At 35.1% G+C, this 526,106-nt stretch overlaps 2 protein-coding genes across 6 annotated transcripts; both read left to right on the top strand.

The window, feature by feature from the left end:
- The first annotated feature begins 196,633 nt into the window (after positions 1-196,633).
- On the top strand, positions 196,634-197,560 carry LOC145683058 (general transcription factor II-I repeat domain-containing protein 2A-like). Its single transcript, XM_081754419.1, has one exon. The coding sequence runs from the start codon at positions 196,634-196,636 to the stop codon at positions 197,558-197,560; it is 927 nt and encodes a 308-aa protein (XP_081610545.1).
- A 36,229-nt stretch (positions 197,561-233,789) lies between these two features.
- Positions 233,790-456,745, top strand: LOC145683906 (uncharacterized). 5 transcript variants are annotated; one of them, XM_081755567.1, is made up of 6 exons: positions 233,790-234,124; positions 315,303-315,351; positions 357,071-357,163; positions 416,984-418,564; positions 421,684-421,793; positions 447,890-456,745. In XM_081755567.1, the coding sequence occupies exons 3-6, from the start codon at positions 357,112-357,114 to the stop codon at positions 447,998-448,000; spliced, it is 1,854 nt and encodes a 617-aa protein (XP_081611693.1). In that variant the 5' UTR covers positions 233,790-234,124; positions 315,303-315,351; positions 357,071-357,111; the 3' UTR covers positions 448,001-456,745. The 5 variants fall into 5 exon arrangements, with proteins under 5 accessions (XP_081611693.1, XP_081611692.1, XP_081611691.1 ...); XM_081755566.1 differs by lacking the exon at positions 315,303-315,351 and adding an exon at positions 310,470-310,518; XM_081755565.1 differs by lacking the exon at positions 315,303-315,351 and having other exon boundaries at positions 233,791-234,124.
- Positions 456,746-526,106: the final 69,361 nt, after the last annotated feature.

Here is a 526,106-nt window from a genome sequence, read left to right as displayed (position 1 = left end):
TAAATTGAGAAATTAATTACAAAGTTTATGTTGACTTTGGAGCTGCAACACCTCAAAAAAAAAAGTATGGAAATAATATGCATATGTATATAGTCCTAATGACAGGATTGCTCTCATGCAAATCCTCCTCTAAGGCAAATCTCTTAGCAGAAAGAGAGCCGTCCTGTGAATTCTCAGGAACCTCATTCAAGCTAGTTCAGGCCAACTGTCATCCGGGGAATCTAAAATATTCCCCTTCATGTCAGCATCTTCAAAACCCAGGGAACTCACTCAATGAAAAGGATTTAGTTCTAAATATCTAAAAATTTTCGACATTCCTGAAGTAGTTAAAGAACTTCATTTTGTCTGCACAGAGATCACGATACAAAGTATGATACAGGCCAGCAATCTCGTTGATAGCATAGGATGCACGGACATGCCTCTACGTTTCTTCTTTTTGAGCAGCAAAATAAGAAGAAGTGCTTGCTTACTATTTAATATTAACAGCTATTTCTCAAAGTGGAATAACTTGAGACAGTGGAAATGCTTCTACGAACTATATGAACCGGATAGTCGCCGAATGGACACTGAAATCTCGAACCATGAATAAGCTATATGTGCGCTTCTGCGTGTTCCATGTATTTCTATGTGTCCTGGCAACACCATTCATAACATGGGATATAAAAGGGGTGGGGAAACAGAAAATAACAAGAAGTCTTGGTACCTGCTGTCAGTTGCTCGTCTTTTCATAAGCAGTGGCGCAACTCAGTGTTTCCACTCAGTGGATGCGAATGAAGGGGACCTACAAGTTGGGTCGATGGGTCTCACATGTTTTGACTCCGGGCCAGAAGGCAACGCAGCAGTCGCATGTGTTTATTTACTGTTTCGGAGCCATTTCTGGACAGGACGTTGCCATGTGATAAAAAGACGTGTGTCAAGTTAGCATACACACATTTAGCCAACACGGCCCAAAGTATACAATCGTTAGTGCTGGTTAGTGCTAGCTTCCCAACGTTAGTGCTGCTATACTTAAAAAAATAGAGCGACTTTTTTGTTGTATGCCAATTTGACGTCAAGTTAGCATACACATATACAAAAATTAAAGCACTAACGAAAGTAGCTATACCAATCGTTAGTGCTACGTTAGTGCTGGTTAGTGCTAGCTTCCCAACGTTAGTGCTACTATACTTAAAAAAAATAGAGCGACTTTTTTGTTGTATGCCAACTTGACGTCAAGCTAGCATACGCATACACAAAAATTAAAGCACTAACGAAAGTAACTATACCAATCGTTAGTGCTGGTTAGTGCTAGCTTCCCAACGTTAGTGCTGCTATACTTAAAAAATAAAGCGACTTTTTTGTTGTATGCCAACTTGACGTCAAGTTAGCATACGCATATACAAAAATTAAAGCACTAATGAAAGTAACTATACCAATCGTTAGTGCTACGTTAGTGCTGGCTAGTGCTAGCTTCCCAATGTTAGTGTTGCTATACTTAAAAAAATATAGCGACTTTTGTGTTGTATGCCAACTTGACGTCAAGTTAGCATACACATATACAAAAATTAAAGCACTAACAAAAGTAACTATACCAATCGTTAGTGCTACGTTAGTGCTACGTTAGTACTGGTTAGTCAGGGGCGTAAATAAGGGACCCGCAGACCCCGCATTGCGGGAGGGCAGGCCATCAGGTTCCCCCAAATAGTGAAGTTGGACGTAGAGAAGAGGCCCGACTACACGCTGTAAGTGGGGGAGCCCCTTACGCCACTGTGGTTTGTGCTAGCTTTACAACGTTAGTGCTGCTATACTTAATAAATAAAATCGACTTTTTTGTTGTATTGAAATTTGACGTCAAGAAGTTAGCATACGCATATACAAAAATTAAAGCACTAACAAAAGTAACTATACCAATCGTTAGTGCTGGTTTTCCAACGTTAGTGCTGCTATACTTAAAAAATAAAGCGACTTTTTACCAACCGTAAGTGCGAATCCTAATCTTGTATTTTCTAACTTGAGTAGAAAGATTTTTTTTTTAAATAACATATTGTTAGTTTGTTAGAAATTATTATTTCTTTTATTAAATCTAATTGTTGAAACAATGGTTTTATAATATCCTTTTTTGTCAAATTTCTAATGTTAATTAAATTTGAATGTTAGAAATTTGAATGAGGTCGTGGATTATAACAATATTTGATTGTTAAATTTGAAATGTAAAATATTTAGGCAAAAATCCGTTTGTTTGTGATTATAATCAAATGGTAATTAAATATATTTTAATTGTGACAGTTATATCAAAGCTGACTGTAATAGTATCTATCATAACATAAATAAATTAAGTTGGCCCAGACAAAGGCGATAGTTTTAGCTTAAAATAAGTATTTTTTAAAAAAAATAAAAAATCATTTTTTCTTTCTTTATTCATGGTGGACAGATTTACTACACACATCTAAGATAAAGTTTGCATTATGGTTTAGTATTGGTGTGAACGGAACATTTTATGGAGATTGAAACAGCCTGATGCAATAATTTGGAGAACGATCATTACGAATCCAAAACGCACTTTTCTACGTCTGTGAACTTGGCCCTCACTTAGGGCACTAACGATAAAATGACACTTGTTAGTGCTTCTTAGTGCACCAATCCAAAATGTTAGTGCTTCGTTAGTGTAGGTGATACAAGTAAAAAATCTTTGAGAGACCAAGTTCATGTTTCTCCATACTTCAAGCACTAACAAAAAATTTAGTTAGTGCACCAACCCATAACGTTAGTGCTTCATTAATGTAGGCTCTAGGGCCAAAGCAATGCCGCGCTGGCCCCACTTGAAGCACTAACAAATAAATTAGTGCCAATCATCGTTATTGCTTCTAAAAACACTAATAGTTTCGTTAGAGCTTCACTACCCTAACAGCACAAGTACATAGCAGGCATATGCCTATCATGTTCCCTCAGTTACATTGGAATGTGCCCAGTATGTGTCTTATGTACCTATGAGAGAGAAATCAATGGATGGCAAGTGATAGTCACCGTCTATGTCCGCCCCTAGGCACATGCCTGATATGTAACTGCGGAACGTGCCTAGTATGTTCTAGGTATGTTTTCCATGCCGTAAGCGCCAATGAACCACAAAATTACTCCCGCAAAATATGTTAAATCGCCTATATGCGTAATGTGTTTACATTAAGGTGAGTCTAAAAAACACTTTAAACAAGTGAAAAAAATTATCCCAGGGTAGAGTGGGTAGGCAGGTGCGAACCACCAACCTTTGGATTACTAGCTGCCTGCTCTTCCGACCAGGGGCGGATCCAGGACCAACTTCTGGGGGGGCGGTGGGTTGTCATACTGCTACTTTTAAGGGCTACAAACTTTGGGATGGGTTTTATTTATATATATAAAATAAGAAAGTTTCCTCTTCTGGGGGGGCGATCGCTCCGATTGTGCCCCCTGGATCCGCCCCTGCTTCCGACTTGCCCACGGAGACGATGAAGAGAATGTCGCTTTTAGAGGGATAAATTGTTGAGGTCTTTTGAATTTGACTAATCAGAGTGCTCCTTTAATCGCGTATATTCGACGATAAACGTTTGGGGTCAGATAAAATCTGCTCGCCATGTAATTTTATAACAAAATGACGAGTGTCTATTTTCTTTATTTCATGGTTCTTCGATATTCACTTTCATATGATCGACGACAGTTGCCATCTAATAAAGTTGATGCGTTTGTTGCTTGAACACCTAAATGGCGCATGCCTAACACATCTTGTGCTGTTAGGGTATCTGAAACAGTATGCACCTAAAGGAAGTACCTAGAACATGACAGATATATGTCCCAAGTGACGACATAAAATTAAATGACTGTTAGAGTGCGAAACTGAGCCAGGTATATAAGCGCTATATTTGTGGTACATAGTTGCAAATATCAATTAGATGTAACGAGTATCTAAAACTGTAGGCAGCTGAAGTAAATATTTAGCACATGAATATCATAATTGCTAAGTGTCGGGTACCTAAAAAGTAGCTGGGACACTTAAATGGCACATGCCTATCACATCGTGTGCTGTTAGGGTATTAGTGTAGATTGGCAAATTATATCACGAAACACCCATAAGAAATACATGAGGAATTTTTCATTGGGTGAAATTCCCACCAAATTCAAAATCAGTAATGTTATCTTCTATTGCAATTGTTAGTACTTCGTTAGTGCTTGCTAGTGCACCAACTCCGAGGATTAGTGTTTCTTGTGAATGTTTTTGTGGGGAGGGGCTAGCCTGTAGTAAGCTTCCCCTAAGTTTCATTTTTTAGCGTCCATGCTATTGAACCACTAATGTTGGGAGTTCTGCAAGAAAACCCACTAACGTAATAGTAACCATTAAACTATAAACTATAAACCATTAAACTCATATATCGTTATTAATAATTTGAAATTTGGCGGGAATTTTAGAAAATGGAAAATGTCACGTGTCGAAATTTAGCCCCTCACGCATCTCAAATACTACCAAAACTTTTTACATGGTTAGTGCCTCGTTAGTGCACATTACTGCACTAAACACTATCGTTAATACTATGATAGTTTAGGAGTTTTCATGAATAACTCTCGTGGGACTAAATTGAAATTTATCGAACTCTACAATAATTATCCTACAAAGGTGGAATAAACGCCAGAAGTTAGTACATCGTTATTGCTTGCCGGAACACCAATCATAGTTTAGGAGTTAGGAAAAATATAAGTGAATAACACTCGGGGCTAAATTTAATTTATCCAATTTTATAATAATTGTCCCACAAAGATGGAATAAACGTCAAAGGTTAATACATCGTTAGTGCTAAAAAGAAATACTAAGCACGATAGTGCGATCATGTGACGATAGTGCTATCGTAATTTATGTTATTAGTGAATAACTAGGAGGTAACTCAATTAAAATTTATCGAATTTTACACTAATTGGGTAAAAGTTGAAACACCTGAAGTTAGCCCCGCCCGAGTTATTTATTACCAACAATACACTGACCACTAGTGATTATCTTATTTCTGTCTGACAATTAGTGTAAAATTGCAGAAAATTTGAAAGATCTCAAGTTAGCTCCGCACCAGTTATTCATCAAAATCTCCCAAACTACGATAGACTGACGTTAGAGTTTAGATAGCACTGACGTTAGAGCTTTTTGGAGTGCTAACGAAGTACTAGCCTTTGACGTTTATTCCAACTTTGTGAGAAAATTGTTGTAAAATTCAATATATATTTGAATTTAGCCCCGAGTGAGTTATTCACTTATAACTCCTAAACTATGACAACACTAACCTTAGAGCTTAGTGTTTTATAGAGCTCTAACAATGCACTAACCGCTGGTGTTAGTCTCACTTTTGTGCCACAATTATGTAAAATTGTATAAAAGTTGAAAAATCAAAAGTTAGCCCCGTCCGAGTTATTCACTAATAACTTCTAAAGTATCATAACACTAACGTTAGTGTTTAGTGCACTAATGTGCACTAACGAAGCATTAAACATGTAAAAAAAATAGCATTTAAGAAGCGTGCGGGCTAACTTGAAACACATAGCATTTTTCATTTTGTAAAATTCCCGCCAAATTTAAAAGCACTAATGACCATATATAGTAAAATGGTTACTACTTCGTTAGTAGGTTTTATTGCAGAACTCCCATCATTAGTGCTTCAATACTATAGACGCTAGAAAATAAAACTTAGGGGAAGCTAACTATACGCTTGCCCCTCCTCACAAAAGCATTCACGATGAGAAGCAATAATGTTCGAAGTTGATGCACTAGCAAGTCCTAACGAAGAACTAACGATTGCACTAGAATAGATCATTACTAGTTTTGAATTTGGCGAGAATTTGACCCAAAGAAAAATTTCCCATGTTTTTCTTACGGGAGTCTCGTGGCATGTAATTGGCAATATCTGAAACACTAACTGATCTATTAGTGTTTTCTAGACGAAGCACTATCGATTGCACTAGATTTCAACGTCAGTGCTTTCTTGGTGGCTAAAGCTTTTTGCTTCTAGCGTCTAACCTATTAAAACACCAATATTGGGAGTTGGAGCTCTAAGAAGTACTAACAAAGCGCTAACGACTGCACTAGAAGAAATTATTAGTGCTTTTGAATTTGGCGGGAATTTGACCCAATGAAAAATTCCCTATGTATTTATTATAGGAGTTTCGTGACATAAATGTCTATATCTACACTAATAGTGAATATCTAACGAAACTATTAGTGTTTTCCAGAAGCACTAACGATGCACTAACGGCTAGCACAAACTTATTCGTTAGTGCTTGAAGTTGGGGCTAGCGCGTAAAATTGTTTTGGCCCTAGAGCCTACACTAATGAAGTAATAACGTTAGGGGTTGGTGCACTAAGAAGCACTAACGATACGCTAACGAATGGCACTAAATTTTTCGTTACTGCTTGAAGTAGGGGGCCAGCGTGAACTTGGCCGCCCAAAGGTTTGTTACTTGTAGCACTTACACTAGTGAAGCACTAACGTTAGGGGTTGGTGCACTAACAATAAGTAGCGACTCACTAATGATTGCACTAGAAGAGGTCATTAGTACTTTTGAATTTAGCGGGGATTTGACACAATGATAACTACCCCATGTATCTCTTATGCGTGTCTCGTGACGTGTAACTTGCCATAACTACACCAATACTGAAGCACTAATGAAACTATCAGTGATTTCTAGAAGCACTGACAATGCATAATGAACGGCGCTAATTTTTTCGTTAGTGCTTAAGATGGAGGTTTAAGTTCACGCTGGCTTCCCAAAGCTATTTAATTGTACCAGCTACAGTAATGAAGCCAAACAAACATTAGAGGCTGGTGCACTAAGAAGTACTAAAGATACACTAACGACTGGCACTAAATTTTCCGTTAATGCATGAAGTGGGTGGCAGCGTGAACGTGCCTTCACAAAGATTTTTTACTTCTACCACTTACACTAATGAAGCACTAACGTTAGAGATTGGTGCACTAAGAAGCAGTAACGATTGACACCAATTTGATCCTTAGTGTGTCGTCTGAGATCAAGTTCACGTGAGTAGAAAAATAAGCTTTAGATTAGTGATGATCGTTCTCCAAATTATCGCACGAGACTGTTACAATCTCCATAAAATGATCCGTTCACAGTAATACTAAACCATTATGCAAATTTATGTTAGATGTGTGTGGTAAATCTGTCCACCAGGAATAAAGAAACCTAAAATGGATATTTTATATTTTTAAAATACTGATTTTACGCTAAAACTATCGCCTTGGTCTGGGCCAACTTAATTTATTTACGTTATGATATATATTATTAATGTCAGCTTCGATATATAACTGTCATAATTAAAATACATTTAATTACCATTCATTTGTTTATAATCACAACAAAGCGATTTTTGCCTAATTACACTAAAAATTTAACAATCAAATATTGTTATAACCCAGGGAATTATTCAAATTTCTAACATTCAAATTTAATTAGCATTAGAAATTTGACAAAAATAAGATAGTATAAAACCATTCTTTCAACAATTAGATTTAATAAATGAAATAATCATTTCTAACAAACTAACAATATGTTATTTTTTAAAATTTCACCTATCAAAAAGTAACTTTCTATTAAAGTTAGAAAATATCAGATTCGTATTCGCACTTATGGTTGGTATAGTTAATTTTGCTAAAAAAAAGTGGCTTTATTTTTTTTAAGTATAGTAGCACTAACGTTGGGAAACTAGCACAAACCAGCACTAACGTATCACTAACGAGTGGTATAGTTAATTTTGTCAGTGCTTTAATTTTTGTACATGCGTATTCTAACTTGACATCAAGTTGGCATACAACAAAAAAGTTAATCTATCTTTTTAAGTATAGTAGCACTAACGGTGGGATGCTAGAACTAACCAGCACTAACGTAGCACTAACGATTGGTGTAGTTACTTTTGTTAGTGCTTTAATTTTCGTGTATGCGTATGCTAACTTGACGTCAAGTTGGCATACAACCAAAAAGTCGCTCTATTTTTTTATGTATAGCAACACTAACGTTGGGAAGCTAGCACTAACCAGCACTAACGTAGCACTAACGATTGACATAGTTACTTTTGTTAGTGCTTTAATTTTCGTGTATGCGTATGCTAACTTGACGTCAAGTTGGCATACAACCAAAAAGTCGCTCTATTTTTTAAGTATAGCAACACTAACGTCGGGAAGCTATCACTAACCAGCACTAACGTAGCACTAACGATTGGTATAGTTACTTTTGTTAGTGCTTTAATTTTCGTGTATGCGTATGTTAACTTGACGTCAAGTTGGCATACAACAAAAAAGTCGCTCTATTTTTTTAAGTATAGCAACACTAACGTCGGGAAGCTAGCACTAACCAGCACTAACGTAGCACTAACGATTGTATACTTTTGGTCGTGTTGGCTAAATGTGTGTATGCTAACTTGACACACGTGATAAAAAGTGGATACTATACGAAGCTCCACGGCGCCGTCATCATTGGTTAGCACCCATGACCCGATTTCAAAACAGCCGAAACCAACATTGTGCCAGAAGAAGATCCTTCTGTGTGTTTGGTGCATCATGCATCGGGAACTGATACCAGCTGGTCAGAGTATCAATGCAACTGTGTAGTGTCAGCAGTTGAGCTGTGCTCAACAAAAACTCAAAACTCTGGAGCCATCACTTCTGAATTGCAAATGGCTCCTCTTTTACGGGACAACGCTAAGTCCCACGTGGCTAGGATGACTCAGGACACCATTCTCCGCCTTGGATGGGAAATAATATTGCAACCACTATGTTCCCCGGGTATTGCACCGTCCGATTATCACCTGTTCCATTCTTTGGACAATCACCTTAAAGGACGCCAGTTCAAATCCCTAGTAAAAGTCCAAAATGCACCTGATACCTTCTTCGTTTCACGGCCCACCAAGTTCTGCCGCGATGGATTCATGAGAAAACCATGGCCTTCCAGAACCAGAGTTGGCGTGGGTCAATGAAAACTTGACCCACGACCCACTGACGCACCACCCACCGTGACCCACGACCCACCACTCACCGTGAACCACGACCCACCACCCCCCGTGACTCTGACCCACCACCACCCGTGACCCACTCTGATCCACCACCCACGGTGACCCACTCTGACCCATCACCCACCATGAACTACTCTCATCCACTTTGACCTACTCTGACTCACCAAAATCCATCGTCATCAACTCTGAACACGATCCACGGTCTCTTCTGAACTGACTAAAGATTTTACACTTGTAATAAAACAAGAGTGTGAAATTGTCACTAATCGGAGTTTGAATTTCTAGTCAATCGCTCAAGCACCACTCTGTTACAATAACGGTGGATCTGACCTTTACGGTATAAAATGGTAAAGTGTTTGTCAGTGAGGAAATTGAAACAGTTTGAGGTGGGGGGAAATTAGTGTGTGCCTAAAATATACTTGTACTAACAGAGTATTCTTGCAAGTGTTAATTTCTGAATGCATTCCCCAAGAAACTTCTATTCGCAGGAAAATATCCCTGCACAATATGGAAAAGGTTATGGTTTCTCAGTTCACAGTATTTTTCTCACAAAAAACTTGAAAAATCAGTTTTTCATAGTGTATAAAGGTGGTCTGGTACCCTATGTGAGAGCATTTCCATAAAGCATGCTCATAATTGTAATTTGTGTAATCACTAAAACACCACGTTAAATTTAAGTTACAAATATGCATAATTTCAATTATTATGAATATTTATTCAAAGTAGTTTACCTAAAGCAAAGAAGAAACTTACTAAAAATTAGGTACGAAGTTGAATAACATAAATAAGCCATTAGTAATACAAGTATACATTTTCCGTAACTCGTAATTTTCCACCTTAAAACAAATCTGAAATCGGATTTATTTCCTGTTGGTAACTTTTTCGTGGTAAATCGTCCGCAGCGGAATGATGTCCATCCTTCAGCCAAGAAATAACTAGCTCGTCTATTTCGAGCTTGTCTAGCGGTGGGTCATTAACATTGATGAGCAACAAGTTAGACAATATTTGAGCACTTAGTCTATTTCTAATATCAGTCATCTGTAAATTCATAAGGGGAAATCCCCGTTCGCACTCTGTCGTGGAAATTGATAATACTTCTACCCGATTTCTGCAACTTCTCATCGTCAATCTACTTGTTAGACTCAAGTCTGATAACGATTTTTTCTTGGTCAGGTTTGAAATACTCAGCAAGAAGTATCATCTCTCCATCACCATATAACATTTTTTCCACATCGACCATGTCAGTTGGCAATGTCGACCCATGTAGAATAGAAACTTCATCTACCACGCCTTCGATAGGGAATCTTATGAATAAATTATCAATTAAAGCCTGATAAACTGATGATTTCTTATTTGTTTACAAATTTAATTTTTGTAGTTACACATGAAGGTTTGATACCATTACCAAGTTTCCTCCCCCGTCTAGAAAGCGAAAGGGAACGAGGTTCCTGGAAAGTGTTCAAAGGTGAATGGGAATTTCCCTCCTTCCCCTTCAATTACCACACTGCTGTTTGCCATGTGCCAAATTACGATGAATTTCAATTAAATTATCATAATATAATTATTTCCTTGTTGAATTATCAATACTTTTCAGTGGAAAAAAGGATGAAATTTGAAAGTTCCAAATCAAAGTAAGTAGACCAACGTAAAGGGAAAAAAAGTGTAAAATTTTCCATACAATTATGCGTACAATCCAAACTTAAAAGTTCCGTGTTAACTAAGCTTACAGTACAAATTTTATGCCTATTCTTCTCACAACTTTATGGGTTGATTGCCCTGTGCTGTAAGCGCTCCATATAATAAACTTAAGCTTCAGCAATTATTATAACAGAAAGCAATGGATATATGAAACCAATCACTGTATTTTTTGTTACTGATTCTTTTTCTTAAATAACATCGATCGTTTTCGATCATTTTTACTAGAGATGGGCACGAGTCGAGCTGAAACTCGACTCGACTCGAATTCGAGTCGAGTTTCGAGCCGTGTCAAAGGTTGTTTTCTCGAGTCGAATTTCGAGCCGAGTTACTGTTTTTGAGATCGAGTTTCGAGTCGAGTCAAGTTTGGTACATGGCTCGCTCGTTTAGCTCGTTTTAGCTCGATTTGAAATCATGGCCTGATTAAACTGTAAAGCGAAAGCCATGAGAAATGTAAGCCATACTGTGGAATACTTTTAGTGTTGCTCACCAGAGGGGACACTGCTTGCATCTCATCTCGTCTCGATAACGAGAGCACAATATATATATATATATATTTTAATAAAAGGACAGCCTCAAATGTCGTGAGCACCAATATATGTATATACTGTAGGTTTTACCACCAAGGATGAGACCTGCACGGTCGTATTTCTGTACCTAAGCAGAAGCCCAACCCGGGTAGCGATGTCAACGGGCTCGGCTCGGTTCAACTGAGCAAACAGCTCGAGCCGGCTCGGTTGGAATGAGCCATCGGCTCGGCTCAATTCAGCCGATGGCCTGAGCCGACTCGTTCGGGATGAGCCACCGAATCGGTTCGGTTCGGCCCTGGTGAGCCATCGGTTTTTGCCGTCTCGGTTAGGTGAGGTGTTGACTCGGTTCATTTCTCGGTTCGGCTCGATAGTAGATGAGCTGTGAGCCGAGCCACTCGATCCGTTGACAACCCTAAATCCGGGCGGAGCACCGCGGTGATTCAGATAACTCCTAACTCCAGAACAGAAAAATAACAGGGTTGCCGGGGTATTCTAAGATGGATATAGGCCTATACATGATGTGTCTCATGTAACCCCCTCTTTAATCAAATTGATGTGGGCATCAATTTATCTCCTGCTATACACCTTTATGCTATAGCCGTGTTGAAGCAGCTCTCACGTTATGAATACTCGTAATTAATTAATTAATTAATACGTAAAATTTACCATATTTTCCAATATTTTATCATATATATATATATATATATATATATATATATATATATATATATATATATATATATATATATATATATATATCTCGAATAACCCCTCCAACCATAATTATCAACATTAAATCTCCTTGTCTTGTGACTGTGTATAGCTGTGTTGAAATGGCTCCCATTATGAATGATTAATAAAAGGGATAATTCAAAATTGATCACTTTTCTGAATATCTTATCATAGGCTATATGGAGAAATTACTAATTTTTCAGTATTAACATATTGGTTTATTAGTCTGTTTTTCTGTTAGTATCAATCATTATAAAGAATTCTAGTGACAAAAGAAATCATACTTAATTTTAAATTATCTTCATAATACTCTTTAGTAATATTCCTATATTGTCTTTAGCTTTATAATTTTCCTATGGTATTTTTAAATTCCTCTTATTTAGAATTTCTTGCGAGAAGAATAATCGTCATCTACTTTCTACATATTATTATTATTATTATTATTATTATTATTATTATTATTATTATTATTATTATTATTATTATTATTATTATTATTATTATTACCACCAATATTATAAAAAGCCTATTCCGGATAACAATGTTGTTATTTGTATAATATGAGCATCTCGTGGAAACAATTGTATGCCACATTTTCTGACTTTCGAGTAAGTATGAAAAGAAAGTTCATCATTCCTATGCAATTCGATACAATGACACATACCAAACAAGTTTCCCTTGTGGTTTAATACCAATCCAGCCCACCTAATAACTTAATTTTACCAGAAGTGACAATTATCATGATGTTCGCTAAATCCTCTCGTATGGTAAAAACGAAATGAAATCTTTAAGTTTTGTGTCCCACGGTTTTGCCGGTTAGGCTAAAGGAGACGGTGATGATGAGAGATGAGTGAAATGGTGGAATGAAGAAAGTGTGAGGAAACGGGAGAATCCCGAGAAAACCCACGAGCACGGTGTTTGTCCACACGGCGCGAGCTGGGATCGAACTAGGGACCCCAAGCACCGGAGGTGAACGCTCTACTACTGAGCTACCGCGCCCAGTATAAACAGTTCAAAACCTTTTCCTTGATTGGTTACGCTGGAAGTTTGAGTGTTATGAAGGCATGTCGTTGGATGAAGTTAGGTTGTTCTTAGGTACGTTAAGGTTATCTGAAAGAAGGATTATTCTGGATCTTAAAATGCTACATTCAATTCTTCACGGAATTTGAATTTGTTATCAATAATAACTCTGTATACAACCAGTTTTTATTATTATTAAGTATGCTGCCTTACGGCAGATCCTGGGACTATTGATGATTTTTTTTTTTTTTTTTTTTTCAATTTTAGATTTGGGCCTGGTTATGTTTCTTCCACTTTTGTCGATCTTCAGCTTTCTCTTTTAGAGCTTTTAAAGTTATTATTATTATATTATTATACAACCAGTTATCATATAAGAAATCCGAAAATATTTAAACCTATTCACTTTCTCAATGATGTTCCTTTGTATAAAATCTTATAAATGGCCAATGATTTTGTCAGTGTTATTGACATTTTTTTTATTTTAATTTTAGCAATATACAGAGACAGTTATGTAATCATTTCATAATCAGCTGGAAGTATTATTTTCTTTTATATAAGAGCATGTTTGTTTTATGATGACTTCTAATGTTGGAATAATAAAGAATAAGACAGGTTTTAACAGACTTAAAATCTTTGGACATCCATATCAGAATTCCAAGATTCCTTCTCGCTTTGGAAGTTATATTCTCAAGAAGTTATATTGTTTGAAAAGCAATTTACTGTCAAAAACAATACCTAAATCTTTAATAGGTATAATTAATTATTAAAAATAAATAAATAAATATATAAATAATAATAATAATAATACCGTTATTATTATTATTATTATTATTATTATTATTATTATTATTATTATTATTATTATTATTATTATTATTATTATTATTATTATTATTATTATTATTATTTATGCAACTTAAGAATAAATGTTTTTAAAATATCAGCATTCTTGTAAGGTAACTATTCAGGTAAAGCAACAAGATTCATAGCTGAACTTCTTACAATTATTAATTATCCAGGCATCTTTCGGGAATTTGCCGGGCCTGAGAAGATGCCGACTGAGTTTTATAGGCCCTCAGCGCCCATGGCCTGCAAATTACAAAGGGGAAAGGAACCTGAGGAAGATACCATTAAGGTAAACAACCATCGAAGGTTCCTTTTCATAGAGGGATTTATTCCAGGGCGCTGTTCCCCTTCCCTCTGTTGCCCCTAAGTAATCTTAACAGCCAAGTTTTAAACTAGCATATTACCAGAATTCATGCTAGTCCTCATGTATATACATATATACATTAATTCCTAGTAACGTTTTTAGCCTCAACGTTACTAGAAAAAAAAATTGGGGATAGAGTACTTACCTAGATTCACACTAACTTTCGTCACAAGAATAAGAAAAACTTAATTCTTAGCAACGGTTTCATTGTTGAGAAGTAACAATGATATTCTTAAACAGTACAAAAATTATTGAATATTTATTTTTTCTAATGTCTAAATTTTAATTTAAATATTTTTTTTTGTTAATATCCACCGGCATAGACTTTTTTGAAAATGTATTTTCTAAGTATACCATATACCTATGCAAGGTGCAAGGTGTCTTAGTATGTTTACTACACAGCTTCTAGTTTTGTTGTACCTGTACCAAATTGTTTTCTTAATACCATTTGTGCGACTGCGGAGTCGTTTTTGAGATACAGTGTTGCCCATTAATGATGTACTATTGATTTTCGAAAATGGTAAATACCACTGGCGGCTAATATTAGTGTTGCAGCGTTGCGTAACGACCAAAGTATTTCAAGAAAAAAAATATTAGCAGTAATAGTAAAGAACAGAAAAATACTTTCTAGTACTCTTATATATACTTTAAATAACACATTTTTTACTCCTATAACTGCAAAAACCATTAACCGTTTTAAAAAAGCGAAAAACAATCCGTCACAGAGTCTCTAATTTATATTACGTTGCAGCGAGCATACAACGAACAGATTTCTACAGCTCGGCATTTGGAGCTAATTTTAAGTCTCCTTTCCTCTATCTCAGAAGTTAAAAGACCTGGTCGTTGCAGTGCTTCTGCAACACAGCACGGTTTTCAGTGAACGAGAAGGATTTTCGCGCTAAATAAGATTTCTGAACTGTGGATAGTATTTTAATATATACATATCTCTTTCATAAAATAAATGTATTTTATACTCTTGATAAGTTTCCACATAAAACTGTATGATGGGAAACACCACATTGAATTTGGGACTAGTTAACAATGCTCAGGGACATAGCCACGAGAGGGGTTCACTGGGTCCAGACCTCCCAAAAACTTCAAAACTCGACTAACATTGTAGACTTGCTTGACAAACTATGCTTGTTTAACAGGGAAATGATTGATGTAGGCTAAATATTTTATTTTACGCTCATCATGTACTCCTTTTTTTTCTTATAAAAATAATCATTGTATCATTTTTTTCGAGAAATATAGATGACAATAATTAAGAATTACTTATCGTCTTTTCGGGTGCAAAATAAGACAGGTTCCATATTACATAGAGGTATTAGTCCCTTTCAAAGACTTTGGACCCCTCACAGCAAACATTTCTGGGTGTAGAACTGCAGCATTGCTGTTTTGACGTTCTTTGACTTTTGACTTCTGTTACATGCTGATCCTACATCTGGCGGGTTTCAAAGTTTGCTTTCCAGAATATATGACATTGATGAACATTGTTTTGCCTCATGTGGAGGTATATTTTGTTCATCGTGCATTACTTACAACCAAAATGGATGATTTGGAATGTAGTTTCTCTTTTACTCATGTGTGTGTGTGTGTTTGAGTATATGTGACACCCGCGATTCATATACCTGTTTTGTATCAGATGTTTTTTTATGAGCTGTTTTGGTTTCTAGTTATTAGATTTACTAGCATTGTGTGTGCTCTAATTCTGTTATAACCGCTACCAGGTTATAGAAGGATTTTTTGTGGACCTTCTGTATATTTCGTAAAGACAGTGATTATTATTTTCGATTTATACTTTATTCTGCAACGCACATAAGTTCTTTCTTTGGTGGGAATTGCTTCTTTCCCACACAATTGGACAAAGAAGTCTTTCATCGTTTTTTCATATATATATTTAAAACGTTGCTTTTGCTGAGAACATTACAGTTAGTGACTAACCATTTCAGTGTTTCTCCCTGACTTATTATATGCACAGTATATATTCTGCAGCTATTTGGAACTGAATTAAGTGCTTTCGTTAATCGCTTATGGAAACATTACAATAGATTAGAGAAATACGCTGACCAGATGTCCCAGTAGCCAAAGTGGCACCAGCCTCACAATTTTCGTAGTTCGTTATCTGTACTTTCTCACGCCAGTGTTATCGCCGTGTCTAGTGCATTATAGGCAGTTGACTAAAATTAACATAAATTGTTTTCTATATTCTGTTTGTATGTGCATACAGGTGAGTAACTGAGTGATTTTTGAAATGAACTGCCAACACTTTTCCATTGACCATTGCAACCCGTAGCTTGAGCTTGGATGCTCAGGGAGTTCGACTCCGGTGTTGTACGCAACCACCACGCCCGTTGCGTTGGTTAAGTTTTGTGAAGGGGCACAAGCTATTTAGCCGGTGAAGGACGATTTCTTACGGCTAGCCCCAACTAGTGAAATCCCAGGTCCGCAGACCTTGTGCGTTTAAAAAGTTACATACGCGCCCTCCAATATCAGTATTCCACTGTGGAGATCTTCTTTTCGTTACTTTACTGAAGATTCACCTTTACGCTGCAGGACTGTTCAGCGTAACAACTGGATTCATCGTGGGACGATCCAGACAACTTTCCCCCAGTGCTACCCCCCAAGTGTGTCAAGGGTGTGAGAGAAGAATTTGTAGTGATATCTCAATCGTAATCATATATATATATAAAGGGCTATATTACCCGAAAAGGGCAAAGCGTGATTTCAGCGACTAAAATTGATATATATCCTCAGTGTTCAGTGTTGTATCCATTCCTCTTCGCTATTTCTTTTTCAAAATAGTGTTCTAATAAAGAAGTATAGTGTCATTTAATTCAGTGTGTTTTCGTTGTTTGTATGAGTGATGTTTGTGTGCGTTATGGTCTGGATGACCGTCTGATCGTCCGTGAGGTTTTCGAGACAAGACACCCGAACCTCTCGGCGCCTAATGCTCATCTCATTATTGAGACCGACGAGCTTTTTGGGAAATAGTTTGTAACCTTTCTTGGAGAGGTCTTCGTCGTCCTGTCCAGGTAAGTTAAAGTATCAGGAGTATGCTTATTGGTAATACCACGAGCCAAGGACAGCGAACAGCTTATCCAGGCGGTTACAAATAAAAGCCGCCCGAACATGGACCACGAACTGAGGACGGTTACACTGTAAATAGCCTACAAATTCCGAATGAATTCTATGCCATAACTTCTGTAAATAACTTACAAAAAGCAATTTGCCCAGCTCTCCATTGAGGAAAAAATTGCAATTAAAGCTTAGATAAAACGAGCGAGTCCCCCCCCCCCAAAAAAAAAAATCCGGTTTAAATTCACAGGACATTTTATGGCAACAATGTTGTTTACCCTAGATATATTCCCAAAATTTGTTTTAAATTTTCTTAGATAAACTGAATAAAGTGTGTTCAATTTACATTTTTTATATAACACTGATCTCTGCCACGAACTGTCTTCAGTTTACGTTGCAGAGGAATTTGGATCACTGTCAGGGACTGGGTTTTCTAGAATGAATTGATCACAATAATCTAGAAAAATGATTTAGTGAATCTACAACGCTTCTGAAATTAATATTAACTGTACCTATGATGTCAGCAAAAGGGGAAAGCAGTGTTGGGTAAGTTACTTGTAAAAATGTAACGCGTTACAAGTTACTTTACTTTCTCTTAAAATGTAACGCGTTAGTAACGCGTTACTTGCCCCCCAAAAGTAACTGTTACTTTACTTCGAAAGTAACGCGTTACTTTTAGGTTCGAAACTTTAAAAATGTGAAAAAAATTATGACTTCAATTTTCCATACTACTATTACTACCGCTATTATTATTATTATTATTATTATTATTATTATTATTATTATTATTATTATTATTATTATTATTATTATTGCACGTTATGAATCGCTTTATGTAAATGCAAGGACAAATTTTTACTTGTTATATGAACATTTTCATATAATGTAACGTAGGGATAGACACGAGGGAGTTTTCTTTGACACTCGATTCGACTAGAAACAGACATCTTTGAGCTCGACCCGAGAACTCGACTCGAAAAATTTCCTCCAACTCGACTCGAATTGGGGTCGAGTTCCGAGTCGACTCGAGCCAAATCCGGTGTGTAGTTTCGAGTACATTTTCCAAGTATATTACATCATAGACAGTATAATTATTATCAATGACACTACTACTACTACAACTTTTATTATTATTATTGTTATTATTATTATTATTATTATTATTATTATTATTATTATTATTATTATTATTATTATTATTATTATTATTATTAATTATAACAACACTGTACGTATATAAAAAGAAAGATAGGCGGTTTGTATTTGAATACTCAAAAACTAATTGATTGCCAACCTCGGTAGTCGTGAGGTCTAGGAGACAAGGATATTGTTCACGAGCTTCTGAATTTGAGTTGAGGGTCTAGGTTGAGTATTCGGGCTCGAGCCAAACACTGTTAAAAGTTATAGGGCACTGGCCAAATATCTTCAAAACTGCTCGGCGCGGGTTTAGAATTGTCAACGACTCGAGCAGCTCGGTTCACAGCTCATTCACTATCGACCCGAACCGAGAAGTGAGCCGAGCCAACAGTTCACCCAACCGACTCGGCTAGAGCCCTCGGCTCAGTTGAGCCGATCCGAGCAAATGGCTCATCCCTACCAAGCCAGCTCGAGCCGATGGTTCACCCCAATTGAGCCGGCTCGAGCCATCTTCTCAGTTGAGCCGAGTCGAGCTGAGCTTGTTATAAAAACTCTCTTGTGGTCTCGTTATCGAGACGAGACGAGAAGAGAACAGTGTCCCCTCTCGTGAGCAACACTTAAAGTATTCCTTGGCTTTCGTTTTCCAGTGTAATCAGGCCATGATTTCAAGACGACTTAAAACGAACGAGCCATTTATCAAACTCGACTGGACTCGAAACTCGACGCGAAAAACTGAATCGGCTCAGAACTCGACTCGAGGATATTACCCTTGACTTGACTCGTAACTCGACTTGAATTCTAGTCGAGTCGAGTTTTAGCTTGACTCGTTTTCATCCCTATGCGTTAGAAAAAATGGTTGCTTATTATTATTCTGCTAAACTAATTGTATAATAATAACAATGTTGTTGTGTAAAATTAAAAATAAAGAATATAGAGAAACATTACACTACTCTATAATCAACGGGATTCTAGGATAAGCAAACTGATCTGAAAGAACTCCAATATTACATACCATCAGCAAACTATTTTCTAGTAATAAAGTAGGCCTGCTCATCAAAACACAGTTTATTCATATTAACCCCTTACTGTAAATCGTTAATTATGACACCCTAGTTGTTGATAAATATTTTCCGCCGGGGCACTTCAGACACTTTTTCTTTTAAATTCTGTCCACCATCATGCTCAGCTCTTAAGAAAAAAGTATTCTTTCAAACGTTGGAACGGTAAAATATTTTCGTTCTCCATCTTTATAAAAGCAACACCAATCAAAGTAAAATAGACTACCGATATCATTACGCTCCTAGTTCACTCACTGTATTGATTTGGAGCTGTCAAAATCTACGACAAAATCTTCCAGGTGCTTGCAATCAGTACGTGATTTCCCTAAGGCTGTCCTCATCTTCAAAAAACAGCAAGTGGCACTACGAACTTATCTGTTTCTGTGTGTCAGTGACTGTCGGTCACTGACATACGTAGTCCATGCTCGATTGTTTCATTCTGAGAAATTCACTTACAGGAAAGAAACAATTGTTTCAGAAAGAAAATATACATATATTGTAGTTACTCATCCGAAATGTAACACAAAAAAAAGTAACGCAAACTAGGTACGTTACTTAAAAATTTGTAACGCGTTACCGTTACAGTTACTTTGGAAAAAATGTAACGCATTACTAGGAAACGTTACTTAAAAAGTAACGCGTTACTTGCGTTACGTTACTTCCCAACACTGGGGGAAAGGCATTTTTCTACATCGAAAAGAATTTACACTTTCAAGGAAATGACCCAGACAACACGTACGTGTACGACAGATGTGCACCATCCATGCATAAGCCGTACATGTGCACATGTGCATTTGTGTGGATGATGAACACATACATAACCCGTGTATGTGCACATGTGCATTTACGTGGGTTATGCACACGTACATAACCAGTGACTAAGTCGTGCATGTGCACATGTGCATTTGCATGGATCAAGTACACATTTACATAACCCGTGCTTAAACCGTTACATACACATGTGCATTTGCGTGGATGCAGCGCACGTACAGAACCCGTACTTAAGCCGTTATGTGCACATATGCATTTGCATGGATGAAGCACATATTTACATAACCCGTGCTTAAGCCGTTATGTACGTATGTGCATTTACATGGATGCAGCGCACGTACGTAACCCGTGCTTAAGCCGTTATATGCACATGTGCATTTGCATGGATGAAGCACACATTTATATAAGCCGTGCATGTGCACATGTGCATTTGCGTGGATGAAGCACATTTAAATTACTGGTGCTTAAGCCGTTGTGTGCACATGGGTATTTGCACGGCTACTGCACGTGTGTATGAGACGTCCATAATACCGTGCAAGTGTATACTTTTACTTTCATTCTTTTACTCTCATTCTCATCAACAGAAAGTAACCTCCATTTTTGGTAGTTGTCGTTTTTCCTTCAGGCTGTGTTATAGACACTTTTCGACGAATAACAGCTGAATGATTGTAAAAACTCCATAAGTCCGCTGAGCTAGGATACAAGATCAACAGGTGGCAGCATTGTACTGATGTAACTACAGTCAGACAGTTCATGGGTTTACAAAATTATTTTCGTGACCTATTACAGCAGAATATGTTGCGTTATTTGTTGCTTGGCAACCATGTCAAAGATACTACCTAAAGCTTTCCTCGTTGCAAATAATAAACTCCAAAACTAAAATTCTCACTGACAATTATCAGTTACTTTTTATATACTCTGAAGGTGATGTCTTTGCAGTCAGATACTGAATCAAGGAGTCTAACCTCTCCTGTGTTAGTTAATGTGCTAGCGAGGACCAAGTGTTGTAATACGCATTTGTGAGCACAGCACACATACGGCACTCAGAGGGTTGACGGAAGTTTTCACTTTCGGAGGGCACCTTGTCTTTTGAACCTCATTTCATTATCTCTTTCATTTTCATCTTCATTTGGGCTACGGCCCAAGGCTGTATTATCACGATGGCAGACTCTGGCAATATCAATGGACAAACGAATCTTGGCAGACACTCGGGCTTACCAGCTATATCTCCTATTCCCAGTACTTCATTATCACAACCTGCACATACCGGTCAATCCAGTCGCACTCGTACCAGACACTTTTCTTGGGGTCATGAACCAATTAGTGTATCGCGAGATAGGCATCCATCTAACGAATCTACGCAATCCGCGAAACGCATCAGGTCTCGATCACCAGTAGCATCAATGGACATCGAAGTCGATCAGCGACAACATACAGGTGCATCGTCTGCTGTATCTCCTACTATTTCATCTCACGCCACTCTCTTTCATTACATTCTTACCGATTTTGATGCTAAGTACACAAACCCTAAAATGATTTTCCTGCAAATCGTAAAGTATGTTCCTCGGGTACGTGACACCCTAGTTCAAATCGTCAAAACCAAAAATGAAGTCTAAAGATCCGAATTTTGGTATCACAGTCCGAAATAAAGCTTCTTACGAAATTTTTGGCAAGAACGCTAAGCTTACCAAACTCACCGATAAGCGACCGAAACAGCAGCCACCTCCTAGAAAGCCACCTTACCTGTCAGTTGTCATTAGGGGTGTCTCCCCCGATTTAACTGATGAAGAAATTCAAGAGGAATTAGCACAAGAGGGGATTTCAGTTGATAAGTGTATTCGTATTCGGAATAATAATGGACCAACATATATGGTACGAATTCTATCGCAACGGCAAGATTCTATTGACTATCTTCTGAGATTTGGTGCACCCATATATAAGAAAATTCATCGCGTCGAACCATCTAGAACGCAGGGTCCACTACCAATTCGTTGCGAAAAGTGTCAGTTATACAATGACCACACTACGGCCAATTGTCGTAATCAACTAGGGATGGCCAAAATTTTCCGGAATCCGGATTCCGGAAATTTTGTTTTCCGGAATCGGAAAATTTACTTTCCGGAATTCGGAAAAATTCCGGAATTCGGAAAAATTCCGGAATTCAGAAAAATTCCGGAATTCGGAAAAATTCCGGAATTCGGAAAAATTCCGGAATTCGGAAAAATCCGGAATTCGGAAAAATTCCGGATTTCGGAAAAATTCCGGATTTCGAAAAAATTCCGGAATTCAGAAAAATTCCGGAATTCAGAAAAATTCCGGATTTCGGAAAAATTCCGGAATTCAGAAAAATTCCGGAATTCAGAAAAATTCCGGATTTCGGAAAAATTCCGGAATTCAGAAAAATTCCGGATTTCGGAAAAATTTCGGAATTCAGGAAAAATCCGGAATTCGGAAAAATTCCGGATTTCGGAAAAATTCCGGAATTCAGAAAAATTCCGACATTCGGAAAAAATCCGGAATTTAGAAAAAAACGGAATTTTTCCGAGATCCGGAATTTTTCCGATTTTACTTTCCGGATTCCGGAAAGTAAAAATTCTGGAATTGGCCATCCCTAGCTAGTAGCTGTTAAAAGAGAAACACAATAATGAATATATATACTGTATTAGTTTCTTGTAGTTGGATATGTCTTTATCACTTACGTAGACAATTGCTACTGCAGTTATTTACTGCTTTATGAGAAGGTCTTATTTTCACACACAAAAAAGTCGCCGGTATGTCTCAAACATTATCGCGTTCCCACCTGCAGCTGCTCCAAAGCACTGCAAACTACTTTTTAATCAGGCGAAAGGCAGTGAAGGAAAAGAAATCTCAACAAATATTCTAATAACATTCGCTTATTGTCAACATACCTACAGTGAGCGCAGAAAGTGTTCGTACCCCGTGCATACTTTATATTGAAAACAGCTAGCATGAGAACGGGAGGTGGAAAATATATATATAACCAGAATTAAGACTACACATTCATACATTTTATTTCTATATACAAGAGAAAGGCCAAACAAAGACAATCACTGTTTTGCTCAGAAGAAAAGAGAGAATTCCTTTTTTGTAAACGCAAAAAGTCACCGTACACTTATGATTGAATTAATGCTTATAAAGTATATTACGTTATTTATTATTTTGTGGGATTACCCTGTGCGTTAATGATTGTCTGTAGTCTTCGTGGCATTGATTTCACCTGTAGTAGTTCGTAGTTCTGTAGCTTCGGGACTATAGAAGTCAGTGGAGAGCTTTTGTGAACGCGGCATTGAACCTCCGGGTTCCATAGGCCATAGAGTTAGTTAGTTAGTTAGTAGCTTCGGGACTGATTATGTCCCATTCTTCTTGAATAGCTTTTCTCAGGCCTTCTTTAGTAGAGAAGCTGTGCCTTCTGATTCTTGTCACCAGAACAGACCATAGATGTTCTATGGGGTTCATGTCTGGGGATTGGGGAGGTGTGCGAAGCTGTTTCAAGGTATTATAGAGTAGCCACAATCGAGTATTTTCCACTGTATGTTTGGAGCTGTTGCCTTGCTGAACAATAAATTGTTTTCTGCGCACTAGTATGGAGATTTTCCTTTAATATGTTAATATACACTTTGTGGATCATCACTCCACCGATAAAGTGGAGACGACCCACTCCTGAGGCACTCATACAACCCTAGACGAGCACGGACCCTCCTCCGTGTCTTACTTTAGGGACGAGATTTTGAGGATTCATCTCTGTATTCACCTTGCGTCATACCATACGCCTCCCATTGGATTCGATAAGATTAAATTTACTTTCGTCCGAAAATATGACCCTATTCCAGAAAGAAGCCTGATCCCTTATCTTTATACTCTTTTTCAAACTTTAGTCTCTTTATACGATTTGTCTTGTTCACCCATAACATTTTCCTGGCTATCCGAGCATGATACCCTACAAATATTCCGCACTGTACTGGCTGATACTTTAACACCGCGTGTTTCCAGATCCGTTGCCAATTGCACAGCACTACTTTTCGGAAACTTTTTTCTTTCCCTAATAATGTAACGTTTATCTTGTTCACTCAACACTCTTGGTCTTCCAGTTTTTTTTTTTTTTTTTTTTTTTTTTTCGCACAGTGATAGAAACATTATACATCGCAATTATTGTTTGTACTGTTGAACGAGGTCTGTCTGCAAGGTTTGCTATCTTTCTCAAAGATTTACCCTTCTTATGCAATTTAATAATTACTTTTCTTGTCTCCTCATTTGTTTCTGTTCGGTTGCTTCCCAGTTTTACAGCCCACCGTGCAGTTTTTTCACTCCTATTCACAACTAAACTCATTCTGTTATTCGTCATGCTATAAACAGAGGTGTATAATCAGGTGAATACTAGTGAACCCCAGTTGTGGTATCTTTGTTTCGTATTCGTACGTCAGGTGTACGATCTCTTTTTGCGTCTACTCTATACACTTTCTACGGAATTTATTTACTTTCTGACCATTAAACTTGTCTTTTTGTTCTTTATTGGTATATTCATAAAGCTTAGTTTTCATTATTCATATTGTGTGTGTTACTACACTTCTTAAATTTTCTGTTTCTTTTTCGCAAGCATTCTCGTTTCAATAGCATAGGTGTACGAACACTTTCTGCGCTCACTGTATGTACAGTAAATACACATTTATAATTTTTGACTTTACGAAGTATACAATGTAATTGTTCAATAATTAACATAAGCAGGCATTCATTAATTTATATTAATATAATAATTAATAAAACTAATAAGCGGGTGATTGATGACTCAGTGGTAGAGTTTTCATCTATGGTATTCTAACCCAGGACATGTGGGTTTTCGATGGCTGATTTTGTGTTCGAAAATTTTTCCGGTGGTAGGCCTACTCTTGGTTCCCTTTCTTATATTTGTTCCATCATCACTCATTAACGAATTTAGTTTATCAAAACTCTATAGCCATATATTCATTCTGTCCGTCAGTGAAACAAACAGTCTCAAGTACTATCTGATGGATTACCATCAATTTTGGCCACGATGTACAGAGTCAATAGTTAAGAATCGAGTTCCCTGATGAATGTAATATTCAAACCGGAAGCGGTACAAATCAACCATTTCCGGTTTTAACGTTAATCATTATATAGTAAATATGGTAATAGATAGCGAGAAACGGTTTCCAGTAATCGACATATATAACATTCATGTAGATAGAATGTTACCCAATTTGTGCATCTGCTGAAAATAATGAGCTTAGGTATTTAGAGAGCATTTTCCGCTTTAGAAAATGTGTGCTTGGTAAAGAATGTAGAGAATTAGCTGAGTCAGGCACGTAGCTAGAATATGGTAATAGGAAGGGGGGGTCTGTCACGAAATACTGTGGTTATTTACCAGGGGCTCAATCATTCTAAATTATTTTATTGGCAACATATATTGGTTCGTTTAGCCAAGATTTCTAATGGAGGGATGATATGAAATACTGTGGTTACACACCAGAGGCTCGATCAATCTAAATATTTTACTGACAACATACCCATATTGATTGGTTAGGACAATAAAATGAGGATATATTAGTAAGTATTTTAATAAGAAGCTATGAAGATATCTCGAGTAAAAAATTATAAAAAAGTATTTAAAAAGATATAGTCTTCCGAGGTCATTCGAACGGTGTCGAGAATTTTGCGTCTGGGAAATTTGCGCCCTACCTCAAGAACAAGGAAAATTGCGCCTGCAATGTACCTCCACCGGGAAGTTTGAGCCCTGCGAAATAAAAGAACCTATTCGAGCTTACGCATTTGCTCGGAAGGGCTGACATTACAGCATAAACAATCCTCCCCCCACAACCATGCCATTTGTGATTTATTTTCATTGTGGCTATATAAGGGGAGAATAAACTTCAATATAAGCGAAAAGAACACAACGGATCAACGCAATCACTGCTTCTTCCAGAGATGATTTTGGGGGAACACTGGCCTCCCCAGAGCTCTCAAAGTGCCCCCTCGGAGGAGACCAAAATAATACGTCTATAATATAATAATAAATAGAATAGTTCCAGCAGTGACCCCCTCCGGAATACTAAGTGTGCCCCCCGGAACATTTTTTCTGAAAGAACGACTGAACGCAATTGTGTGTTTAAAGTGTAATTCCAGCAAGTAAACACACTGTACATAGTTTTCTTGATAATATTACTGAACTGATTTTAAATTCACTTTACATTTTCTTTTCTATATTTTGTGTCCTAAAAAGCCAAACAACTCGCAAGGATTGTGAACAGAGATATCTGGGTAGAGCCAAACAGCCTTTTGTAGATTAAATTATACTCTTTGATTATATTAATAAATAATTATATATCAGTCATTTATACTTTTATTGTAAATTTTGTAGTATAATGAAAAATTGTATTTGTATGGATTGCCCTTCAGTGAACTAAAATTGTATTTTTTTTTTTTTTTTTCATTTGTTCGGAATATTATAACGGATGGAGTAACTCGCTGAGACGATGAGAGGCAAGCCTAGTTCAGGTGTGAGTGGAAGTTACTTTACACAGTACAAAAATAAGTTGAATTGTAGGGCGCTAACATCCCAGTGCAAATATATAGCCGGCGCATTTCCCCCTCTTTTTGCGGTAGGGCGCAAACATCCCAGTGCAAATATATTGCGAGCGCATTTTTTCCTATTTTTGTGGTAGGGCGCAAATTTCCTGGGCGCAAAATTCTCGCATTCAAGGGAAATATAATGTCCGTGAAGTTGACAAGCCACTTATGTCAGACTCCAATTTCGACTTTAAACATCGCTAGTGCTATGTTAGTGTTCGATAGTGACGCAAATCGTTAGCACTCCACAGATAACGTGTGCTTTTTAAATAATGGATATGTATTCTAACTGCATGCCAACACGCCCACTTCTAAGAATCATCTCAAAAATGAGGTTAACCGTTAGAGCAAGTAAGTGCTCATTAGTACCATTAACATTAACGTTAATGCCTCCATTGTACGGCCCTTTGAGTAATAATTACACCACGTATAGTCTCAATGGGTCCCTATATTCTCGCGAACATTCTGACGTGCCCAAGTTAGTTACTTTTTTTGGAACTATTGTTTATCTGTTATTGTTTATTGTTTATTGCTAGTCTGCAGAGTAGTCCTTACATTAATATGCCATTGTCCTTGATAATCATTGCGTATTTACAAGCAGTTTGTTATTACTGTTAGAAGATATCAAAAAACAACAGATAAAATCTACTACTTAACGGTTCATATTTTTCTTTTACAGTACACAAACGATTAATAATAATAATAATAATAATAATAATAATAATAATAATAATAATAATAAGACTATTCCAGCATAAAAGTTATCAATTGCATCACACTGGCAACAAGCGACGCATATTTTAACTTCATAAAAATTCGTTTCTCACGATTTTCTGGAAAACTACGTATGATATCTTCATTCTGTCAAGTTGTTTATCTCAGTGTGATATATGTATTACCTCTGGACAATATCACAGTAAAACAAAAATTAAATATTAGGAGTGCATCGTACTTTTGGACTACATCTCATTAACCATGGGAAGATTGAGTAGTGTATACTTTAGGATGTAAGTTTCAGCTTAACTTGCATCATACATTCTTAGGATTACAAAAAGGAAATTTGTTCGTTTGCATTTGAACAAAATTCTTAGGATTACAAAAAGAAAAAATAATTTTTCCGAATTCCGGAATTTTTCTGAATTCCGGAATTTTTCCGAAATCCGGATTTTTTCCGAATTCCGGATTTTTTCCGAAATCCGGATTTTTTCTGAATTCCGGAATTTTTCCGAAATCCGGATTTTTTCCGAATTCCGGAATTTTTCTGAATTCCGGATTTTGTCCGAATTCCGGAATTTTTCTGAATTCCGGATTTTTTCCGAAATCGGAATTTTTCCGAATTCCGGAATTTTTCCGAATTCCGGAATTTTTCCGAAATCCGGAATTTTTCCGAAATCCGGAATTTTTCCGAAATCCGGAATTTTTCTGAATTCCGGAATTTTTCCGAATTCCGGAATTTTTCCGAAATCCGGAATTTTTCCGAATTCCGGAATTTTCCGATTTTACTTTCCGGATTCCGGAAAGTAAAAATTCCGGAATTGGCCATCCCTATAATCAACCTAAATGTGGTTACTGCTCTGGGCTTCATGACACTAAAACCTGCCCCAACTTAAAAGGACCACCAAAATGCAATACGTGTGGAAGTGGGCTTCATCCTACATATAGTTATCGATGTAAGGGTAAACCAGCACCCACACCTGAGCATCCGGAACTAACTGTCCCATTAAAAACAGCCGACAAAACCACACCACCTACACAATCAATATTACCTCCTCTAACTGTCGAAGACCTCATACGCTACGTTAGCCTGGTGCTACAAAACATCTTTCCTTTCCAGCGAGCTCTTATTATTCAACACATCATTTCTGCTGCTAAATCAATTTTTAACGTTAATCTTCATGCAACTTACTCTAATAATTATGTGCATTTTCACATTGGAACCCTGGAAACCGCTGTTTAAAACCATCTGCACAGTCTTCTTCATAATGGGGATTTCTTTTCTTTTTGTTAATATTCGATCTTTTTGTCAACATAAACTATTACTAGAAGCTTTATTACTAGAAGAACAAATTAATGTTTTTGCTTTAAACGAAACCGCCTTAAAACCGAGTACGTTTGCTCGTATTCCTGGGTATGAACTAAAGCGCTGCGACTTCCAAGATGAAGCTCTACGGGCTCAAGGAGGAGTAGCATTAGGATATTTTCCTAAGTATCCAGTTCGACCATATACTCCACATGCCTTGGCTAATCTCCCGGAGTACCTACTATTCAGCATATACTTTCCATCAATCATTATCAATTTTAGTACAATCTATGTCAGACCACGTCAACCTATACCATTAGAATATTTCCGATACATAGCCAACAATTTTCGAAATATTATAATCATGGCGGACATTAATATCCATAGTCGAACTAATCGCGAAAAATCAGACTTTCAGGAGTACTTAAGTAACGATCTTCAGCTCCATCTTCATATTTTGCCTGCACACACCAGACCTATCAGTCAAACTACACCGGATGTCGTCATTAACTCTATGAATCTCCTTGACGATTGTCAACTTGCAGTACTAGATTCTATTGGCAGTGATCACCATCCAGTTAAATTAACATTCACTCGGGGACAACCCCCACGCCCTGTACATGCACCTCGTCTAGTTCCGAGGTATGATAAAGCAAATTGGCCTCATTTCCGGGAAGATCTAGAGCACTCTATTTCTAGTATAAAGTCTCCAACTACTGAACCTGAACTTGCTTCCTGTCTTTCTACTATTACTACAGCAATTCAAACCAGTGCCCATCATCACATTCCGACGCAGCAAGTACAGCCTCATAAACCGGCCCTACCACCATCATATCTTACGCTCATCCAGAAAGCCCGTCAACATCTTCGGGAATATTATCGAACCGGGAATGAGGCATGTCTTCGGCAGCATCGCCAATGGCAACGAGCTGTTCATAGCTACCTTGTTGCATATAAACGCCGCAATTGGATCAAAACATGTAACACCTTATCCGAGGAAGCGCATCCATCTCGCTACTGGAAGCGATTTAATCAACTGACTGGCAAGAACACCACAATAACCTATCCGTTAGTTGCAGATGGCATTCCTCTGTTCTCCGACGAAGAAAAAGCAAATGCCTTTGCTTCACAGCTCCAGACTGTTTTTACACCAACAGCGGCCTCTAAACGCTCCGAACGAAACGATCTCTCTTGCATTCCCGCTTTACAACCTTCAGCAAATCATGTCATTGATCCTGAGCATCCACTCACTGCACCCATTACTATAGATGAACTCCATACTGCATTAAAGAGGAAGAAGAACACAGCGCCTGGGATTGACAATATCTCTTATCGACACATAAAAGAAGCTCCATACTCATTTCTGCTCATCCTGGCAACAATATATACTTTCATTCTTCAAACTGGTTTCTATCCCCCTGACTGGAAAGTATCAAAAGTTTGCATGTTTCATAAACCAAATAAGCCTGTACATTCTGTTTCTTCATACAGACCAATTCAACTCACCTCTGTATTCAGCAAGCTCTTGGAAAAAATTCTCGTCTGCCGACTTCATAAATACCTTGAAACTACTAGTCTCCTACCTATTCATCAAGCAGGATTTCGGCCTAGATTCTCCATCCATGATCAACTCCTACGTCTCAGCACCTTAATTACAAATCAGTTTAACAAAGGCTTTCCTTCCTGCCTTATACTAATGGACTTGGAGAAGGCTTTCGATAAAGTTTGGCACTATGGTCTAATTAAAAAATTGCAGTCATTCAAACTTCCTATCTGCTATTTAAGGTTAATCTACTCTTTCATTACAAATCGGATTGCGTATGTTGCAGTTGGTAATACACTCTCTTGGCCTATATTTCCACTTACTGGAGTTCCACAAGGATCTGCACTCAGCCCATTATTATATATTCTATACGCTTCTGACATTCCTTCAGTACCACGTAATGTTTTCACTTTCCAATATGCCGACGATACAGCTTTTCTTGCACTTGGCAGCACTGTCCAGAATATTAGCCGTGCTCTACAAACAACTCTCGATAACTTCATCAAGTGGTGCCAGAGATGGCATTTAACTATCAACAATGAGAAAACGCAAGCACTGGTCTTCCTACCGCCTAACAGACGTTCCAGAGTCTACCGAAATCCGACGCTCTTGCGAGTAACTGTCGATGGGTATCTTGTACGCCCTACCAACACTGCTACGTACTTGGGTGTCGTCTTCGATTCAAAACTGACTTGGAATGCACACTTGCAAAAACTGCGAGCTAAGGCTACTATTAGATTAAATCTTTTACGTCGTCTTACAGGCACATCTTGGGGCCTCAAACCCGATGTCCTACTCCATACTTATAAGATGTTTCTCAGACCTATTCTCACTTTCGGACATACGGCCTGGTGCAATGCTTCTACTTCGTTCTACGAAAAACTTTGCATATTGGAGCGTCATGCTATTCGACTCGCTCATCGAATTAAACTTCCGTATCCTACGTGGCTCACGTATGAATATATCGACTTTCCGAAGATCACAGACCATATTGCACAACTTCGAAATCGGTACATTACATCTCGAATCGAAACGGGCCATCCACTTTTCCTGGATATTCTTCGAACTGATGCTCTCACTGATGCCGCATTTCGTTACAAGCATACCCCATTGAATATACTCATTTCCTTATATGTCCGCAATTCAAACCTCACAGCAGCAGAACGCGACACTTATGCCATTTATGTCATTCATGCTCATATTCCTCATGTTTTTCCATCTTAACACAGAGATCCTCACAATTAACAAGGGCTTCCCCCTGTGATCATTAGTCCCGAGTCGCCCCGGGACAGAAGATTTAACCTGCATCTGTCTGACTAATTTCTATCTGTTTGTGATGTGACAGCACTTCATCTCATCTTTCATTTTCATTATCGTACATTTTCACACAAGCACTATCTCACATTTTACTGGTATTCTTGCACATTTGCACCTATTTTCTTCTCAATTATATTTCGCTATTCACGTGATAACCTGTACTTATCATTTTCTTACCTTATTTAATTTATTTATCCTTCATTGTATATTCACATGTGGTATTTTCATTGTACTAACTTCTTTTGTGTACCTTATCATAAAAATATAAATGAAAATAAATAAAGTAGTAAAAAAAATGATGCTATAACCCTTTTCAAAACTGATGCCCAAATACCGATGTTAATAACTAACTTCACTTAGCCCATCCCATTCTTTTCATAACTACATTTGTATAGAAAATCACATGCCACAGAGAGGGCGTAACCCTCTGAGAGGCAGGAGAAGTCTATAATTTTCCAGTAACATATTGCATTGATCAAAGTCAATATTCCTATTCTCCTTTCAAAAAAAAAAACTTTGCAGTTGTTATGAGATGATAGATTTTCCGCCATTATTGACGCACCTCGAACAACTTCGTATACGTTACATCAGCAAACGTATGGCACAGCCCCATCCTATGATACTTGATATACTCCGCTACGACCGTGACAACGATGCACCACCAACTTTCATTGACACCCCTCTCCAACACTTCATGACATTATAGATGATGACATATTGCATCCAGAAATCTATACAATATACCGACCGCATGAACTTTCATCTCATATCTATCCATCATATGCACAGTAATACCTATTAACAAGGGCCTCCTCCGTCTTCATCAGTTCCTGAATCGCCCCAGGAACAGAAGATAACTTCATTTGTCTAAACTAACATAACCTTGTGATGTGACGTCCAAAGCACTGCATTTCATTCATCCATTCATTACATTTGTTCATTTCTCTTACTGCAGCCATCAACATTCGTTTCCTCTCATAATTTGTGTTTATGTAATAACTGCCAATATTCACTTCCAGCCATTAACCTATTATTGCTTATGTCGTATATATATAATTTTTTTTCTCCTGGAATCATTTCAATCCATGTATGTTTAATATAAATATGATGAATAAAGAAATAATAAACCTGACAACCCTTAGACCACCTACATTTCCTTGCAGACAATTGATCTACATTACAGCACTTACCCGAAGAAAGGGCACAACCCTTTAAACGGGACGACGAACAAAAAAATCTTTGCAGTTTTCCAAAACCTCACAAACCACCTGAAAGCGTATCATCGTATCGTCCAATACAATTAACGTCTACCTTCAGTAAAATCTTAGAACGCATTCTTGTCCGACGTCTACACATACATCGACAGACGCCACCTTCTTCCCATCCATCAAGCAGGATTTAGACCAGGCTATTCTATCAACGACCAACTGCTTCGCTTATCCACTATGGTCACACTTCATTATAATTCCGTCAAGCAATCATGTCTTGTACTGTTTGATCTAGAGAAAGCGTTCGACAAAGTTTGGCACTTAGCACTTATCTATAAATTAATACGGCACCGTTTTCCACTCACATATATCCGTCTGATTTACAACTTTTTAGTGGGTCGCCTTCCCTATGTTTCTATTAACAACTGCCTATCACACCCTATTTTTCTGCTATCCGGAGTTCCTCAAGGATCGGCTTCATCGCCACTTCTATACATTCTCTACGCTGCAGATATGCCTCCACTACCAGATAAAGTCCATCTTTTCAGTACGCCGATGACACTGCATTCCTTGCTTTGGGATCGACTATCCAATCAATAAACTAATCTTTGCAAACAGCTATTAACGATTTCCTCCGCTGGTGTGATAAATGGCAACTTACAATTAATGCCACAAAAACCCAGGCGATTGTATTCATTCCCTCTAAGAAAACCTCATGAGTTCGTCGAAATCCCAACCGCCTCACACTTCATGTCAACCATACACCGATACAGGCACGCTCAACAGTGACCTACCTGGGCATTACATTCGATAGACATCTAACATGGAAACCTCATCTTCAAACAATCACCGCCAAGGCTTACAATAGACTAAATCTCCTAAAGAGGTTAACCGGAACAACATGGGGCTTGAAACCTACTACAGTATTAAATACCTACAAAGCTTTCCTACGACCGACTCTAACATATGGTCACACTGCTTGGATAGCTGCTGCACGCTCCTTCTACGAAAAACTCTTAATTTTAGAAAGACATGCACTACGTATTGCATTTCGAATTAAGTTACCTAGCCCAACAGCAGACTTATACAACCGTATTGAGTTTCCATCTCTACAGTTTCATCTCGAAAAGTTACGTCTCATCTACATACACAATCGTTATGACGCACACCATCCACTACTTCTGACTACTATGCATCATATGGCACTCCACCCAGCAGCATTTCGATATTTCCATCCACCGCTCTCACTCCTGTATACTCTGTACTGTTACACACTACCTCCTGATGCACTAGACCTGGAGTTACTTGCTGACTATCAAATTCATGACCATCTTCCGCTCATCTTTCCATCCTATGTTGCACAATAAATCCATCCACAACTGCCACCCTTTCCCTACCTGATGTTAAAGCCCGCAAAGGTCATTAAGTCTTTGATAGTTATAATAAGCTTTAGTACAGAACTCTGAGACCCTCACAAAGTCACACACAGCTACTATTTCCATACTTCAGTTCCCTAAGAGAGGGCATAACCCTCTAACAGGGTTCTAGCCGGACGGGCTAGTCACTTACAAAAAAACTTTGCAGTTCGATCTTCAGGGCGATAGTCTATTGACCTCACCAGCTGTGACGTACCAAACGTCAAAACGGCTGTTTTTTGTTATCCTTTCCCGATCCTGAGAGTTGCTCAAAGCAAATATCAAGCAACAGTTGTAGATTTTACACTGTAGATTTTACACTGGGGCTTCTCTCCACCTGGCCACTATCCGAATGGGTGGTCTTTACCTACACACCTACCTTTTCTAAGCACTTTGTGTTGTGTCTGTTTGTTTGTATCATCATGGCCTCAGCTTCTTCTGGTCTACCATCTATTTCTGCGGACGCTTCCATTTCGGCTGCTTCGTCAGCTATGCGGAAGGACCGCTCAAAACGCTCCAATGATACTGGACCGCCCATTCACGACGATCAACATGCTCATCTATCTCATGCACCAAAGGCCAAACGTCATCATACCCTCAGCGAATCTTCACAATCATCCTCAGGATCTCATATGGACGATGACTCTCTGGAACGCACCACGAAGCCTCAAATTCACTCTTTCCTTCTCACTAATTATGACTCCAAGTATCAAGATCTGAAAATTCTGTATCTTCGCCTCGTCAAGTATGTACCACGCACTAAAATCACACAACTCATCAACACTCAGAAAGGCATCATAATCAAGACACCAGATCCAGATTTCGCCAAACATCTCCTTAATACATATTCATTTGAAATCTTCGGCAAACAAGCTAAGATCATCAATCAGGCACCTCGTCTATCCAAACAACCGCCTCAACCACGCCGTCAGCCTGCACTTTCTGTCGTCATACGAGGTGTCGATCCGTCTTACTCAGATGATGAAATCACCGAAGAACTACGCCTTGACGGCCTTTCCATCCTCAAATGCATCCGCATTAAGAATGCCTCCGGAAACACCTACATGGTTCGGGTCTTAACCCAATTCAAAGAAACCATTGACTTCTTGCTTTCCAATGGAGGATTCATCTACCGCAAGAAACACCGCGTTGAACCATCTAAGTCGCCTTCACCGCTACCCATGCGCTGTGAAAAATGTCAAGCCTATAACGCGCATGCGACCAGTTCTTGTCCCAATCAGTTAAAATGCGGATTCTGTTCAGGGCCTCATAACACCCGTCAATGCACTAACCTTCAAAAACCTCCACATTGTTCAACTTGTAATGCAACAGATCATCCTACTTACAGTTATAAATGCAAGGCAATACCAACCGCCGATCCGTTCAAACCTGAATTAACTGTTCCATTACGACCACACGCTACCCAAACTCTCCCACCACCTACAGACGCTTGTCAGCCTATCACGATTACGCAGTTCTTGTCATTTATCACTGTTACTTTACAGAACATCCATCCACTTCTCCGACATCATATATTGCACCAAGTTCAACAGGCTGCTAAGGATATTTTGCAAATTAATTTCAACGCCACATACTCAGAACAAACAGTTTACTTTCACTCGGACAAACTCCAGACGAAAGTCTAACTTTCTCTATCTTCCTTTTCTCTCCCCACGTCATGGCACTTCATTTCCTGTTTCTCAACATTCGATCACTCATGCAACATAAAATCTTATTCCAACAGCTTCTGATTGAGGAAAATATTCATTGTTTTTTGCTAAATGAAACCCATCTTACGCCTCGCTTAAACCCGCACATCTCACGTTATACTCTTCTTCGCCATGATAATACCGCACCCGCTCGTCGAGCATGCGGAGGTGTTGCCATCGGCTTTTCACCATCAATTCCATATCTACAGCATTCTACTTATCTGGCTCCTCTTCCCGAACATCTCATCGCTACGTTGTATTTCAAAACCCTTAACATCACCGTTGCTACATTTTATGTGCGACCTGGTCACCCCATACCATATCCTTTCTTTCAATATATCTCTGATAATTTTCATACTTATGTCATTTTAGCTGATATTAATTTTCACAGTCGTACTGCCCGTCAAAAGGAACATTTTCGAACTTACCTCACTACCCATACTACAGGTTTCTTTCACGATCTACCACAACCCACACGCCCTGAAAGTGGCACAACACCCGATATCGTCATAACGTCCTCCAATCTACTAACCCGGCATACACTTGCAGTGTTAGATCCCCTAGGCAGTGACCACGTCCCAATTCTTCTCACTCTGACACCTACTCCGCAACGCACTCCTACTCCAGCACCATTAGTTCGCACTGTACCTCGCTTTGACAAAGCTAACTGGTCTGCCTATCGCACTTCTCTACAAACACAGTTAGATTGTATCGCCCCTCCTACAACAGAAGACGAAATGTATCACTCTCTTGATTCTATAACTGGCGCTATTCATACTGCTTCTGCACAGTATATTCCTCAGAGCACTCTTCATTCCTTTCGTCCACCTCTTCCCCCACAATATCCTCATCTCATTCATCGCTCTCGCCAACATTTTCGAGATTTCACTCGTACTGGCAACCTCGAAGCACTCCGCCTCCATCGCCAATATCAACGGATAGTGCATAACTACCTTGTAGCCTATAAACGCCGTCAGTGGATTAAATCCTGTAACCAACTTAGTACCACATCTCATCCTTCCAAATTCTGGAAGCGATTTCACCGACTAACAGGGAAAAGCTCTTGTACTTCCTATCCACTTCTCGATCACGATCAGCCACTCCCAGACGATCTTAGCAAAACCAACGCTTTCGCCTCTTATCTTCAAGACATCTTTACTCCTCTCCCTCCTGATCCTACCTTGCGTCGTCACCCTACAGACATGTTACAGCTTTCTTCTCCTGCACTCCAACCCATTCCACCCACACTCTCCCTCCTGATTCTGCCCTTACATCACCTATTACCGTCGAAGATATTCACCATAGTCTCCGTGGCAAACGAAACTCTGCACCCGGTTCCGACCGCATATCCTATCGCCATATTAAAGAAGCACCTTATGTCCTCTTTTACCTTCTGGCTACTATCTACACGTTCATACTGCGTACTGGATTCCTACCAACACCCTGGAAAACCTCTACCACGTCAATGTTCTTGAAACCTAACAAACCACCTCATGCAGTCTCTTCCTATCGTCCAATACAGCTTACACTCGTTTTCAGTAAACTACTTGAACGTATCCTCATCTCCCGTCTTCACCTCCATCTTTCCGTACGTAATCTCATCCCACTTCACCAAGCAGGCTTCCGTCCCCAATTCAGTATTAATGACCAACTCCTTCGCCTAACCACTCACATTACAAATCAGTTTAACTCCAATCAACCGTCCTGTTTAGTTCTATTTGATTTAGAAAAAGCCTTTGACAAAGTTTGGCATCTTGGTCTTCTCTATAAACTGTTTTCCTTTGATCTTCCTCTCTGCTATATCCGTTTTATTTTTCATTTTCTCACTGGTCGCCTTAGCTATGTTTCCATCAACAACCACTTATCGCATCCCATTTTCTTCACTCTGGCGTTCCTTAAGGTTCATCACTCTCTCCACTCCGTTATCTACTCTATGTGGCTGATTTTCCCAATCTTCCTCCCAACATCAATCTCTATCAATATGCTGACGAAACGGCGTTTCTTGCTGTTGCCCCTACCATTCATCAGATTAACCGTACATTACAAACAGCTATCGATACTTTTCTTTTTTGGTGCAGATACTGGCGCCTCAAACTCAATGCCAATAAAACACAAACCATCATTTTCCTTCCACCTGGCAAACGAACTAAAGTGTACCGCAATCCAGCTAATTTTCACGTTCATGTCGATCATGTTCCCTTGCAACCACAGAGTACAGTGACCTATCTCGGCATCACCTTCGACCGGCATCTTAAATGGTCACCTCATCTGAAGACCATCTGTAAGAAAGCCTATAATCGAATTAACCTCCTGCGCCGCCTAACCGGTACCACCTGGGGACTCACTGCCCACACACTCCTTACTACATATAAAATGTTCTTACGCCCCGTCCTCACATATGGCTTTCTTGCCTGGATATCGGCCGCCCCATCATTTTATGCTCGATTGCAAATCTTGGAAAGACATGCTCTTCGTCTTGCTTTTCGCATTCGCCTTCCCAGTCCCACCAGAGACCTTTACAATCAAACACCTTTTCCGCACAAACTTTACCACCTAGAAACATTACGTCTTCGCTACATCTCACAACGATATCACTCTCACCACCCTCTGCTTTTCGATACAATGCATCAGTGCGCTCTCATCAGACCCCAAACTCCACTCCGTCACTCTCCCCTCTCACTACTTTTTACACTCTACCGCTACTCTCTCCCCCCCGATAGCCCTGATCTCATCCTCGTCAATGATTTCATCACCGATACAGCCCCACCATGCATCATTCCATCATTTGCACAGTAGTCCTACTGTTCTACCAGGGCTTCCAACTGTCTTCATCAGATTCGGAGCTGCCCCCGAATCAGAAGATAACCTGCATCTGTCTTACTAACACAACCCGATGTTGTGATGTCTAGTGCACCTCACCATCATCCCTATCATCCCACCGCAATAATGATTATGGTTAATGGCCATAATGTCCACAACTCTCCACAATGTAATTATTTCCCCACTCCTATGATGAATGAATAAATAACTGCTACCAAGTTATAATTTGATATGTAAAATATAAGGTTTAATAAAGTTGAATAAAACTCTAGAAACCCACCCATCGTTCTCCACTCCTAGTTATTCCTTGTAACCCACTTCCCGATATAAAGGGCGGTACCCTTTGTACGGGTGCTAGTCGTAGTCGGCTAGCAAAAAAAAAAAAACTTTGCAGTTATAGATGGTGTTACTGTGTTGAAACACCAAATATATAAACTCCTTTTTTACGTTGCATCTCGAATATGCTTTTACATCACCTCTGTACTACGAGGAAATCACCTCTGCACTACATGTAACTCATCTGGGTACTGCTTCAAACCATCTCTATCGTACATATAAATCATTTGGGTACTGCGTGTAAATCACCTCTGTCCTACAGATATATCACCTATGTGTTACGTGTAAATCATCTCTGTCCTACATGTAAATCACCTGGGTACTGCGTGAAAATCACCTGTGTTACGTGTAAATCACCTCTGTCCTACATGTAAATCACCTGGGTACTGCGTGAAAATCACCTGTGTTACGTGTAAATCATCTCTGTCCTACATGTAAATCACCTGTGTGCTACGTGTAAATCACCGCTGTCCTACATGTAAATCACCTGTGAACTACATGTAAATCGAATACGTGCTACTTGTAAATCACCTGCGCGGTAGGTGTAAATCACTTCTGCAGGACGTGTACATGTGCATTGCACATGTTCTGTGCACGTGAAGATGTTGAATAGGACCTGGCATGTATATGTGCATCACATGTACAGGCGTGCATTTATACAGATGATGCACATGTTGCATCCGTGCAATTGTATATGTACTATACGGATACTGTACGTGCATTGTGCTGCCTGGGGAATGTTCCAAGAAAGGTTATCACCATTGGTTATGCTGTCCATCGAAAAATACCTGACAATAAGAATACCAGAGTTCAACCAGCATGTATTAGGCAGATTTGCTCCAGTCAAAAAGAGGAGAATAGACTTACTAATTAAATAAAGTGACTAATCGGATAAAATGTTCTGCACTATTTTTTTAAAAGACAATTTAATTTAATTTCACATATCGCATAGCATTTGCATCTAAAGTTACACTGGTTAGCAAATGAGTTCAGTTAATATCTTCTGTCTCCGATCGTTCGTACTGCAACACCCGAAACCACAATTCACCAAGCCGCCACTGGTAAATGCAATTCAAAACTAAGGCACAATACTAATAATATAGTAGGCCTATATTGCGGCAAGGTGTTGTGTATACAATTATAGCAGATTTCAAATGATAAGCGGCATGGCCTTGAGTTGGCTTCACGCGGCGTCCAATTGGCTTTGAGCGGTGTTGACAATTCGCGACAAGCAGTCCTGCACGCTGACTTCTCGCGCTACTGCGAATCTTGACAATACCAGAGGCGCTTATTAGAAATATTGTATTAGCACATCAACTGCTCACTTTACGAAGTAGAGAAAAGAATTACAAACACATACGTGAAAACTACATCTTTTTATGTCAACTGGTTGTTATGATGCACGCTTTTAAAGGTTTCCATATAAAACAATTAGTAAAACGAGCGATGTGTCCCGCGTCTAATTTCCAGTGGATTTTTCTTCAATTTGGAAATAGAACTCAACTTTTATTACAGAATAATCAACGGTGTAACCAGCAGGTTGTTCTAGGGAAACATTACTTTCAGGGGGAGGAAAGCTTTTCACACATTTAAAAGAGAACAAATGATCTCTTTTAGAATATGAAAGCATTTGAACTCACCATACATACTATGCGTATATTATATTTTCACGATGCTACCTTATCAAAAGGCGGATCTTGACAGTACTGAGTTGAAAACCGGATTGTAGATGAATCAATAACCTATTCATAAGAAAACAAATGCTGTTTATAGCAGTCTGTTTATCTGACTTTGTATTTATATGGGTTAAAACAGTAAAGGAAAAAAAACTCGAAAAAATTCAACTCAGATATTATTATGCAATAATCTAATAGAGAGTTTATACGGTGTGCTCCCAGTTAGGGAAATGAGAATATAAAGCATATGGTTAATTTTAGTTGTTTTAATTAGGTACAGAAACCGTATTGATTATGTTTGATTTTTTTTAAAATTTTCATATTTTATTATAAACGTCCCTCATTTGCATTAACTATTAAATAAGTTTATTAACCACATACCACGAACCTAATTTTGGAGTTGGAAATAGTTTGGAAAGACAGGGCCCCCTTTTCTCCCGTGGCTACACGCCTTTGGAATCTGATTCATTTATATATATAGCAGTCTGTTTATCTGACTTTGTATTTATATGGGTTAAAACAGTAAAGGAAAAAAAAACTCGAAAAAATATCAACTCAGATATATATATATACTAAATTGATTGATAATGAGATTGATTGTTAATATTGAATTAAAGAATATATTCATAAACTTTTATTAATATATATATATATATATATATATATATATATATATATATATATATATATATATATATATATATATATAATATGCCTAACATTGTAAGAACAAAGTATGGAAAGTTCGTAATATTGTTTTGAAATTTACTTCGGGATAAATTCTTCCTTATGCCTCTTTCACATTATCCGGCGATTTGCCGGATCCGGTTCCGGCTGTTTGCCGGATCCGGTTTCGGCCCCTTTCATATTATCCGGCGTTTTGCCGTGGATGAAAAATATGCGAGCAGGGTTGCTGTGTAACTGAAGAAACAAAACTCTGTGACTCTTGTTGTGTTGTGGTGGTTGTAATGGACAGACGCAAAATGTGTTTTCTACTCGCCTTGTTAAGACACAGGCAGAAAAAAAAACGTCAGAGACACATATGGGTTCACCCTTTTTTAGAGAAGCGGTATCTTGAAGGAGATTTTTCCATACTGTTTCCACAGTTAAGGGAAGACGAAGGAAAATTCTTTAATTACTTTCGTATGTCTATCGCATCTTTTGATGAGTTGTTGGATCGCATACGGACCCAGCTGCAGAGGCAGAATTCAAAATTTAGGAACTGTATTCAACCTCCAGAAATGTTGGCTGTAACATTAAGGTCATTTTCTACTACTTTTACATGTCCCGGCAAACGCCCCCTGAGACCCCTCCTTGGTTCGAATTGTGAAAAAATCGCCTCTGGTCTTCAGCCGATACCGCAAACACTATGAATGTGACACTAACGTCTGTCATTTTCTACTACTTTTACATAGAAAGTAAACGCCTCTGTGATCCTCTGGTTCCAATTTTGAAAAAAACAACGCCTCTGGCTCCCAAGTCGACGGGGGCTGTATTTGGAAGTCAACGCCTTGGGAATATCACCATTCATCTCAGCGACAGCGAAAACTATTGATTTGACACTAATATTGGTCATTTTCGATTATTTTTACATGTCTCGCAATTCTCCAGCCCGGTGACTCCCGGCCCGCATATAATGGTGGCTGAATTTGAAAATCATCCTAATGAAAGTACCACCATTTATCTCAGATCGCGAAAACTGTGAATTTCACACTAATATCGGTCATTGTGGATTATGTTTTTACATGTCTCGGTGATCTCCTGGCCCAAGTTCCTTAGCTGATGGGAACTAAATGTGAAAGTAAACGCTATCTTGAGTTTCACCAATGAGTCCAGTGACCCCGAAAGCTATTGATTTGACACTAATATCGGTCATTTTCGATTATTTTTACATGTATCGAAATCCCCCCCCCCTCTGGTGATCCCCGGCCCGCATACAAATGGTGGCTGAAGTCCTCGCTAATGATAGTGTTACCATTGATCTCAGCGACCGCGAAAACTATGGATTTGAGACTAATATCGGTCATTTTCTACTACTTTTACATGTCCTGGTAAACGCCCACCTGAGACCTCCTGGTTCGAATTTTGAAAAACACGCATCGGTTTGGTCTGGAGCCTGGACCAAGGTACCCGTGACCAAATTTTGGTAACTTTCGGTCCCTAGGCCGCACAAAGACAGACAGACACATAAACTCTTTATTTTATTTATATTAGATTATTATTATTATTATTATTATTATTATTATTATTATTATTATTATTATTATTATTATTATTATTATTATTATTATTATTATACTATTTCGGGTTTATTCTTTTGTTTTTAAGCGTTCCGACTATTGACTCAAGTCTCTTTAAAGCACTGCTCTAGTCTCTGAATTCAGAGGACTATTCAAGAAATTACAGCCAGATAATTATAAAATATATAAAGTACGGTATATTTATCAAATATCACATCATGAATTCTCTCTTGCTTTGCGTAGCAAAATAGTACATAAATATATAGCAAAAGACTGTATTGCTGAAACATTTGATAGTGTATATTTCAATTTTGGGTCACCACAAATTTATAGGTCATTTGTCCAGTGCTACACGGACATATCCCAATCTTCTATTACATAGAAAAATAATAATTTATATTGATTTCGACACTTCGGTAGTATTGGTCATTTTCAATTAATTTTACATGTCATCTTTCCCCATATATTGTATATACAGGTTTGGTTAATTACTCCAGATGTACTGGGATAGAACATAACCATATATACAAACACTCTCCACATAACACACAAAACCACATGCTCCCATATTATAGCAGCCACTTTCTGCTCTTTCCTGGCAACATTTGCTTCCTCCCCCAACATCATCCGGTAGTTTGCCGCGTATATGTGAAAAGCGTCATTGCTTGTAATGTTCCGCTTGGCTATACACGGCGATTTGCCGCGCCGGATTCTAGCAGGGAGATCCGGCTGTTTTTACTCGCCGGATGAATGTCCGGTGACCGCCGCACATATGTGAAAAGCTTCAATTCCTTGCAATGTCTTTCTACCTCGTCCGGCGATTCGCCGGAACCGGATCCGGCAAATCGCCGGATAATGTGAAAGGGACATTACTCGGCAGAAAAAACGCAGTATGTTTTTTCCCCTTCACGTTTCATTACCTTACATATATGCGACCACTTATTCCCTCTTTCCTCCTCCAGCAGGGATTCAAAAGCACCAGGCGTCTGAATGGTGTCGTAAATTATCGTAACCCAAAACAAACTCGATCATATGGACTTGCTTAGGAATCAGATGGATTGTTTTTGTGTGACTTAGACCAAGCTCAAGAATGTTATTTGTTATGAAAACTGAGAAGGAAACAAAGGTGCTGGTTGAGTTGGAACGTAACTTCTCTTCTAGCATAAACAGAATTCATCAGTGTCTGGGTTACTTTCTTTCGTGGTAGTTCGTTTCTTCTCGAAAATTATAGTTGACAATGTCTTTAAGCAAACCGAGTACAAGTGCGGAGCTTTCTTTTAAAAAAAATAAAAATAAAAAAATAAAGTGCTACGAAATCAGGCTCGAAGAATTATTTTTTGTGTTTACATTTTTTTTTAGCCCATGATAATAAATTTACAAGACAGATTCAGACAATGACGAAATATTAACTGACATAGACGATAGTGAAAGTAGTGTTGAAGACGAGTGTTTAGCATATCCACTGGAAAAGTTAATAGGTAAGTAATTTAGTTGCTATATATACTTCTAGAATGCACAGTCAAAATTCTTGAGTTTGCTGGAATAGTATATTTACATTGCAAATAATGTTGCAAATGTATGTGTCATAATCTCAACTGGAGGAAGAGCGAGAAGGGAAAGGGGAGTCCATGATCCGGCAACACCGCGCGGAATATCGCGCACCATTGGCTATTGCCCGTGATGCTTTACATCTGAAATACACAATAGTACAACGAATAGATGAAACGTCAGTGGCACGGATGTGATAGTGTTGCAAACCACAAATAACATTATATTGTAAAAAAAGAAGAAGTAGAAAAAGAAGAAAAAACCCTGCTAGGTTATTGCATGTTTACTGTTCTTTTGTACTGCTGAACAAAATATGGGAAGACAGTAGTTCTGTGTTGCTATCAGGAACAAAGACGACTCACAGTTTTGCATTTTATCATGAGTTTCGAAACATCTCGTACTGATCAATTTAGGGTTGCTATTCATCCCGAAAAATCAGGGACCGTCATGAAATCGAAATCTGCGTCCTGGCGTCCCGAAAATTTTTCTCGGGACGCTTAAATGTCCCGGGTTTCTGTGAAGAAGAACGGAAGGGAATATTATAGTTTGCTTTTTTTTTTTTTTTTTTTTTTTACAGGATTAGGTATATAATTATTCTCTTTAACTTATGAGTATGGCAATTCAAAAGTTGAAAAAAACTTAAATACATAAAACATGGATTTAATTAAGTTCACGATTTAACTATTTTGACATTGAACGAAGCATTCGTTTCATTGGACCAGGGACAAAAGATTTTACTGTTCAATCTGTTGTTATCTTTAGTACTCTGAATCTGGATCTTGATTTTGAAATATTTTAAACCGATATTTTGGTAATTTTCCGCTGACCATTCAAGAAGAAAACTATATTGTTTTAATTCAGGGGTATAGAAGCAAAACCTGCTAAATCCATATCTATATATATATTCAATTTTGTCAGGAAACGAAACAAAAAGTGACTCCCTTATGTTTCAGAATTGTTAAACAACTATTTTTCTTTAGTAGGCAGGTCATGTAGCTAGAATGGAAGAAAGTAGAAACGCTTTCAAAGTCTTGACTGGGAGACCAATCGGAAAAGGAAGACCTAGGCGCAGATGGGAGGACAATATTAAGATGGATCTCGCAGAGATAGGAATACAAAGTAGAAACTGGATCCAGTTGGCTAAGGATAGAAGTGAGTGGAGAGCTTTTGTGAACGCGGCATTGAACCTCCGGGTTCCATAGGCCATAGAGTTACATAGTTAGTGGTAGATTTCACTCATCTGCATTACCAGTAAGTAGGCCTAGTAACCACTAAACAAAACAAAAAATGTTCAACAATTCTGAAACATAACGGAGTCACTTTTATTTCGTCTCCTGATAAAATTGAAAAATGGATTTAACAGGTTTTGCTTCTATACCCCTGGATTAATAAAACTGAACAGACAACAATGGGAAAATGTAGGAGTACTTTTAATATATATATATATATATATATATATATATATATATATATATATATATATATATATATATATATATATATATAGGCTTATGCGGGAAATAAATCATCTGCTTAGTTTGCTTAATTAGGGAGGAAAAGGTCTACTAAAATGACTAAAAATGAGATTACGTGCTAGAACAACTCTATCTAATGAAAAAAGTAAATTAGTGCATAACACTTCTTTTCATTTTATGCACTTCAAAGATTCTCGTAATTTAGTAGTGTCCCGGATTTTCATTCTTGAAATATGGCAACCCTAGATCAGTTTCAACATTATATGTTGGACTTCATAAAAGAGCACCAAAATACAATAAACGAGTCATAAACTGTTTGAATAGCAAAGAAAACTTCACACAGTGTTTCCACCAGTGTTTGGCACAATAGTACCAAATTCAGCCTTTTCTGTCATTGATTGGCACGTTAGTACCACGCTGGCATTTTCAGCCCCTTTTGTGAAAAAATTCGTACAATTCTACCAAATTCAGCACCATTTAACAAATACTTGTCACATTTCAAAAGTGTCGATAATACTCATGAAATAAGCGAGAATAAGTTGCAATAATTTATATTTTAATATTTTATAATAATGTATTGTTTACAAACTACCTCGGAGATGATTTGTTCCTCGTTTTGTATATATATATATATATATATATATATATATATATATATATATATATATATATATATATATATATATATATATTTCGTATTTGCCCATAATACTGTTTTGGTTTATTGGTCACTTTGAAACAGAGGCGGGTTTGGTTTCCTTACAATACATCGTCGCTGCGCTTCGAGGAACCGCTATGTGGCATTTTTATCGAAAATTAGTTATGTCATGCAAATAAACTAGAAAGCTGTCAGACAGCGTTCCTTATAATGCCATAAGTTAATATTCAATTGTTTCCCTACAACAATATTGAAATTAAAGGCTTCTGGTTCTCATCACGTACGCATTGATTAATGCATACAAATCCTCTATGTGGTTATAAAGGCGCAAAAGGTGCTACGTAAACACAAAAATAGTAATATAATACTGCTGAAGTGCATAATATAAATAGAAACAATTTTATAACATTTTTCAAGTGTTTCCGTGTATCTGGCAACATTTTAAGAATTCAAATGTATTTTCCTTCTCCTCAAAACTTGTGGTTTTAACACATAGCGGTTCTTCGAGGCGGAGCGACGACAAATGATAACTGTCTTCTTTTTTTTTTTTTTTTTTTTTTTGTGGCCTCTGTTATACATCCTACTTGCAAGAAAAGTTTCATCTACTTCCATGGTTGCTCGGAGTCCTCCTATTTAGATGTTTTTAAAAAGTAATTTTTAAAAAGAGCATTTTCTTGATTTGGACTCTTGGAAGAGGGGGGGGGGGAAGTGTTCTAGACCTTTACTTCTTTTAGTTTCGGGTTACAGAGCCATGCAAAATAATGAAAATGAAATGAAATCTTTGAGTTTTACGTCCCATGCAAAATAATGAATTCCACTGATATAAAACAATGAATTCAGCCCTTTTTGTTTCAATTTGGTACTATTTTTCAACCCACTCAAGACCTAGGACTGTGGCAACACTGCATTCACATGTGTGTTTGCGACCAGATGCCTTGTATGTTCATCTGTGAATGTGATGTCACTTTTGAAGAATGGCACACAACAGCGACAAACATTGTAGCTCTCCTAGTGTTTTCCTATGTAGAATTGCTAATATTACAATTAGTCACCTTTTATTGTAAGTGTGGAGCAATTGTAATTAAATGTTTGATCTGAATAATAATTACAATAACAATAAAGCAAATAGTAGTAATAAAAATAACAGGCAGAAAAGTAAGAAGACAAAGAAGAGGAAGGGAAAGAGTAATAATTCTGGCTTACAATGTCTATAACGAGAATCTTCACGATCTGGAAGACTTTCAGGCCTTCAAGCCCAGTTTGCACCCACTTATGAACCAAGAATTGGGAGAGATGCGAATGAAACCTGCACAAGTAGTATTGGTTCGTCATTTAACCTCTTCAGGTTCTGTGTATCGTATACGACACATAAATATATTTCAGTAAGCTTGTAGAGCCAATGTGTCACAGAAGACACAACACGCAATTCTCGAGTTCTTAATTTTCAAAATTTCAACTTTAGTGAATTTTAAGTACTAAATGATAATAATTAACTACATACAGAAGATTCGTCATAAAAACATAAAAGCTTCTAAGAGTGGACATGAAGAGGTTAACGGACGTTGTTGCGGTGAGTGCTTCTCCTCTAGTCAAGGTAAATAGCCAGAATTTCATTTCCGAGAGATTTTTATGAAAGTCTCTCAAGGTTTCTGCTTCAGGAACTTCCTTTATAGTCTATAGGTCTGCACATGTCGACTGGGAAGCACACGCACCTAAATTTATTAAATATTAATTTATTAACAATCTATTGGTTAAAAAAAAAATGAACGTTTCATTTCTCTTTAAAGTACAAGCATACACTTACTAAAGAACACAATGAAAAGAGTTTATCTGTTCACTTACAGCTTTTTTTTTTCACCAGTGGTCATAACATCAAAAGCGGCCCATACACGTACACACTTGCAAGACCAACATGCATGAAAGATTTGTTTCGGAAGAATTTTTTGCCCACACACGTACCAACATGCTGTCCAACTTATTAGTGGTTTGAGAAATGTGGAGGACGGAGACCGTGAAGAGTCGAATGGTAAGACAATATGATTGCTACCAACTAGTAGTAACCATCGAGGATTCTTAATTCTACATGTCAGTATACAGGAATAAGTGTGAAAATAAGACTAGTTGCAGTAATATTTTATTTTAATTACCTGTGGAGACGACTCATTAGGCTCTTCATCACTGCTGTGTTCATCTAGGTTGCTTTTGCTTACACCTGTTTCTTCCTGATCTGATAAAAATTAAAGTTAATCGTAATACCACAAGAGTGTAACCAGGGGAGGAGGGCGTCGGGGCCAGTAGCCCCCAAATGGTTTCCTGGACCCCCTAAACGACCAGCTTTTAAAACATCATCGTAAAATTATATCGCTCCAGTCATTTAAATATAAGAAAGTTTACATATAATTAATAATTTACGTTAAATTATTTACCGATTGAAAAATAATATGGTATCTCTTCTGTGTAGGTAATGACCAAATGCACAGGTTGCTACCACATCTGCTACAATTGATTGATCTAGTGCTCCTGTGCGGATCATTTCCAAATTGGTTAAGTTGATTTTGAGTTCAACGTCCCGTTCAGCAGTGAGACTATATGAGACGTGGACGGACTGATTAACGTGGAATCCGAACCACATTAGTTCCCGCTGGGAATCGAACTCGGGTCTCCAACGCCAATATGTCCAAATTGGATGGAAATGGTTTAGATAATGGAACTATATTATTTTACTCCATTTATAATATTTTGTGTAATTTTTCTTTAGATTTGTGCCAATATAAACTCATAACAAGCAAATGGACTTCGAAATATATATATCGGGTGTCAAAAAATTCCACCGACAAACTTCGGGAGGTAAATCCTCTCATACGAAGAAACAAAAAAGCTCAGTAGAGATGCAAGGGCTCGGAAAAAAACTGGCTTTTTTGGAAAAAAACTCGGTTTTTTCTGCTTCGCTTTTTTGCTTGGAAAATTTTGGGCTTTTTTCAAAATACTACTTTAAATTGATGAAACAGACTTTGTATTGCTTCTCTATAACACAAAAAATCATTTAATTAGTGGTTGATGCTGATAATAATATAAAACATCGAAAATAAACTATGAAGTTCGAAAAAATATTTCAAACAATTTTTCTTCAACATATTTACATTATGAATTCCACAGGATTAACCAATGTATATAATAAGAATTTTTAACCTCCTATATACAAAAGTAAGCAGAGTTGGCAAGAACCGTGGTTGTTTTTGAAAATGCCAAAAACCCGTTTTTTGGGGGATGTTTAAACCAGGCTTTTTTGGTTTAAACCAGGCTTTTTTGATTTAGATTTTTTGCTTTATGTATTTATATTACATATTCACAGAAATAAGTTTGTTTCGCCTTGATGTTATTATGCAACAGCGGAGTTATGCCGAAAGAACTCCCATAAGCTTAAAGAAGTGCGGTCAGTAAATTTCTTAAGTTGAGAATCTCCCGCCCTAACCATTGGGAAAATCCCGTCATTACTTGAAATGTAAGACAATAACGGGAAAATCCTGTTATTGCTTTGCATGTAAAATTTAAAGGTCAACGTACCATAATCAGTACGCTAAAACTGAGGTATTAAATTACAAATTTAGTACGTAGATATCATTGAAAGTCCAATCCAAGCTAATGTTGGAAGCTACGTAGGCAATCGATAAATTTTGCCAATTTCTATCAATATATTTAAGCAATCTTGGCTTCTTTATAAAACAACACGCATTTAGGCATGCAGAAATATACAATTTGGTTTGTTTCGTATATTTAGGCTTAACATCCTTACGAAATACCGAGGTTATCAAGGAGAAGACTTTCGCTTAAACTGACATCCGAACCGCTACTTGGGTTACGCATGAAAGAAGGTTTGTGGTTCGACCGAGAATTGAACATGGGACACCTTGATTAAAAGGTGAAAGGGAAATAAAACTATTACAGGTGGTTTGATATCTGGAAACGTCACCATAAAGTTCACACGATTCGCATTTTTCATTCTTTTTATTTTTGTGGTTTAAACCAGTTATTAAAAAAAAAAAGTTGGTGTAAACCAGCCAACCCTAAAAGTAAACACTTCTTTTTAAAGAATACACAAATAACTAGCAAAATAGTATGTAGTATTTTTACTTCAAAACATTCCATACCCTCTTTTTGAAACAAAATAAAATTAAAATAAAACATAAGAGAAATATTTAGATTTATATGATACACTTAAAGACTGCACATCTAGAGCTTTTGGTTCTGTATATTCTTGAAATTCAACAGTTAAGTTTTATAGAACCACCATCACAGTTTACCCAATCCTCAAGGTTTTTGAATTTTTAACAAGAGGGATTCAACATATCATTACGGAAACCCTCCCCCCCAAAAAAAAAGACTACGGAATATATTTAAGTTAAGCTAAATACTACTGCACAACAAACATGACTGAGTGATTAGATTTTGCGCTTCTATCGGGAAGTCCGGGATTCAACCAGCATTCGACCATTCTGACAAAGCTTTTCTTCATTCCATCTGTGAATGTAGAAATAGTGCGTGTACTGTGAGTTGGGCGACTTCCGTTTTTATTGTTTTTAAATCGTTATTATTACTAATTACCAGCAGTGACGGTTTTGCGAAGATTAGGGGGGCGGTCTTTCGGACTGAAGCCCGTTCCCCAAAGTTACAGAATGTCTGCAAGAAACGAAATATCTATTATTTATGCCTTTACTCATAAACTTTAAGCTCCCGTCAAATAAAAATTACGAATGTTTAAAAAAAAACTAAACATTAGTAAGAAACCCTTCCCAAAATACTTTTCTAAATCCGCCACTGATTCTCAGTATAAAATGATTTTAAAGTTGTATTCGGAAGATTATTGCTAAACATATAAACAAAACGAAATATTAGTTATGCCTGTACTCATAAACTTCAAGCACTTCCCAAATAAAATTAGGACTTTTTAGGAAACGAAACAATCAGAAAAACCCCTCCTAAAGCACTTTTCTAAATCCGCTACTGATTATTTGTATAAATTGGTATTCAAGGTTGTGTCCGGAAAATTATTGCTAAATCACTTCACAGCTACAGTATAACAGAAATGTGGAAGTACGGTTTGACGGATATATTGAAAAACGTACGCTTTGACGGATAAATAGAAAAACGGTTTAATGGTTAATAGTTTAACTTTTGCGCTAGAAGCTAGAGTACTAAAAGCTCTTAGAAGTGAAACACGGATGACAAACTAGAGAAGAAAAAAGATGTCGATAACTCAAAAGTTAAAATAAAGTTAAATAGCCTCTAAAATTACCCTCAAATACTACATTCTTCATGTTAGCTTTAATTCGTAAAACATGTGCTCCATCCATCTTGATGGTGAATTTCAGAGCGAAATATCACATTCAGGTCATGGAATTCTTATCTAACTATAGAATATACTATAAGAAAGCTATTTAGATAGAAAAATCATGAAGTTGAAAAAAGCCAAAATTTCCAAAATTCTCGTTTTTTTCCCAAAAAAGCCGGCTTTTTATGTGAAAAAAACCATCGATTCAAAAAAGCCGGCTTTTTTGCATCTCTAAAGCTCAGTAAACATGGGTCCGGAAACGCGTTGTTTCGGAGATATAAGGCGCCGAAACCTGGGAAATGAATCTTCAAAGGCGTATATTTCAGAAACTATTTAACGTAGAGAGTGCGGTTTGAAAACTCACAAGCGAATTCATACCTGCTCTGGTTAAACATGCATGTTTCATAATCTTGCAATGCCTGCGGAAGGGATTCCCCAAAGGAGCATAGGAATTCCCGGATAATCTGCCGAGTGAAGATGGCTCGAAAGGGGTATGAATGGACGACTTCCTCACCTGTTAACAGTACTTCCTTGCACCAAGATGATAACTCAAACGGATACAAAATGGTGGACACTTGTATACCTGCTGTGTGTGGTTGCATAACCGCCACATACGGATGGTGCCCAATAACGAAGTTCGGAATATGAAGTACTGTGAATATGCAGTCGAAGGTTCGTAGTGAGGCACGTGCGGTGTTGCTACAGATTAACCCATAAAGCAGAGTGATTGAGAGCTGTTGAAACTAGATTCAAACCCGCTATCAAAATGTACATTAATTATCGTGGACAAATGTATGTTAACATATGCAGCATTATGGAGTATAGCAGGGCATTTTTTAAGCTACCTTTTTGTATCCAAATGGATACCTAGTCCCAGCATTTGGATACCCAGACCCAGCAGTTTGGATACCCAGTACACTCCATAAATCTTTAAATTACTGGAAGAGTATTTGAACAATAAAGGGCCTATCTGGTTTCAATGATGTAAGTAGATCTTGGGGGAGAGGCAGAAAATCAGCTTAAATGTGGAAGAGACTATGTAGATTCTAATTCGGAAAGCAAATTGTCCTAAAATGTATGGAACATACTCAAAAACAGCACGAAACATTAACATTAATGCCAATGGAAAATCTACGAAAAACAAATAATTCCTTCACTTATCTCAAAAACCAAAACAGGGAGATGGCTGAAATTAAGCTCAAATGTTGAAGAGACTACGCAGATTCTATATTCCTAAAGCAAATTGTCCTAAAATGGATGGAACATACTCAAAAAGCACGAAACTTTTACATTAATGTAAGGGGAAAATCAATGGAAAACAAGTATTTCCCCCATTTATCCCAAAAACCTAAAGAGGGAGATGGCTGAAAATTAGATTAAATATTGAACAGACTATGCCGATTCTACATTTAAAAAAGAAAGGAAAGAAAGAAAGAAATTGTCCTAAAATGGATGGAACATAGTCAAAAAAAGATCACGAGACATGGAAAAGTCAAGTCAATTTAAAATCAGTGGAAAAAATTAAATTTCCACATATCTGAAAAACTGTAATAAAAAGATGGCTAATAAATAGAAAGCGTATTACAAAGACATAGCGAAGAGCATTACATAGAAATGATGTATAGCATATAGGGTAAATATGGATAGAACATTGTCAAAAGTAAAGTTGATTGAGTAAAATCAATAATAATGATAAAGTATATGTATCTTCTTCGAATTACCCAGGTCACCCCACGCGGAGGTTACGTGCTTGAAATATCTCACATCTTGATTTGGAATCTCCAGACTTGATTTAGCACGTAACGTGACTTTTGACCTGATCACGTGACACAATCTAGTGCTTATGGCAAACCGGCTAGGCTCTTAGTTGAATTATTTGGTTCCCTTTCCAGAGATTCCCAATTCTCATTATTGCCCAATTCCAGTCTTCTCAATGATTGTTCTCTTTAACGTATCCTGGCCTAACATTTTCTGGCAACCAAACATTTCATGCCTGCTATGGGCAATATCGATAATTGAGATTTGTTCAGACATTTTTTTCTGACATAAGTAATAGATGGCACAAACTTGCAAGAAAGTAAGAGATTGTCCATTGAGTACAAAGCGCTATTTTAAACAACTTTTGGTCCTCTTTGTTGCACAGTTACCTTCAGTGGCGGGGATTCTGAGCTGCAAAATTATAGAATTTCTATAGGAAACGAATCAAATGTTACTCATAATCTTCAAGCCCCTTCTCTCAAAATTTTGGGATTCCTATACACGAAATATTCCTAGGAGAAACCACTACCAAAATGTTTTTATAAATCTGTTGCTGTTACCTTTCTGCTCATCCTCCTTTTCCCGTATACTGAGATATTAGAATCTTTAATACTGAGTCACCATATACTTTTCTGTTTTTCTTCAGCTCGAGTGTTCTTAAATATTGCCAGAAAAAAAAAATTCTTTGGTAACCAGTCAGTGCCATTTATTCAGTGATAGTAGATCATGTTTAAATTCCGTGATAGTAATACAGGTATTAAGACTGCTAGTGATATTAACGGCTCCGTGAAACCTATGGTACGGGTCTAGAAGGTAAAAACTGGGGGGGGGGGTTGCAGCCAGTACCCAGACTATGATAGGTATAACGTATGCAAACTTTCAAAAATATATAAATAATAGCTTAAATTATTTTGTCACTGAAAAACTGGGGGGGCTAGGACCCTGGCCCTGGCCTAGATCTGTCACTGCTTAATTATTTTCTAAACATATAAGAAACCAAACAATACAATTGAAGTGTGAAAATAATACTAGAAATTAACCAGTTGCAAGTGGAATAACACGCTTTAAAACGAGAGATTTAAACCATAAAGATAAAATTTTGATTACATTGTTTCTTTAAAAATAAAATATTGGTAGTAATATTTAGTATTGAATACATAAGTATACACCTAAAATGATTTTGTTAGGGAAATGTTTAGTCAGGTTCACATATTGTTGTTTCTTTGTGTGGTTTGTGTCCTGTATTGTGTGTTTTTTGTCCTCTACATCTCTACTAGTCGCATTTCTTTGTCCTTGCCTGTCTATGTCCAACTTAAAAATATGGATATAAAAATAAATAAACAAATGAAGGAAAATATCCAATCATGATGATCTTTAAATACCGACTTGAGGGCGGATCTGAGCCAAAATGTAAAAAAAGAACATGTGCGCTCCTGTATTAATGGTGATGTGTTAAATCGGAAATGAAACGGCTAGCAGAAATCTGACAAATACGTCATTTTGTATGTCATTGTTTCAAAAGTGTACATTATACAAAACTGCGCTTTAAAAACTCTGTGCGTTTGAATTTTGGTATGTTTGTGTAAAGGGCCCTTTTGTGCCTGGATACCCAGTAGCGATTTCTTAAAAAATGCATTGGAGTATAGTATTAACATACGTAAGAAGCAGCTGACAAATGACCTCCTGGGAACAGCGATAATATTATTCTCATATTAGTGGCATACTTGGTGGCGTGCAATGCTGTAAAGCATAACCTCCAGGCACACAAATAAAATACACAAAGCACAAAGACAGAAGAAGACGAGTCAATCAGGAAATGGTGTTTGTAATTCACTTGTACCTTACAACGTCAGGAAATCTACTAAAAAAGTGAACTATTGACTTCAATGCATAAGAGATAGCGTAGAAGCACTTCGTCTCGCACACGAGGGAAAACGTCGTGGTTAACACGAATTCTTGCGGAAGCCTCGACAATGCGGCCCACAAGGTCCAATTCATTCTCCACTGGTGTCTGGTAGACCAACTCCTTCATGTGTCCCCATAGGTAAAAGTCCATAGGTGTCATGTCCGGTGATCTAGGAGGCCATGCTACAGAACCACCATGCCCGATCCATCGATTCCCAAACATATCAGAAAGTACATTTAGAACACGCCGCGGCCGATGGGGTGGAGCTCCGTCATGCTGGAACTACTTTTGTCCCCAGACTGCAAGGGGGCATTTTCGAGCAGTTCCGGGAGTACCTCTGAAAGAAACACACTGTAAGTATGCATGTTCAGTCGTGGAGGTAATACATAAGATCCTATTAAGACATTATCCACTATACCGTCCCACACATTCACTGTGAATCGTTCTTGATGACCTCGGCGAAACATTGCATGCGGATTGTTTGCTGCCCACACATGTCTATTATGAGCATTGTAACATCCGTCACGAGTAAAACTACTCTCATCCGTGAACAACACATGCCGTGCGATCTGCGGATTCTCCACACACTGCCGCAGGTACCATCGGGCAAATTGCACACGTTTGGGATAGTCTGTAGGACGCAAAACTTGTACTCTTTGAGGATGATATGGATAGAGATGTTCTTCATGTAAGACGTTCCACACTTGCTGGTGCTGAACATGCAACACATGTCCAACGGCCCACGTGCTTGTTGAGGGATTTTGTTCAAATTGGTCCAACACATTCTCTTCGAATGCTGGTGTTCTCACTGTTCGTGGTCTTCCTGCATCAGGCCGGTGAATATGTAAGGAACCTGAATCTCGCAGCTGCCGATCAATTGACGTAAATGTAGCGTGATGGGAGCACCGTCATTCTGGAAAACGTTCTCTATACAGTCTTTGTTCCTCCCTTGCATTTGCCAAAGCTGCACCATATGCCAGATGCATATCATTTAATTCTGCTCAAGTAAAGTCCATTTCATACTACGATGTTTTATAAAATACAGACAGTAAGCACTGCACACAAGCACAATCGCTTCCAGAATACACGTCAGTCTTCGGTAGACTTGCTTCTTTAGATGCTCGTCTGTCATATGGCTGAGAGTCGAATCCCACTAACAGCATGACTCTGTTAGCCCATGTTTATTTTATCTCTTCTATTGTACTTTTGTTCCTATAAACAGTTTTGGACGTAAGAAAAATGCTATGTACTGTCATTTCAAGGACAATATCTTTTTGTTGAATATTCTGGACTCAGTTAAAATTATCGTGTGAAACTGAAATACCTCTTACATGTTTTAAGATTTAAAGAAGACCAGACACCAATTTCCTTACACACAGTAAAATGATAATCAATGTTGTTTTTGTTTTTAAAGATCAACAATACCCTCCAGAGTTCGACTGCGTGTGCATTTGAATGCAGCCTAAATCTGTTTACATTATGAGAGTTAATTACATCCGACGACTAAAGTTCAGACACAAATGCAGGCGATCTTGCGGCCAGAACGTTTATAGATGTACCATCTTGGCAATCGACTTGTGAAACTGAAGAAAGCCACTTAGAATGGTTGAACAAAGAGTGGCGAATCTAGGCTGGGGTCCGGGGGCTTGGTCCCCCAATTTCGCTGCGTTACTAGGAAATCACTAATGTCATAAATACCAAAACGCAGTCCAAATTACATAATTTACATAGCAAAATACTGACACCCCCTCCCCCTCCAGTTTTTACTTTCAAGATTGGCTACTGAACACAAGGATCGTACCCGGTTCTCTTTACACTTAATTTACTCTGGTGTGCTAAATTGGAATAGGCGTATGGATTTGAGGCTCTAGCAGTTGCATTGTAAGCAAAAATAAACATGAGAAGAGTATGACGTTATGATTATTATTTTGTAATAACGTCCCCGCCTTATAGACCTAACAAAATGGACACGAAGACAATCTTGATGTAACTTTAAATGGAGGAATAAAGACAAAGTATAAAATATGAAGATGGTTTATTGTTCTGTTTACATATTTTGGAATCCGTTAACACGAGCGGCTTGGGTACCGGAAGAGAAAACGAAACCGTAGCAGGACTTACATTTAATTTAACGAGCTAAACCAATTCATTTAGATATCACATTCGCGCACTACAGTATCATTCAATTGTACGTTTATAACAATTGTTTACTGTCTAATTGTTTATTTGTTAAGAAGTTCAACGTCCCTTTCCAGCAGCGGCGCTATATGGAGACGGGACCTAAAGTTTTAAATGCGATCCGATCCATCTTAGGTTGTTGAGTCCAAAGCTTGGACTCTTAGTGGGGATTGACCCCGCGACACGGCGCGTCAACGTGCAACCTTGCTTTCTGTTACTTCCTCGCTTACCCACGTAACGGTGCAACAACTGACAGGAACAAGTACCATTGAAATCAGGTAGACGGTTGCAGACTTATTAAGATAATGCATATTATTTCTAATCACAAATCTCTTATAAACTTAATCAGATCATTCATGTAATGTACTTAATATTGGGTCTCGTTCATTAGTGACATTCACTCAGTTCACTAGACATAACGATATTTCTACCCATTGCTAAACATTACTCATATCTGAAAATGTGCTGACTGTATTCGCTATCGTGCTATTTGGGGTTTTCCTTTGCATTAAGTATTTTCACAATTTCAATCACTCTACTTCGTCTGTTATACTGTAGCAACACCGCACGTGCCTCACTACGAACCTTCGACTGCATATTCACAGTACTTCATATTCCGAACTTCGTTATTGGGCACCATCCGTATGTGGCGGTTATGCAACCACACACAGCAGGTATACAAGTGTCCACCATTTTGTATCCGTTTGAGTTATCGTCTTGGTACAAGGAAGTACTGTTAACAGGTGAGGAAGTCGTCCATTCATACCCCTTTCGAGCCATCTACACTCGGCAGATTATCCGGGAATTCCTATGCTCCTTTGGGGAATCCCTTCCGCAGGCATTGCAAGATTATGAAACATGCATGTTTAACCAGAGCAGGTATGACTTCGCTTGTGAGTTTTCAAACCGCACTCTCTACGTTAAATAGTTTCTGAAATATATGCCTTTGAAGATTCATTTCCCACGGTTTCGGCGCCTTATATCTCCGAAACAACGCGTTTCCGGACCCATGTTTACTGAGCTTTTTTGTTTCTTCGTATGAGAGGATTTACCTCCCGAAGTTTGTCGGTGGAATTTTTTGACACCCGATATATATATATATATATATATATATATATATATATATATATATATATATATATATATACTTATTTGTAAGAGCAGATAGTAGCAGCAGACAAACTATTCCCCAGGTACCGTTATGTACTATAATTAATTTAGAAAGTCCATGTCCTTTATTGGGTGTGTTGGTAGGTTATTAGGGGTTGATGACATGATTACGTGGATTTGGAAAGTTCCTGTTTCTTTTTTTAGTTGTGATGACATGTATGTATTGTTGGAAAGGTCGTGTCCTCTTTTTCGAGTCTGTATACGTGTCTGTACAGACTCTATACTGGATATTTTTAAAAATAATAATGGAAATTTGAATTTGAATTTTAATTGGTTCGATTTGAATTAAATCTGTTGATATGATGAAACGTTATTCTGTATCACTTACTTGCGTATCAGTGATTAAATTAATAATAATAATATTGAATATATTTACATTATTGACAATGATATATATATATAATTCGTTCGATTGTTTTACAAACTCGTTGTTAAAAATAAGGTGTTCGAATCTTGTGTTATACAAATGGGTTTGACTAATAGAAACTCACATTGATAAATATATATAATTTGGAAAAATGAAATATTTGAGTCCCAGCATTATGCCTGTTAGGCTAAAGGAGATGGTGATTATTTTATTTGTCGAACAATATGTGAGAGAATAAAAGATATTCTCCTAATAAATCGGTTTTTATATTGCTTCGCTTTACAAAGAAAGCTCTTAAAAGTATATAGAAAGTGGGAACTTGCAAAATAAATCGTTTGCTGTGCAAACTCGTTGTTAACTTTAATTTGATCGCTTGCTAAGCAAGCTGAGAACACTTACAGTGTGTAAAAGTTTATGTGATACGTACTGAGAATGAACCTGGGACCCCAAGCTCCGGAGGTGAACGCTGTATGAGAGAATTATTGCAACCCTCACATGTAACTTGGAGAAAAAATATGGGAGATATGAAATGTGTGTGTGTGTGTGTGATTTGAATACTTTATTTATTTATTTTGTTAACATTCATTTTTATTGATTTGTTTATTGCTTATAGCTAACTCCGTGTTTACATCCATGTTTCTAAGTTTGAAATACGGACTGACTGAATTGTTCTTCCGTCTCTCACAGAAGGCGATCTTAGAATGAACACAGTTTTATTTTTGTAAATGGCTCCACTTCCGGGTAAGTGACCTATACGCATTTTCCCTTGCTTACGTTAGAACTTTGAGTGGTGACACACATTGAGTGTCAATGTACTTTTTTTAATTTTATTTCCGCTTGTCAATATGTACTGAAATATCCTTAAACGCTTTCCCCTTGCCCGTAAGAAGTCTGACTGGCGACATACTGAAATATTTTCCAATAACTATGATTGTCACTGCGATAGTTATCTGCAGTGATGAAGAAAACAGATAGAAATTTAATTTTTCTTCCCTTTTACAACATGTTTTGAACAAACACATAAATGTATTTTTGTGGCAATATCTGATTTTGGCAATGTGAAAGTTTTACTTGTAAGCATTTCCTTAATTAGTTGAGAAAGTGCGTATGTTTTAGAACCGCACATCGCTACAATGGCCAATGTCGATACCCTGTCCTGAATGACGAAAAAATGGTAGCTTTTCCTTGAAAGGTCATTTCCTGTTGAGATTTCTGCAGCGGTTGATGAACTTGTAAATCAGAAATTTTTAGATCTCCTGGTGGAGCAATGAATAATTTGATGCTATCGAGTTTTAAACATGATGACTTTATTTGTAATTAATGAAAAAACGGTTTTGAAAACCTGATGAAAAGATTATGGTTGGGGGAGGGACACAATGAAATCTTTATAAATACTATCGAAATAAAAGTTTATTATTATTGTTAGTTACATACTGCAATAGTGCATATTGAAAAACTTTATTCTTGTGTTTTTATTGGTTTTTCGTCGTTGATTCTAGCAGAAGGAAGTTTGATTGTTAAGGTGAGAACTTTTTTTAAATGCTAAACTAACTTGTATTATTCACTTAATTATAATGGAAGTTTTTTAAATAATTATTGATAAACTACGCGAGTTGCTTTTGAGAAATTGAACTTGGGACTATTTATATTTGTCTAATAAACCTACGACCATTTTGTAATCATGACAAGAGGGATAAGATTTGTGACAGACTGCAAACACTTGAAATGTAATTGGGATTTTCTATTACTAAAGTTATTATTATTATTATTATTATTATTATTATTATTATTAATATACGGCTATGTTTCCCTTAAGAACCGCCATTATGATTTACCAAGGGCTAAAGACGAACCATTTACTTGTAGAGTTTTATTTACTTAATTATAGTATGCTTAATTACAATATGTTTGATTCATTGTTACGATTTTTAACTGTTACACCGATTGTGTACTGAAACATGATCACTTTAAAATCAGTTATACCTGATATATATGTACGCTGTACAGATGTGACTTGAACTGCTTAAGTAAGATCATTTTTTCCAATAAATGTCATACAAGTACGCTTTGGTACCATAGCTGATAATCTTTTAGGAACGCATTTATTCATGTACTAAGACTAGTATTTTGCAAAGAAAGAAAGAAAGAAAGAAAGAAACTTCAGTTTGGGGAGGGAAGGTAGCGCTTTGGCCCACATTATATTTTAAATTTTTGTGTTTTAATAGTAAATATTACTGAATGTTAGTTATTTGCGGGGTGGTAGCCACATAGCGCAAACAATAGCTTTAATGTTAAGAAAGAAAGGAGTAATGAAAATTTTAAGGGCCCCTAAATACATTGGTTATTGAACACTGTCTTTTGATTTTGAAAACTTGTTGTGTATTCTCGAAGCAAAAGGAAATGATGTCCCTCCAACTAACTGGCTTTTTGCCTGCCAGATAGACAACCATAGATTTAAACAGTATTGTATTACAAGGAAGCGAATTGAAATTATGTACTCCTATTCGTACTATATCCCTCCAACTAACTGGCTTTTTGCCTGCCAGATAGACACCCATAGATTTTAGCAGTATTGTATTACAATAAAGCAAAATGAAATGATGTACGACTATTCGTAGCATATCCCTACAACTGACGGGGGCTTTTGCCTCCCAGATAGAGCCCGTAGATTTTAGCAGTATTATAGCAAAAGGAAATTACGTACGGCTATTCCTAACATGGTCCTATAACTGGCGGGGGCCCTTCCCCCATAGTTACGGGCTCACCTAGATTTTAACAGTATTATATATTATAGCAAAAAGAGAATTATGTACGACTATATGTAGTATAACCCTATAACTGGCGGGGGCCCTTCCCCCTTAGTTACGGGCTACCCTAGATTTTAACAGTATTGTATTACAATGAAGCGAATTGAAATGATGTATGGGTATTCCTAGCATGCTCCTATAACTGGCGGGGGGGCCTTGCCTCCCAGATAGACACCCATAGATTTTAGCAGTATTATAGCAGAAGGAAATTACGTACGACTATTGTAGCACGTACCTATAACTGGCGAGGGCCCTTCCCCCCCTTAGTTACGGGTTCCCCATAGATTTTAGCAGTATTTAAAATAGATTGAACATGTATTATATATTATAGCAAAAAGAATTATGTACGACTATTCATAGCATATCCCTACAATTGTGCGGCTCTTGTTCACTAGATAGACCAACTAGATTTTAACAGTATTATATTATAGCAAAAAGAGAATTTTGTACGACTATTTCTAACATGGTCCTATAACTGACGGGGGCCCTTCCCCTTAGTTACGGGCTACCCTAGATTTTACCAGTATTGTATTACAATGAAACGAATTGAAATGATGTTTGGCTATTCCTAGCATGCTCCTATAACTGACAAGGGCTTTTGCCTCCCAGATAGACCCCATAAATTTTAACAGTATTATATTATAGCAAAAGGAAACCTCTTTCAACCATGTTTTACCAACTGATGCCGTGTTTCCCATTAGTTAGAGTACCTACAATTGCGGTTTTTTTCTGAATAGGTAATAACATGATGATAATTATGTTCAACTGAAGGGGTCTATGTGTTGGTGGGTCCCCCTTAGGGATTTGTAACATAATGAACGTTTGGTGGTTTACTGATAGAAGAAGCTGCTATGCCCTCACAAAGTATGTTTATTAACAGAACACAATTGCGAGAAGGGTTCTTGGTACTTATTTAACGGATAAAAAGAAATATATATTATACTTTACCTTTAAAATATAGATATATATTCGAGACCATCGACGAAATACGTCAACACGACACACGGGGGTAAACTAAACTAAGGTTAATTTAAAATTTTTCCGCTAGGTGTCACTGTTAGTTGTGGTGGGGGGAGAGAACACTTGATAGAACATGATATAACATGTATTTGATGTGTACGCTTATCATTTTTTCTTACGTCGGCGTGCGTTAAAGATCACAGAGAAAGCTTTCCTGATTATTAAACCTATTTTAATAGTATTAAATAAAGTATACTGGATTATCACTATACTTATTGAAGCCTGTTTTATTACAGACATTGAAGCTGTGCTAATCGTTGTGTGTGGTGCTAGCAATTACAATTGAAACACCCAAACATTAAAAGTACCGACCAACGCAGAGTCGAGATTTCTTTTTTTTGTGGATTTGTGAACGGATAACTAAGCCTTGAAAGGTATGTATTTCTTATGGTTATTGTGATTTTTTTTAAAAAAAGAAAGAAATTATATACTTTTAATTGTACTTGAGTTGTATTTAATCAATATTAATGAACAAAGAGACTTTTCTCTCTCTCTCTCTCTCTGTGTGTGTGTGTGTGGATATTTTAATAGAATAGTTTACAATTCAATATAAGTGAATATATTTACTGATTTTTCATAAACTTGATTGATTTCTATTTACATATCAATAATTAACTAAAGATGATTAATTTTTTCTTTTATATGATATTATCATGTTAGCGTTGCTTAAAAAGAAGTATTTATTTGATCTTTTTATTAAAGTGGAGTTGATTACTCAAAATAGTTTTTTTCTTTTATTTTTAGATGGATTTGTTCTGCCCGGATGAAGAATTAAACATGATAGATGAAATCTACCTGCAAGAGCTCTTGCGCGGTCTCAACGAGTACCCTAGGGTTTTTAGTACCTGGAAAGCCATTATGGAATTGAACAGACTTGGCCATAGGGGATCGGTGAGATGCAAAGCCATATTGCGGACCCTTCGTGTCTTTGAAGGTAATGATACACTACTTCTCCAGCACTCCGTAAGCAGTGCTGACGAACTGGATTTGTTTGTGTACGGGTTTTTCCGTACTAAAGAATCGTATGAATTGGCTCTAGATAAAGTTATGTATTTATTAGCTTGTGGGGAAAGTCAGGTAGATAGGATAAATGATACAGAGTTATCTGAGTTTTTTGATTTTGGCTCGCGATTTGTTTTGGAACCATGCTTAATCCCATCTGAAAATAATAATGCCATAGTCATGACCCCTCAAGAAACTCATAACTTGAGTCCTAATAATTTATATTTGTTAAGGAATGAAGATTTAGCTTTTCTTAATAATAAAGCAGATGGGATTGGCAATTTAAATTCCGTTGAAATACCAATTGAAGAAGAAATGAGGAGATTGGTTGAAAATGAGGACAATGCTGTGGTTATACCCACGCAACAGGTCCAGGGAGAAAATCCTGTATACAATCCAGCTCAATATTGTGTACAGGATAATCATGACTATGGGAACCAAATGATTTTTTCTCCTCAGCCTGGACCGTCATGTGCTAGTGTCCCACCAATGGTTGGACATGGCAACATAAATAAGAATAGTACAAGTAGTACTACTGGTAGTCCTAATAGTGGTAGCACAAGTGGTAGTAGTAGTGATAATAGTAATGGCGGGGATAATCAAAGAAATAGTAATTTCGAAGTTGTAAGACAAAGCAGACAAAGGTTTCGTAAGTTTCATCTTACGGGCCATGAAATTGCCGTCAGACCTGTGGGTGATGAAAGGAATATTAATAACCCAGAGGCCTATATCGAAAGTTTAATCGATTTTGCGTTGGAACATGTGATCTCCAATGCACGCCCCATGGACTACATTGGTTTATACGTAGAAAGTAGTAATAGTACTAATAACAAACCAGTGTATGTGCCGTTTAGAAGAAAGGACAATTTCACTGCTAGAACAGTCCTCACTCCAATCGAACGAGTACTAAATTCGAATGAAGTGTTCCTTTTAGGGGAAGAAGTATTGTTTCGATTCCATATAGCTGAGAATTTGCACGGACAAGGAAGACCTATGCAATGAGTGCTGTCCAAAAATATTGCAAATAACAAGATTACTTGGAAAAACGATTAATTCGTATTGAAAATAAGAATATGTACTGCCTCCCCATGGCCAGAATATATGGAATAACAAAGCATACCTCAAGTAGTAAAGTTTTATATTATTTAAGAACAAGAGATTATAATAAGTGGCTTTTTAAAGCAGAAGTTCTCTGCGAGATGGCAGGAGTTAACGTTCAAAGTAAGCAAGGTTGTGACTTCTCTGATTTGGACCTCTTTCAAGCATATTTGAAAGGGGAGTATCAAATCGTAGTTTATGAGGAGATTGAAAAGAATAATCGGGAATATATAGTACGTTACCCGGGAGAACATGCAGAAAATAAGATTTTTATCCTGTATCAAAGAGGTAACACTATTGGTCATTTCGAACCCATTCGTAATATTACAAGTTTTCTTGGCAAACGGAAGTATTGTTATTATTGTTTGGAAGGTTATGATGAAAGATATCGGGCACACAAGTGTAAAACTCGTTGTACTTTTTGCGAACATACTCACAAACGGGACTATACTGCAAACAGAATTAAATGTAATGCCTGCAATAGAGAGTTTGCTGAGGGTACATGTTTTGACAACCATGTGACACGTAATAAATCGGCTAAATCCGTATGTGATAATGTAAAGCTCTGCATCGATTGTGGTATCATCTTTGATAAGAGGGGGCGAAAATCTGAACACATGTGTGGTGAACATTTTTGTTCAACATGCCGTGCATATGTTGATACACATCATACATGTTTTGTTCAGAGACAGCAACCTGTTCATACGAAAAGGTTTATGTACATCACCTATGATGTAGAGAAGATGTTGAAGGCACTGAATGAGCGCGGTGAAAGGGAACATGAAGTTGTACTGGTGTGTTGTCATCATGTATGTCACATGTGTATAAGGAAAGGTATCGATGAGCCTTGTAAAACGTGCGGTGACAATATTGGAAATCGTTCGTTTTCTTTTAAGACAATGACGGATTTTATTAACCATGTGTTAGTAGAACGTCCTGTCTTTCAGAAGATCGTGGCGATCGCTCATAATGCATCCAGATACGATGGCCTCTTCTGTCTTAGAACTCTAATAGAAGACCAGTATATTGTACCTAGTGTTCTTATCCAGGGTCAAAAGATTTTTAATATTAACATAGGTAACCGTATCTTTTTTCGTGACTCTTTCCTCTTTATTGGTGTGAAATTATCTAAATTAACGAAAACTTTAGGCCTTAGTGAAAATTTAAAGAAGGGAGATTTCCCATATTTGTTTAATACTGAAGAGAATCAAAATTATGTCGGTCCCTACCCTCCGCTTAAGTACTATGACCCTGAGGGGCGAAGCACAGAAGAAAGAAAACAATTGGAAGCCTGGCACCTAGAACGTGCGGAAAGTGGCGAGGAGTTTAACCTGCAGAAGGATATGCTGGCTTATTGTGAAAATGATGTTAGAATTCTAACAGAAGCGGTCATTAAGTTTAGCGATATTATTGAAGAGAAAATGGAGGGTTTGCAATGTTTCATAACATCATCAACCATTGCAAGTCTTGTAATGCGTACATATCGTACCTTGCACTTACCGGAAAATACTATTCCTATCATTCCCGCGTTGGGATTTCATCATAAGACCAAGTATAGTACAAAAGCTATGCAATGGCTTATGTATATGGAAGACCAATTAGGGATAGAAATCCAGCATGCTAGGAGAGGTGGGGAATAGTATATTGGTAGATACAAGGTCGATGGATGGCACGAAGGACTCAACGCTGCCTTCGACTATTACGGGTGCTATTTCCATGCTTGTCGGCTTTGTTTTCGCTTTAACCGTGACGAGGTTTTGCACGATGCACAAGACTCGTACAATACGATGGAGAAACGATATGAGCAAACCATGCGCCGCCGTAAGTACCTGAAAAGTATAGGTGTAAACCTATATGAAATATGGGAATGTTCTTGGGATAATAAGGTAAAGACGGACAAGGAAGTGCAAAAGTTTGTTCAAGAACGTTGTACTAATCTACCTGATTTTCTTACTCCTAAGAACTATTACAACGGTGGTCGTACGGAGGTCTTTCGTTCTTACGTCAATTGTACGAGTGATGAGCGTATTTCTTATGCCGATGTAACTAGTCTTTACCCATGGGTAATGGCGCGTAAACGTATGCCGCTTAAATCACCTAAGATTCACACGGGACCGGACTTTCCAGATGTGGAAAGTATTCACGGTGTAGTCAAATGCACAATTGTCCCTGCAAAGGGTCTCTATTTTCCGATCTTACCATACGTTGCGGGAGGTCGATTACTTTTCGGCCTTTGCCGCACATGTATGGAAGAAGCAAACACTAACGAATGTACCCATAGTGACGCTGAGTGTGCTCTCACAGGAACATTTTGCACTCCAGAGTTACACCTTGCTCTTAAAAAAGGTTACAAAATAATCGATATACATGAGATATGGGAATTTGAACTCTTAGATCCTGAAGAGGGGAATTCAGGTGGGCTGTTCGGGACCTATGTGAATTCCTTCCTTCAGATGAAGCAGGAAGCGTCTGGTTTTCCTGCTTACTGTACCACTGAAGAAGACAAACATAAATATATTGATGAATATTATTCCCATGAAGGCATACGATTAAATTATGATAATATTAGGACGAACCCGGGATTGAGGCAATGTGCGAAACTATACCTCAATTCATTTTATGGAAAGTGGGGGCAACGCACAGACATGTCACAGAGTATAATCGTTAGTGATGAGGTCACATTTCTTAGGTATTTAAGTACGGCAAGGTATGAGATTTAAAGTGTGGTACCAATTGATGATGACCATCTCATTCTCTCATACAGAGACATTGAAAACGAAAACTTTCCGTTAGCGTTTTCCAATGTGATACTAGCCGCATTTATTACTTCGTGGGCTAGACTTAGACTTTACGAACTACTGACGACTGTAGGATCTGACAGAGAAATCTACTGTGACACTGACAGTATCATGTACCTACAGAAAAAAGATGAGGAACCCTTGTTACCGCACGGAAACTATTTGGGTGATCTGACAAATGAAATTCCTGAAGGTTGGGAGTTTACAACCTTTATTGGTCTAGGCTGTAAAAACTACGTGATGCGGCTAACAAACGCCCAAGGGATGTTCGAGATATATTCAAAATTAGGGGGATAACACTAAATGATAGAACCTCTCAAAAAATTAACTTTGAGAGTTTCTATAAATTATTGTCTGGACAATTAGAGTCCACAGTAATAGAAAACCCAAAAAGTATCGTTCGTAGACCGGGGTTTCGTATCTTTAGCTGTAGAGAAACAAAGACACACCGTGAGGTCAACAAAAAAAGGAAACGTATTGACGAACCTGACATAACTGACGATGAACCAATACAAAAACGTGAAAGTGTACCTTACGGTTATAGACCCACGAATGAGTGAATGTGAGTTGTATGAATGTCTTTTTTTTAAACCGGATCGTATGCATACCATACTCGTTCATAAAAATGAATTGTGAAAATATTTATTTTCTAATTTATTTCTAATTTATTTTAATTTATTCCTAATTTTTTTTTCATTTCAAGCTTTAATTTTATATCCCAGTGATTCTTTTTTATTGGTTCGTATGCCAGAGCAGCTACGCTGTGATCATTTTATTTGTTCGTTTGCTGTGCAAACAATGTATATATATAATCTAGTCATATCAAGCTTTAATTTTATCTTTTATTCCCTCACATGTATAACATGTTCGAAAAATATGTGAATGTATGAGTGTGAGTGTGTATATAAAGCAGAGTCTCTATTGTATGCATTCATTTGATTACAAGATGTTAAAGTTTCAACATCCCTCTACTATTTTAATTGCTGGTCCTTCAAGGGCTGGTAAAACTTGTTTTGTAAATCGTTTACTTAATGAATGTGATCAAATGTTTAGTATAAAAATTAATGATATTGTTTGGTGTTATGGTGCAGTAATACCAAAATTAGATGCAAATGCAAAAATACGTTTTGTAGAGGGAATACCTGACATGAATAATTTTGAAATTAAAGAAAATTCATTATTAATACTTGATAATTTAATGTCGGAAACTAATGGCGATGTTGCTAATTTATTTACAAAGTATGCACGTCATAAAAAGTTAACTGTAATATTTATTATTCAAAATTTATTTCCAAAAGGAAAACATGCACGTGATATTAGTTTAAATGCACATTATATTATAGTATTTAAAAATCCACGTGATAAATTACAAATACAATATTTAGCAAGGCAAATTATGCCTCGGTATAGTAAAGAAGTCGTGAGTGTGTTCGAAGAAGTAACACGGGAGCCTCACACTTATTTATTATTTTTTTTTCAGGACCTGTATATCAAAGGGGACATGGTATAGGTAGTTTCTTTAAAGGATTATTTCGTTTTGCTTTACCATTTCTTAAACAAGGTGCAAAAACTGTAGGACGTCAAGCATTACAAACCGGTATGCAAGTTGCGGGTGATGTATTAGAAAATCGACCATTTAAAGAATCGGTTCGTGCACGTGTAAAAGAAGCTGGTAATAGTTTAAAGACAAAAGCAATTAATAAAGTTGGACAGTTGCTAACTGGTAACGGCAAGAGACGGTCACGCAAGAGGAAAGCTCCTGCAATTGTAAAGTTCGGACCACCAACAAAACGTAAACATATACAGGACATCTTTTCATAATGGCGTTCCTAAATTCAAACAGTTTTGAATGTTGTACCAATGAATTTGATTTCTGTTCTATACCAATGACACAAACAGCTATTGAAGCAACTACAAATGCTGAATATCGTCCTATTTCCACATTAACCTCAGAAGGACCTATTGAATTTGTTATTCCGGGAGAAACAGGTGAATTTATTCATCCTGCATATCTATATCTTTATGTACGTTGTAAAATTACTAAAGCTGATGGTACAACTTTAGCTAATGATGATGTTGTCGCACCCGTAAACAATTCCTTACATTCTTTATTTAGTGAAATTGATATTTCGTTAAATGATAAATTAATTAGTTCTTCATCAGGATCTTATCCTAATCGTGCATACATTGAAACATTATTAAATTATTCTTATGATGCTTCTCAATCACATTTAGCATGTGCCATGTGGCATAAAGATACTGCAAAAAATTTTAATAAATTAGATAATACAAATGCTGGTTTTGACAAATGCTAATATGGTAAAAAATAGTAAATCTTTTGAAATGTATGGACGTCTTCATACTGATATTGTAAGTTTAGATCGTATGCTTTCTAACAAAGTAAGTTTGCGTGTAAAACTACATCGTAGTAAAGATAATTTTTGCTTAATGTCTGCTGAAAATACAAGTTATAAAGTTGCACTTGAGGAAATTATTCTTCATGTACGACGTATTGATGTAGCTGCAGATTTAGCTATGCAATTAAATACACGAATGGGTTCGGAAACAGCCAAGTTACCTTTGACGACAGTGGAAACAAGATCTTATACTATACCTGCACAAGTAAAGTCTTACAGCATTGATAATAATTTCCTGGGTAATGTTCCTAAAGGCCTGATTATTGGTTTCATCTCCAACACAGCCTTCAATGGGAAATCACATCTTAATCCCTTTGAATTTCGAAACTTTAACGTTAACAAACTGCAATTACAAGTCGGTTCAAAATCATTTCCTCCCAACCCCCTCACTCCTGATTTTAATAATAATTTATACCTTCTAAGTTACTATACTTTGATTTCAGGTACTGGTATATATTATCAAAATTATTCACATACTGTTACTCTTGATGAGTATCCAAACGGATATGCTCTGTATGCATTTATTCTATCTCCAACAGGAACTTTAGATGATAACACGTGGGATGTAGTACGCGACTCCCCTGTAAATTTAAAAGTATCATTTTCAGAAACTTTAACTGAACCTGTTACATGCATTGTGTACGCACAATTCGATTCTTTAGCACAAGTAGACAAAGACAGAAATATTTATACTGATAACACCTTCTAACTTATTTAGTTGAGTACAATGCGGGTTGTTGTTCACTTCTCGGCGTATCATGATAACGAGGATGAGTTTATTATAAAAGAGCTATCCATTGTAAATCCTGACGTTCCCTTTTTTCAAAATTGGGTTTTTAAACCACCATTTCCTTTAAATAAATTATCTGAGCCAATCGTAAGTACAAACAAATATCTAGGTGAGAATGTGTATGGCATTACCTGGCACGAAGGGGATGTAGAATATTCACATCTTAAGGAAATACTTCAAACATATTGTTCAAATACTACAACCATATACACATACGGAATAAATAGAAAGTGTTTTCTTCAAGAAATTCTTCAAAGAGAAGTTACAAATTTGGAAGAAATAAACTGTCCAAAGTATACTGCATTAAGTTTTCACGTTCATCGGTGTGCACATAATAAGCATCGTTTCGGACAATATACATGTACTGTTCATGAAGCATTACTGTATAGTGAATATGTGAAAGTGTATGATTATGTGTTACATGTGAATAACAGTGATAATTACATACCTACTACAATTAAAAATATTAATAATCTTCATCATGTATAGTGACGAATTATTAAAAGTGTTACTAACTGATAAAGTGACTGGTGCAAGTGTTACTGGAATTTACCCTATTGACAAACTTCCTGTAACGGTAAAACCTACTGCAGCACTTGTGATTGATCTTGATACATCTGATTCTGCTGGTTCCCACTGGGTTGCAGTGTACATCAATAAGAAAAAACACGGGTACTACTTTGATAGTCTTGCTATGGAGATTCCCAAGGAAATAAAAAACTTTTTCTCGAAAAATACTAAAATGTACTTTACAAATATTCAACAATATCAACATGATAATTCTGTGTTATGTGGCTATTTTGTCTTATATTTTCTGCATCATATTATTCGCACTCAATTTGAAAAGTGTTTAAAATTATTTAACAAGAAAAATTTGAAAAAGAATGATGATATTGTTTATAAACATGTAAACAAATTTTTAAAAAGAAAACACAAATATTTTTTTATTTTTTTATTATATATATATATTTTTTAATTTACACTTTTAATTTACAATAAATTTTTTAAAACTTACACCCATGCATTTTATTTACAATTCCTTATTACAATCTTGATAATGCATTAGTTAATGCTGTTGATCTTTCATATTTCCACCAATAATTCAACTGTTGTGCATTACGATATGCACATCCTGATTTCTTTACAATACTTGTGTGAAAAGAACAATATTCATTAAATGTATTTCCACATAATTCATTTAATGAAGGACAATGTTTTGTTTCTAAATCAATGACATTATCTAATGCAAATATTCTTTTAATCCAAAGAGATTTCTCTAAACCTTTACAATAAAATGTTGAATTCTTTGCGCATAATTGGTATACAAGGTTTCGTATGCATGATACAGTATATCCAGTTTTGCTATTCCATTTCAATCCATGCAAATTTAATGTTAACCAGTCAATTTGTTTTTGACATCCTAGTGATAATAAATTATATTCTACTGGTGATTTTACCAAACAATGGAAATTTACTGTATCATCGCATGCAGTTAAACTCACGAATAATAAATTCGTTATCAGACATTTTAAAATCTTGAATATCGATAATATACTGATTTACACATGGTGAAATTTCATTTGTATGAAAAATAAAAAACGTGATTATCTGTCCAACAAATTCTGTATTTTGTAAAAGATCACAAGTTTTATGCATAAAGCATAGAAATGAGATTTCACTATGTTCTTGTTCAAAGACTTCAAAGAATTCACTAAGAGTTTTGTCAAGAGATAAATACTTCACTGCAAATGATCCAGTATTATGAAAATGTCTACATTCATAAGGAAGATGTAACTTGCATTCCACGCATTCCGTTGGATTATTGTTGTGTAAGTATACTTTTATAGTTTTTAATACACAGTTCACATTAATGTTTTCACCAGTACATAACACACATGAAACACTAGCACTATTCGAATACATTTTCTCAATCTGAAATATTCGCTTTCCGTTTGTCTTTTCTTATGAAAATCTCTAGTAATTCCGGTAGTCTGTATCACTTAATAATTCCACATAGGCATCATAAAATTTTTCTCTTGTTAATAGTCCGCTAATATGCGTGTTTGCGTACAAATAAAACACATCATCTTCAACACTAGGACTTGCTATAATACTCCAAGCGCGGATTTCCAATAATTCTGGACGCATAATCATACAATCATGAGCAAAATCATGATCAGATCCTGTCGTACATCTCTCACATATTAGTGTTTCATTAAAATTCCATTTTTCAATAGCCTTCTTTATACATTCGCGATCCACTTTTTCACTATTACAACAACAATCTAAAGCCCAAAATCGTGATGTTCTTGATAATACCACTGGAGATGATGGTGGTGTTGGTGAAACTTTTAGCGCCGGTGAATCTATTGCGTCAAAATCAAATTCTTCATCTGACGATGATTCGTATATTTCTGTTTCAGCATCAGATATAGCTTCAATATTGTTATTGCAAAGATCCTTCTTCTCATACGACTGCATGATGTATCTTTATATATTTTGTCTCTTATAATCTGTATTTAAAGTATTTTCATAACCGCAAGGTAATCACGTGTTCAGCATTCCCAACATTAAAGTTCTTTTCTATTCTTAAATACCATATGGACATGTTTCAACATGCTCGCCTACCACGTCCCCAATCTTTCTTTCTTTTGTGTTTTTCACCGACAATGTCTTTTGTTCACCTACCGCGGCACCAAAGTTATTTCTATTAGTTTGTCACCAATTTGTGATGTTTATCTCCCACGTCCGCAATCTTTCTTTTGTTCACCTACCGCGGCGCCAAAGTTATTTCTATTAGTCTGGCGGTATTCTGTGATGTTTACCAAACGTGTCAACGGTCTTCCTTTGTATTTGAATTCAAGTTTTAGCAACACCCTGCAAGCACACATCATCACTCCTACCCAACCGGTTTTCCAAAAGCGCGCGAAACGTTCAGTTCATGTCTTGAGTTCACCAGCAAAAGACGTACGGAAACCACGCTCTGTATATGTACCAGCATAGTGTATCGTACCGTAGTATACGTATTCCGTACACGAGCTTTTTTACCACGCTCACCGAGTATGCTATGCACACGATCCGTCAAATTAAAACGTCCCGCATGAATAAATATTTCCCTCAGATCATACAGCGTTCACCTCCAGAGCTTGGGGTCCTGGGTTCATTCTCAGTACGTATCAGCTTCTAATAAAATGGTTTCCTCCCAAAATAAGTTGTTACGACTAATTTATTAGGAGAATATCTTTTATTCTCTCACATATCGTTCGACAAATAAAATAATCACCATCTCCTTTAGCCTAACAGGCATAATGGTGGAACCCAAATATTTCATTTTTCCAAATTATATATATTTATCAATGTGAGTTTCTATTAGTCAAACCCATTTGTATAATACAAGATTCGAACACATTATTTTTAACAACGAGTTTGCACAGCAAACGATTTATTTTGCAACTTCCCAATTTTTAAAATATTTTCGAAACATTTTTACAACTAGTATGCTCTGGCATACGAACCAATAAAAAAAATAGAAATCGATACGTAAAATAAGTTGCTACGACTAATTTATTAGGAGAATATAAAAAATATATATATATATATATCTCATTGTCAATAATGTAAATATATTCAATATTATTATTATTAATTTAATCACTGATACGCAAGTAAGTGATACAGAATAACGTTTCATCATATCAACAGATTTAATTCAAATCGAACCAATTAAAATTCAAATTCAAATTTCCATTATTATTATTTTTAAAAATATCCAGTATAGAGTCTGTACAGACACGTATACAGACTCGAAAAAGAGGACACGACCTTTCCAACAATACATATATGTCATCACAACTAAAGAAAAGAAACATAGGAATTTTCCAAATCCACGTAATCATGTCACCAACCCCTAATAACCTACCAACACACCCAATAAAGGACATGGACTTTCTAAATTAATTATAGTACATAACGGTACCTGGGGAATAGTTTGTCTGCTGCTACTGCAGATTACACAATTTACTGTGATTTTATATCAGAGGCGGATCCAGAGGGGGCGATAGGCCCCCAGAAGATGAAGATTTCTTATTTTATATATAAATGAAACCCATCCCAGAGTTTGGAGCTCTTAAAGGTAGCTCTAAGTAGCAGTATTATAACCCACCGACCCCCAGAAGTCCGTCCTGGATCCGCCCCTGTTTTATATTCGACAGTTTGAAGACAAACGTTTCAACAAGGTACTATAAATACTGCTACAAAACTATCGCACTAAACTGAGTGTTTTAAAAAACCCATTTTTTATCAGATGGAAAATATGGTGAAAAACGTTTTAATTCATGTTTTCAGTTTGAATTTTATTCGCTTTTTTTCCACTTGGTGTAAAACAGGAAGTGATATATAGCTGTTAAAAATTAATTATTTTTTTTTTGTCACGAATAATAAATAAATATTTTTGTCAGGAAATTTTAAAGAAATTAAATGATTTTTTTTAAAATCAGTCTTATTTAGATAGGTTCTGTGTACAAGGACTTGGATTGAAATAGCTCTGCACAAAGGTATAACGTTTGGTTCGGGGCAGTAATTCTTGGTTAAGTAATAAAAACTACCTGGTACATAATATTTATGAAGAAAAAAGCTTAAAAAACAGTCTGTTTAGATTTTCGGACGGAAACAAAAAATTTCCGTTGTTTCAGCCCTCAAAATCTCTAGCTGTAACACATTTTTTTTTACATTATAGCTGTCCCTCCTCAAAAACGACCCTCCTAGATAAACCTGCTGGCTACACCCCTGTAGTACCATAACTTCGGCATGTAAACTTCATGAGCGGCAGAACCACTTAATTTCCTTTTTCTCACTTTGATGTGCTCTCTTCCGTAGTTGGAGTGCAACGTATTTATCCTCCTTTTAACATCCATCAAGTGTGGAGTGAGGTTGAAATTCTCTCAGCTTTTCTAGTTTTTCATATGCAGAATTCTTTACGTCATTCCCCACACAGTAGATTTTTTTAATTATTTTTTTAAAATTTTACCTTCCAAAAGTATGGTAGTTCTTTGTATACCTGAATAAATTCACGCACAGAATCCCTTGTTATATAACGCAGACAATCCATCTTCAACGACTTTGTCAACGCAGACCATTCATCTTCAACGACCTTGGCATGCGACGGAGGAGAGAGTCACGTGATTTCTTCCGCTGTCATGATTGGCGGACCTAAATATAAAACAGCCATCTTGCATGAACGAGCCCATACACGGTAAACATGCATGCAGAACGGCAAAAACATCAAGCATGTTTTCAGAAGATTTTGAAAACTTTCAACATGAATGAACGAGGTCATGCACGATCAACTTGCCTGTGGTTTTATCATTTTTCATGCAAGTCGGGCTGTTTCTTCAGGCATGTGTTTACGTGTATGGGCCTCAAAACACCTTCTCAAAGTTAGGTAACAGGTGGGAATGGGTTTATAGAAGCTCAGGTACTGTAAGCGTTTTCCATACATCCTGTTTCGGATATTGGATTTGGTTCTTTTCATTGAAGAAAATACTCCACAACATGGTTGAAACAGTCAACCAAGCTAAAATATCGAGTAGCTTGCTGATTATTGGAAAGAAGGCTGAATTACAGCCATCAAGTGCATCCATAATTTTGACAGATTCATTCAGTTCATGAAGCAATTTTTCACAACATATTATATTCAGCCGTGAGGATGGATTCCGAAGCAAAATCAGTCCAATAATTCTGAATTTTTGCGAGACCTTTTAGTTTTGCTTCCTCACCATGTCTTGGCAAATATATTTCTAGAGAACGTAACACTTCTCACACAAGGTTGTCACAAAACCTTGTTTGGAGACAGTAAATTTATTCAACTAAGCAGAGTACAAAGCGCTGATCTTCTGAAAAATACACTTCCACGGAATCGCTTAATGGACTTAATGTTTTCGCTTGTTTATCAATCACTCTAAGGGGATGAATTTCACTCTGAAGGACTTATTTTGCTAGTTTAGATTAGGTTTTGAAAACACCATCAGAAGAGTTTCAGGTAGTAGAATCCTCGAACCACCTGAATACTACGCCCTCCAATTGTTTAAACCAGGCATGCAAATAACCCGGGCGAGTGGTTCATCAGCGCGGGCGAGTATTTAATATCATACCGAAAGTAAGTAAATGATTCCTATTGTGGGATGTGGACTAGTAACTTTTCTTGGGCGAGTAAAATTTTGTTGCTTATTTACATCACTGGTTTAAACTATCCACGCTACAAGCGCACGAAATTCGTTTCCGAACACGGACATAAATAATAAAGTATTTGTCACTCGCTTAGCACAGCGCTCCACTTGGCACTTGAAAACACGTTTTCTGAATATCACTGAAAATGTTTCTTGATCATATACTTAAGTTTTAATCTTCAATCCTGAAGGTGAGTTCATGGCCTTGGATTTTATTAGTTACTGTGTTACTTCCAAATGTTAGATTTGGTAATACCCAAGGAGAGAAATTCCTTAGCAAAGCACGTCGCACTGAGTTTGCACTTGTACAGCGGGGGACACTTCTAAATGGTACAGCCATATGGAGATTTACGGCTAAGGTGTACCATTTAGAAGTGTCCCCCGCTGTACACAATGCTTAAAACTCACATGTGCACACACGTACTTACCATTCAAAGGATTCAACATTAAGTATAATCTCGTCTGATATTTTACCATAGCACCACTTGGCCAAAGTTACTTTGCTAATTTAATCGAGTATAAAGGTAATCAAGAAAGTTCTATCGCTTTTTGTGGAGATCTGTGTTCAATTGGCCTTCACACCGTGAGTTGAATGCGAATGCTGATAAGGCGAAGGCCAGTTGTTGGTGTGGGTATATCCAACATAATACCTGGTAGTTCAGTTACACTGTGAACTTGCGTAAGGTCAGAGTGAACATGGGACCTCCACAGAGCGTCATAATGTGTATGTTGTACGAGTTCAAACTGGGGTGAAATGCCGCTGCAGCGGGACCGAATATAGGCCAGGCTTTTCAGGATGAAGTGAGGATGTCGTAACTACGCGGACAGTGCCGTGGTGGTTTAACAAGTTTAAGGACGGTGACGAAACACTCGAAGACGCACAACCTGTCGAAAGACCAACACATGTAATAAATGAAAATCTTCAGGCAGCAATTGAAGCAAACAGTGGCCAGGCATGTGAGGAACTGGGATTACAATTCAGTGTGAGTGGAGAAACCATTCGGCAGCACCTCCATCAACTTAAGAAGCACTACAAGTTGGGTCGATGGGTCCCACATGATTTGACTCCGAAACAGAATGCAACGCGAGCAGACACTTGTATTTCTTTGCTGTCTCATCTGAGGAAGGAGCCATTTCTGAACAGGGAGTTGACAAGTGATGAGAAGTAGGTCCCGTACGAAGTTCCACGGCGCCGTCATCATTGGTTAGCTTCCCATGAACCGGTTCCAAAACAGCCGAAACCAGCACTGCACCAGAAGAAGGTCCTCCTGTGTATTTGGTGGACTGTTCGTGACATCGTGCATCGGAAACTGCTACCAGCTGGTCAGAGCATCAATGTAACTGTGCACCCTCAGCAGTTGAGCCATGTTCAAGAAAAACTCAAAACTCTGGAGTCAGCACTTCTGAATCCCAAAGAAATCCTCCTGTTACAAGACAACGCTAATCCCCACGTGGCTAGGATGACCCAGGAACCCATTCTACTCCATGGATTGGAAAACACAAAATACAAGAAGGGGAAAATGGCAATAGATAAATCGGAAGTGTGGTATGATTATTTCAGAGGTTATTTATTTCGTACGAGCTAAAATACCCACTCTTCGCATGGATCAGATAAAAGATTTATGTAAACAAACTGAACAACGAAAGGAAAATAATATCGGTCATTTTCTAGACTTAGTATTTTATATATCACGGTAAACGCCTCCTCAGTCCCCCTGGTTCGAATTCTGGCACCCACCCGATGGGAGCTGTATTTGGAAGTCAACGTCTGTTGGAGTATCACAATTCATCTCAGCGACCGCGAAAATATGGCTTTGACACTAATATCGGTCATTTTGGATTATTTTTACGTCTCAGTAACCTCCATCCCCCGACCCGCATACTTTGGTAGGTGAATTTGAAAGTCATCGCTAATGGAAGTGTCATCATTGATCTCATCGACTGCGAAAACTATGAATCCGACACTAATATCGGTCATTTTCTACTACTTTTACATGACCAGGTAAACGCCTCCTTCGCCTGAGACCCCCCTGATTCAAATTTTGAAAAAAAAACACTTCGTCTTTGTCTGGGGCCTGGACCAGGAAAATTTGGTAAATCTGGGTCCACTCGTCTGGTCAATAGGCTGCACACAGACACACAGACAGACGAACAAACAAACTCTATTTTATTTGTATTAGATACTTATTCGAGAAACTAAAATATTTAATTTGAATACTTATACCTACAAGATGTGTTTTACAATAATGTTATCTTTAATCCATACAAAGTTTTAAGATTTAAAATATCAAATAAGAAATGTCAACATGATGGAGAATTCCAGAAGAATCAAAACCTAGCTACAATGGCAAGAAAATGGAAACAAACTGCAATTACAAGATATTATATTATTAACAGACTAAATTTTATTTTCAAAACTTATGCATACAATTATAAACATGAATCTACGAGAAAGGGTCACAAACTAAGGTTGCAAACCCGATATTTTTGGAGTTTCATCTGTTATAGAAGAATGAGGAGTGTGCGATGATTTTACTATATGGAGTTGGCAACTGTGTAGAGTTTCAGCCACCCACCAGATACGGTGCTAGTTGTAGGTAAACACAAAGTACGACTCGTTTGAAAATCTGGTCTCGCGAAGCATTTCGCTCAGTTTTCGATTTCTGTGAGCGAAACATGTAACCGTGGCTGAAATTCATTGGCAGCTGGTAGAGGTTTATTATGAAATAAAAACACACGTTTCACTACAGGCTTTGTAACCTTATTTTCTGATCACTCCCCGTATTAACTTTTACATTTCATTTGTGGCGGTGATTAAGTGTATGTAATATTATACTTTAATCATGAAACTTAGCTATATCAAACTTCACAAAAAGACAATATACTGTAGATATTATGGACAATAATCTATATATATAAAAGAGAACGTACAAATCCTTTGTCCGCTCATCACGCTAATACGGCTGAACCAATTTCTTTTATTTTTGGGGGGTTATTAGGATTTGGACCCTAGATGGTTTTTATCATATCACTTTAATTTTCAATTACCAGTGTCTTGAGATAATTGACCATTCAGGTGTCCATTACGTACAAATCCTTTGTTAGTTCATCATAGGTATAAAAATAAACGTATTTATATGCAACCCGCATGACCGTGTCACTCGGCGGGTTAACATACATGACAGGCGTTATAATGGTTTTTATCATATCACTTGAAAGCGAAAAAATAAAAATTATCTAAGTAACAAAGTTTATTGCGTTCGGGGGTGACCGCAGCGAAGCGGGGCGGGTTAACATAAATGACAGGCGATATAATGTTAACATTTACTGCAATCTTCTATGGTTTTTATCATATCACTTGAAAGCGAAAAAGTAAAAATTATCTAAGTAACAAAGTTTATTGCGTTCCGGGGTGACCGCAGCGAAGCGGGGTGAACGCTGCTAGTATAATAATATGATTTACAAGACCGTTGTCATCATGTATAATTTATTAATGTAATTCCCATTGTGTACAGTGGCGAAGCGTAATCCCACAAGTAGGGTAGGCTCGACAAACTAATAACACAAATAACATTTAATGTATCATAAAATGTTTAAAATTACATTCAGAATTTTATTTTACTTATTCAGTTAAACAAAGAAAAAACTACCACATCTATTTATTAAAAAAAAAATTCTTAGCTGTGTTTCTAACTCTGTTTAGAGTTAAAGGAGCAGTTCGACTTAGAAATGCATTTTTTACAATTTATTTCCATTTGTATAGTTGAAAATTCTAAAAGGAATGGTGTTTGTTTAATCGCGATACGTTCAGTCGTTAGCGAGTAACAGAGGAAGAAAGATTTTGTGATGACGTCATAGGTGGTCAAAGAGCGAGAGCAGGTTTACATACTACACAGTGCCAAGCATTTCATTTATGAGAGGTGCGGTGGCATGTTCTAAGTGCGGTTTCCTTTTCCAGAACTGACTGCAAAGACTTACAAATATCATCTGCATGTAGAAAATGATATTTGATGGTGGGCTGTACAAAAGTTTTTATAATATTATAAAACGTATCCTATAAAGCATAGGTTCAGCGTTTCAAAAAAAATCGAAAATAATATATAAATAGATGGCGGACGAGATTGCTGCAGCACCTAAGTACCTTTTCTTTAATCATTCTTCCGATTCCCAAACATAAGTATGTTCATTTTCACGTTTTGTTGCAATTTTTAACGCTGACCCTATAATTTTGTGCTTCAAGGTATGTACAGAAGCGCAACATATGAGGCAAAAATGAAATAACATCTGTAAAGTTTGCCAGAATACGAAAAATACTTCACCGGTTAAATTTCTTTTATTCGCATAGCTGTCCGCGGAACAACTCTCATCACCCGTTTCATCATCATACACATGATACAGAGAAATCAAACGATGAATCAATGTCTTGAGGAACAGTCATCGTCACTGATTCCTTCTACAAGCCAGTATATTTCACTTCCTAATTCACATTGTATAGCTTATTTCTAAAGCAGTATCTTCAGAATCATGAGTGACATCGTCTCTATTACCCTCTAATGCTTCGTCTTGACTACAATTGCGTCTTGTACGATATTTGTACGTTGGTAACTGGACATAGATCGGTACTTGTTCAATGGCTCAGATTTTAAACCTTTCAATAATATACTTGGAACAACATTCTTTCTCAGTTTTTGTGTAAATAATTCTTCTTATTAGCCAGAAGTGGATCTAGACTTTAAAAACTCAGGGGGGGGGGAGTCAGAGCCCAGACTATGATATGTATATCATGTTTACTAAAAACTTTCAAAAATATCTAAATAATAGCTTAAATCAATTTTGTCACTCAAAAACTGGGGGGCCTAGGTCCCCGTCCCCAGCCTAGATCCGCCACTGGCATTAACTTGTCTTTCAGTAAACTTGACTTCTCGAAGGCAGGCTCTTCAAGATGTTTGGAACACGAGTGATTTTATTTGGTACATTTTTTCCCATTGATTTTCTTGAGCCATAATTTATATCGATCTGATGATTTCTCACGACTTGGAAACGTAAAAAAAGATACTTTATGTCATCAGCTTTAATTGCACAAGAATTACAACCGAAAACACAGCAGGTGTTAGGCATTTCTACTTCACTTCACAGACACAGCACGCGCTGTAGTAACACGTGTTTTCTACTTCACACTAGTGTTTCTTTAAGAAAAAAATCGGTGGGGGGGAGGCACTTAGTATTCGGAGAGGCACATTATTTCTACACAATACTATTATATTTATTATATTATAGACGTGTTATTTTGGTCTCCTCCGGGGAAATCTCTCAGAGCTCCGGGAGACAGTGTCACCCTAAAAACATGTCTGGAAGAAACACTGTTTCGCACAACAAACGTAATTACTGCTCTCTATCTACTTTTTTTTATACTAATGCTGTACGAAAAACAAGTAACAGAAACGTCCCTCAAGAATTCAACACAGATCAACACTGCTAACAAATCCAAAACACAATTTATTAAATCCAATGCACTATTAAAGGTTTATCAGCTGCGTACAAGGGAGTGGTTGCTGACTCACATTGAGTTTCTCGCGTATCCCTCCCATGACGTCAGCATTTACGATTCATCAAAAACAAATGCCTGTAGAAGCTGAACGAGACGGCCTATCAAGATATAAAAAAATACGGGTCTCTTATTTTTTGTTACTCTTTCTATTGCACCAAACTTGTTTTTAACTCGAACTGCTCCTGGAGGAAAACACGCAATGTGTATTAATGGAACGTTCTCATTTAGCTGCACTATAAATATTTTAAAGTGCAGTTCATGTTTTCTTCTGTCTGGGATTTGCGGTGGGAATAAGGAGGATTTCCTCCTCATTGGCTTTTCATTTCCTGTATGTTTGAAAATGGAGAAAGAGAAAACGAAAGTACATTCTTAAAGTGACTGACTAACGAAATATATTATTATTATTATTATTATTATTATTATTATTATTATTATTATTATTATTATTATTATTATTATTATTATTATTATTATTATTATTATTAACCCGACGAAGTGGGTAATTGATACTAGTAATCCATATTCACAAGTGAGACTTCAAATAACTTGGAATTTGATGCCGTTATTTTGTATTTCCAATACAGATCAAAAGTATTTATATAGATTGAATTTACACAAAAGACATAGACAGTTGAATCGTTTTCAGTTTTCACTCAAATTATTTTAAAATATTAAGAGGTTTGATTATAATAATTATTATTTTAGTTTTCTCTCTCTTTTTTTAGTCAATATTGCTAAATATATCATCATCTTCATAATAGCTATTCTGCCAGATTATTGGCAGGTTACTTGCTGCAAGTGAGAAGCTTCGACGTTCGGTGGTCCTCAGCTAGTCTCTTCGTCTTGACGTAGCAATTTTCTGTTTTAATACCTTCCTTCAACTAGTCTCCTTCGCCCCCTCCCTCTATTTCCTTCACAATACTTTCCAGCACGTCCCTCATAATACAGTTCCTCCTCAGCCAATATCCTAACCAGTTCCTCTTCCTCCTCTTAACAATATCTAAAATTCTTCTTTTTTTCCGCTACTGCTAATTTTTTAACTCCTTCTCTTTCGTTGTCCGTTTAACACAGTTAATTCTCTCCTTTTTTCTCCATGGCCATGTATCGAAAACCTGCAATTTTTTCATCACTTTTGCGTAATGTCAATGTTTCTGCCCCATAGAGTACATATTGGAATCTGTAAAACAAAATCTCAATATTTAATTGGAAGTTTGTTTGATACAAGGATTAGCTAATCGTGGTTGAAAAGAAAAATCTGACGCCTTTAGAGTGTAAAAATAATTTTGCAATTCATGGTATATCAATAAACTGTGCCGTCTTGATTTTCTTTCATGCGTCTCAGGGGTAGCCTCCCCAGTTTGGGAACCAGTGGAGTGTTGGATCTGTTAAAAAATATAAACAGATTACGAAACGTTGTGATTTAGGCATATCTTACATTTCATTTCATTTTATTTTATTTATCCTCCATTCTGTACAAACTTGGAAATAATTTTCCGATAGTACATGGGATTTGTCATGGTTAATTGATGCAGTACATATATTAGACACATTTGTTAAACATAATTCATACATTTATACATTACAGTAATTTGAAAGATCATTATACCAATACTACAGCATACCTTATACTTTAATGAACCTATCTTGTTACTTTGCTACTACTATTTACATTGTGACTATTTAATTGATTATATTCATCTATTGTATAGAAGCAATGTGACAATAGGTATTCTCTTAATTTTCTTTTGAATGTAACATTAGACTTGATTACCTTTAATTTGTTTGGTAACTTATTGTATAGCATAATACCAGCATACTTTACTCCCTTTTCGTACATTGCTGTGCTATAGTTTGGTGGATTAAAATTAGTCTTTTTTCTTGTGTTATAACCATGCACGTCACCGTTTGTTGTGTACTCATTTATATTGGATCTTACAAATTCTATTAAGCAATATATATACAAACATGGTAAAGGTAGTATAGCTAGTTCTTTAAAATATTTCCTACAGGACTTTCGGGGTCCTACACCAGCTAGAATTCGTACAACTCTTTTTTGTAGAACAAAAATATCTCTACTTTTTACAGTATTTCCCCAAAATATTAATCCAAATCTTAATATAGATTCAAATGAGCAGTAATATAATATTTTTGCTGTATTTCGGTTTATAGTATTTTTGATGGTTTGTACAGCGAAACACCTTTTTCTTAACCTATTCGCAATTTTTTCTATATGATAATCCTATTTTAAATTTGCTGATATATGTACACCTAAAAATTTTACAGAACTAACTTGTTTCATTTCGTTTTCTCCTATTTTTATACTTCCTTTATCTAGATTGTTGTTTGTTAATTTAAAGCTTATTGACAAGGTTTTTTCTGAATTTGCTATTAACTTATTATGATCAAACTAGTTCGTTAGCTGTTTTACGGTGTTTTCTATGTTAGTATTTAATTGTTGATGGTTTTCACCTGTTATTGCTACACTTGTGTCATCCGCGAATAATGTGGCTTTTGCAAAGTTTAAATTATCCGGGAGATCGTTTATATATATCAAAAACAGTAATGGCCCAAGAATTGATCCTTGTGGTACGCCGCATTTTATTTTATTCATTGTAGATGTGAAAGCAGTTACTTTTGAGTTTCTCCCATCTACTCTAGTTATTTCCACCACCTCTATCTGTCAAATATGAACGAAACCAGTTTTTTATTACTCCTCTTATTCCACATTTCTCTATTTGATATAAAAGTTCTCTATGAGGCACTAAGTCAAACGCTTTAGTAAGGTCTAAAAACAATCCTATGCACTTATTTCTTTTATCTAGTTGTTCGCTTACGTAATTCAGATATTGATAAATAGCGGTTGCCGTTGATTTTCCTTGAATAAATCCATGTTGATCTTTTGAAATTGTTCCAGTACTTTGTAAATGTAGTGTAACCTGTTTGTTCATTGCTAATTCTAATATTTTCGCAAATGTTGTAATAAGAGAAATCGGTCTATAGTTACTGATATCCATTTTATCCCCTTTTTTATAAATTGGTTTAACTTTGATAACTTTTAATTTACCAGGAAATACTCCTGTTTGGAAAGAAAGGTTTATTAAATAGCATAAAACTTCAGCTAGAGAACTGTTTACAACTTTTTTGATAAGCGCAGGAGGGACTTCATCAATGCCTGCTAACCATTTATTTTTCATTTGATTGATATTTTTAATTACGTCGGTCACATTTACAGGATATATATACATTGAATTTATATTATTTCTTATGTTAACTTTCCCAAATTGGTTGCTATTTTTGTGTTTGCCATATATTCTACTTAAATTTGTGTAATAAGAATTGAATGTGTCTGAAATCATTTGTGGGTTATGAATTACTTCATCATTGTGTTTTATTTCAGTAATATTTTCTCTTGTTTGATTTATTTTTAGTTCATTATTTACTAATGACCACAACGCTTTGGTCTTATTAGCCGAATGCTGTACTATAGTTTTGTTGTGCATTTGTTTTGCTGCTATAATTACACGTTTATATATATTTTTATATTTCTTGTAATATTTTTCGAATGCTTCAATAGTATTTCCTTCCTTCCTTAACAAGTTTAGTGTTTTCATTTTTTGACTGGAAATTTTAATACCCTGAATACACCATTGTTTGGAAGCTTTTGTTTGTAAAATAACATTCTTTTTGGCAAAAGCTACATTGAAATAGTAACTAAAGTTATCAAGAAAAACGTTCCAGGCTTCATTTACGTCATTGTGCAAAAATACTTCTTCCCAATTTTCATCTTTAATTAGCATTTTAAAGTGCATAATATTATTTGTATTAAAATTCCGCCTATATGCGTGTATTTTTTCTTGTTCCCGTTTTAAAGACGTACTTTTATTTATTGGTACATTAATAGTGAAGAGTTGACCAAATGGTCAGAAAACCCAGTGTTTACTACCCTAGCATGACTATTTAGTATTAAGTCATTTATCAGAAGTTGATCTATTGCTGTTTTGCTATTTTCGGTTATTCTAGTAGGTGTTCGTACGATTGCTTTAAGGCCATACGTTTCTAACATAGCATTAAATTTAAAATCAATCTTTTCAGTTTTCAAAAAATCAACATTTATATCCCCTACTACTGCTACGTTTTTTCTTCTTTCTTGGTAATATCTGACAATTGTTTCCAGTTTGTTTGTGAATAAGTCTAAGTTACCGTCAGGTGTTCTACATACACATACTATAGCTAAATTATATTGCAATAATTCTATTATGCTACTTTCAAAATGTTTATCTACATTAAAATTTTCAAATTTCGTATTTTTGTTTGCATCCAAGCCTGCTTTAACCAATATGCACGACCCCCCTCTGTTCATGTGACATCTACTTGAATTTGCTAGTAATTTGAAACCTTCTACATGTAGGTACTCTATTTCATTTACCTTGTGCCAGTGTTCAGTTAAGCATATAATATCTAACTAACTAACTAACTAGCTAACTCTATGGCCTATGGAACCCGGAGGTTCAGTGCCGCGTTCACAAAAGCTCTCCACTGACTTCTATCCTTAGCTAATTGGATCCAGTTTCTACTTTGTATTCCTATCTCTGCGAGATCCATCTTAATATTATCCTCCCATCTGCGCCTAGGTCTTCCTAATGGTCGTTTTCCTATGGGCCTACCAGTCAAGACTTTGGAAGCGTTTCTACTTTCTTCCATTCTAGCTACATGACCTGCCCACCTAAGCCTCCTTGACTTGACACCCCTAACAATGTTGGGTAAACCGTATAAACTATGTAGTTCCTCGTTATGAAGCTTCCGCCATTCCCCATTCTCGTTCCTCTTGGGTCCGAATATTCTTCTCAGGATCCTGTTCTCAAATACTTTCAGTCTATGTTCTTCCCTCAGAGTAAGCGACCATGTTTCGCAACCATACAGAACAACAGGCATGATTATCGTTTTATATATTTTAAGCTTCAAATTCCTCGACAGAATTCGCGACGACAAGAGATTTTGAACCGAATAGTAACACGAATTCCCTGCTTTTAGTCGACATTTAATTTCTTCGTGAATATGATTTTCGTCTGTTAATATTGATCCTAAATATTTGAAAGTATCCACTTTATCAAAAGTATTATTTAATATTTTAACGCCTCCAAAATTTGCCGTATTACGGTCCCGACGCACTTCCATGTATTTAGTTTTCTCTGCATTTACTTCTAAACCCATGTCCCTGCAAGCGTTTAATAAGATCTCTGCATTTATTTCTACTGTTCTTTTATCATCCCCTATTAAATTTACATCATCAGCATATGCCATAACCTGGTGAATGCCCTTCAACTCTAGGCTCTGGTTGCTATCTTTGATTTTCCTTATGGCGTATTCCAGCACAAAGTTAAATAATAATGGCGACAACGCATCTCCTTGTTTCAGGCCATTTTCGACGTGGAAGCTCGTGGACAAAAATTTTCCTACCCGGACTTTACTTTGGGATTCACTTAAACATATCTTAATTAATCTAATTAGCTTTCTCGGTATTCCAAGCTCTGTAAGAACGTTGTATAATGTTTCTCTCCTAACCGAGTCGTAAGCCTTTCTAAAATCAATAAATAGTTGATGTACCGGGGTATTGTATTCCCACTTCTTTTCGAGTATTTGGCGAATGGTAAATATTTGGTCGATAGTTGATCGATTTCGTCTAAATCCGCACTGATAATCTCCAATAATTTCATCTGCGTATGGGGTCAATCTTGCTAACAGTCACGAATAATAAATAAGTATTTTTGCCAAGAAATCGTAAAGAAATTAAGTGAAATTTCAAAGCATATAATATCTACATCACGTAAATCATCTAGCATCGTTATTTCTAACATAAGCCTTTTTTGAGTGTTCCACCCCTGCACATTTTGGCGATAGACTTTTATTGGTATTATGTTTGTTTTGTTTTGTTTGTGCTTATCATCACTAAAAAATCATCTGATAAGTTTTTTGGAAGTTTTTTGTTTCTCATTGGTTTTTGTTTTTCTCCCTTCCCAAAGTTTGCACTTGGGTCGCTTATAACCTTTGCACATGAATCTTTACTTTTTACATTTGCACTTGAATCGTTACTTATTGCTGATACTTGGATATTTGTATCGGTCATTACTGGCATATTGGTCTGACCATCAGAGATGATTGGGGAATTAATTTCATGCCATGGCAGAGGAATTGGTTGCAGTTTGGTTTTATTTTGTATCATGTCTGCTAGTGTTTTTGCCATTTTTTTTCTTTACCTATTTTATTTAGGTGAAGCCCATGTCTTGTGAAGCAAGATCTCTTTACATCAACATCAACAAATGTACAGTTTGGGTATAGCTTCACCCACTTCCTGAGTTTGTTATTTACTCTACATATTTCATCATTTACACGGGCACCCATTAAAAAAGGAAAGGTCATCACATATGTTTTACACTATCATGATACTTACACAAAGTTAAACTATATTCAGGGGTGTAGCCAAGGGGGCCCATTGGGGCCAGGCCCTCCAAATGGTTTCCTGCCCCCCCTCCCAAATGACCAGCTTTTATAACATCATAGAAAAATTATCTCGCTTCATTCATTTAAAAGTAACAAAGTTTATTGACAATTAATAATTTATGGTAAAATAGTATGGAGAAATATTGTTTTTCCATACCGATCGAAAAATAGTATAGTATCTCTTCCTTATACCGATCGAAAAATAGGATACTTTTTTGTGAAGCAGATTACACAATTTACGGCGATTTATATTTCACAGTTTGAAGACAAACGTTTTAACAAGGTACTACAAATACAGCCATAAAACAAAGGTACTAAACTGATTTGTAAGTACAGTATATTTTTATATGCTTTAACAAGTGTTTTAAAAGACATAGAGGATGAAAAATTTGGCGAGAAACAATGCTTTTATTCAATTTGGATTTCATTCGCTCTCTCTTTTATTTCTACTCAGTGTAATATTTTTTTTTTTTTTTTTTTTTAGTCACGAATAATAAATAAGTATTTTTGCCAAGAAATCGTAAAGAAATTAAGTGAAATTTCAAAGAAAATCAATCTTGTGTAGATAGGTTCTGTATACAAGGTCTTAAATTTAAATATAAAGGTAACCAAGAAAAGTTTTGTTGCTTTTTCACCCACCACCTTCGAACATCGATATGTCACCTAACCTGGAAGATCAAAAATAGTCCCCATCAGCATCGACGACCTTCTGAAAACGTTCTGGAAGGCCATGCAATCCATCGCGGTAGAACTTGGTGGGCCGTGAAACGAAGAAGGTATCAGGTGCATTTTGGACTTTTACTAGGGATTTGAACTGGCGTCCTTTAAGGTGATTGTCCAAAGAATGGAACAGGTGATAATCGGACGGTGCAATACCCGGGGAACATAGTGGTTGCAATATTATTTCCCATCCAAGGCGGAGAATGGTGTCCTGAGTCATCCTTGCCACGTGGGACAGCGTTGTCCCGTAAACGAGGACCCATTTGCAATTCAGAAGTGATGGCTCCAGCGTTTTGAGTTTTTGTTGAGCACAGTTCAACTGCTGACACTACACAGTTGCATTTATACTCTGACCAGCTGGTAGCAGTTCTCGATGCACGATGCACCAAACACACAGAAGGACCTTCTTCTGGTACAGTGCTGGTTTCGGCTGTTTTAAAATCGGTCCATGGGATGCTAACCAATGATGACGGCGCTGTGGAGCTTCGTATAGGACACACTTTTTTATCACATGTCAACGCCCTGTCCAGAAATGGCTCCGAAACAGTAAATAAACACAGGCGACTGCCGCGTTGCCTTCTGGCCCGGAGTCAAAATATGTGAGACCCATTGACCCAACTTGTAGTGCTTCCCAAGTTGATGGATGTGCTGCTGAATGGTTTCTCCACACACTGAATTGTAGTCCCAGTCCCTCTTTGTACATGTGTTGGTATTCTGGCACGTGGTGTTTTCGGGTGTTTCGTCATCGTCTTTAAGAGTCTTCATCCCGGCGAAATTAAAATACTGCTAATTTTACAATAATTAAGTGATATCTTCAAATAGATAAAAGATAATCGAAATGTGGAACAAGAGCACCCTAGACAATATTATTTTACATAAGAAACCGTTATCACGACTCACTTATCTGCTTTCGATTTCGAGCCATTTTGAAAATCGGCATTTATTTTCGCGTTTCTAAACATCTGAAAACGGAAAGCCACTAGGTGACTTGTGATAACAGTACCTCACGCAAAATAATATTGTCTAGGGCGCTCTTGTTCTATATTTCAATTATCTTTTATCTATTTGAAGATATCACATAATTACTGTAAAATTAGCGGTATTTTAATTTCGCCGGGATGAAGACTCTTAAACTTGTTAAACCATCGCTGCAATGTCCGCGTCGTCACGACACCCTCACCAAAGGCCTTCATATCTTCTGTCCCGCTACAGCGGTGTTTGACCTCCATTTGAACTCGTTAAGCATACATGCTCTTATGACGCTCTGTGGATGTCCCATGTTCCCTCTGTCTTTATGCAAGCTCACGGTGTGTCTGAATTGCCACAACCAGGTAGAATGTTGGATATACCCACACCAACAACTGACGTTCGCCTTATCTCCACTCGCATTCAACTCACGGTGTGAGGTCCAATTAAACACAGACCTCCACGAAAAGGGACAGAACTTTCTTGGTTACCTTTATAGTTATGCACAAAAGTATAGCGTTTGGTCCCGGGCAGTAGTTCTTGATTAAGCATAATAAAAACTATCTTGAATATAATTTATGGATAATAATAATAATAATAATAATAATAATAATAATAATAATAATAATAATAATAATAATAATAATAATAATAATAAGCTAAAATAGTGTTTTTAGTTTTCCAGAAGGAAACCAAAATTTTCCTTTCTTTCAGGCCTCAAAAACACTAGCAGCAACACATTTTTTTGGCTTTGTACGTTGTAGCTGCCCCCCTCTCAAAAACGACGACCCCCCTACACAAACCTGCTGGCTACACCCCTGACTATATTACATTTAGAAACATGCATTATATTTCCGTTACTATTGGCGCATTGTAGAGTTTATTATCCCTTATACCCATAGTAAAATTTACCTATGAAAAGCTTGAGATTTCTTAAATGCAAGACTTGCAAGACCAAGACCAAGACCAAGACCAAGACAGGATTGCAAAACCAAGACCAAGACCACCCACGGCCTCAGAGCCTCATGGTACGTTTCGCCGCTGATCAGTGGCGTAGGGAAGGGGGGCCGGAGGGGCCGGGCCCCCCAATGAGGTCCGACAATGTACTTTGGTACTTTGATGTAATTTTTTATATATATTTTTATGTTTATATATTTTTTATTTGTAATTTTTCTATATGTACCTATAACAGCACTTGCCCCCCCCCCCCAAACACACATCCTGGCTAGAGTATCTAGTGATGTAACTAACTGGAACTCAATGTCTGCAACTTGTATTACAGGAACGCAAGTAACCACTCGCCCGGGGCGAGTGGTTCATCGGTGAGTGCGAGTTTTTACTATCACTATTAAAATAGCTACGGTAAGTAAATGATTTCTATTGTGTTGTAGCTTTTTGGGGGGCTAGTAAAATTTTGTTGTTTACTTGCATCCCTGTTGTATTATAATACTTTGTAAAATATAAATAAATAAACAAAATAAATAACCGTGTGCAGGGACGTCGCGTGGGTTTTAAGCGCCCAGGGAGAGAATTTCCAGGCGCTTCCCCTCCCCCTCCGCCTGTTATGAAAAACAACCAGAGTTTATTCTGTGCTCCTAGATTTAAATATGAAATGTAAGATTTTAAAAAAGTTGGTATTATGTCAAATTTTAAAAGTTAATGGCTTTTGTAGTTAAAACAGTTAATGAAAACATCGGTTTGAATTATTGAAATCGAGTGCTATTCTTGCTTATTTTGAACTTGATACACATCAACATAGTAATAGCATAGAATATACAAATAAAAATACAAATATTAAAGCCTAAAGTGTAAGTGATAACAAACTTTCGACTTTCGCTAAAAACCAACAAAATGAAATTTTCTTTCTCTGCAATTAACACATAAAATTTTCAATAAATTTATCATCGGGGACATCGGGAAAGGGGGTCTGGAAACAAGGCCGCCCATCAGGTGGGGCAAGGTGGGACGCTCGCCCCCTAAGAGGAAATTATACTTGAGACTATCGAAAACCCAATAGAATTTTTACATTAGTTACAGCAAAATTTGAAACTATATTTGAAACGTCGTTTACACTTGCTTCCCTTGGAAACCACAACATGGGCGCCCTTGTCTGAGAAAACCTCACCACACGAGTACACGAGGTCTGGCAGTACCCCTCGAAACATTTTGTAAAATTTAAGCCTTAAAATTCCATTGCAGTGCTTTTTTAAAAACTGTTTTCAATTTGAACCAATAGAGGCCTACTATAGTCCAAATTTGAATTTTATTAAGATTTCTTCTTCCATTTAGTGGGGAGTGACCCTTGAGTCCCCTCCATGGCTACATCCCTGATAGTTAATAAACACAGTAGTTGTATGAGGTTAGTACAGAACTGAAATATTGAAAAGACATTTATTCTGTTATTGATTGGAAAGTAGGTGCGAAGTGGAATTTGTGATGCTAACCGGTTATTATTAAGTGGATGCAGTTATTGTGGTATTACTTGAGCATTTCTTGGATGGAATAGAAATAAAGAAATGTTACTGAATTCTACTGAACTTCAGTTTGTGCCAAACAGTCATACGGATAAGAAGTAAGTAGTAGCAGATCTCGCTCAGTTTTTCAAGATAAAAACTCTTCTCACAGAGGGCTGGAGAGAGTTCCCGTTGAATAGTGCTAGACGATATTTTACTTTTGCAGTAATTTTATTTAGCCGTGACCTGATCATTATTAAAATATCATATTTAACATTTTTTAAAAAAATAAATCATTTACCACCATAATCTGAATTCCTTGAATTTGGTTGAATTGTCATCCCGGTGCCCCCTTGGTTGCGGCGCCTGGGGCGATTGCCCCGCCCACGCGACGGCCCTGACCGTGTGCGTCGTCTGAGATTCAATACCGCGTAAGTAACATTTTATCAATTTTACAGACGAGACAAAAAACTGTTTGAAAACTACCTTCAGCCTCATTATACGCGGTACTACTTTGAGGGATTAACAGAGACATTTGTCGTAATATAGGTATACTACTTAAGAGGCCCGTATCCAAGGGGGGTCGGGCCCCGCTCTAAATTTTTCATGGTAGGCTTGCAAATGACCTATACTATGGTGATGAAATATAATATGGTTCGATCGGACCCCCACCTAACTTCTACCGCCCCCCTCCCTTCTTAATTTTTTGGGCTGGCTACCGGCCTGCTACTTAACCAGATTGTGCGCCATCCTATACCTACTGATTCTAATGATATCAAAAACTCAAAATCGTCAGAATTGGATATACGCGGGGTTGAATCTCAGACGACGGTTTGCTTATTGTCTCCCAAGATTTAAGTGAGGCTTCCAGGTGCGAAAAAAGGTTCAGTAAATTTGGATTATTATTGTTATTATTATTTTAGGAAAGTTATCGTGAATAGACGGATATACAGACACAAATGTCATTTGAAATTAGTGGTAGAAGCTCACTCAACCCCATTTCAATAATAGTAATAAATGTCAAAAATTACAGAAGAAACAATTTCAGCTATATCAATTGTCCCTAAAAGCACTGTGACGTAATTGGACAGATAAACGCAAAGCATCTAACAATCCTACAAAAATCAGTAATAGTAGACACCAGGCCGGTAGCCAGCCCAAAAATGTAGGGGGTCTGGTAAAAGTTAGGGGGGGCGACCTAATCATATTATATCTCATCACTATACTATAGTTCATTTGCAAGGCTACCGTGAAAATTTTAGGTGGACCAGCAAACATTTAGGGGGCCCGCCCCCTAGACCCCCGTGGACGTAGACACCTGTCATATGGTCAGGAAGTTCTTTGGAGAAGTCTTCAAACAAGCTAAACTTGCTAGAGACGGCCGCGGCCGTCAGATTATTAAGCAGAAACCGGTTTAAACTGAGATACAGGCAATAATAATAATAATAACAACGTGTAAGAAAAGTTTAGTTTCACCATGAGAAATAATTACTGAAAAAATACTTCTCTCACTAATTTCCTTTTTATTGTTCTCCAAAAGATTTGCGCTGGCCGACATGAGATTCCCTCACTTACCATAGATAAAATTCAAGGTAGCCACCAGAAATAATTGTTGAAAAAAAATACAATTCTTTTACGATTGACGTATATAAATACAGCGTCTGGATGTAGCCTATGGCATAAAAACTATAGTGCAATAAGTACGAACCAACCTGTGTCCACATAAAAGCACAAACGCTATCTAACCGAGTCAGAGCCACTCGAAAGTGTAGGGGTGCATTTGGAGGGAGCTGACGCGTCAGCGATGGAGGATGCACGCATAAGCGAGTGAAAGCTCCCCCTTTTTTTTTTAATGATACGATTTCCAATAAAACTTCTCATGCTTTCACACTAGTAACGCTACACTTGTAAACATAAAATTCAGTTTTGTACACTCTGCAGAAATAAACTGCCGTTGGAAAATAGTATCATATAGGTCATGTTTCATATGTATTCACTTCTTTTAACCGTCGTAAAGCACTTGTAACAATTTTACACTAGTAACTCTACACTTGTAAACCTAAAATACAGCTGTTTTACTTAGTATTTAATTCTACAACCTGCAGAAAATTGTTCCTTATAAATATACTTTTTCATGCAGAATGTTGAATTTTATTTGTAAATTTTGGAAAATGTTACTTGACCAATACCAATAATAATAGGCCTAATAAAGCAGCCCCGCACTGGTCCAGTGGTTAGTTCGTATGCCTTTTGTGCACGTAAATCCGGGTTCGATCTCGGTGGGGACCCTTAAAGTTTGAACATTCGGATTCCATTTTAAATTATAGGACCACATTTTTTTATAATCTCGGTACTGAAAAAGGTCGCCAAACTTCAGGAAGGAAACAAATGATAATAATAGAGTAGTAATAATGGCCCTCAGTAATCTATTGATGTAGGAAATACTAATTTCTAACTATGGGCCAGTGAGCTGGATTCCAGTTTATGCCTGATGCTGTACTGCATGTTCAAGGTGACCAGAACTTTTACTTTTAAAAACGGGACGCATACGAATCGGCGACGGGGGGGGGGGGTCTTCCACATTGCATTTTGGGACTCAGCAGTGTTTTCAATTTACAAAATAAACAAGTAAGAATGATAACACAGCGTTTCTAACTTAAGTACTACCCAAAAATACTTTTAACTACTTCAACACTCAGAATTACCACTCGATTCCCACTTGAACCACAGAACACTCAATTCTCATTTGAATATTTAGAAGTTCTAGGCACGGCTGAACCTTCCCAATGAGTGTTAGTACGGAAGAGTGTAGAATTAACATTGACCATTTATATTTTGAATAATAATTACGGGACACCTGGGTCATGTTTGTTTAAAAACGGGACATTTAGGCGTCCCGTTTGAGAATCAGAAAAAAACGGGACAACGGTTGAAAATAAGAGACTGTCCCGGCTAAAACGGGACGTCTGGTCACCTTGTGCATGTTAGTTGTCTTGAGTTCCTTTCTTCCCATTATTTTCTACAATGTCAAGATTATTCCTTAATTGACAAGAATTAAGCAGAAATTATTATTTTTTAATTGACGTTCTAATTTATTTGTTTTAAACATGGAGTTTTCTCTTAATTTAGGAGAATAATATTTCAGAGCATCGAAATTTCAAATTCTGTAAGTCAATTTTATTATTGTTCAACATTGTTTTGATTGGTTTATGATCAGTTCTAGTTTACTACATTCGGCGACTGTCGAGTATCTTCGTAACAATCGAACTATTAAAATCATTGTTTACGATATTGTTTTGTTCGCAATATTCAAGAAGAAGCTGTAATCGAGTGATGTAGTGCAATTACTTTTCACGTGTTAAAACAGAAAAATGACCGCGTATCCAGAAAATGTCTACAAGAAAGGTAAGTCCTTTGTAATTAGTTTCAGTTTTGAATTTTAGACGTACTAGGGTAATTGATTGTTAAATGTAGTAAAAAATGTCTAAATGCTGACAGAATATGAATTATATGTAAGTTTAGGCCTATTACAGTCTTCGAACAATGCAGCTATTTAGCTTTTGTGATTATAATTATTCAATTCAGCTATTTTATTTTTGATTATGGAAAATGGACGTTATTTTACATTAATCCTATAACATTTACTATTCGGTTTCTTCACATATAGAGTATGAAAAGAAAAGCTAAAATCGGACGAAGAGACTTATCGAATTATTTGATGTGTAGATTTATTAATTTTCTTCTTTGATTTTATTTTTATTTTTATTTTATTTATTTATTTATTTTATTTATTTTTTTTTTTTTTGCCATATTTTCATAGTTTTAGTGGAAGATGAATTTTATTGAGAAAAATTCTGAGAAAACAGAGACGAATATTGAAAGTGTTAGCACAGGTGAGATGATTTAAAACAAATGAAATGTAAACTTCTAGCTGAGAGGTCAAGTGCTGATTATATACTAGCCAAATTGTTAAGTCTAAAATTCAATCTTGAAACTTCGCCTTTCTGGACTGTTGACTTAAAATCGCTTATTAGTTTGTAGTTCCTGTTTCTCAGTGCATATAATGAGCTTTTATTTGCAGCCAAAAACAACTTCTACCAGTATATTCCAGCTGATAATGACGTAGTTATTGTGATCTATTAGTGTAGAAGCAAATGTAAGTTGAAATGTTAATATTATTATTTGTAGCTTAAATCGATTATTAGTTAGTTGTAGTTGTTGACTGTTACCTTGTGGACAAGGTGAAGACGATCTCTGTACTGAGAAACTGCTGTCAATGTAGTTCTTGGGTTCTACATTTGGCAGTGGTTCCAGTACTTATTAGATGGAATGATCCTTGCAGAGGGCAATGGTGTTTTCTATTTATTTTATTATTATTATTATTATTATTATTATTATTATTATTATTATTATTATTATTATTATTATTATTATTATTATCACCGGTATATGTGTGTTTGTGCGTGTATAGTATCTCACTGTAGCGAACCTCATACCGGATACTAGAGACTACAGAAATTAGAATATTTTTGCGAATATCATAAGAAGCACATACGGTATAGTAAGCTTAGTTATACAGGGTGGCCACGAAGTCCCGTTAACCCTGAAAATAAGTAACATAAACCACTAAACGTAGGTAAATAACTACACGGAATGAACTGAATGGCATGAAAAACAATGCTTTCGAGAAGTTTTATTGAGATAGAAAACATTAACTGTCCAAATGATCAGTCTGTTGACTGTCATTCTCATGACAAAGGATAATACGCCGCCAGGTTCTATGCGACATTTTGCGACGCATTGCAGGTGTTACTTGAGTGAAAGCTTATTTCACAGCTTCTGTCAGTTCGGCAGTGCTAGCGTAACGGTTTTCTGCAACGATACCCTTTATGAACCCTTATAGCGCATTATCACAGGTAGTGAGGTCTCGGCTTCGTGGTGGACGGGCAAGTGGTGCAGACTATCATGACCAATACAACGCCCAAGAAAGACTTCCGTAAGATATTCGCGTACGGCGAGAGCATAATGTGCAGGTGTCCCATCATGCTGAAACTAACATGTCTGTTTGATTCCGTGCTCTCCACGGACGAAGCGACGAAACTATATGTTTCTGCTCGTGTGAACGGTCTGCCACTTCTTTCCTTATCCTTCACAGTTCCTGTGACGAATAATTTCTGTTTCCATCGGAAAAGATTTTTTTTTTTCCTGGGGAGGATCTCATTGAAGCCTTATCCGAAAGTCTGCACGCTCTTTTGACAGTGCCTTACCTATGTGGTTTCTCTCATGCACCCAATAACGTGCAATAACACGTTCTTCAACACTGTAACTGGAAGTATTAACCATCGTTCACACAATCTGAAACAATGAAAAGTGTTACATCATCATTTATCAAGGGCTAACGGGAAAACTTACATTAGCGTTAACAAGAGGTAACAGGACTTTGTAGCCACCCTGTATGTCTGTTAGGCATTATAAATATGTTCCTTGTGGATAGGGCGAAAAAGCTATATGTAGTACTACGAATTTACTGTTAATAAAACTTCGATTATATATTAGATGAGATTTTCAGTGCTTCCTGAATTTAGTGAACTCTAAACAAAGTGAACGTGAGATAGTTATATGTGAAAGGGCAATATTTATAGTTTACTTTTTACCCAGTGTTTCCAGTGATTATGCGTAATCACAGGAAAAAAAATGATTACAGTACAATGTTAGTGAAGTAAAAAGTACATGAGTTGCTGAATGAACCGATATACCGTAGGTTTCCTATTACAACGTCGGTTTCTGTTTCTGTTTTAAGTGTGTCATATTAGTAGGTATTAATGAGAAATTAAGGTGGATTGTTCTTATGTAGTTGCAACTACGTACATTTATTTATTTGCAATAAAAAAGAAAGGGTAGAACTATTACGGTAGTGAAAACTGTTTTCGCAAACACTTTTAAATTTCCAAATTTGCTCTTTCAGTTATAACGAAATCAAGACCTTATAAATGTTATTATTATTATTATTATTATTATTATTATTATTATTATTATTATTATTATTATTATTATTATTATTATTATTATTATTACAAACGGGCTATAGTGAAGTAGAATGTAACTTTGAATTACCGGTACGCTAGATAGTGCTTTCTTGTGGACAAGGTGAAAACCATCTCAGTAACACTGAATAACTATTGTCAGTGTTTCCACATTTGGTAATGGTTGCAGTGTATGCTTGGTGGGGCAATCCTTGCAGATGAAACACATAGTATTGTAGATTTGGATATAGAAATGTGTGTGTGTACTATTCATTTTTTTTTTTCATTGTTTTGTTTGATTTGTTCCTTGTGGACAAGGTGAAGACTATCTGTGTGGCAGTGGGAATTAACAGTGATTTCACTGCTTGTGGGATGGAATGATCCTTGCAGAGGGAACGTAAGGTGATATGCACAGGCGAACTTTATTTTATGCGATTATCTCCCAACAGCATTCCATATCGTAACTGAAATTTTAAACATGTAGTCATAACATTACTCAGGTTTCTCCGAATTCAGGAAGGTCAGATTATAGAGCCTTAAAGTGAAATCTAAAGAAAGTAATACTAAATTAACGAGGTTGACCTACTCATTTCCAGGAGCGTATTAAGTCCCTTACAGGCTCTAAACACCAAAAATACTTTTGTGTTTCATACATAGGGTACAGTATGCAACTCAAAATACTGTATAAATATGATAAAACATAAAGTGAAATTACTAATGGAGTGAAATTATCTTTATTGTTATATTTTCCCTATATTTCCAATGTTCTGTTTGAGCATTCTTCCTCAGGACCAAAAGGATAAAGTCGTTTGTGCAAAGAATCCCAGTGGCTGTGTCAGCAGCCAATCCTTCACTGTGTCCTTCAGTTCGCCGTCCGAATTGAAACACTTCCCTTTGAGATTTTTTAGCGGACCAAACAGATTAAAGTTGCAGGGTGCCATGTCCGGGCTGTAGGATGGATGCCCAAGCTGCTTCCACTTGATTTCGTACACTTTGTATGACCTGGGAGACAAGTGTTATCATGGAGCGGAATCACTCCGTCCGTGAGCAACCCAGTCCTTTTGCTCTTGATGGACTTGCGTGGGCTACGGAGTGTCTCACAGTACATATCACTATTAGTGTTTTTTCCATGCTCGAGAAATTCGATGAGTATCGTACGGTGAGCATCACCGTGCCTCCTGAGAGCACAGCTTTGATTTTTTTATGGGGAGGTGATGACGCATGCTTCCATCACATACTGTCTCACTTTGTCTCTGGCTCGAAATTATGGTACTACCTCTTGTCACCGGTGACGATCCGCTCCATGAATGCAGGGTTTTCGTGATACCGGAACAGGTGTTGCAGTGATCCACCTCTGCTCATATAAAGAAATAGTACGAATTATCCAACTGAGTTTAAGAAGTTTAACGTCGCTTTCCAGCAACGAAGCTGTTAGAAACGTGACCCTATAGTTTAAGGCGAGACCCAAGCTGCAATTACTCACACCAAGAATTGAACCTAAATACCCCGTACTACAGAACAAATGATCCGCGAACGTTATAAGTCTACATTCAACATCAGAAATTTCTGTTGCCATTACGTTACACTGAATAGTGATACTACTGAATGCTAATACTTCTACACAGAAACTAACATAAATAACGTTTAAACAAATTGTATGCTGTGTAAGAAGTGTACATCTGGAATATCGTTCGTCATCGCTTCGACAATAACGTGACTCCATTATACGAGGTGTGTTCCAATTCCAAATTCTCCTAAGTTATATTTTATTTCACAAGCTCAGGAAGTTGAAACTCGTATCAGTTCTTAACATAATCTTCCTCTAGAAGTAGATATTTTTCGCATCAACTCCATGATTCTTTGGCCGCGCAAAACGCTTCTCTAGAAGTATATTTTCACCACTGGAGAATTGCTGAGGCAAGAAAACCTAAATGGAAAATAAAGGTCCACAATGGTTTTCATTGTTCGTAAGAACCAAAATTCGCTGAAACGAGATCAAATAAGTAGAAAGGATGAGACACGACTTCAATGATGTTATTGAAAACAATCCTAGTTAGGAGTGCCTGATGAGCAGGAGCATTGTCTTGATGCAAAAACATGTTAGGAACCTTCTCGGAAAGCGCTTTCTTTAAAACATGTTTGTAAGATATAGCCATCGTTGTAGTGCCCTCTGAAACACAATGAGTAAGGATTGCGCTTTCGCTGTCCCAAAACACGACCACCATCAGTCTTTGAGCACTGGCGGAAGTTCGAAATTTCTTTGCTGGCCGGGACTCTGGGTGCTTCCATTCTGATGATGACTGTTGCTTCGTTTCAGAATTTTTTTTAAAAAAAGTCTCATTCATTGTGACAATTGACTGAAAGAGAGAGTCATTCATTTACCGTTACGTTTAGAGCGCCGTTACCGAGAGCGCCGTTACGTTTTAACATTGATTGACATATACCTACCTGCGAAGCCTTCTGGTCAATAGTAAGCATTCTTTCAAGAAACTTTTCGCATTTTCAGGTCTTCATGCTAACTAGTCTCAACAGATTCCATGCAAATGATAAGGCTAGAGGGGATATCAGTACACTTAATGAGCGATCTTCGATAACAAATTCCTCTACTCACACAGTCATACTGTCGGTCCGGCTTGTTCACCACTGAGGTTGCATGGATTCTTTATCACTAGACTTCGATCACTGCTCACTCCAGCGGCGGTTGTAGGAACTATGAGGTCTGCAGGGTGTTCACTTCTATGTTAACATATTCACAAAGAGTGTCTGCATATTTAAGATGAAATGCATCCTTTCGTATGCTTGCAGGACCTGGAGACTGGGAACTTGAACACATCTCGTAAATAACCGCGGTCATATCGTTTCACTCGGGGTGGCTCTGTAGTATTTATGTTGAATCAGTACTCGTTTTTGACAATTCTGACTGCATGGTATTGTGGACTGGAACATACATGCGAATAGTCTTGCAATCAGACGTTGTGTAGGAGGCTTTTTCCTGCAGGGCCATTCAGGGCAACTTCCGAGCCATAGGTGGAATCACTGCAGTACATGCTCGCTTTCTACTCCCCTTGCTGGGTGAACGTAGTGCTGGAACGTCGTGGTGTTTATGTCAATTAATTACATTCTAGATGGTCATTGACCCCAATGCACATCCATTTTCTCTACACTTTTTTTTATTTTTTTTATTTTTTAATCTGTGTCAGGAAAACTTGATGCAGAAAAGTGTTATGGCGTAGCCTTCCCAAAACAGAATCATCTTGGAAGCCATGATGCACACACCACACACGCGTGGTGCAATACTAGAGGCCTTTGACTTTCTACTCCTGTTTGAATCATTCGGATCGGTAGATCCTAGAGTAGGGGCGGAGGTTTAAACCCAGGCATATATTGACGGATCTACCCTCTGTATTTTCTTTATGTTTCTTAGTGGACAAGATGAGTTTCATCTGAAGCAGTGAGTTTCACTCGTATAGTAGTACAATCGCATAATGTATGAGTGCGCGACAATGACACGACATTCGCATGTTACTAATTGAAGAAATAAACTGGAAAGCGTCATGCGGGATTTATTTCAAGGATGACATATTTATCTTCGTAAATACTGTGCTATCAAGTATTGCATAATTAAAACTAGTTACAGTGCTGTTTGGAAACGTAAACTAGTCGTGTGTTTTGTGTACAACTACTTGAACTTCATGCTCGAAGACCATGTATTGTTTCGTTTGTCACCCGATGTACAAGGCAAATTTCCACTTCTGAAACACTACACAATTGCTAACAATGTTCAAATTACATTGCACTATATTAAATATTGGTTACAAGCACTTTCTCAGATGGTACGATTCTTGCAGCGGGTAGACATTTAGTATTACGCCATCTGCTTTAAGACTATTTGAAATATCATATGTAAAATTATTTTATTTTATATGTTAACTTTATAAATTTTATTTTCAGGTTAGTTTAAGTACGTAATGTGTACTTGTATATATTTTCTCATCCTTTCCAGGTTACATTTAGTATCTTTTCTTTAAAATAAAGTTAAATTCTTTACTTTTTATTATATTTTCTAAATGTTTGTTTAAACGTTAAATTTTATTAAATTTTAATTCGTTTCGTTATTTGTTTCAATGCTAAATAATTATTTTGATTTATTTCCTTATCTTTTCATTTATTATAAATATTTTTTATTTGTTTTAATTTTGCTTCTATATTTTGATAATTACATTATTTATACATACTTATACATGTGATATACTTTTATTCTTTTTAGTTTAGTTTTTGCTCCTCGTATTATTTCTTATATATTTTATTAAACATATTTAGTTGAATAATTTTGAATTTAATTTGCACTTTCTTTTTTAATTTGGATTTTCTATTTGAAGTATTGTGCTTTTTCTTCTGGCTGTTTTATTTACTTTTTTTTTTTTTTTAGATTTTATTACGTTATCATAACATAGTAATGTTATATTTTTGTTTTTTCTGTTTCTATATTAATTTTGAATACTTTATATTTTATTTTTATATTAATTTTGTGTTATTTCATGTTTACATTTTTGTAGTATAGCATTTTAAATTTTGTTGTTTTCGTGTTTTATAGTTTTTTTTCTTTTTCAGATGCTCTAAGATATGTTTTGTCTGTGTCTCATTTAGAATATTTACTTATTTTTTCTTAATTTTATTATATTTTTAAAAATATTTTCTTCATGTCATATTGCTATTATGTATTTCATAATGTTTTACAAATACTTTTTAATTTTATAAACTTAAAAAAAACTGTTTGTATTAGATAAATAAGGTTCAGGTTGGCGAGCTCTGTAAAAGAAAGAAAAGAAGACATTTTTGACAAAAATTGGGTGAATGTCTGCAATGAATGATTTAGTGGTAAGCATTTTTATTATAAACCTGTACCTTCAAGTAGCGTACGCTATGCCATAGTAGTTGTAGACAAGGTTTCTCTATGGCCAGCGTTAAGATTGAAATAGATATCTTCTTCTTTCTCACCTCAACCATAAGTTGGTGGGCAACATGGAAATTTTAAAACTTTTCTCTCGCTTGGGAGAGCTGTTTTATACTTTGATAAGGTCTCTTTTTCGTAATGGTATCTAGATATTATATCCTTGGTCTTCCTCTTCCTGGTTTTCCTTCTACCTTTCCTCTATCAGCATGATGATCTAATCAGTGTGCCGAATAAGATGACCAAGCATGCTGTTTCTTCTTTTTCCTATTATCTTCATGATCTGTCGTCCTTCATTAGCTTCCTTTAGTACGTCTTCATTCCTTTTCCTTTCGGTCCATGATATGCGCAACATTCTGCGCCAATACCACATTTCAAATGTTTCCAGCTTGGATATTTCAGCTTTTCTCAATGTCCACGTCTCTTATCCATAAAGTGCCAGGCTCCATACCAGAGTCTTAATAAATCGCTTTCAAACGTCCAACGACACAGTTCTTGATGTTAGCAGTCCTCTTTTCCTTTTGAATGCTCGTTAAGTGGGCTGGCAACGCTGGTCTGGGATTAGCTGTCTGTATTGCCGGTACTCGACGTGTTATTGTCCTCCATTCTGTTACTCCCGTATCCGAAGAGTGCGTGACGTGTGCCTTTTTGTACATATGCCGCTACTTACGATATGAGGCGGAGGGTCCAGTAAAAAATTAACCGTCCAGGGCCCACCACGAAATTCTCCAGTTTCCCGCCTGGCCAGTACGGCCCTGGATTCAGGAGATATTCAACATTATAATTGATTCGAACAGTTGGATATTTTCAGTAAAATGGATATTTTTTAAAGATATGTAGTAGTGTTTTGTCCAGGAGCGTAACTACTATGGCGCGAAACCGTGCAATGCGGGGGGTCCGACACTTCCCAGGGACCCTTCACCCTAGCCTCCTAATAGGTCGAATCAACATGCTTTTCAGTTTTGTATTAGTCAGCAATGTTCTTCCACCCTCCCCTTTTTCGGCTATCTTTGGGAGGTTTTACGTGTAGGTCAAGCACCACGAAGAAAACAGAGGGAATGTCAGTCCGGTCGGCTTTTATAGGCTATATATATAGGTTTTATAGACTAAATAAGGACCCAAAATTTCCTGATTTGGTTCCATATTTCCAGGAATATATATGGAACCAAATCAGGAAATTTCGGGTTCTTATTTAGGTGCAAACGATTCGAAAAGGTCAAACGTTATTTTGATGAGTTGTGTGAAGATAGTCGTCTCAGTGACAGGGAATCAAACTTTACAATTAACATCTATATTAAACTATTAAGTATTTGACATACTAAATTAAATTACATTGTTGTTTACATCTTTGCGTGATACAGTATCCAAATTTTACTTTTTGTTTCCTGCCAATATAATTCATCTTACCGATGATGAAATTCTAGGAAGGACACAGATACTTCAAACAACTTACAGTGTGATATTGCTCCTTTGTTCCCGATGGAAGTTAATTTGCTTTGTGAAACAGCTGAAATCTGAAATAAGTGTTCAGAATTCTCTGACCTAACAAGGCTTTTAATTGTGAAATATAAGTCATTGGCGTCTAGCTTCTCAGAATTTATTATCGCGTATTTGTTGTTTTTGAAGCTACCTGTCTGTGTGAGTTCTGCGAAGAGGTCGTTCTCAAAATTGAAATTAATAGAAAGCTATGTGAGAAGCACAATCGGCCAAAATAAAGTAATCTAGCACTGCTTTCAATAAATACGGATGAAGCTGAAAAAAATAGATGTACGGGAGTTAGTAAAAGGATTTTGCTGACAGGAAAGCAAGAAGGAAACCATTCAATTAATTCCTGCTACTCTTCATGAAGACTGAAGTCACTGACTGCAAAGAGGTAAATCCATCTTCCATCCTGAAGCTTGTTGAATATATTATATGCATAACAAAGTGGTTTCCATTTATAAATATTTAGGAATAGTAGTTGCATGCACTTCTCATTATTCATAGGTACAGGGAAGTATGGTTATTTATTATGTTATCTATCATTTCCCAAAAAGGGTTGTTAAGATGGGGAGCCTGGGTATTCCTCTTGCGGGGGGGGGGAGGCATGAAACGTAACTGATTTTGTCACAGCAATTGTTAATCTTTTTCCGTACATATGCATAAAAAAATAACACTAGTAATATTCACTGATCTTAGCCACGCGACACTCTTCTAACCACCTTTTAAATGGGCTCAAATATAGTAAACGAGCCATGTAATTCATGCTTTGTTGCTTATTAGCACAAACAGGTGTATCATTAACATATGTTTTCTTTATCTAAGGACAAGGAACTACATTCATAACCATATATTAAATGATAATTTTAACAACACTGTTGATATCTATTTTCATCCTTAACGCTGGATAGAGGTAACAGTCATTGATTATTATTAAGTACTTATTTATGGTTTATACAATTCAGTATTACTTCTTTTGTTGTTTCTTTGGTAATTGCTTTTTTTGATATTTTTTTATTTTGTATTTGATCCCTTTTCTATCGCTGTTTTTACTTTTATTTATTTTTTAACACTTTTAAACTTTATTCCTCCAGTTAATAACACTTTTATACTTCTTTACTACACATTCAATCCTTTCTTTTTGGTCATTTTTTAAAATTTTGTAATTTTTATATATTTTTTTTTACAAATATTTATTTTTAATTTTATTTTAACACTTTTAAACTTTATTCCTCCAGTTAATAACACTTTTATACTTCTTTACTAAACATTCAGTCCCTTTTTCGTCCCATTTTAACATTTTGATAATTTTATAGGTTTTTTTTACAAATTTTTATTGTAAATTTATAATCATATAAAATAATAATTGTTTTTATAATTATTTTAATCCTTTTTTAAATCAATTTATTTTATATATTTTACCTATATTAAAATAATATATTTTATATATTTATTTTGTTTTCTAACCATTTACTTTTAATAATTACTTAAATTATTTAATCTCTCAATTAAGTACATTATTAATTTCCTCTCGTGCGTTCAAAACTAGTTAAAATTAAAGGGTGGGGGGTATAGTCCGCGTCGCGAACTTCGAATCACGTTTCTTCGTCAAATATTAGGTTGAGTCCATAGGTTGGAAAGAGGGGGTGGGGGTTCATAAATAATTAAAGTCGTCGTTAACACCACAATTAATATATGCTTTGGCTTCATGTCATCAGAAGCCTTAACTTCTTCGAATGCCCATTAATATGTGACCAAACATCTACGAAATCAATGCTATTCCATCGAGGTATCTTGTCAGCTGATTGCCAGAACATCTTGGCATGCTTTCCTTCTGCTCCAATTCCACATATATATTTTGGCCTTGTAGTGTAGTTCAATAGAATATAGTTGACTCAGGTGTGCGGTTAATTTAAGTTATATTGTTAAACTTTTCGGGAACAAGCTGTAGTGAAAAAGAGAAGTGTTTTAGTTCCGAAAACTCTTTATAAGAGGTAGCCTGATGAATGTTATATTTATTTCTATTTAAAATAAAATAAATTTTTACGTCTCACGTTTATTCCGACTAGGCTAAAGGAGACGGTGATGATGGAAAATGAATGAAATGGTGGAATGAAGAAAGTGGGGGGAAACGGGAGAACTCCGATAAAACCCACGCACACGGTGTTTGTCCACCACAAAGCTCATTTGTCGCGACCTGGGATCGATTCAAGGACCCCATGCACCAGAGGTGAACGATCTACCACTGAGCCATCGCAGCCCCAATAGACAGACAATAGTTGAGACTTTATTATTATTATTATTATTATTATTATTATTATTATTATTATTATTATTATTATTATTATTATTATTATTATTATTATTATTATTATTATTATTATTCGATTTATAATAATTTGCTTCCTTTATTCTTTGTATGGCTGCATAAACTTTATTCTGAAGAATTAGAGTTGTTGATAAGATCTAAACCCTATAAGAACAAAAATTAATGTAAGAGCAGTCAATCTTGGATCGATGTATTCCATATATGAAACATAGGTAACGTGTTTCATACTACCCTAACGTAAAATGTAGCATTAAACTGCAACGTTACTATGAAATGTATTAGCTCTGAATTATTTCATTTTCATTTCAAATGAAAGCTACATTTTATGTTTGTTGATTACAAATTGTTATTTTAAAGGAGGTGTATGTCCTATAGAATTAAGCGTTAGAAAGAAACAAGAATGCTTGGATAAAACCCATGATGTGACATTTGTTCACACTTAACTTTGTGGCCTGGAATTGAACCTGCATACCAGAGCTAAGTACTCTACCATGCAGCACTTAAATTTACTGCACATTGTGAGTCAAGTAGATGATGTTGCGAAACCTGCATTATTCAAAATTAACAAGTATGTTTTTACGTGTAGCTGTAGGTAATGCAGGCTGTAGTAGGCGTACGTCCATTAGATACAACAAAGAATGTAACGTAGGATAGAAATTAGATACATGGATGTAGCCTCTATACATGTTGATTAGTAGTCGAAATTAATAAAATAATATAAAAAATATAACCGTTAGTAAAACGATACTATAGAACCTTGTACCATCTTCTATGATGACAGAGGCAACATAACATACTGTCATCGATTACGAGTCCAAAATTGAAATGATTACATAGTTATTTCTATGTGATAGAAAAAAAAAGGACCTGTAAAATGATTTTCCGAATTACTAACGGATATTAGAATAGTGAACTCACTAGGCTTAAGACTCAATATAAGTACGCAAATCAGATATTATTTATCACCGTATTTTATTTATTGATTTAACTTTGAGCCAACATGCTCAGAAGACTCACTAAATAGTACTATAGACGCGTAAAGTTACATCAGTTTAATTTAGTGAGGAGACAATATTGGTCTTTTCACTAAAATATTTTTTTTAAAATATCTCCTTTGCGTTCTTTTTTATTCGAAGAAGTACAACTACAACGTTTCCTAACCTTGCGTTTTGAATTTCTCCTTTTACAGAAAGATGTATCCTGAAATTGAATTAGAGTTTCAAATTGCGGAGTCTAATCTTCAGACTCTGAAAGACAAATTGAAGGAGTGCTTGTTAATGGAAATAGAGGTGAGGTTTCTGCTTCTGCAGGTACTGCGAGACTGCCAGCTTCACTTGCCAGATGCCATTGATCAAGAAACAGCACAAGAGGTTAGATTCACTCATTTCTTACTTTATTAGTAATGTACACTAGATTTAGTGATACAGTGATCCTTTCTCTTCTTGGCTCCCTATACTGATCATATATACATATTTTTTCTCTCTGCATCATCATCATCATCATCATCATCATAGGTATTCTGCCATTATTGGCAGGTCACTTGCCTCAACTGAGAAGCTTCCTTGCACCACGGTCTTCCGCTAACTTCTTCGTCTTCACGTAGGATATTTCCAATGTTCATAGCCATTACTTGAAGTCTTTTTCGCCGCCTCCCTCTCTTTCCTGCCACCAGTTTCTTCTTAGCCAATGTCCCAACCAGTTTCCCTTCCTCTTGTTAATAATATTTAAAATTGTTCCTCGTTTCCCAACCTTTCTAATTCCCTCTCATTCGTTTTCGCTCGACCCAACTAATTCCCTCCATTCTTCGCCACTCCCACATTTCGAAAGCTTCCAGTCGTTTTTGTTTTTTTTAATCATTTTTACGTAATGTTCATTTTTCTGCCCATATAGTATAATACACCACACGAAGCATTTTATGAGTATTTTTCTCAACTCTTTATTGTCCCACAAAATAGTATTTTCTTCCTCCATTCCTACTTTTGCTTTTATTTCACATTTCATATCATTACTGATAATACTACCCAGGTATCGAAAACTAGTTACCTGTTCTATTTTCTCCCCTCCTACTTCTATAATTGACACCGACCCCTTCGTTCCAATCACCATGTCTTTTGTCTTTGTAACATTTATATTTTTCTCTGCAGCATCTTATATTTCGCTTCTTTCTTTGAATCAATTCAATTAAGTTTATTTCGATTTTATATTCATCCTTATTGTACCATTTCGTGCATATAAATAATATTTGTCCAGTACTTACCCTCTTCGTTGAAGCAATTTCTTCTCTCTCTCTCTCTCTTCCTCTTGTTTCTTTCCGATGGTGTTGTCTGCTGCCTCTTATCAGTAATAATTATATCCTTTCCCATTTTCTTCTAATTTTCTCTCTTTCCTTTGTTTCCAATTTTTTTTGTATTATTTTTCTTCATATACCTGCATGTTCTCTTTCATTCTAAATTTATTTACGTTCCACGTTTTTTCTTAGTTTCTTTTAAGTGTTTTTCATCTTGCTTACTTTTTCTCTTACTAGGAATGCTTCCAAAGTTGTACCTTGAATCTGGGGACAACCTATATACTTCCTGAAAGAGTTTATCAAACAAGTTCTAAAATAGATTTCAATTACTTGCCCGGAAGTGACCCGCCCCTTTATGGGTGGAAATGTTAGAACAGCTTGACTATATGTCCTATATATCAAAGTGCTCCGCGTGACTAGTAGATTAAGAATATAATGTGCACTAACAATTATATCCTATTAATTATTTCACTATAAATATCCTATATTAGTGAACCTATAAAGTTGAGGAAAGCATATTCATAACATCCAGTCAACAGCAAGTCATTTGGAGTCACAACTAATGTGATCCATTGTTATGACTAGATGTGACACATTCGGTGTTATTCAATTTCTGTATTTTCCTTGATTTTACCTATATACGTTGTCAGATCCATATGTTCATTATATATTCGTCAACTGCTCATCTAGTTGAGTTGTTTGACGATACAAAAACGTTCAATAGATTTTGAGTTACTAATCAGGTGAAAACTAATCGTGGTCGTAATTTGAGCTCATTTACTCGATCCGAATAGCTCTTTCTTTCTACCTATGTAAACCCAATTAGTCATCCTTCATGGTTCAAGCCCTCTCGCAACGGCAAGGCTCGGGTAATGATATGGATGTTGTTTCCCAGAGCTTGGCTTTTGTTTTTGGCCATGTGTGAGAGCCATGTAACTTACACGTCACGATCCTGGCAAGATAGTGCTCCAGAACTTGGCCTTTTGTTTTTAAGGTGTGAAGACCACGTAACTCACACATTTTCGAAGTTCCTGCAAGTTGGACATATATATGAACCCTCCATAAGGATGCACTTCATCCGGGAAAGAAATTGAAACCTGTTTTGGAACTCGCTTGACAAACTCTTTCAGGAAATATATAGATTGTATCCAGATTCAAGTTGAGTTGAGTTGATTTTAAGCTTAATGTCCTATTCAGTGGCGAGGCTATATGAGACGTAGACCTACTGATTAAAGCGAAATCCAAACCACATGAACTCCCACCGAGAATCGAACCTGAGTCCCCCACGCCAAAGCCGCATACGCTAACCGCTTAGCCACAAAGGAGCTCCAGATTCAAGGTTAAACTTTGGAATCATCCCTGGTTAGTTTGATTTGTCAATTAGTCTGTTGTTTATAAGTATTATAATGTTATGTTCGCATAAGAATGACATAAAGATGAAAGATGAAAACTATTTTTTAAAATTTATTTTCTTTCTCTCTTCAAGGCTGAGTTGTTCCTTCAGAGTATTATGACGTTTCGGGACAAAGTGAGGCTTGCACACGATCAGATGAAGGAGACATTGTTCTATATAGAGAGCAATTCCTGGATAAGGGTAAGTGTTCTGAATCTACCTTTTCCTCTGCAATATAATAAACTGCACACTTTTCATGTCAAGTTAACCGTGATAGGTGTACTTCAGTTTGGGTTCTTTACTTATACGAGGTGCGACACACACACACACACACAAAACGCATTGTAGCTGTATTACTAAAACTAATTAACATAATGCATATTGTTTTAGCAAGGATAAACTACCATACTTCCCCTACCTAGTACAGTGAACTGAACTCACCAGGTCCAACCATTCGCAAGATACGCGACAAAGAGTGAACACGTGTGTCAGTGCGGTGTCGAAAAATGACGAACGTGAAAGTAGAACAAAGGCTTGTAAAAATCAAGTTTCTGGCGAAACTTCGAAAATCTGCCACTGAAACATTTCAAATGTTGAACGAAGTTTATGGTGAAGCCAGTATGTCAAGGACACAAGTAGTCGCTAACTTGTTCGATTGCCCTCGGTTCGATTCCCGGTGAGGACACTCGGTCGAAAAAGTGTAAAAATCTTTTTCAAGCCAGCCATCCTGAATGAGGTTTTCCTGGGTTTTCCTCATTCACAGCAGGCAAATGCCGCCGGGGGGTACCTAACTTATAGGTCCCAAGCCGCTTCCTTCCCTTTCCCCGGATAGTGTGTTCGCCGAGGGACACTATCCCTCATACGTGACGGGCTAAATAACCATCGATGCCGAAAGCCCAGAAAATTAAATCCTAAATCCCGTAGCTAAATGATTACCGTTACTGCACAGGAGACCTGGGTTCCAGATCTGGGTCTCGTACATCCTCGGCGTTGAAAGCGAAAGTAAAACTCCAAAAACGACCAATTATTAGTTTTCCATACCCCTTTCATAAAGTTCTTATTTCTGTTCTGTCAAGCAAAATATTTAACGTTTGATGAATCTTTCTTTTATAACTCTTCACTCAGCCCATTATACAATATGCTTTGTTTTTCTTCTCCACATTTTGTCATTTCAATGCTCGCTTTCTACTTCCCATTCACATGTTAGATCTTATTATCTACATACCGGAAATTACTCAAATGTGTTGCTTTCTTCCCCCTGAATACCCCTTGTGCCTCATATCGTCTTTCCTTCTGCTCAAATCATTCTTGACTGTTCTTGTAAATAGATATTGAATAATGTTGACGAGATGCAATGGCCTCTTCAAACATCTCTTCCCATTTCATTATCCTCCCTTATTTCTTATATTCTAATTCTTAATCATTGTTTCGTACGTAAGTTTGTTCTGAGTCTTCGGTATGTCTTACATCTTCCCAAGATTCTTTAGTGCGTCTATCAAAATTATCGAGTTCACCCGGTTAAAAGCGTTAGTGAAAATAAAAGGCTTTCAGTGGTTAGAAAACTTATTTTTAAATAACTGCATTTCGTTCAATGTTGGAAAACTTTCTTTTGTCCACATTGCCTTTTCTTCAACATTAGTGTTTTTTTTTTTTCCTGCGTGTAATGTGAGATTAAGAGTTTTATACCGTAAGACAGGGTTACTTTGCACCAGATGTAAGGAATTTTAAAGAAAATCGCATGTAACTTACAAATGTAATGATTTAGAACACTGTTTTTTTTTCATATAATAGCTAGATACATAAGGAAAACATTCGTGCAAGTGCATTACTAAACGTTCAGTATGACCATAGTTATTGAAATATAAACTTTGGTACAAAGTAACCAAGTAGGTGAGGATACTTTGCACGACATACAAAAAAGTATGTTCAACATACGAACAATATTTCTGTGCAATATTTTCCCTTCAGTATTTTTACTTCCTACACAAAACTGCATGCAGCCTACAAATATTGATATTTGAATGATGGTACCGGTATCAGTAACTGTATAGTATGAATTGTCGATATTTATAAAGAAAATTATGTATTTTTTGTTACCGGCATAGGAACCACATCCTGATAGTTTAGCGTATGTACCACAAAAATATCAACTAAGGAACAGAAAACAAATCCCCGTGAACTGATTTGCCTTGGTTGCTCTTTATGTCCAAGAATAGCATCCCAACTGTTCCCAGTGGAAGATTTATGGAGTTTGGGGCTTTCAGGCTGAAGCCCATCAAAATTGTATGATTTCTTTTTTAAAAAATCTAATGTTAGTCATTCCCATGCGTGTAAGCTTCAGGCCCCTTACAAAAGTATAGTGATTCCTAAAAAAACGAAGTCTTTTTGAATGAATCGCCTCTCAAACTATTTTCTTTTGCTGCAGCTATAGAGGTAGCAGGAAGAATCATTCGAGCAGTGAAGGCAGACGACGAAGACAGTAAAATGTCAGATAAATATATATTAACCTAATTATTAGAGACCGGATGTTAGGCAAAATGCCTATTCTTTAATGTTACAAAAATAATCAAAAATAACGTTTCAAAGTTTACATGGAGGGGTTATAGTTTGGATTGAAGCCAATTTTAGTTTGCCTATTTTCCTATTTCGCCCCTTACTGCCTAAATAATTGGTATAGTGCCTGATGCTGGCTATTCGGTGCATTTTCTTCAAAATAAGCCTTCATTGGGAAAATATATAGTTTATATAATAATAAATAACACACACACACACATATATATATATATATATATATATATATATATATATATATATATATATATATATATATATATATATATATACATAGATAGATAGATAGATAGATAGATAGATAGATAGATAGATAGATAGATAGATAGATAGATAGATAGATAGATAGATAGATATAATTGTATTGAGTATGTATTATTTCGAGTTAGATTTTACTGCCTGCCCATTTTCCAGGTTTTTAATTCCTAAACATCCGGTCTCTACTAATTATATATATATTACAACTAGCAGGTTCTACTGTTTAATATATATATATATATATATATATATATATATGTGTGTGTGTGTGTGTGTGAGTGGGTGGGTGTCTTTGTGTGTATTATTTGGACTTTGTTATTGCTTCTAAAGCTTTACGACAATAACATATTTTATTCTATTTCCTCCTCAGCCCTTTGCGGTTCGTATCCCAGATATGCCACTTCTCATCCGAGTACCTATGTTTGGCATACCTGTGCCACCAGCACCAGATCCAGTTGTAGAGGCACCAGTTCCAGAGCCGCCAGCTTCAGTTGTAGAGGCACCAGTTCCAGAGCCGCCAGCTCCAGTTGTAGAGGCACCAGTTCCAGAGCCGCCAGCTTTAGTTGTAGAGGCACCAGTTCCAGAGCCGCCAGCCCCAGTTCCCGAACTACCAATGGCTAATTTGGATGAGATCGTAGAGGATACTTCACCGGAGGAACCACGAGCAGCGGTTACTGAAGAAGTAGAAGAGTCTTCTGGAGTCCCAGTGTTAGGAAAGGAAAGCACTGAAAAAAGGTAATTCCTCAAAGTAGTGTTCTACCTTTATTTTACTAATATATTAATGAAATTCACAATATTTTCTCCCCATGCATATAACGTAGTGATTTTCAAATACATTTACAACATTTATTTATTTGTTTGCTTATTTTATTACAAAGCAAATCAAGTGTAAAAATAATAGTGTTACAGTTTCGTCAATGATACATCGGATACATTATCTGTTTTTTTTTTAAATTCTTTTCTTTATTATTATTTATTTAAGGAAACGAAGTACCGAAGCTAGAATGAGCTGATGCTTCACATTTACATAAAATTTTATTAGCACGTAAGAGATGATTCATTAACCATCAATGTGCACATTAAGTTGGGAGATATCTACATAGATAATCAAAATTTACATGTTTGATTCTTTATTCAGTTTTCTACTTGCTGTCACTGCATAAAACAAAAAAATTAATAGGTAAAATTAATTCCAGTTAGCATAAATTATGTGTTTAATTTTTGTTATAATAAATAAATGAAAAAAGCCTTAAGATTGATAAGTATTTGTTGAGAATACTCTCATGTCATTGTATTTTCTCTATAATACTAAATTTTTCATTTCTTCCTTTTCTCTTTTCCATGTTTAGAACCCTCCATCCTCCATGTTTAGAATCCTCCACCTCCAAAGAAGAAGCGTGTCTGGTAAGTAGAGACCACTAATTTACATTTAATTTTTAAAGTGCATTGTCTCTCTTTGCTAGTATCAAATCATTGAGATCATACAAAGAACTAGAGATGCCCTCCGCTATGTTACAATGTTGATTCAAACATGCTCTCGATTGTAGCGTTCGATTCGAGATATCCTCTCCCAAGATGGCGTATTCCGCAAGTTTCTGTCAGCGTATAAATAATGGTGGGAACCTCCCAGTTGGGAGCTCTCTAATTTGTAATACGAAACCATAGGCAACCCTATATTTGAGAAGTGCGTAAAATTCACAATAACCCACAATAAACTTCACAATAAATTACGGTAGATTTTGAACAATACCAAATGCTACAATCCTTTACGTTATCCACTCTACGCTTTACGACACTACATCAGAAATTATTATTTTTAAAGGTACATCGTAGCGCCTGTGATTTTTAACTAACAAATTCCAGCAAAACAAAAGTAATTACATACTATATACGAAACATAAATTTTCAATTTGGTAGAACCGTCTACTAAACTGAATGTGAACCCATTTACAAATATACTTTTTTTTTTTTTTTTTTTTTGGTACAGAATATCGATAAATAACGTGCGACTTGTATGAGAGATAGGCCTATTGTTCCTTTTAACAGTGAGTGAGGATTATTTTAAGCAGTAATTGCCATAATTAGCCATTTTTAACGTAGGCAAAGTATCTCTACTCCTTCCACAACCAAACAGTTGCTTTGCCAAGGTGTCACAGAACACTTGCACGTTACATCATTTTGGCAAAATGTCTAACAACTCATAAACATATAGTTCAATAAATAAGCAAACTTAATAATAGTTTGATAGTTCTTTAGGTAGTAGCCTTTACGCGCCTTTTGACAGTGTAAATACAATGCATATGCCTATTCACCCAATGTTATTACAAGTACACAACCACATTATATTATTGACTGTTACAGGGTAAAAAAAGAAAGAAAATGACTTAACTTTGACATATTATGAAATTTCAAAAAGAACATTGATTTTTTCGTTGTACAATTTTTCCTAGGAGCACAGACAATCAACACTAAAACAGACATAAATTACTATGGAGCCTTACGTGGAAAACACTTCTTTATCCCTTTCCAGTATGGCAGATCGATTCGATATATGAAAGTTCGATACCATCAAAGATCTCGCATCAGGGCATTTCTAGTTCTAACGTGCCGCACAAATGTTCATTGTCACACTCAAACCTCTTGACGCTTCAGTGTTTTGGACGTTGTAAAAATAGGCATTAGCAGGCGTGTTCTTTTTGTTTAATAAAGCAGTTTCACTCAACATTTGTAAAAGTCTCGAATAAATATTTCCTCGCGAAGTTTTGCTCATAAAAATATTAAATATGACGACTCTTTTTCTAAATTTATATTTACACTTTTTTTTTTTAAAGTACACTTGAACGCAGATTTCTTTCCGTAGACTAAAGACACGTGGCTAGACAACGTTATCCTATACTACATTGGCTTCCACCATTCATCAAAAAGTTTCTGACTTCTTTAGTATCAATAATTGAATACAGAGAGAAAATATTCCCCAGCTCATTGGCTTCCAAGTTGTAATCTGGACTTCCAAAGAAGATATTCCCATGTACCCGTTTTCATTTTTTTCTATGTTTTTAAATTCTTTTTAATGTAAGAACGAATGTTTTTAATGTCAGTACATCCCGAAATAAGTAACGAACTTTTGCTGGTTTTATTAAATTTATTACCTTACCTAGGAGATGAGAGGCATACTGTGAGAGCAACCGTGGCTAACTTTGGGAGAATACTAGTCGTTTATAAAATACATTACACTATGATAGTTGGAGAAATAGATTAGAAAAAAATCTTCTCTCCGATATATACTGTATATACATGTGTGTTATATTTCTCTTTAGCTACGAAGTATAACTTTGAAGTTCGGATATCCCCAAACTTTGATATTTCTACATAACGAATATGTTTTCTCTCTCTCTCTCTATCTTTTTTTTAATGAATTTGTTAGTGTACTTCTTTAATGTAAGTGCTTTTTTTAGCTTCATTCCCTGCTGAAACAGGAGCGGCACTAGAAATTTCTAAAAAGGTAACTGGAGAAAATTACACGTGCTTGCATAATTCACTGTATTTTAACTTACGTTCTACAGCCTGTATAAAACCTCTGTGTAATTCAATTTGAAGTAGCTTGCTTTTATGGGCTTCCTGCCCATTTTACCGTGGATTGTTCTTCCACCAGTCATTAGCTTTCATCTTGCGCAGATTAAGAAGTCTGTCAACAGTAGTCAAGAATTTCGTGGGGAGTTCTTCTCTTTTCTGGCTGAGTACCGAACAAACATTGTATTCTACACTGATGGTGTAAAACACGCGGACTCTGTTGGTTGTGCCTTCATTACGGCTGATCATAGCGCTCGTTTCAACCTCCATCCGAACTCTACAGTGTTCACAGCTGAATTAGCATATTCGTCGATTCCATCTTGGACATGTTCTCCTCTGCTCTGATTCCAGCAGTACTTTATGTAACTTTACTGATGTGTCGACTGTGCACCCAATTGTTCAGCAAATTCTACTTTTCTGCCACTCCTTTCATATGGCAGGCTGTAATTACAATTCTGTTAAGTTTCTAGCCATGTTGGTACCCCGGGCAATGAGAGTGCTGACCATGATGCTAAGGAAGCTGCCTTTACAGGACCTGAGTACCAGTCACCGCTCCCCAGTTCAGATCTTCGTCCTGTCATCGACCGTAGTCTCCTTCAGCACTGGACAGACAGGGACGAGCACGTACATAAACTGCATGCTGTTAAGCCTCAGTTTGGTGTTTGGGCTACGAGTTGTCGTCCTTCACGGCTCGAAGAAAGAAGATTAGCACTCTTGCATATCGGGCATAACCATCTGACTCACGGTTATCTATTGCGTAGGCAGAATCCGCCTTTCTGTGCGTTTTGTGGTGCATTACTCACTATCTGCCATCTTCTCATGGAGTCTCTCCTTTTTGCTCCTGAGCGGGCCCACCTTGGACTACCAGCTGATATGCCTACTTTGCTTGGAGACGGTGCCCAGATGATCCTCAGAGTTTTCTCCTTCGTACAACATGCTCAAGTCCTGACTGCTTTGTGAAAGCATTTTTTATATTTTTCCTGGGAAAATGTGCTTTTATTCTTTTATGTTCTATATTTATATTCTTATTCTACAATTTTTAGTGTCAAAGAAGGGTGCAAAAGACCTCGCTGTCGACGCGCCCAGTCCAACTCTTTCAATCAATCAATAATTCGCTTGCCTTTATTTATGTTTTAATATATAAGGCTGGTCAGTCTGGGAAAGTTTTATTTATTCACTTTAGTGCCGGAAATAATGGGGCATATTATTACAGAGAAACAGTCTCCAACAATTGCACGAGTTAAACCTTCGGCTCGGAAGATTTAGTTTTTTCATTCACACGCAAAAGGCTTGAAAGGGCGAGAGAACGCAAAATATTACTCACTGTAACAGTTGAAGATATTAGCTACTTTGTAGTTATAAACCTACTGAGATAGAACACTGACACAAGAAATGCTATTGTCGACTAATCTCGTTGAAATAATGCGAGGATATTTGTGTTTTCCTTCAAGAGGGAGCTCGCCCTTTCCCCTTCTGTATCTGTCACTGCCTTAGGCACTGTTGGTCTCGATACACCAAACAAACAGGTAATCTTGGATACTTTTGATCTAACCAAATCCACACGCACAATTTGCCCTCGAAAATTGAAGTCACTCATTGTACACCAGCTAAGTCTGGCCCATTGCACACATGAATCCGTACTCAATTGCTTTGCGTACTACTTGCTATCATCCAACACAACTAACGCAAGACAACCATAGTGCACAAATGTTCAGTGTTACCAACTCACAAAGATTATGAATTACGACATAAGGTTTCTTGCACCCTTTTTTACCTTTTATATAAAACATAGTTTTTTTTTTTAACTTGTTAGAATTACAGATGTTCGTCGGAAATACAAGAAAACTATTACTTACAAATGAGCCCTTACATGATATGCAGCTTAGTAGCGTGAAGCAAGCAAAACTTCTTTTTTCTGTACGAGTATGTTAAAACTTACATTATTTTTTTTTCAGGGACGTCGGCGACGTCGTTCATCTTGGCGGTCAAGATGTCGGAGAGTTTGCGAAACCGTCCTGCGAGAATTCATTACATGCTGTTTCGGATACTCCTTACCTCGATCTGGTAAGTATTATTATTATTATTATTATTATTATTATTATTATTATTATTATTATTATTATTATTATTATTATTATTCATTCATTCATTCATTCATTCATTCACTTTTGTTTCCTTTATATGGTTCATTCCCGTTGTGCCTACTTCCCGTTCTGCCTACAGACCCTCCAGCACTTTAAAGAAAATATTTTTAATTATCTTATCTCTAGGCAGAACGGTAATTCCCGTTGTGCCTACTTCCCGTTGTGCCTACTCTTTCGAGACGGGGAATTATGTGCAGGGAGGAATTTTTGTAGGGAATATTTCTTTAGTATTTCTAAAAGCTTCTGTAAAAACAACCACCACCTCTACAAGTTTCATCATACATGGAAAATTGGTTGACTCAGTTGCAAGAATGTTAGACATTGTATGTGAAACAAACATTAAAAAAAAAAAAAAAAAAAAAAAAAAAAAAAAAAAAAAAGATCTAATATCAAGCAATTTCAGAACAAAATTTTATTTGGGTTTCCAGTAGTTTACCTCCAGCATGCTAAGACTTGCAGTACTAAAAAATGCCACAGTTCACATCCCCAAGACATGTCTGGCCAACTATTAAACAAACAACGCAAGAGGATGCATAAGGCGGCCCTTTTGAAAAAAAAGAGCCTTTGTCTTTTACATCACTGCTCCTTCTTTGGCATTACCTTAACAGGTAATTTGTCTTCTAACACGATTCTATACTACATGCAATGTTACATATACTTATATTGTCAATGTAAATACTACATATCGTCAATGTTAATACCATATATCGTTAATATAGCCAATATATTTAAAACATCTCACCATCACTGTTCTAAATGCAAACAGTATGCAACTGCATCTGTGTAAGCCACCAAGTCTATTACATGTGATTCCAGACGTGCCTTCAATGATTTTATTTTTTGTTCAATTCGCTTATATTTCAGCTTTGGTTCCTTCGGCTTTTTTCCTACCTCCAACATCAGCATACAAGCTTCATTCTCACTCTGTTCTTGCTGCAACAGCTGTACAAATGTAAAAATATTTGGATGTTCTCTTGTCAGTTTTCTGTTTAATTTAGAGTGCCAGCCCTCTACAACATTATTTGTTCTTCCCTCAACATTATCATATTGGTTCCATATATCTCTGGAAAAGAGAGAAACATTAATTACATAAAACAAATCAAAGCTTGACAATAGACATTCAACAACGATTGGAAGTTGCATGTTAACGTCTGTCGTAGATAACGTTAAGGATAACGTCTGTTGTTTGTTGTTAGTAACACGGTAAATTTATAAGTATTCAGTTTTGTATTCAGCTGATAAGGTGATGCCGAAAAAGTAATTTTAATGTAGGAGACTAAGACCCTTTCTTAAGGGCCCCCTTATGCATCCTGTTGCATTAGCCCTATTTGTTTAATATATGGCCATCAAACATGTCTTAAGGATGTGAACTGTGGCACATTTTACGTACTATGAGTCGTAGCACGTTGGAGATGAAATACTGGAAAACTGAATAAAATTTTGTTGTGAAATGACTTGATATTAGACCGAAATAAGTTTATTTTCTTGTAACTGAATCAATTACAATATAAGTACGACATATTGCGTGTAATACAGAATCATGTATAGAGGACAAAGCACCCTCTTTGAGATGTAGAAGACAAAGGCTTTTTTTAGAAAAAGAAAAGAGACCGAATTATGCATCTTCTTGCATTGTTTGTTTAATATATGGCCAAATATATTTTGAGAATGTGAACTGTAGCACCTATTACGTACTGCGAGCCTTAGAATGTTGGAGATGAACTACTGGAAAACTGAATAAAATTTTGTTGTGAAATGACTTGATATTAGACCGAAATAAGTTTATTTTCTTGTAACTGAATCAATTAATTTTCCATTTCTCTGTAAGTATTAAAAAACACATCTCTACTAAAGTAGACGTGAATAACGCTGCTAATAACAAAACTGTACCTAGTCATTTTTTCTGAGAAGAGCAAGTAAGATAACATTTAAAATATATGATGAAATTTAAAGGAATAGTTATTCTTCTTACAGAATCTATTAGAATTACTAAAGAAAAAATCCCTAGAAAAGATCCCTCCCTGCACAGAATTCCCCGTCTCGAAAGAGTAGGCAGAACGGGAAGTAGGCACAACGGGAATTACCGTTCTGCCTACAGATAAGATCATTAAAAATATTTTCTACAAAGTGCTGGAGGGCCTGTAGGCATAACGGGAAGTAGGCACAACGGGAAGACACCCTTTATATACATAAGGATTCGTATAGACAATTTTAATACACTCCCTTTTAATACATTCCTCCTCAGAAACATTATACATCTAAAATAGTGATAATGATCTATCTATATCTTAAAAATAACACATGAAGATAGCCAGCAAAGTCGTTAAATGAGATTACTCATCACAAACACCAGCATTTTGGGTGGAATACTCTCGATCTCTTCCTGAATTCTTGCCTTCAGAGAGTACATAATTACTCTTCATTTCCGTAAAGTATGTAATTTGAGACTCTTCCATGTCATTAAACGTAGAAGTCTTTTTTGCTATACTACTGCCACTTGGCCATTACATTCGGAATATCCCTTACCACGAAAGCGCGCTGCGCTGGAATCCAACAACACTTCATTAGAAATAAAATGACATCTTACTACAATTTAGCATGTTCTCACGAAAGGGATACCAACTTTCAGAAGTGATGCATTATATTGGCAGGACCTTATACAGGGTGTTTCAAAACAACACTGACAACGTTTGGGAGGGATTCCTGACACCAAGATAAGACAAAAAGTATAGACCAGCCTGGGTACAGAAATCCATCATTTCGAAGTTAGAGGCTGCCAAAAAACACGAAAAAAATGAAATTTAAAGGTTCATGGCTTCAATGCTATGGGACCTGCCCTAGCCCGGTCAACACTTCACTTAGGGACTAGTATGTGCCTTATCCAAAAATACATGTTTCAGAATCCTGCGGTACTCACCCAACAATTTTTATAGAGGGAGTTTGTCTACGGGCGTATTTTGATAGGACACATACTAGTTCGTAAGTGAAGTCTTGACCTGACAATGTTAGGTCCCATAGTAATGGAGGTATGGACCTTTAAAATTCATGTTTTTAGCAGCCTGTAACTCCGAAATGACGGATTTCTGCACCCAGATTGGTCTATACTTTTTTGTCTTATTTTTGTGTCAGGAATCACCTTCCAAACGTCGGTGTCGTTCTGAAACACCCTGTATATTGGAGGGTATTGTTGTGTGTTTGTGTGTATTAATATGTGTCTTTGTTTCCTTGGTGTTTGATATCTTTTGATTATTTTTTTTTTCTTCATTTTATGTTCTAGGGACGAGTGAACGTGATCGCAAGAGGAGTGTCCAAGAAGAACTGCTGTGAGAGGGCACATGCGCTGAGAACTGTTAAAGAGGAAAACGGATTGTAAGATTTGCAGTTCACTTGGTATGGGTGTGATAAGATTATTTAGTTTATTATTAATGGTATTCTGTTTCTTGTGTTATGGTTAATGGTATTATATATATATTTATTTATTTATTTATTTATTTATTTATTTGGTTGCAGACAGACTAACCTCTAAGACAGACAGACTTTCACCGGTTGTTTTGTTTTGTTTCGTTATCCGTTTCCCTCTTAATTTAAACACGAGAACATCTTTATTTGTTGTATATTTCAGTTCTTCAACAGCGCATGAAACAACTATTCCGTCAATTCCAACATAGGACGAAGAATTGAAGGGAATGTCTTAAGATAATTCTTTTCAATTACCTGTAAATAGTAGAATTAGATTAGTAATAGTAGCAGTAGTAATGTAGTTGTTTCAAATTAGTAGTGCCGAATTAAATCTTATCACAAATACCAATAATTTCGAATAAAATAACCAGGTTTTTGCGATACGTGCATACATATATATACTTACATACTTGGAGTTATGGTCCCAACTGGTCTCTATTCTCCTTTAGGTTTTGCCTTAATTCTTCTCTATTTGCTGCTGTTTTTGTCTATCACATATCATCTGCCTAGTAACCATATCATCTGCATTGCGTCAATACGTATATTATCCTCCCACCTAGTACTTGTTTTCCGTCAAAATCTTCTGTTTCTTAGGGATTCTCTCTTCTAACATTCTAGTATGTCTTGCCCATCTCTATCTCCCCTATTATGATTATATCTTTGTGTTCTTCGTATATTTTGTGGTTTTCGTCTTTTCTTCTCGTTTCGAGCCATTAATTCCTTCCAAATGGAAGTAGCCTATTCTTCACTTCGATTATCAGTGTCCATGCTTCACTTTCATAGATTATTCACTGCTTTGTATATTTTAATTTTGGTTTTCTTATTCAATATTTAAGATTAATCATGGTTTGGAGGGGAAAAAACAGAGTTCAACTCTTTTTTTTTGTTCATTATTGTTATTTACTACCGTTCATAAATATGAGAGTTTCTTTTACTATCTCAATTTCATGTTCCGTACTTTTTCATGTTTCATTTCCTGGTTAGTGCCCTTGTTTCATCTTATCTGAATTTATATTCATAAATCCTACTTCTTTGGCTTCCTGAAATTCCTTGAAAGATTTTGATTTATTTCTTCTCGTTTTAACAACTAGTTTGAAATCATCCGTGTAACTTTTTAATTGGATGTTCGTTCTGCTATACAATTTTTTCCTCATTAAATATTCCATAAACGTAAGTAAAAATCACCCGTTTCTCTCTGTCTCCCAGCTCCCATCTTCTCTCTCTCTCACACACACACACACGAGAATCAGGAACAATCATTCCATCTTGTTTTCTGTTTTCTGGCTTTAAGTTTTATATTTTTATATTCATGTTGACATGTTGTACAAACTTCTGTAATTTAAGTTCTCTATTTTCCACAATGTTGTCCACCAAATTCTGTATCATAGTTTGAATTCTGTTAAAGAAGTTAAGAAAATTTCCTTAATACGAAATTTTGTTATTATGCTTGTAAGTTCATGATAGGAGTAGAGTAGGACCAAATTAATTGCATGTATGAGGATTCATAATTTTTTCTTCAAATACTCATTTATCTCAGCTTAGAAAAATCACCTGTTTCATCTAAGTAGATTTAATTTTAATAAACTTGTATTAAAAGGATTACAAAACTTTTCCTACTTCTTTTCCCCATTTGAGTTTTTTTTTTTTTTTTCTAATTGAACTCAAATGGGAAAAATATTTAATGTATTTCATTAATATTATGCATCTTCTTTTAATCGTAGAAATTGACAGAAATTAAGTAAAGATATATCTTTTGCTCTGTATCAATAGAAGTTCTTTCTTCTTAGATTAACTTTTGGCTGTAAATGAGACGATACTTTTTTTTTTTTTAACTATTCTCAATTTTCAAAGGGAATTCTCAATTTTTCTAATTCCATAAGTTACACAACGTAAACAAACATTCTTTACACTGTATATGTATGTATGTATGCGCTTAGTTGAGACCAAAAGCTTTTTTTCTTGTTATTAATTATTAGTAATAAAAATTAGTGTAGAACTTTGAAAATGCAGTATCCCTCGTATTACGCAATTAATTCGTTCCTATTAGTCTGTCGCACAGCATAAAAACGCGTAAAATGAATTGATTTTAACATGCATGACATAAAGATAAAAGGTGTAATTTGAAAGAAAGGGAACTAAAAATTTTCATCTTTGATACTAAAATTACGTTAAAAACTAGCAGACTTCAGTCCCATAGTACAGGAAGAGGTTCCGGTGAGTCTGGACTACTTTCTTGGTCCTCTGAAAGGCGAAATGGAACGTTAATCATCTTCGATTTTTATTAAAAATGCTCCGAACTCATCTGACAAATAACATTCTTCCCCCCTCTCTGTGCGGTTTCTCATAAAGAATTCTGAATCTGTCTGAAAACCTTGATACATCTGTTTGTATTTGGATAATTCTTCTCAATGATTTTAATTGCAGTAACAAATATGCCGAAATAATTCAGTTAGTTGTGTTGTAGAAAGGTGTTTCATGGGCTCAACATTAAATCCTTGCTCTGTTATTTTCCCTGTCGTTGTCCATGTTAAGATGATCTTCATAGGTGAGCTCTGATGGGATTTGAGCAAATCTTTCATATTACCCTGTTCTGCACTCTTAAATTCAACAGCTCTTGCCATAGCATTGATGTCTTGAATTTGAAGATACGTATTAGAGAGGTCACTAAAGGAAATGTTTAGGCCAAATCTTCTTCAAAACTCTTTCCGAACAGGACTGTGTAAGCTCTACCCTTGTAGAAGAATTTCTTTGATATTGAAGTTCTTCCAAAATTCTTTGACAGAAATTTGATCCTAACCATGAAGATCATTGACCAATTGTGTTAAAATATTTCACGCAGATAATAGCTCTTGAAATTTGCAATAAATCTCTTCTCTGGTTGAATTAGAGATCTGTTTGTTGGCAAAGACATAACACTTCTGTTGTCATTTACGTTAGTCTCTACGCATAAGAATGTCTGTTATAAAGATGTCTCTGCGCATTATCCAGGAGCAAAATAACTTTAAAGGGTACATTCTCCTCCTTAGAGTAACTCTGCTGAATGATAAACCACAGAGGTTTGGTTTTATAATTCGTCAGATGCATTTCCTTCTAACAACAATGAGAGGGTGGCTTTCAATCATTGAGTTTTCTATTTCGTCCGCCAATAGAAATGTTCTACTTGGGATACACTTCCAGAACAACTCCGTTTCATCAAGATTTAACTCTTGCTATAATATGTAATCATGCTTCTCAATTACAACTTGAAATTGTGATGAATATTCTCAGCAGCTTCACATTATGGAATCCATGTCGCCCCTTAAAACACTTGAACCAATCAGCATTCGTAACAAAATTTGTCACTGAAAGATTCGACTTTATTATATTACATTCATTTAAAAAAAAAGAAAAAAATTAGCCTTGGCCAGCGTAATCAAGAAAGCAAAGGAATGGCACTTTATTCTTATATTCAATTATTCGGTCAATATCCTTTCTAATTATTCCGTAATTGATGCCCCAATTTATGTTATTTTAGTTGTCATGATTCTCATCGCACTTTTACAATTTTCTTTCCTTTCTCTTCTCGATTTCTGATGCTCCTTAAGTCTAACATTCCTATAGCTCTATATCAACAATGCGTTAAATATTTTCATAAATTTTTACATCTGCTAATTTTTTCTCCTCATTATAAATCTTTCCTTTGTTTTTTTACATTGGAACCATTCTTGAAACAACTATTTCTTTTTTCTATTGTCTTGAAAAAATAAAGTGTGTATACAACAGCACAACCTGCTAGTTCAGCACTCCTTATCGTGCGACCATTGTACAGTGTAATTGCAAAGTTACTGTACAATTTTCCCACTGTTTTTTTTTTTTTTTCTTTCTTCCTAAATAGCGAAACCGTGTTATATTACATATAATGAGGGATACTTGTAGTAGGAACTGTAGATGCTAAAGAAGTACTAAAGAGACAGAAGTAAATATTCTTTTTCTTTTTCGGTATTCTGTGCTTTATTTCTATCACACGAGTATAAAAACTCCAGAAAGTATTCGTTTATCGACTGCCGAAAGAGAATCAAGAATAAACTGTGAAACAACTGTTTCTCACGCTTATCATGTCCTCGTATAAATATCATTGTTTCTTCACTATAGAACTTTGTTCATATTTTTGGTAGAGTTGTCGGAGGTATTAATCTTACTAACTTCTCGGCTGATTACTTTGAAACATTTTCGATTTGTTCAGAAATGCTTCTTAAGATTATTTTTTTTGACAGAATAAAGATTATCTGCTTTGAACATTAAATTTGCTGTTATCAGTGAATATGATTTTCCTCCAGTAGTCTTAATTATAGTTTTCATTAGTTTGGGCATTGGAAAGTCACTGCCTTTTCTATAAATACTTCTAATCGTGTCTTTAGAGCACTTACACTTCTAATGCTGTTCTCTTCACTTCATACCGTCTTGCCAGCTTACATACACCACACCTTTCTCTCTTTATATAGTTAATGCTGTACACATGTTTTACATATAATATTTCATCCAATGGAATTTCCTTAAATACCTCTTAGACATTCTGATTTTTATTTATTTATTTTTTTTAATTACAAATATCAGTTCTATTTTCAGTTACATTATATTGTTCATTATTCTATACCTGGTCATTGTTTTGTTTTGGTTCACTACTTTGTACATTTAGCTCAATGTTACTTACAAACTCCTATACTACATTAGAAAATCTACAATTACAAAGGCCCTCTTAAATAATTTTATTTCTGATATACAATCTATTTCCCTATTTTTAACTAGACAAGATCGAGGAGTTTGTCCTAATTCAGCTACTTGACCTGGTGTCCAGCATTTATCTTTATTAAACAACTCTATTCTGGTTTGAAATATCTTCTGGCCATAACTAGTTTATCAAAATATTAGATACTAGTCTTTTTCTGTTTTTAGCTAGTCATTAATCAAGATTTTATTGTACCTGTGGTTTAAGTACCTTCTTATGAATTAGTAACTTAGTTCTAATCTGATGACTCATTAAAATTTATGCTTGTCCTAAATTACGTTGAAGATTCTAATAATTTTTACTATTAAATAAAAGACAGTTAATGTAAATAATTTATCATACTTAATTACCCTTAAGCTAACATTTCCACCTTCTTGTACGTTGTCCTGTACACTGCTCACAGTCTTCCCAGATTCATTACAGTATTGTGATATCACATACATCTCAATGCGCAAGAGATTTTTTTTTTTTTTTTTTTTACTTACATGAAAATTAACATAACATTCAAATGCCACAGTTCTATATAACACTTTCTTACACAAGAATAGACTTGAAGGATGTCTTAGCACCAAAACAAATTAAATATTTTCCTACAATTAATGCTGTTTGTTCTTAAATGTTCTGATTGCGATTAAACTAATACTTTCTGGGGGGAAAGTAGGAGTAGTAGTAGAATCAGTAGATAAAAAGAAGACGTAGGATAGTAGATGAAAGTAGGCGAAAATAGATAAAAGTAGTAAAAGTAGATGAAAGTTGTAGTAGAGGAACTAGTTGAATCAGAGTAGATAATAGTAGAGTAGCTATAGAATTAGTAGAAAAACAAATCATGGTAGAACAGTAGATTTGTTACGTAATGAATTCGTAGAGACGATAGAAATAAAGTAAAGAATATTAGCTTAGCATCAGCTAAAATCGAAGAATATAAAAGAAATAATTGCCTAAAGTTTATCTAAAATATTCTCAAATATATATATATAAGAAAGATTAAAATTGTAGAGATAGAAGTGCCTAGAAAGAGAAAAAAACTAGTAAAAAATATGTAGATTATTTTCATAAGTATATAGCTTTAAATTGCAGTAATATTGAAAAGAAAAATGCTCTAAGGTCCAAAAGATACTGCCAATATAATATTGAAGTATTTTGTAGTAGTATTTTCGATGTAGCGTGATGAATTCATAAATAAATAATAAATATCCCCCTCGTGTGGGACACCTACTCGTGCAAAAGATGTATTCTGGATTAATTATTTCCAGATGAAATCATGTGCAGCGAGGCAGGATGTACGATTACAATCAAAATCTTGGAGAGAGAAAATTATCTAATTGGCGAATCTCAAACCTATATTTTCAAAGTTTAGACATTTGTTAGAAAAAAAGAACACTTTTGGTAGTTAATTTGTACATTTTGAAATACTCTATTCATATTACTTATTATGAGTACACGAAATTATAATTATTATATCTTTAATCAGTTTCTTGTGATAGTCGTGCTATGCTTCGCGGTGAGGGGGGTGTCCAGGGACACCCACGTGTTTATGTATTGCGTGGCTTTCCCTGGAGCGAAGAGCCCACTCTAGGTTTAAGATGTGTAAATAAGTAATATTAATTTAAACTTAAAAAGTAAGCTCATAAAATTAGTGTTAAGTTTTTTTGTTAATTTATTAAGATTAGTTTTAGTAAATTTCTATTTAAATTTAGCCTTCTAATAAATAATAATTTAAATTCTAATAATAAAAATAATTTACATTAACTAATTAGTGTTAAGTTTTTTTTTTTTTTTTTTTTTTTGTTAATTTATTAAGATTAGTTTTAGTAAATTTCTATTTAAATTTAGCCTTAGTGTTTTACCTTTTGTGAAAATGACTTCTTAGACTTTAATTGTAAACCTAAAAATTTCCACTAAGTTGAAGGCTAGACAAATATCTTAAAAACGTTACAAATAATTACATCTAAAGATATTTTGTCCAGATATAGTGATTGAAAGTGAGTTCCTATAACTCTTCTTCATTTTATAATAACTTTTCAGGATCTAGAAATGTTCCTATGTATATTCATTTGGTTAGCTTATTTGCCGATCATCATTTTTTTTCCTTTTTTTTATCCTCATCAGATGATTTTGACTTTGTTTTGGGGTTGTAGGTTTTTCATTAATTCAATTGGTTTGGTCAGAGGTGGTTTCGCTAATTTCAGTGAAACAAAGTTCAGCTTCGCTATGCGAGCAATGGATTTGGAAATCGTTACTCATAACTGTGTGATGAAAGTATCGCTATCTGTCAGTGATAAATTTGGCCTTCACACTACTATCAGGCATAATTAGAATGGCACTAAGCATCGAGTTAGCATTAACAATAGCAGTAATAAACCGTAGTGAGCCCCGCTAGAATATAGAACGAAACAGCCTCTCAACGTGTTTTAGCCAGATGAAATGAAAAGATGAAGAAAAGTGATTTTAGGTCTTAATAACAATTGAACCACTGATTGGAAAAAGGGAATACGTGCAATTTTTTGCGATTTTAACCTGAGATAGCAGATGTGTTCCTTTAAGATAGTTACATCGTTGAGTAGAAAATAGGAATGTTTGGGCAACTCTATATGACCAATGTAGAAGACAAAATCTCTCGCTGATTAGAAAAAGGGAATAACTACGTTTCTTATTTCCTTTTTCCACTCACTATAGGATACCACCACAACTGTGAGACTGTGTGTATGTAGACAACCATTAGAGACCTCTGCTGACGTTACGATACTTCGCCTTGTCTTCGCATTGCACAATTTATAGAGAAATTTTTGCCCCAATCAGTTACAGATTTACGTGTTTTCAGTGATACAAGTGGTGATCATACAATACCTAAACTGCAGTCATACAATGACATTAATGCTTTTCAGTCTGATCGTGTCATAACGCTTTACCACTGTACAGCAATATTTATCTGTCAGAGGTCACAGTTTTTACCATGTGACCGAAATTTTGCTATAATCAAACGAGAACTCAAACGACACAATCGCATTTATTTACCAGCACAATATAACCACATGATTACGAATGCAAGAAATATTGATAGTCCATTTCAGCTTTACGAAGGTGTCAATGAAGAAATCTTAGATTTTAAATATTGATGGTAACCGTTTTACAAGAAATCTTCAGGTAGCATTGTGGACAAAACAGTGAAATTCCAAGTACGTAGATAAAGACACTGTTTATAAAGCAGGATCTCTAGGTTATGCACAAGCTCATAAGTTTATCAATGGACTAAGAACTGATATTTTTCGATTACTCTAAAGTAATGTCACAAACGTTCCACTGCCAACGTCAAAGGCATACGATTGGCAAGTCTCGTTTAATCTAAAAAAGATCTACGAATCTTCACAAATTATCAAATGCATACCTGACCAATACAGTTTTATAGGATGATTTGTTCATGGAAAACCACTGACCAAGAAACTGTAGAAGACGAAGATGCACACGGATAGGACCCTATGTAAAGGCCATTCTATTGTGACAACGTATTTTGCTACGTATTTTGTTCAGCTGTCTATTGTATTACTTTTCTTGCTGTACGAATAACATGTGTTGTACAAAAAAAAAAAAAAAAAAAAAAAAAAAAACGAACGGTGACAATAAAAGTGTTAGAAGCCTAACATTTGTGATAGTTCGGATACATATATCCAAGATTAATATACAGCATTGTATTCAGCATGTACATTTTCAAAGCTTTCTATCATAAACTGCACATTACATACCATACACACAATTACAATTGCGTCCAACTCTAATTGATTGGAAAAAGGGAATATTTTTTTCATTTTTAAGCTTATCTAACCAATTGCAGTGCTGCAATACAAGATTCTTCTTCTTGTCTTAGTGTTTATTAGTTCTTTTGCTACAAGTAATCAATTATACACTTTTTGCAACAGATACAAACAACGCCTCGGAAAGATTTTTTAGCGTTTTTGAAAACTTAGGTCTGATGCACTTATTCCCTTTTTCCAATCAGTGATTCAATTAGTCTATTATCATCTTTTTCATTAAGTATTCTGCCATTCTGTCCCAAATTTAGAAGCTTCTTGTATAATAATCCTCCACTAACTTATTCATTTTGATGTAAAAATTGCTCTCTTTATTGTCTTACAATAATTGCAGTCTTTTCTTCTTCCTTCTCCTCCTCGCAGCCTTTGTTATCCTCTTAGTAAAACAAGTTCTTCTCAAATAAAATCCTAATACTGTATGCTTACTTTTGTGTTTTCTAAATATTGTTCTTTCTTCAAAATTTGCTAACATTTCCTCATTAGTGTTTTGTTTCACCTACCTCATTTCTTCATTCTTCTCTATGACCAAATTTCGAACGCATGCAAACCATTTTCATCACTCCTTTTTATTATGTGAATATTTCAGTCCCATATCATACAAAATTTCACATTAGATAAAGATAAATCAGAGAATGATACATGATCTTGATTTCTATTAATAAGTTTTCATCAACCTTCCATCAAGGGGAACAATTATATTTAGCTTGCTCTCTCCGTCTTTTATTACTGCTGTTACGATAGCTATTGAGGTAGAAAGACGTGCACAAGACAAAGAAAGTGTGAAAGATCACATAGCCATTCTTTACTGCCCCTTTTCCTGATAGTTAATGATTATTTCGAAAACAGTCACAAAGTTAGGAACAAAAGAAAACAGTAGCACTCCTCGTCTTCAAGCAACAAACAAAGGTTTACAACCAGACCTTTGTTAGTGCGGTTTTGTTGAACAGCTGTTCAAACTTTCAGAGAATAGAAGATCACGTGACTGCTAGTGTGTACAATACGTGCGAAAACACATCCATATTCGTTTCATTATCTCTGAGACACACATTAGCTGTCTTTGTAATGTGTGTAATACACATAACATCTTTATCAGTATTCATATTACTCAAAAATGAAAGAGTGACAAGCTTCGCGCTTTGGAAACTGTCAGCTGTTGATACAATGAGTGTGAAATTGCGAAACCAAAAGAAAAAAAAATAGTTTTTTTTTTTTTTAATGGTCACATAAACGGAAAAACAACCTACGTTTTCTTTAATTACGGTTTCTCTTCCATTGGTTGTATACTACTCGCTATTTTGAGTTCCATTCGTAACAAAAGATAGGACAGGTGTATTTAGAATCCATTCGATTAGATGAAGCAGCAGGACATTGTTTTGTTTATAATAAAGTTTTGTAAAGCGTAACGGCTCATTTAACTCAGGAAGTGGAGTTCAATCTCATGAATAGAAATATATTTCTTACAATTTGTCTGCTGTAATATGCAGTTCATCTTAGAACTGTTCGTGAGCAAACAAGATATGTGACATCGTCCCCTGTTTCTTTAAACATATTTAAAGATAGGAGCATAAATATTTGATATTACCAAGAGTTATTAAGTAACTTTCCATCACAAAAACAAAAACGCAATTATTATGTAGAGTTATCATATCCAACCACAGACTAGCAAACGGAATTTGAATATAAATTGGTAATCAAAAGTTAAGCAATGAATCGTTGTAACTATCAGTAGTTAAGGTGTGATCCAGATGAACTGGAAATAAAGATTCAACTTTTTAATGCTCTGCTTGTTGCTATAGAAAAGGGGAGCAGGTATTCGTTTCTTTGGAATATTTTCAAAAAACTTTTATAAGTGTTGTGCTGAGTTTGTATAGATCAAGCACACCGTGTAGTCAAGAAAACAAAGTACCTAAAAAATGTTAACATCTCTTACAAGCGAATACAGATATATTTCGCGTGTCAGGATAGTATTGAAATTGAAAATCGGAATAAATATTAAAATAAATAAATAAATAAATAACAATAACAAAATGTTTATTCAGAAAGCATGAAGCAATGAAACAAGTAATTTTGATTCTTTTCCTCGAAACAAATCAATACTTGCCGATTATAGTTCCTAACTTGGCAAATTAAATAAAACAAAAATATATCTTGATAGCGTTTATGTACGTTACAATATCTGAAATTGCCAATATCATTCTCAAATCGATGTTCACGAAAGCTTTGAAATAGAGTAAAGAAAATTAGATTCTTTTTTCCAAATATTCTCTTAACCATACTTTATTTGATCTTTCAAATTGTAGGTCAAAATGTTCATTCAAAAGGTAGTCAAATATCTTACAGTGTTTATAATCTCATTTTTCACAAATCACATTTGTTTCTACACATAATAATATTTATTTTCCTCTAAACTTTGTATTAAATTTCCACTTTCTAAAATATACCGAATTACATATTCTTATAACATTTATATTTGTAGTGCCAAGATTAGAAAACTCGGGGAAAAAAAGTTTCAGTCATTTGACTTGTCTTACTGTGTCTTTTATTCTAAATAAGTGAGATCGGCACTTGTTTCATTAGGACAAATGTGTGATCATAGCTCGCATCATCTATTCACGAGGTCAGCTAATTCTGAGAACAGTTGAGTGAACCAAGAACAGACTAGCTCCTTTCTTTTTTTTTTTTTTTTTTTTCTAAGAAAGTAATAAATAACGTAACAAAGTAATTATACCGTTTTTCCATACCTTCATGTTGGACATGATTTTTGTCATTGTTCACTATGAATTCTGTGAGATTAATGAGCTGTGCAGTCGTCGCTATCCTAGTTAATCCTCGGTTCAATGTTTCCACACAGGTTGTGAAGAGATCTTCAATAGCACCGAGTTGAAGCATATTTATCACGTCCAACAAAAAAGCGTTGAAAGGCCTCAAACTGACAATCCGACTTATATTTCAGAGCTTTCCCTAACTGCAGCAAGTAATTGCTGATGTGGTGCTTTAGGAAAGGTCTGTTACAGGCTGTGTGCACAGAGCCAGACATTGGTGGATATTTGATTCCGTTCTTAATGGATGTTTGACTGCTTTTTTTCATATTGTTGGATATTTGACTCCGTCCTTTTAGACTGCTTTTTCAGTTAAAATATCTTGCAAACTTTGTTTGTCTGTGCAAGTGATTTCCTCACTCTACTGCTGCCTTTGAATTACAGCTTAACTTTCCAGTCAGGTTAAATAAATCAGGTCGACATTAATTAAAATATATGTATACTCTTTATAATATACATATAAATTTATTTCCAAAAGTAACTAGTTAAATGAACTCGGACTTCTGTTGTCTACAGGCTTTAAAAATATGCATCCTTTTATGCCCTAAAATGGCAAAATATTACAGAATTACTGGCAGAAAGTAAATATTTACCAAACAAGTAGAAGACTAAGAATAGCAACTTATTAAGAAGTTTGCACAGTTATTTTGTTCAGAGTAAATATATTTTCAAACTCTGGAGTATCGATCACACGGCATTACTGACTCCTCATAGGGAGAAAAGCTGAAAGGCGATTTAAAAAAAAGAAAAGAAAAGAAAAAGGTTGACAAAGTTATTCTTTTTTTCCCTCTGAAGTTGATTAAGCACATTATTGATTCATAAAGGGAAAAGTGGAATAAATGAATTGCTTAATATATAATGTGAAAAATGGGTCAAAGCAATAATAATAAACTTAGGTTGGCATTTCAGGCGAAGTTTACTTAAAAATATATTTGCCAATGTCGTTCAAAAAATCTTGCATATTCAAGACTGTGCCTAATTTCATACGTTCTTTGTGACAAAGAAGTTGCATTGGACAACAGAGAGTTTGAACTTTGTCCATATTAAGTAAGATCCTGTAACATGCATAGGGGAATATAAGGGCATTGTCTGTGCCTATCAAAAGTCTTGAAAATCAAGAGTTTAAAAATACATGTTGCTATCTAGCAAAACTCTACTGCAAAGGAAAATGAAGGTATTGTAGAAATGGCTCAACTGCTACCATTAGCGCATTTTACCCTCCAACTAAACGAAACACTATTTTCGTTTACATATTTTATTTTTACAGCACTGTACTTTTTCTCTTAACTGAGAAGATGCGTAGACAGATGTCATTCGAATTTCATTATTAATACCAATCATTAATTATAGAGATCATGTAAATGATCTTCGTATTTCTTTAAGTTGCTCGTGTTCCTATTTATTTTTAAACCTAAGGACATGTATGGAGAAAAATAAAGCTTGTATTCTCATATTGTATTATAAAATCTGACTGGTAAAGTTATTGCCCAATTTGTTTGCTTCCTTCTGCTTGAATGGAGGAATTAGTGAAAGTCTGTCTGTCTTATCCTTACATTGATCAACAACTTTTTTTTTTTAATTTCAGAAATGAAAATAGCTTTCCTTATTTAAATTAATATCAACAGAACAGCAGAAATTGTAATAGAGCTATGATAATTAGAACATAGAATATTATTCTCACTTCTACCTGCACGCAATTATTCACCAATTTAGAAACTTAAAGTAATGAATCTGGTGTGATTTTCCAGCAATAATATGCCAGCAATGTTATCTGATTGTCATCTCTCATAGTCATCCCTAACGGAACTAGCTCTCAACTCTTTCAGGTTGAGAATTATCTTAAAAGAATTAGCCTAATTCAAAACACAAGTTTAATTAACATTCCTTTTCTTAAGTATAGGAGAGGCCATAAGGCACCGGGCAAAAGTGCATTTGAAATTAATTATTTATCAAGTGCGAAACTATGAAGCTACTACAAATTCTGTCATAAAGTTAAGTCAGGATACTTAAATCCATTGTTCAAAGTGCATTAAATTAGTACAGTGCTCAAATTACATCTTTTTAAGCACAGAAGAACTTATTGCATAACTTATGTTATTGGATTATAATTTTGTCAAACTCAGAAGTAATGAGCTCTTTTAAATAACTTAGTTTTTTTAAATTATTCTCCAGACAAAATGTTTCATTTCTCTCAATCAAATCTTGTTAATTTTGGTTTTATGACCACCATTTTGAAATACAAACACACTTCCAACCTTTAATAACTTTCTTTTCGTTGTAAATTTTATTATAAATTAACAAGGTTTAAATCCTTTAATTAATCACTTCTTACAACGTATTATTAACGAACCGCATATTGCTATGAAACCACACCATAGCGTATTGTTTACATAATTCAGCTACTGCAGTCAATTGAGAACTGAATGGCCACTACTCAAGTCAACTGAAAACTGAATGGATACTACTCAGGTCAATTGAGAACAGAATGACTGTTATTCAAGTCAACAGAGAATTGAATGGCTGCTACTCAAGTCAATTGAAAATTGACTGTTACTCAAGTCAATTGAGAACTGAATGACTGCTGCTCAAGTCAATTGAAAACTGAATGACTGCTACTGAAGTCAACTGAAAATTAGATGCCTTCTACTCAAGTCAATTGAAAATTGACTGTTACTCAAGTCAATTGAGAACTGAATGACTGCTGCTCAAGTCAATTGAAAACTGAATGACTGCTGCTCAAGTGAATTGAGAACTGAATGACTGCTACTCAAGTCAACTGAAAACTGAATGGCTGCTACTCAAGTCAATTGAAAACTGAATGGCTGCTACTGAAGTCAACTGAAAATTAAATGGCTTCTACTCAAGTCAACTGAAAACTGAATGGCTTCTACTCAAGTCAACTGAAAACTGAATGACTGCTACTCAAGTCAATTGAGAACTGAATGGCTGCTACTTATGTCCACGGTACCTTTTGTAAAGTTAAAGTCTCAGGTTTCAAGTTCTAAAATATCTTAATTAATTTGTTTTCTTGTTGTTTTGTTATGTTTAGAAGTTATATTTAATCCACTAAAGATTTTCGTACCATTGGGAAGAAAGGAAGTTGATGAGAAATCAAAAATAAACTAAAATCTCTCTGTGATATTAATACATTACTGACTAAGTAATGAATATGTTGATAAATTCTTTTGTGCTTACGTTATGTTCTAAGCTGCTTGGCTGAGTATTCTTAATGTCAGGTTTTGCCTCTGCGCTTAGCTATTCTTTCCAAATAAACTTACCATTCCTAACTAAATAAATGAATAATTATTTAAGAAATATAGAGAAAACTATTAACATAATTTTACAAAAAGTCTTCTTGCACCCTTAAAAATAAAAAATATAAATAAAACTAAAAAATATTCTTCACACATTAACTGTATAAACTGTTAATAATACTTAATACAAAAAAATACTAAATATGAGTAATGTTTTGAAAGGCCCTTGAAGTCTTTAGAAGAACTTCGTGGCATATATGTTGGGAAACGCTGGCAGCACAATTTTTCCAGAAAGCATTCGAAACTATCAACTCCGAGCTTCTGGAATGATCATAACTTTATACCTTATTTTCTGCTATCTGCTGATCTTTGCAATTTTCTGCTTTCTTCTTTCTGTAGAATGTTATTACAATATCTCTGAAGCATAATAAATAATGTTTGGTGATACTTTGCCAGTACTTAGCAATTTCTAGCAATCTACTTAGATTAAAACATCACATTAACATACCAGCTTATTAAAAAACGTGTTCACATTAATAACATTTAAAGCTGCCTTCCAAAGATGTGAAATGGTTGTGTCAGTCTGATCCATAATTGTTTTTGCCCATAAAGTTTTTATATTCACTAATTTAATATAAAAAGGTTTTCACAAGAATCTTGGAGGATTCTACAGGAAAGATACTGAACATTTTTTATGTTCTGGCTACAGGGACTCTCGAGCAGATCGAGCTACTTCGTCGTAGTGAAAGATATTTGATTTCAGAGAAACAGCAACGCATGCGAATTACATACTTCAATGGTTTCTTCAAGGAAATACTCTGTTGCTGTCTAGCACCTCGTAATTCCATTTTAATTTTAAAGAGATTCACATACTCAACTAGATCATCCAACTCGTTCTATGCGAGCTTGTATTGGAGTTCTAACTTTCTATTTGTGAATTCGGGGTCTCTTGATATCGGTGTTGCTTCTCTTTTATTAGTAACTGTTCGTAAAATAGGGCATAACACGCTACTTACGTACGTAGATGAATAGTTTATATTTTCTCTTTGCAATCAGGAGATTCTAGGTTCAAATCCTGTAAGTGACTAGCCTGATATTTGTTAGTCCCACCAAGGGAATGATTGATAGTATCTTTAAACTCTTGAATACCTGACTATCTTCTGAAGATACTTTCCCATCTTCCATGATTAACGTCTTCAGTATTTGGCTCTTATATATAATAAAATAGAAAGTGCGTCCAAACAGCAGACGATATTGTCGAGTACTTTGTTTTCAGTGGCACATCCTGGCGCTAATTACGAAGCTTCCAAGAAATAGCCCATTGCTAATCAATTTATTTCGAGTACAATTCTTAATATAGTCTGTTAATTGCAAATTTCTTTTCTACATTCATATCTTTACAGCACTTCTAATAACACCATTTCATTTCAAATAAGACTCTAACTATTTTGAGTTAACACAGATAAAATCTGGTACATTTTGTTAAGATTAACTAATACCAATTTATTATATGTCTCGGAAATTCTGATTGGATGATTATATTCCTGGTGTGATTTCGACAAATAATCCCGTTGCCTTCGACAGCCAGATACTAATGAGGATCTTCGACTTCTCAAATATTAATATGTTTTGTTCTACTTAGTTTCTTTTTGCACAGAATACAACGAAAATCAGCAACCACTTTTTAAAATATTGGTGATCATTACATACACTAATTCACAACTGAACAGTACCAACACAAAAACAATCTAAGAAATTACTATTCACGTATGTTTCATACAATTTAAAAGGTTCATTTCACTTTTCTTCATATCAGTTGCTTTCTTCTTTTTCCTTTCTCTTCTTCTTTTCTAACTCACAGACTAATTGCTTCAACTTGTACAAATCTAAATAATTCTGTCTATATATTTTCAAGTCACAGAGGCTTGTGTTTTTTTGCTGAAACTTTTTACAACTAAACCCCAATTCTTGTAGAGAATGCCTTTGTCCAAATTTAATGCTGAGTATTTGTTCTTGTGTAAAATGACTCGAACACATTTCTTTCTGCTGATGATGACGTTCCTTTAATAGCTTTGACCTTTAAGTTGTGTTACATTGCGTCTAGATGTTTTGATAAGTCAGGAAGACAGCGGAATCGTGAATTTCTGTATTTCCCAGGATTCCAAGAACACATAATAAGTGTGTTAGTTAAGATAATAATCAGTTTCTTTCCCAGTCTTTTAGCTATCTAATATAATTCTACTCTTCCGAATTCTTGTTGACACACTTTTTTTCAGCAGCTAATTTTCTCTAGTAATCTTCTAATATTTTTCCTCTTATTAAAGCACTTTCAATACAGGATACCTCACATAAATAGAAGTATTCGCGTATTTAAAAGACTAGCACTATACATGGGAACTTCTTGTCTATTTTTTTTTTTCTTCTGCCAGTTAGTAACGTGGTTGTTGTACGAGGATTATACACTATACATGTGTAGACCGGTTTTTCTCCTTTTCTTTTAACTAGATCTTAAAGCATAAATAGCATGTATTGTGAGTCGAAATAATTATTTTTTCGTGTCATAAATGATACCTTGTAATAAACTTTATCGGCAGTTCTATACGTTATACACACAAGGATGTGGACACGTAAAAGATATTACAGCAGTTACAGTATTAGAACTGTTAAAAATATTTACTTTTTAAACAGCTGGTTGAAATATCACACTGTTACGTGCGCATTTTTAAGGTTTAGAATTTGTTAGTGCTTTGTGCGACTGCTAGGCACAAAACTTCATTATATTAATGCATACTAATACCCCTCATACATACATTCAGTGGAATTGAAATAACACTTCTCAAGATTTGCGCTCAACCGCCTTTGGTGTAGTGAGAAAGGACTATTTCATTTCTGAAATAATCTTAGTTGATCATAGTTAACAGTTGTAAGCGAGGGTAAGTCTATCTGCAAAGCTTTTTTTTGTTTGTTTGTTTGTTTGTTTGTTTGTTTTAATGTTATTGTACTTGTTCTTATACTTTCAGGTACTCTTGGCTCCAATTGTTTGTCATTTGTGGTATTTTCCCTTTTCTTCATTTGGTTGTTATGTTTGTTCGTTTTATTTCTTTGATTTTATGTACTTGTGTTCGTTTTAAATCATTTAGAATGTGTATGGTATTACTTTAATACCAGTTGAGCAGTAGTACGTGTAGCTGAAGTCTAAGTAGCTTTTTAAGAAACTGAAACGTGTATTCATTTTTTTTTTTTTTTTTTTTTTTTTTTTGCCATAAATAATCATTTATGTATTGCATTAACTCTTCTTTCTCTTTTCTTCCAGTAAACAACATACAAGACCAATACATATATATCATGTACAGGGTGCAATTTCTAAACAAAATTAAACAAGTACTTTTTTGACAATTTATTTATTTTAGTGTGAACATTATTGACGTAAGTAAAAATATGCAAACATGGTGCACGAAATTATTATTACATTCTTTTTAAATAATTTTCTTATTGTACTTGTTCTTATATTTTCAGACACCGTATTTTTCGTTTAAATTGTTCGTCATCTCTGGTATTTTCTGTACAATTACTTTTTTTTTTTTTTTTTTACAGTTACTTTACAAGTACTTTTTTTTTTAATTATTTATTTTAGTGTGAACAATATTGGCGTAAGTAAAAATATACACAAACATATAGGATCAAATTATTATATTTTTTAGTTAACTTTGACATATACAAAATATGTTGCAATAATTTTCTTTCTCCTTTATTAGGTTATTTCACTGTAAGTATTTCAATTTAATTTCTTACTATTAATCTAATGATTCCGATGGTAATATGCACCCTTGTTTATTTTTGTTACAAACAGAACTAGGAAATATTTATTTTTTCCAGATTATCGTGATAATTGAAGATATTCAAAGATATATGATCCAAAATAAACTTACATCCATCCTGTAAGATATTCCGTATAATATTATACACTTACTTTTGTTTCAGTTTCTCATGAACATCTTAATTTAAGAGTGCTACTTCTGTGACGTCGACTACTTCTTAAAGATTTTCATTAATTTTTGAGTATCACGTTTGTCAGTATTACGGATTTCAATTTATTTTCTTTTTCAGTTGGTTTGTTAGGAAATAATAGTATCTAAGAAGTCATTTAATGTATAAGGTTTTATTTATTAATTCTTAATTAAGTTACTTTATAATTTCTAAGTTTAATTATTAGAATAACGAATATTTTAATTAACTTAATTCTAGAACTTCACAGTATTTTTAACTCTTTAACCTCTCGTTGCCCGGTACTGATCTCAAATTCATCCAACCTATCTATTTATTAATCACGTAAGTAGTAATGTAATTCTTTAAATTGAAAACTGTCGTGTATTGAAAACCAAGAATTTGATATCAAACGCTTGGATTCTTTCGGATTCCATCATCTAAAATTTCACAATTAATTTTCGTAATTCTATTGTCCTGTACCATTTCTTTTTATCCTTGATACACATACTTTCACTATAATTAATTCACTAACTTGCATTATAATCAAAATCATTGTTAAAATGCTATATTATATTGTAATATATAATAAATCTTTAACAAAAAACGCATTAGTTACGTAAATGTATTAATAAAGTGATAATATATATATACGTAAATAGATAAGTAGATATAGATATGAACATAGATATAGATATAAATATAAAGATATAGATATAAATATAAAGATATAGATATGGATATAAACATAAATATATATATATATATATATATATATATATATATATATATATATATATATATATATATAAAGATATAAATATTGATATAGATATAAACATAGATATAGATATAAATATAAAGATATAGATATAAACATAGAAATAGATATAAATATAAAGATGTAGATATAGATATAAACATAGGTATAGATATACATATAAAGATATAGAGATAAACAGATATAGATATATAGATATAAACATAGATATAGATACAAATATAAAGATATAGATATAAATATTATATAAAGATGTAGATATAAATATAGATAGATATAAATATAAAGATGTAGATATAAATATAGATATATAGATATAAACATAAGATATATAGATATAAACATAAATATAGATATAAATTTAAAGATATAGATATAGATATAAATGTAGATATATATAGATATATTTCTTACTTAATGTGATAAGTTCGATTTAAGCATCTCAAATATTTTCCCCATCTCTTCTGCCAGAGTATGAATAAATATTCCTTTGGGCTACGACATCCTTTACGTTAACACTGGAAGTATGTGAAACTATTTAAAAAAAAAGTGTACTTGTATTTCTTAGAATAAATCATACACACTAACTTAAAAAAATAGGTCCCATGAGAGAATATCATTAGCTGGTTAACTGATTACCACCAATATTCACATAGTACCGTTAATTTGATTTTTAATGTATCTTGCTCCTGTTATTTATATTATTATCGTGTTTGCATGTTGCTTTCTCAGTTATCCCGAAAACTTCAGTGGTTTAGGAAAATGAAAATGAAACGAAATTTAACTTTTATTTTGGATAAGGGAGATGATTATAAAAATGACTCATAATTTGTTTTAGTGCCCCATACTTGATGAAATAATTGCTGATATCATCAGCATCATCATCGTAGGTCACTATTGGGAGGCCACTCAAACTAAGAAGCTTCCATGCATCGCGGTCTTCAGCTAACCTCCTCATCATCACGCAGGAATTTTATGTTTTAAACTGTGAACTACAGTCGCTTTTCAACCCTACATCTTTTTCCTGGTAGCACATCTCCTAACACGTCTGTTATTATATAGTTTCTTTCCCAGCCAATGTTTCAAATAGTTTTTTCTTAATCTTTTCAAGTACATCTAAAATTGTTCTTTTCTCTCAAATTATTTCTAACAATTTCTCATTCGTTTTCCGTCTGACCCTAACTAATGCTCTCTATCCTTGTCCAGACCCACATTTCCAAAGCTTCCAGCCTTTTTAATGGTTTTTGCATAATGTTCCTGTTTCTTAATCATAGAGTACAATACTGCACATGAAACATTTTATGAATCTTTTTCTCAACTCTTTATTGGGGAACCCACAAAGTAAACTTTTCTTCTTTCGCCATTCCTATACTTGATTTTGTTTCATTTAATATCCTCATTAATAGAAAATGCTAGTATGTTGAGAATAACATGGTAGTATATTCGATTGGACTACGATGCTCACATTATTTTTATATTTTTGCAAAGCCTGCATAAGTCAACCGGGTTCCAACTCCAAGCTTATACTCAAAAGTGAATACAGATAACCGTTCTACCAATACCAGCATGATATTTTTGTAAGTGTTTTGACTATTATATAAGATAGCTCCAACTTTCGCGCTAAGTCTGTTATAAAAGTGTCTCTCCATTTACAAAGATCAACATTGATACATAAGCTCTCCAGAAACGGTGATAATAATATAAAAATTGGGAGATTTTCCAAATACTCTATAATAGACAAGTTCAGTGAGTCATTAAAAGTAAATTTTAAAACTCAATAAAGCTAATTAGGTCTTGCTTTTAGCACCTTTCATTCTCCTCCAACGGTCGATTAATCCCTACCAATCTTAAAGCTGTCAAAACACAGGTTGTAAAAGATGATTTCTTTCAGTGACAATTCGCTGAACAATTTGATAACAAACATCCAGTGTTCGTCTATCGATACACACAAAATAAACCTTTCAATTTACATATTTTAGACAGCATTACGTGTCTGAAAATAGGCTACTAGAAAATTCCAATTTCATTATATATTCTCGTGATTAACCCACAAATCCCCAGTGTATCACAGGTGTTACGTTGATTTCCCGTTGACTTTATAAAGTTAGTTTCAAACGTTTTACACAAATACCCATTGCACTTAACAAGTCACACATAAACCTTTCTAGCAAGCTTTGTTTCGTTCCTTTTCTTCAGGTTTTAGCAATTTTATTCACCTTTTTTGTCAGTAGGTACATGTGGCTCGTGGAGTTCTCGAGCGCCTTTCAGCTTCCGGATATATTTTATTTATTCTTATGATAAGTAATTTTTAAATCCCTAATAATTTATTTCTCCCGTATCTAGAAGGGTCAGCAATTACTCTCGTAAAATAGTAATTGTTCATGTACTAAATTAAGGGTATAAACTACGTTTGTTTCTCGCTGAGTTACAGGTGTCACATTCGGTCTCCAATTCATTCGAAAATATTTTTTTCGACATTTCTGTCATCTAAGGTCTTCACTTAGTGAACCATGAAAGTTTTGTTCAAAAATTCTTACTTGAACTATGTTTGGGTTTTTGTGGGTTAAATTGATTAAAGGGAAGGATTGTTTGATTAATATTAAATCATAGCATCAATAATCAAACTAATCGTAAAGTAATACTGAGCTTCAAGTTTATATATTGCTGTCAAATTAACCTGGTACTTCTCCGATTGAATCTCCCAAGGCGTTCGTTGAGCATAAAGCAAAATCTACATATACCAAGGTTGCCAAATACTTAATACAAGCATCCATGTCTAAAAGTCTGTGAACCAATAACTAATATGAATTGTAAATGCATTCAACAACAAACTTACTGGCTCATCACTTTATGGGACAACAACAGTATTTCCGATTCCTCTGTATTAAATTTCACAATATTTGAACAAATTATCTGTGATTTACTAACTTCCATAATAAATGTATTAATTACACCATAATTTAATCTCAAAATGATTAAACCCCTCCTGTTTAATTTGTAAGTTTGGATATTTCAACTTAAAAGGCAGGTTTTGGACTGAAAATATCAAGTGACATGCATTTATCAAAGACAAATAGTCAGTCATTTCTCATCATTTTTTTAAATAAAATTTCCACACACATATATAACAAATTTTACTCAATTTTCACTGGATAATTCTTTCTCTCAATACAACTCGTCTGAACGGTTCAACTACTGATACAGTCAAATAGCACTAAAATTAACGTTTATTGTTGTTATTATTAAATTCTTACTTCCGTTTTAATTAAATATCTGTCTATAACACTTGGATTGGTCATGGGTAAAATGAAAAACAGAAAAGAATACAAAAAACATGCAATAGTAAAAGAAAATAACGTAGATCCAACGAAAAGTATCTTTGTGACCACTTTCGTCATAAGATCTATGGATCACTACTGATTGATTTCCTAATTAATTGTTTTCGATCCAAATAAATAAATATGGCTCACAGAAACATGTAAAAAGAAAACTTAAACAAATTCCACGCAGAAGCAGTCCTGTTCTTTAGTCGGTGGAAGCAATTTCGTTTCGCAGGCTAAAAAGTCTTTCTCAGATACGACACGTTCACTCTGTTTATTACCAGAAAAAAAAAAATACGTGTTAAGATTCAGTGTCAAGGCTACATAGAAAGATGAATAACTGTTCCAAGTACCCTTAAACAGACAAAACCTACGTAGTATTGAATAGTCACAAATAAACACATGCCCTGTCTCTTCCGTTACAACTGATACCACCCGACCATTCACATATTTGGGGAATTTTTTGTTTTTGATTAGAAAAATGACATACATATATATATATATATATAAAGACTGAAACTACTGATTAGCTTCTAGTGTTGGAGTCGAAGTAGTCAACACGGGTCTCGCCTAATTTCACGATGTCACATATAGTCCGTGAGTTACTATTATTGAATTCAAAATGGATTTTAGTATTCCAATTCTCATGTTTCTTACTCTTGAGCCTCCTGTTTCTGTAATTGATCTTAGTTTGAATTTTAAATATTTTGATTTTAATTTGTAATATTACTTTTGTACTATGCTGGACAATTACTATAGTGTAAACACATATTGACTTTTGGTAGCACGATTCGGAAACATCAAATGACCACATATGAGTACGGATATTAGTCTATGTTTATTGTCAAAAGATGCTTGGAACTTCCCGACATTCAAAGAAACAGGACATGATAAACAAACAAAAAGAAAAACAATATAATCCCGTTCTTTCTTAAGGGCAGTTTTGAGAGCCTGTAGAGTCCGGGTTGGTGAATTGCTCTAACCAACTCATCCTCCGAGAGCATCCTAGGCATGTTCGATGGGATTAAAATATAAGAAATATGGTGGCCAATCAATATTGTTGGTGTTTCCATTCTCCACTGTTGTGTAACTTGGACAGTTCTATGTAGGCCCGGGTTGACGTCCATGTAAACAAAGTCAGGACCCACTGCGACCAACATATCTTTTCAGGATCTCAGTACAATATTGTTCTCCAAGAACTAATTCTGTATCGAAATACTGTTCTTCCATCTTTCATGATGCTTGTTCGTTCCTAGACGACCTTCTTGTAGGAAACTGTTTCCCACATTAAACTTTCTGACGTGTCTCCTGTATTGACATTCACGAAGTATTACGGTTAACTAGGTAGAAAACCTTAATATTTGATAAATAGTGATATACACAATCATGTTTATTTTACTAGATAAAATGGAAATTTTCATATAGTAAGACACTGAACTCAAATGTATGAAAGAGCATCAATAAGAAAGGGTATACTATTTTATAATAAGCTAATTTTAACATAGGCGAATATTAAATGAGAAATACTTTGCGACCTACTAGCTGCAAATGCTTTCGGTACTATTTGAGGATTTTTATTGGCTAGAATATAAAAGCAGCTCGCAAAGTTTTCCAGCAATCACTTTTATAATATACTTTAAATCTTAATTATTATTATTATTGTAATAGCAATCTGTGATTGCTAAGGTAAGAATTGTGTAAATGTTTTAATTATGCAATGTTGTAAATACTACTATTGTATTGTTTTTGTATCATGTAGTAATATTCTTAAGTGCGTTCTTGTATTCTTCTGTGAATTACTATTTATTATGTATTTTGTACTTTATTGTATTAGTACATGTTCTCTTACTTATGTATATTACTCTTGTATTATCTAGTTTGTAATATTCCCATAGTTAGTAATAAGTTGTATATCTATTAATACATATTGATGTTCAGTAGGTCAAACTCTCATACCTGTCACATTCATGGCTGTGCTGTGAATGATATGCTCCTCGCTCTGTCTTACTATGTGTTTAGAATCACTTGTCATACAGAACAACAATTCATCTAAAACATCACATTGGGCCCCAGTCACAATGCTCCCTATATCAGTGTAATCTTCCACGACGATAGGAGATAATGAACACCTTCATAATGGAACTGTTTCAGGCATACAACTCAACACTATTCAGTAATAATAAAATAGTTCTTGAAGACACATAACAGTTAGCAGCACCGGCGATCACGTCAGCATTTGATCAGGTGCACATCAATTCCTTGTTACCAATTGACCTTATATGATCCTGTCAGGCTGTTGTACAGCCTCTTCGATCTCCATCATACAATGCAGAGCTATTCCTCGTGTAACGGAGACTTTCCGAAATTGGGAAATGACATCCTTTAATACTCCCATCACACGTACAACCTCTGGCATGTCTCAATTCGACCAACAGCTCTGCCACGATTATAATCACTTAGATGAACATTTCTTGCTATTTTTCAACAGACTATTCACTTTGCGCAACAGCAATACATTGACAACGGCCTCTACCATATTCGCCTTATTTCATGGGTTCCATCTTCTCACTCAGTGTCACGGTGTTTTCCTGAGAACGATGCTCATAAAGCACGCTTGCCTCTACTGACTGACCCAACAGTTCACAAGTGCCCTCTACTTATAATACTTATAACTATTTGTAACAATATATAAATACGAAGCAGTGTGAGAAATATTATGAGTCAATATGTGTTTATGTCCTAGCAGTTGTCGAGGATTCTGTAGAAAAGTCTACCATTAAGTCGCTAAGACACGGGAAAGTGGTGGGCATAGTTGTAATTATTCGTAAAAATTTTCGTTTTTATTTATGATTTTTTCTTTCGGAATAAGAATTATTTATCGCCGTTAAACAACAAGATGCTGTAACAAATAACAAGATTTAAATGTTCATACTTGTCCAAGATTATTACAGTTACAATTAATCCATGTCACTTATAATAAATTATGCTTGGTTTGCATTATTTAAATGAGAAACAAAAACTACTCTTAATTCAATTCAAATTTCGTAATCTGATCCCAACTCAATACTCAGTTTTGTCCAACATGATACAATCTCCTGAACTTCATGGTTTAATTTCATCGAACAGTCACTGTAATGTAAATTATAATGATTACTGGTGATGTTCCAAATCACAATGCATCAAATTTCAAGTGTCCAAATTCATCTATATCACGGTGAGCGGAGAAACTTTTTGTATATCAAGGAATATCTATTATTTTACCCACACATTTCACCCGCGCTTTCGTATGTTTTGGGAGTTTTAGGTAGAAAAATAGCGTTTACCGGTAAATTCTTTTTAGCTCATATGCTTTTCCGCCTTCAACATTCTTTTATACAGTATTGTAACGGAAGATAAACTCAGGACCCGCCAGGACATCTTTATTTATGTGGAAATTTAATTAGTTATCAATGTTAGAATTAGGGTGAAGCTGTTCAAAATTAGTTGCTATTCCTTTACTCTACTATCTAATTCCTTAACGCCCTTATTTACTATTTACTATCATCAAAAATATGTGTTTTATTTCAAACAGATTTCTCATTGTTATCCCGCACCTTTTAGGTCCCTCTCCTCGCAAACATATGTGCTTGCACCCTTTCTCAAAACACTTCAGTATATAATGAACACTTGTTTCGTTACATTTTGTAAAAATTTCACACTATTCATTTCAATTACCTGTCAAATGGCTTTGTTACAACGTACGCACACATACACACACAAAAGATAATTTAAAGATTCAAGTTCTTATTCTTATTTTCAATATGTGGGTTTATCTTCATAGTACTCCCCTCAAAAAAATCTAATGTTTGTTCCCTGTCAAGAAACTTGTTTCATCTTGGTCATTTTTCTTAACGGTTGTAAAGCTGGTATCACAGAATATGTAATTTAATGAGATTAACAAATGAAATACTAAACTTGTAACGAGATATAGTTTGAGTATAGACATTCAGTTTACGCAATTATTTAATTACTCATTAAGGAAAAGAATTAGTCTTCAACTATTCAATTATAGACGAACAAATAATCACATCTCCCCGTTTATAAGTTCCCCCGTTTATATTTGGACTATTGTATAAAAGACGACATAATAATAATAATAATAATAATAATAATAATAATAATAATAATAATAATAATAATAATAATAATAATAATAATAATAATAATAATAATTCGTTATCTTATGTCTTACTAGATCGTAAAATTTTACGACAATCTGTGTGAAGGTTATATATAGTTCACTCATGACTCACGCAGCTAAATTAAATAAATAAATAAATAAATAAAATTAAAATAATGATGAGGGTTCTTTAATGCGCGACAGAATTTTACACTGAATTTTACACGATTGAATCCTAAAATATTAAATGTAGCTGAGAATTGTAATATGGGGAGGGAGAGGATGTTAATTGTGCGGTTAGCAATGGATCTTTTGTCCTGCCGTTAGGAGTTCGATTATCCATAAATTTGTTACATTTAAAAAAAAAAAAAAATTCTAATTCTATTACTATTGTCATTCTTAATTTGTTCTTTTTCTTAAATAATTAATTTGTTATTTAGAACAGTAAAAATTGAAAGAATTGTCACTCCGTGTAACATTTATTATAAAGAAAGGGACAATCAGATAAACCGTTTATGTAAGAGGGACTTTAAATTCTCAATAATCGGTTTTCTGTAAAAGACCAGGTTTATTTGATATTTATCCGTAATACGTTTAGATAATTTGTATTTCTAGAATACATAAGATGAATTCTCCCATCTGATATTGACTGGGGAAGAAATATTAAAAAAAAGACAGTGACAAAGCATCAGGGAGATTATAGGATTTGGGGAGAATAGGATTAGGGAATAAATACGAACAGAAGTGTCTGCCAGTAAGACGCTAAGGCAGCGCAAGGCAGGGGTGAGTGGAGGGCATAGATAGATAGATTAAAAAAAAAAAGTGAATTCTCCCTATGCTAGGTGACATACTTTCTGAGTGAAACTTGTCTGATATGGATGGTAGAAATCCTATAGACCAGTGGTCGCCCAACTTATGAAACTTTTGAGCTACCGTACAGTTTTTAAATCCTACTGTGAGCTACCAACCAAAAGAACTACCAACTATTAAAAAAAAAAAAAAAATCTTACATTTGTTTATTGCAGTAAACTTAAATTTCTAGTAAATTAGCAAATGTCTAATAAGCACACGAAATACATAACATGCACAACCCCACACACATACAATCAACTGTGAGGTGAGGCTGACAATGGCAGTTGCGAGGGAGAAACAAACAGTTGTCGTCAGCACTCCCTGTCGTTTAGGTCAGCACAATGGAGGAATCAAGGTTAGGCAACCGGAGCGTGAGCGCGATCTACCGAAAATGTCCCCAAAAGCTACTAGTAGCTTGCGATCAGACTAAAATATTTCGTAGTTCCATGCAAACCTCAGAAACTGGATGTTAAAAAAGCTCCTTGACTAACAGTATCCTTCAAGATAATCAAAGTTTAGACATGGTTAGAAAAATCACAAATAGAGAGGCTAATGAAGTTGGTTGCTTCCTCATTGTACCTTTCTTTGTTTTCGAGAAAATAAATAAATGGATTTATAAAATCAATGTACTAGTCATAATAAATATAAATCAAGCATACATTAACATTTTAGTCTTGTAGTAATGATTGGAAAACCAGGTTCTAGGAAGATAAACTTTGCTTTCTCTGGATTGTGGCTTACAAAATGTAAGCTCATGCCGTGTGCAAAATTAAATAAATCTACTAAATTGTAACAGTATGAAAGACCACAATTATTCTTGATTGTGTAAAATGTCACAAAAAAAAAAAAAAAAAAAAAACCCTAGGAACTTTGCTATTACAAATTGCAGATCAAATTTCTTTAACTATGAACATAAATTCACAGTAACCATTCCCAAATATGATTATATAAGGATTTAAACTAATGCATGTTTATAATAATTTGTAAGTGAATTGTTTATTTACTGCGCCCAATATTTAATGTAATATTCACTGAACTGTTTCGGTGTTCCCTGACTCCTTCCTCAGTGGATTTGAGCAACGAATGTGCTATTTATCTCAGGTCTTAGAATTTTATCTTACATTTTTTCTTGTGCGCAATTGTGGTGGACAAACACCGTGTGCATGGGCTTTCTCTGGACTCTCCCGTTTCCTCCCACTTTCTTCATTCCAGCATTTCATTCATTTCGAATCATCAGCGTCTCCTTTAGCCTAACCAGCATAACCGTGGGACGTAAAACTCAAAAATTTCATTTCATTTCGTTTTCTTGTGCGCGGTAAAGAATGTTGTTATCAAAAAACTTCTTAATATGATAATGTACTTGATTCCTTGGGCTTCGATCTTATTCTTCTCGTCATAATGTCGCAAAAATCTTAAACGAAGATTTTTATAAAGAAATGATTTTGTTCGAGTTTGTAGAAATTCTGTTTACTGTTAACAGGAACTTTGTGAAGATATTTTTATAATCTTAAATCTACGATTAAACGTTACTTAAATGTAACGTTAATTGTACGTTAAACTTCGATAATTACACATTTCTTTAATTTTGCCGAGGCGAACTTGTTTAGGAGGGGGCCAAAGAAGACAGAAAATACTTTCCGCGGACCATTAAAACTTACTAAAACAAAACAATGACAATCATGCTTTCATTCGTTATATTAGAAATTATTTTACGGGTGGATAGGACTTTCAGAGTTTACCCACGACTTGTCTAGTAAATATTTCGTCAGCACAGTAACTGTAGTGCTTTGGAATCATAAAAATGTAAATCAATAAATAAAAAGTAAAAAAAATGCTTACAACGTACTACGTGTTCCGAAATATATTTAGTTTCAGTTACTTTTGAGCAATACTGAGATTTCTGTTATATTATTTGTTTATTATTGATACTGTGACAGAGGACTTGGAACTAACGATAGTTCTTTCCGCGAAATGCTGAGTAGTTCCATGTTTTTCTGTAATTTTTGTTTCTTACTGTGAGAAGTTTGCAGTGTTTTTTTTTTTTTTTTTTTTTTTAATTTAATGTAATGATAGTTACTATGAAAAGCCGAATTAATTCTTCTAAACTTAAAGTCTTATGATATGTTTTTTGTGAGAATCTCAAAAAGATTTCGTTCTGATCTCACGACAAAACTGTCAAAATGACATTACCAAAACGATTAACTAATCTTCCGCTCTCTTTCAGTGACTTATAGAGTTGTTTGTGTAAACTTGTATAGTTTATCGATCATAACTCTTCAAATATGAATTGAACCCTTGAAGACATCCATATTTTAAAACCCAAACTATGCTTCCGTTGTGTGATATTCTCTCATGAAAACCTTTTAAATTATTTTTAAATAGCACAGTATTATATTTTAAATATGATAATAGTATATTTTAAATATTATTACTTAGTACAAGGGCTGATCAATAAAGAATAATCATAAATGAATAAAACATAATTACCTGTACTAATCCTCCAAATGTTGATGGTATTTTTCAAAATAGTCCCCATTACATTCAATGCACTTGTCCGAACGTTTTTGATAGTCATCAAAGACATGCTGGAAGCTATTTTTGGACAGATCCTAAAAAATCGCCTCAGCAGCATTCACCACTGCTCCTGAAGATGTGAAACGCCGTCCTCGGAGGTGTTTCTTCAAAGTTGGAAAAAGAAAGAAATCACGAGGGGCTAAAATCAGGGCTATATGGAGGATGGGGTACACACGGAACTTGATCCTTGCAAGATAGTCAATGACAACATTGGCAATATGGGGCCTGGTGATATCATGGTGTAGTATCCATCCTCTTTCTTCCAAATGTGGTCCTTTCCGATGAATGTGACCTTGGAGAGTTTTCAATACACCCTTATAATACATTCCCGTGACAGTTGTATGTGGTGGGACATGTTGATACACCATGCCTCGATTATCGAAAAATGAGATGATCATAACTTTGTCAGGAGAAGCAACCACTCTCGCTTCCTTGGGTGCTGGTGGTGAAGGAAACTTCCACACAGAACTCTGCTGCTTGTGCTCAGGGTCATAAAGATGAAACAGAATTTCAATGCACTGTACTCTTCTTCGCGTGTCACTTATATGTTGCCTTATGCGAAACTGAAACTACGTATGCTTGAACGGCTGCCAAGGTCACATTCCTGACGTCATGGCCTTCAAACTTGCTCGATCTATTCGTAACTTCTCCCACTACACAAACGTGTTTCCGATTTCTGTGTCTCGCTGGTGTGTTCACCTTATACACACAGATGATCAGTTTTTATTGATCAGCCTATGTAGATAGTATTTATCTAGTAAGTAGTGTTCTAAAAAATGTATACATACTTCAACAACCATTAACTTTACAACTTTAGATTATCAAGTTTACACCTCCAAGGTAACAGAACTAACAATGTTTACGAAAAGTAAAAGGCAACAGTTGCTTTTAAAATATCATTAATTTATTCAGTAATGTTTAATGATATTATTATCAATAAACTAACAAATTATAAAAGACAAATATGTACACTTCATTATTTGCAGACCAATAAATTCAAAGTTCAAAAATCTCAAAATTTCGAATCATGTTATGTCAGTTTGTAAGTTCAATTGTATGAAAAATGGCTTCATCGCTGAATGCCATTACATTTAAATCTTCCTGGAAGTTATGCATTTCAGGTAAAATCTATCACCATTTCACTCTAAGAAGTTTTTACGTCATCGTTAAAGCTTGGACGAGTTTGATGTGATGTGGTCAACTTAACACAAAATTAAATGACTCGTGTTAGTCTATTTTCAAAATAAATAAATAAATAAAATAAAATAAAAATAAATAAATAAAAATAAAATAAAATAAAATAAAATAAAACAAGAATAAAATAAATATCCTCTCTTTATATATTTTGCATTTTGTTTTTTGTAAAGACAACATCAAACTGCTTTACATTTCAACAACACATATGTACGAAACATGACGTAAGGATAAACGTAAGTATGTAAAGAATATATTTTAAAGTATTGAAATGATATATTTTCTCTGTCAGGAAACTTGTTTCATCTTGGTCATTTTCTTAACAGTTCTAAATCTAGTATCAGAGAACATGTAATTTAATGATATTAACAAATGAAATGCTAAACTTGTAGTGGGATATAGTTTGAAGATAGACATTCAGTTTACGAAAATATTTCATCACTCATCAAGCGAAAGAATTAGTCCATTAATTATTTAATTATAGACGAAGAACTAATCACGTTCCTTCCTTTATAAGCTTCTCGTTTATATTTATACTGCTGCATAAAAGACCAAATAATAATAATAATAATAATAATAATAATAATAATAATAATAATAATAATAATAATAATAATAATAATAATAATAATAATAATTCGTTATCTTCTGTCTTATACTACATCATAAAATTTTACGACAATCTGTGTGAAGGTTATATATAGTTCACTCATGATTCACGCAGTTAAAAAAATAATAAATAAAAATAAAAAAATAAAAAAAATTAAAAAAATAAAAAAAATTAAAAAAAATAAAATGAAAATAATGAAGAGGGTGTTTTTAATGGACGACAGAATTTCACACTGAATTTTACACAACCGATCCCTAAAATATTAAATGTACCTAAGAAATATAATTTGGGGAGGGGGAGGAAGTTGACTAGCAGTTAGCAGTGGATCACTTCCTTAGAAGTTTGATTATCTATAAATCCGTTACATTTTTTTAAAATTATAATCCTATTGTTATTGTAATTGTTAATTTTTTATTTACCTTAAGTAACTTTGCTATTTAAAACAGCAAAAAGAGAAAGAATTATGACTCTGTCTAACATTTATTATGAAGAAAGGGACTGTCAGATAAGTCGTTTGTGTAAGAGGGACGTAAAATTCTCAACAATCAATTCTTTGTGAAAGACCAAGTTCAGTTTGGTACCTATCCCTGAAGAGTTTAGATTCTTTATATTCCTAGGATACATAAGATAAATCTCTCATCCGATATTGACTGGGGAAAAAGTGCAAAAAGGCAGTGACAAACATCAGAGAGATGATAAGAGTAGATTAGGGAAGAATTACGAACAGAAGCGTCTGCCAGTAAGACGCTAAGGCAGCGCAAGGCAGGGGAGAGTGGAGGGCATAGATAGATAGATTTAAAAAAAATGAATTCTCCCTATGCTGGGTGACATTCTTTCTGAGTGAAACTTGTCTGATATGGATCGTAGAAATCCTATAGACTAACATAATTCGTAGTTTTACTCAAATCTCCGAAACTGGGTGTTAGAAAAGCTCCCTGACCAACAGTGTCCTTCAAGATAATCAAAGTTTGGACATGATCAGAAAAAATCGCAAATAGAGAGTCTGATGAAGTTACTTGCTTCCACATTGTACCTTTTTTAGAAAAAAGTAAATAACTGGATTCATAAATGAAGCATACATTAACGCTTTAGTCTTGGAGTAATGATTTGAAAACCATGTTCTATGAAGATGACACTATGTTTACGAAAAGAAAAACAAAAAAAAAAAAAAAAAAAAAAAAAAACAGTTGATTTAAAAGTATAATTAATTAATTAATTCAATAATTTTTAATGATATTATTATCAATAAACTAACAAATCATAAAAGACAAAAATATACACTTCAATATTTGCAGATTAATATAAGAAAAGTTGAAATATCTCAAGAACTTGATAATTATGTGACAAAAAGCAATTTTAAATTCATCGTTTTACAACAGTTAGAACATTCATGCTGCATGTGTAACATGAACTTCATGTCTCTGTTGATAAAATTATTTGTTGAAAGTAATGTTTCTGCCTTCATTAAATTCTGGGCTTAATTACCAAAAAAAGAAAAAAAGAAAAGAAAAGATAAAGAAAGAAAAACGCTTTAATTTGAAGTTTTTAAAAAAATGTTTTCTGAATATATGTTTGTAGTTTTGAAAGTAAACAATAGTCAGAAAATTATTCATAAAATCTAATTGCTGTTATTTTAAATTTATTCTTAATGACCTTAATATTTAACATAACAAAGCGAAAAAGAATCTGCCTTATACTTTTGGCCAGAATAATGAGTAAAGAAAACTACAATATAGAGAAAAACTCGATCGACAAATTGGAGCCGTGGTGGCTCAGTGGTAAAGCGTTTATCTCTGGTGCATGGGGTCCTTGGTTCGATCACAGTTCGCGCCAATTGAGCTTTGTGATGGACAAATACCATGTGCGTGGTTTTTCTCTTATTTCAGTTTCTTTGGGCGTGGGGAAGGAAGGTGACATCATTCATTTAATTGCCACTTCAAGTTTCTGGGATCTAACTCGCATTTCATCATTGCAGTCAGACGACAAATGAATGCTTCATATATCTTTCTATAGCTTTCCTGGTGAATACGTGTACATTCCAATCTGTGCCACTTTCTGCACGTTGGTAAGTTGATGTTACATCCATTTCGCTAATATTTTACACATGTTAACATCTGATATACAGTTGATGGTGAAATGTTTCTAATTTTTAAGCCTCAATCAGTGGTCATTTTCCAGCAAAGTGCTTCCAGTTGATATGGGTATGTTGTATTAAGAGGGTACCATCCGTAGCGTTGTTTAGCTGCTGATTTATGGTCACTTTAAAATGCTTTTGTCGATCTAATGTGGTACGGTGAAACTGGATCATTGCAAGCGTCCAGTAACCCCTTGTGAATTGCATTGTGTACCTTGTTACTTTACGAATACTCACCGTCCGTGGTACGGAAACATTATTTAGGCGATCACACAAACACTATACTTTAACAGTCTCTAATTCATTGATGAAAAGTAATAAACCGCCATCAATATGTAAACATTATCACATAACTCGTTCGTAACCTATCACTGAACCACTACACAAGCGCATTCCAACAATTTTACCACAGCAAGAAGAGCGACCTCATAATTACGATAGAAACCGAAGAAAGGAGTGAAAAAAGAACTTGTAATTTTGCAGTTATTGTGATAGAAAAATTCAGAGTTCGAGTCCAGTAGTTAAGCCTACTATTTATTCTCTTTGTGATATAGGCGAATGCCGTGCAGATACCTTTAAATTAATCTCTGCCTGATCTCCTCCCAAAAACTTCTCCCCCATTCCATTGTTAATTTTTCTAGCACATGATGACCTAATACCAATTCTGTCCGCAATTTGTTTAATAATCAGATAACATTTTCATTAAATTGCAAATTAATTCGTGGCTAATCAATAATATATTGAAATTAAAAGAATTTTTACATATTTAATCATAAATCAATCAAACATAAAACATTTAATGATAATTTTTGATCTTTAATATTTTATCTTTATTATTATAAATATTATTAACTGATAAATTAATATGTATACATTTTTTTAGGAATACTGCAGGAGTGGCCGCAGTACATTTTTAACTTCGCCGTAGCCGGTCCCCAGCCCGGTTGAGAAAGAAGGAGGGGAGATGTGCTGCCAAGTAAGGATGGTTCTCAAGGAGCAGGGGGGGAAATGTGCTGCCCAGTAAGGATGGTTCTCAAGGAGGAGGGGAGATGTGCTGCCAAGTAAGGATGGTTCTCAAGGAGCAGGGGGGAAATGTGCTGCCAAGTAAGGATGGTTCTCAAGGAGGAGGGGAGTTGTGCTGCCAAGTAAGGATGGTTCTCAAGGAGCAGGGGGGAAATGTGCTGCCAAGTAAGGATGGTTCTCAAGGAGGAGGGGAGATGTGCTGCCAAGTAAGGATGGTTCTCAAGGAGCAGGGGGAAATGTGCTGCCAAGTAAGGATGGTTCTCAAGGAGGAGGGGAGATGTGCTGCCAAGTAAGGATGGTTCTCAAGGAGTGGGGGGGAATGTGCTGCCAAGTAAGGATGGTTCTCAAGGAGGAGGGGAGATGTGCTGCCAAGTAAGGATGGTTCTCAAGGAGCAGGGGGGGAAATGTGCTGCCAAGTAAGGATGGTTCTCAAGGAGGAGGGGAGATGTGCTGCTAAGTAAGGATGGTTCTCGAGGAAGTTATCGCTACAGGTTAGACATGAAAGCTATTTTAGTATCATACATTTGTACGATCATTAGGTAACATGTCTTGTAATGATAAATTTATTTATTGTCTTTTTTCCGAGGTGATTTCTTTTTCGTCAGGTATTTGAAGTACGTGTGACTAGACAGCTATAAGAGAGAATAAACAATTTTCTTTTCGGAAGGTTTCCGATCCATAGTCTGCATAAACTGAATTTCGTTGATTAGATGAAAAAATATAATAAATAATAAGGATTATTCTATGGTCTCTTGCAACAAAAGTATAGCCATCATCTGTTCGATACAACGAAAGTTTGTCCCTCCCTTTTTTTCATTATAAATAAATATTCATGAATAAATTGTGAGAAGAAACTTTCTTAAATTTTTGCCTAGTACTATAGAACTTCATCAGGCAGGAAAAATAGGTACAAAGATAAGAACAAAATGTTTTTAAAGCAAGGATCATACATCGTTGTAAAGTGATAAGAACGGGTACCTGAAGAAAAATTGAACAGTGTTTCATATCATGGAAAGTATCTGTGTGTGATTCGCAAGGTGCTGTATAAAATAAATAAATAAATAAAACCATATTTGCTATAAGACTTCAATGGAGATTGTCTTGAACTTTACGCATTTGTTAAAAGTTAAATCCTGATTTCTAGAAATCCGTTCTTTCGTCAGATAAATGGAAAAGTACATTGTGTTACTATAACTGTGATTATTTAGATAACTGTAATAATTTTTTTTGGAGAGGATTTGAATACGGGTCGAGTTTCTAAGCTGGATTTGAAAAAAAGGTACATACGAGAAGCACTCAAAAAATTCTCGGTACGTTGTAGCTCTTTATCACCACAATATAAGTACATACAGGGTGTCTACTAAAATTCCAAAATGAAATTTCGTGACTTTTTCGTGACCTTTTCTTTCCCAAACCATAAAATTTAGTAACATTCTCAAGAGCGAATTTGGGTGCGAATAGGGCCGAATTTTCATGCATGGGATACAAACGTGCTCTGCTTGCGATTTGGTAGCGTCTAAAGCCCGACCATAGACATTTTTGGTGGTGAATATTGACGTTTTATAGAAAAAAAATCCAGTCTCAGGGTGTCTACTAAAATTCCAAAATGAAATTTCGTGACTTTTTCGTGACCTTTTCTTTACCAAACCATACAATTTTATAACATTCTCAAGAGTGAATTTGGGTGCAAATTAGGCCGAATTTTCATGCACGCGATAGAAGCGTGCTTTGTTTGCAATTTGGTAGCGTCGAAAGCCCGACCATCGACATTTTTGGTGGTGAATTTCGACGTTTTACACAAATTTTTTCAGTCTGCACTTATATTTGTACCGATTTAAAAAAAAAAAAAATCATGACCCAAAAGCTAAATTTCGTGACTTTTTCTTGACTTTCATGACCGTTTTCTCACTTCGTGACTTTTTCATGACTTTCGTGACCGATAGACACCCTGAGTCTATACTTATATTTGTACAGATAAAAAAAATCGTGACCCAAAAGCTAAATTTCGTGACTTTTTCTTGACTTTCATGACCATTTTCTGATTTCGTGACTTTTTCATGACTTTCGTGACTTCCGTGGCCGATAGACACCCTGACATATTTACTTAATCGCCTTCAAAATAAGGACCTTCGGAACATACATACTTCTTTCAACTATCCTGTGATTGATGGAAACGCCAGTGAAGGTCCTCTTTTGGTATATTCCAAAGTTCAGCCGTTGCGTTCGTTTTGATCTCTTATTCGACAGGTACCTTCGAGGCCCATTTTTAGCAATTTTAGGCTAAACATCTCTTGGTACTACACTATTTTTAAGGTTATCAGAGTCTCTGGATCAAATTTCCCCCCATTTGCACATGAACTTGATGGTTGAGCAGTGGTCTGTGGCGATCTGTGAAATTGTTTAGTTATAGGACCAAAGCTGTATAATAAACTAACATCCTCCATACAGCAGCTGCCATTTAAGGTCTATAAGAAAAAGTTATATGACTGGTTAATAACGAATTCATTTTACTCGATTCAAGAGTTTAGTGAATGTCAAGACATTGTGTCCTAATTTGCAGTGTCACTTTATTTCAAATATTATTAGGTTGTTCATTATAATATTAACCAATAACTGATTGTCTGTATGCAATGATTATTTTTATATATATCTGTATCTATATGTATATCTCATTCAGACGTTGTCTATTGCTTGTAAAGGTCAATGACAATAAAATATTCTATTCTATTCTATTATTGCGCCAACTGATCACTACACACTTCCGTTCAGCTACGCCGTATTCGTAGACTGCCTGCTAAGACGCGTTGACACTTGTTAGATTCGTCATTAGGAAACTTAAAGACTGTACTGTATAAGATTTCATGATGATTGCATCACAAATGATAAAACTACAACAATCCAGAAAGTTTTTGCCCCTCGTACTTCTTTAAAGAATAGTTTTAAGAGTGAACTGCCTCGAAATATTGTAAAACTGTGCCTCCCGAGATAAAACCATAGACGTACATGTTATATATCTCGTATTAGATTTTCATATCCCTTTTCAACACCGAGAGCATATATAACTTGAACCCATAGTTTGACTGAAGATTCAAACTACATTTGTTCACTACCAGAATCGAACCTAGGACAACTTTCACAGAAAGACTAAGCTAAAGGTTACTTAGAGTACGCAGGAAGTGTTTCATGAATGCGTAATATGTAATGACGAGGTACGTCCACATAATAAATATACTAGTGCCCTCGCGGGCAGAGGGACTTTGTTATTGCTATGTTGGTCACACTGCCTTCTAGGTTAGTTTCTATCCTTTCCAGCGAGCCCAATCACGCGTCAGTACGACCAAAACAGACCACAGTAACGTATCCCGTTAAAGATGTCCATAAAATCTACCGCCAAATGATTCGCAGCGTTATCCGTTATCTCGTTGTAAAAGGAAAATCTTCGTCTGAAGTTTTTAACGAGATGAAATCAGTTCATTACAAAGGAATTATGAATCGTACGAGTGTGTTTAAATGGTGTGGTGAATTAAAAACGTCGTAGTGATGTGCACGATAACCAAAGGAGTGGAAGACCGTCGATTTTGACTGATATACGCACTTCAGACTATCTTTGTTCACCTCCCTGAAGATACACATGGGTGGGAAAAAATTTCAACTGACGAGTAAGTGAAGGTGGAGATGACGAATTGGATAAAAGAGGTGGCGGCAGACTTCTTTGACTAAGTCATAAAAAAATTGATCCCTCATCTCACTAAGTGCATCGAGAAGGATGGCGACTACATGGAAAAATAGTTCACATATGTACTGATGTAAGCATGTAAAAGTTTTATTTTCAATCATTTTTTTGAAACCTACAAATATCTAGTACACTTATTTTTTGAACATGCCTCGTATGTGGTTAATACTCGTTTTAATTGTAGTAGTCGAGAAAATTGAAAATTGAAATGAAAATGTGCCCGCGGTTATCATCCCGGGTCATTATGTAAGTTATATGTACTGTGGAATATGTGAGTACAGCAAAAATGGATATATCTTGTCTATATCAATATATGCATAATATTGATCATTTTTACTGAGTACAAAGTTACACTTTCGCTTAAAAATGCTTTAATTGCTTTATATATATTATAATTTCAACAGTTTTTGAATCAATGCGCTTGTAAAATATTAACCTGTAAAATGGTGAAGACGAACAATAAGTGGATGTAAAATGAAAATCACAAGTAACCAAATTAAAAAATACTTAATAATACAATTTCTTCTAATGAATGATCTGGATTGAGGGATATAAAAAATTCAACACGAAAATTATTAGCCGAGCTCTAACGTCGTATGAAAAGACACAAACAGTCTTATGGTCAATATTCTGTGATTTGAACCACAAATGATAACAATTAGAAGAGAAAAACGATAGAAAACCCAGCCATATCAACTCGACGAACCGCTCATCAAATAAAGATCCACCCATCAGGTAGAGTCAAACTGAAACGAAAAACTAAAATTGTGCCAGGGTAGAGGTTGTGGTTCCATGATATAAGCTAAAAGAACATAGACGGGCTAGAAGATGATGCGTTAATCGTTAACACGTTAACTAGCGGCCAAAATTAGCTGGTTGGGCCCCAGGCGCCATTGATGCAGTATTATGTAACTCTCACTGAAATATTCACTGGTTGCTATAATCCTCCTCAAATAAAGTTAGTAAGCAAAGAAAAAACTTTTTCACAGGCCATTAGTTCCGGTATACTTTCGTGCGCCGTATTGGTCCGACAGCACGAATAAGTAGCTTCAGTTGTGAGCCAACGGCTGGGAACAGAGTCATAAACTCAATATTACAATGTTGGTCCCATCGAACCAACGCGGCGCAGTAGGAAATTCACTGTTGGGCCCATCGGCCCAACACGGCAGCCAACGTGTTAATAAAAACTTTTGTGGATGAAAATTTATACGTATAGATGGTGAGGATCTTAGTTCATTTTTTTAGGATTTCTCTGTGATCCTAACTATGTTCCATGAGACAGTTCTGAGCTGATCTATTTACGAGGGGAAGTCAAAAAGTAAAGGAAGATTCAAGAAAAGGTACATTTCGTCGTCTAAGATTCCATACCGCGTAAGTAACATTTCACCAGTTTTACAGGAGAGACAAAAAACTGTTTAAAAACTAGCTTCAGCCTCAATATAAACGAATTACTTTGAAGGAATAACAGAGCCATTTGTCATGATATAGATGCACTACTTAACCAGATTATGCGCCATCCTATACTGATTCTAATGGTATCAAAAACTTATAAATTCGCCAAAATTGGAGATAAGCGGTGTTGAATCTGACGATGACGATTTATTCTAATGATAGAAAACTGAAACATACATTATTTTTCTGCATAATCTCCCTGCACTTCAACGTACTTCTCCCAACGTTTCCAAGTTTCACGTTGGATCTGATTGCAGGTTTCAGTTTAGGTTCGCAACACATCACAATAGTTTTCAATGTTCACAGTTTCTCCTCTTGGGATGAAATGAACGGCTACCACACCTCCCATGTCCCAGAATAGTGTTAGCATAATCTTACCAGCTGATACTTGACGTTTAAATTTCTTAACTTCTATTCGTAAATTTGCTTCGCGATAAACAGCCGTCTCCATACTGCGCTTGCATTCGACGAATCATTTCCACAGGTTTAAAACCTTCCGCAAACAGAAAGCGAATCACTGCCCTCATTTCCATCTTGGTGCAGATCGATAATGGCCCCCTGTTTAACAGTCTCTCCGATGACTAACACGGGAATAAGAGTAACATGCTGCATAGAAGTGTTGCAGACGACACTGAATTCAGCGCTGGATACTAACAGTGTTACCAAACTCTAGTGCGAGAAATTGTAAGTCCCTTTACTTTTTCACTTCTTCTCGTACTTTTTTCGACAAGCGATTCATCAAGATAGCGCTATTATTAAATTACTTAGTAAAGAGTTCAGTTTGAAAGGAAGATATACTGAAATGATGTAGAAGGTTTATATAATGGGTATATATTTATCAACAATAAATAAAAATTCTTAAGTTAAAACATAAAAAAAAAAAAAAAAAAAATCTGCAAACTGCTTCGAAGCACTCCCCATCTCTTCTTCGGCATATCTAAATAATAACTTGTAACTACGTAACATATTCTTCTTGTCTATTTGTAGAACAAAAGAGAGATGGGATAAATTTGTAGTTTAGTTGTATGATTTCCTTCTTTTCCTAAATGATGGGCAATGAAAAGTTCGTGCTACATGCTTCTACTTAAGATTACAAATAACAAACACTCGAGTAATTGTCGATCTTGAACTAACTTTCAATTAACAGCCTTGAACTGGAAATCATTTTGCAAACTGATGATATTGTAATATACGTTGACAGATTTTTTTTTTTTTTTTTTTTAATTTCAATCTTTTACACACACTCTAGATGTACTTGCTGTGTAGTAAATTTTGTGAAGAAAACACGCAACTATGAAATTTATTTAGATGCATTGAGGAAAAGGTAAGGAGTGCCTCAAAACCGTTCGCAGATTTTGCCTTTTGGATGTTTTAAAGCATGAGGCTTGTATTTGAAATTTGCAATTTAACTTTCTAATTACAGGCCATTGCAGCGAACTAATACTATCATTCCTGCTAGAGGATAACATCACTTTCAACCCAAGCGAAGACAATTTTTCGTGTACCTAAGTGAGGATATTCAACAAATTTTTCGGTACTCATGTGATGAAATATTTTAAAATAAACAAAAATCTTATGGATGTGGCCACATTCAAGCATCCATGAACTTGTACCTAAGATAGTTATTCATAAATATGATATGATCAAAATTTTCTCTACAAAATTTTCGGCTGGTTTGTAACTATAGTGACGATGAAATAAATCTAAATGTTATAATGGATTCTGTGTATTCTGTTTAAAATATCAGTATAAGTGTGGTTGAAAAATCATTCTGGATAAGAAAACTAAGTGTTTTTAAATCTTGTTGCATCTTATGTGTATTTCATGATAGATCAAAATATCATAAATGAAAGATTTAATGCCTTACATCAGGGTTCCTACTGATCTGGAGAAATCTATTTCCCTGACTTCTCCCTAACCTTTGGCAGGAAATTCCCTGACTTACATGACAGGTGTCGGATGATGTTGACATATAAATAAGGAATAAATAACGGTGAGTATTTATATATGAGAATATTTATTCTATAGAGACAAACCATAATCAATTGCTCATACGTACATTCCATTTACCTCCCACAAAAATCTGAGCAACGTCCCATACTGTGATCATTAATATCTAGCCACAAACGTTTGACAATCAATTACTCTGAAGATACGATACTTCTTCTACATTCATTTAATAATGAAAAGGCCCTTTTAAAATATCTATATCCAGTTTCAATAAAGATATGTTACTTATCCAATACTGCAATTATTATATTACCTACAAACATCTGACACTGAAACATACACTAAATATGATGGCATCAATAAATGATGAGGCTATACTAAAATATTCACGTTTTGTTTCAATTAAGATCTGTTACTTTTGAAATATCGCTTACTTCGTTTTTAATGTCATCAAAAATTTCAGTTGTAATTTCCCTTTGCTTTACGTCTGATTCTACTATCATACGCCGCCATTTTTTCATTCTCTAACTTATTTAAAAAAAAAAAAAAAAAAAAAAAAAGCTGCTGCTTCTCTCTTTTCCTCTTAGCACTGTTTAAGAGGCCCATCATGACGAAATTAAAATACCGCTAATTTTACATTAATTACGTGATATCTTCAAGTAGATAAAAGCTAATCGAAAAGTGGAACAAGAGCACGCTAGACAATATTAATTTACATGACATACCGTTATCACGACTCACTTATCTGCTATGGATTTCCCGTCATTTAAAAAATCGGCATTTATTTTCGCGTTTCTAAGTGGTTGCAAACGGAAAGCTACTAGGTGATAACGGTATCTCATGCAAAATAATGGAAAATAATATTGTCTAGCGAGCTCTTGTTCCACATTTCAATTATCTTTTTTCTATTTGAAGGTATCACATAATTACAGTAAAATTAGCGGTATTTTAATTTCGCAGTGATTAGGCCTCTTAATTGTTCTTTTCTCCTGATTTCCAGTTTTTTCCCTGATTTCCGGTCTTTTTCCCTGAGCTTCCCTGATCTACACCATTTTCCATTAGTTTTCCCTGACCAATAGGAACCCTGTACATCTGTAACACAAATGGATGTAGTCATCTTTCTCCAATTATTAACAACTGGATATAATTTTGACTCCTTCAATTACGACACAGCGAAATTTGTGAATTATTTCATTAATTACATGTGATACACAATTATTCGTTTTTGTTTTGATTTTTTCTTTATCTTCAAAGTCTCGGAAATAAATTCTTGCTGTTTATATCATTTGGTAACAAGATTAAATTTTCAAGTTAAGAAAAAGTGAGAACTCTTTACCTTCAGGAAGTGAACAGTTAACACAGGATTGGCATGTGATCCAACATCGTCTGTGGAGAAATTACCAAAGAAGTATATGAAAAAATATCAAGAGGGTCTCCTACTATATCTTTAACAAGAAGGGAAATTAGTATTACGAAGTACAAAGACTGGAAAGAGTACACAAGCGGTAAAAGTGGATTAGGACAGTAAGTCAAAACAGAATTAGGCAAGAAAAACTATCCGGAAATAAAATACTATAACTGAAGCTACATTATCCAAATGGTAAGGTACGAGATCTATTTATTAAATATATATTCATATCCATACACAGGGTGGATCATTTCTTTTGAAACACCCTTGTAACTTTTAAACTAATAAATAAAACTCGATGAAATTTTGTAACGTGTTAATATCGACAGGAGGACGTTGTTTGACTACTCTGCAATACCACAAGATTAATAGTGTTACTAATCCAACATTAGTAGGGGGGGGGTTACTAACACCATTTCAGGTCATTGCACGAGGGCTATCCAGAAAGTACAAGACGTTTTCGCCTATCGCGGCAGTGGGCGGACCTAGAGTCGCCGTCTTGGCGTCAGAACGTTGCCAAACTCAGTGCGCATTCAACTGTGGTAGCGTGAGAACTATGACGCTCTTAGTGTGCTTTCTATGATGTATTCCAATGTGCGCTGCAACAGAAAATCCCGCCTCTTGTGAGGTGCGTTCTGTGATTAGGTTTTTGTTGGCAAAAAACTACAAGCCAATTGAAATTTATCGCAAAGAATGTGAAGTGTACAGACATGGAATAATGAGTGAAGGCCGAAGTGTGGATGTGACAACGCACGTCCACACACAGCCAAGCGCACCCGAGAGCTCTTGGATGGTTTTGGATGAAAGGTCTTTGATCACCCATCATATAACCCGAATTTAGCGCCGAGCAACTATCACTTTTTCCCAGCGATGAAGACATGGCTCGCTACACAATGCTTTGATACTAACGCTGAACTGCATGGCGGTTATGTGGAAAAATAGCTTAAGAGTGTGCCTTTCAAATGTATATAATACATTTTTTTTTCATTCTGTTACGTTTTTACTTCAAAACGTCTGCTACAATCTGGACAGCCCTCGTATATTTCAAGTCTACAACTTAAACGAAATCCTACAATACCATATTTGTGATCCAGTATTATACTTATCCATACTAAGGACGCTGCAGTATCACAAACATTCATAATCATCTAAATTTCGGAGGCCTCTACAACAGTAATAACGCAAGGTAGATGGACGTGTCAATGCACATCGAAAGCACTCTAGTGTCGAATATTACTATCGCGACATGACGTATTTTTAACAAGTAGGAACAAAGATACAAGGAATTGAAAATTTGGCTCTTTTCAAAAGGTTTGTAAATGTGATGTCCCTGATGAAGATCATCTGTGTGAGTTACTTTTGTAAGTGTGAACGTTTTAGGGAAAATCCCTTCGCCAGGCACTAGGTATTAGGGTAAATTTTGTATGAACGGAATTTTTTCCATCACTTCCCGCACTAAATTTATAGAGAACATTGATAAAAATGGGTTTTACAGGGACTGACACCAATTTCTGGCACCGTTTAGAAATGAGAACGTAGAAACTTTGTATACATGTATTCTACTTATATGGGAAAATGTGAGTGTAAATCAAAATCACGACAATTTATACTTAACACAAATCTCTTTAATATGACTATTCTATCACTGTGATACTACACTTACACATGAGTACTAATCATATAATTTAACTATCAGAGCACCAAAATAAACTATATTACACAGACAAAATTTTATAAACAGTCGTCGTGAAACAAAATGGACGCTTTAATACATGATGTTGCTTGAATAATCATTGGTTGCATAGTGAATTAATTCTTTCCTTCTTCCTGTATGTATCGTTTAGTCACGAACCCAGGGCGTTTTTTGCTAGAATCCGCACTCACAACAATCTGTTATAATTTTTCACTCGCGATGTCTGCAAGAGACCTCTCATTGGCTATTACTTTCTGTTACTTTCAGTTTACTTCATGGGATATTCACTATCAAGCATTTCTTACTGGTTGAGAGATAACCATGAACATATCGCTATTAATAGTATTTGAAAAAATGAAATGAAATGAAATTTTGAGTTTTACGTCCCACGGTTATGTCGGCAAGGCTAAAGGAGGCGGTGAAGATGAGAAATGAGTGAAATGGTGGAATGAAGAAAGTAGGAGGAAACGGGAGAACCCCGAGGAAACCCACGCACACAGTGTTTGTCCACCACAAAGTTCACTTGGCGAGAGCAGGGCGCGAGTCTCTTTTGTAGCTTTGTCTTTTTTTTCTTGAGCTTGTCTCTAAAAGTCTCTTTTTTTGAGGACTTTTGTCTCTCTCTCTCTCTCTCTCTTTCTTTTTTCTAAAAGAATGTTAGTATCTGCTTTTTTTTTCGTACATTTACATTTTTTTTCTAGGTCCAATAATAAAAGTAATAAGTTTCAGAATGAAATTATTTCATTTTTTCGGTATCATCTCTTGTGTCTTGTGTCATTTCTGTCTCTAGAGAGCTAAACTTTTCCACTGCTCTTATGCATGTTTCTTCCTTCAGTTTGAGTATTTGATCATACGAAGATGTCGAAGAATGCCATTTCAATGAGTTGTGGTTGGAGGACCTTCCTAAAGTAGATGGATATCAGTATAAGGCCAAATGTGTTTATTGTAATAAAACATTTGATTTGAGCAACATGGATCGTCGTGCAATACATAATCACTCTGCAAGTAAAGGACACCAGAAGAACCACAGTACGTACTAAGTCACAACCAAAGATATTCGAGGCTTTTCGTGGACAGCCAGTCATTTCAGCAGACCGCGACTCTCCACAAAGTATAGAAATCACCCATCCTGAACAAGTGAACTTTCCAGCAAGTAGTTCTATCCAGATGGCCAATAACTCATCAGAAGCACAAAAGCAGAGATACTGTGGGCGCTAAAAGTTGTTATGAGTCACTTTTCATTGCGATCGGTGAACAATTGTTCTGAGTTGTTTAAAAAAAAATGTTCTCTGACAGCCAAATAACTACAAATTCGAAATGAAGAAAGACAAACTTTCTTATATTATTGTGTATGGTCTTGCACCATTTTTCAAGGATCAGTTAACAGAATTTTTGAGGCGTGTTAATGAATATGTTGTGTGTTTCGATGAGTCTTTGAACAAAGTAGTTGAACGTGGTCAAATGGATGTGCATCTCCGTTTCTGGAATGATAAAACAGACACAGTTGAGACAAGATACTTGAATTCAGTTTTCCTTAATCATGCGAGTGCTGAACACCTGCTGAATGGTTTCAAGAAGTCCATTTGTGAGTTAGATATGCATAAGATGCTCCAAATTTCTATGGATGTTAACTTCAAGTTCCTGGAGCTACTGGCAGAAAGACATGAAGGATGATGAAAGTGGTCGCGCTGTGGTACTAATTGGAAGCTATGTTCTGCATGTTATAATGGAGCATTTCGTTTTGCGTTCAAGAAAGTGAAATGGAAAATAGAAGAGTTTTTACTTGCACTGTACAACCTCTTCAAGGATTCACCTGCAAGAAGAGGAGACTATGTTGATTGTTCTGGTTCAGATATCTTTCCTAAGAAGTTTTGCAGGACACGCTGGCTGGAAAATGTATCTGCAGCCAGGTGAGCACTTGAAATATTACCTAACATTAGAAAGTATTGCAGCCAACACAAGCCAACATGTAACAGCTACAAAATTGTAACACTTGCCTTGGAATCACAATTTCTTGAAGCAAGGTTGGGCTTCTTTATTTCTGTGGCTGCACAGTTGGAACCTTTGTTGCTTGCTCTTCAGACAGACAAACCAGTAGTACCTTTTTATATACAGACCTGACGTGTGATATGAAGAATTTAATGATGAGGTTCCTGAAGTCATCTGTTATCAGTGAACCAGTGGTAAAAATAGTTGAAAAAAAAAAAAAGCTTCTTTTCCATGAGTGTGATATCGGATTTGCTGCAAAACCTTTCCTGAAGAAAGCGAAAGTAAATGAACAGGAACATTTAGAATTCCGTAAGGAATGCGACACCATTTTGGCAGCTCTGGTTGGCAAGATTAAAGATCGTAGTCCCCTGAAATATCCGTTAACCAAAGGATTCGCTGCTTTGAATCCTGAAATTATCGTTACCCAACCAACATTGTCAGTACAAAGATTGTCTGTTGCTCTTGAAGTTTCAGTTTCAAAAAAGCAAATTACAGTAATTACAGCAGATGAAGTAAAGAGACAATACACATCTTTTGTAGAGTCCCCAACCTTGAAAGTTAATTTGGAGTCCTTTTCGAGAAAAGCAGACAGGTTAGATCAATTATACTCACAACTACTCAAAGGCAAAGAGGAATATAAACAACTGCATCATTTTGTGAAAAAGTGCTTTATTATATCTCATGGAAACGCCTCTGTTGAGTCTGGCTTCTCAGTAAACAAAAACAAAGATATCTTATTACCTAATCTTCAACAAGAAGTGTCACTTATTGCACAAAGTCTTGTGTATGATTGTGTTCTTAAATTGGGAGGCGTTGTGAACATCGAAATTACGAAGCCCACGATACATTATGTGCGAAATGCATCACGAAAAAGAAAGGAAGCATTAGCAGAAAGTCATCTTCAGAAGCAACAACTGAAGGACGAACAATCAAAGCGAAAAAATCAAAGAACTTGAAGCTAAGAAAGCTAAACTTCAAGAAAACACTAACCAGGAGATTGCTAAATTAGACAACCAGATAGAAGTGTTGCAGAAACTGTAAAGAATCTGACTAACGTTGTGAAGTGCATGTAAATACAGTTTTAAGGTTGTATATTTATTCGTGAACATTTAATAGTACTCAGTGTAAATTATGTATGTATGTGGAAAATTGTATAACGTCTGTGATAATGATCTAAGTTAACCATCTGTGTAAACAAGAAAGTTATTGTATTGGAAAATCCATTTCCAAAAGTTTTTGCATTTAAATTCTATTATGGTGTGATGACTAAATAACAAAAATAAATAGGAGTGGAAAGGGTGGCTGTGAGGGGTGAAGGGAGGCCACTAAAATAGTCATAAATTACAGATAAATGAATTCGTTCGTTTGTATGTTTGTAGAATATTGTATAAACATATAAACAATGATGAAAACTTACAGTTCACTTTAAATATAAGTCATTTTTCATGTTATAACAAGAAAAAAAGCGACAGATTCAGGGAAAGTCAGGGGATTTGATGATACTTGCTTGTTAGACATCTTGAACTATCAAAACTTATTGCTTTAATGTTATAGGAAGAGACGAAAAAATATCCTATAATTACGTCATTCTTATACAGTGTAGTAATTGCCACGTATGTTTTTCGTGTTCCCAGAATGGGTTACGATATCAATTTGCTGTAAATAACATGGTGATCTTTACTTTGTATTGAAAATCGTTGAATGTAATATTTACCTAAGCACATTTTCGAAATAAAATCTTTTTAAAAAACTCAAATTTTCATTTTGTTCCTTTGATCCTACATGTTACAAATATGTCCTATAATGGTTCAAGTATTCAACACTAAAGATTTGCATTGACACGTCTGTTTTCCTTTGATAATTACTGTTGTAAATGCCTCCGAATTTAGCATATTTACGGATGTTTGTGATACTATAGCGTCCGTAGTTTGTAACACTGAGTTGTAAGTTTTCGTTTAATAAGTAGGTTTGTAATTTATTTCAAAATTGTTGTATTATTAGATCAAAATATTAAAATAACTATTATTATTATTATCTTTATCAACAATAAATAATACTTATCTCAATATTATTTTCAAAAATGAAACAAAATCTGCTGTCTTGTTACGTAAACTGAACAGATTTACGTGAAATAATTAAATTAAATGTTTAAAAATTTATAACTCATCAGAGAAATATGCTAGATTTAGGTTTATGCAAAAGTTCTATTGATTAATATTGCTTTGTGCCATTTGTAAAGTTCTAATGATTTAACTTGCCAGCATGCAGCAGTTTAAATTTCGCCGATAATAAAATTTCTAATGGTAGTAAATGAAACTATGACTTACTTTACTAGCTAAGACTGTACTTACCAAAGATACTTAGACTACAAATTTCATCGTGAACATTTCGGAGATTAATTATTTTCTTCCTCAGCATGAATCCTTTCAGAAAACTAGTGTTGCTAGACGAACTACACCACTGTTGATTAATCTTTGCTGTGTATGTTATATAACTTACGCACTTTGTTATAACTTATCCTGTTCTCTGAAGGAATCCGTGCTGAGGAAGACAATAACCCTTTGCCGAAACGTTCACGGTGAGATTTGTAATCTGGGTGTTTTTGATAAGTACAGCTTTAGTAAGTATTGAGCATTTCGTTCTATAAAATCATTAAGCAATGACATGCTTTGTTTTCATTGAGATCAGATCTTCGTTTACCTCTAGCATTAAGTATGAAGACAGAATCAGTAAGTATGAATTCGGAATCAAGTTTTCCCATAGCAGAATAAATGGATATTTCTTCAAAATGAAGTCAAATATCCTCACTCCTGATGTTCCCATTGAATACCCCAATCAACCAAAACACTACTATAGCTGATCATTTATTAACTTTTCATATTAATACCTACACTTAACAAGGATAAACGCAGATCGAGTGGAAGATTGGTCTGAGCTAGTGATCTTTCCAAAAGCGTAACGACCACTGTTGCTTCAAAAGCATCCACGTCATTACCACAATAAACAAGTTTCGTCAGTATAGCTCAAATCTTCCATGAAAATTAGAAAAAAGAATCCTAGAAAGAAACACACAATAAAAGGCATACCGGCGCAGTGAGGGCCTTTTAATAGAGGAGATAGGAGCCTACCAAGGCAACTGAAGCTCTCCCCAATAGACAGCAAATATGTTAAATATACAATATTATTTTTCTAAGCAATGTACGCATCAAGTTGAAAAAGAGTTTTTTCACTTATTTTTAAGTGCGATTTTGAAACTGTTAAACTGCTGTAAGAATAAATAATTTTGCTTTACAAAACAGTTTCGGCATTGAGGATTTTACGAAATTTGCAGCTTCTCAATATTTTGTTCCCAAATAAACATTTTATGGACTATTATTGTAATAAAATATTGATGATGAACTCAGTTAAACGCCCGTATTTTTAACTAATTCGCATACAGACATTGCAACACCACGTTCAGGAATTCTAACTATCAATTCTATTTACAGATTTCTGTAATTCCTGAATTTTTACAAAACGAAATTTAGAAGTCCGAGTAAAGGAACACATTGGAGATTCAAAAGCGAAAAATCCGGTGTCAGCTTTATCGAAACATTTAAAAGAAACGCAACACAGGGTAGAAAATTAAAAAATAGAGCTAGAAGTGAAGTAGAGAGACCAGTTTTTGAAAATTTATTTATTAATTTGAAAAAAAAAATAATAAATTTAGACAAGGAATGGTTGAGTGACGCATGGGATGCGGTAATTAGAAAATTTTCACAGCATTGGCATTGGCATGACAACAAAAATAATATGAGCTGGCAACCTACCAACAAAGAACAGGAAAGGCGCACAAATTGACTCCGCCATATTTTTAATTCGCATCTATAAAGGTAACCAAGAAAGTTCTGTCGCTTTTTCACCCACCACCTTCGAACATCGACATGTCACCTAACACGTACCTGGATGATCAAATATAGTCCCCATCAGCATCGACGACCTTCTGCCAACTTTCTCGAAGGCCATAGATTCTATTCCTGTAGAACTTGGTGGGCCGTGGAGCGAAGAACGTATGAAGTGCATTTTACACCTCTACTAGAGATTTGAACTGGCGTCCTCAGGTGATTGTCCAAGGAATGGAAGAGGTGATAGTCGGACGGTGCAATGTCCGGGGAGTATGGCGGATGCAATGTTTCCCATCCAAGGCGTAGAATGGTGTCCCGACTCATCCAAGCCACGTAGGGCTTAGCGTTGTCCTGTAACAGCAGGACCCCTTTGCCATTCAGAAGTGCTGGTTTCATAGTTTTGAGATTTTCTTGAACACGGCTCAACTGCTTACAATACGCATTTGTATTGATGCTCTGACCAGCTGATAGCAATTCCCGATGCACGATGCCACTAGCAGTCCACCAAACACACAGGAAGATCATCTTCTGGTTTCAGATGTTTTGGAACCGGTTCATGGGATGCTAACCAATGATGATGGTGCCGTGCAGCTTCGTACAGGACCCACTTCTCATCACATGTAAACACCCTGTCCAGAAATGGTTCCTTTCTCAGACGAGACAGCAAAGAAATTTAAATGTCTCCTCACGTTTGCTTTCAGGCTCGGAGTCAAATCATGTGGGACCCATCCACCCAATTTGTAGTGCTTCCCAAGTTGATGGAGGTGCTGCCGAATGGTTTCTGTACTCACACTCAACTGTAGTCCCAGTTCCTCACTTGTCTGGCCACTGCTCGCCTCAATTGCTGCCTGAAGATCTTCATTTTGTACATGTGTTGGTCTTCCGGCACGTTGTGAGTCTTCGAGTGTTTCGTCACCGTTCTTAAATTTGTTAAACCACCGCTGCACTGTCCGCGTAGTCACGACACCCTCACCAAAGGCTTGGCATATCTTCCGCCCCGCTGCAGTGGCGTTTGACTCGTTTGAACTCGGACAGCACACACGCCCTTATGACGCTCTATGGAGGTCACGGTGTAACTGAACTGCCACAACCAGGTAGTATGTTGGATATACCCACACTACCAACTGACCTTCACCTTATCTCCATTCACATACAATTCACGGTGTGAGGGCCAATGGAACACAGACTTCCACAAAAAGCGACACAACTTTCTTGCTTACCTTTATACCTCACCTGGAGATCGCTGACGCACTTGACAACGTGTTTTCGTACAACACAGCCCTTCCATTGGTAAGACCGTCCCTTTTTATTCCTTGATATTTCTATTCTTTTTCTTTCTGTTTTTAACTTCCGTAACCAAGACTCCATAACAGAGTTGAAATCTTGGAACTCTAAAGATCCAGCAATTACAGAATGCCGAATGCAATCCTGAGATACTGAGGATATTAAAATACTTTTTTGCAGGAATCAAAATCAATGTTAATAACGGAATGTCTACTGACCTGGAATTTACTTTTGGACTTGGAAAACGTGGAAATAGAAGAGTTGAATTGAAAGAGAAACCTGGAATTTTTAAAAGTTATTTTTATAATACTGTTTTTAAATTATTTTGAAGTGTACAGTCTGCTCAATTAAAGGAAATGGTAAATGTAAAGGCATTGACTGAGGCAAGGAAGTAAAACATTATATAATTTAGTGCCGACACGCGGCCTATTCGACTGTTGGAATGAACATTTAGATTGGGTGGTCACTTCATCAGTTTCTTCGTTCTTTTTTATCTGTTCAATGATTATCCTTCCAGACGAGCAGATTATACACTCTTTTTTTTTCCTTGAGATTTTCTTTAAAGTTTTATGCAATCAGGTGGCTGGAAAATTCGAAAGTCATTAAGAAAGCCTTAGGAAGTATGTAGTGGTATCCACATAAAGTCTCCACAAACTATGAACTTTGAAAAGGCAAGATGAAAGTTAAAGTGGATTCTAAGAGATAAGACTGAGATGGTAAGATTAGGTAAATTAGATGTGCAGTCTTTATTAATTACAGTTGCTAAGACAAAAGTGTAAAATACCTTTAGCTTTCATCTTACTCGGCCATTGGTAGGGGATTAAAATAAAAATACCCTAAAATACTGTAGTACTTGGTCAAGAAAATTTGTAGAATCGTCAAGAAAGGAAAAAAAAGTAGTAAATTTGGATTCTCAAAACTTGTAGAACCCTGGTAGAGTAATTTGTATACGTTTCAACGACTGCTGATCGTCATCCTCAGCACTTACAAATTAAGGAATTTTGACAATGCTTTGTGGACTCACATTATCCGTAATAGATCTGTTACTGTATATTATATATATATATATATATATATATATATCAGGAGCGGATCCAGGACGGACTTCTGGGGGGGGGGTTGTAATACTGCTACTTCGAGCTACTTTTAAAGAGCTCTAAACTCTGGGATGGGTTTTATTTATATGTAAAATAAAAAACTTTCCTCTTCTCGCGCCCCCCCCCGATCCGCCACTGATATATATATATATATATATATATATATATATATATATATATATATAAAATTTCCTGCACATCAAAGAACTCACTTGAAGGGTAAATGTGTTTCATTATCACCATAATGTTAGGCTTAGGTTACCTAATTATGAATTTGAAAAGTATTAACACGTCATAACAGGCACTGTGTGAATAATGTAGCTGAACAAAAGAGTGTGTGGTAATCAGTTGGTGCAATTTCACAGATCGAGCAACGCACAAATATCAAGTTCATGTGTAAATTGGGGAAAATCTGCTTCCGAGACTTTGATAACCTTACGACTGCCCCTCGTATACTAACATTGATGTACCAGAATGATAGTACTTTATAGGTTAATTTTGTACATTGGAAAGCACGGTGATTTACCAAAAATAATTCATGGGAGTTTTGCGAATGAATAACGTAATAAAAGCATGGGACGCTTTCTTTCTTTGGAGACTTTGTTGAGCCAGAACACAATATATTGGTTGAAGATCTAGATGTACCGATATTATAAACGTCTTTACTTTACCTCTGCGAAAATCTTTTAAGTATATAGCACCACCACACAGTTATCTTTCTACTCAGGCGTGAGCGCATGTAGGATCCAGCGACTGCAACACTTCAAATGAGGTAATCTTTTATTATGGATTGGGCTGCAGTTGATCCAGTCTTCAAGCTTAATTGAATTTCCTCGTATGTTATATGGTTATCCCCTTTCACAAGATATCTTACTGATGTGACATTTTCATCTGTAACTGCGCTGCTAGGGCTCCAAGATCGAGGTTCATCTGTCAGACTTTGTCGGTCGCGTTTAAATTTCGCAAACCAATTAAAACTCTCTCTTAACAACTCTAACTTAACCTTGTTAAGCTTCATAGAAACAAGTTCTGAACCTACTGTACAGCCATCGAGAAAAAAAGAAAACTTTATATTCAACTCCAAACGCCCAATAAAAGAAAAATTCATAACTTCCAATTTAACTACAAAGTTTAGGTGTACAAGTAGAGAAACTCCTTTTTTTCTAGTAGCTGACTGCCATCACACTGGACGTACGCAGTGCAATACTGCACGTATACGAAGTGCGCACGTCACGAAGGCGTAAGTAGTGATGTGGACTCTACAAAAGTTTTCTGTGTATAAGCTTTCGCGGAGCTGAAATCTTGTAATACTAGTGCAACACTGCCTCAACTTCTTCCAAACACAATCTCCCAACAAGATGACGCACCATGTTACTATGCAGGAACTCTGCGTAAGTTTTTGGACAGAGAGTTTCCAAGGCAGTGGATTTGCCAATGTAGGCATCCAATTTTGTGGCTCCCCTAAAAGCCCTGATTTTATACCACTTAATTTTTTTTGGGAATTTGTAAAAAATCAGGTTTATCGAACTCCTGTTTGTGAGTTACGAGATCGCATTTGAGCTGTTATCAACAAAGCTACACCTGAAATGCCGAGCAACACGTGGCGAGAGATAAGATATAGGTTCGACGATTGTTGCGTTAAGAATGGTACACATATTGAAATCTATTAACTATGTATATTCGGAAGTTATGATTTTTTCTTTTATTTGACGTCTAAGCCGGATACCTTGTATACAGATTACGTGTCAATGTCTGTTCAATTTTGTTAATTACAACTCTTGATGAAACTGACTGCTTCTAAAAGAAATCCATACACGTACATGTATTACATTCCGTTTAATCATAAAAATCAAACTTATCATCTGTAATAAGTTGTGAAGTACACCTGGTAAATATTTTTATCATTTTTCTCAGATGATCAAACAAAATTTCCCCCATTATCAGATATTGGTACCTATTATTTGTCAACCATATACCTCACACATAGACGAGCAGTGACTAATCTAACTTTTATTATTATTTCTTTAAGCATTATTATGTTGTACGCTCATCCTGTTTATTTTTATAAGCGAAATTAATAAGGCATTCTTGCCAACTATTTATTCTGTAATTCTACTTTCAATGTCTTTAGTACCCCTTGAATTACATCAAATTAAAATACTCTGTTGATTGTAAAAATGATTTTCACTGCGCAAACACTACATTTAATTTACAATATGTAGCGCAAATTCCTTAAATTTTAGTCTTATCTATTACTTTTTTTTCTCTATTGAACAAAACAACAACAACAACAAAATATATTTCTTATCTTCACATTTTAAAAGCCACTTTTCTTTTCAGCATTTTTATTGTTGTCTATCACTCACTCTGGCTTATTGCTGTGTTGTCGCATATTTTCTGCTGACCTCGATTACTTCAGTCTTATTTCAAAATCCTTGGATGCTTGGAACACTACACAGAGAAACTAATGAGATTTCACATGAAACAATATTTATCTTACTGTTAATAAATAAATGATACAATATTTTATAATTAATTAACGATCGCAAGAACAAATAGTAATATTTAACAGGAAATTTGATGGTGTCTGAGATTATTTTGAAAATTAGAAGCTAAACAGGATTAATTTCGGAGATGTATATTTTGCAATTCGAAAGATGCTTGTCAATTTAGCCACAGATTCTGTAAATTCTGCGGACACGACACTGTGTACCACAAACTCAAATGATCAGAGAACGAACATAGGACATCTCGCAAGAAGTGAGCGCTCTACCTTTGAACCACCATTTCCCCTCCCTCCATTACGATATCTAAAATTTTTTACTCATTCTTACTGTAGACTCCAGTGAAGATTGCCATAGAAGAGCTCCTGAACTAGAAATCTATTCCGAAACTTGAATAACCACCTTATACTTCTAACTTAGTACTCTGCCTATTCAAATTATACACTGAAATCTGGAATTTCGAAACATGGAAAGGTTAGTTATTCCTATTGATACAGTCTTTTGAGTTGAAACATCGTTAGTACCTAACATTTTTTTTAAGTTACTTTATTGAGACATGGGTAGTAATTGCCGACAGAGATTAATTTTCTTTCAGCTGTATTGTGATATTACATGTTTCATTGAAGTCTTAAATCTCAATCTTTTAATGTGGTATTTTCTACAATGCTTTGTTTTAGCTACAATGCAATTATTTTAGCTGTTCCAGGTAACAGCTAAAAACAAATAAAATTTGTAGAAAATATCGCATTAAAAGCTTACGAATTAAGACTTCAATGAAACATGTAATATTTGAAAGATGCTGTGGAGACAAGAAACCCAGTGCAATGTAATAATAATAATAATAATAATAATAATAATAATAATAATAATAATAATAAAAAGTACGCACACTATTAACGCGGGGTGAACCTCCAAAGATAATACACCGATATATGTTTTAGGGAGGTCGAAAACCCTGTTGAGGAACATTAACAGAACTACTGTATCATTAACACTACGCCCATAATCCAATAATCAATATTGGTGAAAGATACTTGTGTATGTATATTACAATTTTCATTTTGTTGTAAATAACATATGTAGTATAGTAAACTACGGCTTTCGTCCAAGAATTCTCTAGAACACATTCACCAATAGTAGGTGAAGGCAGTGTTAATTAGTTGGGTATTTCATTAATTTACAACTTTTGTCATGCTGATATTATTATTTTAATGTTCAAATTTACTACAAATTCCTCACCTAGCACACTTGATCGTAAATTATAAAAGAACAAGCAATAAACGCTGTCCCAAATCTGACATTTCAATTAATTCTCATACTCTTGCATGTTGGATAAGAAACCTCGAATTTTAGTTTCTTTTATATATATGTTGAGGCCTCTTGTTACAACATGATTCTCCGTGTAAATGATCCGTCTTTGATTTTTCTTTATTATTCCAGCACAAAGTTAAATAATAATGGCGACAACGCATCTCCTTGTTTCAGGCCATTTTCGACGTGAAAGCTCGTGGGCAAAAATTTTCCTACCCGGACTTTACTTTGGAATTCATTTAAAGATATCTTAATTAATCTAATTAGCTTTCTCGGTATTCCAAATTCTGTATGAACGTTGTATAATGTTTCTCTCCTAACCGAGTCGTACACCTGTCTAAAATCAATAAATAATTGATGTACCGGGGTATTGTATTCCCACTTTTTCTCGAGTACTTGGCGAATGGTAAATATTTGGTCGATAGTTGATCGATTTCGTCTAAATCCACACTGATAATCTCCAATATTTTTCTAAAAAATTAAAAAAAAATACATATTAACAACCAAACCAACAATCCTGAGAATCCTAATAAGATAATTATTTCCGCAACCAATCCTGCTGCCTTCGATTAGCACACACTAAGTCAAGTGTAATATTTTAAATTGTAAAAAGATCTAAATAACAGCATCTAAAATTGTTTTTATTTATGTATACTGTAACGCCAAGCCGTGGTCAGCAATCGTCACTAAGATTTTAAGAACTTTTCCCTGATTGTAGTCTTTTCTTTGAAAAGAAGTACTACTTAAATAACATGCAAAATATCTTAGTGAAGCTGAAGCTCTTCATTTAGTGTCTGGCAGTCAAAGACAACAGGACTGATCTATGATTACCAGGGTACATATAAAAACAGTGGATGGTAATATTCATAAAGTGTACTAGACTGTATCTGTACCAGAATATACAAATTACTTTAAAATAATTGATTTGATGTTCTTACTACTCTATTTATGCTTCTCAATTATTGGAGTTTAGTTTGTACACTTCTCCAAAATATAATTGCATACTCGAATTTTCCTAAGTCCCTTAAAATAGTAGGTTTGGTAACATCGCAGTCGACGTAATGGTAAGGGAAATGAAAAGAAAAGAAAAATAACGAGACTTCCCAATACAGCTCACAGTTTGCTGTTTGAAATACTCTGTTATCTTTTTATAACTTAATATAATGATACATTTAGAACATCATAGTACTTGGTAAATGCAGGAAACTTGGTTGTAAGTAAACACACACGCTTTTCGACCACAATATTCGTTAAAAAAAAGGGAGAGGGAGTTGTTAAGAAATTCGTTCTCTATTCATGAAATAGGAAAGGAACTTCATAGTTGTTTCGATAGCCATTCGAGCTAAGTTCTTGCTTTCTGTGCGGATTTAGTACTTTTGAACCTGGTTCGAGTCCCACTCAATGCTCTTACTTTTTTGTTTCATTTAGTAATTTTTCATTTAATTTTGCCGTACACTTTTATAGTATATGTATTACACGGATGTGATGGACAACTTTCTAATTTATCCAAAAATAAGAAGGTGTACAGGTGTAAAACTTTTTCTATATATCCCATTGTGATTCCTTCTTACAAGTTAGTACAAATCACTTCTTGCATCGATCCGTAAAATTTTCGTAAACCTCAAAATAAATCCGTTGTTCTAGTGTCCAGAAGATCTCTATCAGCCCTAATACCTCCTTCATCACTACCAGAACGCAGTTCGTATTATTATTATTGATGCCTTCCATTTCAACTCAGGAAAAAAAAATTGTACCATCACCATCTCAGATATTGTTGAAACTTTTTTTTATAGCAACTAGACATGTTTTTAAGAGACCCATATATCTTTTGTTTTGTTTTGTTTTGTCGAAAAAAAATTCCCGCCAAGTAATGGGCCATCAAAGACGGGGAGTACAATTTATGAATTGTGAAAGACATGGAAAATGGTCAACTTCGGAGCCCCACCATTCAGCTATGGAGACAGGTAGAGTTATAATTCTTATTGTGGTATGTACATATGTATATAAATAAACTATATTTTATTATAGTTTGGTTTACGCATGCGTCTCTTTTTGTACATAAATTAACAAATGAACGTCAGTTTATCTGAAAAGTCGAAGTTTGCGAATTTTTTCGAGCACTTCCGGTTCGAATTTTAAAATTTTGTTTTCACGGTTGGTAAGACTTAGTTACCCGCTTTCCAAAAAAAAAAAAAAAAAATGTATCGCTTCTGTGCATCCGTTTTGTCGCAAACAATTCGAGAAATTGCAAAATTTTCAAAAATCGCCATTTTTGGGCGCCATTTTCTTTAAAATTCTGAAATTTTGCCAGATGGTTCAACCTTACATGAATAATAAACACACCAAATACCATTCTCGACCAATGCTTCATGAATTAACTACAGCCTTTTAAAGTTAGCGAAGTTTCCTTAACTTTGATGTCACAGTTAGCAGCACTGGAAACAATAAAAGTGCAATGATTTGATGATGTTTGTGGTTCACATTCATTAAATGAAGAAAGAAAGGTTTTCTTGACTGATTTTTATTTTGATCAAAAAGGGTCTCTGAAATATTAAAATGAGCCTCCCCCCTTCTCCTCAGTTTTTTTTTTTTTTAATATACCGGAGTTATCTGATATGGAAATTACGATTACGAAACACACAAATTTGAAGTTCATTTACTTAAAATGCTCTTCGGAAACAAAATTTCACTGATTTTTTTCACATGGACCAATCATTTGCTTGCTTGGTGTCTTCTTCGCTAATAGCATGTAATAACCGTGCAGATGCCCAATAGGTGTTGGTGCACTCACAACTTGTCCCGGGGTGTATTCAGGGGGACGGCCCCCCCAGAAGAAGAAACTTTCTTATTTTATATATAAATAAACCCATCCCAGAGTTTGGAGCTCTTAAAAGTAACTTTAAGTAGCAGTATTACACCCCCCCCCTCTCCAAGAAGTTCGTCCTGGATCCGCCTCCGCATAGCACATTGTCGATAGTCACAAAACACTTATTTTTACTTCTCTTATGCTCTTCTGGAAACCTGTACCCTGCTGAAGGTCCATATGGAAGGCTAAACAGCACTTCCACTTCACATAATTCATGATTTATTCATAATATTTCTGCTACGCATCACTTGTTATCATACGTATTTGTATGTAACAAAAGTTCCTTTTTTCAAACTTCTTAAATCTACACTTTGAATTGCAGAAGCTCGATTTTGGGGGAAGCATGAAGTTAGTTCATGGTGACCCGTTACTGCCATAAAAACTTCGCCATTTTCCAAAAGCCAAAGGTGACTTCGTTGAATACCAGTTACCGGTCGCACACTTTCCCATTCTTGCTTTTCTTTTCTGCCGGAAGTTGTCGAATTCAGTTCCAGGCAACAAAACGAGAGTAATACCCGGAGTTTGTACTTGCACTATACTCATGAATTCTTCTGCGGTTTTAATACTGTGTATCTATTTACGCCTAGGTTATGCCGTGTTGCCTCATTCTTTACAACCCCCTCCCCCCGACCAATACTGTCGCAAAGACCCTTGCATGGCCGGTTGCACTGCAAAAACACTGCTTTATCGGACTTGTCTGCATCTCAATCATCTGAAAGCGATTTTTAAAGTGGGATGCAGCACCATCAGAAATCACTGACACGGTTTGGGAAATTGTAGACACTTATTTTCACGCATTCGAACCATTTTCTATAACCTATATTTTCGCTTTTCTTCGAGTATTTTTAGAATCTTGTCTATGGCTATGAGTACATGAGCCGAATTGTGTGTTTTGTCGTCGCTTATTACAACAAAACTGTCAGTTGTTTCATTTTCCGGTGATAACTGAATTTCACCTTTGCAGAATAACAGTCCAGTTTTCAACGAAGTCTACATGAAGTAAAATAGAATTTGTATCTTGAAATTTTATACGGTGCTTTTCGGTAGCAATTAATTCTCTTTGCATTTTCTTGATGTAGTCATGAATTACAATTCTTACAGTTAAACCAGCAATGTACGATACGAAAACAGAAAGTGGCACAGTTTTTTAACGAGATTATTGTTTTCCCATATGGCATATGTAACACTTTCATTATCATCAGGATCAATAATTGAAGACTCCACAGTTATTCCTTCCACTCCAGGACATTCACCACATTCTTGAAGAAGACAGTAGTCATTTTCTACGGATCATACTACTAAAGGAAATAGGTCACTCATGACAGCTTCAATACAGGGTGCACCTTTGATTTGTAGCAACGCAGTAGCAGCTAACTTAAAATTTGCACAATACACACTTCCCTCGTAGATTGCGGACTGACCCACTTTAGTCGAATACTGTAAAATTCCGAGTGACCCATTCTTATGTCGGGATTGTTCTGTTTAAAAAGTCAGTAAATTTCTTTGGAACGCGTAAGAAAACGTTTCGATTTTTTTTTTTTAACTTTTTGTCCTTTTTCGATCACTGTAATGACATCGCACTTAATTGAGACTTTGTCTGGAGCATTCCAAATCATCACTGAGGTAATAGTTCAGGCTTTTTGTAGATCATCAGAATTTATTGGATGGCCATTTCAAGTAAACTTAAAATTTGTGTGTTTTGTAATCGTAATTTCCATCTTAGATTATTTCTTTTTAAGAAAACGGAGTAGGGGAGGCTCATTTTTCTATTTCAGAGAGCCTTCTTGATCATAAAAAAAAAAAAGTCAAGAAAACCTTTCTTTCTTCATTTAATTAATGTGAACCACAAACATCATCAAATCATTGCACTTTTATTGTTCCCAGTGTTGCTAACTGTGACATCAAAGTTAACGAAGCTTCGCTATCTTTAAAAGGATGCAGTTAATTCATGAAGTATTGGTCGAGAATGATATTTGGTGTGTTTATTATTCATGTAAAGTTGAACCATCTGACAAAATTTCAGAATTTTAAAAGATGGTGTTTTCGAGAAAATGACGCCCAAAAATGGCGATTTTTGAAAATTTTACAATTTCTCGAATTTTTTGCGACAAAACGGTTGCACAAAGAAGCGATACAATTTTTTTTTTCGGAAAGCGGGTAACTAAGCCTTACCAACCGTGAAAACAAAATTTTAAAATTCGAACCGGAAGTACTGGAAAAAATTCGCAAACTTCGACTTTTCAGATAAACTGACGTTCATTTGTTAATTTATGTACAAAAAGATACGCATGCGTAAACCAAACTATAATAAAATATAATTTATTTATATACATATTTACATACCACAATAAGAATTATAACTCTACCTGTCTCCATAGCTGAATGGTGGGGCTCCGAAGTTGACCATTTTCCATGTCTTCCACAATTCATAAATTGTACTCCCCGTCTTTGATGGCCCATTACTTGGCGGGAATTTTTTTTCGACAAAACAAAACAAAACAAAAGATATATGGGTCTCTTAAAAACATGTCTAGTTGCTATAAAAAAAAAAAGTTTCAACAATATCTGAGATGGTGATGGTACATGCTCTGCTTGAATTGAAATGGAAGGCACCTTAATTTCTTTACGGTTTCCTGCCAAAAATATTTATTTATTATTCGTGACTAAAAAAAAAAAAAAAAAAAAAAACATAATTATTTTATTACACTGAGTAGGAATAAAAGAGAGAGCGAATGAAATCCTAATTGAATAAAAACATTGTTTCTCACCAAATTTTCCATCCTCTATGTCTTTTAAAACACTTGTTAAAGCATATAAAAGTATACTGTACTTAACAAATCAGTTTAGTACCTTTGTTTTATGGCTGTATTTGTAGTACCTTGTTAAGACGTTTGTCTTCAAACTGTCAAATATAAAACGCAATAAATTGGGTAATCTGCTGTCACAAAAAAGTATCCTATTTTTCGATCGCTATAAGGAAGAGATACTATACTATTTTTTGATCGGTATGAAAAACAATATTTCTCCATACTATTTTATCGTAAATTGTTAATTGTCAATAAATTTTGTTACTTTTAAATGAATGAAGCGAGATAATTTTATTCTGATGTTTTAAATCTGGTCATTTGGGGGGCAGGAAACCATTTGGGAGGGCCTGGCCCCGATGCCCCCCCCTTGGCTACACCCCTGCCCGCACATAAAGTGAAACCAAGCATACAACTGAAAAACCAATATACACATAGGAAGAATCATAGAGTAAGTCAATAAAGAATTTCCTGAGTCAACAGAAAAAGAGGAAGATACAGGTTATCAAGTTAAGGGTCCATATGTATGGAAAAATGTTTCTAAATATAAAGGTAACCAAGAAAGTTCTGTCGCTTTTTCACCCACCACTTTCGAACATCGATATGTCACCTAAGACGTTCCTGGAAGATCAAAAATAGTTCCCATCAGCATCGATGACCTTCTGCCAACGTACTGGAAGGCTATGGCTTCCATCACGGTAGAACTTGGTGAGCCGTAAAGCGAAAAAGGCATCAAGTGTATTTTGCTCCTCTACTAGAAATTTGAACTGGCGTCCTCTAAGGTGATTGTTCAAGGAATTGAATAGGTGATAATTAGACGGGCAATGTCCGGGATCGTAGTGTTTCCATCCAAGGCGTAGAATGATGTCCCGGGTCATCCTAGCCACGGGGGGCTTAGCGTTGTCCTGTAACAGGAGGAGCCCCTTGCGATTCAGAAGTGCTGGCTCCAGAGTTTTGAGGTTTTCTTGAACGTGGCTCAGCTGCTGACAGTGCACAATTGCATTGATGCTCTGACTAGCTGGTAGCAGTTCCCGATGCACTATGCTGTGTGCAGTCCACCAAATACACAGGAGGACCACCTTCTGGTGCAGTACTGGTTTCAGCTGTTTTGGAATCGGTTCATGAGATGCTAACCAATGATAACGGCACCGTGGAACTACGTACAGACCCACTTCTCATTACATGTCAAAATTTTGTCCAGAAATGACTCCTTCCTCAGACGAGACAGCAAAGAAATACAGGTGTTGCTCGTCTTGCCTTCTGGCCTGGAGTCAAATCATGTGGGAACCATCGACCCAACTTGTATGGCTTCCCAAGTTGATGGAGGTGCTGCCGAATGGTTTCTCCACTCATACTGAATTGTAGTCCCAGTTCCTCACACGTCTGGTCATTGTTCACCTCAATTGCTGCCTGAAGATCTTCATTATGTACATGTGTTGGTTTTCGGCACGTGATGCGTCTTCGAGTGTTTCGTCATCGTCCTTAAACTTGTTGAACCACCGCTGCAATGTCCGCGTGGTCACGACACCCTCACCAAAGGCCTGGCATACCTTCGCCCCCTGTCTGAACTCGTAAAGTATACACGCTCTTATGACACTATGTGGAGGTCCCATGTTCACTCTGTCCTTACGCAAGTTTACGGTGTAACTGAACTGTCACAACCATGTAGTATGTTGGATATACTCACACCAACAACTGACCTTTGCCTTTTCTCCATTCGCATTCAACTCTCAGTATTAGGGGCAATGGGACACAGACCTCCACAAAAAGCAACAGAACTTGGTTACCTTTATAGCTTGTTTGAATTGTTATGTATTTGTTTTGTTTTTTCTATTACAACACTAATATTACTTTCGGTTAAAATCTGAAGGAATTTCACAATAGGTCACAATACCTGTATGTAACAAAGGTGCATCTTCTACAACTATGTATTTCTTACGAGGAAAATCTCGGGGAGAATTTTGTTTTCAGTACAACAGAGTATTTTATTTTCGAAATAAATGAGCTTCAACAGAAGAACCGCTTTCAGAATTTGAGTTTTAAAAATATCATAAATATTTAACATAAAACGTAAACATTTTATAATGTATCGATTTGTGTTTCGATTAAACGATAAAATGACTTCTCAGTTTTTAACTTTTGGATACGCTTCGTAATTGGTTTCAAGCTCGTATGTGTACTCAAATTTCAGTGAAAGTTATAAAAGGGGGAAAGATGACAAATAGTTTAAACTTTTTAAAATACATACTTTAACCTAAGATTTGTTCCAATTCCTAACATAAAGTGCTTCGACTTGGTGGAAGGGGGCGCCAGAAAAACTTCTTTGCCCCGGGCGCAATATTCCGTAGATCCGGCCCTGCCTAAGCTAGTTGACAATCTGAACCCAATATTGAAGCACCCATCAATTTTAATAAATAGTAATGGAAATAATAATAAACAATATTGGGCTTCAAAAATTAACTTGCCGAAAGAAAATTTTAAAGATGGGTACATATATAAAGTGCAACGAGAAGTGTGTGGGCATAACAAAATGAAGCTTAAAATAAAAAAAAATACACTAGTAGACTTAAAAGGAGAAGTTAAACACTTGCGTCAGGTTTGTCCAAGCATTTATCTATATAAGTAAAAAAATAATCTAACGATCTAACTCCTCCTAAACCGTTGCATTGATTTTGGTGATTTTTGGTACATAAGTGCACTCTGCTCTGCTTCAGGTTTTTAGCACATTTTAAGCAAGGGGAGAAACTGACATGTAAAAGTAATCGAAATTGACCGATATTAGTGCCCAATCCATAGTTTTCAGAGTCGTTGAGATGAGTTGTGACGCTTCTGATGCTGTTCAAGTCCAAGGTTACCTCTCCCCTCCCCTATAGGTATACAGAGGTCAAGTGGAAAAGTGTGATATTTAAAAAGAATTGAAAATAACGATATCCCATTCATAGCTTGCGGGGTACCAAAATCAATAGTGACATTCCAAATGCCGTTGAAGTTCAAATTCATTTCCTCATGCCTATCTGAAGGGAGAAAGGGTTAAAATATTTTTATAAATTTATTCTTCTCATCTGAAGAACGGGCATTTGAGCTAGTTTATATATACATAGAAATGAATCTAACGATGTTTGCTTGCTAATTCATCCTGGACTACTGCACCGATTTTGACGGATTTTTTAGTACGTAAGTCCATCCTGGCCTGGAATGCCATTTAGGCCGGAGTTCAGTACCCATCAGGATGGGGGTGCGAAGGAATGAAAAATAACATGTCAAAGTCGATGTTATCTGTTGTTCTCCATAAACATATTCTTCCCATACGAAGAATAGGTTTATGACCTTTCTTTCAGTTCTCATTGTCAAAATGTTTTTTTTTTACATGGCACAATAGTTTAAATTTGCTTTCAGTTATTTCCCATCAGTGTCACGATTATGGAGGAGTCTATTACATGTAATTTATTTCTTATTAAATTATTAATTCTGTTATTCTCCAATTACTTACTTTCTTTAATAATGAAAGCAATAACCACCACCTCTCGTTCCTTACGTTTTAGCTATTAAAAAAGGGAAAAGATTCTGAAGTACCACCGAACTAAAGAAAATATTCATTTGAGGCTACATATCTAAATAATAATATCAAATGAAATTATTTATTCGTTGACTAACTCCAAATGACTACAATCAGTAGTGTTGTTTAGATGCCCACGACCCTATGATTTCTTCAGTAAAATCTAATCTTTTCTAATTAATCATTGTCTTACACCAACATTTTACACTTTAACCCAAAAACTTCTTAAAGTTCAAAACCTGGCAATTCAGGAAAACCCATTGTTTCCGTTGGTGATAACCCCAAGAAGCATATCTCTGACATTGCTGAGGTTTCTCTATTCGTCCTTACAGACAAACCACTTCTTAAATGGTATTCAGTTTGCTACCGAATTCCTATCACCAAATATCAGCCTAGCTTACGTAGGTGTTATTCAGCTCCTTTGAAGATATTATTAAATATACACCTTGAACCTTAAAAGTCAGAACACAAATTCTAATCTAACTAGCTTAGTTTGTCTTAACTATGAACAACTTGACGTTTGAAAATTACTCATGTCTTCAAATCAAGACAATTTGTATGGTCTTCTCACATGTCAATCTATGCATATGGCGTCTAAAACATATTATCCGCTCATCACTACTTAACCTTTAATCTGATTCTATTCATAAACGATATTTTCGTAATTTGGATCCCATTAATCATAATTAGAGGTAGGCAGAATGGCTCAGTGGTAGAACCCTTACCTCTGTTGTATCGGGTCCCTGGTTTGATCCCCCCAAGAAGGCTTGTAGTGGACAACATTGCTCGGGGTACTCGGGTTTCCTTCCATATTGTCATTCCACCAATTATTTTATCATAATTCACTTGCCTTAATTATCCGTCTCCCTTAGCTTAACGGGCATAATTGTAGGACTTTGAACTGAAAGATTTCAATCAGAACTAGAATCGTTCGTACAGTTCCTAAACAGTTTAAATTAATTTGGTTGTTCTCCAACCGCGCTGTCACGTCTCTTGATGTGGAAATCAAATTTGAAACCAGATGTCTCAAGACTGACGTATACATCAAATCTACCAACATTATGCACTGGCTCCACTTCGAACTTTCTCACCATTACCGTATCAACGTTCGTCACCTTATATCCTGCACATCATTCTTCATCATTGTTTTTCAAGATCTCGTCATCACTGAATAGAAGCAAACTGTAGAGAAACAGTTGAGAAAATATGAAAATGAAAAGTTGAAAATGTGTAAAAAATATAATTTTTAAAATGATTTGCTTTCTAAAAGATGAGAATGTATGAGTATATTACCTAATATTTATTATTCATTAACCTTTTCAAAACATATGTGAAATAGGTTTACAACAGTATTTCAATAATAAAAGTTTACACCAGTATTTCAGTAATAAAAGTTTACAATTAACAATTGTCACTGTTCATCACACTCTACCTCAAATAATACATAGTCATACAATAAGAATAAAACAAAGGAATACAAAATGTTCAACTATTTCAAAGGGATAGAGAATGTCCTGGAAATGTTTAACTGGTACTATTTCAATTCACGCAATTTTTTATTACCGTCACACAGTTCCGTCTCGCGGGAAATAGAATGGGTAAAATTTTTTAAGCTACAAATAATTGGAGGTACAAGTATATCTTACGCTGACATTCTCTTTCATCTCATTAAGTCAAATGTGAAGAGACTTCATGCCGGGGGAGGATAGGTTCACCTACTCCTAAATGGGTGAGTTGTGTAAGTCATTGGTTCCGATAGTGCAGTGTAATACCTCAGCCCTGATTTGAGGTAGTCATGGATGAAACTGAAACCCCTTAAACTATTGCCTGTTAAATTAGTATAACTAACTCAACTAGGAATGTATTCAAGCGTGAGGACGTTTACTATTAAAATAAGAATCACTTCATAAATCCTAACTTTGATGCATATCTTTCGTGACTCCATGGACTGATCACTGGATTCAGCATCCTCAAATTAGTATAAAAAGTTTAAACAGAAATTTATCCACACTACTGGTGATATAAACGTTAGTTCTTTAGAATTAAATGAAGGGCCAAATTCGGATCTACTAAAATTAAGAGGTGTCAGACTCTGTATTTATATCTACCAATAAAATTCTTCATTATCATGGACATCTGCCATCACTTGCTACAAATTTAAAAGTTTCCATACTCCAGTATCGTAGCCAGAAACTCATCAAGGGAGCTGACATAATAAACAACAAGGTGTGTGTGGCTTGAAAAACCCCTGTGGCTGGCCAGCAGTATGGGTTTGCGTAGACCAGCATCTACACAAGAGAATTTATTAATTAACCAAAATACTCCTAATTGGTCTACAAAGTTTATGCAAATCACCAACTATAACTCGAGCCTCGAAGTTATAAACTGAAACAGGAACTCAGTTAAAAACCAATCTGAAGATCTTAGTTTTACAAGGTAACGTTGGCCTAGGTCAAAACAAAATTTTAACAAAAGGATGGAGTTCGTTATCTCGACAAAAACTTAATAGTTACCAACCCTTTGGGATATCACTTGAGAACAAAAACTCAGAAGTACAGTTCCTTGCAGTAAGCCTGCAGTTTATTGGTCCTACTAATATTACAAGTTTACGAGCCGGGGCTTTGAGTGTAACTAAGTGTCTATAGAAAATGTTTGTAAAACTTACGTGGCACGTTTCCATCTCTAAATACTTTCACAGCAAAAACTCACAAAATAAAACGAAACTTCACTAGACTGGGACGGCACGAGTCAGTCCTAGTAGAAGGTTTGGATATACAGGTATACCTATTTGAACTACCGGTGTGTTTAAGGTAGCTAGGCAATAAACCTAGAGTATCTAAAAAGCATCATATAGGGGAGTTACCAGAGAAAGTTTAGGTGTACAGGTGTAACAATTTGATCTACCGGTGTGTTTAAGCTAGCTAGGCAATAAACCTAGTGTCTAACTAAACACTTCAAATAGGGGAGTGGCAGAACTTCGACCGTCAATTTCCTTAGGTCGCCAGCAGTTTCTGGGTGCACAGGTCCGGGCTGTAGCTAATCTTCAGCAGATTGCAGTCAGAAGGAAGCAGACTGACCGTCAGTTTCCTAAGCCAACCAGCGATTATGGACAGACTCCTGGCTGTGGTCAAGTTTTCAGAAACAGATTGCCAAGTTAGCCAATGGGAAAGGTATGGATAGTAACCAAGAGAGTAAGGAGGGCTCGCGGGGAAGTCAGCAGAGTAGAGGCAGAGTGACGGCAAGGATTAGTGGGATTCACTCGGAGTTTCTGCACTAAGTCGTACCTAAGACATTGCGGACTGCGTCTAGATAGCACGACTTTGAGGGGCCAGAAACAGGGGACCAAGTCCGCAGAACGAGCCAAAATCACGAGTTGTTAAAGGGCTCGTTGGGCTGTGCTGTTGGCACCAATTTACGTGTCGGGCGTATAGGAGAACGTGTGCAGACATTGCACTAGGACCGTTAAGTCAAAGGTTAGACATGCGCATTAGTCTGAAAGTTCCCTGGGGAGGAACCAAATAGTGGCCAGCAGGAAGCTGATTGGTTTGCGCATGACACTAAGGGCAAAGTCAAACTCAGAAAAGTTCTCCGTGTGCAGAGAGAGTAGCAATTGGAACACGTCATGCTGATAATAGAATTTAACATCAAGATTGGTTTACAACAAAGTGCCTGGACGGCTCTAAATGAGAAGAGATTGTGTTTTTTCTTGTATGTACGTGTATTCTGTACTCCATATATTTGTATGTGTTGCCCCAAACTCTGGCACAGTGCTTTACATCGAAATGTACAATAATCATACATAGCATCATTTGAAAGTATTAAACATGAAATTTTTATATATGTTGGTAGCAAGGATCTTCTTCCTACAATTTATCTTTAAAACACATTGTTAAACATATATATAACATCTGCAGTTTGAAGACAGAAAAGATTCTTCTTTTTAGAAGCAAAAACGAAAAGATTTAAACAGGCACGTTATATGGACTTCTATTAAAGTCTTATACCATTAATAATAATAATAAACTTTATTTTTACGTGCTAAGAACTGCAAAAATACAGCACTTTGTTTTATTCTACATAATTTTTCAATATATGTATATAGTACAAGTGATAAAATTATGATTACATCTATAACAGAGCTGTGGAAATGGCGGCCAGCCAAACCATTTTCTGCGGCCCGCAAAGCTGTCACAATTTATAAATGTTATTACTGATAATATTTTCATTTACACTTATTCATGCTTTTCATGTTTCCACTCTTGTTTCGAAATAAGGCATCCATTCAGCGATTCTGTACATTTAAAAGACACGGGCATCCGCGGCAACCCTGGAGTCGGTAATGCAACTAGAACAAGGCATCGTTGCTGAAGCGACGATTACTTCAATAAACCAAATCAAACCAATACCTCTGGTCTAGCTTTGTAAAGCAGACCGTTTCTTCCTCGAACTCTGCCTAGGAACCATAGTGTGCAAGGAATACGCCACTTCCTGTCCTTAACACACACACACAAACTGATTTTAGAGTGAAACGAAGATGGTATTGTTGAACGTCAAGCTAAACTCCCCCCTCCTGTCCTATTTTATAGTCAGGAAAGATCAGAGCTCAATTTACCGTGTGGTGTGATGCTTGTAGTGACAACAATACTGCAGTCTGTCCTATAACGTTTTTTAAGTTTTGGAACTATGTCCGTTTTTATTCTTTATTTTAATTCTTTTTTAAGTAGTCTTCGGGTTTCTAGCACTCGTCATTTCAGAGATTGATTGACCTTTGAAGTGAAGTGTTGATTGTGCAAGTGTTTGTTTTATTTTGATTTTGTTGCATTGGAGAAATGAGTGGAAGAAAACGTAAAATACGTAAATTACTATTTCATAACAAATCACATGGGAAAGTTTTAATGTTTAATATGCATGCAGATTGTGTCTGTGCCTAAAGAATACAATGTGAAGAGACATTATTCAACTATGCATGAAAATAAATTCAATAAACATGGAGGTGAGGCTCGAAAAGTGTTGATAGAATATTTGAAGAAAAAATTGAAGCATCAAACAGGTACGTTTAGTAAAGTAAATACAATTTAAACCTGTGCATGCTTCATATGCAGTTTCTCTGGAGCTTGCTAAATCCAAAAAGCCTTTCAGTGACAGAATTATAATGAAGAAATGCGCTGTAGAAATGACAAAGGCCTTTGGTGACATAAAATTAGCGAATCACTTCGAATCTGTACCGCTTTCTCATTAGACTGTACAGAGAAGAGTATTAGAAATGGATGACCAAGTGAAAAAAAAAAAACATTTCAAACGAAATCGAGAAGTATCGTTTCTTCTCTTTGTGCCTTGATGAAAGTACCGATCACATGGATTTAAGCCAGCTTCTGATTTTTACACGAACAACACAGGAAGATTTTTCGAGTAAAGAGAAGTTGTTAAACGTGTGTCCTCTTCGCGGTACCGCAAAGGGAAGGGGCGTTTTTGAAGCAATTAAAAATTCTGTAGAAAAATTTGGGAGTTTTGAAAATGTTCATCAATTGTCAGCGGTGTCATCAATTTTCAGTGTCATCAATTGCACCAACTTCAGATGGTGCACCAGCGATGGTAGGGGAGAAGTCTGGACTAGTAGGCCTTTTAAGAGAAAATGGTATAAATTGCCCTGCATTTCATTGTGTTATTCATCATGAAGCTCTTTGTGGCAAATCATTAAAACAAGACGAAGTCAACAAAAAGATTGTTAAAACTCTCAACATAATAAGAGGTGGTAATAGAGCTCTTTTACATCGCCAGTTTCATCAATTTTTAGAAGACGTGGAATTGGAGTATGGAGACCTACTTCTTTATAATCACGTGAGATGGTTAAGTGCAGGAAATTGTCTTAAAAATTTTTTTGAACTGAGGAAAGAAATCCCTGATATACTTAGTCCGTTCGTTCCATCAGACGCCACATGCCTAGAAGAGGAGCTTCGAAGTGCTGACTTTCTTCAACATTTGGCATTTCTGGCAGATATTACAGGGCATCTAAATGAACTGAACAAAAAACTACAGGAAAAAGGTCAATTAGTTTCTGATCTAATGGGGCACGTCAATGGATTCCGAAACAAACTGAAGCTTTTTCATTGTGCTTTTGGAAAAAATAATTTAGCACATTTTCCAACTTGCAATCGTCCGACATTAGATTTTGAAAAAGAGGTATTTGATTTTTCTGAGTTCTATAGAGACATCAAGAGTATCATGAATGAATTCAATGCAAGATTCTTAGATTTTCACAAACTGAAAAATGACATAGCATTATTTACAAATCCATTGACAACGGACATCGAAGAACAACCTCAAAACTTACAGCTCGAACTTCGTGAGCTTCAGGCTGACCCATTCTTTCATACAAGGACAGAGAAAGGAGTAGATTTTTCCAGGCTTTCGCCAACTTTTGTGAGTTTGGTCGGAAAATAGTGTCAATGTTTGGTAGTACTTATTTGTGTGAAAGTGTATTTTCCACCATGAAAATTGTGAAGAATCACTTCAGAAGCTGCCTTGGAAATTCTTCTCTTTTACATTTTCTGCGACTCGCTACAACAGGAATAAATGTAGATATCCCAGCCCTTGCAAACGCTGCTAGTTATCCTCATTTGTCATGTTGAATAGGTATGTAATATTTCAAATATATTTTTCTTTTGTAGTGTAATAACAACAGTGTAGTGTAGTACAGATGGTTATGGCCCTCAGGTCCATTGTAATTGGACACCACTGATCTATAACATAAATTATTAATAATAAAAACACTGATAGTCTACTGTACGTCAATTATTAAAACAAAGAAGTGTCAAAAATCAATCTAAATCACATGGAAATTTTCCACGTGCTAATATTAAATCAACATTTCTAACTTTTGTGTATATAACATTTTTAACATTAAGCGTATTTTCATTAATAAATCCAAAAATGTGTTGCAATCCTGGTGTAATACTAATCATACATTGATCTTCTAATTTCAAAGAATATTTAATAACAATTTGATTTTTATTTTGTAAATAGTGTAACATACGAATATTTTCAGGAATAAGTGGTAGAATAGATTCAACTGATGAATAATATCCCTGTGTTATTGGAACATGGTTACGTTCAACTTTATCATTGATAACACTATTAATTATAATTTCTTCATTTTCACCAACATTGTAAAAACTCCACGGAATATTAATTTGTGTTAATGCAACACCCCATTCCCCATCACTTAAATCAATAGGTTGTGCCAATTTAACTCGAAATGATGATTTGGTATTATTATCAAAAAGATTGCTACTTGCATTTGAAGGAAGAGTAACGTAAAAGTCGTGTGTAAAGTTCGAATTCATTTTGCAGACTGAAGAGAATCTGATCTAATCCACGAATTCATACTTGATGGATATCCTAACCATTTTACATACATCCACCCATGTTTACGTTTCAATACTTTTTCAATGAGATGATTTCTTTGAATTTATAATTACTTTTTGTAATTTTTGTGCATAAAATATTCCTTTAGTTCCTTCACCATTCCAATCTTTTAATTTGTAAGTGACCGGATCTGACTAATACATTTGTCAACAATAAATATTTATTGTGACCATTATGGTAAATATCCTTTTTCTAATACATGTTTATACTTACTAACACGGACATAATCACCCGGACTAAATTTACAAGTTTTATTCTTTTTATTCCCGTATAATGTTTCCCACACATTGGAATCATTTACTTGTGCAGGTGTCATTTTAACTCTTGAATTGTATGAATGATTATATTTTTTTACAATTTGATCTAATACATTAATATAACGATAAGTATTCTTTGCAGTAAAATAACGACACAATCTTTCTTTTAATGTACGTATAAAACGTTCTGCTAACGCGCATTTAATTTCGGAATGAACACTATAATGATTAATTTCATATTCTTTAAACAATTGTTTTACATTACAATTATAAAATTCATCACCTAAATCTGTTTGTACATTAAACACAGGTAACTTGAAGTTTTTTAAATTTTTTGTTATTGCTTTTACAATTTCAGGACCTTTCTTTGTTTTTAAGGGAACACAATATGCATAACGTGAAAAATATCAATACAACATAATATATATTTATAATAATTATTATTATACTTTGCAATATTTTCCATATCTGCTAAATCCATTTGTAATGTTTTATTTAGCAGATAATGCACTAACATAATACTTTTTCCGTTGAAAAACTACGAGCTGGTGCATGTAATGTATAAGCATCTTGAGAAGCTAACTTTTTAAAATTTTCTTTTTAGATAATTTTGTTTTGCGTTGTAATGTTTGTATACTCGATAAAGAATCAAGATTTGAATAATAATAATAATATATTTTAGATAATTTTGTCATTTTACATACTATATTCTTTCCAGTGTTTAAATAAATTAGCTACTACCGCATGACTAGGAGATTTTCTTACTTTACGAATACGTTGTCAACTACTACTATTCACTTTTGATGCTGGTGTGCTAATAGGTGTACCAATAAATTCTTTAGGAACATTAAAATCTTGTAATAGATTTTTAAATTCATGAATACCTATAGAATTTTTTGAATATTTTCTTGTGCGAACAACATCATTTACTAAATCTATAATATTTGAACCTGGTATAGTTTTTCCATGAATACGCACAGTATCAGACTCATCCCACTGAATTTTATCAGAACTTTACAGCTGTTTTAATAATAGATCTGTTTTCGTAGGAAGTGTTTTTGGTACTGATTGTAAAATGTCTGACACAAATGTTAAAATAAAAGTATTGCTATCTTGTTTGGAAGTTGTTGTTGAGAATGATGATTTTTCTTCTTCTTGAATGACAAGTTACGTAATAGGTTTATGTGAAGATGTATACTGTAAATAACAATGCAAAGCTTGTTGATATAATTTCCACTTTTGTTGTACACTAAGATCACGACGTTTTAAGATGTTATTCATTTCTTCATCTAAACGTGACTGATGTGAATCTATGGATTTAAGATTAGATTGAATTTCATGTACAGCACTTTCAGGAACTAAAATCATTTTACGTAATTCTGACATACTTAATGACTAAAAATACTGCTTCTTACTGCTGCAAGAAGTGGTCCCAAGATTAACGGTAGAAGGGCACCACTTTTTTGTTCTAACAACTTCTTTTTCAATACAGTAGGCTGCTGAGATAGAGGACGTAAGATCTTTTTATGTCTACGTAAACGTTGCTTCTGACGAGAATTTAAAGGGATGTTTCCTTGTATTGTGTTTTAGCTACTTGAGATATTGTTCTTATTCCCTGTAGCATTTTGTATTTTTTTGTTTTGTATTCTTATATTCGCACAAAGCACGAAGCGTGTTGTAGTGTTGTTTCACCTTCAACATCTTGTTGCAGACTAAACAAAAATTTCTGCATGCATGTCCTTTACGTTAGCATACACATATTGTCCTTTACGTTAGCACACACATACATGATTTCATTGGTAAATTTATTTGTACGTATTCGCAATGCATCGTTTGTTTTTGTGTCAATTGAAATAATAAATAAGTGTGATGCTCCCGTGTTACTTCTTAGAACACAGTCACAATTTCTTTACTATACAGAGGCATAATCTGCCTTGCTAAATATTGTATTTGTAATTTATCACGTGGATTTTTAAATACTATAATATAATGTGTATTTAAAGTAATATCACGTGCATATTTTCCTTTTGGAAATAAATTTTGAATAATAAATATTACAGTTAACTTTTTATGATGTGCATACTTTGTAAATAAATTAGCAACATCGTCATTAGTTTCTGACATTAAATCATCAAGTATTAATAATGAATTTACTTTAATTTCAAAATTATTCATGTCAGGTATACCCTCTACAAAACGTATTTGTGCATTTGCATCTAATTTTGGTATTACTGCACCATAACACCAAACAATATCATTAAAATTTATACTAAAGATTTGATCACGTTCATTAAGTAAACGATTTACAAAACAAGTTTTACCAGCCCTTGAACGACGAACGATTAAAATAGTAGAGGGATGTTGAAATGTTAACATCTTGTAATCAAATGAATGCATACAATAGAGACTTTGCTTTATATACACACTCACACTCATACATTGAATATCCTATGAAAGCATCCACAGGAATTTTAATATTTTCACAATCGTTGATTGTTCGAAGAATACACAGTAAACGAAACGGTTAAAAATAGCTGGGAAATAAGACTAAAGCTTGAAATGACTAATTTATATATTGTTTGCACAGCAGACGAAAATATAAAAAAGAACAAATTAAAAATAAATTAAGAATAAATTTGGAATAAATTAAAAATAAATATTTTTACAATCGCTGATTGTTCGGGCGGTTCATTGCACAAAAGGAACATTCATACAAGTCCCATTCACTCATTCGTGAACCTATAACCGTAAGGTACACGTGAGGTTCGTTTTTCAGTCACGTGAGGTTCGTTTATTGTTGACCTCACGGTGTGTCTTTGTCTCTCTACAGCTACCGATACAGAACCCCGGTCTACGAACGATGCTATTTGGGTTTTCTATTACTGTGGACTCTAATTGTCCAGACACTAATTTATAGAAACTCTCAAATTTAATTTTCTGAGAAGTCGTATCATTTAGTGTTTGTCCCCTAATTTTGAATATATGGCTACCGTCTCCTCGGGCATTTGTTAGCCGCATTGCATCATTTTTGGCGCCTAAACCTATAAAGGTTGTAAACTCCCAACATTCAATAATTTCATTTGTTAGATCACCCAAATAGTTTCCGAGCGGTAACAAGGGTTCCTCATCTTTTTTCTGTAGGTACATGGTACTGTCAGTGTCACAGTAGATTGCTCCGTCAGGTTCTACAGTCGTCAGTAGTTCGTAAAATCTAAGTCTAGCCCAGGAAGTAATAAATGCGGCTAGTATCACATTGGAAAACTCTAACGGAACGTTTTCATTTTCAATGTCTCTGTACGTGAGAATGAGATGGTCATCATCAATTAGCACCACACTTTGAATTCCATACCTTGCCGTAGTTAAATACCTAAGGAACGTGACCTCATTACTTACGATTATACTCTGTGACATGTCTGTTAGTTGCCCTAATTTCCATACAATGATTTGAGGTATAGCCTCGCACATTGCCTCAATCCCGGGCTCATCCTAATGTGATAATTTAATCGTATGCCGTCATGGGCATAATATTCATCGATATATTTTTGTCTTGTTAAGTGGTACAGTAAGCAGGAACACCAGAGGCTTCCTGCTTCATCTCAAGGAAGGAATTCACATAGGTCCCGAACAGCCTACCTGAATTCCTCTCTTCAGGATCTAAGAGTTCAAATTCCCATATTTCATGTATATCGATTATTTTGTAACCTCATTGAAGAGCAAGGTGTAACTCTGGAGTGCAAAATGTTCCTGTGACAGCACACTCAGCGTCACTATGGGTACATTCGTTAGAGTTCTCTTCTTCCATGCATGTGCGGCAAAGACCCAAGAGTAATCGACCTCCCGCAACATATGGTAAGATTGGAAAATACAGGTCTTTTGGAGGCAGGATGGTACATTTTACTACACCGTGAATACTTCCCTCATCTGGAAAGTCCGGCCCCGTGTGAATCTTAGGTGATTTAACCTTCATATTTTTACGTGCCATTACCCGCGGGTATAAACTTGTTACATCGGCATAGGCAATTCGCTCATCACTCGCACAATTAGGGTACGAACGAAAGACCTCGGTGCGACCACCGTTGTAAAAGTTCTTAGGAATAAGAAAATCAGGCAGATTAGTACAACGTTCTTGAACAAACTTTTGCACTTCGTTATCCGTCTTTACCTTATTGTCCCAAGAACATTCCCATATTTCGTATAGGTTTACACGTATACTTTTCAGGTACCTACGGCGCCGCATTGTTTGCACATATCGTTTTTCCATCGTATTGTACGAGTTTTGAGCATCGTGCAGAACGGCGTCACGGTTAAAAAAAAACAAAGCCTACAGGCATGGAAATAGCACCCGTAAAAGTCAAATGCAGCGTTGAGTCCTTCGTACTATCCATCGACATTGTACCTACTAATATACTATTCCCCACCTCTCCTAGCATGCTGGATTTCTATCCCTAATTCGTCTTCATATACATAAGCCATTGCATAGCTTTCGTACTATGTTGGTCTTTTGGTGAAATCCCAACGCGGGAATGATAGTAATAGTATTCTCCGGTAAGTGCAAGGCACGATATGTCCGCATAGCAAGACTTGCAATGGTGAATGATGTTATGAAACATTGCAAAACCTCCATTTTCTCTTCGATGATATCGCTAAATTTGATGACTGCTTCTGTTACAATTCTAACGTCATTCTCACAATAAGCCAGCATATCCTTCTGCAGGGTAAACTCCTCGCCACTTTCCGTACGTTCTTGGTGCAAGGCTTGCAGTTGTTTTCTTTCTTCCGTGCTTCGCGCCTCAGCGTCATAGTACTCAAGCGGAGGGTAGGGACCGACATAGTTTTGATTCTTTTCAGTATTAAACAAATATGGAAAATTTCCCTTCCTTAGATTTTGACTGAGGCCTAACGTTTTCGGTAATTTGGATAATTTCACGGCAAGGAAAGGGAAAGGATCATGGAAGAAGATACGATTATCTATGCTGATATTAAAAATCTTCTGACCCTGGATAAGAACACTAGGTACAATATGCTTGTCTTCTATTAGAGTTGGAAGACAGAAGAGACCATCGTAGCGACTACCATTATGGGCGATCGCTACTATCTTCTGAAAAACCGGACGCTCTACTAACACATGGTTAATAAAATTCGTCATTGTCTTAAAAGAAAACGAACGATTTCCAATATTGTCCCGCAAGTTTTACAAGCCTCATCGATACACTTCCTTATACAGGCGTGACAAACGTGATGACAACACACCTGTACTACTTCGTGTTCCCTTTCACCGCGCTCATTCGATGCCTTCAACATCGTCTCTACATCATAGGTGATGTACATAACCCTTTTCGTATGAACAGGTCGCTGTCTTTAAACAAAACATGTGTGGTTTGTATCAACATATGCACGACACGTTGAACAGAAATGTTGGCCACACATGTGATCAGATTTTTGCCCCTCTTATCAAAGATGACACCGCAATCGATGTAGAGCTTTACATTATCACATATAGATCTACCCGCGTTATTACGCTTCACATGGCTCTCAAAACACACACCCTCAGCAAACTCTCTATTGCATGCATTGCATTTAATTTTGTTGGCAGTATAATAACGTTCGTGAGTATGTTCGCAAAAAGTACAACGAGTTTTCCACTTGTATATACGATATCTCTCATCATAAGCTTCCAAACAATAATAACAATACTTTCGTGCCTTGAGGAATGTTCTAATTTTACGAATGTTTTCGAAATGACCAATAGTGTTACCTCTTTGATAAGGGATAAAAATCTTATTTACTGCAGGTTCTCCAGGGTAACGTACTACATAATCCCGTTTATTCTGTTCATGCTCCTCATAAACCACGATTTGATACTCCCCTTTCAAATATGATTGGAAAATATCAAGATCAGAAAAGTAACAATCTCGCTTACTTTGAACGTTAACCCCTGCCATCTCGCAGAGAATTTCTGCTTTAAGAAGCCATGTATCTTGGTCCCTTGTTCTTAAATTACACAAATTTTGAGCACTTGATGTATGCTTGGTTATCCAGTATACTATGGCCATAGGGAGACAGTAAATATTTTTGTTTTCAATGCGAATTAATCACTTTTCCAAATAGTCTTGAAATTTCGCAATATTTGTCAACGGCAATTGTTGCATTTCTTCCCTGCCCGTGGATGCTCTGGGCTATATGGAATCGAAACAATACTACTTGCCCTAAAAGGAACACTTCATTCGAATTTAATACACGTTTGATTGAAGTGAGGACTGTCCTAGCAGAGAAATTGCCCTTTCTTCTAAACGGAAGATACATTGGTTTATTTTTGGTACTGTTACTACTGTCTATGTATAAGCCAATGTAATCCGAGGGGCGTGCATTGGAGACAACATGTTCCAACGCAAAATGAGTTAAAACTTCGATATAGGCCTCTGGGTTATTAATATTCCTTTCATCACCCACAGGTCTGACTGCAATTTCATGGCGCGTAAGATGAAACTTACGAAACCTTTGTCTGCTATCTCTTACAACTTCGAAATTACTATTTCTTTGATTATACCCGCCATTATTATTATCAATACTCCTACCACTTGTACAACCACTGTTAGGACTACTATAGTCCACTTGTACTATTGTTGTTCGTATTGCCATGTCCAACCATTGCTGGAACACTAGCATAAGACGGGTCAGGCTGAGAAGTGAAAAACATTTGGTCCCCATACTCATGATTATCCTGTATACAGTGTTGAGGTGGATTGTATACAGGATTTTCTCCCTGGACTTGTTGCATGGGTATAACCACAGCTTTGTCCTCATGCTGAACCAAACTCCTCATTTTTTCAACTGGTATTTCGGCGGAATTTTGAGTGCCAATCCCATCTACTTCATCTAAGAAAGCTAAATCTTTATTGGTTAATTGATGTAGATTATTACGACTCAAGTTATGATTTTCTTGAGGGGACATGACTATGCCATTATTTTGAGATGGGATTAAGCACGTTTCCGAAACAAACCGCGCGCCGAAATCAAAAATGTCCGCTAGCTCTGCATCTTTTATCCTATCCATCTGACCCCCAGAAAATAATAAATACAATAGAATTACTTGTGCCGATTCGTATCATAAGTACGGAAACCCATACAAAAACAAATCTATTATGTCAGCACTGCTTACGCAGTGCTGGAGAAGTGCTGTATCATTACCTTCAAAGGCATGAAGGGCGCGTAGGAGTGCGTCGCATCTCCCCGACCCCCGATGACCTAGCCTGTTCAATTCCATGATGGCTTTCCAGGTACTGAAGACCCTCGGATAGTCGTTGAAACCGCGCACCAATTCATGCAGATAAATTTCGTCAACCATGTTAAGTTCTTCGGATGGGCAGAAGAAATTCATCTGAAAGAAATAAGACAAAGAAAAACTATTTTTAGTTATGAAGTTCACTTTAATATATCACTTTAATATAAAAGATAGAGAGAACATTCAATTATTTTCAACCTATAGATAAATTATAATGATATGTAAATAAAAAGCAATCACTTATTTTCAAACTAGAGTTAAATAATGTGTAAATAGAAAGCAATCTGTTTAATTTATGAAAAAATCAGTAAATATTCACTTTATATTGAGTTGTAAACTATTCTTTTAAAATATATACAAAAATTCTCTATGTTCATTAGTAATGGTTAAAAAGAACTCAAGTACAATTAGAATATGTATAATTTCTTTCTTTTTTAAAAAATAATCACAATAAGTATAATAAATATAAAATACACACCTTCGAACCCTTAGTTGATCGTTGACAAATCCACAAAAAAGAAAAAATGTCGACTCTCAGTCGTTGTAAGGCTTGTCAACAAGATGTCTGGTTCTTCTGATTGCCTTGCTACCACCACACAAGGTTCAGCAATGCTTCACTGTCTGGAATACAATAGGCTTCAATGATTGTCTTGGATACTTTATTTAATACTATTAAAATCTATATTCTTTAATTAAGATGCGCTTAGCAGAGGATAGAGCTCGTCCTTGATCTTACACGTACGCTGCCGTGAAAGGAAATGATACCCCCACACGCCAAATGCAAGTTATATCATGTCCTATCATGTATTGGGTCACCACTACTACTAGTGACACCTAGCAACAGAATTCTAAATTAGAGGTTAGTTGTGCGTTGAAAGTCCGTCACTGCAGACGCGTGTGTCACTGTGTTCCGTATATTTCTATATATTTTAAGGTGAGTATAAAATATTTGTATTATATGTTTTCAATGTGTAATAAAACAATAGCACGTATTCACTATTTCAATCTTAATGTCTCCTGTGCGTAAAGTTTTCTCTCAAGATTCAAACATTTATTCAATACTCAAATACATATGCTTGTATGCTTTGCTGGTCTTAATATTCTAATTAAGTATTGGAGATCAATGCAAGTATAAGTAAAACTATTGGGTTAGATAAGGGACATAAACCCATATCTTTCCCTAACGCAATAAGTATTTAGTTAGGGGTCCCTTACCCACTTCATTTACAGGGCATGAAGCCCAGTCTTTCAGAATCGAATGCGTATTTAGTTAGGGTCCCGTACCCACTTCATTTACAGGACATAAAGACCAATCTTTCAGTAACGAAATGCGTATTTATTTAGGGGGTCCCTTACCCCCTTCATTTACAGGGCATGAAGCCCAGTCTTTCAGTAACGCAATGAGTATTTAGTTAGGGGGTCCCGTACCCAATTCATTTACGGTGGATATCTCCTCTACCAGAATTGCTGCAATCGTTCATTTTGAAATCTTAAAGCAAAAAGGAGTAAATGGTCTAGGGGTTACTATCTAGCAACAATAGGGGTAAACCCGCCATCTCTCACGGCGAAACAAGAAGTGTTCGCTTTGAGGAAGCCATCTAGCAAAAAAAAACAAGTAGCGTTCAGTAATGGAAGAGTCTAGGGAGAATTCAATCTTAACTAGTGGCATAGTCTCCTCTTCTCTGTGCGAAAGGAACCGTTCGCTTTGGGAAATCCAAGTATAAAACAAATAGCGTTCAGTAATGGAAAGTCTAGGAGAATTTATTCTTAAATACATAGGGTAAAGTCCCGCTCTCTCATACTCGCTCATACTGCATTGGGTTCTCTTTTTGCACCCCAAACAAGATATTCTAGAACTAAAAAATGGTTATCAAAATTGTAAAACAGAGGCTAATGTTTTACGCATGGTCTAGCGTGCAACACAATATTTCGTATTTCATTTTTACAGACTACGTTGCGATCATTTACTTTTCTGTAGTTCCAATATTTATTTTTCTCACTCGATACCTTCCTTAATATAGAGTTAGTATATATCAACTCTGTGACTAACACACGATTAACATTCTGAATACTGCCAGACATGTTTAAAATACACATCTTCATATTTCTTACATTTTTCAAATATATTCCCAATACTTATCCAAAAACAAACAAAATCTAACTTACATTTCTCTCACTAAATTACAAGCAATATTGCAGGAGTTATGGAAAAACATTTGGATATTCACTACGTTTCGCAAGATTTGCGATGACCATGCTATTCTAACGCAAATTTAAAGGGGGGAGTCTACCGTACAGTTCTATGATCAAAAATGAATAAACGAACGTAGTTCTTTTCTTTCGAGTCTAACTGTGGGAAAGTGTCATACATCTAGAGAAAAAGCCTACACATTTAAGTAAAAGCAAACGCAAAGGCAGCGTAAAATTTGCAATATTCGCATGCATCTAGGGAAATTGTCCCCACTGCAACTGAAAACTTAATATAACTTCATTTTTTAGAATGGGAACACTTCTGAACAGTTTTTGAACAGATCTGAATACTTAATACTGACTGATTTTTTAAATACTAGGGATTATATCTCTATTATAATTTTTCTTAACATTTATTCTTGTTATGCAAGCAAGACAAAAGTCTTTCTGTTGAACTTAATTATTTTACACTACAGTAAATAAAACCATATTTACTACAGTTCACGTTCAAAATATATGAATATCTATCAGTTCCAGAAGTGTTCTTTATGTGTAAATTGCCTTTTTTGCGGAAAGACTTCCCAATATGATTACAGATTCTCGACAAATCATTCAGATACAATGTATTTATATAGTACATGCATTATATTTAAATAATATAGTATCTGGAATAAAAAATGGATAATACGCATTTCTGTTTAATCTTGCTTTCAGTTATAAAGATTCAGACAAATTGATTTCTGCTGCAAACTCTTAACCCTTAGGGGATCCCTGGTTTTGGGGGTATTTTTTAGACTTTCAGTCAAGCAGCTACTGCATCGTTACTATTTACCCTAGGATCATACTTCATACCTCATTCTCTTCAGAATGGAGCTGGCTTTCAGGCGGTACCATTCACATGTATCCATCATGTATCTAAGACGGAGAAATCCCAAAAAAGTATTTTTTGGTCTAATTTCCCTTTTTTCAACTTTTAGCCCCTCTGGACCCCCTGTTTTAACGCAGAAATCTAAAAAAATCTGTTAAATACTACTCGGTGGACTGAATGTTTGTGCACAATTTCAATCTTCTAGGTGCAAAAATAAGTCTGGCAAAAATATATATATTGACAATGTTTCATATTCCCCTATACAGAAGTATATTTTGATAAAAATTCCCTGACACATCCCTAATTAGTCTAGGGTCATATTTCGGCCATCATTCTCTTCAGAATAGAACTGCCTTTCAGACGATATGACTCACGTGTGCCTATCATGTATTTAAGGCTTGAAAATCCCGAAGAAAGGTTTTCACCTTTTGCCCCTCTGGATCCCTCTGTTTTAACGCATAAATCTGAAAAAAATCTGGTAAATACTACCCGGTGGACTGAATGTTTGTGCAAAATTTCAATCTTCTATGAGCAAAAATAAGCCCGCTAAAAATAATGAACATAGGCTTCATTAGAGAAAGTATATTTTAAAATTATGACGTCATCAGCTCCTATGTCTGGACGCAGGAAGGTGCGAAACCATTCGTAACGTGTTCTACAATGCCTCTGGACTGGAAAACAAAAAACCCGGACGAAAAAGCTCAAATAGGAGAGATATAACGCAATGTACCATGAAGCACCCGTATGGTACAAATTGTACCATAGGATCCCCAAAGGGTTATGTCACTTCACCAAGCATTTCTAAGAAGACCAACTAATCTAGACTTAATTTGCGCAGTAAACTATAAACTCTATCAATGACGGGTCTTAAGGGACGTCACCAACCATTTTTCTGTAAAACGATTAACACTACCAAGATATTTTCCGTGTAAATAAGACATTCCTTTGTTTTTTTAAGAAAAGTATCATTGTAAAGTTCCCCCACATATTCCTAGCTAGAATAATAATATTAGTTTCATCCCTCAGTCTTTTCTTGGTTAAGTTGCCCACGAGACGAAACCGAGAGGTAATATTTTACTCAAGAAGAGATCGAGACTGAGACATAGACTTAAAACAATATAAAGTTTGGACTGTCTATAATATAAAACATGACTAAAAACATAGTCTTCAAACACCAGTTTGCTTCTTAAGTTCACCACGATACGCGCCAAAGTAAGGCATAGTCTTCAAACAATAATTTAATTAATCGTAAAACAATTCAGGGGCGCTAACATCCTCAAGTAATCTTTTTAAAAAGCAAATATTTCGCTCATTCGTGGGGCAAGCCGGACCGTTCAGGAGGGCGCTATGGCTCAGGCTTAGTTCCCTCCCGGTTTTGGCAAACACGGACGGCGCTATAGCTCAAGCTTGGTTTCCCCCGGTTTAAAACATATTGGCTCAATGATAGTTTTGTCCGGGAATGGTGGAAATTCTTCGTTCGTTTCTACAACGTGTTAATTATTTTCATAAGAAAGACAATATGTGTCAATTTTCTAGGGAGGGTTCTCCTTCGATCCTTATGCAAACATCAAATCAATAATAATAATATAAAAACTCACTTGAATATGATATCTTCTTTGGACAACACAAAAAAATCCAAAAAGAAACGTACAAAAATATGTAGAATAAAACACGTTAAAGAAAACAGAACGTAACCACGTCGCAACAGTAGACTATCTTTACAAATGATTGTGTACTGCATTTATATAATATAATATTTTTATTTACTTATTAATATAAGAGAGAGAGGAATAGAGGAGAAATAAGGTAAATGAATTTTCCTTTGTAATACAGCTTGGGTTCAGTCTAAAAAAGAGGAAAAGAATGGGATATTTCGTTTGCAGGTACCTTCTCGGATCAGAGAATACATTTCTTTCTTTTCTATAGAGGTAAATGGTTAATAAATTTCTTCAGAGTAATAAGTGTTATCAGAGAATTTTCATTTTATGCCTAAAGTTTGGAAATCGTCAGTATGTCTGAATTCCTCTCTTAAAAGGCGCCTCATTGCTGTATTTTAATAGCATATGGCTGCTTACCAGACATCCAAGCTAATAACCATAAAAAGTAAAAAATTCGTTAAGCCGGACTCAACCAGCAATTTTCATAAAATATTATTTTAATGGTACATACAATTTAAACGAAGAAATGAAACCCGATGTCGGCTTTATACAGTTAATATATATAATCATCATTTCAACAACCGTTTCAATAACTTGTATTTTTGCCGAAAATAACAGACTATCCATTTTGTGTCTAAATATAGAGAAACCTATAACCATTCAAGAAGGGCTAGCATTGTCTGCAAAACTAGTTATGGAGGCCATCCAAACAAATACAAGAATAAAACCGTTTATCCATCAGATTATTGGCATTCAATCGAGGGGGAGGGGATGAAAGTAAGCCATGCAGGTTGTTCGTCTACCTAACGTGAAAAGAAAGGAGGGAAGGGGAGAGAACCTGGAACCAGACAGCAAAAGTGGTCAGAGAGTTGGGGAAAAAGCAATCATCCTTTTGAGACAAGAAATTTATGTCAGTCATTGCTGTTCACTTGTTCAAACAAGAAACTCTGAACATTAATGGTGGAAAAGGAAGGGGGAAAGAAATGAAATCTTCCATTCAGTCAAAACTAAAGGAAATGATTGACAGCTAACCATCTCCCCTTGGTTAAACATTGGAGGTGGAGCAAGCTGGGCTTCAATTACCAATCATATGGCGAGGATGTTTGTGTAGGAAAGAAGAGAGCTGAACATTGCTAAATGTTTCATTCTTCCTCCAGTCAAGTCTTGGCAAGTAAAGAAACCATACGGCTGTACGTATCATCGTTGCTGTAGCGGCAGACTGTCATTTTAGAAGCAAAGTAAAACGAAAACGTAGCGCACTTTGCAAGGAAAAATAAATGAAAAATAAATAAATATTCATTCCCTTTCCTTCCCGTGCCTACATAATTTATTTTATTTAGTTCTGTTCTGTTCTGTTAATATTTTCAAAGTTACTGTAGCTGATCTTAAGACTTTACATAGTAAAACAAGGCACCATGTGTTCAATTAGTTACGAGCTTTAAAAGTAAGATCATAATTAAATTAATGGAGAAAGCTTGTGGGAGCTAGGGATCACGTTTTAAGCCATATACTGAAGTTCTAATAATCTGAAATATAGTTTTGATTTTAATTTTGTTATAATTTTTAAAATTTCGATTAAAGAATCATGTAAGATCATGTTTGGAGCTATGGATCGCGTTTAAAGACATATACTGAGGTTCTAATAATCTGAAACATAGTTTTAATTTTAATTTGATTATAATTTTTAAAATTTCGATTAAAGAATCGTGTAGGATTATGTTTCAACAAGAAAAGAGGTCATTCCACTTTCCAAAACTACCTCTATTGCACAGGTAACCAATATACCTCCCCCAGGGACCTACCTAGGGCCGGGGCGGGCCCCACAGACAAGGAAATACAAAGTAATAAAACAATTAAGCAAACAATAAAGCTATTGTTGTGTAGAAATCTAGACTTCCCTACTGACTACAAAATCCGAACAATATAACTACACTAAATTTCGTTGGCATCAGACGAGAAACTTTCAATGTTTAGAAGAGAGAAACGCGACTTTTTGAAAGCAGTTATTAATGAACTTGAAAATAATAGTAAAAGTAAAGAATTCGAGACATGTTCAAGGACATCAACGAATTTATGAAATGGTATCAATTTCGTTCGTCTATATTAAAGAGGGACGACGGAGATTTGCTTAACACGCAGCCAAAAACTAATGTTCGTTGGGAAAGGGAAATGCACAGCAGAACCATAAATTTCAGAGGCTAGCCGAACAGGAGTACAAATTGCTATAAAGAAATTGAAGAAACACAAATCTCCGGATGCAGGCGAAATTCCGGGTGAGTTAATTTTAGCTAGAGGGGAAATTGTGGAACATAATACACAAACTCATTCTCCTTATCTGGAACAAGGAGGAATTACCACAAGAGTTTAATGAATGGATCATTGTTCCAATTCACATGAAAGGCAACAAAGCGGATTGTAATTATTATCGAGGTATTTCTCTTGTAATAACATACTATAGAATCCTCACAAATATTTTATTAGCAAGATTGATCTCAAACGCGGATGAAATTATTTGAGATTATCAGTGTGGATTTAGACTAAATCAATCAACTATGGACCAGATATTTACCATTCGACAAACATTCGAAAAGAAATGGGATTCAATACCCCGGTACATGAATTATTTATTGATTTTTAGAAAGGCTTACGATTCTATTAGAAAATAAATATTATAGAACATTCTTGCAGAAATTGGAAAACCGAAAAAGCTAGTTAGATTAATTAAGATGTGTTTAAACGAATCCCAAAGTAAAGTCCGAATAGGAAAATTCTTGTCCACGAGCTACCTCGTCAAGAATGGCCTGAAACAAGAAGATGCGTGTCGACATTATTATTCAACTTTATGCTGGAGTGCACTATAAGAAAAATTAAAGATAGCAACCAGGACCTAGAGCTGAAAGGTATTCACCAGGTTATGGTGTATGCTGATGATGTACATCTGATAGGAGATGATAGGAGAACAATACAAAGAAATGCAGAGAGTTTATTAAATGCTTGCAGGTTTAGAAGTAAATGCAGAAAAAAGTTCACTGGAATCGTAATAATTCAAATTATGGATGCGTCAAAGTATCAAATAATATTTTCAATAAAGTGGATACTTTCAAGTTTCTAGGATCAATATTAAGAGACGAAAACCATATTTACGAAGAAATTAAATATCAACTAAAAACAGGGAATTCATGTTATTATTCAGTTCATAATCTTTTGTCGAGGAATTTGAAGCTCAAAATATATAGAACGATAATCATGCTTGTTTGCGAAACATTATCGCTTACTTTAGGGTAAGAACGTAAACTGAAAGTATTTGAGAATAAAATCCTAAAACGAATATCCGGACCCAGGAGGAACGGTAATTGGGAGTGGCGGAAACCTCATAACGAAGAACTACATACATAATTTACACGTTATACCTAACACCGTTATGAGTAATCAAATCTAGGATTCTCAGATGGGCAGGTCAGGTAGCGAGAATGAAAGAAAGTACGAACGCTTTCAAAATTTTGACTGGAAATCCAATCCGAAAACGTCCATTAGGAAGACTTAGATGCAGATGGAAGGACAATATTAAGATGAATCTCGCAGAAATAGGAATACAAAGTAGAAACTGGATTCAGTCGGGTCAAGGAGAGGTTTTATGAACGATGCATTGAACCCCCGGGTTCTATAGACCATAGGGATAGGTGTTGATTGCCACGGGTGCTGACTGCCACAGCCAATTATTGGTGCTGATTGGCACGACTGTCGCTGATTGCAAATATGAAGATGCTGACTGCCGTGACGGCGTGCTGACTGCCACGAGCCTGGGAGAAACTGTATTTGGAAAGAGAAGAATTAATCCCTCATACTTAATTTATGATTATTAATTAATTTAGTAGGGATTAATTAGGGATTAATTTAGTAATCATCGCAGCAAATCTATGTGGCATCCTATAAGTTACAAAGTTGCTCACTAAGTGGAACGACATAAATTTGGATGTTTATAAAGGAATTGTCTTTTGTTATATATACAATTTGCATATTTCATTGTTATTAATTGTTTTATTGTATTATTTAATGGATATGATGGTCTGAAGCCAGCTGACAAGGAAAGTTTGGGAGAAAGCACTCGCCTGCAGAGAAACAAGCATGTCATTTGAAGGACCAATTCATGCTGATTACAACACGTAATAAAACCCCAGTACGTTGAGAACTGTTCGAGATATTCAGCTTGGAAGTTTATATGAGAAAATGAGTGGATGCACGTTTCAACGCGTTAAGTATTCTCTCCCTTGGCGAAGCCTGATGGTTTGAACTTGCTATTGCTTGATCACTGGGGTCCATTCACAGACAATTTATTCATTACAAGTAGCATGACGGATGGCAAAGACCTAATGGTTGAGAAGATACCAAAGAATTGCACACGATTTGTGCAACCGTTTGATGTGTTTTGATTCCGATCAATCAAAGATTATGGTAGGAGATGAAACTTCATCTGGACGTTATAATGTACCAACGAAACAATCAAATAAAGTTCGTGTCCATACGAATCACTTCCGATCACCGCAATACATTGGATTATTTCAGTTTGAGTTCTACAAGGCAGGTTACCAACAAATTATAGGCCTATAACTTTTGAATCACTTGTCGAATTTGCTTTTTGCTTTGGTTCTGCGAACTGTTCCGTTGATGGATGCAACGCAATTGCACATATAAAATGTTCATGGTGCAAGGAAGTCTTTTGCCTGCGTCATTTCTTCATAAAACAGAAAAACAACAGTTATCAATTTTCATCTCTAACCTATGATTATTACGAACAATGTAATGACTAATTGTATCTATCAAAACCGTTAGTTATTGCAAAACACCTTTTTCTGTTACTTCCGATAGCTTTCAATTCGTATGTCAATATTCGTTACTAATTATGTTGTACTTAACGCGTATAAATGCGTATATCCTCATTTTCTCATATATACTTCCAAGTTGAATATCTCAAACCGTTCTCAATCGTACAGGAATTTTATTAGCTTGTAATCAGCATGAATTGGGCCTTCAAATGGCATGCTTAGTTTCTCTGCAGCCGAGTGCTTTCTCCTGAAATTGTGAGGGACAGCCGGCAGTACTTTTTGATGGAACTTTCAAGATCTGCTCGAAACAATTTGCACAGCTGTACACAGTTCATGCTGACAGAGGGAGTTCAAGTGAGAATACATAAACCGTACCAATTTTGTACGCACCGCTCCCTGACAAAACTGAAAGTACACTCATGTCCAAAATTATTGTCGCATATCTATAACTGTCTTCTTGTAAGAATATAATTTGATAATTTTGCAGAGTACTTTTAATACTGATATTATGTATATAATCAGGAAATGTATATTTGTGGTAAATTTCATAGGAAAAGAATTATAAATACGAAAATCATAATGAGTAAAATAAAATGTAACTAAATGGACAAGAAAATTTTATTTTCGTTTTATTGTTCTTATTTACTGCTCTTTTGACATGAAATTCACCACATACTTGTCTTTGCCGATTATACACATACTAACATTATAAGAAATACCGGGCGAATTCGTTATCAAATTATATTACTAGAACAACATATTTATAGTCATGCGACAATAATTTTAGACATGAGTGTACATACAGAGACCTGTTTACCTTTGTTAGGTATTGGTGTGAACAACACGATCCTAAGGTTCATCTAGTTTCTTTCATGCTTCTTGGCGTCTAGTAATGTTACGTCTAGCAACTTTCTCTCAGGCTCGTGGCAGTCAGCACCTTGATATTGGCAATCAGCACCAATAATTGGCTGTGGCAGTCAGCACCCCACCGACAATAGAGTTCTTTTATGGTAATATATATATATATATATATATATATATATATATATATATATATATATATATATATATATATATATATATATATATATATATATATATATATATATATATATATATATATATATATATATAGAGAGAGAGAGAGAGAGAGAGAGAGAGAGAGAGAAATATAATGGTAATTCAGAAGATTTATGTTTTGTCTGTATGTATATCGAAAAAACTGAGCACAACTGATACGTATGCACAGAAAACATATCCTGGCGATACAACTACTTGATGGAGAAATGATCCCAATAAATTTCTTTAGAAATAAATTGGAAGCATTTCGTAAGTCAATGTAATAAAAAATCACTGATAGTGATTAGTCTTTGAAAAAGAGAAAATTCGTTGGGTTATGTTCTGGCCCTTTTAGCCTCTACTCTACGATTTTAAATATATTATTATTCCCCTTGTTTACCTTCATTTTTAATATTCCCGCTCAAATAGCAGCTTGCATGTGTCTCCTTATTCCTCCCATTTTCATACTGCCATTCTCACCATCGTGATTAATCGATTGGGTAGAAAAGCGTGGGTAACTAAGCAGACTCATCACCATCACAACGCTGAACACGTATTTCAGACGTTACCGATTTTGAAAACGATCCTGCGTACACTATAAGTCATTACCCGACATTGTATATTACGTCGTCATTAACAAATCGTATATAATAACTTTCTTTAAGTAATAAGTAAAAACTTGTGACTTTTATTGAACATTTTGGTTTGCGAGCGGAGCGAGCAAGAAAATTTTAATTAATGTATTTCTTTGCAAACTAACAACAATATTAATTTAATAGGGCGCCAATTCTTTCACGAGGCGCCGCATCGTTTACTCTTTTCCGACACCTTTTCTTTCTTCTTGCTCGTTCGGCGTCCCCTTGGTATCAGCGCCCGGGGCGACCGCCCCACTTTCACCCTCCCCTAGCTACGGCTCTGGTGACGATAGGACTTTCTTTTAAAGGTGTTAATTTGCATTCAAACCTAACCTTACCCTCACAAAAATACAAACATCTTTTCTTCATCTTACTTCACTTACTCCCTTTCCTCTTATTTTCCTACATCAGAGATGTTTCTGTAATCATTCACTTTCAACATTCACTTAACTCATGAACCTTAAGGGGGCAGACTACTAAATATTTTTGAAAAACTAATAATTTTTCTTTTGCCCGTTTTTCGTAAGAGGAAAGACGTAATAAAATGTAACTTACCACAATAAGAGATAATGTTATTGTACATCCGAAAATACGAATCGGAAGAATTTTCAGTGTTGCAATCCATAACAATTACAGTGTAACCAGAATTTGAATTACTCAAAAATCTAGGTAAAGGCAGCGACTAGAAAAATGAACTCAACGGTAATTGATGACTTATCATGCTGTCTATGTTCCTTGTTTACTACTTTTAAAATAATGTTTCTATTTATTTTGTAATGACTTATTTATTTTGTAATAATTTATGTAAGGTTTATAAAATAAATAAAAATATTATTTAAAAAGTAGTAAACAAGGAACACAGAGAGCATGATAAGTCATCAATTACCGTTGAGTTCATTTTTCTAGTCGTTGCCTTAACCTAGATTTTTGAGTTATTCAAATTCTGGTCACACTGTAATTTCTATGGATGGTAACACTGGAAATTCTTCCGATTCGTATTTTCGGGTGTAGAATAACATTATCTATCATTGTGGTAAGTTACATTTTATTACGTCTTTCTACTTACGAAAAAGGGGCAAAACAAAAAATATTACTTTTTCAAAAATATTTAGTAGTCTGCAGCGTTAAGTGAAAAAACTGTGACATTAAATGTAAGCTTTCGTTTCTTTTGATTTACACCGTTCTCGATTTTATTTACACACTCACACAAGTACAACCAATTATCATCTTAAATATGCTATTTTCGTTTTTGTAGTAACTTTTCCATGCTCATTTTGGCCCGCACGCACATGCATACTTTGTGAATATAACTGTAACATTCTTCTGAACTACAGAACACTCTTCACAAAGTAGTTTATCGAATCCTTAGACCCTAGTCCTGATGTCCGTTTTGACAACATTTCGGATTTCTGTATCTCTGAAATCATTTGTTTATGATCTTTTATTTGTATGATGTTTTTCTTGCTTATGTGGCCGTCATCAAATGATATTTAACTTTGGAACTTGCTTTGCTAGTGTTATTAACCACTTTTCTTTTATGTTAAACGGTGTTATGTGTGGTTGCATAACAGCATATATTAAAATTAGTGATAATGTGACATTTACAAATGATAATACTCATGGACACGACATAACAGCTTAGTAAACCGATAATTACACATTTTTTTAAAATCAAAACATGTCTTTTTTTTTAATCCGTGCCTAAATCAGGGTTCCGATACGCCAGCTCTCTCTATAAAATTCGTTGCACCGATGCAACCTAATTCTGAAACATGGAAAATTAGATAGAGAGTGTACTAGTTCCTGTGATATTTCTTTAACCGCCTTTAATATGTCTTATAGTTTTCGAGCTAGGCAGCCTCAAAGTTACACTTTCCTTGTTTTCGGCATCGCGTTACTTCGAAACAATGCGATTTTCGCCCTGTGTCCATTTGGACTCTATTGTTTGTTTAGGTGAGAGGATTTCACAAGTTGATTTTGGCTACATAATAAGTGAACACCCTATATAACATTCTATGTAAGCAGAATTTCTTGTTATCTGTTCTATGTAAGCAGAATTCGCTTTCAATATCAGTACACTAACAAGTAAAGGGTCCAAATGGATGGATCGAGTTGCGGGATGAGACATAGTGCGCCTGATAGAGGATGTGCAAATATGTGTATGTGAAAAGTTATTGCGGCTGAGAGCCATTAGAAACGGAGAGGGAGGAGTCAAAATTGGTGGGAGAAGGGCTATGCTATATTATAGAAATTCATCAAATAAACTATTAAATCGTAAAAATAATGAAAGATATACAATGCAAATGCAAACGGTGGTAGTTTCACATATTGTCAAAAGAAGAATTGGTGGATTAGATCATGAACCGCCGCCGCCATCTTGAAATCCGCCATTTTGAAATACATAATATCTTTTGAAATAGAAAGGTAGTCATGTGATATAACAATTAGGTTCAGAATGTTCTTAAGAAATCAATTATGAACTTTAATGATCAGTATCTGTACTTATTTGAAAGATTTAAGATCATCTTTATAGTTCTTTACGAAAATCTAGGAAACATACTCGTATGTTGAAAGTTTGGATTCTCATGAAAACATAAGTAAGTTAAACATACCTACAAGCCAATAGAACTAAAAGTGAAATTTGATATCCACGTTGTATATTATTGCAATATTATTTATGACATTACTTCGAATTTGCTTCATATTGTTCCGAAGAGGACTGTTCCAATATGGAAGAACCGCTTCCGCTTGCCGTTTTTGTTTTGTTTTGTTCTTGCGCTTTTGGTCAAAAACCATGTTGAATTTATATAGCTACATTTTATTAAATGACATACTTACTAATAGAAACCATAACACAATAAAATATGATAGATTGGAATGCAATTATTACGTACTGTACGTAAATAGGGTGACCAACCGTCCCGTAAAAACGGGATTGTCCCGTTTTTTTCACTACCATTCCCGGTGGCCCGAAAAATTCCCCTGGGACGCCAAAATGTCCCGTATTTACGTACATTCGGTAAAAAAAAAACCTTTCGAATCGCTAAAACTTCCTAATTTATATTATTTTTTCTAAGCTATGTGATTATATTGGAGCATGTCGAATTACTGAGCAACGTCATTACAACGTTTGCGATATTGGATGTGGTAGCTGCACTGTTTTCCCTCCTAGGCCTCCCCACTGCGCAGACGACAGTGCAAGGGGCTGAAAGTCTTATGAAGAACAATGTAACCTGTTTTTACTCTCTGTTTGGGCGCATTGAGGCGCTGTCATCAGTGTTTCTGTGATTTGACTAACTAAGATGTAACATACTACGAAAGGCAAGGTGACCAGAACTTTTACTTTTAAAAACGGGACGCATACGAATCGGCGACGAAGGGGGGGGGGTTGACTTCCACATTGCATTTTGGGAATCAGCAGTGTTTTCAATTTACAAAATACACAAGTAAGAATGATAACACAGCGTTTCTAACTAAGTACTACCCAAAAATACTTTTAACTACTTCAACACTTAGAAGTACCACTCGATTCCCACTTGAACCACAGAACACCCAGTTCTCATTTGAATATTCAGAAGTTCTAGGCACGGCTGAACCTTCCTAATGAGTGTTAGTACGGAAGAGTGTAGAATTAACATTGACCATTTATATTTTGAATAATAATTACGGGACACCTGGGTCATGTTTGCTTAAAAACGGGACATTTAAGCGTCCCGTTTGAGAATTAAAAAACGGGACAACGGTTGAAAATAAGGGACTGTCCCGGCTAAAACGGGACGTCTGGTCACCTTGACGAAAGGGTAACAAAGGTAAAGAAATAAAAAAGTAAAAGTAAAAAGAAAATCAATTGTAAGTGAAATAATGTTTAAAAGTAGCAAAATGCAAATAAAAGAAGTTGGAATCCGACGCTAAGAGTAATGTAAATCCTGTCGGTGACAGATTTGAGCGCTCATATATTTTTAGTAATGTTTTTCAAATATTTCATTTTTTAGTTGCTGATAGTCACTTATTTAATTAATTCCAGAACCTTCTAAATAGGTTTTAAAACTAAAAAGTGTAAATTTACTCTTTTTGTGGGGGATACAGAGAGAAAGACAGATATAGGGAACGGAAAGGCAAAAATATATATTTAGGGGAGCAATTCATCCAGAAATAAAAGGTGTCCCGTTTTTCCTAGTTGAAGATTTGGTTACCCTATACGTAAACCACAATATTTTTAACCACTTGCTATATTTTTTCTCAACTTTGTCCAGCTTCGTAAGCAATAGCAACTTGGGACGAGCGTAGCATGTGATGTCTAAATGAAAAGTGGACTACTGCAGTCGAATACGGCAATAAAGTTGTAGCAGAAAATAAGTTATCGGGTGAGGTGGCTTCCTCGAGTGTCTATCGTGTCGCATTATATTTGATTAGTTTGAAATATGAAGCCTTCGATTATTGTGACAATGTTACCACAGAACACGATTGTGTCCTCCGACGATGAATCATCATTGCAAGTTCCGAATTCGCGAACTAACATTGTCACAATAATCGAAGGCGAATCAATTACGAACCAAACTTTCAACTTACAAGTATCAGTCTCTTAGAGTTTCGTAAATAACTAAAGATGGTCTTAAATCTTCCATATAAGTACAGATAATGATCATTAAAGTTCATAATTGACTTTTTGAGAACATTCTGGCCATAATTGATATATTACATGACTACCTTTCCATTTAAAAATATCATATTTCAAAATGGCGGCGGAGGTTTGTGATCTACTCTGCCATTTCTTCTTTTGGCAATGTGGGAAACTACTACCGTTTGCATTGTCTATCTTTCATTATTTTTTCGATTTAACAGTTTATTTGATGTATTTCTATAACATAACATAGCACTTCCCCACCAACTTTGACTTCCGCCCCCTCCGTATCTTATGGCGCTTAGCTGCTGTAACTTTGCACATACACATACTTTCACATACTCTATCAGGGGCACTATTTCTCATCCCTCAACTCGATTCATCCATTTGGACCATTTACTTCTAAGAGGGGGAAGGTCAAGCTGGGTGAGCCTCCTGGTTACGCGACTGCCAGAATGCTATGATCCTTTGAGAACCTTTTTACATTAAAACGGGAGTTATCGACTTTTTACAGTCCATTAATTGTAATTTGTCTTTCTTTTCTTGTTCCTCCCTCCCTTCACAATATTCTACTTAAGTCGTGCCAAGTTCGAAATGTCCTCACCATCAGATAGTTCCTGTGTATGTCTCTTATCAACTGCTATTTTATTTAAAGTTATATAGGAATCTTTTAATTTTCGCGTCTCCAAACTTTTCATTATCTAACTTATCTGTTTATTTTCTGATTACACTCTTAAGTTAGATTCTATTTGTTAACCCGGACTTCGAGAGAACCTTTCATTTGAAAAACTGTTTCAAAGCCTATTCTATCATTTTATAATCTATTTTGTACCTCTGTTAATCGAATTGAGGTTTCCAAGGTTTCCAAGTGTATTTTGTGATGATTGAACCACATGTTCACTATTAGTCCAGGAACTTTAGCATTTTTCTTCGGAAAAATTAGAAGCCAAGGTTTTTCTGCACAAAAGCGTTCGTTAGGTCATTCTGAATGACATATCAAAAGTCCCCGACTTTCTGCTGTACGCTTCCCCTTTTTTCGGGGGGTGGAAGTGGGGGAGGAAAACGCAATTTAAAATACTATCAAATTCAGCTTATTTGCACGCTAACCTAAATATTCCAAATAAAAGAACAAACTTTACCGGGAACGCTTAGCACATTTACTCGTAAATGTTTCACAGGAAGTCCCAAAGAATATCGAGTCGGGTTTCGGAAATATGACGTCATCAAAATGGCCGACACCAGAATTTGTAGTGTTTTGTGGGAATGGCTATAACTTTCCGCAGAATAGTGGTAAAACCGTCGTTTTTGTTTCAGATTGAAGATAATTAAATACCAAATGTACGGAATGAAACGTGCTGTCTGCATTGTTAATTTCTTTCGAGATACAATAACAAAAAAACTAATTTTTGAGTACCTGATTTTAAGTATAAATACAAATAACTCAGTAATCATAAAATATTTCAAAATATATCTTCAAACAATGATTGTAGAGCATTATAAAGCCTTTCCAACGATACCTGTACCTGTATTTTTTGTATTTTGAAATGTAAGGAAGGTATGTTATTTTATTTAATAGACCGACTCTTGTAAAGACAATATAAGCCTACTTTTTTCTTAATTTTGAAAAAATTGGATATAAGATTCAATATCGCATTAGAATCCGTAAGTCACACACACCCCAGACACAGATACAAAAATGAGGATTTACAACGTTCGGCGATAGATTCTTATCGTTTGTAGAATAAGAAATGTAAAATTCAGTGTAATAATGAATAAGAAATGTAAACTATTCAACTTACCCGAAATGGTTTACTTATTGAGTTCCTTTGCTGATTGATAAATAATAATTTTAATTATAGCAGGTCGGCATGGTTTGTTACCTCTATTTCTTCGGCATCCATGAGTATTTCACGTTCAGAGATTCCTTCCGTTGGAGTGACATTCAAACAGGATTGTCCGTGACAATTTGCACAAGCAAGAGAGCAGAACAGACCTAGCTTTCGACATCCATACACATTGCCGCATCCTTTAAATCATGAACAGAAAATCATTCTTAAAAGGGACGGCGGAGCAGGTGGCTGTGTTGATCGAATTGGTACTAACAAATTGTCTTTCATAACCCAACCCCACTCCTCAGGATTTAGTTGGTTTCCGAGCCATGTTTGTAAGTGGTCATAAACCCGAAACAAATGTTGTGCTGCAGCTGAAGTCGGTGGTAGGGCTTTTAAATCGACATACTTATTTCTCTTCACTGATTTGGTGAAATAATGATAACAGTAATCATTTAGTGAAGCGTCATTTGCAGATGCACCGTATAACCCCCCTCCCAAAAAAATTGTATGCCATTTTCAGTTATTTCTGCATGGGAAACATTACTTCGATTAAAAATTTCTACGACATGTTTTAAATCTTGACGTTTTTGTAATAATTTCAAACAAGGTGATTTCCCCTTCTGAAAATGGCAGATGTTCCATCACAGCCTGAAAAAGCATGTAGAAATAAAATGTGATTTTTGCATACACCTTCTAAACTCCTTGATGGGTAAATCTTCGGCTCTGTCTTTCCTTTTCCTGGCTTCAAGAAAAAAAATTCTAAATTCGGCGGAGTTCGAGCTGTCATGATTACTAACAAATCAATATCCTCACCAACAATAACTGTAGAATTAGAATTAATTTTTGATATCGTGAGTACGGTTTCTACAATGAGGACATCAGCATCATTCTCTGCTTGTTTGACATCAATATTGGCAGCCTTGAATTTATCAGTGAGCAAACCAATAAACCTACTTTTGTTGTTTGCATTGGCGAGAAGGTATTCTTGGCTCGTAGTCGCAACCATGTTTCCATCAAATATAATTGTTGTTGATGCTGCTTTCGAGCACCGTCGAAGTTGCTCCATACCTTTTACATTTCTCTGAGGATTACCATATCCATCAAATACGATGACAGTATTTTGACCGGACCGAAGTGTTTTTCCACATATGCCACATATTTATCACAAATATCCATGAAAGAATCGTTTTGACGTCACACCACTCGATGAAGAAGGAACCCTCCATCAACGACGTAGTTTGCGTTTCCGAGATCAGGATGAACATTGGTCGGGTTGAAGATGTTGAATAAGGATGATTTCTTCGTTTTTCTAATTCCAGTTGCATCAAAAAGAGCCATTGGGTAAGGAGCCAGTTCGAAATTTAAACATGCTCGAAGGCCATCATCTGATCTTTTGATTACTCTGAATCGTTGAAACAACAGCAGTAGATCGACAGGCACTGTAACATCATGTACCATAAGATGACTATTTACTGTTTGAAGAGAAAGAACCCTATCAGTACGAGAATATTTTATGTCATTGAAATTGTCAGCAACTTTTCTTTCCATCATGGTTGCTCCAATGTTCAGTACATCGTAGCAGTTTATCTTCTCCACATTACCTGTAACCCCTGCTGCTATAGACATGATCACTTGAACATTTGGGAAAGGGTTGTGAGCACTGAACCACTGTGATACTTTCCTAACATCTTCTTGGTCCCGTTTGATTCGAGATTCTCGTGCATCTACATTCTGTTCTTCACTTGCAAACGAAATCCCACAAAAGTTTTATAGTCCTTCAGAAATGTTGCTCGCACTTAACAAACCAACAACAAACTTAGTTAAAACATTCTCTTTTGTACTTCTTCCATGCACAAAGCCTCCTCGTATCTTTGAAGACTGTTCTATTACCATATCTGTTGGAGTTCCACTAAAAAAATTGTCTGGTCGCTTAACAGTGAAAAAGTCTGCAGTAAATTTTCTATAGATGTCTCCATCCATTATGTTCTCCAACTTTACCATGTCTTGTACAAACAAGTTGGCACTTTTAGCTTACAAAAAATGGCCTGCGGCGTGGAAATACGAAATCATCCTCTTCACTGCAGACAAATATGCCTTCCAGTCACCCATCCTCTCTGCCCTAATAAACTCTTTGAGGATTAACACCATATCTAAATACTGGTCCCATAATTGTGCAGTTGGACCTCTCTCTTTTAGTTGATTTTAGTTAGAAAAAATGCAGGTACAGGTACCGTTGGAAAGGCTTTATAATGTTCTACAACTTTTATTTAAAGATATATATTGAAATATTTTATGATTACTGACAAGTAAACCTTACGTTTGGGTGAATCGAGTTGCTGACTGAGACACATATGAGAAAGTAGTACTAAATGTGGTCAGTATTTCAGTGAAGTTGTAGGTGCGAAGCTCCAGGGGTTTAGGAGATACAGCTACCAGAACATCACATGGAAGTACAAAATAGTCTTCATACAGTTGGAGGTAAAAGCCCTGTAAGACCTCTTGTAACGACAAAAGGTGAATAACAAATATATGGGTATATATTAGGACTAGGGGGAAGTCATATAGTAAGGGTATACCTGACGGCGGCCATCTTGAAATCCGCCATTTTGAATTAAGGTTAAGTTTTTAAAATAGGAATAGGGTCATGTGATACATGATTTAAGGCGCAAATTTAATCAGAAGAACAATGGTGACATTAGTTTTGATTTACGCGCAATTAGTAAAAAGTTACAGGGAAATTAAATATTGTTGCAGCATATGTATTAGTCCTTTACCCCAACTTGTAAATTTTGTGTTAATGATAATAATTAAATAAAAAGCAGGTGGATAAATATGAGGTCTATGGTAAGAGTTGCCTTGATGGCGGCCATGTTCAAATCCGCCATTTTGAATCAGACAAAAGTTTTAAACAAAACGCATAACAGTGACACCTTATTAATAGCAAATTTTACCATAAATCCAACGGTATAACCATTTTTGCTTTATCTTTAACCAGCACAAAATTAAATGGGAATAGAGTAATGCAATAGATGACGACAAATGTGTCAAATGGAACTCGATTGCCTTTGTCAGGTGTGCTCACTGTGAGCAGAGCATTTGTGCAAGTCATGCACTCTTTTCTGAACTGCATACTGATTGTACTAATTGAGATCTTTTTTTTTCTGGAAGAAAGACCCAAGTTCAATTATGACTCAATTCCACTTCGGTCATTTTTCCTTAAATTAGCAACTTGTTTATGCGATAACAAATGCTGATTAATGATAAAGCAAAAATGGTTATACCGTTGGATTTATGGTACAATTTGCTATTAATAAGGTGTCAATGTTATGCGTTTTGTTTAAAACATTTGTCTGATTCAAAATGGCGGATTTTAACATGGCCGCCATCAAGGCAACTCTTACCATAGACCTCATATTTATCCACCTGCTTTTTATTTAATTATTATCATTAACACAAAATTTACAAGTTGGGGTAAAGGACTAATACATATGCTGCAACAATATTTAATTTCCCTGTAACTTTTTACTAATTGCGCGTAAATCAAAACTAATGTCACCATTGTTCTTCTGATTAAATTTGCGCCTTAAATCATGTATCACATGACCCTATTTCTATTTTAAAAACTTAACCTTAATTCAAAATGGCGGATTTCAAGGTGGCCGCCGTCAGGTATACCCTTACTATATGACTTCCCCCTAGTCCTAATATATACCCATATATTTGTTATTCACCTTTTGTCGTTACAAGAGGTCTTACAGAGCTTTTACCTCCAACTGTATGAAGACTATTCTGTACTTCCATGTGATGTTCTGGTAGCTGTATCTCCTAAACCCCTGGAGCTTCGCACCTACAACTTCACTGAAATACTGACCACATTTAGTACTACTTTCTCATATGTGTCTCAGTCAGCAACTCGATTCACCCAAACGTAAGGTTTACTTGTGAGTTATTTGCATTTACACTTAAAATCAGGTACTCAAAAATTAGTTTTTTTGTTATTGTAATTCGAAAGAAATTAACAATGCAGACAGCACGTTTCATTCCGTGCATTTGGTAATTAATTATCTCCAATCTGAAACAAAAACGACGGTTTTACCACTATTCTGCGGAAAGTTATAGCCATTCCCACAAAACACTACAAATTCTGGTGTCGGCCATTTTGATGACGTCATATTTCCGAAACCCGACTCGATATTCTTTGGGACTTCCTGTGAAACATTTACGAGTAAATGTGCTAAGCGTTCCCGCTAACGTTTGTTCTTTTATTATGAATATTTAGGTTAGCGTGCAAATAAGCTGAATTTGATAGTATTTTAAATTGCGTTTTCCTCCCCCACTTCCACCCCCCGAAAAAAGGGGAAGCGTACAGCAGAAAGTCGGGGACTTTTGATATGTCATTTAGAATGAGCTAATGAACGTTTTTGTGAAGAAAAACCTTGGCTTCTAATTTTTTCGAAGAAACGCCCATTTTTTGACTATAGTTCCTGGACTATATCATCAGCGAGCTTTTTTGCAATAGTTAAACACTATGTTATCACCTTCACAGTGTTGGGAAGTAACGTAACGCAAGTAATGCGTTACTTGTAACGCGTTACTTTTTAAGTAACGTTTCCTAGTAACGCGTTACATTTTTTCCAAAGTAACTGTAACGGTAACGCATTACAAATTTTTAAGTAACGTACCCAGGTACCTAGTTTGCGTTACTTTTTTCGCGTTACATTTCGGATAAGTAACTACAATATATGTAATTTTTTTTCGGAAACAATTTTCTTTCCTGTAAGTGAATTTCTCAGGAAAAAAAAAAAAATCGAGCTACCAACAGTCAGAGACACACACATAAACAGATAAGTTCGTAGTGCCAGTTGCTGTTTTTTTTTTTTTTTTTTTTTTTTTTTTTTTTTTTTTTTTTTAAGATGAGGACAACCTTAGGGAAATCACGTGTACTGATTGCAAGCACCGGAAGATTTTGTCGTAGGTTTTGACAGCTCCAAATCAATACATTCAGTGACTGAACTAAGAGTGCAATGATACCGGTAGTGTATTTTACTTTGATTGGTGTTGTTTTTATAAAGATGGAGAACGAAAATATTTTACCGTTCGAACATTTTACTCAGCTCTTAAGAATACCTTTTTCTTAAGAGCAGAGGATGATGGTGGACAGAATTTAAAAGTAAAGTGTCTGAAGTGCCCCGGCGGAAAATGTTTATCACAACTAGCGTGCTATAATTAATGATTTACAGTAAGGGGTTAATATGAATAAACTGTGTTCTGATGAGCGGGCCTACTTTATAACTAGAAAATAGTTTGCTGATGGTATGTAATATTAGAGTTCTTTCAGATCAGTTTGCTTATCCTAGAGTCCCGTTGATTATAGAGTAGTGTAATGTTTCTCTATATTCTTTATTTTTAATTTTACATAACAACATTGTTATTGTTATATTATTAGTTTAGCAGAATAATAATAAGCAAACATTTTTTTTTAACGCTAAGGATGAGCACGAGTAAAGCTAAACCTCGACTCGACTCGACTCGAAGTCGAGTTTCGAGTCAAGTCAAGGATAATATCCTTGAGTTGAGTTCCGAGCCGATTCAGTTTTTCGCGTCGAGTTTCGAGTCCAGTCGAGTTTGATAAATGACTCGTTCGTTTTAAGTCGTCTTGAAATCATGGCCTGATTACACTGGAAAACGAAAGCCATGAGAAATGTAAGTTAAACAGTAATATGGAATACTTTTAGTGTTGCTCACGAGAGGGGACACTGCTTGCATCTCGTCTCGTCTCGATAGCGAGACCACAAGAGATTTTTTATAACAAGCTCAGCTCGGCTCGGCTCAACTGAGAAGATGGCTCGAGCTGGCTCACTTGGGATGAACCATCGGCTCGAGCTGGCTTGGTAGGGATGAGCCATTTGCTCGGTTCGGCTCAACTGAGCCGAGGGCTCTAGCCGAGTCGGTTTTGTGAGTTGGTAGCTCGGCTCACTTCTCGGTTCGAGTCGATAGTGAATGAGCTGTGAGCCGAGCTGCTAAAGTCATTGACAATTCTAAACCCAGGCCGAGCAGTTTTGAAGATATTTGGCCAGTGTCCTATAACTTTTAACAGTGTTTGGCTCGAGACCGAATACTCAAAACCCTCAACCCAAATTCAGAAGCTCGTGAACAATGTCCTTGACTCCTAGACTTCACGGCTACCGAGGTTGGCAATCAACTAGTTTTTTCGTATTCAAATACAAACCGCCTATCTTTCTTTTCATATACAATTTTGTTATAATTAATAATAATAATAATAATAATAATAATAATAATAATAATAATAATAATAATAATAATAATAATAATAATAATAATAATATAAGTTGTAGTAGTGTAATTGATAATAATTATACTGTCTATGTAATATACTTGAAACTACATACCGGATTTGGCTCGAGTTGACTCGAAACTCGACCCCAATTCAAGTCGAGCTGGAGGAAATTTTTCGAGTCGAATTCTCGGGTCGAGCTCAAAGATGTCTGTTTCTAGTCGAATCGAGTGCCAAAGAAAACTCGCTCGTGTCCATCCCTACGAGTATCGCAGTATGGCATTTTATCAATGTTACATTATATGAAAATGTTCATATATCAAGTAAAAATTTATCCTTGCATTTATATAAAGCGATTCACAACGTGCAGTAATAATAATAATAATAATAATAATAATAATAATAATAATAATAATAATAATAATAATAATAATAATAATAATAATAATAGCGATAGTAATAGTAGTACGGGAAATTGAAGCCATATTTTTTTCACATTTTAAAGTTTCGGACCTAAAAGTAACGCGTTAGTAACGCGTTACTTCCGAAGTAATGTAACAGTTACTTTTTGGTGGCAAGTAACGCGTTACTAACGCGTTACATTTTAAGAGAAAGTAACTTGTAACGCGTTACATTTTTACAAGTAACTTACCCAACACTGCACCTTCATTTTTCTCCTATCTCCTCCCTTCAAAAGCATTGCCATGCCATGGAAAATCAGCGTCGGGGGCGAGAGTTTATGACGGCGCCCGGTATATATGAGTAAGGTCGACAGACCAGCCGCAAAGCGCCACCATGGTTGGCGCGAATCGTAAAAAAATTTTCAAAAACAAGCCCTGCTTTTCCTTGATTTTGAGTACTTTTTATTACTTTTCCCTTCTATTTCCTTTATATATATCTATGCAAAATGCATTTTCCTAACATGAATAACATTATAGGGCCACTTCCTAAAGCAGAAAGAGGATTTAAGTACATAGTAGTTTCTACTGATATTGATCTGCTGTTGATCTAAAGTATTCCAAGTCACTTTCCTCTCTTTTTTCCTCCCGGATTATGAACCCCCTTACTTCGGCGCCTGGGGCCGCCGCCCCGTTCGCCCTTCGATGGCACAACGCTGTTGAAAAGCATTTAAATTACCCATTAACATTATGCATATGATCTTTTTCTCTTTACCTGTGATTTCTTCAGTATTCTCATAATTTTCTTCTACTAGCAGTAGTTACATTATGAGTTCCAAGATGTAAGAGATAAAATAGATTAAAAGTGCATACATGGAATAAGTAAATACATAGGAAGAACAAATAAAATAAAATTGCAATATTAAAGAGATGATAATTTTTCCATCTTTAAATATAGGACTACGTCTCAACTTCCTATAACTATAGTGTGCAAACATCAATCTATAGAGTGCTTCATAGCAGGAGTGACATCTATTTGATTTTCCTATGTTTTTTTCACATTTGCTTTATGTAGGGGAGAGGGGGGTACATTTGAACATCTGTTTTCGAATATTCGTTTTTGCTTCCAAACACCCAGTAAATTTCCTTATAGAACTGTAACAAAAGCTAAATATAATATACATTATATTTGCCATAAAATAGAGTACTTTGTTTGATCTTGTCATTCTGTGCAAGGGCGCAGGGGGTGTCGTTCAAATGTACCCCCTTGGGGGGTAGATTTAAACAAGCATGGGGTAGATTTGAACATACGTGGGGCAGTTTTGAACAAACCATTATTTTACTACAATAATCGTTATTTTCAGGATGAATTCGTTTACGAACAACAAGGCTAATGTAACAAAGCAGCATTAACAGTTTAAGGCACAAGAATTAACCAATCGCGTATGGCAAGGAAATAATAATAATAGTAATAATTGCTGAAACATATATGCAGGCCCGTATTTGTATATTGTGCGCCTCTGTGCTCTAAATAATTTGCCTTCCCTTCGGAAACACATCTGAATTGAGTTGAATTCATAGTTTTTGGGGTCACTGAGATGAATAGTGACAGTTATAATCCAATTCAACTTCAAGGTTATACTCAACTCCCAAGTGAGGCGGACGAGAGTTTAAAAGTAATCGAAAACGACAGACAAGAATTAGAAAGTCCACACACAATATCAGCAGTTGGTATTGAACATTTGTCTTCATTGTCTGAGAACACAAACATGTTGCTGGTACTTATAACTTTCAGAAAAGCATAGGTAGACCAATGTTCAAATGTGCCCCCTAATTTTTGTTCAAAGCTGCCCCAACCGGCATGATCAAGCAGAATTTGATAATACCCAGATAGTACAAGCTATTGTGAAATACAAAGGGCAACATTGGATAAGTAAATTAATGTACTTGCTTCTGCAATGAATGGCAGATAATATCAAAACACAGGCTTCTGTCAAAAATCTTACAAAACTTCACAAAAATTCCAACTTTTCACCCCACAAATGTAACAAAGTAATGCTGTTCATCAACATTTACATTAAAATTGCAGATAAGAGTTGACCGTCATGCAACGCAGTTTTGCCAAACTAAAAATTTTGAAACCACCAGATATGCTATTATTTCTAGCCTGTTATCTTAAATGTTCAAAGGTACCCCCTGTTCAAATGTACCCCCCTCTCCCCTAATCATTTTTAGCCTTAACTTATATCATGTCATGCACAAGATATTTTGAGTGCGGGGACATTTCCCCTGTTTCCCGCCAGTGTTTGGAATTTGTTAAAGTTGTAGAGTTTATTACTTCGTTATTATTTGTAAATATAACCAGGACCGTACTCGGCCCGTTTTGTTTTTCATACTGCAGCTCTGGATATTGCGGAAATTTGGTGGGAACACTGCTATTGAGGGGTAGAATTTTATAATGTAAAATATGCCCCTGAATGCAACAAGAGAAAATTGTCATAATTGCATGCCATTATTGGATCAGGAATCGAACCCCGGACCACGTACACCAAACGCACACACGCTAGCAACTAGACCAGCTGGTTGAACATGAAAGAATTGGAATGATAATGTGGAAAGAAACAAGAGTAGCTACCCACGCGAAGCGAACGTTCATGTTGACAATTTGAAATAATAAAGTGTACATATATAGAAGTACACGTATACTTTATCTAAACTAAGCGTAGTGATTAGCACGTGATTTAGTTGTACGTGGTCAGGGCAGGCCCGAAACCAGCCACAGAGATTTTTTTCTGGGGGGGGGGGAATGAACATGTTAGGGGGTCAAGCCATTAAAAATTTTCTTACAAACATCTAAATTGTTTTTTTTTTTTTTTGGTATTAATAATAGCATTTTGTATTGAGGTCTGCTGGGCCACGAAAAGTTTCGGGGGGCCTGGCCCCCTATCCCCCCTCTGGTTGCGGGCCTGGGTCAGGGTTCAATTTCTGATCCAATAACCGCATCCAATTATAATAAATTTCTTTATTCTAGCATTCAGAGCTGTATTTAAGGTTTAATGTAAATAAAATGAATGTAAAATATGAGTTTAATTCCTAATACAAGTCTACAGGAGTTTCTTGTCTTTTCTTTTCGTAAATTTATATATATCGCATGGCATTCCGGAGTTAACATTATACTGTTACTAGGAGAACAAACTACCATATATTTAATACATGAAACTGCGCCGTTTGTTGTTATGTAACGAACAAACGAACAAAAGTCATTATAATAATACGCTTGAAAGAGCCTCCTCTCACACGGCAGAGAATAGGCTTCGTAACTAGATCCGCTTGCTAGAGTGGTCAATTTGCCAGGCTGCCTTATGTTCTGTGCGAGTCTGTAGTGAAAAACGTCTGCACTCTGCAGAGGTTCAGCGTTCAGGTGGCAGGTGGCAAAGTAAATGAATAATGATGAAATGGTGTGGTAAAGTAAGATGCTTGTGTGTTTTATGTGATGCTGAAAGTCTGAATATTTGTTGTACGTTTGGTGTTTCAGCCAAACAATAGTGGAATTTGTAAGACAGATATATACATAAGAAAAGCTACTTGTTTTGGAATTCCGTGTGAATTGGAAGTCGGTGGATTCCTCGACCGAAGCCGTCCGTGCTTCAAAGGATCGTAAGGTAAGGGAGCTTGTTTTGTTCACCTGGTGAGCGAGCAGGGCGGGAGGAAATGTGTGTGTTTGTGTGTGTGAGACAGTATTGCAAGTAGTGGTGAAACGCGAATAGGTACCAAACATTTTTAATCTTATATTCACAGGAATAGTAAGAAATCGATAATATAACAGAGCTACATGATCTGTAATAAACAGAAAAAAAAAAAAAAAATGATATGGTATTATATTTTGGAAGTAAGTCTGTCAAGCCATCTTTTCTTAGCCTGCAAGGATTGGTTTATAGCTAAGGCTAATATACCATTAATAGCAAACATTCCTACTAAATGTATTAAATCACTATTATCATTTCCCTGATATTAACATGCATTTTAAAGTATCGTAGTAACAGTGTGTTATTGTAATCAATATTCTGCAATTTCTGCGTTTCCTTGCTTTTCAATGTAGGAATAGGAATTGTAGTAAATGATTTATTGATCGACTTAGTAATGACATATTTTACATATTTGTAGTGATATGGTTCGAATTAGTATAAATAAACACCTGGTCTTTGAAACAACACTAATAAGAAAATGATACGGTATTTTTCTCACAGGGTTTTCGGTTTCTTACATTATAATTGTCGATTAGTTACTGTTATGGACCTATGGAATTATTTGTTAGGATACCGTGTCTGTTATTGGGAGAGAACACAAATCTAGTGGAAGAAACAGTTTAGGCCTAGCAGTGGCGTACAAGGAATTTCTTCAAATTTCAGGATTTTTGTACACATATCTTACTATTGTAAATGTTTATTTTTCATACTATCTTGTTTAAGGGGAGATTAAAACCTGGACCACCCCTTTGCATACACCACTGAGGCCTATTTATATCGATTCTTTCAGAACAAATGTCGAGGAAAAAACTATAAATTATATTAACTATATAATTATGTCATATGATGTAAAAGGATCTTATTCAGTTCCATGCCATTACACAACCGATGAAAATTTACCATAGAAGTAAGGAATTTAGGCAATATATATAATATATGTGTGTTTTTAAGAGGCTTTCTTTCAGAATTTTTTTCTGGGGACGCGAAAATCAAAATATAAGACGGCTGAATGGGAAAACTGTTTGCTGTGTACGAGATGACTTGTAATCTCAATGTTAATTTATCTTAAGTCCGAGAATAAAACTTCCCGGACGTATTCCTGCTATCATTGTTTTTTGTTTTGTTTCTAATTCGGACCCAAGAGGAACGAGAATGGGGAATGGCGGAAGCTTCATAACGAGGAACTACATAGTTTATACGGTTTACCCAACATTGTTAGGGTCGTCAAGTCTAGGAGGCTTAGGTGGGCAGGTCATGTAGCTAGAATGGAAGAAAGTAGAAACGCTTTCAAAGTCTTGACTGGTAGACCCATAGGAAAACGACCATTAGGAAGACCTAGGCGCAGATGGGAGGATAATATTAAGATGGATCTCGCAGAGATAGGAATACAAAGTAGAAACTGGATGCAATTAGCTAAGGATAGAAGTCAGTGGAGAGCTTTTGTGAACGCGGCACTGAACCTCCGGGTTCCATAGGCCATAGAGTTAGTTAGTTAGAGTTTTTTAGTTTTTCTAACTAAATCTTTTTAATTGAGTTGATTTTGATTTTGTCCCTTTAAGCAGCGAGGCTGTGATAGACGTGGACCTAGTGAATAACGTGGAATCCGAACCGTATGAGCTCCCGCCGGGAATCGAACCCGAGTCTCCCACGCCAAATGAGCGTACGGGACCAATCTTACAAGAGAGGACACCTCTACTACTGAGCCTCTACTATCGTCCCCTCTCCCTGCACTAGAAAGAAAATTGTTTGAATTTGATTGGAAGTTCATATATCACAGTGCTGTCCAAATGGCGGCCCGGCAAACTATTTTTTGCGGCCCACTGAGCTCTCACGATTAACGATTGTTATGACTGATACTGCTTTCATTTATATTTATTCACTCTTTCTTAATGTTTCCAATCTTCTTTCGAAATAAGGCATTCATTTAGCGCTTCTGTACAACAAAAAGGCGCGGGCAACACCTTTCCCTAAATTTTGGAGTTTGGTCCAAAACGAGTGTGACTGTTTGATAGTACTTATTTGTTTGAAAGTGCATTTTCCACAATGAAAATTGTGGACAGTTGCTTCAGAAACTGCCTTGGAGATTCTTCTCTTTTACGTCTTCTGCGGCTCGCAACAACAGGAATGGATGTTGATATCCCAATCCTTGCAAACGCTGCTAGTCACCCTCATTTATCATATTGAATAGGTATATAATATTTCAAATACATTTTTTAATTTTTTCTACTGCATAAATAATAATAATAATAATAATAATAATAATAATAATAATAATAATTATTATTATTATTATTATTATTATTATTAACTGTGGCCCTCCACTTTACTAGTAAAGACGGTTATGGCCCTCAGGCTCATTATAATTGGACACCACTGACATATCAGCTAAAATTTAACTAGAGATTGACGATACTGCTCCCACGTGCATGGTAGCTATTAGCTACTCGAAAGTAATTTTTAAATCATTAATGTTACCAGTTAATAAGACATTTCAAGTATGTAGATAGTACTAAGTAAAATAGTAGTTGTAAACAATATATAATTTATTGTTCATTACTGGATAAAATACATGCTATAGCAAATTATAGTAAATCATATTGTAACAAAAAAAAAAAAAAAAAAAAAGCTAATGAAACAGAGAGAACCAATGTTTGAAGAATTAATTTTAAAGTAGGTGCTTGTAATCTGAAAACTAAGATAATCTCGAAACATACCCTCTTATTTTTTTAATTTCTTTGCTTCGAGTTTTATTTTCATTCATCTCCAAGGGTTCATAGGACGTGGACCCCATTTTATAGAATTCGAATTTACTCTTTCGGTATATCGAATTAAACCCACTATTTTCAAGGCGTGAAAGATTAATTATTTAGTTATAAATAAAGATACTTTTAATCCTTACTGCATGTTATTCAATGTTGTATCCGTCATAATCGTTGGCGGTTCTGAAAGCAAGAAGCTTAAGTGGTTAGTTGAGTTGAGTTGATTTTAGTTTAGCGTCCCTTTCAGCAGCGAGGCTATATGAGACGTGGACCTACTGATTAACGTGGAATCCGAACCACATGAGCTCCCGCCGGGAATCGAACCCGAGTCTCCCACGCCAAAGGCGCGTACGCTAACCGCTTAGCCACGGAGGAGCTCTGCTTAAGTGGTTAGATGTGTAGAATAATGCAGTGCCTTCCAAGACAAGACAACGGGTGCAATTAATAACAATAGCTAGTTTGGGCCAACATGAATATTAACACAAGGTGATCAAGGCATAATTTAATTAAAATTGTAAGAAACAGTACTTATTGTTGTCTTTTTACGAGTGAAGTATCCCAGTAGTCTTCGTACGAAATGTTAAGGATGTAGCTGTTCTGTTTTAAGAAACTAATTTTATTATGTGAACACTGAACTTTCACATAATTAAAGGAAGCAGCTTCGATTATGGTTAAATAAAATATGATTTAAAAAGTTCTTCCGGACGAGCCTATTATTTTCTGTTGAAAACCTCTTTTAGACGAGTAAATCACCTTCTGTGTATAACTATAAATTTATTTTTCTGTTTCCACAGCCATATTCTCTTGGATCCTAAATATTTCTTCAATAATTTTACTTTCATTTGATTTCGAAGCAAGAAAATGTGTTTTGTGAAACGTCTTAAATATAATATTGAACTATATTCAGCAGAAATAATAAAAACTTTAAAGGAATGTTAAAAGACTTCAACAAAAGCTCTAAAAACAGAAGTTAATTTATTATTATCATTATTTTTAAAGTCCGCCAAGAGAAATAAATAAATGCCTTATACATTTTCCATGCAAACTGATCTTATATTAGCGATTAATTTCTTCGGCATGGCACAAACTTCAACAATTTTAGATAAGGAATAATTTTCTGCTTTTTAGCGCTTTTGGTGGTCTTTTAATATTGATATTTTTATTTTATTTTATGCTTTTCAGTCCATTTTTGATGTTTTTTTTTGTGAAGTTTGTTTAATTTTTCCACTTTTGTATGTACTCGAGTAGTTTCGTTAGATAGTAACATAAAGGTAGAATACTAACTTCCTATAAAATCGGTCACGTTCCTATGCGTGAACAAATACATACATATGTACAGGGTGTTTCAAAACCATCGACGTTTGGGTGGTGATTCCTGATATCAAGATATAAAGTATAGACCAAAATGGGTGCATAAATACTTCCTTTTGGGGTTATATTCTGCCGAAAACAGGGTGTCTAGCCAGAGGGACAAAAATTTGGAAAAAGGGATATTTTAACCCCAAAAATCTCTTTCTTCGGGATTTTCCTGCCTCAGATACATGATGGAGACATGTGAATGGTACAGTCCGCAGCAAAAAACCTGCAACATGAGCATGTAAGTTTATTGTGAAACTACGCCTAACAGCCGTAAGGGAATCAAAACAACGTCTAAGTGGCACGAATCACACGAGGAGAATCTTCGCGTCCTCCTCAGCACACTTATTTTGAAGCAAAAGACTTCGTCGTTTCACAATAAACTTACATGCTCATGTTGCAGTTATTTTGCTGCGGATTGTACCGTATGAAAGACAGTTCTATTCTGAAGAGAATGATTGGCGGATTATAATTCTAGGGTAAATAAATTTCCGTTTTAAAGGGTCTTGTTGAAGGCAGATTTTACTGTATTAAAAGCCAGTATTCAAAACCTTATTACTTTTTGTATCCAATTATGTGAAAAATTAGAATATTATCTTCTAGCGTAACAGTGTCCGTTTCAAACAACAATAATTTATGATGTATAATATTGATACCTTAAATGGAATAAACTGATTTGAGCGAGACATGGAGCGTGAATGGGAAGAAGGTAAATTTATCGAAAACATAACAGGAGACTTAGTAGGAAAATTACGTTTCGAGGGACCAAGATGCGTATCAAAGCAAAACAAAGCTCTCACAAACTCCATAAAGAGAAACTCGGGAATTATCTCCTTATCTCGGTAACTGCTGCGACAAGTTTTAGATTTTGTAAAGCAACTAATTTAATTAGTTGTAAATCTCATTTTCAAAAGGATTATTCATCTTTTCCCGAAATACATTTTTCACGGTTTCTTTGGGTTGAACTCTGTCGAGTGTGAAAATAATAATAATAATAATAATAATATTTAAAAAAAAACACACATCTGGGTTGCTTTATAGTTGTATGAACTCTTTACCGGACTTGAAATTGCTATGAAAATAGAAGGCCAAAAGATAGGATGTTACTGAAGTTTCAGCTTTTGCTGTCGAACAAAATGGAAATGTCCTCTTCTGAAGACAAGCTTACTTACTTTAAAAATATTATTTGTTTAGCATACACTTTGCAAAATATATTTTCTTCAATCCATTGTTTCAGAACTTAACCTCTAGAAGATTTTTCTTTCGGCATTCTTATACTGCCACAGGACCACACAATTTCAAATCCACACACATACAACAGTAGCAAATTTAACTTCCGGGATGGGTGACGTGGAAATCTTCACCTGGGTGAGGTGATTTGACACCATCTCCTTCCAAACAGGTAACAGGAGGATGAATCACTCACCCTTTTCTTGTTCTACCTTTACAGGACCTTGGAAGATATTCTAAAGCGAAAACAATGACCCATTTCAAGATCTTGAGTCTATGTATATTAGAAACTTGAAATTCCATTTATGAGGAAAGTTGTTGGACGTTAAAAATTATATAAATTTGGTCGTTTCTTTAAATATGCATTTATATGCAGTAACGACATAAACATGCACTAACCTCCGAAATATGCAAATATATGCACTATAAAACTACTATTTAACCCAAAACAGCTGAAACGAATTTGTGTTTAAAGAGCATATCAATATCACATCAGGAATAAAACATGCAAATATGCAAAAATCCGAAGTCTACTTATGAGCAAGAGATAAAGTATTCCACATTGCTGCTTACATTTCTCATGGCTTTCGCTTTCCAGTCTAATCAGGCCATTATTTCAAAACGAGTTAAAACGAGCGAGCCATTTATCCAACTCGATTCAACTCCAAACTGTGACCTCAAAACCAATGACTCGACTCGGAGGTCGACTCGAATTCGAGTCGAGGCAAGTTTTAGCTCGACTTGTGCCCATTCCTAGTTACCAGAGTCATTCTCAGGTGGAAACTCTGTGGAGTTATGGCTCAACGATTTTTACATTGGCTACATGCCGTACGTGTAACTTGGTACGTGGTCTCGTAGCGCTATTCTGACTTTCTAGACTAATCTTCGCTACCTCTTAATTTGTTACCCTTCGTTTACTACTCGGTGAAGAGTCTACACTGAAAATTGAGTAACCTTCACTGGAAGTTAACCTGAGACTAAGAGTACCCAAGATGCAGTTGCAAACTATTCGACTCTGGATTATCAAATGTGTAAATTCCTAGAAATCTCGAATTCAGTTTCGGGAACGTGGTTGTTAAATGACGTCCATTCTTTGTTCTGTTCTGGTCGTATGAGTTGGTTGACCAAATTGTGTCTATGCGTTTTCTCGAGGTTCCTTGTTTCATACGTTCTTATTCACTTTCACGCATTGTTTTTCTCCATTTATTTTATTTATTTGCCAAAGTTCCAGATACAGCAAGGCAGCCATTTTACACTGAAACTATATAACACAGAATATAAAATTAACAATAACAAATGTAAACAAAAAGCTATATAAAGGTCCATACGTGTAGCAATAACAAATTGAAAATAAAACTAAGGTTCTATAAGTGTAGCAATAATTTCCCGTATGAATACATTCTCAGATTTAAAAATCTCCACGTCACAAACAACGGAGTTAAATTCAGAAGCCAGTAGCCAGCCAGACATAAATCACTCGGCAGTACAAAGCTGAGAAGGCTCTGTTGCTTCTTCACTTTTCGTTTCGTTGTCATTTATATTTCATATCTTGGCAGTGCCATAATTTCAAACTTCAAATACTATCTCGGTTTACGCATTCAGATAAGTTGAATGTATCTTGCACTATTTTCTTCAATAATAAGTTTTATTGTAATTATTTACTATGAGTACTACTTGCCTACGATACAAGATTTGGGACTCTCTCGTCTCGAAAAATGTGCCCGGAAAGTTCACTCTCGTGTCAAAAATTACATCTAACTAATCTTGACACGAAAATTCAGTCTCATTCTCGTCTCATGGGTAACACTAACCATGAATAGTCATTTATAATTCTACCTTCATAGAGCTCAGTCGAAGACAGCGTGACCCGAGCCGGGGGTTTGGAGACGGAAGTGAATGGCCGGCATATTGGCTCTCGCCATCATCATTGTTTTCCCTTTTACTCCCATTAATTTGAACTAGTAGTTGCAGCGAAGCCTTCGGATCACTATACATCATAGAGTAAAATCGTAGTTAATTGAGAGCTCTTGTTGTTTACATTTAACATTTCTTTAGTTTACCTACTAACCACTCCTAATTTCATACCATATTTTTATGAAATTTTCAAGGACTTCGTTATACATAAGTCTCGCGTCAGGCAGACAAGTATTAGTGCACGTAGCGATATCTGTTAGCGTGAAGCACTGATACGTTTGCCGTTTATCATAAAGAATACTCATATTGCCCCTTTTTTTTCTAGAACCAACATTACAGATCTGTTAAACAAGGCTGTATAACATTCCAGGATGGCATGACTGACATGGTTCTATTTTATTATTAGGATAGTTCCGCAAATGCTTTATAGTGCTTGATGGGCATCGAAATTCCTGTCCGTCACGAGTAATCAAAGGTGTGATAATCTGTGATAATACATTATAGCATTGGTTGTTGGCAAAATATTATTGATCGATTCGTCATACTAAAGGCGTGACTACTGCAGGAAACATGTTAGTCGAACTCTTTACTACGTCACTAGTCACACGTTAGAAAGACTCTGTGCTTTATTGACTTTCACCTCGAAGACAATTGTTAATATTGTTTAACACTATAAATTAGTTAACCAACTAAATTTTTCTTTTTACTTGTTACAGTATTTGAATCATGGCCTTATAATTTATTTTAATTACGGTCACTCTATTTTCAAAATACATAAATTTCTGATTACGGCTGGAATTTAAATGTAAAGCTGTTCAGGAAGGTAATTCAGTCGGGAGTCTGATCAGATTAAGATACATACAGAATATCCAATTGCGTCAAGAGGAAACCTTAGTAGACAAGGAAAACAAGAAAGAAAGGAGTCAAGTATTCTCGACTTAATTTTTTTGGAGTAAAGGAGAAATGTTATCCAAAATGTACCTTTTTGACTTTGTGGTACGATCCTAGATCTCTTGTCAAATGAAAGATTGATAAAGAATTTCGAGCAATTTAGGAAATCCGCATCATTTCTCAAAGACTATTAATTTTTACGCTTTAGCTACTGTTGATTAGTGTCAGAAAGTATCAGTATTATTTGATATAAAATGCATTATGTATTGCATTATTTCATGGCCAGTATTTCTATTACTTGTTTCACTAACAAAGCTGTTAGTTTTAGTGTATATATATATATATATAATGTGTGTGTGTGTAGGTAATATGTGATAATCATGATAAATGCAGCAGTAAATGTTAGTTTTATAATAGTTCTTTTCCGTGGTCTGTGACATGACCATTTTTGCTCCAATTCTCATTAAACCACGCGGAGAGGGTAAAGAGCAAGCTGGAATCCTAGTGTTGAGAGAGAGCAGTGCTGACGAACAATCAAGAACATCGCTAATGTAGTCGATGGTTTTCCAGGCACACTACTCGCGGATCCATGACTACGAGTACACTGCTAACACTTTCTTATTCCATTCTCTTAGCCCATATCCTTCCCTTCTTTGCCCTAGTATTTCTGACTGCTGTTTCTTTTATTGTACAAGCGTGCATCTGCGTCATACAATTCGACCAGTTGGAAATGGCTTTTCTGAATGGTCACTTTCTTCAAGTCTATAATACTATCCGATAGGATAAAGACCAACAGTTGTGACAAAATATAACACCGAAAATAGCAATAACAAGTTACATTTACACTGTAAAAATGAATCTTCGCACTTTTATATCATTAATTTACCAAAAGCTCCTATGAAATGTGATAATCTACATTAAGGATGCTATTGTAAGTATCCGTAATTAATTATCAGCAGTAATTAAAGCTATTAATTATCAGAAAGCATAAAATCGAAGAAAGAAAAAAAATCCGAATCATGTAAGTATTAATATCAGAGATATAAAATTAGATCGAGAGCTATAAAACTTATTTTCTATTAGAGCCTTCCCTTCTGACCTAGTGGCTAGCGCGTGTACCTTTATTGTACGTAATTCTGGATTCGATTTACGATGGGGGAGCACAAAGACTTAAATTCATAATAATTCACCTTCACTAATCATCCTTCTTTAGTCTAAAGGGCAGAGATAAAAGTGGGTCTGAAAAGGTAGGGGGACGCATAACGTCACACTGTAGCCCGTGCCTATATTTGCCCATTGTATTTTTTTAGGAAGCGGGGAAACATCGTACCCCCGTGTTCTCCCTCACTTTTACCCCTGCTAAAGGGTATAATCGTAGAACATCAAACTAAAAAATAATTTCATTTCATGTTAAGTAAATCCTAGCCTAGCACTTAATAAAGCAGTCATGCCAAATGTCACATAGTCTACCTCTGATTGCATGATATTACCAGCATTTTCTTCAGATTGTCCATATACAAAAGTTACGGCGTCCGACCGTTAGTGCGTTTGCACACGGCAGCGATAATATCGGTGGAAGCCCCGAAAGTATCGGTGTCGGTGTCGACGTACTTTGCACACGTCGCCGACAACATCGTTGCCGGTGATGAGCGAAGTAAGCGACACACACAAAAAAATCTCTCTCTATACAAATAAAAAATAATAATAATAATTGGGAAAATTATTTTTTAAAACAAGGACTACAAAAACTGTTCTGAAGAGGTGTGGAGGACGGTTACAAAACTTAGAAAAAATAGCCCTATACCTAAACATGTGTAGATTTAACAGTGCCGTTTTAAATAGATGCTGTAAACATATTATTTTCGTTTCGATAATAATTGATGCTGCTGTGCATTGCAAACTATATTAGTTTTAATTTTTGTTGGAACGCTGTTACATATTGTATGTATATTATTTTGTTTTCCATGCAATTAACGTTAATGTCATAGTAGATTAAATGATAAGATTCGAATTAGTAATTCTGTTTTACATTGCTCCATACATACATTGACGCAAATCCCGGGGGGATGAACGGGAAATGTCCCCTCCAATCTTGGAACTGGGGAGATTGTCCCTCCCAATAATCCGATTTGAAATGTGTTTTTTGGGAGAGAAATTTGATTGTGTCCGATCGCCAGAAAGGAAAGTGAGATGAAATTAATGTCCACTCAGAGTAAGCCTCAAATCTGTCCGCCTCCCAATGTTGAAGACCACTCTGCTCCCCTGACACTCCACAGCATTGTTTCTCGACTAAAGAAATAGTTTGAACATCGCTATATATATAATATGGGAACGATCTTACCCCCCTCTTTTTGAAACAGGGTGTATTTTTCAATATTTGTTGCATTTTTTTTTTTTTTTTCATCGAGCGCTTGACACACATTTACACACAGAAAATATTCTTTCTGAGAGTTATGTTTCAATGATAAAATGTTACTTTCTGAGAAATAGGGAATTTCCTGACTCATTGTTCCTTGAAGCACTTGATTTTGATCTGATATAAATTTTAATCCTGAATATTTTTGCTACAACTGATTCTACTTCTCGTATAAGTGCTTTCCAATTGCCGAATTGCTGATTTGCATTATTGCTGATCGGAACGGTACTAATATGGTGGAGATTTCGAAGCTACATTCTTTCAACCGTGTTAATGATTAGTAGTACTTGAAGCTCTACAGAGAAACACAACCCTCCCAAAATTTTAAGGGTACAAGTGTTCTAGGATAAACCCTTCCAAAAATTTGAGGGCATGGGAATATGATGGCTAAACATGTAATCTTGCAAACTGTTTGACCTTTGGCCTCTAGGAAATGTGTATATTTCTCCTTCCCATACCTTAAAATAATAAGAAAGAATACATGTCTTAGCTTTGGATGTTTTTTTCAAGCACAAGCTTTACATTCTGTCAATTGAGGAAATTTCTTCGCCAAAGGCCTTTGACATCTCAAATACAATGTACACATGATTTAAGAATATTGCTACTTTTGAGATCAGTCTTTCCCGCCTAACAAAATTCTTGTTTGGTTTCAATACATGATTCATCCATTATAACCCACCTTTTAAAACAATTCTATGAATAGTACAATTATATGCAGTCAGGGTTGGCTGGTTTAAACCATGGTTTAAACCAGCTGGCGTTTAAAAAAAAAACTGGTTTAAACAAAAAAAAAAAAAAACCGAAAAATGCTTTAAATCGTGTGAACTTCATAGTGACGTTTCCACATATCAAACCATCTGCATTTGTTTTATCTCCTTTTCACCTTTTAATCAAGGTGTCCCATGTTCAATTCTCGGTCAAACCATAACCCTTCTTTCATGTGTAAACCAAGTAGCGGTTTGGATGTCACTTTAAAGCGAAAGTCTTCTTTATAACCTCGGTATTACATAAAGATGTTAAGCCTAAACATACGAAACGAAGCCAAATTGTATGTTTTTGCTTGCCTGAATGCTTGTTGCTTTATAAAGAAGCAAATGTTGCCTAAATGTATTGATAGACATTGGCAAAATTTATCGACTGTCTACATAGCTTCTAACATTAGCTTGGATTGGACTTCGTTTTAATTTTATTGAATGGTATCTACATACTAAATTTGGAATTTAATACCTCACTTTTAGCGTACTGATTATGATACGTTGACCTTAGATTTTACATGCAAAGTAATAACAGAATTTGCTTTGCATTTAAAGTAATAACAGGATTTTCCCAATGGCTAACGCGGGAGTTTCCCGATTTATATGTAATTCTGTATAATGGTTTCACTTGTGCAACTATTTATCTTTTTGTCCTGAAATGATTCTTGACAATTATATTAACAAGTATGTAAAGATCAGTACAACGTATTTTTATCAGGAGTCCTTCGTGAGTGAGCCGGCAGACTCATTGCATTTGTGGTCAATTAGTCACGTTTGGAATCCAAATGGAGGACACTTTCTTTCGGATGTAAGCCAGGAAGCTGTTTGGATCCTGCTTTAAGCTTATAAAACCCCTTCCAGCATAATCCTGTCATTGCATATAAACAACAAGGCGAAACAAAGTTATTTCTGTCCATATGTTAATATAAATACATAGAACAAATTATTTAAACAAATAAAATCTGGTTTAAACAAAAAAAGGTTTAAACCAAAAAAGTCTATTTGTTTTTTTTAAAATAAAAAAACATAGTTTTTGCCAATCCTGATGTGCAGTGATGTTAGAAATATGCACTAACTTCCCAAATATCTATGCGTTGCACTAATGAACTTTTATTTCGGCTGCAAATCATCTGTGATGAATATGTTCGTTTTGTATTATATTATCATATATGTTCGTTTGCTGCAAGGAGATTCGACCCTTCGTTGGTATTATCTCAGTTGATTTATCTGTGCCTGTAGCAAAGTTACGAATTAATTTCGTTGTTTACTAGTAACATCAGTCACACAGCATGGTTATAAGAGGTATTCGTTTTACTTGAGATTTCTTTCAAATCATATTATGCAGTGTTTATTTTGCAGTATTAGTGTATACTTATTATGCAGTTTTTCAATAAAATCAAAACGATATACTGAACCGAATCACATTTGATGGAAGCAGTCGTGTATTTCTACATACACTGTCTTTGTGCGCTGAATACGTAAAATTACTTGACATGGAATCAAACACTAAAGCATGTGACACATGTAGTTGTCTATATACTTAATTTCCCATAAGAAAATAGAACTTAAAGAATATTGATTAGTGTAAAAAAAATAATAAATAAATAAATACATAATTTATTAGTCTACAAAAGTGGCGGAGCCACAAAAACATCATGGAACTATAATAAACTGCAAAGTGCAGACAAGCATATATAGACGATACATACATAGACCACGGGACAGGACATTTGGGCGCGGACGTTTCGGCGCTGCCGTTTGGGCGCAAAGCCGTTTAGGCGCCAGACATTTGGGCGCGAGGTACATAGTCAAAATCACAATTTACGACATATAAAGTAAGCTAGGCACTGAAAATTAAGCGCGAATCAAGATATATACATTTCCTACACTTCTATCTTTATCTCACCTCATTTATCTATATATTTTCCATCTATATCTTATTCATCTAAATTAACTAGTTGAATGCGTTTGTGGCATTTGTTGCCTAACCTCGTCATGGATTGATTTTTCGCTTGTTCACGATTCTTGTATTTCTGATCTAATTTTTGTATTATATAAGAAAGCTAGGAAATGAAGGAATCAGACTAACTGTTAATAATTTTCTTAATGTTAATTAAAACATATTGATTTAATTTTTGTATTTTTTAAAGACGTTAATAATTACATACTTATGAATATTAACATTCGTTTTCTTTCGTATTACGTTTGCCAAACTCTTCTCTTCCTTAAGTCCAATAAAGAACTACCAATAAAAGATTTCCGCGTACTCGAGTTAAGAGAAGTGGCCCCGCGAAGCGTAGTAGCTAACGCTCTCGCTTTCGGTGCGAGCGGCCCCGGGTTCGATTCCCGGTGGGGGCACTCGGTCGAAAAAGTGTAACACGGTCTTCCAGGCCAGCCGCCCTGAATGAGGTCTTTCTGGGTTTTCCTCATTCACATCAGGCAAATGCCGGGGTGGTACCTAATTTATAGGTCCAGGCCGCTTTCTTCCTCCCCTTTCCCCGGATAGTGTGCTCCCTCAAACGTGACGGGCTAAATGGCCTTAGATGCGGAGAGCCCAGAAATCTAAAAATCCTAAATCCTAATCAAGTTGAGTGAAAGATGTTAATACAGGGTGTCCAAGACATTGAGTTTAGAATCTGCAGTATGCCGTATTTCTGTTATCACTTTTTTTTATTATTAACATTCCAATATAAAAATCAAAACTTAACACGTTTTTTTCGTCCCATTGTAAGCATTTAATCTGCATTAAAGAAAGTGGCGAAAGGAAATAAAAGAATGATTTCAAAGTGAAAAATAATAGTTAAGTGTACATATATTGGTCATTTAGCCACTAGAAATATGTTTGACATTCACACTTATTGCATAACTACAGTAGAAGGCCTGCTTTAAGTTTTTTTTTTTTAAATGGAATAGGCTCACTATGTATGTAATGCAATCAATCATATGTAGTCTGGTCTACTTAACTTTGGTTGAAACTTAAATTTACAAAATGTACTTGTTAATTCAGCTTTTAGAATTTTGAAACACCAGTATTTCTAGTATGTAAAACAAAATCCAGTATAATTCAAGAACTTCCACTACAGTAGACACCTTGTGATATCTTGATTCGAAATTAGTACTCAGCGCCTAATTTAACTCGCGCCCAAACGTCTGGCGCCCAAATGGCTTCGCGCCCAAACGTCACGTACCGCATACACCATGCGTCTCCGGCTGGAACGTTCTCATGGCCGGACGGACTTTCATGTTTCATAACCTGAAGTATTTTATTTTAGTACCAGAGGTGAGGCGAATTACAGGGGAGACAGATAACAAACAAGTGTCGTTCTTTCTTAAGTTTTGTTTATAGTCTTACGGGTTTGAAATAGGGAATGAAATTTAACACATAAAAGAAAATGCTCAGCTAATTGTCACTATAATCGATGGGCTGTGGCTGCCCAAGTGTAGCACGTTCAACGTGGTGGTGCATGGTCATCAGGTGTCATTATTTCTGACTTTCTGGACCTAATTCCCCAATTAGCTCATGAAGAAATAATGAAATGAAATTTTCAGTTGTACGACCCACGATTATCCCTTGAAGTCTAAGGGGATTATAATAATGAAAGAAATGAAAGAATGAAGAAATTGGAAGTAAATGGGAGAACACGAGAATACTCACGTAATTATGATTGTCTAGTACAAAGCCCATTTTGGTGCGAGCCAGGATTAAACAGCAACCCTATAACAGTGGAATCCTTCTACCAGGGAGCCACCGTGTCCCTTCATGATGATAGGTCTACACCGGAAAATGCTAGTGGTGAAATTGGGAGTAGAACTAGGGACCACGCACTGTGAAGTCGCATGCGTTACAATTAGGCTAAACAGGTCAATAAAATAATAATACAGTAATAATAATAATAATAATAATAATAATAATAATAATAATAATAATAATAATAATAATAATAAACTTTGAGGAAATGTTTCTTTTTTAATGTACTTATTTGCTCCTCTAGACGACATTACGATGCTTATGTTGATGAGAAAGAGTCCTTCCTCCCAAAAGAATAATAATTGAATTGAAATCTTATGTGGAATTGAAGGTAGGTACTGGGAAGCAAGTTTCGTTTCCACCATGACTGTACAATATTTGTGATAAATTATAAGAAAAGTCGTATTATCGGGTGTCAAATGGAATATACTGTATATTAGCAGAATCAATTATTGATATCACTATACTAAGAGGGGATAGTCTTAAGCGTGTCAGTCCCGTCGATACGCCACTGGTGTACAGTGTGGATTTGAAAGAAAACGTTGTCCGTTGCCATAGAAACCGCCGTTTCCAGGGCAACAGATCCTGTCATGGTTAGCCAATTGTAAGAAAACGGTAAAAATAAAAAAAGTAGTAAACGAAGAAGAGCAATGTAGAGGAGTCGCTAAAATTAATTCTCTTTTAACGAGGGCGATTACTAAACATCACCTACTAATTGAAATCCTGATTATTTTCCAATAAAGTAAATTTCCATAAACTTTCTTGTTATTGTTCGTCCCTCAATGCATACTCATCTCATTGTTAATTATCCCATATCGGACTCCCGAAGAAAACTCATCGAAACAACTTATTGACCGTGCCAATAGCGACTACTCTCAGTCATGACTCCGTTTTCTGATAGAAAAGAAAGAGAAGAAAGTAGAAGGGTAAAAGAAGGAGGTAGAAAAAGGGGAGGAAAAGAAAGAAAAAGAAACAAATAGAGTATTTTATTAAGAAACAGATTACTGGATAATTCCGGAAATATAGTAAAAGGTCGGGAAAGTCGTTGAAAGACGAATCACTCTAAATGTTATTAACGATTAATCAATTTTATAATGCTTCAAAATAAACACATGTTCCTCCATACCACCCCGACCTAGCTCCAGGCACCACGTTTGTAGGGTTGCCCAGACCTGGACCAGGAAAGGAGAAAAATCGAAATTATTCTTCGTAGAGTTATTCCAAACGATGATTGATACCCATCCAGTATCTATAGGATCGACCACACATATGAATTAGCCAAAAAAAATCAAAGTTATAAACTCAATATAAATTTATGTATCGTATCAATACGAGTTTCAACTTCCTGGAAGAAAGATGTCGTATTTAGGCTCATCCTGCTATTTTCGTTTCACTCCTAGAGCCGATTTAAACCATTAGTAGCGGTCCTTCATGACCTAGGTTATTTACCTTACCACATATATTAAAACATGACACATATATTATAGATGTTAATATAACAAATGTTATAACTAAAATTACTTAAATTAAATCTATCATGCATTCACTCGCTCACTCACTTAGGACAGTGTATATATGTTTAAAGGAAACCAACTAACTACAAAGATACAAATAGTTTATTACATTCATAGTGAAAAGGAAAAATAATTATAAAGAAAATCTTAAAAGCACAAATTCTTGGTTATATATCAATAGAATACATAGGGTTATACTTTAGTAAGTCTTTATACATTTGATCATATTGACAAACGGAAAGAAGAAAAAAAATAATTAGATGTATCATATCTTAGGCATGCTAAAGCAAAATTATGATTTGCGACATACGCAAAGGAGACACTTATTTCACTTAAAAAAAATGGACAAAGACGAAAGAAAAAAACTTTTAGGTGTACTAGAACTTATGAGTCTCTACCTCACATTGAGAAATAAAATATTAATAATTCTGAGCGTTCAAATCACAAATCACGCACTACTCGTAGTGTCCAAAAACATTTCGCTCCATTTAACTTAGTTTGTGTTTATATATATATATATCTATATATATATATATAACTATTGGTTTATAAAAAACATTCATCAACTATATTTAGTTTGTAACTCTTAGCAGTTTATAGCTGCACTCGCATACTGTAACATTTATACCCATCTAGGGATTTTGAAATCACTTTCCGCCAGAGGATGTTTCTCCTCTTAGACAGTCCATTTCCAAACTTATTAATTGGATAATTTCAAGTTATTTGTTCAACACTGGGACACGTCATGAGACCTTTCCTTAGGATCACTTTTGTATATATGTATATATGGTTCGAATTTAAAACGATCTTCCACAGGTGTACGGAGTATGATGGTTTAAATTGAGGATAAAAAAAACACTGGTCAAGTCACAGGATACATATGCAGGTGAGAAGGATTAAAGGTACACTTTCCACAATGGTTTTAGGTTGGTAGTTCAGAGTAGTAGTGGCCCCGTTATGGCTCACTTTGGACTTTGACCCCGACCTTTGTGACGTCATAGGTCAAAGGTCAATGACCTGGCCCTGGGGTCAATGACCTAGGGGTACTTAGGACCACCCCCTTTAAATTTTGGCAGGGGTACCTTGGCCCACCCCATAAATTTTGGCAGGGGTACATAGGACCACCCCCCTTAAATTTTGGAAATTGCCAAATCTAAAAATTTGGTATGGTAGCCTAGGACCATAGTATGTACCTCTATCAGTATTGGATGTCTATGTCGTTCCCTTTCATGGGTAAAAAATTCAAATTTCGGAGGTTTTTGACCTAATTTATCTCCTTGGATGAGGTGTTTTTACCCTATATGGTTATATGGGCGTCTACAGGGGTCCATTAGCTTTCATAACATATGGGTATATTAATGCATCCCTTGAAAAATTTGGGAGGGGTATCTTAGCCCACCCCTTAAATTTTGGAAATTGCCCAATTTAAACATTGGGTATTATAGTACAGGACCCTAATATGTATCATGATAAATTTGGGTGGTCCACCTCGTCCCCTTTTAGGGGTACAAAATTGCCAAAAATATAAACGTAAGCAATACGTTATACCACGTGTTTGGTTTTCGGCCTAATTTATCTCCTTGGATCAGGTCCTATTACCTTATATAATTATATGGGCGTATACAGGGGTCCATTCCCTTTCATAAGACATAGGTATATTAATGCACTCCTTGAAAAATTTGGGAGGGGTACCTTGGCCCACCCCTTAAATTTTGGAAATTGCCAAATCTAAAAATTGGGTGTGGTAGCCTAGGACCATAGTATGTACCTCTATCAGTATTGGGTGTCTATGTCGTTCCCTTTCATGTGTAAAAAATTGCCAAAAATTCAAATTTCGGGGGTTTTTGACCTAATTTATCCCCTTTGATGAGGTGTTATTACCCTATATAGTTATATGGGCGTATACAGGGGTCCATTCCCTTTCATAAGACATGGGTATATTAATGCACCCCTTGAAAAATTTGGGAGAGGTACCTTGGCCCGCCCCTTAAATTTTGGAAATTGCCCAATTTCAACATTGGGTATTATAGTACAGGACCCTAATATGTATTATGATAAATTTGGGTGCTCCACCTCGTTTCCTTCTAGGGGTACAAAATTGCCAAAACTATAAACGTAAGCAATACGTTATACCACGTGTTTGGTTTTTGGTGGATTTTATCCCCTTTGATGAGGTGTTATTATCCTATATAGTTATATGGTCATGTATAGGGGTCCATTCCCTTTCATAAGATATGGGTATATTTGTGCACTCCTTTAAAAATTTGGGAGGGGTACTTTGGCCCACCCCTTAAATTTTGGAAATTGCCCAATTTAAAACATTTGGTATTATAGTACCGGACCCTAACATGTATTATGATAAATTTGGGTGGTCCACCTCGTTCCCTTTTAGGGGTACAAAATTGTCAAAATATAAACGTAAGCAATACGTTGTACCACGTGTTTGGTCTTTTGGCCCAATTTATCCTCTTGGATGAGGTTCTATTACCTTATATCTTTATATGGTTATGTATAGGGGTCTATTCCCTATCATAAGACATAGGTACATTTGTGCACTCCTTTAAAAATTTGGGAGGGGGTACTTTGGCCCACCCTTAAATTTTAGAAATTGCTCATTTTATATATTTGGTATTATAGTACTGGACCCTAACATGTATTATGATAAATTTGGGTGGTCCACCTCGTTCCCTTTTAGGGTACAAAATTGCCAAAATATAAACGTCAGCAATACGTTGTACCACGTGTTTGGTTTTGACCTAAGTTATCCCCTTGGATGAGGTCCTATTACCTTATATGGTTATATGGTTATGTATAGGGGTTTATTCCCTATCATAAGACATAGGTACATTTGTGCACTCCTTTTAAAATTTGTGAGGGGTACCTTGGCCCACCCCTTAAATTTTAGAAATTGCTCATTTTATATATTTGGTATTATAGTACTGGACCCTAACATGTATTATGATAAATTTGGGTGGTTCACCTCGTTCCTTTTAGGGCTACGAAATTGCCAAATTTTAGTACAACCACGTGTTTGTTTTTGGCTCAATTTATCCCATTGGATGGTCCTATTACCTTATATGATTATATGGTTATGTATATTGGTCCATTCCCTATTATAAGACATGGGTATATTGATGCACCCTTTAAAAATTTGGGAGAGGTACCTTGGCCCACCTCTTTATTTTGGAAATTGCCCAATTTGAACATTTGGTATAATAGTATAAGACCCTAATATATATATATATTACTATAAATTTGGGTGGTCCACCTTGTTCCCTTTCATGAGTAAAAAAAATGCCAAAATATAAAGATAAGCAATATGTTGTATCACGTGTTTGGTTTTTGGCCCAATTTATCCCGTTTGATGCGGTCTTATTACCGTATATGTTTATATGGTCATGTATATAGGTTCATTTCATATCATAAGACATGAGTACATTGATGCACCCTTTAAAAATTTGGGAGGGGTATCTTGACTCATCCACTGAGTTTTAGAAATTGTTTAATATAAGCATTTGGTATCTTCGTACAGGTCTTCAATATGTACCACTATAAATTTGGATGGTCCACATCGTTCCCTTTCATGGATAAAGAACTACCAAAAATCAAATTTCGGAGGTTATTGACTCCTATTTAATACGTTATATGGTTTATTATCTCTATATGTTTATGTTCTCTTTTAAATTTGGGAATTATAAAATAACATAATTTGGTAAACGTTTTCTAGGACCCATTGGTGTTCCTCTTATGGCCAAATATTCAAAATTTAAAGGTTATTAACCGGCTTTATTATTAAATGAGTACAGGATTTATTACTTTTTCATAAGACACAGGTGTATTTGTGTACCAATCTTAAATTTTGGGAGGGGTACATTTCTTATTGTCATATCAATAATTGGTAATTGTTTTTTGGGTAAATCATTGTGAAATATTAGTATGATCACGTGATCAGTTATTGACCTATGATGGCATTAGGAGTCCAGGACATTGGTACATTTAAACTTTGTAGGATAATTTGAGAATGCGTCATTGGTATTGATTATTACAGCCAAATATAAACGTAAGCAATACGATGTACCACGTGATTGACCTTGACGAGGTAGTGTACAGGGATACATAGCTAACCTTATTGAATCTTATGACTTATAGTCTTAAGGGAATACATGCTACAACACTGGCAAAGTTATTGTTGATGCAATTTGATTGGTTGATCACTATCTTTCGTGCAATCTGATTGGCTGATCACTATCTTTCGTGCAATCTGATTGGTTGCTGATTTTCAAATCTTTGCTGCATTCAGTTTTATTTTAACATTTAAAAAGTTTGAAACTTTGGTTTGACATTTTTTCGTTTGATATTTTTCGTTTAAAAATTTTTGTTTCGAAATTTTTTGTTTCAAAATTTTGTTTGATTTTTTTTGTTTCAGAATTTTGTTTGAAAATATTTTGTTTAAAATTTTTTGTTTGTAAATTTTTGTTTCAATTTTTTTTGTTTAAAATTTTTTCGTTTGAAATTTTTCGTTTCCAAATTTTTTTTTCTGTTTCAAGATTTTTGTTTGAAAAAATTTTTCGTTTCCAAATTTTGTTTCAAATTTTTTTTGAAAATTTTTGTTTGAAAATTTTTTTGTTTGAAATTTTTTTGTTGCAAAATTTTGTTTGAAAATTTTTTGTTTAAAATTTTTTGTTCGAAATTTTTGTTTTGAAATTTTTTGTTCGAAATTTTTGTTTTGAAATTTTTTGTTTCCAAATTTTTTTGTTTAAATTTTTTTTGTTTCGAAATTTTTGTTTGAAATTTTTGTTTCAAAGTTTGGTTTGACATTTTTAAAAGTTTGTGCACTCATTAGTAAAGAACCGGAACTGTTTAGAACAAAAACAACTTGCAACATTGTGGTGCAATAGTACACGTCAGAACATGGGGTTGTACTTGAAATGAAAAAAAAACACAATTCATTGAAATCGATCATTTTATTACACTCCACATACATCCATACCAGATAGTGGTTCTGGATATTGTCGATACAATGTATTTTGAACTTCTTGCACTAGTTTGCCTTTAGCATATAATTTTAATTCCAGTTGAAGTCTTTTAAGGTCTAATGCAATATCAATTGATGGAAACTCAATGTCCATTTGATCACAAATAAACTGTTTATCAATACAGGTATGCACCCACGAACGATGTTGACAACCATCACAATATCTAGATACATGTTGTACAATATGCATAACACATTTTTCAGGAATATACTTGTTTTGTTACACATTTCCACTGCATGTTTCACACACTGAAATACGCTGATAAATTTGTTCCATTCAGTTTCCGTTAGATACACCATATTGCGAGGGACATGGAATGTACTCTTCTTACGTAACAGCACCATCTTCTCTTCGAGGACTGTACGCAGCACCACTTCATGATTTGAGCCTAATGATTTGACTATGGTCACATTTAGCTCATCATGAAAATAATCGTTCATTTGGTCGATTCGTGAACATAATATTTGCCATTCTTCACAGGTCAGTTGTACACCAAATTGTTCTGCTTTGCCCAATCGAATCACTGGGTCAAATGTTCTAGCACTGATACCAATCATCACATGTTTTGTTTGAAATATATTTATTGGATAATAGCTTGCGAAGATGAACTCTTTATCGTTAGAAGTACACATCTTTCCTCCTGAAAAGCACTTGCTCAAATGATTTCGTGGGATGACACTGTATTTGCTGGTTTATAGTTATTGCTGACGTCATTGGAAAGGAATGTGCTGACGTTTGAATTCATGATTTCATCACAGTTGCTGACGTCATGCCGACCAACCAAATTCATACAACTACGGCTGACGTCATTGGAAAGAAATGTGCTGATTCATGATTTCATCACAATTGCTGTGTACTAAATTCAAGTTGATGACTTCGACCCAAGAATCCTTTGTAACATAAAGATACAGATCCAGTATTTAAGAAACGCAGTAGTTCTTCTTGTTTTGATGCTTCCATGGGTAAATATCTTGCTGGTAAAATTATATTCTTATCATTTTCAAGCTTCACTACGATTCTTAATCCAAACTTTGTAGGGATCATTTGGCTAGCTAAGATTCTATAAGGTACATTCTGTTGTAAATCAGTAATCTTGGTAAATGATTTCATCACATCACGTGTGTTTAGAAACTGCAGACAAGTAGCCATGATGATGTTATCATGAATACTAACTCGAACGATGATGCAAAACTGATGACGTTGCATGATCATGTTCTGACGTGCACCACATGTTGCCAGAGGTTTTTGCTCTAAACAGTTCCGGTTCTTTACTAATGAGTGCACAAACTTTTAAAAATGTCAAACCAAACTTTGAAACAAAAATTTAGAACAAAAAATCTTTGAAACAAAATTTTGAAACGAAAAAAATTCAAACGAAAAAAATTCAAACAAAATTTTGAAGCGAAAAAAATTTCAAACAAAATTTTGAAACAAAAAATTTCAAACAAAAAATTTGGAAACGAAAAATTTCAAACAAAAAATTTTAAACAAAATTTTCGAACAAAAATTTTCAAACAAAAAATTTCAAACGAAAAATTTTTAAACAAAAAATTTTGAAACAAAAAATTTGGAAACGAAAAATGTCAAACCAAATTTTGAAACAAAAAAAAAATCAAACAAAAATTTGAAAGCAAGAATTTTTAAACAAAAAGTTTCAAGCAAAAAATTTTACGTTTCACGGTTAACCGTCAAACTTTAACCGGTTTTTAACTATTCGATTAACAAATAAACGGTTTTGATCATATTTATCAGTGAGTGCAAAATGATGAACGAAACCAAGATTTTTAAATGTTAAACTTAAAACTGAATACAGCAAAGATTTGAAAATCATCAACCAATCAGATTGCACGAAAGATAGTGATCAACCAATCAGATTGCAGGAAAGATAGTGATCATCCAATCAAATTGCATACACAATAACTTTGCTAGTGTCAGATTACATCACCTTATGATTAAATTTTAAACTGTTGTAGCATGTATTGCCTTTCGTCTATGAGTCATAAGATTCAATAAGGTTAGCTATCAGATTTCAAATCAATCACCACCAATGATCTTAGACTATGAGCTGTGACTAAAGTTCAATGTATTGTTTCAAATTTCGCACCTCATGTTAAAATTCTGTTTATCACCATTCCCAAATTTAAAGAATACTTCTCTTGATATACCTAAGTCTTAGAGTTAATCATATCATTATATGTTCAATAAGGTCAATAATGTCCGTCAATTGTTTACCTGACTAGAACCAACTGTTTTCTAGAAGTGTGTGTGTACTCAAACTTAAGAAGTACCACAACAAAGGAAATGAATCCCTGTACACTACCTCATCAAGGACAATCACGTGGTACAACGTCTTGCTTACGTTTATATTTGGCGGGAATAATCAAAACCAATGACGCATTCTCAAATTATCCTACAAAGTTTCAATGTACCAATGTCCTGGACTCCTAATGCCATCATAGGTCAATAACCGATCACGTGATCGTAATGATTTACCCAATGAACAATTACCAATTATTGATACGACAATAAGAAATGTACCCCTTCCAAAATTTAAGATTGGTACACAAATACACCTGTGTCTTATGAAAAAAGTAATAAATCCTGTACTTATTCAATAATAAAGCCGGTCAATAACATTTACATTTTGAATATTTGGCCATAAGAGGAACATCAACATCTACAATGGGGTCTTAGAAAACGTTTACCGAATTTTGTTATTTGATAATTCCCAAATTTAAAAGGGAACATAAACATATAAAGGTAATAAACCATATAACATGCTAAATAGGGGTCAATAACCTCCGAAATTCGATTTTTGGTAGTTCTTTACCTATGAAAAGGGAACGATGTGGACCATCCAAATTTATAGTGGTACATATTGGAGACCTGTACTATGATACCAAATGCTTATATTAAACAATTTCTAAAACCGAGTGGATGAGCCAAGATACCCCTCCCAAATTTTTAAAGGATGCATCAATGTACCCATATCTTATGATAGGAAATGAACCTATATACATGACCATATAACCATATAAGGTAATAAAACCTCATCAAAGGGAAGAAATTGGGCCAAAAACCAAACACATGGTACAACATATTGCTTATGTTTATATTTTAGCAATTTTTACCCATGAAAGGGAACAAGATGGACCACCCAAATTTATCATGATACATATTGAGGTCATGTACTATGATAGCGAGGACCCATATACATGACCATATAACCATATAAGGTAATAGGACCTCATCCAAAGGAATAAATTAGGTCAAAAACCAAACACGTGGTACAACGTAATGCTTACGTTTATATTTTGTCAATTTTGTACCCCTAAAAGGGAACGAGGTGGACCACCCAAATTTATAGTGATCCATATTAGGGTCTTATACTGTAATACCAAATGTTTAATTGAGCAATTTCCAAATTAAAGGGGTGGGCCATTGTACCCCTCCCGGGGTGCATCAATGTACCTATGTCTTATGATAGGGAATGGACCCCTATATGACCATATAACTATATGATGTAATAGGCCCTCATCAAGGAGATAAATTAGGTCAAAAATCAAACACGTGGTATAACGTATTGCTTACGTTTATATTTTGGCAATTTGGTACCCCTAAAAGGGAACGAGGTGGACCACCCAAATTTATCATGATACATATTAGTATCTAGTACTATGACACCACATGTTGAAATTAAGCAATTTCCAAAATTAAAGGGTTGGGCCAAGGTACCCCTCCCAAAATTTAAAGGGGTGCATCAATATACCCATGTCTTATGAAAGGTAATAGACTCCTGTATACGCTCATGTAAACATATAAGGTAATAACACCTCATCAAAGGGAATAAAATCGACCAAAAACCAAACACGTGGTATAACGTATTGCTTACGTTTATATTTTTGGCAATTTTGTACCCCTAGAAGGGAACGAGGTGGACCACCCAAATTTATCATAATACATATTAGGGTCTTGTACTATAATACCAAATGTTTAAATTGGTCAATTTCCAAAATTTAAGGGGTGGACCATTGTACCCCTCCCGGGGGTGCACAAATGTACCTATGTCTTATGATAGGTAATAAACCCCTATACATGATCATATAACTATATAAGGTAATAGGACCTCATCCAAGCACATAAATTAGGCCGAAAACCAAACACGTGATATAAAGTATTGCTTACGTTTATATTTTTGGCAATTTTGTACCCCTAGAAGGGAACGAGGTGGACCACCCAAATTTATCATAATACATATTAGGGTCTTGTACTATAATACCCAATGTTGAAATTGGTCAATTTCCAAAATTTAAGGGGTGGACCATTGTACCCCTCCCGGGGGTGCACAAATGTACCTATGTCTTATGATAGGTAATAAACCCCTATACATGATCATATAACTATATAAGGTAATAGGACCTCATCCAAGCACATAAATTAGGCCGAAAACCAAACACGTGATATAACGTATTGCTTACGTTTATATTTTGGCAATTTTGTACCCCTAGAAGGGAATGAGGTGGACCACCCAAATTTATCATAATGCATATTAGGGTCCTATACTATAATACCCAATGTTGAAATTGGTCAATTTCCAAAATTTAAGGGGTGGGCCAAAGTACCCCTCCCAAATTTTTCAAGGGGTGCATTAATATACCCATGTCTTATGATAGGTAATGGACCCCTATACATGACCATATAACCATATAAGGTAATAGGACCTCATCCAAGAGGACAAATTGGGCCAAAAGACCAAACACGTGGTACAACGTATTGCTTACGTTTATATTTTGGCAATTTTATACCCCTAGAAGGGAATGAGGTGGACCACCCAAATTTATCATGATACATATTAGGGTCCTGTACTATAATACCCAATGTTTAAATTGGGCAATTTCCAAAATTTAAGGGGTGGGCCAACGTACCCCTCCTGGGGTGCATTAATATACCCATATGTTATGAAAGGTAATGGACCCCTGTATACGCCCATATAACTATATAGGGTAATAATACCTCATCAAAGGGGATAAATTAGGTCAAAAACCCCGAAATTTGAATTTTTGGCAATTTTTTACCCATGAAAGGGAACGACATAGACACCCAATACGGATAGAGGTACATACTGTGGTCCTAGGCTACCATACCAAATTTTTAGATTTGGCAATTTCCAAAATTTAAGGGGGGTGGTCCTATGTACCCCTGCCAAAATTTAGGGGGTGGGCCAAGGTACCCCTGCCAAAATTTAGAGGGGGTGGTCCTAGGTACCCCTAGGTCATTGACCCCGGGGCAGGTCATTGACCTTTCACCCTGGTCGTAAAAGAGAGTGAGGATGAGTCATTCGCGCATACGGGGGTCACTACTACTTTCAGGGATAATATTCATTATGATGTGGGTTACGTTTAGACCTGCCGTTACTTCTCAATACATGCCATTAAGTAATTACATAGGTTATCATTTACATCTATTCAGAAGAAAAGAAAAATTACTTGAGTGCACGGCGGTATTCTTGACAAAATCTATATTCTTATATTCGTCGGAAAACTTACTGGTAAACTATAGCAACCAATACACGTTTGGGGGGGGGGGCAGACACGAGCGCTCTTACTTATATCCATATAATACATTTAATATCATACTTTTACTTTAAAATCATATTCACATACTAAGTACATGTACATTTCGACGTATTCATTTATCTCTCTCTATATATATTTATATTTAATAATCGCGCACACATTTTAAGTAATAACCCCAACAATAATTTTAGAAAAGGTTGCAAACATTGTACAGAAAACAAATGACTTCCGACATTACATATAGAAAAGAATTGAATTTTTTATCTGATACCGCGCGTCTATAAATTTTAACTTTCATATATTCAATTAGTGCTTAAATAATTTAAAAAAAAACTTTGTGAGGCAGGCACGTAACACAGAACATTCCTAAAGATATAACTAGATAACCTAAAATACAATTTCTGGGCCCAGGTTAACTACAAGATAAACGAAACCAAAACAGAAAGGAAAGTGACCAATGGATTAAAAAAAACTTAAAGGGACGACGGTGAAAGAACGTAATTGAAGTGTCGTCAAATATGAAGTCGTTATTCATTTTGGCAATAGGTCAAAATGTGATGGAGGACCCAATCATTATCTACTTTATCCATGAATCGTGTCTTGCAACGTCTCAGCTGGTAATTTCAGATCAGAGTTGTACGTTAAATAAATCGTAAGCGACAAGTTCAAAATCGGGGGGGGGAAGGTTGAAATAAAAAAAAACTAGAGAAGAAGTAGAAGAAGTATAGGTAAAAAGAGAGGAGACAGAACACTACAACTACGAAAGATAAGTGGTCGAATTTACGTATACAACATACTATAACCAAATATTCTCTTTTATGTCAAAAAGGGTTCGGCTTACCAAATAAATAGCCGATAAAAGATCTCTGCGAAGATGAAACAAGTCTGTGTCCCCGATGGGATTTTCGGAAAGACAAAGGTTTTAGGGAAATCCCACCACTCACCGTATCCGGTCAACACCCTTGCAGATCCCGGAATCCTCCGGAAGGTTGGAGTAGAGTCTTAATTTGGAATTTCAGAAAAAAAATCATCCGACCTCTCCGAAAACTGAGAAAGGATCTAGAGGAAAGTACGAAAATTAGACCGAAGGCAATGAAATAAGAGAGACCCTAATTATGGATTTGCCAAAAATAAAAAAAATTAAATAAACTGAATTTTGGATCGGTGATTTCTATTGCCAAACTTCACCGATAGCTCCCCTTCGCAGAATGCGCTAAATTCTGAGGCATCGATTAATTTCCATCACTATCTAGTTTGAAAACTAAGAAAAGAAAACGAAAATATTCAAGGGGGGAGGGGTCGATGCCCGGGTACGGTATAATAAATTTTTAATAACTAATTATTTTGATTCTGTAACCCTGTCAGAGCTGTCGCCTTCATGAACATTGTAAGCTAGCCCGAGTAGGTAACGTGAAGAAAAAAAATCTCACGGAGCAGGATATTCTATTTTAAAACCGACCAGAAAATATAATTCACTACAGCCCCGTTCTACAGCAACTATTGTCTTTCCATAATTTATTATTCAATATGTCTAGTCAGCGATTGTACGATGCTACCCATGCTATCAGATGATATTACTATGGTTGATCATTACTATAACACATCAAACTACAAAGTATTACCATAGTCCGACTATATATCGCCCTCCGGTCCGCGTGATATTCCGGTGCAGGAGTCAGAACCTGAGATGCTTGTAGCTATACGTATCTATTCAATATATATATATATATATATATATATATATATATATCAACACGTGGCGAAGTATTCACTGGGCTGCTATATATTTAACTCTATGGGTGTCCTATCATCTATTCATCTACTACAATATTCATTTACTTCATATTCATATTCATATTAATATTCATATAATATTCATATCATCATCTTTTTCATTTACTACGACGCTATATTCTACAAACACCCTGTCTCCTCTATCTGCGCCCAGCCTATATACACATTTCATCATAATACTTTAAAATCTATAGTCACTACAAACATTTCCCATTCCGATCACTGCACGACAACCTCACTCGAACTCAAGACTCTTTCACCACACACACAATACTATGTAATACCTGGTAACTTTATTAAGAAAGAAAAAAAATCCTACGTATGTTCACTGAAAAATAGAATTATCTTCGATAATATTTAATGTTTATGAAATTCTGACAACAATGAAATTATTCTGCAGCCACAAAAAAAAAAAAAAAAAAGAAATGAACATTTAATATAATTTCAAAGCGAAGAACTAGCATCATATCGCCCGACTTCTGTTAAGAAATTACGTATTGTTTATTTACTTAAATATTTCGATTTCTAGACTAAGCAGAATGTTGTAATTTTCAGAATATATTAATTTTGGGTCACTTAACCTAACTGTACATCCATATAGGCTGGGAATTATACCTTCTAGGTTTTATTTCGAAAAGAAGGGCCAATTCCATGGAAACTAAATCACTAAGAGCATCGACATAAGAATGACGGTTAGTACTGACTTTTGACACTAGAGGGCTAGCGACGATATGATCAACCCTTGAACCACTGAATGTGACCTTGTACACGGAATTATTGTACTATATTACGTTCACTTTCAAATATTGTTTATAAGTTCATTTAATGACGGAATAATAAAAAAAATTATCGCATAGTAAATACTACACTGTCCATATTTATCTCACGCACTCTTTCATCACTTAACTACCACAATTACTACTACTAGAAAATGTTTACTACATTACGAACACATACATGCCACATCCATACTACACACTACATTAATACATGTTATACTAATAAATATACACAGACAACATTCAGATTTTACCATTTTAAATCGGCTCTATCGGTTTACGAAAGGAAAAGGGAAAGAAAGGAACAGGGCCAACTGGCCCTTGTATTCACTAAATCACATTCTTAATTCAACCTGTTTAATCAATGCTCCGAGGGGACATATCAAAGTGTTGACTAACAATAGGACCCCTGTCCTGAAGGGGCAGGAACCCGGAACAAACTACATGTTCAACTCATCCCGCTGGAAGCCGTACTCCCAATTTGGGAGTAGACAGGAGCCCTCTTGAAACTTTACACGTGCATTATGATTACTATCCTAACTACAAAGAAATTAAATACCGCCATGTTACTAATAAATAAATACAAAAAGAAATCACATTCACTACATACACGAAAACAAACGGCAGTGAGGCAGGCCTTACGTAACTCGAAAAGAAATAGTTTTTAGGATAAGAATATTTTAAGGGAGAAAACACTACTCCTCCGAAACTGTTTGTGGATCCCTAAGAACAACTCGCAAACTGATGCACTTCGCAGAACCTGTCCATCACTAACTATATCTGCACAACATGGCGTCACCGAGTTATGCTTCCTATTTTAGTTCTTCAGTCCGGTTTTTACTATGAAAATCTAGCAAATTATGGCTCCGTAGCTTCCTGCTTGGTAGTTATTCAACTATTATATTAGTTTTACCTTTTACTGCAGCTTTTCTAGCTCATTTCTGTTTTTCTGAGCTGGAAGATCCGAGTCTGGCTGTTGTCAGCAAAATTTTCAGGCATGGAATGGGAATAATCGCGCTCTAATATCATAGCGTGGGTGAATCCTCCAATCAAAACAAAGCATTTTTGGCGGTGGGGCTTTGAAACGAATAAAATTTGGTAAAATCTGGATTAAACTAGATTTTAGAAGGACCTAGGTATCTAAAAGAGAGGTGAAGGGTGGTCCTGAAAATTCTGTCGAATTTTAGATTGGTTATTTGATCTGAAAAGTTCCGTCCAATAGTGGACCTATGTTTTCAGATCGCACTGACACCGTAAGAATTGTAATAATCCATTTACATATCCATATACAAGACTTATAACTAATTTAATATATAAATAAAGATATTGATTCCCAAAACTATAATTCCTAATAAATTTTTTACAGTTTTCCATGTTAATTTGAAATAGAATAACAAACAAAATTACAAATTATATGAACAGCCAGAAATTTTTTGTTAAACGTCAAGTACAGTCGGTGCAAAAAATTTCGGGCACCCTCCTATTAAAAACATCACATTAGACTGTAATGGCATATTACAGATTTATGCATATACTTTCAATAGATGCTTGAACAAAATATACCAATTTTAATATCAGTTCTCATACTTAGTATGTCAACCACACAGGTAGCTGCTTCTGTTCTATTAATTGCAATGAGTCTGTTTTTTTCCCTTTTCTACTATATTTTAATACTTTATGTAGTATTTCTAATATCGGAATGCATTGCTTTATGTGCTGATCCCCACCCCCTTTTCCACCTAAAATTACAAGAATCACCAACAATATTACGACAAACCATGCAGTGACTTTTAGTGCTCGTATGTTCTTTCCACTCTGTAAAAGTAACAGAAAGGCACTAGATAGGCTATAACCCATCTTTGTTTTGGTCAGAATTTCTTTTTAGTCCAAAACCTACATTTTTTAAAGTGTTACTTCTATCTCTGACTTACGTGGGATGACTGAAAAGTTCTCGGCTTACTCAATAAAGATTGTCAGTAGCCCAAATGTTCATGGTTATTTTTCGACATAGTCCTCTTTGAGGGCCACACACTTTTTCCACCGGTGCTGCAAGGCCATTATACCCTCATTATAGAAGGTTTCTTTCTATATGTCAAAAAAACTCTCCACCGCAGCCATGACGTCATCATTTGATGGAAAGTTGGTACCTGCTATTTTTTTAAGGTTAGGGAAAGGATGAAAGTCTGAGGGAGCCAAATCAGGAGAATAAGGCGGATGTCGAACCAGCTCGAAACCACAAGACTCTATAGCAGACATCGCAATGGTGGATGTGTGCCCAATTGCATTGTCCTGAAGAAAGAAATTCCTGGGCGTTGTCAACATTCCTGGGCGTTTCAATTTGATTGCACCCCTTAAACGCTTCAGTTAAGCAGCATAATATGCTCCTTTCACTGTTTCACCTTTCTTGACGTACACAGCCAGAATAATGCCTCGCGAATCCCCCCTTAAAAAAGAGACCATCACCTTTCCAGCTGATGGGACTGATTTGAACTTCTTGGGGGGTGAGGGAGGAGGGGTGTTTCATGGGTAGGCCGAAAACTTTTCAGTCACCCCACGTAAACACTGAAGCTTATAAGAGCGTGAAAGCTTTTATTCTAAAAGTGGACTTAAATACATTACATACATAAATACATTAAGACAAAACCGAGGTTCAGATTGTAACATAACACATGCCGATGTTTCAGTAATGTAAATAAATGCCCGTGCGTTGGAAATGTAAACAGTGTCATGTGTGAACAGTTTACGATAAATGTAAAGTTGAACTATAAAGTTTTCTGTTAGTTTAGTGTAAAATCTTAAATTTAATATATATATATATATATATATATATATATATATATATATTAAATATATATATATAGTATAACAGTCACTTGATAAAGTGCGGAAAATTTGGCACACCCTCGCCTTTAGTTCTTTTGCTACATGTGGCAGATACATATAGGCTTGGTAATTCTAGAGTTTGGTGCTCATCACTCCCAGAATCATGATTTTTAAAACACCCTGGAAATGAAAGAAGAATACTAAAATTATCTCCGTAATTATTTAGTATTTAGAAAAAATACTATTTAGTGATACAGTTTGTTGTGTCTTGTCGCTCTGTTCCCTGATGTCAGGGAATAAATGTTCAGATTCATTATGGTCTTAGGCTTAGATAAACTGAGCAAGGACGGTGTAACCATCTCAAAAATATTAAATAACTTATTGAGTAGTACATATTATATTTACTAGAAAGTTATGCAGAGAAGTTAGTATATTTTTGTTTTGCAAAATCTTGAAAAAAAAAAAAAATGAAAAGTGAGAACATAACTTATATCCATTATTTTTTAAAACCCAGCGTTTCAGTTCATAAATTACTAAATACAAGATTGTGTTACTTTTATGCTAATTTCCGTAAAAACATGCATTAATGAGCAACATGACGTTCTTTATATTCCTAAATAGTGTTCTTTAAATTCCCAATATAATAAATATGTGGATATATGTTAATCTTTTGTTATTGTAGAAATCACTGCATAGGAAAGATGTTGCGCATCTGTGATAAATTTATATAATTTACATCGAGGGTGATGATTATTTTAGTTGTTTATTCAGATTATAGTTAGGAATATAGGTAATATTTTAAGTGTATTGGAGTAAAAATGATGGCTAGTGATGTATATTAGAAAACCAGTAAGTATCAATAATTCTATTTTTGTTTCTTGATTGAGTGTTCTGGGAATGTGTAATGAAGATACCTACCTTGATCAAAGTGCGTTTTACGGGAAAGTTTTACTAAAACAATGCAATCATCGTTCATTACCATTTTATCTTTTGTATTTTTTTCCTCCTGTACTTAGTTTCACCTTCATTGTCTGACTGGAAATTCAGGGCATTGTCTTCTCTAAATTAGAACACTTAAAAAAAAAAAAAAAAAAAAATCCTCGTGATGAGCATAGGAACGTCATAAATTATCCGAGATAATTGTGAATAGGTGAGATGAGTTAAAAAGGTGGGAAGTAGAGCGCTGTATTTAACATATTCTGCCTAAATGTAAGCGCATATGTGTCCAGTTACAATTAAGAAGCTTGAAGAATGACCGAATTGTAAGACCATGTCTTATCTTAACTGTTTGAACAATTCAGTCAGTAGGCAAGTAGGTCTACCGTTATGTAATTATTACATTGCAATGACTGAGGCTTTAAATAGTTGAACCGTTCAAATAAGAATCTCAGTAAGACGATGACGAACTGATATAGTTAAAAATCGATACATTCGACATGGATAACATGCGAGTCTTGTTAAAGAGAGAGAAAAATCTCACTCTTGTTAAAAGACTGTGTTCTCACAATTGTACGTACGGGCATTTACGTAGTATTCGACCTTGGAGTAAAAATTTTAAGCATCTAAAGAAGTTTACAATTCTTGAATTAACTGCTGCAAGTTATGGATAACAGCACAGAGCTTTTAAAAGATAGATGGATGGCCAGGATTTTTTTTTAAATATAATGACAAGTGGATGATGATCGAAGAATCGGTGGATTGAGAATGTTGGAGGAATGGAAGCACGCTGAGGAAACCCACGGACATGATGTTGTCCATCACAGATTAACTTGGTTGGGGATCAAACCAGGAACCCCACCCACCAGAGGTAAGCGCTTTACCACTGAACCACCGTGCCCCCCAAGTTTGAGTATTGAATTCTCATAGTTTGGATATCTACTGTAGTTTCATACTTTAAACGAAGCTCACTTGTTTTGTCGTTTTGAGATTGTACTTCTATATTTAGACTAACGTTTGGCTAACTGGATACTCTGCCTCCAGACCCCTTTGTTTGCTCAGCCTGCGGCCTCGCACCTCTTTCGAATTTCAAGTTTCTTTTCCTACTTCAACTATCTAAAAGATAGAATTTTGTATATGAAGAAAACGCCTATTTAAATAACATGAGAATTTCTTCATCCCGCCTTTAGACCCATTAAAAACTAAAAATATTCACTTTTGGCAATTTTCCTGTGGGTTACTCCCGGAAGGTTACAATAATGCCAAAATCCATCATTCTAATCCTGCCGGAAGTGCGTAAACATTTTGGGATGTAGATGTCCTATGTGAATAACATGGGAAAGATTTTTCAGATTCCCATAGAAACGCTTCAAAGTTGGACATTTTTGTTGTTGGTGATTTACTTACGTAACGCTAACGGAAGTATGCAACCATCACGAGTTTCAAGTTTTTATTCAAACTCTAAAATATGAGATTATAGATCCAAAAAAGGCCCATTTAAATATCATGGGGAATTTCTTCATATCCGCTTTAGATTTCCTAAAAATTATAAATATTCCCTTTGGGCAATTTTTTTTAAGAGTTAGTCCCGAAAAGCTACAATCATGTCAAATTTAATCATTGTAGCCCTAAAGGAAGTGCTCAATAATTTGGGAGTGTAAAAAGGTGTCCCATATAAATAACATAGGAAAGATTCTTTAGTTCCCCATAAAACCACTTTAAATTTTTTTGTAATTTTTAGTTATTTACTTAGGTAACGCTGATGAAAACGTACAAGCATACCGAACTTCAAGTTTTTATTCCAAGTACCTAAAACATGAGATTATTGGTTTAAAAAAGATACATTTAAACAACATGGGAAATTTCTTCATCCTTCTTTTAGACCCCTAAGTTACCCGTTATTTTGTCAGTTCATGTAGTTTTTAGTGATAAGCAAATGCAAAACCAAGACCGGACTGGTCTTGGTCTTGCACATCCAGTCTTGGTCTTGGTCTTGCAAGTCTTGCATTTAAGAAATATCAAGCTTTTCATAGGCAAATTTTACTATGGAATAAGGGATAATAAACTCTACAATGCGCGAATAGTAACGGAAATACAACGTATGTTTCTAAATGCAATATAGTGTAACTTCTTGTAAGTGTGATGATAGTGTACAATATAAATGATGACCTTTATTTTTTTTAATGGATGCCCACGCTTCACTACTTACAAAATATACCTAAATCACAACGTTTCGTAATCTGTTTATATCTTTTAACAGATCCAACACTCCACTGGTTCCCAAACTGGGGAGGCTAGTATACTCCTGAAACGCATGAAAGAAAATCAAGACGGCACAAATTATTGAAATACTATTAACTGCAAAATTATTTTTACACACTAAAGGTGTCAGATTTTTTTTTTCCAACCACAATTAGCAAATCCTTATATTAAACAAACTTAAAACTAATCATTGAGATTTTGTTTTACTGATCCCAGTATGTACTCTATGGGACATAAACATGGACATTACGCAAAAGCGAATAAAAAAATTGCAGGCTTTCGAAATGTGGGCACGGAGAAAAAAGATTAGAAAATTAGCTGTGTTGAACGTAAAACGAATGAGAAGTTGTTAGAAATATTAGCAGTAGGGGAGAAAAGAAGAATTTTAGATATTGTTAAGAGAAGGAAGAGGAACTGGTTAGGATATTGACTGAGGAGGGACTGTATTATGAGAGACGTGCTAGAGGGTATTGTGAAATGGAAGAGAGGGAGGGGGCGAAGGAGACTGTAGTTGAAGGAAGATATTAAAACAGAAAATTGCTACGTCAAGACGAAGAGACTAGCTGAGGACCATCGAACGTCGAACCTTTTCAGTTGCAGCAAGTAACCTGCCAATAATAGCACAATAGCTATGATGATGATATGTTTAGCAATATTGACCAAAAAAGAACACAACTAAAATAATACTTATTATAATCAAACCTCTTAATATTTTAGAGTAATTCGAGTGAAAACTGAAAATGACTCAACTGTCTGTCTTGTATAAACTCAATTTATATGAATACTTTCAACCTGTATTAGAAATACAAAATAATGGCATCAAACTCCAACTTATTTGGTCTCCCTTCTGAATATGGATTACTAGCATCAATTTCCCACTTCGTTGGGTTAAACTAAAAAAATATATATTTCGTTACTCAGTCACTTTTTACTATTAGTAAAGCGCTCTCTGATATCGATCATTTTCATATTTCTCTACCCTCCTTCTTTCCTCCTCCTTCTATTTGGATTTAAACGACATCAGAAGTGTCACCGTTCGTCTCAGAGACCCCGAAAAGTATGGATTCGGCACTAATATCGGTCATTGTCAATAAACTTATATATCTCCTCCTCCCCCATGTTGCGAGGCACGGCATCGGACGTGTCATTGTTCATCCCAATGACCTCGAAAACCACGAGTTCGACATTTGATAATAGTCATTTTCGATAATTTATATATGTCTCCTTCCTCCCCAAGTTGCGGTGCTGAATTTGCATTTAAACGGGATAGGAAGTATCACTGTTCACCTTAGCGACGCCGCAAACTATGGATTCGACATTAATATTCGTCATTTTCGATCATTTTTATATCTCTTCCCTTTCCTCCACCAAGCTACAGGGCTGAATTTGAATTTAAACAGCATCGGAAGTGTCACTGTTTAGATCAGCGACCCCCCAAAACTATAGATTCCATTTTAATATCTTGTCATTTTCGAACATCTTTAAATATCTTTCCCTCTCCCTCCCCTAAACTGCACCGTCAAAGTGATATGACAGAAACCATCTCAGGCCCTATCTTCATATCTGTTGAAAATGAGATCGAGCTCGGTGGGGTGGCTCAATTTCATTTATTTTTATACATTTTCCATCCCCTTTCCCTCCCCTAAGCTCTACCGTCAAAGTGATTTGATTAAAACCACCACAAGTCCGAACCTCATCTATGTTAAAAATTTGAGATCGGTTCTAGAGTTAAGTCACTTACTTATATTGAATTTTGTACATCTCCCACTCCTCCTCTTCCCCTGTTGCTTCGTCAAAGTGAGCTGACAGATAACATTCCAGGCTTGAACCTCATCTATGTTAAAAAAAAAAAAAAAAAAAAAAAAAGTGATCGAGATTGGTCGTTTGGTTCAAGAGTTATTAAGTTTTATTTGTTATTTTATAACTCCTCCTCCTCCCCTCCCCTAAGTTTTACCGTCAAAGTTAAATGATGAAAACACTACCAGGTCCAAACTTCATCTATGTTGAAAATTTGATCGAGATCGGTCAGGTGGTTCAAGAGATTGTAGTCACAAAAATAGCCACTTCCAATTTTACTAATATAATTTACTGTTGTAGTATAATGTTATATCGCTCAATCCTCAATATGCCGTATACCTAAGGAGGCTAAAAGTTATATTAATAAACAATTATTCAACGCACAAGCATCTGTCCAAATTTGCCACTGTACAAGCATCCAATCAAACTTGCGGTCACATGCACTAAGTTTTTGTCAATGTCATGAAAATGTTATTTCGATGTTAATTTTATGAGCACACATTAAAAATTTCCAACGGATGCTTGCGTCTCGGAACCAAGGTCATACCCATTTAGTCGACACCTATGGTGTACGGTATTGCCGATGTTCAATGCTACATTTCTCTTTAGTTTTGGAAGAAAAACATCACTAATATGCTTTGAAATGAAATTAAGTATCTAGTTTAACGTCCCACAATTATGCATCAAGGCTAAGGGACATCCTAAACAAACTGAAAATTAACGACAGAACATCCATACGTATGAGCTATGAGTGAATTTACATGTTTTGCAAAAAAATTGATTTACACCTTCGGTTACATCTGGCAACACTGTGTGGTTCCTAGTGTACTTCAATCATTGCTTCCTAGTTTAAAAATACGCATGAACAAGGCTTCATTTTGGTATCACTATGATTCGTGTATCGCTTCAGGTTCAAAAGTTCTAGTATTCCAAACTCCGGGATGCATTGTATATTGGACACCCTGTATATCACTTTTAGATTTTACTTGTGGTCTGCAGAATGTCTTAATAATATATGCTAATGTGAGATGATAATATAATATAATATATTGTGGACTGATTTTCATGTTGGAAACACTATAAAATACAGTACTATACTTATCTATGTAGGCCTATTATTTAAAATGGTTCTTTAAGAAAGTGACGTACAAGGTTGTTTGTATTTTTTTTCGAATGTATTTTCTTAGTTTATGATCTAAAAAGTCACTAAATGTGGATGTGAGCATTGTTGTGTACATGCATAGACATCAATTACGTCGCTAATTCATTTTGTTCAATAAAGGCCTTCTCACAGAGGAAAGCCTGGAGAAGATGAGAACAAAAATACCCGTACGTTAGCCGAAACAGCATTCTTACACATTTTAAACCATGTATTTCATTTTGAGGAAAACGGAAAGTGAAAATGAATTGTTTACAAGGCTAAGGGCCAAAGTAATTTCTTATACTTCGCACTATGTTTTTCATCATCTTCTGATCACATAATTCAAGACGATCTTCCCAAGCCTACTCATCCATCCTACAGCAGAAAAATTAAATCAAAGAAAATTTAAGGGAAGAAAGAAAAGGAAGATTGGTTTCGTGGATCTTGTGGAAAAAGTAATGATGAAGATGCGGATGAAAATAATTGTGCCGAATAGATTGCGTTCGAATTTTGTGACATTTAGCATGTATTTGTTTTATGCCAAAATGTATACAATTAACATGATTTTCATGTGTAATGGTTGTGTAAATGATTCTGGTAGCGAATAACACACCAAACAAATACATGCTGCTCGTATTGCACGAACACACTGTCACGGAGTAAACAGAGAGATATCACGAGTAACCAGAAGTATCACAGAATAACCAGAGTATTTCATGTAACACAACTCTTCTATCATTGTATTTAAGTATAATTAGTACATTATCATAATTTATTATTTCTTTGCACCAGTGTTTGACCAGTAATTATTTCGTTGATTAATTTTTATAACAGACTTATTTCCGTTTCACAGATAAATTGTAAAACTATCACGAACTAACCAGTTTACTCTCTCTCTCTCTCTCTCTCTCTCTCTCTCTCTCTCTCTCTCTGTATATATATATATATATATATATATATATATATATATATATATATATATATATACTGTTCCATAATTCGTGTAATTTTCTACAGCGCTCCAAGAAGATGAAGTTTTCACATTATTAATGTCAAATTTGGCATTCTTATTGAAAAATGTCTGAATTTTTCAAATTTCAAAAGTAAGTGAGAGAAAATCACTGTTTAGCCCCTCTTTTGGGGGTGTAAGCTCAAAAGTTCATTTTCCTTACAGGAGATTCAATGTTAAATTTTTGAATTAGTTTTCTCCAATAATTATTGCGAAGGAGTTTGGACAAAAGAGTATTTGTTACAAAATGCAATAATAATTATCCGCAATGCTAGTACAGTCCTCTCCAAACATAATTTTGGGTAAGGCTTCCCCTTTGGGGAGCAAGAGGCGTAAAAAGGTGGTGAGTGGAGTATTACCAAAATTCGAAATCTTAATTTGGGAACGCCAGTAAGCATCACATTAATCACCAATGTCACAGAATTAATATCCCGATGCTCCTTGCATGCGTCAGTCACTGATATGGGGCTATAGCCCCCCTTCCAAAAAGACACATTAAAAAACTCACCTTAAATAATCTTAGCAGGGACATACCGAAATAAGCTTTTTTTTATCAGTAAATGTTAAATTTGTTGTTATTGTGGTAAAAAGATAGTGTGGTATATTGTGGTAAAAAGTTTTTTAAATATGGAATGTTACTTTCGTAATGCACCTCCTTAGGGGGCCTAGGGGTGCGAAACATACCATGGTGGATCTTTATAAATATTTCAAATTTTATTCTGGAAATGGCAGTGAGGGTCAGATTAATCACAAATGTCTCCAATTAATATTCCGATGCTTATTACGAGTGCCAGTCTCTGATATGGGCTACAGCCCCCTTCTAAAAATCACATTAAAAATTCACCATAAATATTCTTATCGGGACATACCGGAATAAGTTTTTTGATCAATAAATACTAAATTTGTTATTAAGGTTAAAAAAAAAAGGTACGTTTTTTTAAAATATGATGTTACTTTGGTAACGCATCTTTTTAGGGAGGCCCGTGGATCTTGATAAGTATTTCAAATTTTATTCTGGAAATGTCAGTGAGCGTCAGATTAATCATAAATTTATCTGAATCAATATTCCAATGTTCCTTGCGGGTGCCAGCATCTGATATGGAAATAATTTCAAATAATTTCAAAAAATATCTTAGCAGGAACATAAGAAAAACATGTGAATATTTTTTCTAAAGTATGTGAAATTTGTTGTTATTGATGTAAAAAGGTACATTTTTGAAATCTAGAATGTTGTTAATACACCGCCTTAGGGGGCACAGGGGGCGTAGCATAAGCATTTGGATCTTTATAAAAATTACAACATTTTATTCTGGAAATGTCAATGAGCATCAGATTAATCACAAATGTCACAGAAATAATATTCAGATGCCCCTTGCGTGTGCCAGGGACTGATATGGGCCACAGCTCTCCTTTTAAAAATCACACAAAAAAATCACTATAAATATCTTTAGGAGGGATACCGGAAGAAGCAATTTTTTAAATCAACTAATGTGAAATTTGGTGTTACCGTAGTAAGAAGGTACGAGTTTTTTAAATGTAAAATATTATTTTGGTAACGCACCGCCTTTGGGGGCAAAGGAGGCGAAGCATATGATGGTAGATCTCTATGGAAATTCAAAATTTTATTTTGAAAATACCAGTGAGCGTGAGATTAATCACAAATGCTACAGAATTAGTATTCCGATGCTCGTTACCCGTCACAGTGACTGCTTTGGGGCTACAGCTCCCTTCCAAAAATTTAAAAAAATCACGATAAATGTTCTTAGCAGGGACATACGGAAGAAGGTAAGTACGTCATAATTAATATGTAACTTGTCATTATTGCAAAAAAAAAAAAAAAAAAATCTCGAATCTACTGTAAATGAATATGTATCTTCTGTCAGTGTAACTGATTATGCATATAGCTTTGTTCTTATGGCGTCAATGGAATATAATTAAATAATTTTATATTTTTAAAAAGATCAATTAAGACTCCTTTTATAGCAGAAAATCACACACACGCAAATCACCAAGGTATTTTCTACACACTTAAGCAGAACCAGCTCTAAATAGAACACAAAACGACAATGAAAAATGTCGCAGGAGAAAAAAAAACTTAAAAGTCTAGTAGGTGAGCTTCAAGTTTAAATATTGTTTATTTGTAAAGGGGAAAAAAAGCGTATATTTTCCCTATTTCTTACACAATAACCGCATTATCAACTTTTCACAGAACAACATACTCGTATGTACTGCACATGTAAACATGTCAAGAAAACGTATGCTATTGACACACGGTTGTGGTAGAAACAAATGCCTCGCGAGGGATAAGAATCTGTTGTTGGAAATTATTTTTTCTTGGAAACAACTGTTCGGCTCTACTATCATTAGTAGCGTAAAAGTATAATTGACATAGGTGCAAAACTCATGAATTCAACTTTTATTCAGCATGCCCTCCTGAACGAGCAAGACATAAATTAATTCGATTTACAAAAGCCACTGTGAACTGTGAACCAGTCTTGAGAAGTAACGTAACGCAAGTAACGCGTTACTTTTTAAGTAACGTTTCCTAGCAACGCGTTACATTTTTTCCAAATTAACTGTAACGGTAACGCGTTACAATTTTTTAAGTAACGTACGTAGTTTGCGTTACTTTTTTCGCGTTACATTTCGGATGAGTAACTACAATATATACATTTTTTTCGGAAACAAATGTTTCTTTCCTGTAAGCGAATTTCTTAGAATGAAGCAATGGAGCATGAACGATGTAGGGTACCGACAGTCAGTCACCGTCACACAAAGAAACAGATAAAAGCATAGTGCAACTTGTTTTTGGAAGATGTGGACAGCCTGAGTCAAATCACGTGTACTGACTGCAAGCACCTAGAACATTTTGTAGATTTGGCAGTTCCAAATCAATACATTCAGTGAGTGAATTACGAGTACAATGGTACCGGTAATCAATTTTACTTTGATTGGCGTTGTTTTTATAAAGATGGAGAACGAAAATTTTTTATCGTTCTCAACATTGGAAAGAATAATTTTCTTAAAAGCTGAAGATGATGGTGGACAGGATTTAAAAGTAAAGTGGTGCCCCGGCGGGAAATATTTGTCAACAACTAGGGTGTCATAATTAACGACATACAGTAACGGGTTAATACGAATAAACTGTGTTCTGATAAGCAGGCTACTTCATTACTAGAAAATAGTTTGTTGATGATATGTAATATTGGAGTTTTTTTCAGATCAGTTTGGCATCTTAGAGTCCCGTTGATTATAGAGTTTGGAACAACTAGCTTCAAAAAGCATGTATCGATTTTAGTGTTATTGGCAAGTTGTGATTCATCCCCAGTTCATGTGTTCTCATTTTATTAGTTGTAGTGTAATGTTTCTCTATTTTCAGTATTTTTAATTTTACATAACAACATTGTTATTTTATATATTTAGTTTAGCAGAATATTAATAAGCAACCATTTTTTTAACGTATAGTTATGGGCACGAATCAAGCTAAAACTCGACTCGAATTCAAGTCGAGTTTCGAGTCGAGTCAAAGGTAATATTCTCGAGTCGAGTTACGAGCCGATTCACTGTGTTTGGCGTCGAGTTTTGAGTCGAGTCGAGTTTGATAAATGGCTCGCTCGTTTTAAGTCGTTTCCAAATCATGACCTGATTAAACTGGAAAGCGAAAGCCATGAGAAATGTAAGTTAAGCAGTAATATGGAATACTTTTAGTGTTGCTCACGAGAGGGCTCGGTACGGCTCAACTGAGTCAACGGCTCTAGCCAACTCGGTTGCTGAGCTGTTGGCTCCGTGGCTCGGATCACTTCTCGGTTCGGGTCGATAGTGAATGAGCTGTGAGCCGAGCTGCTCGAGTCGTTGACAATTATAAACCCGGGACGAGCAGTTTTGAAGATAATTGGCCAGTGCCCTATAACTTTTAACAATGTTTGGCTCGACCCGAATACACAACCTAGACCCTCAAGCCAAATTCAGAAGCTTGTGAACCTTGATTCCTAGACTTCACGACTACCGTGGTTGGCAATCAACTACTTTTTTTTTTAGTATTTAAATACAAACCGCCTACCTTTCATGTTTATACACAGTATTGTTATAATAATAATAATAATAATAATAATAATAATAATAATAATAATAATAATAATAGCGGTAGTAATAGTAGTACGGAAAATTGAAGTAATAACATTTATTGACATATTCAAAGTTTCGGACCTAAAAGTAACGCGTTACTTTCGAAGTAAAGTAATAGTTACTTTTTTGGGGCAAGTAACGCGTTACTAGCGCGTTACATTTTAAGAGAAAATAAAATAACTTGTAACGCGTTACATTTTTACAAGTAACTTACCCAACACTGCTGTGAACACCTCCAACATATCTGGAGTGATCATCTCGACACTCGAGACAATTTTCTGTTTCAAGTCATCTACTTTGTGACATGATTTTTGATAGACACTTTGTTTTAGGAGTCCCCACAAGAAAAAATCATATGATGTAATATCTGGACTTCTTGGTGGCCATTCGAAACTTGACCTCATAGAAATAAGCCGTTCCCCAAATTTCTTTCTCAAAAGATTTATAGTCATATTTAAGCGATGCGGTAGTGCTCCATCTTGCATGAACCATAATTCATAATTTTGATTTAAATTTAAATGATCAAGTTCAGCAAATAATTTCTCTCTCAGTAGTTTTTGGTACGATGCCGTTGTTACATTTTCATCAAAAAAGTGCCTATCACATTACAGTAGCATTTATGCCACACCAAACCATTATTCCTCGTTTGTCCCTTGACACTTCTGATCTCACGTTCGGCTGCATCGATGACCAATATCTTGCATGTGATGAGGACACAACCATTTAAGAATCGTCGGAAAACATAACTTGAAACAAGATTGTAGGGTTTTCATTTAAACTCTCAATGAACCAGTTACAGAAATAAACACGATCACCATAATCAGTTGCACTCAGAAACCATTCGGCCCTTGTATGGCTTTGTCTTCAAGTTTCTTAAAATTCTTTGCAGCGTAGTTTTCTTAATATTCAAGCCTACGCTTCAAAAAGCAAGAGATTTCCTATGTAAACTAGTAACAGATATTGTCCGTTTACTATAGCTTGACGCTGTGTTTTGACACAAAACCTGGCTAGCAAATCTTAGCAGTCCTCCCCTTCTTTCCCCTTATCGCAGTGTTAACAGTAGCATTAACTCATCAACTTTAACACATGCAAGTTGCGTAAATTTCGAAATAAACAGTTTATTTCTTCTCTAATGTGAATTTATTGGTACAGTTCTGCTAATAGTTAACTATATCAGGTTGGCCTCTTTAAACCTTGGGACGTGGAGAGAAACAGTCTTACAGGAGAATAGTATTCGGATTTTAAGAAGGTGGGGAAAAGAGAGCGAATATGAGCAAGATGAGAAGAAAGAAAGAAAGGAAATGAAAGAAGCACTTCTACATTTACTTCCTAACGAATTTAAAAAGCCATAAAACTAAAAAAAAAAAAAAAAAAAAAAAAAAAAAATCGGAACAAAGCACCACAATATTTGCGAAAGTGTAATATTCTGGTGGAATATATCTCCAGCCAATTCTGGAGTCTCAGTGTTCGGCCCAATTCTGGCCTTACAGAAGTTACCATCTAGGCATTCATCTCGTGGGACTGAGGAAAACCTTAATAAGGAAGACCAACCAGAGCCGGGTTCATACCCGCGCTCGATCTACCTATTTTAATGCCTTTTTTGTATTGGACAGTGTCTGGTAAGGGCACCCAGACAGTGAGGGCAAATCTGTACTGCTTAAAAATGTTTACATATTAAAATTCCTTTTATACCGCACTTTGAACACGTAATTCAATGTGTATTATATTCTTCTTACAATAGCATGCTTTATTTCCTAGTATTTTAAGTCAATGGTTGTTAGTCATTAATTGCATCATACTCTTCCTTCTCAAAGCTCGTTCAACTAGTATGAAATTCTAGACTTGGCAGTTTGCAACATTGCAAACCTTCACCAACAGGCAATATGTTGCGAAAATATTTCCACCTGCACCTATACTCGCATCGAAATTCCCAGCCCCTGTTTACAATCAGTACAATAAGTTTCTGTCGCACTACAATTGTTGTTTGTAAACATTTTTCCATCTTAGAGTGAACGGACAATAACAACACCTGTCTTTGTTTTTTCTATATATGCGTTTGGAGATCTTGCATTTTTTTCTAGATGCAACATGGTCAGTTTGAAAACAATTGCTGCGGAACTGTAGAAACCGCTATAAAGAAATTAAAGAAACAAATCTCCAGGTGTAGATGAAATTCCGGCTGAGTTAATTTTAACTGGAGGCGAAAAATTGTGGAGCAACATACACAAACTCATTCTCCTTATCTGGAACAAGGAAGAATTGCCACAAGAGTGGAAAGAATCAATCATTGTTCCAATTCACAAGAAAGGCGACAAAACTGACTGTAATAATTATCGAGGCATTTCTCTTCTGTCAACATCCTATAAAATCCTTTCAAATATTCTGTTAGCAAGATTGACCCCATACGCAGATGAAATTATTGGATATTATCAGTGCGGATTTAGACGAAATCGATCGACTATCGACCAAATATTTACCATTCGCCAAATACCGGTACTCGAAAAAAAGTGGGAATACAATACGCCGGTACATCAACTATTTATTGATTTTAGAAGGGCGTACGATTCGGTTAGGAGAGAAACATTATACAGCGTTCTTACAGAATTTGGAATACCGAGAAAGCTACTTAGATTAATTAAGATATGTTTAAATGAATCCCAAAGTAAAGTCCGGTTAGGAAAACTTTTGTCCACGAGCTTTCATGTCGAAAATGGCCTTAAACAAGGAGATGCGTTGTCAACATTATTATTCAACTTTGTGCTGGAATACGCTATAAGGAAAATCAAAGATGCCTAGAGTTGACCGGTATCCACCAAGTTATGGCATATGCTGATGATGTAAATTTAATAGGGGATGATACGAGAACAATAGAAAGAAATGCAGAGATCTTATTAAACGCTTGCAGGGATATGGGTTTAGAAGTAAATGGGGAGAAAACTAAATACATGGAAGTGCGTCGGGACCTTAATACAGCAAATTATAGATGCGTTAAAATATTAAACAATACTTTTGATAAAGTGGATAGTTTCAAATATCTAGGATCAATATTAACAGAGGAAAATCATATTCACGAAGAAATTAAATGTCGACTAAAAGCAGGGAATTCGTGTTATTATTCGGTTCAAAATCTCTTGTCGCGAATTCTGTCGAGGAATTTGAAGCTTAAAATATACAAAACGATAATCATACCTGTTGTTCTGTATGGTTGCGAAACATGGTCACTTACTCTGAAGGAAGAACATAGACTGAAAGTATTTGAGAACAAAATCCTGAGACGAATATTCGGACCCAAGAGGAACGGGAATAGGGAATGGCGGAAACTTCATAACGAGGAACTACATAATTTGTATGGTTTACCCAACATTATTAGGGTCGTCAAGTCTAGGAGGCTTAGGTGGGCGGGTCATGTAGCTAGAATGGAAGAAAGTAGAAACGCTTTCAAAGTCTTGACTGGAGGACCAATCGAAAAACGACTATTAGGAAGACCTAGGCGCAGATGGGGGACAATATTAAGATGGATCTCGCAGAGATTGGAATACAAAGTAGAAACTGGATGCAGTTAGCTAAGGATAGAAGTCAGTGGAGAGCTTTTGTGAATGCGGCATTGAACCTCCGCGTTTCATAGGCCATAGAGTTAATTAGTTAGTTAGTTGCTGCGAAACTGTATGTACAAACGGTGAATTAGCACATCGCACACTTTTAGTCCGAGTTCTTTAATTATACGGGATCTTGTTACTCTTGCAGTTTTTTCTGAGAAAATGTACCATTCAATTATATTAGCACGCTGATCCTGAGTTAAAGACTGCATGATCGAAGAACACCACAGTATGAATGCACTTTTAAAGTATAGTGGAAATGACAAGCAATTTTCGCTATTGAACTGTCAACACATAAGTCGTAAATCATTGGTGTATTGCGTTAGGGAAAGGTCTGAAACTGTTGTCAGTGCAGATGAACAAGAAGTTGTCATGAATTAAAGTGTGGTTTACGAATCAAAAGATTGTTGACATTGCTTGAAATTAGCTTATAGTGGGACGCCAACGTATGGTTCGGACATGGAAGTTCAATGTCCCAATGTTTCTTAAACACACGTCTCTTAGCCTGCATTCTGAATGGGCCAAAAGAAGCATGGAAGAAAACGAAAGAGCAAACATTCTGAATGGGTCAAAAAAGAGCATGGAAGATAATAATAGAATGTGGCGTGGCTTTTTAAGTGATTTGGGGACCAGGAAGGGGGAATTGAAGCCTCAAAGTGGCCACTGGCACATGGAAATAGCTACTGAGCATTATTATTATTATTTTTTTTTCTATTTGCAATTATTTTGATGTTCACGGGCAATAACGAAAAGTTTGAATTTTTCTTCCGCCAAACTTCTGCAATAAGGGGAAGTGGGCATAATAAAATTAGAAACACATGTACCATCATAGATGGAACGGGAAGACCAAGAAGAGGGATGTTATCGTGTTTTCGAACTAAAACTGCTAATTTACAGCAAAATTCTTCTAAATAATTAGTGAAAACTTCTTGCCCGCATTTTACATTGAGACTTCAATCTGGCTAATGAACTTGTTTCGAGTTGACGCCGCTAAAAGCAATTAACACATGAGTATTATCCTATTGTCGCTTTAGCTTTTTTTTCCTAAACAAACAGTTTTCGACAATAGTGCCAAATTTCACTTTAATTATAAAAAATATTTAGCTTCTGCCAGTAAATCCTTGCGTAAGGATATTCATCATAAATTTCAGTTGTTTTATAAAAGGGGGCTATAGCTTAATATCAGTCACTGGTACATGGAAATAGCATAGGAGCATTAATTCTATACGCCTTGGCGACTAATTTCTTTCTCACTGGCATTCTCAAAACACAATTCTGAATTTTTATCTCGGCCCCCTGTGCCCTCCAAAGCAAAAAAAAAAAAAAATCCGCGCCCTTTGTTCCCTGTTACCAAAATAATAATATAGATTAAAAAAAAAACACATATCTTTTTATTACAATAACGCCAAATTTTACATTAATTGACCAATAGAAAAAACTTCCTCCGGTATATCCCTGCTAAGGATGTTTATCGTGTATTTTTTGTGAGTTGTGGAAGGGCTGTAGCCCCATATCAATGACTGACACATGCAAGGAGCATCGGAATATTAATTGAGACATTTGTGATTAAACAGACCCTCATTGGCATTTCCAGAAAAAAAAATGGAATTTTCATAAATATCCACCACATTATGCTTCGCCTCATCTGTCCCCCTAAGGCGGTGCTTTACTAACATAACATTCCATATTAAAAACACACACCTATTCAATACAACAACGCAAAATTTCATATTAAATGACATAAAAATAGTTTCCTCCCATATGTTCCTGCTAAGGATATTTATGCTGAATGTTTAATGTGACTTTCGGCTAGAGCCCCATATCAGAAACTGGCATATGCAAGGAGCATCGGAATATGAATATTGGTACATTTGTGATTAATCTGATGCTCATTGACATTTCCAGAATAACATTTGTGATTTTTATAAAGATCCGAATGCTTTTGCTACGCCTCCTATGACCCCTAAGGCGGTGTGTTACCAAAATAACATTCTAAATTTCAAAAACGCATACCTTTTTACGACAATAACAACAAATTAATCGCTCCCCAAAAAATAGCCTCTTCCGGTATGTCCCTGCTAAGATTATTTAAGGTGAGTTTTTTAATGTGTCTTTTTGGAAGGGGGGCTATAGCCCCATATCAGTAACTGACGCATGCAAGGAGCATCGGAATATTAATTTTGTGACATCTGTGATTAATATGATGCTTACTGACTTTCCCAAAATAAGATGATAAAGTGGATACTTTCAAATACCTAGGATCAATATTAACAGAGGAAAATCATATTCACGGAGAAATTAAATGTCGACTAAAAGCAGGGAATTCGTGTTACTATTCGGTTCAAAATCTCTTATCGTCGCAAATTCTGTCGAGAAATTTGAAACTTAAAATATACAAAACGGTAATCATGCCTGTTGTTTTGTATGGCTGCGAAACATGGTCACTTACTCTGAGGGAAGAACATACACTGAAAGTATTTGAGAACAAGATCCTGAGACGAATATTCGGACCCAAGAGGAACGGGAATGGGGAATGGCGGAAACTTCATAACGAGGAACTACATAATTTATATGGTTTACCCAACATTGTTAGGGTCGTCAAGTCTAGGAGGCTTAGGTGGGCGGGTCATGTAGCTAGAATGGAAGAAAGTAGAAACGCTTTCAAAGTCTTGACAGGAAGACCAATCGGAAAACGACCATTAGGAAGACCTAGGCGCAGATGGGAGGACAATATTAAGATGGATCTCGCAGAGATTGGAATACAAAGTAGAAACTGGATGCAGTTAGCTAAGGATAGAAGTCAGTGGAGAGCTTTTGTGAACGCGGCATTGAACCTCCGGGTTCCATAGGCCATAGAGTTAGTTAGTTAGTTAAGATTTAGGATTTTGGTAACACTGCACTCACCACGTTTTTACGTCCCTTGCACCCCCAAAGAGGAAACCTTACCCAAAATTATGTTTGAGAGGACTGTACTAGCATTGCGGATGATTATTATTGCATTTTGTAACAAATAATACTCATTTCACCAAAATCCTTAGCAATAATTATTGGAGAAAACTACTTCAAAAATTTTAACATTGAAACTCCCACAAGGAAAATGAACTTTTGTGTTTACACCTCCAAAAGAGGGGCTAAACAGTGATTTTCTCTAATTTATTTTTGAAATTTGAGAAATTCAGATATTTTTCAATAAGAATGCTATATTTCATATTAATAGTGTGAAAACTTTGCACCTTTTTCCAACGCTATAGAAAATTACATGAATTATGGAATAGTCTCTCTCTCTCTCTCTCTCTCTCTCCCTCTCTCTCTCTCTCTCTCTCTCTCTCTCTCTCTCTCTCTATATATATATATATATATATATATATATATATATATATATATATATATATATATATATATATATACAGGGGTTGGACAAAAAATTAAAAAAACACTGCATACAGGACACGTAGGTTTGGTCCTCCACTGTACAACACGTGTAGCGGTTACCGATCATTTTTTGTTTTCAGTGTGTCATGTGGGCCTTCCTCTTCCGTCAGCAGTAACCAGTTGATCTGTGAGTGTCGTGGTGTGAAAGTGGTGCGGTAAAATGACAGACTTCCAAAGAGGAATGATCGTTGGTGCCCGTCTGGTTGGAGCTTCAGTCGCAACAGTGGCGAACATTGTGAGGGTATCGAAAGGCACTGTGTCCAATGTCACGAGGCATACACAATTCATGGGCTAACGACGTCTGCAAAGCACAAAAGTGGTAGAAAGACAATCCTGTCACATAGAGACCGGAGAGCATTAAAACGGATTGTAGCAGCTAAAAACAAGACCACTTCAATGAAAATTACGTCTGAACTCAATTCCGGCCTACTGAACCCGGCTTCATCGAAAACAGTAAGACGGGAACTTCATAAACTGAAAATTCATGGCAGGGCCGCTATCGCCAAACCTCTGGTCACAGCAGTAAATGCGAAGAGGCGTATCCAGTGGTGCAAGGGCCACAAGGCGTGGACTCATGAGCAGTGAAAAGGTGGGGTGCTGACTGCCACGGGTGCTGACTGCCACAGCCAATTATTGGTGCTGATTGCCACGACTGGCGCTAATTGCCAATATCAAGGTGCTGACTGCCACGATGGCGTGCTGACTGCCACGAGCCTGAGAGAAAGTTGCTAGGCGTAACATTACCGGACGCCAAGAAGCATGAAAGAAACTAGATCCTTAGGATCGTGTTGTTCAGACCAACACCTAACAAAGGTAAACAGGTCTCTGTATGTACACTCATGTCCAAAATTATTGTCATACGATTATAAATATGTTGTTCTAGTAATATTATTTGATAACGAATTCGCCCGGTATTTCTTATAATGTTAGTATGTGTATAATCAGCAAAGACATGTGTGTGGTAAATTTCATGTCAAAAGAGCAGTAAATAAGAACAATAAAACGAAAATAAAATTTTCTTGTCCATTTAGTTACATTTTATTTTACTCATTATGATTTTCGTATTTATAATTCTTTTCCTATGAAATTTATCACAAATATAAATTTCCTGATTATACACATAATATGTTTTAAAAGTACTCTGCAAAATTATCAAATTATATTCTTACAAGAAGATAGTTATAGATATGCGACAATAATTTTGGACATGAGTGTACTTTCAGTTTTGTCAGGGAGCGGTGCGTACAAAATTGGTACGATTTATGTATTCTCACTTGAACTCCCTATGTCAGAATGAACTGTGTACAGCTGCGCAAATTCTTTCGAGCAGCTCTTGAAAGTTCTATCAAAAAAGCACTGCTGGCTGTACCTCACAAGGGAAGTTCAAGAGAAAGCACTCGCTTGCAGAGAAACTAAGCATGCCATTTGAAGTCCCAATTTATGCTGATTATAACAAGCTAATAAAATTCCTGTACGGTTGAGAACGGTTCGAGATATTCAACTTGGAAGTTTATATGAGAAAATGAGGATATGCGCATTTATACGCGTTAAGTACAACATAATTAGTAACGAATATTAACATACGAATTGAAAGCTATCGGAAGTAACAGAAAAAAAGTGTTTTGCAATAACTAACGGGTTTGTTAGATACAATTGGTCATTACATTGTTCACAATAATCATAGGTTAGAGATGAAAATTGATCACTGTTGTTCTTCTGTTTTATGAAGAAATGACGCAGGCAAAAGACTCCCTTGCACCATGAATATTTTATATGTGCAATTGTGTTGCATCCGGCAAGAGAACAGTTCGCAGAACTAAAGCAAAAAGCAAATTTGACAAGTGATTCAAAAGTTATAGGCCTATAATTTGTTCGTAACCTGCCTTGCAGAACGCAAACTGAAACAATCCTATGTATGGCGGTAATCGGAAGTGATTCGTATGGACACGAACTTTATTTGATTGTTTCGTTGGTACATTATAACGTCCAGATGAAGAAGATTCATATTATGTACAAATCTCCTGCTATAATCTTTGATTGATCGGAATCAAAACACATCAAATGGTTGCACAAATCGTGTGCAATTCTTTGATATCTTCTCAACCATTAGGTCTTTGCCATCCGTCATGCAACTTGTAATGGACAATTTGTCTGTGAATGGACCCCAGTGATCAAGCAATAGCAATTTCAAACCATCAGGCTTCGCCATGGGTGAGAATACTTAACGTATTGAAACGTGTATCCACTCATTTTCTCATATAAATTTCCAAGCTGAATATCTCGAACAGTTCTCAACGTACAGGAGTTTTATTACCTGTTGTAATCAGCATGAATTAGTCCTTCAAATGACATGCCTATTTCTCTGCAGGCGAGTGCTTCTCCCAAACTTCCCTTGTCAGCTGGCTTCAGACCATCATATCCATTAAATAATACAATAAAACAATTAATATAAATAATGAAATGTGTAAATTGTACATATAACAGAAAAGACAATCCCTTTATAAACATCCAAGTGTATGTCGTTCCACTTAGTGAGCAACTTTGTAACTTATAGGATGCCACATAGATTTGCTGTGATGATTACTAAATTAATCCCTACTAAATTAATTAATAATCATAAATTTAGTATGAGGGATTAATTACTCTCTTTCCAAATACAGTTCCTCCCAGGCTCGTGGCAGTCAGCACGCCATCGTGGCAGTCAGCACCTTCATATCTGCAATCAGCGACAGTCGTGGCAGTCAGCACCAATAATTGGCTGTGGCAGTCAGCACCTATCCAGTGAAAACACGTAATGTGGTCCGATGAATCGACCTTCACCTTGTTTCCAACAACCGGTCGTGTTTACATATGGAGAACACCGTCTCAGGCCTATGATACAGACTGTCTGCTCCCAACTGTAAAGTATGGGGTGGTTCTGTTACGGTATGGGCAGTGATATCGTGGTTTTCTGCAGGTCCCATCATAGCCCTGCATGGAATGATGAATGCTAAGGCGTATGAGGCCATTTTGGGGGACCAGGTTTTACCCATGGCCCAAATATTGTTCCCTGATACTGATGGCATCTACTAAGATGATTTGGCACCCTATCATGCTGCAAAACGGTGAAATCATAGTTTGAGGAGCATGACCAGGAGCTATCACACCTCCTCTGGGCCCCACAATCACTAGACCTGAACATCATTGAGCCATTGTGGTTTGAGTAAGAAAGGCGTGTTCGGTCTCATTACCCTTCACCAGCATCCCTTGAACTGGAGCATATTTTGGAGGAACAATTGCACAAAATTCCACACACCACAATTCAGGAGCTTTATACGTCCATTACACGTCGGATCCAAGCTGTTTTGGACGCAAAAGGCCCCCTGTATATATATATATAATATGTGTGTGTGTGTGTGTGTGTGTGTGTGTGCAAGAGCGCTTCTTTCTAATGGGAATTATTAGCGCCCTCTATGATGTTTCTGGTTATGCCATTGATCAATATTGCAGTACTTGTTGCATTTTGAAAATTCGTAATTATAATGTATTGGCGTGGTTTATATTGTTTTTCTTTCTATACTATTCTATAAAAGAGTAAAACTGACTCATTCCTCAACATAACGTCTCGGTTCAGACGAGCAGAAAAGTCTGCTGCGGACCCGCGCGAGCCGGAAATACATTGATTCTTATCATTTATGCCACACGAGCAATAACTCCCGCGCAGGTATATCGGGTCGGCAAACCATTGCTGGCAATGAGTCAAGCCACACGAGCAGTGTCAACAGAAATGGAAATCGAAGAACTGGACGTAGAACTATTCACTAACGAAACACAGAAGTATCCCGAGATTGTGAAATTGTGAAAATATTTAAATTGTGAAAAATATCGAGACAGAAAAAAAAAAAAACTGTGCTGGATGCATAAGAAAAATATTATTTGTTCTCGTATAATTGATAATATTGTGCAGATCGTTGCTGTTTTAGAGCAACTGAATATTTCTTGACATAAAGAACAACTTAAAATCTTGTCATGAAACTCTACCTATGTAGCTTACAAAATAATCAGCCCATCTTTTTATGTTTTCTTTTGCTGCATTGCCTCCTTGTGTGCTACACATATTGGGAATTTTCTCAAATCCTTTTATAGTTATTCGTAAAATATTTGAACCACCTTCCACCTTATGATTGCATTTCAATAAGTGTAATCACAAAACTCCATTAGATACCCTATTTTTGGCATAAATTTTGAACTCCCCTATCCACTTAGACTGTAAATAAATAAGTGGAAATTTTGATATATAAATGACCACCCTTCCTCTTTTAGCAGTGGAATATACGAAAGCCCTGAAGCATGTCCCATTGTTTTATGTAAGAGTTCATATTTGGAATTCACATCTTTAACTTAAGAGACTGTCACACACGGCACTGTGTGAATAAACAAAGGGAAATGTTACAATTATAAAAATATTCCCCTTTTCCCACCTTAGAAGTGAACTATTCGGAAACAGTAAATCTAATATCTTTATTTAAGAGTTTACATTAGGAATTTCACATCTCCAATTTAAGCGAATCCTCATATTGAACACTTTCTCATTATATAAAGGGAAGTTTCATTGCTGTATAAATGGAATGAAATCTTTGAGTTTTACGTCCCACGCTTATGCCGGGTAGGGTAAAGGAAACTGTGAAGATGAGAATGAATGAAATGGTAGAAGGAAGAAAGTGGGAGGAAACAGAACCCGAGAAAAACCGAGCACACGTTGTTTCTCCACCACAAAGCCCAAACGCGAGCTGCGATCGAACCAGGGACGCCACGCACCAGAGGTGAACGCACTACCACTGAGCTACGGCGACCCCACTACTATAGAAACCCCCTTCTCTTCAGGAGAGAAAAAAATAAAAAAAAACGCTGGAACTTGTGCTCCATTATTTTTATTTAGTGGTTTACATTCCGAATTTTACATCTCTTAACTGAAGTGAATTCTCACATTCGGCTCTTTCTGAATAAATAAAAGGAAATTTTTACTTTTACTGAAATGCCTCTCTTACCCTCTTAGGAGCGGAATATTTGGAAACACTCAAATAAGTGTCTAATTTTTAATTTAAAGTATCCAAAATATGCCAAAATTAGTCACGCGATAGTTAAACCACGCTAATGGACGCTAACAACAACTGAAAATGTCTATGAATAGGTCCCCGAATTTCTTACTTTCTGTATTCATACAAACAATAGTTAGTTAACATGATTAGGTTACACTTAATGTAACAGCTAACATTTGAATTGGTTGTATTGGAAGTCTTATGATAGTACCTTCTACTTTAATTTTGTCACTTAACTTATTATCGTTAAGAGTTCATCAAACGAAGTGCTGCTCATGCGAAAATAATTTAAAGAACTTCTCTTCGTCATTGCGTAAATCAATGAACATTGAAGACAACTGTAGCTGAAAATAAAATAAACTGTTTTCTATATTGAACTGTGAAACGCCCGCCCGAGTTAGTTACGAGCCCGGAGCAGACTTTTCTGCTCGTCTGAACTGGTTGATCTGTGACGCCCGCGCGAGTCTGCTGCGGGCCCTCAGCAGACTTTTCTGCTCGTCTGAACCGAGCCAAATCCATATTACTATAGCTAGAAACATAATTTGGACAGGTAACTCTTTTTATCATAAAATCCAAGGGTAAGAAAGGATTTTTTTGAAATATGTATCCTAAGAGAGGTTAAAGGAGTTCATATCTTTTTTACAAAAATAAAGTTAAAGAGATGAAACTTGGCGTATGGGCTTCCCAGTAAAAATAACTGAACACCTGTTTAAGTATTTTTTTTTCGAAAATTCCACTTTGAAATGGGGAAAAGGGTGAATTCTATATTAAAGTTTCGTCGCTCTCTCTTGCTCTCCCTCTCTCTCTCTCTCTTTTGTGAAATATCCAAATGTGATGATTCACTGAAGTTAGATATGTGAAATTTGGTATTTAAACTTTTAATTAAAAACAAAAGAATAACGTTTAGATGTTTTCGATAATTTCCCTTCTAATAGGGGCAAAATATATTATACAATCATGGGCACCCGAAGGGGTGGCAGGGGTGGGCCGGCCCCCATGACTTACGAAAATGTACACATAATATAGCAAACTACGTATATTTAATATCAGACGTAATATAGTCCCACCTAGATGGCTCCCCCTAGAAAATTTTCTTCGGGCGCTCATGTGTACAATATTCAAATTTCCAATTTTTTATACAGTAAAACTCAGTGTGAGTATTCATTTAAGCTGAAGGCATGAACTCTTAATTGAAATAATTTGAAAACGTGTTTCAGCCTTTCCAAAAATTCGGCTTACAAAGGGAACACTTTCCAGCATTAAAATTTTCGATTCTTTATTCAGAAAATATCTAATGTAAGGATTTGCTTGAGTTAAAGGTATGAAGCTTAACCCTAGATTACAAAGGCTTCGTCTGGCAGACTACGCGACTAGTGCCCTTCCCCTCACTCCCCACTTCTCATACTCTTTGTAACTTCATTATGTAACTAGACAGCGTAGGACACCGATTGTTGAGTTCGTGGGTGCTTCCGTTTTGCGTAATTTTCATTTGTGTCGTCTGACAGACTACGCCTTTGTATTTACGTACGTAAAATTTGTATTGTTGATTAACGTTATATCGGCTAATATTCTTTCGAATGTAAGCTTTATATATACACAATCTTCGTGTTTGCTGTGTGAAGTTTTGTTCTCAACTGTTGGCAAACAAAATGGACTTTGAGAAAGATCTAATTTTGAAATATTTAGAGGAATTTTGATTTTGAGGATACAGTAAATGAGAAACTTCTCCCGGGCCATGAAGAACCGAAAATTTATGAAGACAAACGACGCAGATTTCTGATGCCGACGCAGATTTCAACTCTGATTAAGATAATGTGACTAGTGTCAAATTTTCTATCCTTTGGCGTGAGATTAGAAAGAGGAAGAAGATGGTTCTTTAGAAAATCCAGTCAAGGATCATCCCAACGGCAAGTAAGGAAGGTTTGTTTTCTACACCACGAATCAGGCGTATGACATTGCATTTATGTGGTCCCTGCTCAAAGGGCATGTGTGGAGAGCATCAAGCCAGTATCTGCTGTGAATGTCAAGTCATTTAGATGTACGTATCTTGCAATATCTAGTGCTAAATGCTTCAGCTGTTTTTACATATGGCAGAAAATTGATAGAACTGAATATGTTGGTATTCTGTTTAGAGCAACTATCATACCTTATACGCAGTTCAAGTTCATCCAGACCTTCTTTTTCTTTATTGAATGTACTTATTTCTGGAAGTTTTCACTGAAAATATACATTTTTTTTTTGTTTGTTTTTACCCGAAGTAGTCGTCAGACTACGCCTTTGTAATAACGTTCGGTACAAACCGCCTTTGTAATCTAGGGTTAATATATATATATATATATATATATATATATATATATATATATATATATATATATATATATATATATATATATATATATATATATATATATATATATATATATATATATAAACTCATAATCAAAAATAAGTGAATCTGTGTTGCAGCATTTCCAAAATTCCGCTTTTAAAAAGGAAAAGAAGGGACCATTTTCCAATATTCAGAATTCCGGTTTTTATATCCATTAAAACATTCATCCTGGACGAAGAACTGGCACTTCAACTTGTTCTATTACAGACATTCTTTATTTGCTGTAGTAAACATGTTTAAAATAAACACGTAACAGACGAATTCCATTTGGGGCACCGGGCTTCACCCCTGCGCCTTCCCCCCCCCCGCTGTTGCACTCCTGGCTTTATCTCATGAACGAGTGAGTTACGGATGCAGTCTAATTCGGAGCAATAATAATAGTAATAAAGTATTTCTATTTTCCAGAGGAGAAAGAGTAAGAAGTTTCTTGCTATTTGCCTCATTGTTAAAAATTGTTTTATTCATCTACTTTTCCCTTTGTCAGTGAGTGAGAAGGCCGGAAAGCGGATGTCAACAAATTTCCGTGTTTTCATCCTGGAGAGCCACGCCGCTTTGTTGCTCAGCTGACGAAACAGCCTCGTTCGCTTTCGCACATCGATGAGCAAGGAATTGTTTTGTTAAGGTGTGCCTGTCGATGATTCAGTCCACTGTTTGAAGGGAGTGAAGTGAAAGTGTGTGCATGTGACCAGAACGAAGGTTCTTTGGAAAATTTCCCTCACTTAATCCTTGTAAAGTTCATGGAGATTTGGTAAGTGATACAAAAAGAAAAAAGAAAAGTATTCATATATAGAAGCTGCATAAACTTCTCTGTAACTTCAGATCTGAAGTGTCAAGGGCTGAGAGCTGTGTGGAGGTAATGCTTCACATTTTAGTCAAGCTTTGACATATACATATAGCACAGGATGTGGTATAGTCAGCGCCATACTCAAGGGTCTTTTTATCCGCAGTTTTCTAAGGTACTTATTTCACAGACACTGGACAAACCCTTGGGTCGCGGGTAAAACGAGAATTAAATCCCGCACCTCTCAGAAATCGACCCCGGGTCGTCTGGTTCGACGGTTGGTAGGTAGACGGTTTATTAATACGGTTTATTACCTCGGAGGACAAGCATTAATATTTGGTCCCCTAGAAAAATACAAACCATAAAATTTGGGGCCTCTAGAGTATAATACTTTAATAAACATTTTTTGGTACTTTTAGGGGCCCTAGTTGGTGTTTCACTGAAGTAGGGCCAAAATTACATTTATGTTTCATCTTAGGGAAATACATTTTGTTCAGATGATGAAGTAGAAGCGTCGTTCGGAAATGGTATGGAGGACCCATTCCATGCAGTGTTGCCGACACCCAACGGGAAAAAGTGGCTAAAATCAGTATCTAAAATGGCCAGAAATTGCTAGAAAAAAGTTTCCGTGCTGAGATAAAGCTAAAGAAATTCGCTTCCTATAATAAAATAAAATTAAAGCAAAACTTTTCTAACAGAACTACAGTAAATGTCATCGTCATTATCATCTCTAGGCTTAGGCGAAGCTTCTTTTATCTCGGTTGCTTGTACCGGGCTGCTTTTGTTCCAACTAGTTGCAAAATTGCGACTGAAATTTCGTATAGGAAATAACACATTCGGACACGGCGTAACTCAAATCTTCCTCTTTAAATTGATGAAAGCATTTTTGTTTTCAATCTGTCTCTTAGTCTGTTTTTGACTATATTACCTGATTAAATACACGCTTCAGTTTCACGTTCGAGTATGGAAGCGTTAGTATGAAAATAAAATAAAATAAAATAAATAAAAAATAAACCGAAACTAATTCTGAAAATAGATTCCCTCTCTCACAACATCTGTGTACTGATTTGCCTCTTGCAAAAAATCTCCAGTTGAAGACTTATTTACTCATTTCATGAAATTTATGTTCGCTAGTGACTATCAATTTTATCGATATTGTCTTTGAATCTCAAAGTGAGAGATATGTCAGTAGAAGACTGTTTCACTGGCTTGAAATCCTTACTGCCACTAAAAAGCGACATTTTCTAAGGGTGTCTATATTATCAGATTTTTTTTTTTTTTTTTTTTTTAAATACAGGTTTCAAGCTCCTTAATTGTGTAATCGAGATATAAAGAGGGATCAATATGACCATGAATATTATCCTCTAGGGATCAATTCTAGCAGTATAGATTAGAATGAAACCACTTAGGGAAAGACACAAACTGTGGAAAATAGCAAAAGGAACAAAATATAGCAAAGTGTGAATAGAGTCAGAAAATGGCTAGAAATGACTAAAAGCATAACGCATATGGCTAGAAAAGGCACTAGTGGCTTTTTTGAAAATTTGTGGTTAGCCAGGTTCTCAAAATGGCCAGAACTAGTCACAAAGTGGCTAAATTGGCAACCCTAATTCCATGGTTCACTAGTTAAATTGAAGGGGGATAATATTTGACACGATTCAAAACCTTAAGAAATGTATATTATTTCTTTGGTTCCTAATAGTAGACACTTCACTAAAATCGGCGCAAATCAAATTTTTATTTTATTTAAGATTTATTATTAGTATTATTTCCTTTTATGTGGGGAACTAGTCCATGATTTATTTATAAATTCACGTTCTATAATATCATATGGAGTAAGAAAGTTTTATCTTGAAGTGGATCCCTCATCGAACGGCAGAGGGCTGACCCCTGCCCCCCACAAAATACGGTACTGGAGTTTTTATTAGTAATTATAAAAGCGGTGAAGAGGGAGGGAGGAATTGTTAAATACGTGGAAGTGTATTGCTTGTTATGCACCTTTCTAGCTGTTAGCGCTTAAAGCAAGAAACAATGTGGCACTATATAAATTCGTATGAGCGAAAGTATGTTAAGCAATAACAACCATATATATATATATATTAATATTTCTATGCAATTCAAAGATGCGTAAGAAAAGTTTACTTTCCCTTAGCAGATAAAGATTAGCATTACGAGATCATGCTACGGTAACAAGTAACACTGCCTTACATGCCTGCCGAATACTGCTAATATATACAAATACTTTATGTACCTATTTAATGTAAACACCTGGAAAAAGTGCTTCAGGGAAGGTGTTCAACTTCATTCTCAAACCACGCCGCATTAGCCCCAGCTATGTAAATGAGGGCATGATGATACTGAATTATGACGTAATTGCTCGCAAATGTCTGGATTATAGGATGCGCGTTGGGACATAATCATTGCCAGTGACACGACCGAAAAACGTTAGCACAGGACTTATTGAAACCAGCCGCCACTGTGTTTCAGGGTTGGACGGAGACACTGCATATTATTCATTTATTTATCGACACAACGGGCATTACTGTCCGATTACAGTGTCTATATATATGAAGCTTGGATTCATAATGTTAGATTATAACGTAAAATTTGAATACAAAAATTAAATTATAATGATGCTGATGTTTGAATATAGAATCTATCTATTAAAATGATACAACAGCAATAAAAAGGGCTGAGCTCCAACCTCTAACGTTTTATTTCAAACCTTTGATTTACGGTTATTTGTGATTTCATGTTAACAAAGATAAAAACATTTTTTAAAAATGTTTTTACTTTAAATACATTATTTAAATACAGATCTTTTTCATATAGTTAATTTTTTTAAATTATTGTTCAAAGCCTTTGTATTTTAATAAGCGTTCTCCAGAATCAATGCAAATGATTTGTGTTGCCATCTTTGGAGTTCTTTCAAACTATACGTTTGTAGACGTTTATATGATTGTGGCCAATCCTTTCGACAGTGAGATCTCAGAAACTACAGGCTCTAGAAAGATGAAGTTTCCACTGATCGATTGCAAATTTTGCGTAGATTGTCTAGTTCTAATTGATAATTTAAAAACATGGCCATTATTTCTTTATTACATTTTTACCGATACACTGGAAGTGTCGAAATTAAAAAAAAAAGCATCAAATCCTACGCATTATACATTCCAACATCACATAATTGTATGCAGGGATTGCATATCTATCAGGCGTTTTTCATGGCCAAATTATAATGAAAAACGAAGGATAACCATTTCTCCAGTCTAAGTTGAATCTTTATCGTTTGAAGTGTTTTGCCCAATGAACACTATATATCACTGATATAATTAATTGTGTATGTAATGTATTTGCTTATTACATATTACCACTGACGCAAATCCCGGGGGGTTGAGGCGGACATGTCCCCTCCAATCTTGGAACTGGGGGAACTGTCGCCCCCCAATAATCCGATTTGAAATGTATTTTGGGGGAGAAATGTGATGATTTTTGTCCGATTGCCACAAAGGAAAGTGAGATGAAACTATGTCTCCCAGAATTAGCTTCAAATCTGCCCGCCTCCCAATGTTGAAGCCAACTCTGCTCCCCTGATCATCCACAGCAATTGTTTTTCAACTTCATAAATATTTTGAACATCGCTTATAAATATATGGAAACGGTCTTACTTCCCTCCACCAATGTTGAAGACAAATTTGTGCCGCTGCATACTGCATGCAAGAAGAAAGAAAACACTGATCATACATGAATTAAGAACTCCAACCGGAAGTAGGCTTAAATCTTGCAAACGGTGCGAGATTTTGAAAAAAGTAATCGAAAAATCTCCCATTTATGGTAACTCTTGCCAATTTTTTATCAAGACGTCTTTCCCTTGTGTCTGTAAAGGGACATGTACAGATGTGAGGAATAACAAGGAGATTCATGTTCATATGTGAATGATGTGCTGTGTAGAGAGCGCAGGTTCAGCTAGTCTATATATTACAATGCTAATTTTATGATTGTCTCCAAAGAAAAATTTATATATTTGTCTCCAATCCTTTCGACAATGAGATCTCGAAATCCACAAGTGCTTGAAACATGCCGTTTTCACTGGTCTATTCCAAATTTTGTGTAGATTGTCCAGTTCTAATTGAATATTAAAAAAAAAAAAAAACATGGCCGTTATTTCTTTATTACATTTTCTAGGGGTGCACTAAGTGATGTTTTTAAAAAGAAAACGTCATATCCTACGAGTTATACATTCCAACACAACGTAATTGTATACAGGAGTTGCGTGTCTGTCGCGCGTTTGTTTCATGGCCAAATGAAAAACGAAGAATAACCATTTCTCCAGTCTAAGATGTATTCTTATTGTTTGGAGTGTTTTGCCCAATGAACACCATATATCACTGACATTTTAATTGTTTATGTAATGTATTTGCTTATTACATACTGCATGCAAGAAGAAAGAAAACACATGAATTAGAAACTCCAACCGGAAGTAGGTTCAAATCTTCCAAATGGTGCGAGATATTGAAAAAAAAAAATATAATCGAAAAAATCTCCCCTTGGTTGGCTGGTTTAAACCAAGTTGGTTTAAACCATGTTTTAAACTTTGGTTTAAACCAGCTGGCTTTTTCAACAACAACAACAAAAAAAAAACTGGTTTAAACCAACCCAAAAAAAAAAAAAGAACGAAAAATGCTTTAAATCGTGTGAAATTCATAGTGACGTCTCCACATATGAAACCATCTGCATTACATTTATGTACTTTTCACCTTTTAATCAAGGGGTCCCACCCATGTTCAATTCTCGGTCGAACCACAACCCATCTTTCAAGTGTAAACCAAGTAGCGATTCGAGGTGTCCCTTTAAGCTTGGATTTGACTTTGTTTTAATTTTATTGAATGATTTCTACATACCAAATTTGTAATTTAATATCTTAGTTTTAGTGTAGTGATTATGATACGTTGATCTTAAAATTTTATACACAAATACATTTAAAGTAATTACAGGATTTTCCCAATGGCTAAGGCGGTAGTTTCCCGATTTATATATAATTGTATAATGTTTTTACTTTTTACTGTTTATCTTTTTGTCCTTCTGAAATGACTCTTGACAATTATATTAACAACTAGGCCTATGTAAAGATCAGTACAACGTATTTTTTTCAGGAGTCCTTCGTGAGTGAGTCGGCAATCGCATTTGGACCAATTAGTCTCGGTTTTGTGTCGAAATGTACAATTTTTCTTGGATGAAGCCGAGAAGCGGTTTGGAATCCGCTTTAAGCTTATGTGATCCCTTCCAGCATAACCTTGTTGTTGCATAGTAACACCAAGGAGAAACAAACTAATTTCTGTTCATATTTAATATAAATACATAGAGTAAATTATTTAAACAAAAAAAAACCTGGTTTAAACCCCAAAAAAACCTGTTTTTTTGGTTTTTTCAATAAAAACCATGGTTTTTGCCAACCCTGCCTTTATGGTATCCCTTGCTGATTTTTTATCAAGATGTCTTTCACTTGTATCTGTAAAGGGACATGTACAGATGTTGTGAGGAATGAGAAGGAGATTCATACTCATATGTGAATGATGCGCTGTGTAGAGAGCGCAGGATAAGCTAGTACTAAATTAGAAATAATATATTTCACTTAATCTTTTTTTTTTTAAACAAAACATTCGATATTAGTTTTTTGAATGATTTTTCAGAGCAATGAAATATATCTACATCTTCATAACTCTTCTTGATTTTATTGTATTTGGCACAAATTATCTATGTAGGTGACATGCAGAGCACTTGTACGTGCCTTCCTGCAGTAGAACAGGCCACTGTTTCTCTTGAGTGTTTTGAGGAATGAAACCTACATCATTATTTTTGCAGTTATATCTGTACAGTCTATTTTGTTGTGCAAAAGTCTGTGAAAGAAAAGGAGGTCGTTCAACGTTCGCCCTTGTTCAAGTGTCTGAAGTGTAAAATTATAAACTAAACTATGACAGGATTGGTATTTTGGGTAAAGTCTTGTCCTCTTGTATGTGAAAAAAACGTATGAATTTGCTTTATATCTGCTCTATTTTTTGTGTTTTCACAAAAGTGTTCTAAATAAGTTAGGCATATTCAAATTTGGATCTTACGTAAGAAAAGTAAAGTGCTTTTAAAGCATTGTCATTCGTAAATTCTTTGGTTGTTCCGAGAAGAAACCGAAGGTTTCGGTATGCATCTTTGGTGATATTTGCCACATGATGCGAAAAGGTTAACTTTTTGTTAAATATCACACCTAGATCTTACTTTAATTATGTCTAATTTTCCTAAGTTTGTTTCATTGATCGAGTAAGTGAAGTCATACGTTTTTTCACGTCTACTGTGTATCATAGTTTTACACTTATTTACGTCAAGTCTATTGCTAGTACACCATTTTAATATATTCGTCAGATCCTGTTGAACGAGTAGATAGTCACAATATATTTTACATGTATTATATTTTCAAATCACCTGCAAAGAGTAATTTATTAGACTTATGAATGTAAAGTGTCAAATCATTAATAAATAATAAAAACAAAGGAGGTCGAAGATGAGATCTTTGAGGGACTCCGGAATTTCCACGAAAGCTTTTGGTTTTATATTTGGGTTTCCGTCACACAGAAATACGGCCCATGTTTTAAACTAAGATGAACGATGATCTATCCAACCATATCCTTCGTTTTTATTCATCAGCGGTTCCTGTTAAACGTACGAGGCATCATTGGCGTCGTGTGAAAGTATTACGATTCCACATCAGCGGTTTCGTCCATGCAACCCGATTACGTATGCTCATGTAGGTAACTCGCGCCAACTATAATTTTCGACGTAGGTTGTGCCTCTTCATTTCTTTCCGTCACTGGCTCCACAGTCACGACGGATCTGAGTGATAATCAGCTTTAATGCTTAGCGGGACCTTTTATTAAGGGTTTACTTGCTATCACTTTGAGTTTGTAGGTCGTTATGACCTTTAACACTGTCCTTCGAGATACATTCAACATACTTGTAATTGCTGGCACCACATAACAGAGCACCAACAAATTTCCCTCTTTGGAAATCAGACAGGTCCCAGTTTACACAATCACTATCTGCTCAGTTCACTTCACACTGCTGTTGTATTGCTTCTCATGTAGTACAGAGTTTGTTCTAACACACCACCATCAACAGTCCGACGCTGTGGTTGCCGTCTGACCGTTGCCAACTCAGACATGTGACATGTTTCCAACTCCAGATGTTTCAGTTAAATTAATAAGTCTCTGTATATAATATTTTAAAATACGGACAACACTTTTGCCGTGGTACATAGTGTTTTGCTTTGTAGAGGGGGAAAAATCTGCATGGGTGAATCTGGCAGCAGTTCATTATTGCTGAATAGTGAGCTGAGTTAATTGTTGGGTGTAAGCTGATTTAAGAAGGTTAACTTTCTGTTACAGTATGTGATATTTCTGTGCCTTTGGTATATAGTCCAGGGACTAGAAGCTGAAAAAAAGGCTTTACCTTACAATAAGTATATACAGTACCGGTAGATATAGTTTGGTCCCGTGGTTCAGAATCCAACTTTTCGACCTCGTAACCCTTGTGAGTTCGCTGTAGCGCACCAAAAATCTTTGGCGTTCTGAAATCCGGATGTTTTCCAGTTTATCGATATCTTTCACCAATGAATCTTCGAGAGAAAGTTAATGATTTAAAGCTGCGAAGTATTAAATTTGCTATAACATTTGTGCGCAAAAATGATACCTTTTAAACATTTTTGTCGAGTTGTTTGATTTTATCTCCATAACAATATGTTGTAGAGACAAATGTTTTAAATGTAAGCTGCAGAACATTAAATTGGCTGTAAATAGAACGCCGCAAATTATTGTCTAAGATTAATAGCAAAGAAGTTACGCGATTTTAAAACCAACAGCGAAATTTCGGGTTTATATATAGTGATTTCAAATAGGAACATTATTAAAAACACTTCTGTATGTCAGGAAATCGATTCAAGAAGTTGTGTGCGCGGCCATTTTTTCTTTCAAAATAGCACATATCCACGCTACAAAGCGCAATTTTTCGGTCTTTTAACTTGAAATTTTCAGAGTAGAAACCCAAGACACTAAATTAGCTATATATATTTTGGCGGCAATCCAACGTAACATTTCAAAATGGTGTGTATCCACGCTACAGGGTGTAAATTTTTCGACTTTTAAGTTGAAATTTTGAGAGTAGAAGGACAAGACATTCTAAATTTGCTGTATAGATTATCTCGGCAATCCAATATGAAATTTCAAAATTGCGTCCATTTTTCCAAAACAGCAGTGAATAAAAATTTGTTGCAAGTTGTGACAATGACAATCTTGAAATATAAATAACATTTTAACACTTTTACTCCAAAGACATTGGAATATTTCGAAAAAAAAAGTATTCCCGAAAATACACGAAAAACCGATATGAACCCAGGTGGGTTGTTTTTTTAAAAAAACGTTTTTTAAACCTCGTATTAGGGATGGCCAATTCCGGAATCTGGAAAGTAAAATCGGAAAAAATCCAGAATTCGCAAAAATCTAGAATTTAGATTATTCCGAATTCCGGAATATTTCCAAAATCCGAAAAATTAAATTTTCGATTCCGGAAAATTTTGGCCATCCCTACCCTGTATATTGAGGACAGATGAAATAAAAACAAACGTGATTATATTTAACTTGTAAACTAAACTTTTGTAACAAAATAACGTACAGAATTCAAATGCCTTAACTGTTATGACTTCTATTTAGTGTATTTGATCCCAATGTGATGTAAATTGTTGCATCAGCCTCACAAAACAGTGCTGAGATGCAATTTAAAAGCGAGAGCAGCGCCTTTCCTTATCCACGAACAAAACCAAAATGAATGAACGTAAATGTGCTGTGCCATAATGGAACCAAATACAGTATTAGGTCTACGTTATTTCTCAGGTATTGAGCTAATAATGTTAATAAGAATTTACATCACTCACACTTTTAAAATTTAATTTTATGTGAAGGGATAATAGTATACACTAAATTAGGAAATCAGTAAATCGATTAATGCTATATAATGGCATTAATTTATTTACGTCTCACATAATCTTATACTTCTTACAAAACTTGTTTAATTAAGGGCAGCAACTTCGCTTCAAAATTAAGATTTTTTTTTGTCCGAACTATTTAAGGTCGATAACGTGCAAATTCAATGGCAAAATCTAATTTGCATACCCATAAGAAGTACAAGTAATATTGAATGCTATTGCAATTACAGATATTATAAATACAAACTTTTTTGCCACATCACATGAAATGAAATCAATTTGGCTAAGTGTAGGATATAGAAGTAAAATCTAATGATAATATTGAATATGTTCATTTAATTATTCATTAAAGATACAGGTTTTTTATTTTAATATTGCATAAATGTCTCATGTAAAAGAATTACTACTTTTTTGTGGCAACAGTATTGAACATAAAATATTTGTGCACATTGTGTTCCCTCTCGTCACCAAGCATTGTCTAGTCGCATTGAAAATTCACACAGTAGTTAATGGTGATGTTGCAGTTATTTATAACTACGAACATCCTTTGTAGAGTAGTTTTGGAACTGGAAGGACAAAGGGTGCATTGCCATTATCAGATGACAGCCCACAGGACGGAGCAAATTTATCAAGGTTAATAGTAGCTAAAGTTCTAAACCACAGAATAGTAGGAAACTTTTCAGTTTTTACATCCTACGGTTATGCCGTGTAGGCTAAAGGAGATAGGGATTATGAGAATGAATGAAATGATGGAATGAAGAAAGTGGAGAAAACTGGAGAACCCCGAGATAATCCACGCCATGGTATTTGTCTATCATAAAACCCTCTTGACGCGAGCTGAGATCGAACCAGAACCCACGCACTAAAGGTCCTGGTTCGATCCATCCACCGGGTCTCTGTGAGCAGAATAATGTTTTAGTTTTGTAAACTCAAAAATGTTTTAAGTGGATCAATCGAAGTTCTTTCCTCGAGTTTTCAAGTTTGATCGACTGTTGTAGAAAGAAAAGTAAAACACATGCCAGAATTAATTTCATACAGATAGGCTTATGCATCAACAAAAGTTGAATCAAATTTTGTTTACATAATTGAACCAGTTGAGAACGCTCCAAGAGCATTGCCAGAACGAACTTTTCTATGACTAACAGTTCTCGAAATATGGCTACATAAATATCTAGTAATTCGAACTTTATTGGCCAATATCTGGGGAACAGTGGCCAGTTGGCCAGTAGACAGTTAATCAGTGGCCACCGGTTACTATTTGGTACCAAAATAGTCACCATCCTCTTAGATATTGATCAACACCAATATGATCTCTGTATGACGTACGGTTCCCGAGATATGGCTCCTTAAATCTCTGGAAATCGGCCATTTTTTGCCCAATATCTCGGGAATGGTAAGAGTGACGTGAAAAATTTAATCACTTTCTCTGATAGGTTTTGATGCTCTATCGAATGCAGGGTTCAAAATTGATAAAATCACAAATAACAGACAGGCGGACAGGCATAGAGAATTCAGTAACGAACTTTTCAAGTTCGTTGAAAAGGAAAATAATTAGAAACAGGCATAAGCGCTATTTTTCCTCTTATAGTTAATTTTAAGGTGGAGGAAATACGTTTCAAAATTTTACGTGGAAGCAGGATCATGTAGAATGTGATAATTGTGGTGAACATGATTCTTAGCTTTGATGAAGTATATATATATATATATATGTGTGTGTGTGTGTGTGTGTGTGTTTATAACGCACACCGTAACCGCATGGTACGCGGATCCAGATCGTTATTTTCATCTTTTAAACCCAAAGACTGCTTTTCTTGGACATTTTATTGAAAAACAACAGGGTATATATAATATAATATAATATTGTGAGTGCTATGCAATAACTACATGTTTCAAGATGTTTCATATATGTGAGTGTCACCAGAGCTTGAAACAATTGTGACAAGATAGAAACTGTGAAAAGGGATATAACCTGTGGTTTTGCTAGTGCTCTAGTTTCCAAAAAGTAAGCTCGGACTTAGTATCTCGGCATGCAGAGTATGTAAGACAATTTATTTCTAGGTGTTTGCAATAAAATATTCCAAGGCACATGATTTTCGTCATCAATTGTATAATCAGTGTGCAGTAGTAGCTTAGCTTATGATGAGTATTTAAAGTTCACTTTGAATTTTCGTGGGGACACTTACCACTGAACTTAACTTTATGCAAATTTAAAAGTGAATCATTCTGTCATCCAGGAACAGAGCAGTAACTAGAGATTACAGCGCCCGGGCCGAAGTAGAATTCGGCGCCCCTACATTACCTTTTTCACATACAAGAGAAGCAGTTTTGTTCTTGTGCTACGCTGTATTTTTATCAATAAGAGCTGATTTCAAGAGCCCTATTTTGGACTTTCTTTTAAACTTGACAAAACTACCTTTAGTTGTGTACAGGTCCACTTGGAGAACAGTTATGAAAATTTACAACTATTTACAATGTTTCATACTATCGGTAAGAAATGAAATTTCGAAACTACGTTTTTTTTTTTCCTTTTTTAAAAATGTTCGAAATAGGTGACAGCATTCATTTACAGTAATAATTGTAAACTTTTGCAATCATTTTATTCTGTCTGTGACCACACAAATAGCTTTCTAATTTCGATTCTTATACGGTAAAAGAATATTTGTGAAACTAACGGAAATTCAGAAGGAGCCGCCTTTGCGAGTTTCTCAATATTAATTAATGGAGGTGAAGACTATGTTTAATGTTTATATTTAAAATCCAAAATATAGTTTGGCTGCTGCATATGTTTGAAATTATAGTAATTATTTAATTTACTAATTATTGAAAGTTCTGAATTTAGGATTACTTATTACTGATAACATTAAATAAACACACACACACACACATTATATATATATATAGTGGCGGATCCAGGATATGATCAAGGAAGGGGCTAAACCTACTTTGCCGTTTTATCCAGTGCAAAACAGAATTGAAGCCTATTTTATCCAGTGTAGACCTGAGCGTCAAGGGGGGAGCTATAGCCCCTTAGCCCCCTTGCATCCGCCCTTGTATATATATATATAGGAATTAGTCCCAGAAGCGACAGTCCTATTAGCGACAGGAACTGTTATCTGTCCTATGAGCGACCGATTCATTTACATTGAGATGATGGAAGATTATATCATTCCATCTTGTAAAATATGTTTGCCTCTAGCGTTATTAGCGCCCCCTTTCAACCTTGGTATGAAATATGTACGTGCCAGTGATACTGTTCGTCAAATATATTTTTTCTCTACTGTGAGTGCAAATAAAACTCATTTTGAGTTAGATTTGACATAAAACATATCAAATAACTTAACGAGTCAGCAGGGATATTTCCATGAAAAGTACCGGTATATTCCTATGTGTAATTATTGAAAATCCAGTTGTAATATCCCCTTTCTTCAAAAGCTCTGTTTTCTGCACTTAATTTGATTCAAATCTAATTACTCACTCAGCACAGTAATATATTTTATTTTGAAAAACTTAAACGTGTAACAGTTTTGCCAACTATCTACTTTTTAGACTTCTTAAGACTATGAATAAAATGAAAAAAGAAAAATGCCAATGATGAAAGACAGCTTTTGAGATCCTTTACATCTGATTGGCTATTCTCAACCAATTCCACCAATTACAATGCAGTTCACTCCAAACAATTCAAAAGGTAAACAAATTCTTTAAACTACCTTCCCCCCTATTGTAAGCTACTAAAACGTAAACTAATTGCTTAATTTGCCTTCCTCCCTTGTTTTGACTTGTACATAAAAGCTTGTCGTGTAACAATCTGAAATAATCCCTTATAACTAGACGAACTGTTAAGTCCTGCGAGAGATTTGTAACTTGTGTAATAATTTCTTCGAATACACCGTGCTTTTAGATTTCTTTGATATCCTCAAATGATGAACACCTTTTTTTTTTTTTTCATGGGCGTCCGATGGGAAAGCAGGGGTCGCCCCACTTGCTCACAAAAATGTATACGTAATATAGCAAACCACGTATATTAAATATCAGATATACCAGACGTGATACAGCAACCATGGAGATGCTTCTCCCTAGAAAATTTTCTTCGGGCGCCCCTACAGTAGAGGTAGGACAAACCCCTCGTAGTAGTTAAGTCTCATTGAGACGAGTTATGCTTAATTGAAAAATAAAGGTTTATTGCTTGATTAGAGCTATGTCCGCCATTTATGATTGTTTTTTATGTTATTTATTGAGTGAAAATATGTGTTTATTGACAATTTATGGCTGTGAAAGTTGAAATTCGTAGAAAATACAATTTGACTGAAGGTTATCTTGAAAAAATAAAACTTTATTGATGTTTTTGGTACGTTGTTTGATCATTTATTATTGACAATATGTGAAACGATGTTGGAAAAATCCTTGACACCTGAATTCTCAGAAATGAAGCCTGGAGCAGTCTACGACTTGATGGAAGGCTAAGTTGAAAATAAGGCTTTATTATTGGCTATATACGAATTCTTTGATGAATTCTTTAAAGATTTATCTATCTTTGTTGGAGGATATACTTGTGATTCTGTGTTGGAATTTATGACGTGAGACCGTCCTTCACCCGAAAGGAGCCGTGAAAAAATTAGGATTGACCGTTAGATACAACCATCAGATTTAATTACAGAGTGACCTTCACATAAATACCAGAGTCCCCCTCAAAAAGATTTTTGGAACACAATTGTGCAATTTAGTTACTGATAAAAAAGAAACTGTTAGGGATTATTGTCTACTTTTTAGAGAGCTTTGTGAAGATTGCATTCTAGATGTCCTTCAAGAAATTTTTTACTCCCTTACAGAAAAAAGAGAAAATAAAACCCAAAGTTGACATTGAACTTGGAAAAGCTTTATGTATTGTTCCCCTTTTACGTAACAGTTAGGTTGTTACATGAATTTGTTTTCCTCAAGTTTTTGTAAAGATTGTATTGAAACGAAACATTCTTTCTTTTATTGTTTATGACTGCTGTAAAGAGACCCGCGCCGGATCCCATATTGCAACGCAAGGGTGGAAGGGGCGGAGGGGTGGACTGAGTTGCCCAAACTTGTTTTGACGGGAAGACCTGTTTACAAAAATTGTTATTGTGAATGAATGAATATTAACACCTATGATTAAAAAATGTATATGCATTATGTAATGTCCATGATGTATGATGAAATCATTTCATGATTTGTAAATATTGTGCCGTATGGTTATATCACTTAGGTTAACTTATAACAATCATATCATAACAATCCCCTTATGATAAGTAAAATGTTGGAATGAAGAAAGTGAGAGGAAAACTCATGAGCAAGGTGTTTGCTCACTACAAATTTACTTGATTGGAAATCGAACCAAGATATTTCAAGCAGTGGAGATGTGGATTGTAGCAGCAATGCACTAAATACTTAGAAAATGTTTAAATAATTGTGCAACCTAGGATTTACCAACTAACAGAGAACAAGACTTTTTTCACTGTGGTACTAGCCCTTAGAAAGTGAGAGGAATCTTTATTTAGATAATAATGTTTGACACTTGTTTATGTTGAGTTTAGTAAAATGGTTTTGACGAGAAAATAAACCAAGAACCTCATATACTAGAGACTTCTTTACCACTGAGACTATATGAATTTATTAAGTTTAATGTCAGAGAATTATTCTGTTAGACTAATTTATATGAATCCATTTTTGTCGTAATATTTCCTTTATGAAAAAATAAAATAGCGGAATGAGGAAGTGGGAGGAAACGGGGAACTTTAAGAAGACTTATGAACTTGATGCTGATTAGTACAATTTATATAATACATTTTTTTGTTATAAGAATACTAAAAAATGATATGGACATGCTTGACATGAGAAAATTCACCAGCAGAGGTAGATGCTCTACCATTGAACTAATTTGTACCATTATCTATATATATAAAAGAGAACGTACAAATCCTTTGTGAACTCATCACGCTAATACGGCTGAACCGATTTCTTTCATTTTTGGGGGGTTGTTAGGATTTGGACCCTAGATGGTTTTTATCATATCACTTTAATTTTTAATTACCAGTGTCTTGAGATAATGGACCATTCAAGTCTCCATAGTTCATCATAGGTAAAAATAAACGTATGTATATGCAACCCGCATGACCACGTGACTCGGCGGGTTAACATAAATGACAGGCGCTATAATAATATTTACTGCAATTTGAAAGCGAAAAAGTAAAAATTATCTAAGTAACAAAGTTTATTGCGTTCCGGGGTGACCGCAGCGAAGCGGGGTGAACGCTGCTTCACTCGGCGGGTTAACATAAATGACAGGCGATATAATGTTAACATTTACTGCAATTTGAAAGCGAAAAAGTAAAAATTATCTAAGTAACAAAGTTTATTGCGTTCCGGGGTGACCGCAGCGAAGCGGGGTGAACGCTGCTAGTTAATTATATTAATTGGGTTCCGCAAGAGCCGATTGATACAGAATTTTTATAACTAGATTTGATTTGTGTTGATTTTTAGATTAGTGTGTCTTTTAACAACGAGGCTATATGAGACATGAACCTACAATTTTATCGTAGAATTTGAACTATACACCTCCACCGGGAATTGAACCCGGTTTTTATGCCAAAGGCTTCCGTCAGGAATTGAGTTACGTTATTTTGATTTAGATTAGTGTATCTTTTAGCAGTGCGGCTATATGAGACGTGGACTTTTGCAATTAACGTAGAATTTGAACTATACACCTCCACCGGGAATTGAGTTGATTTTGAGTTTAACTTTCCGTTTAGCAGCGAGGTTATATGAGACATGGGCTTATTGATTAACGTAGAATCCAGACTATATACCTCCACTGGAAATCGAGTTATTTTAATTTTAGATTAGTATGTATTTTAACACCGAGGCTATATGAGACGTGAACCTACTGATTAACGTGGAATCCGAACCACATGAGCTCCCGCCGGGAATCGAACCCGGGTCTCCCACGCCAAAGGTACCCACCGGGAAACGAATTGGAAACGTTACATACACTATTGAAAATGAACTTAGGACCACATGTATTAAAGGCAAGCATGATGTAAGGAAAAATAAGTGTTGAATGCATGGACATGTATGTTATGTGTACAGTAAATGCAATACAATGTTTGTTATGAAATTGATTAAAAATACATACTTGGTGAGGTTCTTAGAACATAATTAATTGCCATACTTTAATGAACTTTAGTTACACATATACTAATTATATAATGAGAGAAAAATACTCACAGAATGTATAAAAGCCGATGGTAGACTATTGGGCGTCTTATTGCAGTTTGAAGGACAGGATTTCTTACCCTCGGAGTAAGAGGGAAGGTAGAATTGCTTCTTTTTTTTTCTTTTTCTTTTTAAATGTTTGTATCCATTCCGTTATTGCTATGAGGGTTATCGTCCATATAGAATTCCAGAGAGAGAGAGAGAAAGAGAGAGAGAGAGAGAGAGAGAGAGAGAGAGAGAGAGAGAGAAAAGTGGTTTACAATCTTTTTAGAGGAACCTTTTTTTATTATTATTGTATGGAATTGTGAAAATTGGCGTGGGTTTCTTCTGTTCAATATAAAAACTGAATTTTGAAGATTTTTGTCATTTCAAGTTAGTTGGATAGATTGTGACGGTGTTCTTGCTTCGAAGTTGTTTTTTTATCGGCGCTACTTCATTTGTTCTTATATTTGAAAAGGTAAGTGGACTTCTGTTTTCTTAAATATATTCAGATAAAAATTCATTTTCATTAATTGATTACAAGATATGAAACATTTTTAATATTATTATTATTGGAAAATTATCTTAGAGTAATTCTTGTTGATTGTGTGAATTCATTTGGAAATTATTATCTTCTTTTTGTTTCATATCACATTTATTTTACCAAATACATGCAAGCTGACTTATAGTTTCCTGAAAACATGGCATTTTGAGAAAGAATTGGATTTTGTTTTTAATTTCTTAGACTTAACTCATTGGAATGAAAAATTTCTTCATTTTCGGAAAGGAATAATTTTATAATAAATATTCATTTGATTTTTCTTAGCACTGATTATTTTTTGTAATAGAAAAATTCAAATATAGTAATTCATTTTTTCTTTCTTTTTTAGATTATACCATTTCCAGGAGTTTGAACCACGCTTCAGAAAGAATTACCAGGTAAGAAAAATAATATATTTCTTATTATCATTATATAATATGTAATGTTGAAGACATACATATGTTTATTTTTTCATGGAAGACCACAGAATGAAATCAATATTATTAGTTGGATATTAACCGTATCTAGAATACATATTGCTTTTAAAGTTTAATTGAAAACAAACATTTATCATTATAGGTATTTTGCCTTTATTGATAGGGTACAGCTGAGAAGCTTCTATGCTCCACCGCTAACCTTTTTTGTTTTTTGCGTGCGATCTTTTAGTTTTAATATTAACCCTTTCCCTCTTTTTCCGTTATCATACCCTCTAGGATATCACTCATGATAGATTATTTTCTTAGGCAATGATACAACTAATTTCTCTTCCTAATAATGTCTAAAAATATTCTTTTCTCACCCAACACTTCTAACATCCTGTTATTTCTTTTTGCTTTACCCAACTAATTCTTAACATTTTTCTCAACATTTACATTTTAAAGGCTTCCAGTTGATTTTTTTCCCCACTTAGGAAAGCGTAACAAGCATGAGGAAAACGTAAATTACAAACAGTAGACACCAAATCCATGTTTTTAGCTATGAAATGAAATCAGTGCAGAGCTTTTTCGTATTAGTTGAATTGATATTTTATATTTGGATTGATCGGAAGACAAATGGTGCATTATTAAACCATGTTTTATATACGAACACATTTATAAAAAATATCGAGTTATCAAGTTAATGCTCTTTTCACAACTAGACTATATGAGACGGGGACCTCAAGTGAACCACGTTAGGATTTTTTTATGTTAACAACAAGTACAATAACTAAGTACGATTTTTGTGCAATAACTAGGTTATATGAGACGGGGTCCTAGTGATTAACATTGAATTTGAACTACATGAGCTCCCGCCGGGAACTGAACACTGCTCTTTTACGGCAAAGGGGTGCACGATAACTAAGAAGTTACAAGTAAATTTTATGAAATTTTATGGAATGTTTTACAGAAGATTAAGATCGTGTTTTGAATTATAGGTCAGAATTACATCTATTTTAACACGTTTGTACAATATTTTCCTTCAGTGAACGTACTGTTTGTGGAAAGATATAAAGTGATAGTTGTTTGTGTGTATGATGGACCAAGATTTGAGCATTTATTTGTTCTGAATGAAAGAAATCTTTATATTATTTTGTGAAAATGGTAGATGTTAGATACTGTATGTGATTACTAGGTTTCTTGAACAAAATATATCATAATATTTAGTGAATTTATCAGAAATAGTAATGAATTATTCATAGTAGATTAAACGATTTTTCAGGACAAACCCCTCGTAGTAGTTAAGTCTCATTGAGACGAGTTATGCTTAATTGAAAAATAAAGGTTTATTGCTTGATTAGAGCTATGTCCGCCATTTATGATTGTTTTTTATGTTATTTATTGAGTGAAAATATGTGTTTATTGACAATTTATGGCTGTGAAAGTTGAAATTCGTAGAAAATACAATTTGACTGAAGGTTATCTTGAAAAAATAAAACTTTATTGATGTTTTTGGTACGTTGTTTGATCATTTATTATTGACAATATGTGAAACGATGTTGGAAAAATCCTTGACACCTGAATTCTCAGAAATGAAGCCTGGAGCAGTCTACGACTTGATGGAAGGCTAAGTTGAAAATAAGGCTTTATTATTGGCTATATACGAATTCTTTGATGAATTCTTTAAAGATTTATCTATCTTTGTTGGAGGATATACTTGTGATTCTGTGTTGGAATTTATGACGTGAGACCGTCCTTCACCCGAAAGGAGCCGTGAAAAAATTAGGATTGACCGTTAGATACAACCATCAGATTTAATTACAGAGTGACCTTCACATAAATACCAGAGTCCCCCTCAAAAAGATTTTTGGAACACAATTGTGCAATTTAGTTACTGATAAAAAAGAAACTGTTAGGGATTATTGTCTACTTTTTAGAGAGCTTTGTGAAGATTGCATTCTAGATGTCCTTCAAGAAATTTTTTACTCCCTTACAGAAAAAAGAGAAAATAAAACCCAAAGTTGACATTGAACTTGGAAAAGCTTTATGTATTGTTCCCCTTTTACGTAACAGTTAGGTTGTTACATGAATTTGTTTTCCTCAAGTTTTTGTAAAGATTGTATTGAAACGAAACATTCTTTCTTTTATTGTTTATGACTGCTGTAAAGAGACCCGCGCCGGATCCCATATTGCAACGCAAGGGTGGAAGGGGCGGAGGGGTGGACTGAGTTGCCCAAACTTGTTTTGACGGGAAGACCTGTTTACAAAAATTGTTATTGTGAATGAATGAATATTAACACCTATGATTAAAAAATGTATATGCATTATGTAATGTCCATGATGTATGATGAAATCATTTCATGATTTGTAAATATTGTGCCGTATGGTTATATCACTTAGGTTAACTTATAACAATCATATCATAACAATCCCCTTATGATAAGTAAAATGTTGGAATGAAGAAAGTGAGAGGAAAACTCATGAGCAAGGTGTTTGCTCACTACAAATTTACTTGATTGGAAATCGAACCAAGATATTTCAAGCAGTGGAGATGTGGATTGTAGCAGCAATGCACTAAATACTTAGAAAATGTTTAAATAATTGTGCAACCTAGGATTTACCAACTAACAGAGAACAAGACTTTTTTCACTGTGGTACTAGCCCTTAGAAAGTGAGAGGAATCTTTATTTAGATAATAATGTTTGACACTTGTTTATGTTGAGTTTAGTAAAATGGTTTTGACGAGAAAATAAACCAAGAACCTCATATACTAGAGACTTCTTTACCACTGAGACTATATGAATTTATTAAGTTTAATGTCAGAGAATTATTCTGTTAGACTAATTTATATGAATCCATTTTTGTCGTAATATTTCCTTTATGAAAAAATAAAATAGCGGAATGAGGAAGTGGGAGGAAACGGGGAACTTTAAGAAGACTTATGAACTTGATGCTGATTAGTACAATTTATATAATACATTTTTTTGTTATAAGAATACTAAAAAATGATATGGACATGCTTGACATGAGAAAATTCACCAGCAGAGGTAGATGCTCTACCATTGAACTAATTTGTACCATTATTAATTATATTAATTGGGTTCCGCAAGAGCCGATTGATACAGAATTTTTATAACTAGATTTGATTTGTGTTGATTTTTAGATTAGTGTGTCTTTTAACAACGAGGCTATATGAGACATGAACCTACAATTTTATCGTAGAATTTGAACTATACACCTCCACCGGGAATTGAACCCGGTTTTTATGCCAAAGGCTTCCGTCAGGAATTGAGTTACGTTATTTTGATTTAGATTAGTGTATCTTTTAGCAGTGCGGCTATATGAGACGTGGACTTTTGCAATTAACGTAGAATTTGAACTATACACCTCCACCGGGAATTGAGTTGATTTTGAGTTTAACTTTCCGTTTAGCAGCGAGGTTATATGAGACATGGGCTTATTGATTAACGTAGAATCCAGACTATATACCTCCACTGGAAATCGAGTTATTTTAATTTTAGATTAGTATGTATTTTAACACCGAGGCTATATGAGACGTGAACCTACTGATTAACGTGGAATCCGAACCACATGAGCTCCCGCCGGGAATCGAACCCGGGTCTCCCACGCCAAAGGTACCCACCGGGAAACGAATTGGAAACGTTACATACACTATTGAAAATGAACTTAGGACCACATGTATTAAAGGCAAGCATGATGTAAGGAAAAATAAGTGTTGAATGCATGGACATGTATGTTATGTGTACAGTAAATGCAATACAATGTTTGTTATGAAATTGATTAAAAATACATACTTGGTGAGGTTCTTAGAACATAATTAATTGCCATACTTTAATGAACTTTAGTTACACATATACTAATTATATAATGAGAGAAAAATACTCACAGAATGTATAAAAGCCGATGGTAGACTATTGGGCGTCTTATTGCAGTTTGAAGGACAGGATTTCTTACCCTCGGAGTAAGAGGGAAGGTAGAATTGCTTCTTTTTTTTTCTTTTTCTTTTTAAATGTTTGTATCCATTCCGTTATTGCTATGAGGGTTATCGTCCATATAGAATTCCAGAGAGAGAGAGAGAAAGAGAGAGAGAGAGAGAGAGAGAGAGAGAGAGAGAGAGAGAGAGAAAAGTGGTTTACAATCTTTTTAGAGGAACCTTTTTTTATTATTATTGTATGGAATTGTGAAAATTGGCGTGGGTTTCTTCTGTTCAATATAAAAACTGAATTTTGAAGATTTTTGTCATTTCAAGTTAGTTGGATAGATTGTGACGGTGTTCTTGCTTCGAAGTTGTTTTTTTATCGGCGCTACTTCATTTGTTCTTATATTTGAAAAGGTAAGTGGACTTCTGTTTTCTTAAATATATTCAGATAAAAATTCATTTTCATTAATTGATTACAAGATATGAAACATTTTTAATATTATTATTATTGGAAAATTATCTTAGAGTAATTCTTGTTGATTGTGTGAATTCATTTGGAAATTATTATCTTCTTTTTGTTTCATATCACATTTATTTTACCAAATACATGCAAGCTGACTTATAGTTTCCTGAAAACATGGCATTTTGAGAAAGAATTGGATTTTGTTTTTAATTTCTTAGACTTAACTCATTGGAATGAAAAATTTCTTCATTTTCGGAAAGGAATAATTTTATAATAAATATTCATTTGATTTTTCTTAGCACTGATTATTTTTTGTAATAGAAAAATTCAAATATAGTAATTCATTTTTTCTTTCTTTTTTAGATTATACCATTTCCAGGAGTTTGAACCACGCTTCAGAAAGAATTACCAGGTAAGAAAAATAATATATTTCTTATTATCATTATATAATATGTAATGTTGAAGACATACATATGTTTATTTTTTCATGGAAGACCACAGAATGAAATCAATATTATTAGTTGGATATTAACCGTATCTAGAATACATATTGCTTTTAAAGTTTAATTGAAAACAAACATTTATCATTATAGGTATTTTGCCTTTATTGATAGGGTACAGCTGAGAAGCTTCTATGCTCCACCGCTAACCTTTTTTGTTTTTTGCGTGCGATCTTTTAGTTTTAATATTAACCCTTTCCCTCTTTTTCCGTTATCATACCCTCTAGGATATCACTCATGATAGATTATTTTCTTAGGCAATGATACAACTAATTTCTCTTCCTAATAATGTCTAAAAATATTCTTTTCTCACCCAACACTTCTAACATCCTGTTATTTCTTTTTGCTTTACCCAACTAATTCTTAACATTTTTCTCAACATTTACATTTTAAAGGCTTCCAGTTGATTTTTTTCCCCACTTAGGAAAGCGTAACAAGCATGAGGAAAACGTAAATTACAAACAGTAGACACCAAATCCATGTTTTTAGCTATGAAATGAAATCAGTGCAGAGCTTTTTCGTATTAGTTGAATTGATATTTTATATTTGGATTGATCGGAAGACAAATGGTGCATTATTAAACCATGTTTTATATACGAACACATTTATAAAAAATATCGAGTTATCAAGTTAATGCTCTTTTCACAACTAGACTATATGAGACGGGGACCTCAAGTGAACCACGTTAGGATTTTTTTATGTTAACAACAAGTACAATAACTAAGTACGATTTTTGTGCAATAACTAGGTTATATGAGACGGGGTCCTAGTGATTAACATTGAATTTGAACTACATGAGCTCCCGCCGGGAATTGAACACTGCTCTTTTACGGCAAAGGGGTGCACGATAACTAAGAAGTTACAAGTAAATTTTATGAAATTTTATGGAATGTTTTACAGAAGATTAAGATCGTGTTTTGAATTATAGGTCAGAATTACATCTATTTTAACACGTTTGTACAATATTTTCCTTCAGTGAACGTACTGTTTGTGGAAAGATATAAAGTGATAGTTGTTTGTGTGTATGATGGACCAAGATTTGAGCATTTATTTGTTCTGAATGAAAGAAATCTTTATATTATTTTGTGAAAATGGTAGATGTTAGATACTGTATGTGATTACTAGGTTTCTTGAACAAAATATATCATAATATTTAGTGAATTTATCAGAAATAGTAATGAATTATTCATAGTAGATTAAACGATTTTTCTTTTTATATTTGGTCTTCCTGTTGGTGTTTTTCCATATATTGACAGAATAATTAAATTGTTGAATAGAGTTAAACGGTATTTACCAGTTATGGTATATACTGATGATGTAAATTTAATAGGGGATGATAGGAGAACATTAGAAATAAATGCAGAGATCTTATGAAATGCTTGCAGGGACATGGGTTTAGAAATAAATGCAGAGAAAAGTAAATACACAAAAGTGCGTTGGGACTGTAATACTGCATTTTATAGAGACGTTAAAATATTAAATAATACTTTTGATAAAATGCTTAGTTTCAAATATTTAAGATCAGTATTAACAGAGGAAATATCAAATTCACGGAGAAATTAAATGGCGACTAAAACCAGGGAATTTATGCATTATTCAGTTCATACTGTTGAAGCTTAAAATATATAAAACGTTAATTATGCTTGCGTTGTTCTGTATGGTTGCAAAACATGATCGCTTACTCTGAGGAAAGAACATAGACTAAAACTATTTCAGTACAAGATCCTGAGACGAATATTTGGACCCAAGAGGAAGGGGAATGGTGGAAACTTCATAACCTAATTTATTAGATTGTTTATTAAACATGATTAGGGTCGTCAAGTCTAGGAGGGGGCGGGTCATGTAGCTAGAATGGAAGAAATTAGAAACGCTTTCAAAGTCTTGACTGGAAGACCAATCGGAAAACGGCCATCAGGAAGACCTAGGCGCAAATGGGAGGATGGATTTCGCAGAGATAGGAATACAATGTAGAAACTGGATGCAATTATCTAAAGATAAAAGTCAATGGAGAGCTTTTGTGATCGTGGCCTCCGGGTTTCATAGGCCATAGAGTTAGTTAGTTAGTTAGTTACTTGAATAAATAGATACTTATTAACGATAATAAGAAAACTTTTAAGAATATTATTTCACACTTTTTCTAAAATAGAACTGATTGCTAAACAGATTTGGATTGCTTGTTGTTTTATAATATGATATCGTATTCTTAATTTGATCGAATGATTTACATAATTTTCATAAGTAATTATTTCCCAAACATTTTAGTAATGTTATTGGGAGAAAATGAAATTTTTAGTTTCGCACCATTATATTAGATTAAATTATAATGAAAGTAGAAAGGGTTCCCCACGAGAAAATGTAGAAGTATGATGTTTGCGGAAGATCTAAACTGAAAACATAAATCAAGTAATCCTTGTATCAGAAACGAAGGCTTTACCATTGATTTTTGCGTCACCCTTATTCATATTATTATTCTTATTGAATTAGGAATATAGTTTGAAATATAAACACTGGTTAAATCACTCTACAGAAGACAAGATTTTCCCGAATTTTTTATCATCTAAGAATATGTTATACCGTTACAACTCATGACATGTACACAATTCAATGAAAGGGTATCTTGACATATGTTGCCTTGCCTTCGATTAAATGATTTGACAGTATATATCGTAGAAAAGTGTATATATCATTACATGTAGGTATAGAAAAGAATTCCGAAATTAGAATATAGAGTTGGACATCTAAACTTATTGTGCCCCTTGAGGGATGATATCTCTCGGAGAGAGAATAATCCGTGAAAGAAAATGTTTGTTTAATCCTTACATGTTAGGCAACCCAATATGATTCACTGTACTGTTGGGTTATCTAATCTGAACGATAACTGAGTTTTACGTCTGATGGTTATACCGCTACGCTAAAGGAAACTGTGATTTGTTGAACCATCACTTTACAAAAAGAAACCACATAAAAGTATATAAAACCCCAACAAAAGCTAGGCACACGGTGTTTGTCCACCACAATTTATAAAAAATAAATCCAAACTTAATGTTTGTTATAAAATGTTGAAATAATTCGCAGACGCTAAGATTAAAACGGGACCACAAGCACCAAAGGTGAACGCTGTATCAGTGAATCACCAAACCCCCCCCCCAAAAAAAAATCATTTGAATTCACTAAATTTTAGTTATTATTCTAAGCTAGGATAAAACACTTGAAAATAACCTGTGGGATAAGGAAGAATTGTGCTTGTTTTTCGTAACGAAATAATTTGATTGTACTGTCCAACTGTCTTGATTATTTTCTTAAGGTATAAATATGCGAATTAACGCATATTTTATGCCAAAGACTGATAAGAATGATACTTGAGATGATTAAGGCAACGGTCCGTACGATACCTTCATATTACAAGACCGATATATGAAATTAAACTTACATAGACTTTTAATTTGTAGAACTGAAGTTTAGTCTTGAAAATTTGTTGACTTAAAAGATCAAAAATTAATAGTATTAGAGAGTATGGTATTGCTAAAAAATGTTGAGTTCTGATTTTTAGAGGATATAAATTTACCTCTTTTGTGATAAATGATTAGCCATAAGGATACTTAAGTTAAAATAAGTAGATTTGTAAATTTCAATTACTGATAATTTTGTTTCTGTTATTTTGCAGGATGGCAGAGGGTAAATCTACCTTTGATCTTCTTCAATCAATTGAAGAGATTGATTGTATTTTAATAGACATTGAGGAAGAAGAAAAAAGAAAAACATCAGAAATGGAAGAAAGCAGAAAAAGGAAGGAAAGAGAGGAGGACGAAGAAGAAGAAGAAGAAAGGAGAAAAAAACAAAAGCAAGAAGAAGATGCTTTATGGGAACTATTCCCATTAGATGAAAAATCTATTATTAATATAATAATTATAATGAAAAGAGTAGAAGCAATAGAAAAATTAAGATTGAAAAAGAAAAAGTGAAAAAAAAGTGTACATAGAAATCAAGATTTGTAAATAGTAAAAATAAAGTGATTTCTAGTTTAAATCTAATTATATTGAAAATTTGATGGTTTTATTTCAAGAAAATGTGACTCGTTCTTTTCCCATTTTAATATGTGTGAGTTATTTTAAAATATTGTTTTCAGCAAAAAAAGACTTTTTGAGACATGAACCTGCAACTTATTATCTGATTTCAATCAGCTCAATTTGAATTGTTTTTATTTCTTTTAAGAATTTTAATCCTATTTGAGACATGAATCTACAGAATAAGTTGATATCCGAACCACATAAACAATCAAACTCAAAATTATCTTTGTCAAATGTGGATATGAAGAAGATTTATTATTATTATTATTATTATTATTATTATTATTATTATTATTATTATTATTATTATTATTATTATTATTATTTTATTTAACAGTTATGGTCTTTAGGCTAAACTAGACTATTGATTAAGGAAACTGAATGACAGAAAAAAATAATTTTGTGCTTTCTTGCCAAATATCAAAGCCAAAACCACGTGTACCAAAGACACATACACTAGCTACTTGACCAATTATTATTATTATTATTATTATTATATTGATTTGTATCCGTATGGGACTTGTACGGTTATTGAAGCTGCTAAGATGACTAAAAATTTAATGGAAAAAAACAAATCCTGAAATTGGTGGTGAGTAAATTAACTGAAAAATATTCTTTGTTTACATTTGCTAACATGGAAAGATTCAGAAACGTTTCCCCATTCATAATTTTAAGGTGATCACTTCACACACACTCATAATCACTTGAGAAAACAAGTTTTAGTTGAATACGGCATCCTTTCGTTCCCTCCTCTACCTTTTCCCCCTCTTCAGCGTGTTTTTTCACTGTTTGGGTATTTTTCTAAGAAAAGAGGTTCTGGTTTTGGGAGGTGGGATTCTTTCGAAGAAAGCGAAAGTGTTGGGAATAGCCTTTTAAGTATAAACTACTGTTAGGAAGGAAGGAAGGAATTCTGAATGTCTATAAGATTTGAAGGTTATCTTTTGCTATGAATTGTCTGCGCTTTCCAATGTATTTTTGTTTTTATAATATCATAGCAGAAAATTCTAACAGTGTCTTTCAGATTTATATTGCTATTAGAAATGAAGAATAAAAATATTTAGTTGAACTTGAAATATACAAATCACACGGTGTCCTGTAAGACTTATGACATTATTGAAAAATCTTATGTGATTCTTTCGTTTTGAGATTGATTTGCAAAAATTGGAATCGAATAGGATTAAGATTATAATTTAGATTTTGGTCTTTTAACATCTAAGACCATTTACCACTTCACGTTTGAGGGGTAATGTTGTTCAACGAGCACACAATCCGTGAAGGGAAGGAAAGAATAAAGGATCCGGGGAGGAAAAAAGTGGTTTGGGACTTATAAGTTAGGTATCACCAAGGCATTTAACTGGTGTGGATGAGGAAAATCCAAGAAAAATTCATTCAAGGTGGATGTCCTTAAAAGTATTGTACACTTTTTTTGACCGAGTGCCTCCCACTGGGAATGCTTGCATCAAACTGGAATCGAATCATTGTGTCCAACTACATGAATATTTCATGTCAGTCTATTATTTTTTCTCATTCTATATTAATTAAGTAAAAATATGGTGGTTATTCCATATGTTTGAGCAATAAATATTCTTTGGATTGGTATAGAATTTTAGTTAAAGTATCATGGAGAAGTCCATTGAAATGAATTAGTGCTATAGCTTGTGATTCATTAAATTTTATAGAGAATCATGTGTTGGTTTTTGAAAAATACTATTTTCAATCAATCAATCCAAAGCAAATGATTGATCAATGATTAAATTACATACATTATGACATTCTTTGTAAAAATATGCAACTTTTAACGTTATTTAAAATGTGACTGTAAAGAAGAATGATGATTTCTGAAACAACACAAAATCTTTTAATGGTGCTTGTAGAACGAAAAAGTTGAGAAAATTTGACACCTTGAGAGAGTATATATTACAGAATGTATATTACAGATAAAACACAATTTGAATAAAAAGTATTAGTTAGGATTGAAACTGATGAGTTTGAGTATTGAAACTGATGGGTTTGAAGGATAATGTTCTTTAGGGAGCACACAATTCGGGAAAGGAATAAGGAGGAGTACAAGCTATAAGTAATGTACCATCCCGGCATTTGCTTCAAATGAATAAATAAAGAAAAAAAAACCTGGAAAACTTTATTCAAACTTTTACAAATTTTGAGAGAGCAAAACCGTAAGCGGGGTGCAACATAAGCCAAAACGATAACGAATATACTACGTGAATTACTGTAGTATTAATTCAAGAAATATACCCAGTAGCTTAGCAATTCTTCAGGAATAAAATACCAAAAACCTTATTATTTTTAGATTCCGTTTACCAGACATTGTTAGGGTCATAATAAAAAGAGGAAAACAACCGTTAGGAAGACCTAGGGAAGATGTATCTTGCAGAAATAGTCATACAAAGTAGAACCATTTGAGTATGAATAGAAATCATTCAGGAACTTTTGTGATTGATGCAATGAATTTTGGGGGGAATAGGTTGTTTTATTCGGGCTAAAAGATAATGAGTAAGAACATATAGAAGTAAAATACACTTCCACTGAGTGAGTGTTATAAAAATTAAATGAGTAAGGTACATTGTAGTATAAGAAATCAGTCTATCACTGACTTAATTTAATGGAGAGACCTCAAGTATCATAAGGAAACACTGTACCACTAAGCCGTCATGGGTATTAAAATGAACACGTTGAAAATTAATGAGGAAGTCTCAAGTTATATAAGGAATCATGTAATATAAGGAATCAAGTAATATAAGGAATCAGTTTATTACTAAATCAGTACATTCAAACTCAATCAGGGACCTCAATTAGTGCAAGGAAGTACTGTATCACTGAGTCATCATGTATCATAAGAAAGCATTCTACCACTATTTCTTCATGAGGGAGATTAAATGAGGCATTCTCCATAAGAAAACAGTGTATCATTGAAGTCTACATGGTGAAAAGAACACATGTACTATAAGGAAACAGTATAGTCTTAAATCAATCTGATAAAAGACCAAAAGAAGTAGATGCAATCTAAAAACATGAAACTTGACTTATTATTTATTCACTTCAAAATCTCTTCGTGAAGAATGTCAAGCTTAAAATCATGTATATTGTTCTGAAATATAGGGAAATTAGGTACTCATGTCCTATACCCAAAAAATAGATTTTGAAGAAAGACTTAGCCAGTAGATGTGAAAGCAATTAAAATAGATTTCGCGGATAAAATATAAATTAGTATAGAAAAATTGTGATGTTCCAGATTTCATACCGCATAGTTAAAATCTATGTGATATATTATGTTATAGATTGTCTTTATTTAAGTTATATTTAACAATTGTAGTGAGAAATAAAGTCTTTGGTATTATAGCAAAGCCGTAATCAGTTCAAAATCTAAGGAACATGTATAGTTTACCGTAAAAATTTTTAGGGGATCTTCCTTGGATATAAACTTGAGTTATACAAAAGAGAAGGCAAACGTCATGGATATTACAAATGATTATATTCAAAATTATGATTACGCTTAGCAAGTTTACGATATTCCATTTTACAGTAAGACTAAAAAGTACTTAGTTTTTAATCAGAGATACTCAAAAACATGCAGATACACCATAAATACATAGATAGAGTAAAACAATCTACAGATACTCAAAAACATGTAGATACATCATCAAAACATAGATAGATTAAAAACAAGCTACAGATACTCAAAAACATGCAGATACTCCATAAAATACATAAAGAGAGAGTAAAAACAAGCTACAGATACTCAAAACAAGCAGATACTCCATAAAATACATAAAGAGAGAGAGTAAAAGCAAGATACAGATACTCGAAAAACATGCAGATACGGCATAAAATACATAGATAGATTAAAAACAAGCTACAGATACTCAAAACATGGAGATACATCATCAAATACATAGATAAGAGTAAAACAAGCTACAGATACTCAAAACAAGCAGATACGTCATCAAATACATAAATAGAGAAAAAACATATACAGACAATACGTGCAAAAGAGAGAAAGAGAGAGATAAAGAGAGGGACGTGTAGATACTTAAAAACAATCAAAAATGATGTCAACAAACAAGCTACAGATACTCAAACTTGTAGATAATCAGTAAAATTCATAAAGAGAGTAAAAACAAGCTACAGATACTCGAAAAACATGCAGATACGGCATCAAATACATAGATAGAGTAAAACAAGGTACAGATACTCAAGCTTGCAGATACGTGATAAAATACATAGATAGATTAAAAACAAGCTACAGATACTCAAAACATGCAGATACATCATCAAATACATAGATAGAGTAAAACAAGATACAGATACTCAAACTTGTAGATAGTTAGTAAAATTCATAAAGAGAGTAAAAACAAGCTACAGATACTCAAAACATGGAGATACTCCGTAAAATACATAAAGATAGAGCAAAAAACAAGGTACAGATACTCAAAACAAGCAGATACATCATAAATACATAGATAGATTAAAAACACATACAGAGGATACGTGAAAAAAGAAAGGGACAAGCAGAAAGGAGTTCAACAAACAAGCTACAGATACTCAAATACAAGCAAATACGTCATAAAATATATAGATAGATAAATAGATAGAAAGAGAAAGAGCTACATTAACAGTGGACTTTGTTTTGGGAACCGGGTAAGAATCATTTGTACTGTACGTGCAGTGCAAAAATGATCACAAATTTATTTCAGGAAAGAATACCAACTTAATATGAGAATATTTTATATTAAATATCTTCTCTACACACAAGATAAAATTTCACGACATGTCCAGACTTACGCCATGCGTAGCTTCTGCTATTTTTCTATTCCATAGTTAATCAATTAATTAATATGAATAAGATAAAACATACTAATAGTATATTACATCAATAGGAATCTGAACCTTTATTATAAAGCTTTGAGAGCAAAAATGGTCTATAGATAGTCTAAAAATAGTCTTCCGTTGCAAGCGCTGCTATTGGTTGAAGGAATTCCACTCGCTTTCTTTCGCTTAGCAACAGCTAAACCCTTATTTGCTCAACGCGTAGGTGTGTAAGGGTGTAAGCGTTAGTCTACATTTTTTGCCACGGCTCAAGACATTTTGGCAGCACAATAGTAATTATTGAAACAAAGTGATAAACATATATAGTACGAGCAAAGTTGACATTTTCTTTTCAGTATAAACAAGTAAAAGTGAATGTATATAACATAATACTTAAAGAATATAGGGTTATATTTTATAAGAATATAACTAGTAAAAAATAAACATATTTCAATGAACCTGTTAATTCCTATATTTACAATGAAGTCAATAATATGAATTAAAAATATTAATTTCAAAATTAAAAATGAGTCGAGTGAGTAGTATTATGTTCAATGTGGTCATACTTAAAAATGAGTCGAGTGAGTAGTATTATGTTCAAATGTGGTCATACTTAAAAATAGATCGAGTGAGTAGAATTGGTACAAAATGTTGTCATATCAATGGAATTATAAGACAATAAGGGGAATCATACAGTAATATTTTGCACATTACATATTCTAATGTTTGTAAGTAAGATTGGAAACATCAGTGTAAACCATATACGGATTACAGGAGTTAGATATATAGATGTGCGTATAACAAGTAAACATTACAATTTACGATTACGATTATCATCCACATAATAATATAAATCCATTTTTCCGCACATGCGTTTATATTTCTGGCACGGATATAAACGTAAAACTGTACTGACAGGCCCCGCGCGCGCCCGGCGTGGGTATATTCGTGAAACCGCACTCACCGGTGCCGCATGCAGCCGGCGCGAATATAAACGTAAAACTGTACTAACCGGCGCCGCGTGTGCCCGACGAGGGCATTAACGTAAAACCGTACTCGCCCGGCCCCGCGTGCGGCATCCGCATATAACAACACGCGCAAATTTCTTATGGCTGTGCAATGCCATGTCACACTAGTGCTATGCATGTGATTGGCAAACAAATAATAATTAGTATTGCCAACTTTTCTACATAAATGATACATTATCATTATCAATTACATATTGTATATTAAAGACTATCTTCTCTTAATGCCAGGCTCTGTGTATGGAATCATAGATGTTGATTAATGCGTAGTAAATCTAACAAATGTCAAATGTAAAGGAATTCTAAGTGATAGAGTATTGTATATACATACATACATACTGAATAGTGAAAGCAATGGGTGTCAACAAAATGCCTAATATGTTATACTCACTATAAATTGTATAAGAAAAAAAAAAGCATTCACAATATACACTTCTTATAATGTTAAAAATAAAAACATCAGGTTCCCTACATAATACATGCATTGACATGCAGTGAGTGGTATGCCTAATGTCTACCATATAGTTTACTTTGATTTTATTTATGTATAGCAAATAGAATTGGTAGGTATATATGAGGTCAACCATTTCATATTCATACATTTTTTTTAAAACCGATTTTTTATTCACCGTACCTAATAAAGCATATCACGTAAAGCAAACATACAAGATATCATTTAGTATTGGTATGAACGATATATATTAGTATCTAATAAAGTATAGGAGTTCTGTGAGTATAATAAAGTATTAGTACATCATTGTACATATACACCCTAGCAGTTTGTATCGGTTCATTTCTTGCGCCATACATATATTTGTACCTTTTATATTTTATATTTAAGTATAGTAAATATGCATATTGCTATGCGTATATGTTGGATAGGAAACATCATGTCAAACATATTTTTATTTCCTTTCCGTTATATATCATAAACTATACAATACATAAATAAATAAGATGAAAATATGTGTGTTGTTTATACTATACAAATTAATATCTACCTTATGATGCATATCAAATCATAAAATATGACTTCTTTTTTCTCATTAATGTAAATATTTTAGGGAAAAGTCGCAATAAATGAAAACGGTAAGTATCGTTGTCAGTTACCGATAAACTAAACTGAAAATTTCCCCGCTAAAATTATAATACCTATAATAATCCTTTTGAATATTTCTTAATGTAACATTTCTTTCAAAGCAAACTTTCTTATATTAAACAATACTTTTTTCTTTAAGTAATATTTTTCAGTCAGTAGGTATATCGTTGCTTATATTTTTGTTCTCTTGTTTGTGTTTGCCATGTAATTTTAATTGTTAGGCTTCTTGTAGGAACAATACTGTTGGGAAAATATTAATTATTTTTCTTTCGTATCTTTTTAATGAATCGCTTTCTACGAAAACTCCTTATTTATTTAACCTCTCGTAATAAATAACTCGAACACTTCGTGTGAGCATACTAAAGATGATCAAAATACTAATTATTTATTGATTCATATTATTTATTTTAAATGGGATCATTTGCTTTTGCAACTTGTATTTTGATGTATCGATTTCAGTGAAATCTCCTTATTTATTTAACCTCTCGTAATAAATTACTCGAACACTTCGTGTGAGCATACTAAAATGTTCGAAAATATAAAAAAAAATGTGTGAACGTTTTAAAAATAGTTGTTAAAATGATTCGAACACTTCGTGTGAGCATACTAAAATGTTCAAAATACTAATTCTTTATTGATTCGTATGCCAAAGCATACTCGGTAGAAGAGCTACGCTGTCAACTTCTTAATAAATTGTTTCTGTTATATATGTTGTTGTTAGTTATCGTTTAAGTTACAAATTATAATAATTATTAATTCAACATGTGATAAACACAAGATTCTAACGCGTATGGATACAAAATTTTTCTTAATGCAATTGCGTACGAAATTACAAACTAAATGCGTCTGGGTACGAGATTTCAAACTGAATGCACCTGGGTGCGAGATTACAAATTGAATGCACCTTGGTGCGAGAATACAAATTGAATGTGTCTGGGTACGAGATTACAAACTGAATATACCTGGGGACGAGACTACAAAATAAATGTATCTGAATACGAAATTACATAGTAAACTTATCTGGATATAAAATTATATAATAAGCGTATCTGGATATAAAAATTATAAACTAAATGATTTTAAAGAAATCAACAACGCTAAAATATTTTTATTCATATAATATTTATTTTTTTTCCATATAAGATAAAGTGATTACATATATATCAAATAAAAAAAATGTAATAAAGATATGTATGTATGATCAAATAAAAATGTATTAAAGCATCATATATATTATGAATAGTAAATAAAATAAGTTATTTTAATTTTGAATTCAAGTAAATGTTATTGATAATAAAAATTGTAATATATATTTTCAATATATAACTTTCACTTCATTTAGTTATTTCACTATCACAAACAAAGAAATGAATTAAAAATTATAAGTGAAATCTTTTTTCAAGAGAAATTCTAAAATTAAATTGATGTAGTTTTTCTTTAATAAAATATTAAATAAAGCATAATCAAATGTCCAATCGTCAATTTCAGTCTCATGATACGATGAAAAGACCTCGTACAGTTCATCAAGCGTATCTGATTGCACCATAACACGCCATGCATTATAACACAACATTTCACGGTCTAAAACAATGCATTCATGTTCATCTATAATACGGCTGTTTTGATAGCATCCGTCGCACAGAAGTTTATATTCCGGTTTCCATCTTGATATACATTCCAGCACACACAGTTCATTCACAGAAAGAAAAGTACATTCATACGTACATAATTTGTTTTGCAAACACATCTCTGTCTTTCTTTAAAAACAGTTCAACTAAATCACAAATATATGAATCTGAAAACGTAACTGATTCATATGCTAAATTAAATCTATTTAAAACAGTTTTGTTTCTTCTATAATTCTTATCCGAAGAACTAAAGTGTTTCTGTATGTAAAGTTCAAACACTATGTCACGAGTTTTCTTCTGAATTAGAAATTCCCACACAGTTTCTTTCAAACTATTATTAAATATTAACAAACATTTATGTAGTTTTTCGTCTGGTATTCTTATTGAACAAGGAAAGCACAGTAATGGTTCACTCAGCTGATAATTCTGAAAAAGTTCTTTTACACACAAATCACTTATTTTAAAACGATTGCACTTACAATTCACATTGTCTAATTCTTCAATTTCAATATGTGTATTAGGAAACACTTTTTCAAAATGGATTTCATCTTCATATCGATAAAATCTTCTAAACGATTCTTCTATTTCCTGCGTAGGATATAGTATTTTCACTTTATCTTGTTCTTCTTCAGGAATATCTGGATCCCATGGGTGTTGATAAATAATTTTCTGATGCTTTTCACACTCAATCTGTCTCTCTCTTGGAGAAATATACTCAGAAACAAATACTCGCTTACTACACATCTTCACGAATACTGTTAACTTAAGTAATGTTCCAATGTACACAATCACAACTCTGCACATGCGCACAAACTTTTAACGAATGCGCATGCGCACAAACTTTTAACGACTGCGCATGCGTCCTACGACGTTCAAATTATTTACTTGTATTCTTGTACACTCCGTGTAAAACATCTTTATGTAAAAGTGTAAGTCTTGGAAAATCAGAATCAGACATTACAAGAAATAAAATGTTTTCAAAAAAATTATTAAAAATATATTGAGTAAGAATATGGTCTTTCTTACTATGGATATTGTGTAAATCCATAAAGATTTTCAAAATTTCTTTGCGCGTATCTTCTTTTAATAAAATGCTACAAGCTTCCAAGTCCAACACTTCTTTGCTTTTCAACATACACATATGTCTAATGTCATTTTTGAATAAATAATTATAATAACATGCTCCACAAAGTAACACTTTGTTCGGTACCCATTTAATTATTGCTAATTTAATACAATTAATATCAATACTTGATTTATCACACGCACAATTCATTCTTGCACAAAACACGGTTCTTAACACCACAAAAAAGTACGTGTTCTAACAAGAAAATATTCTCGACAACTAAAACAAAGTATCAAAATCGTTTGTTCTTTCTCTTTAACTACTGCACTCTAGCGGAAAAAATCTTAAGTTGTAAAACAGTGTTACTAACTCTATATAAACTCTACACAAAATAATTTTTAACTACATATAAATCTTAATGTAATTTTTCCATGTTTCCTTTCCTATCTTTTACGTATCGTTTTCTGTGCTATTTTAATTGGTATGCTTCTTGTAGAAGTCCATAAAAATACTCAAAGAGTATAATCCATTAAATGATTTCTACGTAAACTCCGTTTATATATTCCTTCGTGTTATTTAATATAACACTCGTTGTTAAATGTTTCGAAATATTAAATATTTATTGATTCGTGTTATTAACTTTAGTTGATTCGTATGCCAAAGCATACTCGGTAGAACAGCTATTCTGTGAACCTGTAAATAAAGTATTTGCTTTTGAAAGTTGTATTTTGTTGTATCGATTTCAGTGAAATCTCCTTATTTATTTAACCTCTCGTAATAAATTACTCGAACACTTCGTGTGAGCATACTAAAATGTTCGAAAATATAAAAAGAATGTGTGAACGTTTTAAAAATAGTTGATAAAATGATTCAAACACTTTGTGTGAGCGTATTAAAATGTTTTGAAATATTAATTATTTATTCTTTCGTGTTATGTATTATAACACTCGCAAAGTTTTTAATTATACATTTCTTCAAATATGTTCTTGTCTGCAATAATATTTAATTCCAAATAATTTTATTCTTTAAATGTTTTCTTAAGATGAAGTAAACTAAAATGAAAAATTAATATAATACAAATATATGAAATAAAACTGTGTATCAAATAATATAAGAAAATAAATATAAAGATAAATATTAAACATGTATTAGTTTCCAACATTTCTTCTTAAAATATTTGATAATAACATTGCCTGATATCAAGTGTTGTAAATAATGTTTTGTATAAACTTCACACACACACACACACACACACACACACACACACACACACACAAATTAATTTCTTCCGTAATACAAATATAGTTACTAGTAATTTAAAGTTTCTTCTTCTTCTTTTATGAAATATTTGCAAACGTTAAATGTTTAAACGCGTTTTTTTTCACAAACACCAAAACTTTTCTTATGTACATAAAATATTCGTTTTTATTCAGCACTTTTACTTTTATCTTTATCAAGAAGAATATCCACAAGATCACTTAAAAACACTTCACTTTTCAATAATTTAAAGTATGTCTTATAAAATAAATCTCTTGTTAGCAAACCGATAAAATGTAATTTCGCATACGTATAAAATATATTTTCTTCCGCATCTATGTTTTCCATAATATCCTTTACTCGTGATTTCATAACGTTTTCATCCAAAAATAAACATTCATGTTCAATTTCATTAAAATATCCATAACTACAAGCAGCACATAGCAAAATATCTTCTGTTTTCCACTCATGTATTGCTTTCTTTATACAGTTCGTGTCTACTTTATTTACACCGCACTTACATCTTATGTCCTCCAAAAATATTTCAGTATCATCCATATATGATAATATCATCTTATAAATTTTTAAATTAATTTTCAAACACTCAAAAACAATTTCACGTAACTGTATTAAACTTTCCATAGTTATTTTACTTTTTATGTAAACAATGTTTAAATAATGCTATTCAAACAGCAAACTAAATAATTTTTATAACACCCAAACAAAATCGTTCGTGTATCTTCGTAAAAGTTCAAGAAAGTTCTGGAAATTTTAACATCGTTCGGAAAACTTCGGCAATCTTCGGTAATCTTCGTATAAAATTCTTGGAATTACTTAAATTCTTGGAATTAATTAAAATTCTATGAAATTCACGGTCATTTACCTTTTAATCACTTTTCCAAAAAATCTCCAAACATTCTTCAGTATGCTTACGTGACTATTCAAGGTCAAACGACATTCCTGTCCACAATAAAAACTTTTAACGCACACCTGTGTTCTTCCTCTCCCTCAAACAAATATAAGCTTTTCTTAGAAATTCCAAAAACATCTATTGTTCAAGTATATGGTCAAGGTCAAACGACAATCCTGTCCACAATAGAAAAAATTTAACGCACACCTGCGTTCTTCCTCTCCCCCAAAACAATATAAGCATTTCTTAGAAATTCCAAAACAAACTTGTGCCTACGTGACTATTCAAGGACAAGCGAGATTCCTGTCAACAATAGAAAACCTTTAACGCACACCTGTGTTTTACCTCTTCCCCAAACAATATAAACTTTTCTTAGAAATTACAAAAACATCTATTGTATACAAATATTGTCAAGGACAAGCGACATTCCTGTCCACAATAAAAACTTTTAACGCACACCTGTGTTTTACCTCTTCCCCCAAACAAACATAAGCTTTTCTTAGAAATTGCAAAAAACATCTATTGTATACAAATATTGTCAAGGGCAAGCGACATTCCTGTCCACAATAAAAACTTTTAACGCACACCTGTGTTCTACCTCTTCCCCCAAACAAACATAAGCTTTTCTTAGAAATTACAAAAACATCTATTGTATACAAATATTGTCAAGGACAAGCGACATTCCTGTCCACAATAGAAAATAATATAAACAATCAATAAAATATAATAAAAGAATAAAACATCTATTGTATACAAATATCGGCAAGGTTAATAACATTCCTATCAACAATAAACCCATTGTAAACAATTAAGCATAACTCGTTTCAATGAGACTTAACTACTACGAGGGGTTTGTCCTACCTCTACTCCCTACCTCCTTCTGATTTGTTTCTTATGCCATAAGAAACGGTACGGAGCATAAGTTTAGATTGAATATGCCATAAACATATTCAATCTAAACTTATGCTCCGTACCATTTTAACATTAAATTTTTAATTATATTAGAATCATAGTTAAATGCGGAGCTACTCTAAATATTTAGTTAGTTTCCCCCTTGATATAATCAAGGTATTCATAGAAATTAATTCAAAAATATATTAGGAAAAACGTATAAAAGATTGTTAATGTAATGAGAGCATTCTCACGTATTAAATTCAGGTAGAGCGAAATTTTTCATAGTACATTTTGTTAGGTTCTAAATCACATTAGCATAAAACAAGTTAAAGAAGAGAGAACCTTATCTTCTTCCATTATCTTAGTACAGTATGAACGAATCGGTGACTCATAGGGCAGTTAACAGATCGAATCGGTCGCTCATAGGACAGTTAACAGTTCCTGTCGCTAATAGGACTGTCGCAAGTGGGAAAACACCATATATATAAAATATAAAATTATTATTATTATTAGCGTGTCCCTTATTTAAGGTAATTACGTGTTGCGTTACGCACACCCGCTAAATGTATTCTATGTGACCGTAAACAGGCATTAGTGAAATAGCAACTCCCTACGAAAACGTTAACCCGTGCCGACTTGACGACAAAATCATGAAATGACGTTTCCATATTATAATAAAATTTAGAATTTCCAACCGTGATAACGGAGAAACCAAAAGAGACAGAGAAACGAAACTTTGCACGAAGCAACTAGAGAAAGGAGGACACCTGTCTGTGTATTGACGAACATCACCGGATGAACAGTGTTGCCAACCCAAGATAAAGTTGTATTTTTGTAAATCGAATGGCCTAAGTTGAATATCATTTTTGAAAGTAACAATGAAAGCAAAAACAAGAGAGATGGTAAACGCAGATCAGTGTATATAAGGGACACCCTAATATGTAGATAGATCAAAAAAATATCACACAACTAGATACGTATGCACAAAAAAAAAAAATCCTGTGATACAAGTAGTTAGTGGAGAAATGATCCGAATAAATACCTTCAAATTGGAAGGATTTCTTATGTCAATGAATAAAAATAATTTTGAAAAGACGAAATTTGTTGGGTTAAGTTCTGACCGCTTAAGCTCCTATTCTACAACTGTTTCAAGTTCGAAAAAGTTATTGTTCCCCTTCTTTACCTTTATTTTTAATATTCCCGCGCAAACAGCAACTTGCGTTTGCTTGCGTGTCCTTTCACTCCTTTCGTTTTCATACCTTCATTCTCACCGTCGTAATTAATTCGATTGGGTAAAAAGGCATGATTAACTAAGCAGACTCTTCACCATCAAAACGCTGAACACGTATTTCAGACTTCGGCAGTTTCTGATTTTGAAAACGCTGGTGCGTACACAGTAAGTGATTACTCGGCACCTTGTATATTACATCGTCATTAACAAATCATATACGAGTCATCATCAACACTCGTAATGACTTCCTTTAAATAATAAGTAAAAACCTGTTGTAACTCTTATTGAAACATTTGGGTTGCAAGTAAGCGAGCAAGAAAATTCTTAACAAATCTATTTCTTTGCAAACCGACAACAATATTGCTTTAATAGGGCGCCAATATCTTGGCGACGCATCGTTACTCATTTCCAACACTTTTTATTTCCTTTCCTCTTACTCGTTCGGCGCCTTCTTGCTTCAGCGCGTAAGGCCACCGCCCCGCTTCCCCATAGCTACGGCTCTGTCCAGGAAAGACACTGATATATGATATTGCTTTTCGCAGCTAAAATAGCTCACTTCGGTAATAAATTATAATCATAGATACGTTTTGTATTAAGTTAAATTTCGTGGAAAGTGTGCTGTGTTGAGTAGATTAAAGGAATGTGAGACACGTTGTATTTTAAGTTTCCTGTGAATAGTCATTAATATTGAATTAGAGAAAATAAAACAATACTAAAATAATAAACTACCATTATTTTAATACATTAACGATAACATTTGTCTTCGAACTGATTAGCGCAACATTAACTATTTATATTCATAGAACATATTTCGTCACGCAAATTCATAAAAGATTGTAGTGAATATTTGTATTTGAAAAATGCCACTTTTTCTTGCATGCAAAGAAGTTTAGATGGTTCTTTTGTTTTATATAGCCAATTCAATCAACGCGATTAATTAATAAATGCAAATTATTATTTGTCTTGCTAATTTAGTTTTCTTCAAACAGCAAAACCGTATTACTTGTAACAGTGAATTCTTTCTAACAACGCTATACTTTGTGAAAAGAAGTTTGTTCAAACTTTTGTAACGCCTGTTTTTCACATGCCTTTTCATATACGATATACACAAAGGATATTGTTCTCGGAAGAAAAATAGAAGTATGACAGATTTTTCCTGTAAGTATAATTGACTGAATTCATGTAATAACATACAGTTTATAAACTAAATCACTACATTTGTTCATAAGGGAGCACATGTCTATCAGCATTCTCGCTGAAACTGTAAAATGTCGTATGTCAAAATATAGTGATGTCCAGTTTTCCATTATTAACGAATCTGGTTTACCAAACAAAATTCCTTTGTATATTTACCTTGTCTGTCCGTGTGTCCGTCGATCCATAAGACAAAAGAATACGAGTCCGTGTGGCGGTCATTCAGCAGACAAAAAGATTTCAGGTACTATTTGATCGAGCACCATTAATTTTGACTGATGTAGAGGGTCAAGGTTAGGAAACGAGTTCGTTGATGCAGATGATGTTCAATCCGAATGTTGTAGAAATCAACCATTTCCAGTTTTAACGTTCAACACCATAGAGCAAAAATGGTATTAAATAGTGAGAAGCGGTTCAGTACAATCAATTAAGGGTCCCAAGAATGTATTAGCCTATATTTAATCTTTATTCTTAACTCTCTACTAAAGCGTAAGTAATAGAAATCCACTAGAACGTCCTGTTTCAGTATTGATCTACGTAGAGTGAAAAGATACAGAGATAACGAGAAGCGCTTTTGGAAAGGATTTAGTGATCTAAGAATGGGTTTCCTTTCTCTTGTAATCTTCTAGTCAAACCGGAAATGGCAGAAATCAACCACTTCCAGTTTTAACGTTGATCGCTATAGAGCTTAAACGATAATGGCTAGTAAGGAGCGGTTTTCTGCAGTCAATTAAACATTCTAAGAATATATTCCATCTTCGCTCTAATCTCCTTACTAAAACTGGAAATAGTAGCTTCCGGTTTAAATATGAATTTTAAGAAATGACGCCATACAAACCGAAGTCCTACTCGTGGTGTGTATATATGTTACTGATACTTGTTTTTTATCCAAAATTGTAGACTGTAGATTCCTGAAAGACGTCGCATCAATAGCAAGTTATTTCCACATTGGCTATACATGTCAGAGGACTTTGGATTTGGTAACAGCAACTTTTTTTTCCGCTCTCCTGAAAACTTGACATGCGAACTACTGCAGTGTCAACGACGATAATATTCCGTAACGGCCAAATTCCGTACATTTTGTGTACTCAAGACTAAAGTTTAATTGGTGAGGTAAAAGTATAATACAATGCGTTCAGAGAGTTGCATTACAGTGGATTGTGGCAATGCGATCGATTCCCATTTAAATAGTGACATTAACCGTTCGTATACTGAAAAATATACGATTCCTCTGCGTGTTTTGTACATTCAAGTTGAATGTACGAAAAATTCAGATATCGAAAACTCAGACGACGTCGACTGCTTAATAGTCTTCGATGTTTTGCAGATGATTGATATTTTACAGACAATCTTCTAGCTTCGATGTCTTGTAAAATTATAGTTTTATTTAGCTCTCTTTATTATTTTAAAACTCTTTTTGACTGTGTAGCTTTTGAGTTAATAGCATTTCCTTTTCTTTCAATTTATATATATATAATTCGTTCTTATTAGTTTTAATCATGGCATTCGTTGTATTAGCAATATTCTGGTTACTGACCTTATGGACAAAATAACCTCGTCTCTGAGGTTCCAGTTCAATTCCACTAAGTCAACCAAAACAGTTTACTGAAAAACTGCTGGTTAATAATTGATTTTTTTTTTTTTTTTTTTTTAAAGCGAGAAGTCCGAATTAAATATAAAGTTGGTGGATTTATAGACGAAAATAGTTCGTCCCCAATCATTTTAAGATTACAGTGTACGGAAGTGAATTCCCAAGACATTGCGACACATTTGTTTGATTATTTTATTAATAGCAATTTAAATCAAGATAGCTTAAGTTTCTATAAATTAGTGACTGTATGCAGTACGGAACATTGTTACTGACTGGACTGCCGCTGGAGGCGTTGACTGGTAGACTCTTGATTTTAACTAATTGATACATAAGTGCTTAAATATTTTTTAAGCCTTCCCCGCTTGTTTAGTGGCTAGCGAGTGTGTCTTTGTTCTGCGTGGTTCCGGGTTCGACTCTCGGTGGAAGAGCACAAAAAATTAATTTAATTATCATTCACTTTCATTAATCATCCGTCTCCTTTAGCATGAAGGGCATAACCAGGGTGTCTATCGGTCACGAAAGTCACGAAATCAGAAAACGGTCATGAAAGTCACGAAATTTAGCTTTTGGGTCACGATTTTTTTTTAAACTACAAATGTAGGTTCAGATTGGAAAATTTGTTCTATAAAACGTCAAAATTCACCACCAAAAATTCTATGGTCGGCTTTAGACGCTACCAAATCGCAAGCAAAGTACGTTTCTATCGCATGGATGAAAATTCGCACCCAAATTCGCTCTTGAAAATGTTAGGAAATTTTGTGATTTGATAAAGAAAAGGTCACGAAAAAGTCACGAAATTTCATTTTGGAATTTTAGTAGACACCCTGATAACCGTAGGATGTTAAATTAAAACTTCAATTCACCCCCCCCCCCCAATATTTTAAAATTCAAATATTTCGCGAAAACTTTATAGAACTGGGTGAAACACAGATTGGGACTGAGCTAAAAGGTAAAGGCGTTAGGCCATATCTACCATTTTCTGTATTTCATGGAAAATTTGTAGGTTCCAAGCATTTACTGCGTCCTAAATGCACGTCTGTATAATAAGTTCGTTTTGTGATCAAGAAAGTAGGATATTAAACTGTAGTAGCACGGTGAAGAGGGAAGAACGAACATTATTTGATTGACCCTATTTCTTTTCATGATCACTTGGTGACCGATTCGTGTGATAGACACGCAACCTACGAGGAAACAACTTTCTGGGAATACATACTTTTCTTCCATGTTTTTTGTAACACGATATTCAGGTTGCAGGCTTGTCAGTTATCACACGCTATTTTAGAACTAAAAAGTAGATTATTAGTAAGAAATATTAAAGAAATGATATTTCCATCTCCACAGCAGTTGCAAATTTTGTTATGAATCTAATTAGGGCCATAGAATCTTGGATCCTTTAACTACATGTCTGTCTGGTTAAGTATGGCTTAAGGCAGTGGTTTTCAACCTTTTCCGACTCATGACACACATTACTGAATGCCTACTACATCGCGACACACTGTATGAATTTTTATTAATAATGATAATATAATTTATAATAAATTAATGTAAGCCTATAATTTCCTATAAAGTAGTGACTCCTACGTACTACCAAGCAAACTTACTGCCGCTGAAGGGGTTGGCTAGTATAGTCTGTATCAAAATTGGTTTGAAGGAATTATTGAATGCTTTGATTTTTAAATTCTAAAATTTCACAACACACCCTATAGGACTACGTGACACACCATTGTATTACGACATACCGTTTGGAAAGCACTGGCTTAAAAAAAGCCAGTAGCAGCGTTACTGTAAAACCAAAATGTCATCATTAGATCCTGTCTTTATCCTAATCCAGTCTAGCCTGGATTAATATTAGGATGTTTTATGTCATAATCCCACTTTGGAGACCTTCTTATATATATTTCTTTTTAAAAAATATGAATCATGTAACAATGAAACAGTGTTTTGAGATCTTAAACTTGAGTAAACTAGTGTTTTCCACGAGACTCGAGAAATTTCTCGTTATGAAATGTTTTCGTATCGTATATGGAGTAAGAAAATTTTGTCTTAAAGTGGGCCCCTCTCGAACAGCGAGGAGCTTCTCTGGGAGCAGTTGCCCCTCTGACCCCCACAAGTTACGGCCCTGAGTAAAAACTAGTACAACATCCGGTTTTAGTGTTGATCCCTAGATAGTAATAATTGTAAGAGATATCAAGAAACTTTTTAAGTGTGGATTCAGCGTCCGAATAATCTTCAGCGTCTCTTATCTTTTTGTTACAACTGGACGTTATAGATCTAATATTTCCGGTTTCAGTATTTGAATTCACATAGTTTGAAAATCTGCAATAGTTTCGCAGTACGAATGAAATGAAATTTTAGTTAACGTCCCACAATTATGACCTTCAGGCTGAAGAAGACGGATGTATAACGAAAGTGAATAATAGTGAAATTAAATGTTTTGTGATGTCTCACCGGGAATCGAACCCGGTACCAGTGCACGACATGCACACGCGCTAGCTACTAAATTAGCAGGAAAAGGGATGAATGAAATGAAACTTCTAGTTCGGTGTCCCATGATTGTGCTCCGAGTAAATAAAATTTTGGAATGAAGAAAATGGAAGTACACTAGAAAACATCGAGAAATTCCACGCACATGATATACCAGGGTGTCTACTGGTCATGAAAGTCATGAAAGTCATGAAAAAGTCATATATTTTGCTTAGTGGTCATGAAAGCCATGAAAAAGTCCTTTATTTATCCAACTGGTCATGAAAATCTGAAATCTCAGAGTATATTTTTATACTTCATACTTTTATACCTCATACTGCATGTACTGAAACAGTTGTATCAGGTCAGTAATTGTGAGAATTTCCCCACCAGTTAGTGCTGGCTAACTGGTACTTTACTGTCTTCCTAGCTGCTCCCCATTTCATCTTCTAGTCTCTGTAATATAGTAAAAACTTTTTACTATCCAACTTTCTGATCTGCTATTTCTTTACTTCTAAGAAATGTAAATTGTGTATTTTTGGGCCTTTAGACTTATGCAAATAATATTATTCGTTTGAGTTTGCAGATTTTAAATTTGATAATCTATTTTTTTAAAACGAATTTCTTTTATAATTTGTTTTGTCTTTGGGCAGTTCTCTGAGTGCTTAATTTCAGACAAATTTCTGCTAGATGGATAATTATACTCAGAATTAAAACTTCAAATACAGTATAGAGTGATTCACTAGTAAGAGCAGGCCCGTATTTAGGTAAGTGCTATTCTGTGCTCGAGCACAAGGTAGCAGAATTTTAGATTCTTTCTTTAAGATTCACAATAAGTGATATTTAAGACTAGCAACCCGCATAGTTCCGTGCAAGCACGAGAAAATATGTTAATGTTTTTAATTGGCTCTAATTACAGTAGTTACTAATTAGCTATCTTATCTGAAAAAGTCATCCTCTCCTACCCCCACCCCAAGGGGTGACGATGAACTTGAACATCATGAAAACTGATATCGTTAAACTCAGAGACCTCGAAAACTATGAATTTAATACTAATATCGGTCGTTTTTGATTACTTTTAAAATCTCGCCCCCCTCCCAACCTCACTCCTAGAGAGTGGAGTATGACCTTGAAGTTGAATTGGATTAAAATATTTATCTCAGCAACCCCTAAAATTATGAATACTTTGGAAAGAGCTTAAAAGTATATGACTAGCTTAAAAGTATATGAAAGTATCCAGACTCTATGTAAACTAATATATATATATTTTTTTTTACATATAAAGCTTTCTGAAATGTTTTTTTTTACTAAACTCACTGTGATCTTTAATTATGTGATATTCAATCAAGATGTCCATTTTTGTGTTCACTTTTTTTTTTTTAAGTTTTGATGTGATACTAGTATGCAGACTGCGAGAAAAAAATATTTGTAAAAGTACCCTTGAAAAAAGAGAAGAAAGAAGGCATCAGACCCCATCCAGGATGAAGGTTATGAACAAATTCAGTAGGTCTTATCAGTATGTTTATGTACGCTAATATCAAATATGACACAATGGAAAAGAATTGTATATTTACGTAATCAGTCTTTTCTTGTAAACGAAAATTATAAATTTAGAATTCAGAGTACATAAAATACAGATAAAAAACCTAGCTGAATGTAACGGGACTGTTCACAAGATTTTTTTTAAATCTATAGAACCTGGTAAGCCTTAAACCCATACTTGAACCGCAATTAAAAATTTGTTTACTGCCTTTTAAATTGCTCTTGCATTTTAAAATTAGTTGTCAGATAATCGACATTATGTACATTAGACAAATAAGAACATAATGTGATCTTCATCTTAACCGATGCACCACTGATGGTAGGGGTTTATTATTACTAATGGTAAATTTTTATCGCCATGGTCATGAAAATTTGAACAAAAACGTCATGAAAAGTCATGAAAAAGTCATGAATTTACTTTCTGGTATTCCAGTAGACACCCTGTATACGCATGTCCACCACAAAGTTGACTTGGTACGAACTGGAATCGAATCAGCGACCTCACGCACCAAAGTTGAGCGCTCTACCGCAGAGCCATTGCGACCCTACACAATGTGAAACGACATTTTTTGAGTAATATTAATGCACTTCGCACTACCACTACAAATTATATATATATATATATATATATATATATATATATATATATATAATAAAGAGTTTCAAAATACTATGTGATAAGTTGAAAGATTTTGATCCTTTCGAAACTATTACGTGTGGACAGTAACATTTTGAATATGTTTTGTAGTGATTGGAGTCAGATTTAAAATCCTTATTGCAAGTCAGATTTTTAAATCCCTGCTGGAAGCATACAAATTAGGTTTAAATGTCCTAGAGAGTCTCTCCCCTTCATGAACATTTTCAAAAACTAATTAAAAAGAAGCCAACATATTTTGATTTTAATATTTGTAAGTTTACCATTTACCCGGTTACACTTTACGAATTCTGATTCACAATTCTGATTTAAATGTTTAACTACTTCGTGCAACCGCAGTTCATCATATGATTCCATTGGGTTAAAATAATTATAAAACATATAAGCAAAAGTTAAAATATAATAAATAGATACCTAAAATACAAAGGCAAGAAATTTCTTCAAATTTATCTTGATTTAGTTATTTTAATGTAGAAAATATTGCAGTAGACGTTACATTTAATGTATATATGGCATATTAATTATTTCAGCATATAGTAATTATGCCAGATCTAATCTCTGGTTTGTTTACATAGTATATAGTGTGAAGATGATTCTTGTAATACAAAAGAAGTGACACAAAAACATAGCGTCCTTGTCTGATATACTGCTCCGCAAAGGACACAAGAGTTACTGGAGTTTAAAATGAGGGTATTCACCTTGAAAAATTACTGTTATATACCTTTGTGTGTAATTGCTCCAGCTCATTATAAGACTATTCCTTTTATATTCTGTGACCAGCTTTGTTCGTCTTTTGTGTCCCTGCTTTTTAATTGAACTGTAAATGAAGGTCGGTTTAAACAACAGTATACAATTTAGGGTTTTGAACATTGAACTTTGGAATTTAAAAACCTACAAGAGCGGTTGTAAAAATCTTGTTATACACAAAGTCAACAGAAAAAAAAAATATGAAATTAAATTTATTATGTAAAAATGTATTAAATCCTTACTAAAGTTCGTCCGATTTTTAAATATATTTATTTAATGCCGTAAGTAATAGAAATATTCATGGTACAGTAATGTCCTGTACCTTTCCCACAGTCTTCTATTCTCTCTTGTCTGGTCCCATCTCTAACAAACGATAATCCCTTAAGGTAAAAAATAAATTATCGACTTAATTTTCGATACCGAACAAGCTGTGTTGGATCCATTTAAATTATCAAAACAACCAAGTTAGACATTATCTGGTGAAAAAACTGGATGCGATAGAACTTCTAAATTGTCATATTATTTTAGTAGCCAACAAAATAAATCTTGCCAATCTCAGAACAGTTTAAGTGAATTGACGTGCATTTATGACTGCTTTGCTAATCGCAGACTACTAGTGGGTTCTAGCCGATTTACATAGGAACAAAATATGTTCAGGCTCATAGGACACTATTTCTTTGTGATCTTGCCAAATGCATGTGATAGTATGAATGCATAATTAGAAAAAACGGAACATTTAAATACTAAATGGTCCCAGTACTGCTTTAAATTACCAATGCTTCCCAAGTTTTTCAGTTCACGACGCCTTTAGTGTACAAGGTATCATTCTGCAATCATTATGTCTCGAATGGCGTATAGACACAACTTTCGTGGATGTGTCGCACCATACTGTGACCTTTGGCCGATGTTGGCTTCTTTTTTCTTTCTTCAGCAACCTCGGATCCTCTTTTGCCCAATAATAACAATTGTGCCGGTTAACAAACCCCAACATAAAACAATTCATCTGACCATTTAATATTGCCGAAAATATCGGACCAATCTTCATAGAAAGGAAGCATCATGTCCTTATACTCCAACCGATGATCAGTCTTCCGACGATAATTCCTGACAGTAATGTAGTTTCCACATACAAAAATCCAACTCTTCTTTCAGAACAGTTCGGATTGTGTGTAGGCTTAAACCATTTTCGCGATATGCCTGTCTTTGTGGTTTCTGGGGACTTCGAGTGAATATTTCCTGAACCACTTTTACATTTTCCTCCGTCCTGGATGTTGAGGAGCGACCACGTCTCCTAATGTCTGCTACAGAACCTGTCCATTAGCTTCGAATGGCAATTGCTTATGGTCTTCGCAACTACCGAGGCACGAGATCCTTTCACACTTCGGCACTATCGATATACTTGTACTACGGACTGTCATATTTCGTACCAGATACCAATCGAGCCCGCTCATGCAAGGTTAGACGTTACATCATGATCCGCCACTGATATCTGCAATAACATAAATGAGATATCATGTAATAAACTGCACCATTGTAAGGAACAAAACTCCCATTTGTTCCATGAAAAGTGCTTAAATATTAAAAATGTTATAAACAATTTTGAATAGGGAGTTACTTGCCTATGTTACTTGAACACCTTTTGTTTCCTAAAAAATTAAGATAATCTGAACTTACAGTGTAATCTTAATATTTAATTTATTGTTATAAATAGATTAGGCAAGAAAGAATGAACGTCTTACCCTAAACTTCGTCATACCTCGTGTAGTATGTTATTACATGATTTAGGTTTGAACTTTTTGTAATATTCTATTATTATTTTTATTAAGGAAATTATTTCCATATTTAAAAAGTAAGACAAAGTATTTAAGGCTTGAATTAATTTTTAGTGAAATGCTTTTGTCTAATATTTAACTAATTGTATTTTATTTCTGGTACATTACTTGAGACAAGTCAGAAGTTTAGTCAGTATCTTTGTATTTCTATATATACTCTAAAACTTTGCCTCATTAAAATCAGTTACTAGTAATTCTGATACATTATGATGACTATCTTTTATGTTCATTTGAATATAAACATGAAGGCTGGATGATACGTACGTATCTTTTTTTTTAATTCTAATTATTCAGCAGTTACCCCCATATATTATTTGAATTCTCTGTTACTAAGTGAAATTTTCTATCAAGACTACTTCCAAACGCCAAGTAGCCTATTTAAATTTACAAAATGAGACGAGACGAGGAAGTATTCTTAGAGAATCGAGACGATACGACACTATCTTATTTCTTATTTCGTAGAAAATACTTATGCACTAAGTTGAACTTTTTGAACCCTTATCCAATATTATTATTATTATTATTATTATTATTATTATTATTATTATTATTATTATTATTATTATTATTATGTCTCTTGTTATACATTCGTAATTACTGTAACGAATAAGCCTATTGCTCTCTATAAGTCATTTCAAATTTCAAACTATATATGTTGCTTTCTTGCATGAAGATGTTCAACACATTTTAGGGAAACTTCGAATATTTTGCGACGGTCTTGTAAGCTAGCTAAGTCACACAAGTTGGAAAAGCCTGGATTATATCTGCAAAGCGTCACAAGTATTACCATTCATTTCAATAAAGAAAAGTTAAAACATAACTCTGTATTATTTGTGTATTTTATGTAATTAAACACAAATACATAAAAAAATATCCTTAAAAACTCAGATACTTCATCAAAGATTAATACACACTACCCAATCGTGTGTGAAAATAGGTTCTGTTGTTGGATGATAACAAGATTAGACTGAAATATATAAAATCTGACGAGCTCTGCTTGTGTTCTGGTTTGATCGAAGCTCATTGACCAGAGGCAAGAGAAATTTTATTTGTTGGTTGGACTGGAGTTTAGCGAGAAATGTTTTCTTTGAAGTGGATATTCACTTTTGAGGCACTTTGTATTATTTGGTGTGATACATTGTGCCTATAGACTTTTAGTACTTCGTCACACAAGAGCTCTCAGGCGATAGGTACTAAGAAGTAGTAAAGAAAAAAGTATGCCTCCTATCCGAAACGAACCAAAGGATGATGTGACGGTAAAGCTCTACATTTTCTTGACTTTGGCACACAGTTAATATCACGCTTCCATAGTCTGTAGTCTCCAAGTTTTCCTATTAACCATTTTAGAGGGGCTGAGCCAATTCTTGAGTAGTGTTATCCACGAGACGAGAAGTACAATTTCAAATTCGAGACTAGAATAGAAACATGACAAGTCTTGTCTCGTTTTCGAGATGAGACGAGAAATTTTTCGGGTCTCGTTGGAAACACTAGTTCACTTGTCTCAGATCTCTGTTTTAATATTGGGGGCACGGTGGCTCAATGGTAGAGCGGTCACCTCCAGTGCTTGGGGTCCCTGGTTCGATCCCAGCTCGCGCCGTGTGGACTTTGTGGTGGACAAACACCGTGATCGTGGGTTTTCTCGGAGTTCTCCCGTTTCCTCCCACTTTCTTCATTCCATCATTTCATTCATTTCTCATCATCACCGTCTCCTTTAGCCTAACCGGCATAACCATGGGACGTAAAACTCAGATTTTCTGTTTTAATATTGTATGATTTATAGTATAAAACTATAGTGATTGTAGAAACACTATGAAGAACATTTACTTACAGTTAAAGATAAACAAGTCATTGTATAATATACTCCAGTAATAAACATGGCTTAAATGTCGTGGACCTCATGTGGCACGGAAGGATTCTAATAATTTGTAAATGAAATTAAAAAAAAAAAAAAAAAAACTGGCTTAAAGAAGCTATTCCAAAGGTGTCCAATTTTCCCGTTTGTCTCTCGCGGCCCGATTTCTTTCCCTGTTCCGCAGGCTCGATGCGATTAAATTCACAGTGCTTGTAGAGCTCAATGTGTAGTCTCACTTCCATCAAACTTCAGCGGAGCACAACCCCTCTTTTGGACGATATAAACAAAATATGTCAAACAAATGCACCTTATGGGCATTTCCATTGTATTGTTGACCCATTTTCAGTCATGTTCCCTCTGAGCTATGACCACAATTGTTTTTATGTCAGGGTCTTAGGCTACGACCTCTTCTCCACACCAAATTGTATGCGAGCAACGCAAACGGGGAAATTGGGCACTTTTGGAACAGCTCCTTTTATACATAAATTACAAAATCAGGTAATAAAAACTTTCCTATAGTGGAGATAACATGAGAAAAAATTCTTCGAGAATCGAGACGAGATAAGAATCACACAAAATTTACGAGCTGAGATGGGAAAACCTTATTCCTAGTCTCGTTTCGTGCGCAGCACTGTTCTTGAGCTGCATTAAAACGAGGGTAGAACGGGAAATAAACCACTATCCCTCCGGAATTGAACCTGGACGATCCCGTTAGTATGAAACTGAAATATTCAAATTTTCCTTTCATCTTTGTACAGTAGTATAAAGTTACTCGTAATATACAGTATTTGTTGAACACTTTGCATTGTTCGGGATTGATGTGCATTAGACCTGTGAGTTTTCAATACTTTTGTCGCATAACACTGCGCAGGTGATTTCATAGAGGTAGTAAGTAGTAGTAAAGGAAGGTATGTGTTCCATTCCTTAAAAGAAAGTGTATATGAGCAATGAGATGATATAAAGCTCATATTACCGTTTTACTACTAGGAAAATTAAAAGAAGAACCTAGTTGTCTAACCTTAGATTTCCATGCTAGGTTTGCATCTACTTGTATCAAATTATGCAAAATAAATAAACAAAATATGTTATTTCAGGATTAAAGTTAACGAATATTAAAGAAAGGAAAATTAGAAGGTCAGTTTTGCTGTAATTATTTAACGAAACATGTTCTTTCAAGGAGCTATAAAACTTTTATTGTACGTATGAGAATGTTGTCTTTGTTATGAAAAAGTAAAGTATTTCTCCGTTTTTCACTAACAGTAGCTGAGATTGTGGTTCATTACATTGTGCACTCATCTTTTGTATTTTGTATGCCGGTGACATTCTGGCAATCGAGGCCGTCTTGCCCTATTGTGAAGACCGCAAGTGAGATCGGTCGTGAATTTATTATGCTGGTGGTTACAGTCAAGGACTTTCGTTTTCCTTTTAAGTCGTTCAAAAGAAATATTTCCTAATCCTATTATATGTTGCGAACAATACGTTTTTCTTTATCTATAACAACGTCGTGCCAATATGTTGTAATCGATAATCTTGCGATCGTAAATATTTTGTAACAGGTTCTTTCTATAATATATCGTAATTTAGAGCCATTTTATTGTTACTTTAGAGTCAGTATCAGTCAATCGGTTCGTAAATGTTTGATCATTTTCTCACCGTGTTTCATATGCGCCAATATTACATTCTTTTTCAACGGTAGGTAAACATCTAACAATGTGTACCTAATCCGTCATGCGTGATGATAATACAAATTGCTTGCTTGACACTTTTAAATGAATTAATGTTCTCCTTGGGTACGAATATATGCTTGACTTTTGTTATTCCTTTGTTTTCTCCAGAACCTTTTAAAAATTCACTTAATGTTCATGTTCTCAAGTGGAAATTTTTCCGTTTAAGTTGTAAACGCATGTAGAAATATAAACAACAAGTAATTTCCCCATTTCTGTATATTACAAACAAGAAAGCATGACCAACGCAACCAACTGAGAACAGGAGCAAGAGTTCGACGTATATTATAATTATTCAACCGTAGGCCGTAGGCCTTTACTATATTTGGTTTAAACATACTTATGATAAAACTGGAAAGGTTGTAACTCTCTGAATAAAGTCCTAACATTTCTAATATTAATAATCATGTATCTAAATATTGGACAGATACTTTTAGTGTTTCGTATGCTGGTAATACTTTAAGTATAAAGACTTAAGGCAACACTGCATGTAAGCAACTGATACAGGTAATGCAGGATAGTGCGAGCTGTCAGTTGAATACTTACTGTATACACTAGGTAGTGTACGTACAACTGCAATGTAGTATTGTTTTTTTTAAAAAATTAATAAGATACTTCCTAAAATACTATTCGTTTATCAACTAAAGGACGGGCACGGTGACTCAGTAGAGCGCTGGTGTAGAGAGTCCTTGGTTCGATCCCAGACCATACGAGTTTGAGACAATGCTTTCGTAAGTTTTGCTGGGATTCTCTCGCTTCTTCCCAAACTATTATTCCACCAGTAATCATACACTTTCATTGATCATGCATCTCCTGTAGTCTAACAGGTACAGTCAGAAACAATATTAAGTATACGTTGGAGTTATCATTCCTTATACCTCCAACCAGGCCGGTAGCCAGCCCAAAAATGTAAGGGGGGCGGCTGAAGTAAGAGGGGGACTGATTCAACCATATTATAGTTCATTTGCAAGCCTACCGTTAAAATTTTAGGGGGGTAACAAAAATTTAGGGGGGCGGCCCCCTAGACCCCCATGGATACGGGCCTGCCTCCAACCGATACTTAATATTGTTTCTGACTGTACATAACGGTGAAACTAAAACTACAAAATTCATTTCATTTTTCTATTGTTAATCTGCATAACATTAGAGCCATATTTTTTTGCCCGTCCTCTAAATGTTAAAATTTATGTAAGTAAGAACTTAAGTACTTTTCTGGCTAGGTATTAACTTATTTGCTTTAGAAAAGCAATATGTCACTTTTTCACTAAAATTTATTTATAAAGGTAGTTCGACATACTATATATAAAGGTAAGCAAGAAAGTTCTGTCGCTTTTTCTCCTACCACCTTCGAATATTGATATGTCACCTAAGACGTACCTGAAGATCAAAAATAGTCCTCATCAGCATCGACGACTTTCTGCCAACGTTCTGGAAGCCATGGATTCCATCGCGGTAGAACTTGATGGCCCGTGAAGCGAAGAAGGTATCAAGTGCATTTTGCACCTCTACTAGGGTTTTGAACTGGCGTCCTGTAAGGTGAATGTCCAAGGAATGGAACAGGCGATAATTGGACGGTGCAATGCCCGGGGAGTATGGCAGATGCAATAGTGTTTCCCACCCAAGGCGTAGAATGGTGTTCCGAGTCATCCTAGCCACGTTGCGCTTAGCATTGTCCTGTAAGAGAAGGACCCCTTTGCAATTCAAAAGTGCTGGCTCCAGAGTTTTAACTCGTGCAGCATATACGCTCTTATGAAGCTCTGTGGAGGTCCCATGTTCACTCTGTCCTTACGCAAGTTCACGGTGTGACTGAACTGCCGCAACCAGATAGTATGTTGAATATACCCACACCAACAACTGACCTTCGCCTTGTCTCCGTTAGCATTCAACTCACTGCGAGGACCAATTGAACACAGCCCTCCACAAAAGCGACAGAGCTTTCTTCGTTACCGTTATAAATGTCTATTAAAAAATGCATTATCAATTGAAGCGCTTCTACGTCCTATTGCGTAAAATAATGTATACATAGAGTAAAATAATGTATACATAGACAGGGAAATGAGAGAACTCGCGGCAGTTTATGGCATTGTTTTCAGGGTTCTTACAAATCTGGAAAACAGGGAAAAGTGCAGGAAAATGAAACAAAGGGAAAATGTCAGGGAAAATGATGCTTAAGCTGGAAAACCTAGAAATTAAGGAGAATTGGGGATTTTTCTTAGGAAATGAAACTATTGTCCGTCTTACTTATTTGTTAAGATAAACCAATAATAACTCAGTCATTATTTGTTGAGAAAAGCACTACAAATAAATGATTTTCGTTGATTTTAGGAGTTTTATTTATAGTATGTAAACTTAAGTAAAGCAGTTACTACTTCATGTACAGTTGTAGACAACATTATTTCTAATAAGAATGGGATTTAAGAAGATAGTTTGATTTGTTACACTTCACCTTATAAATGGTGACATTTCTTTCTGTTGGAAACATAATAATGTAGAAGTAGGCCTACTGTTAAGTAAATGGCAAATGAGGGTAATTTGCTACTACTCTATGCTTTTTCACATTGTAAAAGACTGTAAACATTTTTAAGGATATATGATAAAATTTAAATGCCGATGTCCAATGAAGAAAACTGAGGACAAGATTTAGAAGTTAAAGAGTAATCTGAAAGCCCCAAAGAATGTAGATATAGGATTCAGGAAAAAAAAATTATTGTGAAGCTTTAAGATGCCAAGGAAGTAGACAAGTGCAGTTTCTTCAGTGATTGTCAAAAATTTTTGATAGGCGCTACTGAAAAAAATACTAGAAAAATATCCTCTTAGATATCCTTTTACTCGTGCCATTTCATGCCTTGATCTTGAGATTATCTTGCATAAACCTAAAATTTATCGGATAAGGATGACAGTGCTTGGAAATACTCCATCAGTCGTCTTGTCTCGATGATGTTAAAATAGACAGAGCTAGTTCAGAAAGAGTTCAAATCTTTTCTTCAACTGTCTAATAGTGTGTTGGCGTCTTATTATAATTCAGATGGAAGCAAAACAAATCTTGATGAGGTTTATAAATCAGTTCTAACATAAGTGGCAAAAGTGAATTCAAACACTTGCGGAATCTTGTGAAAATAACATGGATTATTTCACATAGAAATGCAACATGGATTATTTCTGGTATTTCTAGTAACAAAAAGTTTATTGGTAGAAAATTTGCAAGAGGTTTTTCAGTAGCCCAACGACAACTGGTAGATTATTTGGTCTAAACAGATGGAATTAGATGTCCCAATGCCTCAGATCCAGAACTCTCTAACTTCTGTAAAAGGTGCGAGAACAAGATACACCTCGGCTTTGGAAGAAGAGTGAAAAGAAAGAGAAAATGAGAGGTCTGAGGCACTCAGACAGTACTTCAACGGAGGAAAATGGCTAAGTTAAAAGAACAAAAAGTGAGTTCCGTTTCCGAGATACATTATCCGATTTTTCGAGAACTTTGTAATTTTATTTGTCATCCGGACTTTTTACCTATCAATAAACTAAACTTGATACAGTACTCACAATTGACGTTACAAAATTCCGTCTGTAACTGCATTTTCAAATATTGTGCTGAGAGAATATTGTTTATGTGCCTCTGTGGGTGAATTGTTGAGAAAGCGAAATTTTAAACTGTAAACTGAAATGAAATTAGTAAATTATTTTTTCTTTGTTATTGTATTTTACGCAAGATACTATAAAAGTAGTATAAAATGGAGTGAAACATTCAGAACTCTCGTGTTCTAACTTTCACAGGACAGACATGTGACGATTAGCTTCATGTGAGCATGTGCAGTGTTATTTGCCATGTGCTTTGCTTTGCTTGAGTTTGAATATTGTCATCATCATGAAGTCGTACCAATCGTGTCTTCGGCTATAATTTACAAAGAATATAGCAAACATATTAAATATATTTTATCGTCAAGTTCAACCAATTTTAATAATAATAATAATAATAATAATAATAATAATAATAATAATACAATTGATCTATCATTTTAAATCGAAGAACATAAGATGCATAAAAAATTGTTTGGAAGAAACTTATATTTTTTTTTGTTTTGTTTTACGTAACTCTTTGATGTGACAAACTTGAATACTGATCATCATATAATTAAAAATATTCGTTTGGTGCAATTGAAACTTTCAAAGGCCAAAATTAATGAAAACCACAACACTTGGTTAGTCAAAGTAATCTCCAGCTCCAGACACACACTTTTGTTATCGCTCAGCAAACAATTGGATTAAATGACGTAAGAAGTTTAGGGTCTAAAATGCAAAGAAATTTTCAACTGCATTGCACCGCATGGTTACCAGGGAAGTTCTTCCTAGACCACTCCGTATATGGCAGGTCTCAACTACCGTTTTGTATACTTGCATTAAGGCGTACTGATACCTTATGGTCTGACAATACTTCTTTCCATTTTGTCCAACTGCAGCTAATTCTGCTGTTTGCAGCTTCAGTTCCTGCATTTTCTGTAAATATTGATCCAAAGGACTTGAACTGCTGCCATCTCTTCCTCGTACAATCGTATTCTTGTATTTTCGCCTACATTTTTGCTGAATGGACAATGTTGTACTAATTCTAAGCCCTTTGCTCTCCTATGTTCTCCTCTAGGAATCTAATTTCTCGTGCACTGCTGCTGCCTTTGTCTCATCAGCATAATGTCGTCGTCCACAAATAGCATATTCCAAGGTGCTAGCTCTTAGATATCCTTTGTAAGCTCGTCCATTTCAATTGTAAAAAGATATGGGCTAAGATTAGATATCTGATGAAGTCCCACTTTAACTGTGATCTATTTCACACACGCTTGTTACTTTACAACAGTACATTGTATATTTTTAATTTTGGGTCATAAGATATTCCAAATATGTACTAGGCTGGCTGATTTTTACTATCAGAAGAAGAGAAAGAAATGTTTTAAATAATATGATTGTCAAGGTAAAAAGATATTCAAATGTTTCAAAAATAATAAGTCTTTGGAACGTCGTTGTCAGGACAACCAGGTACAAATAAATGGAATCAAAAAAGGACGGAGTGTGTATTGTTTAATGGCTCGAATTTATTATAAAAAAGGGACCAAAGTTTGATTTTAGTCGTTGTAACTTCTCCCTAAATCCATCGTGTATATACAGGATTTTCATAAAGTCTGGACGGATTTAATTTGCTTATAATTTTCATAAAAATGCTCATAATGAAATCAAATAAAGTGCAAACGGTAGCGGAAGGATTAAATTTTTAGTTGGCAACACTGTTAGATAAGCGGCAACTCTGAACACGTTGAGAGAGGGAGGGCAAGGGTCAGTTTCTTACTAAATTCCATCCATTGTTGTTTTCATTGTTGTTTCAATATTGACTGTTAAAAGTAAGTTGTAAGCTGTATTGGTGTGTGTGTCTCTTAAAGAAATAAATAAATGAAAAACTCCTCTGAGAGAGATAGCCCTAAAGTCTAAAGTGAACGTTTGGTGCGCTGTGTCCTATGATCATCTGATTGGACCGTTCTTTTTTGAAGAGGAGACCGTGAATGGAGATTCGTATCTGGATATGTTGCAGAAATACCTCATTCCGGAACTGGAGGCACGTGGAATCCAGAACGACATCGTGTTCCAACAGGACGGGGCACCCCCTCACTATGCAATCAAGGTGAGACAGTTCCTTGACGAGAAATTCCCTAACCGATGGATTGGCCGCGGTGGCCCGACCGCTTGGCCGCCATGATCACCCGACCTTACCCCCTGCGACTTCTGGCTTTGGGGTCATCAGGGCGTCTGTGGCTGGCATTTCGGATCAAACACGGCGGAACGCTGTAAGTGGATTCCAGCGCCGCCTACGCGAATGTGTGGACGTGAATGGCGCCCAGTTGGATGTGTGGCGGTGAATGAACTGAGCTGGTGCAGATTACAGGTAAAAATTTAATCCTTCCGCTACCGTTTGCACTTTATTTGATTTCAATATGAGCATGTTTATGTAAATTATAAGCGAATTAAATCCGTCCATACTTTATGAAAACCCTGTATATATATATATCTTGAATTATACTGATGTATGTGTTCGGAACACACTTTTACTTTACTGCTTACCAATTAAGATCCTGTGACACTCTGATCATTCGTTTTCTCTAGGTCGATAAAACCATACAAACTTTTAGTATTCTCTGTATTTTTCCACTAGCATCTTGAGTGCGAATATTGCATCCGTTGTCGACCATCCTAGCATGAAACCAAATTAGTTCGCTGTTATTTCGGTTTCTTCCTTCAATTTTGTTTGTATCACTCTCTCCCAGAGCTTCGTTACATGGCTCATAAGTTTTATTTCTATGCAGTTGACAAATTCTTGCATGTGTCCTTTTTGAAAAATCGGCACAACGTAACTGCTTCTCCATTCTTTTGACATATTTCCTGTTTCCAGTATTCTATTAAAAGTCGAGTAAACCACTGCATTCTTTCTTTACGTAGACTTTTCCATGCTTCGATAGGGATATTACTATGGCCTGGGGCTTTACGACTTTTAATCTTTTTAGGGCATTTTCTATCTGGTAACCAGAATCACATGCCGACCAAGTCCTCATTCGTGGGTAGATTTTTGCAAGTTTTCCTCAACTTTTCTTCATTGTGTGAAATTTGTGGAAATACTCCTTTCATACTTTTTTTAAAAAGAAATCTCACTTGTCAGAACCCCGTTATTTTCATCCTTGATGCAGCACATATGCCTCCCATCTCTCTTGCCTTCCTCTAATATTTTCTCCCTCTTTTATTTCCAGGTTGTACAACTCATCGTGTCTTGCCTTTTCTATGCTAATTGCCTTCTTTTCGTTCTTCGCTTTCTTGTAATCCTTTAAGTCTTGTTGATTGCCATAGTTATGCCATTTCTTGTATCGTTTCTTTTTCTCCTTCACAGCTGCTGAAACTTATTATTTCCACCACCACGTTTCCTTATCAATAAGGCCTCTTCTTTTAGTTTTTCTTACAACTTTTCTTGCTGTTTCCCTGAATGCTACTGATACTCTGCTCCACTACTCTTCCACGTGCACTTCTTCTTTCTTCATTTGCAACATAGTAATTTCCTTTAGAATTTTTCAGCACTTCTTGTATCTACTTCCCACACTTCGTTCGATCAGTGAACATTTTGTTGTCTTCCTCTTACTTTTTTCTTAATACAGTTAGCATCTACTACAAGGCGGTGTAGCTCCGTTAAACACTCCCTTAGCAGTCTTTTGCATCATATAGGTTTTGTCTCCTCCATAAGATGAAATCGATCTGAGACCTTGAGGTGTCACTCTTACATGTAATAAGGTGCTCTTCTTTCCTCTTATAGAACATATTCCGGATAGCAGGATCGTATGTTTCCACCACTTGTAGTATAGCACCAGGTTTTCTATAATAATAATGTGTTCACCAAATTCTCCGTCATATCCAAGACAATTCCAACGCTATTCTTTGTTATTCCAACGCTATTCTTTGTAAAAATGGTATCCGTTTCGTATTTCCTTTGATCTTGAACCCTTCCATGTAGTTTTATGGGTGAATACTATGCCCACTCTTCTTCTTGCTAGCGTCTGCGTAACTTTACCTGTCAAGGTTACGGTGTTCGGTGCCCCTGTTCTGATCTGCATTTTCTGGACTCTCTTCTTTAGCTCCTTCCGCCCACTGTTACGGGGTAGCCCTTGCTCACTTGACACAATCTTAAGGCGATCGTCAGCGCATCGCTTCTGGGATACACCATAGCCTTTTCTCACTCATATTCCTTCGTCGATCCATTTTTGATTTGGTAATTGTTTTTACAATCGGCTGCCAACCTGGAGGATCGAAGTTTTCTTCCTTAATTTCAAAGTACTACCACTACTAAAATTTACCAAACTACTGTCAAACAAAACTACTACTCAAAGTTACAGAACTGCAACTGAACTGCAACTGAATTTACTGATCTGCTATTGAAAGTTAATGGTTTGGACAGGACTGTAACACCTATAAACTTACACAAGAGACCATTAAATTAATTGGAATGATGTCTACAGCCCCGTACCCCTCACACTCCTGTACCGCCCTAACTCTCTACTTGAAGAGCTACAGAGAGCAAAGATGTTGACAAATCTAAGGTTTTCTCAAACTCTGAATAAAGTACCTGATTACTTATAACAGATCTGTTTATTATTTTCATGTTTAGCGACTTAGACGACAAACTAAGGCTTATTTGTATCTCTCTAACGACTGTATCTATTATTCGCAACATTTTTACCTAGCAGTGCAGTTTCCAACGAGAACGATCCGAATTGCCAGATTATGAAATTTTGCAATGTCCCTCCAACCAGTGTTCGTAGGTTTTCTTAAGAAAATTTCCCTCGACTGATACAAATTTTTCTCTTTTCGTATCAAATTTTCCCTAGTTTGTCGAATGTTCAATTCCCATTTCAGAGTAATTTCGCTATATTAAAGAAATTGTCAGCCAAATTTCTTTATTTTTTCTTATATTTTTCCTTCACTTTTTATCAAAAAATATACACACAAACCCATCCAAGAATGGGACCAAATTATGGTACTTTGAACACACTTACTTACTTACTACTTACTTACTTACTTACAGGTAAAAATGAAATTCGAAAAATTTCCAGCCACTTTATAAAAAACGTATATACTAAAAGAAACATAACATATAAGAAATTTTCCTTCTAAGATTTTGCATATTAATAGGAACAAAAGTGAGCTTGTATAAATAACAAGATTTGAAAATATTATTATTGTAAGTAATTTTGTGCTATTGAAGTAGTTTATTATTTTTATTTTAACAGTTACATTCCGTTTTATTATTAAAGGTTGTTACAGTTTATGTATGTTTAATTTTACCGACCCTGCTGCACATGGTCTCTTGATGAGTTTCAAATCTTTTTATTAAATAGTCCATTTTAATGCACAAATCACTCACATTCAGCACAACTCAGAAAACATTCACAATGTATTTATGTTCATGTCCAGATCCTGCTGCTGAGGCGTTACTAATTATTTCAGCATAGTCCTTCTAATCATTGTCTATGGTCTTATGATATTCACACTGCACTCCTCACTTTAATGAAACTTGTAATTGTTTTTAAATAATAAGAATGAACACATTTTCTTTTTGTATGTGTTGATCGTTTAGAGTCTTTCTGGATTTTGTTTTGTTCAATCTCTTTTCGTTTTCCAGAAACATTTACAAATTTTCAAATGCAAGCCCACTCTCGTTTTCAGGGGGCGCGGTGGCTCAGTGGTAGAGCGTTCACTTCCGGTGCTTGAGGTCCCTGGTTCGATCCCAGCTCAAGCCGTGTGGACTTTGTGGTGGACAAACCGTGCTCGTGGGTTTTCTCGGGGTTCTCCTGTTTCCACCCACTTTCTTCATTCCACCATTTCATTCATTTCTCATCATCACAGTCTCCTTTAGCCTAACCAGCATAATTCTGGGACGTAAAACTAAAGATTTCATTTCATTTCTATTGGTTGGCAACACTATTTAACATTTTTAAACTGGACAGAAGACTCGAAACATTATAGGTTGGTCAGTGGATGAAGGGCAAGAAAGCAAAAAAAGGACAAAAATTTGGGAAAGCGAGAGGAGAGTTGGGATGTGGACCTTTCTTAACGTTGTGGAGGGTAACTGGACATAACTTGTGAGAAAAATGGTTTGGATGGGATGAGCGTCTGAAATAAAATAGCCAAAGCTACTCTTAAATGGAATTAGAGCAATAAATGAATACTGAATAAAGATTGATAATATGTGCACTGGCACAATACATACACAAAATATTAATATTGGTTTATTTCTGAAGAACAAAGAAAAAAAATAAGCATCTATATTGGTCAATCAGTCGGCGTGAGAATTTCCCTGAATTTTTACATTTTATCGAAAAGTTCCCTTTTTTCTAAATTTATCTATGAAATTTCCCTGGATTTGGGAAATTTCCCTCAAACTAAGAACACTGCCACCAACTTGACTATGAGATCTGTCATTCTTTACTATAACCGTTCTTACTTTTCTTTGCAGTTTGTTTAAAAGCCGTACATGATGACGTCAAACCATAAAATATGACTCTTCATTGGTGGATGCATTGGTTCTGGATAACGTGGGATATTCCAGGTGAGTAAAATACAGAATAGGCAAAATGATCCCCTATTGGAGTTTCTTTTTCTACTTCAAGTATTCAGATAATTTTGCAATGTAACCATGATCATCAAAATCTTTTTTGAATGCATTTGAAAGTAATCCTCCGCGAGAACATGTTTCGTGAAAGATATTAGTTTTAAAAAAGTATAAATATACATATGCTAACTTTTTTTTAGCTTTTTGTTCGGCACATCATTGTCTTATGCTATTCATTCAATGCTTACATCAACCAACCAGTGATTTCAAAGTTCGTTATTGTTGAGCGGTATGTCTGAATGTTTTACAATGTTATAACGCTTTACGTTAAGGTACCATACTGTTCAACAATGAGAAAATTGTTGAAACCATTGACTTTTTCACATTTAGAGCGACAGAAAAGTGAGGTTTTAACGTCTTGAAATAGGAGTTCGAAGATGCTGTAAAGTTGGTCTAACGTTCTCAATATTGTTCCTTTCACTTAGTGTTTATTGTAAACATAATGACTTCAAAGCAATTAATCAATAATTTCTAAATACGTAAGCTGTCAAATACGTTACGTATTTCAGTTTGTTGTAAGAAAAACTTTCATTTCTTGTGAAGAAATTAAGCTTTCTACACTAATTCTCAGCTTACGTGCGATATGGTTTATAATGATAATTATGCCCCTATAGATCTATCTGTGTAAGTTTTGTTTTTTTGACATGAAAAAGAAAGTAAAGCATGCATTCAATTTTCTAAACATTTATTTTCACCTGAACATGCGGGTGTTTGGAACAAATTGAATGTTATTCTCAAGTAACTTAACTAACTGACCTGAAAATCGGGTGGTACCCGCTAAAATCTGGCAATATGGCAACCCTATTCTACTTAACACTTTAAAAGTGTTCCTAGTTTCTTTCATTCTGGCTACATAACCTGTCCGCCTGAACCTTCTAGATCCTAACAATGTTTGGTAAACAGTATAAATTATGCAGTTCCTCGTTATGAAGTTTCCGCAGTTCTCCACTCCTGTTTCTCTTGGATCCAATTATTCGTCTCAGGATCCTGTTCTCAGATACTTGGTTTACGTTCTCCCTTCAAAGTAAACGATCATGTTTCGCAACTATACAACACAATAAGCATGATTATCGTTTTATATATTACAGTATAAGCATCAAAATTCCTCGACAGAATTCGAGAAGACAAAAGATTTGGAACTGAATAATAGCACAAATTTCTTGGTTTTAGTCAACAGTTAATTTCTTCGTGAATATGGTTTTGGTCTGTTAATATTGATCCTAGATATTTGAAAGTAATCCACTTTTTGGAAAGTATTATTTGATATTTTAATTTTTTAACGCAACCATAATTTGCAGTGTTAGGATCGCGATGAATTTCTATGTATTCAGTGTTCTTTGCATTTACTTCTAAACCCGTGTCCCTGTAAGTGTTTAATAACGTGGAGTATACTTTGCGCCCGTAGATTTAGCGCCCACATATAATATCGTGCACTTAGCGCCCAGAAAATATTTGATGCTTATCAGTGTGCTAGGGTTGACCAAAGAGAGAACTAGTTTTTATGTATAAATGTAATTTCGTACTCATATCTATCCCCATCCCCTCTCTTTTCACGACTAAAGAACAAGGAGTTTTCACTTGAAAGATCCTGCTATTCTTGCTGCACAATTGTCATGTCACTTTTAATACCCCTTAGGCAAGTTGAAAGAAATGTGTTCTTTTCTTTCTCTTCTGCTCACCACCGTCAGCTCTAACACTCTGACTTTTCATGTACATCTGTAATTACGTACAATTTAATTACGACGAGCATTACCATATCATCTATGAGATTTTCATATGTGGATGTGAATTCATGTGCTAGTGTTATTTTAAAATTTATATAGTTTTAAATAATAATAATTACACGCACCTTAATGCAAATACTACGAGTACTGCATCAAAAACAGCAATTATTTATGCACATTACATAACTTCATTTCCTATCGTAAATACAGGGTGTCAGGGGGCAAAATTCAACTGCCAAAATTTGGTGGGTAATTCTTTATATCAAATGAAAATAAAACGTACTAATAAACATGTGTCATAAAACGACTCCTTTCAGTGTTATAAGCCGCCCTAAACGCAATCAATTACATTTTAAACCCTAGTTTGAAAATAATGGAATATATCGCAAGTAGTTAAAGAAATCCGGCAAGAACTAGTATTTACTCTATCTAAATATCCATACAAGGATACACTTTTAACCCTAGGACTACCAGGTGGGTCCATTGCATTCGTACGCATACTTTCTTTAATAATTACTAAGGCTTAGTAAGTATTGAGATTCTATGACATTTCCCTGGTTGTGTTCTTGTGTTGTGTTATTTATTTATTTTTTTTATTTATTTTTTTTTTATTTCCGTGAGTCAAGTGATAGTTTTTAAAATTTATAGCATTGGGTACCGAGTGGGTCCATTAAACTCCAGCCTTAATGCAGAAATATGAGGATGGATTCAGTATAGATTGAGATTGTGGCTCGTAGTAAAGTTAACGTTCTGATAATCTTCTAACTGTTCTAATGAAGTCAGATATAACATATTACAACTTTATATGTTATTATGTAGTTTGATTGACTTAATTATTTGCAATTTTGCTTATTTTAGTAGCAGCTTTTCTTTATTTATTCACTTATATAAGTTTCTTGTCAGAAGCATAGTTGTTGCTTTTGTCTATCAAACTGTATTAATTTTCCATTGTATGCAGTTGCGTATTCAGTGGCAGTTTCCGGGGATCTGGACTCCCAAGCCCCAACATTTTTAAAAGTTGCTAGAATAAAACCTAAATTTGCGCTTTCAGTCTCCATATTGACCACAAAAAAAAAAAAAAAGTTTTCCGGAGTAGGACACTGACCCCCCCCCAATAGAAATCGTGGCTTTGCCACTGATTGTATGTAAAGTTTTGTTTATTATTAGTGTGTTTTGACTATTGCACGTGGTATATTAACAGATCACTAACAATACACGTCACTGTTGATGGTAGAGGAGGAATATTTTTGGTAAATCAATAAACGATGAAGAAATTGATTCCCGACAGACGATAAGATATTAGCAGACTTATATACAAATGCAACTGAAGTTTCTTGTTCAGGTACCGATATTGAAATGAGACGTTGAGTAGTTTTCTTAACCAGAGGATTGGTTAGAAGTTTGAAGCGTAGCACCTATAGCTAATGCAAAAGGCAAAACTCCGGAGAAAAGCGATCCTACAAGGGCTGCCTTATGTTTTGATGCCAACATCGGCGCTATTAGAATACCTGAAGACGAATTGTTCCTAATTCGTGAAGTTGCAGATTCTTCACACACTCTGCAATATAATTTTATTCTTATATATAATATGACTGTAGACGAACAACTCCTCATTTTTTGGGTGCTCTGTCTCTTTTGACAATATATACCCATTAAGATCAGCCATTTTACAATTGCAAAACACAATGCACAACTATATCCAAAAGTGGTCATTTCTAGAGCGGAGGAAAATACTCAAAGTTATCATATATTACAACTCAACAAAATCAGACGTTCACACTAACAATCATATGGTTCGCCGTTACACCACAAAACAATGAACAAAATGGCCTATGACAGTATTTTACATAACTGATGTAAGTGGACTCAACACTTATGGTATTGTGTCATCAAAGCGTAATTTCAAACGAGAAACAAACATTAAAAAGTTTGAAATGCCGTAAATTCTTCATTTCGTCTGGTTAGCAGTTCGCCAACGTTGAGAAGAAATCACGGAGAATAGAAGCTTCCCAGTATACTGAAGAGGAACAGCCTAAAAAAAGTCTCTCCAGCAAAGAGGGAGCACAAAACAAGAACTTTCTGCCGCAAATGTAAGCTATATGAATGTACTGACATGTAATATTTTCCAAGTGTAACATTCCGATTTTGATAAAAAATTTTCAGGTAGATATTACACATGAAATAAACATACGTGTTTTTTTTCTTTTCTGGGGAAAACTGTTTTACGGGGTAAAAGCCCCCACCCAAAATTTGGAGAAATTTGAGGCCGGAAAGACAAGAAGAAGAAGAAGTTAGTCGAAGTGAATGAAATTGTTCATAGATATTATAAACGTTAAATGATGGAATATGTGTTTCGTACTTTCCCGGGAAAAATGGTTGGGTGGGGCACAGACCCTTTCAAACCTTTGATCTCGAAATATCAAAAGCGCTAATAACAGTACGTTAAACATGCCTAAAGGACATGGAGAATTGTAAGGAAATTTTGGGTAGGGACAATATTGAAAAAATAAATGAACACTTCTTTCTTATTTCCTGCAGAAAAAAATGTTTTTATGGGCAAAAGTCTCCACCGAAAATTTTGAAATTGACGACCGAAAGGCATGAAGAAGTAGACCGGAATGAACGAAATTGTGTGCATATATTGTAGACGTAAAATGACAGAATATTGTGTCGCATTTTTCTGGAAAAGATGGTTGGGTGGGGTACAGACCCCTTCAAACATTTAATCACGATTTATCAAAGTGTTCATTAGTATAGTGAAAAGTACCTAAAAGGACATGGAGAATTGTAACGAAACTGTGTTTAGAGACAATACGCAAAAAATATACGATTACGTGTTTTTAGTTTCTTCGGAAAAACTGTGGTGTGACTAAAGTCCCTCCGAAAAAGAAGTAATTATTACCGCAGAAGCGCAGGTAGTTTTCATAGGAAAATACGACACGTATTCTTTCATTTTACGTCTACAATATTTGTGGACATTTTCATTTATTACAGTATATTTCTTTCTGGGCTCGTGGAGTTGAATTTCGTATTTTTAGGAGGGGGGCCCTTTGTCACACTTTTGTTTTTCTGCACACAATCAAAAACACGTAATCATTTCTTTTCTTTTCTTTTCATTATTTCTTTCTTTCTTTATTTATTTTTGCGTACTGTTCCTACACAAACTATCGTTGCAATTATGTCCAACCGTTTTTCCCAGGAAAATACGAAACATCTATTCCTTCGTTTTATGTTTATAGCATCTGTGCACAATATTATTCGCTTCGGTTCACTTCTTGCCTTTCGGGACTCAAATTTCAAAATTTTGGGTGGGGGCTTTTGCCCCCCTAAAACTGTTTTTCCGCTGAAAAGAAAAAAAACATGCATTCGTTTATTTCATGTGTAATATATACCTGCTAAATTTTATCAAAATCGGAGTGTTACACTTGGGAAGTGTTACATGTGAGAACAGCAGAATTGTATCAGAAGAATCTTTGGGAAATTATACTGAAATTATACTGTCGTTACAATCCAATAAAACAATTACCTGTGAATAATTAATTTTTAAATTTTGTTACGCAGAAATAAATTTCCTTCTTGCAAATTTTAATATTATATTTCTGAATAGTGTTTTACTTCATAATAAAACGTTTCTTTTGCGAAAACAGAAAAGGTTTGTATTTAGTTTTACGTTCCATGGTTTTGCCGGGTCGGCTAAGGAAGACTTGAATTTACTGATTATAGTGGAACCCGAACCACTTTGGTCACTCAATGCTCTCCCACCAGGAATCGAACCTTGAACCTCATACGCCAAAGGCTTGCGTGCTTGCCACTAGACAAGCGGGGAGGGATAAAACAAACAAATATTGGAATATGTAAATTAAATTCACAACCAGACGTGGCTAGTGAGGGAAGTCGTAAGCCAAAGCGTTCCAGACAAGTCACACGAACACGAAGTACACACTGCAGCAGTTGGGATTGGCGAATTTTTACTGGGAGAATGAGAAAGTCCGATTTCTATGGAATGGTGGATGGATTTGTTTTCCTTCTCTCTGACAAGGGTCAGAAGGGATGGATTACTTACAGCAAATCGTACCAGAAGAAACTGAAGAATTCCTAATTTATTTTGATCAACATTACGTATCAGGTAGTCTCTGGAGTATGCGACTTTCATCTTATGGTGATCTTACGATTCGATTTCTTTGCTAGCCTCTTTTGTTTCCTCGCAGCATACCCGCTCATATAGCAACATTACAGAAAGAGACACGAACAAGTAAATTGACAGAAGCTTCGAATTTGAAATTCCAAAAGGTTGAACCTGTTCATCCTTCCTTGTGGATGGACATTGCAAAAGGATGAGGCCATGGTTTCAACTGCATCGAACAAGAGTAGCGAGATGAATTACCGAAGAAGAGGGTAAAATGGAAGACGATTAGCCTTCAAAGGCGCTTGTTCAACTTAGTGATGGATTATTTTCAAGGAAACACCATACTTGTTCAGTATCTGATTGGAATTGATTACTGCATAAGGCTGTAACTTTAGGGTATAATGTGTACAATAAGGTTCGTAGAGCGATTAACTTATTGGTTCGTAAAGTAACGTTCTTTTTATTAGAGAACGTTACGTTGTTTTTCAGTGCTTGTAGTGTATGATATCAATTGTTTAACTATATACATTTATATTACGCATAAAGTTGTGAAATATGTATTAGACTTAATGCGGCTAGCTTATTAGATTTTTTTTTTCTGAAACTGTGTAATACCATATGATAATTTGACTTTTTTCTTTTTTGGTATCGAAACCGATGTTGTTATATAGTCAGAGTTACCATATGTCAGGTTTTTACCGGGACAGTCCCGGTTTGAAAGCTCTTGAAATGAAATGAAATCTTTGAATTTTACATCCCACGATTAAGGAGATAGGAGTAGGATAGAGAAGACGGTGATTGTGAGAATGAATGAAATGGTGGAATGAAGAAAGTGAGAGGAAACGAGAGAACCCCGAGTTTATACATGCACGCAGCGTCTGACTACCACAAAGCCCATTTGACTCAAGATGGGATAAAACCAGGTATCCCATGAACCAGATGTGAGTGTTTCTACCACTGAACCACCGTGACCTCCATGAAGACTTATCCCGGTGTTTCGCCAGTTTACATTTTGTCCCGGTTCTCAGTCGTGAGAATATGTTCACCGTTTTTTGTATGCCTTATCCTCATTGCGGTATTCTAGATTACGTCTGTTTTACATAGTTTTCACATTAAAAGCTAAATATGTAACCTTAGTTTATAGTACATTTAAATATTGTAGAGCATTACATACCACGAAGTACAGTTACATACATGCATATATATATATATATATATAACTACGTTTCTGCGATTCACCCTTTCCCCCGGAGGTTATGATTCATTGAAGCGTCATAATCAGTGCTATTGGCTGGTCTCTCTGTCTCTCTCTTCCTCTTCATAACACTTTTACTTAGTGGACGCTAAGTACATGGAACATGGATGTAAGAAAATAACAAGAATTAACGACCTGTGGAAAGAGTGGTAAAATGAACTGGACATCCCTGATTGTGAGATAAAATCAATATAAAATTCCTTCTGTGAGCCAGAAACACTGGGCGCTAAGTCTACGGGCGCTACATGCACGGAACCTTTAATAAGACTTCCACATTTCTTTCTATTCTCTCAGAATGCCCTATTATATTTACATCAGCATACGATACAACCTGGTGAATACAATTCAGCTCTAGGCCCTGGTTACTCCACAACAAAGTTGAACAATAATAGTGACAACGCATCTCCTTGTTTCGGGCCATTCTTGATGTGAAAACTCGTGGACAAGAATTTTCCTACTCTGACCTTACTTTGTGATTCATTTAAACATATCTTAATTAATCTAAGTAGTTTTTTCGGTATTTCGAGTGTGTAAGAATGTTGTATAATGTTCCTTCCTTATCAAGTCGTAGGCTTTTCTCAAATCAATAAATATTTTTTTACTGGGTGTATCAGGGTTTTGTATTCTCATTTCTTTTGTAGTATTTGTCGAATGATAGATAGTTGAGTGATTTCGCCTAAATCTGCATTGATAATCCCCAATAATTTCATCTGCGTATTGAGTGAAGCTTGCTAATAGAATGTTTGAGAGGATTTTATAAGGATATTGACAGAAGAGAAATGCCTCGATAATTATTACAGTCAATTTTGTCGCCTTCCTTGTGAATTGCAACAATGATTAATTTTCTTACCACTCTTGTGGCAATTTCTTCGTGTTCCAGATAAGGAGAATGAGTTTACGCATCTTGTACAATTTTTCCCCTCCAGTTCAGCTCAGCCGGAATTTCGTCTACAACCGGAGATTTGTGTTTCTTTAATTTCTTTATAGCGATACTTCTGTTCGGTTAGGCTGTGGAATATATGGTTCTGCTGTGTGCAGTTAGTTCCCTCACGCTACGAACATTAGTTTTAGCTGCGTGTAAAGCAAATGATTAAAAAAAAAAAAAAAAATCCCATTCGCAGTTATTCGATTAGGTAAATTTCTGTGGTATGATCAAGGCACATTACATTTGAAATATAAAACATTATATTTTTAATATGTAACCTGGAAATTTGAAGGTTTTTTTTTTTTTTTTTTCATGAAAGCAATTTTTATTGGGTAAGGGGGAATATCGGATTTTTGGGGGGATGGGAATGTTTTTATGGTTTCAATGAATGCTTTTGCTTTCATATAGTACATATTTTACAATTTAGAGTTTCCTTCATAACATTCATTACTTGTGAATCCTAGATTTGGTCCACTTCCATATGCTACGTTTATAGGTTTGTAGCCAGTTTCCTTCGAAAATGATATCTCGCAAACCACAATCTGTAAAAACATGATTTTTCGCTAGTGTGTTCCAAATTATGTTTAGATTTAAGTTTTCTTTTCTTTTTTTTCTTTTTTTTTTTAAGCTCCGTTATTTTTCTGTTCAACGCTTTGAGGGTCGTTTTGAGCCCACAAGAATTCGTGGCTAGGGGATTGCTAATGTTAAATCCTTGTGTGGGCAACCAGCAGAACAACTATGTATATCTGGTTGATGTATTGTCTGTCACAATAAAATAAAAAGCATGCTTTTCGCGGATAGTATCTTTTGCCCTTTGTAGCAGTGGAAAGAATGAGAAAATCAGGTCGCTTAATAATTTAATTGACATGATTAAAACTTACAAAGTTGTTAATCTTAGTAAAATAACAAAATATATTACGATAACAAATGCAGTTTACTCTACACATAACACAAATAGTGTAACAAGCAGCGAAAAGAAGTTCCACACAATAAAAATATAACAATCACTTGAATGTTTATCACAGTAGTGTATAACGTAAAAAATTGGCGTAGCGGGCAAGAGCGCCGGTTTCTCTGTAAATTTGAGGGAGGGGGGACTATTCAGATGCAGAAGGTGTGTAATATATATATATATATATATATATATATATATATATATATATATATATATATATATATAATATGAGAATTTCAAGACAAATTGCATTCAAATTATGACAAATATTGTATATTCATAAATACAATAGGGGGTCCACATGAGCTTTGGTCCCCCGGTCCCCCAAGATCGGCGCCCTTGGTAGCAGGTATCGTTTTTGCCTATCAATGAGCTATTCTATGTTAAAATTTTCATTAAATATGCTTTTATTTTTCTTTTCGTCGAAGGAGTAGCTATAAAACGTAGTATTAGAATACTATTTTAGATCTGATTTCACCCTGTCAGATTTTTTCTGCTAAGGTAATAATATAAAGCAACAAGTATGATTCTAGATCATAAGTAAGGGTGTTCTCGTTTTCTCTTCCATTAATAAAATATAAAAATAAGCTTAAATCCAAACTAAATATAGGCCTATAGAATCACATGTTAAGCTGTAGATCCATGTCTCATATAGCCTCGGTGCTGAAAGAAACAACATTTTCAAGCTACTAATCCATGAGTCGAGCTCATAAAATTAAGGGAAGATGATTGGTTGCAATTAATCTATAAAACCATGCATAGAGCAATATTGACTTCAACCCAAAAACGAATTAATCACAAATCTGGCTTACGATATCGTAGCTATAGTTGGTATTTAATGAAATATTGATGTACGAAATACAAACAAAATTGTTAGGGACGTTTTTGCGAAAATAGCATTTTCTTTTTAAAATTTCATACTCTAGTAAGCTATCCGTATTGGAAGGGGGCATAGTAAGAAAATTCGAAGAAAGAAAAACAGATCCTTATAAAACCTAATTTTTTGTTGATCCGTATACGTTGAATAATTTGACCTCTAGGCATGTGTAAACACATTCGGACAGACATCCCCCTCCCCCCAAAAAATCGGCATTTTTTTAAAGTTATACGGTATGTAGTCACAAGCATGGATTTCTTTCGAAGACATACTTAGATCAGCCAGAACATTATGACCACCTATCTACTATAGATACAAACCCGCCCAGGCGATAGCAGCGTCACCTGACGAGGAATACCTGCAAGTCAGACATACGTACCGTGTGTAGTATCAATGAGCGTGCTGGCCGTGTGTAGAATGGGGAACTCGCACGATCTATCTGAGTTTGACCGAGGGCAGATTGTAATGTCTCGGAGGCTCGGCACGAGCATTTCGGAAACTGCACGACTCATCGGGTGTTTGGGGAGTGCTGTAGTGAGTGTCTTCAACAAGTGGCGAAACCAAGATGAAACAACATCCAAACGTCGAGGGTTGGGCACCCCCTCTCATTACAGATATCGGACGTCGTAGACTGGGCGGACTGGTGAAACAGACGGCGAACAGTGGCGAAACTAACATCAGACTTTAATGCTGGGCAGAGTACAACCATGTCTGAACACACAATGCACCGAACACTGCCAACGATGGGCCTCCGCAGCCGACAACTCATTTTTTGTCAATGTTAACACGATGACATCGGCAACCTACGACTGAAATGGATACGTGACCATCGCCACTGGACCTTGGCACAGTGGCAGTGTGTTGCATGGTGTGATGAATCCCGATACATTCTTCATCATGTCGATGGGAGGATGTGAATCCGTCGTCTTCCAGGGGAACAGGTCCTCAACACCTGTACTGCGGACGGAGACAAGCTAGCGGTGGCTCAATTATGCTCTGGGGAACATTCACGTGGGCATCCATGGGTCCAGTGGAGCTTGTACAAGACATCATGACGGCCGAGGCGTATCATACACTGGTTGTAGACCACGTACACCCCTTCATGATGATCATGTTTCCCAACGGCAATTGCATTTTTGAGCAAGATAATGCGCAATGTCACAAGGCTAGGAGTGTGATGGAGTAACTCGAGGAACACAGTGGCGAGTTCCAATTGTTGCGCTGGCCCCGGAACTCGGATCAAAATCCAATCGAACACCTCTGGGATGTGATCGAACGTGCCGTCAGAGCGCATCGTCTCTCTCCCCGGAATTTACGGGAATTAGATGACCAGATGTAGTACCAACTCCCTCCAGCGACCTACTAAGAAGTCAGTACTTCCATGCCAAGACGTGTCGCTGCTGTTATCCGTGTCAAAGATGGACATACTGACTATTAGGTATGTGGTCATAATGTTCTGGCTGATCAGTGTACAGCATTTCTTTCAATCGTAAAATGTTACCGAAGCTGTATTTGGGATTTTGTTCAATAAATGAATAAATAAAAGTGCATACACTTGAAAAAGAATGTAATGTAATTTATTTTCTTATCTGTTTTTATTTCTTTAAATATATTTTTATCCCTATGTGCAACAGTCATTACTAATAAAATTATTAGATCGAATGTATGTTCTTTTTTTGTATGTTTGTTAGGGAGACCAACTATAGCTGAAACAAGCTAATGGGCACAGAGCCAAAAGCGTAGAGGTTCCCTTTGTGAATATACTACGTTAAGTGGACGTTTGGGGAGGGGTACCTCCTCTTACAATTTTCCTGTCCATACTGCAAAAGCTGCAAAATTAATGTATTACTCTGTCACAGTTGATTAAGTTTTCTGACACACAACATGTAAGCATGTTCTAAATGAAGCGCTGAATGTATGGCTCTTTTGCTTTTAAATTATTATTGTTCGAAATTCATTAATTGCAAGCTAATTTCTAGTGTCTATAAATAATGATATCATTGAGGAAGTACATGATTTCAAGACAACAGTTCATTTATGTAAATTAAATCACACAACTCGTAAAATTTAATTTTGTTGTCCCCAAGTACATGCAGAGCCGTAGCTAGAGGTTTCGGCGCCCGGGGCTAAGTAGAATTCTGCGCCCCCCTACACTCACCATACCAAACTTTTGCCTCCTCCTCCTTTTGTGATTTGTTTGTTTGCATATAAGAGAAGCGGCTTTTGTTGTTACGCTATGCTGAATTTTTATCAAGCTGCTTGAATAGATCATTGCAAGAGCCAAAAACGATCATTATGTATTCTTTTACAAATAAGAGCTGTTTTCAAGAGGCTTAAAAAAAAACTTTTTGTTAAACTTCACAAAACTACCTTTGGTTGTATACAAATCCACTTGGAGAACAGTTATGAAAATTTAGAGCAATTTTCAATGTTTCATACTATCGATAAGGAATGAAATTTCAATACCTTAGAAACTATGTGCTTTTAAAATGTTCGAAATGGGTGACAGCATTAATTTCTAGTAATAATTGTAACCTTTTGTAATTTTATTGTGTATATGACTACTCAAATAGTACTTTAAAATTTCGATTCACATTATACCAGCAATTAAAGGTTGAATTTGTTAATGATAGACTTTCTTTCATTACTCTAAGGATCGGTGAAGTGATATTGTATAAAATGTACACGCTCCAACAGAAGATACGGATGACGATATAAAGACAGTTTTTAAGAAGTAGTAGTAGAACGAGTATTTGACCAACTCCCGCGATACCATATGAATATTCTATTAGGGGATCTCAAAGCGAAGGTAGAACGAGAGAATATTTTCAAAGGGAATGAAAGTCTGCGTAAAGAAAGTAATGGCAATCGCATTCGACTCGTGAACTTTGCAACTTCGAAAATACTTATCGTGAAGAGTACAAAATTTCCACTAAGCGAGGTTCATAAATACACATGGACCTCGCCAGATTTAATAGATAGAAAAAGACAGTTTAGCATAATTGATGTTCGGTCGTTTAGAGGACCTCACTATGAGTGATCACTATCTGGTACCAGCGATAATAAGAGAGATATTATTGTTAAATAAAGGGAATACTCAACATCTAAAAACGAAGAGGCATAGTTTAATGAAATTAGAGGGGAATACCAAATTGAAGTGTCGAATAGAGTCTCGGTTTTAGAAGATTTTGAGAGCACTAGTGTTCAGGATACTTGTGTTCAACTTATGGATAGCATTAAAATTTCAGCAAAAGAAAACAACGAATTTAAGAAAAGGTATCAATCTCGCGCGTATAATTTAAAGACAGATGACGGAACAATTCTCACTATAGCATCTTGAATAGATGTCTTTGACGATTTGCTTAACACGCAGTCATAAGCTAATGCTCGCGTGAAAAAGGAAATGCACAGCAGAACCGAACAGAAGTTGAAATCGCTATAAAGAAATTAAAGAAACACAAATCTTCTGGTATAGACGAAATTCCGGCTGATTTAATTTTAGCTGGAGAGAAAGAGTTTGGAACGAGATAAACAAACTCAGTCTCCTTATCTGGAACAAAGAGGAATTACCACAACAGTGGAAAAACTGAATCGTTGTTCCAATTCACAAGAAAGACGACAAAGCAGACTGTAATAATTATCGAGACATTTCTCTTCTGTCAATATCCTATAAAATACATTCAGATATTCTATTAGCAAGATTGATCAGATACGCAGATTAAATTATTGGAGATTATCTGTGTGGACTTGGACGAAATCAATCAACTATCGACCAGATATCTACCATTTGACAAATACTCGAAAAGAAATGGGTAGGGATGCGCACGAGACAAGATTTGAGACTGTCTCGTCTCGAAAATGTGCTGTAAAACTGATGTCTCGACTCGAAAAATATATATTTTTCTATTGGAAGAGCTGTGTCTCGACTCGAATTTTGTCAGGAAAATTCTGTCCCGACTCGTCTCGTGCGCATCCCTAGAAATGGGAATACAATACCCCGTTACATAAATTATTTATTGATTTCAGAAAGGTTTGCGATTCTATTAGGAGAAAAACATTGTACAACATGAATTCCGAAGTAAAGTCCGAGTAGGAAAATTCTTGTCCGCGAGTTTCCACATTGAGAATGATCTGAAACAAGGAGATGCGTTGTCGACATTATTATTCAACTTTATTCTGGAGTGTGCTATAAGGAAAATCAGAGATAGCAACCAGGGCCTAGGGCTAAATGGTATTCACCAGGTTATGGTGTATCCTGATTATGTAAATCTGATAGGAGATGATAGGAGAACAATAAAAAGAAATGCAGAGTCCTTATTAAACGCTTCCGTTTAGAAGTAAATGCAGGAAAAAAAATACATGGAAGTTCGCTGGGATCCTAATACTGCAAATTATGGATGCGTCAAAGTTTTAAATAATACTTTCGATAAGGTGGATAGTTTCAAGTATCTATGATCAACGTTAACGAACTAAAATCATATCCACGAAGAAATTAAATGTCGACTGAAAGCAGGGAATTCGTGTTATTATTCAGTTCAAAATCTTTCGTCGTCGCGAATTCTGTCGAGGAATTTGAAGCTTAAAATATATAAAACTATAATCATGCCTGTTGTTCTGTATGGTTGCGAAACATGGTCACTTACTTCAAGGAAAGAATGCAGGCTGAAAGTATTTAAGAATAAAATTCTGAGACGAATATTCGGACCCAAGAGGAATGGGAATGGGGAATGGCGGAAACTTCATAACGAGGAACCACGTAACTTATACACCCTTTACCAAACACTGTTAGTCATCAAATCTGGAGGCTCACGGGTCTGGTCATGTACCGAGAATGGAAGAAAGTAGGAACGTTTTCAAAGTTTTGACTGGAAATCCATCGGAAAACGTCCATTAGTTAGACCTAGGCCCGGATGGGAGGACAATATTATGATGGCTCTCGCAGAAGTAGAAATACAAAGTAGAAACTGGATCCAGTTGGCTAAAGATAGAAGTCATTGGAGAGACTTTATATGAACGCGGTCCCTAACTGTATGTTCCGGGTTCCATAGGCCATACAATTAGTTAGTTCTTTTACGCTTAGTTAAGTATAACTGAAAATCGAAAGGAGCCTTCTTGTGAATTTCTAAATATTAATCGTTGCAGTGAAGAATATATTTAATATTTGTATTTAAAATCCAAAATATAGTTTGGCTGCTACATATATTTGAAATTATAGCAATTATTTAATTTTTTAACGAATGAAAGTTCTGAATTTAAGATTACTTATTATTAATTAACATATTAAAAGGGTGGGGTGCTGACTGCCACAGCCAATTATTGGTGCTGATTGCCACGACTGGCGCTGATTGTCAATATCAAGGTGCTGACTGCCACGAGCCTGAGAGAAAGTTGCTAGACGTAACATTACCGGACGCCAAGAAGCATGAAAGAAACTAGATGATCCTTAGGATCGTGTTGTTCAGACCAACACCTAACAAAGGTAAACAGGTCTCTGTATGTACACTCATATCCAAAATTATTGTCACATAATTATAAATATGTTGTTCTAGTATTATAATTTGATAACGAATTCGCCCGGTATTTCTTATAATGTTAGTATGTGTATAATCGGCAAAGACAAGTATATGGTAAATCTCATGTCAAAAGAGCAGTAAATAAAAACAATAAAACGAAAATAAAATTTTCTTGTCCATTTAGTTACATTTTATTTTACTCATTATGATTTTCGTATTTATAATTCTTTTCCTATGAAATTTATCACAAATATAAATTTCCTGATTACACACATAATATAAGTATTAAAAGTACTCTGCAAAATTATCAAATTATATTCTTACAACAAGACAGTTATAGATATGCGACAATAATTTTGGACATGAGTGTACTTTCAGTTTTGTCAGGGAGCGATGCGTACAAAATTGGTACGATTTATGTATTCTCACTTGAACTCCCTATGTCAGCATGAACTGTGTACAGCTGTGCAAATTGTTCCGAGCAGCTCTTGAAAGTTCCATCAAAAAAGCACTGCTGGCTGTACCTCACAAGGGAAGTTCAGGAGAAAGCACTCGCCTGCACAGAAACTAAGCATGCCATTTGAAGTCCCAATTCATGCTGATTATAAAAAGCTAATAAAATTCCTGTACGGTTGAGAACGGTTCGAGATATTCAACTTGGAAGTTTATATGAGAAAATGAGAATATACGCATTTATACGCGTAACGAATATTGACATACGAATTGAAAGCTATCGGAAGTAACAGAAAAAAAGTGTTTCGCAATAACTAACGGGTTTGTTAGATACAATTAGTCATTACATTGTTCACAATAATCATAGGTCAGAGATGAAAATTGATCACTGTTGTTCTTCTGTTTTATGAAGAAATGACGCAGGCAAAAGACTTCCTTGCACCATGAACATTTTATATGTGCAATTTCGTTGCATCCGTCAAGGGAACATTTCGCAGAACCAAAGCAAAAAGCAAATTCGACAAGTGATTCAAAAGTTATAGGCCTATAATTTGTCCGTAACCTGCCTTACAGAACGCAAACTGAAACAATCCAATGTATCGCGGTGATCGTAAGTGATTCGTATGGACACGAACTTTATTTGATTGTTTCGTTGGTACATTATAACGTCCAGATGAAGAAGATTCATACTGTGTACATATCTCCTGCCATAATCTTTGATTGATCAGAATCAAAACACGTCAAATGGTTGCACAAATCGTGTGCAATTCTTTGGTATCTTCTCAACCATTAGGTCTTTGCCATCCGTCATGCAACTTGTAATAGACAATTTGTCTGTGAATGGACCCCAGTGATCAAGCAATAGCAAGTTCAAACCATCAGGCTTCGCTATGGGTGAGAATACTTAACGCATTGAAACGTGCATCCACTCATTTTCTCATAAACTTCCAAGCTGAATATCTCGAACAGTTCTCAACGTACAGGAGTTTTATTACCTGTTGTAATCAGCATGAATTGGTCCTTCAAATGACATGCTTATTTCTCTGCAGGCGAGTGCTTCTCCCAAACTTCCCTTGTCAGCTGGCTTCAGACCATCATATCCATTAAATAATACAATAAAACAATTAATATAAACAATGAAATGTGCAAATTGTACATATAACAGAAAAGACAATCTCTTTATAAACATTCAAGTGTATGTCGTTCCACTTAGTGAGCAACTTTGTAACTTACAGGATGCAACATAGATTTGCTGTGATGATTACTAAATTAATCCCTACTAAATTATTTAATAATCATAACTTTAGTATGAGGGATTAATTCATCTGTTTCCAAATGCAATTTCTCCCAGGCTTGGCAGTCAGCACGCCGTCGTGGCAGTCAGCACCTTCATATTTGCAATCAGCGACAGTCGTGGCAGTCAGCACCAGTAATTGGCTGTGGCAGTCAGCACCCGTGGCAATCAGCACCTATCCATTAAAAGTACACTAACAGACGTTCGCACATAAACACATACACACACGCACACCACACACACACACGCACACACACACACACATACACACACGTGTGTGTGTGTTTAATTTATATGTATGTATGTAGATAGATACAACAAAACACAACTAGATACGTATGCGCAAAAAATATCCTGACAATACAAGTATTTGATGGAGAAATGATTCAATAAATTCACTCAAATTGGAAGTATTTCACATGTCAATGGAATAAAGAAATATCACTCGTAGTGACCAGTCTTTGAAAAAGACGAAATTCGTTGGGTTAAGTTCTGACCCCTTAAGTTTCTATTCTACAAGTTCGAAAATGTTATTACTACTCTTGTTTACGTTCATTTTTAATATTCCTGGGCAAACAACAGCTTGCATGTGTCTCTACACTACTTTCATTTTCATACCTTCATTCTCACCGTCGTGATTAATCCGATTGGGTAGAAAAGCGTGATTAACTAAGCACACTCATCACCATCACAACGCCGAACATGTATTTCAGACTTTGACCGTTTCCTATTTTTACACTATAAGTCTTTACTTGGAACCTTGTATATCATATTGTCATTAACAAATCAAACTAATAAGTAAAAGCTTGTTGTGACTCTTATTCAAATGTGTAAATTGCGAGCGGAGCGAGCAAGAAATTTTTTAACAATTTTTTTTCTTTGCAAATCGATAACAATATTGATTTAATAGGGCGCCAATACTTGTATGGGGCGCTGCGTCGTTTGGTCTTTTCCAACACCTTTTCTTTCTTCTTGCTTGTTCGGCGCCCCTTTGCTACCAGCGCCCGGGGCAACCGCTCCGCAGCCCCCCCCCCTTTAGCTACGTACATGCAGTGGGAAGTTTCAGAAAGTAGTATACAAAATTTTAAAACAGATAAGATATTTATTCAATTTGTTCACATAGAATACGAAATGTATCAAAGAAAATGAATGCTATATTTCTTTGTAGCTAAGTAATTAGCACGAGTCATTGGGGAGAGACTCATTTCCGGTTCTCGATGGGAGCACATAGACACGTTCCATATATATCTGGTGCTGAAAAGAACATTAAACTTCAATCATAACATAAATTACTAAAATAACGTTAGATCGTACATATCAACTTGAGTGTTCCTTTTAAAGCTTTGACTTTCCTCACGTGACGATAAACAAAATGAAATAAATTAGAGTAATAATAGCTTTGTTGTACCAAACCAGTTTTAACCAAACAGTTATTTTCTCCCTTTCCTTTGGTTTAGGAAAAGGATCAGAAAAAATGAGATAAAATGCTTAACACATGAAGATAAATACGAAATATCACATAAAAACAAGAAGAAAATGCTGCATAACTAAATGCAAGTTGGAGCTCTTTCGTGAACATATGATTAGCATATGTACTTTTGTCGAATGAGACCCAGGTTCGATTCCCGGTGTGAGTTCATGTTATTCAGATCCACGTTAAGCTGTGCGTCTAAGTCTCATAACGGCCTCGGTGCTGAAAGGGGCACGAAATTCCAAATCAATCACCGAACCAATAAATGCAAATTGCAATGCATCCTGGTGCTGCTGCTTATTGATCTATCTATTCTCGCGAGATCATGTAAATGGGAATTCGTGTTATTATTGTGTTTATGTGATTGTAGCTTAACATTCTTTTCAACACCAGAACTATATGGAATAAGAGTCTATAATTTAACATGAGATTCGCATTACATGTGCTGAATGAAAGGTGGGTTTTGTAGTGAACAAAAATCGTATGTGTGGTTTTCTCTGGGGTACCCTGCCTCCTCCCACTTTCTTTATTGCATTAATTCGTTCATTATCATCGAATAAAACACCCTCACCGTCTTCCTATCCTCAACATAATCTGGTGAGACACTAAAATACAAGAAACACTAAACAGAAATCGTAAATTTCCATTTTGCTGTATTTTGGCTTATTCCACTCTACCCGTAATACCCGTTCTTCACACGGGGAGAATAGTTTCATTTTAAACAAAGGGCTGAATTTAGATTTAAACCGCATCGGAAGTTACACTGTTTGTCTCAGCGACCCCAAAAACTATGGATTCGACACCAATGTAGGTCATTTTCTATCATTTTTATATATCTCTCCCCTCTCCCAAGTTGTGGGGCTGAATTTGGATTTAAACGGCATCGAAAGTGTTAGTGTTCTTCTCACCGACCCCGAAAACTATGGATTCGGTACTAATATCGGTCATTTTCATTCATTTTTATATATTTTACCCTCTGAAATTGGACTTAAACGGCATCGGAAGTGTCACCGTCCATCTCAAACTCCGAAAACCATGGATTCGACTCTAATATCGGTCATTTTCGATCATTTTAAAGTATCCCCCCTCCCCTTAATTGCTCCGTCAAAGTGAGACGATAAAAACCATCCCAAGACCAAACATCATCTATGTGGCAAATTTGATCGAGATCGGTCGCATGGTTGAAGAGTTATTAAGTTTTATTTATTTTTATACATCTCCTTCCGTTACTCCTCTTCTACGTTGAGCCGTCAGTGAAATAATAATATCACTTCCAGGCCCAAACTTCATCTATGTTGAATATTTGATCGAGATCAGTCGGGTGGCTCAAAAGTTACGTCACAAACATAGTGACTTAGTGTACAGATTGAGTCACTTTAAATTGAGTCACATAGACGCAACTGAATAAACTAATATTAATTTATCTGTGATTCATTTATTTATTTATGCTCTCACTCGAACTAATCAAAAGGAACAAGGAAAATGCATTATGCAGGATATCTCGTAATTTTTCGTGTAGACGAATTGCGGAAATATAAACTAAAATTTCCTAGTTATATCCTTGCAGTATAGCCCAATGAAAAATAAATCCAGAGGTAGTGCACTACTAAATTTTGTTGAATGGAATAACTGATCTCAACTATGTTTGAAATGGTTATTAGAAGAGAGAGGAAATCCTTTGTGATTATTTTAAATAAATACATATCTAAGTACTTCTATCATTAAACCTTAAGAAGAGGTGACCTATGCTTAAACTGTGGAATCCATTTGCTGCATATAGATCCCCATGTGGGCCAGGCTCTTGTATGCTATTTTATCCAAGTAAGATCAAGTTGAATACTAGTGTTACATTAAAGTAGATTTGGGTTTTAAGTGGGAGGGGCTACCGATATATGCCTAAAAGGACTACTTTGATATGCCTATATATATATATATATATATATATATAATCGTCGGCGGCAATTCAAAACCTGCTATGTGCATTTTGCAGGAGAAGCGAAATACAGTATCCTGGTTAGCTTTTTGGCTTTATAAAAGTGATGTTATAAGTAATATTTGATGCTGCACGTAACTGGTACCTTCTCAAGTTACTTGAAAAGGTATCAAGGTACGTGCAGCATCAAATATTACTTATAACATCACTTTTATAAAGCCAAAAAGCTAACCAGGATACTGTTTTTCGCTTCTCCTGCAAAATGCACATAGCAGGTTTTGAATTGCCGCCGACGATATATATATATATATATATATATATATATATATATATATATATATATATATATATATATATATATAATATTGCGAGACAATTTTTGGAAACAACCAAACCTAGAAACAATCAATCAAGGTCACGTCAATAAGATTAAAAACTACGAAATTATAGTAATACAAGACGAAATATATTATGGGAAGCTAGAGATTACTTTGAAGCTACTGAAGGAGGAAAACCAGAAGAGTAAATGAGGATGGAGTAACAATTGTAAGTTAAAGCGATAAGCAGAATGTGAGAAATGCAATTAAAGAATTAAAAACGGAAAAACAGCAGGTTCTGCTCAGACCCCAGTAAAAGTTTTCTTTGCCCTAGGTTCTAAATAGAAATAGGTAGTATATGGGATGTTATGGGAAGATCGTGGAAACAGAAGTTAACATTGAATTAAAGAAGTGTAGTAGTACTAATCTGAAAAGGCAAAGTGTCATTTCGTAATAATTTTGGGGAGATGATCTTGCTTAAGGAAGTTTAAGGCAAGATGGTACAAGAGAGAAACAGTTTGCTTTGATGTCAGAACGAACATACATGCTATACAGAAAGTCGTTCCTTATGTTTGACAAATGCGATTCCTTTTCCTCAGGCACGTAGAATGAACTTGCACGTCTGTCAGTGTAGCGTGTGAGCCCTGCCAAAAATCTCGACGAAAAAACCGTGTTTGCTAGGAGTATATTGTATAACTTTTCCAAGTGTTTGTATTTTTTCGCGTGGCCAAAAGTGCCGCTTTTGGAAGTGTTTATGTTGTAGCCCTTTACGATGAAAAGTTTAGTGATTTTATGATTGAGGAACTGTGTAAGAACAAGGGTTGTAAAACATTAGCTTGACTTTTATCAACAGTGTGAAAGACAAGTATAAGGATTTTGTGGCCCCGGCGTTCGGTTCTCCAACAAACGGGACGAGAATATGACTGTGCACACAAGCCACCACCAGCAAGCAGGCGAAATTTCACAGAATGCCCATGCAAGAGAATTCCCCGATCCAAAGACAGATTTGCGAATCGTCTAAATGTGTCAACCATACCTTGCGCCAACAACTGAATCTAGAAAAGGTATTCAAGGCTAGCCATCATCATCTTACCGATGCTTACCGACGGAAACGTGAGTGTAACACTTGGAAGCTGTAGGAACGACATCTGATAAACCAAAGGTGATGATACGTCACTACATTGGATGAGGCGTGGGTGTAAATTTCCGATTGCGACAAACCAAAGAACCATCATATACAGATAAAGGGTTGAAGCGTTTCACAAAGTGGTCCGAGCATGTAAAGAGCCTTTTTCGCAAGGGTTCACAGGAGTTACCGGCTACTGCCACCGAGGCAAACTGAAGATTCGCAAGGTGAAGAACTGCACTGAAGCCGATCTACGAGCAGGAGCTACCAGAAATGTACTGAAACAGGATCAACATTGCCCGTATCCATCAAGACAAACCTTCATCATTCACCTCAAGATCGCATTCTATCAGGATATAAAAGAGGCTGTTGCAACACGTGTAATCACTTTCAATGAGATGCCTGTGAAGTTTCCAGACGCAAGTTCAATAGGCTTTTATGAATTTGACTGCTTAAAAGTGCTTTAGTAGAAAGGCGTGACAACTGTGAGTAGACTCTGGAAAAATGTGAAAGAGGAATGGAGCAAAATCTCCCTCGTTCTCCAACGGTACCGCCTTCGATGGAAACTACGCTGTCGGGTCATCATTCGGAATCAAGAGAGACATCGAACACTGCCGAAACTGTCATCATGATCTTTTGTAAATATTAAGTACAGTTTGCTCTTATATGCGCGGAACAACCTCTGTATTTGCGTTAAGGCAATTGACGGAACACTATAAACAAATTATGAGAAGAATTTATAAATCTAGAGATTGCGTATGACAGGATGCCCTTATAAGAAGTATGGAGACACATGAGAGAAAATGAAATACCGGGAAAGTATATGCATCCTCTGAGCAGTGACTCAGTATAGAAGTAGCTGATATTTTCTTATGAGAGTTGAGCTGCATCAGGGATCAGCTCTTACCCGCATTTGTTCTATTTACTATTGGATGTGACAGTAAGGAGAGTGAAGAGTGAGGCATCATGCAGTAGGCTTTCGCAGAAGACGCCGTTCTCTACAAAACATCTAAAGGAATAGTGATTAAAATAAAATGGAGAAAATTGTTGGCAGAGATAACTTAGGCACGAGGATAAGTATAACAAAGACATAATACATGACATTCAACAAAGAGAATGTCTTCTTAAGTCTCCAAGGAGAAAGTTCTGCCAGTTTCGAAATTGGATTTTACCGTTAATAAGATGATGGACTAAATACATAGAAATAAAATACAAGATGAAATGTGGGGTGAACTGGGGCAAGATGAGTGGGATGATGTGTGAAAAGACTTTAGATGGAAGGGAGGGTTCCTATATATAAGTTGTTCAATAAGTTTTGTCATGCGATACGAGATCGTGCTAGTAGGTTCGTCGTTGTATGTTCCTACGGATGGCACGACTTTGTGATAAACACGCGTTAAGTTTCATGTTGATTCGTATCGTTACAGCTGGTCAAAGTGGAAAGCGTAACCTGTATATATGTAAACTGTAAGACATGATTCCTCTCATCAAAATAAGAGAAAAAGTTCATATGGACCTATGGCGAAAAGTCCATAGTTTCAGAGCTAGGACTGTCCAAAATCGCGAAAAAGCCAAATTTCAACAGGCCCTATTTCGAATTCTAGAAACGGGATGGTGATCCTTATCAGCGTAAAGGAAGTCACGCATACACAATCCAAAAGTGCATACTTCGTCAATTTTCAATAGGTGTACAGGGCATTCCCTATAGGGCGTAATTCCCATATATGCTCTCAATAGAGTTTTCAGATATACCCTGATTTCAAGGAAGGTCCAAAGTTGGCAGGAGATAAGCCTTGGCAACAATGGACATCCAGTGCTTCGGAGGGCAGTCGAAAGTGTTAGGAACCGGCAACTTCATGTTTTTTTGTGTTCGGAATAACGTGCGATGTGATGTATTTCGTCACGGTATATTTCACGTTTTCTTCACTTATAACCGTGAAAGAAAACATCGCAGCATGCGTTTTCCCGAGTACGAGAGACCGTGCTGCTGACGATCCTTAACACTCCGACATCGCGCCAAAGGATCCCATGTTTACTGCTATCAAAGCTTATCGTTTGACTACTTTGGACCAATCATAAAGTCAGAGCATATCTCAAAATTCGGTTGAGGGCATGTCTGAGAAATTCACCCTGTATGGAATACTCTGCACAGCCACTGAACGTTAATAAAATATGTAATTTTGGATTGCGTATGCGTGACTTCCTTTTCGCTGATAAGAATCCAATTGATATAGAGCCTCTTACAGTTTGTCGGTATAGTTTAACACCTTGTATATAGGGCCGGATCCAGGATTCTCTGAAGGAGGGTGCACCAATAACTACCAGTACATTTGAATTAAATTTGAGTTTTTTTTAAATGCCTTAGGCATCTGTAATGTGAATGAGGAATTCCTTTTGAAATGCTAAGTGTCTGCTCTCGATGAATTCTTTTCCTCCAACCTTCAAAAAATTGACTCAAACTATTGATTTTGCAAAACTCACTGCTAACTTCTCCCTTTAGGTAGTGTATATTTACAACGAAGATGGAAGGGGGGGGTGTTGCACCTTTGCACTCCGTAAATCCGGCCGTTATATCTATCTATCTATTTATATCTATATCTAGCTAGCTAGCTATCTAATAAAGTGAGATCATAGGAAGGTCGAAAGAGTATGTTGAAGACTTATATGAGAGTAGGAATACAACGTGTAGCCTAAATGTTGAAGTAGGTGAGGATGATAAAGGGTTTAGGATTTGTCGGGGTGAGTTTGAAAAGGCTATATCCGAGATTAGGAATGGAAATGCAACCGGAATAGATAATATACCAATGGAATTCATTAAAAATATCGGAGACAAGGGCATGAAAGAATTGTTCCGACTATGCAATGGCATATATGAAACAGGAGAGTGGCCGAAAGACTTCCTGAAGACGATCATGATACCGATGGCTAAGAAATCGAACTCAAAGATATGTGAAGATTATAGAACTATTAGTGTCGTATCTCATGCAGCTAAAATTCTGCTCCGAATACTGAACAGAAGGTTGTATGGAAAAACAAACGAAAAGGTTGAGGAGGAACAGTTTGAGTTCAGGAGAGGTAAGGGCACAAGAGATCCAATCGGATTATTAAGGGTGATCGGTGAAAGGTTTTTAGAAAAAGGGAAAGAGGTGTATGTTGTATTTTTGATCTAGAAAACGCTTTTGACGCGTGAATTGAGAATTTTTGTTGGGAGTTCTAAAGAAAACTGGGTTAGAATGGAAAGATCGAAGACTCATAAGAAACAAGTGAGTGTTAGAATAGGGGAGGAAATGACAGAGGAGAGTGCAGTTGGAAGGAGAGTTCGCCAATAATGTTGTCTCTCGCAAACATTATTTACATGTAGACGGCATTTCGGTAGGAGATAGAATGATTAGATGTTTAAGATTTGCAGACGATATGGCGCTTGTTGCGGAATCAGAAAAGAAAATCAATAGGATGTTAAAAAACTTGAGGAAGGGTTTTAAAGAATATGGGATGAAAATAAATGTAAGAAAGACAAAAGCCATGGTGATTCGGACGAAGCGGTATGTATCAAATATAAAAGTGGGACAGGAGAAAATAGTACAAGTGCATAGTTTTCGATATCTGGGTAGTATTCTTAGTAATGACATGGAGTGCTAAGGTGAAATAAAAGTACGAATAGGAATGGCAAAAGAAGCCTTTAGGAGGAAGAAAAGTCTGTTTTGTGGGACCTTGAATAAAGAGTTGAGAAAAAGACATAAAATGCTTCGTGTGGAGTGTCTTACTGTATGGGGCGGAAACATGGACATTAGGTGAAAGTGATGAAAAATGACTAGAAGCCTTCGAAATGTGGCTGTGGAGAAGAATGGAAAGAATAAGTTGGTTCGAGCGGAAAACGAATGAGAGGCTGTTAGTAATGGTTGGCCAAAAAGAACACTTTTAAGTATTATTGAGAAGAGGAAGAGAAACTAGTTGGGACATTACGTGAGAAGAAACTGTGTCATGAGGGACGTGCTAGAGGGTATGGTGGCAGGAAAGAGAGGGAGAGGGCGAAGGAGGCTACAATTAATGGATGATATAAGAACAAAGATCATACGTGAAGACGAATAGGTTAGCGAAAGACCGTGGAGTATGAAAGCTTCAAGCTTCTCAGTTGCGGCAAGTGACCTGCCAATAAGAACAGAATACTTATGATGATGATTATATATATATATAATATAGGGTGATTCTTTGATTCTTTATAGGGTTTACAACTTCAATCAGTTATAATTCTTTATTGGAACCACATACAGACTTGGCTTATATGTCATTATACTGCAAAACACTTTAAGTTTGACTCACGTAGTGAGTAGTTGCGGAGTTGACCACACGCGGTGCCACCGGTCAGTCGTTGAAAATGGAGACTTTCACTGGTGCGGAAAGAGCTAAGTGCGTGGTTTGCTTTGAAGAAATGGTCAGCAACGAGTGTACAGCGTAAGTTTCGCACACAATACGGCAAGGAACCACCCGGCAGACCAACAGTGTACAAATTGCATTACACATTTGTTTAAACAGGTTGTTCTGTGCGACACACAGACTCCAGGGCGCTCACCTGTGACTGACGATTTGGTGGAAGCAGTTAAGGAGAGTTTTGTCCACAGTCCTCGAAAATCTACAAGACGTGCATCACAAAAAAACTAGTATCCCTCAGATTACTGTTTGGCGTTTATTGTATAGACGTTTGTCCGTGAAGCCATACAGACTGTCCTTAATTCAAGCACTGAGTGAAGCGGATAAACATACCCGACATGAATTCTGTGTTACCATGTTGGATCGCATTAGTGGTGATGTCATTCTTGAACAATGTGGTACTCAGTGTTCGAATCAACTTTTCACCTTTCCGGCCGAGTCAACACACACAATTGTCGTATTTGGGGCACGGAAAATCCACATACGCACGTGGAGCGGGTTCGTGACATCCCCAAAGTGAACGTGTTTTGCGTGTTTCCACAGCAAAAATGTATGGATCATTCTTCTTTGCTGAGAGCACCATCACCGGCATCGCCTATCTTGATATGCTCACGAACTTCCTTTTTCCACAGTTAGATGAAGATGACCACGATGGACGCTTATTGTTGCAACAAGATGGCGCCCCGCCGCACTCCCTGTTAGATGTAAGGGAATTTCTTGATCATCGATTCCCAGTTAAGTGGATAAGTCGTGGTGGGCCAATTTCCTGGCCGCCACGTTCTCCAGATTACACGCCACTTAACTTTCTGTGGGGGTTTGTAAAAGATAAGGTGTACACCCCATCCCTACCTGATAATGTTAATGAACTGAAACATCGCATTACCACAGCCATCGCAGACGTTACCCCCGAAATGCTGGCTATTGTTTGGCAGGAAATCGACTTTCGTTGAGATGTGTCCAGGATGACTGCAGGTGCTCACATTGAGCCATAATGGATTTGTCACACACACACACAAACCAAGTCTGCATGTGGTTCGAATAAAGAATTATAACTGATTGAAGTTGTAAACCCTGTAAAGAATGGACAAAATTGAAGATCGTGCAGTGATGAAATTCGTAGTTTTGGAAGGTGTAGCACCAAAACAAATCCATGAACGATCGGTAAAAGTGTGTAAGGATTCTTCATCGTCACTGAGAACAGTAGAAACATGAGTTGCTGAATTCAAATGTGGTCGGAGAAGTCTTGAAGACGATCCACGTGAAGGACGTCCAAAAAGTGCATCAACACCAAATATCGCATCAAAAATACAGGATATGGTTTTAGAACATCGTCGAGTCAGCGAGAGAGATTTAGTAGAAGCTGTAGATATCTCATTGGGGAGTGTAAGCCATATTTTGACCGTCGTTTAGGGTTTCAAAAAACTGTGTGGAAAATGGGTGCGGCATTCGATAACAGTGGAATAAAAACGCATGCGAATGCGCCTTTCGCAGCAACGTTTGGAGCGTTTTCGAAAGTATAAAGAGGCTTTTGTACGTGATTTCATCACAATGGATGAGACGAGGGTCTATCACCAGGATTCTGAATTAAACACAGAGGCTAAAGAATGGTATGAACCCGGTACTTCTGCTCCGAAGTGAGTGAGGGAACAGAAATCGGGAAAGAAGGTGTTACCATCGGTGTTTTGGGATGCAAAAGGGATTTTGTTCGTGGATTACCTGCAAACAGGTAAAACAATATCGCAGATTATTATTGTAACATTTTGGACCAGCTGAATGTCAAACGTCGTGGAAAAAAACTTAGTTTACCGAAGGAAAAAGATCCTTTACCATCACGACAACGCGCCCCGTCACACAGCTAAAAAAAAAAAAATCCACCGAAATCAGTGAATTAAAGTATGAATTGGTGCAACATCCACCCGATTCGCTGGATTTAGCTCCCTCAGACTTCCGGCTGTTTTCACATCTCAAAAAAAATTCTGTATGGACAAGGATTTGCATCGAATTCTGAGGTCATAGCAGCCGTGGACGCGTATTTCGACAGTCTTCCGGAGTCTCTCTGTAGGAAGGGCATCCATAAATTGGAACAAGTATATTGCAGTTCGCAGCGAGTACCTTGACTAATCACAAGTATGTCACCCCTTACACTAGTGTACTTCGTATCGAACGACAAAACTTATTGAACAACCTGATAGTACAGCGGTAATACCTGCAAAAATGTACAGTGGTCAACCCTGGGCAATTACGATGACTTAAAAGGTGGAATTAGTAGAAATGAAAACGTAGTTTGACAAAAAGCGACTAGGATAAGTAATGACTATATAAGAGGCAATGCTAAGGTAGATTCTTGAGTAAAAATATGCACGAATAGAGGCTGAGATGGCTTTGGGTATATAGAGCGAAGAAGTGACGACTATGTGGGAAAGAAGGTCAGAAGGCTGAATGTACCAATTTGAAGGAAGAGAGAGAAATTAAAGGTGAGATACATGGAAGAACAAATGAGAAAAGACTTGAGGGGGGAGGGAATGATGAGGAATACGGGATGTGGAGGACAGAATAAGGAAGCAAAGTATTAAAGATTGACACATCGACCTCGTTTAAATATGAGACAAAGAAAATGATGTGAGATGTTCATTTATTTTACTTTCTTTCTCTTAACTCTGCTTCCCCCCCCCCCTCCAGGTAAACAATATGACAGTAATAGCGTACCTAAACATTGCCATATGTTCTCGGCATTTTTATAATTCTTTTTTATCCATATATATTCTGTGATTTCGTTAATGTCTTTTGCTATAAGCAGAATGCCATATTTCGTGCAGTGAAATTTTAAAAGTTATTGAAATTACTTTCAAGTGATTTCCAGTATGTAGATTAATAATAATCTTGAACTGAAATCCTACAATTTCACGCGAGAAAGAAATGCTGATGTAGATTTCAGATCACATCTTATCGCGCTACATTCTCGAAACATTTGTACAGGAATTAAATAGAAATTGAAAGGAGGGAGCAATAAAATATCTCTCTAACGTATTGTTCCAAGATCCAGCCATCAGAGTTAGAAATAAAGAAAGGGAACTGTGAGTGAATCATGCGAACTAAGCGAGCAGAAACTGGTTTTGCTATATGAGAAAAGGAACAATATCTAGAGAGAAACTAACAACATGAAATTTCCCACAAATCTCAAGGGCAGTTGGAACTGTCTTGCTTACTGCGTCATTTGGAGACAAAATTTACTTTCTTTGAAGGTCTATGCTTTCCTCTCACTCACTGTTTAGGAAAGGTAACTACACATCAATAAAATGAACAACGCAACTGTAAATGCAAGTTGCTTATTTGTAGTTAGAATGATAACAATACAATTCTTAGGTTGTCTTGTTGTACTACTGTGATGGTAAAATTAAATTAAATTGATTTAATAATACATGTGGAAAGGAAATTGGGCAGATAAAAGGCCCTTGCGTGTACTGTCTAGACAGATATTCTCTTTTATTGGCTGCTGTTTTTTAGTCTGAGTTTATACTAAGTCCCCTCTTAACCCCGGAACACATATGTGGGCACTGCTAAATTTCACATACGTAAATATAAAATTACCCTATATTATAATAAGTATGTGTCAGATCCTCAACGTTCGTGACACCTAATATCTAAATGTGCTTTGGCATCTAAGTAATTTATTTAATAAGACATTGCACCAACAAAAATTTCCGTGATTTTGTATTGTTGCATCGATGCTCTAAGTTTCTATACCTGGTGTCAATTAGATTCCAATGAGAAATAGGACTGTATTTGTATTGCTACACACCAATTATGTCAGCATAATTGTTTCTGCTGTCATAGAACTCCATCCTCATGCTTTTTTTACAGGTGTTTCAAAGATTGCAGTGAGAAAACAAGCTCCGTTTAAAACTGGCAAAGGGATGAGGGGCCGTTGCCACAGCCAACCACCGTTGCCATAACAACGAATCCTGTCGCTGCGCGTCAATCTAAAACTGATTGAAAAAAAAAAAAATCTGCAACAAAAGTGATGCACAGAAATAAGTCGTGAGTGGGAACCCTTCACCCCTGGTGGGGATGTTCATGAAGCTATCAGCTTATGCCTAATTACATTGGAATATAATTTCCATTTCTTAATTTCGAACATACTAGGTTCGATCGAAATGAGAAAACTTTTTATCGGACTTCTAAAGAAAATAAAATAAAATAAATAAATACATGACCGTGTTTATTACATATAGAATTCCCAGTCACGACCCCCTCTTTCAGTTTTATTAAAAATAGAAGAAGAAGATGAAGAAAAGGAAAAGAAGATAGAAGAGGAAAGATGTAAAGTAAGAAGGTGATAAAGGGGAAGCTGTTACTAGATATTTTAAGGAATATGGTAAAGGAAAGTGAATAATTATCTAATTGTGATCATTTCCAATAGCTATTGGGTGAATGTCTGGTATTAAGGTGATCAACGGTAGACACATGCTAACCCATACATCCCCGATCTAGATCCATTTGACCCCAACTACCAAATTATCCCAATCTAGCTCGGAGATAGATGAGAAAGTTTAATTTTACCGTTTTTTCAATATTTCCAGAAGTTCTAGACTAATATTCAATATTTGAAAAAATGAACGACGAAGTTGATGGCATGTTAGAAACGACCACAGGAAAAAAAAAAAAATCAGAGTATCACATATGTGTCGAAGATTTTGACTTTCACAGTTCTCTCATGATGATCATTCGTTCAGGCTACTTCAGTCCTTTTTACTTCCTTCATAGAGCCAACTTAAGTTAGTATTAACATTCAATGAGTTCAATTGATAACTACCAATAATTATAATAAGTCACATATGTATGACAAGATAATTGGTGCACTTAATACTAAACCTACATTTCACTCACACACGCATTCATACAGGACAATGTATACTTCGGGTTGTATTTGGTTGAATTAAACTAACCTAACTACAATGCTATAGACATTTATTACATTTCAATAGAAGAAGATGTAGTTTGACATAACAGAGAAAAAAATTTAATACATGAAAAGAATGTTTCATAAACATGCACAGAAATTCGCTACTTTCAACAAGATCAAATAACACATTTCTCTTTATATATATATATTAAAAGTTGGATTACATGAAAAAGAATTAAACCAAAGACGAGACAAGAAAAAGTTCAAGGGTCAATATATATTTAAAACTCAGTGCAATGAATACATATCATTGCAGGAAAAGAAAAAAAAATAATTGGTTAATCATTTAAAAAAAAAAAAAACTTTAGTAATATTTTATTGAGTCTTTGTCTCAATAGGAGACATATCGACAGTTTTATGAGTCTTTGTTCTCACGTCGATAGTAGCTCCCCTTTTTTTTTTTTTTTCAACTCTCTTTACGCACTGTGGTTTGTGTCCATGAGAGTATTCAATTGTTTTTGTTTTAACTATAGACAACTAATTGCTTCATATCACATATATGTATATCTATATTTCTCATTTCGTCACTCGACGCACTTTATCTAAAATTTCAAAGTTTGTCAATATTAAGGAAAACTTATCAAATCCAGTCACAGATATTGGGAACATATTTCCATATTCCGGTATTCACCTTAACTTATTAAACAGATTTCAGTTCGTTGAATTTAAGATCACTAATTTTTTCCTAGTATAGATCTTGTAGTCAAAAAATTCTAGATACTGAATAGTTTGGTTTCCGATCGTAGGGGAAGGATTTGTTTCATGGTTTACTGATGGAAAAAGTCGTTGGAGGGGCGCACTGTTTCGTAGGTTGCTAATTTCACTCGCAAAGTAAATTTGGGTAAGGATTAGGGTTATTCTTATTTATCTTACGACCCGCTACTTGTTTTATTCACATGCAGTATTTAACATTATATTCCACTTTAATAGTTACAGAAATTAATAACAACTCAACAAAAAGTAATTTATGACAATTTACGCGGTAATACTATATATCACAAATAGTTGGTTAATACCGGGTGTCAAAAATCTATGGCAACCTAACAAGACCAGGGTAAATATCGAGCCCATTACATACATACTCGCATATATATATATATATGTATTCATATTAATCAATACAATAAATTTCACTTTAATATCCATCGTAGTATTTCGTCGACGTTTAAATTCTACATAACCGTTCATATTCGACAAGTATTCATATTTTATAAATATTTATATTTTATTGGCTCAAAGACAAAAACAAAAACCCTGACTATCAAAAATTCACTTTTTTTTCCTCATAAGGTTGCAACATTGTAATTTATATGTATAAACCCGATAATCAATAATCATTTTCAATTTACTAAAGATCCGCGTAGATATATAAAAAATAGTTGGTGTTATTTAATGACATAAGAGGTGGAAATGCAACAAAATGAGCAGGCACGTAACTTTTAAAACTATGTAAGCACATATATAGATGTATAAAAAAAAAAATCAATGTTATTGGAAACTAGTGGGCCCAGACTACTAATACATACACACTATATGACCAATCAATAGAAATAAAAACCAGTAATCAGTTGTCAATGGATATAATTTGTATGATCCATGAATAACAAATGTTTCTAGGAATCCGAAGGCATAGTGTACCTTCCCGTCAATTTCTCCCGTGGTGGATTGAATATCGCGAAAATGGTCCCGAGATGTGCTGCAATACCTCCACGAATTGCATCCCTCGATGTCTCAGTTAGTACATACGATCGAAATAAGTTATATGAAATATTGTACGTTTTCATGAGTTTCAGAAACCCGGGGGGGGGGGAGGTTGAAATTTAAAAAAAAAATCTCGAAGTAATGAAGACAGAGAGAGATAGAGAAGAAGGAAGACGAAGAAATAGTGGCGCCAAAGACTTAAGTGGGAAATAACTAACGCTACAAAGACAGAAATCGAATTTCGCTCTCAACAAAATCCATAGCCAAAATATTCTTAACATGCCAAAAGGGGTTCGGCTTACCAAATAAATAGCCGATAAAACTGTCTGCGAAGATGAGACAAGTCTGTGTCCACAATGGGATTTTCGGAAAGACAAAGGCTTTAGGGAAATCCCACCACTCACCGTATCCGGTCAACACCCTTGCAGACCCCGAAATCCTCCGGAAGGTTGGAGTAGGCGTTAATTTAGGATTTCAAAGGAAAAAAAAAATCATCCGACCACTTGGAAACTAGAAGATTCCAGAATAGTAATGAAATTAGAGTAATAGCTAAGATATCCCTAATGAGAATTTGCCAAAATAAAAAAAAAATTAAATAAACTGAATTTTGGATCGGTGATTTCAATAACCCAAACATCACCGATGGCTACCCCGCGCAGACACGCCACAGTCTGGGATGTCGTTAATTTCCCTCATCTAATTAAACTAAGAAAAGAAACGAAAATACTTAAGGGGACTAGGGGTCGACATCCGGGTACGCTAATGACATGAATATTAATTTAGTAGCAGTTGATTTAATCGGATAGTCCGAACTGAGTTATATGAACACTGCACAATAAATAAATAAGGTAAGCAACAAAAAAAAAAAAAATCTCGGAGAGGCAATGAATGCTAAAGGTACAAATGACCGAAACCTGTACTTTTCGATGATCACAGGATATAGCTGTTGGTTTTCTTAATTATCATTTCTGTCAACCTTTAGAAGTAATTCCCACATGATACTACTCTATCTATTGAAAGGCTTAAGATCTGGGGCTGTTATTATGAGGTACATAAATGCAAAGTAACACACAATTCCCAACTATAATTTACTATCCAAGTAGCAAACTCGGTTGGATGAATGCACTGGTGTGGAAGTCAAAACGCGAGAGATTTTTTTTTTCTTCGTAAACATATTCATATTTTCACTATATAAAATTCACTAGGCCTATCCATTTAAATATAGGGGTCATCATCTCATTCGTATTATATATCATATTATTAACATATCATTACATTCATTCATTATCTACTAATTTTCACACGAAGTAATATTTTATAAACACCCTATTTCGTACATTTTACACGCAGGCCATACACATATTTACATTACGCAGTAATAAATATATATATATAACTATCACAATCTATCACGCTCAAACCACCACACGATCACATTCATCGAACCACGTACTCTTTATTTCGAAGCACCCAAATTGTATTTACTTTGCAGGTTTAAAAAAAATCATACATGTATTTACGGAAAGTTAAATTGTCAATGATTAATCTATTTCTGATTTGTTGATAAAACTGAAGCAACAATGGAATTTTCTACAGCCACGGGAAAAAAAGAATTTAATACTACATTTTTAAACAAACAGTAACAGCATATGGGCTTTACTTCTATTAAGAAAATAGGTGTTCTTTATTTCAGCGGATTATTCATTTACTATTGGACCTAGCAAGCTGAAATTTTCAGTACAGTAAGATCTCATGCTATTTTATATGAAGGTATACTCATCCGAACCGAAAACCATGTCCACGGGAAGTAATTTGAGAATAAATGTCCAAAATCAAACAATCTAAATCACTAAGTCATGCGATGTCGTAATGTCAACAAACAATTGACTACCGAAAACTGACGCTATGGCGCTGTAGTGGAGGCATAATTTACCGTGTACCGAAATGTATACTTGTACTCATTAATCAGAAATTTAATATTTACTCTGGTTTATTTATGTTAGAAAAATGGTACTAAATTAAAGCATATTTATACACTGTCCAAATCGGAAATTCACACACTCACACAAACCTACTGACTACATACACCACTGTTAGTACTATACATAAAGACAACTAACTAAACTAGACATGCACCATTTAGTTACATGCATGTTGACGAAAATAACCTAACACATTAGATTTAAAATACATTACTCCCTCGTCGATATATACAGTCGGCTCTATTTAATTTAAAGGGGGTCAAAAATGAGAAAGGTAACACTAGGTCTAATTGACCTGACCAATTGTTTACATAATGATTGCCAAAAATTGATGCCCTGGGGGCACCTTAACGAGGTTTATGGAGGGACCCTTCCCCTGAAAGGGGAAAAGGCCCTAAAACGAACAATAACTAACCCATTCCCCCGCTAGAACCGGTTCAATTTGGAAAAGGGGATAGGAGCCCTTTTGAACTAACTTAAGCTGCCATTATGATTATTTACAGTACTATCAAACCTACTACATACATGCAATTACGAAATAAATAATGATAAATCACATTTACTGTATACACGACCAACATGCACTAATCAGGTCGTAATTTCCCTAATCCCTAATTGAATTTGGAATAACAAAAAAAATAAAGTCACTCTTTCACTTCTGCTGTTATAGCTGGGCAGCAAACATGGCTTCCTAGAAAACAGAACTCCGGAATTTGTTATTTCACTGAATTGCAGCTTCTTTACCAAAATTTGTGGATTTTCCGGGCTCCTATTCCGTTGTAAAACTTTAACTATTGAATTACATTATATGTTACCTTAGTTTTCCTTGGAAATCCGAATCCTTCCCGAAAAATATGTGGCACAAAAATCACAAGCTGCTCCGGCTAGTGTGTCTTCGATTATTCTGATCACATTGCGCCGAAAAAGCCAGAGGTAAGAGAATTCCTCCAATCAGAACGAAAACTTTAGCCGCGGAAATTACAAAGCAAATAGAAATTTGGCAAATCCAGATATAACCGGATCTGAAAGTGACTATGGACTAGTGAGAGGGGGTGAGGGAAAGATTAGGTACCTGGCCAAAATCTACATTGGTCTGAAATTAAGGAAATTTATATCCAATAACGGAACTATGTTTCGGTATGACGTCAGAATGGTAAACCTTGTAACTATTCAAGTTATATATCCGTAAATGGGATTTACACTTAATCAAAATATAAATAAATATATTATACAGTGGGAATATGGTTACTAACAAAACCTTTGGGTTTATTATATTTAATTCGACGTAAAGAGAGTAAATAAATTGTGTAACTAAACCGAAATTGAATTTAAAAAAAAATTACTAGGTACAGGGTGCGTAAAAAAAAATTGCCATTACTTTCAACTGTAATGGTATATTACAGTTTTCCCCGGCCCATTAACAAAATTTTGTTAGAATAACAAAATTTTGCTAATTGGGAATACTAACTAATGATGCTTGTTAAATTAACACACTCATTCATCCCATTCAAACGTTACCAGTCACTCTAGGACAGTATATTATATCTACTTGGGGTATTGCGCAAGTAATTCACTACGTTTATCTTCTGTACAATTGAAAATCTTTAAATTTCGAAAATTGTGAGTTCCGATACTTTCACCTTTGAGATTATACAAAACAGCGCAGTTTTTTAATATTTTTTTTTTTCAGTAGTGTTCATATAGCAATAGAACGGACAGAAGTTATAACTGAGAAATCGACAGAGACAATTCGTAAGGCTTCAGCCGTCGACTAGTATATCTGATGACATTAGGCCGCAGTTTCCCGTCTATCACTGCCATTTAATATTGTTCTAGGCTCACCGTTACCACGCACTTGCGAAGGGACTGAATTCTGGGGTCGATTTACATTATTGTTATTATTATTGTGACTATTACCGTTCTCCCTTCTTCCGTACGCCCTGTTAAAATTCCTCCTGGTGTTATCGCCCCTACCCGGGTTCGATTCCATGTTGGTACGGTCATAGGGACGATAACTCCGGCGATTGTTGAACATGGGCCGATTCCTAAATAGTCGCCGGCCATTATTGTTGTTTTCTGAGCCATACCCACTAGGATAACGAGATCCAGCTTGGGTATAACTCAGGAAATCTGTCTGGCAACTTGCCGTTACCTTCGTCTTCGTCGGTTTTAGAATTTTTGCCTGTCGGGCGAAGTATCGTTTTGGTGGACCACCAACTTCCTTGCCGCACAAGGCAGCTAAACGTGAGGTGACTTCTCGCACCGTTTGGCACAAGTGGGACGCTATGGCCCGGGACTCATCGGGTGGAAGAGCGTTAACTATAATATCTACAAGTTCAGCCTGAGAGGGATGTTCAGCTATCTGATAATATAGTTCGATAATTTTCCAAGCATAGTCCAAGAGGGACCCATACTTGGAGCGATCATACCGGAGTGATTGTAAGTTTCTCTTTTGGAGCCGTTCGATGTGCTCATTACAATATTCTTCTTTGAAAAGAATCAAAAAATCACTAAACGTCCGGATTTGGTATTTAACCGAAGCAAACCATGCGCCCGAAGCGGCGATCAAACATTTTTCAACTATCTGCAGGCGTTCCCCATCAGTAAGTTTATACATGTCTAAATATTGCTGCAGTCTCCGCAGGAAAACTCGAGGTAACCCGTTAGTAATGTTCCCATCGAAAGTGGGAAAACGTTCAATATCCCGGAGGGAAACTTTAGAGCTCATACTATACGGGGCAGGAAAATAATCCAGTGGAATCAACGCGTTATCCTGAGCAGTTGGGGTTGTCACCGGATTTGCCACCGACGGAGTGGTCACGGAACTGAACGCTCCCATATGACCAAGAGAGGTTTTGTAATTTGTGTTGACCATGTAAGGTTCAAACTTAGGACCCACCACGGTAGTAACCGACGGTCCGGCACATCTCCTTTCCCCTCCTGGCAGCACGCTGTACGATTGTACCATTCCAAAGGTAGAGTGAGCATTTACGCTAGTGACTGTTGTAGTCACAACACTCGACTGCATCGGTACATCAAAATTACTCAACCATGATTTCGAGGTTGGCTGATGCGGGGGGCAATACATTGCTGTGTCCCGTGCATCAGGCAACACTTGACTCTTACCCGGGAGGACGTTACTTGTTTCTGGGAGAATTTTCCCTGGAGAATCGCCATCAGGAAAAGGATAGGAGATATCAGACTTGACGATTTCCAGTTTAGTAATCTTCCCCTTAATACTGTCTACTTCGGTTTGAATTCGACTAATTCTTTGGTCAACCGACTCTAGTTTAGTTTCTATTGATAGGTCGGATATTACAACATTCAATCTACTTATTTCAGCCTGCTGCTGTTCAACTTTTTGTTCGATGTCACCAAATCTTTTGTTTGTACTCTCAAACCTTATATCTATTTCGTTGAATTTCTCATTTGTTTCGTCTCTGAGCTGCTCGGTGGACTGTTGGGCCCGGTATCTAACCTGCTCCAGTTCAGTAGATGTTTGCTCTTTCAATTTGCTCATCGAAGAAGCAAAGTCTAAATAGATCTGGTCAATTTTATTGTTTAATACCTCGAATCGAGCGTCGGTCTCTCGTTTCGAGGTATCAAACTTCTCATTTATTTCACGTCTCATTTCTGCATTCTCACGCCTCATTTCTGTATTATTTTGTTCCATGTTAGTGAATCTTTCGTTCATCATCTCCATCATCTGGCGAATTAATGCAGACGTGTCAGACCCTCCAGATGACATTCCTTCCTTCGGGTTTGCCGTCTGATCCCGAGAATCACTTTGATTTCCACTCTTTTCCTCATCGTCGAGGTCAGATATCTCCGCTGGAGATATTTGGCCTCGGTCCCTTTCACACTCCTCACAATATTTCATTATTTCGCCGGTTTGGACTTTTTCTGCATTTTCAGCAGTATCGTCCAAATTGGAGCAAGCAAAGTGGATCCATTTTAGTCCACAACCGGTACATCTTATAAGTCTCCGCGGGGCGCGAGATCTTTTCTCTTTTTCGTTTAATGTGCATTGAGTGCACGTGACATCACACTCGTCCTGTGACACAACAACCTTTTTTGTTGCCATAGTTTTGAGACACTTTACACTTTACAAAAGACAAGATATATATATCAGAAATACACATATACTATAAAATACTTATTCGCTATCCAGACAAGTATTATTCATAAATTAAAGGACTCCCATTCTCTTTCCTTCCTTGAAACCCTTCTAGCGTTTAGTTCTATTTTAGAAAAATTTTGACACTCCTTCTCTTTTTCCCCCTTAGAAAAGGAAACAAAAATGACAAAGTAGCCAACGACTCTACTTGTTTCACTTGACTATAAAATTTCTCGTATTAATTTCAATGTTGTAATCAATTCAACATGCCTTCAACCTCACTCTTTAACATTCTTAAAAAATTTCAAATCTATCGGTCGCCATTTAAACGGAGATCCGTTGCCATGGGAACAAGCGTTGCCATGACAACCATTCTTGTCGCGGTTCACCAATTCAAACTGATTGGCATGATAACTGGTATTATTCAATAAGCATTTTCAGATCCGTTACCACAGTAAACATGCGTTACCATGGCAACAGTCTTGTCACGTGTCGCCATTCTAAAACTGGCAAAGGGATGAGGGGCCGTTGCCACAGCCAACCACCGTTGCCATAACAACGAATCCTGTCGCTGCGCGTCAATCTAAAACTGATTGAAAAAAAAAATCTGCAACAAAAGTGATGCACAGAAATAAGTCGTGAGTGGGAACCCTTCACCCCTGGTGGGGATGTTCATGAAGCTATCAGCTTATGCCTAATTACATTGGAATATAATTTCCATTTCTTAATTTCGAACATACTAGGTTCGATCGAAATGAGAAAACTTTTTATCGGACTTCTAAAGAAAATAAAATAAAATAAATAAATACATGACCGTGTTTATTACATATAGAATTCCCAGTCACGACCCCCTCTTTCAGTTTTATTAAAAATAGAAGAAGAAGATGAAGAAAAGGAAAAGAAGATAGAAGAGGAAAGATGTAAAGTAAGAAGGTGATAAAGGGGAAGCTGTTACTAGATATTTTAAGGAATATGGTAAAGGAAAGTGAATAATTATCTAATTGTGATCATTTCCAATAGCTATTGGGTGAATGTCTGGTATTAAGGTGATCAACGGTAGACACATGCTAACCCATACATCCCCGATCTAGATCCATTTGACCCCAACTACCAAATTATCCCAATCTAGCTCGGAGATAGATGAGAAAGTTTAATTTTACCGTTTTTTCAATATTTCCAGAAGTTCTAGACTAATATTCAATATTTGAAAAAATGAACGACGAAGTTGATGGCATGTTAGAAACGACCACAGGAAAAAAAAAAATCAGAGTATCACATATGTGTCGAAGATTTTGACTTTCACAGTTCTCTCATGATGATCATTCGTTCAGGCTACTTCAGTCCTTTTTACTTCCTTCATAGAGCCAACTTAAGTTAGTATTAACATTCAATGAGTTCAATTGATAACTACCAATAATTATAATAAGTCACATATGTATGACAAGATAATTGGTGCACTTAATACTAAACCTACATTTCACTCACACACGCATTCATACAGGACAATGTATACTTCGGGTTGTATTTGGTTGAATTAAACTAACCTAACTACAATGCTATAGACATTTATTACATTTCAATAGAAGAAGATGTAGTTTGACATAACAGAGAAAAAAATTTAATACATGAAAAGAATGTTTCATAAACATGCACAGAAATTCGCTACTTTCAACAAGATCAAATAACACATTTCTCTTTATATATATATATTAAAAGTTGGATTACATGAAAAAGAATTAAACCAAAGACGAGACAAGAAAAAGTTCAAGGGTCAATATATATTTAAAACTCAGTGCAATGAATACATATCATTGCAGGAAAAGAAAAAAAATAATTGGTTAATCATTTAAAAAAAAAACTTTAGTAATATTTTATTGAGTCTTTGTCTCAATAGGAGACATATCGACAGTTTTATGAGTCTTTGTTCTCACGTCGATAATAGCTCCCCTTTTTTTTTTTTTTTCAACTCTCTTTACGCACTGTGGTTTGTGTCCATGAGAGTATTCAATTGTTTTTGTTTTAACTATAGACAACTAATTGCTTCATATCACATATATGTATATCTATATTTCTCATTTCGTCACTCGACGCACTTTATCTAAAATTTCAAAGTTTGTCAATATTAAGGAAAACTTATCAAATCCAGTCACAGATATTGGGAACATATTTCCATATTCCGGTATTCACCTTAACTTATTAAACAGATTTCAGTTCGTTGAATTTAAGATCACTAATTTTTTCCTAGTATAGATCTTGTAGTCAAAAAATTCTAGATACTGAATAGTTTGGTTTCCGATCGTAGGGGAAGGATTTGTTTCATGGTTTACTGATGGAAAAAGTCGTTGGAGGGGCGCACTGTTTCGTAGGTTGCTAATTTCACTCGCAAAGTAAATTTGGGTAAGGATTAGGGTTATTCTTATTTATCTTACGACCCGCTACTTGTTTTATTCACATGCAGTATTTAACATTATATTCCACTTTAATAGTTACAGAAATTAATAACAACTCAACAAAAAGTAATTTATGACAATTTACGCGGTAATACTATATATCACAAATAGTTGGTTAATACCGGGTGTCAAAAATCTATGGCAACCTAACAAGACCAGGGTAAATATCGAGCCCATTACATACATACTCGCATATATATATATATATGTATTCATATTAATCAATACAATAAATTTCACTTTAATATCCATCGTAGTATTTCGTCGACGTTTAAATTCTACATAACCGTTCATATTCGACAAGTATTCATATTTTATAAATATTTATATTTTATTGGCTCAAAGACAAAAACAAAAACCCTGACTATCAAAAATTCACTTTTTTTTCCTCATAAGGTTGCAACATTGTAATTTATATGTATAAACCCGATAATCAATAATCATTTTCAATTTACTAAAGATCCGCGTAGATATATAAAAAATAGTTGGTGTTATTTAATGACATAAGAGGTGGAAATGCAACAAAATGAGCAGGCACGTAACTTTTAAAACTATGTAAGCACATATATAGATGTATAAAAAAAAAATCAATGTTATTGGAAACTAGTGGGCCCAGACTACTAATACATACACACTATATGACCAATCAATAGAAATAAAAACCAGTAATCAGTTGTCAATGGATATAATTTGTATGATCCATGAATAACAAATGTTTCTAGGAATCCGAAGGCATAGTGTACCTTCCCGTCAATTTCTCCCGTGGTGGATTGAATATCGCGAAAATGGTCCCGAGATGTGCTGCAATACCTCCACGAATTGCATCCCTCGATGTCTCAGTTAGTACATACGATCGAAATAAGTTATATGAAATATTGTACGTTTTCATGAGTTTCAGAAACCCGGGGGGGGGGGAGGTTGAAATTTAAAAAAAAAATCTCGAAGTAATGAAGACAGAGAGAGATAGAGAAGAAGGAAGACGAAGAAATAGTGGCGCCAAAGACTTAAGTGGGAAATAACTAACGCTACAAAGACAGAAATCGAATTTCGCTCTCAACAAAATCCATAGCCAAAATATTCTTAACATGCCAAAAGGGGTTCGGCTTACCAAATAAATAGCCGATAAAACTGTCTGCGAAGATGAGACAAGTCTGTGTCCACAATGGGATTTTCGGAAAGACAAAGGCTTTAGGGAAATCCCACCACTCACCGTATCCGGTCAACACCCTTGCAGACCCCGAAATCCTCCGGAAGGTTGGAGTAGGCGTTAATTTAGGATTTCAAAGGAAAAAAAAAATCATCCGACCACTTGGAAACTAGAAGATTCCAGAATAGTAATGAAATTAGAGTAATAGCTAAGATATCCCTAATGAGAATTTGCCAAAATAAAAAAAAAATTAAATAAACTGAATTTTGGATCGGTGATTTCAATAACCCAAACATCACCGATGGCTACCCCGCGCAGACACGCCACAGTCTGGGATGTCGTTAATTTCCCTCATCTAATTAAACTAAGAAAAGAAACGAAAATACTTAAGGGGACTAGGGGTCGACATCCGGGTACGCTAATGACATGAATATTAATTTAGTAGCAGTTGATTTAATCGGATAGTCCGAACTGAGTTATATGAACACTGCACAATAAATAAATAAGGTAAGCAACAAAAAAAAAAAATCTCGGAGAGGCAATGAATGCTAAAGGTACAAATGACCGAAACCTGTACTTTTCGATGATCACAGGATATAGCAGTTGGTTTTCTTAATTATCATTTCTGTCAACCTTTAGAAGTAATTCCCACATGATACTACTCTATCTATTGAAAGGCTTAAGATCTGGGGCTGTTATTATGAGGTACATAAATGCAAAGTAACACACAATTCCCAACTATAATTCACTATCCAAGTAGCAAACTCGGTTGGATGAATGCACTGGTGTGGAAGTCAAAACGCGAGAGATTTTTTTTTTCTTCGTAAACATATTCATATTTTCACTATATAAAATTCACTAGGCCTATCCATTTAAATATAGGGGTCATCATCTCATTCGTATTATATATCATATTATTAACATATCATTACATTCATTCATTATCTACTAATTTTCACACGAAGTAATATTTTATAAACACCCTATTTCGTACATTTTACACGCAGGCCATACACATATTTACATTACGCAGTAATAAATATATATATATAACTATCACAATCTATCACGCTCAAACCACCACACGATCACATTCATCGAACCACGTACTCTTTATTTCGAAGCACCCAAATTGTATTTACTTTGCAGGTTTAAAAAAAATCATACATGTATTTACGGAAAGTTAAATTGTCAATGATTAATCTATTTCTGATTTGTTGATAAAACTGAAGCAACAATGGAATTTTCTACAGCCACGGGAAAAAAAGAATTTAATACTACATTTTTAAACAAACAGTAACAGCATATGGGCTTTACTTCTATTAAGAAAATAGGTGTTCTTTATTTCAGCGGATTATTCATTTACTATTGGACCTAGCAAGCTGAAATTTTCAGTACAGTAAGATCTCATGCTATTTTATATGAAGGTATACTCATCCGAACCGAAAACCATGTCCACGGGAAGTAATTTGAGAATAAATGTCCAAAATCAAACAATCTAAATCACTAAGTCATGCGATGTCGTAATGTCAACAAACAATTGACTACCGAAAACTGACGCTATGGCGCTGTAGTGGAGGCATAATTTACCGTGTACCGAAATGTATACTTGTACTCATTAATCAGAAATTTAATATTTACTCTGGTTTATTTATGTTAGAAAAATGGTACTAAATTAAAGCATATTTATACACTGTCCAAATCGGAAATTCACACACTCACACAAACCTACTGACTACATACACCACTGTTAGTACTATACATAAAGACAACTAACTAAACTAGACATGCACCATTTAGTTACATGCATGTTGACGAAAATAACCTAACACATTAGATTTAAAATACATTACTCCCTCGTCGATATATACAGTCGGCTCTATTTAATTTAAAGGGGGTCAAAAATGAGAAAGGTAACACTAGGTCTAATTGACCTGACCAATTGTTTACATAATGATTGCCAAAAATTGATGCCCTGGGGGCACCTTAACGAGGTTTATGGAGGGACCCTTCCCCTGAAAGGGGAAAAGGCCCTAAAACGAACAATAACTAACCCATTCCCCCGCTAGAACCGGTTCAATTTGGAAAAGGGGATAGGAGCCCTTTTGAACTAACTTAAGCTGCCATTATGATTATTTACAGTACTATCAAACCTACTACATACATGCAATTACGAAATAAATAATGATAAATCACATTTACTGTATACACGACCAACATGCACTAATCAGGTCGTAATTTCCCTAATCCCTAATTGAATTTGGAATAACAAAAAAAATAAAGTCACTCTTTCACTTCTGCTGTTATAGCTGGGCAGCAAACATGGCTTCCTAGAAAACAGAACTCCGGAATTTGTTATTTCACTGAATTGCAGCTTCTTTACCAAAATTTGTGGATTTTCCGGGCTCCTATTCCGTTGTAAAACTTTAACTATTGAATTACATTATATGTTACCTTAGTTTTCCTTGGAAATCCGAATCCTTCCCGAAAAATATGTGGCACAAAAATCACAAGCTGCTCCGGCTAGTGTGTCTTCGATTATTCTGATCACATTGCGCCGAAAAAGCCAGAGGTAAGAGAATTCCTCCAATCAGAACGAAAACTTTAGCCGCGGAAATTACAAAGCAAATAGAAATTTGGCAAATCCAGATATAACCGGATCTGAAAGTGACTATGGACTAGTGAGAGGGGGTGAGGGAAAGATTAGGTACCTGGCCAAAATCTACATTGGTCTGAAATTAAGGAAATTTATATCCAATAACGGAACTATGTTTCGGTATGACGTCAGAATGGTAAACCTTGTAACTATTCAAGTTATATATCCGTAAATGGGATTTACACTTAATCAAAATATAAATAAATATATTATACAGTGGGAATATGGTTACTAACAAAACCTTTGGGTTTATTATATTTAATTCGACGTAAAGAGAGTAAATAAATTGTGTAACTAAACCGAAATTGAATTTTAAAAAAAAATTACTAGGTACAGGGTGCGTAAAAAAAAAATTGCCATTACTTTCAACTGTAATGGTATATTACACGTTTCTGCATTATAATAATAGACTATCGACATTTGACTTTGGCTGTAAGAAGAATTATATGGTGTTTCTCACGTTTCTTTATGTAGCCCTTCTGAAAATAGGGACGTTTTGTTTATAATACCAATGAGGCAGATAATGTTATTTTATGGCAGGTTATTGTCACATTGTAATGCGTTTGAATGTAATTTGGTCTTTGTCTCTAACGGTGATATTTCTGGATGAATTGTGCAATGATTGATACTAAACACATAACTATAGATGAACCCGGCTATTTTGTAGATTTCCCCTCATCCAGCGGGCGGAAGGAGATAGATGTTATAAAAAGCAATCTGGAACATCTATAGTTATGAGCAGAGACATGACTACATTTTATACTTACTGCAAGAGAATATCTGAGGTCCCTCGCCCCCTGTAATTTTCCTTGGTATTAGCAAATAGCTGAGCATGAGACTTATTCTTTTTTTTTTTTTAAAGTCCACAATACCTTTTATTTATTTGCTTCCCCTATTTAATATAATTTAATATTAGCCTCTCTAAAACCTGACACCTCAAATTCACTTTGTATCTTACTCCTTTCTCAGCTTTCTTGTCAACATACTTACTAGGTTTCTATTGATCATATATAGTGCATAATGCAATGCGATCCTAGAAGCTACTGTGACACTTAATATTTTTTTGGAAAAAAATGAAATCCTTCAATTTAACGCCTTTTAGGCTAAGGCGACCAGTGGCGGTTATCTCATGTATGTAAGGTGAGCAGTGCATACCCAAAGATAAAATCTACAAATAACATTATCATTTCTTTGTTGTTCCTTTTTTATTTTTCTTATTTTTATTTCAACCAACCTCCAAAATTGTTCTTTTGTTTTCCTTCTTTGACATTAGAACTGAATAGTAGTTGCGGGTTCCTGATATCGCCGGCTACGCTCATACTGTCACTAGAAAGCAGCATAATAGCATTCTAGCTGTCCTCGAGCGTCATTCTTTGGCAGTGCTTGCGGGTCAGGAAATAATTCTTCGCATTGCTTACCCTGTTCAAAATTAAAACATAAAGACTGTGAAAAAGTGTCAAATCCTCTTGTCATAGTTGGAGAAAATTTGTACTACAACTGGTCAAAAAAAAAAAAAATCATTTATAAATAGTATTGGTGTGTGTGTTTGTTTTAATGACTGTGAGATATTCGGTTTTCAATAGAGTAGTGATATATGTATGGCAGGTAAGCAACAGCGATTTCTGATTATTGCAGTGGAAGCAAGAAGCCTGTCAAATGGAGATAGAGTTAGGAGGTAGAGACAATTCTGACTGCATAATTTCTGATCTTTGGTAATCTAAATTTGCTTCTCGAGCATACTAAAATAAAAAGGTAATTTTGCAGAATGGTCGTCTAACTCCTCTACTTAATATTTCCACTAAAGTAAAAAACATATATTCGACATGTTAATATTACAATAAATCATAGTTAGGTTATTCTTCTACATACAAGTTTCATTTTTTTTGCAAATGATATAAATATTTGGAACAATGGGGGATATAACGACATTAATAATGTACAGTCTGTCAAGGAAGAAAATGTACATCTCTGTTTTGAGCAGTGGCGGATCTAGAAGGTAAAAACTGGGAGGAGGGCAGCCAGTACCCAAACTGTGATAGGTGTATATATATGTAGTAATCAGAAAAATGGAAACATCTGTAGTTGGCAATACGTCAGATGCATGGGTTGGCAGTGGTGTCGTGGCGCCCGCAGCGCTGGACCGCTGGTGGCGGTGTGTTAGGTCGGTTTCCATACTACGTCAGGCGCAGTGGAACAGCAGTGTCCAGTGGCTGCAGCAGACGGAGGTAGTGTAAAATGGGAGACCTCTCAGATTTTCAAAGAGGGCAAACTGTTGGTGCGCGGTTATGTGGAGTGAGTGTGACGACAGTGGCTACTGTGTTAGGTGTGTCGCGTGGGACAGTGTCGAAGGTGATGACGGCCTACACAACACACGGGAAAACCACATCGGGGAAGCAGAACAGTGGGCGGAACAAAATCATGAGTGACAGGTCACGCCAGGTATTAAAGCGCATTGTCACGCAGAACCGTCGTGCCACTGTAGAGCAAGTGACAGAGGAACTCAATCAGCACCTGCCCCACCCTGTTTCGACAATCACAGTCCGCCGCGAATTACATGACATAAACTTACGGGGTCGTCTTGCACGGGGTAAACTGCTCATCAGGAACCATAACGCTTTCGCACGCCGCAAATGGTGCCGCGACCATGCAACTTGGACCGTTGAGGACTGGAAACGTGTGATATGGTCGGATGAGTCATCCTTCACCCTATTTCCAACCACGGGCCGTGTTTATGTGTGGAGAACGCCCAAACAAGCTTATGATCTGCAGTGTCTCCGCCCAACTGTGAAACATGGGGTGGCTCGGTGATGCTGTGGGCCACCATATCATGGTTTTCATTGGGTCCTGTGGTCACACTTAGCAGACTCGAATCATTGCCAACGATTATGTCGCAATTTTAGGAGACTACTTGCATCCTATAGTCCGGATGTTGTTCCCGGACAATGACGTCATCTTCCAGGATGATAATGCACCCATTCAAACAGCTGGCGTTGTTGCAGCGTGGTTTGAGGAACATCGGGATGAAGTTCAACACCTTCCCCTGGCCCACTCAATCCCCAGATCTCAACATAATTGAACATCTGTGGTCCGTCTTGGAAACACGACTCCGGCGACGATTTCCACCTCCATCCTCTCTCACAGAACTGGCCGATGCCCTGCACGAGGAATGGGTAAAACTCCACTTGCTACCATTCACGACCTCTATGCCTCCATCCCACGTCGCATCAAGGCTGTTCTGAAGGCGAAAGGTGGCCCGACACCATATTAATCAGGTAAGTTGCAATTTCGTTCAGGTGTTTCCATTTTTCTGATCACCATATATATATATATATATATATATATATATATATATATATATATATATATATATATATATATATATATATATATATATATATATATATATATATATATATATATATGGGTGATTCCACGAAAAAGGGAAATTTTCTGTCACGGGCATTTCTTCAAACTACTACTAAAAAGAATCACCTCATTTTTATTTTGTTTGGTAGTAACCGTCACAAAGTAGGTATGCCATGTATAACAGTTTGCAAATATAACACGAAACATACGTAAAAAAATAATTATTACCCAATTTCTCAACACCGTGGGCTGTCACAGACTACAGTTGACTGATTTTACTCAATAAATTACAACTGAAGTCGCAAATCAAATATCATTTAATGGTAATTAAATGGAAGAGAACACTTCAATGTTTCGGTTTTGTGGAAAGTAAACCTTTATAACGATTACTTTCGAAAGCTTGACTATGCGTCGTTTCTGTCACCTCTATTTTGTCTCAACTCCATGGCATGAAAAAAAATTGTCATTGCTCTCAACAGTTAGCATGGTCGTCCACATTGACAACACCCACAAGAAGACAAGGCAGATATGTTTAACTGAAGAACAGAAAAAGTTGTGTGCATGTGTTAAAAGCTATAGGAAAAATATTTTTGTGTGTGGAAAGCAGGTGCGTATATTAATTGATACTCAACACCATGGTATTTATTACTGAATGTATTTGTATGGTATATACCTTCTTTCCCTTGAGGAACCTGCGCCTTAAGGTAGGAAATTCGTACACAATTACTCCCATGTACTGGTTAAAAAGTGGGCCGGTAAAGATAAATTATATTCGATTTTCTCAACTCCGTGTCCACCTGAAAACTAAGGAATCCACGGTGTTGAGACAAGTTCACGGAGTTGATAATCCTATAGTGTTTGTTATGCTCATGCTCTTCCAAATATTTGTTCTTTCAATATATTGATAGAAATAAAGCTCGTTCATGGTCTAGTGACTAGTATGCTTGCCTTTCGTGCGTGGTTCTGGGTTTGTTTCCCGGTGGAAGCTCAAAAATTAATGGTGTTTACTTCGCACAGTGAGGCAATTGAAAAACTCATTTGAGTAGAGATGTACTGAAACCTGATCGCGCAGACCATCGCAACGGTCGTAAGAGCCGACACGCTGACCACGTGTCATTCACACTCAAAGGCCGGCTGGTGGGTCCTAGCCCATTTAAGGAGTGTTTCGCGGAAGTTCAGATTTGGTGCTGTAAGGTAACCGGAGGTAAAACTTCAGTCAAGTCAAGATGGATGGTATCTGTTTTTAACTTATTGACGTTTCAATCTTATGATCAGCTAATTGTTTTCTTTTCAGGGATTGTCGAAGAGTCTGAGAGCAATGTAATGTACGGACAGTCAATTTTATGACGCGGATCGGGAGGAATTTCTCCTGGCTTACTAAACCTGACGTTTAAAAAGCGTTGGCAGTTGTCATTCTGTGTAGACTAGAACAGCCCCTCCCTGTTTCCTCAAGACATTTCCTTCATTGGAGTGGAAAATGAGAGCTATTTAACAAAGAACATCGAATTATCCAAAGAAAACAGAAATGATGAGTGCCTTACACTGTCATTTAGTGTGCATTATACAGGGCGTTTCAAAACAATACCGACAACGTTTGGGAGGTAATTCCTAACACCAACTGCACGGTGATTCCTAACACCAACGGTATTGCACTTTCGACGTGTTGACTTGATCACACAGAGAAGACAGACGGTTTACATAAGCTCAGAAAACAAATGAAGTAGACAATAAACAGGTTTAATGACTACTTCATCTGTTTCGTAAGCTTATGTAAAAAGTTTGTCCTCTCCATATGATAGTCAACATATTGAAAGCGCAATAATTTTTCAATATTCGATAAGTGTATGTGTATTTCTTTTTTTCTTATTTACGTCACATATTCATATATATATATATATATATATATATATATATATATATATATATATATATATATATATGGTTCCTTCCATTTCAATTCAGGCAGAGCATGTACCATCACCATCTCAGATATTGTTGAAACTTTTTTTATAGCAACTAGACGTGTTTTTAAGAGACCCATATTTTTTTGTTTTGTCGAAAAAAATTTTCCCGCCAAGTAATGGGCCATCAAAGACGGGGAGTACAATTTATGAATTGTAGAAGACATGGAAAATGGTCAACTTCGGAGCCTCACCATTCGGCTATGGAGACAGGTAGAGTTATAATTCTTGTTGTGGTATGTACATAGGGATACAAATAAACTATATTTTATTATAGTTTGGTTTGCGCATGCGTATCTTTTTGTACATAAATTAACAAATGAACGTCAATTTATCTGAAAAGTCGAAGTTTGCGAATTTTTTTCGAACACTTCCGGTTCGAATTTTAAAATTCCGTTTTCACGGTTGGTAAGACCTAGCTACCCGCTTTCCGAAACAATTTTTGTATCGCTTCTGTGTGCAACCGTTTTGTCGCAAAAAATTCGAAAAATTGTAAAATTTTCAAAAATCGCCATTTTTGGGCGCCATTTTCTCGAAAACACCATCTTTTAAAATTCTGAAATTTTGTCAGATGGTTCAACTTTACATGAATAATAAACACACCAAATATCATTCTCGACCAATGCTTCATGAATTAACTGCAGCCTTTTAAAGTTAGCGAAGTTTCGTTAACTTTGATGTCACAGTTAGCAACACTGGGAACAATAAAAGTGCAATGATTTGATGATGTTTGTGGTTCACATTCATTAAATGAAGAATAAAAGGTTTTCTTGACTGTTTTTTTTTTTCATTATTTTGATCAAGAAGGCTCTCTGAAATAGTAAAATGAACCTCCCTCTAATCCTCCGTTTTCTTAAACCGAAATAATCTGAGGTGGAAATTATGATTACGAAACACACAAATTTTAACTTTACTTGAAACGGCCATCCAATAAATTCTGATGATCTACAAAAAGCCTGAACTATTACCTCAGTGATGATTTGGAATGCTCCAGACAAAGTCACAATTAAGTGCGATGTCATTACAGTGATTGAAAAAGGACAAAAAGTTTTAAAAAATCGAAACGTTTTCTTACGCGTTCCAAAGAAATTTACTGACTTTTTAAACAGAACAATCCCAACATAAGAATGGGTCACTCGGAATTTTACAGTATTCGACTAAAGTGGGTCAGTCCGCAACCTGCGAGGGAAGTGTTTATGTGTGTATTGTGCAAATTTTAAATTAGCTGCTACTGCGTTGCTACAAATCAAAGGTGCAGCCTGTATTGAAGCTGTCATGAGTGACCTATTTCCTTTAGTAGTATGATCCGTAGAAAATGACAACTGTCTTCTTCAAGAATGTGGCGAATGTCCTGGAGTGGAAGGAATAAGTGTGGAGTCTTTAATTATTGATCCTGATGAAAATGAAAGTGTTACCTATGCCATATGGGAAAACAATAATCTCGTTAAAAAACTGTGCCACTTTCTGTTTTCGTATCGAACATTGCTGGTTTAACTGTAAGAATTGTAATTCATGACTACATCAAGAAAATCCAAAGAGAATTAATTGCTACCGAAAATCACCGTATAAAATTTCAAGATACAAATTCTATTTTACATCATATGGACTTCGCTGAAAACTGGACTGTTATTCTGCAAAGTGAAATTCAGAGTTATCACCGGAATATGAAACAACTGACAGTTTTGTTGTAATAAACGACGATAAAACACACGATTCGGCTTATGTACTCATAGCCATAGACAAAATTCTAAAAATACTCGAAGAAAAGCGAAAATATATTTTATAGAAAAAGATTTGAATACGAGAAAATAAGTGTCTACAATTTCCCAAATCGTGTCAGTGATTTCTGATGGTGCTGCATCCCACTTTAAAAATAGCTTTCAGATGTTCCAGATGCAGACAGGTCCGATAAAGCAGTGGTTTTGCAGTGAAACCGGCCATGCAAGGGTCTCTGCGACGGTATTGGGGGGGGGGGGGGCGTAAAGAATGTGGCAACGCGGCATAACATTAGGCAAATACAGATACACAGTATTAAAACCACAGAAGAAAAAAAATGAAATGAAATCTTGAAGTTTTACATCCCACGCTTATGCCGGTTAGGCTAAAGGAGACGGTGATTATGAGAAATGAGTAAAATGGTGGAATGCAGAAAGTGGGAGGAAACGGGATAAACCCGAGAAAACCCACGAGCACGGTGTTTGTCCACCACAAAGCCCACACGGCGCGATCTGGGATCGAACCAGGGACCCCAACCACCGGAGGTGAACGCTCTAACACTGAGCCACCGCGCCCCCACTAAAACCGTAGAAGAATTCGTGAGTATAGTGCAAGTACAAACTCCGGGTATTACTCTCGTTTTGTTGCCTGGAACTGAATTCGACGAGTACCGGAAGAAAACAAGGGAAAGTATGCGACCGGTAACTAGTATTCAACGAAGTCATCTTTGGCTTTCGGAAAATGGTGAACTTTTTATGGCAGTAACGGGTCACCATGAATTAACTTCATGCTTCCCCCAAAATCGAACTTCTGCAATTCAAAGTGTAGATTTAAGAAATCTGCAAAAAGGAACTTTTGTTATATACATATATGTATGATAATCAGTGGTGCGTAGCAGAAATATTATGAATAAATCATGAATTACGTGAAGTTGAAGTGCTGTTTATGCTTCCACATGGACCTTCAGCATTTGTGACTATCGACAATGTGCTACGCAGGGGCGGATCCAGGACGGACTTCTGTAAGGGGGGGGGGTAATACTGCTACTTAGAGCTACTTTTAAGAGCTCCAAACTCTAAGATCGGTTTTATTTATATATAAAATAAAAAAGTTTCTTCCCCCTAGATCCACACCTGGACGAGTTGTGAGTGAGCCAACACTTATTGGAGCACGTGCACGGTTACATGCTATTAGCGAAGAAGACACCAACCAAGCAAATGATTGGTCCATGTAAAAAATAAAAAAAAAATTTAAAAATCAGTGAAATTTTATTTCCGAAGACCATTTTAAGTAAGTGAACTTGAAATTTGTGAGTTTCGTAATCGTAATTTCCACCTCAGATTATTTCGGTTTAAGAAAACGGAGGAGTAGGGGGAGGCTCATTTTACTATTTCAGAGAGCCTTCTTGATCAAAATAATGAAAAAAAAACAGTCAAGAAAACCTTTAATTCTTCATTTAATGAATGTGAACCACAAATATCATCAAATCATTGCACTTTTATTGTTCCCAGTATTGCTAACTGTGACATCAAAGTTAATAAAACTTCGCTAACTTTAAGAGGCTGCAGCTAATTCATGAAGCATTGGTCGAGAATGATATTTGGTGTGTTTATTATTCATGTAAAGTTGAACCGTCTGACAAAATTTCAGAATTTTAAAAGATGGTGTTTTCGAGAAAATGGCGCCCAAAAATGGCGATTTTTGAAAATTTTACAATTTCTCGAATTTTTTGCGACAAAACGGTTGCACACAGAAGCGATACAAAAATTGTTTCGGAAAGCGGGTAGCTAGGTCTTACCAACCGTGAAAACAGAATTTTAAAATTCGAACCGGAAATGCTCGAAAAAAATTCGCAAACTTCGACTTTTCAGATAAATTGACGTTCATTTGTTAATTTATGCACAAAAAGATACGCATGTGCAAACCAAACTATAATAAAATATAGTTTATTTATATCCCTAAGTACATACCACAACAAGAATTATAACTCTACCTGTCTCCATAGTCGAATGGTGAGGCTCCGAAGTTGACCATTTTCCATGTCTTCTACAATTCATAAATTGTACTCCCCGTCTTTGATGGCCCATTACTTGGCGGGAAAATTTTTTTCGACAAAACAAAAAAATATGGGTCTCTTAAAAACACGTCTAGTTGCTATAAAAAATGTTTCAACAATATCTGAGATGGTGATGGTACAATTTTATATTTTTTTGCCTGAGTTGAAATGGAAGGCACCATATATATATATATATATATATATATATATATATATATATATATATATATATATATATATATATATATATATATATATACTCAATTTTGGAACCTTCATTAGATATATTTTCATATGTTTGCAGTATTTTCTGGAGTATTACGTGTCATCTAGTTTGTTAGAATTTTATTCAACATAAGGAGAATAATTCTAACTTACAAAAACTATTGGAAAATTATTTAAATTTTTATGTAAATTATAAGCTTAATCACTTATAAACCAAAACTTATCACCCGGATGTATCACGTTTCTCAACTCCACAGCAATTTTCAACTCCGTGTTAACTAATCTCAACTCCGTGACCTATGGTCTCAACTCCGTAGGTGCTGAAAAGTTTATTATTTTTTATTTACTACACCAATAACGATTCAGCTCTGCTGAACACCTAATTAACATGGACTTAGTAGTAGTAAGTGCATGTGATATTTTTATCGAAATAGGCGACCATCAACGGAACAAAAATTTTCCAAGTGAAAATTTCCCTTTTTCGTGGAATCACCCATATATATATATATATATATATATATATATATATATATATATATATATATATATACTTTCAAAAATATATAAATAATAGGTTAAAATATTTTGTCACTGAAAAAACTGGGGACCTAGGCCTAGGCCCCCGGGCTCTGGCCTAGATCCGCCATTGGTTTTGAGTCTACTTCTGCGCTACAAACATGCAGAATATGAGAATTAAGCAAATGTGTAGTGAAAGGTCAGGAGAAAAGCTTAATCTGAATAACACATTAAAGAGGGGCACAAGCTGTGAATACAAATAGTGCATGGTGTAGATAAAGGACAACACCGGAAGAGAAATTCAGAAACAGCTGGTAAACGGAGAAAAAAGACAAAAAATTGTCGAAGTGGGAACATTAAAATACAAATGCGAACATATACGCCAACAACTAAACGCTTACCAAGCATTGATCTTGGTGTAGTGGTTAAGGCGCTAGATTATAAATCCAAAGGACGTCAGTTCGAATCCACTTCAAGGAGTATTTTTTTACTTTGTTAGTAATGCATACTGCACATGAGAGGTAGTAAAATAAAGCGTATTACCCGTGTAATATGTTAAGTGAAAACGAGGTAAAAATTCCAGTGACATTTATTAGAGAAGTGAAGCAATGAAAACGAGGAAGCAGGGGTGTCTAATCAAGGGTATGTATCAGGGGCGAATTTTCTCGAATTTCGCAACAATGTGCCTATTGCAGAGACCAACATGCCAAAAATGCTGTAAAATTTCTATACACTTTTACCGATCATCACCCTTTGAGAAGAAAAACACCTTCAGTTCGAAAGTTTCTCTCTCTCTCCCGCTCTCTGTATATATATGCATACAGAGAGAGAAAGAGAAAAAGAGAGAGATGCTCCCGGAACTGAGAGTGGGATGCGTCCCTTCAGATCAAGGAGATGACAAATAGACGCTTACACGTTAAAAACATCTAATACAAATAACTATAAAACACCAAACTGATTATTGCAAGCATTATACTAAACCGTCTATTCACTTAAGGTTCCAAGATTTGAACCTCTTACTACTCATATCTTGAATGCCAAAACATTTTAATTCAAACAACTGCCCCTCTCCCTAAAAGTGTCCTGTGAAAAGAATCACAAGTTTGGTGAGGGACCATATTGGGACCACATATTAAGCTATACAAATACACTCTTAACAGATTCGTATTCAGTTATTTCTTCCTACAACTAGTTTTATTCATACAGTACGTAACAGTCGTGTTCATACACGTTGATCTTTTTTACTGAAATAGAACTTTATTATAACTAAAAAAAAAAATACACTGCGCGCCAAGTGGTAAAGTAACCTAACAAACCCAGGACAGTGAAAAATATACAGAAATTCTTTTTTTTTTTTTTAATTCTAGCCGTGTGCTTACTATCATTATCTTGCTTTAATATAAACTTTTTTTACCAATCCTATTTTCACAGCACTTTGTTTCACATTTTGTTTCAATATGTCGTTATATATCCATTTACCCATTATGCTATCAATGAACTGTAGATTTCCAGTTCCATTGGTGGATATACAGGCCCTTATTATAACTGACTCACCTCCGTGTTTCACAGTCATTGGCGAAATTAGATTTTCACCACATCCGAATCAAATAGATTAATTTTTGTCTAATTTGACCAAATTACCTGATTCCAAAATGTTTGGGGCTTGTTCACATGATCTTGTGCAAACCGCAGACTTGCGTTACATTCTTGTCAGTAATATAGGGCCTCTTTCGAGGTATACGACCGTGAAAATTATTTCTCACAAAACTCGGCGAATGGTTGGGTTGCTCACTGTCTTACCTGACACCTCTTCAACCAACAGATGCACTTCCGGTACACTTCTTGGAGGGTTTTTCCCCAACTGTCCAACGATGAAATGTTCCAAGCGTTCGTCAACTATTTTGTCTTTTTTTATTTTTTTATTTTTTTAGGAATGTTGTCTGTTATGCCTTTATATTTGAACTTATTCACAACGTACTGCACAGTAGCATGAGGTCTCTTCACTATTGCATCGATTTCACGCAATAATTTGCCGGTAAGGCAAGTTGGATAATTATTTCTTCTTGCTAGCTCCGAGCTCTTTCCTCTTGACCATTTTGACGGTTCCTAATGCATAACCTCTTCTGTAGTCACTAAGCAATTTGGAAGAGTAGTGTTATGCTTACCTGTGAGCTGTTTGTATATACACGAGCAAAAGTGCATACACACATCCAATTTTTCACATCCTGCAACGTTAGACAACCAACAATGAAGTTAAGGTTGGATTATTGAGAACTACATAAGACGTTCTACAAGTGCATTAGATTATTCGAAAGATGTGGCAAACGGCAAAAAGAGAAAAATATCTATACCTCTGCAACGAATAAAAAATTGAGTAGAAGACACCGTTTATGATCTACAGAGTGATTTATATCATGAGAAGGTCACAAAGAGATCTTATTTAACCTTAGACATACCATGGAAAAGTCAATAATGGTCACACATTAATTTTATTTCACAGGTTTCAGTGTTTTGTAAAAATATCTTAATGTTTTACTGATTCGTTTCAACGTTACCTTCAGTTTTGTTTTCAGTTTTAATATATCTACTGAGACTATGAAAAACTATCATGTCGTGCGGGGTGATTTGACTCTCATTATTTTGCAAGAATTGCGTTTATCCACAAATCCATCATAGTTTCCATTTTTTAAAATGTATTATTCTTGTGCGGCATTTACACATTAAAGCTAACACGAATATTTTTGGTGTTATATTATTCATTTCCAGTCTGCTTGGAAAAAGTAACCGAAAAAAAGACAATCTAGAAAAGTAAAACCAAGATGTGCAGTGTGTAAAGTTTAATTTGTGAACACTAATGCATCAATAGAAAACATGTCATATATTTCAAATATGACAAATAGAAAAAATGTATATCTTTGGCATCCCTTGCTATACTTTAAGTAATCGAGAACTGTAATTTCGTAAAGAAGAATAAACAAAAAGAAACTAAAACATAAACAAATATGAATATGGATAAATGTTCCTGATAATATTTCAAGAAGATCTATTTTCACTCTCTATTTCTCTCTGTTAATATGTGCATGATTCTTGCGTCTCATCTCTAGATGGAGAACTATGAGCAAAGGGAATTGATCATTCACCTTCCGTGCAGTCATTATTTTATGCGAAGAAAGATGTTACGTGGTATGGAATCAAACCGAGGTTTTCCAGTTGAAAGCCCAGCACGATACTGATACTCCACAGACCACTCTACCCAAAACTTGTTTAACAAATGGTGTAGTGGTTATTTCTAAGACCAATAACAAGAAAAGGGGATACTTCAGATCAATGAAGGTAGTTCGCACTTCTACACAGGAAAAGAAATCTGTTACAAAAACTATGGATGTGTATGTGGTGTGTTTGTCGTGAAATCCGCCTTTGAATTGACTGGGCTTCCGGATATTGACCTGTAATGCTAGGTTCCAAAACATGATTCTTTTTTTCCTTTAAATTTTCAAAATTGCAACTTTTTCTTTACTCCGAAAATCAGTTGTTGAAGATAGCGTGGGCTATTAACCCATTTCTTGAACTCGACGTGCTCCGGATCGAAATCACATACATTCGAATAGATTATAGATATCATTAATCTGGAGACGACTGTCTGGTTGGTCATTTTTAAACATTTTTGGATACATGTTTGGTACATTCGTAATAGCCAAAATACAAAGACACAAAAGAACGTTCTAGCACTTTCCTCCACTACCCGTATTCCTTAGTAGGTGGTCGATGTGTAGAAAGGAAAGGACGGAATCCAAACGTGTCTTTACTCCGTTTACCTGCCGGGAAACTATTATCAATCTCAAAGAAAGGTATTCACAAAAACAAAATTCTCTGCTTTTGCCAAATAGATAATGTAAAATAATTTATATGTTATTAGAAATACATAATAATAATTGATCAATGGAGCGAATGGTATAATTGTTTATTATATATGCAATTTATAATTGAGTTTTAATTATTCATAATAAAATACTTTAACTTTTTGGTACATTTGTGTTCATATGGCTTGGAGGCACGACTATCTCTGATCTCATGGCTGACAGTTCTCGATAAGAACTCATGAGTTTGCAAATAGTCGTCAGAAACTCAGTTATTTAGGAAATTCAAAAAATACTTAGCCAGCTCAGAGAATCTTAATTTGTGACTCCATCATGTTGTTTTATTACTTTTTACGCAGGTTATCTTGATTTAATTATAATTCGTATTCTGACGTCTTGGTGTGATAATTTACGATCAGTAGAAAGCATTGACGTTTGAGTCACTTTGATTTGAAATTATTTAAGTGCGGAATTTATCACCACAGCAACATAGAAATATGTATTTGAAACTGAGATTACACTAATATCAATCAATATGTTCGCCATAAAACACATTGCAAAATATGTATTTTAATTTCAGTGTGAATATAAACACGAAGCTAGAACAAAATTGACAGTTTAAAATTGTAATTTTCTTTCTTTTTCAGTTTTATTGCCGCTGTTGATAGCTGCATCTGTAGAGACACTTCCTGCTGAATATGAGCCAAATTTTTTTCATCCGGCGTTCGGAGAAGAAGACATCTTATCTCGTGATGCATTGGGCCCAATTCATGATCAAAGAAAAAGCATGTGGAGTAGTCTCCCTTCAGAAGATTTTATGCCATTGGCGGCGTTTGAAGAATTGTCAGATGAATTACCTCGTGGGACTCCCAGTGAATCAGAAGAAGCAAGAACTAAAACGCCACCCCTTAGCTTAAGTAGTTCTGTTGTGCAAACTTCTTCATCGTATGCCGACGAACAAATGACAACTTTGGATCCTCTGTCAGAAGTATCTGCATTCAGCGAGGAACGTAAAAGTGATAAGGGTTGGAGTGCTAATGGGGATAGTGCACTTTCGTCCATAGTTAGTGCAATGAATAAATCCAGTTCTAGTGATAATGTTACAAATGACAAAGATAACGAATGGCTTCAGAACAGTTCTAGTGAAGCTCTTACAAATACATCATTAGAAATCGTTCCTGCCGAAGAACAGAATGTAACAGATTTCAGTACCTCATTTCCTAGTCACTTGTACTCACATAATAATTCTAATATTTCCGTAGCAGCTACAAAATCGCCCAGAGAAGGCAAAGCAATAGGTTATATAACACCACCACCTTCGTTAAGTGATATGCATAATATAAATCAATATAGTTCTAGTGCCAGCAACGTTTCTTCAAATTCTTCCGTAAACAACACAGTATTATCAAGTTCAAATAATGAATCACATTCAAATACCTTTTTTAATAGTACTTTACAATCAATAGTAAATAGTACAGGATCAGTTCCTTCGGTGGTTGAACAAGTCGAGACTCAAACCAGTGTAATTAAAACTGAAACTAGTGAAGTAATATACGACCAAACATCAGCTACTATACCATATCATAGTTCCCCTGAACTTCGAACTGACGATGTACAGATCGCAAGTGATACGAGAATGCCATTTTCGGATTTTACTTCCAGTGAAAATTTCCCATCGAACAAACATGATTTAGCATTAAGTGATCAAGCACCGGATGATCGAAGTGATTCTCTTAACAGAACTACTGCTATGTCAGATACTAGTGAAGAGCGTCATAAAAACACAACCATAAAATCGGATCATAATCATGTACGTATTATACATACTATGGTTGCTGAAGACAGAAGTGATAATAATTCAAAAACTCTAAACATTTCGGAAAACGGAACAACTAAGAATGAGTATGAAAATGCTCCTAACAATTCTTCTGCAATGAACAAAACCCAACGAAGGCGTCTTGAGGAAACATCGAATTCTACCGAGAAAGTTGGCCTAAATGTCACACATCCAACGGAAAATGAAGTGTCAACAATAATTCCAAATAGCAATCCCTCTTTATTTAATGTTGTAAGTCCACACGACGTAGAAGGAAACGAAAATGCCAAGGAGAGTTTCCTACCGACAGTTACAACTGTAATGAAAGGAAGAATCACCGTGGAAAGTGGTCTAAATACAGCATCAATTATAGGCATCACAGTAGGCATTGTTGCTTTTGCAGCACTAATCGGTAAGTGTTATTCATGTATTCTTTAACAAATTTTTCGTGTTAAAATAAGCATTGTTTATAAGAGACTTATTAAAATAGGAAACAGTCTTTTTTAATGTAAACTTATAGTAGCGGATTCGAATTTCTTAACAACTATATAGACTAAGAGTCATGGAAGCATGCTATTTTCTTTTGTTCCATACTATATAACAACATGGTTTTGTTTACTGTTGAAAGTTTTCTGGATAAGAACATATATATTATATTTTTTGGTTGTGATGAGAGTATTCTGTGAGTATGTACTTCCTAATTTGTAGCTTGTTCTTGATTGTGAATTGGACAAGAAAGTTGATCAATTTTGATATTTTTTGTGTGTGTGTGTGTGTGAGAGAGAGAGAATATTATTTATAGTCATTTTTTGATAGATTATATTAGTGTGAAATATATTATTATTGCACTTAATATCAGTTTTAAATCTGAAAATACTTATTGAAATTATCAAGTAGTAGTTTGGCGTTAGGCTTAATATTTCTAAGTTCATAAATGGGAATACAATGATTTATAGCGGTTAAAGATTTACGCAATATCCAGCTGATTGATGTTGACTATAATTTAATTTATAGTCAACTTTAATTTCATGTCTCAACAATTACAACGTTGATTTTCTTACCAGGACTCAGTAGCATTGCTTAGGGTACAGTGGCTCATTGGTAGAAGACTTACTCCTGATGCTACGGATCCTGGGTTTCCTCAGGGTTCCCCTATTTTCACCAATTATTTCGTAATCATTCACTTTGATTAATCATCCGTCTCCCTTTAGCCTACAAAGCATACCAAGGAAAAGAAAGATTTCATATTTTCAGTTGCGTTGCAAGTAATGTACTTGAGTCGATTTTAGATAGTTAAGACCACTTTCTTGTGATATTATTATTATTATTATTATTATTATTATTATTATTATTATTATTGTAAGAAATCAGTAACTGAATCTAAGCGACAATAAGAAACACTAATACCACTCTAACTTTGTACACAGATCTCTTAGCAAAGCCCTTATAGCGCCTACTGACTGAGTAGGTGTTGGATGTGTCACCAAATTTTCAATACCGCTAATGTTCCTTTTCTTTTTAAATATAGCGCATTTAGGTTGGGTCAGACCAGGAGTTTGCCTCCCGCGACTGTAAAATTAGATTTTCATTTTTGAATTGTGATTTTAAAGAACATAATACAGTGGTTTTCTGCAACTATCGTAGGTAAAAATCACTTAATCCACTGAGGGTGAAATAACACTCCTTCGCTTTCTTGATATATATATATGTCGTTTAGTGTTGATTGCAGATTCTATTTCCATATTGTGACTGATTATTATGCTTGTTTTCTAATAATGGAAATCTCAGATTATTAACGCAGATATGTTCTGTAGTTCTGGGATCATAAAATAAGTAGATTTTGTATATACTCTAATTATATGTCTGAACCAATCTGTAACTATACATATACAGGATGAGTCAGAAAAAAATATATCTATACAATTGATCACATCGTGTGATGACACTCTATACAATTGATCACATCGTGTGATGACACTATTATATCAACAGGAAGTGAGATAGTGCCGTTGGAAAGTCATATTAAAGAACAATACCAACCAAACTGTTTGCTACCTCAAACTGCTCGCCATTTACGTCCAATCATAATTAATATAATGGAAAGTAGTCATTGCTTTGCGATGCATGTTCACTGGAATAGTATTTTTTAGCGTGGCAAGATACCACGCAGTTTTTATTTATTTATTTATTTATTTATTTATTTTTTTATTGTCGGTGCAACTATGTTACATTAAAATTATGTCTCGACATTCGCACCATCTCATGGTCATTCTGTTTTGCAATCGTCCACTCTGCAACTGCAACTTGCTGCTAATGTTCAGCACCACAAGCTTTAGGATTGTCATTTTCACATGAAATGGAAAAAATGAAGTTCAAAGTTGTATATACCATTTCCCTGTACATTTTGCAGTAATACAGTTTCCATTATGAAAGTAATGCACATGATTTTATTGTGACGCGATTATCCATTGCAGCGCGGTAAAACCGGTCGGGCAATGTGGTGGGGGATCTGCCTCTCCAACGCAGCCGGTCGCCATTTTGCTCCGAGCAGTGTGAGCGGAAAGACGTGCCTTCGCTTTTTTTTTTCTTTCTTTGTAACGGCGCGATGGAGTGTTCACTTAAACAGCGATACAGCATCAAGTTTTGCGTGAAGCTTGGAAAAAATGCAGCCGAAACATTCCAGATGCTTCAAGAGGCCTTCAAGGACAACTGCATTTCAAGGTCACAGTCTGGGAGGTGGCACAAGACATTCAAGGAGGGCCAGGAGGATGTCGCCGTTCTGAACGCACAACAACGGCCAAAACCGACGAAAACGTGGATCGTGTGCACGAAGATTTGCGTTCCGATCGTCGATTGAGCATCCAGCAAATTGCTGACACCCTACACATGTCCACATTTGCAGTACATGGGATAGTGAGTCTGCAACCATGACAATGCCCCCAGCCACACGTCCTCTTCGTTACCAACTTCCTAGCCCGGAGCAACACCCCAGTGGTTCCCCATCCTCCTTACAGTCCCGACTTGGCTTCGTGGAACTTTTTTTTTTCGACTGAGAAGAGCTACAATGAAAGCATTGGGAGACCGTGGAAAACATCCAAAAGCGTGTTACAACGTTCCTGAAAGAGATTCCCGTAGAGGACTTTTAGACGTGGCAGACACTTATGCGCAAGAGTATTCATGTAGAGAGAGAATATTTTGAAGAATCAACAGATCCAATCAATAAATCTATTTTTCCCAGAAAATGCGCTTTACTTTTATAATGGACCCTGTAGACTACTTAAAACGTATAGCCATATTTCTGACTCATCTTGTATATCAGTTTTAAACTTTTGTTATGTCTGTGTTTGTGGACTAACACTTCGAAGTATTAATATTTGTTTGACCGATGTTCTTTACAGAATATGTGCTATGTACATGTGTGTGTGAATGTTTGTGTATATACATAAATATTGTACTTAACATTAGTTATTATCTTAATGGAATTTAAGGTATAACGTAGTTCCAGTTTTAATTGATTCTTTCTTTCAACAGGTATGATTAGTTTTTTTCTGTATCGTCGTAGATATATCAATAAACCGCAAACACTTAGCGATAAGTGTAGCAATCTGGACTCCAGTGGATATATTGACGATACATTGCGGGTATGTAAACAAAACATACGCTTTCTATTACGAATATAATCTTAGGGCGAAACTCCAAAAGTCTTAGGGCGACCGGTTGCCTAGTTGAAGTTATATGTGATTTGATTTGTACATGACGAGTCTCATCGTCATTGTTATTGGTTATTTCCTTCATTCATGTAGGTACTAAGTTGTCTTCACTAAACTGGATAAACACCGCTGCTTCTATGACATAGTAAAAATAAAAATAAGATTTTAGGTAAAATTGAGATTTATTCAGATAAATCTTCAGTGGTCTTTAGTTCTACATTAGATTCACAGTAGATTCGTAGGCGTACTTTATAGCCCAGTCTCACATTCAGGTTACAAAAAAATGGATCTCGATGTTTCCGTAAATTTTCGGTAAATTTTGAAGATAAAAATTGCTGGCTGGGGACAAAACGTATTTGTAAATAAATTAACTCATTCGAGGGTGTAAATGTTCTTTATACATTAATATGGCAATACATTAGAGACGGAAGAAATGTGCAGTGTCAGGTCGAGAAATATCGTAATTTATCTAGATACAACATTAGAAATGTTAGTGTTACATAAAGGGTCGCCTTACATTGAACAGAAGAAGGAATCCAAGTTGGCGTGTGGACGAGGGGAAATTGGATGAGGAATCTAATTTCATCATCAATATTAAGAATTTTTAATATTCAATCATTGTGTAAACCGAACACTTCTCAAAATTCAGAAAGAGATTTAGAAGCAAAATATCAAAATTGTTAAAATTTAGCTACTACTCAAAATTTCAACAAACCACTAGGAGACCAGCAGTAAACAATTTAGGGGAGATTTACGTCAATACAGTAAATTGGAAGAAAAAGAACATTCAAGAAACATCAGGATTATAGTGCTTCTCCGTAATAAGTTGTTTGTCAGCATTATATTCCGAATAATCCCAGGGCATGTTAAAGAATTATGTAATTACCTAAGTTTAATACACAAATAACGTTTAACACAGGTTTAAGATTATAACATCTTCACAAAGTGCCTCTTAGAAATGACCAAGTATGTACAAACTAATACAAAATTGCATATTTTTAAAGAACTTTCGATTCTTAGAACCTTGACTTTCCCTTGATAAGCTTACCATGCAAAATGTGATAACATTGTTCAAAATGCTTGGAAGTAATATTGTAAAAGACTCAAAACTGAACCAGATAGATTTAAATTTTCAGCTAAACAAAACAACTTGTATCAGGTGATATAAGACATTTATTGAGAATTGTACAATATAGTTCAGTAATATCACTGGACAGTAATTTGATGTCTACAAATATTTTCACTTATAGGTATTATTTCACTGAGTACATCCACTTAAGCTCATTTCTTATTAATATATATAAGCATTTCTTAAAAGAACTCTCTCGGTTACTCTTTTAAGAATTTTCCTTTCTTTTGGTATTCAGAGTCCGTGTGAATAGGATAATCATTTAGCATTAAAACAATATTGTAAGAGAACATTTACAGATAAGAAAATGACGTTATTGTAACACTAAAATAAATTAATAAAATAATATTTAATGTTTAAATAGTGACGGACTTGATTTTGACAAATTTACTGATTCGTATATTTTTATAGATAATATTGTTTTTAATTTTACATTAAAGGATCGAAAAATCATCAAAGTATTAGTATTATATATTATAGTATATAAAATATAATAAATATATAATAAAATATTATATATTTAATATAATAAATATATATAATAAAGTATTATATATTACATTATTTTTGCTTCGAAACATAAAATCAGAATGAAATTAAACTTTTAGTGTATTTCTACAAAATGGTTACAATAAAAGAGATATCAACATGACAATAACAAATGTAATAAGCCTAAAATGTAACAAGAAACAGAATTCAGAAAAAGCTTCGGAAGAAGGAAAATGAAAGTTACCATTCGTACCTTTTCATTCTCTAAATACCTCTCATAACATAAATAGTTTATTGAGTAAGTATGAATAACAACAATTCACATTCGACAAATGGCACGCTCCGTGAAACATCAAGAACAGTTAGACACCCTGTGTATTTATTCAATTCCATATCAATCTGGTCATCCCATGTCACGTTGCAATTAACACCAGATATGAGGAGAATACAAAGTACTGTATGTACGATTGAATCAGGATTAGCACAAAATGCACTAAAGAGAAACATTTTGTTTGAAAATGCGCCAGTTATTACCGGAACTACTTATGAATGAGGAAAGTTTGAAATTAAGAGCAATTTGGAACATACTATTTCAATAAAAATAAATAAATAAATAAATTTAAAGACACAATGATAAACGGTATTCTCATGAACGTAAGTGTCTTCAGTCAAAAACAAATTCTATGGTGTACACCCTAGGGAATAAGAGGGGCAGTTTCAAGACTTCACACACCAATACCACTTATCGTCTAGTGGCTTTACTCACAAACATACAAACAACTTCCATCTTTTTCACTTTAAGTTCACAACCTACAGCTGTGACATCACTAAATGTATCTGTGTGACACATACAATTAAAATCAAACTTTTATTCACAGACATAGTACTTATGCCAAAAAAAAAAAAAAAAAAAAAAAAAAAGGTATTCTCTTAAGCACTTATACTCCTCTACCTAAAAGTGAAAATACAGTTTATTGATTTAACTAAGTGGGAAAGATTAATTATTTAATGATATGAATTGACACATATAATAATTTGTAAAAATATTCTTTTATTTACTGTGTCTAATATTTAATGTACTTTATCGGGGGATGCGGCACAGGATCGACACGGCACAGGATCGACACGGCATACGACCGACAATTCAGCTCAGAAACCTGTTTCGGTCCTGTGCCGTGTCGATCCTGTGCCGTTTCGGTCCTATGCCGTGTCGATCCTATGCCGTGTCGATCCTGTGCCGTTTTGCTCTCACGCCGCTGCTCTGAAATAATTTAACTTTTAATCATGTGCCTAAAAAAATAATATTTTTATTATCTGTTTAATCTTTACTCTTACAAATTATAAACTCCTGTCGATTCTATGCCTGTGCAAGTTATATGCATAGAATACGTACGATCGAAACGGCATAGAGCCGACACGGCACAGGATCGACACGGCACAGGATCGACACGGCATAGGAACGAAACGGCACAGGATCGACAACGCACAGGATCGACACGGCACAGGACCGAAACGGCATAGGACCGAAACGACGCACGATCATCCCCACTGCGTAGTATCTATAAAACCAAATATTTATTTCTCATAAAAGCAATCAGAGACCTGTCAATTGATTTTAAAATATAAGAATTATAAGATATTTACTATATGAATATTAATAATTGTGAGTGACAAAAGAATGATAGTGCTAAATGGACAAAATATAATTTCTTGTGTGCTTGGTCAAAAGCATTTCTATATGTATGGAATACTTATATTTATTATTATTATTATTATTATTATTATTATTATTATTATTATTATTATTATTATTATTACGTTTTAACTCGTTTTGAAATCATGGCCTGATTCCACTAGAAAGCGAAAGCCATGAGAAATGTAAGCTAAGTAGTAATATGGAATACTTTTAATGTTGCTCACTAGAGGAAACATGCTCGCATGTCTTCTCGTCTCGATATCGAGACCACAAGAGACTTTTTTAATAAGAAGCTCAGTTGGGAAGTAATAACTGAGCCGATGGCTCGAGCCGGTTCGCTTGGGGTGAACCATCGGCTCGAGCTGGCTTGGTTGGATGAACCATCTGCTCGGTTCGGCTCATCTGGGCCGAAGGCTCTTGCTGACACGGTTCGGTGAGCTGTTGGCTCGGCTCACTTCTCGGTTCGGGTCCATAGTGAGTGAGCTGTGAGCCCAGCTGCTCAAGTTGTTTACAATTGTAAACCCGGGCCGAACAGTTTTGAAGATATTTGGCCAGTGCCCTATAACTTTTAACAATGTTTGGCTCGAGCCCGAATACTCAACCTAAACCCTCAACCCAAATTCACAAGCTCGTGAACTTGACTCCTAGAATTCACGACTACCGAGGTTAGCAATCAACTAGTTTTTTAGTATTCAAACACAGACCGCGTTTCTTTCATGTTTAAACACAGTGTTGTTATAATTATAATTATAATTATAATTATAATTATAATTATAATTATTATTTATTATTATTAATAATAATAATAAAAGTTGTACTAGTAGTAGTACTAGTATCATTGATAACCTATATTGTCTATGCAAGATACTTGAAGAGAATACTCGAAACTACAAACCAGATTTGGTTCGACTCGACCCGAATTCGAGTCGAGTTGGAGGAAATTTTTCGAATTACGTTCAAAGATGTCTGTTTTTAGTCGAATCGAGTTTCAAAGAATACTCGCTCGTACTCACTCGTGCCCATCGTAGGATGACCACATTCTAACAATCGAAAAGTAGGACACAAGTATAATAGTACTGTATATGATATCTTACTGCGTCGGCAATACGCATATCATTATTTCAATTAATGTTAAGTTAACCTTAAGTTAATGAACATTTTTGTTAAGAAGAAGCACTGAACAAAATTATTAAAGGAATTAAACACAACTCCAAATGCTTTGATGAATAACAAATTGGTTTATTTTATGAACGTACAGTCAAAGTTCGTGTTGGGCTAAATAATAATAATAATAATAATAATAAATTTCGAAGCGTGGTATTATTTTAAGAAATGAAAGAAAATTTAGACCGGCACAAAGGAACTTCTATTTAACTTGGTTAGCATCACTGTCATAAGTTCAATAAGAAATCTTTCCTACTTTACCGATATCTCAACAAGGCCTTCTCAGTAAAAGCGATGTATTGTAAAAAATGGTTTGTTGATTGTTCTCCATCCCTAGTCTTCTGAGGAGTGTTAAAAACACAGCGGTTCATCATTCAGGAAAAGAGTGTGTTTGATTCAAAATATTGTGAATAAAGAATGAAACATTAAGATATTGCAAATAAATTAACTCTGGACATTTCGCAGGACATTTTAAAGAAGAAGGATATTTCTCGATTTCCTAGACATCTTCGCAACACGCAGGACAGCTCTTTGAAAAACAGTACTGTACTGCGAAAATCAGTACGTCTGGTTACCCTAGCCCATCCGTACGAGTAACGCAGTATGGCATTTAGCCAATGTTACCTTATATGAAAATATTCATAACTTATAGCTGTCAAGTAAAAATGTGTCCTTGCATTTACATAAAGCAATCCAGAAAGGGCAATAATAATAATAATAATAATAATAATAATAATAATAATAATAATAATAATAATAATAATAATAAAAGCGATAGTAATAGTAGTACGGAAAATTGAAGTGATAACATTTGTTCACATATTCTAAGTTTCAGACCTAAAAGTAACGCGTTACTTTCGAAGTAAAGTAACAGTTACTTTTTGGGGGCAAATAACGCGTTACATTTTAGGAAAAAGTAAAGTAACTTGTAACGCGTTACATTTTTACATGTAACTTACCCAAAACTGTCCATGGGAAAATTGTTCACTGCTCGGGCCGAGATTGTTTCTGACTGTCGACAGATGGATGCCGTTTATGGCAGACCTTTGCCTGAAGTACTGCCCAAAGTTTGTAGTCCAACGGGTTAAGATCCGGGCTGCTAGAAGGCCAATCAATGGTAGAAATGAAGTGAGGGACGTTCCGCGCCAGCCAGTCCTAAGTTGGTTTCGCTGTGTGGCGTGGAGCGGAATCCTGTTGGAAGGTCCACCTTTCTCCAGGGAACATGGTAGCAGATAGTGGTTACACTATAGGTGTTAGCACTGTGTTCTGGTATACCTTGGCAGATGTTTTAACACCTTGTTCGCAAAAATACAGCTGGGTTGTGCTTGAGTAGCTCACTCCCCACCAAACCATCACTGAGGCAGCATGATGTGTTGGGTGTCATCCAGAAGTCCTAAACGGCAGAACTCCTAAAAATATAGGCACTAGACCTGAATTTTAGTACTTCTGCAGTTTAGGACTTGTGGCACGGTATGATTTTTAGGACTTCTGGCGTTTAGGACTTCTGCCTTTTAGGACTTGTGCCGTTTAGGTCTTGTGCCTTTTTCATTCACTTGCTTTAGTTCTGAAATTCGCCACCACCCCACGAAATTGCGACGATGCAGCAACTAGTTGGCAATAATGTCACGAACGTAGCTAATTCCAACAATAACAACTATATTTGTACTACTAAGATTATTATTATCACTATCTGTTCTGCACTTATACGTGAATTACATAATACAACTTATTTCATTCTAAGAATTAATTACATAATTAGTTAAGAAATTCGTTTCTTTCGAATGGAGATACGAGAATCCCAAGACAAATTCCTAAAACAAAAATAAATAAATAAAAAATTGAAAAAATGTTTAAAAAGCATATTTTACCAGACTTCTGAAAGCAAGAAAACATTCAGAATTTCAATATATACTGTGTGGAGCGAATTTTATTAAGAGTAAGACAAAAATCCACCAAAGTTTACTTAATTAAGACAAAAGCTCACTAGACATTTCACGAGTGAACATTAAATACCAACGGTATACATAAAGAACGCAGTAGATTTAAAATTGAACAAAGAACATTTACTATGAAATACATTGGGTGACATTCATAAGTTCTAAACGGCACAAGTCCTAAAAATATAGGCACTAGACCTAAATTTTAGGTCCTGTGCCATTTTTGCAGAAATTACTACATAGTCATTTAGGGGTGTAGCCTGCAATTTTTTCTAGGGGAGCTTGATTTTTATATATTAAAAGCAAATCAAAAGTTTATTTTCAGATTACAAAAGCTTCAATAAGACAATAAATTTATACATATTACACATGTACATAAATACATAATATTATTGTGTTTCCAGTTACTTCCTTTTTGAAACCTGGACCTTGACAGAGCGTAAATTTAAAACCACAGCTTGTGGGAAATGTACGAATAAGTTAGTTATAAGAAATCGGAAACTGTTCATGGAAGTCCATTTGTTTGACTGTATTTATCTTCTGTACTCTTATATAAAAGAGTAAAGATGAGTGATTTTTGGGCATACTACTACAAGTAGAGTCGATAAATTTTAGTTATAAAATATAATTTTCTTATGAAAGCAGTACATAAGAAAGAATTTTTGGAAATAAGTATCGTAAAAAGGGTGGGGTAAGATTTTTTTAAAGGGTAGTGTATCTCGCAAGTTTCTAAAGCTAGTAAAATAAAACTTGGCATATAAGCTTTCCTATTAAAAAAAAACAACTGAAAATTGAAAATTGAACACATAAAAGGGAAAGAGCAAAGGGAGCACATTTTTTTATGTTCGATTTCCCCATTACTTACTCAGAAAATATGTAAATAAATTAAGGAAGGATTTGTTTAAGCTAGATGCGTGAAACTCGGCATTTGAACTTTTAACTAAAAGTAATAAAATACTATATGTTTCAGCGTCTTGAAAATTACACTTCTAAGCGAAAGGAGGGTCAGTTTCTATAATATTAAAATATCCCACTGCTTATGAGATTTGGGCAGAAAACTCTTTTTCCTTGAGGCCTCGGTTCATCCAGTTAAGCAAACGAGAGTACAAAGTGGCTGATTAATTAGGTTCTTTTAATTATTTTAACATGTTGACGTAGTTTATTCTTTTAAAACTGTATTCTTTCACATTCTATTATAAACATATTTTATTTGCTGTAATTATTAAACACGTTTAATAAACATAAAACAGACTAACCTCCGGTCCCGGCCAGAATATGTTTTTGGTGTTAAGCCATCATTTGCCGTCCGTAACATAACCTTTGATTTAAACTTCACGTACTATCAAGACTCAAGTCTCAGAAATGTAGCATATATGAAATATACTACTTCTACTACTACTACTATACTACTACTACTACTACTACTACTAAATATTAATAACAATAATAATAATAATAACAATAATATAATAATAATAATAATAATAATAATAATAATAATAATAATAATAATAATAATTAATATGTACTTCTGAAATACATATGTATCTATGTGTTATTAATTCTTTCATAATCTTGAAAGAAACTTTTGATTTGTTTTTAGTTTGTAAAAATGAAGGCCCTCTAGAAAAACTTGCTGGCTATACCCTGAATGACTATGTATTGGTTTCTGTACACGTATTGTGTTATCACTTACTAGTCTAGTGTTATTTTTAGAACAAGACAATGGTTCTTGTCTTGGAATATTACTAGTTTGGTTTGGTAGTACAGTGATAGAGTGTGACCTATGATTTTATTTCCCTGTAGGGTATGCTATCTGCAATGCAATAAACTGTAGGCTATATGCTTCTTCTTCCTAACAAGGCTGGGCGATAAGCCCCTGCAATTCCATTACAAATAAGGACGATATTATTTTATAAACTACTTGGTGAACCTTTGTTAATATAACGCTATTAGTTCTTACAACCTTTTGTTAATCTTATTTAACAATTGCAAAATGGAATAAGAGAGAAAATATATAATGATGATGATAGTTTATTTACATAAGGTATACATACAACAAAAGGGAATCTGTTGGTCACTACTGTGTATCTGCTAAACCAGGGTCAAACTTTGTGTGTCACAAAGGTTAGTTTAACAGAGTTTAAAATAATAATAGATATTTTGTTTGACTTACAAAGATTATCATATTAGCAAAATGATTTGAAATAACACGCCAGACATAGGATAAGCCTTGGGCTATATCGCTTAGAATTGTTTTAAGAGTAAATATATCATTTATGCATTAAATTTCATTACTGGCTACTTACACGTTTCGGCCTCGTATTGGAAGTCAGCTTCTCGTGATCTTTTCATATTCCACGATAACTGTTTTAATTGCACACTCCGCCAAATTACCTTTCCGACCTTACAATACTTTCTTGGAAAACTTCGGCTAACATTATTATATCACCAGACGTTTGGAAAACCGACATCCTTTACTTCAGGATACAATGCGTTATTTAGCATTTCACCCAACACCTCACCGTTACTATCATTCTCCACTTTCGCTCCTATAATCTACCACCGTTAGATCCCTCTTTACTTATCATCGCCGATTACGTCATTCATGAACATCTTCCTCTCATTCACCCATCATTTCCAGCACAGTGATTACCATTATTTACTAACATGGGACTCATTCATTTTCATCATTGAATAGAGCAGCCTCTAGGCTAAAGATAAGCTCATTTGTCTAACTAATATCACCCACGTGTTGTCCTGTGTATGCATCTCGCCACATCATTCACGCCCATTACTATATCATACGTATCGTGCATTCTATACCTAATCCTTCGTTATGATCATTAATGTTCTTTCCTTATAATATACTGCCTGATTATTTTCTTATTTATCTTCTTACTAATAACAATCATATATATGTAAAGTAACTTGGCTTCAGTTATCGCATCCTTATTGGTATGCAACCGTGCACATCACATGGCATCAGTTTGAGGGAATATTATTGATGAATTGGCAATGGCTTTCATGTTCTTGACGCTAATCCTTACATTTCCGACGATTTGAACTCACGTTTACTGAGTATGAGTGCATTCTGGGGATTTTTCGTAAAGTGTTTCCACACATTTGAATCACCCTGCTTCACTGTTATGCTCTACCGACATTGCAGATGTCTTTCTAGAGCATTTGAGTACAAAATCGCTATACTTAATACTCAGAACATCACTGTTGTCCGGCATCCATACCTGGCGATTATGCAACCACACACAACGGGCATGGTGTCCGCCATTTTATATTTGTTCCAGATATCGACTTAATACAAACGAATTATTGTTACCTGGTACAAGCTTATCAATTCATATCCATTTAGACCAAGTTTCACTTGGAAGATTATCCGGGACTCCCTACGTTCCTTTGGGGAACCCTTGCGCGTGCATGGTAGGATTGTGAAACATGCAAAATTCAATGGAGCAGGTATGACTTCTTCAGTGAATTTTTTACCCGCCCTCTTTATGTTGGTTAGTTTCCGAACTATTGGCGTCCGAAACTCATTTTTCCACGCTTTGTAGATCCGAAACTATGTCCGATAGCCGAAAGTTCAAGAGAACTTTTTTTCTTGTCTCAGTGGCAGGAGTCACCTCTCAAGAGTTGTAACACTTATTTTGCAACACTCGATATCTATCTATCTATCTATCTATCTATCTATCTATCTATATATATATATATATATATATATATATATATATATATATATATATATATATATATATATATATATATATATAGTAAGTAAAGATCTAAGGGTTTGCTTGTCCCTACCATAAATCCTTCATTGTAACCAGATTCCGGCGTTGCCGCTCTAACTCAGGTAGAACTGTATAAAGCTCTCAGTATGGCTAGCCCCATTACGGTTATCATAGTAGCCCGAGCCCGTGCAGACCTATAAACACATTACCCCACAGAAATGAGTGCCATAAGTCCATGCCTTCTAAAGGCTGTTGCGCCATGAATTTAGTTATCATTATTATTATTGCTAATATTAATATGTAATATTAGTAATAGGCTTAATAAAGATTCTCTGTATCTCTCTCACCCTATCAATTGAGTCAAGCGCTGCTAAGCGGAGGAATCCGTAACTATTACAGAAGCTGACCAGTTGCGGGAGAAAATGCAATCGCAAGAGAGCAATACGGGAAGATAGGAGCGATGCAAGAATAAATCCACTTCTCCATGTTAAGAAATAGGAGCTCGCTGCCATATGCTCAATGTTACTGCTTCCAGTGACAACGTTGGCTGCCACTGGAAATGTAAATCATCTCTTTCTTTCCGTTTTTTAATTGACTTTTTTCAGAAATGCATCAATACTGTTTTGCGCTCAAGATCAAAGGTTTATTTTTCACTGATACACTACTTTAATACTTAAAAATATTTTAAGTATTAAAAAAATGTCCGGTTGCACAACCATGCAACATTAGTACCAGCCGCCGCTGCTATTTGGTATTCTATCTTACATGTTATATGCTTAATACTTATATAGAATGGGTCTGCGTCATTTATATGTATATTGAGAGATCGGATTTTGTCTGCACGTGCACGAAAAGAAAAGCAAATTTCTACATTTTGTGACTGAATTTTTTTTGAATTTCTCCGGGGGGGATGAATTTTCTTCGGGGGGAGATTCCCCCGGGCCACCCCCTGAATTCACCCCTGCCTGGCTATATGTCCTGCCCACCTAAGCCTCCTAGAGTTAATGATCCTAACAATGTTTGGTAAGCCGTATAATTTATGTAGTTCCTCGTTATGAAGTTTCCGCCATTCCTCTTGGGTCCCAATATTCGTCTGAGCATCTTGTTCTCAAATACTTTCAGTCTATGTTCTTCCCTCAGAGTAAGCGACCATGTTTCGAAACCATACAGAACAACAGGTATGATTACTGTTTTATATATTTTAAGCCTCAAACTCCTCGACTGAATTCGCGACGACAAGAGATTTTGAACTGAATAATAACACTAATTCCCTGTTTTAGTTGACATTTAATTTCTTCGTGAAAATGATTTTCGTTATCCTAGATATTTGAAAGTATCCACTTTATCAGAAGTATTATTTAATATTTTAACGCCTTCATAATTGGCCGTATTACGTTCCCAACCCACTTCCATGTATTTAGTTTTCTCTGCATTTACTTCTAAACCCTTGTCCTGCAAGCGTTTAATAAGACCTTTGCATTTCTTTCTATTGTTCTCCCATCATCCCCTATTAAATTTACATCATCAGCGTACGCATAACCTGGTACCATTTCTTTCTTTACTATACCTAGTGCTCTCAACGGGTCGGGTCGGGTTCAAGACCGACCCGACCCGACCCGTGACTAGAATTGACTGACCCGACCCGACCAGTGATCCGATCCGATTGACCTGACCCGACAACCCGACCCGATCTGACCCGACTCTACAACTCGACCCGACTAACCCGACCCGACAACCCGACCCGAGCTGACCCTATTGACCAGACCCGATAACCCGACCCGATTGGCCTGACCCGACAACCCGACCCGAGCTGACACGATTGACCCGACCCGACAAACCGACCCGAGCTGACCCGATTGACCCCGATCCGACAACCCGACCCGAGCTGACCCGACACGACAACCCGACTTGAGCTGACCCGACTGACCCGACACGACAACCCGACGCGAGTTGACCCGACCCGACCTGACCCATTTGAGAGCACTAACTACTCCTTACATATATGTAATAATAAGTAAGATGTAGTACCCAAATAGTATAACAGTTGAAGTACAATGACATTATATTTCTGTTCCCATGTTACCTGCTATTTAGTGGGGAGGAAAGCTTTTATATATAAATATTTCGATGGGGTAACTTGCAACATCTGTTGCAACATGCCGCATGCCATTGAAATAGAAATTTTTGCGGTTAAGCATTGTTATATGAACAATTGTTGTTGGTAATAAAACTAAGAGTATTATTATTATTCCATTATTATTATTATTATTATTATTATTATTATTATTATTATTATTATTATTATTATAGGACAACAGTGATGGCTTATTGCTTGCAGTGCCTAGTAGTAGTTGTTTCCTTTCATCTTCTCAGTTAGAACTTCAGACTGCAGGTCAAAGTGAGCTTCATGGATCACCTGCAAATGCATCTAAGAAGATAGTGTAGAATCCTTCAGATGATCTCCTGAACATGTATGGTTCTATCCAAAATCTGGAACTAGAAAACTGACAGCTCGGAAAAGGAAGAGATGTGCTATTCTTACAGACACTCTAGAAAAAAGTACTTTCGAAATGAAAAAGAAGCATCTAAAAGCAACCGAAAACGTAAAATCATCAGCTGAGAAGAATTTATTCTCAAGTCGTCTGTTTGGTTTCTGAAGAACCGTACGAAGAACAGGATACAGAAGAAGACTGGGTACAGTGTTTATGTTGTGAGAAGTGGTCTCATTGGTCGTGTTCCGAGAGAAATCCGTACTATTAATACATCTGTATAGATTATAGACATTGACTGCCACAGTGAAAATGAGTGAAGCGATGTTCAAGCTGTAGATTTGATAGCATTAAATTTCTGAATCAAGTCCGATTGTTGCAACTTACCCCAGATGATGTTGCAATTTACCCCATGGGTGGGGCAAGTGTCAACAGTCGGACTTAGTTCAAAAAGTGGATGCTATCAAAACTGCCGTTCGATGTTTTGCACTTCTCTTTTTTTGGTATGTAGTTAAGGCATGTACCTTTTATTACACTCAATATAGTTTTTATATCTATAATAATTTTCGAGTAAAAAAACAGACCTGAAAATTGTTGCAACTAGCCCCAGCTTCCCCTACAATCACTTTTTCAAAAAAAAAAAAAAAAAAATGTATAAAGCCAGTAAAGCAATTAACATGTAGGTCTATTTTCGAAGATAATATAGGAATTTTTCGTGCTGCTAATTATTTATTTTTAAAAAATCAGATGCTGAAACCAATCGATATAGCGCAGTTTAAGCAATTCAGTTTGTTTTATTTAAAAAGAAAACTCTCTATTTACAAATTTGATTGTTCCTATGTATTAGAGCAGTCTTCGAAAAATCAGTGCCTATTGTATTTCTAAAATATAGCTGGAGCCGCGGTGGGTCAGTGGTAGAGCGTTCACCCCTGGTGCATGGGGTCTCGGGTTCAAACCCTGCTCCCGCCAAGTGAACTTTGTGGTCGATAAACGCCGTGTGCGTGGATATTCTCGGGGTTCTCCCGTTTCCTCCCACTTTCTTCATTCCACCATTTCATTCCTTTCTCATAATCACCGTCTCCTTCAGCCTAACCGGCATAAGCGTGGGACGTAAAACTCAAAGATTTCATTTCATTTTCTAAAATATAGCTGTATTGATTTATTGGTATATATTTACCTTCAGTTTGTTTGAGAAAAAATTATTACAAGAACTAAAAAGTGTTTCTCTAGTAAATACGTTTTCATAGTTTAGCTATTTACGTTACTAAACAAATTTGGTTTTTTTTAATACATAAAATGGCGCCCGTATATATATAGGGTGTAACTTAATTAATATAACAAACGTCGTTAGGTGATTCCTGACACCGAAATAAAACAAAAATTATACAACAACCTGAGTGTAACACCCGAAAATTTGTCGGAAAAATGTATAAACCGCCATAACTCATGAACAAAACGTCGGATTGAAGTCGGGCAAAAGAATGTCCATTGTTTTTAGTCGTAGATTCGATTAGTGTACAGTGACGATGCAAGGATGACTTCCAAAGAAACTGGAGTATTCCTTTGAGTATTTTATCAAACGTTGAATGAAGAAATGATCAATCAAGTACAAGATTTAACATTAAAAAATAATAGTGCATCGTTCAAGTTAGAAGAACACTCAGAATTCGAAAGAAAGAGAGATACACATGTGTGATTCATCTATTTTGTCTCAGTGCATAATGACGTCTCGGAAGAAGATTTTAAATGGAACAAAGTCTTTAACGTATCATACTTATATCTTCTAGGCTAATGGTAACGGATGATAAATGAACGGCTTCCTGTCCAAGAGTGTGTGAAAAAGGAAAAATAACTTTGATCCAGATTAGGTTTAAAACGATTGTGCATAGGACAGTCAGGCGGCATGTAAATAAATATAACATCGAAAAATGCAAAGATCATATGTGATGAACGAGTGTACAAGGAATTCTCCACATGACCCAGGGATTCAAAATATTGTGTGAATAGATATGGGGCAAAAGTAAGCTGCATTAAACGGTTTCTTCCTCGTAATATGTAATTCCGTGGAATATGGTACTTCTGTGCACAGAAGCAACAAAAGTGGGGAAACAAGGGATGTTGTACACGTTGCATAACGATACCAAGAAGTGCGCTGGAATAGTATACTTGATTTATCCGTTAGATGAATCTTCTCCCAGGAATACTTTTGATGGCGTTTTCCCTTTCCTTCGAGTTGGCAAACCTCAACTTTTCCCTGAGCTATGAAAAACTTCATTGCTATTGTGAATATACCAAAATACTATCCTAGTGTAGACCACTTACATTTTGATTTTATCATTGCCGAAGAAATTTTCTCAAAGGAAGCTCGTTGAAAGTACATTTTAAAAAAAGGATAGTCTTTTTTCGACATTCTAATGTACATACCTTAGAGCTGTATGGAATACCTACACGGAGGAATACCTACGGAACTATCGTCCCTTGTGTGCCAATTGCGAGTGGCTTACAGAAGGCTGTCTTGAAGTTTTATTGTGGAATGGCTTCAGTTAGCATGGCTGAGTTGTAATAAGCATCTACGCAACTTGTGAGTGATATACATAGTCAGATGCTCTACTGTTACACGTGTAATTGCTGTATAACAGGATGGGAAATGTTGTGTTCAACGGTAGAGGGTTGTGTCCAGGTATTTAAGGTCGTGTAAAAGTGTAGACGTTGGTGTTTAAGTAAAATTGATTGTGTTAACCTGTACACGCCTGCGCGATGGAAGATTACCCTGTCCACGAGCTGGCAGATATGCAACTCATTTATGGAGTAGCAAAGGGCAATAGCCCAGAAGTGAGGCGTTTACATCGTGACCGTCGCCCTCAAAAGAGAGTAACTTTCCTTGTATTTTTCCACGCCTCCATATTCGACTTCGAGAGAGGGGTCCCTTCGGTTTCTCGTACGTGAAATCGGAGGAAATAGCCCCATATGGACAGCTGAACTTGAAGACAGCGTACGTCGAATGATCAAAACCGTCTTGAAACTATCATGTGTATGGCGTAAAAACCCACATGCAACTCTAGTAAACGATCAGCAGCAGAAATTTGGTGTGGTGTGGTGGATAATTTTGTGGTAGGATCTTATTTATTATCGGTCTGCCTGTGTGGGAGTACGTATCTTTTATTTTTACGTAATTGTCTCCCAAAATTGATATAACATGTGCCCTTGAACATAAGACAGCAGATGTGATTTCAGTATGATAGTACACCTGCACATTTTGACAGGAATATGCAGACTTACCTAAATGAAACATTCCCAGATTGGGAGAGAAAAACGTGTTATGACAACCTCGTTCATTCTACCTCACGCTGCTTGATTTTTTTATTTCGGGGATACGTATGAAACTCCGGCCACGACAGTCGAAGAACTTGTAGCTCGATGTAATATAGCTGCGGCAATCATCTACGAAATTTCAGATGTGCTTGATCACAGGCGGAAAAATTTGCTTCGCCGATGTCATCTTTGCAATGCGGTCAACGGTCGACAATATCAGACTGTGAACTGTTATTCTTCATAGCTGTCTCGTGTACACATACTGCATTGCGCAAATACTGTACAAGGTACCTCTGAGTATTTCACAGTTATCCTACCTTGTACGAAACAGAATAAATCGATAATTTGAAATTGTATTTCTTTCTTTCCTTGTGCAACACGCGCAACACCTTGAGTATCGTCGAATTTCATTCCTTCTGTACTCGTAGTTATTATCTTCCACGGATTTACGCATTACGGGGAGGAAATCTTTTAATCTAGCTTACTTTGGCTCAAATTATATTCACATAATTTGTGGGAATCACTGTTGTTATGTGAAGAATCCCTTATACTCTAGTTCATCGTACATGATCTTTTGCCCCTGACTGTCTTATGCACAGTCATAATAAACCTACTCTGGATCAAAGTTATTTTTTTCTCATTTTTACACACTCTTAAGTTGAACAGGAAGCCGTTGATTGATCATCCGTTACCATTGGCATAGAAGTTATAATTATGATAAGCTAAAGACTTCGTTTCATTTAAATTCTTCTTCCGAGTCCAGGAATCACCTCCAGACGTTCATTACATTAATGAAGTTACACACTATATATATAATGATAAAAAATAATACCGATATTAGTGTCGATGAAATAGTATTTGGAGTCACTCAGACGAACAGTAACACTCCCGATGCAGTTTAAATCCATACTCAGATTCCATTGCCCTTTATGCTCAAAATGAAACTATTCTCCCCGTGCGAAGAACGGGTATTCTGTTAATAATTTATTATTAAACATCACACCATAAAATACAAAGTGTATCACGTAATGTACACGTTATACTATTACTTGCTTAATGTATAAATGGAGGATGAAGGACTATTATTGGATCAAAAGATCCAATATATTTCAGACAATAAATTTCTTGTAGGCTTTATATCTGGAGAACAACATATAGTGTACCCAAACCTAAACTATGACTGAACTCAGTATGATGTGCTTAGTGCCTGAATAAAACGAAAGCTCGATTTAGGGGCCATTCAAAAATTCTGTTGCCCTTGATCCAAAAAATCTAATATATTTCATTCAATAAAAAAAAAAAATCTTGTACGTCTTATATCTGAAGAACTACATATAGTGCAGCCAAACCAAAACTATCACTTAACTCAGCATGATGTGCTTATTCCGAAAGTAATACGAAACCTTGATTTAGGGACCGTCCAAACGTTTGTAGCCCCTGATCCAAAAAGTCCAATATATTTCATTCAATCAATAATTTTATTGTATGTCTTATATATGGAGAACTACATATAGTGTAACCCAACCCAAGATATCACTTAACTCAGTGTGATATGCTTATTGCGTAAAAAATATGAAAAGTCGATTTTGTGGTCCGTTATAAAAAAAAATCCAAAATATTTAATTAATCGAAATTTTTCTTGTACTCCTTATACCTGGAGAACTACATATCTGGAGAAAACTCGATTTAGAGACCGTTCGAATATTTTATGGTAACTGATCCAAAAATTAATATTAGCCAAGATCATAATACTTTGATCCATTTTTTAGATCATTCCTAAAATTCTTGTTTTTATCCAATCTTTCTTTTAAACAGTGTCACTCTCTTTGTTCTCAATTTGAAATGTATCAAGCAATTATAAAGCATTGCTTATTATCCAATTTGTATTCGGTGTAGAGCTTCAATTTTCTCAAAGTTTCAAATAAGATAATAAAATATGATTTACTATCGGAATTCGTGTCAGGTATTATTATTACTTTTATTGGTGTTTTCCTTTCTTTCAATTGTTAAAACAAGAAACTACCTTGCACTGTCATAAAATATGTGCTCTTTTCCAATAGCATAATAAGTGCTAATATAATTTTGAACTTTAAAATTAAGGATTGAATCAGTACAAGAAGTACAATTTGGATAACGAATGACTTATAATTGATGTTTAGTGGCGTACTGAAGTAAAGGGATTAAGGACTTTGAAACCCCCCTTGAGCAAGGTATTATGCAAAATTAAGCACGTTTATCATATTAGCACGTTTATATATATAAACACTTGATATTATATAAACTTATGTTCCTAAAGCCCCTGAACCCCCTAAACATTTGCGTAGAGTACTGATTGTGTTTCTCTTATTATTTTAACCGTTTTATGCTTTGAACGAAATTTGAAGTGCAGGAACCCTGTGAAGGTGACCACCTTTACTATAAAAATTTCTTTAATGGTTCTTAGTTTTTCTTCAAAACAATCAATAACGAACGAAAAATAAATGATTGAGTTTGATTTTCAATCAAAATTTTAAGTGGAGGAACAAGGGTAAATTTGGCCATATACCAACTTTATTTTGTAAACATCTCTTTATGTTTTAAGAAAGATACGATTTTTACTATTTTTCTTCAAAAAAGTCAATAACAAACGAAAAACAAACGATTGGCTTCCGATTTCAATTCGAAATTTGAAAGGAGGCAACTTAACATAGGTGCATTGCTTCGCTTAAAAAAAAAATCCAAACGCAAATTCTAAGCCTACAGTTTTAAAATTGCAGTTACATGTACATACTTCAACTTAGTATACATAAAAAATTACAGCATTATAAAAATATCAGACAAATAATATTATTTATTCGGTATTGAAAACCTCGAATCAACTATTGGAGTTATTTAGCGTATTTTTTTTAATATCACAAAATTAAAGGTGTATTTATTACGGCATGGATATATTACGCACAATATTTTTATACAATTTGTATATATATATATATATATATATATATATATATATATATATATATATATATATATATATATATATATATATATATAATTTTTTTAAAAATATACCATTTAGAATTATTTATCCTTACAATTTTTTATATCCACAAATTCAAGGTGAGGGATATGCGATATTGATATTTTCAGAAAGTGTTGACCACCCTACAGAATGTCGATCCTGTGCCGTGTCGATCCTGTGCCGTGTCGATCCTATGCCGTGTCGATCCTGTGCCGTGTCGGCCCTGTGCCGTTTCGGTCCTATGCCGTGTCGATCCTACGCCGTTTCGTTCCTATGCCGTTTCGATCGTATGACGGTTCTCTCCTATATATCCTTGAGAAAATAATTGTTACTTAATATTGCGTAATTATAAAATAATGTATTTTTTATTATTTCGATCGTATGAAAGTTCTGCTGTCGATCCTATGCCGTGTCGATCCTGTGCCGTTTCGGTTCTGTGCCGTGTCGATCCTATGCCGTGTCGATCCTACGCCGTGTCGATCCTATGCCGTGTCGATCCTACGCCGTGTCGATCCTATGCCGTGTCGATCCTACGCCGTGTCGGTCCTGTGCATGTAACCCCTTTATCGGTGTTCCATGGCACCTTCCTCAGTAGATCTAGGGAACTTATGTGTGAGACCTCACACTTCTTAGATGGTTCATGTGCAAGTAAACCTTGATGAGATCTAACAACTTGTTGATACAGTGATGTGACTTCCTTGCACGAGAATTCTCTTTTTTGCGAATGTTCCTATTTATGTGAAAAACTTATGCAAAAGATTTTTATGAAGACTTATTATTTTGTGCTGATTTATAGCAACCTTGCTTGCTTTTAAAAGGCATTTTATATTCGGTTTACAAGATTACTAACTTTGATAATTTTTTCTTTCGTTTTAATTGTGTGTAATTTCTATGTGGTCCATGGGGTTTAATAAAGATGCCTATTCGAATATTAAAAATTCTTATTATTATGAAATCCCATTGCCCATCAGAGCTCCTCTTGTCTAGATTTATACTTAGGTTCCTTGTTTTGATTAAAAAATGACTCATACACATTTTCTTTCAATATCACAAAACGTTCTGTGTAACACTTTGACCTTTCCAATATTGTGTCTAGATAAATAAGCTGTTTCGAGAGACATTCTAGTTTCTATGTCCTTTTTGGCCATTCCAATGTAATACTCGGAAACATTCACAATTTGCCTGATATACTTTGAATCAGTCAACGAAATAATTTGAATATATCAACGAAATAATTCTGTATTCAGATAACGTTTTTCAAAATTTCTGAAGATCTTACGGAAACATTGAGATCTACTTTTTGTGCTTTTTTGTAATCTGGACAGGAACTACAAGATGAATTGGGAACCATTTATGATCTAGGACTGAAAAATGGTTACAATTGTGTCAGTTAAAATAATGGCAAGTTCAAGTTCTGTCAATTCAAAACAACAAAGCAGCTTGAAAAAAATAACGTAAAAGCTAAAATTGAATAATCTCACCTTTTTATTGCCCATTCTCAGTTTTGGTGAGGTGCATATTAATCACAAGAACAATATATATATTTTTAAAAGTGTATTTGAGATATTATCTCATACTATGCACATGTAGTAGTTTTCAGCAATTATATGATATAAAAACCTACTATGTTTTTGCTGTAACTAACTAAATTTTAGGGTTTATTTCTTTATTATTGGTTTTATGTAGACGTACTCTCGTGGGACTGCGCTTGAATACTTCTCATATATATGAACTAGCACTATAGTGGTATTTTCAAAGTGTATTTGCTTACAGTCTACATGCATATATTCTTTTATTAAGCAACACATAGGCTTTGTTATTAAGCAAGAAGAATAAAACTGCCTACAACAGGATTTGTACCAAAGTTTAGGAAAGCCTTTTAACTAGCAAGTCAATAATTTACTAATTAGACTGTCAAGTCAGTCTTCACTATTTGCTACTTTTGCTTGCTATTCGTCCAGCTGTGTGTGGAGATACGTCACACCTCTTAGTAGACAATCATACTTCCATCTCCAAGTAAGGCATTTGTTCACGTAAGTACAACATTTAGGAATAAAACCCACGCTAGGTTGTATCAACTTGTAAACTTCATCTAAATATTCGCACATGTTTGTGTGAACTGACGTATGTCGTCGTTCTTGGAGACCAATAATTATTTGAAATTCTCCTTTGGAAATAATGGAATACATGTTGGCACGTTAAATGATGCTGATGCCAACGTGTATTCCTATAATTGTGTTCTATATATTATTTTTTGTCGCGACTGGAGTTACATTCGAGGATTCAAAGTATGAAGAAAGCAGGAAGTAATATACGGATGACAATAGCAGTATATTCAGGCTTCAGCTGGTGAAGTAGATTTTGATTCTAGCTTAAACTACTAATCTAGTTATGTAAAATATTTATTTCTTGAAGGATATTCTGAGAGTTCTAATCGTGAATACTTCATTGACGAGTATAATGAAATTTGACTTTTTTTTTTTTTTTTTTGTTTTTTGTTTAGGTAAAACCTTTAGTTACAAAACCACGAACCAATATTCTTGTCTTCCGATTTTTTTTAAAAATATGTTTATCAAATTTTACATGTTAACTATCAGGAATATACACTCATGTCCAAAATGATTGTCGCATATCTATAACTGTCTTCTTGTAAGAATATAATTTGATAATGATTTTGCAGGGTACCTTTAATACTGATACTATGTGTATAATCGGGAAATGTATTTGTGGTAAATTTCATAGGAAAAGAATTATAAATACGAAAATTAAAATGAGAAAAACAAAATATTGCTAATGGGACAAAAGAGATTTATTTTCGTTTTATTGTTCTTATTTACTGCTCTTTTGACGTGAAATTTGCCACATACATGTCTTCGCCTATTATACACATACTAACATTATAAGAAATACCGGGCGAATTCGTTATCAAATTATATTCCTACAACATTATATTTATAGACATGCGACAATAATTTTGGACATGAGTGTACTTTAATTTCTTGATGAAACTTGTTCTTGATTATGTGGCCTAACTGACTTAATTTAATTCAGTGTTAAATATTTTCCGCTATTCTGATATGATGGAATTTGTGGAACGTGCACCTTATGGACCCGCTAGTTATATCAAATTCAAGTCTTTCGAAGTCAAGTGGTTCGAAATTAACAAAATACTAGATTCTCTTTTTGACAATTTCAGTGTTACATAAAAATATAAAATAAAATCAATCAGCGAACATTGGAACCATGTTTGCTTCATATATTGAAGTTAAATATACACCAGAGTCTGCTACCGTCCCCTCTCACACAAATCTCTCTCTCTCTCTCTCTCTCTCTCTCTCTCTCTCTCTATATATATATATATATATATATATATATATATATATATATATATATATATAATACAGTGAAACAGTGAAACCTCTACCAACGGACACCTCTATAAAGCGGACACCTCCCGTAACGGACATATTTTGTAATCCCCAAACACTGTAATAGGAAAAAACATATTGTTAAACCTCTCTAAAGCGGACACTCTCTAGTACGGACACGGACAGTCTTTCCTGTCTTTTATAAGTATTATTTACCTCCGTATTACTTTCTCTGATACTTTCTCTAGAAACAAGTTGGAAAGTGCAGTAAAAATACATTTTTAGTAATTCATACATGTGTCATCAAGGAAGCATTGTGACATTTTGCCTCCTCAACTGGCTTCTCAGCAACCTAGACGAAGTCTCTGTTTAACAACACTCTCATGTCCTTTGCTTGCTCCACTCCCACCCAAACTGTTTTAGACAGAAAAGTGTTTGACAGTTACCCACAATTTTGGATGACACGTTATGGTACTGTTCCTCTAGAATCTGTAAGCAAGCAGAAGACAAGTTTGGTATTTTTGTCCCGCGGGTACACATATTGTCTGAAAAAAGACACTACTGGACTGCAATTAACTCACAAATTAAAACAACATACCGAAAATGTAGTAAGTAGTCGCAAGAGCAGAGAACTATATCATCTTATTTCCATGTTGTGCCTCGAACATAGAGTATTGGGTGGCGAAGGATAATTCAGGCATTTTTGTAATATTCGTAAATACATAATTCAGGCATTTTTGTAATATTCGTAAATACATGATTCATGCAAAAATATTTGTTTTCTAATTGCGTATTACCTTGTTTACTAATTTACATCATGAAATATTGAAACCTCTCTAAGGCGGACACCTCTCTATAGCGGACAATTTGATTCCCCATGGCTGTCCGCTTTAGAGAGGTTTCACTGTAATATATAATATATCTACCGGGGGCGTACCTTACGGTCCGCGACCAATTCTTCCTATTCGTACAATACGCCACTCATATTTATCTAATGAATAAATCCACTATCTAGGGAATCGCAATTAAATCCATAACCAAAATGGAGGAGGAGATTTACTGAAAATATACCTAGTATCCAGAATTTTGTATTCTTATAAATTACCTAATTCCTCTTCTCCCTCCTTTTCCTTCCACAGTACTATCTCAATAGTCCTCATATGAGATTATAAATTGATCTACCGTCTTACCTTCTCTCTTGTGGGCTTCCTTTCTCCTTCTTTTAACTAATCGAGAAGGGGGTATGCATTTAGACTCGCTTATATACTAAAATGTGTAGGGGAAATTATCTCTTAATTATCTTAACCTCTCGTGTACGATTTTTAGATATAGAAATCATAGAACACACTAAAATTTAATCTGTTTATTTACTAAATAAGTGTTTTGTTTATGAAAGTCCTAAGATGTCTAATTGTTCCTGACTAGAATTCTTAATTTATCTTGTATCTCTAATTTGTTTAGACTACTCTAACTGGGGTGGGCCTGTGAAGTTACTAACTCGCGTTCACTTACGAGCTGTTAGTACACTCCTTAATTAGTTTCTATCAGCACTACTAGTCACTTATAGAGTACTTCACCTAAATCCCTGTCGTGGAACTCATCTGATCTGAATTCCGTTCCTCATAAGGAGACTTGCTAATTCTTTTAGGTTAGGTGTAGGTTAGAGAAGAGGTATAATTTGGACCCGTACATTGAATTCCAGATAAAATTCTTAACTAAGGAAATTCTCTATCAGCTTCGTCTATGTTTCAAGACTAGGCTTCTATATTGTAGAACCGCGACTATAGAATTCTTACACACAATATTACAAACCGAGCACTCGCTGTGTGCTCTACTGAACATCACTTATGTTCAATCTCTTCTATTTTTTTCCCAAATCCCCTCTCTTCTGGGAATTGAGGAATAAAACAAAAAACTTAATAATTCCCTAGCTAAATTCCGTCTAAACACTTCTCGAAATTTCCCAACCTAAATCCTAACAATTCAAACGTTAAGTAACTCAACAAAAACAGATTAACTAAAAACTAACTAATTATTTAGGAATAACCCAATTTAAGTTAAATTCTGTAACCCTGGTTCCCACTTAGAACCAAAAAACCCTAATACCACATTACTCAGTGGTAATTCTATCAACTGAATCTAAACTTTGGTTCTCACTAGAAACCATCCTATACAGCCACATCGTTCAGGGCTAGAATCAAAAGAATTTCAGCCTAAACAGGTCCTCATTCAGAACCTTCAACCTACAAAAATCACATCATTCAATGGCTGTCTCCAAAAAATGAAGCCCTGTTACCCAATTCTCGTCCGTATTTGTAGTAGTTCACGACGACTAACTAAGGGATATTCCGCGGAGTATGGGGAACTAAAGGTTCCTCTTGGAAAAGAAAGAAAAAAAATGTTTTTCGCTTCTGCAACCCCCAGCGAGAAGTGTTTCCACCTAAAGAAAGATTATTAGACATACATATAAATTAAATATAAATATCTCTAAGACCAGGCCTGGTATTTATACTAGTTCTATTTGCATATTATTTCTTAAATAATATATATATATATATAAAAAAAAACAGCAAGGTGCGCCTTGCAAGTCTCATCATTTTCTAGTGATATAGAATATTGATGAAATTGTTGAGATTTATAATTGCTAAAGTTTTTTTCTTCCTCGTATTTTTTGTTGACTCCTCTCTCATTACTCTAAACTACATATTTCCATAATGAAATGTCAATTTAGTGATCGTCGGATTCCTTACTCTATTCACTATTTTCAATTTATTACTGTTCGTTCTGTTGAAATCGATAAGTTTCAGAATAATATCACTGGTGAAATTTTATCTTCTTTCAGGAACTGTAAAACTTAAATTGAATATTAGCGAAATTGCAAAGTTTTGGAAAAATGGATCTTTGTAATTATGGAATGATTACGCGTTGATAAAATCGTTTTATTTTATGTAATTATTGCTTACTTGGATGCACTTTAACTTAAGATATTCATTGTCTAAATTCCAAGTTTTCGTTGGAAGTAGCCAACATTATCAAGGACAAAAAGGCAAATTAAAATATGTAAAAAAAAATGGAATACTTGAATTACAGGATAATCAAAATTTAAATCTCGTATACAATAAAAAGAATTTATTCCATTTCGTTTAGATATATCAGATAGATGTTTAGTGAAAGTGTGTTTATTGGCAATCACTTTTATCTCAGAAACCGTATTGTTTTAAATCTAGTAGCTTATCTTTCCTTCCTAGATAGTACAGAACGCTTCCAAGCAAAAACTGGGAACAGGACATTGAACATCATATTTGAGATTGGAGGGCATACCAGAAAGTAATATTTACGTTAATTAGACTGTTCTTATGTGCGGCTTTAATGTGAGTGTTCATTCAGTTTCATGCATGACTTGAGATTAGACTTTTTGCATTAATAACAAGCGAATGTCAAACCAGGGCTACGTTCACCAAAAGTAAGCGTGCTAAGTATTTGTGTTCACGAGTAATCTTATTATTAATAAGAATAATGGATACACTGAAAATAAATCTGGACTTCCTAGAAATTTTTTAGTTATTAGAAGCCTGTTGAGCCTAATTCTTTTACTAGTAGAGTCAGTAGTAATAGTAAAATATTATTCACGTTTTGTTTCAATTAATAACATTAGCTTATGATTTTTATTTATTTATTTATTTATTTATTTTGCAGGAAAATTCTGAAGAAATGTACAGCTTAGACAATGATTCGTTTCTCAACAGTTTAGAAGCAATGACCATCCAGAATTATTGGACTGACAACGTTAAACACACAAAACTATAAAGAGAATGTGTGGGCCCTGTGTATAATATTAAGTAATTTCATAATTTTGAAAGTAATGTTTTGAGATGTGTATTTTTTGAAACTTAGGATATGTAATCATATAATGTAGCTTAGTTTTGAAAAGCTACCTTTTATAAATGTCCATCAGAAAGGTATTTTTTTAATTACTTTTAGTAGTTTTAATATAGCACCGTTTAATCTGTGATCATCCTTCGTGTGTTGTAGATATTGGATAGAGCATTATTATTATTATTATTATTTTTAGTCGTGTGTTTAGAAGTGTAGCAAAGTGTTCCCATCGCAGTAATGATTGCTTTTAAAAAATCTCACGAGTTCTGAAAACTTTGTTAAAAATTTCATTGAAATATCCTTACATACATAAACAAACACTGGTAAATTATATACAGGATGTTTTGTATTTCCTGTTACAATTTTCAGGACTTAATTCTACGACGGAGACAGAAACATGTTAACGAAAAGTAAAATTGATTTTCTTTTTCTAAGTTATGGGGGCCTTTCAAAAGGTGGAAAAGTAAACCTTAGGAAATACCACAAAAACTAGTATCTCTCGAGGGAGTAATGTAGAAAATTTTAGAAAATGTATTTGAAGCAGCTAGTTAATCCAAAATGTGAAAATACTATCTAGTAGATTGTTCACATCAGCATATCTTTGCTGAATATATATATATATATATATATATATATATATATATATATATTAGGGGTGCATCAAAGCCTCCACTGTTCACAAAGTGACTTGTCCCTGGGCTAGAAATATTCCATTTGATGTATAATACAGCCCAGCATTTTTTATGAAAATCAAAGTATGTTTAGGGGGTCCACCAGAGGCATAAACTTATGTGAAACAGGATAGTTATTTGTAAAGTTACTCAACAGATGGCGCCACGTATCGTATATCGTGAATTGTGAATAAAGACAACATAAGGGTAAGATATTCATCTCTTAGTATTTGCACTATTAAGATTTTAAAATCTTAAATCCCATTGTCATATACTGTCCACTTTTACTTAAAATTCTAAGTATTACAAACCAAACGGAATGTTTTGGAGTTTCTACGGAGAAGACGATACTTCCTGTTTTTATATAATTTCACAGTCTCGAGTCCACTTGCCTTGTTCAGTTTAAAAGAAGAGTTGTTTTCGTGAAGAGATGACGTCTGTGGGAACTAGGAAATCTTCCAGTATGTTTGGATTAGGAAGTGCTATCACTGAGGACGACGCTTTGCTCACCGGCTCTCGCTTACCAACATGCCTGCAAGTTTTGAGGTGTGTAATGTATCATGTTGAGGATGGACGAAAGATCAATCGGACAAGGTGGGAAGTTGCAAAGCTTGTTTTGACGCAGTTAAAAGTTTTCTATGATAAAGCAAATATTCCCATGATTTAAGAACGAAAAGCGTATGAGAAAATAATTTCATTACTAGATGGTAATGCTAAGATACGGGCTATACCTAAAAGTCGTCGATCCAGTACACTAACTCTATCAAAAATTCAGGAAATGGAGAAACAATTAAACAAAACATTTCAGTTATGGCCTGCCAACGTGCATAGTCTTATCAAGAACGAAGAGGATAAACGTTTTCTGGAATCTATGAAAACCGACTGTTCAGCGACATTCGAATCATACGACAAAGTGCTGGCTAACAAAATCAGACGTCGAAAAATTCGTGAGGAGGCACAAGAGAAAAGGAGAGAAAAGGTGGATGAAGACATGGCTGCATCCACTATAGCTGTTGGAACTGATCTGCCTGAGATGCAAAATGACAGCGAGGACGAGGAACCAACGAAGAGTGAACCAGACTATACTGTAGTATCTGCAAATCCTTCTGTCACCAATTCAGTAGCACGCTCCAGCATACTGGAACAAGTGTTTTTGTCCCTCATGATATTATCCAATGACCAAACATCGTAGCTTTAGCAACTCGCTTGCAAATGACGCCTGCACAACAGGCTATATATACCAAAGCGTTGATAAAGGAAGCAGGTAGAGATACATCAAAAGTCACTACGTCGTACTCCAGTGCAGATAGGATCCGACGAAAGGTTAGTCAACAGATATTAGGATCTTTAATGGAAAACTGGACTCCTCCAGAGCTTACCACCGTACACTGGGATTCAAAGTTAATGTCATCTTTGGCCAATAAATACGTGAAAGAAGAACGTCTTACAGTCGTCGTGGGAAACAAGAATGAACTAAAGCTACTGGGTACACCTGTTTACAAACCTGTGGTTGGTGTGAATACTGGGGTCATTATTGCCGACCTTATAGTGGATCTGTTGAAGTCATGGTACTGTGAAGACAACATAGTAAACATGACATTTGACACTACGACGTCAAACACCGGCCATGTTACTGCTGCTTGCGTGATGTTACAGGAAAAGCTGAATCGACCTCTTCTGTGGTCACCTTGTCGCCATCATATAGGTGAAATTATAGTTGGACAAGTGTTTAAAGACTTGACTATTGAAATCACTAAGTCACCTGATATTTCTTTTTTCACCAAATTTCGTGAGCACTATGACGAATTACCTCATATCAGTGAACACCCTCTCTCACGATTTGATCCAACTCTGTTTAACAAAAATGAGCAAAGTGTACTTAAAAATTTACAAAATGATTTAAAAAAAAATCCCAATATAATTTAAAACAAAATGAAAATAGTTCAGTGTAAGACACAGTTCTGAGAAATGACTACCTGGAGTTCATTGAACTCTGCAACACATTCCTCGACGGAGAAATATCTGGGACTCCAGTTAAATTCAAACAACCGGGTGCTGTTCACAGAGCGAAATGGATGGCTAAATTGATCTATGCCATTAAAATGTGTTTATTGGAGAAACATTCAGACATTACCTCACAATACCATAATTTCTCAACGACAGTTTACAAAGCTTAGAGACTTTGTCATATTTGTTACCCATGTATACAGTGTGTAGTGGATGACATGCAACTCTGCAGTTGATACTCCATGGAACGATTTGAAGCTCTATCAAAATCTACTGCTGTACAAGAATATAAATCCATTAATTTCTAAAAGTGCGATACGTGCATTTCAACGGCACTTGTGGTATTTAACATCGGAGATGATTCCTCTGAGTCTTTTCAGCAGTGCACTGCCCTTCGAACAGACATGTTCTCTTGCCAGTAGACTCTTACCTGTGAAACCTGCTACTTCCCAACCAAATCCAAATGAACGATACGGAACAGGATTTGGAAAACCTCGGTTTTCTGAACAAATTACCAATACTACATCTCTAACCGATTTGGTTGGACCTGACTCCTGGTTTACATTTCACACCTTGCAACTCGAAGATGACTTCCTCGGTAACGAAGTTGCAGGCTGGCCAGAAAACTCTCTATTTCAAAACTCACTTCTCAATATCAATGCCGTGAATGTTATCAATGACTGTGCAGAACATGGAATCAAGCTGACTGCGGATTTTCTTTCTTCATCAAAAAAGAGGAACATTTCCAAAACATTCTGCAAGTGGTTGAACAGAATAGGAAAGACAGTTCAAGTTTGCGCAAACGACCACGAAACGATTAGATGTCACGTGTTAGTTGTGAAATATCTTTGTGAGAAGTTTAGATTACGTTACGGTAAATGAGATATAATTTTTAAAATATATTATTAAAATGAGAAAATTTATGTAATCCTTTCAATAAATGCTTTTACTTTTCAAATGTGCATTTTAATTTTTTAACACACTTTGAGTCTGTGACACTTGTAATATATATTATATTTTAATTATTTTATTTTAATATATTCTTAGAAATGAAAGAATTTGTGTAGTCCTTGCAAAAATAGTTTTTATGTATCAAACTCTCATTTCAATTATTTCAGTACTTTTTGACAGTTTTATTATATGTTTGAGCTGCTGGTGGACCCCCTAAGCGTTCGTAAATTTTACTAAAATTTTGCACGAAGTATTAACTCACGAAATGGAACAAAACTGTCCTAGGGACAAGAATCCCCGGTTAATTTTTCAAAATTGTGGGGGATTTGATGCACCCTAATATATATATATATATATATATATATATATATATACTGTGTGATCAAAAGTATCCGGACACCTGGCTGAAAATGACTTACAAGTTCGTGGCGCCTTCCATCGGTACTGCTGGAATTCAATATGGTGTTGATTCTTCACGGAGTGCTAAACTGAGGAGAGGTATCGATGTAGGTCGGTGAGGCCTGGCACGAAGTCGGCGTTCCAAAACATCCCAAAAGTGTTCTATAGGATTCAAGTCAGGACTCTGTGCAGGACAGTCCATTACAGGGATGTTGTGGTCGTGTAACCACTCCGCTACAGGCCGTGCAGTATGAACAGGTGCTCGATCGTGTTGAAAGATGCAATCACCATCTCCGAACTGCTCTTCAACAGTGTGAAGCAAGAAGGTGCTTAAAACGTCAATGTAGGCCTGCGCTGTGAGAGTGCCACGCAAAACAACAAGGGGTGCAAGCCCCCTCCCAAGAAAAACACGACCACACCCTAACACCACCACCTCCGAATTTTACTGTTGGCACTACAGCTGACAGATGACGTTCTCCGGGCATTCGCCATACTCACACCCTGCCATCGGATCGCCACATTGTGTACCGTGATTCGTCACTCCACACAACGTTTTTCCACTGTTCAATCCTCCAATGTTTACGCTCCTTACACCAAGCGAGGCATCGTTTGGCATTCACCTGCGTGATGTGTGGCTTATGAGCAGCCGCTCGACCATGAAATCCAAGTTTTCTCACCTCACGCCTAACTGCCGTAGTACTTGGAGTGAATGCTGATGCAGTTTGGAATTCCTGTGTGATGGTCTGGATAGATGTCTGCCTATTACACTTTACGACCCTCTTCAACTGTCGGCGGTCTCTGTCAGTCAACAGACGAGGTCGGCCTGTATGCTTTTGTGCTGTTCGTGTCCCTTCACGTTTCCACTTCACTATCACATCAGACACAGTGGACCTAGGGATGTTTAGGAGTGTGGAAATCTTGCGTACAGACTTCTGACACAAGTGACACCCAATCACCTGACCACGTTCGAAGTCCGTGAGTTCCGCGGAGCGCCCCATTCTGCTTTTTCATGATCTCTAATGATTACTGAGGTCGCTGATAATGAGTACCTGGCAGTAGGTGGTAGCACAATGCACCTAATCACCTAATATAAAAAATGTATGTTTTGGGGGGTGTCCGGATACTTTTGATCACATAGTATATATATATATATATATATATATATATATATATATATATATATATATATATATATATATATATATATATATATATATATATATTGCATTTGACATTGTGGGCTTGTCCAATTTTCAAACTACATTTTTCTGCATTTGTAAAGGTATACTCAAATTCAAGTTATAAATACAATACAAGCCTGATTTTGATTATTTCAAATCGACTTCTTAAGAGGGTTTTTGTTAGTAGAATAATCTCCTAAATGCTGTAATAGAAATTTGTTAGTATCCAGATTTTAGGATCAAAGTCGTGTTGTAAAATAAATATATGTTTAAACTTTTGTCTTTTTTAGTTCTATCATGTAGATCGAAAATAATACTTAAATAACAGTTTTTAAAATTGGTCTTTTAAAATCAATATTCAAGTTGTGCTTGTCTGTTTTATATTATGTTAAGAGGTAGCATGTACTACCTTGTAATTTTTATTATAACTTGATAAATTCTATAAATAATCATCCGAAAAGTTTACAGTGAATTTGAGTATACACATATATAGAAATTATTAAGTTTCTTCAAAGGTATCTGATTATTTTATGTGCCGAGTCCTGTTCAGAAAAAGAAAAAAAAATGGAAATTGACTACGAACTATGTAATAAAATATGTCGTTCAATATCCCAGTGCCCAAGCGTGAATCAATTTTAAAATAGTATGATTAAAATCATATTTTGCATTACTTTAAGTGTTTTGTCGACTTCAAATCCAAGGATATGTTCCTAGTAATGGAACTACTAACTGGCTGAACTTCAAAGCATTTACTGTTGCTGTATTCCAAATCAAACAAAAGTTTTAAAATGATCTTGGTTTCAAAGTATTCTTAGTTTATCAAACTTTGTTTTTGCTTGGCATCCTCTCTTTCTTTAATTCGGCTCATACTACATGTCTTGAAACAGAAACATAACTTCAAATCGCATGTGCTAGATTTAAAAGTAGTAGTTTGATCATCCAAAGTCGATAGGAAGTGCTTTGTCTAGACTGAAAGTCAATTTTTTTTTAAATGGAAAATAGTAATTTGTAATCTAAATTCGGAATGTGTGCAAAATAGTTAACAACTTTTGCCTTAGAAACACTTTTTCTAGAATTCCTCCTTCGCTGTTAAAGTGACATTGAAAATGTAATGAAAAATAACATATTACATGAGACATCACTATTTGTTTGCCCCTTCTAAAGCTGAGGAAAGGGATATATAATAAGTTCTTGCCCCAAAAGCACCAAGAAAGTACTTTTGCGGTAAGTACTCATGAAAACTGAATATTGATTATGCATTGTATTAAACCAAGTATTAATATTAAGAAAAGTGAATTTTGTGAAAATATTTTGTGAAAATTTTGTGCAAGTCTTTAGTAACTAAATTCTCAGTGCTTTATTAAATGCTAAAATTCGAACTAGAAGTTAAGTTTTAAAGTTGTATGTTATCATTGTTTCGATTCAGATTTGGAGTGTACATAAGAAAACGAACGTTTGTTTCCAGCACTTTTGTAAAAATACTTATTCTATTTGGCCTTACCTTGGTATCGAAAGTATGGCGAGAATAGTTTTGCATGAATTTTCATTGCCTTTCAAAGCGCAAAGAAAACTATTTGAAACTAAAATTCCTTCTTTTCTTACATTCACTCGAAATCAGAAGCAAAAATAACCATATCCATTTTAAAAATTCGACTATCTCTCTAAATATACCCCCTTCCCTCTTCTCGGTCTGTTAACTGAAATTGAAGAATTCTACCTTCAACCATTTTGCCCTTCGCGAACCATTCACCTTCCAGTCTAGACATTACTATTGGTTGATTTTGAATGTTCAATATATCACCAATAAATTTAATGTACGTGATTTGACATGTCATGATTTTGTTTCGAGACTTATGCGGTACGAGCCAAGTTAAATGTCTATTAAGTATTAATGTCTTCATACCGTATTTTCACTCAGTCTGCTATGATGGCAATAAAAACACCATAATAATTTTGTTTTATTTATGTAAAAGAAACTTCTATCCAGTGCTCAAGATAGACAGTTTAACTACTGGTACTAAGACAATTATGTACATTTAATATTCAGTTTGTATGATGCATTTGCGTTTGAAATTCGATGAACGTATGTTTGAAAATTGTAGTACATATCTTCAAATTTATTCGAAATGTTTAACTTACTTATATCCACCCAGATCGAGGAGATAATTACCGCATGCGTATAATTAATAATTATGCTTGAGATTGGATTTCAAATTTCCGAAAGCTTTACATTTCGTGAATGAGAAATTTCTTACCGCTTAAAGTTTTCTTTTAAAGTTCAAATCATGCTAACACAGAGATCTCAAGGAAGAACTCAACTCTATCTGTTCTATTCCTGCGTTTTATCTCCAATATACTGTAATTTCTGAGTCCTAGCTTCCAGTAAATGATATAAGAAAATATATACTGGTATCTCCTTCAATAGAGTAAGAATACAATAGTTATACAGGAAAATAACAGTATAAGTGCCAACGTTATATTCTCTCCTGTAAAATTTGCAGAGTAACACTTAGTAAGTTTTTTCCCTCTGTCTTTTTAGTTCTTCTGTATACTTGTCAAGTGAAAGTTGCTTCTTGTTCATTTTTAAAGAAAATTGCAACAATCGATATACTTGTTAGTACACGTGAGTTGTAATTTAAAGTTTTAATTTGACATATAATTCATGTGTCTGCAAAGTAAAAATTAATGTAATTATAAAGTTTTAACACTTCAGTTCTATAATTTGTAAAATTACTTAAATCTTAATGACATATGCGTAGTTTAATTGAGAAATAAAATTTTATCAATTTATTATCAGCAAGATTAAGTAGAGAACGAGCTTTGAATTATAGTTAACTCAGAGTAAAGAAAACATCCATTTTAGTTCATCAGTTACAATGAAAGCCCCGCAGTTCAAATACATTGCCTTTAAATTTCATTACGTTAGACAAAAGTACAAAGATCAGTATTTAGTCCAAAATAGCTAGCGTTAGGAGTATTATATACTTGTGGTATTAAAAACTACATAAGTAACAAGTTTGTTGTATGTATTGTGTACTTGTGTTTAAATAATAGGAGCACCTTGTTTACAACTTCTAATAGCTTGTGAATGTGAGATGTATGAGTGTAAACATTGTGTGTGAATAGTGTGCATTATTAGAACATAGGATTCCTTTCATGCAAAAATTATTTTGTAAGTATTGAACCATTTTTTTGTTGCCTGTAAAATGAATAAATATTCTAGTCTTTCATAGAATTATTTTCCTATATATCAGCAGAAGATATCTATGTAAAACGCTGTTAGGTTGTTGATATGAAGTATAACGATATACGTTATTTTTATCTACATTATTTAACAACAGTGGGTAAAGTATAAGTAATGGCGCATTCCATTTTATTTTCTATATTTTAATTTAATATAGAATTTTTTAAAAATAGAAGTTGTTTGAGACTTTTACCATTGAAAATAAAAGAATCTCGTATCAATACTTTTTTTCTTTAAGATTTATTTCTCCCGAAGTAACCCAGTAAATCATTAGAACATAAGAAAACTGAACTTGTTTTATTATCATGAACTTCGAAGGTACTTAACTTGCTCTTCTGTATCATGTAGCTAACCTTAAACTTTTCAATTCTTACACTTTGTTCTTCACAGTGGTACTTGGAAATTGTTTTCGAACAATAAGTAGTACGAAAACAGATATTGAAAATATTAATAATACTCCATGTCCCAAATGAAGGTCTGTGACGGTGGTTTTTAGACATCAACTTCTTGTTCATCTCAATTCCTTTCGGTTTACCTTTTAGATGTAATGTTCAACAAAAGGTAGTCACCTGTTATCGACAGTCCCCGCATCCATATTTAAATTGTGGGGTTGAATAAAGATTGTTTCAAAAGTGTTCATTTCTGTATTATTCTTTGCAGACCTGTAGCCAGCCTGTTTTATTAGGGGCGGGGAGAGAAATGAAGACTGAGGGGCAATGACAAAGACATCAAAGAACACCTTAAAATTGTATATCCATTTATTATTTTCAGAATCTTTATTTTAGTTTTGAATTATCGAAGCTATAAATTTTTGTTTCATTTTTGTGTGCTTAATACAATATCTTTGTGAGGTACTTTCTTTCATATTAATAATTAAAATTGAAGTATTTATTTTTTAAACATTAGAACATTATATTGCAGCAATTTTAGATTATATCAATATAAAATAGGAGTATCTGTTTTATTCAACGTTTGCACTCAATTTTCTACCTTTCAAAATAAGTAAGACACTAGAGTTTGTTAATATTCACAACTAACGTTGTGGGCTATGATACTGTTGTTTGCAAGTGCACCTGGTATCCTTGGATGCTTGTCATGGTTGCAGTAATAGGGTACGGTTTGAAATTCTTGAAATGGGTAAAGGTAATAGAAGATGTTTGGTGCATCTAGTAAGAAACATATAATTTTACACAGAAATGAGTAGAATTCGCAATGTTGAATTTAATTTGGTAAATATAATTACAAGTATTTCATTGGTCTTGAGTCAGTTTGAAAATTATCTTTAGCGTTATTTTTAGAGAGGGCAAAAATAATTTGGGGAGGAAGGGGCCCCTCTAGCCTCTCCCTGGCTACGGGCGTGATTCTTTGATTTATTTGATGCACACATTTATTAAGTGTATGCTGTCCCGTATGTGTCTAAACAAACATAACTGAAGACAACATTTTTATTTTCGCGATTTCTCAATGTGCTTTTGAATCTCAAATGTGTACATTTTGATACACACGCATGTTTTTTTTTTAGGTTGGCAACGCGCTTCATATACAACCGAGAGAACGCAGAGATCGATAAAATAGATCTTTGATAATGTTTTTATTTATTTATTTATTTATTTATTTGCGAATGTCGTGGAAGTCGGAAAGCTGATTTAATATTACACGTCGAAAACATTTTCCCCCGTTAGACTATTATACAATCTGTCTTTCTGTTTAGTGGTACAACACTATTCGTATATGACTCTACTTGCTTTAACCATTTTCTCATAATACTGTTCTATGTCAATGATGAAACATGCTTCTACGCCAGGTGTAACTAACAGGATAAGACATCCATGCTACAATTTCATTTCCTTTCTCAATTTTATTTCGCAATTGAGGAAAAGCAAACAAATAAGTTAAAATAGTAAAATGCTGTTCAGGAAATGAAGGAAAGTAAGGAAACGTTTTGGCTTCAAGTAAATTAATAAAATCAAGTGAAGTACGATTAGTGACATTGGGAAAAATCTCTCCAGTTTTTACTGTTAGTTATTTCGTAGAAAAGTCTATTTTTTTTCTATTCTGAAACATTTCCAAATCGTATTCTTCTTCACTGAGAGATTGTTACAGTCTACAGACAGATGTCTCTGTCTGTAGATCTTTTAACACACGCACCCCAGTTACATCGAATCAATTTCTCATTATATGCATATCTAGAAAGTCTTTGATCTTGATTTGACAATCACATATACTTCATACTTTCTTTTGTAATACGTGTATCTGTATATCAAAAAAATTGTTGACATGAGGAAGAACAGAAGTGAAAATTTTAAACAAAGTTTAGTCTTTCAGAGTAGTCAGAAAAACTTGTGATCCATGATAGGTAGTTTCATTAACCCATTCAGTCCGTTCAAACACTCTACAAGTCAAAGTAAACCGAAAAAATATGTATAATTGTATGCCTATCGGGTCCTAGTCTGAAGACGCGAATTTCAGTATGTGGCAGCGTCGTAGATAAAGGAACAGAGAGCTGATATACCAATCCAGCAAACATCGATTCTTGTTGAAGTCAATAGATGTTGATGCTAACACCATCTATTAGCAGCATTAGTTGAAAGAATAAGCAAAACTCACTCACTAGCAGAGGAGCAAATATTTACGATGTTAATCCAAATAGTCCCTACAGACATATCTATGTTCGAAGTATTAGTAAATCAATGTAATATTCTTTCTGAATATCACTTATTCTAACTTCGGAACACCTTGTAATAAGACAAATTCTGACCAAAGCATAAACTCTTTAATAAATGATATCGTTACAGTTTTGGCAAAGTATCTTAGCCTTCATCAGACACATTATAAAATACAATTTTTAAGATTACAGTTTATATATCTCAGAAAATGAGGGGTGGTCATATTTAGGAATCAATAAGATCTGTACTTTCATTTTTAACAATTTTTAATTGATTACATATGATGTGTCTGATGTTTTTATAATGTGTCTGATGAAGGCAAAGATACTTGCCGAAAGTGTAACGATATTATTCTTACAGCATATATTAACGATAGTATATACTTTGGTCAGAATTTGTCTTTTAATGTAATTGTTGTTTAGTAATAAATACTAATTGCAGATAAAGAATTGTTTAAAATGGGAATGAAAATAAAATTCTGCTTCGTTGCATAGATGTTTTACATAACTTTACCACAATCCAGTATCTGAATGGGATCTCAAAATATACATTTAAATTTTAATGTTCCTTAAGAAAAGGGAAAATTGACTGATATACTTCAAATTAATACATAAATTATACAAATAGATCGTAGGAGGAAAAAGAAAAAGAACAATACAATAGGATTTGAAACAGGTAAACTCGAACTCTTAAATTTACAAAATAAGTACCACATAAAACTGATCGAGCACGTTCGGCTACCAAGCTAACTATAAGACTTCATGTTTGTCGTTATAGAATAAGGCTTACTTTAATGATTGAATGCACATCTACTAGTTAAAAATTCCACATTTAAAGGAGAAACCATTGTCGAAAACACTAATTCTAGATTTAAAAAGGAAAAGACTGGATAAATGTATAGAAAACTAATGAAAATAGAAATTAAATATTCGCTCTGTGTACTCTAAATATCGTGGAGAATAACCATAACTTATAGAAACTTTGGTAGAAGTAAAAGTATTCCACTTGCAACTATTATTAGAAACTCGAAATGAAGCTATAATGAAATGTCTAAGAACTAGAAATGCAGAAATACAAAGAATATTAATATATATACGAGAATTTTTACCTAATAAAATAGGATTTTTTTTTATATTTAGATAAGAAATGATTAATCAACCAATATGTCCATGAAGCAATTACGAAGTATGAATATACAGGAAAGTCTATCGGTCACGAAAGTCATGAAAAAGTCACGAAATCAGAAAACGGTCATGAAAGTCAAGAAATTTAGGTTTTGGGTCACGAGTTTTTAAAATCTGTCCAAATATAAGTACAGACTGAAAAATTTTGTTGTGTAAAACGTCACAATTCACCACCAAAAATGTCTGTAGTCGGCTTTTGACACTACCAAATTGCAAAGAAAGCACGCTTCTATCGCGTGCATGAAAATTCGGCCTAATTCGCACCCAAATTTGCTCTTGAGAATGTTACAAAATTGTATGGTTTGGTAAAGAAAAGGTCACGAAAAAGTCACGAAACTTCATTTTGGAATTTTAGTAGACATCCTGATATAAATATTTTTAGGAAGTTGGGGGCCGCGGTGGCTCAGTGGTAGAGCGTTCACCTCTGGTGCTTGGGGTCCCGGGTTCGATCCCAGCCCCCGCCAAGTGAACTTTGTGGTGGACAAACACCGTGTGCGTGGGTTTTCTCGGGGTTATCCCGTTTCCTCCCACTTTCTTCATTCCACCATTTCATTCATCACTCATCATCACCGTCTCCTTTAGCCTAACCGGCATAACCGTGGGACGTAAAACTCAAAAATTTCATTTCATTTTCATTTTTTTAGGAAGTTCTTCTATCCTCACACCGTGCTTCGCTACGTGCAATTAAATTACATTATGTTCACTCTGTGTTGTTCTGTACTCTTGTATTTACTCGTTATTTTGCTCCTTCTATCGTGAAAATCTTATGGAGAATTCGCAACTGCCATACTTTTCCCATTTATTATAACGAAATTACATTATGATGAGTAATGCATAAGTGAAATAAAAGATTGACTTCGAATGTGATATAATGTATTTCGGTTCATATCACATATATATATAAATCTTTAAGAACGATTTGTGTTCTTCTTAAATAAAATAAATAAATTCAACAGGTAATTCTACCCAATTACAGTGTTCATATCAGAGTTACATAGAATAGCTGTAATATATTTTCGAAATCTACCCTGACTCATACCGTGTATATCCAGAACATTTTTACATTTACTCACTTTGTTGTACACTACACCCATCCTCCACATTGGTGACTGTTTTATTGCATTTGTTCGAGATTTTTTACAGTGAAAGAAATTTCTGTTACCCACATGTTTGTTTCCATTGGATACCCTGAGGTGAAATCAGAGACCAAATCCTTACTATCTAATTTGTTATTTAATATTTTGTACAAGAATATCATGTCATTTAGCATTCTTCTGTGATTGAGAGAGACTGTGTTAAAATTTTCATTACGGGAAGTACTATTATCATATTTGGAGAAGATGCCTGTTCTCAAGATTCTTATTTGTGTCATTTACAATTTGATTTATATGATGCTCAAACTATTGTTTGCTATTATATATTACACCTAGATCTTTGAGAGTTTGTTCCCTCCTTTATTTGTTTACTATCTATCTTATATTGAAATTTAAAAACATTCCGTTTCTTAATGAAGGACACACCTAAAGTTTAAAGCAAAACATATAAGTTAACGTATAATATAAGTTTTTATTTCGTTGCTTTGATTATTGAATTTGGAGTTAGTATTGAGGATGTACTTCAAAAGAAAATAAGTCCAAATATTAATGCATTGTTAATGCTAGAATGATTATAGTAGTATGTATCATTTCCAAAGATAAAATTTATTTCAACATCTTGTATAAGTGCGCATAGATTGATTGTCGTTGTAACTCTTCATCCTTAATTTATTTAGATTATTAATTGTGCTACATGTAAATTTTAAGAAAAGAATTATTTTTCTTTAGTAAAATGTCGAAAATCGAGAAAACTACGTAAATAAGTAAGTGAGATTCGTTAGTTGATTCGAACATTTCTCGACAAGTGATTTGTACCTTAATTTCCTTGAGAAGTGATTAATCTTACAAAAGAGTATACTTTTAAAAAGAAACGAAAAGTGCCAACGTAGTTCGAATAACAAACGATCTATCATCACCATTATATCTTTCCATACCAGAACAATGAGGAAACAAATAAGTGCATTATAGAATCGCTTCATTTATCTTCCTTTATGCCATTGAGAGAAGCGTATTTTAGGAATCTGTTTAAGGGTGATATAATAAGTTGATTTTAAAAGTAAGCTATTTAGTTCAAAGTTTAATAGGTATTACATTGGTGAGTTCCTAATCATGGAAACAAAAATCGAATGAAGTTTATCAGTTTACTGACTTGCTGAAAATTTGATGGAAACTGTTGAGAAATATAAATTTTAAAAAAGAAGAGATAGAAAGTGTTCATCGGCGAATCGCTGACATAGATACTTTTACAAAATTATTGAAGAGTTGATGCGAATGAAAAAAAAAAAAAAAGTGTCAGAGATCTGGAAAGTGTTGCAGAAGTTGTTTATTAGCTTAATACATATATGAAAAAGCTAAGAAACTGGAAGAAGAAGCATTAGGTAATACATATTCTCCTGAAAGTAACATACAAGAAACAAACTGTGGTTGCTTCTCAGAATATGCTATTGCATTGGCTAGTCGAACAAAATATTTCTCACCTATTGTAAATACCATATTTACGCTGATGATTTTCAATTATATGCTTCTTTTCCCCAACAAGATATTAATAATGCGATTGAGAAAATAAATACTGAGTTAAACAAAATCAGCGACTGGTCTACGGCTCATGGGTTAAAATTAAATGCAACAAAATCGCAGTGCATCTTAATTGGCTCTCCAAGAATTCTCTCTTCTATTAATATCTATCAGCTCCCGAATATAAAATTGTCCAATACTGTTATTCCATTCTCCACAACTGTCAAAAATTTGGGAGTCATACTAAATCAAAATCTCTCCTGGTCAGATCAAATAAATGGAGTTTGTAAGAGAGCATTTGGTGCCCTGCATACGTTAAATCGACTAAGAAATTTCTTACCAATATCTCTGAAGATCAAACTTGTCAAGGTACTGGTGTTTCCGCATCTTGACTATTGCGACTCAGTCTATTCTGATCTAACAGAAAATCAATCAAAGCGCTTGCAAAGAGTGCAAAATGCATGCGTTAGATTTATTTTCAATGTAACTTACAGGGAACATCTCACATCCTTTTATAAAAAACTGTCATGGCTGACGTTAGTTGGAAGAAGAAATTTACATAATCTTACCCTATTGTACAAAATACTTACTACGTCAAAACCATCGTATCTAGCCCGTAGATTTTTATATTTATCAGACTTTCATACTAGAAGCACAAGATCACAAGATAATTTCTTGCTCTCCATACCCAGTCACAATTCTGATTCATGCTCAAAATCCTTCACAGTAAGTACTACACGCCTCTGGAACAGTTTACCTCAATTAATACACAACGTTTCCACAGTTGCCAAATTTAAAAAATCGGTAAATTCCCTTCTCTTAAGTAAAGATAAGGATACTGGTAGCTCATGAGTCATCTTGGTTTTACGGGATTATTAATAACCCACATATGAACACACAATCAATAGGTAACCTATGTTAATTTGTACAGCTTATATATTCATAGTTCTGGTAACGCTATATGATATATGCATTTTAAGTTTCTCCATGTTATTTTTGTTTCCTATATTGTATATTATTTTCAATTTTTGTTTTTGAAGTGTTTAACTATTTTTTTTACTTAAGTAGTATATTCTTCTTTTTATGAGGTTCAATAATTTTATTTTGTAATTGTTAATATTTTGTATATATTGATGCTTTTTTTTTTTTTTAAAAAAAAAAAAAAAGAATGTATGCACGTGGTTAAGTGCTCGGAGAAGGCTGCAGAGCCTTAACTTCGCCACGTAAAAGAAGTCATAAATAAATAAAGCTTCGTAAATTAATACGATAATTGCTTTCAAGAATTAATAATGGTATTAATTAAAAAGGAAAGCTCAAAATCAGTTACACTTCGCAATAGATGAGAAAATTATTTATGTGTGGATGGTGATATTGTTATAGTTGTTTGTTCAAGTTTAGCGTTCCTTTTCAGCGCCGAAACTATATGAGACGAGGCCTAAATTTTAAGTTTAAGATGGAATCTGAACTACCATAATGAGTTCAAATTTAGCACCAAAGGTAGGGTTGCCATATTTCAAAAGTGAAAATTCGGGATGCTACTAAATTATGAGAATTTTTGAAATACTTAAAATTGAAAGAAGTGTTATATACTAATTTACTTTCTTCCATTAGATACAGTTGTTTAAGTATTACGTAATCACATTTTTAGTCATTTTGATAAACCTCCTAGTTAAGCAAACGTAAGCAGATAATTTATTCCTTCCCCTTGGTAATCATTTTTTTTTTCTTTTTTAATTTAAGAAATCTGCCGCAAATAATTCCAAAAATATGCTTTCCTCCCACCTCATAAGCTTCTATTTAAAAAGAAAAATACTCCAACGTTTTCCCATTGGTATTTGTTCAGTTTTGTTAATTAAAACAATCTATTTTTCTTCTTGAATGCTCAACGGAAAATAACGAAAAAAATGTGTGTGGGATTATTGATTAAAATATTTCAGAAGCAAGATGCAGATTGAAACAGAGTACTAAAGGCAACAATACGATTGAGCAGTAAAATCTTCTGTCCCTGGTCCAGTGGAACGAATGCTTCGTTCAATGTCAAAAAGTAGTTAAATCGTGAACTTAATTAAATCCATGTATTATGTATTTCAGTTTTTTTTTTCTTTTTTTCATCTTCTGAATTGCCAAAGAGAATCATTATATACCTAATCCTATGTAAAAAAAAAAAAAACTACAATATTCCCTTCCTTTCCTATTTGCTGAAATCCTGGACATTTAAGCGTCCCGAGAAATATTTTCCGGACGCTGAGACGCAGATCTCGATTCCGGGACGAATAACAACCCTAACCAAAGGTGCGCCAGCCAGACACTAAAGCAACAGGGATCAATGGTGATATCTGGTATGTTTCTGCACAAAAAGGAAGAACGTTTAAGAAAATTAACTCCCAGAAAATTTCACATATCCTGCTGAGGAGAGTAAATAAAATAAAACATGAAAATTGTTTATTGGAGAACCACAGATCTTGGTAAATAATCTTAATTTGTTCAGGAACTAAAGTCAATACGAAAAAATGTACACAATCTGAAGAATTTTACAAAAGTTGCTTGTTATTTTGATACAGGTATGAAAAGACTAAGAAACTGAGAGAAGAATCATGAGGTAACGCATGTCCTTCAGAGAGAAGCAAAAAACTGTTGTTTCTCAGAACATGGTATTACATTGAGTTCACGAGTATCATAATGTAAAAATATGTACTTGGAGTACAATAATTGGATTAAAGAATCATTATTCATTAGTTAAAAACCAATAAGCAAGAAAACAGTTAAACTTCATAATGGTAAATTATTTATATATGGATAGTGATATATTTCTGCACGAAACATTAGAACATTCTATAGGAAAATCATTGCTCGTACTACTTGAATATAATAATAATAATATGCCATTGTATCAAAGTTGAGAAAGCTATATTGTCGAAGTAAGTGAAAGAACGTATTCAAGGATTTATGATCACACAAATGAAGTATGAAAAGAAGTTTTCTCTTCCATCAGCAAATCCGTTAGTATAAATTCACGTTTCATGACTACAGCAATGTATACGTTTATTGACAATATATATACCAGAAAATGGAATGTAACCCTTTCCCAGCCATGGGTTGTATACTTCGAACCCTATACTTTATTTTCTAGTGTACCTGGCGAGAGCTTTTACTATCTTAGTGTACATTGTATTGTTACGGGAACTTGAAAAACATTGGATTTCTGATCCTGGACTGGATCGGTCTCTTATATCAAAGCATGTAAAAGTGTCAAAAAATAGCGGAAACAATTGAAGGGGTAATTTGGATAAGGGCGTATCGACCTATTTCCGGTAAAATGAGATATACATATTTTCTGCAAGTTTGAGCACGTCCGCATATGTCTAGGTGGTGTTAATGTTAATATCTCTTCTCCGTAGTGAACGCCTGTCTCCAAAAATAGTGTGTGAATACGTTGGTTAGTTGGACAAAGGCGTTTGTTTTTCTGCTCTCCTTAAAAATTGCTAGTTACGCCCTTATCCAAATTTACTCCTCAATTAACCTCAATGATAGTGAGACCAATCGTCCAAGAGACCACCCAAACTATGATAACATTCATAAGTTTAGGCCACATATCACATACCTGAACAATGCCATTGATATAGCATACAAAGCATGTGCTTTGCTGGTTGTTGTTGAAAGTATGATACCTTTCGAAGGCAGGTCATGACTAGAAGAATACATCGCCTGTTTATTTCAAGAATGATCTAACTCAAAAATTGCCCTTATTGATTTATGGGCAGAAAATGAAAGCTGATCTTGATGTCTATCTGGTATATATATATATATATATATATATATATATATATATATATATATATATATATAAAATTACAGATGTGCTTTCAAAACTGGACGTTACAGAGCACTTTGTGTCGCTCTCGCGCCCATTTGCTTTCAGTGCTTTTCGAAACTTTCAAACGCTTCTCCTGAAAAGTTAAGAATTTTGAGTTACTTCACTCTTGAAATAAACAGTCGACATACCTTGCAATTTGTGAAGATACAAGATGTAATGTCCATACAATTTTAAAATTGACAAGTTGATGACCCTGAGTTTATCACAACTGTCTTAAGGAAGAACAAGAAGGAATAACTTGTCAGGTAAACTGTCATACTGCTATTGCTACATATTAAATATAATGAATTATGACAAGCGTTCAGTACTTTTATAAGCTTCGAGAACGTTATCCAATTCGTCGAATTTCTGAAAATGTTGGCATCATATGCTATATTCATTGGTCTAGCAATTGTATAATGTGTTTGTACTCTTAAAAAGTATGCAGAAAAATCGGCTTACAAGGTTTCTCAGATCGCAAATATGAAAGAAGACGATCTTTTAGTTAGTTTCCTCAGCAACTAGAAAACTGTTCCAGAGAAGATATGGTTAAACGAAGTAACTGATCACATGCCTACTTTGAACAAAGCTTACAGACGTTGCCGGTGGTGTTTCACGAAAAGTAAGTGAAGAAAAGCTAAATACGTTAGCAAACATGCAATGTCGTTCTGTACGTTGGGTTGATCCATATTTCAAAAAGTTCCTTATCTGTAATGTTCCATTTCTAATCCCGATATGACGACTTTTTTTTTTAGCTCCTGGTGTAAACGTACATAAGATGGTACTTTCTCTCTCCCACTCGCTCACTCACACTATTTATTATTTCTTTATACTATATTTATTTCTTTATTGTGGTAGAATCAATGTTAGATTTTATTACTCAAAACGTACCAAGTATGTATCAAAAAAATATGTTTGTACTAAACTTTCCAAATACATAAAACAAACATATATATATAGTGTTTGTGTGTATTGTACTTTATTTCTCGATAACTACTGGCCAGATCTGAACCAAATTCGGAGACAAGTAGCTCTTTGTCGAAGGAATAGAGGTCGCTATATTTGGTGCCTGAGCTCGGCTCGGCACCAGGTTGTGTTCAACACTTTTGCATGGCGGAAGCTTGTGAGTTTGACTCACCGATTGTTTCCTTTGTTTAAAAAAAAAAAAATGCTAAAGGAAAACTTACTTTCCAGAAGCTCTGTATTTAACCCTCCATAAGCCTTCAACATATTAGCTATATTCAGTACTTTATCATTTCGATCTCCTCTGTGGAATATGTATCAAAACTTACCAACTGCGGTTGTGAATAGAAAGCATTAAACAAGAAAATTGATTTTTTGATTAAATATATATTACTGAATTTTTGCTTAGTAGAATTGGTAACGCACACGATCTCGGCATGCAGGATTTCTTACTTCCAATGGAACCACTAAAATCATCTGGTATTGATTCAGCATCTTGAAACAATTTGAGAGCTACCTGAGTTAAGAGGTGTGACATTGCGGTCCAGAAAACCAGAAACATTGGCGCCTGTGAGGCGATGGACGGACCACGCATAATCTAGCTGTTGGAACGAGGGCCATCTGACTGGTCATAGATCTGTATGGATTGTACTGAAAGAGAGTTTAGTATTCTCCTCTATCTGTTAACAAATTTCATCAATTTCTTAATACTGAGTAAGCAGGAGCAGGGGAGGGTCATTCGGGAATGGAAAGGGATAATTGCTCCTGACTTTCAGAAACATACGCTTTTAATAAATTATACTAACATACTAACTAAAACATGGAACTCTCATGTCAGTGCACAATCTTGCCGCCCTCCTCCCCTCTCCTGGCAAAATCCAAAACGATACTAGTGGGCTGGATCCTAGGAGCACATTTTGACTCCCTTATATTTGATTGGGCTACTTATATGTTACAGAGTAAATTCATAACGTTTCCTGAAAGTTTCTATGTGAGCGTTTCTGTTTTATATGCTATAATGCTCTTTCCTCTTTGCGTATAAACGCGCAGTCAACAATGAGATTTTGTGTAGCTGCGACTGAATACTGAATCCATTGTCTACAACAATTTGGTCATTCTAATTTACAACACACGATTTTTCTTTTTTCCTTTTTTATTTAAAGGGAGGGCACTGAAATATAGCTTTAGGTGCCAGATATGTTCATTCGGCTCTGTATGTGGCCAGCTTTTGGCTTCAAACGCTATATTTCTGATCTATCCAGAAATATAATGCTTTGCTATATATTGTGGGCAGGACTCGTAATTTTAGGTCTAAATCAGTACCCAGATCAGAGAGTGTGGTCGCCACTTTTTTCTCGCATAGATACAATTTATGCAAATGCTTTTCCTCAAGCTAAAATTTTCAGATAGTTCGACCAAACGATCGAAAATTTCGACCTGGTAACCAATTTGATACATAGTAGTATATGTTTTGCCTTAAATTAGCTGGGCATCAGATTCGTATTTCCAGTTGCATAGCGACCTGACGCCCAGGATTTTTTAAACCATATATATAATATGCTTCTGTGTAAGCCCTTCTTAATAAGTTTCTGGCTATGCTACTGATATCATACACCATACTCATGGATTGATCGTCAATGTCCAATGATATATTGTCTTTAGAATGAAGATGGATTTACAATGTGAGCTATCATGGCCTCTGGAATGGAAATCGAGAATAAACCGCCACTTCAAGAATGTTATTTTATTAACAGTTTGTTAAAGCAGGATTTTATTATAATTTGACGTTTATTTTCGCCTTACAGTTCTCAAATTGTCATTCCAACGAACAGTAATAATTCTTTAAATCCAAGACAACACAAGTCTGCTTTGCTAAAAGAGGTGCAATACGTAGTCACTAAAGTATTTTCCTACCAACTGGGCGACTCGAGTTCGAATCTTGGTATGAGTGGAAACATTTTGTAATTTCACTTTCGTTCCAATGTGACTCTGAGGCTCACTCAGCTGCTTTAAAATAAACACTTTCGACAATCTGGGCAAGTAAAGTTGCCAGAGGAAAGTATTAACTCGTAAGTTTCCAAGTCTGGAATAGTTATGTATGTATTCGAAGAATTCGATGTGTGATGCAGCAGGCATTTTCGTCGATCTTTTTTTTTTTTTTTTAAGTATTCCTAGCTGTTTTAAGTTGGTCATGTAAAATGTACAGAAAAATTTGGACAAGTCTTTAATTTACCCATTTGATGTTGAGAACAGAATCCAAACAATCTCTGCGGGGCTTCTAACCCGTTTCTACTACTACTACTTTGACTACTGCTACTACTACTGCTACTACTACTACTGCTACTACTACTACTACTACTTTTACTACTTTTATTATGGGACCGTATAGTAAAACTGCATGCTTATTTTAATGAAAAAAGTGCTGTGAAAATTAAAAAAAAACTTCCTTGGGCCGGGTTTGAACCCACGCCAAAAATGACTCCCATTACTAGCACGCTTGGTTACGAGAGCAGACAGCAGCTGGTGTTTGCTTTCTGTTATATGTATGTGATGACTCTTGATGTCCCATCTGTATCGGCCAATAAGATCAAAGAATATCCGAAATGCTTGGGATCAGCGAATATGCACGCAGCAGTGAACTTTTCGTAATCAGGAGAGACAAACAAGTTGCATAAAGAAACGAATAGAACGAGACTGATTTAATTAAATAAAATTGGTGTTGTCAGAATATCACAGTTACTCATGAGTACTTGATAAGTAAACATAAAATATATAGATGTTCAATTGTTCCCTTAACCCAAACTAACTTTGAGCAGGGAGTTGGAAGCTCTGATTAAGGACTTATTAAACGGCGAATAATTACAAGTTACTTCTCTTGCAATGCATACATGTATTTTTCGAGCAAGTCACATTTTCTTTTATGTCACATAACTGGTGTAAAAGAGCTTGAATCTGTGAAATTATGAAGTTAGAATGATCGTCAATAAATAATAAATCAATAATAGGATTACAATAATAATTTCCTAAGGAATAAAGTTTGATGAAGAAAATTAATTAATTCGACTATTGATTGTCTCTTCACACAAGCCTTAGTGGCTCTTCTAAACTTACATGAAAGGTTTCTAACTAACTAACAGTTTTGTGCAACATGAAGTAAGTGATCAGCGTAGGTAAGTGGTTAATGCATTGGATTTCTATCAAGGCTTGGGGGTTCGAATCCCCGCAAATTCGAACTTCTTAACGTGTTTCAATTTCGATTTCAATCCATATTCAGTGACAAGCAAGATCTTCTTTGGAGAAGAAAAAATATGTTCGGATGACGAAAATGACGGAGAGTTGAAATAGATTCATGAATGGAGACAAAGATTTACAAATTTATTTTCTTCATTTCTTCGAAAATTGATATTTTTAGTTAATTTCAACAATTTTTAACTTGTGTATGATCAATGTTTTTTTTTCTTTCTTTTCACATGCAATATATAATGAAATAATACATTATACATACAACGAATTATAATATCATTGATATATGGCACTCATTTGACAACACGCTTGAAACAATAGGGATAAATTCTAAAATGGAGATATTTCTTCGTTCATCAACTTCACAGCAAAAACTGATTTCAGTGTTGCACAGGCTTACCAACTGTAGGCTCCTGGTTGAAATGTTAGGTGTAAGTTGAGTTGCATCTATCCAGGCGTTTGCGATACCAACAAAACTACTGGACCCGACTAACGGAGCTATAACAGTCAGGGGGGAAATACTTTTGTTGTTCATTGTGCACTTTCCCTATATGGTACAGGTGAAATTTTATTATTTCCTCAAAAACCCGGAAACGTTCGGCAAGTTCACTACACGTTTGACTGCTGTCCTTTATAGCTACCTTCAAGACCTCGTCATCCAGCACATGTGGCTGCGTACTGCAGGGTTCAATACAAAGGTTCAGACCTCCAGACCTGAACTTTTGAAACCAATACTTGGTGGTGTGTTCTTTCATGGCTTCGTCCCCAATGCCAGATGTATTCGACTACTTGATCTGCTGCTGACAAGTCAACCTTAAAATCATACAGCAAACTATCGCGAACAACTGCTTTGATACCTTCACTTCTCTTCGACACCAGACGACTAGTTATTGCTTTGTGTGCATGCACGATGTCTGTATTGGCACAAGTCAATAGTCACACTAATCCCCATCGCTTTTGCGACTCGTACGTCACTTCGTTTCCTCTTTGTGAAGGATTCAACAAGTGAGACATCAAAAATGGAAATATTTTTTTTGGTTATCTTGTATTTTGTGTTTGTTTGGTATTTTAATTTAACCCTGCTTTGCTACAACATTGTGATATTTATAAGTTATATAACAACAAATAAACAAAAACAAAACAGAAAAAGCAGTGTACTTAAGTATGTATAGGGTTGTCAGACGTTCCGGTTTCTAATGAAAGAATTAACTGTCTCGAAAAAGACTTTCGGGACGCCTGTTTGTCCCGGTTTTCGTTCTTCAGAATGAAAAACTTCAACCCGCAAGAACTAATATGTCTCACATAAAAACGGAAGGTTTTCGAAGTTCCATTTGAAAATCCATTTCAATGATTACAGAACTGTGTTGTCTAATATACTTTCCCATGTGTGGGTAAATATTTCTAAAAATGCTGTGCACCCATTCAATAATTTTGAATTTATATTTTTCCCTTTCTCTGATAAAATTTTCAGTAATTCTGAGATTAGAATTCTGTAAGAACTTACTTAGCACAAGAAGTGGCAGTTAAACTCATAAAGGTACGCCTTGTTTAGTTTTGATACCGGATATTTTTCTTCTGTCTAACTCTTGGAGAGCCTGCGCAAGGTCTTTAAAGATATGTACTTTTTTGTTTATCATTCTGAATTTGTGTTTCTATTAGGGTAGTGTTTCTGACTCAGGTAATGACGCAACGAAGAACAAGTATTTTTTTCAATCATAAATGGGAGGTTCTGTTGTAATTGACGCAATATTTAGGACCTGTGAAACACAACAAATCGGAATTCGGAATAACGGCTAGGCAGCTCTTCTTACATTACCTTTTCACATTCTTTATACATCCCTTGTGGTGTTTCATTTGGATTAACTATGTATAAAATGAACTGGAAAATTGAGTAGTAACTTGGAAAAGACAGGTGATTAATTAATCCTGACCAAATGAATAGGAACCCTGACTTTATATGTAGTCAGAGATTAGTGTCCTTGTTTTTCTTTTACAAAATCTGGCAATCGTAAGTATGTATACATTCTTAGCTCCTTGTAAATCAGTTATAAATTGTTTAAAAGTTGTTTTTATACTCTTCTAATGCTTCACACAACATTGACAACACTTCCGACAATAAAAAAGAAGTCAGTGCAATTGTTAACACACACAAAAAAGTTACGAGTAATATAGAAAAAGAGTAGTATTTAGTAGTGAAACTTGTCGCGTCTGTGAAGTTTGCTAAACCTAAATTGTAAATGGTCATTACAAATTGTGCTTTGTTCTTAACATGCTTTTCATGCCCCTCCTCCATGAGATACGTCCTCCAGGTTGAGAACTACTGACATATAGGGAAGATAAAGGTCTGATATATTACTCGCAGAACTAAACAAAATACGTCCAAATATTAGATTCGCAATGGTATTACAGAATAACAATAAAATAAATTTCTTAGACATAACCATTAATCGAATTGGTAACGAAATTCGTACGAATATGTATAAGAAACAGAAAGCTTGTATTTTTTACATAAAAAGCTCATGTTCTTTTGAGTCTGTAAGATTGTCAGAAGACGAAGAAGTGGATAATCAATTAGGAATAAAGCATAAATTTAGATCACTCAATGGTTATTTTAAATCATGCTACATAAATGGAAAGAAATAGGCTTTTACACTTTACAGGAACGATTAAAAGAATAATCTAGATAAAAAGAGCCAAATCCGCGAAAATTGGATAGCTTCACCATTATCGTTCAGCGTCAAGTGTACCTCAGATTACAGAAGATACCTCGAAAGTACGGTTCCAGAGTAGCTTTAAACTTACCCATGAATTTGGGAAAGTAAATTGCCTACAAAAGTTACTACATTGGTGAAAAAGTTCATTCAGGAGTTTGTATAGTAAGCTGTGAATGTCAACTCATATACATTGGTATGACAAAAAGAATTGTAGCAACTAGAACAAAAAACATGTAAGAGATTCCACGCAGGCACGTATCCAGGATTTTCTTTTGGGGAGGGGGGTCCACACAGTACACACACACACACATATATATATATATATCATGGTGCCCGACAGCCCTCAGCAGAGCCTGTAGTTTCAAGAACGAAGTGTTTGATATTAGTTTATAGAAAAACATAAATAAATATCCAAAACAACAATTTTTTAAAAAAATCTGAAACGTATCTAACTTATCATGAAGTCTTCCATAATTTCTGCTATACAGATCTTCAATTTTATTGATACAAGTTAAATACTGTTACTTCTTTTTTCCACTTAGCAATTAAGTTTATGTACACTATTTACAATTATCGACACACTGACACTAGAGTATTAAATTTAATCGTCTGCTACGTTTGGCCATTATATTTATAACTTCTTCCGGATCAATATCTTGGTCCCAATGAACCGATAACATTGCAAGATTGGTTAATCGCTCGTTCTCAGTCCGGTTTCTCAAAAAAGTTTTAAGGCGTTTCAGGGTAGAAAACGATCTCTCCGCACTGGCTGTAGAAAGAGGTAGGGTGGCCAAAACTTTCAAAAGTTGGTGGATTGTTGGATACAAGTCAACAGGACATGAAGCTAAAGCTGAAACAGCATCCTGGGGAATGAAATACTTTTCAACACACTTCCACTTCTAACACCACAACATGTAGTCTGCCATTATTTGCGTTTCACTTATATTTTCAAGTACGTATACGCTCATTTTTTTTTTTTTTCTTTACTATATCACCTGCAGTTGATTTTAAGCTTTTGGGCAGTGAAACTTGGAAAGCAGCCAACGCATCCTTATTCTGGTCAAAACGTGATGTAAGATTGGAAATTAAGTCATCAATACAAGGTATGAAAACAGCTCTTTTGAAGTATTGCTTAGGCGTTTCTGACGGATAATTCTCTCGCTTGGTTTGCTTACTTGCTAAACGTGGAATTTTTATTTCACTGTCGAAATATTTTTCATGATGCGGAATGCTTGTTGAAAGATATCGCTGAATGCCACTTCCAAATTCTCGGTTATTAAATTTTGTAGTTGTTTTAAGATGTCTTGGGTATATTCCATTGCTGAACTTAAATCATGTTTGGGACTCTGGAGATCACTTGAAAGACGAACTGTTAAAGTAAGTAATTTTTCGCATGTTAACAGGAAGATCAAAAAGGAACTTTTCTCCATAGCTTTCAATAATTGCTGCGCGGTGTGGGATATTGTTTTCTTACAGCAAGAGATTGTAAAGTAGCAACAATTGACTCAAATAGTTCAACAAAAACTATGACGGCATCATGGTGCTCAAAACATCTTGTGTCACACAACCCGATTAATCTAGTTTTCTTGCTTTCTGGTATTAATTTTTGTATGTAATGTTTAAGCGTATTCACAGAAAAATTATTATTTCGGAACAAATCACAGACGTCTTTCATGGTACCTAAGCAGTTTCTAATATGGGGGACACTCATGGCAGAGGAAAGTGCTAGATTTAATCGGTGATTTGCACAATGCACAAAAATTGGTTTGGGATACATTTCTCTTACATTTGACTGTACTCCGTTCAATTTGTCAGCCATGGAAGCTGCACCGTCATAGCCGTGGCATACGAGATTGTTCATATCAAGACCCATTTTCGCACATTGTTCAATTATTGCTTTTGCAATGTCCTTTCCCGTAAGATCGTAAATCGGAACAAATCCCAAAAAAATCTTCTCGCAGCATGAGACTAGTATTTACATACCGAGCTCATAATGAAAGTTGTTCAGTCCCCCTATATCCATAGTTTCATCTGCAATAATACTAAAGCACTGTCTTATTAATTTCAGATACCAACTTATTTCTTATTAACTCCCCACAAATTTCTAAAACTTCATTTTGTATTTGTGGACTAACGTATGTAGCATTTTTTCCGGCATTTGTTAAATGTTTCTTTAAAGATTCGTCACGGCGTTAGCACCAAAACGAAGAAGTGAGCGAAATTTCCCGTCCTTTTGCGAAGGCTTCGACAAAGTGAAGGGACCGTTGTCTTTATTTCCTCTCAGAGGACTGCCCACAAAAGATTATAGTTTCTACAATAGGAATAAGGGCGGCTCGGTTTCCTTTTACTTCTGTCGCTTGCTGGAAACTTACCTTGTTTGCTACATTTTGCGTATCACCACTCTCCACAGCCATGAAGTTGTCAACTTTTACCACACTAGCTTTGTGATAAGCTGTTTTCTTATGGTCATTGAACACTTCAACAGCATCCTTCCATTTGCAAAATGGCTTAGTCACCAAATATCCTACACTTTGATGTGAAGCATGACCAACATTTGGTGTACAGAAAAGAACACAGTAGCGACAAAACGTCCCATCCTCCGTCTTCGAGTAAGTTAACCAACCCCACCTCTCTAACCAGTGGTGCTGAAACGAAAGTCTTTTAGAACCTTGAAGTCTCACAGGAAACACGAAGGTTCTTTCCGGCTTAAAATAATTTGTCAACATGTCGTATCGCACTTCTCTTGAAATATTGACACATTTTGTTTCTTTCACTAACACGTCAATGTCATTTCGGTGGAAGGACACTCTAGGCACATTGTCACTATTCTCGTCTTCAGGTAATTGAAAATCCACTTCTGAATTAGAAGCCGGCTCATTTTTAATTACCTTATTTACTGGCTTTAAAAAGCTGTCAATTGTCTTCGAATGTCTCTTCATGATTTACTGAAGTTTTATACAATATATCGCAGTAGCGGTTCGTGGTCTGTAGAAGCGCAGGTTGCAATGTTGCAATATCAAAGATGTGTAGGTACGCGCAAGTGTTCCCTTCCCCCGACATTCTTGAGTCTTATCCAAAACATATTCAGGAAATATGACGAGGAAAGTCCTTTTAAGCTCAATTTGTATATTTATTGATTAAAGTGTATTCTCTAATATTGGTTTAATATAAGCTATTTCCTTTTTTTCATACAATCACTATCAATGTACGTTTATACACTATTTATATACAAAACTTCTTCACTCATGTCATTGAACAAGAGATAAATCGAATATATAGCATGTGCTGTAAGCCATGAATGATATCGTTAACCCGAAAAGAATTGCATATATTCAAGAGCAAGAAAATTGCATATATTCATGCACGCAGTTAAACAAAATTATTTAATTAAGTAAACTATGCATTGTTTTAAAATGGAAGATCTTTCTTCGTTCTTTTCGAGCTTCAATTTTTTCTATGACTTCATTGAAATCTGAAATGCTGCTCACCAAGTTTTTCTGAATAGAAAGCATTGCTACTGCAAATATTTTCTGCTTATTTTCTTTAGGATACAGAAACACCTCTCTCCTCCGACAATATGCATTTTATTTGCATTTCTTTGTATGAATATAAGGGACAAAGAGTTCATTTTCAGTAACCACGTATTTTTGTCTGGTGTTCTACTATAAAGAAGCATGAGATCTAAGATTTTTTCCTTCGAAAATGAAAAAAAAAAAATATTAGTTTATCATTCCAGCAATTTAGGCTAAAGAAGACAGATGAGTATTGAAAGTGAATGATTTGAGATTAATTTTTTATGCTCTCCGCCGGAAATCGAACACGGGATCATGTGTATGAAATTAGAATTAGAGCTAGGAATTAGACCAGTGGTAAGACATTTTCTGCTTGGAGAATCGATCGCACCCCCCCCCCCCAAGAATAGGATATTTTTTATTTTAAAAATAACACCTATAACAAGAATTTTCACCTTTGTATTATAAATGTAAAATAAAACTTATTGACTTCGAACGACCGCCCTCCCTCGAACATTCAGCCTGGATCCGCCCCTGCTACCACCAGAGGCGTATTTGTTCTTTGCGAGTTTCTGTTTTGTGAAAAACTTTTTTCTTCCAAGCGTCTATATCCCACCCACTCTATCAATTGAGTCAAGCGCTGCCAAGCGGATGAATTCGTAACTATTACAGAAGCTGACTATATACCAGTGGCAGAAAAAGGTGCAACTGGAAGGGAGCAATACGAGAGGATAGCAGCGACACAGGAATAAATCCACTTCCGCATGTTAAGAGATAGGAGCTCGCTGCCATATGCTCAATGTTACTGCTTCCAGTGACAACGCTCACTGCAACTGGAAATGTAAATCACTCTCTTTCTTTTAGTTTTTTATTGATTTTTTTAAAGAAATGCATCAATACTGTTTTGTGCTCAAGAACAAAGGTTCATTTTTTACTGATACACTACTTTAATACCTAAAAATATATTTAGTACTAAAAATATATCCGGTTGCACAACCATGCAACATATAGTACCAGCCGCCGCTGATATATCATGAACACACACAGTCACACACACGATTTGCTAGTTCAACCTGCAAAACCACGAAAACTCAAGTAATACTCTGAACAAAAATTTTAACACAACAATGTACAAAACTATCAATAAAAGACCCCTGATGGCTCCTGTGTAGTAGGTGGGAATGATGGTTGCCTAAAATCTCTGTTCTTTCTTCCTCCCTCTCTCTTGCCAAAAAGGCATGAGCTTCCCGAAACAAGTGGCAAAAAGACAAAATACTTCTTTCTACCCTTTGCTCTGGCAGAAAGAACTGTTGCTTTGAACAATATTCATCGGGAAAAAAGGGGATGGTAGAGGCTAATAGTCGGTTGACTGTTTCTGAAAAACAAGAAAAGATTGACGGGAACAAGTGAGGGCGAGGGAAGTTTTATTGATCCTGGCGATGACCTACACCCGCGGAAAACTTCTACGCCGAGGCATGCATCCCTCAATTTGGATACTGGGCGTACAACAATCACTAGGCTACAATTAGTGATAGTATTGTATCTTCCTTAGAGAGAAAAAAGGTCTTGCCGAACCCTCTTGTATGCTGCAGCAACTCATATACAAAGAATTGAGAAGTACAAATAAGAAAATTAAAGCTGGCAAAATGGGTTTGAGTCAAGAGTTAAAATTATGCAATGTGAATCTTCACTGTATAAAGCAAGTAAAACATTTCCTTTTTCTCTCGCTTTCCCTAGCATGAATTGCAAAAAGAAACAGCGGAAAGGTTGTTCGTCTCGGAGGCTCAAACATCACAGAACGATAAGAAAAACCGACCAAAAAAACTACTTCATACTCATACCCTATTCATTTAGTCACTTTTCACTGTAATAAATGAAAAGATACAAAACAAGACCCTTCTCCCAGTTCTAGAAATATTCTAGAAAGAAAAATACCTCTCTAAGGAAAAGAAGACACCAAGATCCAATTGTAAAGTTACATTATCTACATATGACGTTGTGCAATGTTCATTGGCCATCATTCATGTTTCCTAGTTTTTTTTGAGAGTTTGTTGTGTTCAGATCGATTTGGGGGGTCCGGACCCCCCAGACTACCCCTTAAATACGTCCCTGATTCCACCTAATAAAACCAAGCATATCATAAACAGAATAAAATCCTATATGTGACTTCTTCGCCAATTGAAAAATCTGCTTGATTATTATTAGAATAAAGTAGATCTTTATTTTTAGTTATTTCATTGAACTAAAGACCCCTAATTAAGTAAAGGTAGAACATGGGACAAACAATGGGATTATATTGTAAATTATTGGACACAAAGTAGTAAAAAATTTTAGCTACTTAGCACATGGAACACATCGTGATGCTAAAGATGCTGTATCAGGTATGTAAAAAGAACATCTCCAAACAACTAAACGTTCGGTTCAGACTATGGAAGTTTTGCACTGGGCTACCTCTAATATCGAAAGATACGTATTCGAAGCATATTAGCACAAAGAATCCATCACTTAACATTGAAGAAGGATATCTAGATAAGGACTGGGATGCTATCAGTTTTATTACTAAAAATAAACTGAGAGAGTGGTAAAAACTTTCTAATAATTTTAATTATATAAAAATTTCAGAATTCCAAAAATAAGTTGTCCATAGTATCACTTAATTGAGAACCAACATTCGATTTGGCTACACTATACCTATAGAAACATTCAATAGTTGTAGGTTTATCGGATATAGTGAAGTTCCAGTTGATAAAGATTTCGCAAAAAGGACTCCTAAAAATAAAAATTAGCAGATTTTTATAATACTAGGAGTATCATAAAAATATATTGTGTAGTATTTATTATTATACCACTGTTGAGATCAAAAGAAACAAAATGTGATGACCTTACATAAAAATGACTCATGCCTTGTGATCCTGACGAAAAGTCTCAAGCGAAGTCAACTGGAAATAGTGTTTATAAGATCAAATATTTATAGTTTTACTCATCTTTTAGAACTTACAGATTCAGGAAGGGAGGGAGGGAGGGGCGAAACTTGCGATTTTTCCAATATACCTCTTGAATTCTACATATTCAGGATAAGACTACAGCCTGAAGTTATGAGATGCACATAAGCAGTTCAAATTTTCTTCCTAAAACAATTAGCCTAGAAGACCTCGGAACCTTAGGTTCATTAGAGGTTGAAACATTGGAAGTGAAATAAATAAAAGGCACCAAAATATAAGTATATATATATATATATATATATATATATATATATATATATATATATATATATATATATATATATATATATATATATATATATATATATATATATATATATATACTTATATACTTTTATATTACAAGTGCATACCATCAATAAGGATAATTTTAATATGGCATATAAAATAGCTAATTTTAAGAAGATATTTACTTTTAACGAATGGTAGTCATTCTGGTGTGCATGAGTTCTTAATCATAAGAGCAGAAGTCGTGTAAATCTTTGCAACGTACTAACTCAGAAAATTTGATAGATTCTTTATTTATTTTTGAGTAATATAAATGAAGAAAAACTTGAAAGATATTGTTCGGCGAAGTATTGATTTTAGTAAATCGTCTGAAATTTATTGAAGAACTGGTGGCAATTCAGAAAGGATTTCAAGAATGTCAAGAATGATTAGAAAGAACTGAAGTATCTGAGGAAAGAATCAGAATATAATGCACGTTTTTTCTAAATGTAAGAGAAAAACAATAAATAATATTTTTCTGTCAGAAAACGCTACTACACTGAGTATACATAAACCACAAACCAAGAACATGTACGCCAGTACAATAATTGTTTCCAAAGGTCATTGTTGCAATTAATTAGAAGCAAAACGAAGAATAGCAAAAGCCAATCAAAATCGGCGGAAATTGAGAAAGCTATTTTTATATGAATGATGATATGGTTCAGCAGTAAACGGAAAAAAATATTAAAAATTAATAAAAAGAAAGAAACATTATTTTCAATATATTAAAATGAAGAGAGAAATTAAAACATACGACAGTGTGTCGAAAGAGATTAAACACATGTTTTCGTAGCAAGTAAAAGAATGTATTCAAGTATTTATGATCACTTAAATGAAAAAATTATATGAAATTATCTCTCGTTACTGGACATCTTTTAATATTAATTATTAATGTGCTTTTCTTTCTCTGACAATGTATACTTTTTGGTACTCAAAAACAGAGATGGTATTTAATATATTAATGTGGGCTACAAGTTTATGTTCGAATTAACGTAAATTCAAAGTGCTTATAAACGTTTGGGACAAAGCATAGCTTGTCTGAAATTTGTAACACAGCTAAATATGATAATATTCGTAACTTTCTTATAACAATCTCTATTTGATAACAATGACACAAAAACTTAACCATTATATTTATTCCAACATTGGAAATGTCATTTAATGTACTCACTAGTTGTATTTGCTGTGATGAATCTCTAGTTTTACAAACTTCACACTTTCTCTTCTAGCTTCCGGCATCTGGAGATGACTTTTCACTTTCTCCGAGATTCTTTTCCGGAATCTCTGAACTTCCTAGTTGTAACGTAGTGCTTAGCTTAGATTTTGTTATTATACTCCTTATGATGTATTTTTTTGCAGAATACTTCCTGTACCTGTGACGTGGTGTCTACGTTTTCTTTTTGTCTTTCTGTAGACAACTAAGTTTTCAGTTTCCTTCCTTCTTAAAATAAATTTACGAAAATACCGGTTTAATTCTGCGTATTTCTTTATATTCTACTGGTTCTCCAAAGAAGCAAAACACAGATCATTTTAATTTTGTGATGAGAATTTCTTTGAAGTTTATTTATGTCATTTAACGAATTAAAATTTTCATAATATCTTCTTCTTAGACAATTTAATGGGGACAAAATTGATCAAAATATATGCAAAAGAATATTGATATATGTTTCATAGCTAAATAATTTTCTGTATGATTTCCTTAACATCTTTTCTTGTCTAGAAGACAACTCAATAAAATTCAAAGTCTTCCTTATATGTTCACATTTAGAATTAGTCAGAGGATATGATTGATCTTTCAAGAGATAGAGGGTCTTGTTCAAAATAAAGTTTCTTTTTTCAAAGTTTATATTCACGGAATTATATTTCAGAAAATAAGTACTCACTGAGAATTGTATGCCGATGATATCAAACATTTCCAGTCAAGTTGTATACTACTTATTTCTATTCACGAATAAATGAAAATTCAACCCTCTCACTAATTGTTACAATTTCTCTATAAAAAACCGTAACTTTAAAATTAACTTTCTCTCTTCAATTTACACTTCCGTAAAACTTTTACTAACCAGGAAGAACTCATATGGTTTATATTCAAAGACGTATCCAATGTATCTAGAATAACGTTGTGAAAAGTTTAAATCTCATTTGCAATATAAGCGGATAAGTTTCTTATTTCTGTAGATTGAAAGAACCATAACCGGCATTTGGCTTTTTCCACTATTTGGAAACAATTTATAGAAAGTGAATTTTTCCATAGCAATTATATGAAGAATTTGTAGCTAAATTATGAATTTTTTGTAGCCTGATTTACGACAGATATTTTTTTTACATTACATGAAACTGGTCTGACTAGATTAAGTTGGCTTCGTGTGACAGAATCAACTGTATATTTTCCACTGCAGTTATAATTTCCTGCAAATTCAACGAATTCTTCCTTCGTTCTAGGAATAGAAATAAGAGAAAAAAATTTCGAACTTCGAGAGTTATCAACTTCTCACTACTGTACAAAAGTCCTCATCAGCTATTTATGTACCTTACTATATTCAAGACAGATTCTTTCTCAATAACAGTTACGAAGGGATTCCTTTTCACTCATTCCCCTGTGTATTTTGTTTCATAATTTACATTTTAGGTGTAATAGGTGCGAATCTTTAAAGCATTTGTTCTTAAATACAAGAGCAATCAATCTTGAGATTAACATTTCTTTGCATTTTGTCATAGGATTTACCAAGCACCTTTACAAAGACAGGCCACTAAAATTGTTGGAACTTTCTTGTTACAAACAAAACTATTCTTAATAAGAACGCATACACATGTTATCTTAACCACAAACCTAATTTGTTTCAATAGTATATAATTTAAGAGATTTCTATATACTAACTATCAGAAATATACCTATCAAAGTTGGATTTTGTAGGTAATTTTACAATTAGTTCCTATATATTAATTATTATTAGCTATTGTAACATACATTGTTTAATAAGTTTTAAGCAATTCCGAAGTTCCCACACAAATCACTGGAATATAAACGGTTTAATTGCTCCATGAAAGCTAAAAATTTAGCATCAATATTTGATATAACTGAACTAATACTCTTCTGAAAAGAGGAAAAGGGCGTATCAATTTCTAATTGAATATCATCATTACTTTCAGCCTTTTTTGGTTATATACATTTACTTGTAATTTCCGTTTTTCACTTTCTTTTGAGAGCTCTGATTTTTGCACATTTCAGGTATTTTATTCTGAACATGTGAAGCTGTACATGAACCATTTTCATTTCCTACTATTACACAAATCTACTCCAGACAATTTCTACAATTCTTTGGTTTATAGTTTAGCCTTCCTTTCAGCACTGAGACTGTATGAGACTTGATTCCTTAACTTAACGTGGGATCCAAACCACATGATCCACCACCGGGAATAAAATCTGGATATTCTAATTTCAACAATGGTATTTTTATACGAATGTGATGGAATACTCCGCCTAATACAAGAACTAGCCAGTTTTGCAAGTTCACTAAGGAACTTATTATTAAATGGTTAAGTCAGAGTCTCTTTTCAAACTTTATCATATAGGACTAACTAACTAATTTTATGGCCTATGGAATGTGGAGGTTCAATGCCGCATTCACAAAAGCTCTCCACTGACTTCTATCCTTAGCCAACTGGATCCAGTATCCACTTTGTATTCCTATCTCTGCGAGATCCAACTTAATATTGTCCTCCCATCTGTGCCTAGGTCTTCCTAATGGTTGTTTTCCGATTGGTCTTCCAGCCAAGACTTTGAAAGCGTGTCTACTTTCTTCCATCCTAGCTACATAACCTGCCCACCTAAGCCTCCTAGACTTCATGACCCTAAGAATGTTGGGTAAACCGTATACATTATGTAATTCCTCGTTATGAAGTTTCCGCCATTCCCCATTCCCGTTCATCTTGGGTCCGAATATTCGTCTCAGGATCTTTTTCTCAAATACTTTCAGTCTATGTTCTCTCCTCAGAGTGAGCGACCATGTTTCGCAACCATACAGAACAACAGGCATGATTATCTTTTTATATATTTTAAGCTTCAAATTCCTCGACAGGATTCGCAACGACAAGAGATTTTGAACCGAATAGTAACACGAATTCCCTGCTTTTAGCCGACATTTAATTTCTTCGTGAATATGATTTTCGTCTGTTAATATTGATCATATAGCCAATAAGAATCCAAAATAAATAAGCAAGCAATTTTAAATACTTTTGCAATTAAAAATGTAATTTACTTCAATCTAAAGTTTTTTTTTTTTTTTTAACTGGCAATGCACTTTATGGGACACTTTAAACATCGCGACATACTTATTGGATTCTTATTATACGAACAAATTACATATTACTATAAGACTGTGTAAATTATAATGGTATAGGGTTATAAGTTCCTATGTACTATTATCAAAATATCAACAAATGAAATTGAGGATTGATGCTTTTGTTAAATTGATTTTAACTTACTATCAAAGTTTTCATGCTAGATATGAAGTGTATCGTGTAAAGTTTAGACTTATAGACCATCTGGATTCTATAAATTTATTTCTAAATTCTAAAATTTGGTAATACACTTCATGGAACTACACGATACAGGTAGGGAAAGCCTTATGTACTATGGATGAAAATAATCACATAACTACTATGGAGCGGTCTGTCAGACCGCATTGTTGTTTCACATTTTCTGTAAAGTAGCTTTATTATATATATTTTTAAAAGGCTATCCTACATATTTTAGTTGTTTATAGAAAAATAAAACATAGTAATTTCACTATATAAAAAGTTTTTTTTTAAATTTTCAAAACAATGAGAAAGAAAACACAGTAAAAAGTTGCAACAATGCTTTCACTGTTATTCTAAAATTGTAATTATTGAAATATTCAATTTATTTCTCTGTTCCTATATAGTCAAAATAACACTAATCCAAAAGTAAAGAAAATACATTTTGCCGGTAAAGAAAGCACTGTACTGACTTTTCTGACTTCATGCACTTTCTTCGGGTAAGCACTTAGAACTTTCTTTTTTGTTGCACTAAAAGCAAATCCGCACCCTACACCGGTGACATGATTACCTTGCTTTCCGCTTAGGACACAGTGGACAGAAGGCCACGTTTTCGTCTTCTCAAACTCCTCACTCATGCGGGATGGTGGAAAGCTCACTTTCAATCTGCAGTATGCTCTTGATTGAAAAACTCAGCCTTTGTGGCAGATGTCCGATGGACAAACTACGTTCCAAGTGATGCCTAAAAACTCCTTTTGCGAACATTTTCATGAAATCAAGTCTTGTCATCACTGCGTACTTAGCGTAGGCTTGATGCAAAACATACTACGCATTGACATGGGCGTCGCCAGAAACTTTCGCAGGGGGGTCAAGAACAAACGCTAATAATACACACACACATACACACACACACACACACACACACATATATATATATATATATATATATATATATATATATATATATATATATATATATATATATACACAGATGGTGATCAGAAAAATGGAAACACCTGTAGTTGGCAACACGTCAGATGTATGGGCGGGCAGTGGTGTCGTGGCGCCCGCAGCGCCGGACCGCTGGTGGTGGAGTGTTAGGTCGATCTCCATACTACGTCAGGCGCAGTGGAACAGCAGTGTCTAGTGGCTGCAGCAGACGGAGGTAGTGTAAAATGGGAGACCTCTCAGATTTTCAAAGAGGGCAAATTGTTGGTGCGCGGTTATGTGGAGTGAGTGTGACGGCAGTGGCTACTGTGTTAGGTGTGTCGCGTGGGACAGTGTCGAAGGTGATGACGGCCTACACAACACATGGGAAAACCACATCGGGGAAGCGGAACAGTGGGCGGAAGAAAATCATGAATGACAGGTAACGCCGGGTATTAAAGCGCATTGTCACGCAGAACCGTTGTGCCACTGCGGAGCAAGTGACGGAGGAACTCAATCAGCACCTCCCCTACTATGTTTCGACAATCACAGCCCGCCGCGAATTGCATGACATGAACTTACGGGGTCGTGTTGCACGGGCCAAACCGCTCATCAGGGACCATAACGCTTTCGCACGCCGCAAATGGTGCCGCGACCATGTAACTTGGACCGTTGAGTACTTGAAACGTGTGATATGGTCGGATGAGTCATCCTTCACCCTATTCCCTACCACGGGCCGTGTTTATGTGTGCAGAGCGCCCAAAGAAGCTTATGGTCTGCAGTGTCTCCGCCCAACTGTGAAACATGGCGGCGGCTCGGTGATGCTGTGGGCCGCAATATCATGGTTTTCATTGGGTCCTGTGGTCACACTTAGGGGACGTATCACTGCCAACGATTATGTCGCAATTTTAGGAAACCACTTGCATCCTATGGTCCGGATGTTGTTCCCGGACAATGACGCCATCTTCCAGGATGATAATGCCCCCATTCACACAGCTGGCGTTGTTGCAGCGTGGTTTGAGGAACATCTGGATGAAGTTCAACACCTCCCCTGGCCCGCCCAATCCCCAGATCTCAACATAATTGAACATCTGTGGTCCGTCTTGGAAACACGACTCCGGCGACGATTTCCACCTCCATCCTCTCTCACAGAACTGGCCGATGCCCTGCACGAGGAATGGTGTAAAATTGCACTTGCCACCATTCACAACCTCTATGCCTCCATCCCACGCCGCATCAAGGCTGTTCTGAAGGCGAAAGGTGGCCCGACACCATATTAATCTGGTAAGTTGCAATTTCGTTCAGGTGTTTCCATTTTTCTGATCACCATCTGTATATATTAAACATAATCATAATAATATAATTAGGAAGTCATGCAAGTACATATACTATGTTGACTTTAGAAGAACTTTCCGAAGACAGAATCGTACGTTTCCTCCTTAATACTTCATAATAATTCCTGTTTTCAACATCTCAAACGTTGAAAGAATCAAGGAGAGAGAGAGAGAGAGAGAGAGAGAGAGAGAGAAAGAACGCATGTTCGTGACTATGTTGCTACCGTACGTGCCTTTGGTGTGGGAGATTCGAGTTAGATTCCCGGTAGAAGTTGAGCTCATGAAGTTTTCATTCCATATAAATCTTTAGGTCCACATCTCACCCTAGAGGCTGTAAGGAACACTAAACTTAGAATAAACCAACCCAAAAAGAGAAAACTTTATAACAGTACTGTGTTTCTTGATGTTTATTTATCAGTCCTTTGTGAAGTCATGCAACAACGAGACTGCTCTCTTGATCTCGATAAATACAAGAAAATATTTTTTGTGCATGAAAATCAGAACCTAATCATTTCACATAAATATAAATTTAAAAAATAACACATGCAAAAATGTATTTACGAAAATATTACGGTTTTACTTACCAAACAGGAAAAGAGCAGATTTTATAAGATACAATCGTCGTCATCTTTGTGTTTGTAAATAACTAAGCCACCAGGTAGAAATAATTCCTTGTCTTGTTTCATAAAGTTCACACAAAATGCACAAAATCTTTCTTTCTTCCGTAACCACTTTACAAAACGCAGAACAATCAAATTATATTTATTAAAAAAAAAAGCGAACACACAATATTAAAACAAGTGCACATAAAAGATCTCTCTATATAGATAAGCATTATTACGTGTCATATAGGTCTACTTCTTGAGCAAGAATTGCATACGCCTTGGTTCTTTCCCAAAAGCATCCAACACGTCTGATATGAATTGTGATTTATTTTTATTTATGTTTCCGATGGAGACTCATCATACACAATCCTTTCAATCTTTCTTCAGAGATAGTTGATCTTAATCACGTTTTCACACGTCTTAGTGTGCTAAAACTTCTCTCAACACTACATGTTGTAACGGGGAGGGTAACCATTACTTGTATTCCTTGCTTCATTGCCGGATAAAATGTGGCGTGATCCATCAAATAAAAAAGAGAGAGTTTCTCTAAACTGTCTGCATCTAGATTTCTGTTTCCATAAATCGTACCAGCATTCAGCTTGAGGAAGGAAATTGTCAAATTCACAAATTTTATTTATTTCATCCATCATCTTCATGAATTGTAGTTTAGAAGTGTTTTTTATTATCTTCACGGGGATGCAGTGTGAAGAGTGAAAAGCCTGGACTATGTTCTTCCGAAAATCTATTATTTAGCGACTGTAACAAAGAATCTGTGTACGGTATAAATATGGTTCGCCGATAACATTCTTCCGCATTTGTGTATGAAGGATTAGCACGATGAACTTGTCGAGATGCAAGTCTTGGAACTGACAGCTGAATATTCAGTTCATCAACAACACGAATACACTTTTCGAAGATCGAATGAAATGTAACTTTAGCTGTATCTCTCTATTCTTTGAACATACAAATCAACTCCGAAATGTGTGATTTTGCCTCCATTAAGTTCAACTGAACTCCTTGCAAAATTTGTGCTACTGGCTCAAGGTACGAGGAATATTGACTGATAACTGACAAAGAAACAATAAAGGCTCCTGTTGTTCCTGCACAAAAAAAAAAACAAAAAAAAAAACGATAAGCATTGCTTCTAGTTTCAGAAACTGTAGAATTTATTGACAGTTCTTCTAACGCACACACTATTTCTATGAAATGTTCAGAAAATTTTCTGATGCTGCTGTATTTGGAAGTCCAGCGGGTTTCAGAAAGAAGTGGGATATTTGGGATATTTTTTTCTTCTTAATGGGCTCTCGCGAAAGAAAATTGTGATTTCTTTGATAGTATCCACTGTGTTTCGTATGTAAGAAACAGAACATAGCTTTTATTAACGACAAGATTAAGCTTGTGTGATGCACAATGGTAAAAAAAAAAAAAAAAAAAAAAAAAAACTTTGGGAATTGTCGTCTGATAATGCTTTGTACACCGTTAATACATCCAGCCATGGTGAAACAACCATCGAAACCCTGTCCTACAAGGTTACACTGAGATAATCCTCGTTCTTCAAATGCTTTTAGAATTATTCTAGCAATATATGCGGCGTTTAACTCTCCTAATGGAATGAAACCTACGAAATCTTCTCGCATCTGATTTTCAACAGTGTCATAAAACCAAATACCTAGAGACAATTGTTCTACACCCCCAATATCAGCTGTCTCATCTGCAAGCACACTATAATAGTGAGAAGAAACAATTTTAGGCTTTTGTTCATATAAAGTGTTGACTGCAACTGATATCAATTCATTTTGAGTCTGCACAGATAAGTATTTTGCATTTTGAGCAGCAGTTTCAAAGTGTTGCTTTAATGTTATATCTCCTGAATCTACTTTAAATTGGAGAAGATCGTAGAAATTGCCAGATTTAGCATTCTTTCCTCGTAAAGACAAATCATGTGTCGCACAAAAGACAATTGTCTCAATGATTGATGACAGTTTTTTTTTCGGTTTTCCTCAACTTGCTTCCGAGCCGCTTCATCAATTTTCAAATGAACGGGCAAACTTTTCGTAGACATAACATTCGAAAATAACTGAGAACGTTCTGTGGACGCCCGATGCCATTCAGATTGTTCGTGTTGTCAAGCAGATGCAAAAAAATCATTGTATTTTCTAAATGGTGTTAGTATAAAAGACCCTTGCAATCCTCTTTTTACCGGAGATCGAAAAAGAACACACTGCTTGCACAATCCCCCTTGCAACTTTCTAGAATATGCTAGCCACGGAAATTCAACAAACCACTTATACAAAAAGAGGCGTTTTCCTGGCATAACATCTTGTTTAAAATCATATGTTTCGGTCGGGTGCCACGGCAACATCAATATTTAATATCAACCAGTGCCCGACAAACTTGACTGCAAATTTAAATCTACATAATTGCCAATGTCTTTTGGGTCACAGGACGTCTCCTCACCTAATAAAGTTGCACAAGGGGACATTTGGGGAGAAGGTACGCTAACGATATTGCCCTCCGCTAACTCTTTTTCTTCGCTCAGATTTTCAACACACAGAATATCACATTTGGTGTTTTCCAATTTTGAGGACACTTGCTGTTTTAGAAAAACATCGAGTTTCATTTGCTTATGCTCATGCATGATTAATTTTTAAAAAGCAATTCTTTCTAATTCACTCACCTACACATGAGATATTAAATAAATTATAAATAAGGAGAAAACATCCACTAAACTCTGAAAGAGACCAGAGATCGAAAACCACACACATTTATCACTTTCCGACACTCCCGAGCAACTTTGAAGTTTTGAAAACGAAAACCGCCTATATGACACACCAGAAACACGGATTTTCAATAACTGCGCACAACCAGCTATGCAAAACTAAACCTTTCTCTTTTTGAAAAGGGTCAATCTCCATCCTCCCCGCTAAAAATAACATTGTACTTTTAAACCGCGGGGTCTCATAGGAAAAAAAGCTCAATTTCTTTCTGCTCAGAACGCTACTAAGAACAAGGAAGACAATGTTTGACAGCATTAGAATCATTGTCCTTGCTGCTCCATTTGCAGTTTTGTCTTCTCGACCCCTTTCTCTCTCTGTAATCCATCAAGATTCTTGGTTTAAAAGGAGGCGGGGTCATTCAGGATCACCTTGCTACAGCCAGAGGGCAAACACGTGCAGAGAAGTCGGTGACATTATTGCTTTCACAAACAGAATTCTTGGGTTATTTTTAACATCAATATGTGTTAAATGCTCATACTTTTCCGATTGTTGCAAAGGTCAGACAAATGAGTCAGAGAAACACTTTTATTCTTCTTTACAAAGGAAACCACTGCAGAAGTATTAAAAGATGTGGCTCTTCATTTTCCATGGGAACGATTGAGGATAACTTGCTTGATTCTTTCAGCGTTTGAGATTTTGAAAACGGGAATTATCGTGAAGTGCTACGGAGGGAACATACGATCCTGTCTCCGGAAACTCCTTCTAAGTTCAATATATATACTTGACTACTTCAAGATCAAGGCAATATTATCTAGATTTCCAGGGAAGGTCGACCGACCCCTTCGACCCCCCCTGCCGACGCCCATGCGTATTGAAACCATACGCAACATCCACCAGCATAAAGAAAATTATCAATGGCATCGTCTTGTTCGACGACTTGACGTGTAATTTGTACATTTTTAGTCTAGAGTATCCATTCCGCCTTTAGTCATGTTATAAGATACGATTATTTCAGGCTTTCCAGTGTCTGGCTCATTATTTGATGTAAGGTGCCAAACGAGCCACACGGCAAGACACAAAACTGCTAATAATTGGCAGATAAAGAAAGACTGCTGAACTGTAAAATACTCACTTAACTACTATAGTACGTCTGTGAGACTGCGCGATCCCCCCAGCGCCGCGCACAGGGGATCAACTATAACACAAACTTCACAATATGTAACTATTTGCTAGACAGGAAGGTAGACGAGAAGATCCACTTGTAGTGGTAGAGGTGTAGAAGATATACGGGTTACGAGATACTTACGGCATAAACGTATTATTAAATCCGAAAAATACAATATATATATATATATATATATATATATATATATATATATATATATATATATATATATATATATATTCATATTAGAAACAAAGTTAAACATATACGTATCGCACAACTAGTATCAAAAGAGCTTATACATTTTTTTCTTCAATGTCTAACCCAACAGAGAAGATCTTTGAAAGGCTCGACTTCCACTACTCAAAAACGCGACACAGAATATTATATGTTAATATTCAGGGGTGCTTGTAGTGAAATTTCTGTTCTTGCAAAAAGATGATGGATCAGATTTATGTTATTGTTTTTCAAAGCCTGAGACAAAGTTTGGTACCACTCTAGCTTTAAAGGGTTTACTAGTTGGCATATTATCGTTATATTGTAGTTGTATTGTGCTGAAATTGTTTAACAATAGTTATGAGTAACGTAGACATAATACAAGGGATCATTCATGACCACTAGTATGGCACAAGGGAGCATTCATGACCACTGGTATGGCACAAGGGAGCATTCAAATACCGGTATCAATAAAACTTTTCAGAAAAGGTTTGAGTGTACGGCAGGACAACAGTCTCAACTTTTAATTATGCATGCTAATGTTTGTTCCATTTTACCTAAAATAGATGAAATACATTTACTAATGTTAGAATCGCAGTTTGCTATTTTTATAGTTAGTGAAACGTGGCTTGACAATTCAACTGATACATGGCTCATTAATATACCTGGTTACTCCGTTCTTCGACAAGACAGAGAACATCATGCTGGGGTAATTTTAATGTTTTATCTTGAAAATTTGAATGTAAAACTAGTTGAAATACCTAACTCAGATCAAGTAGAATGCCTTACGGTAATGGTGAAACTAAATTCGCTACACATAGGTTATCTTATCAATGTACAGACCACCAAGTACTCCCTACGCCAAATGTCTGTTCTATAGGATCTGATTACACATGTATATCCACAAGTTGATTGTCTTTATGTACTAGGTGACCTTAATTGTGATCAGCTCTGTCCTGACAAAGTCGAAACAAAATATTTGGACCGTATCCTGGATACGTTTGGTCTTGTCCGACTCATTAAAGAATCAATCCGAATAAGAGAGTTCGGTGAATTATTACTCGATCTCATTATTACCGATAAAATTCACATGGTAGCATCAAGTGGTATTAGTCCACCTATCGGATTATCCGATCGCTGGGTGACACATGCTATCCTGAACATTAAAAAACCGTCAAGAAAGTCATTTTATATTATTCGTTATCGCAACTTTAATACATTTAATCACGACACATTTCTACAAAATGCTGAAGCCTTCAATTGGAAAAAAATGAATCTCAGGAAGCTATAGATGCTAAAGTTGATTTTCTTCAGACTTCTTTAAAACATCTGTTCGATCAGCATGTAACATTAATTCTTTCGTCAGCTACGTTACATATTTCCTGATTCTAAATGTTTGTGCAATACACAAGATTATCTAGAATAACTCAACACAGTTATGCACTTCAAATATATTATTATCCTTCAACTTATATCTCGTTCGCCACATTAAAATATTATACATTCAGAGTACACAAGATGGTTCTTCGTTACATCTATATTCCTTTTGTTATCATAGCAACGACATTAAACAGATAAACAAATCGTCATAGTAACGACAACAAGAAAAATCACAATATAATACAAAATATTTAAATTATTTCTTTATGTAATTTCTTCTTCTTCTTCTCCTTCTTCTTCTTGATAGCTTGTGTCTTTTAAGTAGCTCATTTTGCCCGTAAATAAAAATGATACTTAAAAGTACATAAGAAATATACATTATCGTTATATAATGGCTCCCGAATTATGGAACTTCTTTACATTGATCACAATTAAAGAAAGAATCCTGGACCGTTAGACATTTCGTATGCAATAGTTACCTTAGCTTTTGAATAACCCTCGTATATATAAAAATTACAATTCATAAAATAACATATGAGTTCACAAAATAATATATCGTATCATTTTCATTTTATCTCAATATCATTTTTATATTTACTCCATAGTAAATTTTATTTTAAATCTATAAAATTACCGATGATAAGGAGATAGTCAAAATGTGGTACGTTTGTTAGTTATTTTTAGGTCCTAAATAGATTCTTTAATTCAACACCATTTATACTTGATAATAATAAAGTGGATATACGTTAAAATACACCTTAACCTATCTCATTTATTCGGGCATAGTTAGCATAAATTTGATAGACAATATTTGTATCGATGCATAGATGTAGTTGTATAGAATTCAGACAAAGTAAGAATTACAATGAAATCAGAGCAATATTCATAGTGAAACAAAACAAAAACCAATTAATATCACAAAAAGAATAATCACACAATAAAGAATTGGTCACATTAATGATTAATTTGAAACTTCGATATTATAGATGTTAATCTTAAATAGGACTTCTGAATGGACTAGCTTTTCAACTAATTCAACTTATTTTTGCTATGTTTGACGGACGCAACATTAGCTTAATTTACATTACCAAAAGATTCGATTTGGTTGCATTGAATTACACAATCTTGAATACAGTCCTGCATATTATTTACTTCACTAATAGAAATATTCTTTGGTTTCTATTTTGAAAATTTCTGTCACCTAGGTAATTACTACGGAATCCGGCAGTACGTGAGTAATTAGCTCGATTATTTACATTATTTCTTAAAACGGTGCTATTATTATTTCTATTTCTTCGAAGTTTGGTTCTGTCGTATTGTCGTTACGAGTAAATCTAACATTACCTCTCGTACTATGATTACAATCTTCTCTAACATGTATATTTCGATCAGGAATATAGTTAGCTTGATTTCTATTATTATTACTTTGCAATCTAATCTGACTTTCATAATTTTGAGCAATCATTATTAAAAGATTGAAATAATGGTTGAAATAAAGATTGAAGATTGAATATTAAAATAATACCGAAATATTATGTACCTATTGAAAGTATCTCATATGATTGTTGAAAAATTTTGCATGTTAATGTACCATAAAAATAAAAATCAAGCCTATTTTCAACATTTTCAGCATTCAGCATTGTAAACTGATCAATGCAGGATTGGTATTACACCCGGACCGAACCGTATTTTATGATTTGTTAAAAAGTATATAACATGTTGCTCGTATTGTATATTAAAGTTTCCAAATACTCAAGAAAATGTATCACCCCTTGTAACTTAGGTTATAATATTCAAGCAGCAGTTAAAGTTTGTGTTATTGTTGTATAACAACAGAACGAAATTGGATGGTAATTTCGACAACTTAGTATGTATTTGGTCTAGGAATTAATTCGTGCGGGTGGACAAGAGATGGCGCAACGAACGGAGCGTCCCACAGTTCCGTGTATCCACACATGTGTTGCAAACCCCTGTCATCGCGTATCGTTCGTAGTATAGGGCAGTGGATTAAAGCGTCAACAACACCAGTTTGTAGTTAAGTGAACATGGCGCAATTTGTGCCTGATAAAGTGTTTTTGCGGGGTGTCCTGCTGCATTACTTTAACATGCAGAAAAGTGCGACTGAAAGTCATCGTATTTTGGTGGAAGTGTATGGTGACCATGCTCTAGCTGAGCGAACGTGTCAGAAGTGGTTTGCACGGTTTAGAAGTGGTGATTTCGGCTTGGCAGACCAAGAGCGATTTGGACAGCCAAAAAAATTTCAAGACGAAGAATTGACAGCATTGCTCGAGCAGGATTCGTGTCAAACGCAGGAACAACTTGCAGCAGCATTAGGCGTTGATCAAACAACAGTCTCCAAACGCTTGAAAGCCATGGGAATGATTCAAAAGATGTCACATTGGGTTCCACATGAATTGAAAGACAGAGACGTTGAAAGACGAAAAACCATTTGCGAATTGCTGCTTCAACGACAGAGCAGAAAGGGGTTTCTGCATCGAATTATTACGGGTGATGAGAAGTGGATCCATTACGAGAACCCTAAACGAAAAAAGGCCTGGGTGAAACCAGGTGAACCAGGTCCATCACAACCAAAACGAGATATTCACTGTGCAAAGGTTATGCTGTGCATATGGTGGGATATGAAAGGTGTGGTGTACTATGAGCTGCTGCAACCGGGTGAAACTATGAATGGAGAACGTTATCGACGACAATTAATGCGTTTGAAGCAAGCTCTGGCCAGAACACGACCAGAATGGGAGAACAGACATGATAAACTTATTGTTCAACATGATAACGCTCGCCCACATGTCGCAAAACCGGTCAAAACCTATTTAGAAAATGTCGGATGGGAAGTTTTACCCCACCCTCCGTATTCACCAGACGTTGCTCCTTCGGACTACTACTTGTTCGATTGCATGAACAACGATTTGATTGGACAGCGGTTTACTTCTTCAGAAGATATCGAAACATGGGTCTGTGACTGGATCGCTTCCAAGGATGAGGACTTCTTTCGCCACGGAATCCGTACATTGCCTGACAGATGGGCGAAAGTGGTGGCTAGCGATGGACAATATTTTTCTTAAGGTATTTATGTATTTTGTGTTTGTACTACAGCTTCAATGTGTGCGTACCAACCGCACGAATTAATTCCTAGACCAAATATAATAAAGAATAGGGCAATGAAAAATGTATATTGTTATCTTTTATTAGTAAATTGAATTTTATTAATAAAGAGAACTCCATTGAATGGTATTTCAAACACTCTCTTCTCATCCTAAATTTACGAAGTACTTTGTGTGTATCATTACTAAAACCTATTGATTCTGGAATACTTTTATATTTTAATAATGTAAATAGCACCATAATTGCTAATAAAGTCTTTTATTTCTATTCTGGTCTTCAATATAAACGATTTAAGATTTCCATCTAAATCCATTTATATGCAACAAAAAAGATAAAATAACAGTTAAAAGGTATTCATCACTTCAATGTATCTTTGATTCATATGAACGATAAGTTTCGTTAATATCTTACTAAAATTATTCTGAAAATATTTTAAAAATTTTAAAACTGTAATGGTCACATATAAGATTTCCAAAATTTTGAAACCTTTTAACATAAAACAAGTTTTCGTTTCTCAAATACCTAATAAGATTCTTAGGAAGTAACCAACCATGAGAATAGAAATCTATTTATTATCCGCATCTTTCCGATGAGTTCCAACATTATTAGAATTATTTAAATTTACAATTCCACATTCTTCATTCATAGGGCTTTTGGAAGTTCAACAACCATAATATTGTCTAATTCTTTTTATCTTAAATTGTTTAGCTAAATCTCGCAAATCAAATTTAGATAAACATTTTACCTTTTTTTTTTTATTTTTTGACTTATTTTTGGGAAACTTTTATATCTAAACCAACTTTTGCTGGAGAAAAGGCCTCTATTGTATATGTCTCTTATTATGTCTTTATCTTCTTCTAATTATTCATAATTCTTTCTACTATCTATAATAGTTTTACCAACTTTAGTGTTATTACAGATCTTCCAGTAATAGAAGCTATTTTACTTATAGCAGTTAATTTTGAAGAAATTCTATAATCACTATAAAATTTGTTCTTAATTCCTTTCAATTCTTTATTTATATTTCTAATTTGAGGAAATAATAAAGTTAATTTTAAACCTGAATTTTTTAAATAGGTTCTTTCTCGTTTTCAATCTGTTTATCTGTGAAATATTAATTTTCGATATTTTAACCTGTTCATTTGTAACAAATAAAGTTACATTACAGAGTTGTATTTTTATGTATATTATAAAAATATGTAATGAAACTACAGTTCTATATAATTTCTTTGGTGTTATTTAACAAATGCTAGTCCAAATCCAAGTTTTCTTTATGTATTCTTAACAGTTGCAATACGTAAAGCTATTAACTTTTCTCTAATTAAGCTTGGGGCATATGTAAATACTTTTTCAAATACTTTAATTTGTAGATTGAACATATAAACTGTAACTGTGCCACTAATTATTATTATCCAACACTCATAATCAGAGAAAGCTTGCCATTCAAGAGAATACGTTCCTTAATTCCAAATTAGGCTTAAGAGTCCTTATAATGACCAAACATAAATAGACCGATTGCTAATGAGATATTTATTAGAAGAGATTTTCGTAATACACATAACAGCTTCGTTACCAATCTTGATCCAACTAAGCCTCTAGATATCTATTTATATAATCAGAGATTCCACCTAAGAGAGAACATTCAAGAGATTCCTATAAATCAATATCCATCATGATGTGTATGCACAGAATCTATCCTAACAACTAACATTCAACATAGAGGAATGTACAAGTCTTCTGTAACACATTGTGTCCGTAGTTATTCCCAACAACTTTGTCTTCTAAAATTTTATCAGCTTTATGTCTCAACGCTAAATATTCATTTTTATGATATGCTATATCATATTCTTTACAAGCTTTATCTAATGAATTAATTCCTGTATCTCCTCTTTTCACTCTTCTTCTAATTTAGTAAAAGATCCACAAAATTGGTATCCAGAAATGTCCATTTCTGGTATACTTTTTAAATTTAAAATATCATTTATTAAAGCTTACCATACTTATTACTATTTCTAAATCATGGTGGTAATATACTAATAATTTTGACTAAATAACCAATACCTTTAGCATCATTGGGAACAAAGTCATGTAGCTTTGAACTAATCACACTTATAATACTAACTTTTATTATATTATAATTACCACCTAATTCTTCTTTAGCTGATAAAACTAAACGACTAATTTTTTAAAATTTCATTTATTGATATAAATTGTTGAGTTACTTGTATATTTTAATAGTACCTCAGGGGACACGGTGGCTCAGTGGTAGAGTGCTTACCTCTGTTGCGTGGGGTTCTTGGTTTGATCTCCTGTCAAGTAAGTTTCTGATGGACACATCGTGTCCGTGGGTTTTCAAGTGATACTCCTGTTTCCTTTCACATTTCATTCCACCAATTCTTCCATAATCATTCACTTGCCTTAATCATCCGTGTCCCTTAGCTTATCAGGCATAATCCTGGGACGTTAAAATGAAAGATTTCATTCCATCTCATTTTATTTAATACTACCTCCGGTCCTACGAATTCTTCACGTAATTTTGAAGTTCTTCGTGGCGACGTTCGAATTTTTAACTTTATTTCTTCTTGTATAGGTTTAATATTTCTCTTCTCTCTCTCTCTCTCTCTCTCTTTTTTGGAGGGGGGTTGTTGTTGTTGTTGTTGTTGTTGTTGAGGGATCATTATTTTGAAGTATTGAATTAGATTCTGTTAAAATATTTTTATATTGATCTAAATCATTTTCTGTCTAATTTTGTGGATCTTTTCCATAATCCTTTAGTTAGTTAGTTAGAAGTTTTGAAAATCCTCTATTCCTTTTTAAGATTTATCTCCAACTATTAAATCATTATTTGAAAATTTAACATCTAAATCACCAATTCTAGTTTTTAAACCAAAACCATATATTTTTAAAAAAATAGTATCTCTGTCTAGAACTTAAATATTGCTGATTTAGAAATAAAAAGCTCTCAGTTTCCTTATTGGATTCATTCCTTCCACTTAATTTCAGTTTTGTACTTTCTGTTAAAAAAAATAAGCAAACTGTCTCAGTGCGAATTTTGACTGTCATTTGTTAGTTCTTTTTTTCTTTTTATATGTATTGAGGGTGAAGGTGTCTACGAACCGCATTGTACTCTGGTACGTGAACTAGCGGTAGTGCTAGAAAGGAGAAGTTGTCTCTGCTCTTTTTGTGTGTTGTTAACTCTGAAGTACTTATGTTAGTAATAGAAAAGGAGTGTTATGTTCAACATCATGTTATAAGTAATCTTCAAGTGCCTGCAAAATATATTTACATACAGTTCAGATATTAGTTTACTTTCAAATCCTGCATTTGCTTCGTATAGAAAAACGTGCTCTGCCATCACTTTCCAAATCCAGGTGAATTTTTTTTTTTGTATCAGTGGAAGTGGATAAGAAACTACGTATACAATTTAGTAGAAGTTTTGTGAACAACTAATTTTGCTTTTTTTTTATGTTGCTCTGTTACTGTTGAAATATCTTTTCCTAATTCCATAGTTTCATCAATAACTGATTCTCCTTCCATTTTGAGTTTATCATATTGTTTCGTTCTTTTCTTTCTTCCAATATTTACAACCTTTTATAAGTTCTTCTTTTAACATTATATTCTTCACAATTTGTTTCAATTTTGGTATTTCGTTTTACTCTTCATCACACGAGACTAATGGAACCAGAGTCAAAGTGTTTGTTTCATCGTTAAACATGACACGACCTCAGCAAAAGAAAATGGACATGAGATTTGGAACATGGAATATTAGAAGTCTTTATAGGGCAGGCGCATTAAAATCCGTAACGAGTGAGTTAGAGAAATACAGGATGGACCTAGTAGGAGTTCAGGAAGTTCGGTGGGACGGAAATGGATATGTGAATTCCGGAAATTTTACGTTCTTTTAGGCAGAAGGAAATAAAAATCACCAGTTAGGAACAGGGTTTTTCGTTCACAAACGAATATTGCCAGCAATTAAACGGATTGAATTTGTTGCTGACAGACTTTCTTTTATTACTCTTAAGGGTCGGTGGTGTGATATTATTGTTTTAAATGTACATACCCCAACTGAACATAAGGATGACGATATAAAAGACAGTTTTTACGAAGAAGTGGAACGGATATTTGACCAACTCCCGCGATACAATATGAAAATTCTATTAGGGGATTTCAATGCGAAGGTAGGACGAGAGGATATTTTCAAACCGATTATAGGGAACGAAAGTCTGCATAAGGAAAGTAATGACAACGGTGTTAGACTCGTGAACTTTGCAACATCCAAAAAAATAATCGTGAAGAGTCCAAAATTCCCACATCGCGACGTTCATAAATACATTTGGACATCAACAGATGGAAAAACACATAATCAAATTGATCACGTTTTAGTAGATAGAAGAAGGCAATTTAGCATAATTGATGTCCGGTCGTTTAGAGGAGCTGATTGTGACACTGATCACTAGCTGGTAGCAGCGATAATACGAGAGAGATTATCGTTGAATAAAGGTTATATTCAATGTCCGAAAACGGAGAGATTTAATTTATAAAGAAATTAAAAGAGAGAAAGGTAAGAGAGGAATACCAGATTGAAGTTTCGAATAGATTCTCGGTTTTAGAAAATTCGGAGTGCACTAGTGTTGAGGATACTTGGATTGAAATTAGAGATAGCATTAAAAGTTCAGCAAAAGAAAAATTGGGACACACGGAAATACGTAGGAACAAACCATGGTTCGACCAGGGACGCATTAAACTAGCAGAGAAGAGAAAACAGGAAAAATTACGCTGGCTACAAAATCCAAATGAAATAACTACACAAAATTTCGCAGATATCAGGCGGGAAACTTCCAAAACTTTTAGAACAAAGAAACGCGATTTTTTGAAAGCTAAAATTAAGGAACTTAAAGATAATAGTAAAAATAAAAATATTCGGGACATGTATAAGAGGATCAGCGAATTTAAGAAAGGCTATCAACCTCGTGCTTATATATTAAAGAAAGCTGACGGAACAGTTCTCACTGATACGGATAGCATCTTAAATAGATGGAAAGACTTCTTTGACGATTTGCTGAACACGCACCCATAAACTAATGTGCGTGGAGAAAAGGAGATACACACCGCAGAGTCGTATATTACAGAACCCAACCGAATAGAAGTAGAAACCGCTATAAAGAAATTAAAGAAACACAAATCTCCGGGTGTAGATGAAATTCCAGTTGAGTTAAGCTAGAGGCGAAAAATTGTGGAACAAGATACACAAACTCATTCTCCTTATCTGGAACAAGGAAGAATTGCCACAAGAGTGCAAAGAATCAATCATTGTTCCAATTCACAAGAAAGGCGACAAAACTGACTGTAATAATTATCGAGGCATTTTCTTTCTGTCAACATCCTATAAAATCCTTTCAAATATTCTATTAGCAAGATTGACTCCATACGCAGATGAAATTATTGGAGATTATCAGCGCGGATTTAGACGAAATCGATCAACTATCGCCCAAATATTTACCAATCACCAAATACTCGAAAAAAAAGTAGGAATACAATACCCCGGTACAACAATTATTTATTGATTTTAGAAAGGCGTACGACTCGGTTAGGAGAGAAACATTATACAACGTTCTTACGGAACTTGGAATACCCAGAAAGATAATCAGATTAATTAAGGTATTTTTAAATGAATCCCAAAGTAAAGTCCGGGTAGGAAAATGTTTGTCCACGATCTTTCACGTCGAAAATGGCCTGAAACAAGGAGATGCGTTGTCGCCATTATTATTTAAATCTGTGCTGGAATACGGTATAAGGATTACGGTATAAGGAAAATCAAAGATAGCAACCAGGGCCTAGAGTTGAACGGTATTCACCAGGTTATGGCATATGCTGATGATGTAAATTTAATAGGGGATGATAGGAGAACAATAGAAAGAAATACAGAGATCTTATTAAACGCTTACAGGAACATGGGTTTTAGAAGTAAATGCAGAGAAAACTGAATACATGGAAATGTGTTGGGACCGTAATACTGCAAATTATGGATGCGTTAAAATATTAAATAATACTTTTGATAAATTTGGATACTTTCAAATATTTAGGATCAATATTAACAGACGAAAATCATATTCACGAAGAAATTAAATGTCGACTAAAAGCAGGAAATTCGTGTTACTATTCGGTTCAAAATCTCTTGTCGTCGCGAATTCTGTCGAGGAATTTGAAGCTTAAAATATACAAAACGATAAATATGCCTGTTGTTCTGTATGGTTGCGAAACATGGTATCTTACTTTGAGGGAAGAACATAGACTGAAAGTATTTGAGAACAAGATCCTGAGACGAATATTCGGACCCAAGAAGAACGGGAATAGGGAATGGCGAAAACTTCATAACGAGGAACTACATAATTTATATGTTTTTTACCGAACATTGTTAGGGTCATTAAGTCTAGGAGGCTCAGGTGGGCAGATCATGTAGCTAGAATGGAAGAAAGTAGAAACGCTTTCAAAGTCTTGACTGGAAGACCAATCGGAAAACGACCATTAGGAAGACCCAGGCGCAGATGGGAGGACAATATTAAGATGGATCTCGCAGAGATAGGAATACAAAGTAGAAACTGGATTTAATTGGCTAAGGATAGAAGTCAGTGGAGGGGTTTTGTGAACGCAGCATTGAAGCTCCGGGTTCCATAGGCCATAGAGTTAGTTATTTCTTTTAGTATTTTATATTTTGGTTGACTTAACCTTTAAAAAATACGTAAATGCATTTATTATTAATCCATTCCAGGAAATGAAATGAAATTAAATAATAAGCAAGTTACACTAAATATATTCCACATAATTTTCACCAAGACCTTATAACAGATCCATGGTTACATGAATTTTTACCCGAGTGTACAATGCATTTTTAAGCAACATTTATTTCTTCATGACTTTTCTCATTTCCTGTGAGAAACGTAGAAACCAAAATCTTCTGAAATCCTTAATTTTCTTTATTTGCAACGAACAGTGTACCTTCTATTGAAGAACCCAATTAAAAACAGTGTTCACAAAAGCATGTGAACACTGACTAGTAAGTGGAGAGTAACATGTGTTGACCTTTGTTTGACAAGAAGTTTGTGCTTCATATGTTTATTCCTTTTTAACCTTTTTTACTCATTCATATTTTTTTTCTGTTTTAAATTCACTTCGAACTGTTTTTAAGCTGGTAGTGGACACCGTGATTTCCGAAAGCACTACCTAAAGGAATACTTGGCCTGCCGTGAGTACAAGCTTTTTACTTATATTTCAGTCCAAATATAATCACTGCTCGCAACACAAAGTGACATATTTTGATAACTTTAAATATGTTTAATAATTAATTACATCTTTTTCAGAATTATAGCATGGCTGATGATTACTATTAAAACATTTTTAATATTGTCAAGTCGAAATATGTTTTAACAATGTGTTCAAGATGTTACAATGTATGTTTGGTAACTTTTACATTAACCTATACAAATTGGACATTTGAAAGTTATAGGAGGTAATAAATATAACTCGTAACTAATATGAACTTCATACATGCAATGATGGGAAGTTTGAAGTGTTTTGCATCCATGTATTGGAAAAACAAAGTTTATATAAATATTTTCCTGATAAATAATTATTTTTTAATTGTCAGTTAACCAATTTTTTATAGTTTTTTTTTTTTTTTTTTTTTTTGTAATTTTGCTATGTAGATTTGCTATTTCCACTTACACACAACAGTTTCACGTAATTCTCTCACATGTTCATGTATAAAACTATTCTATGTATTCAATATGCATTAGCATGGGCATGTAAAATTGTCGATGTTTTAATATTTGTATTTTATTTACGTAAATTTCACAGATATTTATTACATACAAGCTAATTAATTTTTGACATTTTATGTGTATTTTTTTTTTCAAATATTCACATGTATATTTTTTGACTTTAATTAAAAAAGGTGAGATGTTAAATAAACAAATAAAACGTGACCGAATTATGAACAAACTTTTATAATCTCATATAAAATTATATGTATGTTATTATTTATTTTCAAAATTTATCATTTCAAAACAAATAATGAGTGACTGTACAAAAGACACTCTATATATTTGAAAGTAATAAGCAATATATCCTCTAATGAATATATTTTTTTAGTGAATTAAATTCTCACACAGTGCTTTAATGAAAATAAAATTTCAAAAGTGAATCGAGAATTACATACTCGCATTGTTAAAAAAATCTTCATATAGGGAATTTATTACCCTTATCCACACTTCAAAAGGGTATTATAAACACTTTATGAACGTAGAACTTCTGTCAAGTGAACAGAATTTCTAAAGAAAGGATACTTTCAATGGAATCTTTCATGAAAAATCGGAATCCGGGAATTTCAACGATAAACAAATGATCTTTGAAATGAAATTAATCTCGCCCTTAATATTCACTAATTGGTGAGAAACACACATTTCGTTCATATAGTTCCTCATCTCCAGTGACATTAATTACTTTATCAAAATGTACGCCAATTTTTATCTGATGAAGTATCTGTGCGAAAGAGTTTACAAGTTTTATGTTTCTTCAATCTACATTATTTTATATCGAAATTCAACTTAATTTGCCATCTGACAGTGTTGCTAGTAGTAACAAGAAACTTCATCATCGATCAGTGTTGCTAAGCATAATTTTTGATGAAGGTAAAAATTTTCTAAAGTTCATTTCAGTGAATCTTGAATCAACCACAGCCAGAGTTCTTAACTTGTTTTAGTATGCTACTAGCAAATTATTCCATGCCGAGATCCAGTAGTAACAGATCCAGACTTACATGAACTTTTACCTGAATGTGTAATTTATTTTCAACCAGCATTTATTTTTCGTAATATTTGTATTTTTTGTTTTGTTTTTGTGAGAATTGTAGAAATTAGAACATTTCGAAATCATTTTCTTTTGTTTTTTTCCTTTTTGTCCTTTTTGCAACGAACAATGTACCTCCTATTGAAGAAACCAACCAGGTGTTCACACCAGACATTTCGTCTCTAGCGAACTGTTGGTAAAGATGCATTGGAACACAAGTGTTTTCTGATTTCCAAAGCGTAATTAGGAAAAAAGTCGAAACGCATGATAACACATTCAAGATTGAAATTTTTTGACCTTTTATTTTTATTTTTATTTTATTTTATTTTATTTATTTATTTATTTATTTATTTTGTGTATCATTAATTTAAAACATTTATGAACTCCTTACATTTTCCATCGAAGTTAGTTGGAAACCTGGAAATTATGAATCGTGAGAAGTATTTATTGAATTTTTTTCTTATGGATGCTCTACCGACACCAGGATTTTCCAATTTAATGATGACGCTCAAAAACCAACGCTGAGGAACAGTGTGCATCCATCCTTTCGTTGATTTAGAAGCCTGCTCAGGTCAGTTTCACGTTGGCCTATTGCATATAGTGTAATAACGTTCAGCTTTTTTCTTTTGTACAGGTAGTATAGAATACGCGCTGAAACGGCGACTAATATTTTGCAGTGCGAGAGACGTTAAACCATTTTTTACATTGTTCGCCAGATACAGCTACATGGAGTGAAAGTGCTATCACCCACCCATTTTTAAGCTACTTAAGAGAACAAGGAGGACAAGTATCCGTAAGGAGTGAAATTTTTTTGATAATCACCATTTCCCTACGCCAGCGACTCCCCGAATTATACTTCCCGTTGTCAAATAAATATCAGTGTGTAATTCAAAGTGTGAAAGGGTATAATAGTAGTGATAAAATATTAAGTGTTTTAATCACCTATAATCATAATATCTCACTTAATAGGTGCAGGTGTTCATGTATATTTTCGTATGTAGTGTTTTGGATATCACAATAAATATTGAGTATAGAGATAACGTATCGTATTTCTTTTATATGATTGTTGACATTTCATGGACCTCCTACATAATTGCATGTACTACATTTACCTGTTAGGGAAAAGATAATTTTAGCCTCTCCATATTTAAAATTCCTATCTACAGTTTTTTCTCTATATTACGAAGATTAAAATGTCCAATTTTCCGACCACTCAGGGTAGTCTTTGAATTTTCTTCTTCTTTTTACATACTAGGTTCCCGAACAGAGATTACCTTGACCAAGGTTTATAATATTTACTACTCTTCCAGGCCAGATCGCAATTTTAAAGTTACCAGAAGTAACTGAGTTCGAAGCTTATTCAGACTTTTTTTCCCAGGAACTGGGAAGTAGTAAACAATTACAACGTTTATAATTCAATGAATAAGGCTTTTGGCATTCCATCCGTGTTTATTTTAATTAAATGAAATTTCAAACTCAATGGCTGCGTTTATCTTTAGAGTTGTACTAATTCGGGAACCTCATAAACAATTGTTGTGATATAATTTTATTTATTTTATTTTACATTGTTATAGTTTTATATTTCAATATTTAACAATTAAATATTGTTACAAGTTACAGTTTGATTCATATTTACGACAAAATCATAGGTATAGATTATTAAAAGAATGATTATTCTTTTCTTCAGCTGTTATGCATCTAAATGTCATCTGAAATTCTTCACTTTACGGAAATAACATTTTTTTAAAATGCTGAAAACCCAATAAAAGACGTAAGACTGTTATAGTAAGTACCAGGTTATCATAAAATAAGTATCGCTGTTCAGAGAACTCTGGAGGCGTAACCACTTGACAGAATGCAACCAAACTTGGCAGGAGTATATTTGGGAACATGCAGAAGTGATTGGTGTAAAAAACAAAATTAGTTCCAATTTTCGCCACCAGAAGTAATTGTGGCGCTGTACAATGCTAAGTAACCGCAGCGTGGAAGAAAAACGACACTAGGGATGCTAAATGATAAGAAAGGTTGTGATTACCTCTCCAGGTGCTCACTCATGTCTGCATGTGTTTTAGTGATACGGGTTTGAACGCCACTATGTGTCAGAAGTAAATTGCTGGTGATCCGATGTTTGCTTATTTTTTTCCATACTCTTTGCCTTGTGATCAAAAGGTCCCGGGTTCGATTTCCGGTGAAGACACACGTGAGTCAAATCCCATGTTAATCTGTAGGTCCCGTCCTTAGAACGTCATCATCATCACATACGGCACCATGGATTCCCTTGCCCAGAAACCTTCACGTCAAAGATCAGCCTTTGGGCAGAACCCCACAACATCATCGCCCGTAACACTACACCACGGGGTTATTAATGGGAGTACAAATTAATGCCACGCGTCGCACGGAGGCATAATTACGGCATTTCTTTCATTGAATATCAATATCATTTGTCTTCCATACCACACTTATCGTAATTAACGATGAACAGAAACACAGTAACTTCTGGAGGCGAGATTTAACACTAATCTTTTCCTGGAATTTTGGAGGGAGCTTGCAGTTTATTAGCGCAGGAAAGACTAAAATTTAACTTCGATTTTGATTTCCAAGAATTTTAAAGGGACGCTTCAGCTCAAAAGCCCCCTTCCCCATAAATCCACCACTGACCACAGAGTATTAATAGCGTTGGTAATCAATGCCACGAGACCCGCAGGAGAGGTAATTACAGCCTTTCTTATCATTTAGCATCATTAGTATTGTTTTTCTTCCACGCTGCAGCACCATAATTATTTCTGGTGGCTAAAATTGGAACTAATTTTATTTTCCACACAAACTGCTTCTACACGTTCCCAAATATATTCCTACCAAGTTTAGTTGCATTCTGTCGAGTGGTTGCGTTTCCAAAGTTCTCCGAATAGCGATACTTATTTTATGATAACCTGTATATATTTCATATTTTGATCTTTGCTATAAAAAAATCTTGATCAGTATTTCAGAATTAAAATAGACATTTATACATTACTCAAAATAAAAGACTGCTATATGCTACCACACAAGAACGACTTTTTAAAAATCAAATAGCATCGCAGTTACTTTTCGTAATTAAAATGAATGGTCTTACTGTAATATGCTAAACGTACTTCAAATGTATTAAAGGTATAATAAATAGGAAAACACAGAACTTATCATATGGGTATATGTGAAAGCAGTTTATTCAATCTGCCCTTTTATTATAACATTTTAGGTTTTATTGAGTTTTCAGTATTTTAAAAGAAAGAAAAAATTATTTCAATTGAAAAAATACAGATAACATTTTAGAATATATGACAATTGAAAGGAAAAAATAATCATATAGAATGTGCACTGGTAAATCCAATATATACTGCTGTTATTTTGCTTCTTGGATTTTGTCCTCGTCAGAAATTTCCTTGTATTTTGACCTCTTGGATTTAGTTCCCGCCCTCGATACTACAGCTATTTTATACATGAGTTCCGATCTGCATACAAACACGCTAGGAGTCAAGCTTTTCGGTGCTGTATTTCCCTAAAAATTTCCACCTCGCATAAAATCCCCTGTCTCGAAAGATTCGGCAGAACAGTAATTCCCGTTCTGCCTAAAGATAAGATCATTTAAAATATTTTCTATAAAGTCCTGGAGAGCTTTAGGCAGAATGAGAATGAATCTTTCTAATATTACACCCCCCTAGTCGGAAGAGTGTAAGGAATTTATTTTCGGGGGGTGTCCGAAAATTTTAGAGGGGTGCTGGCGTGTTAGGGGGTGTAGATAAATCACTGGAAATGAACATTATAACTAAAGAATGAAATTAATTCCTGTCAAAACGTTAGATCCACCATGTAAGTGTCATAAAAAGTGTTTTGTAAGTGTTAGCGAAGAGTTTAAATGTCAGTTCTCATCCATTTGAATCGCTATAAAGAAATGAAAGAAACACAAAAAAAATCTCCGGGTGTAGACGAAATTCCGGCTGAGTTAATTTTAGCTGGAGGAAAAAAAATGTGGAACAAGATACACAAACTCATTCTGCTTATCTGGAACAAGGAAGAATTGCCACAAGAGTGGAACGAGTCAATCATTGTTCCAACTCACAAGAAAGGCGACATAACTGACTGTAATAATTATCGAGGCATTTCTCTTCTGTCAACGTCCTATAAAATCCTCTCAAACATTCTATTAGCAAGCTTGACTCCATACGCAGATGAAATTATTGGAGATTATCAGTGCGGATTTAGACGAAATCGATCAACTATTGACCAAATATTTATCATTCAACAAGTACTCGAAAAGAAGTGGAAATACAATACCTCGGTACATAAACTATTTATTGATTTTAGAAAATCTTACGACTCGCTTAGGAGAGAAGCATTGTACAACATTCCTACAAAATTTGGAATACCAAGAAAGCTAATTAGATTAATAAGATATGTTTAAATGAATCCCAGGTAAAGTCCGGGTAGGAAAATTTAACTGGAAGAACAACCGGAAAATGACCATTAGGAAGACCTAGGCGTAGATGGAAGGACAATATTAAGATGGATTTCGCAGATAGGAATACGAAATAGAAACTGGATCCAGTTGGCTAATAATAGAAATCAGTGGAGAGATTTTGTGAACGCGGCATTGAACCTTCGGATTCCATATTCCATAGAGTTAGTTAGTTAGTTAGTTAAAGTTAGTTCTCACCCACTTCTGCGATTCCAAACGAAACACTTGCAAGACGTTTCTCTGTAAGGTTTAATACAGTCGAATGCCATTAAATGTCACAGGGCTATACAAGATAAGAAGAAAAGAACTAACTCTTTCACTTATTTCTGCATAGTTGGAACAGGTCGTGTCGAAGTTTGCAGCAAGGCCTTTTGAGTTTGCATACTGTAAGTGAGAAACGAATAAGAAAGATACGCAGGATACTCTTACTTCGTAAAGTCCCATGTGAGAGAGGCAAAGGGAAAAGTGGCAATGCTATCCCTGCATCTCGTTTCCCACAAAAGGATCTCACTATTCAGGCAAGGAATACTATTATTTAAGAGCAGAACTGAACAGAAGAATCACATTCAATTTGTTTAAATAAAAGCATCCAGATTCTCCCATAAAATAAGAAAATTATGTCAAAATACTGAATCAAGATTTTCAGCTACATTTAGTTAGGCTTCAAGTATGCGAGGTCTGTTGGGGCATATTACGAATGTGAATCGTATCAATAAAAATCAAGAATAAAGTTTTGAATGAAGCGACAAGACGAACAGCAGTGTGCGAAATATTAGTCCACAACCGAAAGGAATATATATATATATATATATATATTCTGCTATAAAAGGCAGCCAGTAACGTACAATAAAAAATGAAGGTTTGCCCCTCAATTTTGATTATATGCAGAATCTTCACCTTTCCAAAATACCAGTTTAAGATTCATTTTATCTGAGACAGCTAATAGTCAATGTATTTGGTATTAATAACATGAAACTTGATAGATCACGTTTCTATTTACCATGGAGTAGTAGCCCATAAAGGTCCAAATAAAGTCGGCACTTTTCTATATCATTACTTAACTTAAACACTGCGATCTCTATAACAGTGAAGGAACTTATTTTATTTTGCGATAATTGTCCAGCAACAGCTCAAAACAAAAATCTCTGCGTAATATGATTCTGTTAAGCCTTAGTGGATACTGGACGATTCTGCAAAATAGAATTTATTTTCCTGTTCAAGAACCACTCGTTCTAACCAAATGACAGAGACTTTGGGTGCATCAACCGGAAAAATTACGAAGATCTGATAAAATATACCCTGTAATGGAGTATGTAGAACTCATCTTAGTTCTAATGCAAGGAATAGATTCACCGTACACATTGTCCAGGCCGCTGACATATTGAACTTCCACAACTGGTAAAAACTATTGGGTAAGAAGACGTCATTGGAAAGTGCTTCAGCACCAAGTCACAGTCGAATCGCGTTTAATGTTTCAAACTTCCATTATTTTTTCTTCTCTAACAGTGCATTTGGAACAGTGAAAACATCCACAATGGAGTGTACTTTCACACTTTTCGGGAGAGGTGTCCCTGAGTATTATGCGAAAATGTATTTTCCGAACGATAGAATTTATCCTGATGATAACGTGCTGATAAATGCAAGTAAGATGATGACATTAAGAAATTCTGCTTCTAACATCATATAAGAAGAATATGTTGTGGAATTCTGTAATGACGTTCTGGAATGGCCAATTGAATAACGAACAGTGAGACAAAGTTTGCATGTTGCTTTTACTTGTTAAAAAAAAGTCAAGTATTATAACAGAAAAATGCTTTGAAACTCATGTCATGTTTGTTGCAAGTACGTAAAGAGCATATTAGTACTGAATATGTTGACTTGTTACAATAATTTGTCGTAGTTCATCAGTACTTTTGTGTTTTTATGTAACATGTACTTGTCAGTAATTCTATATGAAAAAAAAATCCCATGGTTTCATGCCTCTTATTGTTACTTATCTTAGTTATTGTTACTATGCACTTTGGTTCATATTTAAATGCATAAACAAGCACCAACTAAAATTACTTGTTGATTGCAGAGAGACCCTATTGTGAATAAGTAGAAGCAGAACAAGCAGAATAAATATCAATTTTCCAGTTGTTAATAAACTTTTATTGTTGATTCTTTAGCTACAACTGTGATCTATCAAATGGCATTAGTCGTCCAACAATATATGATTTTTGCAACAATATGTAATTTTTTTTTTTTTCAACCTACGTAAAATAGATATATGGATTTTCTGCAATCACCGATTCAAATATACATTTGCTCTCACAAGATCCAAATAATGAAGAAGACTGAAAACATATTCTTAATATGACTAATAGATTAATTACAAAAAATTGGAAGCATTATGATAAACTGTTGATGCTAAGCAAAGATCATTTAATTGGATAATTAAAAGGAAAATTAAGAGAAAGTAAAATATTTAAATTTACTTATGGTGTTATTGTTTCACATTCCTATATGATGATATCGATAGTTTTTAACTGTTGCTGATGATTACTGTTTGATGTTTTTGTGAATGATAATATTAGGAAATTTACTCATAAATTAGAAAGGGAGTTAAAATTTCTTTTAAATAAGAAAAACTATTTTTAGTAGAAGATCAAACTGATATTTGTATTGTTGTTAATATTTTGTATTGAATTACAAAAAATGTATTGAATGGTGGAATACATTACGAGAAGAAAAGTCAATGTACAGATCTGCTTGGCGGCTTTATTTATAAAATAATGAGTGATAATAGTAAGTAATTTGATAAAAAGAATTTAGAAAGTCAGAAAGTTTAAAGAATATGGTTGATTGAGATTGCATATTGTGAAGAAAATTTTGACTATCAAATGCCAGCGACTTACAATGACTTATCTATGAAGTTAGAACTCCTGAGAACAAAGAAAATAATAAAATAATTACTGAACAGTATGTTTTCGATGATTTAATTCTCTCTATTGTTTCATGAATATCTCCAGAGTTTATATTAAATGAAATATAATAATTATTATATAATAGGATAAATAATAGATTCTATAGATATATTATGTCATTTATAAGTTTATCATTTTAAAGATTTTGAGAATAAATATGAATGGAAACAAGAGGAAAGGAAGATAAAATTCTTATAATTATTGATAAAATCAATTTTAATGCCACTAAGTTATGATGGAGGTAAAAAATTGATAATTAGATTTTTTAAAAAAACAAAGAATTTAATGAATTACACTTTTAAATGAAAAAGCTCCTCATATTCTACAAACAGATACTAATTCAAATGTTTTAATTAGAATGAACTTCTAATAATTTCATTCTAATTAAAACATGAGCTTTTAGTAGGTCTTCTCGGGCTATCAGCCGGGTGAAGATATTGACATCCGACGTTTCGAATGCAGACATTACATTCATCTTCCGGGATTGTAATGAAGAGACCAGAGATGTTGGGATGTATATATGATGACAATTTAGTGGCGGAGGTATGAACAGGGACTTGTGATTGAATGAGGGAAATACTGGTTCCTGATTGGCTGAGGGAAATGCTGGATCTTGATTGGCTGTTGTTGTGGCTACGAGAAATGGCTTTGTTGAATGTCTGTTTTTTGTTCCCGAAAAAAGCCAACCGTATAGGGCTGAGTTGAAACCCATTGTCTCTATTGAGACTGTTCCTTTCACATAAAATAGCTATGGTTTCTTTTATTATTCTGTTCGAAAAATTGGCATTTGGCTACCATGGTGGTTCTGTGGCCAGGGACGGCGCCAGAAAAGTTTGATGGGGTGGGCGGAAAAAGACGGATATAGTTGCTGGGTGGGCAGACAATGAAAATAAGAACTGGGCAATGTAGACATTTTTTGGACAATAATTAAGTTTCAATCTTTAAACTCATTAGTTAGCTAAGGCTCAGACCGAAATAGGGGAGGGACAAGGATGTGGAAAACAGCTGTCTTGGCCTTAGAGAAGGTACAATTCCGGCATTCGTCTGGTGGAACTGAAGAAATGCAGGACTTAGGATGGGCTGCGAGAGTTCGTGGCTATATGCTCGACCTACCGAATCCCGCGTAGCAGACACGCTACCTCTATTTCCAGTTATTTTTTTAACAATAATAACGGCGTGTACTGTGTAGTGAATGAAGTTCAAGACAGTTTTACCTTCTCTCCCTCTAAGAATGCTCATGAATTCATAGAAATAAAAGAAGGTTCAAACAACACAGACTAACAAATAATACTCTACCTTTCGTTAATATCATAAAATACACAATAAGTAAGTAAAGTAAAACAAGAATTAAATAGGCTATTGCAAACATTTTTATCTTTGAAGCATTTATTACAAAAAAGCAAGAGACAAAAAAGTATAAATCATTTATATTTTCTCCCGTATATACTTAATTTGTGCACATTAGATTTTTTGACGTGATCTCTATATGCAACAGCAAAGATCTATGTTACTCAGTGATGCAAATTTTCCGGAAAATTTTCCGATTCATGAAAACATACTCCACTTATTCCTACATCGTTGTTTAGTCGAGATGTGAGGTGGAAAATTTTCTTCTATATTTTTCCGGAAAATTTTCCGTTCTTAACAAATATCAGTGATTAAGTAACAATTCGTCAGTATTCATAAAATTGATTGAATTCATATATAGAAACGTTAAAAAGTGAAAGATCGTTTAAAGAATCTGAAAATTTTCATGACTCAGAAAATTTTCAGCACGATGTAGGAACTAGTGGAACAATTTTTCATGAATCGAAAAATTGTCTGTCCTGTACAGTGATGAAAATTTTCCGGAAAATTTTCCGATTCATAAAAACATACTCCACTTATTCCTACATCGTTGTTTAGTCGAGATATGAGGTGGAAAATTTTCTTCTATATTTTTCCGGAAAATTTTCCGTTCTTAACAAATATCAGTGATTAAGTATCAATTCGTCAGTATTCATAAAATTGATTGAATTCATATAGAAATATTAAAAAGTGAAAGATCGTTTAAAGAATCTGAAAATTTTCATGGCTTAGACAATTTTCAGTACTATGTAAGAACAAGTGGAACAATTTTTCATGAATCGAATGAATAAGTGGAGTATGTTTTTATGAACCGGAAAATATTCATTACTTTTAATAAATGGAAATTTTAAATAATAGAATGGGATATTTGTACTCTACGAACTCGATGTATGTCACTTTGCATACACACACACACAGAGAGAGACAGAGACAGAGAGAGAAAAGTAGTTGAATTGAGTTGATTTTGAGTTTAACGTCCCTTTCAGCAGCGAGACTATATAAAACGGTACCAACAGATTAATGTGGAATCCGAACTACATGAGCTCCCGCTGGGAATCGAAGCCAGGTTTTCCATGCCAAAGGCGCGTATGCTAACCGCTTAGCAACGAAGGAGCTCGCAGAGCAAGAGAGAGAGAGAGAGAGAAACACTGTAAAATTTTATTTCCCAACTTCAAAAAGAAAATTTTCCGATTCCCGAAAGCTAATTGGAAAATTATAATTTGTTGCTGACTAACTTTCCTCTACTGAAATTCAATTTTGTAGCTCTATGTGCAGTTCAATATAGTGGAAAATTTTCCACCTAACATCACTATACATAATATCCAAAATTGTCCGGCCTATGAAAAGTGTTTTCCACTTGTTTCTACATCGTGATGAAAATTTTCCTATCTATGAAAATTCATTTTACTTGTTTCTACAGAGCAATAAAACTTTCCGATTCACAAAAAAAATTGTTTTACTTTTGCTTCAAAATGATGAAAACTTTCCGACTCATAAAAAGTTCTTCAATTTTTTCATATAAGGCAGAAAATATTTCGATTCATGAAAAATTGTTTAACTTGTTCCTACATAGTACTGAAAATTGTCTGAGCCATGAAAATTTTCAGATTCTTTAAACGATCTTTCACTTTTTAACATTTCTATACATGAATTCAATCAAATTCATGATTGCTGAGGAATTGTTATTTGATTACTGATATTTTTTTAGAACGGAAATTTTCCGGAAAAATATAGCGGAAAATTTTCCATCTCACATCACTAATGTTACTAAAAGAATAGGGAAATTCGACAGCATAATTGCTTGATCATACCTTACACAGAAATCTTTGAAATTGAAATTCAAGTGTAAAAAAATAAAACAATTATAAATTGGATAAAGAAGTAAATAGCAATTAACAAAACTTCATCATGATCCGCAGAAACAACTATGTATTTTAAACTATGAAGGGCCGATCACATGGTACGAACAAACTTACAATAAACTTTTATACCTGCACTTTACTGGAGTACATTGCGTTGATTCTTATGTCCAACATCGAATAATTTTAACACATTCTCTACAGCAATATTCATTACAAGTTTTCTTTCTCGACAGTTTGCCATTCGATTTCTTAGATATCTTTTAACCCGCCTAAAACACGAGAAAGAAGTTCACATGGTGAACTAGATACAGGAATGGTGACAGCAATTACGGCTAATTTGTGAATTTCATGAAAAGCAATTTTGAAACGATCCATCACTTCAGTAAACTGAGAAACGGAGGTAATTTTGCATTGATTTTCCTCATAACATTTCAAAACTTTCGGGAGAAGTTTCATTTCCGCCTCTACACTATCGACATCACATCCATAATGACGTGCAAGTGGTTCAATTTTCTCAAATGAGAGGAGATATTCCCTTTTAGGGTGAAGACTGCTTATTCCAGTGTAAATTGGCGTTCAGCTGTATCTGGAATTATGTTGTAAAAAAAACGTTGTTCATTGCAGAGATAAACAGGGTCCTAGAACCTATTACATTGCAATCAATAGTAATACCTATTGCTTTTGAGGTATAGGATGTCACCTTCATTATTGTACTTCTGTTGGGGTGGGCGGGTGGGTGGGCAAGGTCATTCATTGGGTGGGCGGTCGCCCACCCCTGCCCACCCTTAGTGCCGTCCCTGTCTGTGGCCCATCTTCAAGCTATGCTCTGCTAGTCCTGACTTTTCGGGTTGCTGAAGTCTTAATCGTTGTTCTATGGTCTGTCCAGTCTGCCCTATGTATGATCTGCCACATTCACATGGTATACTATATACACCAAGAGTGCGCAAGTAATGATTTGAGTAACGTTCTGATGTTGGCTGGAGAGTTTTGAGTATTTTGCATGTGTTGCAAGTATTTTGTTGAGTTTCTCAGAGGTGTGACGGATGAAAGGTAATACGTTAGTGGAGAGATACTTTTGACCTTTTTGATCACTTTGTGTTGGGAAGTGATGGTCCTTTTTATGGTCATGTTGATATCTAAGTCTGTAGCGATTCTCTTGTAGCATCGAACGAAGATGATTGAATTCCTCTTGTAAACTTTCCTGGCACTTACAGAGATTGCTTTGTGGGTCAAGGTGTTTAGCATTGTGAGACGTTGCGGCTTGTGATTGAAGCTGCTTGCATTGAGACAGAGATACGTATATGTTGGCTTCCTATATACGCTGTATCCTAATTTTTCCGTGAGGTTTACGGCGGAGAATATCAAGAAAAGGGGAGACATCCACTCTGCTCCACTTCAATGGTGAATTTGATTTGAAGGTGGCAACTGTTGAGAAATTACAGAAAATCCTGTAATGTTTCAGGTCCATGTGGCTAGATAGCAAAAGTATCATCAACATATCTAAAATAAATAAATAAATAAATACTTAAATAATAATAATAATAATAATAATAATAATAATAATAATAATAATAATAATAATAATAATAATAATAATAATAATAATAATAATAATAATAATAATAAAAAAACAGGACAACAGGACGGCTTAAGAAGTACCGCATCAAGGGCTTCATGTTCAAATTACTGTGTAGAAGTTGACAATGACAGGAGAGAGGAGACCTTATAGCTACTCCATCCGTTTGTTCGTAGAAGTACGTGGAGGTGAGTGTATGCTGAAACAGGTCAGTTAGTTCTGGGTTAAAGTGATTTCGTATCAGCTGCGTCGTATTCTTGACAGGAACTCTTGTAAACAGAGAAACTACGTCGAAAGTGACCAGAAGGTTGTTTGGATTCATTTTCAGGTTCTTCAGGATCTTAACAAAATCAGAAGAGTTTTTGTGATGTTCACAGTTTCCAACCAATGGACTTAGGAACGGAACACAACAACGAAAGAACATAACAGTTACATAAGACTTCAGCAACCCGAAAATTCAAGATTAGCAGAGCATAGCTTAGAGCTAGGCCACAGAATTGATTTTACAAATACCACCATAGAATAATAAAAGGAAGCCATAGTTATCTCACGTGAAAGGAACACTCTCAATAGAGACAATGGGTTTCAACTCATCCCTATAATGTCGATCGTTTTGAAGAACAAAAGTCAGACATTTAACAAAGCCATTTCTCGTAGCCACAACAGCCAATCAGGAGCTAGCATTTCCTTCAGCCAATCACAAGCTTCCATTCATATCTCCGCTTCTAAATAGTCACCATATATACATGCTAACATATTCAGTTTCTTCATCACAATCCCTGAAGATGAATCCAATGTCTGCATTCGAAACATCAGATGTCAATATCTTCACCTGGCTGATAACCCGAGAAGACATACTAAGATCACATCATCAGGAAAAATTCAATTCTTTCTTTAGAATGAGCTTTTTCAGATGTAATGAAGATAAAATCTACTTATTGTAAATTATAATGATATCAATAAAATTGTATTAAATTTAAGGAAATATTAAGTGTTTTCCTGAAATTGTATTTAGTAATTTTATGTACATGGATAACAAGAAAGTGACTTCCCTTGTAGACGTGCGTTATGAACAAATGAAATATAATTATCGGAGTAAGTTAATAGATTATGTCAAAATAGTGGAAAAAATTATTAATAGGAAAAGGTTAGAAACAAGTGTTAGATTAATTGAAAAAATATAATAAAATTTAGCCCGTTCAAATCAGAAAGGATTTAATGTTTCCTATATTATTGAACCTAAAGGAAGAAATAAAGTTGATAATCTGATTTCTGGTACACATATGTACAAAACGTTATGAGATCTAGCAAGATGGATTAATGGTGGGTTTCACTTTAAATGTTGTGATGTCATTGAAGATTACTCTGTTGTTATATTTAAAATTAATAATTTTTAACTTAAGTCTAAAGATGAAGAAATCAAATTTAATGTAGAAATAAAATATGGAGAACAAGTGGAAAATATATTAAGAATTATAAGAACGAATTGACTAATAGAGAAAGTTAAACCAGATGTAGTTTTCAAAAACTAAAAATCAAAACAAGCTTCACATTTTTGTATTTTTTGAAAAAATGAAGTTAATAAGGAATATCTATCTATCTATCTATCTATCTATCTATCTATCTATCTATCTATCTATCTATCTATATATATATATTTATAAATTGTAAGAAGTCAAAAGAGCTGTTACAAGAAAGCTATTAAGAAGCAAAATGTTATTTGTTCTAATACAATCGAAATATTGCCATTTTAATATAATTTCAATGTCATAGAATGAAAGAAACCTTATATTTGAACTCATAATATTGATCTAAAAATGTTTAATAATGAAACAAACGAAGAGCTGAACAACGTTATAGATAAATTAAAACAAATTACGATGTAATTGAAAATTTTGTTACAGTTTTATAAAACTTAAGAGTTTGAAAAATATTGAGTACATACTGAATAATTTTTTAACTTATGTAAGTAGAGAGAAAATAAATAAAAAATCGCTTAGATCCAAATTATTCTTGGCATGATTTAACTGTAGACTTTGAATTAACTATTGATGGAAATTTTGAATTGGCACAAGATATGAAATCATGTGAAATTTAAAATCCAAAACTAAAAACTGACTTTAAAAGTGGTGAAAATGAATTTCTAGACTCGAATAGTTTTGAAATAGTTACTAAATATTTTGAAATCAAATTTAAGTGCTTGTGAAAGACTTTTAAAATTGCTAAATTGAAAACTAATGATCCTAAATTTAAAAATTTATTTCTTCATCATTTTAGTTTAGAAAATCAGTTTTAAATAACACAATTAAGCTACTATTACTGAAACTTATTTTTGGGAAGAATTACCACCAGATGCATTTTTTTAGGATTAGCCATTAACAATTATTGTGATAACTGTTTTGCTCAAATTAAATAATATATTGTTAAGAATTATAAACGCAATTATGCACAATATTGATTATGATTGTGATATATTGTATTTCGATCCATTTAGTATTTTTGATGACTATCACAACATTGCTTAAATACAAAACGAAGTGAAAAAATTACGAAGAAAGATTGACATTTTTATTTAGAAATAACATCTATGCACTACTTTTCTTATTTTTTAATTTCTTTGCAAATATTAATTCTTTACTACATGTATACAAGCACCTCTATAATTTGATATTTTTCACCAATTTCACGAATATTAATATATTAATTTTAGTTTCTTTAGATTGGCTGGAATTCCAGTCAATCTTTAAATGTTCAGCTAATTTTTGCGATTATTTTTTTTAAAGAAAATCATGTAGATAACATCATTCAAATAAAATACTAGATGAAGGTGCTACGAATAAAGAATGAGATTTTGAAAAAGAAAAATCATTTAAGGTACTGTTTTATATTTCTATTTTTGGGTCACTAATCCCTTTCGCTTCAGGTCCTAATTGACTACTCTGCCCTCAAATACCAGATTTTCAATATAATCAGAACAAACATTTGAAATATAGATTTATCCTCCCTTCATGTTAGTCTAACAAATATGACAAATTGTCGTATCAAGATGTTAAGTAATATCAGTGCTGTGAGACGCGCTTACCTCACAATATCAAACAAGAACTAAACTTGGAGAGAATTTGTGCTGTTCACAGGTATGTTACTGGTATTAGCTGGCGTAAGCATCATGATGTATGCACGTAAGTAACTAGCACGGAAGGAGTTAATGTATTTTAGGGTCATTAATGTTTTTTTCTAAAAATGAATACATAGTGTATTAATTTAAGTGTAAGAAATAAACAGATACTAAGAATATCTTGTATAAATAAAAATGGAAGGAACATAATGAAATTTAAACCTGTTACTTGTAGTAAGACAAAGATTAAATTTATAAAACAATGAGTACAAAATAGGCCAGCTTATGGGGAGCCGAAGGGCATTGCTTACTGTTAGAGAACAAAAATGTAAGTGATAGGTTAGCAACATAAACCAACTAGAAAAGGTGCGAAAGATCTAGAGTAATAATCGAAGGAATTGATGATTTATGTCAAGCTGAGTTAGTTGAAATTTACACACAAAAAATCTAAAAGATATTTCTAAAATTTGCTAAATATACATGGAAAATTACTGTAAAGTATAAAACTGATAGCGATATTACAATAAGATTTAAGTCTACTCTTCAAAACAGAAGTTCCAAACATTTAAGGACAGATCAAGCTAAATAATTTTATAATATAGAGCTCCAAGATTTAATGAAAAACTATAATATTAACCACTACTCAAGAAGTTAGGTAAGAAAGCAGCTGATGTTGAAAAATTTAACAGGACAGGGCAATAATATTGTGGAGAGAATTTGCTAAGTAAGGTGACTCTAAGTGAATTTAGGTATTATGTAAACTTATTAATGTTTTCAATAACCCAAAACATAGAACTATAAAATGAAAGCAATAGAATTGAATAAAAAAACGAGAACGATATATATGAGAAAATATTTAGAAAAAGTGAAAGAGTATATATTAGATGATTAAGTTTTGGTGGTTTGCATAAGTCTTAAGTTGAAAAAGTTGTTTTATATTAAAAACATTTTCTTACATAAATGGGTGGAAATTCAAAGAATAGTAATGATGGAAAGAAAGCTCTCGACAGCAAAGTTGCTCAGCAAAGAATTAACCAAAAATACGAGATCAGATACGATATTATTTAAGCAATAAATATGAAATATCGAACAAATTGATTGTGAATGTGAATAGAAAGTTACTTGAGCATATATTAATAAATAAAGTGATATCCATAGACGAAGACTAAATAAAAGTGTACTGTTTGCAAAGATAAAAGGTTAGATGAATTTCGTGAAAATAGTAGTAATGCTAATCAATAAGATATACTTGGAAAAATCACTTTAAGAAATATATAAGTAATAAATTATATGGGAACTTTTGTATTAACAGTAAATAATTTATATCTAAATCAACACAAGAGGAGATCTATACTTTCTAGAAAGTTAAATAAAACTGCTATTGATGACATAGTTTATGATATTATGAATAACGTAATAGAAGATTCATAAGACGCAAGTCTAAGAACAGTTCCCATTAACTTGATTTTCTAAAGTGGCTGTAATATCGTCTATATAATCGTTCGATTTCCTGTTCTAATTATGTTCCACTTAAAGATTTATTCTACATTTAGGAACGCTAATGGAAAACAACAGAACAGCATAAATACCGTTTGCCTAATTATTGAGGTCATTAAGTCTAGGAGACTCAAGTAGGAAGAAAACGTAGCCAGAATGGAAGAAAGTAAGTACGGTACGGTACTCTTTCAAAATTTGAACTGTAAACCAAATCGGAATAGGACCATTGGAAAGACCTAGAGGAATTTGGGAGGACAATACTAAGATGGATCTCGCTAAAACGAGAGTACAAAGTAGAAACTGAATTCAGTTGGCTAAGAACAGAAGTCAATGTAGAGTTTTTGTGAATGCGGCATTGAATCTTCGGGTTCCAAATGCATTAGAGTTAGTTCTATGTTTAAATAAAATATTTGTACAATATTTTCCCCTATATAAATAGAAGTGAATAAATTCAAGCAACTTATATTTATTTAATTTTATATGATATTTCTGCTTGACAGTTATTAAAAGAAGTTTTATTATACAAATAGATAAAAGGAGTTTTATTATATTAATGATGGATAACATAGAAAGGTATTCAGTAAAGGAACTTCAGAATTTCGTAGAAGAAAAGAATATTCTGGAAATACAAAATTAGGGGAAAAATTACTTATAGTTATTTTGTTTATAATAAATTTGTTTCTGAGGAAAATCTCGCGACAGCTAAATCTATTGCTGAGAAAATCGAAATAAAAATATATAAAAAAATACTTTAATTAATTGCTCTTTCTAATTGAACGAGGGATATTTGAACCAGAATCAATAGTTTTATATAATTTATTCCTATTCTCTGTAAATATCTTTAATAAACAAAATGAAATTTTAATACATCCAGTTATAAGAGTATTTAAATGTAAATTACAAACTTAAAACATTTACAATAGAAAACGTATATTGGATTTTAATTACATTATGAACTTATCAAAACTAAAGTGATTGAATTATTAAAGCCAAAGAAATAGGCATATATGATGAAGTAGAAGCAAATATGGAGTTGTTTTGTAATTTTTAAAATACAAACGACTAATGACCTGAAGGGTTATATGACAAATCCATTATAGATATGCGTACATAGAATATTTAGTTTTACAATTTTAATCAATAATACTTATATATGTATATATATTGAATTTTATCGAAAAGGAAACAAACAAATTTCGAAAATTCCAGAGTTTCAAGCAAAAGATTCTGTTTGGGTCTTTAATAATATTGAAGGTTTTGTTAGTAATTAAAAAATATAATCCTTTAAGTGGATTCTCTTATATAGAGTTACTAAAAGAAATTTCAGAGAAAACAAACAATCTTTACTATTATTAAAATAATGATCAAAAATATTTTTCTATGTGCTATTGCTTGAGTTGAAGATCAAATTCGAAAATAACCTGATAAACTAGGGTATAAGCCAGTATCATAAAATACTTTTAAAAAGTTCAAGGAATTGAATTTGCAATGAAAATTGATGGTATTCCTAAATTTCAACTTAAACTTAATATCAGTGTTTATGTTTATACGACTTCCTTTATAGTTTATTCATTAAAAATACAAAATAGAAAAGAAAAACACATACTAATTTTTATTTGTTAAAGATAAAAATAGTAATTTTCATTATTTTTGGATTAGAAACGTATTCAGATTCATGTCTAATCAGAAAAATAATTATCAATATAAAATATTTATCTGTAGCATATGTTTACAACATTGTAATTCTCAAGAAAAATAGGTGCTCATACACCAGATTGTTAAGTAAATAAGCCTGTAAAGGTTGTTATTCCGAACAATGGTGATACTGTAAAACTTTAAAATTATCAACATTAAATGAATGTTCCATTTTTTGTATATGGTTAGTTTGAAAGTTTGTTAACAAAAATAGATACATATAGGCCAAATCTTGAAATATTTTATATCATGAAATATTAAAAACATTTGGAATCATCTGGAATCTTTTGTTTAGAATATATTCATGGAGATTAAAAACATTGAATGTTTATAGAGGTCTTAAAGCACATGCAAAATTCATTATAATGATCGAACAAGAAATTGGGGAACTCTATTACAATCCCTTGCCCACGAAGCCATTAACACTAGAAGAACACCCAAAATATTCTAAATCTGTTCAATAAGTCTTCTCTAAGGAAGAATATTCTTTTGAAAGTAAAAAGGTTTATAATCATGATCATTTAACTGGAAAATATTTTTGTGATTAATATAATTGTTGTAACTTAGAACTTCAAACTCCAAAATTTATTCCAATTTATTTTTTAATTTAGCTAGATACATGCTGATTTATCTGTAAAAGATCATGAAAAAATTAGATTTAATATCAGATTTAATATTAGATAATGAAAGGAGATATGTATCATTTTGTAAAAAGTAAATAATATAAATACATATTTATAGACACTTGTAGATTTATAGCCAGTAGTTTAGATATATTAATATGAAATTTAACAACAGGTAAAATGATAAAAACTCAAAAATTCTTTCTGAAAAAGGTTAGTAAGTTTAGTTATAAGAAAAGATGTTCATCCTTACGATTATGTGAACGTTTGGAAAAAATGAACAAAACTACTAAGTATATGCGTTTTACAGTCAATTAAATTAATGTAATATAAATACAGAAGGTTATGAACATACAAAATTAGTTAAAGGGAAGTTTGAATTGAAGACCTAAACAGAATGTCATTATTTATTCTTAAGTATAGATTCCTCTTTCTTCTTCTTCTTCTTCTTCTTCTTCTTCTTCTTCTTCTTCTTCTTCTTATTATTATTATTATTATTATTATTATTATTATTATTATTATTATTATTATTAGATGTATTGGAAAATTTTAGAGAAACATATATAAATGTTTATAAGTTTAGACCCATCTTGGTACTGCATTGTATCAGGTTTAGGTTGGGACGCTATGTTAAAAAATGACAGAGATCAAATTAAATTTATTACAAGATTATGGTATGACTATTTATTGAGATAGGAATAAGAAAAATATCTCAGTGTGAATAAAGATGTGTTAAAGCAAATAATAAATATTTAAAGCAGCATGACGCAGGAGTAGGAACTTATTATTTAATGTAATGTTCTGACATTGCAAAATAATAAAGATTATTTCTAATGTATTAAGATAGAAATCAAGGTGCCGATTTCTCCGTAAGTTTTGCGAGGGGGGGGATTCAGATGCAGAAGGTATATATGTGAGAATTTTAAGACAAATTGCATTCAAATTATGCCAAATATTTTATATACATAAATGCAATAGGGAGCCCACATGAGCTTTGGGGAGTTCAGGCCCCCCAGGATCGGCACCTTTGATAGAAATAATCTTTATGATTTTGCAATGTCAGAATATTTACCTTGGAAAACAGTTTTGAAATAGATATAAATAATATTCTGGATAATTATAAACTTGACTATAATTACAATTAGATTACAATTATAATTACAATTAGATTTAGAGTATCCAAAAGAGCTACATAATTCACATAAAGATTTGCCGTTAGCACGAGAAAATAAATTAATTTCAGAGACAAAAGAATTAAGATTATTAACAACATTATTTGATATAAATAAATATGTATTACATTTTAAATTTTAAAACAGTATTTATCATCAGATTAAGAAGTGACTAAAATTCGCAGAATTTCAATATTCAACAATCTAATTGATTAGAAAAATATTGATTTGAATACAAAGGATTAAGGTAACGAATGCTTTTGTGAGATATTTGTACAAATTAGTAAATATCTTTTTATTTATTAACAATAGAAAATATAAGAAACAAAATAGTATCTGTTGATAATAAATGTGTCAAATTAGGTGCTAAACCAAACTATAAAAGTGGAATAGTTTT

The sequence above is a fragment of the Thermobia domestica genome, chromosome 4, assembly GCF_964235325.1.
Source record: "Thermobia domestica chromosome 4, izTheDome1.hap1.1, whole genome shotgun sequence".
Lineage (NCBI taxonomy): Eukaryota > Metazoa > Arthropoda > Insecta > Zygentoma > Lepismatidae > Thermobia > Thermobia domestica.
Note: the sequence above shows the minus strand (reverse complement) of the source record. Positions and strands in the feature narration are given on the sequence as shown.

Excerpts from the sequence above, each read along its gene's own strand:
- LOC145683058 (XM_081754419.1), top strand. The coding sequence starts at position 196,634 with ATGTTCATCAATTGTCAGCGGTGTCATCAATTTTCAGTGTCATCAATT.
- LOC145683906 (XM_081755567.1), top strand. The coding sequence starts at position 357,112 with ATGACTCTTCATTGGTGGATGCATTGGTTCTGGATAACGTGGGATATT. Across the intron at positions 357,164-416,983 it reads GATAACGTGGGATATTCCAG|TTTTATTGCCGCTGTTGATA; the intron begins GTGAGTAAAATA and ends TTTCTTTTTCAG. Across the intron at positions 421,794-447,889 it reads ATATTGACGATACATTGCGG|GAAAATTCTGAAGAAATGTA; the intron begins GTATGTAAACAA and ends TTTATTTTGCAG.